The 457,912-nt window shown below is 42.8% G+C and overlaps 1 protein-coding gene and 1 long non-coding RNA gene across 9 annotated transcripts; both read left to right on the plus strand.

Annotated features, from left to right (window-relative positions):
* Positions 1-83,655: 83,655 nt before the first annotated feature.
* On the plus strand, positions 83,656-108,040 carry LOC117348470. The gene is made up of 3 exons (XR_004536996.1): positions 83,656-83,686; positions 94,175-94,198; positions 105,689-108,040. It is a non-coding gene; the product is annotated as an uncharacterized LOC117348470 (long non-coding RNA).
* Positions 108,041-201,943: 93,903 nt separating this feature from the next.
* On the plus strand, positions 201,944-452,388 carry DMXL2 (Dmx like 2). Of its 8 annotated transcripts, none has more exons than XM_033919789.1 (45): positions 201,944-202,491; positions 216,906-217,031; positions 232,486-232,557; positions 246,041-246,119; positions 250,529-250,685; positions 254,032-254,098; positions 258,769-258,947; positions 270,699-270,882; positions 277,372-277,546; positions 286,773-286,979; positions 289,700-289,968; positions 297,205-297,910; positions 301,474-301,595; positions 305,921-306,010; positions 309,535-309,652; positions 316,759-316,878; positions 317,327-317,554; positions 322,861-324,546; positions 335,794-335,904; positions 339,294-339,463; positions 344,916-345,013; positions 348,995-349,160; positions 352,800-353,064; positions 353,855-354,939; positions 364,960-365,151; positions 370,342-370,418; positions 371,112-371,242; positions 374,509-374,757; positions 378,168-378,311; positions 381,725-381,906; positions 384,192-384,322; positions 387,944-388,029; positions 404,819-405,020; positions 407,750-407,867; positions 408,908-408,970; positions 411,512-411,598; positions 411,717-411,838; positions 419,481-419,616; positions 422,503-422,563; positions 427,977-428,104; positions 439,591-439,668; positions 442,174-442,265; positions 447,473-447,525; positions 450,474-450,691; positions 450,889-452,388. In XM_033919789.1, exons 1-45 carry the CDS (start codon positions 202,405-202,407, stop codon positions 451,096-451,098), a joined length of 9,327 nt encoding a protein of 3,108 aa, XP_033775680.1. In that variant the 5' UTR covers positions 201,944-202,404; the 3' UTR covers positions 451,099-452,388. The 8 variants fall into 8 exon arrangements, with proteins under 8 accessions (XP_033775680.1, XP_033775682.1, XP_033775681.1 ...); XM_033919791.1 differs by having other exon boundaries at positions 371,115-371,242; XM_033919790.1 differs by having other exon boundaries at positions 289,703-289,968.
* Positions 452,389-457,912: the final 5,524 nt, after the last annotated feature.

Raw genomic sequence — 457,912 nt, forward strand, 5'->3', positions numbered from 1 at the left:
TGCGCTGAATGCTCTGCACTGCTCTCGATGCTCATATGCTCCCTGCGCTAAAATCTGCTACTGTGGTTTAGTAAAACGGGGCCATAGTGCAAAATATAGACAGCAGATATAAATTCTCAAAACTGACACATTTTGATCACTAAATTGAAAAATAAAATCATTTTTTCTATCTTTGTTGTCTGGTGATTTCATGAGTCTCAGATTGCACTTTCTTCTTCTGACTGTGCATCCAATATTTATTCCCTTCTTTCTGCCTCCTGCATGCTTCCTCTCCTCCAGACCTCATTCCATTCCCCAACCAATATCTCTGTCCTTCAATGAATCCAACTTTTCTTACTCTTTCCCTGCCTGTCCCCTGCCACCCAACACACTCCATTCCCTCCCCCAACTTTTTCTTCCTCTCTCCCTGCCCCCTTTCCTTTCTTCTTTCTTTCTCTCTCCCTGCCCCCTTTCTTTCTTTCTCTCTGTTTGTCTTTCTTTCTGTCTCCCTTGCCCCCCTGTCTGTCTTTCTGTCTCCCTGTCTGTCTTTCTGTCTCCCCTTTCTTTCTCTCTATCTGTCCTTTTATTTCTCCCCAAGCCACCGTTCTCCCTGTTCCCCGACGCTGCAACAGGTCAGCAGCAACTGCAGAAGCACTGGGCCCACTAGCCTTCCCCCACCCTCCCCGATGTCAATTCTAACATCAAAGAGGTAGTTCCAGGCCAGCCAGGCAGCGATTGGTTGGCCTGGAACTTCCTCTCCAACATCAGAATTGATGTCGGGGAAGGGGAGGAGGGAAGGCTGGTGTACCCGGCACTTCTGCAGTCGCTGCTGGCTTGTTACAGTGTCGGGGAAGCAAGGATAACACAAAGGCAACTCAAGTCTATCTCGGAGCCCGGAATAGGCTCCACAATCGAATCGCCTTTGCGATTTACTGGTCGATCACAGTCGACCTTCTAAGGGTTTGAAACATCCTTAACTGAGGCCATATTTCTCCTAAATACCTGTGCCTCGGTTGTAGGCAGATTGGGCAGATTCTATACTCATATCAGTGCGCATAGCTTACAGTAATGCCTATGATCTGCATGTGCTCCTCCCCTGACCATGCCTCCTTTTCAGATTCATGCACTGGAACTGACGTGCAGCACTTTAAACAATGCGCCTTCCAAGTTGTGTGTGAAGTTTCTAATTAGTGCCAAGTAGCGACAATTATGAGGTGTTAATTGCCAATTATCAACATCAATTGGTCTTGTTAAACAATTAAGTTGTGTACGCAAATCAGTTGAGCACACTGATTGGTGCGTACAATTTATGGCGCTATATACAGAATATGGGGATTAGTGCCTCATAAATAGAAGGTGGTAAGTGCTCCTGCATCATTCTTTTGCATGTCCCATGCACTATTTGAGAAATCAGCGTGGACCCTGCAAAAAAAAAACCTCATCATTATTATACTATCGTGGTAAATCTGGGCTGTAGGAAAGTCTGACATTAGCACATGTTAAGCCCAAAGTTTGCTGTGGCTTAGTAAAAGGACCCCTTAGAAAGCTCTATAAACAAAGCCTTCTTATTCAGAGTTCAGAAAAGGGCGTGTTGTGGTCTTGAATTGAGTGGAACAAAAAAGCATGTATATAATTGATTTTTCAATGACAAAAAAATCTAGTCAAATATATCTGCTCCAAGCTAAACTGCTTATTTGAACCTGACTTTGTATCTGTGAATAAAGGAGCAATATTTAACTATGGCAGATATGTAAAATACCAACTGCCATGGTTAAAATAAAACTGGATATTTAGCACCACTACCTGGATGCTGGGAAGAGGCAACCTGGAAACGCTATTTGGTTAATGCCGACATTCATACCACTAACCGGATAACAAACCAGATAGAGCTAGGATAGCTTTTTGCTATACTAACGCTATCCAGTTTGCTAACCTTTTAGCAGTTTGAATATGGACACAGTGGCAGAGCAAGTCTAGGAGACGCCTGGGACAGTGGCACCCTCCCATGCTTTCTTCTCCACTCCCCCATGCCACACACGCTCCTTCCATGCCCCCCACGCCATACTCACACCCTCCCTTTCCACTCTGTACCTCTTTAAATATTCGCCAGCACATGCAGCTTCTCTGGCCTGCTGGTCGCACTAGCATTGGCTTTGCCTCTAACATCACTTTCTGCCCCATGACCTGGAAGTGATTTCAGAGGGAGCCAGGCCGGCGCAAGCAGCAGGTCAGAGTAGTTTCTCGCACTAGGAAAGATTCAAAGAGGTATGGGGGTGTGAAAGGGATAGCATGAGCGTGGCCTGGGGGAGGGGGTGGACAGGTGCTGGCACCCCCACCAAGATGGTGCCTCAGGCGGTCCACCCTCCCCCCTTACTATGCCACTGTATGGGCATTAAACTGATAACCTCCTGCTCTACTCACGGACCAACAGGGCGCTGTCCATTATGGCCAAGGTGGTCAGAGGACATTTAACAGCACCATCCAGTTCTGCAAATCCTTTGTAAAATACCCCAAAAATGTATTTCCTCATCTGGATGTCCCAAATCCTACCTAGATGTCCTGTGCAAATATTAGGCTTAACTATTGTCCCTGTCAGTGCAACCTAGATCAAGGCCATCGACGTGTGCATACACTGGGAAATAAGGGATGCAAGAGATGGCTTTGTTGGCTGGTTCTTCCATGCTGACTATTGCTGCATAGGAGGAAGAAATGGCCAGGGATGCTGGGAGAGCAAGTCAGGCAGGAAATGGAGGTTGCTATGTAATTGTTCTTTCCCCCGCAAATGTTTTGTGGTTTGTCTGCTAGTTACAGAAATAATTAAATTCTCAAACTCCATACTAGACATTCCATTTATTTCTTGTTCAGTTGATTACTTTTAACTCATTTTATGGAAGAAAGTATATGCACATTTTTTTTGGGTGCTGACTTTCTCCAGCTGCTGCGTAAAATAGGGAAAATTTCACTGCCGCATAAATATACAATATGTTTCCTGAGGCTCCGAAGCTGTAAGGACATAAACAATTGCTCCAGATTCTACTAAAAAATGAAGAAGTTATATCTTTTTGCACTATTTGTTCTCGCTAAAGAAACAACTTTATAGTGTACCTGCCAATTATTTTGCAATGACAAAAACGTTTTCCTTCTGTCTCATTTTTATACCTCACAGTTCTCTGCCTAAGCGTTGCCCTCCCTCCACACTGCACTGCAAATATATTCGGTAAACACAAGTACGTTCCTGGGTCTCTATCAGCTTATTGCATGGGTTCTTAAACCTGGGGTCTGTGGACCACTAGGGGGTCCATAGAAGGGTTTCAGGGGGGCCATGAGGGTTAGATAAAAATTAACATTTAAATTCACTTTACAGCCCATAGATAACGAGAGAGTAGATGTAGTAGTAATGGTAGCAGAAAACTTAGGAGTAGTAGATCTGTTTTACCCTCCCCTGTTGAAGTGAGTTTTAGTGCAGGCCGGCACGTTGAATGCTGTGCATCGGGAGCAGCACAGAGCATTCGGTTCATAGACAAAACCGCGGAAGACAAAGGCGCGCGCCGACAACTGAGCGCAAGACGGAGGCGCGCGCTGAAGAAAATGACAGTTTTTAGGGGCTCCGACGGGGGGTTTTTGTTGGGGAGCCCCCCTCCCACTTTACTTAATACAGATCGCGGCGGCGTTGTGGGTGGTTTGGGGGGTTGTAACCCCCCTCATTATACTGTAAACTTAACTTTTTCCCTGTTTTTAGGGAAAAAGTGAAGTTTTCAGTAACATGTGGGGGGTTACAACCCCCCAAACCCCCCACAATGCCCCCACACGCGGCGCGATCTGTATAAAGTAAAGTGGGGGGGTTCCCCCCACACACACCCCCGTCGGAGCCCTTAAAAACAGTTATTTTCTTTGGAGCGCACCTCCACGCTGTGCTCAGTTTTCGGCGCGCGCCTTTGTCTTTCGCGGTTTTGACCTGACACCGAGCATTCAGTACGCCGACCTGCACTAAAAAGCACATCCGTGGTTTTGTAAAAGGGGTGGGGGGGTTAATTTGCAAATAAGGATTGTATTTCCTAATTATAATGAGTGGCCATTATTTTTTGCATAAAAAGGAGTGGGGTTTTTTAGGTTGTTTACTTTAAAGTTTAATAATACTTTGTGTATGTCATATAATCTCGATAAATAAAGTACGCTAAATTCATTGCATGCAAAGTTGTGAATATTTATGGGGAAGGGGGTCCATAGCTTTCATCAGATTCTTAAAGGAGTCCGTGACTCAAAAAAGGTTAAGAATCATTGGTTTATTGTTTGTTTCATTCAATTATGTCCTCCTAAGGCAAGTTAAAAATATTAAAAAAAGAAAGCTGTATAAATCTATATTTTTGTAGGTATAAGCAAGAAAAGCACAACCATCTCCTGTCATGCAATCACAAAAAGAAACTAGTCAAAAGAAATCAAAAACATTTTGTAGCAGTGATCCAAAGTTCACGCACAAACACTTAGTACAACACTCCTGGACTTTGCAGTTAATCAGGCAGTTCTCGTCACCAGGGATGAGTGTGTGTGGCAAAAAAAAACCACCCATTTGCAGTCCATAAACTTCACATAGCTAAGAGAATCCACAAGAATACATAAGGAAAATACACTTTCAAGATCCTACACGGTATCCTCCCTCCCTTCATTCCTCTTTCTTGGAACTCCTCTAACCCCAATTCTGCCAGATCCACCCAAAAACTGAAACTTTCCTTTCCCTCTCTAAAAGGCGTTTCACTTGTAGGAAAACTAGGTTCTTCCCTCCCTTTCAGAATCACTCAGCTCTGGAACAACCTTACCTCCCCTCTTAGGAATCTGAGCTCCCTCCAACTCTTCCGTAAACTTCTGAAAACCTGGTTATTCTCAAAAATGTAACTCCTCGTCCCTCTCTGGCTATTCTAGTCCTCTAAATTTTCTCTTCATTTTGCCTCTTCCCTCCACTGGAGTTCCTTTCTACCCTAACTCTTGTTAACCGTGTCGAGCTTTACGAATGTAGAGAAGATGCGGTATACAAACCTAAGGTTTAGATTAGATTAGATTAGGAAAACAAAAAAACCCTGCAAAGCTCAAGTCACTGGCTCATTGAATTGTAGGTGAATAAAACCTGAGCTGATAACTTTTCTATTCATACAGGGAATATACCATATCCTTGTAAGGCTATTCTTACGTTCTTATGGATTATTGCAGGCCTGTGCACAGCGTTAGTTCCATCAACCGCTGAATTTTCCATCACCGGTTTCTCAGCGTTTGTTACTGTTTAGGGCTTTGCTTATTTTAATATATTGTCTCGCAAACTTTCCGGCCGGTGACACACTAAATCCAGTGCCCCGGCCAGAAGGCATCTGGAAGTGTGCGGACATCATTGTGTCGACGTCCACACATGCGCAGAGGCCCATCTGGCTGTGACCCGCTTCGGAGGGATCCGGGAGAGTTATCTGCGCCGGCTGACTTCCTATAGGCGAGAGGCACATCTTGTAGGCAGTCAGCCAGCATGGGCGACACTCCTCCTCGCCAGTGTGTCGCGGCACACCTGTAATCTCAGGAGGCACACTGGTGTGTCACGACACAGTTTGTGATACACTGCTTTAAAAGGTTATCATTAAAGATAACTTTAAACAAACATTGCACAGCAGGTCGCTCAATGTAAACTTATTCTAATGAGTCTTTTGGCTGTTCTGTGGGCACTACCCGGCACTACAGCTTGTGAGCAAAAAGAAACTCTGCTTTAAACATACAAACTTCTGTCCCTTCTTAATTAAGGACACCTGGGTTTTTACTTCAGGTAGCAGGCAAACAAAACTCCTTTCTTACTTTTATAAAGGCAAGTACCTTTTCTCCCTTTAACTCATGGACCAACCTCCATACATTTCTGTGGGGTTATTGATTCCACTGGCAGGTCAGAAATGTCCATGGCCTCCTCCCTAAACTGAGCTCCCTGTGGCTGGTAACAGTGTAGGCTCCTCATAAGCCATCTCAATGTCCTGCCCATTGCCTGGTTGAAGGGAATGGCTCCTCCCTTCAACTTCCCACATGCCCTCCTGCCTCTGATTCAGGGCTCTGTTCTTAAGCGTATCATAGTCCCACACCTCTCCCATAGGAAGGGGGATGGACTCGAGAGCTGAGCCAGGCTTCTCTTGGGCTGCTTGAGCTGTGCAGTTCTTAAAGGGCTATGCTCCCATTTCTCAGGTGAACTCCTAACAGGGTTTCTAAAAGGCTTATACTGGTATGACACATTTCTCTGGGTGACACTGGGCTCATACCTTTCCTGTTCTAACTCACTGTCTGAGGGGCAGTCAGCCAATTCCATATCTTTACTCTTAACCTGGTCATCTCTTCTGGCCAGGGACCATGCTTTGTTTCCATTTTCCCTTGAGACAAAGCCAGGGCTGGCAGTCGGTTTGTCACAAGGCCATGAGCCTAGAAAATTAAAAAGGTATGGGGAAGGGGGCACACGCATGGCAGAGGGGCGCAGGAAGGAGCGGGGAGGTGGTGAAGAGGACAGAGGATAGGCGCCATCATCCCGGGTGCCACTCACGCTCGCTAAACCACTGCCTACTGGTACGACTGGAGTGGTATACAATTGGATCCAGTAGTTTTTGGGTGGATTTTGGAGGGTTCCCCATACATTATAAGGGGTTTATAGTGAGATGCATACCTGGGCCTTTTTATGTGAACTTCACTACAGTGTCCCACTAAGGTGTCCCACTGCTCTGCTGGGATTTCAGTGTGGCCAGTCTACTACAAATGCTGGCCCCTACTACATCCCAACAGCTTGTTTTTTTTGAACGTGTTTGTTTTTAATAGTTCAAAAAGATAGATGTACTGAGGACAAGCACATCTGAGAAACAGTCATTTAAAAAAACAAACAAACAGTTGTTTTGCAGTTTTGAAAATTGTCATGTTCGCTACTGGATATATATATATATATATATTTTTTTTTTTTTGCATCTTCTGCAAAAAGTCGAAACTCGTATTTGGCCGTCAAATCAAAACTGCCCCTCCACATCGCACAACTCACCTGGTTAGGCACCAATATTCAGTCCTAACTGGTTTTAGCAGTCAAATAGGAAACCATAAATTACTTTTTAGTGGTCAAAGATAGGACAGTTTAATTGGTTAATGCGGAATATTGACATAACTCGTTAACATTTTAGCAGTTAAAAAAAACCTTGGATAGTCAATGACAGTTGCCAGAAATGGCCCCACATTGAATATACGGGTTTGACGTTGATGGCAGTTAACAACAGTGTCGACAGCGGAATATAGGGCCCATACTATGTAGGTTAGGCATGCCATTAATATAGAATAGGGCTTATGCTCCCTGATGGCACTTTGATGAGTAAGTGCATATTTACAAGCAAAAGTGCTTGTTTCTAAAGTTTCAAGTTTCAAGTTTAATAAATTGATTTTACGCAATATCCAATATTTCAATGCGTATTACATAATTATAACATACAATAAAAGCCAGGGATGACAAATACAAATGAGACAAAATTATACAGACTAATCATTATGTTCTATTAATACAAACTGGAACAAGTAGGTAAAGGGTGGAAATACAATTTATAAAATAAAATTAAAAAAAAGAAAAAGGAACATTTAAGGTTTGTACACAAAGATAGGGTCAATTAAGAAAGAATATAAAAAAAATAAATTGATAGAAAAAGCTTTAGTTATTTTAAAATGATTCAAGGAAAGAGGTAATGTTAAGAATGATTAATCAGTTTAAAAATAAATGGAAAGTAAGAAGACCCAGATTAATATTAATGACCTTTTAAAAGAAGAGAAAAATAAGAGGATTAAGATTATAAAAGCACTTATTAATGTCCTACTCATTTGATTATTAATGTCCTACTCATTATTAATGTCCTACTCATTTGATTCTTTGGGGACCAAGTACTGTGTTTATTGGAATGTTCTATCTATGTATTGAAAGCATCTTTATAAAGAATGCTTTTCAGACCGCGTTTGAATTTGACTAATGATGGTTCGTTACGTAGATAGATTGGTAAATTGTTCCACAGTTGAGGTGCTTGTACTGAAAATATGGTTGCTCTTCTTGCACAAGGGGCAGATTATAGAGTTGACCTTTGTAAGTAGCTAAAGCACTCATGCCTCTGGGAGGGGACTGTAGTGATGTCTGAATAAGAGTTCTGAGCCTCACCCTTCTACTGGTCTTTCTCAAATATCTGACCAGAGAACCAATCAACCCTGATCTTGCATTCTGTATCTCCTCTAGTTGTTCACAAGGGATTTTACATCTTTGTACATGTAAGGCCTGGCCTAGTCTTACATGTACTGTATTTGCTTTAAAATGTATGTCATAATTCGGTGCGCCCGCATTTGGAGTACTGCGTCCAATATTGGTCGCCGTACCTTAAGAAGGATATGGCGTTAGTCGAGAGGGTTCAGAGGAGAGCGACACGTCTGATAAAAGGTATGGAAAACCTGTCATATTCTGAGAGATTGGAGAAGCTGGGTCTCTTTTCCCTGGAGAAGAGGAGACTTAGAGGAGATATGATAGAGACTTATAAGATCATGAAGGGCATGGAGAGAGTGAAGAGGGACAGATTCTTCAAACTTTCTAATAACAAAAGAACAAGAGGGCATTCGGAAAAGCTGATAGGAGACAGATTCAAAACAAATGCTAGGAAGTTCTTCTTTACCCAACGTGTGGTGGACACCTGGAATGCGCTTCCAGAGGACGTGATAGGGCAGAGTACGGTACTGGGGTTCAAGAAGGGATTGGATAAATTCCTACTGGAAATGGGGATAGAGGGGTATAGATAGAAGATTACTACACAGGTCCGGGACCTGTTGGGCCGCCGCGTGAGTGGACTGCTGGGCATGATGGACCTCGGGTCTGACCAAGCAGAGGCATTTCTTATGTTCTTATGAATGTTGGTTGTAATTCAGAGTCGGGGTTTGTTGTTGTTGTTTTTTTTTTTGTATTATTTTGCATAATTATAGGATATTGAAATCAACACATAATTATGTGCAGGCAATGAGACACAGAGCATGCAGCCAAGCCATACTTTTGGCCTCCAGCTTTCCCACAACAGCCTGTCTCATGCATATGATAATTAGGCCAGCTGTTGCATTATAAGGAGGGAGAGTCTTCATGGAAATGTCTAGAAATTGGACTTTGATGCACAAAAGTGTCTAAAGTGATCTGTTGTGTCACAGAGAATGGTTTTGCAGTAGTGTCAGATGTATCAAAATATATTCATATAAGAAATGAAATGCAAATCTTCACCTATTTCATATTCCATGAGATGCTCAACATGACCTCATATTGGCAGTTTGGTTTGCTGTCTCTTTTATTTATTTATATAATTTGATTTATATCCCGTCCTCTCCAGAGAGCTCAGAACGGGTCACAAGGCAGCATTCATAGTAATTAGAGAAACAAGATACAGACAATTAGGCAAAACGAGCTATAGTGGAGATCGTCTTAACAGAGACTCAAGCATATATGATATATTGTAAATATGTCATACAAAGATGTCAGCAATGCACTTCTGAATAAACCCATTCACTGTCACCTGAATTTATAGTTTGCTAGAATTAACCATTGCAACAATAAACAGGGATAAAATTATTTCCCATGTAAAGGACACAGAACTAAAAGATGACCACAAGGAGTCCTAATAAGTTACAAATTCAGCAAAGGACGTTCAGCTCAGAGTTTCCACTGTAAAATATAAATTTTACTACACAGAACTTTTCCAAAGCTACAAATGCATAAAGACATACAACTGAAGTTCCAATTAGGAAATGTATGCCCTCTTAGAACATAAGAACATAAGAATAGCCTTACTGGGTCACACAATGGTCCATCAAGCGCGCGATTTGGCACTGCTGCTCAGTGCTGAGCAACTTCCTTAATGACTCCTCAAAGGTGACCAAACTGGCAAGAAGGTTTAAGACATGATCCACCCTTACTTCCCCAGTGGTCATGACTACTGTTCCCTCTAAGCTGTGCGCTTGTGCGCGTGCACACAACTTGCCGAACCCACACACACACATTAAAATAGCGCGCACAAAAAAATAAATTTTTGCCTAAAATGATTTTCACTGCTAAAATGAAATGTTGCAGAAGACCAGCTGTTCCAATTTCCCATTTATCACATTTATTGAAGCACTATAATATAAATTTTAAGTCATTCACGTGATTCCGTTATCTTTGGCAGTTGAACGTGCCCCTTAGGGCCATAGCCTATGGCCCATAGGTTATGAAACATTTCCAATTCTTTGATTTTCTGAAGTTTCGCCATATTGTTTATTTTGTGGAATCGTAGTATGCAGCGTGGTACTGCATTGTATAACTGTATTTGTTTATTAAATTGCAACCAGATATAACTCTTAAAATGTCTAAACTGCGAATGATGAAAAGTGTAAAACGCAAGAGAGCTGCAACAGCTTTTAGGTCTGAATGGCTTGAAGAAATTGTTGAAACGGAAACACCGGAATCTCGAAATACAATGGATGTTGTTGTGGTTTTTTTTTTAGAATGGACTTTTTCCTTGCTTCTACTTTCAGCGTTTAGGGCCTAGGCCAAAAGGGAACTTAGACGTTTCTTTTTATAATGCCCTCTAAGGTGATTATATTGTATGGGGAAGTAAACACCAAAAAGTCCAACAGGACTTATCATATGTTTTGTTTGTCACATATATATATATCTTTGCTATATGTATCATTCATTATATTTATATGTATTTATTTATTTACTTGATTGGCCTCTAGCATTCATTCGCTTGTATGGCTTAGGAAAATATTTTTTTTAAATTTTTATATAATGTGTTTTAATATGTTGTATTATGTTTTTATGTTTAGTGACCCCCTGATGCAGGCGTTCCTCAGACGCCGAAACACAGTGCTGTGTCGGGTCCACAGCTTCTGCTTGTGTCCTTTTATGAAATAAACAAGTTGGTTTTACATCAGTGTTCTTCAGTGGAGTGCTCATTGTCCATTCCCACTTCCTTTTGTACTACCATATTCTATGGGCGCCATAGCATATAGTGCGTGCTAAATCAGCACACACTAAATCGGTTAACGTGCCTTAGTAAAAGGAACCCAAACTTAGGCATCCAGATTGCTTAGGAACACCAATCTAGGCACCTAACTTCATGCACCATTTATAGAATCTCTAGGCCATAGTGTTGGAAAGGGCTAGGCGATAAGGAAGGAGAAACTGAAACAGTACAGTGCTCCCTGGCGAATTCACGGTTCACAAATCGCGGGCTCGCTAAGTCGCGGTATGCTCTGACCGCCTCTTCCTGTATTAAAGTCAGGCTACACCAATCAGGAGCTGCATATCAAAGCATACCGCAAATGATTTCTGCGTCCACCAATGCCCCAGCTGCCCTCTCCTGCCTCTCCTTCCTTTTGACAGGGGCAAAACAGCATTCACGTTGTTGGGGTTTTTTTTTAATTTGCGGGTGCTCCTGAATTCGGGGGAGCACTGTATTATAGTACAGTGGAGGACCACCAGCCAATCAGGTTTTCAGGATAGCCCTAATAAATATGCATGAGGTAGATTTGCATGCCTGTCACATCCATTATATGCAAATCTCTCTCATGCATATTCACTAGGCTAATCCCCAAACCTGACTGGCTGGTGGTCCTCCAGGACAGGGTTGGGAACCACTGTTTTAGTATACCAAATGTTATCCACATTATCAAGTATGGATTGTAGTTTCCTGAGACGACATGCAAATGAGAAGTTAAAATGCATGCTGATGAAGTGCTAGTTGAACACACGTTGCATTGATGTTACCTATTCATTACAGCAATTTGCACTTTTATGTTTCAAGGGCTTGTAATGGTAAGGCAAAGCTAGCATGTTAATTCAGAAAGCACAGTTAAATATTAAGTAATAAGCAAGTAAAAAATAATGTTTCAATAAAATAAGTGTTATAAAAGGGTTTATTATGTACTGAAAGGCATATTTTAAACAATAACAGATCTAGAACATGCATTCCTAAAATTAAAAAATGCATGCTAGGTTATAAGAACATAAGCATTGCCTCTGCCGGGTCAGAGCAGGGGTCCATCGTGCCCAGCAATCCGCTCCTGCGGCGGCCCCCCCAGGTCCATGACCTATAAGTGATCCTTTACCTAAAACGTGTATCCCCTATTCATTTAGTGTCCTGTAAAGTTACCCTCTATCTGTATCCTTCAATCCCCTTCACCTTCAGAAAGTCATCCAATCCCTTTTTGAAACCCAATATTGTACTCTGTCCTATCACCTCTCCTGGGAGCGCATTCCAGGTGTCCACCACCCTCTGAGTGAAGAAGAACTTTCTAGCATTCGTTTTGAAACTAGGAGGCACCGTTTTACTGGAGGCACCGAACTGAACCTTGCTCCTACCCAAAGACCCCTGGACCACCAATAATTTTAATGGTAGTCCCTGTGGTGTGTGAGGACCGAAGGGGTCTTGAAGCTGAGAGAGGGGGCTTATGATCAGGAGGTCCTGAGGTTGGGGAAGCTTAAGTCTGAGGCCGGAAGGACCCTGCTCTGTCAGCTCAGAAGCATCAAGCCACGGGATAAACACTGCTTTTGAGGTGGCTCGCAGGCAAAGCTATCTTCTTGACCTGGAATTCAACAACCTGTGGTACCAGAATCTTGCAATTTGATGAATCCCATAGTGAATCAATAATAATTATTATTATTATTTTATTTTTATATACCGCAATGCCAAAACAGTTCTAAGCGGTTTACAGTAAAATACAATCCATACAGGCAGTATAAGAAATATAGAAAATATGTTAAGAAGTTACAAATTTGTCAAATAGATAACATAGTAACATAGTAGATGACGGCAGATAAAGATCCAAATGGTCCATCCAGTCTGCCCAACCTGATTCAATCTAAAAATTTGTTGGGATTTTTTCTTCTTCTTCTTCTTAGTTATTTCTGAGCAAAAATCCAAAACTCTACCCAATACTGTTCTTAAGTTCCAACTACTGAAGTCTCCATCAAAGCTCACTCCAGTCCATCTACACCATCCCAGCCACTGAAGCCCTCCCTAGCCCATCCTTCACCAAACAGCCATATACAGACACAGACTGTGCAAATCTGCACAGTACTGGTCTTAGTTCTTCAATATTTACTATTACCATATTTTTCGCTCCATAAGACGCACCTGACCGTTAGACGTACCATAGATTTAGAGGAGAAAAACAAGGAAAAAAACCCCATTCTGAACCAAATTGTGTCAGCCAGATAAGATGCAGTGTAGTTTGATCGTGGTCAGCCCAAGCAGTGACTTACTGCTGCTGGAAAAATAGAAAAGTCTGAAGGACAGTGGCAGGGAGAATAAGGAGTACTGAACTCAAAGAATTGGGGGATCTGAGAGAGAGGAACTGAACTCTTGGGAGGGGGGAGCTGACAGAAATGCTAGATAACAGATGAGGGAAAAAGGAGTTAAATGCAATTTATATGTTCAATAGAAGGTAACAGGCTAAATTAGCCCAATCTTTTAAATCCATTTTTACCCCTCTCTCACAAAGGAACAAAACCAAACTTAAACAGATAATTTTTATCCTGACAGATTCATGACTATTTCAATCCTACTCCTGATTTTTCCCCTGCTTTTTTTATTCTCGTCTTTTTACACTACTTCGTGGATGGAGCTCAAAGCGGGTAGTGTGAGTCCTCCTGAGAGAGACCAGGAAGTTTTCCTGCCCTTGGCAGTGGAGCTAGTTTGCAGAGGAGCAAAGATGAAAAAGAGCAGAGTCATTTCTAATTTCAGCAGGGCCTGATGGAACACCATGACGGAAGCGGGGTGGGGGTCAAGGGGAGAGAGATAGACATGGAGCTGTCAAAACTGACCTCTTCCCCATTCCCCTTAGCCTGGTACTGTCTGATTCCTGTTAACCGCACCCGGTGGTGGTTCTAGCTGTGGAAAGGCTGGCGATAGTGGCGACAACGGTTCTAGGATCACAGGAAGCCATGTCAAGATAAAATGAGAACCCTGATGGGGCCCTGTTCCACAATGGCTACTGCCATTACTGTTGCTCCGGACACCGGGCCGCGCTCTCTACTCCGGCCAACCCACAGTCTGGCCTGCAGCTTGCTCCTCCACACTCCATTTAACATAACAACGGAGCCTCGGCCCATGCTACTGCATGCACACCCTGCCCTGATATCACTCCCCAGCCACACACTTCTCCCGGCCGGTTCATAGCTGCCTGTCTCTCGCGCCTTTTAACACCACAACGGAGCCTCGGCCCATGAGGGAGGTCAGCATACTGCTACTATGCACACGCCTCGCCAAAAAGGTAGACTCGTTCTCTCCAGTTTGAAAGGGGTGGGTTATATTTGCTCCATAAGACGCACAGACATATCCATCCACTTTGGGGGGAGGGGGAAGTGCGTCTTATGCAGATAAAAATCAGGTATTTTCTGATTCTGATAGGTCTTTAGAATTTTTCTAAAAGGATTGGTAGGAGAAGGCTTTTAATACCATTTCACTTAGCCAAACATTCATTTTGCCAGCTTGGACTGAGAATGCTCTATCTACAAAACTCTTATAAAGACAACCTCATAGTGAAGGAAAAGCGAACAAATGGGTTCAGCGCAAATGTCTGGAAGTATGATCCAGTTCAAAGTGGGAGCAGAGATAATATTGAGCAAAACGGGTCAGAGTTTTAAAACAAATAAAGAATTCTCGCCTCCACCGGCAGCCAATGCAGCCTTTTGTAATAAGGACTGATGTGATTTATTTTTTTCAGGCCAAAAATAAGGCGAACCACTGAATTCTGAATAATACCCAATCTTTTGATAATTCTCTTATAGGAACCGAGATATTTTATATTGCAGTAATCAAGGGTACATAGTATCAGGGATTGAACCAGTAATCGAAAAGGTACAGGATAAGCCAAACTTTTATTATTCTTAAAAGAAGATTTAGTTTTGTTTAGTTTCTTTAATCTAATCTAATCCTTAGGTTTGTATACCGCATCATCTCCACGTTCGTAGAGCTCGACGCGGTTTACAGTAGGAGAAATAGGAAGGAACTACAACAGAGGGTTAGAGGTAGAAGTGTGAAGAAAATTTAGAGGACTTGGGATGCCAAGATATAAGAGTTTCCTTGATTCCTAAGTTGGAGGGAGACTTACATTTTTTGAGAAAAGCCAGGTTTTCAGATGTTTGCGGAAAACTTGGAGAGAGCTCAAGTTCCGAAGAGGGGAGGTAACGTTGTTCCAGAGCTCAGTGATTTTGAAGTGGAGGGAAGTCCCTAGCTTTCCTGTGTGGGAAATGCCTTTTAGCGAGGGGAAGGATAGTTTTAATTTGTGGGAGGATCTGGTGGTATTAGGGTTTGAGGAATTCCAAGAAAGAGGGATAAAGGGAGGGAGGATACCATATAGGATTTTGAAAGTTAAACAGGCGCATTTATAGTGGACCCTGGCTATATCTAAGCAGAGTACAAAAAAAAACCAATCAGTAAAATAAATAATAAACAGTACTCAGAAACAAACATTGAAATACAACTTAAAACAGATTGTTCTATCTAAACACATTAATATGAATACTGCAAAGGATATTAGGAAAAATTGCATGGAATGTCATAACTTTCTCAAAACTTTCTAGGATAATCTCTAAAAGATATTTTAATTTACCAGTGACTTTCAGTTTCTAATGTTTCAGTAACTAATGAATGAACCTGACATTAATTATATTTTATTTCTCAGCAAGATGCCATTGTTCCTGTATGATTGCTTTAATAGAGTAAGGTCTCTTTTCTTTTACCCAGTTTGAACCAGGAGCAGCTCTGACTTAAAATTCAATCAGTTTAACAATTGTCATCCATGATTACATTTTTGCAATAAAACGTATTCCCATATCTAAACAAATTATTGCCTACTGTTGTGTGAATTTGGCATTAATGAAAAAACTGAAAAAAAAAACCCCACATCAAAGGCAATTTAACTGCAAAACTCATCAGTGCATATTTGAAACTAATGTGATTAGATAAAGTGTGATGCATAAGCAGAGATATTTTTTCCCCTATTGGCTAAGCTAATCATCTTTGCAAAAGCTGTATACTGTTCATAGTTCTCCTGCTCTATCCCCCCTTTTTTTTACAAAACCACAAAAATGTTTTTAGTGAGGGCTGGTGTGCTAGATGCTTTGCACTCAATGCTTTGCACTGCTCCCAACACTCATAGCTTCTATGAACATCGGGAGTAGAGAATGACAAGGTGACAAAATTCATCACCGTTCCTGTCCCCGCGGATAACTGCGGGAAACCATCTTCATGTCATTCTTTAAGGAAAGAGGGAAGAATCAGAGTATGAATGGCCACAACCACTCACCCACAAGCTTTGCTTTGAAGAATGCTGGTGTAGAAGGACTGAGGTTGAAATAGACACTAGAAAATGACATGGAATTATTTCCCACGGTTATCCGCGGGGACGGGAACGGTGATTAATTTTGTCACCGTGTCATTCTCTAATCGGGAGCAGCGCAGAGCATTCAATATGCAGGCATGTGCTAAAATCCGCTTCCGTGGTTGTGTAAACGGGGGGGGGGGGGGGGGGGCGGGGAGGGTGAGATATCTCCAACTTTCTGTAGATGTCTATTCAGAGGAACACATATGCCTAAGATTAAATTCTATTACTCCAGGTCAATGAATTTTTCCAGCGCTGTTTGTTGTTTGCAGCATTTCTTAAAAAAAATGTGAGCAATTGCAAAGTGTCCAAAAGCCGCTTGATAAATCAAACTGAAAATACTATTCTGGAAAGAAATCAGATGCTGTGCAATTATGGAAATACAGCAAGAGCAAGGAGTCATGAGGTCAGTAGACAGTGATTGAGAAATGTCAGCTTAGCTTTCTTGCCAGCCCCTCACATCTTTTCTTACCTATTAAGCAGAACATTAATTTATTTAAATTTCTCTGTGGGTGTCAAGAGTACAGTTAATTGGTATGAAGGGAAGGAAAAAAAAAAAAAAAAGTAACAACCAACTCAATGCAGAAATTTCTTGAGGATATTATAAGGGAGGCGTTTTACACAAGTCCAAAGTTCTTATTTTGAATTGTGTTTTGCAACTGGCCATTTTTCTCAAATGTGATTTTAATAATAATCTTTTTTCTTTGGGAATACCAATTCTAATGAAGTCCATCACTTTTTTATGATTCTTCTTTTTCTTCCTATGCTACCTTTGGGTTCTTAAATGGTATATTGGCACTGAATATAGCAAAAACGAAACAAAAAAAAACAAACAAAAAAAAACCCACCCATTCACAATGGGTGCACTTTAATTGAAGGACCCAACATAGGCTGTGTTTCAGCAAATCAACTGCATCAGAAGTCCATAACATTAATAGTTCATCAAAAATCAGTTGCACTGCTCATTCAGAGTGATTGGACAAATCCAACAAATGTGCCGATGACATCACATTTAAGTAGCCTCAATTTATGGAAGGCACAAGAACATATCAAATGGCCCATAGGTTAAATAACTTTTTATTAAATATTAATTACATTTATTCGATGAATACTGGCTCAGTCTAAGCAAGCGAACTGCTTTCCCTTTTTACTATGCTCATTGCATCTTCAAAATATTCATCCTGCTCTACCAGTAGGGAACAGAGATCAGTTTTTTCTATCTGCTTAGCAGAAAATCATCATCAACACATGAGCTCAAAAAAGTGTGGGATGAACACAGAAGATTTCGAATCAGAAAATAATAGTATACTGTATTTTTCGCTCCTTAAGACGCACCTGACCATAAGATGCACCCTAGATTTAGAGGAGGAAAACAAGAAATAAAACCATTCTGAACCAAATTCTCCCTGCCAGGCTTTGCACCTGTCCCCCCTCCCTGCCAGGCTCTGTACTCTGTCCCCCTTCAGGTGGTCTAATGGTAGGCAGAGACAGGGCCCAGGGCAGGCAGGCCTAGTTGCAGGCAGGGCCCCCCACCCCAAGGCAAGCAAGAAGGCAGGCAGGGCCCCCCAAAGTGCATAATCTTTCTTCTCTTCTTCACTATCCATGTGTACCATTTCCTCCCCTTCCATTAAGTATCACATCTCTGTATCTTTATTCCTCCCCTTTCCAGCATTACTCCGTGTTTCTGTCCCTATGCTCCTTCCTCCTTCAGCATTTCTTTGCTCTGTCTCTTTCCCTCCCCATGTCAAGCTTCATTTTCTTCCTCCTGTACTCCTCAACCTCACACCCTCCAACCTCTTCCCATAGCTTATTTTAGTTCCTCCGGTGCAACTAGATGGGCCCATTCCTCCACGTCCCACCTGCCATGGGGCTGAGGCGGTAACTGTGATTCAGGTTATTCTTCCCAATATGCATCACTTTGCATTTGTCCACATTAAATTTCATTTGCCACTTGGATGCCCAGTTTTCCAATTTCCTAAGGTCCGCCTGCAATTTTTCACAATCCGCATGCGTTTTAACAACTTTGAACAGTTTTGTGTCATCTTCAAATTTAATCACCTCACTCGTCATTCCAATTTCCAGATCATTTATAAATAAGTTAAACAGCACCGGTCCCAGTACAGACCCCTGTGGCACTCCACTGTTTACTCTCCTCCATTGAGAAAAATGACCATTTAACCCTACCCTCTGTTTTCTATCCGATAACCAATTCCTAACCCACAACTGAACTTTGCCACCTATCCCATGACTCTTTAATTTTCTCAGGAGCCTCTCATGAGGAACTTTATCAAAAGCTTTCTGAAAATCTAGATACACTATATCAACTGGCTCACCTTTATCCACATGTTTATTCACACCTTCAAAGAAGTCAAGCAAATTTGTGAGGCAAGATCTCCCTGGGCTGAACCCATGCTGACTCCGTCTCATTAAATCATGTTTGTCTACGTGTTCCACAATTTTATTTTAATTTTTATTATTTTATTTATAAATTTTCAATTATACATTCAAGATAAACTTGTACAGAAAGAGGATTCATGACAAAAACTATAAAATTATATCCATCAAAAGCAAAATAAGCAATATTTAACATAAATCTTCTCAAGTCCTCAAATGGATCCAAAATGTAATTCAAAAGCGAGTTTTAATAAGAAAAATAAATATTCCTTTGAGAAATCATTTAGCTATCAAAGAGTAAAGGCATCTATATTCCATTAAGCACTCCCTTTCTCCAGAAGGGATAAAGACAGGAATGTCGAAAGTTGGAGAGGTTTAAAGAAAACAAACTTCTGAGTTTTTTATAATGAATTACACACTTACACAATTTTATTTTTTATAATCATTTCTATCATTTTGACTAGCACTGAAGTGAGGTTTACTGGTCTGTAATTTCCCGGATCTCCACTGGAGCCCTTTTAAAAAATCAGCGTAACATTGGCCATTCTCCAATCTTCAGGTACTACAGATGATTTTAGCGACAGGTTACAGATCACTAAGAACAGGTCAAGCATCCAAACGGTTGATCAAGCATGGTCCCTACTGAAAAACATCATCACCAAAGCACAGAATCTCTACATTCCGCAGATATCCAAAGGAAGGCGAAACAAGAACAAAGGAGAACCAGCTTGGCTATCTAAAGAGGTGAAAGATGCAGTGAGGGAAAAGAGGAACTTGTTTAAAAAATGGAAACATGAAAAAACAACGGAGGCCTGGAACTGTCACAAGGTCGACCAGAAGAAGTGTCATAAAGCGGTAAAAGACGCCAAAAAGGTCTATGAGGAAAAGATAGCGCAAGAAGCCAAAAAACTTCAAGCCCTTTTTTAGATATATAAAAGGGAAGAAACCAGCAAGAGAGGCAGTAGGCCCTCTCGACGACCAAGGGAGAAAAGGGTGCATCAAGGAGGACAAACAGATTGCAGATAGACTAAATTCATTCTTTGCCTCTGTCTTCACCAATGATGACACTACAACAATGCCAGAAACAGGGAAGGTATTCAACGGAGACATAGAGGAAAGCCTCACCACAGTGAATGTGGATTTAGACAAGATATACTATCAGATCGACAAACTAAAAAGTGACAAATCCCCTGGACCAGATGGAATTCACCCAAGAGTATTAAAGGAGCTTAAGGTTGAAATTGGAGAACTATTACAAACCCTAGCTAACATGTCAATTAGAACCGGGCAAATACCAGACGACTGGAAGATAGCGAATGTCATCCCAATCTTCAAAAAAGGATCGAGAGGAGAACCGGGCAACTATAGACCTGTGAGTCTTACGTCGGTTCCTGGGAAAATGATTGAAGCACTAATTAAGGATAGCATAGTGCAACACCTGGAGAATCACGACCTAATGAGAGCTAGTCAACACGGCTTCAGGAAGGGGAAGTCATGTTTGACAAACTTACTTAAATTTTTTGAGAAGGTAAACAAACAAATCGATAGCGGAGACCGGTGGATATAATTTACTTGGACTTCCAGAAAGCGTTCGATAAGGTCCTGCACGCAAGGCTTATGAGGAAACTACTAAGTCACGGAATAGAAGGAGACGTACTCAGATGGATCGGCAAATGGCTAGAGAACAGAATGCAGAAGGTAAGCATAAATGGGAAATTCTCGGACTGGGAGAAGTTGACTAGCGGCGTGCCCCAGGGCTCGGTTCTTGGGCCCATCTTGTTCAATATCTTTATAAATGACATGGAAGAGGAAACAAGTAATATAATCAAGTTTGCAGATGACACAAAACTATGTCGGGCAGTTGGCTCACAAAGGGACTGCGAGGATCTCCAGAAGGATCTGAACCAGCTGGAAAAATGGGCAGAAAAGTGGCAGATAAAGTTTAACATAGACAAATGCAAGGTGATGCACCTGGGTAGGAAAAACAAGGAATATGAATATAAAATGTTAGGTGTAACATTGGGCAAAAGCGAACAAGAAAGGGACTTGGGGGTACTGATAGACAGGAACCTGAAGCCATCGGCTCAATGCGCGGTGGCGGCAAAGAAAGCAAACAGGATGTTGGGCATGATATAGAAGGGGATGACGAGTAGATCGGAGGCCGTCATAATGCCGCTTTATAGAGCAATGGTCAGACCACACTTGGAATCCTGTATTCAACACTGGTCTCCATACCTAAAGAAAGATCTAACCCTGCTGGAGAGGGTGCAGAGGCGAGCCACAAAACTAGTATAAGGTATGGAAAATTTGAGCTACAAAGAACGCCTTGGAAAACTGGGACTGTTCACCCTCGAAAAGAGGAGACTGCAAGGGGATATGATAGAGACTTTTAAAATATTAAAAGGATTTGACAAAATAGACCAAGAAACATCGTTATTCACTTTCTCAAATGTGACACGGACAAGAGGTCATGGACTGAAACTGAGGGGCAGCAGGCCCAGGACAAATGTCAGGAAGTTCTGTTTCGCACAGAGAGTGGTGGACGCTTGGAATGCTCTACCGGAGGAGGTTGTGACGGAGACTACCATTCTGGGATTCAAGCGCAAGTTGGATGCACACCTTCTTGCAAATCACATTGAGGGATACGGGTAATCAAGGTCTCCATCAGGGAGCACCTAGCTTGGCCTCCGTGTGTGCGGGTCGCCAGACTAGATGGACCTAGAGTTTGATCCGGTGAAGGCATTTCTAATGTTCTTATGTTCCTTTTCCTAAGGTGCACTAATTGATTTAGCTTGTGCTAAAATTAGCGTGCACTAAATGATAAACCACCCATTATATTCTATGGGTGCCTTAGCATATAGTACACGCTAAATCGATTAACGCGCCTTAATAAAAGGACCCTTTCATTATGTAATACAAATAATTATGCCTGTCAAAATTGTAGACAAGAATAGTCCTTATTTCGCATTGTAATAACTTTACTGATAATTGAGCAGGCAGGTGTGCTCCACAGGATTTGGCAAAACTATAAATTATTATTGACTCTTAATTTTTATCCATGGGAAATGGCATACTAGTTAGTTTCTATGCAGAAAATAATAACAGTTCATTTGCTGTAAGTCCCTAGTGAAATTGCGTGACAAGTATGATGATTGGTGCCGCTGAATCAAGCAAACTTTCTAAAAAAAAAAAAAACCCAAAAAACCTTGCATCACTTTGGTGCAGTGATTTTGCAATTTCCAAGGCACAAATACTTTTTACTCACAGGTAAGACAATCTGGAACGGCACAATGGGAAAACACTAACTAATTTAGGTGTGCTAACTTAAAATGAGCTCTTTTGTTATCATAATGAAACAGACTGTTTCACAGATGATAAAATCAAAAAAAGTAATTTATTTTTCTCTGGTGGTTTTCATCTATTCATGACAATGACATTGCTTGCATGCAACCCCTTTTTCTCTCCGATTGAAGGATTGGAATATGGTAGTATACTTTTTACTATTACTTTGAAACTTGAAAGGCTTCCAAAATCATATTCTAAATAACATAGTAACATGAATATCCTTTCCAAAAATGCACCTCTAAGTCAGAATAGGGACATCCACATCAGAATGTCCCAAACTGACATCCATCTCGCATGTATTTTTGAACAGGAAATACATGAAGATTTACTGTTTGAAAATATGTGAGATGGACATCCTTGTACTAGAGACATCTGGCATGAACAGCCATTTTATAACCTAGAATATCCAAATTATGAACCTTTGAAAACAAGAGACATGGAAATCTATATGGCAGCATTCTTTTAAAATGGCCACTCAGACATTCATGCAGTGCAGAGAGGCTGCCTAGTGGTTAGTGCAGTGGACTGTAAACCAGCGCCAGATGTGCTTCGCCAAATAAGGCTGCTTCAGGGATATTTAACTAGCTGGGATCAGAAACAGATTCCACAAGGAATGAAAGCCCACTGGTTCAAAGGAACAGCTTACTCCAAATATGCAAAATTAAACTCACTCATTGTCCCATCCTTTTTGGACAAATATCTTATCCCTTATTCCAGTCCACGAGCCTTAAGATCTACAAACCAAAATGTGCTGACTATTAAGGAGCTCTTCTACACTTGCAACACAATTTTTTCCATTACCACGCCCACACTTTGGAATTCACTCCCACTTGACATCCAATTAGAAGAATCGCTCAACAAATTTAATAGCAAATTCAAAACATTCTTGTTCCGAGACGCATATCTAACATGAGACAAGAACACTTCTCATACTCCTCCTCTGATCAAGGATGAAACTGAACCACTTTTAAGAAGTGATCCCCTCCTTTTGTTTCTTTTCTTCCCCTTTTCACCTTCCTTTTAATTTTTATTTTTTTTTACTTCAATGTATTTTATTCTCCCACCCTAACCCCGATATCTTATGTATCAAACCAGTCTTAGTCCCGTTCGTCAATTATGTAAATACTTGGTAAATGACTTTTTTTAATTTTAGAATTATATTTTAATTTAATATTTTAATTAACTTTGTAATTTTACTCTGTAAACCAATCAGCTATAAACTTGGAAAACTTGGAAAGCCAGTTGATTCAAAGGAACAACTTCGTCAATTATGTAAATACTTGGTAAATGACTTTTTTTAATTTTAGAATTATATTTTAATTTAATATTGTAATTAACTTTGTAATTTTACTCTGTAAACCAATCAGCTATAAACTTGGAAAACTTGGAAAGCCAGTTGATTCAAAGGAACAGCTTACTCCAAATATGCAATAAGTCTCCTGTGTGTCATTTGAGAGAGGTTAAGGAGACTAATTACATATTTGGAGTAAGCTGTTCCTTTGCATCAGCTGGCTTTCATTCCTTGTAGAATCTCTTTCTGATCCCAGCTAGTTAATGACCCTGAAGCAGCGTTATTTGTTGAAATGTGTCTGGTACTGTTGCTGGGAGCACCTTGAATAAATCTTTTATCATTTCCAGATTGTTGATTGTTTTGTTCCATGTTGGATTCTTTGGCAGATCACTTGCCTTGTTGCTTTCTCACTCCAAGATTATGTATTTTTAATCAACTATTGCAGTACAGAAATTGTCAATCCTAAGGGATCTTGGTATATCAGGCGAAGGGTGATAAGATATAAGTAGGGTCCGGGTTTTGGTGACATTGAGCTTCATGAAATTGTCATGTAACCAGTGTTCTATCAATCACAAGTGCGATTGTAACTTAATAATTGTCTCATTAATGTTATGTTTGATTTTAACCAGGAATCGGATGTCATTGGCACAGAGATGGTAGACAATGTGAAGACTCTTAAAGAGGCTACAAAGTGGCAGGAGAAAGATATTGACTAGAACAGGCAAGAGTACAGAACCTTGTGGAAAACCACTGGTAATAAGAATTTCCATAGATCTATTTTGGGAGAGAAAAATAGAGTAGGATCTGTTAGAAAGGAAAGATTGAAACAATTTCCACACTGTGGTTGATAGGCCAATGGAAAGAAGTCTATTTAGTAGTATTCAAAGGTGGATAGTATCAAAGGTGGCAGAGATGTCTAGGCTGACCAAGAGAAAACATTCACCTTGACTCATACCTAGACAGATAAATTCCATGAATAATAGAAGGGTCTCGGTGTCATGACCAGAATGGAAACCAGATTGATAAGTGTCATGGATAGCATTATTATGCAAAAATTCAATTAATTGATCAAAGATTATTTTCTCAAGAACTTTAGCTAGGAAGTCATGAGGATATACGTCTATAATAGTCAACAAAATTGAGATCCAGGAAGGGCTTCTTAAGAGGAGGCCTCAAGGCTGCTCGTTTTAGACTACTGGGGACATTCCCATCTTGAAGTGATTTGTTTATTATATCAGCAAAGAAAGATGCAAATAGGTCTTATTATTGTGGGAGAGCAGATATCAAGGACACATTGGAAGTTCTTGACTCGTGAGAAAATATATTTATTTTTAAAATTTATATACCGTCTATATCTAGGTAGTTTCCATATAAAACACACACAATATACTATACAGTACAAGACAATATCTTGAGATGATACCGTGTGGAAAGAATTCCACAACAGCACTGGGTCTGGTGGTGGTGGTGGAGGTTCCAAGGGCAGGATTTTGGAATTGAAAAGCATGGTGATAGAAGAGAGTTTGGCAGAAAAACCATTGGCATAGACTTGACTGTTCAGTAATTCACTGAACTTTGGATCCTAACTTCAGCCCTTCAAGTTTGTTCAAGAGCCTCCTATGAAGAACCATATCAAAGACTTTTCTGAAATATAAATGAATTACATCTACCATATGTCCTTGATCCAGTTCTCTGGTCACCAAATCAAAAAATTCAATCAGGTTTGTTTGGCACAATTTACCTTTTGTAAAGCCATGTTGCCTTGGATCTGTAACCTTTTAGTTTCTAGGAAATTCACTATCTTTTCTTTCAGCAACACTTCCATTATTTTTCCAACAACCGAAGTGAGGCTTACTGGCATGTAGTTTCCCGCTTCATCTCTGTGACCACTTTTGTGAATAGGGACCACATCCGCTCTCCTCCAATCTCCAGGAACTTCTCTCGTCTCCAGAGATTTGTTAAACAAGTCTTTAATAGGACCTGCCAGAATCTCTCTGAGCTCCCATCTGGTCCCATCGCTTTGTCTACCTTCAGTTTTTCAAGTTGTTCATAAACACTTTCCTCTGTGAACGGCACATAATCTCCTCCATTTTATTGTGTAACTTTACCAGACAATTGTGGTCCTTCTCCAGGATTTTATTCCATGAACACAGAACGTTTGCTTTTTCCTCATCACTCTCCACATATCGGTTCCCAGCATCTTTTAGTTTAGTAATTCCATTTTTCAACTTCCTCCTTTCACTAATATATCTGAAAAAAAATTTGTCTCCCTTTTTACATTTTTAGCCATTTGCTTTCGCCAGAAGTAAAAAAAAAAGGTGTTGGAGGGAGAACAGGGCCTGCTCTCTGGTCCCATCGTCAAACAGGAAATTCTGGATGTTAAGGCCTTACCCTTGCATACTGGTCCCGGATTGGATGGGTATACCAACAAGTTTTATAAAGCATATTGACATTTACTTGTGCCCTTGTTGGAGCAGGTCTTTACGACCCTGGACTTAGGGGCGCCCCTGCCGAGTACTTGGCGAATAGCAACGGTCACGGTAATTCCAAAGCCTGGCAAGACACTTACCAGTTGTGATTCAAACCGCCCCATATCTTTACTTAATGCAGATTATAGAATCAGTGGCTATATGGATGACAGAGCACAAATTAAAACTTAACCCTGACAAAACAAATTTCATTCTACTTGAAAATGACAAAACTCCAACGTTAACTAATCTTATAATAAATTCATTTTCATATCCAATACAACCTACTTTAAAATTGCTTGGAATCATTGACAGAAGCTGTAACATGCAACCCCAAATTAACAAAATAATAAAGACATCATTCATGACCATGAGAAATCTGAGAAAAATCCGATCATTCTTCGAAAAGAAGCAATTCCTACTACTGGTACAATCTCTAATCCTTGGGATGCTGGACTACTGCAATACTATACCTACCATGTCTCATGACCATGATGAAGCAATTGCAGATGGTGCAGAATACAGCCCTGAGACTTGTCTATTCACTAAAAAAATATGACCATATCACAGAGGCATAACATGACTCGCATTGGCTTCCAACAGAAGCGAGAGTGAACTTCAAATTCTACTGCTTACTTTACAAGGCTATCAACGGAGAAAGCCCAACTTACTGGAATAACAGACTAAATCAATCCTCCTCAATCAGACACAGAAGAACACATTCACTATTCTATTACCCACCATCCAAAAATGTCAAATGAAAAAAACTTTATGACAACCTAATAGCCTCCAAAGCAGCTAAGTTGGACAAATAACTCACCACTCTGTTATCTTCATCCACAGATTACAAAACCTTCAAGAAAGAAATTAAAACCATACTCTTCAAAAAAACACATTAAACCTATCCAGCACAACAATCCTAACCCAACATCCAACACTCTATAAACCCTTAGTACTCTCTAATTTTTCTAGTTACCAAACATTATCTAAAACCCATAATTCTCCCTTAAAATTTTATCTCATCGTTTAATCTGTTACTTCAAGTTGAAATGTAATTCTTGTTTTAGTTTGGATGTAATCCGCCTTGAATCGCAAGGTAATGGCAGAATAGAAATCACTAATGTAATGTAATTACAATATATTTACAAAAGTGCTTGCCACTAGATTGCAATTAGTCATCCCTAAGTTAGTCCATGTTGACCAGGCTGGGTTTATTCACAATAGACAAACATTTGATAGCCTTGCATTTATTGTGGTATGCTCAGCGTGAGGGATCCCCATGGTGCTTTTGTCCCTCGATGCAGACAAAGCATTCGATTGGGTTAATTGGGCCTTTTTATTCCGGGTCATGTCGCACATGGGTTTTACGGGAAAGTTTCTCCACTGGTTAAAGCTCTATATCTTTCCCCTTTGGTGCAATTAAAAGTGAATGGGAATTATTTGGCACCTTTGGAATTGCATCGAGGTACTCGGCAGGGGTGCGCTCTTTCCCCTTTATTATTTTCTCTCTCCATAGAGCTGTTGGCTTGTGCGATCTGTGCTCACGGGGGCATCTATGGGGTTACTAAGGGCTTCTGCGAATCCAAAGTATTGCTTTATGTGGATGATGTCCTCTTGTTCCTAAAGTGTCCTGAGTCCTCCCTGGAGGAAGTCTCTCTTTGTTTACAAGCATTGGGCTGAGTTTCGGGCTTCACAGTGAATCTGGTTAAACCTGAGATTTTGAATGTCAATGTTCCCCCGGAGACTGCGCGGATACTTCGGCGTGATTTCCCTTACTTTTGGGTTTCATCTTCCCTTAAATACTTGGGGGTCCGTCTTAAGGTGACTGCCTCCCAGCTCTATGCGGTCAATTTTTCGGAGCTTTTAGGCAATCTCTATAAAGATCTTCAGGGTTGGGAGGGACTTACTCTGAGCTGGACCGGTCAGATAGCGGCGGTGAAAATGATGTTTCTCCTGTGTTTATAAGAACATAAGAACATAAGAACTGCCATCTCCGGATCAGACCCATGGTCCATCAAGTCCGGCGATCCGCACACGCGGAGGCCCAGTCAGGTATACACCTGATGTAGTTTTAGTCACCCATATCCCTCTATGCCTCTCATAAGGAGATGTGCATCTAATTTGCCTTTGAATCCCAGCACAGTGGATTCCTTGATAACCTCCTTTGGGAGAGCATTCCAGGCGTCTACCACTCGCTGCGTAAAACAGAACTTCCTGACATTTGTCCTGGACTTGTCCCCCCTTAGCTTCAAACCATGTCCTCTTGTCCGTGTCGTGTTGGACAATGTAAATAATTTATTTTCCTGCTCTATTTTATCGATGCCTTTCAGCATTTTGAACGTCTCGATCATGTCCCCTCGCAGCCTTCTCTTCTCAAGGGAGAACAGTCCTAGTTTCTTGAGTCGTTCCTCATATTCCAAGTTCTCCATACCTCTTATTAACTTCGTTGCTCGTCTCTGCACCCTCTCTAACAGTTTTATATCCTTCTTTAGGTTGGGAGACCAATGTTGGACACAGTATTCCAAGTGTGGTCTGACCATTGCTCTATAAAGCGGCATTATGACTTTCTCCGATCTACTCGTGATTCCTTTCTTTATCATGCCTAACATTCTGTTTGCTTTCTTTGCCGCTGCCGCGCATTGTGCCGACGGCTTCAGGGTCCTATCTATCAGTACACCCAGGTCCTTTTCTTGTTCGCTTTTACCCAGAGTTGCGCCTGACATTCTATACTCGTATTCCTTATTCTTACTACCTAAATGCATTACTTTGCATTTCTCCACGTTGAACTTCATCTGCCATTGATCTGCCCATTTCTCTAACTGATACAAGTCGCTCTGGAGTTCCTCGCTATCCTCCTGCGATCTGATTGCCCGGCATAGCTTTGTGTCGTCTGCAAACTTAATGATCTCACTGGATATTCCGTCTTCCAGGTCATTGATATAAATATTAAATAGGATCGGCCCAAGCACGGAGCCCTGGGGCACACCACTAGTCACTTTCTCCCAGTCTGAGAACTTTCCATTTATGCCCACTCTCTGCTTTCTGTTTTCCAACCATTTGCCTATCCACCTTTGTATATCTCCCTCTATTCCATGGCTTTGTAGTTTCCTGAGAAGCCTTTCATGTGGAACTTTGTCGAATGCTTTCTGGAAGTCCAAATATATTATGTCCACCGGCATTCCACTATCAATTTGCTTGTTCACGGTCTCGAAAAATTGAAGTAAATTCGTCAAACATGATTTCCCTTTCCTGAACCCATGTTGACTGGGTTTCATCAAGTCGTGTGTATCTAGGTGCCGGACTATGCTATCCTTGATCAGTGCTTCAACCATCTTTCCAGGGACAGACGTAAGACTCACAGGTCTGTAGTTGCCCGGTTCCCCTCTCGATCCTTTTTTGAAAATTGGCGTGACATTCGCTATCTTCCAGTCTTCTGGTATCTGTCCAGTTCTGATTGTCAGATTGGCAAGTTTCTGCAATAGCTCTCCGATTTCAACCTTCAATTCCTTTAAAACTCTCGGGTGAATTCCATCCGGTCCAGGGGATTTGTCACTTTTAAGTTTGTCGATCTGGTAGTATATCTGGTCCAACTCCACTTCAACTGTGGTGAGGCTGTCTTCTATTACTCCACTAAACACTTTCACTGCTTCTGGTATTTTAGCGGTATCCTCCTCCGTAAAGACGGACGCAAAGAAGGAATTTAGTTTGTCAGCAATTTGTTTATCTTCCTTGATGTACCCTTTTCTTCCCTGGTCGTCCAGGGGTCCCACCGCCTCTTTTGCGGGTTTTTTCCCTTTCACGTATCTAAAGAAGGGTTTGAAGTTTTTGGCTTCTTGCGCTATTTTTTCCTCATAGTCCTTTTTGGCCTCCCTCACCGCCTTGTGACATTTCTTTTGATCATCTTTATGTATTTTCCATGCTTCGGTTGTTTTCATGTGTTTCCATTTTTTGAAAGAGTCCTTCTTTTCTTTTATGGCTACCCTCACCTGTCTGGTAAGCCATGCCGGTTCTCCCTTCCTTTTGTTCTCCCCTCTTTGGAGATCCTTGGAATGTGGAGATTTTGTGCTTCTGAGATAGTATTTTTCAGTAGGGACCATGCCTGGTCTACCGTTTCAAGTTTGTCCACCTTTTTCTTGAGTCGTTGTTTCACCATGGCTCTCATGCGATCGTATTTGCCCTTTTTAAAATTAAAGGTTTTGGTTAAGGTTTTGGCACGTTTTCTATTCCCGATGTCAAGCTTAAAGTTGATCACATTGTGATCGCTCGTCCCCAGCGGTACCGTAACTTCTACTTCTTTTGTCGGTCCCGTGAGGCCATTAAGTACCAAGTCCAGGGTGGCGTTGTCTCTTGTCGGCTCCTTTACCAATTGTTCCAGGAAGCAATCCCCTAGCACCTCCAAGAACTTGGCCTCCTTGCCGCAGTTGGAGGTTCCTAGTTTCCAGTCTATCCTCGGGAAATTGAAGTCTCCCAATATTATTATATTGCCCGTTTTGCTTTCTTGTTTGATTTCCTCTATCATTTCTGAGTCAGTTTCCTCCGCCTGTCCTGGGGGACGATAATAAAGGCCAATTTTCGTGTCTGCGCTGTTTTGGCCAGGAATCTTGACCCAGAGGGACTCTAGCTTCTCTTTTGTTTCCGTTGTAGCCACTTCAACAGATTTTATTCCTTCCTGAACATATAGGGCAATACCTCCACCTTTCTGCCCTACTCGATCTCTTCTATATAGTTTGTATCCCTGCAGTACGGTGTCCCATTTGTTCTCTTCATTCCACCATGTTTCTGTTATGCCAATGATATCCATGTTCTCATGTCTTGCTATCGTCTCTAGTTCTCCCATTTTGTTTCCTAGACTTCTAGCATTTGTATACATGCATTTAAGTTCCCTTCGTGTTACCTTTTTGGACTTTCTACTCTTGGTTGTCCTTACAGTTTCCTTTACGGTATCCTTTACTGCTCCTGTGTTATCTCCCATGTTTGTTGTGTGGTCATCCCCTCCTGTGTCTGGGTTGTCCTTTCCTGCTTGTTCTCCTTTGTTGGCTGTGAGGTTGACCTCTCTTGTGTATGAGTAGTAGTCCTTTGTTCCTACGTCAGGGCATCCTGTTGTCCGTACCATCGACCGGTCGTCGACTGTCGGCTTTCCCCTGTCCTTCAGTTTAAAGCCTTCTCTATTGCTTTCTTCATGTTGCCTGCCAAAACTCTTGCTCCTTCCTTGTTGAGGTGTAGTCCATCCCTTCTGTAGTACTTGCTTTTTCCCCAGAACGCCGTCCAGTTTCGCACGAAGTCGAAGCCCTCGTCTTCGCACCATCGTCTCATCCAGGCGTTGATCACTTGCAATTCCCCTTGTCTCTTTCCATCTGCTCTTGGTACAGGGAGGATTTCAGAGAAGGCCACCTTCACCTCCCTGATCTTCAGTTGTCTTCCGAGTGAGCGGAGCTGGCCCTTCATCTCTTCCCTGTCATACTTCCGCCCGCTCACATCATTTGTTCCCACGTGGATAAGCACAGCGGTGTCCACTCCCCCTGCGCCATCTATGATCCTGGAGATCCTGTTGGTCACATCCTTTACTCTTGCTCCAGGCAGACAGGTGACGACTCTGTCCTCTCTTCCTCCTGCGGTGTGGCTGTCCACGTGTCGTATGATGGAGTTTGCTGTATCTGGTCATGGCTCTTCCTATTCCGTTGCCAGACTCCTTTTTTCGCCGTCTCAACAGAAAGGTGTTTGCTTTCATTTGGAATAAAAAACCTCTGTGGGTATGTCGGACTATTCTGTATCAGCCCATACTTTTAGGCTGTATGGGAGTGCCTAATTTTTGGGGTTATTATCAGGCCCCCCGATTGCAGGAAATTGCTGCTTGGTGTTCCTATTTGGACAGGCCCTGGATACAGATTGCGCAGAAGTGCTTGCCTATGATCTCTTTGTGGAAGCATTGTGCGGCATTACACTCATACCTCCAATCCTTATTTGCAGTGCACATTGCGGGTCTGGTACCAGGTGCGACGTCAAATGTTTCCTGATTGGATTAATTTTAGCCAGACACCGATTTGTTTGACACCTGGGGGTTTTCCGGGGTGTGAGGAACCCTTTCGTCGGTAGTGGTCTCGTGCGGATTTGCATGCGTTGGGATAGATATGGTCAGAGGCACAAGTGCAATTATTTGAGTATTTGCAAGAGGAGTTTGGGTTGTTGGCAGTGGATTCTTTCTACTATACTCAATTGCATTCTTTCCTATATATACACGCATTTTGGGACCTTTGCCTGAGTGAGACGAAATTGGAATGGGCACTCCAGTCAGGAACTGGTTGGAGTGGGATTTCCCGCTTATACCTGGCTTTGCTGGCTTGTATTCCTACTTCTGACCCTTACAGAAAGCAATGGGAGGCAGATTTAGGAGTAACACGCTTTCACTCTTCTTAGGATGCTGTCTATAAATTCATGTTTACTACTTCGGTCTCTTACACTTTCATTAAAAATAGATATAAACTCTACTACCGTTGGTATTACACCCCAGTTAAGCTTAGTCAGATCTATCATTCGAGTTCTGCACTTTGTTGGCATGGATGTGGGCTTCAGGGTGACTTTTGCCATGTGTGGTGGTGTTGTCCTGCCGTGAAAGGCTATTGACAAGCAGTGGGCCAGTTATTGGTTTCCATTGTGAGAAAACATTGTCCCTTACTGATGGCCTTGCTGCTTATTAAATTCCCCGATTCCGGGTTTTTCCAAAGCGCAGCATATTTTTGCTCTGCATTTGTTTTCTGCAGCACACCTTGAAATTGCAGCCCATTGAAAACATAAGTGATCTCCACAGTGTTCTAGCTTTCCTGGACTCCCTACATCTTATGTATAAATTGACGGCTATTCGCCGTCACACTGTGTCCCTTTATCATAAGGTGTGGGATTCCTACTTGACCTGGAGGGAGTCTACTTGAATGCCACCCCTGTACTGTATGATGGTGGGGGGGACCCCCTGCTCTCTTTGGAGTTTTTTGTCCTTAGTTAGCTTTGCCCAAGAACGTTTGCTGATTTATTTATTTATTTTCCTGTGAGGGGGAATTTGGGGAGGTGAATTGGGGGTGGGAGATTCTGGGTGGGGGATGATGGGTATGGGAGATTCACAATCTATTTAGGCAGCTGACCTGTACAATTCTTACTCCAAAATAATTGTTAATCTATACCTGCTAATCATTAGCTCTTAATTCTGTTTATTCCACTCAAGTTGTACCATCTTTTAATTATTGTAAATCGCATAGAACTTCATGGTCCTGCAGTATATAAACTGTTATTATTATTATTCATGTGAAGTTCTTTGGTAATTAGCTGCATTGTTTGTGGTTTTGTGAATCTATTGTTTTTTTCTTTTTGGGTTGCTTTCTATAAAAAAATTTCAAAAAAACATAATTTAAAAAAAAGAAATTGCATTACAATTAGTATTATTATTATGGGGTGGAGTCAGGGGCGGAGTTTGGGCAGATCTGAGGCAGAGCTTTTGTGCCCCCTCAAACAAAAAAGTGTTCCGCTGCTTATGATTCCTACATTTTCCCCTCCCTAGATAAGAGTCTTGGATGGCCAGAGGTCCTCATGCTGTCCAATGGTTGAAGGCATTCTAGTACGTATATTCCAAGTTATAGTCCGGCACTGCTGGAGTGGTGCAAACACGCAGAAGCTGTTTTCTGTCAGCAAAAGTTCCTCCTGCTTTTTGAATGGCTCCAGTATGAAGATGGCAAGGTCCTGAATCTTTTGTACCACAGCTTGTGACATTAATGTCTACCCATAAGGCTGGCCCTGAAGATAAGAATTTGTTCAAGATATGATGACAGCCCCAATTCTTTTCGTTCAAGTTAGGATGAAAGAGAGAAATTCTTTTTGAGCAGTTTACAATGCAATTTAAGTGCAAGAAAATGTGATTTCATCAGTAACTTGTTCATTCTTTACAGAAAAGCAAGCTGGATGTACCATCCACTGCATCCCAAGCAGATTACTGAGAATTCAGTTTCAAGAGAAACGTAGATTGTGTATACGTTATTGCATTCACTTCTGGCTTCACCAATATTTTTCTTTCTCGTGAAAACTGTTGCTTTTTTACTTTTACTTTTTCCCCCTAGGCATTATTCAATAAAATTTCAAGGCCGCTCAATTCAAAATAATTTAGCTTTATCAGGTTTATCTAACAAAGTTCTTGGAACATAGTTAAACTGTTATGGAAACATTAGTACAGTATTAGATGAAGTGCACTAAGCAGATTTGAAAAGATTTCTCACAGAAAATCAACTGAGTTATAAAAGAAAAACCCAACAGTGGGCTCAAAATCTCACTAACAGCAGAAGATGGTTGCAACCTCAAATCATTTTCTACTTATAAACAATCAGATCAGAATAAAAATTATCCAAAAGTTGATAGACATGCTGGGCAATGCATATTTACAATTCTTTAATAAAACAAAAAGTACTTGCAGGCCTAAAAGCTAAAGTTTTTCATGTATAGAAGTATAGATATAAGTTATGTCTCCATCAAGAGTAGAAAGGGGAAAAATGGAGTGAGCATTAACCGAGGACAGGATTCTCTAAATGGCACCACGAGCGGCAGCCATTTAGAAAAGCAGCACCGATCGTGTGTCAGTCACACGACAGTGCCATTTAGATCATCGAAACCACATAGGAAGTAGTCACCAGAAATGTAGGCCAGGATTTTACAGGCCTACATTTCTGGTGCCTATTTTCAATGAGAATTGCATCATATAGGTGTCTACTAGCACCTACATCAACTTGCAGTGTAAAGCATGCCTATTTTAGACTTAGACACTGGTGGACACCTCTTTGGACAGGAGTTGGCCACCACTGTTTGTGGGCATTTGCAAGAGCCTACAATTTTTTTTAATTTAGATTTTAATTGGGTTTAAAATGATGCAGTCAATTACCACGTCATTTATCACCATTTGAATCACTTAAAACCACCAATGACCAATGTATGTCGTTGAATGATCTTCAAGTGTCTTACAGAGTATATGTATACAGACGATATATAGTTCTTTTTTCTGGTTGACAGTTCCCATCTCTTGTTCTTGTTTCTCACTTTTCACACAACTGCAATATTTGTTTTTTTCATTTAATTCATCTTACTGAACTCTGCCTCTATAAATTTCCTTCCCCTGCTTTTCGCCTTACGCCAATTATCAAGTCAACTCTACAAAGTTAAAACAACATCTCCCTTTTATGTTTTCCTTGATGTAATATGGCTTTATCTTTCCTAAGAATATTGCATACCTGTAATTATTGTATTATGCCATATATGTTTTATTATATTGCCTGGAAAAATCAATAAAACTTTATTGAACTTAAAACCAACAACAACATCTCTTGTATTATTTAATATGAACGTGTGACCCAACAAAGCAATAAAGGGTAGTATTTACTGAAGACAATTCTATAAACTAGGAACTGTTATAGAATGTGGAAATGATTAGAATAATGGCATTTCTGGTGGAATTTTGTGCAACGCAGAATTTGTGCAGAATTCTGCAGAAGCCTTCCGTTCTGCCCCCCCCCACCCCCACCCTCTTCCCCCCCTTGAGATCAGCCATACCTGAAGGCCTCCCAAGGAAGTAGCGGCAGCTAGCTAGCAGGGTCAACACTGTGAACAGGCTGCTGAAGGCTGGCCCCACTAGAGCCTTCCCTCTGCTGTATCACTTCCTGTAGATATATGACGCAACAGAGGGAAACCCATCCCATGTGCCTAAGGCCCCAATTCCGAGGATGGACTTGGAACCCATACAGCTGACCAACGTTCAGGTAAATTAGGGGGGGGGTCTGGGGTTAGTGTGTGATTGGGGGGTCACGGGGGGTCTGCTGTGGGCAGGAGGGCCTGGGATCCCTCCTGCTTGTATTTGAGTGGGGTGGGGGGTTCGCCTTCTGGCAGGAGGGCTTGGGTTTTCTCTCCTGCCGGATCAGGGGGGTTCTGGGGTGGGGGGTTCACCTTCCAGCAGGAGGGATTGGGCTCCCTCCTGCCAGTATTTAGGAGCTGGTTGGGGTGCCAGTAGGAGGGCTTGGGATCCCTCCTGCCAGTAGTCACGGGGGGAGGAGGGGTGAACCATGCCTTTTACAGGAGAGATTAGGCATCTCTCCTGCCGGTATTGAGTTTGTTGGGGGGCAGGATGCCAGCAGGAGAGATTGGGCATCTCTCCTGCCAAGGTTTGCAGCAGTTTGGGGGGGGGGATTGCGATCGTGGCAGGACAGATTAGGCATCTCTGCTGCTGCGATCGTTGCAGTGGGGGGTGGGCAGGTTGCCGGGGCTGCTGAGCTGATAGCGGCAGCCACGATCAGCTCAGCAGCCCTTATTCGGAATTTATACCCGTTTTGATTTGGTCTAAGTGAAAACGTATAAGTTCCGACATGGCCATCTCCCTAGACTTTTGGTTATACTTGCTGTATGACTAAGTCTAAGACAATCCATCTCCCGTCCTTTCCCCTCCTCTAAAAAAGCCTCTTTTCACTCTAGGCGTTCAGAGGCAGGGTAAAGGTCTAAGCTGGTTTTAGATTCGTCTAAATAAGAAAAAAATAGGAAATGCAGTCATTTTACATCTGGGCCAAAAGTGGCCTTAGAGTGCAGGAAACCAACGTGCTAATAGCACAGGCTATTTCTTTAGCACAGCTTAGTAAAAGAACCCCTTAGGAGAGGTAAGTAAATCTCAGTCACATATTCCTGTAAGCCCCAGATTCAAAGACAAGTTACCTGGAAATGTGTGAGTTTTGAGCAGTGTAAATGCTGACAGGCAATATGTATGAATAGCATAGCCAGCCCTGCAATTTAGGGGGGCCCAGGGGTAGACTGGGGTGCAAGGTATTCCTTCCTTCCCCATGCAGGCATGCTAACGTTACCTTTGCTGGTGGGGATGCTGAGTCCCGCTAGTGAAATCACTACAGTGCTGCCACTCCCTGCTGCTTCCTTTCTGCTCTGAGCATGCTGTGATTTCTCTAAGCGTGAGAAGCCCCAGCATGCTCGGAGAAGGCTTGGCATTCCTGCCAGCAAGGTAAAATGAGAGTGCTGGAGTTCTGGAGGGGGCCTGAGACCAAAGTGGGAGGGCTCAGCTCCCCCACTGTGGTTAGGTCACTAATGTATACATGTGAAGAACCATCCAGAACAAGTCTCCTTCCCTATGAGCTCAATCTCTGTGCTTCTGTTGTGTACTCATACATGCTGTTTCACACCTTGAAGTCTGTATTTTATATGGTGCTCAAATTTCTAACATCACCTCCAAAGTCAATTGCCCAAGGCCACAAAAAGAACCACTTGGAGAAGTGGCATTGAACCCTTCATTCGGTTATTCTTACATCATTAGACCACTTACCATAATGGGACTCAGCATGTGTTATCATAACAGTAACCCATTCTTTTCCTCAGTGTGTTCTTAGTTAGAAGATGTGTATGATTGTATTCAAATTTCCCAGCTGTATGATTCTTCTGGAGTATGTTACGATGCTTGTAAAATAATGGAAATGAAGGGGTGGAGACCAAAAACTGCAATTTAATCTATTGTCAAACCAAAGATTGTATAAATAAATCATAGTTTAAACAAATGGAATAAACAGCAAGCAACTTGGAACAAAATTCATTACCTTTTTTTTTTTTTTTGAATAAATGAATTCTTGAACACATAAAAGTTATGTTAATATTGAGCGGAAAAAAAAGATTATTGGGTATAATGAAAAAGTGTCACATACGATAAACCTTGCATTCTGTTTCTTTATATGCTCTGTGAATTCCTCTAGTCCTTCTTAACAACAACCATTTTCATTTTATTTCTTTTTGGTTTTCTTTCTAACAAAATCTACTGGGAGTTTTCCAGAAAATGAGAAGTAAAACAGAAATGAGTGCTTGCCAAAAAAAAAAAAGTTTGCATAGCAAATATTTGCAAAGTTATCAGCTGCCCCAGCTTAAAAGGTTGAGTTATAACAATAGGAAAAATACAAGATGGAGACACATTTTCTGTTTTATAGTACAAGAGGCACATGGAAATGAAATTTTTCTGTGTGAAACTTCAGAGAAGTATGAATCACAAACAGAAATATGCTGACTGCATCCCTAATTTCAGCACAATAAAAATGTACTGTTGTGAAATATATGCATTATCATCTGTTTTGTTTTTATTATTTTTATTTAATATTATGAGCATGCATAAGCACTTGGATAGAAATTCAGAACAATTTAGGACAAAATATATTCTTAATAGTAAGGTGAAATTATTTGCAAGATACTAAACGAAATGTGCTCTAAAATTAATGTCCACTAGTAAAGGGGGGATAAGCTTCAACAGGAGAATAATTTTAAAAAGTAACGGTTATATAAAAAAAGAAAAAGAGCAGGGGGGGAAGGCACACAGACTGATTTCACTTTATCATTGCGGAATGCTCTCTCCTTATCATTATGTACTAAGAGATCTCTTTCTCGGTTTAAAGGTATGTTGAAGGCCCACCTGTTTCGATTAGCCTTCAATCTGTGATCTCAGCCAGTCAAGGGAGGTAGACCGCATTGAGTCCTGAAATCTGATGGAGCAATGTGGAATTATTGTTTCCCAGCGACGACCAACAAATTGGAATCACTATGGGTTAAAATACTGGGAATGAATGGTCCCAAGATAAAGATGGACCTGTACTATCGTCCACCTGGGTAAACCGAAGCAAACGAAGAAATGAAAGTCAAGATGAAGCGAGAATGCAATAGCGGTAACACGATTATTATGGGAGACTTCAACTATCCCGGGATAGACTGGAGTCTTGGAAACTTAAAATACACTAGGGAGATCGGATTCCTGGAGGCTATACAGGACTGCTTCATGGAGCAGCTTGTCAGAGAACCAACGAGAGGGAATGCCACTTTGGATCTAAACCTCAATGGGCTAAGAGGACCTGCAAAAGAAGTGGAAGTAGTGGGGTCGTTAGGAAACAGCGATCATAATATGATCAAGTTCAAAGTTGAAGTAGGAATATCGAAGGGGAAGAGAACCACAGCAACAACTTATAACTTCAAGAAAGGAAACTATGAAGCGAGAGTAATGGTAAGGAAGAAACTTAGGGACAGCTCAAAGAAATCGAAGACTGTAGAGCAATCCTGGTCTTTATTCAAGGACACGCAGAGCCAGATTAATCAATAGGCCCAGTAAGCACGTGCCTAGGGCCCGAAATTGTGAGGGTGGCCCGCTGAAGAAGGACGACTCACCTTGTCAACAGCAACGGGCTCCCCCCCACGCATCAACCCTCCTATCTCTCCCTCCCATGCGAATCCTGCTGACCTTCCCAGCGAGATGACCGAGCAACAAACCTCCCTCCAGCAGTATTGGCAGTCGCAGCATGCTAAACAGGCTGCTTCGCGGCTTTTTCCTGCGAGTCCCTCTGCCGCATCAATGATGATGTGGCCCAGAACGTCCTCTCCGACGTCAGAATTGACGTTTGGTGGTGAGTTGGTCAGCCCCGCGGGGAAGAAAAGCAGGGAGGGAGAACTCGGTGCCGGCCTGTTCCCAATGGCGGCAATGGCAGCCTTTCCCCGGCGGCAGCCTATTCCCCAGTGGGTGGCTAGCTGTGCACCCCCTTGGGGCGTGCACCAGGGGTGGACCTCCCCCCGCCCCCCCCTTGGTACGCCACTGTGCGTGCGTGTGTTTAGGTCTGTGCAGGCCCCGATCGCTCTCTCCAGGGTCCTGCTCCTCGGTGCTCTTCGTTTCTGTCACATCGCCATGAAGATGAACTGATCTGTTATTCTGATGAGGCCCCCCCCTCCGCCTCTGATCGCCTTCCTCCTTGCCCAGATCCAAGTCCCGGGGCCAATTTTTTTTTTCAATTCTCAGGGGGGAGGGCTGGGGAAACAAAATCACGAATAAGGGAAACCATGAACGTCAGAACCACGAACAGGGAGGGGGGAAGTGTAGTTCAGGCCAGATTAGAAGGTCTCAGAAGGCAGGCTACTCTAACACACCTACAGGGAGAGCTAATCGGTACACTGCAGTGAAAGAAAAGGGAGTAACTTTCACACAGAAGCAGCTCCAGCGACCCAGAGCTGTACAGTAGAAGGAAGGCAGCAGACTACAGCCTATGAGAGCCAGAAAGCAGCAATTCTCACCAGGGCAGCAAACTCAGGTAGAAATTTGTAGTGAAGAAGACAATGCTAGTGATAATGCTGTTTTTGAGCATGATTCTGCAATGGCTGATAGTGAAAGTTCCTATGACATGGAAATATAGGGAACTGTTTTGACTAGTTCAGAAGGCATGGAAATAAGCTGAAGGCTATTGATAAAGGGGGCTGGATGAAAGAAAAGTCTGCATAAATTTATTGTGAAAAGTGAAGGTTTTTTTTGTTTGAACTTTAAAGCATAAGCCACAGGCAGCCATTTTGTTGGGATCTTGGGAGGGAATCTTCCAATCTGATCCATTGAGGGGGAAAAATTATTGAAGAGGATCCCAGCCTTGGGGCATTAAGCCTAACCCTAAGAGAGTTTTGCCTGGCAGAAGAAAAGCTTTCAGTTTGTTGGAATAAGGCTTTTGTGTTTTTGCTTGAACTGTAATTGTTTTGCTTGGTTTGTGAATGTTGGAGTTAAGCACAAGGTGATACAAACCTGAGAATTATTTTTAAAGTTTGTTTATGATGGTGAAACGATAAACATTACCCAAATAAATTGCACCAAAATTTTGATCTCTTATTTTTGAGCCTTACCAATCTATCAAACAACCTCGCAAACCGCTCAGCTGAGGTTGGTGTAGGCTGGGTTAGGCCACTTGCTGAGCTCAGCTTGGCTGCGCCCAGTCACAATATTTGTGGCACTTATTGCACGCATGTTCACATTGCTTCAGCACAATTGTCCGTCTGGTGTTCGTTCCCTTTCACAGTGGTATTGCCCTTCACGTGAACTATGGTCGTCAGATGGTTTGAAAGTTTGAAATTCTGTCTTTGGTGTCGGTGCGGCTTACAGGGAATTGTAAATCCGTGTTTTCAGTGCAGGGGCTGGTGCTGTGAAACACTTTACTGTTGTCATTGCGCCAATTTTTGTTGCAGTTCACAAAAGGGGTGAAAACTACTGTTTGAGCGCTTTTTGGGTGCTAGTTATGTGGCAGTGTGAGCTAGATCAGATCTTTGCTATTTTGATTTGTATTGTTTGTTGTTTTTGTATTGGTCTGCTTTTTAATAATGTGTTTGTATATAAATATGATTTTGTATGTGATTTTGTTATCCGCCTAGATTTGTAGATAGGGAGGCTAGAAATATTTTTAAATAAATAAATAAAAGGGGCTCTAAAGTGGGAGTTGGCTGATTTTGACATCTGAATGCCACTGTATATACACATTTTTTTATTTTAACCTCCAGGTTAACAATATTTTTTACAAGATATGTGCTTTGATATCTAAGTTAAACTAAATATCAGTTAGTGTCAACACGACAGCTCTTGACGTTTGTTGTTGGTTTTTTTAATTAAAAAAAATATATATAAGGATTTAGCAGAAAAGGGTCATTTGATTCACCTAGACTGCTCATTTCTACTTGTCTTCTATGCAATTACCAATCTTATTCAATTTGGGCCACCTTAATTTATGCAAACTCTTGCCACTAAAGTGCCTTTGTGTCTGTCCCAAATACATTTGAATTCTGCCACTGTTTTTGGCTGCTGACACCTCTATTGGTCGTATGTTCCAAGTTTAATTGTCAATGAAAGGGTTGTTTTGTTTTTGAAAAACCTTATTGTAGGACTTTTCATTAGGATAAGAGGTATTATCAATCAATGTGTCTACTAGATATGCTCTAATTAACTTTGTGCTTCTTTTCATGGCAACAAGCAATGTACCGTACTCTGAAGTTTAAGCATTTTAATATTAAAAAATGAGCAGTGACTCACCATTAAATCAAAATAATTCACACAGTTAAGGGATTCCGGTATATTTACATAAGTGGATTTGGAAAATATGATAAACTAAGAAAAAATAGAACATAACAATGAAAGATTATACAACAGCAAATAACACACTTCCATTCTAAACAGAGCATTTTTGTCACATTAACATTTGACAAAGTATACCAACTCCTAAAACATGAGGGTCACTCAATCATGCCTTCTGAAATCCATAGGCAAGGGAGATGCCTTTTCAACCAATGCTCTGAATGCTGCTGTCATGTGACCCCCCCCCCCCCTTGTTTTAAAGCACTCATGGAGTTCGAACCATTTTTACTTTCATAGTGCTCTGAATGCTGCAGCTCGATTGCATACATGATTTTTGTTTTCAGCATCTTTCAAGCAAAAGTGTCCCCTGAGAAAGGCGTTACTTATACGCTGAAATAGGGATCCTTGTTGGGACCACCGTTTGAAATAAAGGCTTTATCATTGGTTAAAAAGACATCTCCCTTGCCCTTTCTGTTTGACTGTCTATATGCCAAGGTGAGGTGTTCTTCTGTCTGCCTGTTTGTTCTGAAATCTATAGGCAGCCTATCAAAATCAAGAAAATACTTCGGCATTCCACTGTGAGTGCCTAGTGAAGTTGTGCAATATGTTTTATTATTGCTTCATAATTTCAATGTGTGCTGGAAAATCTATCTTAAGAACATAAGATTTGCCGCTGCTGGGTCAGACCAGTGGTCCATCATTCCCAGCTCATGCAGTGGCCCTTAGGTCAAAGACCAGTGCCCTATTTAAGTCTAGCCTTACCTGCGTATGTTCTGTTCCAGAAGGAACTTGTCCAACCTTTTCTTGAATCCCTGAAGGATGCTTTCCCTTATAATAGCCTCCAGAAGAGCGTTCCAGGTTTCTACCACTCTCTGGGTGAAGAAGAACTTCTTTAAGTTTGTACAGAATCTTTTCCCTTCTAACTTTAGCGAGCGCCCTCTCATTCTCTTCACCTTGCAGAGAGTAAACAATCTCTTTCCCTATTAAGTCAATTCCTTTCAATATCTTGAATGTTTCGATCATGTCTGCTCTCAATCTTCTCTTTTCAAGGGAGAAGAGGCCCAGTTTCTCTAGCCTCTTAGGCCCCGATTCTGCAAACTGCGCCTAACTTTAGGGGTGGTTTAGACATCCGATTTAAGTGGTTAATGAGTGATTTAAGGGTCTTAACAAGCATTAATTGGGACTTAGACGGAGTTAGGTATCAGGTAGGCATTCTCAGAATATAGATGCGAGGTAGACATGAGGTTTTGGAAAAGTCGTTTCAAAGTATGTAGACATAGGGGTAACGAGGGTGTAACGCGGGCATGGTTAAGGATAGATATCAGACGCTAGTTGGGCGGCAGACTGCATCTAAACATCGCGGAAACTGTAGGCAAATGAAAAGCTGGTCTAAGTGTGGTTTCTGCTTGGGCGGAACATTAACGTGCTTTGGGCTTCCGAAATTATATTTTCTACATAGACTTCAGGAATCTGCTTTTACCTCTTTTTCCCCTCCTAATAGATTTAATAAGCCACCACATCAATAGGGCACATCAATATAAACATGTTGCATGCAAAACATAGTACTTTTCTGCCCAAACAGCAAGATGATTTACTAATTACAGCACCTTTGGCTTTCCTGCTTAAAAAGAGCCCCTTTTTTCTCACCAAACTGTGCTGCAATCAGCTCTTGTTTGAAAGCAAAGAAAAAACATGAAAAAGATATAAATATTGCACACATTACTTCATTTCTCAAAGCTTAAAAATAGAAAAAATAGATACAGACCTTAACATGCATTTTCCTTCCTTGCAAAATGGAGCTGTGCAGCTACACAAAGCTGACCTCATTGTGAGATCATCAAGATGCACCTGCATGGTAAAATGTCACAATTTAAAGATGCACTGGGTGCTGAACTCACAACTTTTGCAAGATCAGCACAGAGCTTTTATACATTGGCTACCAGGTCTTCCATTAATTTGACATAAAGTGGTATAGAGGCTATGGGTCTGTAGTTAGATGGTAGATCTGTTGCTCCTTTAAGGTCTTTTAGGATTGGGGTGACGACAATTTCACTGAGGTCTTGCGAGTAAAGGCCATCTGTGAGCATGGTTTGTATCCATTGAAAGAGGAGAGCGTGGAATTTGGTACTGGAGGATTTTAATAGATATGGAGGGTAGTGGCTGGGATTGCAGGTTGCGTGGCTGTATTTATTTGTAGAGTTTGTTAAGGTCGGACCAGGTTCTGTCTGCCGCTGCTGAGTCTTTTTCTGTGGGGGGTTATTGTGATCTCTTCTAGGAGGGTTGGGCTTACAGAGAGGGTAGTCCTGGCAGTTGTGATTTTGTTTTCAAAGTATTCAGCTAAAAGTGTAGCTGAGGGTGGAGGGGCTCCATTATTGGCCAGATAAGGTTTGGTGTCTGTGAGTTCTTTTAGTATTTGGAATAGTTTTTTTTATATCTTGGGTTTCTTTGCCTATTAGGTTCGTGTAGTGTGTTTTTCTTTTTTTCTTTTAGTTTCAGCTTGTATTGTTGGTTTAGTTTTCTCCATGCTGTTTTCTTGGTTATTCTTTCTCCATTGTCTTTTGAGTAGGAGTAGGAGTAGATCGTTATCGAACCATTTGTCTGATCTTCTGATAATTCTGGTTTTTGTTTGTATTGGTGCTAGCTTGTCTAGGGTAGCTGTGCTTAGCTTGCACCATTGTGCAACGAAGTCCTTGGGGTTGCATTCTTGAATTGCTACGTCTGTTTTAGTCCAGAATTTGGAGGGGTCGATGTATTTATGAGAGCTGTAGGTTGAACTTTGGGGTTTTGGTTTGGTTTTGTCTTTGGCCCAGTTGAGGTTGAAGGAGTATGTATAGTGGTCTGGCCAGAGGGATCGAGACCACTTTCCATTTGATGTTGAATCTCTGGCAGTAAGGGCTGTTGGGTCATGAAGACTGCGATGTCTAGTTGGTGACCTTTCTCATGTGTTATTTGTGGATCTAAAATCTTATATGTTAGGGCTTCAAGGAATGACAGTAGGTTTTCTACTTGTTTGGAGGATTGGTCTTCGAGATGGAGGTTTAGGTTTCCTAGGATTAGGTTGTAAGTTGTCATTAGTGAATTTTGTAATATAAAATCTTCAAATTCGGGTCTTGCTGTGTTCCAATTCCCTGGTGTTATGTAGCAGAGCATGTAAGTTATGGATCCTTTTAGTGTGGTGCATGAAAGTTGGCAGCCTAGTAGATTCATGTAGGGGGTGGACGTTTTGGCTAGTATGTTCGGATTTAGGGAGTTTTTGCCTATGATGGCTAGACCTCCTCCTCTTTTTTTTTCCCTGCAGACCACTGTTATTTTGTATCCCTTAGGGCAGACTTCCATTATCCTGGGATCTGAGTCTGATGTAAGCCAGGTTTCTGTGAGGAAGAGGCAGTCCAGATTCTTGTTTTTAAGCCAGTCTTTTATGTGTTTTGTCTTTGGGCCTAGAGCTCTGATGTTTATGTAGGCACATGTAAGTGTTGCATATTCTGTTTGTGTACTGTTTATTGTTTTTGGGTAAATGAGTGGTCTTGGGTGAGGGTGTGGTTTGGTCTTAGAGGGGTTTGTTGGTCTTCTTCCCCATGTTGGTGTGATGGTAAGGTATGTATAGGTCTGGTAATTTATGTTCCTGTCCACTGTGGTTCTCCTGGCTGGGTGGTGAATTCTGTTAGTAGCTGAAATAATTGGAATTGGGGAGATGTTGTTTGCTGCTGCTTTCCAGTTGGTTAGGAGTAGGATGATCAGTAGGATTGTTTGCATTTGTTTTTGTGTTGTAGGTTTCATTGTACATGATAGGAGGTAGGACTTGGGCGTGAGGTTGTAGATGGTCCTTTGGGTTGGAGAGGTTTTTTTGTTGTTGTTTTTTAATTATGAAAAAAAAAGGATCATTGTGAGGGTCGTTGGGGGTGGAGTTGGTCTTCCACCCCGACCAACTCATTCCTTTGCGACAGCTGAGGTCTGGTCGGGTTGGGGCAGCTCCCGAGTCAAACGGAGCTGCCCTGAAGAGGAGAGACTTTTAAGAAGGGGAGTGCTGCAAGGGCCGTTAGGGGATGAAGATGGTCTCCCACACCCAACTCCTTCTCTTGCGGCTGCTGGAGTCCAAAGCTCAACGGATGACCTAAAGGGGTGCCTAAATAGCATTTATCCTACTAATGTCTTTCTGAAGCCCAAACCATGTCTATCTAAAGCCCAAACAATGCTCAAACAGCTGTTCTTTACACTGCTTCAAGGAGCTCATTTTACAATTGCTATACAGTTTCCTATGTAGCACAGAGGTTAAACTTGCACCCTTCTACACTAATATTTGCAGTTCAACTCCCAGTCAGTCAGTACCTCTTAGAGAATGAGAAGGTGGTTGTTATCTGTGGCTAGCCGTGGGTAACCCACCAAAACAAAAAAAAGGTTACTGTGAGTATGGGGACAAGGCCATTCATTGCCCCATGAGCGGTGAATGGTCTTGTCTCCACAGTTAAAGGAGTGAGCACACACGGTCCGGCAGCCCTCTGTCTCCCACTGGCCGTACATCTCCCTCTCTTTCCTTCTCTTCATGGCGATTTCTATAAGGCTAGTGTTGTATTGCAGCCGGAGCCTTGAAGACGTGTCGAATGTGGCTGCTGGAAAAGTCTCCTCTGATGCAACTTCCTGTTTCCAGTTGGTCAAGCTGCAATATAATGCTAGCCTTATAGAAATCGCCACGAAGAGAAGATAAGGGGAAGAGATGGAGGGAGATGCTAGACCGCGCGAAGGGTACCGGGGGATGGAGAGGAGAAGACGCTGAAGAAGCCTGAAGGGAACTGGGGAAGAAAGAGAGGGGAGAAGACGCTGGGAAATGGGGAAGAGTGAGTAGAGAGAAGACGCTGGGAAATGGGGAAGAGAGAGTAAGGAGAAGATGCTGGGTAATGGGGAAGAGAGAGTGGAGAGAAGACGCTGAAGGGAAATGGGGAAGAGAGAGTGGGGAGAAGACGCTGGGAAATGGGGAAGAGAGAGTGGGGAGAAGACGCTGGGAAATGGGGAAGAGTGAGTAGAGAGGAGACGCTGGGAAACGGGGAAGAGAGAGTAAGGAGAAGATGCTAGGAAATGGAGAAGATGCTGGGAAATGGGAAAGAGAGAGTGGAGAGAAGACGCTGAAGGGAAATGGGGATGACAGAGTGGGGAGAAGACGCTGAAGGGAATGGGGAAGAGAGAGTGGGGAGAAGATGCTGGAAGGGAAGAAGACAGATGGCAGACTATGGGGGAGTGGAGGAAAGACAATGGGTGCCAGATCAATTGGGGGGGAAGGGAGGTGAAGGGAGAGGCACAGTAACAGAGCAAATGTAAGGTGCAGAGAGAAGACAGACAGTGGATGGAAGGAATTAAATGAGAAGATGAGGGAAGCAGAAACCAAACAACAAAGATAGAAAAAATGTTTCTATTTATTTATTTATTTTTCTTTATGATAAAGTAGTATATTAATTGTGTTTATATAAATTTATAAACAAAGCCCTGCCAGCTGAACATCTCTTTCTCTAGTTCAGCAGCCAGAACTTTGATTTATAAGGAAGGAATAAGCTAAATATTGCATTACCGAGGCTTATATGGATGCTGCGGGGAAGGGGACAGTGGAGACAGGGATGGGGCGGTAAAGGGGATGGTGGTCCGGGGATGGGGCAGTGACAGGGACAGAATTTTTACCCGTGTCATTCTCTAGTACCTCTCACTGGAAATGAAATATTATAAATATCCTTTTAAAGATGGCATACTGTGTTACTTTTTTTGTTTTTTATTATGTTAAAGCTTACAATCCTGACATAATGAAGAAAAAGAATATGACAGGGCAGTAAAATCAAGCTTATGTTGTCTCCTGGCATCTATCCTAGCAGAATTAACTGCCTATATAGAACAGTATAATAAAACCAGAATTGCTTTTCTTGTATGGCTCGTTGTCTAGCACAGTGGATTAGAGTGAAGGTTAGTGTGTTAGCATGTCACATTTTTTCAAGATTCACTCTGATGTTCCCAGTTCAAGTCCCACAGAAAATAATATACTGTATTATTAATATCCTTTTAAAGATGGTATATTGTATTTTTATTATCCTTTTAAAGATGGTACACTGTATTTATATTATGTTAAAGCTTACAATCCTGAAATAATGGAACAGAATCGGTTAAAAAACACATTTTTATATATAACTAAATACATTGTAGAGATGTTCATCTGGTGTCTAGCAGTGAAAAAAAAAATTTTGGAGACGCGTATCTAATGCCTTTCTCACGTCTAAGTAACGCGGAGCGCAAGTTGCGCTCTACGGACATCTAAACAACGCCTAAAGTTAGGCCCAGTTTGCAGAATTGGGGCCTCAGTGTTCACTTATGGGGTGAGATACTTTAGAAATAGTATCTGCATAGATTTTTCTCTATTTTGATTTCAGAAGGAAAAAATTGACTTGAAAGCAGAAACTAGGGTTTTTGAAGGGTATTTTTTCAATCTTAAAGCTTGTGTAATAAAAAAGTGACACCACTCTAATCAACCTGTCAGGAGCAATCTAGGGGAGATAACTTATATGGGCTTGCATTAGCAAAATAGAAAAGAAAAAATTAGACATCCTTAACAGTTCATACTGAAACTGATACACTCCTGAAACGGAATGACATTCAATGAAGAAGGTAATTATAGAACAAGACATCTAAACAAACAAGGCATATATACACATACATGTTGTACCTATATTATAATAGAAACATGTTATTGATCCATTATAAACTTTATGAAAATGTACCAGCATATGTTTAAGGACTTTGAGGATTTATCAGCCATGTTGACCATTGACATCTAAGACTGTGAAGCAATTAGTTGTACCATCTGCTTTGGACAGTCATTATGCTGAGGCTTGTGCTTGTGCTATTTCTATTCCAGGGTCGATAATGTGGGTTAAGATCCTTGATACTTTGAGACTATGTGCTAATGTTCTCCACTTCAAGAAATACTTGAAAGCTCACTATTTTGTGCAAGCTTTTATGGCGTAAAAACTATTGATTTTATATTGCTGTCAACGATGTGCAGATTGGCTTGTGATTGTTAAGTGTGTGCTCGGTTTTAGAGAATGACAATGCATGAAAGACTCCTAATGGTGTATTTTCTGCTGGTTATCTCTTAAATAGTTAAATATATGGTGTAATCTGCTTCACACACTCAGAATTGTGTAATTCAGCCAAGAGCCGAAGCTCCTATAGTCAAACCCACCACCCAATCACTGTGTATGGAATGGTGAAAAATATAAATAAAAGTGTTATTCAAAAGTTAAAATCAGTGTTCTCAATGACAAAAAAAGGAAAATTCTCTCTTATCTTTTAGGGTTTTCTACATATCCCTACATGGACCATGTTTCAAATTTCTTTTCAAGGAACCCAAAGTAAGAATTGAGTGGCTTAAATGCCAAACTGGTAACAGTAAAATAGTGCTATTCTGTTAATAAAAACATATAATTTAAACAATAAATTATAAAAATCACTGTGCAAAAAGATATTTCAATGCAATCTGATTTTAACACTAAAGATGGGTACCTGTCATATACGAATTGCTGAGTAGAAAACTTCTCTGCTTCTTCTTTTGTGCAATGGCTAGAAACACCGACCTAGATTTAAAAAGGAAGTATGGTGACGTCATCCCACACTGTGCGAGAGGACGTGCACATCAGCTGAGCATGCCCGACTGTCAGAAAAAAAGGGGTGGGAATTACAAAAATGCTTGCCACTCTATCTCACTATTTAATCTTCAGAGGTGCAAAGTGTGTAGTTTAAGAATATATCGATGTTCCTTTGCCCATAAAAGGCGGGTCAAATCACTTCCCATTGGCAATGTAGGTACTTCAACAATGGAGAAATGAAGATCTTCAGTGGTAGGCTGGTTGTCCATCCAATGTTGAACCAGAAGAGCATCTGTTTGGTTAGTACAAATTTTGCTCAAATGCTCTGCAGTCCTGAACTTAATACTGCGAGTTGTCTGTCCAATATAATGCAAAGAGCAAGGGCATTGAATGATGTGCATGACACCTCAAATGTTACAGTCGGAGGACATATGCCTGGCTTTCTTTTTAAAAAAACTCTGTGGAGTGACGATGTTCCTAAATGGACTTTATTTGAAAGTATCAAAGTTCCAAAGGTACACTAAAATCATCCACATAAAATAATTCCATCCACATAAAAGTAAATCATCCACATAAAAGCCTCACTTCCGGTTCACCACACAATTGTTTCCCACGTACACACCTTTATAGGACCCCCAGGGACCCCTGAAGAAGACTTTTTGTCGAAACGCGGACCGTGTTGGGTCCTGTATCCCTAGCGGACTAGGTCCTTTAAGGTTCTTATGTGGATGATTTACTTTTATGTGGATGGAATTATTTTATGTGGATGATTTTAGTGTACCTTTGGAACTTTCAAATAAAGTCCATTTAGGAACATCGTCACTCCACAGAGTTTTTTTGTTTTTCTCTGGATTTTCTTCTTTGTGGATATTTTGGGGTCAATTCCTTTTGTTTTGGGCTTTCTTTTTAATCCAGTTGGGTAATGAGCGTTGAGAAAGTGCGGTACTATGCTGACAGTATTTACAATGACCACACAGATAGTGTCCGCTATGTTGCATTTGCGATTGCACAAGTTGCTGGTTTAGATTAGGACCCTTGGAAAATGCTCCTTGTTCCAGTCTTTAATCCCCCTACAGTACAGTTACCATATGGCTCCAGAAAAAGGAGGACGGATTGGGACATCCGGGTTTTGCTTCCACTGAAAGCGATAGAAGTAAAATCTAGATGTCTCATCCTTCCTCATCGCTTTCAGTGTAAATAAAACCCGGATGTCCCAATCTGTCCTCCTTTTTCTGGAGCCATATGGTAACCCTACCCTACAGCAGTGGCACTACCCCACAATCTTACTGTATTTAAACTTGTTTCCCAAAGCTAGATTCTTAAAACTTTGTAGTAAAATCCAATGGGACGCTGTTGCAGACATTATTGTAGCGATTTCAAAAAGGTGAGTCATTCTCCAAAAACCTTGCATGCAAATGTGGTTGGCGGAGAGTAGTGAAGATTTGCTAAATTTGCATGTGCCCAATGCTGGTGATAGCAATAGGCACATGCACAAATTTAACCCCCCCCCCATCAAAAAACAAATTGAAGATTGGCAGGAGGGATGCCCACTCCCCCCACACACACAGAGCAGTGGGAGAGATGAAGGGCACTGAAGTCAAGCACCCCCCCGCCCCCGTCAGCAGTAGATATGCCCACTTCTCCTTTCCCCCCTCTGCCAAGCAGCTGTCAAAACCCAGGGAAGCAAATGTTTAAGTAAGTGCAGTTGAGATCCTGAATCCTACACTTTTTTCTTCAGAATAGTTAAAATCATTTGAAATGAGTGGGCTGCTGTTTAGGGATTTTCCTTGGACCATTTAATAGACTGATCTTGACAAGCAGCAGAAGTGAAGGAGCCATAACTTATACTGAGACTGTCAAAACTTTATAGTTTCATAAGCTAATGAAGTAGTGTAGAGGTTAATGTAGCTGTCAGAGCCTAGGGATCTGGGTTCAAGACCAGGTTGAACCCCCCCCCCCAATTATTAAGATACTCACCCCCTCCTTTACTAATGCAAAGTGTGGGTCCCAGCACCGGCAGTGGCGGCAACTGCTCTGACGCTCACAGGACTTTTATGGATTAATCACCACCAGCACCAAAACCCACGCTAACAAAGGAGGGGGTTAGTCATAGCAGAAGTATAGGGATACAACCTCTCCAACCCCATGCCCACTATGTGTTACATACAAAATAAATAAAAAATACTTTTCTTCTCTTTTTTAGGTCTTAGTTCATGCTTGCTATCTAACACCAGCTCTGACAGGATACACATTTAAAATCTGACATATTATAATCACAAAATAGAAAATAAAATTATTTTTCTACCTTTTGTTTGGTCATTTTGCTTTTGGTCCCAGTTTCTCTTTCTGATTTTTTTTTTTTTCCTATCTTCTAATTCTCTTTCCAGTATCTGCTGTCCATTTTTTTCTAGACCTGCCCCCAGGCCCACCCAGTTCCACCCATACCCACCCTGTTATGCCCCAGTTCCGCCCCCAACCCCACCCTAGCCCCGCCCCTGATGCCTGCTCTTGTCAGGCAGGATGGCATCCGCACACGTGCGGATGTGACGTGATTTGTTGGAAGCTTTTCTAAACCCAGTCAAAGGGCCGGAGGACATGTCCGGGGAAATCCGAACTTCTGGTAACCCTAGGTGGGGCTCGTAATGGTAATGGTGGGGTTGACGTAGGCGGCTAGTAATCCAGCAACCAATAGACTTAGAGTGGTTAAGGGCCAGGTGGTTGGCAGAGCTATCCAAGGCTGATTGCAGAGATGAGATGTCAGATGATCAAGGATCAGTATGATGCATGATATGAATGTTGTCAGCGTATAGGTAGGCACAAAGGCTGCTTTCTTGAAGCAAAGAAACAAGGAGACTCAAAAAGATATTAAATAGGAGCAAGGCAAGGACAGAGCCATGGGGAACCCCACAGGAATAAGAGCAGCTATCAGAGGTTCAGAAATGAGTGGAGACTTTGAATGATCAGTCAGAAAGAGAGGTAAACCAGTGGTGATGATCGCAGACAAGCGCTGGAGTAGCAAAGAGTGATCAATAAGGTCAAACGCAGAAGTCAGGTCATGTGAGACCATAAGTATAATCTTTCCCTGGTCAAGACATGAACAAAGGCCACTGAGAAGAATGGTAATGATAGTTCTATACTGTGGTGTTTCCAGCATTCAGATTGGTGGTGGTGTAGGATATGGTTATCGTCCAAGAACTGTGTGATTTCATTGAAAACTATTTTCTGTTACTTTCAAAAACAACCAGATTTTAAAAAAGGTTTGGACATGATCCTGGAAAAATAGTCCATGGTCTGCTATTGTGACAGATATTGGGGAAGCCACACTTGCTCTGCTCTAGTCTGACCCAGTTTGGTAAGAGTGGAAAGCTTAGTTGGTTTTAAGAAAGATTTAGACAATTTCCTGGAGGGAAAGACCATAGTCTGTTATTCAGAAAGACATGGGGAAGCCATTGTTTGCCCTGGATCAGTAGCATGAAATATTGCTATTCTTTGAGTTTTTGCCATGTACTGGTGACCTGGATTGGCCACCGTGAGAACAGACAGCTGGGCTTGATGGACCCAGTAAGGCTATTCTTATGTTATTATTATGTATTGCCACTTGAAGAGAAAGTGGTCCATTAAGGTATTGGCAGTCAGTTACCACAATTCCTACCTTCAGGTCAGAATCTCTCCCAATGCCTTTAGGACATAAAAACCTAAATCCCAACAAGAAAACCCCATCCCCAAGAGCTCCTTCCACACCCAAGACCTACCCATGATCACCATTGGTGATCTAGTGGGACAGACATCACAGCTCCGGGATCCAACATGGGTGCCCTGACTCCTATTGGTAGTCACAAAGTACTTCTGATAGGGGGCATAATGTTGGAAGCAAGCCACTGCAGCTTGGCTATATATGGATTTTGGGGTTTGTGAACTGGACCTCCACCATGTTAGCTGAATTCCACCCCATCCCCATTTAGTGGGCTAATTGCATCTTACCTTGAGGTACTACTGAATGTTACAAACTAAATAAAATAAAAAATCAGACATGGCGGACACAAAGTGTGCAGACTCAGGAAACATATGTGTTTGTCCATTGTTAATTTTCAAAGTGTAACAATGCTGATAGCTTATTTTTGCAGTTTTGTGTAAGATATATGTGTTAAAAGCACCTGAGTAGTCTAAAACAGCATGGGCCATTTAATAATGGCCCTTTCCAAGGTATCTGCTTCATGGAAGGCTCCTAATAACACCATGAGACATTCATTAGCCTTATAAAGACTTCTAACTTCTTGGTTTTCTTTTCACTAATTCAGTGTGTGTGGGGGGGGAGGGGAGGTTGGGGGTTGGCGGGGCCATTTAACATGGTTCTTTCATTCTCCCTAATGAAATATTAATAAATCTCCAAGGTTCTTGATAAGTACTGTACCTTCTTCAAACTATGTCCCATTACCAAAGGATTATCTTTGACTAATGTGCAGGTAGTTTGGGGTGATGGCACTGCTGTTCAGTACAAATAATCTGCCAATTACAGTACTCTGAAATCCTGTAGGAATGAGCACTGAAAGCTTTTTCTCCTTGCACTGTCACAGAAATAATTTTATTTTCTCCAGTGGCTATTCTGACCTTCTATTATACAAATCTACTCAATATTTCTTTTTATCCATGTTCATACAACTAGATGCCAAAATAATATTTTCACTGTCTTTCAACAGGACACATAGCAGTATAAAAATAAATGTGTTGTAGATATGGGGAACTTCATATTATTGTTTCGTTTATATGATTTTTTTTTTTTTTAATTAGTCAGATTTCATTCAAAGCCGTCTCCACAGCACACAGGCACAACCTTATCAGTTCTGACAGTATGGATATGCAAATGCAAGCACCTGTATGAATAATTAATACCTGACTCGGAAATCAGGCTGGAACAGCCAATCAGATGACCCCAAAAAATTGGAACTCGTATTGAAGAAATTGTTTTCTGTGCCCATCAGAAAGATGACAGCTTCTTTTAAGGAGAGGCTTTAACACAATATGAAATAAATTCCATATGGAGGCCCACGCTGCTATCTGCATGAATAAACAAAGCGATTGAAATGTATCTGCCACAAATAGTTTGGAAGAGATTCTTCAGTGGAGCTCTTGCCTTATAATGACAGGTATCAAGCTAATTTAAATGCAGAAGGAACCAGCTTATATTGTCATGTAGGCCTTCATCTTTGACATGGATATTCCTACTGGGTCAGTTCTAAATCAAAAATGAGATAAAAGACTATGAGGGTTTGAGTGAAGGAATGCTTCAAAGGAGATTTTCCTTTGGAAAAAAAAAAGATTCTATTTTCATTTATAAATTGTTTTACCTCCTATAATTACATGTATTTGATGCTTGAATTATCTGCGGGATTAATGTTACTATTCAAGGAATACATTTTTAGGCCTTTTTTGGTACATTTCGTTTTGTAGCTCTAGAAGTGGAAATTCTAACAGAAACGTAACAACACCCGAAACCACTGTTTGAACCTTTATTTAGAAACCTAAAAACTAGCTGGCCGATATTTAGCAGGTGTTGGTCAGCATTTTTATGGCCACATCGACTGTATTGCTGGATATTCAATGCCGGGCCATGTCCGGACACTGGAAATTCGATTTTAGGTTAAGCACAATATTCAGTCCAATTTATGCAGTCATGGGCTGAACATCGGCACTTAATTGATTCTTAAAATTTTTGAACCACAGACCCCTTTTTTTAATTCAAAAAGTTTTATTGGAAATCTATAATAACAAACATAATAAAAAAACAAATCAGAGAGGTATAACAATATTACAAGAATATCAACAAATACACAACATATACACAAAAAAATCTTACAAGATTGGTATCCCAGTACATCTTATAAAGAGGGTATATGAAACTTATTAAAGTTATGCAGAATTTGCCCTAAGACATACAGTATGCCTAATGTGACCATATGTCCCGTTTTGAATGGGACCGTCCTGTTTTTAGATCCCCTGTCCCGATGCTCCCACGCACAACTTCGGGATGCCGATTTGTCCTGTTTTCAGAGAAAGCGTCCCAAAGCTGTGCGTGGGGACAACGGGATAGGCGATCACTTCGACTCCCTTCCTGCCGCACCAAAGCTAGCCTCCCTCCCTCCCTCCAGCACCCGAAGCCTGGCCTACTGCCAATTCAACTTCCCCCCCAGGTCCGCTACCGCTGCCACTGCTTGCCGCCCGCTGCAACTGAAGAAAAGGAAGGTCCAGGCGCCAGCCCACAAGCCTTCCCGACGTCAATTCTGACATCAGAGAGGAAGTTCCAGGCCAGCCAGGCAGCGATTGGCTGGCTCGGAACTTCCACTCCCGCGAGGTCGAGCCACCTCCTATGTCTCAGTCTCTTTGTCCATAAGCTCCTGTAATCACTGCATTGATAATGAAACATGTGTACTCCCCTATATACACCCACAAAACCCTTTTTTACTTGCATATAAGTGACTCCTGCAGCCATAAGGGCTATTGAGGTGGTAGATAAGTGGGTCTAGGGGATTCTGGAGGTGGTTTGGGGGGCTCACCATGACCTATAAGGGGGCTGTAGTGAGGAGAAGACATGGCACCCTTTTTGTGAAGTTCACAGCAGTGCCCTGTAAGGTACCCCACTATTTAGGTGGCATGTCTGAGTGTTCAGTCCATCACTTTGCAGACCCTTCCCACATCCAACAAGGCTTGTTCTAGGCGTTTTTGATTTGGCCGAAAAGTTGTATGGAAATGTGGTATAAAAATGGATGATTTAGTGGCTTGGACGATCAAATCGGCAGGACGTATAATTAGACGATTTTCGAAAGAAAAAAAAATTTTGGACGTATTTTAAAAAAATGTGTCTTAGGCTGTTTTTTACTTTGGACGACTTGTGAGTTGGACGCAAACGGACTTAGATGTCCCTTTTGATTATGCCCCTCCATGTGTGTGTGGGTCAGGACAGTGCCTTAGCACCCTATTCCTTGACACAATATACTCAAACACACATGGCATTGGCATTAGTTATAAGCAATTGCAGTTTACATGAGTGATAGAGAGTAAGGAGAAGTCTATAGACAACCAGAATAATTATAACTCATCTAAATGGCATTGGTATAAAAAGGACAAAACTGAGGGGAACTGGATGGAGCACAGGAAGTATCAAAAAGAATGTCACCGAGTGGTTCGAAAAGCCAAAAGAGAGTATGAAGAGAAGCTAGCCAGGGAGGCACGAAATTTCAAACCATTCTTCAGATATGTTAAAGGGAAACAGCCAGCTAGGGAGGAGGTGGGACCGCTGGATGATGGAGACAGGAAGGGGGTAGTGAAGGAGGAGAAAGAAGTAGCAGAAAGACTTAACATGTTCTTTTCGTCTGTATTTACGAACGAAGACACAACCAACTTACCGGAACCTGAGCAATTCTTCAATGGAAATGAAGCAGAAAAATTAACATCCATGGAAGTGAGCCTTGAAGATGTGCGCAGGCAGATAGAAAAACTAAAAACTGACAAATCCCCGGGTCCAGACGGAATCCATCCAAGGGTTCTGAAGGAATTAAAGGAGGAGATAGCAGAACTACTGCAGCAAGTTTGCAACCTATCCCTGAAAACAGGTGTGATACCAGAGGATTGGAAGATAGCCAACGTCACGCCCATCTTCAAAAAGGGATCAAGAGGTGACCCGGGAAACTACAGACCTGTGAGTCTGACCTCGGTTCCGGGGAAAATGGCAGAAGCGCTGATAAAAGAAAACATCGATGAACATTTGGAAAGAAATGAACTTCTGATACCAAGCCAACATGGTTTCTGCAGGGGGAGATCGTGCTTAACTAACTTATTGCACTTCTTCGAAGGAATCAACAAACGGACGGATAAAGGAGACCCCATAGACATCGTATACCTAGATTTCCAAAAAGCCTTTGACAAGGTGCCTCACGAGCGTCTACTCCGGAAACTGAAGAACCATGGGGTGGACGGAGATGTGCATAGATGGATCAGAAACTGGTTGGCGGGTAGGAAACAGAGGGTAGGGGTGAAGGGCCACTACTCGGACTGGAAGAGGGTCACAAGTGGTGTTCCGCAGGGCTCGGTGCTCGGGCCACTACTATTTAATATATTCATAAATGATCTAGAAATAGGGACGACGTGTGAGATAATAAAATTTGCAGACGACACCAAACTATTCAGTGGAGCTCGGACTAAAGAGGACTGCGAAGAATTACAAAGGGACCTGAATAAACTAGGGGAATGGGCAACGAGATGGCAGATGAAGTTCAACGTTGAGAAATGTAAAGTACTGCATGTGGGAAGCAGAAACCTGAGGTACAACTATACGATGGGAGGGATGTTATTGAATGAGAGTACCCAGGAAAGGGACTTAGGGGTAATGGTGGACATGACAATGAAGCCGACGGCACAGTGCGCAGCGGCCGCTAAGAGAGCGAATAGAATGCTGGGTATAATCAAGAAGGGTATTACAACCAGGACGAGAGAAGTTATTCTGCCGTTGTATCGGGCGATGGTGCGCCCGCATCTGGAATACTGCGTCCAATATTGGTCGCCGTACCTTAAGAAGGATATGGCGATACTCGAGAGGGTTCAGAGGAGAGCGACACGTCTGATAAAAGGGATGGAAAACCTTCCATATGCTGAGAGATTGGAGAAACTGGGTCTCTTTTCCCTGGAGAAGAGGAGACTTAGAGGGGATATGATAGAGACTTATAAGATTATGAAGGGCATAGAGAGAGTAGAGAGGGACAGATTCTTCACACTTTCAAAAAATAAAAGAACAAGAGGGCATCTGGAAAAGTTGAAAGGGGACAGATTCAAAACAAATGCTAGGAAGTTCTTCTTTACCCAACGTGTGGTGGACACCTGGAATGCGCTTCCAGAGAATGTAATAGGGCAGAGTACGGTACTGGGATTTAAGAAAGGATTGGACGGTTTCCTGCTGGAAAAGAGGATAGAGGGGTATAAATAGAGGATTTCTGCACAGGTCCTGGACCTGTTGGGCCGCCGCGTGAGCGGACTGCTGGGCATGATGGACCTCAGGTCTGACCCAGCAGAGGCATTGCTTATGTTCTTATGTTCTTATGTTAGAAATGGAAGATAAGGCTGTCCTTAAAAGAAAGAGGAGAAACATACCACAGTAATTATTAGTGCTGCCCAATTCAGAAAAAACAATTTTGATTCGATTCAGCCTATTGAATCAATTTTTCGATTCGATTTTCCTTCCCAAGTGGGTGTTTTTTTTCAAGCATCCTGGTGGGTTTATTTTATACTAAAACAACTCAAGGAGCAACTACTATAATTACTTGTGTTAGATCATAAATAATCAGAAAAACTGTCTCCACAAGTTTACTTCTATAACTTAATTTAAATAAATAAATAAAACTACAAAAATCCTAAATAAAGTGCACAGAGTGCTTTCAAAGTGCTGTAAAAATATCCTAAAGTACTCAGTCACCAACCAAAAAGTGCAGTAGTACCATCAGATGTACCAGCGCTGGTTGTAATGAGGGGCCATCATTGCACTATAAAGTCCCTCTTACTGCCTTCCAGAAAACAATAAATATACTGTAATGTATTGTTGTACAATGTTAGTCTCTCATGTTAAGATTGGGGCAAAAATGCTGTCTGTAGCAGGTGCCAAGTTTTGAAATGTGCTGCCTGGTATTCCGCGATTTTGTGATGGGAGACTGAATTTTAAGAAAATGTTGAAAACACAATTATTTGTTAATACCTTCATGTGCTAATGCTGTTTGCTGCTGAAGCCTTACCGTCCTGTAAATGTTTTTATGGGGTTTTGTCTTTCCATCTTGTTGGATGAATTTGATAGAAGGTTTTAATAATGATACTGTTAGTTAATGTTTTTATTGTGTTTGTTTTGTCAAAACATGTTCTAGTATTTTTAATATGTATGCATGTAATTTTGTAAACTGTATATTACATTACATTAGTGATTTCTATTCCGTCAATGCCTTATGGTTCAAGGCGGATTACATCAAAGTTAACAAGAATTACATTAAAAGTTTGCAGGAACAGCATAAGCGATGTCATAATATTTACTTAAGAAGTACCAAAGAGTTGTCGAGATCTTAAGGTGATAAATGTTGGGTAGAGAATTACCAAAGAGTTGTCGAGATCTTAAGGTGATAAATGTTGGGTAGAGAATTACCAAAGAGAAGTCGAGATCTTAAGGAGATAAGTATTGGGTAAATTAGAAGCATTTTAGAGTATGTGGGGTAGAAAGAAGAACATTAGAGAGTATTAAGGGTATAGAGAGGGTTGGGGGGATGGGTAGGGACTGATCGTGCTAGATGGGTTTTATGTATTTTTTGAAGAGTATGGTTTTAATATCTTTCTTGAAGGTTTTGTAGTTTGTGGTCGATGATAACAGAGTGGTGATTTGTCTGTCCAGTTTAGCTGCTTTGGAGGCTATTAGGTTGTCATAGTTTTTTTCATTTGACATTGTGAATAGTGAGTTGGTTCTCCTGTGCCTGGTTGAAGAGGATTGAGTTAGTCGGTTATTCCAGTAGGTTGGACTTTCTCCGTTAATAGCCTTGAAAAGTAAGCAGTTGAATTTGAATTGTACTCTTGATTGTATTGAATACTTCTGCTCAGTCTTCACACGCGAGGCGCCAGGACTCGGCCCTCAGCTACAGACAAGGGTTGACGCAGATGACCCGTTTTGTAATTTTGAGTTTACACCCAGCGGTGTCTACTGCGAGCTGTCAAAGCTTAAGGTTAACAAGGCAATGGGGCCTGACAACCTACACCCCAGGGTGCTCAGGGAGTTGTGTGATGTCTTGGCGGAACCGCTATCCGCGCTCTTCAATCTCTCCCTTAGTACGGGTAACGTTCCGTTGGACTGGAAGACTGGAAAAAGGTGAATTTTAACAAATACAATTATCCATAAACCACTATATTGGCCCTTTAATTTTGGGGGAGGGGGGTCAAGGGCTCAGCTTTCAAAAAGGTTGGATTCATTCTGTAATAGATATTCAAGAATTAACATTATGATGAGGATATGGAAGGAGAAACTAGTGAAAAATGACCGACATGAAGAATTCTCAAGTTGTACCTTAAGGAATCATCAGTAATCATTTCCACATGGATATCTTAATTAGTGTTATGAAGAAAAATAAGTTAAACAGTTCTTCTTTTTTACTGTAGGCCAGTAAAGCATTTGAAGGCATTAGCAAGCTTCTGATACCTGAATAGCAATGCATTTTCTTCCTGCAGGTAGAAACAGATATGGATATTCCTGTTAGAAGCATTTCACCTCTCAACCATGATTTATGTATCACCACTAATAAAAATCACAGCAGAAGTTGAGCCTTGTTTTGTTCCTTGCCACTGGCGCTGTAAAAGATATCTTGATTTCTTCACACTTGCCTGAAATACGGTGCCGAGAGGTAAAAATAAATTGTTTTGAGTCAAAGTAAGCGAACATGACATGCAAGTTGAGGGAACAGATGCAGCACACTGTAACATTAAGACACTGGCTGTACGAAGTGGCTCTTCCGTCACATTAATTTAAAGCCAAAATGCAATTCTTAGAAGAATGGTATCCTTTTTTTTCATTCAGAACCAAGAAAGACATCAACGATATAAGCATTTTGTGGTTTCAGTAAGGTGTAAATTCTAGGTATAGCTTAGACAAAAACTGGCTATAGTTTTTTTTGCAAAAAAAACTAATAAAAAACCCACACTTTTTTAAACATCTTTCATTTCAAGGGTTGGAAAGATTGCATATCAATAATAATCCAGAACGATAATCACCAGCCATAGGCATCAGAACGGAGGGGGGGGGAGGTGCACATGGGCTGTGGCCTCCCCAAAAATTGCCAATGCTTCGGTTCCTCTTCTTCCTTTATCCCTCCCCCCAGCGGGACCCTGCGGCACCATCAGCTCTCACTCCCTCTAATGCTGGCCCTGCTCCGAACTTCCCCACACCTGTTCCCCCCCGGGTCGCTATTATTTTAAATGTTCCAGCAGCTGCGGCACAGCATCCACCAGATGAGACTTCTGCCATTGGCCTGCCCCAGAACTCTTCTTGCAGCAGTGACTTCCTGTTCCCGCCTAGGTGGGCGGCTGTTGCAGGAAGAGTTCCAGGTCATGCCGAGGTTAAAGAAGTCTCCTCTGATGGATACAGCGCCACGGCTGCCATAACATTTAAAATAATAGCGACCCGGGGGGGGGGAGATGAGAGCAGGTGTGGGGAAGTCCGGAGCTGCAGGGCATTCATTAGGGGGAGTGAGAACAGGGCAGCTAAGCGTGCTGGTGCAATGTAACATAGTAACATAATAGATGACGGCAGATAAAGACCTGAATGGTCCATCCAGTCTGCCCAACCTGATTCAATTTAAATTTGTAAATTTTTTCTTCTTAGCTATTTCTGGGCAAGAATCCAAAGCTTTACCCGGTACTGTGCTTGGGTTCCAACTGTCGAAATCTCTGTTAAGACTTACTCCAGCCCATCTACACCCTCCCAGCCATTGAAGCCCTCCCCAGCCCATCCTCCACCAAACGGCCATATACAGACACAGACCGTGCAAGTCTGCCCAGTACTGGCCTTAGTTCAATATTTAATATTATTTTCTGATTCTAAATCCTCTGTGTTCATCCCACGCTTCTTTGAACTCAGTCACAGTTTTACTCTCCACCACCTCTCTCGGGAGCGCATTCCAGGAATCCACTACCCTCTCCGTAAAGTAGAATTTCCTAACATTGCCCCTGAATCTACCACCCCTCAACCTCAAATTATGTACAAGCGCCAGACCCACAACCCTTTACCTCCAACGTCAATTCTGATGTCAGAGAGGAAGTTCCGGGCCAGCCAATCGCTGCCTGGCTGGCTTGGAACTTCCTCTCCGACGCTTGTATGCACCTGGCCTGGCATGGGGAAGCAGGGAGAAATCGGCGTGGTGGCTTAGGGGGGCAGGGAGAGAAAAAGAATTGGGGTAGTGGAGAAATCAGTGTGATGGCTGGGGAGGGCAGAGGGAGAGAGAAAGAAAGACAGGCAGGCAGGGGGAGAGAGAAAGAAAGAGAGACAGAAAGAAAGGGGGAGGGGGCAGAAAGAAAGAAAGAAATACTGTATTGGATTTACAGAAGAAGGAAGTGCAACCAGAGACTCATGAAATCACCAGACAAAAAGGTAGGTAAAATGATTTTATTTTCAATTTAGTGATCAAAATGTGTCCGTTTTGATAATTTGTATCTGCTGTCTATATTTTGCACTATGGCCCCCTTTTACTAAACCGCGATAGTGGGGGGGGTATTATAAATTTAATGATTAACAATATCAAGTGATACCGAGAAAAAAGGTTTCTTATACAAAGTTATAAATACTTATACAAACACAAAACAATCCTTTTCGAGCCCACAATATTGAGGAGACATAAAATAAAGGAAAACAAAGAAATTGGTTTTGATTCATATGAATCCTAACCATTCCCTACTATATGGAACTCTAACATCCTACCATTTTCTCAGTGATGAATCTTAAAGGCAAGAGAAAAAAAAAAAAAAGAAGAAAACTCACTTCTGTTCTCAAGCTAACAAAAATTGTTGCAATTGAATAGGATCCCAAAATACATATTCAATGTCTTGCACTTTAACAAGACATTTGCATGGAAATTTTAAGTAAAAAAGATGCCTCAAGAGCTAGGACTCTTGTTCTTAATTTCAGAAATTCTTTCCTCCTTAGTTGCATAGCTCTTGAGACATCAGGAAAAATTCTAACCAAATCTCCACAAAATTTAGTCAATCTATTTTTAAAGTAAAGTTTCATTATCAACATTTTATCTATCTCACTCATGCATGTTATTACCATGGTGGACTTAGTCTGGATAACATCCTAAGTGTCTTCCAAAAACTCTGTAAGATTTATTTTGTCTGTTACCAGGTGGTCCACCTCCTGGTCAGATTGTATTTTCTTTTGCGGAATATAATAACAGTTATTTATTGGGAATTTTTCCACATTGGGTAATCCCAGTATTTCTTTAAAAAATTTCCTTAACATATTTCCAGAGATAACAAATGAGTTACTGGGAAATTAACCAAGCGGAGATTCCTCGCTCTGTGCATATTTTCCAACATTTCCATTTTAGAATGTAACACCGTAGAATCCTTAACAGCAGATACTGAGACAGCTTGCAATGTATTACTTTGAGTTTCAACCATACCTAATCTTTTATCCAAGCAACTTAAATTAGAATCCACATTCTCAAACTTTTGAGTCACAGAATGTGAATAATCCAATGTTTGTTTCACAGATTCTCTGAGAAACCCTTCAACTCTAGAAATACCTAACCACAAATCTTTAAGGGTAATATCTTGTTTTTCCACTGCTTGTGGTTGCTCCTCTACTACACCTGAAAATTCAAGTGGTTTAGGTAGTTCAGTAAAAGCCAGTTTACTTGTCTGAGTAGACGATACTACAAAACCAGTAGAACTAGCGGGAATAATATTCCCGCTACCACCAGATACTGGACAAGGGGGCTCAACGATGCTCCGGATGTGGGAGAATTCATGTCAAGTAAAGTTTGTACTGAAGTTTCTGTAGGAAATGTCAAATGTCTGTCCATAGGACCAGAAACAGCAGGCGTTGAGCTCTTAGGCTTAATTTTCCTTTTACCCATAATATCAGATTAAAGTTATACAATCTGAACTCCCACTCCCCGGCTCCACGTTGCTCCAAGGGGCGAGTCCTGCCCCTTAGGGCACGCCCTGCGGCCGTGGCCACAACTGTGGCAGCACTCTCAAATTTAAAGAAATTCAAAGGCAGGGAGGACGGACCCGATGACGTCAAGGGTCCGTCTTCCAAAGTGCCTGCCCGATTCCACCTCCGGGCCCTGCCGCTGCTGCGGACAACACGGGGCAGCGTCAAAGGTCTCCTCCGGCGTCCCAAACAAAAGGCAAGCAGATCCCAAACTCTCCGCGGCAGCAGTCTCAAATTTAAAGAAATTCAAAGGCAGGGAGGATGGACCTGATGACATCAAGGGTCCATCTTCCAAAGTGCCTGCCCGATTCCACCTCTGGGCCCTGCCACTGCTGTGGGTAACACGGGGCAGCGTCAAAGGTCTCCTCTGGCGTCCCAAACAAAAGGCAAGCAGCTCCCCGCGATAGTGGTTTTTAGCACAGGGAGCCTATGAGCATCAGGAGCTGTGAGGGGCATTCAGCGCAGCTCCCTGCACTAAAAAATGTTGTCGCGGTTTAGTAAAAGGGGAGAGGGTATATATGTCTGTTTTTGTATAGTTGCTACTGAGGTGACATTGCATATTTTAAAGTCATCTGCCTTGACCTCTGGGGGTGGGACTGACAATTAATAGATGTCCCCTTTTGATGAAAAAAATAAATGGTCACTTTAGACTAGGAGGCATGCAAAGAAGCTACTAAGTTGTAGATTTAAAACAAACCAGAGAAAATATTTCTATATACAACATGTAATTAAACTCTGGAATTCATTGCCGGAGAATGTGGTGAAATCAGTTAGCTTAGTGGGGTTTAAAAAAAGTTTGGATAATTTCCTAAAAGAGAAGTCCATAGGCCATTATTGAGAGAGCTTGGGGAAAGCCACTGCTTATTCCTAGGATAAGCAGTATAGGATCTGTTTTGCTACTTAGGATCTAGCTAGGTACTTGAACTTGGGTTGACCACTATTGGAAACAGGATACTGGGCTTGATGGACCTTTGATCTGTCCCAGTATGGCAATTCTTATGTTTTTATGAATACTGATCAGTGGTGTGTTGGATTATTATAGTATTTCTATTTGAACTTCACTCCTCATATTTATAGTTTTATAAAATTAGGCCACCTCCAGAAGAACTCATAGTGCTTGCAAAATACATGATCATTTTTTAACTGACGTTATCTACATCAGTTTTAATTGCCTTGCTGAACAAGACAGTTTATGATCAGATAATCTCAAGATGAGGCTTTTATGTTGGCAACTTATCTTTGTCAGACATTTGTTTCTATCACAATATCCCAAGGTGACAGTCATTTTTTCCCATTTTGGGATTTTGTGTTTCATGGCTCATGTTTTTCCAGCATTCTTGCAAGTACAAACACCTGGCACAATTTGCAGGCTTCATGCTGTTGTTCTCCTCCTGTGGTGTGTAAACATCTGGAGCTCATTTTGAAGACATCAAAAGACCTTTCAATCAATAATCTTGTTTTCTTACGTGTGCTATCATTTCTCTCTTGAGCATAATTTTGAGAACTGGAATAGATACTGTTAAAGACATCAAAAGAGTACTATCTACCATACAGATATTTATGTTTGTTAATTTTTACAAATGTTTTGAGGTTTTTTTGCACTCAGACCTTACAGGTTTCTCGTCATAATCATTTATCATATATGACATACAAAACATACGATGTTCAAAAAGCCAAACCTATCAAAGCGAGTTTCCATTATTTCCTATGGGGAAACTCGCTTTGATAAACGAGCATTTTGGATTACGAGCATGCTCCTGGAATGGATTATGCTCGTAATCCAAGGTACCACTGTACTTGTAAAAAGGAAGAGGATGTCATCAACATAAAAATAGAATTTAATTTAATTGGGTCCCTTGGATTAAGGAAGCCAGCGGGCTAAGGCAAATATTGAAGAGGAGTGGGCCAAAACTAAACCCTGTGGGGCACCATAGAGAACAGGACAAGGAGTAGAAGTGCAGGTTAGTAGGGAAATGTGAAATGTACAATCAGACAGAAAAGAAGTAAACCATTTGTGAACAACTCGAGAGAGCCCAACAGAGGAGAGTTGTAATTCGCTTAGAAAAACTTTAATTAAGCGTTTAATCAAGAATAAATAAAACTTGAAACTTGAGAGCAACAGTTGAAGATTTACCAAATCAAAGGCAGCACTAAGAACAAGTGAAAGAAGGAGGACAGGGTTACCTTGGTCAAAAGCTGAATGATGATCATTAAGCAAGGAGGCTATAATTTTTCTGTGGAATGGCCAGGATGGAAACAGGATTGATGAGGATGGAGTAAATGAGAAGATTCAGTATGATCTAATAATTGGGAAAAAGACTGCTCTTTCTACCAATTGAGGTGGGCCTATAATTGGAAAGGATAGATAAGTCTAGCAAGGCTTTCTTTAGACTAGGATTTATCAATGTGTTCTTCCATACTAAAAATATCTTCACCAGTAGAAAGACTGTTGTTTATAATAGCCAGCAAGTGAAAGTGGATGAAGACCATGATTTATATCCAGGAAGAGGGGATGGGATCAATTGGACAAGTAATGAGGTAGGAAAGACTTAAAAGTCACTCCAGACTTTCCCCAGTCAGAACAGCATTTCTTGTACTTAAAAGAACTTACAGAAACTGTCTCCCTTTCCCCGATTAATATTCTGTAAATGGTGTATGTGTTGCTCACTGATCAGGATATGAGACTATCTTTTCTAATAAAAGAGAATACATTTTACATGTCCCTGGTGCTCCTCTTCCACTGCAACAAGCTCACTGGTACACTTCACACTCTCATGCAATCAAATATAAAGACTGATTTTGTGCTTAGAAGCCACTGTCATCCTTCGCAGAGAGTTTCAAAGTCTTGAGTGCTTTCAGCAAACTGTGTCCAAACCCTTTTATTCTCAATGTTCCTCCACAGTACAAAGATTTTGGGGTGTCAAACATAAAGGATTTATGGTATTTCTCTCAACTATGCACAGTACCTCTGCTTCACTGAAGAATGTGTCATACAATCTCTCTGAACACTTTTTGATCTTGGGTTTTATTGCTTCGAGTCCTCCCTATACAGCTTTACAAGAGCCTTTTGTAAAATACTGGTGAAATTGTGAATTTCTTGACCTGGATGTCTCAATTCTGATCTCAACTTTCTATGTTAAATTAGCCTGCATTCCTACTACAAACCCCCAAATTTATTTGCTATCACTGATTCAATTTATCTATTGAATCAATTCATAGTAAAATCTCCCTACATTCTCCTCCTCTGCAGGTTTAATGGAAAAAAATATTTATAGCAAAATGGAAACTCTGCTTCTCTTAAAGGGACAGTACAAACATATCAGTCGATTTTCAAAGTGATTTACATGGCCACCTACCTCCCTATACTCAGGGCACTAAACCAGGCAGTGCTGCTGAATATTGTTTCTGACTGCCCATTAAAAAATGGGCAGGTCAAGGGAAGTACAGGGGGAAGCATAATGGAGGAGCCCAGTGTTATGCGGATGCTGGTGCTATTCAGTTTCCCTGCATGGCTAAGCGGACAGATTTAAGATAGCTCAAAAGCTGCCCTAATTCTGTCTACTTAGATATGTGGGTGCTGGTTGAATATTGATTGGCAGCTACTCGTAACTTGTTTTGTCCTTTAAAGCCTCCTAAACCCCCTCTTAGCCCTCCTTTAATGCCCCCTCCTTCCTTACTCTCTCCCAGCCTGTTGCCATGAATAAGCTTCCCATCCCCCCCGAACAACCCACCGAGTCAACCCCTTCCACGTATCCAGGACCTATATCCACCCAATCGGTAAAGATAAAAGATTATGACCAAAAAATAATATTTTCCTTTTTCTTGTCCTAAATAGAGCAGCAGCAGAGAAGCCCACCGTTTCAAACAAGTACTGAGCTGATTGTCGATTTGTTCTGGCATTTTTGTGACTGTGATTATTCTGCCTTCAGTGCAACGGCGTGGATTGTGGACATTACAGAATTGTTCTAATAAACAGCCACAGCAATTTAGCTCCATTTTAATTTGGCAAAAATTATTTATTTTGGCACTAAGAATTTGTGCACTTTACGATTCACCTCATTACGGGAGTGGCCCGGGGTTGTTTCACAAACAATTACCTTTATGGGTTCGTTAGGGTAGCAACTCTTTTCGGAGGGTGGTTTTTCCTCTTCCCTCGGTTATGAGTTGTGAAGACTGAGGACTTTCCCTTCACAAATTATTTAATTTTCATTCATATTGTTTGAAACGGTGGGCTTCTCTGCTGCTGCTCTATTTAGGACAAGAAAAAAGAAAAGATTATTTTTTGGTCATCTCCATATGTTAACACCAGTGGCACAGTAAGGGATCCACCCCAGATGCCGTCTTGATGAGGGCACAGGCACCTGTCCTCCTCTCCACCTCATTTTCATCCCACTCCTGCCCCCGCCGCACGCACAACTTCACTTTCCACCCCACTTCACTTCCCAGCTCCAGCAGCAACTCCAACCTGTTATTCACACCAGCGTCAGCTCTCCCTCTGAAGTCGCTTCCGGGTCCTGCATCTAGGAAGTGATGTCAGAGGGAGAACCAACGCCGATGCGGGCAGCAGATTAGTGATGCTGCTTGCACCGGGAATGTTAAAGAGGTACGGCGGAAGGGAAGGTGCGCATGCAGTGGGGGAGCAGGTTGAAGAAGAGGGTGGAGGAGGGGCACCAATGCCCCCGATTCGCTACTGCTGCCAATTCACATGGTTACCAAAGCTAGAAAAAACCTTGTCCAAATTATCTGACTTCCTATGTTCATTGAAGTTTGGGTTTTAACCACGGTCATGCCATGTAGTTATCTGTTTAAGGGCAGAATATAAAACTCAAATGTATTATTTATATAGCCCTACCAGATGCACGCAGCACTGCACATTGTACACGCAAAAGACAGTGATCATTCCTAGCATTCTGTTTGCCCTTTTTGCTGCCGCCGCACATTGTGTGGACGGCTTCATCGACTTGTTGATCAGAACTCCTTTCCTGGGAGGTCTCTCCAAGTACCGCCCCAGACATCCTGTATTCATGCATGAGATTTTTGTTACCGACATGCATCACTTTACACTTATCCACGTTGAACCTCATCTGCCATGTCGATGCCCATTCCTCGAGCTTGATTATGTCACGTTGCAGATCTTCGCAGTCCCCCTGCGTCTTTACTACTCTGAATAACTTCGTATCATCCGCAAATTTAATCACCTCGCTCGTCATACCTATGTCCAGATCATTTATAAAGATGTTAAAAAGCACGGGTCCAAGCACCGAGCCCTGCGGCACCCCACTGGTGACGCTCTTCCAGTCCGAGTATTGTCCATTTACTCCCACTCTCTGTTTCCTATGCTCCAGCCAGTTTTTAATCCATGTGAGTATTTCACCCTTAATTCCATGGCTTGCAATTTTCCTAAGTAGTCGTTCATGTGGAACCTTGTCGAACATCTTCTGAAAATCCAGATATACAATGTCGACTGGATCGCCCTTGTCTATCTGTCTGATTACTCCCTCAAACAAGTGCAGCAAGTTCGTCAAATACGATCTGCCTTTGCTAAAACCGTGCTGACTTGTCCTTATCAACCCGTTTCCGTCAAGGTGATCAATGATGCTGTCCTTTATCAGTGACTCTACCATCTTTCCCGGTACAGAGGTCAGACTCAAAGCCAGATACACTACTGCTAATAAGGTTTTACCTGTCATTCCAATTATCTTCTCCTTGGGCTGTGGTGCAACTGGCTCATACTTCTACTATCCCTATTGAAAGGACACATTTGAAAGGATAAGTTTTCTGTCTCTGTCTGAGCTCATGGAAAGGAATGTAAGTGGAGGCATTTCTGTAACTACCTCTGCCATGCTCTCTATTTCCTGTGTGTGGTGTTTTCTTGTATTGGGGTGTTCCCTCAGCACGCCACCTCCTAGCTTTTGATACTGAAATAATTTGAGCTGGCTGGGTCTTCCACACAGACCCAATCCTGAGCAGTAAAGTGTACGTTCGAGAGGGAGACAAGAAACAGTTCTTGTGTACAAGCTGCGAAGGAAAAATCTTAAACTGAATACAGCTTTCAAAATTCTGCTTGCAATTCATTCCACATAACAGCATGTCCTACCTCAGTGTTAAACTTATAAGCAGTGCAAACTGGTGACACAGAGAGATGTGAGCTGGAAGGAGAGTGTCACACACACGGGCAACATAAGCCTTACAAGTCTCATCTGTCTAGGAGGGGGAGAATCCTAAGTGCCTTTATGACCCATAACAAAAACAATATAGCAATGTGTGATGCTCGCTTGCCTTACCTATAAGTGAGATACATTAATAATATACAATATAATCTTATACTCTATAAAATCTTATCTAAGCGATAGAAGAGAAAAGCGCTTGCAAAGAGTGGTACAGAAGACAGAGTGGGCAGGCGTTTCTATAAATAATTTCATTCTTCCCTAAAGAACAGCAGCTGCTTATTTACACGGCGGGAGCTTCCCGAAAACTCCACAATATAAATAGGCTTCCCGAAAGCCGTTACTTAATAACCCCGCAATACAAATAGGCTTCCCAAAAGCCTTTATGTAATCTCGTTCTTTCCGAAAGAACGCTAGCTGCTCACTTTCGCAGCGGGAGTTTCCTAAAAACTCCACAATAAATAAAGGGTTGGAACAGGACGCCAATACCAGTGAGTATTAAAGAACAGAATTCAAAATTCAGAAATACTCACAAGATATTGGTGATGTCCAGCCCATCCCGGACCAAGCCCCTAACTGAAGCAGAGTCCGTTTCTTGATCCCAAAATCGCCCTGCCCACACCCTGTCGCCTGGGTACAGATATCCGGAGGCATTCCCCTTATAAAGAAAGGATACGCAGACAGTGTCCTAAAGAGATTGCCTGTTTTATTATTAGTGTACATCCAGTTTTATATCTTTTTACATGGGTCAGTGGTAACCAACACAGGAAAAGGGGGTTGGACAAGAGAGGGGAGGGGGGAGCAGGATATGTGCTTTATTGTCTAAATCTAAAGGTGTTAAAGCTTCCCTTATCTCTCTCAACCGGTACATGGCAGTGGGGGGGGGGGGGAGGGTTGAACCTCCATTGTCTCAAACAGCTAACTTCATTAACAAGATTAAATGGCCCTGTCTCAGAACATCAGTAGAATAAATACAAGCTGTGTCTGTGTTTGAGCCCCCCCCCCCCAGCTCAGACAGAGACAGAAAACTTATCCTTTCAAATTCACTTCTGGAAAGTAAGAATACTCTTGAGTTTATCCCATGACAGTATTGCTGAAGCACAATACTTGTATGTCTTTTGTTTGCACAGTGAAGACAGATTGACTTTCCAGGTCAGTTGATAGGCCATATTATTACATTTAGTTACAGGATTCCTACAACAATTTACATTGGTAGGCGATTTGCTCAGAAACACAATGCATTACAAAGTACAATATATTCTAACAACAAGTCACTGGACATATAGAGGTAAAAGCAATATCATAAGGGCATGAGTAAAACTGGCAGCTGCAAATCATTCTTACATATTGCCTTTTCAAAAGTAGAAATAATATCCTCTTTGGTACACAAACTTCATTGTTTAAAAAGTCACAGCACATTTTGAAAGACGTTTACTTTTGCACTAAATAACCTATTAAAGATGTAAAATATTTCTCATGCTGTTATTATAAATTTCACTTTAAGGGGTAATATTCAGCTAGTAGGGACCAGCATTTGTTTAAATGCTGACCCCATCATTTAAATTATTTATTTATTTATTCCATTTTTTATATTGTTCTCCCAAGGGAACTCAGAACAGTTTACATGAATGTATTCATGTACTCAAGCATTTTTCTCTGTCTGTCCCAGTGAGCTCACAATCTATCTAATGTACCTGGGGCAATGGGGGGATTAACTGACTTGCCCAGGGTCACAAGGAGCAGTGTGGGTTTGAACCCACAACCCTAGGATGCTGAGGCTGTAGCTTTAACTACTGTGCCACTCTAGAAATCAAAATGTAGTAAAAGCGAGCCAAGCCTAGGACAATCAAGCATTGTTACATCACTGATGAGACTAGCTCTTATTGGTAGAATGAGGCATTATGATGTCACAATACCAGCTCTGGTTATCAGAGGCTGAAGCTTTTCACACTATTTATTTATTCAGTTTTCTATACTGTTCTCCCAGGGGAGCTCAGAAAAGTTTACATGAATTTATTCAGGTACTCAAGCATTTTCCCGTCTGTCCCACAGTCTATCTAATATACCTGGGGCAATGGGGGATTAAGTGACTTGCCCAGGATCACAAGGAGCAGCATGGATTTGAACCTACAACCTCAGAGTGCTGAGGCTGTAACTGTAACACTCTTAACCCCTGATATTTAATGCTGGACCATGTCCAGGTACCAGCATTAAATATCCAGTTATGTGCAGACAGGTAAGTGCCAATATTTAGCATTAAACCAGATAAGTTAAACCATAAAAAAGATAGGATTGGTATTTATGCAGTCTTATTTGCCCAATTAACTTATCTGGTTAAGGGCAGACTAACAACAATTTATTATTTATATAGTGCTACCAGCTGCACGCAGTACTGTACATTGCACATGTAAGAGACAGTCCCTGCTCAGAAGAGCTTACAATTTAATTATAATAATAATAACAACTTTATTTTTGTATACCGTAATACCATAAGCAGTTCAGAGTGGTTTACAGAGGAAGAGACTGTACATATACAGTGATGTTACAGAGAGTATTGTCAAGTACATTGGTAACAAATTTCTATTACGTTAGTGAGTCAAGAGAGGTTGGGTATAACCGGAAATATGACAGACACACAGGACAAAAGGGGAGTCATAACATTGGGCTAGATTCGTTAAGCAAAGCGATCGTGTGCCGCTCAGTTTGCGCTCACTTTCCTACTATGGCTCAATTCACTAACCTTCCTCCAGGCCCCATCCACACCCTATCCGATCTGCACATGCAAATGAGTAAAAAGACATGTAAATTTCTTAAGGCATCAAATCATGAAATCATTGTGTCCAAACCAACTGGCCTTTCCATTCCAAAAAGTTTTGACTGCTGAGGATCAGTTGCTTTACATCCTCGGCGACTGCCACCTGCATATTAAGAATCCCATTAAAAATATAGCTCTACCACGCAAAAAATCCAAAATATATCTAAACTTTAAATATATGTAAACTTTCATGTACATAAGCATTAGAAATATTTTTTGATTTTTTTGGGGAATGCACATAGCGAGCTCGGGAGTGAATCTTGGATTTGTAATGCACATGGTAAGAAAATTGCGGATTAACCCCATGCTCTCCTTGCACATTGTACATTTCATATAGCAATGTCAAATTTAAAAAAAAATCAAAAATAACTTTTAAGGGCCAGCTATCCCTTCCCCCTTCCTTTCAGCTAGATTGTTGCGTGCATTTGACGTCACAGGGGGTCGCCTTTGGTTGCTTCGTGCTTCACGGCAAAAAGAGCCACACAGCCTCCTAGGATTTGTAGGCTGTATATAAGAGCACGTGATCCCAGCGCATTCAACTGCTGTTAACGGTTGTGCCTTCTAGCAACTTAACAGTTCTTTTCCTGAGAGAAATGGATGGAGCCCGCCAATGACGTCCACGATTAAACCCCGCCCCATTTCTACACAGTGAAGTCCTAAAGAGCTAGCACATGCGATATGTGTTTCAAAACCAACAAGGAGACACGTCGATCGATGTTATAGCGAGACATGGGGGCGTGTTTACAATTTGTTAATTTGCATGGACAAACTTTACTGAATCGATCGGCCAGAATGACTGAAACGGATAGGACACGAATAGGATAGATTTGTGGACTTTAGTGAATCTATCCCATAGTACTCATGTAGGGAATTGTGGGAGGGAGGCTAATGAGGTGGGGATAAAGGCACTTATCAGGTTAAGTGCTGACTTTACCCACTCCCCCCCCACCCACACAATAGTTTCAACTTTAGCACTTAGAGGGAACATTCCGTGGCTCTGTCCTGAATATTTCCTCGGGGCCTGGTCAGCATGAGTTAGAAACATAGAAACATGACGGCAGATAAAGGCCATCCCTCTTGAATTCAGACACAGTCTCTGTTTCCATCACCTCTTCCGAGAAACTGTTCCATGCATCTACCACCCTTTCTGTAACAAAAGTATTTCCTCAGCTTACTCTGAAGCCTATTACCTCTTAACTTCATCCTCTTAACTTCATCATTGCAGTGTTTCCTTTCAAATTAAAGAGACTCAACTCATGCGCATTTACATTCCATAGGTATTTAAATGTCTCTATCATATCTCCCCTCTCCTGCCTTTCCTCCAAAGTATACAGATTGAGATCTTTAAGTCTGTCTCCATACGCCTTATCACGAAGACTACATGCCATTTTACTAGCCTTCCTCTGGACCAGGGATCTCAAAGTCCCTCCTTGAGGGCCGCAATCCAGTCAGGTTTTCAGGATTTCCTCAATGAATATGCATTGAAAGCAGTACATGCACATAGATCTCATGCATATTCATTGGGGAAATCCTGAAAATCTGACTGAATTGCGGCCCTCAAGGAGGGACTTTGAGACCCCTGCTCTGGACCGACTCCATCCTTTTTATATCTTTTTGAAGGTGCGGCCTCCAGAATTGTACACAATATTCTAAATGAGGTCTCAACAGAGTCTTATACAAGAGCTTCAATACCTCCTTTTCCTACTGGCCATACCTTTCCCTATTCAACCTAACATCCTTCTAGTTTTCGCCATCAGCTTTTCAACCTGTTTGCCCATCTTAAGATCATCACATATAATCACACCCATCACATAAAATCACACCCAAGTCCCGCTCTTCTGTCGTGCACATAAGTCCTTCACCTCCCCAGAGTAAACCAGATAAGAGCCTCTTACAAGGTTGACTCACTTTAAATATGAGATATGATTGAAGTCTACAAAATCCTGAGTGAAGTAGAACGGGTACAAGTGGATCGATTTTTCACTCCATCAAAAATTATAAAGTGTAGGGGACACTCGATGAAGTTACAGGGAAATACTTTTAAAACCAATAGGAGGAATGTTTTTTTCACTCAGAGAATAGTTAAGCTCTGAAACACATTGCCAGAGGATGTGGTAAGAGCGGATAACGTAGCTGGTTTTAAGGAAAGTTTGGACAAGTTCCTGGAGGAAAAGTCCATAGTCTGTTATTAAGAAAGACATGGGGGAAGCCACTTCTTGCCCTGTATTGGTAGCATGGAATATTGCTACTCCTTGGGTTTTGGCTAGGTACTAGTGACTTGAATTAGCCACCGTGAGAATGGGCTTGATGGACCATTGGTCTGACCCAGTAAGGCTAATCTTATGTTCTTATGACTTCTTAATCATTTCCTTGTTATTAGAGGCAGTGGAAGCCTATAGAATCAGGGATTTATTGGTTTTGTGTTATTAATCCTCTCTAATATCTTACAGAACTATTTGTTCCTACTTTATCAGACCAACCATATGCTAAGCAGTTGTCAGATCAAAGAGGAGATAAACATAATCCCTTGAAAATATGCTTCTGCAAATCATCTTGTTATTTGTAAAAGGCAATAATTTTGTACTTTCATACTTTTTAATTTAAAAAATGTGTTTTGGTAATACTCTACTTTGAAGCAGATAGCAGTAAAATTTGAAGATTTTTATTATTACCAGGAATTTAAATAAATGCATAAGGTATTTTAAAGAATCAAAACATTAATAGAGTTTGATGTTTTTCTACATTGATACAAAATCAGCTGCAGCATTTTTTTCTCTTGATTTCAAGATCTTATGAGGATTATATTAAGAAAAGTTTCAAGTTTATTCAAGTTTATTTATAGCTTGATATATCAACCATCACAGATATCTGGTTTGTTTACAATAATAAAAATTTAAAATATTTAAAATAGCTTAAAACAAATAAATAAAAATAGGGGGGATTGAGGCCTGGACAAGGACAAAATTAAGACAGGTTGGATACGAGAGGCGCAGGGGGAGAAGGGAAATTTTAATTACGTTGAGTAAATAAAAATAAAAGGAAGGGAAGAGGGAGAGGATAAAACAGGAGGAGAAAGGGGATGTCGCTTCCTGAAAGCAGTTCTCTATTTATTTGTTTTTATTTTCCCTTTATCATCTTAACTGCAATTTGGGTATGCGTCTTTAAAAAGAAATGTTTTAAGGTTAGTTTTAAACTTAAAGAATTTTCATTGCGGAGGTGTGGTGGCATTGCATTCCAAAGGGAAGGGAAGATTGCAAAAAAAATGGTGTTAGACGGGGGTGAATTGGAGTAGGTATATTGCACAAAAGCTGTGATAAGTTTGCCATACTAAACCTGTGCTTCTGAATATTACGCCTGCTTACAGAACAACAGTTTGTTTGAGGAAACGTTAAGCTGAAGGGAAACCATATGACATGCTTGTCTACTTTTGGTTACTCAGTTTTGTTTGGAGGTTTGTTTTTTTTTGTCCACGGACTGACAGGACTGCTGCTGGGGAATAAACAGCTAAGTGATTATTCTTAGCCTATGTTCTGAAACTAACTGCTCTGGTGAAGAGGCTTTACTTACAAAACTTGGACATTTGGTTTGGGGTTTTTGGGGAGTTTTTTGTCTCTGTATGAGAAGCTTATGTTTTCCTAAAGTGAATGGGTTTTCTTGAAACTGCTAAGCTGAAGCCTGCATTTTTGCTTTGTGAGACCAGAGACTATAATAAAGCTAAGATTTGATGAATTCTGACTTGGACTTTTCCCTTGCATGCCCTTATTAGGCTAATAGTAAGCCAGGTAAAGCCCTGAGGGGTCTTTTGGTGGTAAGGGACACGCCGGGCCAGAGAACTTTGTCACGATCCCGTGGCTCACGACACAGCTCAAGAGCGCGGGTGTGACAGTAGGATAGAACTGAAACAATAAATCACAGACCACTTAAAATTAGGCACCTCAAACCACTTCCGTTGCACATTACACCATCATTCATCAAACCTCTAACTAAAACATCTTGCAACGTTCTTAGGAATTATCTTGGCCACAGCTTTATCAATTATCATCTCTTCATATTATTAGCACTATATGAACAACAAACTTCTCCATCATTACCCCGGAACTACGGGATGAACTCATGCTAGATTGTTTCAAAGAAAAACTAAAAACATTTCTTTTTATAAATGCATTCAACCTCTAATGCACTTACCTTATGAAACATTATCTTCATTTCTGCTTTGGTTATCAGATGGGATCTCCCTTCCTTTTGTATTTTCCCCTATATGGCTCTCTTTCCTATTTTATAATGTAATTCTTCACCTTAATCCTATTGTTCCAGTAGGTCCTGCATATTTTAATGTATGTTACCCTATTTTACTATTTTTTATTATGTACAAACCACTTAGAAGATTGCTAGACGGTATACAAATTTCTATTAAACTTGAAACATTAATACCACAAGAATAAATCAATCTACCCGTCTTCCAAAGCAGCCTCCCCACAACCCGTCCCCCTAACAGCTAGTTGGTATTGATCTAGCTGCCTTTACCTCCCAAACATTACAATCATGTTCAAACAATTCCCCTCTTTAAGACCTGCACTGTTGCCTAGCTTCATAGCTACTTGTGAAAGAGTCGCACTGAAGCAGTGGCTCAGTAAGGGAGGATGGGGAGGGAACCGCTCGGGTGCCATCTTGGTGGGGGGCACTGACATCTCTCCTCCTCTCCCCCTGTACCTCTTTAAGTCTTAGCTGTCACATGCAGCATCAATAACCTGCTGCTCGCGCTGCCCTTGGCTCTTCCTCTGAAGTCACCAGGAAGTGATGTCATAGGGAGAGCCGAAGCTGGCACAGGTAGCAGATTGGAGATGCTGCTTGCACCAGAAAAGAGTTAAAGAGGTACAGGGGAAGGGAAGGTATGCATATGTTGTGGAGGGGCGGGGAAGAAGCAGTGAGAAGAGGGTGGTGGCCACCACTGCCACAGGCGCCTCCTACCTTTGCTATGTCACTGCACTCAAGTATATAAATCACCCCCTCCAACAATATCACTATATCCTCCCTTCCTTCCCCCCTTACAATTCTTAGATTCAAAACCCACCTACTCTTATCAATGACTCCGCCAATTTTATGAACCCACTTTTGAGCTCCATGGACTTTCTATAACACAAAATGAAATTTAGGTTGTGGTATAAGAAAATAGGACCATAATCCAAATTTTGGGTTGCCTGTTATGGCTGATTGAAATATCTCTCAAATAAAACTATAAAGACCCTTTGCTTTATACTCACTACATAGCAACTTTAAATAGTGGTAAAGGTCAGTTACTTATAAATTGGTTGCAGAAAAACTTCCCAAATGGCTCATAAACTATGAGCCATGCTGAATTACAACCATGATTTGCATATCACAATCAATAATTTATGAATCCCTGGATGGAACAACTAAAATAGGATTTCACATCACTAATTAAGAAGTTTGTAGATCATTTAGAATGTACCAGTCAGCAAGTTATGGCTGCATTAACGATCCTGATTCTGAATATTTCAACTTTTTTTCTGTCTAACATGATACTAAACATGCCATGGAAACCAAAATATTATTCCATTCAGATTTCTGCAGAAGTCCACTGCTTAAAATCAGCATAATATTATGCCTAGGTCAGTGTTTAGTGAACCCCTATTCACCACTCTTGCTTAAATGTAGTTGAGTTTTTGAGTGGAGATTTTTAAAATATGTATTGTGACTACTCTCACTTAAATTTTGGATTATTAGAAATGTTTAGTGAGGCATCATAGTGGTTTGTCAGTAATGAATATGTATATGATGTATTTACTTGTATCTAAGGCCTGAAACCAAGTTATGGCAATTGCAGTTCCATAGTTGCAGAGCAGATCAGCTTGAATTTTCCCCGAAAACGCTGCAGCGTGAACTTTTAAAGCTATTATTTCAGTTTCACTGAAATTAATTTAGAGACTCTGGCCTTACAAGTTGCTAAAATATTTGCAAAGACATTTGGACTTAAAATTTAGAAAAAACAGACTTTATCTTAAACCACTTTACTTTAAATCACTTCATTTGAATTAGGCTTCTGAACTTTAATTATGCTTATGCATAATTCAATAGGCTTATTATGACATCGTGTTAGCAATTGTTTTTCTTTATCATTGTCCTCAGAAAATATTTTGGTTATCCTGTATTTAAAATTTTATTTCATATTCCTGTATTCCATGTACAGTGGCAGATTCTAAGCTGTCACACATTGCAACAGTGTTGTTTAATTGGGTTAAACTGCTGATATCATTAGTCCTTTTAATGATATAATTTAAATTAGAGAAATGTTATGTTTTGCAGTTTTGAGAACAGCCATGTTCACTACTGGATTTTTGTGCATCTTCCACAAAATATCTAAACTTGGATTTGGACATCATATCAAAAATGCCCATCAAAATCTTCCATACTAGGTCAGACCAAAGTTCCATCAAGACTAGTACTCTGTGTCTAAAACTGGCCAATCCAGACCACAAATACCTGGCAGGATGATAAAAGGAAGATTTTTTTGTGTACTCAGAGAATAGTTAAGCTCTGGAATGCATTTGCAGAGAATGTGGTAAGAGTGGTTAATGTATCTGGGGGTTTTTAGTTCAATAATTTTTATTAAAATTTCCATAAAATACAATACAATGTATCAGGTTTTAAAAAAGGTTTGGACAAGTTCCTGGGGGAAAAAGTCCATTGTCTGCTATTGAGACACATGGGGGAAACCACTGCTTGCCCTGGATTGGTAGTAGGGAATGTTACTACTATCTGGGTTTTGACAAGGTACTTCTGACCTGATTGACCACCATGAAGACAGGTTACTGGGCTAGATGGACCATTGGTCTGACTCAGGGGTCCCCAAAGTCCCTCCATGAGGGCCGAATCCAGTCGGGTTTTCAGGATTTCCCCAATGAATATGCATGAGATCTATGTGCATGCACTTTCAATGTATATTCATTGGGGAAATCCTGAAAACCCAACTGGATTCGGCCCTCAAGGAGGGACTTTGGGGACCCCTGGTCTGACTCAATAAGGCTATTCTTATGTTCTAAGCTCAAAGGAAAATTGTACATGCTGTCAGAAAAGCTCAATGAAACTTATCTTAGATAGCAAGTCTGAATTGTTCTGAATCTTTTTTACAGAAAAGCAAATTAAATTAAAAAATTAAAAAAAGTCTTTAAAAAAATCTGTATGAGCTCTTCATAAAACAAAAACATAACACTAAACATGACAAATGATCTACTCTTTACAACTTTAGTAATGACTAATGTTCTTCCATTGTAACCCCCTTTTCATAAATCATTTGTAATCCGCCTTGAACTGCAAGGTAATGGCGGAATAGAAATATGTAATGTAATGTAATGTAAACTCTACTCTCTTAAACAAACTACAGATGATTCAAAACACGGTGATCAGATTGATATTGAAATTAACAAAATTTGACTCTGTCTCACCTTACTGTAAGAACTTATGCTGGCTACCTATCAAAACTCATATCACTTTCAAATTGTCATGCATAATGTTCCAAATCCTAAATGCAAAAACCATAGAACTGCTCATAAACCTATTAGTCAATTCCTGGTCTACGATAACCAGAAAGCTGAAATCGCTTCAACTGCTCCTCCCATCTCTCATCTGACATCAGGATGGAAACATTCTACAACAGATTCTGAAAAAAAATTTAAACTCTTCTTTGAAAGCATACACACCATAGACAACTAACTGAAAATACCTGTCAGTAAGTCCCACACTCTACTCAAGTGCTACACCAGTATAGTCATAGAACCTCCATTCTCTCTTCCCTATTTCTCCATTCATAACTCTGCCTTCCTCAAACTGCTATAATATAGCATATACATCCTGTAATTCCTTATATTGTAAATTGCCTTGAACCTGCTTAAGCATAGCATGACTCTGAAATACTAGATTAGACTATTGCTAAACTAGCAAAAAACTATTTTAATTTACTCCAAAAAACTACATGTTTTCAAAGTAAGAAAAGCTACTATAAAATATCCAGCAAGAATATGAACATATCCCTATATTTTTCTATCAATATACAAGTCTGGTCATATAGTCCTACTGTAATCATTAATATTCAGTCTTTTGAAGAAGAAAGCTGCAAAAACAGTATGTTACCAAGCTTGGGCGTAGTTAGTCTCCTAAGTATTTATGACTAGAATATAATATGGCCAATTTATAATATATTCTCCCATTGAGCTATCAGCAGTAACGGAAAAGTGTGATGTTCTGCTGAGATATGGCTATATACTTAGTTAAAAATAGTCTGTTCTGTTCATTAGAACTGCTTAAGATTCTCAGATTTCACACTCCCTACAGGAGTCAGAGTTCCAATTTCCACGTACCCTGGAAGCATCATTGAATGGAAAAGAATAAATCTTACTTCTTTGGTCTGGTATTTTCCTACTATTCCTCCTCCAACCCCAACCCCCCTCCCCCCCCCCACATACTTCTTAAGAGAAACTGGTCAGTAGAGAATGACACGGGGAAAAAATCTGTCCCCGTCACTGCACCGTCCCCGGCCCACCATCCTCTGCACCGCCCCGTCACCGCTGTTCCTTTCACCGCCCCGTCACCGCCATCCCTTTCACCGCCCCGTCACCGCCACTGCCATCCCATTCACCGCCCCGTCACCGTCCCCGTCTAGCACCCATTTTCTTCCCTCTGCTCCCCCATATTCTGGCATCTGTCTTCTTCCCTTCCAGCGTCTTCTCCCCACTCTGCCTTCCACATTTCCTTTCAGGGTCTGTTCCTCTCTACCCTCTTTCAATGTCTGTTCTATTCCTTTCCACCACCACCCTTCCCTCCCTCCTTTACCATCTGTTCCTTTCTACCACCCTTCTTTCATATCTTCTATCAGTCCCCCCACCATCACTAGCAGTCTCTCTTCTCCCTTACCATGAGCAAATAGAACTTCTGAAAATTGTATTGCTGAGGCATTATTTCTAGTACGCCTTTTTTTCCAGATGGATAATGACATCAATTTTATAATTCTTATTGTCTGCTCTGATTTCATTCACAATTTGGTTTGTGTTTTGTACCTGAGGATTCCATGAGGCATTTAACCTTTTCCTGTCTCTTCTGTGATTTCAAGTTGATTCCTTCAATAATGGAGTCTCAAGGCAGTAGCAGTTTTCTATTTTGGGCTCTTTTGACATTGTTTAAGGGATTTCTTGTACATTTAGTGCTGGTCTTTTTTGATGAGGTCACTTCAGAATCTATTTCCAAGGAAGAGAAACTTTTTCCCTTTCACCCCCTCCTTCCTTGTGTGAGCCGGAACACGCGGTCCCCGCAAGCAAGTAATTTTATATCATTTTCATTCTATTCATTCATAGAAATTAAAGTCTAGATAATGCCAGTCACATAACAAAACATGATTTTACAAAAATAATTCCCTGCACAGTCAAGCCTGCAAGGATTACTATATGTCTTTCAGCAGCTCCCCTCCCTCCCTCCCCCTTACCTTTGTGGCCAAGTCAAAATGATCTACCAACAATAAAATTTTAAAAACACAAAGCACGCTGTACGCAGAGAAAATGTTAATTATCATTTATATTCCGCGGGTTTTCAAAGAGGTCAAGGCAGATGACTTTATGCAATGTCACCTCAGTAACAACTATACAAAAATAGACAAATATTCCCCCTCCCTTTTTACTAAACTGCGATAGCGGTTTTTAGCGCAGGGAGCTGCGCTGAATGCCCCACGCTGCTCTCGACGCTCATAGGCTCCCTGCGCTAAAAACCGCTATTGCGTTTTAGTAAAAGGGGGCCATAGTGCAAAATATAGACAGCAGATATAAATTCTCAAAACGGACACATTTTGATCACTAAGTTGAAAATAAAATCATTTTTCCTACCTTTTTGTCTGGTGATTTCATGAGTCTCTGGTCCTTCTTCTGATCCTTCTTCTTTCTTCTCCTGCCACCCCCCCCCCCCCTCTTTCTTTCTCTCTCCCCCTGGCTCCCCTCTTTCTTTCTGCCTTTCTTTCTCTCCCTCTTGAACCCCTCTTTATTTCTGCCTTTCTTTCTCTCTCCCCTTGGCCCCCCTCTTTCTTTCTGCCTTTCTTTCTCTCTCCCCCTGACCCCTCTTTATTTCTGCCTTTCTTTCTCTCTCCCCTTGGTCCCCCTCTTTCTTGATGCGGCAGAGGGAGGAGAAAGCCGACGTTACTGGAGGGAGGCTTGCTGCTTTCGCTGGGAGGGTCGGAAAGGTTCACTTGGGAGGGGGGGGGAGAGATAAGAGGGTCAGCGGGGGTTCGGCTGGGAGGGGGGAGAAGCGGTCTGCCTCGTTGCTCCAAGGCCTGGCGCCATTACCTTTGTCGCCCCCCCCCCCCCGGTACGCTACTGCTCTCCAGCTCTCCTTAGTTTGCCGGTTTTCTTTTTCGGCGACCGGCACGCTTTCAAAGAGCCGCGCACGCGCGGCAGCTCTGCTGCAACTTCCTGTTTCCGGTTGGGTCAGCGCAGAAGATTGAATACTGAGCAGCCGCGCGTGCGCGGCTCTTTTGAAAGCGTTCCGGTCGCCGAAAAAGAAAGCTGGCAAACTAAGGTGAGGTGGAGAGAGGAAGCTGGTTAAACGATCGAGCCGGCGTGCGGGTAGGCGGATGGGGGTGCGGGGACCGCACGATCCTTTATGCCTCACTGCGGTGACAAGACCATTCACCGCTTCACGGGGCGGTGATGGCCTTGTCCCCGTCCCCGTCCCCGCAGAGGCTGCTAATTTTCATTTCCCGTTTTTGGCGGGTTACCCGTGGCTAAATGCAGTAGCCGCGGGTAAACCGCCACCGTGTCATTCTCTACTAGTCAGCCTTCACCTCTACCTGTGCCATGCCCTATCCTGAATATTGGTGGTGACTTGCTAAGTCACACACAGGGCCGCCATCAGGGCAGTACTACCAGTCCTGCATTCAGGGGCCCGGACGTGACAGGGGGCCCGGGCTCCCCCAGGTCCTAGGCAGTGTTCCCTCTAAGGCAGCGGTCTCAAACACGCGGCCCGCGTGTGGCTCTCCAGGTTTTATGGAGCATCATTCTCTTCCTTTTGGAGCAGCAGCTGGCTCGTTCCTTCCGCTATCCACTCCTGCATCGGAAGCCTCTATGACGTCACACCATCAGAGAGGCTTCAGGCGCGGATCTCGCAAGGAGCCGCCACCCGCGGCTTTGAACGAATGAGCCGGCCAGACACGCTGCTGCTCCAGTGGCGTACCAAGGGGGGGTGCGGTCAACTGTTCTCCCTAGAATGCGGCTCGTCTAGAGCAGTGGTGCCCAACCTGCTTCCCTTCCCTTCTCACTGCTGCCATCGGGGATCAGGTCGGCACCGTGTTCTTTGATCTCCCTGCTTCTCTTCCCTGTGAGGCCGATCAACTCTCGCGGCGGCCCGACGTCAATTCTGATGTCGAGAGGACGTTCTGGCTAGCCAATCGCTACCTGGCTGCCCGGAACGTCCTTTCCGACGTTAGAATTGACGTCGGGCGGTGTGCAGAAGAGAAGCAGGGAGATTTCGGCCTGTTCCCGATTGCGGCAGCGGCAGCAGCCTATTCCGCGGCGGTGGTGGCATGGGGGAGGCAGGAAGGAAGAAAGAAAGAAGGGGGGGGAGGGGACAGGGAGCCAGAAACAAAGCAAAACAATGGGGCACAGAATCAGAGAAAGACAGACATAGAGAAAGAAATAAAAAGTTGGGGGAGGGAATGAGGTCTGGAGGAGAGGAAGCATACAGGAGGCTGAAAGAAGGGAAGAAGTATTGGATGCACAGTCAGAAGAATAAAGTGCAACCAGAGACTGATGAAATTACCAAACAATGATTTTATTTTCAATTTAGTGATCAAAATGTGTCTGAATTTATATATGCAGTCTATATTTTGCACTATGGCCCCCTTTTACTAAATAGTGTTTTTTAGTGCAGGGAGCCTATGAGCGTCGAGAGCAGCGCTGGGCATTTAGCGCAGTTCCCTGCGCTAAAAACTGCTATTGTGGTTTAATAAAAAGGATGGGGGGTATATTTGTCTATTTTTGTATGGTTGTTACTGAGGTGACAATGCATAGAGTCATCTGCCTTGACCTCTTTGAAAAAAACCCAGAATAGGAATGATAATTAACATTTTCTCAGCGTATAGTGTGCTTTGTGTTTTTTAATTTTATTTTTGGTAGATCATTTTGACTTGGTCATTTTAAAGAAGCTCGCAAGCCCAAAAAGTTTGGGCATCTCTGAGCTAGAGCGTTGAAACTGTGTATTTCTATTTTATCCCCCCTTTTACAAAACTGTGGAGCATTTTTTTAGCAGCTCTGATGCTCAGAATTCTATGAGCGTCAGGGCTGTTACCACCGTGGCTAAAATCCACACTACAGTTTTGTAAAAGGGGGAGGGGTTAGTTTGTGATGACATATTCCATACTAGGCGAAGGTGTTTTCTGTGTTCTGTGTGTTTGAAAGACATGGTTTTCTGTTAGGATTGACTATGTAGGATTGATCTGTGCTGGTCTGGCTTGTTTAGTTTTACAAAGGGTGTATTGATGTACTGCTCACTGCAATATGTAAGATGCTGCCTTTTCCTAGGTACTCATGTGTGACGTGTGGTTTGTTACTAAAAATCATGTTTTTCTTACAGATGGGGGGTGGTGCCAAAAAAATGATGGGTCCCAGGTGTTACATATGCTAGGTATGCCACTGTATGTAAAGATACCAGAAAGCTGGCGAAGCAAAAACTTTAAGTAAATTGTTATTCTTCTAAGTTTTGAGTATTTAACCCTCCCACAATCTCACGGGCACTCGTTTCAAGTTTCAAGTTTATTGAGATTTTGATTTAAACGCAATATCAAATATTTTCAATAACAAAAATAAATTTGGGGAAATAAATAAAACAATTTGAACAATAAACATACAAACATATCCATAGATGATTAAAATTACATAAGGAGTACAAGGATAAACTACATTTGTTTAAAAATGCGTCCTCCGCTCCTGCTCATAAATTTGTGGAGTATGTAACTTGTCGCTCATGCATATTTTTTTTTTGCACATACCTCATCAATCCTTAGAGGGAACATTGGTCCTAGGCCACCATAGCACAAATTTCTGTATTATGCTTCTGCTGTGCACAACAATAAACACTGCTGTCATATTTTTTTTTGTCCCCTGCCGATTTCCTGATAGCACCCCCCCAGACAAAAGTGGGGGGGAAGGGGTGCGTGGGGGGGGCCCAATAGGATTGCTCAGTAAGGGGCCCAGAAATTTCTGATGGCGGCCCTGGTCACACACACATAAAAAAATGAAAGAGAAACACCCCTACGAAGCAAAACCAAAGAACACACAGAAGTAGGGATGGACCAAGAACTTTCCAGCAAATGAGTATAAAATATAAAACATAGACCACTATTGAGATGGCTTGGGGAAATCTTAGGATAAGCAGCATAACATCAGTTTACTACTTGGGACCTAGCTAGGTAATTGGAACTTGGGTTTGGCCACTGTTGGAAACAGGATACTGGGCTTGATAGATCTTTGGTCTGTCCCAGTATGGCAATTTTTATGTTGGTTAGCATTCTAATATATAAGATCACAGTGTACTTATAATCATACTTTCAATAAAAATGTGTGAAGTGCTCAGACCCACAACCGTATGGATTAGTATAAAACTAAACCGGAGTTGCCGCTAGGCTATCATAGCATATCACTGTCCCAACTGCCATCAAAGAATGCAAATAAATGAGAAAGCAAAACAAAACAAAACTTATCTGTGATTATCCTGACGGTCGACTGGTCTTGTATGAAGGTGGTAGCAGTGGTCGTGAATATTAAAGTATAGAAAAATGGCTCCTATAGCCGTTTGTGCTATGAACCCCCCCGACTCGAGTTTTGTGGCCTTCATCAGTAGGGGATACTAAATGCAGCTGCAATTACCAGACTAGCTGGCAAGAAAAGGACTAGAAAGACTTAAGCATCTTTCTAGTCCTCTTCTTGCCAACTTGTCTGGTAATTGCAGAGTATTGGTGAACCCTGAAGTAGGTGGTTATCTGCCAAGAAATGGCCCCATGTTGGGTCTATTTTATCTGTCGTCCAAGTGTCGATAATCGAAACGGGTTTTAGATGTATCTAAAAACAGCTTGGGCCTTTTCAATGCCGCTGTACGCCCAAAGCTGAAAGGGGTGTTTTAGGATGATTGGTGAGGGTGGGATTTGGGCGGGACGTGGGCTGGCCTAGACTTAGTCGTACTGCAAGTATAACCAAAAGTTTAACGAGACTACCTAGATGGGACTTAGGCGATCTAAAAACAGGTGTAAGTGCCCAGAAGGTATCCAAAGTGACCAGATAACCACTGCAGCCACAAAGTATAGAACTCCCCCCTCCACTGACCCCCCCCCACACACACCCCGCCTTAAAATCAGAATAAAAATGTAGATACCAGCCTCTAGGACATCAGCACCTGGCATAGAAAAGCCTAGTAGAGCTGCACAGAAGTGGCTTAAGTAGTCTGGGGGTGGGCTAGTGAACCATAGAGAGTAGGACCCAGGCCCATAAGCCACTCTAACCAGTACATTCATGGTGAAACGTGCATCCACCAAAACCCCCCAATACCCTGTTGTACTGCCATAAGGTCTATTGGGGTTATAGACAGGTGGATCTAGTAGGTTTTGGAGGTGTTTTGGGGGGCTCACCATGACCTATAAGGGAGTTGTAGTGAGATATGTGGCACCCTTTTTGTGAAGTTCACAGAAGTGCCCTGTGAGGTGCCCCGCTACTCTGTTGCTATGTCTGAGTGACCAGTCCATCACTTTGCTGACCCTTCCCACATCTAAAAGGTCTTGTTCTAGGTGTTTTTGACTTGGATTATTTTTTGGATGAGAATGGAGTATAAAGATAGACAACTTAGCGATCTCGACGATCAAATGGCTGGACGTACAAGTAGATGATTCTCAAAAAAAGAAATTACAGACGTAGTTTTCGAGAATGGACTTTAAATGCTGCCAACTTTGGGCCCAAAACGTACTTAGATTTATTTTTTAATTATGCCCTTCTACCCTTGTTGTTGGCAATACAGCAGGCAAGGGAGATACAAGGGATTCCTTAAGCAGGTCAGGAATACAAGATCTCTGCTTATGCAGATGATATCTTGCTTCATTTGAGGAATCCAGAATCCACCGTTCCGCATTTACTGGAATTGATAGATAGGTTTAGTAAATTCTCTGGATATAAAATAAATTGGAGTAAATTAGAGATTCTTCCGTTAAACATATATTGTGCAAAAGGATTATTTGATCCATTCCCTTTCCTTTGAAAGAAAGAGGGAATAAAATATTTGGGTATTATGATTCAAAGAACATTGGAAGACACAATGACAGTAAATGAAAAGTCTTTATTGCTAAAAGTCAAAGAAATATGTGAGCATCTTTCTTGGTGGGGGAGAATCCAGACTGTTAAAATGATGATTTTGCCTGTAGTTTGCTACCAAATGAGTATGCTACCGGTTTATTTTCAAGGGTCCTTCTATTAAAAAATTAAATGGTATTCTTACTAAATTTGTTTGGCTGGGTAAAACTGTTAGAATTGCTTTAGTATCTTTACAAAAACCAATTGAGGCTGGTGGGGTAAATTTTCCAAATTTTTATAGATATCATCAAGCATTTATTCTGCATCACGGTATGTATTGGATCCTTCCTGAAGTCTTGGGTGCATCTTCCGGATTGGCTTTATTTAGAATGGCAACTCATGTCCCCATTGCGACTATGTCATATTTTGAGTATTAAGATGCCAAGGATTTATAAGGACAATAGTATTCTTTGTGATACATGGAAAACATTAAAATTCATTGACAACCTAACATCTATACCAATACACCAGTCCATGTGTCAATCTATATGGTTGAACTCAAAGATTCAAATTGGCGAGTTTAAGATCATCTGGAAGCATCGGATGCAGGCAGGTATATGTACTTTAGATGATGTGATATCAAATGTGAAAATGCTTTATTTTTCACAACTGCAACAATCATTTGACATAGCAAAGTCTCAAGTTTATAAATGGTTGGCGGAATTTAAAAGATCAGTATAGCTTGCTGGGCCTTTGCTTACAGACAGATTTCCTAGAGCATCAGGCCACCAAGTGGTATAAATTAATATCGGAATATTTGAACAAAAAACCAAAAACTAGTCTGAGAGATATTTGGAGCATTGAGATTAAGCAGCAGATTTCTGCTTCTCAGTGGCCACAGATTTGGACTTGGAGGATGAGATGTATAGCATCAGCATCTATGAGACAAACATGGGGCTCCTTTTACTAAGGTGCGCTAGCGTTTTTAGTGCACGCAGGAAATTACCGCTTGCTACGCTTCTAGAACTAACACCAGCTCAATGCTGGCGTTAAGGTCTAGCGCATGCGTGTTAAAGCCCTAACGCAGCTTAGTAAAAGGAGCCCATGGTTTTTTTTTGTTACATAGAAGTTTTGGGACCCCTGTTCGTTTGCAGAAATTAGATAGTTCTAAGTCTAATAGATGCTGACACTGTCATCTGGACATAGGGACACTGGATCATTTGTTGTTCTATTGTCCTTTAATACTCAACTTTTGGAGGTCAATATGGGGACAGATTAATACCATACTGGAGTCATCAATTCCATTGACATATGATATGGTCATATGTGGGATGATATTGCATACTAAACCCCCATTGGACCGATATAAGTGTCAGCTTCTCCTTATTATGACCGGGATAGCCATACAAATGGTTATTCACAATTGGAAAAACTGATTGCCTTAGTTTTACTTTTGGTGAGCTAATATATGCTTATGTTATAAGTATGAAAAGATGAACGCTGATATGCTGGGGCACAATAAGTTATTTAAATTAGTTTGGGGTCCATTGACGTCTTTTGTGGCTTCGTTATAGTTGTTTTTATTTTTATTTTTCGTTGTTTAGCTCACACACTTCCAGGGGAGGGTGTGTTTTTGTTCCCAATGGAAAAATTGGATGGGAATGGGGGTTCATTTTCCTGTATTGTTATTAAGTGATTATAAATGCTTATTATGATTTTGTTGGCTTTGAAAAATTAATAAAGATTAATAAAAAAAAAAAAAAAAAGATTATGCTCTCTATGTGTTTCTCAGAGCCTTTTGTAAATTACAGGAGAAATTCAGCATGTTCTAAACTTTATATTTCAATTCTCCATGACCTATCTAAAATGGCCTTTGTGTTTTTAAATTTTTAACAAGCACCGATCTTTTGCCAGATAAGTAGGTCTGGGAAAGAGGACCAGAAGAGCGATAAAAAAAAAAAGAGGCAAGAGTGGATAGCAAGTATAAAATGGAAAAGACAGGTGAAAGAACAGGAAGGATGAAAATGAGTGCGTAAATTAGTGGGTCACCCAAAGAAAAGAGGAAAAAAACTGAAATGGAGATAAGGCATGAAGAAGAATGCAGGGAAATGGAGAAAGGCCGAGTAATAGAGAAAAAGGAATGATGGGAGACTAGCAAACTGTTGTCAAAATATATTGCTGAATCAATTTAGAATATATCAATAATCACAGATCAGAGGTCCCAAAAGAATAAGGGGAAATGCCTTTCTACCCATGTTACCAGAAAGTGGCAAATGCAAAATGCATGATCCACTAACTATGAGCCTCAGAATTTCATGATGACAGTTTGCATCCACCAAGCTATGTTCAGTTTAAATAGTGTTTCCTGGAGTTACTTAATATCATTTCTGAGAATAATTCCCCTACTGAAAGCAAAGATTCACTTAGACTAGGATGGAAGAGAAAAGAAGTTATAGGCATACTGACATTTTCTTTTTTCTTGTTTACCGTAGTAATGTGCTTATGTTGGAAAAAAATAGAAAATTTTGTTTCAGGTTTCCTCTCATTTTTAGCATAAAACAAAAATGCCTTTCAATTTGTTTAAAAATTTGAAATGGTCTCTTTCAATGAAAAACAAACAAAATGAGCCCTGTTTTGCACTCTCCCCAGCCCACTAACCTTGTCACATCATTGGGTTCTTCATAAGACAAGTGATTCCCACTTGTCTTGCCCCAGCAGTGCAATATTACAGAATGGCAGCAGCCATTTTGAATTCTGTCTTAGAATAAAATGGCACCCATGATCTCTAATTCACAGAGCTCCCAAATTAGTTTGGTCAATCAACTATAGAATAAATATACTAGAATCTTTTTACAGCTGTTATCTTAATATACATACATGTAGTTACTGATATATAATTTGATAGTATCTTCTTTCTTCTCATTTAAACTTATAGAAAGTAAGTTAGGGTTAGGGTTAGGGTGCAAAGTTCACAAATAGACACTACCCTTCTTCCACTTAGGCCCAACTGAAGCAACAGCTATTTTCTGCCTGTGACTCCTCTTCAATCATTATACTGATGCTCCTTGGCTGCTGTTGGTATTGTGGTCTCAATAAATAAAGACAGTCATGAAAACAGAACAAAATCCACTGCAAAGTCCAACATAAGGCAACAGCAATGGAAACAGACAAACTGGATGGTGAAAGTCATGTTTAAATGCCTTTATTATAGAAACCAATAGAATGTCATCCTTTGGTTTCTGTAATAAAGGCATTTAAACATGACTTTCTCCATCCAGTTTATCTGTCTCCATTGCTGTTGCCTTCTCTGAATAAATAAACCACTGCTAGTACTATGGAACAGCATTTTAGAAAGGACCAGCATTTCACAATCCATGCTGCCTCAAGGTGTGGAAATCACTGATCAATCCTCTTTATGGGAGTACGAGCAATTGCATCTCCCTGCACACAGTTGTCTGGGCTCCCAAAAAGAGGACTGATAGGCAATTTCTACACCCTGAGGCAGCATGGATTGTGAAACGCTGGTCATCGTCAGTGCGCTTATCCCCCACAAGACAAATAATTTGTATTTTGATCTTCTTGATCCCACACTCCATTACACAGAGCTTTTTTCAATAAACAATGAGGGTTTTATGCCAATGAGATGCTGTCTTATCTTGAACCTGGTTCTGAGGCCTTTTCCTCCTTTTAAGTTTTTAATTAGTTTGTGCATGCTTTGATTTGTATGCACACTGAAGTGAAGACTGTACCTAACACATTGTATGGTGAAAGAGTGTCCATGTTATAGACACCTATGAATTCAAATTACTGCCTTTCTGTGGGTACAACTAAAGTGGTTTATGTACATATGCAGGTTCTTTTTCTGTCTCTAGTGCAGGGGTGTCAAATTCAATCACATAAGGAGCCAAAATCTAAAACATAGGCTAAGTCACGGGACAAATTTTTTATTAAGATACTTAGTGGTCCTTTTATTAAGGTACGCTAACTGATTTAGTGCATGCTAAATGTGCATCTTAAGACTTTTCCTCTCTCTTTTAGGTCCTAGTTCACACTTGCTGTCTAATACCAGCTCTGGCAGGATACTAATTTCAAATCTGACATATTGTAATCATAAACAGAAAATAAAATTATTTTTTCTACCTTTTGTTGTCTGGCCATTATTTAAATCATGTTGGTCCCAATCTCTGGTTGTCTTCTGATAACTCACTTGCCAGGGTCTCCTGTCCATTTGTCATTTTCTTCTTTCTCCATGCTAACCATCCATCTTCCATCTCTGTCCTCCCCTTCCATTTCCTTCCCTCCCCCGGAAGTCTGCCATCTTTCCTTTTTTCATCTCTATCCCCGCAGCTGCAACGATAGACCCCATCATCCCCAGATCCACCATCTCTCCTTTTCTCAACTATCCTTTCATCCAGCATCTCTCCCTCCTTCCCCACCACCCCAGGGTCCACATCTTTTCCTTTTTCTTCCCAACTACCCTCCTATCCAGTATCTTTATCCCCACCTCCACACCATCCCTTGTGTCTAACTTCTCTCCCTTTCTGTTCCTTCCGTCCCTCCATCCCATTATCCACCATCTCTCTCCCTCTCCTCTGTTTTAGACCCATTATTTCTTCCCCTCCTCCTCCCCCCACCTCAGTCTGGCATATGCATGTCTCTTTGGACCCCTCCTTCCCTCCCTCTGTGTACTTCTACACTAGGGCCTGCCCCCCGCAAAGGCCTGCATGTTTTTCCCCTTCTTCCCGGTCTCACCTTTGAGATTTGGCCCTTGTTTCTTTCCTCCCTCCATCCCAGCTTTCCGGTCTCATCTTCTAAGTAGCCTGCTGAAGTTGCTGGTCGGCTGTAGCGAACCTAGCAGGTTGCCTCGGCCTCCGCAGCACATTCCCTCTGCCGTGGTCCCACCCCTCCTCTGATGTACGTGATCATGGTAGAGGGAATGTGCTGCAGAGGTCGATGGCAGCCTGCTAGGTTCGCTACAGTTGACCGACGATTCTCAGTAGGCTGCTTAGAAGATGCGACCAGGAAGCCAGGATGGAAGGAGGGAGGGAGGGAAGAAACGGCGATCCAAATTTGACACCCCTGCTCTAGTGGGTTCACTGCACTAACCACTAGGCTACCCCTCCACTAATAGTAGCCTAAAGGTTAGAGCAGCTGGGCTGAGACCCAAGGGATCTACACTTCTCCTGCCGTATCCATAGGGGTTAGGGGGCAGAACCGGCCTGTGAATATTAAAAAACCACGAATAATATTCGGGCCAGCTCTAACCCACCCCCTGCTTCCCCCCGGCATCCCTTAAGCCTTACCTGGCGGCCTAGTGGGTTTTCGGGGCAGAAGCGATCTTCCTACGCTCCTGCCCCATCGTAGTCTCGCTGAATGCTCTGCGCTACTCCCCACAGTCATAGAGTTCCTATTAGCATCAGAAGCAGCGCAGAGCATTCAGCATACCAGCCTGCACTAAAAAACACTTCTGCAGTTTTGTGGAAAGGGGGGAGGGGGTAAACCAGCAAATATAATGGAGAAAAAAAACATCAATGTCACCAAAATCATAGGATAGCTATAAAAAACCAACTCTGTTATAATAGGGGCGAACCCTCCTCAGAAAAACAAAATTGAAGAGATTAGACAAATCCTAGGACAGGAAAACTTCAAAAATCGGTCAGATTATATAAAATATAGAACAGTTCAAATTGTTCACATACCCTCAACTTATGCTAAATATTAAACTTATGTTTTATAGATTTCCAAAAAGCCTTCGACAAAGGTACCCCATGAACGCCTACTATGGAAACTGAAGAACTATGGGGTGGAAGGAGAAGTACACAGATGGATCAAAAATTGGTTGGCAGATAGAAAGCAAAGGGTAGGAGTGAAGGGTCACTACTCAGACTGGAGGAGAGTCACAAGTGCTGTTCCGTAGGAGTCGGTACTCGGACTGCTGCTGTTCAATGTATTTATAAATGATCTAGAAATAGGGACGAAGTGCGAAGTAATAAAATTCGCAGACGACACCAAACTATTTAGTGGAGTTGGGACTAAAGAGGACTGTGAGGATTTACAAAGGGACCTGAACAAATTAGAAGAGTGGGTGACGAGATGGCAGATGAAATTTAATGTAGAGAAATGTAAAGTCATGCATGTAGGAAACAGTAACTCGAAGTACAGCTACACGATGGGAGGGCTGATAATGGGTGAAAGTACATTAGAAAAGGACTTGGGGTAATAGTGGGCAAGACAATGAAGCCGTCGGCACAGTGCGCAGCGGCCTCTAAGAAGGCGAATAGAATACTAGGTATTATCAAGAAAGGCATTACAACCAGAACGAAAGAAGTTATCCTGCCATTGTATCGGGCGATGGTGCGCCCGCATCTGGAGTACTGCGTCCAATATTGGTCGCCGTACCTTAAGAAGAATATGGTGATACTTGAGAGGGTCCAGAAAAGAGCGACACGATTGATAAAAGGTATGGAAAACCTTTCATATGCTGAAAGATTGGAGAAACTGGGGCTCTTTTCCCTGGAGAAGCGTTGACTTAGAGGGGACATGATAGAGACTTACAAGATCATGAAGGGCATAGAGATAGTGGAGAGGAACAGATTCTTCAAACTTTCAAAAACTACAAGAACGAGAGGGCATTCGGAAAATTTAAGAGACATCAGATTTAGAACCAATGCTAGGAAGTACTTCTTCACCCAAAGGGTGGTGGACACCTGGAATGCGCTTCCAGGGGGTGTGATAGGACAGAGTACGGTATTGGGGTTCAAGAAGGAATTAGATGATTTCCTGAAGGAAAAGGGTATAGATAGAGCATTACTATATAGGTCCTGGACCTGATGGGCTGCCGCATGAACAGACTGCTGGCAATGATGGACCTCTGGTCTGACCCAGCAGAGGCACTGCTTATGTTCTTATGTATTGATGCCTCTGTATAAAGCTCTGGTGAGACCTCATTTAGAATATTGTATATAATTCTGGAGTCCGCACCTTCAAAAAGATATAAAAAGGATGGAATTGGTCCAAAGGAAGGCTACTAAAATGGTGTGTGGTCTTCGTGATAAGGCGTATGGGGACAGACTTAAAGATCTCAATCTGTATACTTTGGAGGAAAGGCGGGAGAGGGGCGATATGATAGAGACGTTTAAATACCTACATAATATAAATGTGCATGAGTTGAGTCTCTTTCATTTGAAAGGAAGCTCTGCAATGAGAGGGCACAGGATGAAGTTAAGAGGTGATAGACTCCGGAGTAATCTGAGGAAATACTTGAAAGGGTGGTAGATGCATGGAACAGTCTCCCGGAAGAGGTGGTGGAAACAGAGATTGTGTCTGAATTCAAGAGGGCCTGGGATAGGCATGTGGGATCTTTTAGAGAGAGAAAGAGGTGATGTTTACTGTGGCAGACTACGGTAGATGGGCCATTTGGCCTTTATCTGCCATCATGTTTTTATGTTTCTATCAGCTATAATAGTCATCAAGATTGATGATGTCTTCATGGTCCAGACTCTCAGGAAGAAGACTTGGTAAGGGCTATTGTTCTTTATTTTTTTAAAACAAAATCTTTAGGCTTGACATCTAATTCTGACCCAGAGGATAAAAATTACTGCAAATCACTTTGCCTTCTAAAAGCTTGTTTATTACAGAAGTTGTTTTAGGAAGTGTTTATAGGCATTCTGCTTTAGTCTATAATTACATTCTCAGCTTAAGTAGCAGTGGGCACAAAATCAAAGGATAAAGAATACTGCATTAAAAAAATTTGTCTTCCTGGGAATCTGCTTCACCTTTCAGGACTTACAATTTTCTTTTTTCATACATAATTGAAATGGGGTGGTTCTGCCACATAGATCAAAAAAAGTCTCTGGGCCAGGTGCAATTTGTGAGATGGCAGCAAACCAATAAAGTCAGAATTTAGCAGTGATGCCAAAACATAATAGGCATGGGGTCATTTTGCTTTGGGGGAGTTCAAATCTCACTTGAGAAAATAACTCGACCTTGCATTTGTGTACATAATGAAAAATATACAGTTCAAATCTTCCATTTGTGCAGTTCCAAAGGGAAATAGACTTCTGCACTGAACTAAGAAAGGGGCCATAGCTCTTGAAAACTAGTCGTAAATTAAGGCAGGGATTCTCAACTCAAGTCTTGGGAAACTCTTACCTACATTTGAGATCACAGCTCCAAGAGTCAGCATTCCTATTTGGCAGTTTTCCCCTTTTAACCATTTCCCTTTCTACGCCTAATCCAAGTTTCCAAGTTTATTATTATTATTATTATTATTATTTAAAATTTGATATACCGTGTAAATATCTATGCGGTGTACAAAAATATAAAATTTTAAAATTCTAGGGAATTGTATATTGAAACGTTAGACAAAGACAGAACATTCGAGCACATGTGGAAAGGGCGGGGGGGTCTAATGAATTTTATCCCAGTCCCTAGGACACATCTAGCAATTATTGTTTCTGGATACTGTATTGTCATACTGATGCCATTAGACACACCTTAAAAAGCAAAACACCCCATTAAATCTGGCTTTATTCCTCTGTTCAGTACTCCCTTTCCCACTTCAGGAGAAGCCCTGTTCCCAAGCTGTTCCCTGATCCAGCACAACTCTTGGAATCTCAACCATTTATTAAAATGAATAGTGTTTAGAATGTAAATCATTAGTTTATTTATTTAATTTAAAATTTTCGAACCCGCTTATACCTAAGCGGTTTATTTAAAAAATACATAATCAACATAAAAATAACACAGATATAGATAAATGGAAAAATACTTCTAAAACATTTACAATCAGAATTTCAACTTCTCCGGTAATGCATAAAAATAAAACAAAATACAAGAAGATAAGATGATGCCTTTTTTGAATAAATGATACATTTTTTGACTAGTTTTCAAAGTAGGCTTCAGTTCATAATAATAATAACAACAGCTTATATACTTCAGGACCATGAAGTTCTATACGGTTTACAAAGATTAAAAGAAAGGTACAAATAGATTGAACTTAACAGGGTGGAAGGTAGAGACTAACAGCTCAAGGGATCAGTTATTGAGAAGAAAGAGTTGTACAAGTCAACTGCCTAGATATTTCAGGAACAGATATGTTTTTAGGCGTTTCCTGAATTCCCCATAAGTGGTAGGCGTAAGCAATTGTTCTAGATCTTTACCCCATAATGCTGCCTGATGTGAGAAAAGGTGTTGATGGTGTCTTTTGAGTTTACATCCTCTAACTGGAGGGGGAACGAAGATCGAATGTGAACTTCTCTTATGTCTGTTGGCTGAGAAGGAGAAAAGGTCAGTTATGTATTTAGGAGCTAGTCCATATAGTACTTTAAAGCAGAAACCGGCGAACTTAAACTTTACGCGTGCCTCCATCGGAAGCCAGTGCAGCTGTCAGTAGTAAGGTGTCACATGATCAAACTTCTTCAGCCCGAAAATCAGTTTGACTGCTGCATTTTGCATTAGTTGTAAACGTCGCCTATTATTTTGGGAAATTGCTAAATAGGCTATGTTACAGTAAACAAGTTGACTCAGAATGAGGGATTGTACCAGGATACTAAATTGCTGGCATATCAAAATATGCTCTAATGGATCGAAGTTTCCAGAGAGTGAAAAAACCCTTTCTGATTAAGGAGTCTACCTGGTCCTTCATGGTTAAGCACTAGTCTAGTGTTACATCCAATATCTTCATAGTAGACTGAATAGGATAACTAAGGTTATTGATGCATAGCGGTGTTTTGGTGTCAAGTGGGTGTGGCGAAGCTACAAAAAATTTTGTTTTTTCTGAATTTAGTTTCAGTTTGAATTCAGTCATCCATTGCTCCATTAAATTTAGTGCTTCTGTCTTGGGAGTAATTTCCGAGAGAGAGTTAGTAAATGGAATAATGATCGTAAAGTCATCTGCATAACTGAACAATTTTATCCCTAGCTGGGTCAACTGCGCACCTAGTGAGGACATGTAGACATTGAAAAGCAGTGGGGATAGTGGTGATCCTTGCGGTACGCCAGATGGATTGCTCCAGGTATCGGAGAGATCGTAATTGAAACGTACTTGATAGGTACGGGACATACTTTTGTATTGATTCCTTTTGAACTAGTGTTAGATAAGTTGATTTTAGAAGAGTAGAATGTTTTACGTTTGTCTTTTATCAGTTGTTTGTAGATTTTTATGTTAGATCTCCAGTTGTTACGGTCTGACACTTCTATTTTTTTCCAAGTTCTTTCTAGTCGTCTTACTAGTTGTTTCATTTTTAGAAGTTCGGCGTCAAACCATTTGTTATATTTATTTGCGCAGCTTGTGCTATTTAGTTTAGGGGCTATTTCATCTAAAATGGCTGTGCTAGTTTTCGTCCAGTGATCCCAGAAATCGACTTCTTCTCCTATTTCCGCTTGTAGTTCATATTGTGACCAATATTCTTCTGGGTTGATACGACCCCTCTTGTTTTTCTTTTTATCCTTGGGTGTGTTTTAGATTTTAAATGAGTCCAGATTAATTTAAAATAGTAAGTAAAATGGTCAGACCAGATATCGTGACACCAGGTGCCATTGAGTAGAGAGATGGCAGGGTCTAAAATATCCTTTGTGGACATAGCTACCACATCTAAGTGATGACCTTGGATTGTAATTGAGTAGAGATAGAAAGTTTTTAAAGTCTTTCGTATCTGGATTGTCCTCTTCATCTAGGTGTATGTTTATGTCATCTGCGATGATATTGTAAGAAGGATTAATTGAGTTATGTAGGACAAATTTGCAAAAGTCCTCTTTGGCTTTTGGCCAGCTTTTCGGTGGGACATAGAATAATATGCAAGATAGGGATCTTCATAAGGTAGCAAAAAATATATTGTTAGTTTGATAAAAAGGCATCAGTTTTATCTTCTTTACTTTAGCCCTCTTTTACTAAGCCACGGTAGAAGTTTCTACTGCAACCCAGGGTGCTAAATGCTCTGATGTTCATAGGAATTCTATGAGCATCGGAGCAGTGTCGAAGCATTTAGTACCCGCAGCTTAGTAAGGGGGGGGGGTTATTCCTAGTTATTATCTTTAATATGGACTAACAAGACAACCACACTGTTTTATCCAACATGTGGGGATTCCCATTGATCACACTGATTTCTGCTGGACGATGTAGAACAATACATGCAAATAATAATTTTATAAAACCTCCAGAAAAACAAACTTGACTTTTATTCAGCTGATCTTAGTGCTAAACTCTCTCTAGATCAGGGGTTTCAAAATCCCTCCTCGAGGGCTGCAATCCAGTCCAGATTTTCAGGATTTCCCCAATGAATATGCATGAGACCTATTTGCATGCACTGCTTTCATTGTATGCTAATAGATCTCCTGCATATTCATTGGGAAAATCCTGAAAACCTGACTGGATTGCGGCTCTCAAGGAGGGACTTTGACACCTCTGCTCTAGATAAATACTGATAAACAGCAAGGACATTTAACTAATTACAACAACAAAATAATTTATTTACAAAGATAGAATATAAATTAAAATGAAAACAGAAACAACTAGGATTTAAAAGTTACTATATGTATAAATGTTTAGCATGTGATAGAATAAAAGCTTAGGTTAAAATCATTTAAAGACTTTAGAATGACAGACTTCAAGTATCAGTTAGAAATACATACAATTCATATAATAGAAACATAGAACATGACGGCAGAAAAGGGCCACGGCCCATGTAGTCTGCCTACCCTAATGGCCCACCCCCTAACTACCTCCATGAAGAGATCCCACATGCCAAATAGAAACATAGAACATGACGGCAGAAAAGGGCCACGGCCCATCTAGTCTGCCCACCCTAATGGCCCACCCCCTAACTACCTCCATGAGGAGATCCCACATGCCAATCCCATCTTTTCTTAAAATCTGGCACGCTGCTGGCCTCAATTACCTGTCGTGGAAGATTATTCCAGCGATCAACCACCCTTTCGGTGAAGAAATATTTTCTGGTGTCGCCATGAAATTTCCCACCCCTGATTTTCAACGGATGCCCTCTTGTTGCCGTGGGTCCTTTAAGGAAAAAGAGATCCTCTTCCACCTCGATACGGCCTGTGACATATTTGAACGTCTCGATCATGTCTCCCCTCTCTCTGCGTTCCTCGAGTGAGTACAGCTGCAACTTACCCAGTCGTTCCTCATACGGGAGATCCTTGAGACCTGAGACCATCCTGGTGGCCATTCGCTGAACCGACTCAACTCTCCGCACATCTTTTTGATAATGCGGCCTCCAGAATTGTACACAGTATTCCAGATGGGGTCTCACCATGGATGTGTACAACAGCATTATGACCTCGGGCTTACGGCTGACGAAACTTCTACGGATACAGCCCATGATTTGTCTAGCCCTGGATGAAGCTTTCTCCACTTGATTGGCAGTCTCCGTGTCTTCGCTAATGATCACCCCCAAGTCACGTTCTGCTACAGTCCTTGCTAGGATCTCACCATTTAGGGTGTAAGTCCTGCATGGATTTTTGCCGCCAAGGTGCATGACCTTGTATTTTTTGGCATTGAAACTTAGTTGCCAAGCCTTTGACCAATGCTCCATACTGTCGGGCATCGAGCTTTTGTCGGGCACTGTGCTTTCATCTGTTGTGCGGTTGTCTACCATGTTGCATAGTTTGGCGTCATCGGCGAATAATGTAATTTTACCTCGAAGCCCCTCAGCCAAGTCTCTTACGAAGATGTTAAATAGGAACGGGCCCAAGACTGAGCCCTGCGGCACTCCGCTGATCACCTCCGTCGTATCGGAGAGGGTACCGTTTACCACTACCCTCTGAAGTCTACCTCTAAGCCAGTCCCTAACCCAGGAAGGATGAGAGATGGCTGGAGAAGCATTATGGAAAGGAGAGAGTGCTGGACAAAAGAGCATGGAGTAGGTTTGTGTTGGATGGAAGGGAGAGACAGAAACAGCAGGAGATGATGTTGTAAGGAGAAAGTGGGGCATCTGAGGAGGATGGTTGGGGGTTCAAATGAGAGAAAGAAATAAAAAAACCACCTACAGGAGAGGAGAGGGGAGGGGTTGGAAAGAAATAGAAAAAGAGAGACACATCCATGGGGGAGGAGGGTTGGAGGAAAAGAAAGAGAGAAGCACTAAAAGGATACAGAGGATGGGAAGTGGGACCAAAGAAATTGGTGAAGTGTGGACGGGGATGTGGGTGGAGTATGGGTGGGGTCATGTCTTCTCTTTTTGTTCTTCATAATTATGGTAACCCTAGACCCACCTAAAAAGCCAATGAACTTTGACCTAGATATTCAAGCCGGAGGCTGGATATGGCTAGGGTTACCAGATTTTACACTAGTAAAATCCGGACCCCTAAACCTACCCCCAGGCCCGCCCAGTTCTACCCATCCCAGTTACACCCTAGCTCCACCCCTAACCCTGCCTGTTCATCAGGCAGGAAGGCATCCGCGCATGTGCAGCTGCCCTCTCCCAATGCAATTTCTTTTCAAAACCCGGACAAAAGAGGACATGTCTGGGGAAATACAAGATTACTGTAGTCCACAGGATGTAGCTTGGCTACCTCCCATGCGCTGAATATCAGGCCCAAGGATAGAATTCAAGAAAGCATGGGAGAAGCACAGAATCTTTGAGGGAAAAGAAGGGATTGTGGAGCTGAGCAGTTGGTGTGGGTGGGCAAGCCAGATAGGCCATATGGTCTTTTTCTGCCATAATGTTCTCTGTTTCTGTGTTTCTATGACTATAGTAGAGATCCAGAAAATGAGGGCAGGACATATCAACTCAGGAGAGCTGTTCCATATAGCACAACAGATGGAAAGCTCAGTTGGGAGTTGGTGAATAGAGAAAAAGGACACAGACTCAGTACACAGTAGCCTAACTCCTATTGTTTATCAGTAAAATGTACTCAGAAGGAAATGAGACCTTTTATATTTACAAAATCTTACCAGTCATAGCATCAGAAATCATCTTTGGTTCAACATAACTAGCCTTTTTCAATTGAATGCAGCACAAAATGGTTCCTGTTAATATCAAATGTTTTGATGTGTATGTCAATATGGGGGTCTCATTTTATGCCAGCGATTTATTGGAACCATGAAAAATTTCTACTTTTCCAGCCAAATTTTTCAATCAACCCCAGAATGATTCTATAAAGCACCTTCTTCATTCCTACATGCTTTCACATGGCACCCACATGTTACAGCCTCTGAATCAAAACCTATAGCAAGTCCAAAATGTTCGACATACCCATGTTTTGGGAAGCAAAGATGTAAACAAAAAAAATAGTCACATTTATCCAAGAAGCACTTTACAACAGTGTAATACAGAGTAATATATCAGCAGAAAATGTTTTAAACTTTCAGTACTGGAACTGAAGTTTTATCCTGCAAGGTTTTAAGTATAGAAGGTTATACTTTTTCAAGTTTCTTTGATGGACTTTTGACATTTCATTTTGATGGGACTTCGGTGCCGAATACAAAGAATACTTTCCTGTCTACAGTCATAAGGCAGAATTTATCATTGCCTTCTAAAAACTGATCTCTTTCCTGCCTCTTTCATAATTATAGCAAACTTTTGAGTGGAGTCAGCTGGCAAGCAGCGTAACAGGCATGTCAGGTTGCTGGTGATAATGTCTTATTTTACAATACAATATAGAAAACTGTCCTTTGAGTATCAGAATTGTATGCACTGCTTCAATGTGTAAAGATAAGATAAAACTACAGGAGAGGCAATTAAATGCTTAGATCATATTAATAAAAGCATTCGCTGTGTTTACTGCTGTGTTATCATCAGCCACAGCATTGAGCAGTGTATTTACTTCGCAAACAGACAGACGGTAAATTCAATACCGGATTAAGGAATCATTTTATGGAATATGGTCCAGTTTGTTTTCTTTTAGACTTTAGACCTTGCAGTTAGAAATCTTACTAATTTGGCAGGGAGGTGACACAAGGCATTTTTTATGTTCATAACTTTATTAATGAACAAACAAAGTGAAACACCAAGGAGTCCAAAGCACCTTTAATAAAACATAGAACAGTCCAAATAATGACAAGTTGCTCTCTGGGAGAGCAGGCTTAATTCAAGGCAGTCACTTTCTTTCAATTTAAACAGTCTCTTTCGCTTGACACGGCTCTCAGCATTTTGGTGAGTGATTGTTTTATTTGCTACAGCTCATTTTCTGTGATTAGTTTTCTTTTCTAAACATCAATCGCAGTGGCGTAGCGAGTGTGAAAGGTGCCTGGGGCAGTGGCAACCTTCCCCAGCCCTCATCTCTGCCCCTCGCTCCTTCCCCAATTCCCCCCTGCCACATGAACATAAGAACATAAGAATTGCCGCTGTTTGGTCAGACCAGTGGTCCCGCGGCAGCTCCCAGGTCAAAGACCAGAGCCCTAAATGAGATCAACACCCTTTCCTTTCCCCATCCCACTAGTTGTTCACTGCCACGAGCAACAAGAATTTCAACGTGCTCTTCTCGACCCCATTGTCTCTCCCGCTGATGTTACTTCACCCGGAATCCAGGCATCTAAATTTAGAGGTCTTTTATAGAATGTAGTCTTTTCGGAGTGGCCTACCTTCTCATCTCTATTTCTCTCCTTCTCCTATTAACTAGTATTATTGTATTCTGCCTAGACGACTTCTCGATAAGTAGTATATCAAGTTCTTAATAAAGCTTAATGAAGCTTGAATGTAGGTGCCTAGTTTATGGAATATTAGCATAAATACAGGGCAGGATTAATTTGTCTAGGACCCCTACACACACAAGTCCACTGGGCCCCCTGCCCCACACCGCCCCCTACCCCACCAACCATGCCCCTGCCCCTCCCCCCATTTATTTACCCATTTTCTTATTTGCTTCTTTATTTCCACTTTTATTTTAAAATTCAAAACAAACAGTGCCAGTGTACAGTTTTTCTTCTAAACATGTTGAAGAGCACGGGTCCAAGCACCAAACCCTACAGCACTCCACTAGTGATGCTTTTCCAGTCTGAGTATTGTCCATTTACCCCCACTCTCTGTTTCCAATCCGCCAGCCAGTTTTTAATCCATGTGAGTATTTCACCATTGATTCCATGGCTCGCAATTTTGCGAAGTACTCTTTCATGTGGAACCTTGTCAAGAGTGGAGAAAGAGAGGGAATTCTGGAAATAGTGTGATGCATGGGGAGGAGCCTAAGGCATCTGAGTCAGTCAGGATCTTTGGCCTAAGGCATCTGAGTCAATCAGAGCCTTAAGCTTCAGACTCCTCTCTCTGAATCCCATGTGATGCATGGGGAGGAGCCTGAGTCAGTCAGGGTCTTTGGCCCTTCACCGTACATCACATGATGCACCAAGGAGGGAAGGTCTGCCATTTTGGATCGGCAGGCCTTGAAGATGGAATCACAATGCTTCCCTTCTGCTTCCATCTTTGAGAAAAGGTACATGGGGGAGGGGTTTTGAGGGAGCATCTGGTGGCAGGAGGGAGTGGGCATTCCTACTGCTGTTTCGCTGCCAAGGTTGGAGGTAGTCAATATGGCAGGAGGGAGTAAGCAGCCTTCCTGCCATTTTTTCTTGTGCAGGGGTGGTGGCATGGCAGGAGGTCCCATTAAAACAAAAAAGATTTCCCCTGCTGGCTCTGCACATGTGTGAAAGTGAATCGGATGAGAGCGTTAGGGATTATGGCAAACCTCTGCATGAATCATTTGCTCTTTATGAATTGGCCAAAACTCGGATCGGAGCAGACCCGCATGGTATTACCGATCTTCTTTAGTGTATCTGGGCCCTAGTTTCTAGCAATAACCCACATAGGCATTACCAGAGATACAGATGGACCTGCCTCAGTATGACAGTATATTCTTTGAAAGTCTTAGATAACTGATCAATTGAAGCTTAAAGCCAGAGGAATTGTGGTTATTGTGGCATGAGAGATACAGAATATAGAACAGAGACACGCACCAATGCCTAAACCAGCATTTAGAAAATTACATTTATTTACATAATTCAAATGTGTTTACAAGGAAAATGTTCAGAGAATAAGAAAGTAAGTATTGCTGGGCAATGTTATCATAAATGTAAACATAATGCAATACTCTCTGTCTTTATTGCTATGATTCTGCCCAAAACATTACTTTGCATGTCATCAATGCTTCCCCCTGTCTGCCACACAGCCATTGCAACAGACAAGGCTGGAGCAGGTCAGGAAACATCTCTCACAGAAGACACAGGGGGAGACCTAGGAGGGGACGATGATCAGGTAGCCTTTTCTACACCTAAGCATGACATGTCTTTCTGCTGTCTTTCTCTATCTAGTCAGAAGGAGGCATGGATGATGCTGAAGAAGTCAGACTGGCTTCCATGAATGATTCTCATGTTGTTGGGACTTGCAGAGCCCAGCTGCATGATGCTGCTGGCGTTTATGTGAAATGTGTTCACTGGTGGACAGCGACGGCGATTGCTGTGATGAGTCTAGCCAAGGACTGAAACAGGGTTCAGAGATTTCTGCAGAAGCAATAGCCTCGGCATCAATGGATTCCTTTAATTCATCAGTTCTGGCTATTCAGTGGGCTAGTATGTGTAATTCTATATCTATAGTTCCCTCTATCAGCTTGTCTGACTTTCCATTGGACAGACCATAGCTTATTGGTTTTAATACAGCACTAACTTCCCCTGTCAGATCCTCAGTTGCTGACTGCAGCTCCTGACTTGTCTGCCTCTACATGGATCAGACCTTAGCCTCTTTATGCTAATCTGTTAGAAAGATATTTTCTGCTGGGTTTCTGGTCAGTTACATCCCCAACCAGTATTCGACTCATGGGTAAAGAGTGGGGGTGGGGGTAAGAGTTTAAATGCCACTCTCCCTTCAAACAGTACAGACCAAAGTGCATCCCTTTCTCTGTTAATATCCATGTGGTCCAGCATCTCCTACCTCTCTCTCTCCCTTCTCCTCCCCTTTGAGCATCAGTTTCTTGCCCCCCCCAACTCACCCATCTCCATTTGCTCCTTCCCTTACTGACACCTAAGTGGTAAGGGTTCAATTTTGAACAGTGCTTGCATATTCTCACTTGGGAGCAAGCCTAGCCAGTCAGAATTTCAAGATCATCACAATAAGTAATGACAAGATGCTGCAATATCTTATCATCAGCCCATAATAAAAGACCTTGTGATAGCGACAGTTACAATAAGATAAGTTTATTAGTAATAAGCGAAAGGCAATTCATATAAAATAGCAAAGTACAGCATATTGGCTACAAAGGATAGCAAACATACAAAATAGCAATCTGATGTTCTTTTGGATCTGACTCTTCTCCTCCTTCCTCCCCTTATGCCATACAGCATGTCCCTTATGTAAAAATATTTGCATAGAGTAAAAACTCATTATATGCAAATCTGTTTCATGATTATTCATTGTGCTGCTCCTGAAAACCAGACTGGCAAGGTTTGCTATCAGAAGAGGGTTGAGAAGCACTGATTTAGAAAACAAGAATGGAAGACAAAGACAGGAAATATGCAAATTATTTTTGCTTGAGGAGGAGGGATTTGCAGTATTAATATGCAGTGACAGACACTGACTGTAACCCTGCGGGGACATACAATAGATGAACCCATATTGTAACTTCAATCAGTGGCATAATAAGAGGGGGTGCAGGGGGGGCATCCGCCCTGGGTACCGTGTTGGTGGGGGCACTGGCAACCCTTCTCTCCGCCCCTGCCTCTTCCTACTTCTCCCCGCACTACAGGTGCACCCCCTTCCCTTCCCCCTTAACTCTAGTTGTTCACCGCCATGAGCAACAACTTTAACATGCTCCTCATAACTGCATCATCTCTCTCCTGCTTTATGTCACTTCCGGGTGCCGTGCATGGGAAGTGATGTCAGCGGGAGGGACAATAAGATCACCAGGAGCACATTGAAATTCTTGTTGCTCACGGCAGTGAACTAGAGGTACGGGGAAAGGGAAGGTGGTGTGCCTGCGGCAGGGGGGATTGGGGAAGGAGCGAGGGGTGGAGATGAGGGTGGGAGAGGGGCGCCACTGCCCTGGATCTCTCTCACCCTTGCTACGCCAGTGGTCTTGATGAACTAGAGGTAAACTATGTTATTCAGATTGAAGTAGAATTACAAGATTGTGGATGAGAACGTTCTGTTCAGAGTATGGGAGTGTTTCCTTCCTACAGTTCTTCAAGTACAAGATATTTTTCATTTGAAGTTTGCTCAGATTTAATCTAAAAATCCTAAGAATGAGGCGACTTAGTCCTGGATAACAAGCTGATCCGGACTCATTGAATAACCTAAGTTGATCTGGACCCAGACAAATCAAATTTGGCCTGCAATAAACCCAAACCAGTTCTGCCTTTCTTATGCAAACCACACACCAATGTGTTTTAGATGAAATCCAAGCTGACTCAACCATCGCTGGTATATATCATTTTATTGTGGAGTATTCTCTTCTCTATCTTTTTTCTGAATAGGATTTCTGCTAATATGTAGAAACTAAATGAGATGAACAGTCAGAGGAGCAGCAAAGAAAATCAAACATCAGGCACTTAAAAACAGTTTCTGCTCTCTAGAGCATTGAACTTCAAAGTCTGTAGAAGCTCGGTTTAAATGAAAAAAAAAAAATTCTGTTCCATGTTATTGCGTTACTGCTCATTCAGCCTAATGTTTCAGTTTGTGCCCATCTACCAATTCTGTTATTTCTCTGGACGGTTGTTCCATCTTTTATTAGGAATGACAGCTCTGTTATTAACAAGAAAAAGAAACAGCATAGAAGAAAAATATAAGCTGCCGAAGAATGTGGAAGCTTGTTCTGAAAATATAGCAGAATATCAGTATCTGCAATGAATTTTATACTGAAATGGTTTATTAAAACTGACACTGGCATTATAACAGCCACCAATTATTTTGTCATTTTGTTGATTTCAGTCATTGTGTCGATCTGAGTTAAAGTGAGAAAAATTAGTGGTGTAACCCACATTCTTAATGTCTTGATAAATAAGTGGCCTATTTTAAGCTATAAGTAACATTAGTCTCTCTGGTTTCAAGCTGTTTGGTACCAGCAGCCATTTTGACAGTAACAATACAGTATATAATGAGTACTAATTAGACTGGGGTTTAGATTTAAACTTCTCTTTTCTAAAGCAAAGCTTAGGGCGCGTTAAATATTCAGGTACATGAGCTATTTTCCTGCCCAAATTGGCTTACAATTTAGTTGTACCTAAGGTCATGAAGGGTGAAGTGACTCGTTCAACATAACAAAAAGCATTGGTGGAAGAAGTGAGAGCTGACCCACAGCTTCTCAGGTTCTCAACTCCCTTTGATAACCACTGAATTATTCTCCTAATCTGCGAAGTCCAATTTTGCATAGAGTGTCTAGGTCACTTCACTGGCTCCCTATCCACCTTCATATGTAGTTCAAACTCCTATTAATAACCTATAAGTGTGTTCATTCTGCAGCCCCTCAGTATCTCTTTTCTCTTGTCTCTCCTTTATACTTCACCATGAACTCCATTCCTCAAATTGTTTTTATCTGTACCCTTCTCCTCCACTTCCAATTCTAGACTTTGTTACTGTCATCTTGCCACCCCATATGTCTTGAAATATACTGAGTCTTTCCACCAAACCCCTTCACTTCCCTTGTTCAAAAGTAGGCTGAAAACTCATCTTTTCGACACAGCCTTCAACTCATAATCCTATTCCCCTTGAACCTCTGCTCACCACCCTAGCCAAAAGTTTAACCTTCCCCTCTAATTATAACCCCTACCCTGACATCCTGTTTGTCTGTCTTGATTGTTTAGATTGGAAGCTCAATTGAGCAGAGACTGTCTTCTTTGTGACTCTGTACAGAGCTGTGTACATGTGGTAGTACTCTAGAAATAATTAATAGTAGTAGATCAGAAATTGCCACCACTCAAAAAATATGGGATGTCACTGATCATTCAAATGTGCATCACGGCAAAACCCAAACCAATTATTGAACTGACAAACTCTTCTAGTGAATAAAAGAGGTAGCAATGACTTTAAATAGAAACATGATGGCAGATAAAGGCCAAATGGCACATCCAGTCTGTCCATCTGCAGCATCCTCTATCTCCTCCTCTCCCTGAGAGATCCCACATGCCTGTCCCATGCTTTCTTGAATTCAAACACAGTCTTTGTCTCCACCACCTCTACCAGGAGACCATTTCACACATCTACCACCCTTTCTGTATTTCCTTACATTACTCGAGAATATCGCCTCTCACTTTGGGGTTTCCTTTCAACTGAAAGAGACTTGCCTCGTGCGTATTTATGCCACATAGGTCTTTAAATATCTTCAAATGTTGGGAGGAAATAGACTTCAAACACCCAAGGCTTTGCAACATCTATAGTAATTAGCAAACACATAAGTTGCAACCTTCCATGGTTAACGTTAATCATCAGTCAAAAAAGCTCCCTCCTTCCAATTGTTGTGTTCAATACCCAAAACTTTTTTTTATATTTTTTACTACACCAAAATTGAGATTGGGCGGGGTCTGGGTCAGAGCTTGCGGGTTCCCCCCCCCCCCACCCAAAACAAAAAAGCATTCCGCTGCCTATTTAACAAAAAAAAAACTAATAAATGAGAAACCAGGCCTGAAAATAAAATGAAATAACCTTGAAACTAAGACCATAATTGAAGTTCAGGAAGAACTTAGACTAAAGATTGTAGCATTATCAGAAAAAAAAAAAAGCTACAATGCTTGTGTGAAACAGTATAAGCGAAAAGTGCAATTCAGGACAAATCAACACCCATTTTATAAGCATACTGACTTTAATTTCCAGCAAATTAAGAAAATATTTCTAAACCCAACAATGACAAAATTTTAAATTACTAGAGAGGACTTTGGGATTGCCCAAAATAAAGTGACAAGGAGGCAAACATAGATTTGCATTATACAGCGTGAACTGAAAGGAAAAATAAAGCATATAAAATTTAAATGGATGGATGATGCCACCAACTCATGGCAACACACACAGTGAGGAATCCACCCTATGATGTTTCATGGCAGAGTACAGGAGTGGGTTGTCATTGCCTTCTCCTGTCTGGCTCCACTAAGATGCTGCTGCCCAACATAGGCCCCTGTGGCCTACAGCAACTTGGTATTCCCAGGTGGTCTCCCATTTCTAGACCACCTATAAGCGGTAAACAAAACATAGTAACATAGTAGATGACGGCAGATAAAGACCCGAATGGTCCATCCAGTCTGCCCAATCTGATTCAATTTAAATTATTATTTTTATTTTTCTTCTTAGCTATTTCTGGGCGAGAATCCAAAGCTTTACCCGGTACTGTGCTTGGGTTCCAACTGCCAAAATCTCTGTTAAGACTTACTCCAGCCCATCTACACCCTCCCAGCCATTGAAGCCCTCCCCTGCCCATCCTCCTCCAAACGGCCATGCACAGACACAGACCGTACAAGTCTGCCCAGTAACTGGCGTAGTTCAATCTTTAATATTATTTTCTGATTCTAAATCTTCTGTGTTCATCCCACGCTTCTTTGAACTCAGTCACAGTTTTACTCTCCACCACCTCTCTCGGGAGCGCATTCCAGGCATTCACCACCCTCTCTGTAAAGTAGAATTTCCTAACATTGCCCCTGAATCTACCACCCCTCAACCTCAAATTATGTCCTCTGGTTTTACCATTTTCCTTTCTCTGGAAAAGATTTTGTTCTACGTTAATACCCTTTAAGTATTTGAACGTCTGAATCATATCTCCCCTGTCTCTCCTTTCCTCTAGGGTATACATATTCAGGGCTTCCAGTCTCTCCTCATACGTCTTCTGGCGCAAGCCTCCTATCATTTTCGTCGCCCTCCTCTGGACCGCCTCAAGTCTTCTTACGTCTTTCGCCAGATACGGTCTCCAAAACTGAACACAATACTCCAAGTGGGGCCTCACCAATGACCTGTACAGGGGCATCAACACCTTCTTCCTTCTACTGACTATGCCTCTCTTTATACAGCCCAGAATCCTTCTGGCAGCAGACACTGCCTTGTCACACTGTTTTTTCACCTTTAGATCTTCGGACACTATCACCCCAAGGTCCCTCTCCCCGTCCGTGCATATCAGCTTCTCTCCTCCCAGCATATACGGTTCCTTCCTATTATTAATCCCCAAATGCATTACTCTCAGTTATATCACAATCACATAGTAATTTAGTCCACTTAAGTTATATCAAAAGCTCAACAGATATACATATTATCCATCCCCACTAAATAAGGTGCAGTAATCACAATTCAGATTTCTTATCAAATATGCCTACAAGCAAAGTTTCAGAGAAAAGCCTCCACATACGGTTGTGACTTCAACATCTTTCTAAACTGTAAACGGTCAGAACAGGTCCTTAGAATGCCAGGGAGGGAATTCCATAATTTTACCCCCACCACGGACAAATCTTTTGTAATAATGAAAGGCAAAGAAAAATAAACCATTCTTGGAAACTGCAGACCAATAAACTGCTTGTCTATCAAATTCATATTGTTCACTGGAATAATCCCATCCCATCCCATATTGTTTCTTATACCCTGCAAATGTCAACTGGGAATCATTACGTCTTATATAAGATTAATAAGGTGAGCAACATTGACATTATGAATCATATAATAGCAAATTCAATGTATACTCGTTTGAAAGAATATTCCCTATACCCAGGTGAGCATAATGAAATTGTAAAATTTCATGAGGAACCGAGGATCAGTTGCTTATTAATAAAAGGCCTGATGTTCAGGCTGCAGCAATCAGCATAACTGCCACTAATGTTAATCCTAGAAATTCAATACCGGGCCATGTCTGGGTACTGGCACTGAACATCCGCGTTTCCGGGACTGGATAACACATAGAGGGACATTTTCGATCGGACATCTAAGTCTGAGTTTGGACGTTTTGGGAAAGATGTCCAAAAATACCATGTCCATTTTCAAAACTGCAAGACATCTTGATGTTTTGGCCATTTTCAAATATGAAAACGTCCAAATGAAAAACGCACAAAAACAAGCTATTGGGATGTACAAACAGCCAGCATTCTTACCAAAATGGCCACAGACATCTGAGCAGAGCAGAGGGGCACTCTGGGGGGAGTGGGGGTACTGAAATGAATGTCACATTAAAAAGTCCCAGGTACACATCTCACCATAACCTGCTTTGTATTGTATGATGAGCCCTACAAAACCTACAGAAAACTGTGCCCATGTATACAATAGCCCTTATGGCTGCAGGTGTCATTTTTATGTAGATACAGTAGGTTATGGGTGCGTTTTAGAGGGATCACCATACAATATGAGCAGGTTATGGTGATGTGTACCTGGGACTTTTTAATGTGAGATTTACTGCAGTACCCCCTAGAATGCCCCTTTGCTCTGTTGAACTCTCTATTTGGCCCTCTGAAACTGGAATATAAGATGGAATGTACTGGTGGGCTTCATATCTTTAGATGGTGGGAGGGGATCAGTAATAACTGGGGGAATAAGAGGGGAGGGGGTCATCTCTCCAGTGATCGAGCCAACACATTAACTATATATTCAGAGTATATCACTCAAATACTTTCAAACCTCTGCCTTAAGAGTGTGGTATGCAGTAACAATGGTGACGGCTTACTATGGGGAATTCCTTGATAGAGCTATAGCGAAACATAGACTCTGTTTTGGAGAAAGATCCCCTTGCTGTTATTTAATTATAATTATGTTATTATAATATAATTATGTGCTGCAGTGGTTAGAGCTACAGATTTGAGCTCAAATCCTGCACTGCTCCTTGTGACCCTGGGCAAGTTGCTTAATCCCCTAGTGCCCCAGGTATATTAAATAGAGTGTGAGCCTACCAGGACAGATAGGAAAAATGACTGAGTACCTGAATAATTTGTAATCCACATAGAATTGTAGGATATGCAGAATATAAATAAATAAGACATGAATATTTATTTAAGTATTTAATTACAAGTTGAAGTTAAAATAAAATTATAATTAACTTCTAAAGTTAATTTTTGTAAAAACATAAGAATAGCCTTACTGGGTCAGACTAATGGTCCATCTAGTCCAGTATTCCATCTTCATAGAGGCCAGTCCAAGTCCATAGTCTGTTATAGAGAAAAACATGGGAGAAGCCACTGTTTGCCCTGTATCGGTAGCATGGAATATTTCTACACCTTGGGTTTTGGCCAGGTATTAATGACCTGGATTGGCTACTGTGAGAATGGGCTCCTGGGCTTGATGGACCATTGTTCTGACCCAGTAAGGCTATTCTTATGTTCTTAATGCTCTGCGCTACTCCCGACGCTCTTAGGAACTCTATGAGTGTCGGGAGCAGCGCAGAGCATTCAGCACACCGGCCTACGCTAAAAACCACTATCGCAGTTTTGTAAAAGGGGGGGTTAAATAATTTCTTCTGTACAAATAACGGTTAATAAATCACAAAAATGCAGTGACTAAATTGTTTTTAATGGTGCTTTCAATAATCATCACCAACTAAGCCAATTAAAGAAATTAACCCCCTCCCCTTTTACAAAACCGAGCAAGAGGTCTTTAGGGTTCCTCTGACCCTTATAGGAACTCTATGGCCGGCGCTAAAAAACTCATGTACCTGGCAAAATCCAAATAGTAGCAGCATTCCATGCCACTGATCCAGGACAAGTAGTGGTTTCTCCCATTCTGTGACCAATGAAAAATTTGGTGTATTAAGTCTGCATATGAAAAGTTTGTTTTATGCAGCACCACCACTGAGGTCTTGAAGATATTAATTCAGAGAGTTGTGGTTTGAATGTATTTAATCTCTCCATGGGTCATCTGGTCAGCTTGGGTACCTTTTTGACCCTTCTTCATTTTTAAAACAGGTCTTGCCCCAAATGACTAAATGGTGCCCTGGACATTTTGTTAATATGTTTGATTTATTGCTGCAAAATGTCCAAATCCTAAGCCCACCCAAAACAAGCTCCCTTGGAATTTAGATGAATAGGGGATGACCAGCCTAGAAAGATATCTAAAATATAAGTTTTGAAAATAGTGATGTGGATGTTTTAACAAGAAAAAGGTTCAAATGCCACTTAATGCCATATACTGACAGACTGAAAAAGCTGGGGCTTTTCTCCCTGGAAAAGCGAAGACTCAGGGGAGACATGATAGAAACCTTCAAGATCATGAAGGCATAGAAAAAGTGGACAGGGACAGATTTTTCAAACTAAGGGGAACCACAAGTACTAGGGGGCACTCAGAGAAATTGAAAGGGGAAAGGTTCAGAACAAACGCCAGGAAGTTCTTTTTCACCCAGAGGGTGGTGGATACATGGAACGCGCTGCTGGAGGATGTGATAGGCAGAAGCACGCTACAGGGCTTCAAAGAGGGTCTGGACAGGTACCTGGAGGACAAAGGGTTTGAGTGGTACAGGTAGGAGTAGAGGTAAGATTATAGGGACAGGATTAGAGGTAAATTATAAAATTAGTCAGAGACCACTGTTCAGACAGTGGGCCTGATGGGCCGCCGTGGGAGCGGACCGCTGGGCAAGATGGACCTCTGGTCTGCCTCAGCGGAGGCAACTTCTTATGTTCTTATGTTCTCTTTTGAAAATGAACCCCGTGGCCAGTTAAGTGAAATATTCAGCACTTAACCACATAAAGACAGGGCAGTCTAGCTGGTTAAATGCTGAATATCAGCACTTCACCGGCCATGTGCTGACATCACCCCCAGAATACCCCCAAAATAGCCAATATTTTCTTCAGCACGAACCTGAAAATTAGCAGTTAGTCCCAAACAGGCAACTTGTCCAGCCAGGAAACATTTCTGGCTGGTTAAATCACTTTGGATTTCAACCTCAAAGCAATTAGGGGGAAATTTGTCTGTTTATTAACAAACACCATTTTAAAATGGTAAAAAACAGAATTGTTAAAGTGCCTACTGGCACCTAAATAATACACACCAGAATCGTGTCTACGTAGGCACTTTAAGCTGCCAAACGCTACTCTGGAAACTCTGGAAGTGGCGTTTAGGCAGCCTAAAGAGCCTACATAAGCAAGATTCACAACAAAGGTAGGTGCCAGAAATGTAGGCCAGGAAAACCCAGGTCTACATTTCCAGTGCCTATATTTCACAGAGGCACGATTCTCTGCAGGGCACCATCACATGATTGACTCGTAATTGGCGGTCGTTTTTTAGTTGGCCACAGATATTGGTGCCTTATAGAGTGTCTGTAAAGAATCTAAAACAAAGTAAACCAAGCTTTGAATTTGATTGATTACAGGAATACATCTGACATGGAATGTTTGGATATTTTTGGCATCAGTGAAAATATTCAAGGATTTCTGGAAACAACAATGAAACCATGGCAAGTCTGGCTACCAGTTATCAAAACATGGTAAAAAAAAAAATCTCCCACCTAAAATTATATGCTAAATCGAAACTCAGAATGGAATATTATTAAATACTGTTTAAATATTAAGGCCCTGATTCTGTAAGCAGTGCCTGCCACTTGTCAGTTTCCGACAGGTGCCACTTACAGAACCCTGGGCGCTGGAAGTGTAGGCCAGGGTTTTGCTTCTTGAATTACGGCCAGTGGCTCATAGTGATGATGAAGTCCAGAGCCACACCATCACTATGCGCCACTAGCCGCAAGGGACCTAGCGTCAGTCCCGGATGCTACGTAGTAATGGCTATTTATTATTTGTCAATTTGAACAATTACCTTGATGGCAAACCAGAAAATTTCCAGTCTGAGGGAAAGTAATGTGGAAGGTAAGGAATTTGAAAAGGTCAAAAATACCAATATTTGCAAATAGAAATTGTTACCTCATCTTTTTAAATTATATCATTCACAACTGATGAAGGGTCAGATATCAGGTTCTATGGCAGAAGCTTTAACAATAGTTTTGCCAAAGCCAGAGATCCCATGTTGGTTTCAAACTATAGGCTTATTTCTTTAATTAATGTGGATGAAAAAAATTCTGGCTAAATTATTGGCTCTGAGGTTAGCTAAGGCTCTCCCTTATATGATTGGAATGCACCAAATGGGTTTTGTTGCTCAAAGACATTCTGCAAATAACACAAGATTGGCACTTCACATGCTAAATTTAGCAAAAATAATGGAAGATCCAGCCTTCTCTGTCTCTTTGGATGCAGAGAAGGCCATCGTGTAGAATGGACATTTAAGTACCAAGCAATGGATTGGTTTGGAATAGGATCCGGATTTATTCAGATGATTCAAACCTTGTATAGTTCCCCTTCTGCCAATTATATATTAATAATACATTCTCAGAGCATTTTTGTCCGAAGAGGGGAGTTAGACAAGGATGTCCCCTATCTCCTTTGCTTTTTGATATTGTTCTGGAACCCTTGTTGTTGGCTATTCACAGGCAAAGGAGATACAGGGAATTCCATATGCAGGTCGATGCTATAAAGTTTCGGCTTATGCAGATGATATATTGAAAAATCCTGATGATATATTGAAAAATCCTGAATCAACCATCCCTCATTTACTGAAATTGATTGACCGTTTTGGAAAATTTTCTGGGTACAAGATAAATTGGAGTAAATCAGAGGTTCTCCCATTGAATGTATATTGTGTAAAAAGTTTATTTGATCCATTCCCATTCCTTTGGAAGGAAGAGGGTATAAAATATTTGGGTGTAATGATTCAGAAAACATTGGAAGACACAATGACAGTAAATGAAAAATCCTTATTATTAAAAGTCAAAGAAATGTGTGAGCATTGGAATTCATTACATCTTTCTTGGTGGGGGAGAGTCCAAACCATCAAAATGATGATTTTGCCTGTGGTTTGTTACCAAATGAGCATGTTACTGGTTTATTTTCAAAATTCCTTCTATAAGAAATTAAATGGAATTCTTACAAAATTTATTTGGCTGGGTAAAACTGCTAGAATAGCCTTAGTATCTTTGCAAAAATCACAATTGGCGGGAGAGGTAAATTTTCCAAATTTCTAAAGGCTTTATTTTGCATCAGGATATGTATTGGATCCTTTCTGAACTCATGGAGAATTTGCCAGATTGGTTGATATTATCCAATTCAGCATGTTGGCCTGCGCTAAAAAACACTATTGCAGTTTTGTAAAAATGGGGGATTAATTAGGAACTTCTTTTCACTTTAAGCTGCTAACATTGACGCCAGTTAGAGAATTCAGGCCTTACTGCCTCCAATTTAGGAAGTGTGAAAGATTCCTACAATCCAGAACATACAGAGTTAAAACAAAGCAAAATCTGAGCCATGGTCTAACCCCTGCGGAGTACCCCAAGGATCACCTCTTTCTCCCACACTCTTCAACCTATACATTGCCTCCCTCGGCTCCTACCTAGACAAACAAAGTCTAGCCTCCTACAGCTATGCAGAAGACATCACCATTCTCCTTCTGTTAGATCAACCAGCACCAACCATGACAGACAAAATACACAACACTTGAAACAATAGCAACTTGGATGAAAGACCACAAACTAAAACTAAATCCGGACAAAACAAACTTCATCCTACTCATAAATAACAAAACCCCCAACCATAACAAGCCTTGTCATAAACTCTACAACATACCACATCCAACCCACTTAAAACTCCTGGGAGTGCTAATAGACAGAGGCTGTACATGCAGCCACAAATCAACAATACAATTTAAAAAAAAATCATTTGCAGTCATGAGAAACCTGAGGCAAATCAGAAAATTATTTGACAGAAAACAATTCCAACTCTTGGTACAATCCCTAATCCTAGGTTTAATAGACTACTGCAACATATATCTCCCATGCACAGCAATCATGATAAAACAATTACAAACAATACAAAACACAGCCCTAAGACTGGTCTACTCACTGAAGAAATATAACCACATCACAGAGGCTTACCATGACTCACAAGCGAGAATACACTTCAAATTTTACTGCCTACTATTTAAAGTAGGCCCAGCTTATTGGAACAACCGACTAGTTCAATCCACCTCAACCAGACATAGGAGAACCCACACACCTTCCAACCAAAAACGTCAAAAGAAAAAAAACTGTACAACAACCTCCTAGCCACTCAAGCTACAAAACTCGACCCACAACTCTACAACCTATTGACCACGACCACAGACTACAAAACCTTCAAAAAAGAAATAAAAACCCTTCTATTCATAAAACACATAAAACCGAACTAACACCTGCATCACCTGCAACTACTACATATGAACTTCTAATATCATGACAACTCAGATGTAATCCTTAACAACTCAAAGAAATGTACAAACTACTCCCTAAATACTTCTAATCTCCGGATAAACCATTTGTAATCTGCCTTAAACCGCAAGGTAATGGCAGAATAGAAATCCCTAATGTAATGCAATGTAATGTTAAGTACTCCTGTGTTAACTCTGCAACATCCAGTTATGGCACTAATCATAATGAGCTAACCAGATAACACAAGTGCACCCGCTCTCTGCCCATGACAGACATAAGGACATAAGCAGTGCTTCTGCTAGGTCAGACCGGAGGTCCATCACGCCCAGCATTCCGCTCACGTGGCGGCCCATCAGGTCCAGGACCTGTTTGATAATCCTCTAGCTATACCCTTCTATTCCCTTTTCCTTCAGGAAATCATCTAATCCCTTCTTGAAACCCAATAGTGTACTCTGTCTATCACATCCTCTGGAAGCGCATTCCAGGTGTCCACCACCCTTTGGGTGAAGAAGAACTTCCTAGCATTGGTTCTGAATCTGTCCCCTCTCAAGTTTTCCGAATGCCCTCTCGTTCTTGTTGTTTTTGAAAGTTTTAAGAATCTGTCCCTCTCCACTTTCTCTATGCCCTTCATGATCTTGTAAGTCTCTATCATGTCCCCTTTAAGTCTCAGTTTTTCTAGGGAAAAGAGCCCTAGTTTCTCCAATCTTTCAGCGTATGAAAGGTTTTCCATACCTTTTATCAAGCGCATTGCATCACCATATCCTTCTTAAGGTACGGCGACCAATATTGGACGCAGTACTCCCAGTGCCCCATAGAATTATCTTTAAGCTGGCTCTCTTGTCCTTTAAAACCTGTTAAATAAAACAACCTGCATTTCTCGATAAACTCCTTATCCTGTACGCTCACTCAAGGGTATTAAAATTGGTAGACCAACATCTCTTATCAATATCATCTTTAAAAATCAATACAAGGCACCACAGACATCTTCATGGTCACTGCCCCCTCCCCCCCCCACTCCCCAAACATGGAATCTTTTACCAGTCCAAATGAGAAAAGAATCAACTTTAGAAAGATTCAAGGGCTCTCTGAAGAGTTTTCTTTTCAGAGATGCCTTTGAGAACTGGCCTACTTGTCTCCTTATCTTTATGCCACACAAGTCACAATATCAAAACTTGCATCTTGGGCTCCAAGCGGCAGTTTTTAACCCTATACCCTATTGTTTTAGCCATTTTTTTGTTCCTCTTTACTATAATAATTTGTAGTTCTACCCCTCCTTCCCTGAGCCTCAAGTAAGTAATGTTGATGTCCGTTACTAAGGGCTCCTTTTACTAAGCTGTGCTAGTGATTTCAGCGTGCACTTAGTACGTGCTGAATTGCCGCGTGCACTAGACCAAAGCGCCAGCATTGAGCTGGCATTAGGTCTAGCCGCATAGCGCGGGTTTTGCGCACGTTAAAATTCTGCGTGCGCTAAAAACGCTATCGCAGCTTAGTAAAAGGAGCCCTAAATGTTCTTTTACCCTATTTATATTATGGAAATCACTTAGAAATTTTATAAGCATTGTATCAAATTTTTTAATAAAACTTGAAACTTGAAATGCTTTTACAGCTTTTAATAAAATAACCCCTTAATTGCAAAAAAGTTGCCATTAGTGACAGACAGTAGTTTTATTTATTCTGTTCAATCATATTTTTATATTATTTTTCACAGTATTTCAATATACTTCACAGTTCCTATATAATAATAACTTTATTCTTATATACCGCCAGACCACGGATGGTTCTAGGAGGTTCACAAGTAAACTGAACATTCAAGAAATATAGAATTCATAAAAGTACATCAATTTCTTAAAAAGTGTAAACAGTACATAATTATATTTTAAAAGTGATTAAGTTTAGTTACATATTTGTCAAATAGTTGTGTCTTTAATAATTTTCTAAAAGAGTAATAAGATGGGACTCCTGGCATGATTTTACCAAACCAGACATTCATTTTGGCTGCCTGAAAAGAGAGGGTCCTCTCGAGAAATCTCTTAAAATGACACAATTTGACAGTAGAGTAAGAAAATAAATGAACTCTATAGGTGGGCTTGTTAGAGTGGTTTCAAGAGGTAACCTGGAGACATACCGAAAATTGATTTAACGCAAATACATGCGAATTTAAATAAAACTCTGGCCTCAGTTGGCAATCAGTGCAGTTTTTGATAATAAGGAGTAATGTGCTCTCATGTTTTCAGACTGAAAATCAGTCGGACTGCAGTATTTTGTACCACTCTTAATTTTTTTAAAATTTTCTTGTAAGCACCCAGATATTCCAAAGAACCGAGAAACATGGCATATACTGTATAATATAATAGACACAGAAAGTATGGTAGCAATTAAGTACACAATATATTGGGAATTATAGACAAATTAAGGGGAGTGTATGAATAGAGAACTGGCAAACGTACATGAGAGACCACTGGTTACAAGAAATTGGTTTGAATGTGTTGATTGCCGGTTCTATTGGCAAAAAAAACAATTAACTTTCCCCGTACAGTACAAAACAGACTTGATTGAAAACAACAATTCCGTCCAATTTTTACAACAGTCTAACTGATTAAAAGAGCAGCTTGTAAGTGTTTGAATGAAAGCTTGCAAAGACATTGCAGTGGAAATGTGTGCAGTTCCTAAGGCTCCGTCTTTTCCAGCATTTAATTTCCAAATTCCAAAGCTGAACTCCTCCGTTGTAAACACTGAGCTGCTTTATTGCTCTGCCAGCCACTGCCTAATGGACCCGGCAGACTCGGGAACTTGGTTTTAATTGCAAAGGCAACATTCAAGCAACAGGGTCAGCTAAGACTATGTATTGTCTGACCTCAGCATTTAAAATGCTGATTCAATTGTCAGATGAAGTATGACTGGCATTAAATCATGATCTTCATTTAAATTGGTTTCATTTCTGATAGATATACATGAGTTACTAAATTATTTCTTTGGGAGGAGGGAGAAGAGGCTTTCAGCAAGAAGATAATTATATAATGGTACCTCTTCAATAACTTCTATTTCTGAGAGCTAGCGCTTCTTGTGAGTAGAATGCTTTTATAAAGAACATAAGAACTGCCATCTCCGGATCAGACCCATGGTCCATCGAGTCCGGCGATCCGCACATGCGGAGGCCCATAACCCTCTATGCCTCTCGTAAGGAGATGTGCACACCTGGGTTTTTTTTTCCTATCCTCTTCTGGATATTAAGGGTTAGATGATCATATCCTCCCTCATGGTACCTGTCACCATTTTTCTAGGCAGCGTACTGCATAGGTTTGTTACTGTAGCTCATAGTATCTTTCTTCCCCTAGTAGTGCCCATCCAGGTACTGGCCAGGCTTCTTGCTATTTGCTTTTAAAATGCAATACATGCAGGATCTGCATATTATTTGTAAATTTCAAATGGCCAATCATTTTCCTACAGATATGTCCTACTTTGGATATGTCCAGTACGCCGTCAAAAGTCAGAGGCGGAGAAACAACTATTTTCAAAACCACTAGACAATCTTTTTTTTTCAAATGACCTATTTGGACATCTTGGCCACCAAGACATCCAACCCTTTGGATGTCCAACTTTATTTGCCATTTTTGACCACAAAAATATCCAAGTTCAAAACATCCTAATCCAGACTATTTGGACGTGGAAGGGGCCAACATTGTAATGGACTAGCCACATAGACATACTAACAGAGCAAAATGTTCAAGTACCGATTTTTGTGTTTTGAAAATACCTCTAACTGCATTTCATGAACACTGCCTCTTTTGCCTTTATTTTTTTCAGACACTTGTTTGGAGAACTATCCCCCTCCTTTATTAACACATAGCGTGGGGTTTTAGTACCAGAAGCGGCGGTAACTGCTCCGACACTCATGAGTGTCTGAGTAGTTACCGTCGCCGCCGGCACTAAAACCCACGCTACGTATTAAATAAAGGAAGGGGTAATTCAGTTTCCTGTTCCTCTTTCTTTTCTTATATAGGGGTCCTTTTACTAACGTATGCTTACAGCAGCAAAAAAAAATAAAATAAAATAAAAAAAAGCCTTATTGTGGGGCACTTTGAGGGAATATATAGAACCCTGCCAACCAATTGGAGAAGATCTCTGTTCATACCTATACTGAAGAAAGGTGACACCCTGGACTGTAACAACTACAGAATGATTGCATTAATTCCACATGCCAGCAAAATATTGCTGAAAATAATAATAATAATACAATTTTATTAATAACCCGCAGTACCTTAACAGTTCAGAGTGGTTTAAATCAAGAGAATCTGCCAAACGCAGAGAGATACGTACAAAACATGTTCAATACATGACTGAAAATTCTTAAACAAATTTATCAAATAAATAAGTCTTCAAAGATTTTCTAAATATTTGATAAGACCTTGAATTCTTATGGTTTTGCTCCAGATACCAGCCTGATAAGATATGGTTTTATCCAAAAATCTTTTGGAAGCACATCCTTTTAACATTGGAAATGAAAACAAGGAGTTTCTCCGTGTCGATTGAGAGTTTGCTGAGAAAACAAAGGCTCCAATCATATGTTGAGCAAGAACTACTCAGAGTTCAGGCTAGTTTCAGAAGAGGTCGAGGAACAAGAGACATTATTGCCAATGTTAGATGGATATTGAAGAAGAGCAAAGAATACCAAGCCCCTATACCTTTGTTTCATCGACTACAGAAAGCTTTTGACTGTGTGGATCATGATAAATTAAGAAGAACTGTAGCACAAATGGGAATACCCAAACACATAACTCAGCTGATAAACAGCCTCTACGAAAACCAAAAAGCTGCAGTGAGAACTGAATATGACAACACTGATTGACTTCCAATAAAATTTGATGTCAGGCAAGGATGCATCTTGTCACCTTACCTGTTCAACCTTTATGGCAAACCCATCTTCAGAAGAGCAAATTAGGAAGTGAGCATCAGTTTCAAAGTTGGTGGCCAAAATATAAATAACCTTCACTATGCATATGATACAACACTCATCAACAGCAGCAAAGAAGACATGCTGTATCTACTGAGAAAAGTCAAAGCTGAAAGTCATAACATGGGATTAGAAATAACTATAATATGATCATGAACACAGAAAATAATGAAGATTTTGAGCTTGAAGGTGATTGAAATCCTTTACAACTTTTATTCTATCTCCTGGACTCTTTTGTAAACAAAGAAGCAACTAGCAGGAAGGAAATACTATACAGAATAGCATTTGGTCGCTCTTCAATGAAGGCTCTTTACATAGTATTCAAAGGCAAGGAAATAACATTCCAAACGAAGATCAGACTTGTCCATGCACTCATTTTTTCAGTGGTCTTTGCTCTTTCTCCTCTCTTCCCTCCTTTCTGCTTTCTAGCCAAAGAGATGCAGCAATATAACATTTGTTTCCCTATTCCCATTGTTCTTACCATCAATGTCTTCTTTCCTAGACTTTATTGTAGTTCCTCCTCCTTCCCTCCTGTATTTTTTTGTCTTTGTAGTCAGTTTGTATATGTCTCTGTCCTAATTTTTGTATTCCCCTTTTTTATTTTTGTATTTTCACCTAGAATTCAGGATAGGCGAGTGATCAAATCTTAAATAAACTATGAAAGCTGGACATTACAGAAACAAGACAGAAAGAAGATTGACTCATTTGAACTTTTGTGCTGGAGAAGGATTTTATGCATGCTGTGGAACACCTGAAGAACTAACAAATTGATTCTGGAAGAGATCAAACCGGCTATGTCACTCCAAATGATGAAGTTACGACTGTCTTATTTTGGTCACACTGTCAGAAGAGAGAGATCGCTGGAGAACATGTTTGGGAAGATTGGGAAGACTGAAGAAACCAGGCGAAGAGGGTGACCTTCAACCAGATGGCTGAACATATTGAAAACAACTATGGGGATGATGCTGGAGGGACCTTACCAGACTAGCACAAAACGATTTCTCAAGTTGCTAGGACTCGAACATGAGTCGATGGCACTTAACACATATTTTGTGTAGGTTTGGAATATGAAGTGAAGGAAACAAGTGTGCGAATGCTATGCTATTACAATTTCCATTATAGATACTTCAAAGACTCTGCACATTCATATCAGTACTGTCAACATGGGTTTTTAGGCTGGCCTCTGTTCAAAATTGCATTATGTCTTGTCAGCTTCATTATAAGTGTGCATGAATCTCCTTATATTTTGCTCATTATTAGGGATGTGTGATTCAGTTTAAGATTCACTGTTCAATTTGAGGAAGCCATGAAAAATCAATAAAGCTCAACAAATTGATTAAAAAAGAAACTCATAAAGGCAAAAAATACTCACTGGACCTACGATATATCTGAAAAAGACTTACAGAAATTAGTAGGTCTGCTTTGTTTATAAAATAAGAACTCCCAGCTGCCCACACCTGAATTCTGATTGCTTATAAGATCAAATTTAAAACCTACTTCTAGTCTTCAAGTTTCTCCTCTTTTGACAGGCAAAATATCTAGTTGATCTCATTATGCATTATCTTACAATTTGCAGCTTAATTTCTCCTCAACTCAACTTGCTAGTGGTACCAAACTTGCTAGTGGTGCCCCTCCTGAATAACTTGTCTAGAATTTACATGCTGCTCTGCCTTTAGTTATAGCTTCCTTGCTTTATAAATCTATTCCTCAGCTTCTAAGATCTGGCTGCACTTAATCTATTTTCAGAATGGGCTTATACTTTACCTGGCTATACAAATGCTTTTTGCTGTTAAATATCCTCTGTTTAATTTAAATTTTGGCATTGATGAAATAAATGGGGATCCAAGATGGCTACCGCTATCTACCGGTAACTGCTGTGTGGATGTCTCTGATCATCATCTTTACCTTTCGAGGATATGCCGAAAAGATGGGGAAGAAGCGCTGGTGGAGCCTCCCGGTAACCCCGGTTGGTTACTGTTGATGACCTTCTACGACGTCTTCAACGAGAGCATGAATTGTCGGGGAGTCACCTGTTGGGAACGCTGCCAGAGAGTAGTGCTGCTGCGAACACCTTAGGGCTTGATGTTATCCTGAGCCCCGACGTAAAGACGCTGCCTCTTCAGCCGTTGCCGCTGGGAGCTAGCTCACCGCACCCAAAGAGGAAGCACTCTCATCCCAAGAGGCCAGTTTATCAGAGGGCTTGCTGACTGGAACATCTCAGAGTGATTCATTCCTCTTAAATCACTTACAGGTCCTTTTAAAAAGGTACGCTGCCACACAGCACATGCTAAAGGCCGACCTGCCCATTCAATTCAGCAGTAAACCTTTGTAAAAACCCGTCTTTGAACACTGATTCCCCTTAATTGACCACTTAAGAATAGGAGCCCTATTTATATCCTTCACTCCTCAGCCATCATCCAAATTGCTAAAAAGCATCTTTTTCAGTAGTTGTTTGCCGATCTTCCTGATCTTGTCAGTAAAATATTGAGCTAATTGAACAGAATCAGAGGCATTTTAATATCAGAAGTCTTTAACAATTTATATAAAATAGGAAATAATTCTTTTGTCTGATTTTTGCCTTTAGCAATCTGGTTCAAATAATGAATTCTCTTAACCAAAGCAATTTCCTGCTTAGGAAGTTTAAAGCTAGCTTTCCATAATTCCTTATTTGATAAAATGGTACTTATTGCCTAGTTGTTCTCAATATCCTCCTCTCTCTCTCTCTCTGATACCTACTACTACTATTTATCATTTCTAAAGCATTGAAAGGCTTAACAATTAATAGATGGTCCCTGCTCAGAAGAGCTTACAATCTAATTTGGACAGACAGACAGGACATCTCAGGGTTGGGGAGTTTCTGGCAGAAGGAATGATACACTGGGTATAGGTATCTAACATTGAGTGGGAGTTAAGAGTTGAAAGCAGCTTCAGAAAAAGTGGGCTTTTAGCTTGGATTTGAATACTGCAAGAGATGGAGCATGAAGTATTGACTTTGGCAGCCTGTTCCAGGTATACGGTGCAGCAAGTAAGAAGGGATGGAGTCTGGAGTTGGCAGTGGAGGAGAAGGGTACAGATACAGTAGGAGGAACTTACACATCGAAAGGAGTTCACCAGAGGGAGTATAGGGGGAGATGAGTGAGGAGAGATATTGAGGGGCTACAGAGTGAATGCACTTGTAAGTCAGTAAGAGGAGGTTGAACTTTATTTGGAAACGGATGGGGAGCCAATGAAATGACTTGAGGAGAAGGGTAAAGTGAGTGTAGCTGCTCTCGCGAAATATGAGTCGTGTAGCAGCTGTTCATCGATGATCACCCATTCTATGGTTGCCAGATTTTCCAACCAGAAAATCCAGACTCCTAGACCCGCCCCCAGGCTCACCCAGTTCTGTCCGTCCCTGCCCTGTAATGCCCCAGCTCCGCCCCCCCCGCTGCCTGCTGTTGCTCGACACACTTTGAGGAGGCTTTTCAAAACCTGGACAAAGTCCCGGGTTTTGAAAAGCCGTCCGGACCCCCAGACATTTCCTCAAAAGGAGGACATGCCCGGGGAAATCCAGACATCTGGTAACCCTAACCCATTCTGTCCTCAGGAATTTCCTAATTAGCTCCATGTACAAGCCTTTGCCATTCCTCAGTTCTCTTTCTGTACCATACTATTGTTGTCTTTAGGCTGGATTTATTAACGCGTGCTACTGTACTAGCATGCACTAAAAACAATTAACACCTGATGTCCCCCCTCCATCCCTATTGTCCTATATTCTCCCAGTAACCGGTGCTGCTATCCTCCACCCTTCCAGCCCCAATCGGCATTGCACTTACTTTCTTGGTGCTCACTGAAGCTGTCGGCATTGCTCTGTGCTACGCCAGTGCAAGGCCTTGAGCATCTGTGCTTGCTGAAGGCCTGCTGGCTCTTGCCTTCTTTGGGATCTCAGAAGGCCATGAGCTGGCAGGCCTTCAGCATGCCTGGATGCTCAAGGCATTCACCGGACGGCACAGAATATTGGTGTCATCTTCAGTGAACACCACAATATTAAGCACAATGCTGGTGAGAGGTGGCGGATAGAAACACCAGACATGGGTGGAGAGGACAGAAGCGGCAGCTAAAGGAGGTAGGACCTGCCAACAAAATCCAGTAACTGGGGGAGGGGGTAGCTGCGAGGGCAGAGTGGAGGTAGAAATGCCAGAAACTCAGTAAATGGAGAGTGAAATAAGAAATGCCTGTCATTGGTGGCATAGGTGCCGGAACAGGGGGGGCCATAGAGGCCGTGGCCTCCCCCAAAATTGCCACTTACATTTATCCCTGAAGGGGGCTGGGTGCAGAGTCTGGCAGGAGGGGGAGGAGTGCAGAGTCTGACGGGGTGGGGTGGCTGGGTGCAGAGTCTGACGGGGAGGGAGCTAGGTGCAGTGCATGGGGGGGGGGGTGGCTGGGTGCAGAGTCTGACGGGGGTGGGGTGACTGGGTGCAGAGTCTGATAAGGGGAGTGGGACTAGGTGCAGAGCCTGACAGGGGAGGGAGGGGGCTAGGTTCAGAGCCTGACAGGGAGAGGCTGGGTGCAGGGGGTAGGGAGTTGGGAAGGCAGGGAGGACAGATGCTCAGGGGTTTGGAAGACAGATACAGGGAGAAGGTTGGGAAGGACAAATACACGGGGGGTGGGTGGGGAGGAAAAGAGAGATGCTGCACAGGTGGAGTAGTGGAAAGGGAGAGAAAGAAATGCTGCCATGGGGGAGGGAAAAGGAACAGAGAATTGTTGGACACAGATGTGTGGCATGAGAGGGAAAGAGAGATGATGTATATGGGGAAAGGAAGAAAGAGGGAGAATTGTGGGAGAGGAGGGAGGGAGAAATGTTACATTGGGAGGAAGGAGAGATGACCCAAAGAAGGAAGAGATGTCAGACCACTGGAATGGGAAGAAAAGAGAAAGAGAATGGGAAGGAGAGAAGAGATGCCAGACCACAGAATGGAAGGGAAGAAGGGGAGAGAGAGATGCCAGACCGCAGAAGGAGAGGAGAGAGATGTTAGACCTCGGAAAGGGGGAGGGAAGGAGAGAGAGCTGCAGATCATGGGAGAGGAGAGAGATTCCAGGCTTTGGAGAGGAGAGGAGAAAGATGCCAGACCATATGAGGGGGGAAGACAGAGATGTCTGACCATGGAAGAGGGATGAGATGGTTCATAGTGATGGAGGGGAAGGGGAGACAGAGGGGGCAGATGGTGCACAGTGGGGAGGTACAGCAAGGTCTCATGATGACTATATTTAAATTTACAGCAGTCTGGAGTTCCATTAGGGCATTAGAGAAATGCCGGACCGAGGGGATGGAGAGAGAAAAAAGAAAGATGCCAGACCTCTGGGGCAGAGAAGGGAAGGGGAGGACAGAAATACCAGACCATGGTAGGCAATAGGAGGAGGAGAAAAGAGAAGGAAAGAAGAGGAGATACCAGGCCACAAAAAGGGAGAAAAGGAAGGAGGGAGATGGACAACAAAGGTAGAGAAAATGAATGAATGAAATATGTTGGTTTTGAGAATTCACAACTGCTGTCTATGCATTTGTTTCTATTTCTCTGGTGTTCTGCTACAAGCATGCAGAGTCTGGCATTAGGGTTTTGTTTGTGTATATTAGGACTTTTGTTTTAATTTGTGTTCCTGATTTGCATAGGGTTGAGCTGTGTTCTGTATGTTTGGTCAAGGCCAGATGTTCTGGCAGGAATGAATGACGAGAAATGTTATTGGTGTCATGGCCCAAAGTAGGAACATATTTGTTGGCTCTTCTTCACCCCTTTTGGACTCAAAAAACCCTCATTTTATGGAAACAGGGAGTAGAGAGAGGGCAGAGGCAGGCTTTTTTATCGCTAGCTGTGGCGATATTAGCTCCAATGCTTCAACGCTCCAAAATAAAAGGGTGTGGGGTTAGTTTGTGATTACATATTCCATACTGGGCGAAGGTGTTTTCTGTGTTCTGTGTGTACGAAAGAAATGGTTCTCTGTTAGCATTGACTGTGCAGGATCAATCTGTACTAGCCTGGCTTTTTTAGTTTTACAATGGGTGTACTGATGTTCTACTGCTCACTGCAGTATGTAAGATGTTGCCTTTTCCTAGGTACACTTCTTGTGCAATATGTGGATTGTTACTAAAAATCATGTTTTTCATATAGATGAGGGGGTGTCAAAAATGATGGGCCCTGGGTGTCACATATGCTAGGTGCGCCACTGCAAAGCCCATTCAATTCCTATGGGCTGTGTCACATTTTCTGTGCCAGCTACATTTTCACTACCGCAGCTTTGTAAAAGGGGCCCTTAATGACATTAAAAATGAACAGTAAACATATTGTAAATAATACAGGTCATACATATATTTAATAACAGAATAACACAACTAAAATAACTACTCGGGTTTAACATTTAAATTGAAAATTTTGTAAGGGCTAATGTAATCTTGCAAAGCTCATTCAATTATTCTCCTAGGCAGTTGGCATGAGCCAAATCTTTTCTCCAGCAGTAATAAGACTTAAAATAGAATGTTTTATTGTTTCTCTTCATATTTATTGTAAAACATTAGCAGTAGATTGAGGTGCCCTGATGTATTCGTGCTTAGCTTATTGCCAACGGCATCAAATAATCTAACCGAACCCGGGAAGATATTAAAATGCTTTCTCTCTTCAGCTGCACAATTCATCTATTGTTAGGACGTCCATTTAGCAAGAATCACATTATCCAGCTTTACTAAAGAAACTGCAATAGAAAGGCATCGTTTTGATATGCACCTTGCAGGCTTGGTAATGGTATGGATGTGAGGCCAGCCACTTATCCAGATGGACAAGTTGTCTGCCGATACCGTGAAAATACTTGCTATTCTATCAACAAATTCCAAAGTGCACTAACCACTCGACAGCTATTTTTGACAGAATGTCACATGTCACAATAAACAAAGTGACATAATGTTAACAAAATGTGACACAGGTCAGGCAGCTTTCAATTGCATTCATTCACACATTCTGAACAGTGGTTAATTATCCGAAAGTGCTGACTCACTGTGCACACTCATGACATGCATTCATTGACAGACATTAACTTGGATCACCAAATCCTTGCACTAATTTTTTGTCCTATTCATTATCATTAAAAAAATAATTGCACAGATTGATAAAGGAATCATGTTTAGTGCCAAAAGTGAGGGTTATGTGAATATTTTATATTTAGAAATTAGATGTGTTTTTATTCTATAACTCAGGACAATTTTAGTTAGCTGTTATAACACATGGACTTTTTCACATATTCAAAGAGGTTTAATCAGTTAGCGTTGGCAGCTAAAAGACAACTCACATGCTTAACATTTAGCTAGACAGCTTGATTGAAGGCATGTCTGGGAGAATGAAACACAACAAATATGTCCCCAGCCCCGCGAGCTCTGTCCCTGTCCCATTTAGAGAGTTGCGCGGGGACAGAAATCCCGTCCCCGCCAAAGTCCCACCCGTCCCCACCCATCCCCATGAGGAGTCCCACCATCCTCACCCGTCCGCACGAGGAATCCCCTCAGTCCCCGTGAGGAATCCCTTCCGTCCCCGCCCGTCCCTATAAACTTCAGAAATAGTTATTTCATTTAATTATGCTACTGAATTAAAGGCTCTGGTAGAAACCCATTTACAAATAAGCAAAAAGACTTTATTAATTTGGAAATATTAATCGGGAAGAATACATACTTTGTAAACGGGTTTCTACCAGAACCTCTAAGGTTTATAAATTTTTATCAACACAACTAATATACTACTTTATCCTGAAGCAAAAAAAGAAATATAATTATTTTCCTACCTTTGTTGCCTGGTTTCTGCTTTCCTCATGTTCTCATTCAATTCCTTCCATCCACTATCTCTCTTCTCTCTGCGTCTTCCATTTGCTCTGTTACTGTGCCTCTCCCTTTCTCCCCCCTTCCAAATTGGTCTGGCACCCATCTTCTTCCCTCTGCTCCCCCATAGTCTGGCATCTCTGTCTTCTTCCCTGCCAGGGTCTTCTCCCCACTCTCTCTTCCCCATTTCCTTTCAGTGTCCTTCTCCCCCCTCTGTCTTCCCCATGTCCTTTCAGCGTCCTTCTCTCCCCCATCTTCCCCATGTCCTTTCAGCATCCTTCTTCCCCCCGCCTTCCCCATGTCCTTTCAGCGTCCTTCTCACCCTCTGTCTTCCCCATGTCTTTTCAGCGTCCTTCTCCCCCCCTCTTCCCCATGTGCTTTCAGCGTCCTTCTCCACCCCTTTGTCTTCCCCATGTGCTTTCAGTGTCTTTCTCCACCCCTTTGTCTTCCCCATGTGCTTTCAGCGTCCTTCTCCCCCCTCAGTTTTACCCATTTCCCTTAAGCGTCTTTTCCTCTCCACTCCACCTTTCCTCCCTTTCTCTCTCCCTGCCCCTTACCTTCGTGGTGCTTCCCCACCCGCCCGACAACAGAACAGGCCCGGTCCGACAAACCTCCCTGCCCTGTAGCCGCGAATCTAAATTACCTTCTTACAGCAGCTGGAGTATTGAAGCAGGTTACAGGGCAGGGAGGTTTGTCGGACCGGGCCTGTTGTCGGTCAGTCGGGGGAAGCGCCACAAAGGTAAGGGGACCTGGCCGGCTGTGTACTCCCCCTAAGGCTGCACTGCTATACCTATAGGGCAGGATTTAGTAAATTTGGTGCTGAAAAAAACACAAATTCTGCTTAGTATTGATTCCTGTAGGCATCGGACCTGCTGGTGTAAATGCTGGCTCCCAAGTTAGGCGCACAAAGGCTGTACAAACATAAGAACATAAACAATGCCTCCGCTGGGTCAGACCCGAGGTCCATTGTGCCCAGTAGTCCGTGCACACGGCGGCCCAACAGGTCCAGGACCTGTGCAGTAATCCTCTATCTATACCCCTCTATTCCCTTTTCCAGCAGGAAGTTGTCCAATCCTTTCTTAAACCCCAGTACCGTGCTCTGCCCTATTACGTCCTCTGGAAGCGTATTCCAGGTGTCCACCACACGTTGGGTAAAGAAAAATTCCTGGCATTTGTTTTGAATCTGGCCCCTTTCAACTTTTCCGAATGCCCTCTTGTTCTTTTATTCTTTGAAAGTTTGAAGAATTGGTCCTTCTCTACTCTTTCTATGCCCTTCATTATCTTGTAAGTTTCTATCATATCCCCTCTAAGTCTCCTCTTCTCCAGGGAAAAGAGACCCAGTTTCTCCAATCTCTCAGCTTATGAAAGGTTTTCCATCCCTTTTATCAGACGCGTCGCTCTCTTCTGAACCCTTTCGAGTAACGCCATATCCTTCTTAAGGTACGGTGACCAATATTGGACGCACCATCGCCCAATACAACGGCAGGATAACTTTCGTTCTGGTTGTAATACCCATCTTGATTATGCATAGTCTCCTGGAGAAAGTAGTGGAGACAGAGACTGTGTCTGAATTCAAGAAGGCATGGGATAGACACATGAGATCTCTTAGAGAGAGGAAGAGATAATGGTTACTGCGTATGGGCAGACTAGATTGGCTACTTGGCCTTTATCTGCTATAATGTTTCTATTTTCTAAGTAGGCTGAGTCTGGATTTGAATACTGCCGGAGATGGAGTCAGACGTATTTAGTCAGTTTTTTCCAGGCATACATTGTAGAAAGGTTGAGGGGACGGAATCTGGAGTTGGCTGTAGAAGAGAAGGGTACAGATAAGAGAGACATATCTGTTGAACAGAGTGCCCATAGGGGAGTGTAGGGAGAGAGGAGAGATACTGAGGAGCTGTAAAACGAATACACTTGTACATCAGTAAGAGAAGTTTGAGCTGTATGCAGAAATGGATAGGGAGCCAATGAAATGAAGTGAGGAGAGGGGTAATGTGGGCATAGGGACACTGAAGGAATATGAGCTGTGCAGCAGAGCTCTGAACAGATTGAAGAGGAATCTGGGAATGCCTATAACCATGCCCTCTTTGAAATTGTGGGCTATGAAATTTTGATTCACATTTTATAGTATAGGACATAAGGTAGATCTGCATGTAACTCCTAATTATTGCCAATTAGGTGTTTGTTAAAACCAGTAATTGATTATCACCTAATTAGTGCACTTGCAGATATGTAATCCGCACTCAAACTCATGCACCAAACTTAACATGGTCTGAAATTTGGCAGCAAAGAACTCAAACATGACAGGAGGATGACCAATGTTACGATGATTTTCAAAAAGGTTTCCTGTTAAGATCCAGGAAATTACAGACTGGTAAGCCCGATTTCAGTGCCAAGCAAAATAGTGGAAGCAATTATAAAAAATAAAATTGTGGAACACATAGACAAACATGATTTAATCAGACAGTCAGTATGGGTTCAGCCAAGGGAGGTTTTGCCTCTCCAATTTGCTTGACTTCTTTGACGGTGTGAATAAACCTATGGAAAAAGAGGCTCTTGAGAAAATTAAAGAGTCATGGGATAGGAGGCAATATTCTTTTGTGGATTAGGAGTTGTTTATCAGACAAAAAACAGAGGGTAGGGTTAAATGGCCATTTTTCGCAATGGAGGAGGGTAAATAGTGGAGTGCCACAGAGATTTGTACTGGGACCAGTGCTATTTATCTAATTTATAAATGATCTGGAAATTGGAACGAGTGAGGTGACTAAATTTGTAGATGACACTAAACTGTTGAAAGTTGTTAAAACGCATGCAGACATACCTTAGGAAATTGGAAGACTGAGCATCCAAATGGCAGATGAAATTTAATGTGTACAAATGCAAAGTGACGCACATTGGGAAGAAAAACCCAAATCATAGTTACCAGATGCTAGGGACCACCTTGGGGGTCAACACCCAAGAAAAAGATCTGGGTTTCATTGTAGACAACATGTTGAAAGCTTCTACCCAATGTGTGGCAGCGGCCAAAAAAGCAAAGATGCTAGGAATTATTAGAAAAGGGATAGTAAACAAGACTAATAATGTTATAACGCCTCTGTATCACTCCATGGTGCAATCTCACTTTGAGTATTGCATTCAATTCTGGTCACCTTATCTCAAAAAAGATATAGCAGAACTTGAAAAAGTTCAAAGAAGAGTGACTAAGATGATAAAGGGGATGGAACTCCTCTGGTATGAGGAAAGACTAAAGAGGCTAGGACTCTTTAGCTTAGAAAAGAGATGGCTGAGGGAAGATATAATTGAAGCCTACAAAATCCTGAGTGGTGTAGAATGAGTACACATGGATTGATTTTATACTCAATGAAGTTACAGGGAAATACTTTTAAAACCAATAGGAGGAAATATTTTTTCAATCAGAGAATACTTAATCTCTGGAACGCATTGAAAGAGGATGTGGTAAGAATAGTTAACGTAGCTGGTTCTAAAAAGGTTTGAACAAGTTCCTGAAGAAAAGTCCATAGTCTGCTATTGAGACAGACATGGGGGAACCACTGTTTGCTCTAGATTAGTAGCATGGAATGTTGCTATTATTTGGATTTTGGCCAGGTACTTGTGACCTGGATTGGCCACCGTGAAGACGGGATACTGGGCTAGATGGACCCAGTAAGGCTATTCTTATGTTCTTGTATAACCATACACTTATCATAATAATATGTCCCATCAAAGCTCGCCCCCCAAATATTTTATTATTAGGGTGCGGCATACTGAAGAATAACAAAACAAGTACAAGAAAAAAATGTCTTATTTTCCAGAAGATGATTGTGAACCATTCTCTTAGGATTGAAGATCTTGAGAGTGATGTATCTAACTTCTTGATTATATTAGAAATTCAAAGCAAATTATATTAGAAATTCACAGCTGGTGTGTTTTCTGCGATCATTAGGGACGCACTAGGAAAACGTCTGTTCATTATCCTTCTCACTGCTGTACACTTCTGACATTTCTGCTTGTCAAGAGATGATTCTTCTGTGTGGTGTTTGCAGTGCCACAGGGAAATGGCAGGAACCCCCTCTGCTTCTACACCCTGCTTGCCACCAACAGGAAATCAGGAACTGGACTGAGCAGAATGCAAAGAAGACCCTCAACATTACTGGAAGTGGAGCATTTCAGTAATCAAAGCTCCTGGCCCCCTTCAAAAAGTACCTAGGTTTATCTTTGACTCTAGTACAATTAACCAGAAAAAACAACAAAGCTGGTGGCATCGTATAGACTAAACTTTAACTGCACAGGTCTCCAACATGTGGCCCGTGGGCTGCATACAGCTTTGGCAGTCCTCCATTGTGGCTCTCATCACCTCCCACCTCAATCGGCGTCCTCCCAACTTTCAGCTTTCACTGGCCGACCACCTTGCTGCCACACCATATACACACTGCTTTTATGTGCCACCTAAGACCTCTCTGCAGCATTCACCCTGCCTTCTGTAACAGAACTTCCTGTTTCTGAGTGGGATGCTACAAAGAGGCCTTCTGTGGCACAGGAAAGCATGTAGTCAGTGCAGCAGCACAGCGGTCAGTCAGTGGATGCTGAGAGTTGGGAGGACGTCAACCATGGAGGAGATGATGAGGGCCACAGAAGAGGAGGGGAGGGGAAGAGAGGAAAGGAAAAGGGAGTTGTTCCTGCCTTTGTGTGTAGGAATGCTGTTGGGGAAGAGGGAAAGAAGAGGAGGGAAGACAAAAAACAGGAGATAGTGCCCATGGAAGTGAGGGGAGGGGAAGAAAAGAGAAGGGTGGTGATCCTGCCTATAGGTGTAGAAATGCTGTTGGGGAAGAGAGAAAAAAGAGGAGGGGAAGGGGAGAAAAAGAACAGGTGATGATGCCCATGGAGAGGAGGGGAGGGAAGGGAGGTGATCCTGCCTCTGGGTGCAGGAATACTGATGATGAGGAGAGAAAGAAGAGGAGGGGAAGGAGGGACAAGGAACAGGAGATAGTACCCATGGAATGGAGAAGAGAGGAGAAGAGGGGGAAGTGATTCTATGTATGGATGGAGGGGAAGGGAAGAGATAAACTAGTTAAATTAGAGAAGGAGAAAGACAAGACAAATTGAAGAAAGTTGAATGTGAGAGACAGGAAGCTATGGAGAAACAAGATTAAAAAAATGAATTCACCAGACAACAAAGGTAAGAATAATGATTTTATTTTAAAAGTGTGATGTATAAGCCTAAAATCTTTTTGTGACCCTCCTCCTAAAAAAAACCCATAAGGACTGATATTCTGCCCACAGTGATAAGGAGTTGACAAACTCCTTAAAGCCACAATCTGGACTAACTCAGCATACTTAAGAGTACCTGATTACTATTCAGTGTATTATAAATTGGTTTGAGTGAATCTCTTCATGAAAAGACAGTAAATAAATCCAAATAAATAAATAAAATAGCTGTTTTGATTTTATACAGTTACCGTATTTACCGGCGTATAGGACACTTTTCCCCCTCAAAATACAGTTAAAATATGGGGTGCGTCTTATGCGCCGGTAACTCCCCGATTTGCTGGCGGCAGCGCTTCTTTCCCCCCCCCCCAGTGTGCAGTATCTTTCCTCCCCCCTCTCTCATCTATCCCCTTGTGCAGCATAACCCTGCTAACCAACCTACCCACCGCGAGGCCAACATACCTCTGTTCTAAACTGCAATAGTGGCAGCCTCCCCGCAGGAGCATTCCCTGTGCTGCCTGTTCAGTGCTGCCGCTGCTGCAGTTTGGAACAGAGGTTTATTGGCCTCGTGGTGGGAGGGTTGGTGGAGTTCTGCTGTGCGGGATGGGAAGTAAAGATGGAAAGATGTTGCGTAGGGGGGATGGTTTTGCGGGATTGGTGGGATTCTGCTGTATGGGGGAATAGCTTCATATTACCATATCTGTTCCACAAAGAGCTCAAGACTTTTTTTTATTTCAGAAATGTTATGACATCTGAAATTCAGTTTGTGTAAGGATGATCTGTAATTTGATAAAAAAATGTGGAAAATTATTTTTTTTCTTAAACATGTGAACAAAAAAGGGGGTGCATCTTATATGCCGCTGCATCCTAGATGCGGCAAATATGGTACTTAGCTGCTTAATAGACTAAAACTCACTGCTAACTGGCTCAGGAAGGAATTCCTCAATATATGTGTAATAGATTAAGAGGGTTTTCCCTCCTGCATGCAAATGTTATACCCCCGGGCAGCAGGAGATACAAATCAAAGGTGGAACTACAGGTCCCAGCATGCACTGGGCAAAGGAGCTCAGTGTTGAGTCACAGGGGCAGGACTCATAGGAGAGAGGCATTTCTACTGAGGTTGGGTTTATTCTCCAGAGGTCCCTGAGTGAAAAAAAGGAATCAAGTTTTCACTAGAGATAGCTGGGATAACAGACTGATGCCTGTAGGAGTTTGGCTGAGGTAAGCCAAATTCATTCTATTTTGTGTGAGGCAAACAATGAAACAAAAGAGGACATTTTCAAAACATACATCTAAGTCTGACTTGGACGTATGGCACTAGATGTCCAAAGTTAGCAGTAAGAAAATGCCTATTTTCGAAAAGCAAACCCACCATATGTTTAGAAAAATTTTTTTTTTTTAATGCTCTATCTGGACATCCAGGCCACTGGGACACCCAGACCGCCAGGACATCTAACCTTATACCCAAATGCCCAGAACAAGACCATTTGGACAAGGCCAATAAGAGGCTCATGAGGGGTCAGTCCTTTAATGGACTGGCTACTCAAACATGCCTCCGTCCTGTGTTCTTAGTGCCCCCAGTGCCTCCATCCTGTGTCATTAGTGCCTCCAGTCTGTGTCCTTAGTGCCCCTTCCTGTCTTTAGTGCCCCCAGTGCCTCCTTCCCATGTCTTTAGCGCCCCCAGTGCCTCCTTCCCAAGTCCTTAGTGCCCCTTCCCATGTCTTTAGTGCCCCCAGTGCCTCCTTCCTATGTCCCTCTCACTGCCTTCCACACTTTGTCCCACCCCCACCCCTCAAGCCAGCCTGCCTGCCTGTCTATCTCTCTCCCTCCCTCCCTGGCCAAAGCCAGGCTGCCTACCTGTCTACCTCTCTCCTTCCCTCCCTCCCTGGCCAAAGCCAGCCTGCTTGCCTGCCTACCTATCTCCTTCCCTCCCTGCCGCAAAAAAAAAAAAAAATCCTCCCCATCTTTCCCCCTGTCTGCTGCTCTTACTGCCCTGCGCTCTAAACCCGACAGGAAGTCTTCTTTCCGACGTCAATTCTGACGTCAGAGAGGACGTTCTGGGTCAGCCAGGCAGCGATTGGCTGGCTCAGAACGTCCTCTCCGACGTCAGAAAGAAGACTTCCTGTCGGGTTTAGTAGCTGTAGCGGCTGGGCGGTAAAAGCAACAGACAGGGGGGAAGATGGGGAGGCTTTTCTTTTTTTTTTTTTGCGGCAGGGAGGGACAGGAAGTGATCGCCTGTCCCGTGTCCCAAGCACAGTTTTGGGATGCTGTCCCTGAAAACGGGACATTTCAGTGTCCCGAAGCTGTCTATGGAGACAATGGGACAGGAGGTCTGAAAACGGGACTGTCCCGTTCAAAACGGGACGTATGGTCACCTTAGCCATGCCTAATGCACCCCAGAATTCACTGCAAATGGGGCCTAAGATTCCAGTTGGCCCAGGTGCCTAAGGGCCCCCCTATGGGAGGGGTCTTAAGCGCCTGGGCCTGTCAGGACCTAATGCCCCTTCCTGGTGCATTCTACGATGCACCGTGTAGTGGCGAGCCAGCTGGATGGAGGAAGGAAGGATGCCTCCGACCAGCCAATTATTTAAGATAAAGGGGTGGAGAGGGGTCCGGGGGGGCTGATGGTGTCCAGGGGGTGGAGGGGTTGGGGATCCAGTGGGGGGATACCTGTGATGCATGGGGGTGGGGATTCCGTCAGGAGGCACTGGGCATCCCTCCTGTTGGTTGTCTTCATGGGAGGAGATAGCTTGCTGCTAAACATATCACGGCAGCAGCAAATGAATTCTCTAACCGGTGCCTGTGAAATGGACGTTAGTTAGAGAATCGGGTTAATAGGTGGGCTTAGGCATCTGTCCGTGAGGACATATGTGATTTTCTATAGGACGCCCATGTGCAATTCTAAAAGCCACGTGGCCAGCTTCTGAGACTGGGCCTCCTATACGGAATCTGGCCCTTGGAGCCTGGAGCACGCACAGGGAGAGAGTCAGTTAGACATCTATTAAGGATACAGTGGTTTGGGAGTAACAATCTTAATGTTAGCTTGTTCTGAGGAGTCAGGTGAAGAGGTAGGTTTTTATTTGATGTTAGGAGGGAGGTAGCTTGTTCAAGTACTTCAGTAAGAAGTGAGAGTATGACCTTCGTCTGGCACTTTCTAACAGGGGGTATTTGAAAATGTGTTTCCTCCTGGGAGCGGAGGAGTCTATTTGGAACATAAGGCGGGAGTTTGGCTGATATATAGCCGGGTGCCATGTCGTGTAAGGACTTGAACACAAGTGCTAAGCCTTTGAAATGTCCAGCTATCTTATACTGTTGTTTGAAACTTCCTGGAAATATCCAGCTATCTTACACTGTAATCCGCTTAGAACTGCAAGGTACAGGCGGAATAGAAGTCACTAATGGAATGTAATGTAGCATTTGGCTATGGGTAGCCAGTTGCACTTAACTGAAAAATTAACTACATGCGTTGCTTTGAAAATAAGCCTCCTAATGTTTATGAGTTTGTGTGTTAAGAAAGGCTAGCGGTCTCTGCAAAGATCAAGTTGAACAGAAATGAATTCAGTACTTAACACATTTGAAACCTCTTGTTTAGATGACAAGATATATTTACCTGGTCACAGAGACCTCTGTTGATGAGCACAGAACATATAAACTGCAGACATTTCTGTTTCTTGGGTATGTACATTTCCTAATGTTCCTTTGATTCTGTAAGCCTTCTTAAAAAAATTAATTGAATGCACATTCACCAATGAATTAAAGGGCATGCATTCCATCTCTATGTAGTAAAAAGTTCTAATACGGTTTAAAATTGTGCTTTAACTGTATAAAATGAAAACTTTAATAAAATCAGAAAAAAAAACCCTGCCAGTTTCTCCAAAAACAATCAACAAGCAGGAAAAGAGGACTTATAAGAATGAAAATTATTGCAAATTCAAAATGCACCAATATGCTCTCAGAAACCTGTGTTTTCCAAGCACTTAAGTGTTTGAAATAAACTTGTACAGGTATAAGGTATCATTCATCGAGCAATATTATTCATAAGTTTGTGCAAAATATGGTTCCACAAGTTCTAAAGTGCTACATGCAATAAATTATGCATAAATAAGTGTTACAACTATCGCACTTATCTTTTTTTGAAGTAGCTTGTGACCAAAGTGATAGCTAAATGAGAGCATATTAGTGCATTTTGAATTTGCAATAATTTTCATTCTTATAAGTCCTCTTTTCCTGCTTGTTGATTGTAATTTCTGAGAGGACTCAGTCCATTATAGTAATTTGAGTATATCTCCCAAAACAGACCACAACTTTTCGCTTTTGCCTTCCCCTGCTGTTTCTGTATACCAAAGCAACGTGCTCCTCTGATTATATAGCTGGCATCCCTGTGCTAAAAAAAATGCTAGGAAACTTTGTCCCCATCCAGAAGTGGCTTAACTTTTCATCATGACGGAGCAACCCTTGCCAGCATCAATATCCAGGAAGCTTACCTCCTCATCTTGACAGAGTAACCCTTGCCAGCGTCAATAACCAGAAGTCCTTGCACAACTAACAGAATATAATTCTGACCTGATTAATGTACCTGGACATGAACCTGTTTAAGGAGCAAAAGGATTTAATAAAGAAGAAGATTGATCTGTCGAGCAACTGTGGCAACTTCTAAAGAGAGAAAAAATCAATACGGGTTTTTCAGTTTAACTTTTCTTTGTCTTATGTAGTAATTGTTCAGCTTTAAATAAGCTGTATTATTGGATTCACCCTGACTTGGTGCCCTCAATTTGCAGATGGTCATAAACAACTAAAGAGTGCAAAGTAAACAAGGTTTCAATCAGTTTTTTTTCTAACTTTCTAAGCTCAAAGCACATATGCATACAAGAGGATGGTTTGGAAAAGTTTGGGGAAAAAGCAAGTTAAACCATGTAGTCTCCGTCGAGGGCTACACACTTAGGGGCTGATTCTATAAATGGAGCCTAAATTGACTGTCGCCTAAAATAATGGCTAGTGGCAGGTTTTGAAAAGCCGTTCGGACCCCCAGACATGTCCTCGAAAAGAAGGAGCTGGTCTAATTTTCGAAGGAATCTATATGGGTCTTGGTGGGAATATGTACAAGATTTTGTCCGCTGGCCAAGGCTGAACCAGAGCGTCAGCTCATATCTGTAGCTGAAGCATACTGCTTTCTTGTTCTTCTCCATTGCCATAAGGTCAAACATCACCCTTCCCCAATGCTTGACTATGATCTGAAATGCCTAAGGGGAGAGAGACCAATCTCCCTGGTCCGCATCCCAGCATTTACCTTCTGTGTTTTTATCACTACCCAGTGGTCTAGCATCTTCCCTCTCTGTTCCTATTCCTCTTCATATCTGATATCTCTTCTGTATGTTCTTACCTCTACTCTATGTGCAGCATCTCCCTTCTTTGCTCCTATTCTGCCTCTCTTGACCAGTGGTTCCCAACCCTGTCCTGGAGGAACACCAGGCCAATTGGGTTTTCAGGCTAGCCCTAATGAATATGCATGAAGCAAATTTGCATGCCTATCACTTCCATCATATGCAAATCTCTCTCATGCATATTCATTAGGGCTAGCCTGAAAACCCGATTGGCCTGGTGTTCCTCCAGGACAGGGTTGGAAATCACTGCTCTTGACTACACCATGTCCAGCATGTCTCCTTTAACCTCTGAACCTCTGACTTGGTCCAGATTCTCTCCTCCTCATCCAGCAGGTGCCGGCTGCTGCCATATCACCATGGGACCTGAGGCAATGGTGATACAACAGCCTGCACATGGGCTGAAGGCTCTTCTGCATCATACTCTGTTTGAAAGAGGAAGTCTGCCTCAGAGTGGTGGGACATGGCAGAGTCTTGCAATTTGTCACAATTCTCTTGCTGTTTAAAAACTTTGAACAACTTGGTGTCACTAGCTATTTCCATCTCTAGATCATTGATAAATATGTTTAAAAATGTTTTCAAGTTTCTACAAAATAAATAATAATCTAGAACTCTCAAAGAGTGTAGAAGTTTATTCCATGTCATAACAGCTTATTAAAACAATGATGAACTAAAAAATTCTCACGTTTTGGCAATCTGAAAAATACAAAATCATAAAACTTTGTAACTTTTACCTTTCTCCTTATGCTATCATAGTCTCCTTTTATGACCAGGATAAGTCAAATTTTGCAATTTACCTATTTAAAATGTGAAAATGCAGAATTTTCATATTTTCATTCTTATAAAGTAATAAAAAGCAACATATGAATCACAATTTACATGAGTATATAATTGAAGTTACCATATTTTTTGCTCCATAAGACACACTTTTTTTCTACCCAAAAGTGGGTGGAAATGCCATGCGTCTTATGCAGCGAAGGTACTTTTTTTTTTTTTTTTTAAACATCCCACCCCCACTTTGACTTACTGTTATAAATGCCCGTGCCCCATATGGCTCTCCCTAGTGTCGGTGAGCTCCCAAAACCTCAACTCACTCACCCACCATGTCCAGATCCAGCGTCCTGCCCTTGTGACGGGCAGGGCCTTACCTCCAAGCTGCTTCTTGACCCAGCGAGAGAAGTCATTTTCCACGCTGTGACCGTCACTGACCTAACTTAGCAGGCTGGCATTGGCCTCCGAAGCACATTGCCTCTGCTGCGGTCTTGTCCCTGATGTCAGAGGAGAGGCAGGACCGTGGCAGAGACAGAGGCAAAGTGCTTCGAAGACCAGTGGCAACCTGATAAGTTTGATGTGCAGGCTGCCGTAATTAGGTCAGTAATTAGGTTACCTCTCTTGCTGGGTCAGGAAGCAGCTTGGAGGTAAGGCCCTGCCCGTCGCACTTCTAGTGATCAGAGAGCAGCAAAAGTACCTCACTTTAGAGATCACAGGAAACAAAGCAGGAAGAGGGAGTAAGAATGCCTCATTTAGAGATTACAGGGAAGGAGAGAGCAGGAGGATAGTAAGCCAGTGGGACACTGGATTTGGACACCGGGGGAAGGGTTCCAAAGGACCTTGAGGAGGGGCAGGAAAACAGACTTGAAGACAAGGCAGATCATGGACTAGAGGGGGTAGAGAGAGGAAACACTCAAAATGTTAGCGGAAGGATGATAGAGAGAGGGAGAAACCAGAAATAAAAGGGAGGCAGAAGAGAGGGGGCAGATGTTGGACTTGGGGGTGTATAGAGGGAAGATAGAGAAAAAGAGACTGCAGAGAGGTGGAACAGTTCTGGACCTGGGAGGGAGGAAGGAAATAGAAAGAGTGAAGCAGAGAAAGACCTGGAAGAAAGGAGAACAATGTTGGACATGGGGATGGGATGGGGAGTTGTAAGCAGAAGAAAGACAGAGATAAATAGACCCAAAGGGCATGGGTCTGGATTGTGAAAGAAATGTTGGATGTACAGTCAGAAGGAAGGAAAAAACAAGTAGGAAAAATGATTTTATTTTCAATTTAGTGATCAAAATGTTTCAGTTTTGAGAATGAAAGGAAAAAATTGCATTACAATTAGTAGGGGAGGGGGGACAGGGTGCAGAGCCTGGCAAGGAGTGTGGGGTTGGATGCAGAGCCTGGCAGGGAGTGAGAGGGCGGGGAGCATAGCCTGGTATATGTTAGTACACAATTTGGTTCAGAATGTTTTTTTTCTTATTTTCCTACTCTAAATCTAGGGTGCGTATTATGGTCAGATGTGTCTTATGGAGTGAAAAATATGGTATACAAAGAAGACCACAGAAGATTTAGAAGTGAGTAGCTTTTCAAGATTTGTGAATATTGTGGCAGGGACACCTAGTGAGTCGCTTGGGAACACCGCCCAATGTACCCTGCTACACAAGGAGAAGTATGGTTGTGACCTGCGCACCAAGATAATGTGGCCCACTGCTGTGCAGTTTCTGGAGGTCCTAAGTTCTGCCCTATAACAGCCCCAAATGTTTCTTTAGTCCTTAGTAAAAGAAAACAGCAACACAATATTCATCTGGAAAAAAAACCCTCACTTTTCTTTATTCAAGCTTTAAAGGGCATTATCTTATTCACGTCAGGATACCTCATGCACTGGCCATTTCAATTCAAATATCCAATTTAGAATCCACTTAACACCAGGCATATTTCAGTTGCTCAGGTTTGTCTTTTCAAACAGGCAAACAAAACATCTAATCCGCATGACATCATTAGCAAGTCAGTTTCCTCAGGCTTGTCTTTTAAACCAAAAGAAAATATTTTCTTCTTCAATACTGTGTAGCATTAACCATTGCTCTTACTTTAACTGAACTGGTACCGAGCCCACATCACCAGTCAGCTGAAGTTAGGAAGAACTGTACACTCAGCTGTAACCTCCCATCCTAAACCACAGCACTGTAATTGCTGAGAGTGTTGCAGCCACTGCCCTTAATTTCCCGGTCTATGGTAACAGCATTGGCTTTTAATACTCTGTGAAGTCCAGCAACCAAAAATCACATTCAAAAAGAAACCATTCTCAGTTCCTTTAGGCAAAAAGAAGATTTCAAAGTGTCTGATGGCTGTGCTGGAGTCATATCCAGCCACATCTTACAGCGTGCAGCCTCAGAGAAAACCCCCCAAAACAAACAATGTTAAAAAGCTCAGGTTACTCTGACATGCATTATTTGATATTCATGATGTCCTCAGCCAGCAGCTTGGGACCAGAGGAACTTTCCCGTTTCATGTGTTGGTGTAGGGAAAAACTTTCTTCCAGGTGCTTTTACTCTCTACTCCGTTCCTCTTCCGTGTTCCAAACGTTTGTGTCTGTACACATGTTTCCTCTCAGTTCCTGGCTCCACCCTGTTTCTCAGCCAGCTTGCTATGGAAAAGGATTCTCACTAGCCTTGCCTCCCTCCCCCTTGCTCACATTAGTTGCCTTATTAAAGGGGCCTCCTCTTTCATGCTCGGACTCTAGTCGTGTGTTTCTTAAAAGGGGCAGTGTTAAACCTGCTAGTTCCAGGCTGTTTCTAGCTTCCTTCCTGGGGGGTTCTACCCTTTAAGCTGTGCTTAGGGGTAGGACTGGGAAAATGAGAATCACCTGATTCTAAGATAGTGCTAAACCCTGCCAGGTCCCTGTCACAATATATTGTATATAAGTCACTTTCACGAATCGACCCTCAGATGTAGTCTCCCAACATATTCTCATTATATTGTGCTTGGTAGTGGCATTTGAAGTCCAGTATATCTTGGTGGAAGCGTTCACCTTGCTCTTCTGAGTATGCTTCCATGGTCCCCTTGAATGTCTCAAAATGAGCATCAAGGACATGGACTTTGAAAGACATACTACAGACCATTTTACTGTTATTCTTCACCAGATTCTCACCCAACTCCACCTAGTTTTCGGCCTTGTGATTGCCCAGGAAGCCCCGAACCACTGTGACAAAGCTGTTCCAAGCTGTTTTTCCCTTCCTAGTTAGCTTCTTGGGAAATTCCTTGCACTCTAGGATCTTCTTTTTCTGTGGTCAGAAGAAGACACCAGCTTTGACCGTTGCCTCATACAGATTAGAGAAGATGTCTTAAAGGTACTTGAAGGCTGCAAACTCCTTACCTAGAGCTCTGACAAATTGTTCATTAAACCCAATTTGATGTGCAGTGGTGGCATCAGCACCTTCCAGAGGTCCACCAGTGGTTCCTATTTGATGCTGTTTCTCCCCATAGAGAACTCAGTCCACTGTGGTCTTTAATAGTGTGCCTTTGTGTCCCTGCTGTCTCAATGGTGGAGATATCAGGGAAACTTGGTAAAACCACCTTGGAAACCCATACTCTTCAAGAAATTCCTGAAACAGCCCTAACCTCACGCTCTCTCAACAACACTAATAATAGACAAAGGATCTACCCTTTACTTTCATAGCAAGGACAATTGTAGTTTATAAATCTTCTGTTAAACCTCCCTGTTCTTAACTACCAAAGAAATGTCAAAAGATCTACTCTCTACCACTCTAGCAATTCTATTGTTATCTCATTGTAACCCTGTTTATAAATCTTTTGTAAGCCGCCTTGAACCGCAAGGTAATGGTGGAATAGAAATCCCTAATGTAATGTAATGTAATTAGGAATGTCACTATTTTGACGTATCCAATGACCTCACAACCGTGCTCATCATACTTCAAGGGGCCTAGTAAGGTCTTGATGCTATTATAAACCTCTTTGAGGTGCACTGAGTAAGCTAGTGGAAGAGATGGGTACTTGTTCTTGTTATGGAGCAGCACAGCCGTGATGAAGAGACACCACTCTTTCGGGTTATAGGCCATTCCAGTTGCCTCAAAAAGAATGGTCACATTGTGGCAGAAGCAGAGTCCATCTTGATGGGTAAATAAGGAGGAAAAGGCTTAGTGAAGCTTCCTCTGATCTGTGAATTGCACACTTTCATCCAAGTTCCATTGCTTGAGTCTAGACATCAAATGCTCTGTATTGGACTTGGTGAGATCAAGATCTCTGATCAAGTTGTTGAGATCTTTTTGGTTTGGATAATATGGGTTTCTCTCTTCAGCTAGATGTGAGGGAGATACAAATACCAGAAATGATATTCAATGTTGATGAACCAGAGAAACCGAAATATAAAAAGGCAATTTGACAAATTGAACAGTAGCAAATTGCCTTGACCTATATGTACACATCCCAGGATATTGATAGAAAAATGAACTTGCAGAGCTATTGATAGTGATTTGTAATTTATCTTTAAAATCCAGCATGGTATTGCAAGACTGGAGGGTCGCCAATGTAAAGCGGATTTTTTTTCCAATTCTTTATTCATTTTATAACTTACATCAAGTGCATCGATATTGATATTAACAATGTAACATAAATAATTCACTTGAGATTTTACAATTGAACTTCATCAAATTAAATTTATCCCCCTCCCTCCCTTCATTTTATATTTCATAAAATCATTTTCTTCAATAATAAAATCCCCCCTCCCTCCACCCAATTTTTCATTTGTACTAAAAAGGGAAAATAATAATTATATATATATATATATATATACTTATTCTTTACAATATTCTGATAATGGCCTCCATACATCCTGAAATTTATTAAAATTCCCATTTTGAATGGCTAATGTTCTTTCCATTTTACAAATATGGCATACTGAATTCCACCAAAAACTAAAGTTCAGTCTATTCCAGCTTTTCCAATTATGTGTTATTTGTTGTATGGTAACCCCTGTCAAAATGAGCAATAGTTTATTATTATTAGAGGATATTTGGTTCTTGGCCCTCCGGGAAAGTTCTTCTGGTCCCAAGCTGCTGGCTGAGGACATCATGAATATCAAATGTAAAGCGGATTTTTTTAAAAAGGATCAAGAGGTGATCCAGGAAATTATAGACCAGTGAGTTTGAAGTTGGTGCTAAGTAAAATGGTAGACTATTATAAAGAACAAAATGACAGAGCATATACATAAGCATGAATTAATGAGACAGAGCCAACATGGATTTAGTCAAGGGAAATCTTGCCTCACTAATCTACTGCATTTCTTTGAAGGGGTGAATGAACGTATGGATAAAGGTGAGCTCCATTGCCCTCCATTACCCTTCCTTAGATTGTAAGCCATTAGGGACAGTAAAAGTACCTACAAATCGTATATGTAAAGCATTTTGATTGCACCCACAGAAAGGTGGAATATCAAATTCATGACCCTTTATTTCCAAGTTTCCAAGTTTATTTAAAATTTTCTATCCCACCCTAGGGAGAACTTTTACCCTTTACATTACCAGAAAAGTAAGAAAAATGTGCTGGGCCAGGTTGCAGAAAGAAGCAGTCAACTAGAAGCTAATGAAAGAGAAAGGGCCAGAAGGGGAAAGAGGGAAAAATTATTGGAGAAGAATGGAAGGACTGAGTTGAGATTCCAGCCAAATGTGGGGACGAGGAAGGGATTTAGCGTCTGGGTGACAGGATATGTGGTATCTGGAAGATTCTGTGAAAGAATAAGCTTGGGATGGAAGTGGGGATTCTGAAACTAGCCTGATGGTAGAAAGTGGAGATTTGGAGATTGGTTGGGAGGAGATAGAGGACTTAGAGACAGAGAAGGGTGAATTTGCAGTTGGTGTTAGATTGGCTGGGATATATTTATGGGACCATTAGATGTAGTGTAAGAGAAGAAGGATGTGAGAAGATTTTGAGAAGCAATGGGCTCGAATGGGGAGGGAAAGAGAAGCAAGAGATTTGAATGTGTAAAAGGACAATAAGGAATAGAAATCAGGATAGGAAGGAAATAACAGAAGTAAATTGAGGTTGAATGTTTCCCTTACATCTCATTTCAGCATTCTGCCATCAAGGCCCAAACATTCCACTTGATTATTGCTTTATGCAGTTCTTCAGCTCCTAAATATCTAAATCCAACAATTTCTAGCTCTTAATATATTACCAAAACTCCACCAGCTTTAGTTCAAGATCGTACTACTACATTTGGGGTATATGGCAGACTGTGACATTCAAGACTTCAGTTTTCCCTTGTGCCCCCCATGCCCCATCGTTGACCTAGAAGATTATGAGATTGAAACTGAACTTTGGGCTGGGGGGGGGGTGCAAATTCACTGAAAGCAGATTGTTGCAACTCACCGATTCCCAAGTAAATGCATCCACACCTAGGCAAAATAAAAAAAATAAATAAATAAATAAGAAAATCATGTTAACATGCACAGGGAAAGAAGTTGAATTTAATATGTCTCCAGAGCTTGCTTCACTGTCTAACTTTAACTGCCCCTGGATTATAATAAAAGTATGAACTTAATTCAGTGCTAAGCAAAAAAAAGAGAACTCTTTTTTTTTCTGGCTTACAATTTTTATTACCTGATTCATTAGCCTTTCTTTTAGCATTAGGGTATTCATTAACCTTTCTCGTGCAGTATGCTCAGAATGCATTACTTGTCTTGATCAGAGATTCACAGCATGGAAGTTACTAAGACACATCTTCAAAATGGCAAAGGAAAAGTGAGCAATCACCCTGGAGTCTGCTGGTGCCACTAAAGCTTCTGATAATCCTGCTGCTACCCAAAAGGAGAATTTTTAAGCTGTACTTGCGTTGAAGCTATTATAATTTATCTGTAGAATCTACCATCATCAGTACTGGCATTCTCTTGTTCCCATAATATACAGGGGTTTGTTTGTGTGTTGTTGTTTTTTTTTTTTTGGGAGGGGGTTAAATATAAAATTTGTTATTTTAATCTGTTATGTAAGTGGAACAATGATATCCATTTGAGGTGATCAATTTGTCTTGGTTTTCTGTTTATTTAAGAACTGACAATTTTTCTGTAAAAGTCCTTCATAACACTTAACGTTTAGAAATGTGTGTATGTAGTATTTGCGATGGTGTTTTTCAACAAAGGATGACAGACATTTTACCATTTCTGTTCTATCAAAACATTGCTTCAATTAATTAAAGAGAATTTAAACTTATACTTCCCTCCTTCTATAAACTTGCGCACCCAACTTAGTACTTAGCATGCAAAGTTGCGCACCCAAGTAGTTATAAATAAGGTCAATGGTGCATGTAACTTAATTGCATAATGAAATGCTAATTGGATTTAACAACCAAATCTTGGCTATAATTGATGTGAATTGGCACTAATCAGTAGTTATGCACATAACTGCCCTTAGATTCAAGGGATTCAAGACAAAGTGCAGGATTCACTAAACCTCCAAACCGTGCACGATCTGTTTCCTATTGCATGCCAGCCGACTGACTCTGTAAGGCATGCATGCAAATGGGGACGATTGTTGGCATGCCCCCTACCCACAGCCAGAGCAATCCCCGCTCATGCGCACACCCAGCCAATCAGGGCCTTAGGCCTCTCCCCGTGCATCAGATGATGTGCCGGGGTGGGGCCTATGGCCTCCTGCTCCTGAAGATTGTCGTAGGAGCAGGAAGGTCCGGGCATCCCTCCTGCTCCCAACTATTGCAAAGGGGTGGGCCCAAGGGTGGGAGGACTAGGAGCAGGAGGGACCAAGCGCCCCTCCTGCTCCCAACTTTTTCATGCCTGGGGTGGACCGCGCAGGTTGGGGGGGGGGCCAAGGGCTGTGCAGGTCAGGGGTGGGGGCAGCCGTGCTTGGTGGGCGCGTTTTAGTGAGGGGATACATATTTTTTTGACAGGCCTGCCTGTCTTTTTTATTCATTTTTTTTTTTATGGGGCAGATATTACTTCAGTTACCGACAGGTCTGCAGCAGTCTGGTTTGCCAATAGTAAAACCTGACTCAAAATACCCAAGCAATTGTAAGTGAATCAATCGCTTGGCTATTTTGCATGGGGTTTTACTAATTTGCATGGGATGATCGGGATTGGATCGCTACAGGCATTAGTGAATCGGGTCAGAAGGAAATCTGGTTGTAAAGGGCTCACAAACTGATCAGTACACGATCGGTTTGCTTAGTGAATCTAGCCCAAAGTTAGACAAGTTCCTGCTGAACCAGAACGTACGCAGGTAAGGCTAGTCTCAGTTAGGGCACTGGTCTTTGACCTAAGGGCCACCACGTGAGTGGACTGCTGGGCACGATGGACCTCTGGTCTGACCCAGCAGCTGGCAATTCTTATGTTCTTATTGTAAGGGTATATTCTTTATAAGTTTATGTTGCTATGCAGAAATCACACAAAAGCATTGTCTCTTTTTGTTATCTGTAACTATAACTACTGGCTGTGGAATTTCCCACCCCCCTCCCTGTGTTCATGAGAAACGAAACCTATCTTTCCCTATAAGCTACACCCATTATTGTGACTGGGCATGTACAAATATGTGTGGTTCTTCAGAATAAAGACACATCTCTTTGGCTATCTGTGTGTGTTTTCTGTCCCTGGATGCATCTGTAATCAGACCGCAGAACGAGGCTAATGCAAATTGGGGCCTGTTTGTTTCACTTATGTTAGACGATATTCTACAACATGTGCACACAATTTCCATAGCGCATAATTGTAAGGCGTATGGACCCCAGAGGGGCATGGGTGGGTCAGGGCCAGGCCTGGAACTTAAATGCACATCTCATATAATTGCAGTTCCATGCTTAGCTACCTACTGTTAGACTAACACAATGTGTCGCAAACTTTTGAAACAGCAGCATAAAACTTGGAGCCGCAGCTGAAGGTCCTCTGGACATGCATGGACATCAACATGATGACATCACACTCATGTGTGGGTCAGACCAATGGTCCATCTAGCACAGTATTCTGTCTTCCTGGAAGCCAATCCAAGTCACAAGTACCTGGCAAAAACCCAAATAGTAGCAGCATTCCATTCCACCGATCCAGGGCAAGCAGTGGCTTCCCCCAAGTCTATCTCAACAGTAGACTATGGAGTTTTCCGCCATGAAATTTTCCAAACATTTTTTTTTTTTAAATCAGCTACTTTAACCGTGCTTACCACATCCTCTGGCAACGCATTCCAGAACTTAACTATTTTTTGAATGAAAAATATTTTCTCCTATTGGTTTTAAAAGTATTACTCTGTAACTTCATCGGGTGTCCCCTTGTGTTTGTAAATCTCAATGCAGTAAATCGATCCACTTGTACCCATTCTACTCCACTCAGGATTTTGTAGACTTCAATCATATCTCCCTTCAGCCTCTTTTCCAAGCTGAAGAGCCCTAACCTCATACAAGAGAAGTTCCATCCCATTTATCATCCTGGTTGCTCTTCTTTGAACCTTTTCTAGTGCTGCTATATCTTTTTTGAAATAAAGAGACCAGAACTGAATGTAATACTCAAGGTGAGGCCTCACCACTGAGCAATACATAGGCATTATAAGATCCTTAGTCTTGTGTACTATCCCTTTTCTAATAATTCCTAGCATCTTGTTTGCTTTCTTGGCCACCGTCCGCGCATGTGTGGAGGCCCTCCAGACAGGGCCCTGAGCTTACTAACCCTGAGAGGAGAGGTGCTTTTGTCGGCATCAACATCAGCTTACTGCCTACAGGATGTACCTCTCACCGCAAGAGGCATGTCCCGTAGATCAGTGGTTCCCAATCCTGCCCGGGGGACCACTAGCCACTCGGGTTTTCAGGATATCCCTAATGAATATGCACGAGAGAGATTTATATATAAGGAAAGTGACAGATATGCAAATCTCTCATATGCATATTTATTAGGGGTATCCTGAAAATCCAACTGGCTGATGGTCCCCCAGGGTAGGGTTGGGAATCACTGCTGTAGATAGTAAGCTGGCGCCGGCTCTGCCTCCTCTCCTCCTTGCCGGCAGCTCTTGGCCCACCCTGAATCTCACTGTGGCACACTAGCACAGTTTGTGATACACTGAGGTAGGATAAGTGCTTGCACATGAAAGTTTGGGGTGTAACTGTGGGCTTATGCTAATATTCTATGATAACAATTGCCATACAATGGGTAGGCATGCATCGCTTATTTACTCTTTCCAAAAATTCGAGGACTAGGGAGCATGAAATGAAGCTCCTAAGTAGTAGTAGGGTGGAGGAGCTAAAATCTTCTGATGGCCCCCAAGCTTTATCATGCCCATTTTATGGTCCTTTGCATGAAAATGGTTGGAGACTCCTGTCTTATGCCATCTTGACCTGAGTGAAGAGGTTTTAACTTCTGGAAGTTTAGTAAAAAAAATATATTTCACTGACTTATCAAATGCTACTTTTGAAATCCTTTGCTCTGGTAGATAGGCTCTCCAATGATGAAGCCTACCTTTTTGATGTCTTGCTATCATTAGCTATAAAAATTCTTCTTAATTCTTGGAAGAACCTTTCTAAGACTTCACATCTACAATGGTGGAACTTAATTTGCATGTTATACAGATTCGAAGCCTATCTAGCTAAAACCTACAACCGTTATCCTCTCTTTCAGAGCAAATGGTTGTTGGGCATAATTAAGAAGGGGATTACGAGTAGATCGGAAGATGTCATAATGCCACTTTATAGAACAATGGTCATACCGCACTTAGAATACTGTGTCCAACACTGGTCTCCATACCTTAAAAAGGATATAACTCTGCTGGAGAAAGTGCAGAGGCGAGCCACGAAACTTATTAAAGGACTGGAACATTTGAGCTACAAAGATCGACTCAGGAAACTGGGACTGTTTACCCTTGAGAAGAGAAGACTGAGAGGGGATTTGATTGAGACTTTCAAAATATTAAAAGGATTTGATAAAATAGACCAAGAAGCAGCATTACTGACATTTTCACATGTGACACGGACAAGAGGTCATAGCCTGAAACTGAATGGCAGCAGGTTCAGGACAAATGTCAGGAAGTTTTCTTTCATACAGCGCGTGGTGGGTGCTTGGAATGCACTCCCGGAGGAGGTTGTGGAGGAGACTACTGTACTGGGATTCAAGCGCAAGTTGGATGCATACCTTCTTGCGTATCATATTGAGGGATACGGTAAATCCGGGTCTCCATAAAGGAGTACCTAAATGGGCCGCCGCGTGTGCGGATCGCCGGACTAGATGGACCTCGGTCTGATCCGGTGAAGGCGTTTCTTATGTTCTCTCAAAATGTATTTTCAAAGCTCCATTACTTGATTCTTTTCTTTTTCTTCCCTTTTTCCTTTTCTTATTGCGCTATCTCTATTTATGTTCATACTCCAACTTAAGATTTATGCTGCTTGTTATCTGCCTTAGTGGCACCACTTTCATAAGTTACATTGTTATTTCATTGTTATATTCTACTTGTTCATTTAGATAGTTTCTCTCTAATAACATGTTTTTGCTATGTTATCTGTTTATGTAGCTTTCGATGTATAGCTCATATGTATGCTCCTTATTGTAATCTGCAAATTTTTCAATAAACATACCTTGACTTTAAAAAAAAAAAAGGAAATAGATTTATCAAAGACTGATCTTCCAAACCCAGACAATGAAAGTGTTCCAGTTTGTCACCTGAAAAAAATCCATTGCTTTCCATCACTGAAACAAATAAAAGTCTTTTGAAACAGGCTGAAAATCTACCGGATTCTATTTGATCTCAAATGTTTTGCACATATGTAATCAAAGTATAACCAACAGCATGCAAGCTTGCAGAACTGCAACTTAAGAATTTGTACCGACTCTGCAAAGACATTCTTCTTTTATATTGTTTGTTTTTATCCCGTTGGGCTAAAAATAAAATCAAAGTTGTGCAGAATTAACAAATGCATATTTTACTAGAATGGTTTAGGACATTAGCTTTAGCAATCAAGCAGTCACAAGCCTTGGTGCACATTCCCTGATAATTAGATTATTTTTCGCTGAGTATAAAAGCTACCTCAGGTAAATTAATGTTATTGATCAACAAGCTATAGTTGACAAAATTCCACTTAATTTTAACAAACTAATGTTCCAGTAGGTTGAAGTGAGCCTGTGTCAGTTACAGTCTGATACGCTCAGATTCTGCAGTCAATAAAAACTGTTTTCAACTGCCTTGAGAGAAATTGGTAGGGAATCTATTTAAAAATAGCTCCCTACTTTTTATAAATGCAATGCAAGCATCTTAGATAACTTTTCATCATTAGATATGTCATTCTTGATTTAGTTATATTATTTATAGAATTACACCCTATGAGTAAAGAGCTAATACTTATCTACTATAATAAAATGCTAAGTGCGCATGCGCACTCTTAGCCCGTGCTTCCCTGATCCCTGATCTGTCGCGCTGTGCCGGCAAGAGTGCGCATGCGCGCTTACTACGTCAACACATGGCAACTCGGCGTTTAAGAGCGATTGAATGTCTCACTCAGGAAAAGCGAAGGGCCCGACACAGTGGAAGAACAGCAGCAGCCCCCGTAGCTCCTCACCAGTCCAATCCCTCTCCAACCTCTCCTTCTTCACCGATGCCGAAGAAGCTGCAGCTGGTGCAGTAGGGGCCTCCCCCACCGCACCCAACCCGCCCAGGCCCCGCTCCCTCTTGCGGCACTGGCGGCGGCTGCCGGGAGGAGGGCTCCGTGCCACTGAAGACTGTCCCCAAAACACCAGTGGAGAGTTGGCCACTGCCCCCGCACAGGGCTGGCGACCTGAACATGTTCCGGGCGGCGGCTGGAACCTTCACTGATGCTGAAGCTGCAGCTGGGGCAGTCGGGGCCTCCCCCGCCGCGCCCAATATGCCTAGGCCCCGCTCCCTCTCGCGCTCCAAGCACACACTCCAGGTAGCTGAGAGGAATGGCTGGAGGGTGTCATGCCGGTGCTGCAGGTGAAAGGGGGCTGCTTTTGTTGGAGAGGTATGCTGGGGGACAGACAGCTTTGCTCGGGGGTGGGGGGAAAACAGAAGGGGGACACAGAAAAATAGTCAGGGAGAGGGAAAGAGGGTTGCTTTGGAGGGAGGGGTGTGCTGGGGGGCAGACAGCTTTGCTTGGGGGGGGAAGACAGAAGGGGGCCACAGAAAAATAGTCAGGGAGAGGGAAAGAGGGTTGCTTTGGAGGGAGGGGTGTGCTGGGGGGCAGACAGCTTTGCTTGGGGGGGGGAAGACAGAAGGGGGCCACAGAAAAATAGTCAGGGAGAGGGAAAGAGGGTTGCTTTGGAGGGAGGGGTGTGCTGGGGGGGCAGACAGCTTTGCTTGGGGGGGGAAGACAGAAGGGGGCCACAGAAAAACAGTCAGGGAGAGGGAAAGAGGGTTGCTTTGGAGGGAGGGTTGTGCTGGGGGGCAGACAGCTTTGCTTGGGGGGGAAGACAGAAGGGGGCCATGGAAAAACAGGGAGACAGAACGGGTGACAATTAGTGTGACTGCCTAAGTAACTGACATATAGACACAATCGTTCATTTATTTATGGATTCGTTTCCAGAGGCAATATTCCCAGAAAGAATCTTCTTTGAATCAATGAAAAATCTCAATGGCTCAGGAGAAAAGAACACAAGCCTAATACAGAACTCTTAAATCTGATCATGGATTTTACAGGGATATCGAAATGTACAGGAACCATCTCTCATGACCTCTGGTGTAGAGAATGACACTTTAAGGGCCTCTTTTACTAAGCTGCGATAGCATTTTTAGCGCACGCAGAATTGCCGCGTGCGCTAAACCCACGCTACACGGCTAGAACTAATGCCAGCTCAATGCTCAATTTAGCAAACATTAAGCGCGTGCTAAAACCGCTATCGCAGCTTAGTAAAAGGAGCCCTAAGTGTTTGAGGCTTGTGCAGATGAGGACAGGGCTTGCAAGGATGGAGCAGGGACAGCAACAGAACTCGCGGGGACGGGAGAGGGATGGAGGTCAATCCCGTGGGGAAGGGGACAAATTTGTCCCCGTATCATTCTCTATTCTGGTGAATTCAAAGAAATACTTTCTTCCTGTCCTAACTCTAGAAACATCTAGAAAAATCAAGATATGTTGTTCCATGGGCATATCTTGGGATTTACAAAAATACAACTGCATGATGTAACTCAGGTCCTTCTCAAAGACAAAAAAGATCAATAATGTAGCTCTTGTGAGATCTCCACCTCCAATGTTCTCTAGAAAAATGACAAATTCAATATTCCATAAGAATTCAATAATTATTTTTTTATGGGAAATTCTCCCAAAATTATGTCTCCTTTTACAAAGCCCAATTAGACATTTTTATCGTGGGCCACGGCAGTATTAGCTTTGACGCTCATAGAATTCCTATGAATGTCGGAGCTAATATCGTCATGGCCTGCATTTAAAAAAAAGCCTAATGCTGCTTCATAAAAGAGGGGGTTAGTTCTTGAACCTGGTAAATAATACATCCTATTAACAGACAGAATAGCTTCTGGCTTAATTCTAAGTAATAAGACAAAATCTCCACAAATCTAAATATTCAATAAATAATTATATACAAAAAAAAAACACACACTAAAGTGCACTTAGTGCTATAGCTAATTAATCTAATATCATAAAGTGCTCAGTCACCAACCAAAAAGTGTCATAAAAAATGCCAGCATTAGTTGTAGAGAGGGACCATCTTTGCACTTGAGAGTCCCTCTTACTGCCCTCCAAACGGAATACAATAAAATTATTAAAGTGTCTTGTTGTATAAAATATTTGGTTATCGTTACTTATCTGGTTATAGCAGAATCAGTTTTGGAGGCAGAAGCATGGCAATGGTGCTATATTATAATCGATACATTTTTATTCAAAGTGCTGGGTGTACTGGTGGATACACAAGAGATTTGGGTGTGCTGGTGGATACAACAATGAAGTCAACGGCACAATGTGCAGCAGCCGCGAAGAAGGCAAACAGAATGTTGGGTATTATTAAGAAGGGTATAACGACCAGAACAAAAGAAGTCATCCTGCCGCTGTATCGGGCAAAGGTGCGCCCGCACCTGGAGTACTGTGTTCAGTATTGGTCACCGCACCTTAAGAAGGATATGGCAATACTTGAGAGGGTCCAGAGGAGAGCGACACGAATGATTAAGGGCATGGAAAACCTTTCATACACTGAAAGATTGGAGAGGCTGGGGCTCTTCTCCCTGGAAAAGCGGAGACTCAGAGGAGACATGATAGAGACCTACAAGATCATGAAGGGCATAGAGAAAGTAGAGAGGGACAGATTTTTCAAACTTTCAAAACATAAAAGAACAAGAGGGCATTTGGAAAAATTGGAAGGGGATAGATTCAAAACAAATGCTAGGAAGTTTTTCTTTACCCAGCGTGTGGTGGACACCTGGAATGCGCTTCCAGAAGACGTAATAGGACAGAGTACGGTACAGGAGTTCAAGAAAGGATTGGACAATTTCCTACTGGAAAAAGGGATAGAGGGGTATAGATAGGGAGCTACTGCGCAGGTCCTGGACCTGTTGGGCCGCCGTGTGAGCGGACTGCTGGGCACGATGGACCTCGGGTCTGACCCAGTGGAGGCATTGCTTATGTTCTTATGCTGTGAATGCTCTAAAGCCCCGTGTTTTCTGAAATTCCGGCCTCCCTTCGACTCGAGTTTCGCCTACAGCGTCGTCAGGAAGGGGGCATTGCACGGCCAGAGAGCTCGCTCAGACTCGATGGGGGGAACATATAGATTAATTAGCTATAGCACTAAGTGCACTTTAGTGTGTGTGTTTTATTTTTTATATAATTATTTATTGAATATTTAGACTTGTGGAGATTTTCTCTTATTATTTATTTCAACACAAGCAATTACTATACTAGCTCCTGGAATTTGTTTAGTTAATTCTAAGTAGTTTATAAATTACCCTAGGAGTTATTCCTAGAGGTCTAGTAAAGTTTAAAAGGCAAAGATTCATCTGTCTATACTGATTCCCCATCATTCAATTTCTGAATTTCTTGAATTTCATGTTTTACTTTAGTGACTCTCTCTGTATAGTCCTTAGAGAAGAATTCTCGATTTCTAACCATTCCATCTAATTTATTTATTGAGTTGTTTTATATCCCGTCCTCCCCAGCGAGCTCAGAACAGGTTACAATTTCATTTAGAAGCCAAAATTTGCAATATCATAGGATGACTTAGAATCCATAGTATTCAATAGCCAACACAGTCCAAAAAGAGTTCATTGTCACTATTGAGGGTTTCACATATAGAGAGGTTGTCATATTCATCACAACACTAGGGACATTTGTAGCTATATCAGTTAACCTGATTCCATCCATTTCTTCCACATTCATCGCATTCCCTGACTCCTCACTGACCAAATTACTTCAGTGAGACAGATCCATCAGCAGTGGAGTCTGGAAAGAGTAGCCCCCTGCTTCTAGTACTGAGGAACTCAAGTACGCTATGAGAGACACCAACCTTCCTCATCCCAATACGAATCTGGCAACTTCAGAAGGTTCAACTAGGGACCCCGTGCCAAAGGAGAATGCTGGACTCAGAGGTGGAATGTGTCTTGAAGGGGATAGAAATATTTCCTGTCCCAACAGCTCTGACACTCCTCCGTCAAAGTATGTAGTGAGAATCTCACCCTAGACACTCATATCAGACAGATGAAAAACAAAGGGGTCAGTCTTCTGCTGGGCATTGGCAGGCATAGAGGCCTCAAGGGGAAAGATTACACTTTGTTTAGAAGGCACAATTAGAAGAGAAACCCCCCCCCCCCAAAAAAAAAAAGAAACAGGAATGTGAGACATCCCTTTGATAGCTCATACTGCCATCTTGACTCCTTTAAATTAAAATGAAAGCATGACTTTGCCAAAAGTATATTTTGCCAAAATGACAACTCTGTTTCAGAAGCAAAAGCACATTTTTAAGTAACTAGTCTTTAAGCCCGTTATATTAACGGGTGCTAGAATAGATTTGTGTATCTGTCTGTCTTTCTTTCTTTCTTTCTTTCTGTCTCTCTCTCTCTCTCCTTGGCCACTCTATGTCTGTCTGTCTTTGTTTTGGTGTTTGTCTCTTTTAATCTGTCTCTGTAGCCCCCTGTCCTTATGTGTGTGTTTTTTTTATGTTTGTCTCTTCACAAAAAAGTAACTACTGTATATAAATTAATTAGACAGTATATTAGTGATTATTGAAAAATATAATATATTAGAGTTATTCATTATGTTTGCATGAAAATAATCTTTACAATTACTCATTACTTTTAATTACCCTACTTTGGCTGCAGAAATGAAGTCCTTGCATATGGGGGGTTGAGTGGAAGAGAAATGGGAAAAGCAGTTCCAACAATTGCAGTATACATCAATAATTCATTGTAACATAGTGATTAAGGAACTGTACCTTAACTACTCACAGAGATTTTAAAAGATTTTCCCTCAACCCGACTCCATCATGAGAATGCACATATGTGGCATAGTAAGTGGGAGGCGGTAGCATGAGTCGGCCCTGGACATCGTCTTGATGGGAGCGCCAGCCCCCATCCGCCTCTCCGCCTCCTGCTCCATCCCCGTCCCTTCCCTCATACCTCATTAACAATCGCAGCACAAGCAGCAATAGTCTGGCCGGCTCCCTTAGTCACTTCCCCCCCTCCGCCTTCCTTTCCCACGGTCCCGACAAACCTGCGACTCCAGCAGCGTGGGCAGCACTCTACACATGCTGCTTCGGGGCCTTCTACTGCCCTGATTTGCTCTGCCGTGTCTCTGATGATGTCATCAGGGACGTGCCAGAGTAAATCAGGGCAGTAGAAGGCCCCGAAACAGCGTGTGTAGAGTGCTGCACACGCTGCTGGAGTCACAGGTTTGGAGTCGGGACCACGGCATCTCTTCACAGCTGGAGTGTTTTGGCGCTGGAGTGTTTTGTCGCCACAGCTCCTATCGATCCCCACCAGCATCGGAAGCCTTCTCCGATGCTGGTGCAGCTCGTGAGAGGAGCTGACACAGAGAGCAGGGAGTCCAGCGCTGGCGTCCAGTCCTGCCGGCGAGTGGTAGGTGCTGGAAAGTAAGGCTGGGGACTCGCGCATGCGCACTCCTGCAGCCACAGACCTACAGATCATGGAAGCACGCAGATAGGAGTGCGCATGCGCGTCTAGGGTTTTATTATATAGGATTCATGATGAAAAAGTCAACCTGACCGACTGACTAATTCCTCGGAAATACAGCGGTGAAACAGGATCAATCTGAGCTTTCCAGTCATATGTATGACTACTTCCCCTCGGGGAGACATGAACGCCTACTCCGGAAACTGAAAAACCATGGTGTGGAAGGAGACGTACATAGATGGATCAGAAACTGGTTGGAAACAGAGGGTAGGAGTGAAGGGCCACTACTCGGACTGGAGGAGGGTCATGAGTGGGGTCCCGCAGGGCTCGGTGCTTGGGCAGCTGATATTTAATATATTCATAAATGATCTAGAAACAGGGATGAAGTATGAGATAATAAAATTTACGGACCACACCAAACTATTTAGTGGAGCTCGGACTAAAGAGGACTGCGAAGAATTGCAAAGGGACTTGAACAAACTAGGGGAATGAGCGACGAGATAGCAGAAGAAGTTCAACGTTGAGAAATGTAAAGTATTTCATGTGGGAAACAGAAACCCGAGGTACAACTATACGATGGGAAGGATGTTATTAAATGAGAGTACCCAAGAAAGGGACTTGGGGGTAATGGTGGACATGACAATGAAGCTGACGGCACAGTGCACAGCGGCCGCTAAGAAGGCAAACAGAATGCTAGGCATAATCAAGAAGGGTATTACAACCAGAACGAAAGAAGTTATCCTGCCATTGTATCGGGTGATGGTGCGTCCGCATCTGGAGTACTGCATCCAATATTGGTTGCTGTACCTTAAAAAGGACATGGCGTTACTCGAGAGGGTTCAGAGGAGAGCGACGCGTCTGATAAAGGGGAGAGATTGGAGAAACTGGGTCTCTTTTCCCTGGAGAAGAGGAGACTTAGAAGGGATATGACAGAGACTTACAAGATCATAAAGGGCATAGAGAGAGTAGAGAGGGACAGATTCTTCAAACTTTCGAATAATAAAAGAACAAGAGGGCATTCAGAAAATTTGAAAGGGGACAGATTCAAAATGAATGCTAGGAAGTTTTTCTTTACCCAACGTGTGGTGGACACCTGGAATGCGCTTCCAGAGAGCGTTATAGGGCAGAGTACGGTACTGGGGTTCAAGAAAGAATTGGACAATTTTCTGCTGGAAAAGGGGATAGAGGGGTATAGATAGAGGATTACTTCACAGGTCCTGGAACCGTGGGGCCACCGCGTGAGCAGACTGCTGGGCACGATGGACCTCAGGTCTGACCCAGCAGAGGCATTGCCTATGTTCTTATGAAAGGTGAATAATCAAATCTAAATACAAATCCAAAATTAATTTTAATACATTAATTCATAACATAAAACTAAATTCCTTACAAGCTGGGGATTCCCACTTGCCTGTTTGGGTTTTTTTTTTTATTGATGTTCTACTTTTCTGTCTAGTCATGTTTATGGTTTGGTTCTTATTTCATTTTTGTAGATCAGCATCTTTCAGGACAAAATGTGTTTGCTGTGTCAGAAGGGCAGAAACTCAGTTGCTGAGCCAGCAGTGTCCTTCTGAATAAGGTACAATGTACATATAGTGATCAATATTTTAACCTAACAATCTGAAATAGAGTATGACACGGGGACAAATTTGCCCCTGTCCCGTCCCTCTGAGTTTTGTTGCTGTCCCTGAGCCATTCCCGTAAGCTCTGCCTTAATCGCACAAGCCTCGAACACTTATGATTTTTAAGTGTTTGAGGCTTGTGCAGATGAGGACGGAGCTTGCAGGAATGAGACAGGGACAATAAAAGAATTCGGGACGGGACAAAAAAATGAGTTCCCGCAGGGAGGGGGAAAAATTTGTCCCTGTGTCATTCTCTAATCTGAAGTCAACACAGGCTAGCATTTCATAGCAAAAGCAATAGACTCTGTTTTCATAACACTAGGACAATCAAGTATTCAAACATCTGCATAAATTGCACATTTCATCTAACCGTGTATTTAACTTTTTGTTATGCATATAATACCGTAGTATAAGCTTATATGTTCATTTGAAACTAGAAATTGACCAGTTTTTAAAGTCCAGCTGTGTACAATTTGGCCAACTGCTTGAGTAATTATTTTGCTCTGTTTTTTAATTAGAGCCCTGGTCTGTTGGGTTTCCCCCCCCCCTCCCACACACAGAATATCATATTTTAGTAAGGCATCCAAGTCGTACTGAAAGGCTATAAGCCCATATTAGAGGTTATATAGACACAGCTCTTCAATCATACTATGTATATTTGCATTAGATAATTAACTTTCATGCTGTCTATTGCTTAGATCTCTCACAGATATGGGCTCAGCTGCTTAAGATCTGAGGATATATTAGGTGCACGTTTAATAGGGTAGTCCACTGTAGTATGCATAAAATATAAAATAAACCTTGTCAAATCTTGTCACCACTAGGCTTATTTTTGTCCACTTTGTATGTCTGTACTCGTGTCAAATTTCAGCCTGATTATACAATATTTAGAGGTCACCCCAGCATGCACTGTGTGCTTGTGTGTTGTATATATAGGTGATTGCACATAGTTAATTTGTTAGTGTCATCTAGTTTGCAATATGCACCTGAAAACTAGCTCCTTGGGAAGTCAGTCTGTCAGCTGTCAACTGCTAGACTGCCACGTGGACTGGATGTTCTTCGACAGGTCAATTTTCTCACTATGATGAAGGAAAATCTTTACCGGAAAGCTATAAATTACATTACATTATATTAGTGATTTCTATTCTGCCATTACCTTGCGGTTCAAGGCGGATTACATAAGGAGTTATTTGGACATTTAGGAAAACATAAGGAGTTATCTGGACATTTCCCGTGGTATTATGGAGTGGAGTGGGTTGCTATTAGAGACTGAGATGATTCTTGCTATATTAGTTTGTCTTTAAGGATTTCTTGAATAGCAGGGTTTTTATTTCTTTTTTGAAGGTTTTGTAGTCTGGGGTCGTGATCAGTAAATTGGCATGTGATTCATAAACGATGAAATGGGATCAAGCCAATGGGAATTAAGGCTTCATAAAATGACATTGAACTTCTGTCTAGAGAGTTGCGTGGGAACAGAAATGCCATCTGTCCCCACGAGGAATCCCCTCTGACCCCGCCCATTCCTGCGAGAAATCCTTTCCATCCCCGCCTGTCCCCCCCATAAAAGTTACCTGTCTCCATAAAAAGCAGCAATTACTTCAGAAAGTTTTGATCTTTTTTTTAAAAAAACCCTCCTTGCTATAAAAAAATATTTTTAGTAATAATCCATGAGTCACACAGCAAGAGTGCACCTAGGAAAAGGGAGCATCATAAACATTGCAGTGAGCATTAGAACATCAACATTGTTAAACTGAAGCCAGTTTAATAAAGATCGATCCTGCAGTCAATGCTAAAAGAAAACAGTCCTTTTCATACATACAGAACACAACCTCCCTAGCCCTCACACTTGCTTCCTTGTCACCATCACTACACTTTCCCTCCCCTTGATCCTGGCAGACCTGCCTGGCTGTCACTATCATCTCTGTACCCCTTATGTTTGTTTCTCTCACCAGATTCTCTCCCTTCCCCTTCACCTCATCCAGCCTGCCATTTCAATATCCCTACCTCTCTCTCTCTACCCAAGGTGGAAGGCTATCATTTGGCTGGCCTGTCTGCCACCTTATTTTCTAGCCATGCTCCATGTCACCATTGCTCATTCTCCCTACCCCTCATGATGGTCATCATGATGGTCGTCACCTTGTCCCTTTTGCTAGTTATCATATTAGCCATACTGCCTGCTTACTTGTCTCTGCTATCTTGTACCCCCCTCCTCTCCCTGTCACCTCACTCTCTCCCTTCATGCTAGCTCTCTTTCTTCTCCTCACCCTGGCCTGCCTGTCACTTCCCTCTCCCTTCCCCCTAGCTGTTCCCCACAATCACAAGCCCACCCCTGCCTAACCTGAGGGCCAAATTGACTCTCTTCTTTTCTCCCCACCTGTCACATGCATGCCAAGTCTCATCACCCGCCAAGCCTTTCTCCCTCCCCCACCCACACTAACCTGACCTCAGCAGCTCCAGCCAGCTCCTGACAAGGTGTTTGGCAGGGGGAGTAGGCCCTCTTCAAGCCAGCCACCCCAGTGCCCAGGAGCTGCAGCCACCTTCACAATGGCAGCGGGGATGCACATCTCCCTATGAGAAACATAGGGTGATATGGGGACTAAATCTATGCCAGGGTACACCTGGCGGGGCCTCCGCGTGTGCAGATCGCCGGACTTGATGGACCTAGGGTCTGATCCGGAGTTGGCAATTCTTATTTTCTTATGTTCTTATTCCTGAAGAAACATCCCACAGAGTGGACTGACAATCCAGTTATCAAGGAATTTTGGAATCGGGCATCCAAACTGACTGTTCCAAGTTTCCAAGTTTATTTTCCATTAGATATACCGTCTATCAAAGATTATCTAGATGGTTTACAGTAAGTAATATATAAAAACATGTAGTATAAAAGAATCAAATACAGACAATTAAAATTCGCTATAATAAGGGGGTTATAGAACAGGTAGAACAAACTAGACAGGAGGGAAGTAACATTAGGAAGTAAAAAATACATCGAGATTTAAAAAAAATTCAAAAGGGGATGTGGGGGGAGGGGGGGGGCGGGTAATACAAGAAGAAAGGGGTCACTTCTAAAGAAGCATTTTGTTGAGTTGTGCTTTAAAAAGTCCTTGAATGGAGAGGAGAGGGGCTCATGTATTGAAGGTGTCCTTAAAGAGGAAGGTTTTGATTTTGGATCGGAATTTTTCTTGGGAGGGTTCTAGCTTAATGTGAAGGGGAAGAGCATTCCAAAGTGTAGGTGCAGCCACAGAGAAGATGGCCTTTCGGGTGGAATCATAGAATATTTCACGAGTGGAAGGGATTACTAACCGATTTTGATCGTTGGAGCATAGTGCTCTGGTTGAAGAGTAAGGGATGAGATGTTTGTTAATAAAGGATGGAATGTTAGAGTGTTTAGTTTTGTAAGTGAGGAGGAGAATTTTGAAGGTGATGCAGTGTGAAATGGGTCGCACTAGAGGGGGGATGACGTGGTCACATATTTTTGCATGATAAATGAGTTTAACTGCTGTATTTTGCTGAATTTGTAAGCGTCAGATTTCTTTCTGCGTAATTCCTAGATACAATGAGTTGGAGTAATCAATATAAGATATTACTAAAGAATGAATGAGAATGTTTATACGTAGATGAGGGGTTGAGAAGTGAAGCGATTGAACATATAAGTTTTAATTTAAAGAAGCGTTTCTGAATGACCGAGCTGATTTGTTCATGAAAGGTTAAATTGTGATCCAAGATTATTCCTAGTATTTTAACTTTTGTAACATCTGAACCGGGGCAGAATCCACGCTAATAGGTAAAAGCAGAGCACTGTTGTTAATGATACCGCAGAATGAGGGATAAGCCTCAATACGATACTTTAACAAATATGAACAGAAGCAATTTGTTCTTCGGCTAGTGGCCAGCCACCAATAGAAGTTTCCTTCTGCATCAAAGTCGGTTCCTATGTCATAGACCTTTAATTATTTGTTGAGTGCACAACAATTACAATACACTGTTAGGCTTAGTGGTAGTTATAAAAAATTGGTGAGGTGGGCAATCCCTAAACTTTAAGTAAAATTTTGTGTGGTTTTTCATTTTTATATAAAGGAATAAAATTAGCCTTATGGACAAAAGAAATGTGTTAACTTTTTGGACCCACCCCAATGTCTAAATAACTATATCAGAAGAATAAAAAAGGTAGATAAACACAAGGAAAGCAATATTCAGAAAGAGAGTGACAGGCAAGAGGGCACCTGATTTAGATTTATTTGATAAATACAAAAGATTTTCTCTGTCCTTATAAAACTGTCACATAAAAACGGTGGGAATTATGGGTAAAATGAACCAACCCCTTAGGGATAGAATCAGTAAATGGTGCCCAACGGTATTCTATAAAGGGGACTCCAGGATAAGCGATCTTTATATAATAATGTTGGGTGCCAAATTCCATGCCTAACTTCGGGCATGAGCGCTTACACCAACTGAAACCAGGTGCAAATCTTGGCACAAAAGTTGGGCATCCATCCATGATGTTCTTAAATACTATGTACAATGTTCCAGAATGCCCCTGGCCAACCCATGCATCTCCTATGGGAACACTCCCTTTGCAGTTGCATGTAGATACACTTAGATGTTATCCTATAACTGAGCACGTAAATGTATTTCCGAAGCGATCTGCCATTTCATTTTTTCTTTTCTTTTCTTATATATATATGCATGTATGTATATTTTCTTTTATTATATATATGTAAGTATGTCCTGCGTGCTTGTACATGGTGAGCGTGTTGTCGGGGCAGCGGCTGACTTAGGAGAGGAGAGGTGAAGCTGCGCACATGCTCGTTCAGGATGGCGGCCGGCTTGGATCGGGAGCAGGGAGGCACTGATGGACAGCAGAGGCATCGGCCGAAGCGGGAGGGCAGCTGCACGGGGACCCCGAGGGAAGGAAGGCACCACTTTGGAATCGCTGCACCACCCGCAGGCAGGTACTCACCCCTGAGCCACTATTGAAAACTTTGGCTGTGGAACGAATCTTCTGAGTTTGTATTAAGGCCTATGGGGAACTTTGCTTTGATAAATGAGCGATTTGGATTACGAGCATGATCCTGGAACGGATTATGCTCGTAAACCAAGGTACAACTGTATATCTAGTTCTTTTTAAACCAGCTGTCCATTCCTTTAGATTTTTCACAAGCATCCTATTCTGATTTTTATGAAAAGATGGATAAGAGACATCTTCTCTAATTTAGCTACTTTATTGGAGAAATAAAAGATAAAGGTCAGCTAGCTAGGTAATGTAATTGCCAAGATGAGCCAGCAGTTTTTCTGTAGAATGCAGCTGTCAATCAAAATCTCATAATGACACATCAGTGTTATTATCCTCTCTTGAAGCCAAGCTCATACTATAATGGGAGCTTTAGATAATAGATAGTTATGATGTGATGATTTTCATGAATAATGAAGACTGATCCATGTGAGATAAAGCAGTAACCTATGTTGATGACATATATATACAATTAAAGCAGCTTCCATCACTCCACAAAATCATACCAACTTACCACCTCTACCTCAAAGAATAAAACAGCCCAGGAATAAATGGGTCACAGTAGGCTCAGGAAGACTGCGACATGTAACACAGAAACATCCATCTTCACTAATATTACCTCTACAGAATTCCTTCGCTCCACTAGTGCACTGCAATACTCAAGAAAATAGAAGGGAAATGGGACTGAAACCAATGAAGGTAACTCAAGAGAACAAGTGCACCCTAAGCACAAATAAAAAAGCCAAAAACAGAAAACTATTACTGTTGGGGGATTCCATCATCAGAGGCATTAACCTTGGAACACAGGGCGAGGAGACCAAAATAGTGAAATGTCTTCCAGGATCCTCAGCTACCAGGAGTTCCAGGCAAATACTGACTATAATTAAGGAAGAAACTAAGGATTTTAACACTGATGTTGTTATCCATCTGGGAACAACTGACCTGGCCAACAACTCCACACTTGCAGCACAGAAAGCTTTTCAGGAGCTTGGTGCCGGTCCGCAGAAAATTCCTGCCGGTCCGTGCAGGACCGGCGAGATGGATGCCATTAAATTTCCTGCCCCGGTGGTGTTCGCGGAAATCTTCTGTTCCTTCCAGCCTCGGGCGATCAAGACAGGCTTTCCTCAGAGGCGGCAATGGATCCAAAGCTGCCTAAGGAAATCACTGCTGCAGGCAAGTACTGAGAGCTGCTGGAAGGAGAGGAAGCCACTGTTGGAGGCTGGGAAGCTGCTGGATAAAGGGAGAGCTGCTACTGGACCTGGAGGGAGGTATAAGGAGAGATGCTACTAGGAGGGGAGGAGGGAAAGGGATAGGAAGAGAGTTGATGTTGGATAGGGGGAAGGGAGAAGGGAAAAAGGAAAGAAACAGCTGGCAGGGAGATTACAGGAGGGGAAGGGGATCAGGGTGGAATGGAGAGATCAGATGAGGGAAAGGAGAGAGACAGAGGAATAAGAAAGTAGAGAGAGATTGATGCTGGAAAGGGGGTCAGCAGAGAAATGAGAGAGGGATAAAGATGCTAGATCTGGTGTAGAAGAGATAAAAATGAAGAAAGCAGTGAAGCTGGAATGAATGATGTAAAAAGGAGAGAGGAGGCACAGGCTGGATGGAAAGGGGAGAGGGGCATAGAAAGAAGTCAGATACATATGGAAGGGGGAGAGGCCAGACAGTGGATGGAACGGGCAGACGCTGGAAGGAAGAGTGGAAAGAAGATGAAAGCAGAGACCACAAAAGGTAGAAAAAAATCATTTTATTTCTATTTTGTCATTACAATATATCAGATTTGAAATATATATCCTGCTAGAGACATAACTGGGGACTGCAAAGCCTAACACTATTCCTATCACATTTGACTGCAGTATTCTGTTAGCATTCTATTTCTGTGTAGCATTCTGTAATAATTTGGCTTGTTCAGTTTTCTTGATAGTAGAGGGGATATATGTGAAGGGGATAGGAGATAGGGGTTTTGTTGTTCCTTGCTCTGAATATTTATATTTATAAAATGAATAAAATAAGTAAGTAACGTGAAATTTTCTAAACATTCCTTTGCCAACCTACCAACCTATAAAATAAAATTAAAACAAAAAAAACATTTAGAAATAAATTATTTTGTCAGATTGGAAAAGGAATGTATGAAAAAAAATCACTTTCCTTAAAATGCGATTTACTGCAGATACTGCGCTCTTTCACCAGGGCAGTATGGGTTTTATATACATAGTAACATAGAAGATGACAGCAGATAAATATCCGAATGGTCCATCCAGTCTGCCCAACCTGATTCAATTTAAAATTTTTTAAATTTTTTCTTCTTAGATATTTTATGGAGCTCACGTCCCCACTTGTATCCGTTGAAAGTCTTTAGGGTGTTCAAAATGATAAAGGGCCCTATGTAACACCGACACCGAAGTCTGAGAAGCCGCCACCCCTGCAAAGAAATCCTGAAGGCTCTTCTCTATAGGTTACGCAATCCTCTCTGGAGGGAGAGAAAGCCTGACAATAGGCAAAAGTAGCACCCCAACAGTGGCCCAACTGATCACCAAACGCTGCGAGAGGTTTCAAGCAGCCCTCCGGAGTCAATAAGTGTCCACTTTGTTTTAAATCTACTACTTAGTAGCTTCACCGCATACCTCCTAGTACTAGTATTTTTGGAAAAAGTAAACAAGAAATTCACACCTATCCTTTCCATTCCACTCATTATTTTATAGACCTCTATTATACCACTCCTGAGCCATCTCTTCTCCAAGCTGAAGAGCCCTAGCCACTTTAGCCTTTCCTCATAGGGAAGTCATCCCATCCCTTTTATCATTTTCATTATCCTTTTCTATACCTTTTCTAGTTCTGCTATATCTTTTTTGGAGATACGGCATCCAGAACTACACATAGTATTCGAGATGCAGCTGTACAAGGGGATTTTCATCGTTGTTTTCCATTCCATTCCTTTCCTGTTAATTACTAACATTTTTTTTAACTTTCTTAGCTGCTACCACAGATTGAGCTGAGGGTTTCAATGTATCCTCAATGATGACACCTAGATCCTTTTCCTGGGTAGTGACTCCTAACGTGGAACCCTGCATCACGTAGCTATAGTTCGGATTCCTCTTTCCCACATGCATCACTTTGTACTTCCCCCCCCTCCACCCCTTGTAACATTTTTCTCTCCCTTCCTCCTTTCTGCCTCCTGCAGTCCATCTCCCTTTTCTTCTTCCTTACAGGCCCCGCTATCAGTCCAACATTTTTCCCTCCTTTCCACCAGTCCAACATTTCTTTCTCTCTTCCACCTGCATGCTTCTTCTCCTCCGGTCCTCCTTCCTTCCCCTAACCAACATCTCTCTCTCTCTCTCTACCTCCATGAGTCCAACTTTTCACTCTCTGCCCTCTCCTTCTTCCCCCTCAAGTGTGACATTTCTCCTTCCTTCCTTTCTGTCCTCCCCATCCATCTCATTCTCTCCATGAGTCCAACCCTTTCTGCCTCCTGCACACTTTTTCTCTCTCTCCTTGCCTCTTCCCTCGAGTGACATCCTTCCTTCTACTCCCCAACCCATGTTCTTTCCCCATGCATCATTTCTCCCTCTCCTCCACCCCATGTCCATGACTCCCAGTCTCACAAGTCTACTTTGTCAGATTTTGTAAAGCACTATTTGCCTGCAAAAATACTTTTGAAAATTATCCTTACTATATTTTTCTAAATGTTACAAAATATAAACCAGTTTACTATTGGCAAAATCAACTGTAACTCAACATTACTGTCCTGGTTCCCACATAAAGTTGTCGGAAACAAGCAAGAGATTAACGTAAATGGGCTTTTTATGATCTCTCCAGCAAACAAGAATTATCGATCAATAAACTGAAGTTATAGTAAAAAAGACTAAAAACCCCAACATACCACTTGGCACAGACATCTAGTTATTATGTGCACTCATTGGTTTTCTTTGTTTTGTCTGTTGGGAGCATAATAGAAACCAGAGAGCACTACATACAATTCTACAGGGAAATTATGCAAAGCGCGAGTGAATGGCATCTCTACCTTTTTTATTTAGTGTGAATACTTTTTTTTAACAGATTATCTATTTTCATAGACTGTTTAGAGGACTGCAGGATATTATTCTTGAAGGCTGAATATTTCACAATTCTTTCATCCCTGCATTTATTTTAAATTGCAGTGCATGGAAATATTGAAACGAATCTCACCATAAGAGAGACAACGCGTCTGCCTTTCCTCAGACAGAAGCCCATTTTCTACGGTTTGGACTAGTAAATTATTCATCGCCACATGCTAAGATTTCTGTGCTATAAAAGGTCAACTCTCTTCCGGTGCCATAATTGAGTATTCCATATAAAACTGTCCTATGAATATTCAGTCACATATCCTCATAACGCTTCAATCACCGTGCATAAATGTGCATCCCCTCTGTATTTCAAAGTCAAAGAACCAGTGTTTGTCCTGTCTGTGGAATCCAGAAGGATGCTATTTAAATGAAATGTCAAAGTGACAGATACCAAGACAGAAGCACAGGGTGAGGCACAGAGCAGGGTAAGGAACAGATGATCCACCCAGGAGTCCAGTTCAAGGAAGAATTGATATACTCTGAATAATGTGGACTGGATCGACTGGACCACTCCTGAACTAGGACAGATGGTAGACACAAACACAGATCTGAATTGGGAAACAGAATATAACTTTATAATCAAAAATCTGGCAACAGTGATAAAGGTAGGCTACCTGGCATGTTTTTGTTTCTTTATTGAACTCTTCCTATATCGCCTAATGAAAGAATACACAAGGCGTTTTGCAGGCTACAATGGAAAGAAAAGGAGCACCATTAATTAACAGAAAAGAGGAGAGGTCTAGATTCATTAAAATCTTTTTAAGGGGGGGGGGGGCGATCCGTGGGTGATCCGTGTCCGAGTCTTGCCAGGCAACCAATTCACTAAAGAATCCCCATGCAAATGATTTGATCAGACACACGCTTACAAGCGATCCCACAGATTGCTGCAGAGCGATCAAGATGCGTGCGCACACCATCCTCTCTGCCTGAAGATGCGCTCCGCATATGCACTTGCCCTCCGCACAAGCTTGAGGTCAAAACAGAAGGGAGGGGGTGGCTGCACCCGCTGGTCCCATGAGAATCATTTCAAGGGAACAGAACACGCTTTGCAGCCAGACTGAAAAAAACTAAGCAGAACATGCCGTAGTGCAGCCCCACTTTAAACCCGCGGGTTAACAACACGGGCTTGCAGAGAGCAGAATGCTTTTTTGCACAAGGGAGATGTTTTTTTTATTTTGATGGTTTCAGGGCTGCAGGTCTGGGATTTCAGGGCGGCAGAGAGCAGCACAGTCGGCAAGGACATGAGCAACTGGTCCTCAGCAGTCGCTTCTTTTTGGATCGGCAAGCCCAGTTGGTGTTCCTTCTGTTTAGTGAATCGCTGCCTTCCTACTTATGCATGCATTTCCCCTCATTTGCATGTATGGATCGGATCGGGTGCAGATAGAATCGGCCAGAAGATTAGTGAATTGGGTCATGGTCAGGGAACGTTCGCAAACTGGTTGGAACATGATCAGGACACGATTGGTGCGTTTAGTGAATCCCAAAGAAGGGAGAGTTAAAACAAAAGCATTATCTTGAGGCTAAAACATGAATTTGATACATATTAGGGCAGTGTGTAGATAACGTGCAATCCCTAAACAGGTCTGTTTTTAAGGACAGCTACTATGAATACAAATATGGTCAATCTTCACATTGTGGTTACCTTAAACTCAGTCCTGCTTGGGGGTCCATGAAGATCCAAGCCAGGTATGACAAACTCATTACCAACGATGGGCTGCTTTAGCAGTTACGCATTTATTCAAGGAACACACTACAATATTTGTATTCTCTAGTCTCAAAATTACAATTACCTAGAAGCCAAATTTACTTTATAATAATAATAACAGTTTATATACCGCAGGACCGTGAAGTTCTATGCGGTTTACAATGATTAAAATTGTTACAAATTGAGTAGCATGGACAAAGTTAGAAATTAGTGACTAGAGATCAGCTAGCGAAGTACTTTATGAATAGATGTTTTGAGGTATCTCCTAAATTCCCCATAGTTATCAGCATGCATAAGCAATTGTTCTAGATCTTTACCCCATAATGCTGCATAATATCCCTGAAACGTAGTATAAATCCTCGTGCCTACATTAGACACAGATCTCTCCTTATTCCATAACCACATATACAAATTGCAGGAGCACTCCTAGTTTGAATGCCCATGTGTTTTGTGACTCTCTGAACTCTGATTGGTTGAAATGCTTACGTGACAACTTAAATGGTGCCATCTTGAGTAATGCTAGAATGGAAGATGGCATGTGTGCTTGTATTCTGGGACTTGATGTGATTGTGAACCTATTTTGATAGATTAATTTTTAATATTGACCCTTTTAGGAGATGATCCTTGATACAGCGCTTTAGTGAAATATGGATTCTTGTCAGAGTTCCTGAGGCCAACATTTAAGATGAGCACTGTTTAACAGTTTAATGAAGCACCTATGGAGGTGCGATTCACATCAAAGGTAGGTGCTGGAAATGTAGGGCTAGAAAACCCAGGCCTACATTTCTGGTGCCTACATTTCCCAGAGGTGCGATTCTGTAGACGGCGCCGGTGCAAGATTGGCACATGATTGGTGGCCGTCTTTGAGGCAGTGCCAATAAAGGCACCGGTTAGAGAATCTGGACCTAAATGTTAACTTTGGTAGATTTAGGCATTCTGCCTGCATAATGCATATGATTTCTGACTGGTGTTTGCCATTATGATCATCACATTGGGTTCATTTTAGAACAGATTTCCAAACCATGATTAGATATATCCAGCTTGTAGGTTTCCACTATCATATAATTCTTTCAAACTTGATGACCTGCTTATTGTTCTTACCTTCAGAATTAGATGAAGCATCCACTGCCGAGGATTTCACTGCTGATAATAAGAAAATGACTTGACACAGTTTCACTGCTTATCTTCGTAGGGTGCGTGCTGGTTTAAGCTATTTTGTGCAATTTGCATAAAGCATGTCCGATTCTAATTATCTTTGCAGATTACATTGAGCCAAACGTCTCAAAGAGCTGATTTTCTTTTAACTAATAATCATCATTTGAGCAACTAAGAAGCAGAAGAATGTATGTAGATATGCGCCCGGATCTGAAAGGTGAGGAAAAGCCTCATTTCAGAAACAGAATGTGTACTTGGAGGTGCATTCCAGAAATGATTGCTGTTCTATCGCTGGGGGGAAAAAAATTATGAAGAAATGTTAGTTTGCAATCAAACACACTTGATTTTACAATTTGAAAGGCAAGGAATTTCAATGACAAAATGTACTTGGTGGAAAAAGGAAACTTTTCAATGTGATAGTGAAAGAGGGAAGATAAATGCACAGCCCAAACTTTAATATATGAGCATCACCAGACTGCCTGCGCAGGTGCTACATGTAACCAAGGTGCCTATACAGGCTAACAGCTAGCCATGGTAGAGAGAAGCTGAATCCAGTCAATTTTTAATGGAGTCACATGACCACACCCTCTGTGCAGTGAAGCAGTGCTCTGCATGACCCAACACGGTCACTTTCTCTGTGGTAGAGAATGACACAGTGACAAAATTCATCACCGTTCCCGTCCCCGCGGATAACCGCGGGAAATAATCCCATGTCATTTTCTAGTGTCTATTTCAACCTCAGTCCTTCTACACCAGCATTCTTCAAAGCATAGCTTGTGGGTCAGTGGTTGGGCCCAATTATATTCGGATTCTTCCCTCTCTCCTTAGAGAATGACATGAAGATGGTTTGCCGTGGTTATCCGCGGGGACGGGAACGGTGATGAATTTTGTCACCGTGTCATTCTCTACTCTGTGGCACACCAGACTTCTTGATCATGCTGCAGTTTGTGGCGTTAGCATCAGTGGTACCAGGGACTATCGTCCATAGCAGCCCCTATATTGATGTGGCATGTTTCCAGAAGCACCTTCTGCCCTCTACGTCCTATTGGCACTGAATGGCTGAAGGAGTGAGGGGGAGAAAGGAAAGCCACAAGAATTGACCTGAGTCTCTTTTCCTGTATTCCCAGCTCCCAACAAGATTAGAAGCTTGAACTGTGTCAAGGTCAACTAGGATGAAAAAAAGAGAAGCAGCCATGCAGCTTGAATTAAAAAAAAAAATCAGGACTTCATTGGGCCTAGAGAGCTTTTAGAAAGAAAACCAATAAAAATTAAGCAAACAAAAAATCTTTAGTCCTGTGGTAATCAGCATCTAAGGATCAATACATAGAAACATGATGGCAGATAAAGGCCAAATAGCCCATCTAGTCTGTCCATTCGCAGTAACCATTTTCTCTTTCTCTCTCCGAAAGATCCTACGTGCCTATCCCAAGCCCTCTTGAATTCAGACACAGTCTCTGTCTTCACCACCTCTTTTGGGAGACTGTTCCATGCATCTACCACCCTTTCTGTAAAAAAGTATTTCCTTAGATTACTCTGGAGCCTATCACCTCTTAACTTCATCCTATGCCCTCTCATTGCAGAGCTTCCTTTCAAATGAAAGAGACTCGACTCATATTTAATATCTCCCCTCTCCCATCTTTCCTCCAAAGTACTGTGCTCCCCCATGAATTTGCGGTCGGCGGTTCGCGGTCTCAGTCATACACTGTATTTTCCGTCCATGAATGACCGGCATGAGAGGGCAGTTGAAGAGGCAGGAGAGGGCAGCAGGAGCACCTGCGAGTGAAGGAAATCACTTGCTGTATGCTTTGACATGCAGCTTCTGATTGGTAAGGCCCGACTTTAGTACAGGAGCATACAGCGGTCGGAGCATACAGCGAGTGATTTCCTTCACTCGCCGGTGCTCTGGCTTCTCTTTCCTGCTTCTCCAGCTACCCTCTCTTGTCTCCCCTGGCTAAAACCCATATTTGCAGTTTTTTGAAATTTGCAGGGGTTCCTGGAATGGAACCCCTGCGAATTCCGGGGGAGTACTGTATACAGATTGAGGTCTTTAACTCTTTTCCCATACGCCTCATGATGAAGACCATGCACCATTTTAGTAGCCTTCCTCTGGACTGACTCCATCTTTTTTATATCTTTGTGAAGGTGCGGCCTCCAGAATTGCACACAATATTCTAAGAAGTCTCACCAAAGTCTTATACAAGGGCATTAAAACCTCATTTTTCCTATTAGCCATACCTCTCCTATGCAACCTAGCATCCTTCTAGCTTTCGCTGTCACCTTTTCAACGTTTTTGGCCACCTTAAGATCATCACATACAATCACACCCAAGTCCCGTCGTGCATATAAGCTCTTCACTCCCTAATCTGTACCATTCCCTTGGATTTTTGCAGCCTTGCATTTCTTAGCATTAAGTTTTAGCTGCCAAATTTCAGACCATTCTTCAAGCTTCGCCAGGTCTTTCTTCATGTTATTCACACCATCGGGCTTGTCTACTCTACACAGCTTATCAGCTTTTCTCTTGCCTGCAAAAAGGCCAGTAAAGGTGCTTGTCTGTGGAAACCTCCAACTCTAAGTTTAAGTCTAACAACTTCTGCCTACTGGATGTCCTCAACCATGCAGGATATGCTTCTGCAGAATATACAATGTGCTGTTGTGGCTGCTTCTGTGGAGTGCATGGGGTGGGTTGAGGAAGTAGACCAGTACTCCTGGGATCCTATTCTCAAAGCACACCAAATAATCAGGTAACCTGGGTAAATGGACTGCACTGGTGTACTCTTAATGGGTAGGAAAGTAGGATAGGAGAATCTGAAGCTGGGTCCTACGGGAGATAGAGAGCAAGGCAAGTTTAGAACACAGGACTCAAAAGGCAATTGAGGGTCTGCACTAGTTACACCTGTGTTACTGCAGGAAGATATATGAAACTGGTTCTAGATGGCACGTATAGCAAATTAGTCTCCTCCCAACCATTTTACCCCTCTTCTAATCTGTGTGGCAATTATGCTGTCTTAGGGCAGCAGGTACCATGTATATCCCTTGGTCTTAGATGCACAGTGGGAGTATACATTCCATTATACATTGTCTATCTAGCACAGGAGTAGGCAGTTCTGGTCCTTGAGAGCCACAGGCAGGTCAGGTTTTCAGGAAATCCACTATAAATATGCATCTTAAGGAGGCAGTGCACACAGATCCATCTCATACATATTCATTGTGGATATCTTGAAAACCTGACCTGCCTGTGGCTCTTGAGGACTGGAATTGGCTCCCCCTGACTCTAGCACATCCAGTTAACCTGGCAAAACAAGGAAGTGGCCCCCAGAGAATCCCGAAAGCAAAGCATATCTTGCCCAGGGCTCACCTCACTCAAGAATCACTTGTAGTCCAAGCATTACAGCTTGTATCTTGTAGCCCTGACCTCTGGAGAACTCCAGCAGATGCCTTGCATGAGAGAGGATATCAAAGGGGGGGGGGGGCGAAGGGGAACACAGCATAAAAGCAATTCACCAGTTGATGCTGATGGATATGTATCTTTAAGAGGGAGAGAATAGATATTTCTCCTCAGGTTTTGCTGAGTATCTTCACATGGTGACCCTGATGTGTAAAATTTCATACTAAATCTCAGCAAAGGAGCACTATAATTGACAGGAAAGACAGAGTAGGAAGAAAAAGAGGGGGAGTAGCATTATATGTTAAAGATCATATTAAAGCCACACAATTGCAGGATCTGCAAGGCAAGGAAGAGGCAATGTGGATCAATTTGGAAAGAGGGAATGGGAATATATTTACATTGATGTGATATACAGGCCTCCTTCACAGACAGAAGAAGTAGATAAAGATTTAATAGTAGACATTCAGAATATATCTAAAAAAGGGGAAGTCTTGCTAATAGGTGATTTTAACATGCCAGATGTTGATTGGGGTATCCCTATTGCGGGGTCTTCTAGAAGTAGGGAGATCCTGGATTCTCTACAAGAACTGTTCCAGCAGGATGGGGCCATACTGGACTTAGTGCTTATGGGAAAAGTGTTTCTGATGTTACAGTGGTTAATCATCTGGCATCCAGTCAGTGACGTACCTAGCATATGTGACACCCGGGGCCCATCATTTTTTTGACACATCCCCCCCCATCTGTACGAAAAACATGATTTTTAGTAACAAGCCACATGTCACACATGAGTACCTAGGAAAAGGCAGCATCTTACATACTGCAGTGAGCAGTACAACATCAATACACCCATTGTAAAACTAAACAAGCCAGACTAGTACAGATCAATCCTGCAGTCAATCTTAACAAAAAAAACATGTCTTTTGAACACACAGAACACAGAAAACACCTTTGCCTAGTATGGAATATGTCATCACAAACTAACCCCTCCCCCTTTTATAAAACTGTAGTGTGAATTTTAGCCATGGTGGTAACAGCTTTGATGCTCATAGAATTCTGAGCATCAGAGCTGCTACCACCAAGGCTGGTGCTAAAAAATGCTCCACAGTTTTGTAAAAGGGGGGATAAAATAGAAATACATAGACAAAGGTTAAATTGAACCAATAAGAAGCTGGACTCTGCATACAGTGCACCACAGAAACAGTGACACATGTCTCCTAAAGGAATAAATAAATAGAAAATTTTTTTTCTACCTTTGTCTTCTGTGGTTTCTGCTTTCCTCATCTTCTTGTAACTCTCTTCCTTCCATCCACTGTCTGCCGTCTCTCTTCCCCTATATGGCATCTTCTCTCCTTCTATGCCACTTCAGAAAATGTATGCCTCCCCCTTCCATCTCTCCTTTCACCCTCATTGGTCTGGCATCTCTATCCTCTCCTTACCTCTTCCACACCTCTCCTCTGCAAACCCTTTCCCTTTTTTTTCCCTCATTTTCCTTTTCTGCATCTGTCTAGATTACATTCTTACTACTCTCTCATCAATGTCCTTTTTTACTGTCTACTTAAAGCTTGCCACCTCTTTCCCTCACCCCTCCAGTGTTTCCCTAACTCAATCCTTTTCTCCCCATCATGTGCCTTCCTTTTACTTATCCCCCTCCTTCCATCATGTACCCTCTTTCTCCAACCCTTCCATCTAGTACCTTCTCCTCTCTCTGTCCACTTCTATCCAGCGTCTGCTCCCCTCTTTCTCTCCTCCCATTTCCTTCCTGCATTTGCTCCCTTATCTCTCCCATCTGCACTTCCATCCAGCATAGGCTCCCCACTCTTTCTCATGAAACATAGCTACAATCAACTCATTCTTCAGACCAAAGGGAAATCCCATAACTTCAATTGGCCAAGCTTAAAAACAGAATAAAAACACAGAACAGACCTGAGTGTGGCTTCTAGTTCATAGCAAAAGGAAATAGCCAGCAGCACAATGCTGACATCATCAAGGTGCACTTGGAAGGTAGAATGCCACAAATAAAAGATAGGCTGAGAGTTGAACTCACAACCTCCGGAATATCGGTATAGCGCTTTTATTCATTGAGCTACAGCACCTTTCACTCCAGTGTCTCTGGCTCCCCTGTCATATCATACCTTAGTGAACTGCTAAGGTACAATCTGCTTAGCTATATCTCACAGTAGGCTGAGACAAAAGACTGGTAACTCAATGGTTTAAAGCGCTGCGTTCACTAACCCAAAACCCATATTCTCAAGTATGGTTCAATAAATGTGACATGGAGTCCAATAGTGCTGTTTCTTAATCAAACGAATGCTCAACTTTTCTAATGTATTGTGTTTGGTATTGCTAATGTGCTGTTTTAGAAAATCACTGGACTACAGCAAATATATAGCCCTCGTTGGAGACTGTCCCAACTTTGTTGGTTGGGCTGAGAACTTTTCAGCAACTCCTCATATTCAGTACAAGTAGTTTGAATCTCTGTAGGAAGAGAGTTCCAAACATTTGCTAATTTATAATTAAAAGATTTGCAGTGAGGTCTCTTATATTTTTCTAGTTTTTCAGCCCGTTACATTAACGGGTGCTAGAATAGATGTATGTGTCTGTCTTTCTTTCTTTCTTCTCTCTCTCTCCTTAGCCTGTTTCTGTATTTCTGTCTTTCTTTCTTTCTTTATTTTTCCTCGGCTGTCCAGCACCACCCCTTGTCTGCCCAAACTGACAGATGACCACTGGAGGGATTAAGGCATGATACCCCCATTCTTACTCCCCCAGTGGTCACCGACCCCCTGCCACCACCCAAAAATATGAAAGAGACAAAACATTCTAGCCTGTATTACAGCTTCAGATGGCCACACAGATACAAGCCCACCCAAAAACTACTGTACCTACATAAAGATGACATCTGCAGGCATAAGTACTATTGTTGTGGTGTACAGGTGGGTACAGTAAGTTTTGGGTGAATTTTGGAGGGCTATAGTTATAGTGACATGTGTACCTGGGACTTTTTAATGTGACGCTCACTGTTGTACCCCCTAGCGTGCCTCTCTGCTCTGCTCTTCTCAGCTGTTTGTGTGGCTAGTTTGCTACGAATGCTGGCTGCTTGGACGTCCTAATGGCTTGTTTTTGTGCATTTTTCATTTGGATGTTTTCGTACTGAAAGATGTCCAAAAAGATAGACGCACTAAGGGCCAAAACATCTAGTTTGGTCATTTTGGGGGGGGGGGGGCAAAAAAGAAGACATCTTGCGATTTTGAAAATGGACATTTTCTCTGCTGGATTTCAGAATGTCTTTCCCAAAATGCCCCTCTAAGTATTAATTTGTCAACTCAGTGGTTCCCAAACCTGGTTCTAGAGGCACTCCAGCCAGTCAGGTTTACAGGATGAGAAATTTGCATGCTATGGAGACACATCTCTCTTCATGATTATTCATTGCAGATATCTTGAAAACCTGACTTGCTGGGGCCTCCAGATCAAGTTTGGGAACTATCTTAATAGCGTGTGATTGTTACTTTATAATTTTGTATTTTAATGTTCTCTATTTAGCATCATATCTATGGCCTGGCTCTTTATTCCATTAGAAGCTAAACAGGGTCAGGATTGGCTAGTCTCTGGATGGGAGACCTGAGGGGCCCTATGTTGGGTGGCAGCAGCAACATAGTGGAGCTAAACATTGCACAGGAGTAGGCAACGGCAAACCACTCCTGTACTTTGCCATGAAGCATCACAGGATGGATTCCTCACTGTACTTTTTATCATGGAAGCAGGTTTTCTGTCTCTTCCCTCCTGTTGGTATCTACTGATAATCAGATGCTATACTCATTTGTAAATTAAATCCTTTTGGTAGAACAACTTTTGAAGATTCATCATGATATCAAAAATTTGAAGAATGGAGGACATTATTGTAATTTTTTTAGAGAATGTCTAGTTCATCCTAATTGAAAAAAATTTATAGTAATTTTCTATCTTAGTTTTCTGCATACTTTAATGTCTTAGGACTCGTGGTTTTTATAAAAATTAATTAATTTCAAATACATTGCTGTCATTAGCATCTCCTTTCAGCATTCTCCTCTGTAAACATTTTCAGCTTCAAAGAACTAAGCACTTAATACTGCATTAAAATAACATTAGGGATGGAATATAAATGCAGAAGATGAAGTAGATTCTCAGTTACAGTCGGCATTTGCTACCTTTTCATGCCATGCCAGCTCCTAACTCACTGGGCCTCTAGCAGCTGGTAAACAAAAATACGACATTTTCCTTAGTGCTAGACAATAGTAGCCTCCAGTGATGATAGTATTGCTCAGTAAATAACAGTGGCTCTAGCAAGCGTCACCATTTTTTTTCTTTAACGTCTCTAGCCTTGGGTAGCTCTAGAAGCAAAGGAGCTTCTGAGTCTTTGTCTCTGGCAGGGCAGGACCTTGTGATATCTGTCATAAAACTTGAGTTGTCATTGCCAAAATGATTCAGCATTGCAACTCGGTCTCCACAGATCTGTACACAACAGCTGACGGCCTCTTATGCGTCCTTTCAAGTTGTACTGGCATTGTCTTGTCATCATATTGATTTCCTGATGTTTTATCCTTCAACTTAAATCAAGTTCCATCTTCATGTGACAGTGTCGTCTTACCTCTCAACGCTTGCACCAACATTAGTTCCCCATGGTAATCTGATAGCAATGGATGATGCGGAGTACATATGTATCACTATCTTTTTGCCATTATAATTATTTAATGCTGTCTTCATAAACTTACCCTGAGCTACCATTGTCATGATATAGTAATGCTCTTGGTTCCATTAACCTGTGCTGACATCTGACATGCTGCCCTAATCAATATCTGCCAGGATAAATTATTTAATCAACATTAAAAAAAAATATTTTTTTATTATTATTCATTTTTCCTTCGGGATATGATATTTGTTCTCAGAAATACCAGAAACTGTGAAACCGTTTGTCCTTGCTTATATGGATACAGAGCACCCTCAATTGACACTGCAGCCACAAAAGTTGTACCTGGCTGTGTCTTCTATGTTGTGTGCTGTCATTCTGCATCATATGACTGCACAATCTCAGTAAAATAAGGACTCCTGATGCAGACTTTAAAGGGCCGAAACACAGTCCCTTGTTGGATTTTTTTTGGTAAACGTTGAAAGCTCTTTACATTTGTCGCTCAATAAAACTGGTGTAAGGACTTCCACAGGCTTCTTTTTTTTAGACATCCATTGATATTCCCTTACTCATATTGAATGTTTGTATCGGGGCATTTATGGTTGCAATCATGGAACAATACCAGTGATAAGAAATTGCTGTAAGAGAACAATTGATCCCCCTTCTCTTTGGTTACATGTAAGGTTGCCAAATTTTCCCATTGGAAAATCCAGACCCCCCCCTAGACACGCCCCCTGGCCTGCCCAGTTCCACCCATACCCGCCCTAATCGCACCCTAGCTCCGCCTCTCACAGCCTGCTCATGTCTGCCACTCCCCGCTGCCCGCCCTTGTCTGCAAATTGCATCGGGCAGGGAAGAAATCCGCCCATGCGCAGATATCACGTGATGACATCTCCCGTGCATGTGACATTATCGCCTGACATCTGCGCAGACTTCCTCCCTTCCCGATGCAATTTGAGGAGGCTTTTCAAAATCCGGACAAAGTGCCGGGTTTCGAAAAGCCATCCAGACCCCTGGACTTGTCCTCAAAAGGAGGACATGTCCGGGGAAATCCGGATGTCTAGTAACCCTAGTTACATGTAACTCCTCAGTGCTTGAATAGCAATGGGCAGAGCAGTAGCTTTGAGGCGAATCAGTGATTATTCCTACAACAACATACTGACTGCTCCAGGACTTTGTGTGGCATACTGTTTTCCTCAGCAGTGACACGTGATATGCAACACACACTACATGTGACTTGTGACACACACGACATCTGACATGTGACACACAAGACATGCAACATTTGACATGTGACATACACAACATGCGATATGTGACACACATGTGAAATGTGACTCACACAACATGCAACATACAACATGCAACATGTGACATGCATCATTTGACACACACAACATGCAACGTGTGACATGTGACACACATGAAATTACATGACACACGACATGTGACAAACACATGATATTTGACATATGACATGTGACATGCGACATACATGACATGCATCATTTGACACACATGTGACACACGACATGCGGCATGTGACATGTGACACATGTGACATGCAACACACACGTGACATGTGACGCACGTAGTAGCAAAACTGGGTGGAATTGTCCAATCAGAAAGGTGCACAATAAAAGTGTCTTTCAACTCATCTGATTGATCTTTTATTCATCCAAAGTAACTCGACCCGACATGTACATGTTTCGGCCCTAAGGCCTGCGTCAGGAGTCTTGATGATCTTTGGATATATGAACAAAAATGAGAACCACTTGTAAATGCCGTATGTATCAGAATGCCATAGTACCGCTACTTTTTCATTTACTGCCAAGTTGCGGTACATACGGCATTTACAAGTGGTTCTCATTTTTGTTCATATATCCAAAGATCATCAAGACTCCTGACGCAGGCCTTAGGGCCGAAACATGTACATGTCGGGTCGAGTTACTTTGGATGAATAAAAGATCAATCAGATGAGTTGAAAGACACTTTTATTTGTGCACCTTTCTGATTGGACAATTCCACCCAGTTTTGCTACTTTGTACTTTTGTGGATTTTGTTTCCCCTGTTTTTTGCGCACATGTGACGCACGTAACATTTGACACACAAGACATGCTAGCCTACATTGTAAGCGTCTCCCGTTCTGCTAGGGAGACGCGTAGGGCCACCTAGGTTCGCTTACGGCTACTGCCTAGCCTTAGGCAAGCTTAGGCGGCATGCAAGCCTCTCTAGGCTCCCTGGAGGCACCTTCAATTTAGGCGGCCTGCCTGGGGAGCATTTTTTTTTTTTTAAAAGTGCCTCCCGATTGGCTGATTAGACAGCTGTAGGACGCCTACAATCGAGAGCTCTTTGCAGAATCAGGGCCAAAATGCATATAAAGAAATTTTGTGCCGAATTTCAAATCTTAGATTTATAGGTGCTATTCTGGATGGCGCCACATAAGGGTGCCATTTATCTTAGAAAGAACTAGGGGAGTGCATTCGTTTACCTGTTGGGGGGAGTGCATTCATTTACCTGTTGGGGGGAGTGCATTCGTTTGCCTGTTGGGACAATGAGGAGATTCAGAACCCAACCCTGTGCTCTCGCAGCAGCGTTTGGCCTCAGGAGAATCGGGCAGGCATCAAGGAAGACGAACCCCTGATGTCATTGGGTCCGTCTTTCCTGCTCGTGGATTTACTTTAAATTTTCAACGCTGCCGCGGAGTCTTTGGGAGTGCATTCGTTTACCTGTTGGGACATTGAGGAGATTCAGAATGCTACCCTGTGCTCCCGCAGCAGCGTTTGGCCTCAGGAGAATCGGGCAGGCATCGAGGAAGACGGTCCCCTGACGTCATTGGGTCCATCTTTCCTGCTCGTGGATTTACTTTAAATTTTCAATGCTTGGAGCAACGTGGAACTTGGGAGTGGGAGCTTGGTCTATGACTTTATTCTGTTACCATGGGTAAAAGGAAAATTAAGCCCAAAAGCTCAACACCTGCTGTTCAGGTCTATGGATAGACATTTGACTTTTTCAACAGACATTACCTCATGACCTTTACCAGACATGAACTCTCTCATATCAGGAGCATCGTTGAGTCCCCTCGAAATAACCCCCCCCCCCTTCATCCAGTATCCTGTGGTAGCGGGAATATTATGTCCGCTACTTCCACTGAAGTAGGGATATCTTCTACTCAGGTAAGTAAATTGGACTTTTCTGAAATACCTAAACCACTTGAACTTTCAGGTGTAGTAAAAGACCAACCAATAACAGTGGAAAAACAAGATATTATACTTAAGGATTTATGGTTAGGTATATCTAGAGTTGAAGGGTTTCTCAAAGAGTCATTGAAACAAACAGTAGGTTATTCACATTCTGTCTCTCAAAAGCTTGAGAATGTGGATTCCAATTTAAGGATTTTGGATAAAAGATTAAATGTGGTTGAAACTCAAAGTAATACATTGCAGGCTGTCTCAGTGTCTGTGGTTAAGGATTCTACGGTGTTACATACTAAAATAGAAATGTTGGAAAACATGTAAAGAGCGAGGAATCTTCGCTTGGTTAATTTCCCAGTGACTCATTTACTGTCTCCTGAAATCTTGTTAAGGAAGTTTTTTAAAGAAATACTGGGATTACCCAATCCGGAGAATTTCCCAATTAATAATTGTTATTATATTCCGCAAAAGAAAATACAATCCAACCAGGAGGTGGACCACCTGGTAGCAAGTGAAATTAATCTGACAGAGTTTTTGGAAGATACTCAGGATGTTATCCAGAACAGGTCCACCATGGTATTAACATGCATGAGTGAGATAGATAAAATGTTAATTATGAAACTTTACTTTAAAAATAGGTGGACAAAATTCTGTGGAGATTTAGTTAGAATATTTCCTGATGTCTCAAGAGCTACGCAATTATGAAGGAAAGAATTTTTGAAATTAAGAACAAGAGTTTTAGCTCTTGAGGCATCCTTTTACTTAAAATTTCCTTGCAAATATCTTGTTAAATTACAAGACATCAAATATATATTTTGGGATCCAATTCAATTGCAACAATTCTTAATAAATCGAGAACAAAAATGATTTTTTCCTTAAAGTTTTTCAATGCATCATTACTGAGAATTTAGGTGGATGTAAGATTCCCATATAGCAGGGGTGTCCAATGTCGGTCCTCGAGGGCCGCAGTCCAGTCAGGTTTTCAGGATTTCCCCAATGAATATGCATGAGATCTATTTGCATGCACTGCTTTCAATGCATATTCATTGGGGAAATCCTGAAAACCCGACTGGACTGCGGCCCTCGAGGACCGACATTGGACACCCCTGCCATATAGTATGGAATGGTTAAGATTCTTTTGGAATCAAACCACTTCTTAGTTTTCTTTATTTTTGTTAATTAGATAGTTGTATGCCTCTCCAATTATTGTGGGCCTGTAAAGGAATGTTTGTGATGTAATGATTGTTTAAAATTTGATGTAAATAACATTTATCTTTGGTATCTTTGATATTGTAAACTTTTAAATTTATAAATAAAAAAAAGAAAGAACTATATTTAATAGTTCAATGCTGTCCTCCTGTGGTCATTCCTCATAATACAGGTATAATCGCTAAATCATTGGTATAAATTTACAGCAACATTTACTGCACCCTATCTTCATCTGTCCCTCCTCAGACTGGAATTTATTTTTACCTCTCGCTTATCTATTAAAACATACAAAGGGTAGTAAAAGGATGACAAATATTCAGTATATTAACTCCTTGCTTCTATGATCTTAGAGACGTGCATTTTGAAGGCAATGTGCCTCAACTGCCAAATTGCCCAGATCCAGAAGGGAGATCATAGGTCAGTTCTGGGTTTCTGACAGCCTTATCCTTGATTCCTTTGATTTTCAGCACAAAGTTCAGTGGGTAAATCCAGGGACTATGAATCCCATAGTGCTTTAGGATGGAAGTTCAGAACCAGTACTGGCCAAAAAGGCTCCAGCCTGGAACTGGGAAACTCGGTAGCCCTGGGTTCACTTACCAGCCTTTAGGGAAGACTCCACAGTTTCTGCACAGCACAAGCTGTTTCAGTAGCCATCCTGAGGGCTGGTCTAGCGAGTCTCAAATGATCATGGATTTGCTGCTCCATCCCAGGTCGACTAAACTGATTCAGTCCTGCATTTTATCCCACTGCGTGCAGAGACTTTTTCTAATTGTCCATTGCTTTTTCTTGAGACAATCAGCCTGGCATTCAGTGGGGATAAAAGGTGGACTGGATCCATTTGTTAACTAATCCAAAGAGGGATGGAGACTTCGAACATTCCTGTGTTTCCATTGCTTTTGAACTGGGTCATACAGGACATCAGTCTCTTAGCTAATGAGGCTAAAAGCTTCCCTGGGCTGGACAGCAGTGGCACCAAGTCTTCAGGGTGGTGAAAGCCTAAGCAGAAGGGATGGGAATGTGCATCCGACACTCCTGGAGTTTGGAAAAGAGTACAGTTCCTCGGAAGAACATCATGGTGTTACGTATTTTTAGAGAGGGTATTTCCTTGATTAAATGGATTTCAAAAATAAAAGATGAATCAATATTGGGAACTCTGACACGTGACATGCAACACACACACATGTGACATATGAGACAAATGACATGTGACACAAGACATGTGACATGCGACACATATGACATGTGACATGTGACACACACGACATACGGCATGTAACATGCGACACACATGAAATGCGATGTTATGTGTGTTGCTTGTGTGTCGCATGTCATGTGTCACATGTCATATGTGTCACATGTTGCATGTCGTGTATGTCACAAATCGTGTGTGTAGCATGTTGTGTGTGTTGCATGTTGTGTATTTTGCATATCATGTGTGTCACATGTCGCATGTCACATGTGTGTGTCACATGTCATTTCATGTATGTCACATGTTGCATATGTCACATGTTATGTGTGTCACATGTCACAACACATATGTGACATATGACATGTAACACACAACACACACACAACACACATACACACAACACACACAACAAACAACATGCAACACACAACATGCAACACACACATGTGACATGTGACACACAACATGCGATATATGACATGCGACACACATGAAATGACATGTGACACACACACATGCAAAAAATAAATAGAACCAAGGGAGGCTGTTAAATAAATCTATATCCACATAGCACAACCTCAAGAGTATAGGATAACAAGTCCAAGTGTTACTCTTAAGGGAGAAAAGACCTCAGTGTCTAATAGGGAAAATCAAAGCAACCCATATAGACAGGCTAGTTGCAAATATCACTTGCAGCCAACAGACACATCCTCGGTCAAAAACTCCCAAAATGTTGAGGACACAATTTCACAGTGAATTTCAACAGTCTTAATTCTAAGTCTCAAAAAGTTTTCAAAAAAACACTTATCTGAAAATTGTTGTCTTCTCAATCAAATTGCAAACACAAGAACATGATCCTGGAGCTTGGAAGCAGGAGAAAATCACTCCATAGGAGACAAACTCAGAGCATAGCAGCTACTAAATATCACCACTAGCATAATCCAACAGGGTTCCCTGTTTCGCTGGTGCGCTTCTTCAGGTGAAAGAAATCGACAAAATAGATCAGGAAAATAAATTATTTACAATGTCCAATGTGACATGGACTGAAGCTAAGGGGGAACAAGTCCAGGACAAATATCAGGAAGTTCTGCTTCATGCAATGAGTGGTGGACACCTGGAATGCTCTCCCAGAGGAAGTTATTGCGGAATCCACCGTTCTAGGATTTAAAAGCAAACTAGATGCACATCTCCCTACGAGAGGCATAGAGGGATATGGGTGACTAAAATTACACCAAGTGTACACCTGGCTGGGCCTCCGCGTGTGCGGATCGCTGGACTTCATGGACTGAAGGTCTGATCCAGAGATGGCAGTTCTTATGTTCTCTTCTTGCAGCTCCATTGGTATCTCCTGGTCTGCTTCTAGCAACTCTGAAGTGGGTCCAGCCTCTTCCACTTCCATAGGGTCACAGGTATTACCCATGCTTGAGTGGGAAGCTCTTCTTTAGGGAGAGACCTGAGCTTCCTCCCTAACCTGCTTTGTAGCTTGCTAACATCTACTGGCTTCTCAAGAGGGGAGCCACGCCCTGCTCTAGCTGAGCTTGTTCTCACCTGGGCTTCTCTCTGGCACCACCGGTGGACAGTAGAGCAATAGTCTTCCTCCCTTTTCCTAGGACTAGGTTTAAAATCTATGTTCCTAGCCCTGCTGTGTGGATGGTAATGATTGTGCAGGGTTTCCTCTTCCCCCCCCATTCTGTGGCAGTGGCATCCTCAAGTGGAACAGATTGGTACTGGGAGCTGGCCTTGGCAATCCCCTTTTTGGGCTTCTTGGCACCTTTTCTTCCAGCTTTCCTAGGGACCTTGGCAGGCCTGGAGCCTGATTAGTCACAACATCCATAGCAATTTGGACCTCATGATAGCGAAATGAACTCTGTGCCCACTGCAATGGAAAGTGTGCCCCCACCCCTCCTAAACATCTGCAGTAGAAGCCAACACTTCACACTTAGTCAAATTAAGCCGTAAACCAGCATAATCCCCCACATAGGCTCCTCTTTATAGAATTGCTCTCATAATGCACATTTCCATTTTAACATATGCTACACCAATATAAATGCCTTAGCTGTCCATGCAAATTTCTGCTCAGTTTAGTATGTTGGCCTCTTAGTTTGAAGATGCAGACTGGCAAAATGCAAGAGCTTCTAAAATGTAGAGCCCACTAAGAAAGAATGGCCAAATGGTACCAAGATATATTCTTTCAAAAAATATAAGAGAAAAAAGGAAGGACATGTGACAAAAAATGTAATAGCTGATACAAAATGTGATCCAAAAATAGTGATTAAATGTGAGTTATCACAGCTTTAGCATGGGGAACCAACCCCTAGATCAGAGTTGGCACAAGTTAAACTCGAAATGGGTAATATTTGTTATACGTCCCCGGAGCTCTCTTGTATGTGAAATTCATGAATCAATGTGAATAAAAACAATAATTAAAGCTACTGCTGTCCGTCCTTAAATAAAATTATATACGAATGTCCAAGATAAAATGCCTGGAAACTATTCTTTACAACCGCAAAGCTGGAACCAGAATCAAAGAGGAACACAGTACTTATCTTGCATATAAATGTGAGAAGAGCAGCACCTAGTGGGTGTGCCTGGATGTGCCGTTCTCTCTGCAGTGTGTTCAACTGAATTATTTCTGCTTATTGAAAAATTTCAAATGCATACTAGTCAGCCCATTGATTGCCCAAGCCTATTATTATCTTATATTTAGAAAATTACTGAAAACTTACCTATTTGATAAACAAGAATGTTGATTCTTAATTATTTTTTTCAAACTTTCAAATAATAAAAGAACAAGAGGACATTCGGAGAAATTGAAAGGGGACAGATTCAAAACGAATGCTAGGAAGTTCTTCTTTATCCAACGTGTGGTGGACACCTGGAATGCGCTTCCAGAGGGCGTAATAGGGCAGAGTACGGTACTGGGGTTCAAGAAGGGATTGGACAATTTCCTGCTGGAAAAGAGGATAGAGGGGATAGATAGAGGATTACTGTACAGGTCCTGGACCTGTTGGGCCGCCACGTGAGCGGACTGCTGGGCACGATGGACCTCAGGTCTGACCCAGTAGAGGCATTTCTTATGTTCTTATGAGTTACTATGAGCATCGGGAGCAGTGTGGGCCATACAGCACAGCTCCCCATGCTAGAAACTACTATCGCAGTTTTATAAAAGAGGGGGTCATCAGCCAATTTGAAGTTTGACTTGGTTAACATTAAGAAAACGAAAAATACAAAAGAACTAGACGAGAAAAGAACTAAAACAGGACAGGTAGAAGTAGTTAATTTCCAAAGTGCTCGGTGAACAGAATTGTCTTCAAAGCCTTTCTGAATGATAATAATAAGAAACTATAAACTATAAAAGCAAGGAAATAACACTTAAAACGAAGATCAGGCAGGTCCATGCACTCATTTTCTCTGTGGTCAATTATGGATGTGAAAGTTGGACATTGCGGAAGCAAGATTGATTCATTTGAACTTTGGTGATGGAGAAGGATTTTATATGTGCCATGGACTGCCAGAGGAACTAACAGATCGATTTTGGAAGAGATCAGATCAGCTATATTACTCGAAGCCCACATGATGAAGTACAATTGTCTTATTCTGGTCACGTCGTAAGAAGAGAGAGATCATTGGAAAAGGACATCAGGTTTGGGAAGATCAAAGAAACTAGGTGAATAGGGTGAGCTGCAACTAGGTGACTGGACACGTTGACAACAAACATGGGAATGATGCTGAAGGACCTTGTTGGACTATCACTAGACCGACCTCTTTTTGGATCTTTAAGTCATCAAGTCTCTAGGACTCAAACCTGAGTCAGTGGCACCTAAGACACACACCCTATTTAATTCATCCCTGCATCTCTCCATTTCCCACCTCTAACCACAAAGATTTATAATCATCTAAAGGACTCTCATTATCATGTGCCTATGGCCTGAATGACAGATATGCCTCAGCAGATAAAATGGGGATTATTTCTACGAATGCCAAGATAATTGAGAAGTGTTGTTACTATATGTAGATATAATTTAGTTTCTCAATAATAATAATTTCTAGGCAGTTCACAACAGAGGAACTGAGACATTTCAGTTAAAAAATATAATTAAAAAAACCACACTGCTACTATAAATACAACATCAGCTAAATTCAACATCAGTTAAAAGGTACTATTAAAATACATGGCCTAATAAAAACATATCTTAAATATATAATTAAGAATCAACATTCTTGTTTATCAAATAGGTAAGTTTTCAGTAATTTTCTAAATATAAGATAATAATAGGCTTGGGCAATCAATGGGCTGACTAGTATGCATTTGAAATTTTTCAATAAGCAGAAATAATTCAGTTGAACACACTGCAGAGAGAACGGCACATCCAGGCACACCCACTAGGTGCTGCTCTTCTCACATTTATATGCAAGATAAGTACTGTGTTCCTCTTTGATTCTGGTTCCAGCTTTGCGGTTGTAAAGAATAGTTTCCAGGCATTTTATCTTGGACATTCGTATATAATTTTATTTAAGGACGGACAGCAGTAGCTTTAATTATTGTTTTTATTCACATTGATTCATGAATTTCACATACAAGAGAGCTCCGGGGACGTATAACAAATATTACCCATTTCGAGTTTAACTTGTGCCAACTCTGATCTAGGGGTTGGTTCCCCATGCTAAAGCTGTGATAACTCACATTTAATCACTATTTTTGGATCACATTTTGTATCAGCTATTACATTTTTTGTCACATGTCCTTCCTTTTTTCTCTTATATTTTTTGAAAGAATATATCTTGGTACCATTTGGCCATTCTTTCTTAGTGGGCTCTACATTTTAGAAGCTCTTGCATTTTGCCAGTCTGCATCTTCAAACTAAGAGGCCAACATACTAAACTGAGCAGAAATTTGCATGGACAGCTAAGGCATTTATATTGGTGTAGCATATGTTAAAATGGAAATGTGCATTATGAGAGCAATTCTATAAAGAGGAGCCTATGTGGAACTTATTCCTAGCATAATTAGGTATCTATGTACGTATGTGTTTATTTGATATACCACATTTCTTAATAATTATAGTCAAATCAAGATGGTTAACAAACAATAAAATATCTAATAGGTGCTTGGAAATTTCCCTATGTGGCTCATAATCGAAAGAGAAAAACATCCAAAAACCGGCCTAAGTTGGTACTTGGACGATCATCAGTCAAAACATCCAAGTGCCGAAAATAAAACCGGGTTTTGGACGTATTTATAAACAACCTAGGTCTTCATAGTGCCGCTGAACGACCATAGCTAAACGGGGCATGTCAGGAGGAGTGTTGAGGGCGAGATTTGGGTGGGACTTGGGCAGGCATAGACTTAGTTGTACTGCAACCGAAAGTTATACATCACAGAATCGACGGAACTTGGACGTTGTGACTTAAACCATTTAAAACATGGTTTAAGTCACAAAAACCCACCTAAAGTGACCAGATAAGCACTGCAAACACATAATATAGACCCCCCACACACTACCCCAATGATCACTGACCCCCCCCTAAAAATATTAATCACAACTTGAAAATTGTGTCTCCAGAACATCATCACCTGGCAACCTGGCATAGGAAAGCCTAGTAGTACTACACAGAGGCATCTTAAGTCGTCTTGGGGGTTAGGGACCCATAGAGAGGAGGACCCATGCCCATAAGCCCCTGTAATCACTGCATTGATACTGAATCATGTGCACTCCCTTATACACCCCCAAAATCCTTTTTTACTAGCATATAAGTGGCATTTTTACTAGTAGATAAGTGAATCTAGGGGATTCTGGAGGTGGTTTGGGGGGCTCACCATGACCTGTAGTGAGATGAAGACATGGCACCCTTTTTTGGAGCTGTAGTGAGATGAAGACATGACATCCTTTTTGTGAAGTTCACAGCAGTGCCTGTAAGGTACCCCACTATTTAGGTGCCATATCTGGGTGTTCAGTCCATCACTTTGCAGACCCCTCCCATGTCCAACAGGGCTTGTTCTAGGCGTTTTTGACTTGGACGAAAATGTGGTATAAAGCTGGACGATTTAGAGACTTGGACGATCAGATCGGCAGGACGTATACTTGGATGATTTTCGAAATGAAATAATATTTGGACATATTTTTCGAAAATGTGTCCTAAGCTGGTTTTTACTTTGGATGACTTGGACGAAAACGGACTTAGACGTTCCTTTTGATTATGCCAACAGGCTCGCAATCTAGCTAAAGCACCTGTATAAAACTATATAACTAAAAGGTACATTTCAAAAGAGTAAAAAATAAAAACACAAAAAAATGCATAATTGAGATCAAATAATTAGAAAAATGAAAATAAAGAGTGAAGGGAAAAAAATTTAACAAAATCAAATTTAACAAAGAACAATTCATTGGACAGCAAGGAGGTCTCTGGAAAAGTCTGTCCTCAAACCTGTCCCCTACCACGAAAGGAACCAACAGCAGTGCCCCAAAGCAGCTGAAAAACATGATCCTTGCCGATGACAAGGCAGAAAAAGGCAGAATCTGAAGAAATAGGCAGGTCTCAGCAGAAGAGGCAGGCTACGGAACATCCCCCGATACTGGCTCCACTCGGCCGCAGATCACGCAAGCAGGCTCAACAGATTGAACCGAAGAGTTGAAGGAGGTGGCAGTCAGAGCTGGTGGAATCTCTGAGAGAGAAAGAGATAATGGCTACTGCGGATGGGCAGACTAAATGGGCCATTTGGCCTTTATCTGCCGTCACGTTTCTATGTTCCTATATGTGCATAATTTATGTGGAGAGGCATTTTGATGTGACATCTGCACCCAAGTTTGTGAAACATGCACAAAAATCCAGTACCAAACATGTCCATTTTCAAAACTGCAAAACATCTATCTTGTTTTTTTATTCAGAACTGGGTGTATTTGTGCTCAGTGTGTCTACCTTTTGGAGCCATTTCCCCCCCCAGAAAAAAAAAAAAATTTGTTCAAAACAAAAATGTACAGATCAAGCCATCAGGATGTAGGAAGAGCCAGCATTCTTAATGGACTAGCCACATGCACATCCCAGCAGAGCGGTGGAGCACCTTAGCGGCCCTGCAGTGAACTTCACATAAAATATCCCAGGTACACATCTCACCATACCTAGGGTTACCAGATTTTCCTTCAGGAAAATCCGGACCCATGGCCACACCCCCAGGCCCGCCCAGTTGCGCCCACGCTGCAGCTCATCCCAGCCCCACACCATCTGTTCGTGCATCGGGACAGCATCTGCACATGTGCGGATGTGACATGTTGATGTCACGCACAGATGCGATACGATGACATCCCGCGTTGTATCCACACGTTCGTGGATGCCATCCCCACGTTGGAAGCTTTTCAAAACCCGGACAAAGTCCTACACACTGAAAGATAAGTGTGACATTTCTACTTTATATATTAGCAAAGATTTTTCAAGAAATAAAAGCTGTGACATGAGAAGATGCCGGAGGTTTTCGTGTGTATGAAGTGACTCACCCTCTCTAGTTAGAATAGGGTTTCCTCCCTGATGGGGTTCCGAGGCTTTTTATCCGAAGATGCCTCTGTTCTTTTTGTCCTCTTTGTTTAGTTTTATAGCTAGTTTTGTTTATACTTCAATTTAGGGTTATCAGACGTCCAGATTTCCATGGACATGTCCTCCTTTTGAGGACATATCGGGAGTCCTGACGGCTTTTCAAATCCCGGCATTTTGTCCTCCTTTTGAGGACATGTCTGGTGGTCTGGACGGCTTTTCAAAACCTAGCACTTTGTCCAGATTTTGAAAAACCTCCCTCAAAATCACCATCGGGCAGTAGGACATTCGAGCGTGATTTCATTGCACTGCATGCGCACATGCCAGGATGCCCTCCTGCCTAACCAGAGCAGGCAGCAGGGCTGGGGTAGGGCTGGTGCAGGATTGGGGGTGGGGATGGGTGGAACTGGATGGGGCTGGGGGCAGGTTTAAGGGGTCCAGATTTTCCAAATGGAAATTCTGATAACCCTAGTTCAATTCCCACTGCAGTTCCCTTTGACTCTGGGCAAGTCACTTAACCTTCCATTGGTCTGCTACAAAAAAATAAATACCTGTATAAAATATGTAACCCAATTTGATTGTAATTACAGAAAGGCAGTACAGTGCTCCCCCGTGAATTTGTGGTCCACGATTCACGGTCCCAGTCACTCACGGTATTTTCCGACCGCGAATGACCAGGCAGGAGAGGACAGCCGGAGAGGCAGGAGAGGGTAGTCAGAGCGCCGGTGAGTGAAGGAAATCACTCGCAGTATGCTCCGACCGCCTCTTCCTGTACTAAAGTTGGGCCTCACCAATCAAGAGCTGCTTTGACATGCAGGAGTTCACACACGGATTGCTTTCTGATGTTTGCTTCTACACTGGTTACTGTATTCTTGTTTGCAGTTCTTTTTGATCCCTTATTGACCTGGGACCCCTGATGAAGGTGTGTTAACTGAAACATGGACCATGTCGGGTCCCTTGGTTTGTTTTTAAGGTGGTATTACTAACCACATTCAATTTTTTATATAAATAATTATCCCAGGACAAGCAGGCAGGTATTCTCACATATGGGTGACGTCATAGACGGAGCCCGGATGTGGACGCCTCACAAGCAGACTTGCTTGATGAAACTCGAAGTTTCGAGTCGCCCGCACCGCGCATGCGCGAGTGCCTTCCCGCCCTTGGGCCGAAACATCATCCGAGGTCATGCCTGCGCTGTGCTACTCTTCAGCCTCGAGTCTTCAATCGTCATTGCATTTGGGTGGACAAGCTTTTCGAGATGGAATCTTCATCTGATCCCTCGACTTCGAGGCGACCTCGGCCTCGACCCTTACCGAGGTTCCTCCCGTTTCTACTGCTTCCACCTTGAGCCTCATCAGACCTTCGTCATTTGCAGCGGCTCTTTCTTTGATGACATCTGCTGTATCTTCCCTTGTTTCCTCAGGTCAGATAGCTCAGCAGTCAGTTCCAGTGGTAGTGATTAAAGTGCCTAAGACTTCCAAGTTGAAGCACACTCACACTACCTCGAAGGAACCTCCAGCCAAAGCAGGTGGTCCGGTTTCAGACGTGGATCCATCCTTACCGGCTTCTTTCCAGACCATGTTGGAGAAGCAATTCATTCAGTTCCTTACTAATATGGGACCGAAGCTTCTTCCTCTTATCCAGCCTGGGCATTCAGCAGACTCCCGCGAGGGTGGTTATGCCTAGTTTATCCAGCTGTGTTCCAAGAGAGGAAGTGTATAGGTTGAAGAGAGTAGGGGATAAAGGGGATCCCTGTGGTATGCCACAGGGATTTGACCAAGGTTCAGATTTTTCTTTGTCTGATTTTACTTTGTAGGTTCTGGATTTTAGGAAGCCTTCAAACCAAGAGTAAACTTTATCTGAGATACCTATTGCATCCAAGATTTGCAGGAGGATGTTGTGGTCTACTAGGTCAAAAAAAAAGTCACCGCCCATAAAGTCAGAACTATGGCAGCTTCAGTAGCTTTCCTCAGATCTACACCTATTGAGGAAATTTGTAGAACTGCCACTTGGTCCTCAGTTCATACCTTCACTTCTCACTATTGTCTGGATACTTTCTCCAGACGGGATGGACAGTTTGGCCAAACAGTATTACAAAATTTATTCTCATAAATTGCCAACACTCCCACCATCCCATTCTGGTTAGCTTGGAGGTCACCCATATGTGAGAATACCTGCCTGCTTGTCCTGGGATAAAGCACAGTTACTTACCGTAACAGGTGTTATCCGGGGACAGCAGGCAGCTATTCTCACAACCCACCCACCTCCCCTGGTTGGCTTCTCTGCTAGCTATCTGAACTGAGGAGACGCACCCTGCACTGGGCGGGAAGGCACTCGTGCATGCGCGGTGCGGGCGACTCAAAACTTCGAGTTTCTTCAAGCAAGTCTGCTTGTGAGGCGTCCGCATCTGGGCTCCGTCGATGACGTCACCCATATGTGAGAATAGCTGCCTGCTGTCCCTGGATAACACCTGTTAAGATAAGTAACTGTGCTATTTTGCCTGCGTCATTGTACGTGTTTCTGCAGTTTTTCACTTTGTAGAAGCACCATTCTAGTCAGTGCTGATTTTTTAGGTCCTTACCCCCCCCCCCCTTTTACAAAACCATGAAAGTGGTTTTTAGTGCAGGCTGGCGTGCTGAATTGTCTGTGCTGCTCCTTACATTCATAGAGTTCCTATGAGCATCGAGAGCAGCCCAGAGCATTCAATATGCCGGCCTGTGCTAAAAATCACTTCCACAGTTTAATGCACTGTGAGAAAAACCTCACTCATTGACTTTCAGTTTCATTTATTGGGTTGGTACAGGTCACTTCTGGATGGGCCACTCTAGGCATTTCTGCATTCTAGTCTAGCATATTCCTTCCCTTCACTACCCTTATGTCTAGCAGTTTCTTTACTCCTCCTCACCATGCCTTCCAACTGCACTGTGCAGCCAGTTAGCTCTCAGACAGTTTGAGTAATCTCAGGTTCATGAAGAACCTTTTGATCTTGCACAGGGTTACCAGACATCCAGAAAAAAACCGGACATGCCCTCTTTTTTTAGAGGACTATCTGGGGAGTGTGTGGTGCAGTGGTTTGAACTGGAGCCTCATAAGAACATAAGAAGTTGCCCCCGCTGAGTCAGACCAGAGGTCCATCTTGCCCAGCGGTCCGCTCCCGCGGCGGCCCATCAGGCCTAGTGCCTGAACAGTGATCCCTGATTAATTTTATAGCTTACCTCTAATTCCATCCCTATAATTTACCTCTACTCTTATCTGTACCCCTCAATCCCTTTGTCTTCCAAGTACCTATCCAAAGCTTCTTTAAACCCCTGTAGCGTGCTCCTGTTTATCACATCCTCCGGTAGCGCGTTCCATGTATCCACCACCCTCTGTGTGAAAAAGAACTTCCTAGCGTTTGTTCTAAACTTCTCCCCTTTCAATTTCTCTGAGTGCCCCCTTGTACTTGTTGATCCCCTTAATTTGAAAAATCTGTCCCTGTCTATTTTTTCTATGCCCTTCATGATCTTGAAGGTTTCTATCATGTCTCCTCTAAGTCTCCGCTTTTCCAGGGAGAAAAGCCCTAGCCTTTTCAGTCTGTCAGTATATGAGAGGTCCTCCATGCCCTTTATTAGCTTAGTTGCTCTTCTTTGTACTCTCTCAAGTACCTCCATGTCCTTCTTGAGGTACGGCGACCAGAATTGAACACAGTACTCCAGGTGCGGGCGCACCATAGCACGATACAGTGGTAGGATGACTTCCTTCTTCCTGGTCATGATACCCTTCTTAATGATACCCAACATTTTGTTTGCTTTCCTTGAGGCTGTTGCATACTGCGCCGATGCCTTCAATGTTGTGTCTACCATTGCTCCCAGGTCTCTTTCAAGGTCGCTCACCCCTAGCGCTGATCCCCCCCATTTTGTAAGTGAACATTGGGTTTTTTTCCCCTATATGTACGACTTTGCACTTCCCTATGTTGAAACTCATTTGCCATTTTTTGGCCCATTCTTCAAGTGTTGTCAGGTCTTTTTGGAGATCCTCGCAGTCCTCCATGTTATTTACCTTGCGATATAGTTTGGTGTCATCCGCAAATTTAATAACCTCACATTTTGTTCCTGCCTCCAGGTCGTTAATGAATATGTTGAAAAGTAGCGGTCCCAGCACCAACCCCTGTGGAACTCCGCTCGTGACCCATTGCCAGTCTGAGTAATGGCCCTTTACTCCAACCCTCTGTTTCCTGTCCGCCAACCAGTTTTGGATCCATCGGTGGACCTCCCCTTGCACCCCGTGGTTCCATAGCTTCCTTAGTAGTCTTTCATGTGGCACTTTGTCGAAGGCTTTTTGGAAGTCAAGGTAAATGATATCTATGGATTCCCCTTTATCCACCTGGCTGGTTACCCCCTCAAAGAAGTATAGTAAGTTCGTGAGGCATGACTTGCCCTTGCAGAAGCCATGCTGGCTCGACTTTAGCTGCCCATAGTTGTCGATGTGTTCCCAGATGCTGTCTTTAATCAGTGCTTCCATCATCTTTCCCGGGACCGAGGTCAAGCTCACCGGCCTATAGTTTTCTGGGTCTCCCCTTGAGCCTTTCTTGAAGATGGGCGTGACATTTGCTATTTTCCAGTCTTCCGGAATCTCTCCAGTTTTTAAGGATAGGTTGCATATTTGTCGAAGTGGTTCTGCTATTTCATCCCTTAGTTCCTTGAGTACCCTTGGGTGAATGCCATCCGGACCTGGCGATTTGTCGCTCTTTAGCCTGTCTATCTGCCGGAGGACATCCACCTTGCTTACCTCTAGTTGGACCAGATTTTCGTCCTGCTCCCCCTTTACGATCTCCTCAGGTTCCGGAATGTTGCGTGTGTCCTCCCTCGTGAAGACTGACGTGAAGAACTTATTTAGCCTGTCAGCTATCTCCTTTTCCTCTTTTACCACTCCCTTTCTGTCCCCATCATCCAAGGGTCCCACTTCCTCCCTTGCTGGTTGTTTCCCCTTAACGTAACTGAAGAATGATTTGAAGTTTGTTGCTCCCCCGCCAGTCTCTCTTCATATTCTCTTTTTGCTTTCCTAACCACTTGGTGACACTCCTTTTGGTGTTTTTTATGCTCCTTTTGGTTCTCCTCTGTTTTGTCCTTTTTCCATTTTTTGAATGATGCTTTCTTGTCACTTATCGCCTTTTTCACTGCATTTGTTATCCACACTGGGTTTTTTGTTCTATTTTTTTGCACCCTTTCCTGTACTTGGAGATGCACAGTTTCTGTGCTTTGTGCACTGTGCCCTTGAGTAGGGTCCAGGCATTTTCTACGGAGTCCATCTTCCTTGCGCTGTCGTTGAGTTTCTTTCTCACCATTTTCCTCATGGCATCATAATTCCCTTTTTTGAAGTTAAGTGCAGTCGCTGTAGTTCTTTTTACCTTTGATGGTCCAATTTCTAGCCTGTACTGGATCGTGTTGTGATCGCTGTTTCCTAGTGGGGCTAGTACCGCCACCTCCTTAGCGGGTCCCCCTAGTCCGTTGAGGATTAGGTCAAGAGTGGCATCACCCCGTGTTGGTTCCATGACCAGCTGTTCCATGAAACAATCCCTCGTGACCTCCAGGAATTTGGTCTCCCTCATGCAGTTTGAGTGCCCAATACTCCAGTTTATTCCCGGGTAGTTGAAGTCTCCCATCACAACTAAACTTCCGCTTTTGCATACCTGCCTCAGTTCAGCCTCCAGATCCAGGTCGATTTCTTCCGTTTGTCCAGGTGGGCGATAGTACAGACCCAATTTTGTGCCTGCTCCAGTTCCCCCTGGTAGCTTAACCCATAGTGATTCCAAGTCGCCCGCCCTTACTGTTGTTTCCATCCTGGTTGAAGGTGTGGATTCTTTTATGTGTAACGCTATTCCTCCACCCTTTTTGTGTGACCTATCTCTCCTGTAGAGTTTGAAACCTGGTAAAAGCCACATCCCATTCATTGTCATCAGTCCACCACGTTTCTGTGACTCCAATTATGTCCAGTCCCTTTTTGCTGGCTAGGACTTCCAGCTCTCCCATTTTAGCCCTTAGGCTGCTAGCATTAGTGTATAAGCAAAGTAAGTCCCGTTTGTTCGCCTTTCTTGCTGTTTTTCCTCGTGGTTTGGCGCTCCTGGCGTCCCCCTCATCTCCCTGAGGTTGTGGGTTGAAATCCATGCTGCTCCTTGTGACTCTGTTGCCCCAGGTACATTTGATAGATCGTGAGCCCACCAGGACAGATAGAGTAAAAACATTCGAGTACCTGAATGTAAACCACTTATACTAGAAATACTAAAAATAAATAAATATATTTCCCAAACCCAGCAGTTTGTCCGGGTTTTGGAAGTCTCTGACCTCAAACCCACGTCTAGGAGGGCATTTACACATGCGCGAACATCAGTGCAATGACATTACATGCACGGACGCATGCACGTGACGGAATTGCATTGATGTCTGCTCCAAAAGGAGGATGTGAAACTCCGGCATGGGAAGAATGGGGGGGGGGAAACCCGCGCGCCCGACCCTAGCTGAGCGATGGACACGCACCCAGTCCCTTCCTCACCCTGCCAGCCCGGCCCGGCCGCGGGCACGCGGACAGCGCGCGCCCCACCTCCCCGGGAATGTGCCAATCATGGGAGCGTGCCCCCCCCCCCCGTTCGTGACGGCCGGATTCCAGGGCTGTGGTCGAGGCGGCGCGTGCGCGCACGCTCTCTCGCCGGTCTGCGAGTACGGAAAGCATCCGGGTAGATGACGTTGGTTTCCCAGCCTCTGCACTGCCAGGGATGATGGATCCTGCAACGTAAAAAAAAAATCACCTCTACCTTTTCCCTCCCCGGGTTTCCCTTTCAACCTAGCGGACTGAGCAGCCGGCAAGGGTCAAGCACGAGGATTCTGGGAGGAAGAGAGGGGAAAAGAGCCAGCTGCTGCTCTGTAGAAATAAAACAAAAACAAAAAAATGCATCTGCACCAGGTACTCACCGGCGCTGTCAATCCCGGAGACAATTGTTATTCGGTTGGCAGCGTTAATGACATCCCCTTCACGGTAAGAACATGTCAATTGCATGGGTCAGATATGGGGTTTTGGATGGTGTTATGCAGTAAGTGAATAGGATGGATAATGAATGCACCAAGTTAGGGAACTGGTTTTTGCATGAGAGAGTGGAGTGAATGCGCTCAAAGCAAGAAGCCAGTGTGGGGTTTCTAGCATGTCGATTTCGAAGGAGTTGTTTGCGTTGAAAAGCCCTGGGAGTAGGCTCGGGTTTCCCCACCAATGACCTTAGCGCAATGAGGTTTGAGGTAGACTCCCAGGGAGCTTTCAACTGGCGGATCCCTTTGCTGGCTGAGCGTTTCGAAGAAGCCGGCAGATGCTGTCCTGTGCTTGTGTGAGGCAGCCAAAGCGATGCATGCCCACCAGCTCGAGTTGATCGCGAGAAGAATAAAAGAAAAAAAAGCTCTGATTGCTGTTTTAACAGATAATGTGGTTGATAATGCACTTCAGTGAATGGAAAGAAAAGCAACCCCTACCAGCAAAAATCTGGCTTGCTTATGTATTTGGTGCAGAGGTTAACTACTGGTCTCTATATTTGCAGCACTTAAAGGAAGAGCAACTGGCATGCAGCAGAATAAATGACCTATAAATACTAAACACTTTTAATTCATAATGCGTTTATATACTGATGTTTCTTAGCTTCAACCCTGAGCATTTCACTTGCTGTTGCAAACTGATACAATGTGTACATTGTATTGTAGCTCTGATGATGTACTCCTTATTGCAGCAAACAAGATAAGTAAGGGTAACTAGTAGGTAGGCTTTGCTAGTATGCTTGAGTGTAGAAAGCCTAGGCCTATGCTCTTTTAACCTCAGAGTATATGAGGCAGAAAGCAAGTAACTTGTCCAGTTGTTCCTCTGTCCTGTTATGTTGTGAAACCGTTTATTATCACAAATTCTAAACATCCTAGAAAAATTCATTCATTGTTTTCATTCCCTTCTGTGATAGTGTAAATACAAGAAATTTCAGGAACGATTACTAACTTTCCAGGCAGCCTCATGAACTAGAGATTTAATTCATATATTCACACTCCCAATTCATATCAACAATTTTGACGTGCCTTAAAAATGTATCTTTTCAGGGAATACTTCAGAAGTTAGAAATCAAATTTCTATCATTTGTATTATTAGTCTTTGAGAACCGCATAGAACTTAATGGTATTTGCGGTATTCAAGTGAGTTTTATGTTATGTTATGTTATGTTATGTAGGTCTTGGTTATGCCTGAAAAGATAGCAGTCTTAGAGCAGGGGTTCTATGTGAAGTCACACTTCACTGTACAGTATATTGTAAGTTCCCTATTTTGATATTGTAGTACTTACTAACTAGCATTTACAATTATTTTCTTGTACTATTTTTTTTCTAGTATGAGAAAATAACTTGAAGGTCAGGTCAGGGTTATAATGCAGCGCAGTGGCTACTTAGGAGAGAGAACTCACCTGCAGTTTGTTATCCTCTGAAATACCGTGTTTCCCTGAAAATAAGACAGTGTCTTATATTCATTTGGGGCCCAAAAAAAGGCACTAAGTCTTATTTTCGGGTAGGGCTTATTTTTTTCTCCTTCACTCCAATTCTTCCTCTTTGCTTTCCCCCACATGTGCAACAACTTTCCTCCCCTCTCACCCATCCCCTTGTGCTTTCCCTCTGCAGCATCTTTCTAGCCCTCCATCCCTCCCATCCCCCTATGCAGCAGAACCCTTGCCAGCTTCCATCCATCCATCCCTCCCTCCCATTATTCGTGCAGCAGAACCCTTTGCCCAGCTTCCATCCCCCTGTGCAACAGAACCCTTTGCCCAGCTTCCATCCTTCCCTCCCTCCCCCCTGTGCAGCAGAACCCTTTGCCCAGCTTCCATCCTTCCCTCCCTCCCCCCTGTGCAACAGAACCCTTTGCCCAGCTTCCATCCTTCCCTCCATCCCCGCTGTGCATCAGAACCCTTGCCCAGCTTCCATCCTTCCGTCCCTCCCATCCCTCATGCAGCAGAACCCGCCGCCGCCGAACTGCCTATGATCCTCCATCCTTCCCTCCCTCCCAACCGATCCCTGCCAGAGGAGCGTCAGGCCAGCAGCACTCACAGGCTGCTTCGCGGCCCTCTCGCCTTTTACACAGACGGCCCCAGCAAGAAGGCTGTGAAGCAGCCTGTGAGTGCTGCTGGCCCGATGCTCTTCTGCAGCAAGGTATTTATGGTCGCAGGTGGCGGGAATCGGTTGGGAGGGAAGGATGGAGGGTCAGCGGGGGTTCAGTTGTGCGGCGGGGGGAAGTGCGCCTGCCTACAACTAGGGCTTATTTTTGGGGGTAAGGCTTATATTAGGACCTACCCCGAAAATCATGCTAGGGCTTATTTTTGTGGTAGGTCTTATTTTCGGGGAAATACGGTAGGTACTTTTTGACTTTCAAGTTTGTTGTCCTCATCCCTTAAGTCATTTAAAAAATAGATAATTGGACATTTATATTATGATTGAAGACTAGAAAATGTATTTTGCTTTGCCACTTCTTCAAATTAAGATTTTTTATTTTGTCACCCAGTCAGGTTTCTTACACGGTAGTAAAGCTAAGTACATTATGCAACTGATCGGAGGATGATGCCTTTATCCCAGGACAAGCAGGCAGCCTATTCTCACATGTGGGTGTCGTCATCCATGGAGCCTGGATACGGACAGCCTCACAAGCAGACTTGCTTGTAGAAACTCAGAAGTTTCGAGTCTGCCGCACCGCGCGTGCCTTCCCGCCCAGCACAGGGCGAGTCTCCTCAGTTCTCAGTTTTCTGCGGAGCCGAGAAGTCGGTCTTTGACACTCTGCGCTGAACTTAGTTTGCTTCGTGCCTTCTCTCACCGCGGTTCGTGTTTTATTTTACTTATTACCGGGTTGCTGTGTTTTTCTTTTAGTTACTGTGTAAAAAAAAAAAAGTTTTATTTTCGTCGGCTGACTGGCGGGGCCTGCTGCACTTCCTCAGCCTGCGGGCTTCGACTTTGCAGCGGCTATCTTTCCTTCTATGTCCCGACCGGTCACGGGCTTCAAGAAGTGTAGCCAGTGTTAATCCTCAAACGTCGTTGAGTTCAAGTGAAAAAGATTTTAGTATGGAAACCCCTGCTATACCCTCGACCTCGACCTCTGACTTGGTCAAGCCTGCTGCGGGGTGTCCTCCTGCCTCCACAACTCCGACCTCAAGTCTCTTCAGACATTCCTCGTTTGGACAGTCCTCGACCTCAAGTAAATCTGCCAAGTCTTCTCCTGAGCTTCCCTCACGTCAGATGCCTCAGCAGATGGTTCCGGCGGTGGTCCTCAGGCATCACTCCTCCAAGTCGAAGCATGCTTCCTCTCCCACCTCGGATCCTTTAGCCTCAGAAAGTGGTCCAGTTTCAGACTCGGATCCACAATTTCAGGCTACCATCCAGACCATTCTAGAGCGGAAATTTGTTCAGTTACTGAGCAGATACAGTCCTGCCTCGATTCTGCTTCCTACAGTCCAGCCTGGGCACTCAGCAGGCTGACAAGAGGTTGAGTCCTTGCCTGTGCCTCGAGCTGCATCTACACACTCTATGCAAGGAGTAGAATCTTTGCGAGTGTCTGGCCTGAAATCTACACTATGCAAGGAGTAGAGTCTTTGCAAGTGTCTGGCCTGGAATCTACACACTCTATGCAAGGAGTCGAGTCTTTGTGAGTGTCTCGACTGGAATCTTCACACTCTATGCAAGGAGTAGAGTCTCTGCAAGTGTCTCAACTAGAATCTTCACACTATGCAAGGAGTAGAGTCTCTGCAAGTGTCTCAACTAGAATCTTCATACCGCTTCTTTGGGAGTGCTTCGAGATTCCTCGATCCAAAGCACTGAGTCTTTGGGGTTTCGATCTACAGCTTCCAGCCCTATAACCTCTTCAACGGCATTGACCGTTTAGAGGCGCAGGGCGAAGCCTAGACCTCACATGAGACCTGTTCCAAGCAGCACTCTCATTGCCAGTCGAGGCCCTCATCGAGGCATTTATCGAGGTGTAGGTCCTCTTCCAGAGAGAAGCCTACTTCCAGGCCTCCAGGCCTTCCAGCTCTTCGAGGCCTCCAACTCCTCGATCGAGGACACCGATCGCAGAACCCGAGGACTCAGCTGATTCCAATGCCTCATCACAGTCTGTTTGTTCGCTGGGATACCAGTACTTCAGAGAGGCCTCTCCTTTGTTTTCCACTCAAGATGCCTCAAGGTCATCGAGTCCCTCTCGAGGCTATGCTCTGGCGGATCAATTTTCCTTTTCCTCTGGCAGATGGCTAAGGACCTGAACCTTAAATTGGACGCTGGATCAAAGTAATTTAAGGAGTAATTAGAGGAAATGAGTATGCCTCGACCTCCTGCAGAGCCTCTCAAGCTTCCTCTTATCCGGCTTCTGTCTCAGACTTTCAAACGAAACCTGGAGACTCCTTATGCTAACCTTGCTGTTCCAGGCAAGTTAGAATTGAGGTATAGAATTCCACATTGCAAGGGCTTTGAGAACTCCCAACTATCTCATCAATCCCTTCTTGTAGAATCTTCATTGAAGAAGAGTCATCCTTCCAGGGTCTATACTACCGTACCTCCTGGAAGAGAGGGCAGGATCATAGACAAGTCTGGCCGTCGTCTTTATCAAAATTTGATGATGGCCTTCAGGGTTTTAAATTATAATTTCATCTTTACTACTTATTTCAAGTATTTTATTGATATACTCCCTGGCTTCTCTAAAGACCTTGGTCAACACAGGCTTTTAGAGTTTCAGCTAATCATTGCCACTTTGGCACAACTCAGGTTGCATCTTCTTCACTGCATTCTCTGTAGTGATGCGCCATCTGGCCTGGCTTCATACCATCGATATGGATCCCAACCTTCAGGATCGTCTGGCTAATATTCCTTGTGAGGGCAATGACCTCTTTGATGAATCCATAGAGGCCGCCACCAAGAAATTGTCTGAGCATGAGAAATCTTTTGCTTCCATCGTCAGACCAAAGCCTAAGCCAGCTTCTGCAAAGCCTTCTTGACCTCTTCCTTCCTATCAGAGGCGTTATCCTCCGAGGGCAGCTCCTTACACTCGAACACCCCCCAAAAAACCACAACAGCAGAAGCAACAGGAACCTCAGCCTTCTGCTACACCTAAAGTTCTCAGCCTTTTTGACTGTCTCTTACAGAGCATAACCTCCATCGTTCTGCCTCTGTCCTCTCCTCTCCCCATAGTAGGTCATCTCCATCATTTTTACCATCGATGGCAGATTATTACATCCGCCCTCTGGGTGCTATCAATAATCAGGGAGGATACTCTCTTCATTTCGCTAAGATTCCACCAGAGCTTCCTCCAAGAGAGTATCCTTCCAATCTATCCCAGACTGTCCTTCTTCTTCAGGAAGCTTAAGCTCTGCTTCGTCTCTGTGCCATCGAGAAAGTTCCCTTGGAACAGCAGAGCAGGGGCTTTACTCTCGTTACTTCCTAGTTCTGAAGAAGACGAGCGATCTGTGGCCCATTCTGGATCTCAAGGCCTTCAACAAATTTTTGGTAAAAGACAAATTTTGCATGTTGTCCCTGGCAACCCTTTATCCTCTTATATCATAACATAAGAAATGCCTTCACCGGATCAGACCTTAGGTCATTCTAGTCTGGTGACCCACACACGCGGACCGCTGCTGTTCAATGTATTTATAAATGACCTAGAAACAGGGACGAAGTGTGAAGTTATAAAATTTGCGGATGACACTAAACTCTGTAGCAGGGTTAGAACCACAGAGGAATGTGAAGACCTACAAAGGGACCTAAACAGACTTCACCTCAGAATTCCTCAGTGGACCCTGGCAGCACAGTGGATGCAGGCTTGCGAACCACTCTCTCGACACATTACAGTCACTCCTTCATTGAGACAGTCTCTCCACTGGTGCATGCTCTCTTCCAATCTCTCCAGAGGTTTACTGTTTCAGAAGCCCCCTCATCAGAAGGTTCTCTTGACAGATTCCTCAACCTATGCTTTTTGGGGGCTCACCTGGATGGTCTCCATAGTCAAGGCCATTGGTCCAGCACAGATCGTCAGTTTCATATCAATCTGTTGGAACTCAGAGCGATCTTCAATGCTTTCAAAGCTTTTCAACATCTTCTTCACGACCAGGTAGTCCTCATTCGGATGGACAACCAAGTCGCCTTGTACTATGTCAACAAGCAGGGAGGAACAGGACCTCTTCTTCTTTGCCAAGAAGCTCTGAAGATTTGGGATTGGGCAATCCTTCACAACACCTTACTCAAAGCTGTCTAGGAGAGAAAAACTGTCTGGCGGACAAGTTGAGTCATCTTCTGCAACCTCACGAATGGACACTCAATTCCTCGCTTCTTCATCACATTTTTTCTCAGTGGGGAATCTCCCACAACCACAAACTGCCTCAGTTCTGCTCCAGGATATACTCTCCTCATCGCCTTGAGGCAGATGATTTTCTACTGGAATGGACGAATCTCTTCCTGTATGCATTCCCTCTCATTCTCCAGACTCTTGTCAAGCTTAAAACTGATCATGCCACCATGATTCTGATAGCTCCTCGGTGGCCACAGCAACCTTGGTATTCCCTTCTACTTCAACTCAGCAGCAGGGAGCCATATCTTCTACCAGTTTTTCTGTCTCTGCTTACACAGAGTCAAGGATCTCTACTTCATCCCAACCCGCAGTCTCTACATTTGACAGCTTGATACCTCTCAACATAACTCCTCTTCAGTTTTCTCAACCTGTTCGAGACATTCTAGAGGCTTCCATAAAGGCTGCCACTAGGCAATGCTACCACCAAAAATGGACTAGATTTTCTACGTGATGCACCTCTCATAACAAGGAGCCTTGAGATACCTCCTTATCTTCTGTCTTGGATTATCTTTTGTACTTGTCTACCTCTGGCCTCAAGTATACATCCATTCGAGTCCATCTGAGTGCAATTGTTGCTTTTCATCAGCCTATTGAAGGAAAACCCCTCTCTGCTCCTCCGGTGGTTTCCAAATTTATGAAAGGACTTTTCAATGTTATACCTCCTCTTAAACCACCTCCAGTGGTTTGGGATCTCAGTGTTGTTCTTGCTCAATTGATGATGTCTCCTTTTGAACCAATGGATTCGGCTCATCTGAAATATCTCACTTGGAAAGTGATGTTTCTCATTGATCTCACATCTGCTCGAAGAGTCATTGAGCTGCAAGCTTTAGTTGCTGATCCACATTTCACAGTTTTTCATCATGACAAGGTGGTCTTCCGTACTCATCCTAAATTCTTACCTAAAGTGGTTTCAGAATTTCATCTCAGTCAAGCCATTGTTCTTCCAATGTTTTTTCCAAGGCCTCATTCTCATCCTGGAGAATCAGCTCTTCATACTCTGGACTGTAAACGTGCTTTGGCCTTCTACTTAGAGCGCACCAAACCACACAGACCTGCTCCTCAACTTTTTGTCTCCTTCGATCCAAACAAGTTGGGACATCCAATTTCTAAGTGTACCATCTCCAACTGGATGGCTGCTTGTATCTCTTTCTGCTATGCTCAGGATGGACTACATCTACAGAGTCGGGTCACAGCCCACAAAGTCAGAGCCATGGTGGCTTCAATAGCTTTCCTCAGATCCACTCCTATTGAGGAAATTTGCAAAGCTGCCACTTGGTACTCGGTTCATACTTTTACCTCTCATTATTGTCTGGCTGTTTTCTCCAGACAGGTTGGCCATTTTGGCCAGAGAGTATTACAAAATTTATTCTCCTAAGTTGCCAACACTCCACCATTTCATTCTGGTTAGCTTAGAAGTCACCCACAGTTGTTATCCAGGGACAGCAGGCAGCTATTCTCACAACCCACCCACCTCCCTTGGTTGGCTTCTCTGCTAGCTATCTGAACTGAGGAGACTCGCCCTGAGCTGGGCGGGAAGGCACTCGTGCATGCTCGTGCGGCAGACTCGAAACTTCTGAGTTTCTACAAGCAAGTCTGCTTGTGAGGCTGTCTGCATCTTAGCTCCTTGGATGACATCACCCACATGTGAAAATAGCTGGCTGCTGTCCCTGGATAACAACTGTTATGGTAAGTAACTATGCTTATTGGTTCATTGGCTGAACCCAGAGCAGAAACCACAGCAATTGTTAAACGTATATTCATTCAGAAGGCATATACTGGATACATAAGACACAAAAGTGAGGTCAAATTAGTACATCTTTTGACAATTGTGACATGTGGAGTAGCTGTCTAATGGTCAGTGCAGTTAGTTACCACATGACCCCAGAAAAAGGAGGATTGATTGAGACATCCATGTTTTACTTCCATTGCTTTCGATCCATCCTCCTTTTCCTGGAGCCATATGGTAACCCTAGGTGCTGATTTCTCATAGCAGCTGTTTGTGACCCTGGGCAAGTCACTTACCTGCCCCCTCCCCTTTTACAAAACCGTAGTGTTTTTTAGCGCCAGCTGTGGCAGTCACAGTTTCGATGCTCATAGAATTCCTATGAGCACTGGAGTTGTTACTGTTTTGACCGGTGCTAAAAACCATGCTACGGTTTTGTAAAAGGTGCAATTAACTCTCTATTATCCCAGATTTAAAAAAATAAAACCTTTTAGGTTGATGATGAAAACTACTGCCAGCACTTAACACCAGGTTTGCATGCACGTTTTTGTGCACTGAATGCTCAGATGGTTTCAGCGCGGTGATTAACTCATGCTGACATTGTTGTTGCAGACCGCATTTAAATGTATGTTAAAGTGGTCATTATCCATTCCGAAACCATGCTGCAAACAATTAAAAATTTCTCATGCATTTAGCGCAGGAACCTTTTTTCCAGTCCAGCACAGAAGGATTGGTTAAGAGAAGTGTCTTGAGACATACCTTCTCACCCTCCAATCCTGCCCAGATCCAGCTTAACAATGCAGTACCTCTGACCCTTTCTATTTCCCCTCAAACATTACAAATCTGCCCAGGTGGTCTAGTGGATTCCTGGCACCCCATCTCGACTAACCCTTCCCCTAATATATATATATTTTTTAAATGCTCTGATGGTCTAGTGCAGTGTTTCTCATCTTCTTCAAGCCAAGTACCCCCTAAGTCTAACAAATATCAAACGAGTACCCCATCCAAGCTCCGCCCCCAATATGGAATAATCACAAACTAAAAATAGAAATATGTAGACAAAAGTTAAACTGAACTGCCAAGAAACCATACAATGCAACACCACAAAAACAGTACGGTAATACATGTTCTCTAATACTGTGCAAAATATAAAGACAGTAGATGTAAATTTGAAAAAACTGATACATAACAATCACTACTTTACAAATTAACAAATAAAAATAAAACAAATAATGAGAAATAAGAAAATACCATTTTATTGGACTAATCCCCGTACGTTCGGTCCCCATCCCCGCAAACCACCTGATTCCATCCACACAAGCCTTGAATTGTTTTATATTGAACTTATTATATTAAAGTATAAAAAGAAACAATATTCTGTACAATTGTCAATTTATAAATCAGCGTCTTCTCCCCACTCTCTCTTCCCCATTTCCCTTCAGCGTCCTCAGCCCACTCTCTCTCCACTTTCCTTCAGCGCACGTACATTAAAACAAGCAAGTAATTTTATATCATTTTCATTCTATTCATTCATAGAAATTAAAGTCTAAATAATGCCAGTCACATAACAAAACATGATTTTACAAAAATAATTCCCTGCACAGTCAAACCTGCAAGGATTACTAGATGTCTTTCAGCAGCTCCCCTCCATCCCTCCCCCTTAACTTTGTAGCCAAGTCAAAATGATCTACCAACAATAAAATTTTAAAAACACAAAGCACACTGTACACAGAGAAAATGTTAATTATCATTTATATTCTGCGGGTTTTCAAAGAGGTCAAGGCAGATGTCACCTCAGTAACAACTATATAAAAATAGACAAATATACCCCTCTCCCTTTTTACTAAACCGCGAAAGTGGTTTTTAGCGCAGGGAGCTGCGCTGAATGCCCCACACTGCTCTCAACGTTCATAGGATCCCTGTGCTAAAAACCGCTATTGCAGTTTAGTAAAAGGGGGCCATAGTGCAAAATATAGACAGCATATATAAATTCTCAAAACGGACACATTTTGATCACTAAATTGAAAATAAAATCATTTATCCTACCTTTGTTTGGTAATTTCATCAGTCTCTGATTGCACTTTATTCTTCTGACTGTGCATCCAATATTTCCTCCCTTCTTTCAGCCTCCTGTATGCTTTCTCTCCTCCAGACCTCATTCCCTCCTCCAGCTTTTTCTTTGTTTCATCCTGCCCCCTTCTTTCTTTCTCTCTCCATGCCCCCTTTCTTTCTGTATGTCTGTCTTTCTCTCTCCGTGCCCTATTTCTTTCTTTTTTTCTTTCTTTCACCCTGCCCCTTCTTTCTTTCTTTCTTTCTCCATGCCCCTTTCTTTCTCTATGTCTGTCTCTCTCCGTGCTCCATTTCTTTCTTTCACCCTGCTCCTTCTTTCTTTCTCTCTCCATGCCCTCTTTCTTTTTCTATGTCTGTCTTTCTCTCTCTCAGTGCCCCATTTCTTTCTTTCACCCTGCCCCCTTCTTTCTTTCTCTATGTCTGTCTTTCTCTCTCTCCGTGCCCCATTTTTTTCTTTCTTTCTTTGTTTCACCCTGTCCCCTTTCTTTCTTTCTTCCTTTCTCCCTGCCCTCCTCAATGCCACAGCCATTGGGAAACATGCTGCTGCCACTGCCCCCGTGGAAAGGCTGCCACTGCCGCCATCAGGAACAGGCCGGCACCGAGTTCTCCTTCCCTGCTTTTCTTCCCTGCAGGGCCACCCGACGTCAATTCTAACGTCGGAGAGGATGTTCAGCCAGGAAGCGATTGGCTGGCTCGGAACATCCTCTCTTACGTCAGAATTGACGTCGGGTGGCGAGAGTTGGGTCGGCCCCTTGGGGAAGAAAAGCAGGGAGAACTAGGCACCGGCTTGTTCCCGATGGCAGCAGTGGCAGCCTATTTCCCAGCGGCAGTCTATTCTCCGGTGGGTGGCCAGCTGTGCACCCACTTGGAACGTGCACCAGGGCAGACCGCCCCCCCCCCGTCCCGCCCTTGGTACGCCATTGAAGGTCTGCATATGCGTCTGGATCGCTCTGCAGCGATCCGTGGGATCGCTGTGGGTTGTGCCTCCGATCAAATTAATTTGCATGAGGATGCGTAGTGAACTAGTCGTCCGGCAAGACTCGGCCACGGATCACCCAACAAGGTGAGCTTTAGTGAATCTAGCCCAAAGAAAATAAGAGGTTGCATGTGTATATATGAGAGGGAGGTATCTATTCACTGCACAACAATTTTTTGGTTAAGTCTTGATTCCTGAAAAGTTTTTGGTGATTATGACAGGTACCAACTTGGTATGCTCAAATATGGTTTTGGTTTTACTGCATCACGTAAGAACTATGAGAAATAGACATTTTTATGTTTACTGACAATAAAATATATAGTCAAGTTTACGTTTCGCACAAGCGACTAAATGAAACAGAATTAAAAGTGTTTTGCTCCCGAGTTTCTTTTATATTCAGTGTCTGGTGCATCACGTTGTAGCATCCAACAATAGTCGGCAAGCATTGACGGATTCCAATTGCCCTGGTATCGTTTCTCCATCGTAGCTATGTCTTGATGAAACCTTTCACCGTGCTCGTCACTCACAGCACCGAGATTTGCGGGGAAGAAGTCCAAGTGTGAATGGAGGAAATGAATCTTGAGTGACATATTGCACTTCATTCTCTTGTATGCTTTGAGAAGTTTGTCTACCAGCTGAATGTAGTTTGGGGCTCTGTAATTGCCCAGAAAATTGTCAACAACGTCTTTCAAGGCTTTCCAGCCAATTTTTTCCGGCCCAACTAACAGATCTTCAAATCGCTTGTCACTCATAACATGTCTGATCTGGGGGCCAACAAAAATACCCTCTTTGATCTTGGCATCAGTTATTCTTGGGAACATCTGTCTTAAATAACGAAAACCTTCCCCTTCCTTGTTCATTGCTTTCACAAAATTCTTCATGAGTCCCAGTTTAATGTGAAGAGGAGGCAAAAATATCTTTGTCGGGTCAACAAGCGATTCATGTGCTACATTTTTCTGTCCTGGAACTAACTTTTTACGGAGTGGCCAGTTCTTTCTAGAATAGTGCGACTCTCTGTCTCGGCTGTCCCATTCGCAGATGAAACAGCAGTACTTTGTATAGCCAAGCTGCAGTCCTAGTAACAGAGCAACGACTTTGAGGTCTCCACAGATATTCCAGTTATACCTGGTATACTGGACATACTTTAGTAACATTTCCATATTCTCATATGTTTCTTTCATATGTGCTGCATAGCCAACAGGTACTGAAGGATAAACGTTGCCATTGTGCAACAGAACAGCTTTCAGGCTTAACATTGACGAATCAATGAAAAGACGCCACTCTTCCGGGTTGTGATCACAACCAAAAACCGAGAACAATCCTTCAATGTCACAACAGAAACAGAGACTGTCGACTTGTGCAAAAAATTTGGTTATATCATGATGCCGGTCTCGAAACACAGAAATTTTCGTACCTGGTGATAGCAAACACCATTCCTGCAGTCTCGAACCTAGCAGCTCAGCTTTTGCTTTTGACAGACCCAAATCTCTGACCAAATCGTTCAATTCGGACTGTGTTATCAGATGTGGATCGCCTGATGAGGATGGTTCAAAATCCGGGTCAATGTCACTGTTAGAACCCTGCACTGCAGTTTCTTCATCTGGTTCGTCTAAGGTCCAATCCTCTGGTGGTTTCGGAACTGGAAGACTGTCATCATGTGGCATGGGTCTCATTGCTGAAGGCAGATTAGGATATTCAATTGACTTCTTGTTTTTGGCAGAGAAACCAGACACATTAGTCAAACAGAAATAACAGTCCGTCACATGGTCTTTCTGTTCTCGCCATATCATCGGAACAGCAAATGGCATCGTCTTTCGAGTACCTCTGAGCCAGGCTCTCAGACTAACAGCACATGTCGCACAGCAAATGTGAGGCGCCCATTGCTTGTCTTGATCACCTATTTTGCAGCCAAAATACAGATGATAGGCTTTCTTTACAAGGGCAGTCATCGAACGTCTCTGAGGCGTAAGTGTATATTCCCCACAGATATAGCAGAATGTGTCGCGGCTGTTACGACACCGACGAGACATATTGCCCGACACCAAAACGTCTATAGCATCAAGCTTACTTACTGTTATATTGCTACAGCTACTATACTACTATACTTTACTATACTGATACTATATACACACACGGACTATCTATATTAACCAAATGAGCAGGATCGGTGTATGGAAGCCACCATTATAGCATGGTGAGACAGCGCAAGCTCGTTCAGACCTGCCCAGACATGCCCAGGATGTCATTTTCCATAAAACAGCTTCCAACCTGGCTAGATTTTATGCATGGACATACCCAGGCGGCACAAACCGTTGTTGATAAGACACTTATGGGAGAAAAAAATTGTTTGCATCCAAATATAAGAAAAAATCACGACAAAATTGAAGATTTCTCTGAAATGGTACGTGATGGGTAATTTTTGATGTAATATTCATGATCAGCACCCAAAATTCTATAAGAAACACCCAGCAGTGTTCAGGAAGCAAAAACTTTGTTGTGCAGTGTTATCTCACACTTTTTGATGGTTGTTCAAGGTTAGTTACTAAAGATATTTCCATTTCTGAAAAGAATTTTGCAAATCTAGAACATATTATTGCATTACCACATTAATGTGCTTTAATATATGGTAAATACAACAGGCCTTATTTTATGCAATCCAGTGCAGTCTGTTTACTAATTTTTATACAAAATTTTTGGTGGAGTTAGAAATGAGTAAACAGTATGTGATCTTTGGATGATGGTATGTCTGAGATTTCTCATTGTGAGCCTAGGTGGCCATTGGCCATGTTTTAGCTTGCAGTTGAAATAGGTAGTTTTGAGAAATTCAAATGCATTTGATTTCTGGAAACAATTTAGGTTTTCTACTGTCCAGCTGTAAAAAGGTCTGCCAGGGAATAAAAAAGTTGCAATAAAGATAAATCCAGATGTATCTAGTGAAGATTATAGAATCCCTGTGGCTTCTCCAAGTGGACACTGAAAAGGGGGCTGGTATTAGTGCATCTCTCAAGAGCTGCCTCTGAAGTCTTTCAAACCCTGACTTCTTCCCAGAAAATGCTGTCCTACTATCATTTGAGATTTGGGATGGTTTCCTCATTTTACCTTAAGCTGCATTCTTCATATGGATTTTCTTCACCTTTATCACACAATGAAGCTCCAAAACATATGAGTGATTTAACCTTGGCCACCATATAAAAGTCTTAAGTTGTAGAATGACAATTTTATTAAACTAATGTATTCCTATTACTGAAACCACATGATATATTTTTAAAAATTATTTAAAATTAATTTTTTTTACTACAGGCATATGGATCTGGATGTGACATTGTTGTTCTAGCAAGTGACTTTGAATGTGTGCAGATCATTCCTGGTGCTAAACATGGAAACATCCAGGTCAGCTGTGTGGAATGCTCTCAGCAACAAGGCCGGGTAAGAACCCTATCTATGGGCTTTGGGGGTGTAAAAAATGGGAAGCTGGATACACTTGGCTATGTGTTTGCTCAGATCTGAGTCACGTGGACTTCTGATTTCATCACAGTGTGACACATTTCTCAGAAAGTAGATGTTAGATGTTGACAGATTTGTGGTTAGAGCAGTTTTGCTTCAATTTTCCTAAACCAGTGTTTTTGTCATGGTTTACTGCAAATAATACAGTGTTTCAAATAGCTTACTCAGTTTTACTCAGATGAATAACAGCTGATGTAGTTTACTCATTTTTTCCTTAACATTTTTAAGGAAAACACTTGTTAATGTGGTGGACCGGCCAAGTAACGCTGTGTTTTGTGATGTGAAACACCTGAGCATTTGATTTTCTGAAAGGAAAGACAAGTGCCTTATAGAAGAGAGACCGTAATGGCCACTCAGGCCTGGATTCTCAATTCGGTGCCGGTATTTTTTAAGCACCCGACACCCATACCTCCATTAAAAACACCGTCCAAACGGAGTTTTTAACAAAGATTTGAGGCACATACCGGCGCCTAGAAAATCGGCATCAGAATCGCGTCTGCATAGGTGCTTTAGGCTGCTGAACGCCAAAGTAGGCATGGCCAGTGCCAGAAGTGGCTTTAGTCAGCGTACAATCTACATGAAGATAGGCTCAGGAAATGTAAGCCTGGAAAACCTTGGCCTGTATTTCTGGCACCTGTCTTTCGTGTTGGCGTGAATCCAAAACCAGTGTTGATAAGTGGTTTGACATGCAGTCCAATATCGGCGCTGGTTTGAGAATCCGGGCCTCTGTTTTTATGCATTTGATTTTCTATACTTAAGTAACTCTTGAAGTTAATTTGCCTGCAGAGTTGTGGTGCTTATTCCAAATGGATGCTGTATAGCTACGTTGAGAGAGCTGCCAGCACATACAGGACTCTTCTTTGTTTTTCTGACATTATAGTTAGTGAGTATCCAGGGTATTATCTTAAAGTGCAGGGATACATGCTGTTCTATAATCCCAACTTTGTTTTTGGAAGGAAACTGCAAGTGCTCTTTCAGAGTTAGGGCTAGATTCACGAAGCAAACAACCCGATTTCCCTCCGACCTGATTCACTAACCTGTGTCCCAACCATCCTCTGATCCGCACATGCAAATGAGGGGGAATGGCATCCAAATGATGGCAAGCAGCAATTCACTAACCAAAACCCTGCAACACTGACTGGACTGGACGATCACAAACAAGTGACCAGTTGCTCAGGTCCTTTCCAACTGCCCTGCCTTCTGCCACCGTGCTCTCTGCCCTGAACTCCTGCTTTCAGACTCTCCTGCCTGCCCCGATCTCCTGCAGCCCGACTCTCCTGCTGCCCCAAACTCCTGCTTTCAGACTCTCCCGCCTACCCTGATCTCCTGCAGCCCGACTCTCCCGCTGCCCCAAACTCTGAAGCTCCGACTCTCCCGCTGCCCTGATCTCTTGCCTGCTCTGAACTCTGGCAGCCCCGACTCTCCTGTTGCCATGATCTGCCTGCCCCGAACTCTTGCCTGCCCTGACTCTCCCACCCTTCCCTGCAGTGCAAGCCCGTGGTTTTAACCTGCGGGTTAAAACCGCAGGTTCCCAAAAAGTTTTAAAAAGTTAAAAACAGTAAAACAAAAAAAAACAAAATTAGCTGCTGGGCTCGGAGGGCGAGCACATTTGCAGGCCATCTACACATGGTCTGCGCATGCATTGAGATTGCTGTAAAACGATCCGGGCAGGCAATTGGGGGCATGATTCCGATCACCCTCATTTGCATGAGGGTGATTTCTGAATCAACTCCACGGACACGGATCGGATCCCTCACGGATCCGATCCGATCTGTGCCCTTAGTGAATCTAGCCCTTAGACGGCAACAGATGGGAGGTTTTCTGTAACATTGTAGGAACAGAGTATCAGGTTCATCTTGTTAATTGACATGAGTGATAATGTCCTTTAAGGTCTTTATGATCTAGGCAGGGATGTCTGCTAACAGTTCCTCCAAGAACAATTATGTGTGAAGAGGACTGATGGACCAGAGCATTTTCAGTTATTCTTCTGCAATTGTGGAACAAATTACCATTGGAGTATTGCTGTGAATCTAATTTAACTTTTAGGACAAAATTGATGGAGCAGCATAGATTAATTTGTCAGCTTTGGTTTAATTGCCAGAACTTTATTGGTTAAGGAATGGTTTAAGGTCTCACTAAATGATACAGGTAATCTACTACTTAGGTGTGTTTTTCTCAAGTGATAGTTTCTGTTGGGGAGGCTTCATCTGTCTGATTGTCTGTGTACACAGATGTGTATGGTGACATTCTCCTGCAGAATAGCAATCTGAAGAACTGGTAGGAGCCCTCAGGTCTTGATGACAGGAAGAGAAGAGGAACTATATTGAGAGTCTAGAGTCTCTTGGTTCAGGCCTGGTGTAGGGATGTGACACAGTAAACACACACACACTAGCTCCGAGTCCCTTTTATTATGCTTCTAAGCTAATGACATCATAGTACCCCCCTCGTTTACATACCTAATGATTGGTGGGTAAAAAGGTACATGCTTTTACATTGGTGGATGCAAAGAAAGGTACATGCTTTTACATCGTGATCACCTGCCCTTTGCCTCGTGCTTTACCTCATGATGACCCTCCAACTCAGCACTTAGACAGGGGCCTGATTAACACGTGGACAGAACCTGAGTCTGTGCACTTCCTCAATGCCTGTCAGCTGATGTCCTTTCCAAATGTCTGCTTGATTAAGATAAGGGTTAATATGTGACAGGGGTCTTGTGACAAGAAGGGAGGGGGGAATGCCTCAGCATTCTGTCATGAGGTTTCCTTGCTATAGAATGTCGACGTGGCAGGAGGGGAGAGGGAAATGAGAAAGGATTCATACTTCCACAGGGCCTCAGATCCTCACTAAGATCAGTGTGCTGACCTGGCCTATGTGCTGACCTTGCCCTGGTTCAGAACGACCTTGCCCTGGTTCAGAACTGCATCCTTCAGCCTGGCAAGAAGGAGGAGCGGCTACATTTAAAGGCTGGTGGGTCCCCAGGATTTGTCAGAAGGGTGGTAAGAGAGAGGGCATGCACTGCAGAGCCAACCAGACTTCAGAAGAGAGGTGGAATAAACAGGAAGGGTGAGGTTAATGAAAAGAAATAACTAGAAAGGTGAGGGGATGGAAAACAATGGGACAAGCAGGTTAAAAAGAGGGAGTGGAGAATAAGATTGGAAAGGGAGTAGGTTAGAGGAAGAGTGAAGGGGTGATGTATAAGTGGAAGGGTGGGGGATAGGAGGGATGGGGCATAAAGGAAAGGGTTTAGAAAGAATCAAAGGAGTGGTGGGGTGAGCATAAGATTGGGTAGAATTAGAGAGCAGGGAAGAAACAGGAGACGTGCAGGGTAAGGAGCACAGACAGGCCCAGCAGTCCGCACTGCAGAATTTTTCTAAGGTGCTTCTGCAATACGCTGTATTCATTTGAAGCCAGGAAGATGACTGAGGCAGATTTGGTCTTCTGATTCCTCCTATCATTCTAGTTTTAAGTCACACACAACATGTGCTGGAAAAAATAGGAAGAAAGCAGTAGAAAGACAAAGAAGAGGGGACTGCAAGCCAGTTTCTTCATCCCAGGTTCATTTAGTATTAACCAGTGTTGAAAGAGCAATTTTCACTGTTCTTCCTCTTTGCAGGGAGGATTGTCCTCCTACTTACAGAAAATTAAAATGTGGCTGTGAGTAGGAGGCACGGCTGCTTCGATTCTCTCTGTGCTATGACCAGGAAAAGCCTTTAGAACAATTCATAAAACATTTTTAAAAATATTCAAGTCACTAAAACACACATACACACACAAAAAAAATAACACATGCTGGATTCAGAGAAATTGGTCTAGTACAGTGTTCTTCAACCGCTAGTCTATGGACTGGTGCCGGTCCGCAGAAATATCCTGCTGGTCCACAGGGCCGGCACATGCATCAGGCACCAGACATTGCTTATCAGCCACCGGTCCACGGTGCAATCAATGCGGCGTTGTCTTCTGAACAGACAGCAGATGTAAATCAATCACTCAAATAAAATCATTCCCCCTACCATTGTTGTCTCCCTCCCTCCATGCTGTGGCTTGCCTTCTGGCCTGCCCCCCGGTATTATCTTCGGGGCCGGCTCCCTTTTCCTCAGTGCTGCAGTGCACAATGCCATGGGCAGCGGCTTCTACGCTCGTCCTACACCTGAACCGGAAGCCTTCTCTCTGACATCACAGCGTCAGAGGGAAGGCTTCCAGATGAGGTGTGGGACGCGTGAGGAGCCGCTGCCCATAGCTTTGTGCACTGAGGTACTGAGGAAGAGGGAGCCGGCCCCGAAGATAATACCGGGGGGCAGGCCAGAAGGCAAGCCAGGGCATGGAGGGAGGGAGACAACAATGGTAGGGGGAATGATTTTATTTTAGTGATTGATTTACATCTGCTGTCTGTTCAGGAAGAAATGCATTTTGTTTCTTTTCCTCTGGGATTGTACTGCATGCAGAGTCTTGCACCTTAGGTTTGTTTGTATATTAGTACTTTTAGTTTTTGGTTCCGTATTTGTATGGGGTTATCTGTGTTCTGGTAGGAATGAATATTGAGAAGCATACAGTGTGCTTTGTGTAGTTTAATTTTGTGGTTAACCATTATGTGTTGTTAATACGATTATATTGTGTGTGTATATATATGAAAAATGAATGGGAAAAATGGTGTTACAATTAGTACTATTATGGGGTGGGGTCTGGGGCAGAGATTGGGTGGAGATAGGCGGGGTCTGGCCCATGACTTAGTCCAGTATTCTTCAACTGCCAGTCCGTGGACCAGTGCCGGTCCACAAAATAATTATTTTATTTCCGCCGGTCCATAGGTGTCTAAAGGTTGAAGAACACTGGTCTAGTACACAATCTCCTGCACCATCACCAAGACGGGCAGTGCACAGAGAATAGCAAAAAGATATGACAAACTACCATGTTCCTCGACATTAGGTTCTGGTGACAGACAATCTGTATTTCCTAGCAACATACACTTTCATTCCTTGTACTGCAGAGGAATGCTATAAGTGTATTTTAATCATTACTATCAATACTTCCTCACCAACGCTGGAATTATTCTAGACACAACAATACTTGAAATAATACATTAATGGCAATCTTAAAGCATATATTGACATGTTGCAGATGGTGGAAAACGGCAAGTAAAATTAAAGTGAAAACTTCTATTCCGCTATTTACCAATTAGTTCAATGCGGAATACAAAGAGACAGGCTAGACATGTCTTAAATATAACAGTTACAAAGGACTGCTGAACAGTTCTCAGCCCAACCAAGAAGCGAATGATAAGAAGCCATGAAACTTAAGAAAAGTGTGGACTAACTTGTAAGTTTCATGGCTCCACATCATTCTCTTCTTGGTTGGGTTGAGAACCGTTCAGTGGTCCCTCTTAATGTGATGTCATAATGCCTCATTCCACGAATCCTAAGAGCCAGCCTCATCGGTGATGTCACAATGGCTTCGTTTCCCTATACTTGTGCCCCTTTGCTAGATGCATTTGCCTCACTGAAACCAAAAGTGTCAAGAAAAGTGTGAAAATAACTTGTAAGTTTCATGGCTCCACATCATTCTCTTCTTGGTTGGGCTGAGACCTTTTTGGCAGCCCCTCGTACAATATAATACCGTACATTACCTTTTCCTATCGTGTGTCCCGGATGACAGGACATTCCAAAAATGTCATTGCCATCGTATGTCCCATAATAATAAAGAGCCAGGAACACAAAATATTTGAATTTACAGACTTATGACTTATTTACATTATGTTTACAATAGCCGTAAATGATAACGGTGAATAATACAAAATTTTTCTAAAATAATTATGATTGGAACCAGCGTAACATAAAATGTATTATGATAGGAAAAGGTTAAGGACTTATTTCAGTTTGAGAAACTGCTGAAGACTTGTATCTGTTAGCATACCCTCTAGTGCAGCGGTCTCAAACTCAAACCCTTTGCAGGGCCACATTTTGGATTTGTAGGTACTTGGAGGTTGCAGAAAAAAATAGTTAATGTCTTATTAAAGAAATGACAACTTTACATGAGGTAAAACTCGTTATAGTTGTCATTTCTTTAATAAGACATTAACTATTTTTTCCACGGCCCTCCAAGTATCTACAAATCCAAAATGCGGATTATCTGAAATCTGAAATTATCAGAAGCAATTAAGGAAAGATTTATAAACTATTTTGAGGCCCTTGGTATTATAAAGAATGATTCTTTATGGAAAACTTGTGCCTTAAGTATCTGGCGGTCGCGTCTGCAACCGTCTTCAGCTCTCACCTACTCCAGCACCGGACATACGCACAAGCTGAACTGCCTCCAGTCATTGCTTCCAACTATTGCTCCAATGGTTATCTTATGTTCTGGAACGTTGACGGTTCACTGCTGTATCCTCACGCAAGCGCTTTCCTGCTTCTGTATGCGATTGTACTCTCCACTCCACCCCACAATCGCGTACAGATACAAGAAAGCGTTTGCGTGAGGTTACAACGACCGCCAGACGCGACCGCCGGACACTTAGGCCCTGATTCTGAAAAGTGCCGTCCCGATTTTAGACAGCTGTAGGCGTCCTACAGCTGTCTAATCAACCAATCGGGATGCACGCTTTTAAAAAAAATGCTCCCCAGGCGGGCTGCCTATATTGAAGGCGCCTCTGGGAGCCTAGGAAGGCCCGCAAGACTCCTAAGCTCGCCTAAGGCCTTAGGCGAACCTAGGCGGCCCTATGCGTCTCCCTAGTAGAGCAAGAGACGCTTAAAATGTAGGCCAGCAAAATGCTGGCCTACATTGTAACTAGACACGGCCGCTATACTTATCGGGGCAAGGGATCTCTCTGCCGCGATAAATATAGCGGCCGCGGCCGCCTGTCCAATTGCCAGCAGGAGGGTGGCCAACCCCTCATGCTGGAAGATACCCACCCCCCTGACACTACCGATTGCCAGCAGGAGGGTGCCCAACCCCTCCTGCTGGAACGCCACCCTCCCCCCCGATACTACCGATCACCGGCAGGAGGGTGCCCAATCCCTCCTGCCGGAAGATGTCCCCCCCCCGACACTACCGATCACCAGCAGGAGGGTGCCCCATCCCTCCTGCCGGAAGACGCCCCCCCTCCGGACACCCCCCCCCGTGCTATCAGCCCTCCCCCCATGCTAACAGCCACCAATGACCACCCCTAACTTCCCCCCAACTAACCTCCCCGCCCAAACTAACCTTTAATTGTTGGCCGGCCGGCCTGTTCTTGGTACCAGCCAGCCAGTAGGCCCGCCTCGTCGAAATGAGGCGGGCCCGCCCCTTTCCGGCCCATCCTGCAAAGCCTAAGGCCTAATTGGCCCAGGCTCTAGAAGCCTGGACCAATCAGGCCCTAGGCATAGCGGGTCCGCCCATCCCCACTAAGCACTTAGACAGAGGGCCTGATTAACACTGTAGCCGCGAATCTAAATTACCTTCTTACAGCAGCTGTAAGAAGGTAATTTAGATTTGCGGTTAAGGGTAGGGAGGTTTGTCGGACCGGGCCTGTTCTGTTGCCGGTCGGGCGGGGAAGCGCCACGAAGGTAAGGGGGCAGGGAGAGAGAAAGGGAGGAAAGGTGGAGTGGAGAGGAATAGACGCTTAAGGGAAATGGGTAAAACTGAGGGGGGAGAAGGACGCTGAAAGCACTGGGGAAGAAAAAGGGGTGGAGAAGGACGCTGAAAGGCCATGGGGAAGACGGGGGGAGGGGAGAAGGACGCTGAAAGGATATGGGGAAGACAGAGGGGGGAGAAGGACACTGAAAGCACATGTAGAAGACAGAGGGGGAGAAGGACGCTGACAGGACATAGGGAAGATGGGGGGGGAGAAGGACGCTGAAAGCACATGGGGAAGACAAAGGAGTGGAGAAGGATGCTGAAAGGACATGGGAAGATGGGGGGGGGTGGAGAAGGACGCTGAAAGGCCATGGGGAAGACAGAGGGGGAGAAGGACGCTGAAAGGACATGGGGAAGGCAGGGGGGAGAAGGATGCTGACAGGGCATGGGGAAGATGGGGGGGAGAAGGACGCTGAAAGGAAATGGGGAAGAGAGAGTGGGGAGAAGACGCTGGCAGAGAAAAAGACAGAGATGCCAGACTATGGGGGGAGTGGAGGGAAGAAGATGGGTGCCAGACCAATTTGGAAGGGGGGAGAAAGGGAGAGGCACAGTAACAGAGGAAATGGAAGATGCAGAGGGAAGAGAGACAGTGGATGGAAGGAATTGAATGAGAACATGAGGAAAGCAGAAACCAGGCAACAAAGGTAGGAAAAGAATTCTATTTCTTTTTTTTTTTTTTTACTTCAGGATAGAGTAGTATATTAGTAGTGTTGATAAAAATTTATAAACATTAGAGGCTCTGGTAGAAACCCATTTACAAAGTATGTATTCTTCCCAATTAATATTTCCAAATTAATAAAGTCTTTTTGCTTATTTGTAAATGGGTTTCTACCAGAGCCTTTAATTCAGTAGCATAACTAAATAAAATAACTATTTCTGAAGTTTATAGGGACGGGTGGGGACGGAGGGGATTCCTCGCGGGGACGGGCGGGGACGGAGGGGATTCCTTGCGGGGACGGGTGGGGACGGAGGGATTCCTCACGGGGACGGGTGGGATTCCTCACGGGGACTGGTGGGAATTCTGTCCCCGCGCAACTCTCTAATCCGCACCTGATCCGATCCGCGCATGCAAATGAGGGGAAATGTCATGAAAAGTAGAAAGGGTCCCAATTCACTAAACAAATCCAGGCACACCGACTGCTGATGACCAGTCGTTCACATTCCTGCCGACTCTCCTGAGCATTCTCTCCTATGGTCCCCTGAAAAGTAAGAAACCAGCTGAGGCACATCTCCTGCTCTCTGCTGCCCTTCCCCACAGTGCTAGCCCATGGTTTTAACCCATGGGTTTAAAGCGGGGCTGCACTGCGGGGAAGGGCGGCAGAGAGCAGGAGAGTTGGGGTGGCACAGACTTCATTTGAGTCTCCTCTGGTACAGTATGAAAATGCTGGGTTAGTTCCGATGCCCTCCCATTCCTCTATACCTTTACTGTAATTCAGCCTGTTCTATTGTCAAGCTGGAGAGTGGGGTGACTTTTGCAAGATCAACACAGTGACCACTGGGGCTAAGATACTGTTCACTTCTCGCCAGTAGCGCATGTATGCACAATTTTTTTAAAAATCCACTACCTGGAGGCCTGTCTACAATGCGGAGACATCGAGCTGATAAAAATGGCTGGTATCGGGGCTGGGAGAGCCAAGAGAGCCGGCAAGGCCGCCGGCGTGGGCTTGAAGGGAACCGGGATGGCTGGCGAGTAAAAGCACAAAAAAAGCATAAAAATTACTAAAAATTAAAAAAGAAAAGTTTTGCTACCGAGAGCAAGCGCATGCGCAGACCATCTACAGCGATCCGTGTGATCGGTTTGGGGTGTGATAGGCCTGTTGTTATCATATACAGTGTTAGTTTATGCGTTTACAATAATAAGTCCATAAAGAGGCTAAAATGCGAATCCAGCAAGTCCACATTTGCAAAAAAAAAAAACCAAAAAAACAACAAATCAAACTAAAATTTTTAAAGTTCAGTCTCTTGAATTTCGTTCTGTCATTTCAGGCCGATAACCACGGGAGCAGTAATAAATCAGGCAATTAGTCTATTAGTGTTGGCGAACGAAGAAAAGTTCCAGTGCGTTGAGTCAATCCATGTTAGTCCACAGTACTCAGCCATGGACAGTCCATCCCAAAACTTAGGCAGTTGATAAGTCTCTCTCTCTTTTTTTTTTTTTTGTAGTTCAGTCTTTTGTATGTGGAAGAGCAAATTCAATCACAACAATCACTCAGGCCAAGAACATTCAGGATAATCTCCTAAAAATTTCTTTAAATAGAATCAAAATTAGAAATACATATAAGACATAAAAGATTTGCGTAACATCACAGGTGTTTACACAAGGTTCTCCCCAAATAGGAATAAGGGCAGATAATTCAGGACGTTATCCACCCATTGCCAGGCATTTCAAAACTATGCTAGCCTGACTACACACATACGCGGTGTCAGGTCAAAAGCGCGCCGGGACAAAGGCGCGCCCAGACAATTGAGCGCAGCGCGGAGGCGCGCGCCGCTCTAAATGAAGTGTTTTTAGGGCTCCGACGGGGTTGTGTGGGGGGGAACCCCCCACTTTACTTAATAGACATCGCGCCACATTGTGGGGGGCGTTGTGGGGGGGGTGGGGGGTTGTAACCCCCCCACATTTTACTGAAAACTTCACTTTTTCCCTGTTTTGAGGGAAAAAGTTCAGTTTACAGTAAAATGTGGAGGGTTACAACCCCCCAAACCCCCCCTAACGCCGGCGCGATGTCTATTAAGTAAACTGGGGGGGGTTCCCCAACAAACCACCCCCCCCGTCGGAGCCTCTAAAAACTGTCATTTTGTGCGGCGCGCACCTCCGCGCTGCGCTCAATTGTCGGCGCGCGCTTTTGTCTTTCGCGCCGTTGTCTATGAACCGATTATGTGCTCCTGCATTCTTTTCTTACAACTATGTTTTGTATACAGTGCACTTTGATGACATTTCTTATTGGCCTTCTTTTATGAGTACTCCTGAATTCAGAAATATGAACTATTGTCCCCAATTTGAAATGTACATTTTATCACGTCTTTTTCCTCTCATTGTTTCAGTGTATGTGGGTTCATAGACAACGGCGCGAAAGACAAAAGCGCGCGCTGACAATTGAGCGCAGCGCGGAGGCGTGCACGCCGCACAAAATTACAGTTTTTAGGGGCTCCGACGGGGGGGGGGGGGGTTGTGAATTCAGGAGTACTCATAAAAGAAGGCCAATAAGAAATGTCATAAAGTGCACTGTATACAAAACATAGTTGTAAGAAAAGAATGCAGGAGCACATAATCTGCTGTGGGAAGAAGACTGAAGTTCAGAACTCTAAAAAAACACATAGACATTAATAATGAGGGGAAAAGTTACAGCAATCTCTTGCACCTGCAGAAATAAAGGGTTTATCGTACAATATACAATAAACAAGCATGGTAGGACGCGTCCCTTCATTCAGCCAACATTCACTTCATTTGTTTACCTTTGCGCATATACAAACCAATTCTTCTCATCGGCATACACTATCCCATCTGCAACCTTCAGTAACCCACCTTCTATAGTAATAATAACACTAAAATGCACAAAGTCCTACAAGGACGGCAAACATAAAAGACAGGCCATACAGGAATCCTCCCTCTCAAAGGAGTTTCAAGAAAAATAACTGGCTCCCTGGAAACAGAAAAAAACCATGCAAATCTAGCCTGTATCTCACACAACACGTGATTATGTTCTCTACAGGCTATCTCCTCTGGAATAGTTTCCAGAGCAGCTCGAGCACCATAACAAAAAGCACAGTGCAAGGTATTCGTGTATGTTCCTATGCTCCTTGATGGCAGGAAGTATGGGGCCAATGTAGGTGTCCATGAATTCACCAAGCCTGGTCCACGCTATTTTGGACCATGTGTGCACACCGGATCTGTGCAAAACATATGGCGTGTGACGGAAGGTGGTTCGAGAAATGACAGGGTGATGAGGGTGCTGCGCGGGGGCCAGAGGAGAAAGTGCAGGGTGCAAGGGCGGGGAGGACAGAGAACGGACAACTCACCCTGAACGTAACAATAGAGCACATAAAACCATGTGAGGATTTGCAGGAGAAAGACAAAGAATAAGGAAGAAAATAATGTCTTAACCTAAAAAAAAGAATAATAAAACTCTTAACTAAAGCTAACCTACTATTGAAAAAATGTCAAACAGGAAATAAGAATAAAATGCACTGAGAATAATGAGATTCAGTCTATCAGCTCATAAATCATTCATGAAATATTTCCATAGGAGCTGGTTTAATGTCTTTATGGTGCACAAGAGGGCTCTGTCCTTGTAGCTTGACTGCAAAAGGGTAAGACACCTCAATGGTATAAGGTCCGTGGAAAGCGCGTGCTGGGAATTTGGAATGCTCTCCCGGAGGATGTTGTGACAGAGATTACTGTTCTGGGATTCAAGCGCAAGTTGGATGCACACCTTCTTGCAAATTGTATCGAGGGCTATGGTATAACTGGGTCTCCAATCAGGAGTACTTAAATGGGCCGCCGCGTGTGCGGATCACCGGACTGGATGGACCTCGGTCTGATCCGGTGAGGGCTTTTCTTATGTTCTTATGTTAAGCCAATTGTTTCCAGTTGTTTCTCTGAAAGGTGCGCTGCGTGATATTTGTGCAACCACGGCATTGGGGCCCTGGCAGACGATTTCCGCTTTTCTTCCAGCAGCTGCAGCACCGTCTGTAAGGAGAAAACAAATTCTGATATAACTTGAGGCAAAGCTTTCTGTCCTGGTTGTTGAAAAGGTGGAAAATAAGGAAGTCTTTCAGTACATAGCTGGAATGGACTGATAATGAGATCTTTAAACTGCAGTGTTTGATTTCGAACAGCATACAGGGCTGCTGGCAAATATTTGAGCCAATTTTTGGATTCCAAGGGCATAAGTTTTTTTTCAAAGCCACCTTAATTAAGTCATGTGCTTTCTCAGCATACCCATTCGCTTGCAGGCGGTAAATGGTAACGAATTTCTGTTCGATACCCAATGATTTGCATAGTTCTTGCAGAAGCTCATTTCTGAAGTGGCTTCCGTTATCAGAGATGATGGCTTCAGGAACACCATATCTACTTACAATTTCAGTGCAAATTTTTTGAGCAGCTTCCATACCAGTTTCTGATTTACAAGGACATTCCTCTATCCACTGTGAAAAGGGGCATACACATACCAACAAATATATTTTCCCTTGATTTTCAAAGATCATGTCTGTATAATCAATGGAATAGGGATGACTCCCAATGGGGTAGTAGTTCCCCTTGGGTTTGCTTTAATACATTTCGAATACTTTTGGACTACTTCTTTCAAAATGGCATCTAACTTAGGGTGCCATAAAATCATTTTGAGTCTAGCACTGAGGTGAGAAAAGGGGGCATGTGTCTTAGAATGGTAGTCCTGTGCATATAGCCACAGGGATGAAGTGGACATATAAGTTCTCATGTCTGTCGTTTTCCATAACCCTTTCAATTGTTTACAGCCTAAGTTTTGCCATGGCTGCAGTTCATCTGGCGTAACACCTTCTGTAAAAGAAACTTCAATATTATCAGGGTGATCAAGGCCACCAGCGTGCTCGATTTTAAGACTAAATGGGACATCCGCGTAGGATCCCTACGAGGGTCAAGTTAAGGAACTAGCACTCAGACTCAATGGGGTGGGTCAATAGAGTGGGCAGACTTGATGGGCTGTGGCCCTTTTCTGCCGTCATCTTTCTATGTTTCTATGTGCTCTAGTGCTGACATACAACGGAACAGTATGCTGATATGTGGTGGCCTCTTTTGCTAGGAGGTCCACATGTTGATGTGCCTGCTGATTGAAAGAAATATCTATATTGTCTTGTGCTTTTATTTTAACAATGGCTACTGGGATTGGCCTCTGCTGCAGGACTGTCATTAGATGCTCTAGTAAAGTAACATGCTGAAGGTTCAAGTGGTTTCCCTGCACTGTCAATAAATCCCCTCATCTGCCATTTATCACGATTTTCTTCGATGCATTTGATGGCATATACAGAATCAGAGTAAATGATGAGTTTCTGGTCTGGCTGTGTCTCAGGGGTTTGCAAGAGAGCTGCTAGTTCTGCAGCCTGTGTAGTAAGGGAAGCTAAAAAACTCTGTGGCGTGATGATATTCCTAAATGGACTTTCTTTGAAAGTGTCAAAGTTCCAAAGATACACTGAAATCATCCACATAAAATAATTCCATCCACATAAAAGTAAATCATCCACATATTTTGGGATCAATTCCTTTTATTTTTTGTTAGTAAGGGAAGCATAGTGTTGAGAAGGTATGTTTATTAGCCTTATACTGATATAAGAGGAGTTTGATATTTGATATAAGATTGGTGAGATTCAGTTATAAGAATGAATATGTATTTGTTTTAACTTTGAAATGTTTTTAACGTTAGTTTGCTTTAACCTAGACATTATTGTTTGCACTATTTGCACAATCCATTAACGCTGCTATTGACTTTTATATTTGTTCCGCCATTTTTGTATTGGATGGCTGGAACTTGAAGAAGATAACATGACTTATCATCGAACCACATGAATTGTTCCAGCGTTATTGGAAACCGAATCAATACATTGCTGTAAAGGATAAGCGTTTGCTTTTAATGGATAAGCTTGATAGCTTAAAAAGAGCTGTGATTCAATAAAGAATATTATGCAAGAACAACACAGCAACCACTGGGGCTAAGATACTCTTCATTTCTCACCAGTAGCGCATGTATGCACAATGAAAAAAAAAAAATCCACTACCTGGAGGGTTGTCTAGAATGCAGAGACCATCGGGCTGAGGGACGGGGCAGAGTTGGGCAAAATGGCCGTTATCAAACCTGGGAGAGCCGAGAGAGCTGGCAAGGCCGCCGGCGTGGGCTTGAAGGGAACCAGGATGGCTGGCGAGTAAAAACACACAAAAAAAAAAGCATAAAAATTGCTAAAAATTAAAAAAGAAAAGTTTTGCTACCGAGAGCATGCGCAGATCATCTACAACAATCTGTGTGGTCGGTTTGGGGTGTACCTCTGATCGGCATCATTTGCATGAGGATGCATTGTGAATCGGGTGCCCGGACACAGATCAGATTGGACACAGTAAGGGGGTTTTAGTAAATCTAGGCCTTAATCCCCCCGATTGCCCCATGTATATTTGATAGATTGTGAGCCCTCCAGGACAGACAGGGAAAAATGCTTGAGAACCTGAATAAATTCATATAAACCATTCTGAGCTCCCCTGGGAGAACAATATAGAAAATTGAATAAATAAAATTATACAAGGACCACTTTATTAGAGGATAGGAAACTGTTTAAGCTTTTTTTCCGTTTTCCTAAAATCACCTGAATGTACCTTCGAATAGAAGTGGTATATAAGAAATGTAAATGAAGAAAGAAAATAAATAAAAAACGGAAAGAGGTAAATAGTGGTGTGGCTGAGCGATTGTAATGGGGATTGTACTGGGTTCAGTATTTAACATTTATGAGCACCCTGAGAAAGAAACACCAAGTAAAGGGATCAGATTTGCAGATGAAACAAATATTTTAAGTAGTTCAAACAGCAGGCTGTGAGGAACTGTAGAAGGTATGGAGTAGCTAAATGGCAGATGAAATTTAATATGAATAGATATAAAGTGATTTACTCCATCCACGATAGTCTTACACTGCCAAGTCTCGCAAAATTTGAACAAAAGTGATTATTATACATTTATATGTTTAAAGAATTCCTCGGTCAAGAAGTAGAATATCTTACTCTGAAATATTAACTTTGTTTGTTTTATTCCAGATTGCAGCATCATATGGAAATACTGTTTGTATTTTTGAACCACTTGGCATTAACTCACATAAGAGAAACTGTGTAAGTACTTTTAGATTTATGAGATCAGATTGAGGGGATAGGCTTAAAGTACAGCCATATTTATTTTAACCTCAAATTAATAATCAAATTTTTCTTTCCATTCCTTTCTTTTAAAACTGGTTTTAGAATTCACATTTATAGATTGATGTATTCACAGCAAAACTTGATCATGTAACTAAATTCTGTCATAAGCTATATATGCACGAATACAGGATGTCCGGGGCAGTACTTGTAGAGACCTCCCAGGAAAGAGACTTGGGAGTTATGATCGATAAGTCGATGAAGCTGTCCGCACAATGTGCGGTAGCGGTGAAAAGGGCAAACAGAATGCTAGGAATGATAAAGAAGGGGGATCATGAACAGATCGGAGACGGTTATCATGCCGCTGTACCGGGCCATGGTGCGCCCTCACCTGGAGTACTGCATCCAGCATTGGTCGCCGTACATGAAGGACACGGTACTACTCGAAAGGGTCCAGAGAAGAGCGACTAAGATGGTTAAAAGGCTGGAGGAGTTGCCGTACAACGAAAGATTAGAGAAACTGGGCCTCTTCTCCTTCAAACAGAGGAGATTGAGAGGGGACATGATGGAAACATTCAAGGTACTGAAGGAAATAGACTCAGTTGATAAGGACAGGTTGTTCACCCTCTCCAAGGTAGGGTGAACGAGAGGGCACTCTCTAAAATTGAAAGGGGATAGATTCTGTACGAACGTACGGAAATTCTGCTTCACCCAGAGGGTGGTAGAAAACTGGAACGCTCTTCCGGAGTCTGTCATAGGGGAAAACACCCTCCAGGGATTCAAGACAAAGTTAGACAAGTTCCTGCTGAACCGGAATGTACTTAGGTAGGGCTAGTCTCAGGACGCTGGTCTTTGACTAGAGGGCCGCCATGTGAGTGGACTGCTGGGCACGATGGACCACTGGTCTGACCCAGCAGCAGCAATTCTTATGTTCTTAAGTATATTATTCAAGTTAGGTTGTACCTGTTGAAAAGGATTCAGGTCCCAATTCCTGCCCCATACTTTCTCTGTCTCTGTCATATGTAAGTCAGGTACCTGGGGACACATCTTAAAGACCAGAAACCATCTTTCAAATATGTCCGTCTTTTATTATGAGTTTCACATATTTATACGAATCAGGTTTGCCAGCATGTGTCAGCATGTGACGTAAGGTCACATGAAACTTTAAACACATCAGCATTTTTCCTAGCTAGAGATTGAAGTCCACTGAGGGTCAGAAAAAGCCTTAACCAGCAGAGCTTCTTAACTAAAGCTGTCTGTAAATACGGCTTAACAAAACAATTGAATTCACTTCACTACAACTCTGTTTAAACATTCATGTCAAAGAAAGAAAGACAAACATAGATGTCCTTATACCATCTTCAAAGAAGGGAAAGATAAACAGGGCCTACCTTTGCATCTTTAAACAACATATGCCTAAGGACACTTACTAAAGTTCTGATACGTGTCCGTTCAATTCCCCTCTTACGTCATGTAAATGACGTCACAAATACACAGCATGAGCTGGAAGGGAGTGATACTCTAGATATGTCTCTCAAGGAGGGGTCTTTGTAGGAGCTATAATACGAATAACACAGTACATGAGCAGTCAAGACAAGAGTGCAAATAATAAGAGATTATGCATTCAACTAAAGTGCTGATCCCAAGAATTAGATAAATCAGAGTTACATTTGAACTCAGCAAAGAGGTCTGCTAATTTCTGAATGTCCATAGTAGGACCTATATTGTCAGAAAGAAAAGTACAACAGCATAAAATACTGAGAAGAATTTAACAGAATTCTCAGCTAGAATCATATCTAGGGCCATATGATTTTGAGAACCATCTGAGAAGTGGAGCCTAATTGATCAGTAATACCTTGCAAGGCGTCCCTAGAATAGTTCACAAAGCGTTGCTGATTATAATAATTTTAACTAATCCGATCAACATTCTTATTAATAGTAATAAAGGGAATAAGGAACTCAAACCCAGCCTTAACCTGAGCTCGGGCCTTAAATTCATCTGGGACCCCTCTTGGGACCCCTATAACATCTATGTATACATGTGATCAGATTTATATCAAGACAAATAAAAGGAAAAACCATGTGAATAGGAAGGATGCCTTTCAGAAAGAATATGCAGAAGCATAGTAACCTTAACTAAAGTGCACTGGCCTATCCACTGGCTGGGTAGCTTAACAGGGAGCCAAAAGTCTCCATAAAGCCAGTAAATATCAAATCTGATGCAGCAACAATAGGGCATACCTATGAGCCAAGACAGAACAATAACCTGGGGGTAAATTACCTACAAAACTACTCTGTGTCAGATTAGAAACATGACATATGTAATTGCCCTTATAGATGATAACGGCAATATCAAGCTTTTGCTGTCCTGGCAACAAAGGGTATTTAGAACACTGCAGTGCACAAAGAGGATAGGTAAATAACCCAAAAAGGCATGGTTGGATACCAGGAGGGAGGTCCAGATGTACGGTTCCTAGATGGGGTCTAGCTTGAGCACATATGTAACAATTACTCTTATTATGTTGATCAGCAGTGAATTTCATCCATTCTAACCAAAGGTTACGTTCTGAAAACCCTACCTCAACAGCCACAATATCTTCAAAAGTGGGATTGGCAATAGCCATCATGTCAGTAAGTTTATTGAATGTAGGGGCCAGTGGGTTAGTATTTTTTGGGGCCCCCATAAAATGGCGGGAGAGGATGAGTGGAGGTAGATAGATCCCGTAAGAAAACTGATGATAGCTAGACCCACCCTTAAACCACATGTCCATAATGTACATACCTTCATCAGTAGGTCTAGGGTTGTCAATAGTAAGAGAAAGCTTAATAATTTGTGCAGGAACACTTTTCCTATAACAGTGTCCAACCTTATGAAGGGCCATACAAGTAAGCAGTGATTTACCATTTTGGTCCACTGTTTTTCAGGGTATTTTCTAGTTTATAAGCCCAGTCAGTATTAATATTCCACCCTACCACTCCCCAGAATGCACACTTATCCCCCCAACGTAAGTCAGTAACATATACATATATGTCCTTAGTTTTAGGAATCTCTGAGGACCAATGGCACAGCCTTGGGATATCAATTGATGAAAAGTCCACAATGTCACAATACTCAAAGGAGAAGGTGGCAACTTGCACACTGCTGGAATTATACCAAAGGGTAGCATACTATCGGTCTTTTCTGGATTCCAATTGAAGGACAGCCTTTGCGAGGGAGTAGTCCAGCTTGACGTCGTGTTCGCAAAGAGGTGTCGGGGGTGCTGTTTACAGCAGGAGTGTCATTTACAGATGGGTATGGGCAGAAAGTGTCGTGGACCCAGAACACATCATCCCTGTAGACCCAGTTAGAAATGATCCATACAGGGAGAAAAACTAGCAGCAGCGGTGCCAGTAAGAGAATGATAAAGTTGGTAGAATGCTGCAATGAGATCATCATGTTGTTCCACTGGAGGAGGTGAAATCTGCGCAGGGAAGACTTGCTTCTGGGGTTTTAGGTTAACCCTCTTCAAGCGACTTGCGTGGATCCAAACAGGAAACTCCTCAGTGAGTGCAGCGGGCCTGGTCACAGCGATCACAGTAGTGGGAAGGCCAAAGGGGAAATCCGTCTGCTTCCGATCCTTGGAAAGCTTCTGGACAATCACCAGGCTGGAAAAAATGGGTAGGAATCTGTGGAGAGAAAGGAGAAGTGCAAGACACGTTTCTTTGAACAAGCCCTAATATTTCAATTAGCTTTTGGACGTATTCCTCCTGTATCAAGGGAAAATCTACCCATGGGGCGGGGAAAGGTCATCCCGTGAGAATCTCAAAGGGAGAGCAGCCAGATGTCTGTGCATACAGAAAGAGATACTTGAAAAGAAATGCTTGAAAAGCATTCCAAATATCATTCAGCAGCTGTACTCCAATGTGATCCAAATAAGAGATAGAAAACAAGAGAAACCATGTTGCCTGTACTGAATGTGGCAACATGCAACAATACCAATTCATTTACTTGGCATAGCCATGGCAAAAGAGCGACAATACTCACTTACTTAAGGTTCTTAATTGAACAATCCAAAAGGATATGTTTTTTCGTGCTTCATATAACTATTATGCACTTCAGAGAGACCATACTGATGTACTGAATGTATTCAGAAATGTATACTGAATGGATCATATGTAGGGAACACCACGAAATAAATGCTGTATAAAATAAAGCTTTTTCTTATAACCCCTAACTAAACTATATTCAGAATATAAAAGCTATAGGTAAAAGAACATTGCGCAGTTAGGCTAGTAAGAAGTGGAAAAAGAGCTCTAGAAATGGCCAATATTATGTATCCTGGGGTACCCACTAAACTAAAACAAGTAAACATGACACAGACAAAACATAAAGTTTTAAGCGTGGAGCTATTACTCCATCTGTCAAGTGTGCAGGGCTGAATTTAACTCTGCAAATAAACACATTGATATAAAAAAAACCAAAACAACAAATAATGTATATCATAACCATCTCATATTTGGAAAAAGGCATAAAGCTAATGTCTCTTTGGAGCGTCTCTATCTCTGCAGTGATAAAGAGGACCCGTGGAAAACATTAGAAATATCTGTGCCAAAATGGATCTGGGATGGCTATGTATAAATCCGGAAAAAACCCATTTTAAATTAGCAAAATCCTAATTTCAGCTAAAACAATAGAAAGGAATTGTATTTTCCAATTTATTTTCAATTCACAACCGTGCCAGCTGTAATTATTGAGCTATATATCTGTATCAAGGAGCAAAAGGTCAAGAATGAAAATATCACTAGCAAGAAGTTAAAATGTCGAGCGAGCACTATGATAACCAATACCATGATATTGGGCAATGAATAAGGAAGAGCTAGCAGCTGGTATCCAGGGTTTCCCCTCTTTGCACCAAAGTCCATCCAAAAGGGCGGCTTTGGGCACCTGCCAAACGCCAGGCATCAAATTCAGAGGAAGCTGTGAAAAAAGAGAGGAAGAGAATCCTGTTCACCCGTGAGACCCAAAAGCCCATTTAAAAGAAGGGCTTGGACATCGTGAAAAGTATGAAGGGTAATGGGGTGACCTAGGATCAGAGAAGTAACCATCTCTACCACAATAGCACAAGCAGCCAGGGCTTTCTTGAACAGGAGTGACTATAAAAAAAGGCAACAGAGCGTAATTTACCGCCATGTTCTCCCTTCATGGTGTTACAATAGTCCCAAACAAAGAGATAAAACATGTGGGCATAAGCAGGAAAACCCAAACTTGAGCTAGAAACCAAAGCACATCTTAAATGTCCAACATTTCATAAGTCCATCTGATAAGAGCAGTCATTTCAGAAACCAGGGTCTGTCTCAAAATCTGGTCATAGAAGGAACAAGCAGAGATCCATTGGCGGCAGTGACCAATCATAGCAAGAAAAGTAAGCATGTCTTTCTTGTTAGCTGGGCGGGGCAGAACAGCAGCAATGCAGAAAGTGCAGATTTTCCTTTGACCATGAGACAGGACAAAACCCAGGTATTTCACTTCAGATGTACACCAGTGCAGTTTATTTCATGACACCTTGTGACCACACACAGACAATCATTATAAAAGATGCAAACGATCAATCGGACAGGTCTCCTGAATTATGGAACACAAAAAGTTGTACAAAATGAGAATAGGACCATGAGGGGCAGTGCATGACTTGTAGAATAGCCCGAAGGACATTCCACACTAGGTATACTGTTGCTTAAAGGTGAAGGCAAAAAAAGAGCTGAAAAGCCTCACCAAAGGGACTAAAAATAAAGCATTCTTTAGGAAAATGACAGAAAAAATCATTGGCTGCCGGTGGAATGGTGGAAGAAACATAAGGGCAATGAGAATTACCAAAACATTAACAGCCCGAAAATCTAGGACGAAACAGGGAATGCCATCAGCTTTGGCAACAAGAGCGATGGGCGTATTATAAGAAGAGATGGTGGTTTTGATAATGCCGGAGAAAAGTCAAGAGACGAGCAGTGGAATCTCACCTTACTGCTTTATAAAACCAAGAATGAGTAACTTCAAAGAAGCACTATAGGGGGTCAGTGGAAGCCCAAACAGAGAAGTCTGGGGGAAGGGACAAAAACATTCATGCACAGACCCTGATAATGAAAGCAAAGAACAGATTAGCTTTGCTCTGCACAAGAAAGAAAACCTTTAAAACGGAATTTTTTCTTTTTCTTGTTTCTTTTTTTAACTACAAGGGAAAGATCTTAGACTGGTTCAAACAGCGCATTCAATTCATTCCACATAACAGCCTGTCCTACCTCAGTATTAAACATTGGTGACACAGAAAGATGGGAGCTGAAGGAAAAATGTCATACACACACACAGCCGTACAAGTCTCATTTGTCTAGGAGTAACCTAAGTGCCTTATGACTCATTACAAAGCCAATATAACAATGCAAAAATATTCGCTTATCTTACCTTATAAGCGAGGTACAGTAATAGGAGACAATAAAATCTTATACTCTATAAAAGTTTTAACCTTACAAATGACAGAGTGGGCAGGGGGGTTCTATAAATAATTTCATTCTTCCCGAAAGAATGGCAGCTGCTTATATATATGAGGGGCGCTTACCGAAAGTACCCCGAGATTTTTCCCAAAAAAACTCCATAATAGAACCCAAAGCTTGAACTTAAAATAAAGGGTTGGGTACAGGTCACCACTACCCAGTGAGTATTAAAGAACAGAAAAAATTCAGAAATACTCACAAAATACCGGTGATATCATCTGCCCATCGCGGACAAGCCCCCAACTGAAAAGGATTCAGGTCCCAATTCCTGCCCCATACTTTCTCTGTCTCTGTCATATGTAAGTCAGGTACCTGGGGACACATCTTAAAGACCAGAAACCATCTTTCAAATATGTCCGTCTTTTATTATGAGTTTCACATATTTATACGAATCAGGTTTGCCAGCATGTGTCAGCATGTGACGTAAGGTCACATGAAACTTTAAACACATCAGCATTTTTCCTAGCTAGAGATTGAAGTCCACTGAGGGTCAGAAAAAGCCTTAACCAGCAGAGCTTCTTAACTAAAGCTGTCTGTAAATACGGCTTAACAAAACAATTGAATTCACTTCACTACAACTCTGTTTAAACATTCATGTCAAAGAAAGAAAGACAAACATAGATGTCCTTATACCATCTTCAAAGAAGGGAAAGATAAACAGGGCCTACCTTTGCATCTTTAAACAACATATGCCTAAGGACACTTACTAAAGTTCTGATACGTGTCCGTTCACCTGTTACAAGACATTGTTTGGCATTATACCTGATTATATTGTTGATAACTTTAAATTTACTGACAGAAAATGTTTTTCTTGGCATTTTAGATTATTTACATTTCCTACTGTAAAAGGTTGCATATACAAAATAATTTTCTATAGAACTTTATCTTTCAAGCTGGATCATGGGATAAACCCTTTTCTGTCTTCATAACAAACTCAACTCCTATCTTTCCTTTAGAGCAAGGGTGTCAAACTCAATCACATTAAGGGGCCGAAATCCAAAACACAGGCTGAGTCACAGGGCAGACTCCGCCCAATCTGTGCCTCAGTCCCCATTTTTCCATTCATTTTTCATATATACTGTGGGACAAGGATCCTGGCTAGGCCAAATGGCTTCGCTGAATCCAAGTCCTGAGTTTAAAATAAGGATAGTGGAACACAGGTTTCTTATTGTATCCCAGAAATTGTACACAAAAGGTCCAGGTTGTTCAAACAAAACCACTTTAATGAAATATCCAAAAGTTTCAAACAACAAAAACATGTCAGGATTTTGGCATGAGTGGAAAACAAACTTTCAAGAATTTCCTTCACTCTTCTTAAGGAAGCAAATAAATCCCGCTCCAGCACCAACCGTGCTTTCAGAGTTAGTCCTGGCTATCAATACAAAAATCCTTAATTTAGTCTTATGGCCATATTCATGGCTTCAGCAAACAGAGCAAGGACTTAATACGTTGTCAATAGACTAGACTATAAGAAATCTCTTAGGCTCTCAGATGCCTGCGTTAGCATTAGCATAGTGTTATAAGCTAACTTATTGCAGGAAGTATGGTATCTTTCATCGAGCTCTAGAGTTCTTCGTTCAAAATTATTTTTTAAGGTTTTTAAATGCAAGTTAAAACATATAAAAGCAAAAACCGGCACATCCTCTTGGATGTACGTTTTCTTTATCAATACAGAAAAATCGTAAATCTGAAAAATCATGTTGTTTTGTCATACAGTGCTCAACTAAGGGTGCATTTTGCCTATTACATTTAAGGCTAGACCGGTGTTCTGTCATTCTTACCCTAAAAGAACGGGTAGACATGCCCACTTAATTTAGTCTTCTGGCCATACTCATGGCTTAACAAAACAGTCCAAGCACCTAGCACCACTTTCTTGTAAAAGGTTCTCTCTGGCTCTGACTCTGTCCCTGTTGGGTAAAGCCAAAACCCCAACAGGTTGAGAGAAGAGGAGCCTGTTCACCACAGGTGTTGCCGCCCTCCCCATAGAGAAGCTCTGGTGTAAGTTCTGCAGCTCCCAGCACAAGTCAGAGCAGTGCACAAACTGCTCCAAACCATAAATTCAAAAGTTCAAAAAAAAACAAGGAAAACTTCTGGGCTTAATAGCCTACTCACACTCCATTAAGTGTTCCTCCCAGTTAGGTAGGTCATAATCCACCTGGCATTCCATGTCTTGTTCCTCAGGCTGGACTTCTGGTTCCTCCATTTTCCAATCTTCAGGGAAACTTTCTTGTGCTGACCATGGTTCAATTGGAAGGACTGGCTTCCTTCCCAGCTTTTGCTCAGCTTCCTGTCCCAGCTGCCTCTCTTCTCTATCTGACGAGGAAAGCTCTGTAAAAGGGAGCCTCGGCAACAAACCACGCCCCCTCCTAGCAGGGTTAGCCAAATTATTAAAGGGCCCTGTCCTTTCAGTAATAGCCTGAGCTTTGGATGCTCTTAAAGGGACAGGCACCTTCCTAAAGCTTTTCACAGGATTTTCACCTCGCTCGGATGTTTCCTAGACCTGGTCACTGGGTTTTTACTGGGGCTTACAGGGACTTTCCCCTTGGATTCAGCAGGACTAGCCAGATCCTTGTCACAATACACATACAATATAATCTGATTAGCAACACATAATGGTTAACCATAAAATTAAACTACACAAAGCACACTGTATGCTTCTCAACATTCATTCCTATCAGAACACAGATAACCCCTATGCAAATATGAAACAAAAAGCTAAAAGTACTAATATATACAAATGAAACCCTAAGATTCAATACTCTACATGCAGTACAACCCCCAGAGAAATAGAAACAAATGCATTTCTTCCTGAACAGTGCAAAATATAGACAGCAGATGAAAATTCTCAAAATTGACACAATTCAATCACTAAATTAAAAATAAAATCATTCCCCCTACCTTTGTTGTCTCTCTCCCTCCATGTTGTGCCTCAACTAGGTGCCTCCCTCCGGCACCCCTGCCACCCATGTACTAGCTGCCACTGGTTTCATTACCTCATTTTGGGGTGTTAACAATGGGGAATGAGTCTGTCCTTTAGGATAGGATACTTTGTAGTGACTCAGATCTGCTACTGACAGAGACAGGATGCCAGGTTTGATGGGCCATTGGTTTGACTCAGCTTCCCATTCCCTGTTTAAATGCTGTCAAGTGCTTTGACTGACATTATAAATAGATTGGAGAGTAGCACGAGAGAAACTGGCATGATGATCTGCCAGTTGAGCTGGAGGTCAGAACCTAAGAGAAATGATAGAGGAGAAAAAAAACCTTCACCTCCACCTCATCCCACCCAGTTGGTCAAGTCTTATATCTTACTTGAGTATTAATCGGGCTCCAAATGGTAAATATTTAAGCATCTATAAATGGGTACCGTACAATGCCAGTATCCTAGCACTAGATCCTTACCTACCAGAACATAAACCATAAGTAGCATGATTTAATCTACTAGCCTTATTTCTCTTAAGCCTTTCAGTCTCTTTGACCACTATATATAAGATGGCTCTCTTAACTAACTATCTGATTTGGGTCCTTATGGTCTATTGGATGTGCTACAAAAGCAGGTCAGTTGCAGCATTTTTTGCTATCCCTATCCCATTACTTATAAGATCTCGCCCAACTAACTCAGAACATCTTAGAGCCGATAAACATTCTCTTTACGACTGTTCAGAATGGGGTCCCTTCCAAATCCCAGTTGTACCCCCTTCACAAAAATCAAGCAGACCCTTTTGCAAAAGACAGCGGAAACTGAGAAAGATTACCTATTCTGTAACCACCGACGCTCCTTACCATCAAAATCTTCACGGTTTCTACTTAAATATACATTCTATTAGGAACAAGTCACAGCTGGTCAAAGACTGGCTGGAAGAAGCCAACCCCGACTTTGTTCTAACTGAAACTTGGTTGGTCTCAGAAAACGACATTATTATATGTGACTGTCTACCTCCTGGGTTTAAAATTTTATCTCTACCTAGAAGCAGAGGTAAAGGGGGAGGATTAGCTATCATCTTAAAAGAATCATTCAAGTCTACAATCCTAGCCTCAAATTCCTCAGTGAACCTTGAAATCATTTCTTGTAAACTCTGGTCAGATCAGTTAGAAGATGCTCTAATAATTACCCTATTCTACATTCCTCCTAAGAAATGGCCCGCAGCCAAAGACATTTTCTACAAATTTCTCCTTACAAACTCTACACTAGGCCCACACAACCTACTGACAGGTGATCTAAACATTCACCTAGAGCAGACAGAGCAGGGTGACTCCAAAGATCTAATATCCTTCATTTCTTCACTAGATTTCTTTGTGCCGCCTCCAGAAAAGACCCATCAAAAAGGCCACCAGCTAGATCTAGTCACTTTTTCCACCAAAGAACTTACCAATCCCAAGATTTACTGGAATCAAGCCATATGGACTGACTCTCTATGGTCAGACCACCATTTATGCAATTTCCAATTTAGCTGGCAAATAAGACGCTCCCCAACCAAACCCAAGGTGGCAAAAAGACCAAATAAAATGGTAGCTAGCAGAGGTATGGTGAACCCAATAGAATTCTGGTCACACTGTGACTTAACTTCTAGCCCAGACTTAGACTCCTTTTTGGCGGATTCTTGGACCAACATGAGTACACAGATATTAAACAAAATGGCCCCCACTAAACTAAGAAAAATAAGAAACAAGAATCTGGATGGCTGGTACGACACCGAGTTAGGAAATATGAAATGTGAGTTACGGAAACTCGAAAGACAATGGTTGAAATCAGGGGACAATGTGGGGAGGTCAAATTGGAGACTAAAATTAAATGAATACAAAAAACTAATAATAAAGAAATGCACTAACTTTTACGCCCAAAAAATCGGATCGCCGAACACCAACAGTAGAAATCTCTTTGAATTAGTCAACAATCTCTATGACATACAGGCCCTCTCATGTTCTACCCTAGATTCCCCACCATCTACAGATGATCTGGCTGAATTTTTCAACAACAAAATCATCAATCTGAGATCCAAACTAGCGGGCTCCTCAACCAACCATTTGAACTACCCAGTTGCCCAACACAAAGATGATCCTAGGGTAGATATGGCCTGGAATAATTTCACTACCCCATCCTGGCAACAGTTCTCTAAATTTTACATGAAATACGCCGTCTCCTACTGCAGATTAGACTGCTGCCCCCCAAACATTATGAAAGTTGCTCCAGTCTCATTTAAAGCCAAATTATACAACTGGCTCTCCTCTCTCTTACTAACCGGTACTTTCCCTGAGGATTTAGGCCAGATTTTGATCACCCCAATCGTCAAAAATCCTAGAGAATCTACCAAACTGACATCTAACTACAGAACAATTGCGAGCACTCCCTTGTTCGTTAAGCTAATGGAAGGATTGGTCAACCAGGAACTAGTAATGTATCTGGACAAATTTAGCATACTGCAAGACAATCAGTCTGGTTTTCGTTCTGGATTCAGCACTGAAACTGTCATGGCATCATTACTGGATTTCCGCCATACCTTATTCAGTCAGGGTACCAGTGCTCTAATTCTGCAACTAGACCTAAGTAGTGCCTTCGATCTGGTTGACCATGCAATTCTGATTGACTGTCTAGAGTCAATTGGTCTTTCAGGTAACGTGTTAAAATAGTTTTGGGGTTTCTTGAGCAAACGGTCATATCAAGTCCATAGTGACAATAAAAAATCCTTTAGCTGGGTAAAGTCTTGCGGAGTCCCGCAAGGCTCTCCTCTTTCCCCTACATTATACAACATCTACCTTGCCTCATTGGGGAACTTACTACAAAGCTTAAAAATTAAATTTTACATCTATGCTGACGATATCACCATTGTTATTCCCCTTACTACTCTGACCCCCGAGACTAAGATTCATCTATCATCCATTCTAAAGCAAATCGAACTATGGATGACTGAATTCAAATTGAAGCTCAACATTGACAAAACCAAATTTTTCCTTGCAAGCCCTAACAACAAAATCAAAGACACAGCGATTTCCTTGAATGGTCAGGATTTCCTTATTGACCACTCCATTAAAATCCTGGAGGTCACCCTGGTTAAAAAATGCTTTTCGGTACTATGGAAACTCAGAACCATCAAAAAATACTTTGATGTAACATCCTTCCGCTTACTGGTTCAATATTCCATCCCAAGCTTGCTCGATTATTGAATCCTTCAAAAAAATCATTCTAAGACTCAGAGTCATTCAAAATTCGGCAGTTCGACTAATTTTTGGGCTGAAGAAATGGGAACACATAAGCCCCTATTATCAAAAACTCCTTTGGCTGCTCCAGGAGGTGCGAATCCTGTTTAAGTTCTCTTGTGTGTGTTATAAATCAATACTTGGTCTGGCCCCCACTTACCTAGTTTCCCATTTTAATCTGGCAAGTTCTTTTAGGTCCACACGAAGAATACATCTGTTTACCTATCCGACAATTAAAGCCTGCCACTACAAAAGATTCTTGGACAGAACTCTTGCCTTCCAGGCAGGCAAATGGAACGATTGGCTTAGTAACTTTATCATGCTCTACTCATCCTACTTCAGTTTCAAAAAATTGGTAAAAACGAGTTTGTTCAATTGATTTGTAAACTAAGAATCTACACAGCTCTGCTAAGAACAATATAGCTTTCCAATTCTTTCATTATGTAAGACTGTACTGTTGACTTTGATTGTAACCTTGTCGCTGATTGTCCAGCGCTTCTTGCTGTAAATCGCCTCGAGCTTCCATGGCTTTGGCGGTATATAAGAATAAAATTATTATTATTATTATTTATTATGTATGCATCTAAGATTTTCCAATTTCTGAGGGCTTGGGTTTATTTTTTTCTTTAGTGGTTTACTTGCTTATGTTAATAAAATATTTAATTGTTTTCTAGTGATTTTTTGTTTGTTTATACTGTTAATCTGTGTACTAATCATTTTTTTCCATGATTTTTCTTTTATATCCTAGCAACTAAATTATCAGTGGCTCAGGACAGGCCAGTTTTTTCTCAGTTCTGTCACTTACAACTTAGCTTGGAATCCTCAAGGTAATGTAAAATTGTAAATTATATGTACTAAGATTTTTCCAGAGCATACAAGCCATGTACAAAATTATTTTGTTTTATTCCTTAATGTTCTTGCGATGGGGGTAACTGGGAAAAGCTAAATAATATTGCTTAGAACTAATTCAGATTAGCCCAAAATCTGTATAAACAAACTGCACTAATGCATTTAGCATACACTAGCATGCATTAATGCATGTTATTAACCACAGGTCATGTTTTATTTAGTTAATAATGCATGTGAATGGCATTAGTGCACTTTAGTAAATCAGTTTTACCCCGTGGCATGCCAAACATGCCCACAATTCATCCCTAATAATTTAAGCCAATTATGAAGTGCTAATTGCTTGTTGCTTGCTGATTAAACTTTTTAAACAAGTTAGATGCCTAGATTGGCTAGGTGTGCCAAGCTAGGTGCCAAAATTCATCACCCAGAAGAAGTGGTGGATTTAGAGGCTGTGTCTGAATTCAAAAGGGCCTGGGATCTTTCGGAGAGAGAAAGAGATAATGTCCAAGCTCATAATTGGAAAAAAAAATTGGGAGATAGGCGCTTATTGGAATTGTTGGGATGTTCATATCTTGTTCTCTATCTCTGTCTTATCTTTTCTTTCTTTACCATTTTTAATTCTGTTTTTCTCAGGTACTTTAGTTAGATTGTGAGCCTTTGGGACAGTTAGAGAACTTCCAAGTACCTATCTTTATTTATTTTATTTTATTGTATCTTTAATGTATCTTTATTGTAAACCGCTTTGAACCTCACGGTATAGCGGTATATAAGAAATAAATTAAATTAAAATTAAAACTTATCTTCTTAGGCACGATTCTACAAAAGATAGTCACCTAACACCAAAGTAGGCCTGTTTAGGGGTGGGGAAAGACTTAGGCGCCGTTAGGCGTGATTCTCTAAAGGTCTTGGGTACCTATAATGTAAGTCTTTAAAACCCTGGCCTAAATTAAGGCACATGAGGTTTTTACTTAGGCATCACTATGTACATTTCTGTAATGGGCGCCTAAGTGTGACTGACATATAATAGGTGTCTAACTTTAGGTGCCTGTCTTTTTTTATGTGCCAGTTGACTCTGGCCCTAACCCCCTCCCATCCCACAAATATCTGAATAAAACTACATGGTTGTCTCTAGAAAACAGCACCTGCTATGGGAAAATCGAGTAGTGTTAGTCTTAAGTAGGCTAGTGAACTATAGAGAGGACGACCCAGGCTCATAAGCCACTCTAACCACTACATTTATGGTGGAAAGTGTGAGCCCATAAAAACTCTACTTTACTGCCATGTAGGTACCACCTACAACCATAACAACTACTGAGGAGGTATAGTATGTTTTAGAGGAGTTTTGGAGGTCTCATATAAATTATAAGGGGTAATGGTAAGATGTACATCTGGCATCTTTTCTTTGAAGGTAACAGCAGTGCCCTCTAAGATGCCCCTCTGCTCTTTTGGCATGTCTGTTTGGCCTGTCCATCACAATGCTGGCCCTTCCCACATTCAAATGGTCTGGATTTGGACATTTTGAACTTGGGTGTTTTTATAGTTGAAAATGGCGAACAAAGTTAAACGTTCTAAGGTTGGACGTCTTGACGGCCAAGATGTCTAGATAGGCAATTTTCAAAAAAACAAAAAAAATGGACGACTAGTTTCAAAAATGGTTGTTTTTTCGCCATTTGGACATTTGGACGCCGTAGGAAACCCGATGGGAACGGAAGTAGATGCGATAGGTTTGGTGGGTGTAGTTGTTCTGATAGGTTTTACTTCCCTTATCCTTTTGTTTTTTGGGGTGCGTTGATGTCTTCCATTGCTTGAGATTACCTTGATCTGATTTTCTCTATCTTCTTGTTGGTTGATTATGAACCTAGTGTGTAAAGCAGGGTAATGGGTTAAGTGTAGCTGTGGATAGAGTGACTTAACCTCCTTAATGTTATTGCATATTAAATAGATTAGTAGGAGCAATAGGAGATGCATGCTTGTAGGTTAAACTGACTTCTTCTTGTCCTAATGGCTATTTGATACTTCCTGTTTCTAGGATAATTAATTAACGGTGAATCAGATAGGTGAGTTTAAGTTTCCTGCTGGTTCGGGGGAGGGGGCGGATCGCATGCCTGCAGGCTCGGGCTCGGCCTCCTGCCTTTCTCTTCTGCTGCCCGCTGGTATCTATGCTGATTTATAAGTTTCCCCGCTGGTATTGGTGCTGGTTCTTGAGTTTCCCCGCTGGTTCGGGGATGGGCGGATCAATTCTCTTGCCTGCAGGGTCGGGCTCCTGCCTCCGCTGGTATCGATGCTGATTTATAAATTTCCCCGCTGGTGTTGGTGCTAGTTTTGAGTTTCCCCGCTGGATTGGGGGATGGGAGGGTCAATTCACTTGCCTGCAGGGTGGGGTTTCTGCCTGCTGGTATTGGTGCTGATTTTTAAGTTTCCCCGCTAGTTTCCCCGGGAGAAGGGTGGATCAATTCGCTGGTATCGGTGTTGGTATCGGTGCTGGTATTGCTGCTGATTTTTAAATTTCCCTGCTGGTATCAGTATTGATTTATAGGTTTCCCTGTTGGTTCGGGGGATGGGGAATCAATTTGTTTGCTTGCAGGATCGGGCTCCTGCTTCAATCCCCTGCCCTCTAGTATCAGTGCCGATCCTCCTGGTTTCCCGCGGACTGTCTGCTCAAGGGGCGGGCTCCCACTCTCCCTCTCCTCCTCACGATGGTTCCGCAATGAAGCTCAATGCCACTGAAGGCCGACGAAGGCAGCAGAAGCCTCCGCGGCGCTTCCCGTTCGGCTCCCCGGCACAGCGCTTGGGAGCGCGGTTGCTCAGATCCCAACCTCGGATCGTGTCTCTCTGCTCCACCACTACGTCCAGACGGGGAGCGCTGCTGTTGTGGGCAGCGGCGGCGCTGGTGGGGAGAGTGGCACTGCTGTAGGTCTCCTGCGGTGGCCTCGGCCCTGATCTTGGCTCTCTGCTGTGCCCTTGCCTCGGCTCTATGCTGCGTGGTGCAGCTCTCTACTGTGGCACGTGGGCGATTCTTCTCTACCAGGACGCGCGGGCCAGGTGGGCCGAAGGTCAGGTGGATGCCGGACGGGCTGATGTTAGGCTGGGATCGACAGTGGTGGTTCCCGTGGCGTCCTGGCCTTGGCTCTCCGCCGCCTCACTGCCCCAGCTCCTGGTTGCAGCATGCGGCTTTCCACCCAGCGCCCGAAGGCTCTCTGCCACGATGCAGCGGTTGAAGGCGATCGAAAGTGATCAAAAAGGCCAAAGGCACTCGTCTAACTGAAATTAAATGAAATTGAAGGTAAACAAAATTAAATGAAACTAAAAACTAAAAATAAAAAAGAACGAGTAGCGCGAAAATGAGCGAGTAGCGTGACCTCCTTGCTCCTTGCTACCCTGCTTCTCCCTTCCCTCCTCCCCTGCCCAGCAGCACCTCTTCTCCCTTCCTTTTACCTCCCCCCACCCATCAGTACCCCCTCCCTGCTCCCCATGTCCAGCAGTACCCCTTCTCCCTTCCCTGCTCCCCATGTCCAGCAGTACCCCTTCTCCCTTTCCTCCTCCCCTGTCCAGCATTACCACTTCTCCCTACCCTCCTCCCCACATCCAGCAGTACTACTTCCCCCTTCCCTGCTCCCCATGTTCAGCAGTACCCTTTCTCCCTTCCCTGTCCAGCAATACCTCTCCTGTCACTGCTAACGGCAGCTCACTGTGCGCTTTTAACTTTGGCACACAGCTGCCACTAGCAGTAGTTTAGCTCGGTTTCATCAGGCGGCCTCAGGGACTATGCTAGGCCGCCTTGCTTCGATGATGCGATGCGGGCCGGCCTAGCAAAGGCCCTGAGGCTGCCTGATGAAACTGGGCTAAACTACTGCTAGTGGCAGCTGTGTGCCGAAGTTAAAAGCACACAGAACTGCTGCTGCTGGCGCAGAGACAAGGAAGGCAGGAGTCCTGGCAGATATGCACAACTTGACAGTAGAAGTCAGCTGACACAGGCGCCGGAGCCTCTCTTCCTGCTCTGTGAGCCGCGGCACACTTAAAATCTCAAAAGGCACACTAGTGTGCCACGGCACACAGTTTGCGATACACTTATGTAGGTTAATGTGCGTTAATGTGCACAGGTTGGTAAATTAGGCCCTGGATTGCAAGCCACATGGTGACAGGAAAATGTAATTTTCTATGAGCTAAATCCAGGTGTGTAAATTAAAATAGAAAAGTGGACAGTTATGTAGTGTTTAATATCCATACACCGCTTATAGCCTAAGCAGTTTCCATTCAGGTACTCAAGTATTTCTCCCTATCTGTCCTAGTAAGCTCACAATCTGGAAAAAAAATGTCTGAAGGAATGTGTGAAATTGATGGATGCACTCTGAATTCCTCATGTAAAATTGTTATGGTTTGCCGGCAGGTAACAGGCTTTTGACGGCTACTGATTATGTAAAGCTGTGGGCCCCTCCTTCAGGTGATATTCTAGAAGAGGATGAAGAAGAGGATGTTGATGGTCATCCCACACAGGCTAATGTTCAGCCTCTTCTGAATGACTGGAACTGTATTTGGCAGTGCAAGTAGGTCATGTTATTTTCACCTGTAAAATTGAAATCTTGTTACTCTTAAGTGTTTCATCAGCCTTTGACACAGTCCATTATATTCTAGTGCAGGGGTAGGGAACTCCGGTCCTCGAGAGCCGTATTCCAATCGGGTTTTCAGGATTTCCTCAATGAATATGTATGAGATCTATTAGCATACAATGAAAGCAGTGCATGCAAATAGATCTCAGGCATATTCATTGGGGAAATCCTGAAAACCCGACTGGATTGCGGCCCTCGAGGACCGACATTGGACACCCCTGGCCTAAAGCTTTAAAGTGGCAATGCAAGTTTCAAGTTTTATCTTAGTTTGATGAATCGCTTATTTAGTTTTTCTAAGCGAAATACAACATTAATAAAAAATATAAGCATATATTTAGACATACCATTTTAAATAATGGGTTATTCAAATAGACTGGGAGAAAGTGACTAGAGGTGTGCCCCAGGGCTTGGTACTTGGGCCCATCTTATTTAATATTTTCATCAATGACCTAGAAGAAGGAACATCCAGTGAGATCATCAAGTTTGCAGATGACACAAAGCTATGCCGGGCAATCAGATCGCAGAAGGATAGCGAGGAACTCCAGAGTGACTTGTCAGTTAGAGAAATGGGCGAAGAAATGGCAGATGAAGTTTAATGTGGCAAAGTAATGCATTTAGGCAGAAAGAACAAGGAACTCGAGTATAGAATGTCAGGTGCAACTCTGGTAAGAGCGAACAAGAAAAGGACTTGGGTGTACTGATAGGACCCTGAAACTGTCGGCACAATGTGTGGCAGCAGCAAAGAAAGCAAATAGAATGTTAGGCATGATAAAGAAAGGAATCACGAGTAGATCGAAGAAAGTTATAATGCCACTTTATAGGGCAATGGTCAGACCACACTTGGAATACTGTGTCCAACATTGGTCTCCTAATCTAAAGGATATAAAACTGCTGGAGAGGGTGCAGAGACGAGCAATGAAGCTAATAAAAGGTATGGAGAACTTGGAATATGAGGAACGACTTAAGAGACTGGGATTGTTCTCCCTTGAGAAAAGGAGACTGCGAGGGGATATGATCGAGACTTTCAAAATACTGAAAGGAATCGACAAAATAGAGCAGGAAAAAAAATCATTTGCAAAGTTCAATGTGACATGGACAAGAGGACATGGACTGAAGCTAAGGGAGGACAAGTCCAGGACAAATATCAGGAAGTTCTGCTTCACGCAACGAGTGGTGGACACCTGGAATGCTCTCCCAGAGGAGGTTATTGCAGAATCCACTGTTCTAAGATTTAAAAGCAAACTAGATGCACATCTCCTTACGAGAGGCATAGAGGGATATGGGTGACTAAAATTATGCCAGGTGTACACCTGGCTGAGTCTCCGCATGTGCGGATCGCTGGACTTGATGTCTTTAGTGCCCCAGTACCTCCTTCCCATGTCCTTAGTGCCCCTTTCTGTCTTTAGTGCCCCCAGTGCCTCCTTCCCATGTCCTTAGTGCCCCTTCCTGTCTTTAGTGCCCCTAGTGCCTCCTTCCCATGTCCCTCTCACTACCTTCCACACTTTGTCCCACTCCCACCCCCGAAGCCTGCCTGCCTGTCTACCTTTCTCCCTCCCTAGCCAAAGCCAGCCTGCTGCCTCCCTGCCACTCAAAAAAAAAAAGCCTCCCTCCTTTTCCCCTTCTCTTATCGCCATGCTACAGCTGCTAAAAAGCCGGAAGTCTTCTTTCCGACTCAATTCTGAAGTCAGAGAGGACATTCTGGGCCAGCCAGGCAGCGATTGGCTGGCCCAGAATGTCCTCTCCAATGTCAGAATTGACGTCGGAAAGACTTCCTGTCGGCTGCAACTGAGAGCAGGGGAAAAGGAGAGGCTTTTTTTTTTTTTTTTTCGCGCGGACCGGTCGTTGAGGAACAGTGCTCTTCAATTCAAAGGTGAGGTGGAGGGAGGGAGATGGCCGGGTGGGGATCGCGCGATCCTTGATTGCCTCACTGCGGAGACAAGTCCATTCACCGCTCCACGGGGCGGTGAATGGCCTTGTCCCCGTCCCCGCAGAGGCCATTATTTTTTATTCCCCGTTTCGGTGGCTAAACGCGGCTAGCCGCGGGTAACCGCCACCGTGTCATTCTCTAGGAGATATGATAGAGACATTTAAATGTGAATGCGCATGAGTCGAGTCTCTTTAATTTGAAAGGAAACTCTGCAATGAGAGGGCATAGCATGAAATTAAGAGGTGATAGGCTCCGGAGTAATCTAAGGAAATGCATGGAACAGTCTCCCAGAAGAGGTGGTGGAGAACAGAGACTGTGTCTGAATTCAAAAGGGCCTGGGTTAGGCACATGGGATGTCTCGGAGAGAGAAAGAGATAATGGTTACTGCGGATGGGCAGACTAGATGGGCCATTTGGCCTTTATGTGGCCTCATATTTCTATGTTTCTATGTTAAGTTGCTGAATCTGGGAAACCACAGGCATTGTTCTTTCAACTGCTGACATTTTGATAGATACTGAATTGACTCTTACAAGTTTGTAGAAATATCAGCATTAGGCTTCTGTCTAATCATCAATGGAAAGCTTGCTGTCTGAGTTATGAGGCAGAGTGGCATGTCTAAACTCACACTGTCTTACTAGGTTTATTTCAGGATAGGATGTCGTGACAACTGCAGATTTTAAAAAAAAATAATGGTTTTGAACTTAGCAAGATAAAAAAAACCAACCCAATCCTCTCTTCCTGCAGTTAGGCAGGCTGACAAGTGAGGCAGAATCTTGTTAGTGTGGGAATTTGATTCCCTGGGAAGTATTATCGTATTGTTAGAAGGCCTGTTTCCTTCACAAGCACTAAGTGTTGCATTACCTTGTATATTTTTCTCCATGCGTGAAATTCTGCAGCTTGGAATGCAGATGAAACTGTGCCCAAAAGAAAAGCATACTAGTGAAATCGCCCTATATGAATGAATAAAGCCAAGGAACTCCCAGGCCGTTTAGAGAGCAAAAAAGATTGTTTTTTTTAGGTCAAGGATAGCAAAAGAATTGTATTTTTGCATTCTCTGAATTCTCTTTTGGGGTAATTTTTCTATTGGCTCAATTTAAGAAAATATATGCATATTCTTTTCAGTCTGCAGACTTTGTCAGATTTTAAAAATGGCGAGTACATGCATACTGTCACTTGAAAATTAGCACATTTACAACAGTTGTGCAAACAGATTTACCGAGGAAAAAGTATGCCCAGTTTTTGAAAATGCAAAAGTAGGCATTCAAATACTAATCTCTCCTCAATGCCATTTACTGAATAATAGGCTGGGTATTGAGCAAAAAGATCATAACCATGAACATTTTATTTGTCTCTTAGGACTGCAGTGTCCGTGCACTTAATGGAATGGTCCTCTGATGGTGAATACTTTGCAACAGCAGGAAAGGTAATTATAAATATTATTAATAAATTGGACAAGGCATATTTAAGCTGCATCAGGGACGTATCGTTATAAATAGAAAATGATTTCCATAAAGAATAACATTGACCAGTGATGGATTGCAGTGCCTAAAGCTGTAGACCAATGGTAATATTGCTCCCTGAAGAGCCTCTGGTTACAAATTGGGTTGAGAATATTCCACATTAACCTGAAGAAGCCCAGCTAGGTTCTACTTTGTATACTTGACTTTCAAGTCTTGCACAATTAGAAACATAGAAAATGACGGCCACGGCACATTGAATCTGCCCACTCTAATGACCCACCTCCCTAACTTCTTCCCCTAAGAGATCCCACATGCCTATCCCATTTTTTCTTAAAATCTGGCACGCTGCTGGCCTCAATTACCTGCAGTGGAAGTTCATTCCAATGATCAACAACCCTTTCGGTGAAGAAATACTTCCTGGTGTCGCCATGAAATTTCCCACCCCTGATTTTCAGCAGATGCCCTCTTGTGGCCGTGGATCCTTTAAGAAAAAAAGATATCATCTTCCACCTCAATACGGCCCTTGATATATTTGAACGTCTCAATCATGTCTCCCCTCTCTCTACGTTCCTCGAGTGAGTATAGCTGCAATTTACTCAGCCTTTCCTCATACAGGAGATCCTTGAGTCTTGAGAGCATCCTGGTGGCCATTCACTGAACCGATTCAGCTCTCAGCACATCTTTTTGGTAATGTGGCCTCCAGAATTGTACACAGTATTCCGGATGAGGTCTCACCATGGATCTGTACAATGGTATTATGACTTCGGGCTTCCGGCTGACGAAACTTCAACGGATACAACCCATCATTTAATCTAGCCTTGGATGAAGCTTTCTCCACTTGATTGGCAGTTTTCATGTCTTCACTAATGATCACTCCTAAGTCACGTTCTGCTACTGTCCTAGCTAAGGTCTCACCATTTAGGGTGTAAGTTCTGCACGGATTTCTGCTGCCAAGGTGCAGGACCTTACACTTTTTCACATTGTAGTTTAGTTGCCAAGTCGAGGACCAATGTTCCAGTAAGAGTAGGTCCCGCATCATACTGTCGGGCAGTGTGCTTTTGCCTACTAGATTGTGAGCCTACTGGGACAGACAGGGAAAATGTATGAATTACCAGTATGTAAACCGCTTTGAATGTGGTTGTATAACTACAAAAATACAAGTCCCAATACCTTTTCCTTATGTCGTAATGCCTCATTCTACCAATGCCTAAGAGCCAACCTCATCAGTGATGTCACAATGGCTTCACTGTTCTATACTTAGCTCACTTTTGATATTGTATTGGAGGAGAGTGTGGCGCAGTGGTTAGAGATACAGCCTTAGCATCTTAAGGTTGTAGGTTCAAATTAGAGAGTTGTGCGGGGATAGAAATGCCGCCCATCCCCGCTAGGATCCTCTCCGTCCCCACCTATCCCCGCAAGGAATTACCTCCATCCCAGCCCGTCCCCATAAAAAGCAGCAATTACTTCTGACAGGATCATCAATTCCACAGTTTCTTTTGTGTTTGCGCTGCTGTTTTCCTTGTGGAATCTCTTTGGTGGAACCCTTTTTTTGTTTTCTGTTCAGGTAATTAACTTATAAACCCCCTCTTTTACTAAGGCTCACGTGTCCATTATATTATATGGACGAACCCTGCTTCCAAAGCCTTCCATCCCCGTGGGAGTCCCGTGGGTTAGGGGGGATTCCCGCAATCCCCGTTCCTGTGCAGACCTCTAGTTCAAATCCTACACTGTTCCCTGTGACCCTGTGCAAGTCACTTAATCCTCCACTGCCCCGGGTACATTAGAGAAATTGTGAGTCCACCAGGACAGACAGGGGAAAATGCTTGAAGTACCTGTATGTAAACCGCTTTGAGTGTGGTTGTAAAACTACAAAAAGGCAGTATACGATCCCAATCCCCTAATGTGTCACATGCATATATTTATTATGGATATCCTAAAAACCTGGCTTGCTAGTGGTCCCCCAGGACAGGTTTGAGAACCACTGTTCTAGACCATCTCACTGAACAAAGCCATCTGAAGTGGTACGTAGCAGTTTGAAATCTACAGTACATATGCAGCTTGAATCTGTCACAATTATACAGTAGTCGGTATGCCTTCTCCCCAGAAGCCACGAACACTGCATCTGTAGTCCTATCTGGGCAGAGAAGCTGAAGCCAGTCCCAGAAATCAAACATGGGTCTCCCAGTGCATAGCACAGTCACTGAACTATCAGGCTAGCTTTACCTTTGATTTTTACTTAAACTAAAATGTATAAACCTTTTAATCAGGCCTTTCTCTCCCCCCCCCCCCAACCTTTGTTTCACTGCCCATTTTTCCATAACGTAGAAAGTAATCAGTTTGCTTGTGAGGCTTTGGAACTGTGAAAATGCCAAGATTGTGCTTGACTTTCAATCAACCATTGTTAGCACAATTGAAGGCCTGTGTTTGAGAGATACATAAAATCTCTCTCTCTAGATATAGGGTCGATATCTAGTAGTACTTAACTGTGCAGTACGTCTGAATACTGGCTGAGTGCCACTGCCCTGCCCTGGTACTGTCAGGGAGAAACCAGCAATCCTACATTCACTTAGCTACGCAGGTGCTGGCATAATTTTCAGGTCAGTGCCTGACCCCCAGATATTCAAGGCTGGCACCTGGACATGTCCCAACATGTAATATCAAGGGTTACATCTGCCCGCTGCTGTCCAGCTTAAAAGCCTCTGACCATCACAGACACCCATATATAAATTTATTACTGTTCTCTAAATAAAAACATTTTAAGGAAATTGGTTTGTTTCTGTAAAATATGTCCCGAGATAATGGTTTTAAGCCTTTCTGCTGTGCGCTTGTTTTTGTGCCTAAAGATCTACGGCAGATGGTATTGTTCTGAGGCACCAGCTAGAAGGAGTTTTCTGTCTCCACTTCAAATGACAGTTTCTTCTTGGTGCCTGCATATGACTCATTTGTATTTTGAATATTTTTGTCATGAATTTCAACACGCTGAAACAGCCACAAAATCCTACTTGTTAGATCTGGTTGTCTAGTGCTTCAGACGGTGTGGAACAGATTTTAGATACTGTAAGCTGTTTTATAATCCTCCATTTCATAGCATATTAGAAATATAGAAGATATTGGCATCATTTCAATCGGCTTGTACCATCTTAGGTCTTAATCGGATCTCTGTTCTCTTGCTTTCTGCCCCTAAGGCCACTTTGTGAGCAGCCAGGGTGTGTTTGAAATCTGCTGCTCTGTTTGTTCCAGTTGAAAATTGACTTTCCCGCATTCTCCCTCCATTCACATTCTTACAATGGCCTAAAGCTTTTCATTATACAGAAAATACTACCATCTGATGCCTGCTAGCTATTTATATATGAGGGTGAATCAAAAATTAAAGACAGTTGTTAAATTACATGGTAATTGAACAGAGCTAGTGAAATGTAACATATGTACTCATACATTGCCTGTTGGATAGTTTGTTCATGCACAGTGCAACACTTAGCCTTTATTCGTGTGGCAGCCACGAGGTTAGAAACATGGACACTCCATTGCAAGATTGCACCAATGAAGAACAACGTGCAATAGTGCGCATTCGTTGAACAGAGGGAGAGAAACCTGTGGAAGTTCACCATCAGATATTGACTTGATATGGACATAACACCATGAATCAGTGAAAGGTTTATGAGATTTAATAGCAGACATTCAGAATATATCTAAAAAAGGGGAAGTCTTGCTAATAGGTGATTTTAACATGCCGGATGTTGATTGGGGTATCCTTATTGTATGGTCTTCTAGAAGTAGGGAGATCCTGGATTCTCTACAAGGAGAACTGTTCCAGCGGACTTAGTGCCAATAAACAGGGAAAGTGTTTCTGATATTACAATGGGTGATCATCTGGCATCCAGTAATCACTGCATGGTACAGTTTAATATTAAGATGGGTATAGTGAGGGCTCATTCAAAAGCAAAGGTTCTAGACTTTAAAAAAACTAATTTTGTTCGGATAGGGATTTACGTCAAGGAGTTGTCAGAGTGGGAACGTCTGGAAGGAGTGGAAATGCGGTGGGCAAAACTGAAAGGAGTGATTGTAAGGGTGATAAACCTTTTTGTGAGGCAAGTAAGTAAAAGTAAGAGAAAAAGAAGGTCGCTTTGATTCTCAAAAGTAGTAGTTGAGAAGGTAAGGAATAAGAGGTTAGCTTTCATAAACTACAAAAGATCACAGAAAGAGGAAAACAGGTAAAAATATCTGGAAAAGTTAAGAGAGGCTGGTCGTGTAGTCAGGAAATGAATAGCAAAGGAAGTAATTTTTGCTGCAAGGAACAAGCCCCTGTTGAGGAGGGGGGAGGGGGGGAGGTGGATTGCAAATAATCTTGAGGACCCAGAGGATCCTCACATAAGACTATTATGGAGATACATTGTAAGATTTTAATTAAACATCTATTAGGTATTAAACATTGTAATTAGAGTAAGTAAGAAATATTTGAGAAGATTTTATTTATGTGGCTGGTCATTGAAAATTCCAAGTGAACTTCATTAAGACACTTTATTAAAATACAAAATTAATATTGGATGCATTGGATAATATACTGAATACTTCTTATATGTATTCTCAATACTTCTTATAAGTTTTATAATTTATAATTTATTTCTCTGCACAGGATGATTGTCTGTTAAAGGTTTGGTATCCTCTTGCTGGCTGGAAGTCTGCTATTGTATCCCATGAGGGCCAAGAGAAGAAAGAGAGCTCAAGTCCTGTTCATTTTTCTTTTGTATATCTGGCACATCCTCGGGCAGTAACTGGCTTTTCATGGCGGAACACCAGCAAGTATATGCCCAGGTTAGGAAATTTATGGGTATCTTCAGCTTTAATTTGATTCCTGCCAAGGCTCAATGATAAATGAGTGTTTTGAAAGTGTAGTGAATAAGCAAGTATTGTAATCTCTTCCATTATCGTTGCTGGCATTGAGCTCATGGATAGAACATTATTCATTCTCTCTATATCCATTGTTATATTTAGTGTTCCCCAAAACATAGTTAAACATTCAACAGCCTTGGTGGCATCACCTTCAGCCAACTAATTTGATTTTATTTTCATTCATTTTCTGTATTTACTATGACTGATTAATATTAAACATACGTGCTATATATATATATATATATATCTACATTTATCCTACATATTTATACCATAATATTTATACTATAATACATTTATTTTATGTATATACAGCATACTTCTATTATCTGTGTTTTATTTATCATATACTTTGCATTTGTGAATGTTCTTGTGTTCATCCTGCCATGTTCCAAGTGGGAGGTTTGACCATTATTTCCTCCTTATTGCTACTCCCCTCTGAATGTTTATTAAAGTGGTCTATGAAAAGGATGGTTTTTATTCCTTTCTTGAATTTTCTGGTGTCCTTTTCTAGTTTTAATTCCTTCAGAAGGGAGTTCCACCACAGTGGAGCCATCACTGAGAAATTCTTGTCCTGATGCCTTTCTATTTGATGTCTCTGAAGGAGGGTATTTCCAGTGTGTATTCCTGGCTCAATTGCAGGGTGCGTGTTGGTGTAAGGTTGTGTAGTTTGGTTGCTAGGTATTGCGGTTCTGAAAGAGGAATGATTTTGTGTGTCAGCAACATGATTTTGAATTTAATCCTGCTTTTGATCGGGAGCCAGTGTAACTCTTTCAGTAGTAGGATGGTACTTGTCTGCTTTGATTTACCCAGTAGAAATCTTGCTGCATTTTGTACTATTTGGATCTGCCTAATCATGTACTTTGGAATGCCCAGCAGGATTGCATTGCAGTAGTTAAAGATTGAGAGTACCAGGGATATTGTTACTTTGGACAATTCTTGATGGGTTAAGTATGGTTTTAGTCATCTAACCTAGTAGAGTTTGACTTAGGTATTTTTCACGATGTGCTGGATTTGTATTGTCTTATCTAGGTTTAGGTTTAGGTTCAGCCATACTCCTAGGTTTCTCACTCCCTCCATGTATGATTTATGGTGTTGCCATTCAGTGTTAGTTGGTAACTAGAGCTGTTTTCACCCCATTTGTTGATTAGAAGTGGTTCTGGTTTTTCCTTATTGGCTACTAGGCCATTTGTTTGGAACTTTCCAAATATTTTCTCTAGGCCTGTTTTGATCTTCTGTTTAGTCTTCAAGTCTTGTTTCTTCAGTGGGACATTCCTTTCAAAAAGAATGCTGAAGAAAAATTTTTTCACATATGACTTCAGATCATGTAATTTCTTTTCCCTTACTTTTCCACTCGATTTATAAACTTATGTAAACCTTTTCCTACCCTTTCTCATTTTTAAGTTCTTGTAAACCGTGCCGAGCTCTTCTTCCGTGGAGATGATGCGGTATATAAACTTAAGGTTTAGTTTAGTTTAAAAAACAGAATAACAGGCATCTGCCATTGATGAAGAGACAAAACAGAGAACTCTGTCGGGTAGTTTCAAGCCACGCCACACCAACAAAACAGCTAAGTGATTCCCCCATGGGTTATTGTATTAATCAATGTTCGAGGAAGCAATTGATTTCTCTTCTTTGAAAATTTCTACATACATAGATATAATAAAATAAAGGTTTCTTTAAATATGAAAATCATTTTAATTTCAAAAAGAACAATTTGAAAAGAGAAAATATGATGTAGTGGCAGGCCCGTATAAATTTTGCATCATAATGCACAGTTCTGTCGAGTTACTTTACCTCATGGTAAGTTCCCACTACTGAAATTCTCTGTCAAACTTTGTCTAATTGAAGCATTCAAGTTACATAGATAAGGAGATCTTCACAAACAAGGTTTTTTTTTTTTAGTTATCTGGTATATTGGGTTACCTTCTATGTATTCAGATCCATGCTGGAAAACAGATTAACTAGGGTGGGAGCATGTTGCTTAAGAAAAAAGAGGTATGTGGTCAGCTGCCGAATCGTGGTTACATTTTGACTTCATTGATCACTGGATGGAAGTCAGTGAATTGCTGGGGACACACTGTAGTCTGAGGAAGTAGTAAAGTCTCTATTCCTAGACTGCCATATACTGTTTTTGTTTGTTTTTGCATAGGCTCGGATGCTGATATGTTTATAATTACTACCTGAAGATGGATGGAAGGAATAAATATAAGGTCCCAAGGCAGTCAGAAAAACAGCAATAATGGCATGCACCTCTGAACCCAGTGCTGTGGTCTAATTGATAAAAACTATGGGGAAGTTGCCAATATGGGCTACTGCTAAGTTGGATTATTTTAGCAAAGGGTCCCATTTTATGCAATGAAATTCTCTTTTAAAATAACTTAACAGTAGCCTATGTTAATATCGCCCCCTCCCCCCCCACCCCCGTGTGTATTAAAAATAGGTCAGTGAGATCAGAAATGTACTCAGATGACATCAGCACTGGATACGTAGAACATAACATGAGGAACGCACATGCTCTCTAGTATGGCTACATCAATAACAAGCAAGAAGGCTGCTTCACCAACCCGACAGGAGCAGAGACCGGCAAGCAAGCACCCCCATTGGCCACCACCTGACGTCAGTCAGCATCGGGAGGGGAGGTCCTCTCTCTCGATTTAAAAGATCTTTCAGCCGTGGACTTTTGAGGGCTGTTTCACCAACCCGACAGAAGCAGAGACCGGCAAGCAAGCACCCCCGTTGGCCACCTCCTGACGTCAGTCAGCATTGGGAGGGGAGGTTCTCTCTCCCGATTTAAAAAATCTTACAGCTGTGGTTGGCAGCCTATGGTCACGTGACTGAAGGGGCGTGACTAAAGGGACATGAATTGCCCCTTTTGAGCCCCTTCGGAGCCACAAGCGAGAAGAGAGAAATAACAAATGGGAAAAAGAAAAGCGAAGGTTATAACATCAGCCTCAGGAACGGGCCCGATGGATCGCCATCTTTGGGAGGTAAGATTGATTTCTATTCTCAATCTGCTTTGTTCTCTTCTGGTGAACCATCACCTCCACCTCAACCAATTTTAAAATTACTGGAAGAAAAAAATTCCACTCCTAGAGAAGGAGAGGAATCAAGTTCTTCCCATTTAACCGAAATGGATTCGATATCAATATCATCGGAGAAATCTGGAACTGTATTAACTCCTTTCCAAATGCCAGTAATTGCTACTAATGAATCTTTTGTAGATAAACCTATTACCTTACAGGATGTTTGGACAGTAGTAAATAGAATAGAAAATTCCTTGTAGTGGACGTTTGTGAAACTTTGTCAATTCTCAACTGAAATTACTAATAAAGTAACAGAGCAAGAAGCTCAATTAAACTCAAGGGGAAAAAGAGTTGATAAAGTAGACTCATCTGTCTCTGTGATTCAAGCATGCTTAACATCTAATATGAAAGATCATTATACAGATGGAGAAAATTGAGAATGCCATGAGATCTAGGAACCTCCGCTTCTTGACTTTTCCTATATCTCATTTTCTTTCTCCTTTGGAGTTACTGAAAATGTATTTGAAAGATGTTCTCTACTATGCTCAGGTGGATGGATTTTATCCTGATAATATATATTACATTTCCAAGAACACCAAAGTAGTAGTTAAAGAGGGGGGTGTAGATCAATTGGTATCACCGGATAGTCTGAATATATCTGTTTTTGGAGTCTTCTAAAGATTATATTGCAAAAAGAGCAACGTTACTAGTAACATTAAAATCTGAAATGGAAAAGCAAGCTATTCTTAAACTTTATTTTATAAATAAATATGCTCCATTCTGTGGTCAGAAATTAAATGTGTTTCCAGATGTCTCCAGACAAACACAGTATAGGAGAAGACAGTTCCTACAACTCAAGACACGAGTCTTGGCAATAGGAGCCTTATTCTTCCTGAAATTTCCTTGTAAATGTCTGGTTACATATAGTTTTGTTGATCCATCTCAGTTGGAAAGTTTCTTACAAGATAAACCTAAAGTAGATAAATTACCCGAGACTATCGCAGAGGTTGATAAGAAGTGATACAGTAAAGAAAAGAATATAGATATGTTGTTTGCTTGTCCGAAGTTATAATTTAAGTTACCTCTTATGTATGTGATGTTACAGTCCCAATAATGTGGACTTGGAATTGAAAGGTTTATTTTCTTTAATGTAATAATTTTTGTTTTACATAAGTGTGTATTCCTATTTTTATTTGTTGTAACAAATGAATAAATGTATTAAAAAATATAATAATAATAATAACAAGAAAATGGTACAGGTTGACACCGTTTTTATTAAAGGTTGAGATGAATACTGTATAGCAAACCTAACTTGATAGCATTCTTGTGAAAAATGCATCATAGGCTGTTAAGCCATCCATGGCTACTCAGTCATCGGGGAATGCACTGAAGAGAAGATTCAAACTGTAGATTTTGAAACACAGAAATCCCTTTAACACAATCGAGGCTTTAGCAGATTCATAGTTGGAACAGAGGCATCCTGATAGAATGATCTTTTCCACAAAAACATGCCTTGCAAGAAGAGATAAGCTGGCAGGTCTCTACAGAACAGGAACTAGGATTATTCTGCTAATAAGGAGGGCATGACGGAAGTTGTAACAAAAAGGGGATACTTTAAGAAATTTCAGGATGTGTGGAAACCATTAACAAAATATTGTAAGGATTAAGTAAAATTATTTCCCTTTTAATTATCAGTTCAGGATATAGGGAGGGGGGTATTTTTATTATTACATATATTATATAATAATGGAAGATATGGATGGGAGGGATGGGAAAGGGGAAGGGATAAAAATTTATATAATGTACCAATGATTGTTTATAAGTGATATATTTATTGTTACTGTGAATGAATATATTTTACACTTAATGTAATTTTGAAAATGAATAAAGAATATTAAAAAAAAAAAAAAATTGTGTGCTAGAATGTTTTAAAAGCTATGTAGTAGAAAACTGGCATGATTGTGTACCAGATTATCTTCAGGAAGATTATGGAAAAAACAGAGATTCAGTGTAAGCATGGAATCCTGTGTAGAAAAAAGATGATCCATGATGTTGGTCTAACTCCTTTGAGGGTAAGGTGTAATCTGCACTGAAGGATTGACATAGGGAAGCCATCTGCCGAATCTCTGCACACAGGGGAAGCTTCACATTAATTAAGAGCAAAGTGGTGTAGGCTATTTAAACATTTCCTTTGTATCTGGGCTTCTTAGGACTCAGGTGGCTCCAGCTGTAAAAAAAATGTCTCATAACACAGGTCATCTGGAAATCATTAGCCATGGAGAGAAAGTGACGGAGATGGTCACAGTATCTGTGGAATTGTTCTACCCTGCTTGTTCTGTTGGGCTGTCTGAATTTCTAAACAAACTTTGCATCTGTCAGTTTACTATCCAACCCGTAAGTTCCCCTAGGATTCTATCCAGCTATCTCTCCTCTGTTAAAAAATAAATAAATAAATAAATAAAATTGTATCTTCACTGGAAAATGTCCAGTCAAATCTTTTGTAATCTGCCTTGAACTGCAAGGTATAGGCGGAATAGAAATCCGTAATGTAATGTATATTATAATTGCTGCATTTCTAAGATTCTCTATCTGCATACTGTAAATCGCTGATTGTCCAGCTCTCTTCAGTTGTAAACCGCCTAGAAGTTGCAAGATTATGGCGATATAGAAGAATAAAGTTATTATTATTATTACCATGTAGAATATGCAGCTTTCTAAGTCATTACTTGAAATTTCACAGTCCAAGCAGAAGGGATAGAGTCTTCAGGTTAGAGGTGTCTGGCACAGAGCCAATGGCATAGCGAGGGTGAGAGGCATCCAGGGCAGTGGAACCCCTTCCCCCGCCCTCATTTCCACCTCCCCACTCCTTCCCCGCTCCTGCCTGCTGTGCATGACCCCCACTCCTTTCCCAATCTCGCCTGCCGCACCTGCCCCCACTTCCCGTACTTCTAGTTGAAGTTCTTGCTCGTGCAGTCAACAACGTGCTCCTCGCGACCCCGTCGGCTCTCCCTCTGATGTCACTTCATATGCGCAGCACCCAGAAGTGACGTCGGCAGAAGAGCCGACGGGATCGTGAAGAGCACGTTGTTGACCGCCGCGAACAACAACTTAAACTAGAGGTATGGGGGAAGGGAAGGAGGGCACATGCGTGGATGGGAGGAATGGGAAGAGGCCTGGGGGGGGTGGTGAGGAGGAGGGGTGTCGGCGCCCATACCAACATGGCGCCAGGGGCGGCCCCCCCCCTTACTATGCCACTGCTCAGAGCTGACAGAACTAGAAAATTGGGACCTAATCAGGCAAACAAATAGACATGCGCATGGACTTTCTAAAATCCAACAGAAGCCAAAAGTCCAAGTTTGTAAGCAATTGTGTTTTAAGCTTTAATCATAGACACCTTATGAACATGAATCAGAAAGTAAAAAAGTTAAAAATATGCCTTAACACTTATGCAACCACAAACCTGTGAAAATAATTGTATAAACAGATTGTTTGCAGGGGCACCATGACTACAAAGACTAAAATAGTCTTAAATACTGATTAGACTCCTGATGGAAGGCTTCTGTTGAGTCCTGTCGTGAAATCACCACAAATAAAGAACTGTTTGGGCTTTGTCCCTTTTATTTGCCTGATTTGGTTCCCACTTTATTTCACTTACCTGGGTTACTCCTGTGGGACTTTGCATCTTCTATCTTTTGAGAATTAGAAAATTGATATTTGGGGGTCAAAGAAATAATAAGTGTAATACCAAGAGGAGTGAGAACAAGAATTTCGATTGTATGTGAAATGAAATTTAAAATGGCAAAAGACAATGCTCCATTGGAAGAGCTTGGTGTCATTAACAAAACCGAAGACTGCTGCATGTGGGAAAGGGCACATATTCAGAACTGTTATTATTTTAACTTGATATCTGACAGGTTGAAATTACAGAAGCATCAAATTTAATTTTGGTACAATAATAACCACCAAACAGATAAGGGCAGTTTCCTGTATAGGCACAACAAAGAGAAGCAAATAAATGTAAGAAACTAAAAAAGCAAAACACAGAAAAATGCTCAAGCCCACAATCTGTGGGAGAAGACATGATAAAGGGGGAACATTAAACTTAAAAAAAATTTAAAAAGTTGGTTTCCAAAAGAATCCAGTCAGTTTCTGTTTAACTTCTAGCCCTGAAAATACTTTTCGGGAAGTGCAATGCTATTGTTACCCTGACTGGACTCCCAAGATTGCAAAAACACTTGTAGTTGGTTATAGTTACTGAACATATAAGATTTTTCTATAAATCTAACAACCTGCTTCCTAGGAAGTTTTAACAAATAATCCATTCCCATATCTAATCTAATCTAATCCTTAGGTTTGTATACCGCATCATCTCCACGTTCGTAGAGCTCGACGCGGTTTACAGTAGGAGAAATAGGAAGGAACTACAACAGAGGGTTAGAGGTAGAAGTGGGAAGAAAATTTACAGGACTTGGGATGGCAAGATATAAGAGTTTCCTTGATTCCTAAGTTGGAGGGAGACTTACATTTTTTGAGAAAAGCCAGGTTTTCAGATGTTTGCGGAAAACTTGGAGAGAGCTCAAGTTCTGAAGAGGGGAGGTAAGGTTGTTCCAGAGCTCAGTGATTTTGAAGTGGAGGGAGGTCCCTAGCTTTCCTGTGTGGGAAATGCCTTTTAGCGAGGGGAAGGATAGTTTTAATTTCTGGGAGGATCTGGTGGTATTAGGGTTTGAGGAATTCCAAGAAAGAGGGATAAAGGGAGGGAGGATACCATATAGGATTTTGAAAGTTAAACAGGCGTATTTATAGTGGACCCTGGCGATTATTGGAAGCCAGTGGAGCTTGGCCAGGAGTGGGGAGACATGGTCAAATTTACTTTTAGCGAAGATGAGCTTGGCCGCGGCATTCTGAATCCGTTGGAGTCTGTGGAGGTTTTTCTTAGTTAGACTTAAGTACGGTAGATAGAGTTGCAATAGTCCAATCTGGAGAGGAATTCCCATCTAAACCTTTGGGTTCCAGAAAAAATATTGGAGAAAATGATGTTCCATGACCATTGTTTAGTTGTGATCTCACCCCAAAGAAATATTTCAAAACATTTTCTCTATCTGAAATGACCACTAATGTTGCCACTAAGGTGGCTGTATTGGTGGCCTTTTTAATTAGACATTTTGGTGAAAATTCTAGATGCCCTAACTAAACTCTGGAATTTGTTGCAAGAAAATATAGGGCTCCTTTTACGAAGGCGCGTTAGGGCCTTAACGCGCAGAATAGTGCACCCTAAATTGCCACGTGCGCTAGCCACTACTGCCTCCTTTTGAGCAGGTGGTAGAATTTTGGCTACGCGCGCTAATCCGATGCGTGTGCTAAAATGCTTAGCGCACCTTCGTAAAAGGAGCCCATAGTAAAAACAGTTAGCTTAGGGTTTAAACAAGGTTTGGATAAGCTCCTAAAAGAAGTCTTTAAACTGTTATTAAGGTGGACTTGGGGAAATTCCATTGCCTGTTCCTGGGATAAGTAGCATAAAATCTGTTTTACTCTTTTGGGATCTTGTCAGATACTTGTGACCTGGATTGATAGACCTTCAGTCTTTCCCATGTGGTAATGCTTGTGTTGACAAATTCATTGGGCCACAGGTACACTTATGCTCAACTTGCTCTCTCATTTTGCCCTTCCATTTTCCTTTGATAGAGACCAGCCCAGTACCAAAAAAACAAAACCCCTCTTCAAAAATCCAGTTTTATAGAGGTATATCGCAACAGCATCTCTTCCACATTTCTGCTGGAGCTCCAAAGAGACATTCCCCTCTTTGGTTGCATACTGCAGGGAATGACAGTTTATATAGTATTACTGATGCTTCTGGGCATTGCTTCCCAGCAGCAGGAGCACCAGCAAAATAGGGGCCTATTGAGATTTTTTTCTGCACTCTCAATTGGGCACAGCATTCTGCTTTCTCCAGCATACTGTGGAGAGTGCTGGCCTATATAGTCTGGTCACTCACTAGTGATGACTGAAATTCTAAGCTGTGGGACAGCAGTTCCATCATCACCATTGGATAATGTCATCTATTCGTCTATCTCATTTTATCCTGCTTGTTGACTGAAAAGTATTACTTCTAATATAGTTTTCATTTCTTCTATAAAATGTTAATATACATTTTGGTAGAAGTTTTGGATAGCATATGATTTTGCAGAGTTTGCTTCAGGGTTCTAGAATAGAGAATGACATGATGATAAATTTCATCACTGTTCCTGTCCCTGCAGGAAACCATCTCCATATCATCCTTTAAGGAGAGAGGAAAGAATCAGAGAATGAATGGGCACACCTACTGCCCCTCAAGCCTTGCATTAAAGAATGCTGGTGTAGAAGTGAAAGGTCACTTTGGGCAGCCACAAAACTTAAAGACTTGAAGAAAGCACAGATGTTTATTCAGCATATGCGGACCCCTTAGCCCCAAGCTGGCTTCAGAAGTCCAGAAATCAAGAAGTTACAGAGATATTTATACATTCTTCTGGCTATACAACTGAATTCTAGAAAAAACTTGTCACGTGTTACTTTTCTTAACAATCATTGGTCCTAAGCTCACACTAGCAGGTCAATTATCTAAGCCCTGCAGTCTTTCTGTTACATGTCCAGGAGGGCGGAATACAATATCGTGTATGCTGAGATAGCCATTAAGAAGCTAGAATGCCCAAGTTAAAACACCCAGTGCAGGCAGGCTAGAACATGAGATAAGTTAGGTCTGCAATGAAACAGAATTCAGCATTTTATTAAAGAGAAAACTTAGTTCAACACTTAGGAAAACCAGTCCCAGACTCCTTCAGTCCCCCCTTTCAGGCTAGTCGAATGAAGGAGGAAGGAGACGAGCCTGATAAAATTTAAGAAGAAGGAAGATTAGAATCAGTTGTAGGGACTGGTCGATACTTGGGAAGCGCAAGGGCCATAGCAGCAGTGGAACGGTCAAAGCAGAGTCATCAGTTCGGTGGAGCAGCTTTATGGTTATGGGGACCACACAGGGCAGGCAGCAAAGGAGCAGAGAAGACAGGGCTGCAACCAGCAAGATGGTCTTCATTTCTGAACCAGAGGGCAACCAGGAGCCTAAGGTGCCAGAGAGCCAGTCTGAAGTGAGGCCACTCCAGATCTGGACAGGAACATGAGCCAGTGATACGATCCACATTTCCTCAATCACTTTACCATCGTCATCAATTTCAAGGCAGCAGTTGGAGAGGTTGAATTTGCCACAGGCACCACCTTCTGCCGCCAGCAAGTAGTCTAGAGCTAGGCAGTTTTGATAGATAGCAGTGCGCATTTTAGCATTGGCCTTGCCAATAGTAGCCAATGCACGAGCTGTTTCATTGGTAATCAGTTCAAGAACAGCCTGCAAGCAAATGATGCGGTTAAGCATATAGATAGGGATCTGATAACCATAGCAGCCATCTTCGGCCCAAGTAACAGGCCCATAAGCAGCGATGATCCGTTCTGCAGGACAGTCATCTCCTCATTCAACTATTTTAAGGGAATTAGTGGCAGTAGACCGTTTTTGGCGACCCCTGTTGTCGAATACAAAGGCTCCCAGGTGTTCACCATCGGCCAGCAGTAACAGGAAGAAGCTGGGACGGATCATACCAAGTACACATGTACCAGTCCAGTTAGCAGGCAACCAAGAGTAAGCAAACAGATCATAGGGCCAATATCGACCATCAGGAACTGACCATCGTTCATAGGAAGTTCCATTAAGCAGTGTCTGAAGGGCGCTGAAGACAGTGGGAAGCAACAATGGAAGTTCGCAAGGCCCATCGTGAAGGTTGTGGACCTGACGTAAAAGTGAGGGTCTGTGAAGTCAGGTTTAAAATGTCCAGCTGCTTTGCCTCCCATGGCCACTGTTCTCCCATACCAGTCCCTCCTCATAATTCAGCATTTTATTAAAGAGAAACCTTAGTTCAACACTTAAGAAAACCAGTCCCAGACTCCTTCAGAAGGTTTGGACAATTTTCTTGATGAAAAGTCCATAGTCTGACATTGAGAAAGACATGGGGGAAGCTACTGCTTGCCCTGGATTGGTAGCATGGAATGTTGCTACTCCTTGGGTTTCGGTCAGGTACTAGGGACCTGGATTGGCCACCGTGAGAATGGGCTACTGGGCTTGATGGACCATTGGTCTGACCCAGTAAGGCTGTTCTTATGACTGAGGTCGAGATAGACACTATAGAATGCCAAAGGATTGTTTCCCGCAGTTATCAGCGGGGACGGGAACAATGATGAATTTTTTCACCATGCCATTCCATATTCTAGAATTAATGGAAAATCAGCAGTCCTGGCATACACACAATACAAGAGGCATGGAGGAGAATAGTTGTGCTAGTCATTTTCTTGTTCTTAAATGAACAGTGAGTGTCTCTGGTACTCTGTGTCATACATCATCTGAATATACATAATACACTGTAATTTAACAGTACCTAACAATGTAATGTGAGATTAAGCTGGTGTTACAGTTGGCCGTGTTTAATGTACATTATTTAATAAAACACTAGAATATTAATGATCAAGGATATTAAGTAACAAAACCTGTTTTAATCATTTCCACACAAATTGCATGGATGCCTTTTTATATTTATATAATCAGCCTATGCTGCGGTTTTTTGTTTTTTTTTTGCAGAGGATCTGTGTGTAATGTTCTACTTACATCTTGCTTGGATGGCATCTGTCGCCTGTGGGCTGAGACCTTGTTGCCAGAAGATAGTCTTCTTGGCAGGAAGATCTGTGAGAGCAGCAGTCCAAATATTAGCAGCAGTCTTCCTCAAACTGGACAGCAAAAAGACAGAATACAGCATGCACTGGAGGTAGAATTAATTTCATCATGAGGATGTTTTGGAGACAATTTTATAAAGTCATTCCCATGCATTTGTGGCCACATATGTGTTAAATGACCTCTTATAAAATACTGACTGTTGTAAAATTGTATGCCGTGACATTATGGCATGTACTTTGCTGCTGGGCGTGCGCGAGGTGGAATTTGAGCACAGCCTGGGTAGGCTTAATGCACGTGTGTAGATTCTGAAATACTGTACCTTAATCTGTGTGTATAAAGCATGTGCTTTGATTTACACCAGCTCTTGAGCAAATTTGATTACATTTACATTCTAAGAACAGTCTGTCACATATGTTAGTATTTTATAAAGACAAGTTATTCAGTGTTCTCCCTAGGGCCTTTTAGCCAGGCAGTCCGCCCGGATAATTTAGATGACCGCCCAGCTATCATCCACTGTGAATTCTGCTGCTGCCGCCGGTGCTGCTCAACACCCAAAAAAAAAACCGGCTTGGAGATTTCACGCCTTAGCCCATAGCGAACTTATGCTCCGGGGCTCTAACGTGTGCATGCTGGCTTCCCTTCTCTTCCCTCCGAAACCGGAAGTTATGTCCGGAGGGGGGGAAGAGAAGGGAAGCCGGCATGCATATGTTAGAGCCCTGAAGCATGCATTCACTACGGGCTAAGGTGGGAGACAGGTCAGTGAAGCATACAATTTGCTCTTCTTGCTGCCGGATCCTGCCTACTTTCTGTTTCCGTGAAGGCAGGACCCGGCAGTATTTCCCCAATAGGTCGATTGCGATCTTGGGCCGATCAGCCTTCCTCTCTCCGACGGCAGAATTGACACCTAGGAGAGGAATGCTGGTCGGCCCAAAGCAGAGAGAGCTTCCAGAGAGCGTAATAGGGCAGAGTACGGTACTGGGGTTCAAGAAAGGATTGGACAATTTCCTGCTGGAAAAGGGGATAGAGAGGTATAGATGGGATTACTGCACAGGTCCTGGACCTGTTGGGCCGCCGCGTAAGCAGGACTGCTGGGCACGATGGACCTCAGGTCTGACCCAGCAGAGGCATTGCTTATGTTCTTATGAAATTGTCATGAATCAGAGGGATACATACCCTGTAGGTCCTAAAAGCAGGCTTGTGGATTAGATATAAACTATGAAGGCAGGTGTTTACCTAGCATATGTGACACCCGAGGCCCATCACGTTGGGTAAAGAAGAACTTCCTAGCATTCTCATGTTATCTTATCCATTCTTTTTATTATACAACTGCCCAGATAAGCATCATTCTTTGACGTGATTGGACTTTGAAAACTAACGGCAGCAGTGTTCTCCCCAGAAATTTTTTCCAGCCATGAAAAACATTTGCCGCATTTAGTGTGCCACAAAAAACATTTGCTCCGTTTAGTGTGCCGGAGTTAAAAGAGTTTGAGAGACGCTGCTCTATACCATTTAATAGAGGGCAAATATCTAATTATTCACTTCTAGAATTGGATACTTATTAAATTTAATAAAAAATTATGGAACAAGTGTCAAACCTTAAGAAAGGCAGTCACTGGAAAATAACTAATAATAATTAACTAATACAAATAGTACACATTTAGGGCTCCTTTTACTAAGCTGCGATAGCCGTTTTACCGCGCGCTTAGCTCGCGCAGAATTGCCGCACATGCTAGACGCTAACGCCAGCATTGAGCTGGCGTTAATTCTAGCCGTGTAGTGCGGCAATTCTGCAGCATAGTAAAAGGAGCCCTTAATTTTCCCCACTACCAAATTTCCCCGTCCCGCCTCACCCGGCTACTTTTTCATGCCACCCGGCTGATAAAATTTCTGGGGAGAACACTGTTATTTATTTATTTTAATTTCTATCCTGTTCTCCCAGAAGCTCAGAACGGGTTACAGGTAGACATTCACAATCGTTTGAAAACCGACTAGTCATGACAACAAATAGGTTAGAGTAGACAATAACAGAGCTTATTATAGAGACCAGACTGGTCATAGCGAAGAGTACTAGAAGTATATTGAGGAGGCATTTTTTAATGGCCCAATTGGCAGGTCTTTATTGCTGTGCGAAAGGAAGTTTGCATCTATTGTCTTTATAAAATAACCCCTAGATACAGTAGGCATCTCTTCAGCTGCCTACCTAGAACACATAAAATTACCTCCTTAATGGAAGTACCGTATTTTCACGTAGATAACGCGCACCCGTGTAAAATGCGCACACGGGTATAGCGCGTGGGAAACCAAAATATATGTAAAAAAATTTTTTATATATCACGCACACCTGTATACCGCGCATGCTCGCCTGACTCTCCTTTCGCCCGCCCCGACTCTCCTCTCCCCCTTGAAGTCCTGTCCCCACCCTGAAAGCCTGATGCCCCCCCCCCGACGTCCAATTCACCCCCTCCGCAGGACCCTTCGGGTGGGGGTGCGAGCGGTCCTGCGGGGGGGGGTGAATCGGATGTCGGGGGGGGGGGAACTATGTAAAAAAACATTTGTAAAATGCGCTCACGCGTATAACGTGCAAGGTTATGCACGGTTTGTAAAAATCGTGTATAACACGCACGTTATATGCGTGAAAATACGGTAATTGAAGCTTAAAGAACTTATAATAATGGAAAAGAAGGTTGAGTTGTTATGAAAAAGAATGCTATACGTGCCAGTAAAACAGAGAAACTGTATTATGACTTCTTTGCAATCACACCTTCAGAAATTGATACTGCCAAAATAAAGCGGTTTTCTGGGGTTTATTTACCGTATAGCACGTGGATTATGAAATACAAGTAGCACTGAAAAGTTTTGATACCATCAATTCATGTGGTTTTCAGGTGTTAGAATTTTAGAAGATTATTGTGTAGTTCATTATCCTTTGACTTTTTTGCATGTTGTGTGTTTTTTTCCCCCCCCTTTTTATGTACATACTTTTACAGAGTTTCAAAATTGTATACACTTTTTCTCCTTAAGTGTAGCCCTTTCTGAAAAGTTTTTTTCATAAAATGTTTTTTTCCCCTGTAATATGCAAGGGGAATTTGCAGAGGCTGAAAATGCTTTTAACCCCTTGTGAGTCTTATCAAACAGTATATGCCTTAAAAGTAACTTTTAAATAGGTCTTACAGAATCTAAAAAGAGCCTTATTTACACTTCAGATTAGTGGGGGGAGGAGGGGATACATTTAATTTAGCAATTTTTCAATATTACAAACTTACACTTGTTAAAGAAAATAGAGTTATAATAAGAAACACCCCAGGAAATATAACTAGGTACATGTCTCTATATAAACCCCAATCTTAGGAAATTATGAAGAACAGAGGATTACAGAAATTCAGGGAAAACAAAAGGAAATTCAGATTAATTGTTTTTACTCTTGGTGTGCTGAGAGAGTGAGAGTGGCTTCTGTATCCACAGGGTGACTTATTGATTGTTGTCTTAAAGAGATACATTTTCTTATAGGCTGCAAAATGGTTTCCACTGGAGCAGGAAATACTGTGGCGGCAGCACTAATACCACCTCATTCTATAAAATTAGCACCTAAAAGTGAGCACCATTTGCAGGCTAAAATTATAGAATGCTATTACTTATGCAGGTGCTAGCTGAGTGCACACCACTGTCCTTTCGGCTCACAATTTTCTTGGCACATAACTACAAGGGAATGTGCTCATGGGTGGGGGAATAGGCAGGGCTCCCACTTGCACGTGCAACTTACAGAATATTGTAAGTACCTGTTGAAGTGCTGCATTTAGGCAGATGCATTTATACCTGCTGTTGACTTGGCATAAGTGGCCATGTGTCTAAAGATGCCCGCTAGTATTCTGTAACAGCATTTCTGTGCCCATATGCTGTTATAGAAATAGTGCTCAGTGGTGACCCGTCAAATGCGTGCATAACAATTGCATGCCGACATTTGCGCTCACAACAAATGCACACCCTGAATGGGAGGTGACCTGACAATTGTGCCCCAACAGTAAAGAAGTCTTTCGGATACTATTTTGTCGTGCGCCCTGACAGTAAAGATGTCTTTTGGATACTATTTTGTTTTTTTGAGGGTTACAAAGTAACCCTCTTTTTTGAGGAGGGGTGGGGGAAACCCCCCACTACACTTAAAATATTCACTTGGTATCTAGTGTTAGGGTATCTGGAAGGGCATGATTGACTCAGACTCCTCAGGCCTCCATCCATTGGGAGGAGCCTGAGGTGCCTAAGCCAATTAGGGCCTTCATGCACCAGGGAGGCCCTAATTGTCATCGAAGGCACATTCAGAGCAGCTTAATGTATGTATAATGTATTTATAAGAGAATAAATCTCTTGTTTCATATGTTTTCTCTTTCCTGTGCGCAATTGACGGGGCACAATTGTCATGCGCGCACTTGTCAGTGCGTGCATTTGACGGGGCACAATTGTCGGTGTACTGTGCTGAGTATACTCCATCTAGGCACCTAACTTGGCGACCAGTTATAGAGTTGCCCGTATAGCTTTTGGGAGGAAGTGGGGCTCTGGGCATTGCTTAAGAGTGATGCCTTGGGGCCAGATGTAAAGCCCACGATAAAAATCTGAAAGGATCCCTTGCGCATGCTGTCACTTCCCAGTCCAAGTCTGTCACTGCTGTGCCCAAACGACATAGGTTCTTGGCACCACATCCTAGCTGGAAGTACAAAGAAGCAGGAGAAAGCTATAGGATTAAAAAGAAAAATCTTTCCCTCTTAAAATGGAAGGTGTCTTTTCTGTAATATGCAAGGATAAGTTGCATACTAGCCGAATTCTTTGTCTTTCTTTGCTGACATCGAATGCTTACTAAATTGTTCCTAGCTGAATAATTTATGACTGTGCTGCAGTCGTGCTGTTTGGGAGTTAGACTTCACACTCATTATAACACCCTTCTTGGCATACTTCCATGGTTTCAGCATCCTATGGATAGGTTTTGCTAGTTTTATTTTTCTCTTCCCAGACCTCCCTTTGCCTGGAAGGCTGAAATTCATAGGGCTGTCCACAGTTTTGTATTGTGGGCATACAGATATTTTACTGGCCAAATTAGTCCAAGTTTTCAAGGGCTAAAGTTTCCAAAAGCTTATTTCTAAAATTGGAAGTCAATGATTTTGCTTCTGATAGAGAACAGATTTTTCTGCAGTCATTTCTGCAGCCAGAATATACCGTCCAGTGCGTTAAATATGCAAGGCGATTTTTGTTAAGGAAATAACTTTATAAATCATGCTTCATCTATGGCAGTGTATTGCAAACTGTGTGCCATGGCTAGATTCTGGGTATACCATGAGACGCCAACGAAGAGAGAGGCACTGGCTGACTGCGTACAGCATGCGCCTCTCACAGTGAGAGGCATGTCCTGTAGGTAGTCAGCCAGCGCCTCTTCTCCTCCTGCACCCCCCTCCACAGGCATAGTAATAGCAAGCTCAGGGCCCTGTCTGGAGGGCCTCCGTACATGTGTGAATGTCAGCGTGATGATGTCACACTTGCGTGTGATATCGTGTCAACAACTGAGACCTCCAGACGCGGCCCTGAGCTTAATGTGCTGCAGCTTCAAAAATTTGCAAAACGCTGATCTGGGCGATATGGTTGTTATAATATTGCATGAGCTTGTGCGTGTGTAAAGGATAGGCACACAAATATTTTATACATGGAGGCATTCCTGGGAACATAGTTACAGCGTTTGCACATGCTTTATAGCAGTGTCCCGGAAACTTTTCGGGTGGAAGGCGCAGAAAACCCAGTGCTCCGGCCCGAAGGCTCCCAGAAGTGCACAGATGTCGACACGATGATGTTATCCACACGCATGTCACGTCAATGTCTGCACATGCGCTGAGGCCCATCTGGCCGTGACACTGAACTTGTCACTTCGGTGGGGATCCTGGAGGAGAGATGCCGGTGAGGAGACATCTTCAGTGCCAGCTGACTGCCTACAGGATGGAAGAAGCACATCCTATAAGCAGTCAGCTCGCACCAGCTCCTCTTCTCTTTACTGGAATCTCATCGGGGCACACCTGGAATTTGAGGCAAACACACTAGTGTGCCACGGCACACTGTTTGCAATACACTGCTTTATAGAATATGCGCCTTGTGCTCAGAGCAGGTGTAAATTTATGTGAGATGATTTGCATGTTACTGAGAATTGCACTAGTGGCTTGTTTTATAAAGCATTGAGGAGTCAGCGTCACCTTTAATAAAATAGGTGTATTTTTTTGGCAATTTTCAAAGCCATCTTGTTATGAAATTACTTTCTTTGCGTCTAGGAAAAATTGCTTGATATCCTTGGTACGTAGATTTTATTCCACGTAGAAAAAAATGCTCATAAAAATTTTACAAACATTTGTACCAGAGGATTTTATCTTTCCCAGGTGATCCCTGCACACAATTCAAAATCCCTATTAGAAAAGATCCTGGGAACATTGAGTATTGAATGAGGGGTTGGGTGGTCTTTTTTTTATATTATGAGTGTTTAACAGTGTTGTTTTTTTTTCTCTTCCCTTGCATCATCATCCTGCCTTTTATGTACCTATCATCAAAATAAATGTAGTCACTTCATCATTTAAAGCATCTGAGAAAAGGACGACGGAGATCTTCTGTTCTTGCAGCACATGCTGAGCTGTTGCCGAGTCAGCTGAGCTCCCATGAGGTCCATCGTCACATCTCTCACCATGCCAACTCCTTGTGTCACTTTCATATAGCTGCAAGCATCAACCCCAATACAGGTCAAATCTTCTGTTCTTTTCCTCACTACTTTCAGTGGAAGCGGAATGATAGGTCTGCATTTGTTGAATGAGTGCCATGAGATGAGGTTAGGCTTGCAGTAGGATATAAGTGAAGAACATGAGGGCAAGGGGCAAAGGGCCCAGGTTAGACTGAAATTGTAGCTGTGTGGTGCAGGTAAATTTAACTGGAGGTAACCCTTTAAGCAGCTTTGATTTGCATGGGAACCTTCGGCCAGTGAGGAAAGGTGGTGGTGGGGGATGCTATTGTGGTTTTAATTGTGAGGGGCAGGCAAATCTCTTCTTGTTCCTCTTGATTGAAAGCATGATATCATACCTCTCCCCACCCCTGGAATGGTGGGGGACTCCTGTACAGCACAACATTATTCTTACATCAGCCTGTAATGTATATGTTTATTAAAAATCTTTATATACCATTTAATTTACCAAGCAGGATCAAAGCAGTTAACAAAACAGTTCAGAAATTATTAAAATGAACTCCATTAATATAGAAAAGGAAAAAGAGAGTGGAAAAAAAACCCCACAATATACAAAATAACATAAATAACTTACTTACAATGCATCAATAATCTATAATTAAACTCTTAGTTTTTTTACATGCAGAAAGATGTCTCTCCTGTATTTTGATCTAGACTGGGTCCATTTTGATGTCTCATTTGAGAGCAGAGACAAAAGATGTACTGTATAACTTTGTGAAAAAAATTCCTAGGGAAACACACACACAGACATATATGTATATATGTACTGAATATATATGTAAAATTTTGAAAATGCTTGACCCTATTTTCCAAATCTGTTGAAAACTGTAGCTACATTGCAAAGATTTAGCAGTAACAGCAGCAGCATTTGAAATATAAAGCTAAGGAAAAAAAAGCAAGACATTTTTGTAACAGTAGCTTAAACATACCAATCATTGTGGTTCTTTAAAATAAGAGACCATATTGATTACATCTTATGGCATATAGAATTAAAAGTAGTTATCATTTGGGAGGGAATGTTGGCCTATAGTATTATAGATGTTGCTGAATGGTTTATGATTTATTAGGCTTTCTATACCGCTTTTTGCGATTAGCAGCAAAGCGGTTTATAATTTAAAGCTATAAAATAGAAAAGAACTACAATTAATCAATAGGAAGGCAAAAAGATCAGTGGAAGCAGTATATAAAAATGTAGGCCAATAGACCCATAAAACAATAGACATTAAACAAACCCAAAATATCAACTATTAAAATATCATCTATTAAAAGCAACATTAAATAAATGGGTTTTAAGTCTAGATTTAAATTTTGGGTAAGAAAGTTAAAGATGAAGGGTATTAGAAAGTGGGTTCCACAATAAAGGTGCTTTATAATAGAAGATAGAGGAACAAGTTGAGGCAAGACGGGCTTCAGTTGGTCCAGGAAGAACCAACTAATGTAGAATTCTTGAAGGTGTATGAAGGGTCGTATAAGAAAAGAAATATGATGGAGAACCAGAGATAAGAGTTTCATGAGTACCGTATTTTCGCGGATATAACGCGCGCGTTATACGTGATTTTACGTACCGCGCATAACCCTCGCGCGTTATATGCCTGAGCGCGGTATACAAAAGTTTTTAAACATAGTTCCCACCCCGCCCGACGCCCGATTCACCCCCCCAGCAGGACCGCTCGCACCCCCACCCCGAACGACCGCTCGCACGCGCTCCCACCCGCACCCGCATCCACGATCGGAGCAAGAGGGAGCCCAAGCCCTCTTGCCCGGCCGACTCCCCGACGTCCGATACATCCCCCCCCCGGCAGGACCACTCGCACCCTCACCCCGAAGGACCGCCGACTCCCCAACAATATCGGGCCAGGAGGGAGCCCAAACCCTCCTGGCCACGGCGACCCCCTAACCCCACCCCGCACTACATTACGGGCAGGAGGGATCCCAGGCCCTCCTGCCCTCGACGCAAACCCCCTCCCCCCAACGACCGCCCCCCCCCCAAGAACCCCCGCCCGTCCCCCAGCCGACCCGCGACCCCCCTGGCCGACCCCCACGACACCCCCACCCGCCTTCCCCGTACTTTGTGTAGTTGGGCCAGAAGGGAGCCCAAACCCTCCTGGCCACGGCGACCCCCTAACCCCACCCCGCACTACATTACGGGCAGGAGGGATCCCAGGCCCTCCTGCCCTCGACGCAAACCCCCCTCCCTCCAACGACCGCCCCCCCCCAAGAACCTCCGACCGACCCGCGACCCCCCTGGCCGACCCCCCCACCCCCCTTCCCCGTACCTTTGGAAGTTGGCCGGACAGACGGGAGCCAAACCCGCCTGTCCGGCAGGCAGCCAACGAAGGAATGAGGCCGGATTGGCCCATCCGTCCTAAAGCTCCGCCTACTGGTGGGGCCTAAGGCGCGTGGGCCAATCAGAATAGGCCCTGGAGCCTTAGGTCCCACCTGGGGGCGCGGCCTGAGGCACATGGGCCAAACCCGACCATGTGTCTCAGGCCGCGCCCCCAGGTGGGACCTAAGGCTCCAGGGCCTATTCTGATTGGCCCACGCGCCTTAGGCCCCACCAGTAGGCGGAGCTTTAGGACGGATGGGCCAATCCGGCCTCATTCCTTCGTTGGCTGCCTGCCGGACAGGCGGGTTTGGCTCCCGTCTGTCCGGCCAACTTCCAAAGGTACGGGGAAGGGAGGTGGGGGGGTCGGCCAGGGGGGTCGCGGGTCGGTCGGAGGTTCTTGGGGGGGGGCGGTCGTTGGAGGGAGGGGGGTTTGCGTCGAGGGCAGGAGGGCCTGGGATCCCTCCTGCCCGTAATGTAGTGCGGGGTGGGGTTAGGGGGTCGCCGTGGCCAGGAGGGTTTGGGCTCCCTTCTGGCCCAACTACACAAAGTACGGGGAAGGCGGGTGGGGGTGTCGTGGGGGTCGGCCAGGGGGGTCGCGGGTCGGCTGGGGGACGGGCGGAGGTTCTTGGGGGGGGGCGGTCGTTGGGGGGAGGGGGTTTGCGTCGAGGGCAGGAGGGCCTGGGATCCCTCCTGCCCGTAATGTAGTGCGGGGTGGGGTTAGGGGGTCGCCGTGGCCAGGAGGATTTGGGCTCCCTCCTGGCCCAATATTGTCGGGGAGTCGGCGGTCCTTTGGGGTGGGGGTGCGAGTGGTCCTGCCGAGGGGGGAGAAGAATCGGACGTCGAGGGGGGGCATCAGGCTTTCAGGATGGGGACAGGACTTCAAGGGGGGACAGGCAGATCTTCAAGGGGGACAGGCAGACCTTCAAGGGGGGACAGGACTTCAAGGGGGACAGGCACGGAGAGGCGGGGCAGTGCACCGAAAGTCAGGGCGGGTGAACGGTGAGTCGGGGCAACCAGAGGAGAGTCGGGGCAGTGCACCGAAAGTCAGGGTGAGTCGGGGCAACCAGAGGAGAGTCGGGGCAGTGCACCGAAAGTCAGGGTGAGTCGGGGCAACCAGATGAGAGTCGGGGAGGGCGAAAGGAGAGTCGGGGTGGCCAGAGGAGAGTCGGGGAGAGCGAAAGGAGAGTCGGGGTGGCCAGAGGAGAGTCGGGCAGCATGCGCGTTATATGCCTGAGCGCGGTATAGAAAAGTTTTTGTACATATCATCGTGATTTCTGCGCGCTATACCCCTGTGCGCGTTTTACAATGGTGCGCGTTATATCCGCGAAAATACGGTAAGCGTGAAAATCTTACACTGAATGCTGGGCAATTGGGAGCCAATGAAGCACCTTAAAAAATGGAGTCACATGATCAAAACATCCTACCTTAGACAAAAGATGGATGCTAATATTCTGGACAGATTGCAATCATTTTAAAAGCAGCTTTGTTAATCCCACATAAGCCACATTACAAAAATCAAACCTACTAATTACGAGGGTCAATATCAAAGTGATGTGTGAAGAATAATCCAAAGAGGATCAAATTGAATGGAGCTCCCTCAAAGCCCAAAAATATGATTTGACTAGTAAATTAACTTGTAGTTCAAATGATAATCTAGAGTCAATAATAAAACCCAGATAACGGAACTGAGTAACTAAGGAAAGTGGAATATTATTAATGATAGGAGCCATCAATTGCTAGGGATGATGGCCAGTGATCTAACAATCTACTGATTTTGTCATATTAAGACCCATATGAGAAGAACCATATGATTATCATGCATCAAATTGCAGCATTGTCCAAAGCTGATTGTAAATCTGAAATATCTGGTGAAATAGAATCTGTCATGCATGATAAGAATGTCATCTTCATAAAAATAAATATTGAGATTATGGGGTCCTTTTACTAAGGTGCGCGCTAAATGCTACCGCTTCCATTATATTTTATGGACGCGTTCGTGCACGCAAAATCGGATACCACACCTTAGTAAAAAGGACTACAATGTTATTGAAGTAGAGTTGCAAGAGAGCTTTTAAAGATATTACAAATAAGTGGGGCAAGTACAGAGCCCTAAGGAATGCCACATGGAAAAAAATAACTGCCAGAAGTTGAAGGGCTAGTACAGGGGTGGGGAACAAGCTAGTAGATACAGAATATGATCTTCCAAATAAGAAAAAAACAAAGAAACAAACCAGTCATGGCTATACCAGTTATATTAATTGAGGACAAATGTTTGAAGCAGAGGAAAATGATCAACAAGATCAAATGCTTCAGTTGTAGAGGATCTGCATTAAAGATAGTTTTCACAGCAACCTGTGCATTACTAATGGGGAAGACAGAGTGGGAAGAAGATGCTGAATGGAAATGGGGAACAGAGAACATAAGAACATAAGAAGCGCCATCTCCGGATCAGACCTTCGGTCCATCAAGTCCGGCGATCCGCACACGCGGAGGCCCTGCCAGGTATACACCTGGCTTATTTTATAGCCAACCATATCTTTATATGCCTCTCTCAAGGAGATATGCATCTAGTTTGCTTTTGAAGCCTAGGACTGTCGATTCTGCAATAATCTCTCCTGGGAGAGTATTCCAGATGTCAACCACTCTCTGTGTGAAGCAGAACTTCCTGACATTAGTCCTGAACTTGTCCCCCCTTAGCTTCATTTCATGTCCTCTTGTCCGTGTCAAATTGGACAATGTAAATAATCTCTGCTCTATTTTGTCGATTCCTTTCAGTATTTTGAAGGTCTCGATCATATCCCCACGCAGTCTCCTCTTCTCAAGGGAGAACAATCCCAGTGTTTTAAGTCGATCCTCATATTCCAGTTTCTCCATACCCTTCACCAGTTTAGTCGCTCGTCTCTGCACCCTCTCCAGCAGTTTTATATCTTTCTTTAGGTAGGGAGACCAATGTTGGACACAGTATTCCAAGTGGGGTCTGACCATTGCCCTATAAAGCGGCATTATAACTTTCTCCGATCTACTTGAGATTCCTTTCTTTATCATGCCCAACATTCTATTTGCCTTCTTTGCCGCTGCCGCGCATTGTGCGAGTGGGGAGAAGATGCTGAAGGGAAATGAGGAACAGATAATGGGGAGAAGATGCTTCAGGAAAATGGGGAAGAGAGAGTGGGGAGAAGACGCTGGCAGGGAAGAAGACAGAGATACCAGACTATGGGAGGAGCAGAGGGAAGAAGATGGGTGCCAGACCAATTTGGAAGGAGGAAGAAAGGGAGAGGAACAGTAACAGAGCAAATGGAAGATGCAGAGAAAAGAGAGACAGTGGATGGAAGGAAGAGAGTAACAAGAAGATGAGGAAAGCAGAAACCAGAGAAGACAAAGGTAGAACAAAAATTTTCTATTTATTTATTGCTTTAGGAGACATGTGTCACTGTTTCTGTGGTGTTGCATTGTATGCAGAGTCCAGCTTCTTGCTGGTTCAATTTAACCTTTGTCTATGTATTTCTATTTTATCCCCCCTTTTACAAAACTGTGGAGCGTTTTTAAGCGCCAGCCGTGGTGGGATGTTGATCCTCCTAATGGTTCACTTGTTGACTCTACTGGAGGTAGAGAGTGGTTATCCCTAGCTGCCTCCTAACCATCTTATGGACCTCCAGCATGGCTCTGCCATATCATGCCATTCTGAAGGTAGCGTTCTGTTCTGCTTAGATATTTGCCAGGTTTTCATCTCTGGATGTAGAGCGTGGCTCCATATCTGGATGTAGAGTGCAGCTTTTGCCTGGGCTGCTTGACTCCATCTGGATGTCGATTGTGGCTCCAGCTGCTGGTTTGGTATGGCTCTATCTCTGGGTGTAAAGCAAGGTTTCACCTGCTGATTCAACATGGCTCCATCTCTGGATATAAAGCATGGCTTATATAGAGGATATAGAGCCTGGCTCTTTAGCATGGCCTATTTGGCAGGTCTCTGTCTCTGGGTGTAGAACTTGAATCCAACTGCCTTTGTGATTCGGTGCCATCACTGGATGTACAGTGAGGCTCCCTTTACATGTTCTGCTTTGCTCCCTTCACTGTTCAGCATGGCTGCATCTCTGGATGCGAGCACGGCGCCTCCTGCCTGTTCAGCACGGCTTCATCTGACTGTCACACTCCTATCTCTGGTTATGGAGAGTGGTGCCACCTGATTGTTTAGCAATGCTTTATCTCCAGGGGGTAAAGTGTGGTGCCTCATACCTATTCGACATGGCTACCCCTCTGAGTGGAAATGTTAGTTTCACCTGTTCAGCACAGCTGCAGCTCTGTGCGGGGCCAGTGGCTCTACCTGGCTGTCTAATGCAGTGGACCATTTGCAACTCCTTCAGAGGGCATGGCTCGATCACTGGAAGCTTCACATGCCACAGAATGTAGACAGTTTGCATTACTCTATTCCAGTACCGTATACTTCTCTTTTGCTGGTGGTTGGTCACACCCCTTCTCTTGCAAGTGTATGCTCTGCCTTTTGCCTGGTGAAACACCTCCCTGGCTGTCAAGAGCAGATCCTTGATTCAGACCCATCCCTGAAGGGGGCCATCGGCTCTATAGCAATGACCTTTGCTTGACTGAACCCTTGTTCAGTAATGGGGGTTCTTTCTTTTCTGGAGGTATGGTCACCTCATAGAAGCTGCTGGTGGCTCCAGTTTCAGTAATGCGCCTCCTTGTCTTGCCTGGGTTCTCTGGCTGCATGGGCTTGAAGTGTTCAGCACCACTCTTTGACTGTCTTGGTCTAGCAGTTTCAATTGTATTTTGCAGTGCATGGAGCAGGTCTCATTCCTTGGAAGCTGGGTGTATTGTTTCAAGGTTTTCCTTCATGGGGAACATACGGTTAATTCTGTTCAGAATACACTTCCTTCTGGGGCGGGAGGGGGGGCCTTGTGTTGTTATTTGGAGATAGCGATTCTTTCATTACCTCCTCGAAGGACAGCTGGCTCCTTTAATTGTTGTGTCATTTTTCCCAAGTTCTGGTCTCTGCCCTGCCCTACTAAGGACTCGTCTCTGGATTCACCTACTGCTGATGACAAGGAAGGAAAAATTATGTTCATACCTGATCATTTTCTTTCCTTTAGTCATGCAGATGAATCCAGGGTCCCGCCCCTTGTGTTTCTTTGCTTCTCCTTTGCTTTGTAGGGTTTGGCCCTGTGAAGTGATTGTTGGCTGAAGATAACGACATGGTGAGGAGGGAGTTATTTGCTGACCTGCCTTTCTCATTGATCCTGTTGCTTTGTTCCAAGGAATACTAGCTTACCACTGAGCTTACCATCCTATATATGACAGAGCCCAGTTTGGTGTACTCTGTCTCCGCCTGCTGGTGGATGGTCATAACTCACTTATCTCTTGATTCATCTGATGTGACCTAAAGGAAAGAAAATGTTGTGTTAATGGCCATCAACCTGGAAGAGGAGACATGGAGTGGATAGAGAATAGATGTAGATTGTGTCTAATAGCATGGAGGTAGTTGCCACAAGTCAACAGTGGCAACTACCTCCATGCTATTAGACACAGTCTCCAGCGGCAACATTTAATAGTTCAACCTAGAGAGGGAGGAGTTGCTGTGGTCCCCAACTACCACCTATGAAATGTTCATAGGTGGTAGTTGGGGACCACAGTAATCTATTTGAGAATAACACCATTCTTCTAATAAAGATGGTGGTGGTATTCTCAGATGGATTCCTGTTGTACTTGTCTTCCTTGTGGAATGTGGCAGTTAATGTCAAATGAACAGAAGTAGCTGACTGGCTCGCATTACAAGCAGTGCATTCAACATGTAATGATTTTCTTCTGTGGTAATAAAATGGGAAACTGCTGGGAACACACCTAACAGTTACTGTACAGTAACTACAAAATCTTGCCACACTTTTGTGTATAGGTCCGTATAATAGCCCTAATAGATTAGAGGGACTGGAGTACCAAAATATAAATCAAAGAACCTCCAGTAAGAAATGAATACTTGTTTATGTATTCCAACCACAGTCAATCAGTGACGGAGGAAAAAGGTCTCAGAAGCCGTAGGAAGCAAACGCTGTCCTTTGGCTGTAGAAGAGAGAGCTACATAATAAATATGCTCCTCTACTTGCTTCTATCATTGGGCAAAAAACATCCGATACTATAAATCATTATTTTAATATAATTTTTAAGGTCCTTATAATGAAATCATTATCTTATAATATAATTTTTAAGTCCTTATAATCAAAACAAAGAAGTTGACCCTGGAAAATCCACAGAGAAGAAAATCCAAAAGAAACCAAAAATCACTGTGGAGTGACGATGTTCCTGAAATGGACTTTACTGAAAGTTCAAAAGTTCCAAAACTCTACTTAAACAATCCACATGAAAGTAAAATAATCCTTAAAAAACCTTAAGGACCTATTTCGCTGAGAGTGTAGGACCCAACATGGTCCGTGTTTTGACAAGATAGTCTTCTTCAGGGGTCCCTGAAAGTCCTATGGTTGTAGATACGTGGAATAACAAATACGTGGAGAATCGTTGAGAACGCGCTGCTTTGCAATTGCTTTGGTTTTAAGCAGCGCGTTCTCAACGATTCTTCACGTATTTGTTATTCCACATATCTACTACCACAGGACTTTCAGGGACCCCTGAAGAAGACTATCTTGTCGAGACACAGACCGTGTTGGGTCCTACGCTCTCAGTGGAATAGGTCCTTAAGGTTTTAATGTGGATTATTTCACTTTCATGTGGATTGTTTAAGTAGAGTTTAGGTCCTTATAATGCCATCGTTATCTTATATTGTAATATAGACATGGTTTGGGGGACAGACCAAGAGCAATGTTAAGTTATCCATTCTGCTGCATATTTTTTCAATGTTATATGTATTTCACACTCTGAAAAGAACACATGTTGTCATTCTTCACAGATATTCCACCAGTCTTGGCTGGAGCTGCTTTTAATTTAGATGAAGGATGCGGGGGCTTTTTGGTTCATTGGTTGAACAATAAAGAATTGCACTTTACCTCATCTGTTGAGAGATTTATTCAGTATTTGCGAATGGTCGCTGAAGACCAACTTGAGCCTGGTGATGAGGAAGAGGATGAAGAGGGCTTGCATATGAAACTAGATCATGGTGGGTATGGTGCTATCATTCATTTCCCACTTATTTCTAATGTCTTGAGTTTTAGTTAATGCAAAAATGATATTAACAAGTTTGGAAAAAGTGAAATCCTAATTGTAAAAGTGGAATTAGGCTGGGAAATCTTGAAAATAGCTCTCTCTTTCTATATTCCTTCCCCTCCCTTGCAAAACCAGATAAAAACTGAGCATTTTAAAATCATACAAACTGAAGGCCCTTTTACTAGAGAGAGCTGAACTCATAACTTGGGGTTAACATACATTAACAGGCTATCATAAGACCATGTTAAGGGATTTTCTGGTTGTTTGTTTCCACGTGTTAAACTTACTGTGCTGAATGTTGGCTGCTACTATCAATAAGGTGACCATACGTCGCGTTTTCAACGGGACCGTACCATTGTCCCGACCCACCGCTTCGGGACGCCGAAATGTCCCGTTTTCAGGGACAGCGTCCCGAAGCTGTGCGAGGGGACAAGGGACCGGCGATCGCTTCCCCTCCCGCGCTAAAGCCTGCCTCTGTCCTTCCCTCCCTACAGCGCCGAAATGGTCAGGGGGGCCCGCCAGGTCCAGAATCACCCTCCCTATTCTCAGGGCTGGCATTAGGTGATGGCAAGGGGGACCCGCAATCCAGGCAGCTCTCTTAGTGCCCTCAGTGCCTCCTATGTCCTTAGTGCCCCCTCCTATGTCCTTAGTGCCCCCAGTGCCTCCTTCCCATGTCCTGAGTACCCCTTCCTGCATCCTTAGTGCACTCAGTGTCTCCTTCCCATGTCCTTAGTGCCCCTAGTGCCTCCTTCCCATGTCCTTAGTGCCCCCAGTGCCTCCTTCCCATGTCCTTAGTGCCCCTAGTGCCTCTGTCCTGTGTCCTTAGTACCCTCAGTGCCTCCTATGTCCTTAGTGCCCCCACTACCTCCTTCCTATGTCCTCCTCACTGCCTTCCAGACTTTGTCCCACCCCCACCTCGAAGCCAGCCTGCCTGCCTCCCTCCCTCCCATCCCCCTGTGTAGTAGAACTCTTGAGCAGCATCTTTCCATTTCTACTCCCCATACCCCGTACAGTAGAACCCGGCATTTTTCTATCCCTCCCTCCCATCCCCCTGTGCAGTAGAACCGTTGAACAGCATGTTTCCATCTCCCACCCCCCTGCCACCACCGCCGCCATGCAGAAGACTCCACTGACCCTCCCATCCGACCCTCTCACCTCGAGATGACCTACAAACCTCCCGGCCCCAGCAGCGTCCGCAGCCCTCTAAACACGCTACTTCGTGGCCTTCTACTGACCTTGATTTCCTCTGCTGCGTCTCTGTCTCGATGTCATCAGGGACATGGCAGAGGAAATCAGGGCAGAAGAAGGCCGCGAAGCAGCATGTTTAGAGTACTGCGGATGCTGCTGGAGCTGGGAGGTTTGTGGTCGTCTCGCGGTGGGAGGGTCGGATGGGAGGGTCAACGGGGGTTCGGGTGCGCAGAGGAGGGGTGCGCCCATGGTGGTGGTGGTGGGGGGAGTTTGACGATGACCTGCCTTACAGTGAGTGAGGAGGGGAGTCGAAGTGCGCATGCGCACTCCTGCCGACCAAGGACCTACGGATCATGAATTACGCAGGTAGGAGTGCGCATGCGCGCTTAGCGTTTTATTATTATAGATATCACTTATTTCTTCTGAAATTATGAAGTTGATAGAGAGAGGATACTAGAAGTTTCATGGATGCATGTAAATAGATTATATTTAGTTGAAGTGGCCAACCACCTCCTTAAGAGGTATGTAAAAAAAAGTGTATAGTGTATTTATCTGCAATAGTAAACCTAGTGTCACATGTGTATGTACATAGGACAATTGATTTGGTATAAACATGTGCATATAAGTAGGATGATGGATTATGGCATATTCTTGCCAGTATTAATAACTCTGTAACACCACCACAGAGCTCTGTAAAGAGCCCGTGTATTATAACACTGTATAGAGCCCATGTATTGTAACACCTCACAACTCCTTATGGTAACATCTCTACAGAAGCTAATATATCATAACATCTTTACAGAAGCTCATGTATTGTAGCACCTTTGCAGAGGCTCATGTAGACTGCTCTAAATTGACTCCCCAGTCATTAGTAGCTGTAAAGAAGCTCTCAATAAACAATATTAGTTGATTCAATTTTGGAAGAGAGTCCTCCATTATTGTACAGTAATTATATTCATATAGTTATTAACATTGCATTTGTACTTTGGACTCGCATTCTGTATGTTTCATGGTACAGACTTGCTAGTGTAGAATATAGGCCCTCTTTTACTAAGACACAGTAGAGGTTTCTACCGTGGCATGGGGCTCTAATTGATCCGATGCTCATAGGAATTCTATGAGTGTCGGAGCAGTGTTGGTTCATTTAGCGCTCCAGGCCATGGTAGAAACCTCTACTGTGGCTTAGTAAAAGTGGAGGTTAATGTCATGTGGTATCTCCAATAAGGCTTTCCAAATTTACTGAGGCAGAGACTTTGTGTAACACAGTCCTTGTGTTTGAATATTTTTTTTTTTTTCTTCAGCTTTTTAGTTTTGAAATTTGTAGTGCCTCTCTGTGGCATTTTCCCTCTCATTAGACAAAGGCTAATCAAAATATCATCTGCAAGGCAGAAGACCAAAAATGATTTCCCAAATTAGAAAGAGGTTATTTTTAGCTCTGTTTTTGTTGCTATACTGTTGATCTGTTAATATTTAATTATATTCCAGAAGAAGTATTTGAGGAGAGAGAAGGTGGAACAGACTCGCCAGACCACGAAGAGGCAGAAAGAGATGGAAGCAGCAAAGCTTCGACACCTGATGGTACCGATGTGCCACTTCCTTCTGTTTTGATAGACCGAAAAATTGAAAAACTGCTTACTGAATGGAACAGAAATCCAGACATGCTTTTTACGATTCACCCTGTCGATGGCACATTTCTAGTGTGGCATGTGAAATACCTGGATGAATACAATCCAGGAATCTTTCGACAAGTTCAGGTATACTAACAAAAATAAAGTTATTATTATTATTATTATTATTACTTCCGCTGGGGATGAGCTATTGTTCTTTATGCATATTGATCAAACTTTAATTGAAATATGTAGGCTTGTTAAAGCGTCATTTTAACAAGCCATTTCAATAACATACCAGGTCAAATTCTCATCTGCAGCTGTGATATTTCAGTATTTCTATGCCGATGATGTCCAATTGGTAGAACTAAACATACAGTGGTTCACCTGAGAGCTGAAGCCTTTTCTTTCGCCTTAGTCGATGTTTTCAAAGCAAGATATAATAAGTGGGGAGAGTAGAAATATTCAGTTATTTGTTCCTCCATTCCTCGTTGTATATAGAGTTGGTAGTACTGTGATAGTGCCATGTTCTGTGGAAGTCCAAGGTATATACAATACTATGCTCAAAATTAAATCTCTTGGGGTCAGAGTGAAATATATCCACAGGAAGGGACAGACTTGGAAAAATCTGATAGATTGCTGGTAAGGTGTGGTCTGTCAAAAGGATCAGTCTTATCTGCATTATTGTTTGATATGTATTTGCAACTGTTATGCACGATTTTGAGATACTGTATTTTGGTGTTTCCTCTCATCTTTATACTGAGATGAGTTACGCTCCATTTTCTGTTTTGTTGGGTGTTTAGAATTCTTCCTTTGCCTCTTGCTTTCAGGTCACGATGATATAAAAAGCCCTGGTGGTATCACGGGATAACTGGGGCAGTAGTGAGAAATATTATTTAATGTTACTCTTCGAGTTAAATTTGAGATGATCAATTTGAGTATAATCTTGGATTTGCATTTTAAGAATATATTCATGTATTGTGATTTCACTCGCCTTTTATTAAAATAAATATGCTTTTTACATCTGAGACCTTTCTTTTCTTTTTGGACTATTGTAGATTGATTCCGGCTATGATTTTTCCCAGCATTACATAGAAACATGATGGCAGATAAAGGCCAAATGGCCCATCCAGTCTGCCCATCTGCAGTAACCATTATTTTATTTTATTTCTTCCATTTGTGCGTCACACACACCTATGCAAGCTCTAGGCGACATTACAGAGGAAGGGGTTAGAGAAGATGGTAGGGAGGACTATGGAGGGCAGGAAGGAGTGGACAAGAGAGAAGCATATAGAATATTTCATAGAAATTCCTAACTTTACAGATAGGAGCACCATCTATGTAAATGATATCTAAAAGAATTAAAGTAATATGTAAAAAGGAATAGAAGGAAGGAATCATTAAACAATAGAATTCAGTTAATAAAATAAAAAGAATAGGGGTAAAAACAATGGAATAACATTTAAAATAATTCATAAACTGGAAAAAAAATCAAATAAGTCTGAAAGAAGTCCAATTTCCTGAAGCAGCTCTGTTGTCTCAGCATATTTTAAATAATTCCAATGGCAAAAGGCCAGACAGATATCAGCTCGGGCTTTCCAGCTGCTGCAGCCCTGAATCATTGCTTCCAGGCAGAAGATGCACAGAGGTAGAACAATCTAGCACCGGGCCAGACTGCTCTCGGTGGGCATCTCCCGAAGAGTACAGCACTTCGGCAGACAACTGGGAGGAGGAGTCCATGGCATGGCCCCACTCTACGGATCCGGAGATACCACCCCATCCTAGGCAACAACCAGCAGCGATCAATCATGCCTCCACTGGTCCCGCCTCCAGCAACGATCTTCCCGCAGCGATCTTCAGTCAGTCACCACACGCAGGTGGGAAGGGCCTCTGCTGAAAATTAACCATTCCAGGCCTTTAGGTTAGTAGACAGTTTTGCTGTGATTCTATAACTGTCAAACTCCTCCTATCCAAGATGTTTTCTGACTCTCCCTAAGAGATCCCACATGTCTACCCCATGCCTTCTTGAATTCAGACACATTCTCTTTCTCCACCACCTCTTCCAGAAGATTGTTCCATGCATCTACCACCCTTTCTGTAAAAAAATATTTCCTTAGATTACTCCTGACCCTATCACCTCTTAACTTCATCCTATGCCCTCTCATTCCAGAGCTTCCTTTCAAATGAAAGAGACTCGACTTGGGTGCATTTGCACCACGTTGATATTTTTAAATGTCTCTATTATATCTTCCCTTTCCTGCCTTTCCTCTAAAGTATACATATTGAGATTTTAAGTCTGTCACCAAATGCCTTATGATGGAAACCCCGCACCATTTTAATAGCCTTCCTCTGGACTGACTCCATGCTTTTTATATCTTTTTGAAGGTGTGGTCTCCAGAATTGTACACAATATTCTAAATGAGGAACATAAGAACATAAGCAGTGCCTCCGCTGGGTCATACCACAGGTCCATCTTGCCCAGCAGTCCGTTCCCGCGGCGGCCCGAACAGGTCATGGCCTGTCTGAGTCACCAGAAGGGGCCCGCTTGCCACCTTGGTTTCTCATTGAAGTCCTATCTTCCCATCGTAGTCCTAACCCTCCGGTCTTGCACATGCACGACCTGGTTGGATTTCTATACTTATTACTTGGTTTGCTTTCTATACCTGTGTTACATCCCAGCACCTCTCTCAGTATCCCACGATCCCTTTATCCCTCAGGAATCCGTCCAATCCCTGTTTGAATCCCTGTACCGTACTCTGCCTGATCACTTCCTCCGGTAGCGTATTCCAAGTGTCCACGACCCTTTGGGTGAAAAAAAACTTCCTTGCATTTGTTTTGAACCTATCTCCCTTCAGTTTCTCCGAATGCCCCCTCGTACTTGTTGTCCCCTTCAGTCTGAAGAATCTGTCCCTATCCACCCTCTCTATGCCCCTCATGATCTTGAAGGTCTCTATCATATCTCCCCTGAGCCTCCTTTTTTCCAGAGAGAAGAGCCCCAGCCTATCCAAACTCTCGGCGTATGGGCAGTGTTCCAGCCCTCTTACCAGTTTCGTTGCTCACCAGAGTCTTATACAAGGTCATCAATACCTCCTTTTTCCTAATGGCCATACCTCCTCCTATACACCCTAGCATCCTTCTAGTTTTCGCCATCATCTTTTCTACCTGTTTGGCCACCTTAAGATCATCACTTACAATCACACCCAAGTCCCGCTCTTCTGTCATGCACATAAATTCTTCACCCCCGAAATTGTACTGTTCCTTCTGGTTTTTGCAGCCACATTTCAGGTCTTTCTTCATGTTATTCACACCATTCGGGATGTCTACTCTATTGCAGATTTTGGTATCATCCGCAAAGAGGCAAATCCAGGGGTCTCAGAGTCCCTCCTTGAGGGCCACAATCCAGTCGGGTTTTCAGGATTTCCCCAATGAATATGCATGAGATCTATGTGTATGCACTGCTTTCGATGCATATTCATTGGGGAAATCCTGAAAACCCAACTGGATTGCAGCCCTCAAGGAGGGACTTTGAGATCCTTGTGCAAATCTTACCTGACAGCCCTTCAGCAATATTGCTTATAAAAATGTTAAAAAGAACAGGCCCAAGAACAGAACCTTGAGGCACACCACTGGTAACATCCCTTTCCTCAGAGCAATCTCATTAACGTGGATAAGACTATTCTCTGTCATCTTCCACTCAACCAGTTCCTGACCCAGCCTGTCAATTTGGGGCCCATCGTGAAGGCACTCAATTTATTTATTAGACGTCTGTGTGGAACACTGTCAAAGGCTTTGCTAAAATCTAAATACACCACATATAGTGCACATCCTCTATCCAATTCTCTAGTCACCCAGTCAAAGAAATTGATCAGATTTGTCTGGCAAGACCTACCTCTAGTGAATCCATGTTGCCTCTGGTCCAGTAATCCACAGGATTCCAGAAACATGACCATTCTCTGTTTTAAAAGTGTTTCCATTAATTTGCTTATCACAGAAGTCAGACTTACTGACCTGTAATTCCCTACCTCTTCCTTACTTCCACTTTTGTGTAGAGGGACCACATCTGCCCTTCTGCAGTCCTCCAGTACCATTCCTAACTCTAGAGAAGCATTGAAAAGGTCAATCAACCGTTAGCTCAAAGAAAACATATTTCTGAGAATTATATTGTACTATACATTTGCAGGGATGACGAAGATAAAAGGTTCCCCCAAGAGCCAAAACTCCAGGGTTTTAATAATAAGAACTCTCTTCTACGCCTTTGTGTATCCTTTGCCAAATCTGGGAACATTTGTATCACTTTTTGCGACGTTTCTTTGCATTTGGCGAATTCTGACGTCGTTTACACTTTGCTGCTACTCTACAATTTTTTGTGACTTTTTTTGTTATCCTTTTTTACCATGGACCCCTGACGAAGGTTTGTCCGAAACACGGACCGTGTCGGGTCACTTGATTGGTAAAAGGGTTTACATATATTTATTTTGTCACAATAAAATTTTGCCTACGTCTTGTACAGATCTGCAGTTTTGTTTTGTTTGCTAACATTTGTATCTTAAAATCAAGAAACTTTTTCTCTTTATTTTTGAAGAATAAGCTCAACAGCCAATTTTTATCCAATGTAATATCCATCTTAAGCTATTATCTTCTTGTTATTCCGTTTATACTACATCTTGGATCTTATTGTGGACTTGAGCGATTAAGCAATATTTTGTTCTTATAAAATTGAATGATGATGTATTTTTTCTTTCTTTTGCTCTAATCACTTTCTGTACAAGTGAATCTTGATTTGATATTTGAAATTTATAAATAAATAAATTTAAAAAAAAATAATAATTTGCAGATGATACCGAACTATTTAGTGGTGCTCGGACTAAAGAGGACTGCGAGGAATTACAAAGGGACCTGAACAAGCTAGGGGAGTGGGCGACGAGTTGGCAGATGAAGTTCAATGTAGAGAAATGTAAAGTATTGCATGTAGGAAGCAAAAATCCGAGGTACAGCTATACGATGGGAGGGATGTTATTGAGTGAGAGTACCCAAGAAAGAGACTTGGGGGTAATAGTAGATAAGACAATGAAGCCATCGGCACAGTGCGCAGCACAGTGGACACCTGGAATGCACTTCCAGAGGGCGTGATAGGACAGAATATGGTATTAGGGTTCAAGAAGGGTTTGGACAATTTTCTGAAGGAGAAGGGGATAGAGAGGTACAGATAGAGGACAACTACACAGGTCCTAGACCTGTTGGACCACCGCGCGAGCAGACTGCTGGACACGATGGACCTCTGGTCTGACCCAGCAGAGGCACTTCTTAAGTTCTTATGAATCATTTGTATAAATCCGGATCCTCTACCAGACCAATCCATTGCTTGATACATGAAAGTCCATTCTTCACGATCGAAGGCCTTCTCTGCATCCAAAGAGACAGTCCGTAATTTTAATACACGCACATTAAAAAAATCATCAAGCAGATGTGGAAAACAAAAATGTTTTCAAAAATAATGTAATTAAAAATGCCTCTTAACTGAGGTGGCAAAAAATTGCCGCCTTAGAAGCAAAAGTCAAGTTAAATAATTACAGTGTGGCTGCTAAATTTCAATTCCATTTGATTATTGATCATGTTAGACTGTGTGTGTTTGAGCTGCATTGGCTCCTGGTAGAACTCTGGATCAGTGGATCAGATTTAAGTTGCTTGTTATGATATTTACAATGATCTATATGGGTTATGTTTCATTTATCAAAAATTACTAGTGCAGTTAGCCAGTGGTTGCTGAAGACAAGCCCTCAATGGTCAATTAGTCCAGTGTGTTTCTTTATTTGGAAGAGTGCTTGTGGACTTTGCATTTTACTACTATTACTACTATTAATTATTTCTATAGCGCTACCAGACATAGCGCTCCACAGAGTCACAAAGAATAAAACAGTCCCTGCTCAAAAGTGCTTACAATCTAAACAGACAAGACAGACAAACAGGATGTCATGGATACAGTTAAGGGGAACTGTTAATCTTCTGGCTAGGTTGGAAGACAGTGGAGTACAGGACAATTAAGCCATTGTGACATCACTGATGAGGTTGGTTCTTATTGGTGGAATTAGGTATTATGACATTACAATCTCAGCTCTGCTTCCCAAAGACTGAAACTTTTCACACTACTAACTACTACTACTATGAATTATTTCTATAACGCTACCATACGTACACAGCACTGTACAGAGTCACAAAGAAGACAGTCCCTGCTCAAAGAGCTTACAATCTAAACTGACAAAAAGGATGTCATGGATACAGTTAAGGGGAACAGTTAATCTGCTGGCTGGGTTGGTGGCCAGTGAGGAGTAGGGTTTATGGATTGAAGGCTATATCAAAAAGGTAGGTTTTCAGTCTGCTTTTAAATAAGGGAAGGGCTTGGTGTACAAACTCTGGTTTATTCCAGGCATAGGGGGCAGCTAGATGAAAGGAACAAAGTTTGGAATTAGCAATGGAGGAGAACGGTACAGCTAAGAGTGGGTTATCTGAGGAACAGAGTTCTCTGGGAGGTGTTTAAGGAGAGAGGGGAGATATTGAGGGGCAGCAGAATGAACACACTTGTAGGTCAGCAATAAGATCTTGAATTGCATGCGATGGCAGATAGGGAGCCAGTGAAGTGATTTAAGGAGAGGGGTGACATGAGTGTAGTGAGGTTGGTAGAAGATGAACCATGCAGCATTCCTACATTATTTTGAAAAATGTCCCATAATGTGCATGAGAAGCTATCTACATGTTATTGGCTTTCAGTTCTCCTTAAAACCTTGACAGGAGTTCTTTGGTATGTGAGCAGTTCCAGTAGTAGCCCCAGGAGATTCGCAGAGACCAGATGGCAGTGTGCAGTGCATGACTCGGCCCAAAATCCCATAGACTATAACTTTGATTGGGCTTTGCCTGCAATTTGTAATGACACAGTGTACCCACTGCTATGCACTTTAGCAGATTTTTGCTGCTACTGCTTTACTACTACTAGTAGTAGTAGTAGAGTGTGGTGTAGTGGTTAGAGCTACAGACTCAGCACCCTGAGTTTCTGGGTTCAGACCCTGCACTACTCCCTCTGACCTTGAGCAAGTCACTTAATCCTCCACTTCCCCAGGTAGATTAGATAGATTGTGAGCCCACCAGGACAGATAGGGAAAATGCCTGAGTACCTGTAAGTAAATCACTTTGAATGTGGTTGTGTAACTATAAAAAGGCAGTATCCAAGACCCTATTCTTTATTCCCCCCCCCCCTTACTTTGTTAAAAGATCTGCTACTGTCTGATTTTCAAATGTGATTATTAGTCTTAAATGTTTTTTAATTCACAAGTTTAGTAGTTACTAACCTTTAAAATTTTTGTTTTCCTTCTTGTTTCATTTTTATGAAAGGTCTCCTTTTCCTCTCGAATTCCAGTTGCTTTTCCCTCTGGCGACGCAAGTTCCCTCAGTAAACACATCCTGATGTACGCTTGTACTACCTCTGTGAAAGACCCCAATGTTACTGTGCTGGAGCAGGAGAAGCCATCCTTGCACCTTTCAGCCAGTGTCCCAAGCATACAAGTGCAGATCCCCGATAGGGACCTTCCAAAGGCAAACCTTATGACTTCTACGGTAATGATGGTGTCTAAACATATCGATGGATCTCTGAATCAGTGGGCAGTTACTTTTGCAGACAAGTCTGCTTTCACCACGGTGCTCACTGTGTCTCACAAATTTAGGTACTGTGGGCACAGATTCCATCTCAATGATTTGGCTTGTCATTCTGTTTTGCCATTACTGTTAACATCTTCTCATCACAATGCCCTGTTGACCCCAGAATTGGATTTTCCCTGGGATTCCGACAAATATGATAGATTGACAGACTCTGTCAATCATGTGAAAGGCCTAACCAGGCAACATCTGAAAAATGCAGCGACTCGGACATTTTATGATCCAAATGCCATCTACAGTGAGCTTATTCTCTGGCGTGTAGACCCAATTGGACCCTTGTCATACACAGGAGGAGTGTCTGAATTAGCTCGAATTAACTCACTTCATACCTCAGCCTTTTCTAATGTGGCCTGGCTTCCCACTCTCATTCCCAGCTACTGTCTAGGTGAGTGGTTTGTTTTTTCACATGTAACATTAAGTTTCAAGTTTTATTTGATTTGATCGCTTATCTTGGTTTAAATTTTAAAAACTTAAGAAACTTAAAAATCATACAAATTGGTGGAAAAGGGGGTAGAACTACAATCTGTTTTTAGAGGAAAGAAAGGTAAAATATATGGAGAGTACAAGAAGTTTTGCTCAATGTTTGCTGTAGGAAAAGGTTTTTTTTTTCCAGTTTCAAGTGTGATCCAGCCTGACCTGGAAGTGTGCAGGTGGTCCATGTTATTAGGAAAAGGACTCGGTACAGCTACCATTAAGGAACAGTCCTTTCTGACCCATGAATATCTCAAAACCAGAGATGCGAAGGGACAGCATTGTTTCATTGGGAGATTTTGACCCTACCTTGGTTCATTATTTGCTGTATTCTGCCCATGTCCTGCCCCTACTCCACCTTATCTACAAGACTTCTCTGCGTACCTTACAGCCTTGAGCAACTTCAAGTCTCTCAGCTGACACATTCTGCCTATTAATTGTGTTGCAATCTAAGAAAAGGTACCAAGTCTTAATACACGCTTGAGAAATGAGGCAACAATGTCAGTTGGGTTCTATTTATAGCAAAAAAATTGAAACTGTATAGTTCTGGCAAATGGTAGAAAGATCTGGTTTGCTGCATTTGAATCATCATCTTCTTGATTACTAGAGCCAGCTGAATAACTCAGTTTCTAAGATTTATTCCTTTTTTATTTATTTATTTAAATATAACCATTATAATACATACAGTATTCTAAAGCAATATGAGTCTACATCAAGGAAGAGAAAGAGGTCATTCTTAAACATACATAACCAACAAATAAAAGAAAAAAAAAGCCTGTATATCTCTATTTTAAGCTTTAGTTTGAACACCTGTTTCCCTATCTATCAGGAATCTTTCCAACTGATCAGGTTCAAAAAAGGCATATGACATATTTGAATAAGTAGAAATTATGAAAGGTTGGTCAATATTGAGACCTCCTTGTAATTTTCCCAACTGTTCTTATTTATATATATAGTATCTTTTAACAGACCCTCAGAAATGCCACCAGCCACTCAAATGCATATCATAGTGGTTGGATTTATACATTAATTCCTCACCAGGTCAATCCAACTATTTTTTAAATTTTTTATATTGATGATTTTCAAAAAGTGCATCAGTGCATAGATAAAAACTTTTTATAAATATAAAGCTAATACTTAGCTTAGCTTAGGTGGTCCATTCTAAGGGATCCTGTCACCGACATGTTTCAACCTGCTCAGGTTTCATCAGGGTTGTAATCCCTCAGTTAGAGTTGGTTTCCCACAACGCAACCATTCCCAAGTTTTCAAAATCCAACCACTATGATATGCATTTGAGTGGCTGGTGGCATTTCTGAGGGTCTGTTAAAAGATACTATATATATAAATAAGAACAGTTGGGAAAATTACAAGGAGGTCTCAACATTGACCAACCTTTCATAATTTCTGTTGATACGTATTTCCCATCTAAATAGACTTTCTTGATTAAATAATTTACATATTTGAATAAGTAATCATACATTTAGCAGGAAATTTTAAGAAAAAAGTTGCTCCCAATGATAATACACGACTTAGTCCCTTTTCTTGGATCATGACACACACCCTCCAACATCTTTCTGTCCCATCTCTTTCCTCCTGCCCCCCCTTTCCTTCTTTCCACCCTTCTTGCTGTCATCTCCTTCCTGACTTTTGTTCTACTATGCATATCATATCTATTTCTTTTTATTTCTTTTTGTTTAGTTTTCATTTAAAATTTTCTTAGAATTCTATTGTTTAACCGTTTTTTTTTTGTTTGGTTTTTTTCCATTCCATTCTATTCATATGCCATCCTCTACCTTTTCTTTTCTCCTCACTTCAAATGCTTATTTTCTTCCTATATTTCTATATTTGATTAATTCTTAAAATTATTTTCTATTTAAATTAGTTTATTTCTAATACTTTATTACTTTGATATGTACGCTTTGTTTTTAACAGTATGATATTGAGAGTTTTTATGTATTCTTGTTAGAAACTCTACATCTCATTTCCGCTATCTTTATTTTCCTATCTACTACTTGCTAATTTATTTGTCCTTGGTACTTTAGTTAGATTGTGAGCCTTCGGGACAGTAAGGGAATTTCAAAGTACCCATTCTTTATTTATTTATCTTATTTTATTGTATCCTTTATTGTATATTTAATGTATATTTCTCTGTAAACCGCTTAGAACTTAACGGATTTAGCGGTATATAAGAAATAAATAACATAACATAACATAACATCTCCTTCACACCCATTATCCAATGTGTCTTCAGAGAGGCAGGAGGATTCGGCAGGTGGCAGTCAGGTAATTAACTTAAGCATAAAAGAAACTGTGGAATTGAGGATCCCGATGAAATCTGTATTTGAAAAAGGTGCAGATGAATTTAAAAAAAAAAATAGAACACAATATGAAAATATAAAACACAGTAAAAAAAAATTGATCAGGATCATCAATTCCACAGTTTCTTTTGTGCTTGCGCTGCTGTTTTCCTTGTGGAATCTCTTTAGTGGAACCCTTTTTTTGTTTTCTGTTCAGATAATTAACTTATAAACCCCCTCTTTTTCTAAGGCGCGCTAGCAGATTTAGTGCGTGCTAAATGCTAATGCATCCATAGAATATAATGGACACGCTAGCATTTAGAAAACAAGAGCAGCATCACTTAGTAGCATCCAACTATTAAGTGCTGGTGGTCAGACTTAAGAGCCCTGATTTCTCAAACCTATAAACTTAAGTTTCATAATTAAGTAGTGTGGCTACACAAGTATTCATTTTTCTGTTTAATTTTGAGGCAAAAAAAACAAACAAATAATGGAGGATTAATTGCCCCTCATTCTCATTTTTAAACTGTGACTGAAGGGATTATTTATGTGAAAACTTTGTGTGGCTTCAGGGCTTGGAGCTGGTGAAAAATCAATAGGAAATATTTTAAAAATTAAATTTGCCTGTATTCTCATTGTAAAATGAGAAATTTTCACCGCACACCATCTTAATCAGTGTCTTGGCCTCACTATCTGAAATCATCCTTTACACTTGAATTCAATCCATCATGTAAATGTCATATCTGCAGGTCCATTCAAGTCAATGGGAAAAATGTAAAAAGCTGTGGGACCGATTTGAACGAAACTTGATATGCAGATCCCTCACTACCTGGGGTGATATGTTCTGGGGGTCTCGCTGCCCACCTGCACACGTGGGCGGAGCTACAAACAGAAAATCAGATTTCACCCATTCATGTCAATGGAAAAAATGTAAACAGCTGCCATTCTCACAGTAAATCTAAAACGGCTTGACCGATTTGAACGAAACTTGGTATGCAGATCCCTCACTAACTGGGGTGATATGTTCTGGGGGTCTCTTCACCCAAGAATTTATATGTTCTTGCTCCAGGAGGTGAAACTAAAATTGTTGTTTATAATCACGTTTTGCGTTAGTAAAATGACCTTCATAGTTTAATAGGCAGATATCTGAATTGTTTCCAATTATGTTTTTTTGGGTCAGGTACATACTGCAATTCTGCTAGTGCTTGTTTTGTTGCTTCCGATGGCAAGAACCTGAGATTATATCAAGCGGTGGTGGATGCAAGGAAACTTCTCGATGAGTTATCGGATCCTGAATCATCAGTAAGTTTATAGTCAACTGAGCCAAGTGATTTAAAATGGGGGAAGGCAATTTTCCAAGTAAATTATCTGGATAAAAAGCATTTTACCCAGGTTAATTGAATGGCTGAAATTACTTTCCCTCAATATGGTTAAAAGCGTGCACTTGGTTCACAGCTTATGTGCTTTTGGTAAGCTGAAAGAAGGCATTCTCAGGGATGTATTCAGATTCAGTAGACCACCTCTAGGTTTAAAGTTCAATATTCAGCAACCAGGTTTTTTAGGGTTTTTTTTCTTTTATAACATTGGATGTAGCAGTTAAAAAATAATTATCCAGATGGTCTGTGTCACTATCCAGATAATGTGGTGTGTGTCAGAAATTACCTTGATAAGTGGCAACATTTCAATCCATTATCCAGATAACTTAGGGCAGTGTTTTAGGTTGTGTACGGATCTGGTTTAATTTGCAAGGCTATTTTTGATGATCTCAGAGGCAGACTTTGACACCCAGTGCAAAGTTGGACTTGGTAGGTGGTGATGAAACCCAGATAAGTACTATGGATGGTCTTTGATAACTTATGCTTTGGGAGTTATTATTTATTTAATTTGCTTACTATCCCATTCTCCCTAAAGAGCTCTAAACGGGTTACAGGTTAACATACCATTTTTAAGGACATTATGCATATGTGGGCATCAGTTACAATTACACAATAGACCCCATATAATCCTGATATTGGGGGTCCAAGATATTTGATGGCATTATAAGTAAATCCACGTTATATGAGGGGGGGTCCAAAGAACAATAAATAGCAAAAAGGAAAAAAGGGGCCCACTCTTTTACCACGTTCGAAGTAGAGTGATCAACAAAAAGCAGTATAGCCAATTTATACTTGGCTTCTACACTTTTTGGCTGTGCTGCTTTTCATTGACTACCATTTTGCAGACCGCTTGCCCTGTTGTTTTCTAGGCATATCCCCATATTATATCGAGCCGTGTTATATAGGGTATATGTAAATTGATTGTAAAAGGAACCTTCTTGAATATGCTTCAATCTTATTCAACTAAGGAGATATGTTTGTTTGTTTTTTATTAATTCTTTATTCATTTTCAAAAATACATTAAGTGTTAAATATATTCATTCATATTAACAATAAATACATTACATTACATTACATTAGTGATTTCTATTCCGCTTGTGCCTTGCGGTTCTAAGCGGATTACAAGTTAGAAGACTGGACATTTCCAGTAGCATTGCAGTACATATAATCAAGAATGCGTTAAGTTACAATTGTTGTTCTGGACTTTTCCAGGATAAATTGGTAGTAGATAGTAGATAGTGATAGGTTGTTTAGACGAATAGAGATAATATTGTCCGGATTCTGTTGTTTAGACGAGTAGAGATAATACTGTCCGGATTCGGGTGTTGCTGGTGGTGGTGTTTGGGTAGTCATGAGAGCATTTTCTAATACTTTTGTGAGGTTATGATGATGGGAAAAGTATTAGAAAATGCTCTCATGACTACCCAAACACCACCACCAGCAACACCCGAATCCGGACAGTATTATCTCTACTCGTCTAAACAACAGAATCCGGACAATATTATCTCTATTCGTCTAAACAACATCACTTACAAACAATCATTGATATATTTCATAAATTCTTATCCCTTCCCCTTTCCCACCCCTCCCTCCCATATATTCAATTATCATATAAAACATATAATAATAAACTTCCCCCCCTCCCTATACCTTAAGTTGATAAATATAAGGGAAACAAATTCAAATTAATCTTTACAATACTTTGTCAATGGTTTCCACACATCCTGAAACTTCTTAAAATATCCCCGTTGTAATGCAATAAACCTTTCCATTTTATAGATATGGCATAAAGAATTCCACCAGAAGTTGTAATTTAATCTCCTCCAATCCTTCCAATTATATGTAATTTGCTGAATGGCAACACCAATTATTATTGTTATTCGCAGAAATCTGACTTTTTGCTCTCATTTCCATACCAAATATCACAGGAGATATGTTTTTAACTGCAATTGAAGATGGTTGAAAAGAGTACTTATCATGTGAAAGAATAGTGTCCTTCCCTTTTCTTCATTTGTGAACTCATTCATGTCTGTTCAGGGACAGGGTTTCAAAAGACAGGTCTTGTTAGGATGATAGGGGGTGTATGAGGTGTACTTGTTGTGTCGGTTTCTTGTGTACTTGTGTGTTGGTTTCTTGTATGTCTGTGTGTGCATGTTTTGTCTTTGTGGGCATCTGTGTCTGTATGTCTATGCCAGTGTCTCATAAACTTTGCAAAGCTGCTGCACACTAAACATGGTGGCTGTGGTTTGAGGACATCTGCAAATGCATGAACGTCAATGTGATGACATTATAGAAACATAAGCTCTGCAGCGTGGACAGACATATAGCCAGGATTTATGTAGGAGTGCATTTAGAAAGAAAGACTAAGGAGGAGGCAGAGTTTAAGCTTGATCTTGACCATCATTTAAGATTACCGTATTTTCACGCAAATAACGCGCACCCGTATAAAACGCGCACACGGGTATAGCGCGCAGAAATCACGATGATATGCACAAAAACTTTGGTATACCACGCTCACGGGTATACCGCGCATGCTGCCCGACGCTCCTTTCGCCCGCCCTGACTTTCCGACTCTCCGTTCACCCCCCCTGACTTCCGTGCACTGTCCCCCCTTGAAGGTCTGTCCCCATCCTGAAAGCCTGATGCCCCCCCCCCGACGTCCGATACATCCCTCCCCCCGAAGGACCGCCGACTCCCCAACAATATCGGGCCAGGAGGGAGCCCAAATCCTCCTGGCCACGGCGACCCCCTAACCCCACCCCGCACTACATTACGGGCAGGAGGGATCCCAGGCCCTCCTGCCCTCGACGCAAACCCCCCTCCCCCCAACGACTGCCCCCCCCCAAGAACCTCCGACCGCCCCCCCAGCCGACCCGCGACCCCCCCTGGCGACCCCCACGACCCCCCCCACCCCCCTTCCCCGTACCTTTGGTAGTTGGGCCAGAAGGGAGCCCAAACCCTCCTGGCCACGGCGACCCCCTAACCCCACCCCGCACTACATTACGGGCAGGAGGGATCCCAGGCCCTCCTGCCCTCGACGCAAACCCCCCTCCCCCCCAACGACCGCCCCCCCCAAGAACCTCCGACCGCTCCCCCAGCCGACCCGCGACCCCCCTGGCGACCCCCACGACCCCCCCACCCCCCTTCCCCGTACCTTTGGTAGTTGGCCGGACAGACGGGAGCCAAACCCGCCTGTCCGGCAGGCAGCCAACGAAGGAATGAGGCCGGATTGGCCCATCCATCCTAAAGCTCCGCCTACTGGTGGGGCCTAAGGCGCGTGGGCCAATCAGAATAGGCCCTGGAGCCTTAGGTCCCACCTGGGGGCGCAGCCTGAGGCACATGGTCGGGTTGGGCCCATGTGCCTCCTGCCCGTAATGTAGTGCGGGGTGGGGTTAGGGGGTCGCCGTGGCCAGGAGGGTTTGGGCTCCCTTCTGGCCCGATATTGTTGGGAAGTCGGCGGTCCTTCGGGGTGGGGGTGCGAGTGGTCCTGCCGGGGGGGGGGGAGGTATCGGACGTCGGGGAGTCGGCCGGGCAAGAGGGCTTGGGCTCCCTCTTGCTCCGATCGTGGATGCGGGTGCGGGTGGGAGCGCGTGCGAGCGGTCGTTCGGGGTGGGGGTGCGAGTGGTCCTGCCGGGGGGGGGGATGTATCGGACGTCGGGGAGTCGGCCGGGCAAGAGGGCTTGGACTCCCTCTTGCTCCGATCGTGGATGCGGGTGCGGGTGGGAGCGCGTGCGAGCGGTCGTTCGGGGTGGGGGTGCAAGCGGTCCTGCTGGGGGGGGTGAATCGGGCGTCGGGCGGGGTGGGAACTATGTTTTAAAACTTTTGTATACCGCGCTCACGCATATAACGCGCGAGGGGTATGCGCGGTAGGTAAAAACGCGTATAACGCGCGCGTTATATGCGTGAAAATACGGTAACTCTTGGTGTTTATTTTTTTTTTTCCTTTCACGCCGATTCATTTTATGCTAGAAATAAACACCCAAATGCACAGAAGGTTGTACTACAATTCCCTTTTGAGAGCCAAGTGAAGTAAACATGAGTGTTCATCCCTCCTGGGTTTTGCTGGAACTCACATTTTGTGCAAGACCAGAATGATGTGCAAAAGCATTTCTGGCAACGTTTGATTATTAGCCATTCATTTTAACTTTTTGAAAAAGCTTAATTCTGTTTGGGAGGGTAATAAGCAGCTTTATTGCTAGTACAGGAATGCATGATGTAATTTATTGGTTATTCATTTTGTTTTTGTCTTAGAGACTTATTGGTGAAGTGTTTAACATTGTGAGTCAGCAGTCAACGGCTCGGCCAGGGTGTATCATTGAACTTGATGTAATAACCAGTCAAGTAAGTAAACAACTGGTTGACCAGCAGGTTAGAAATTCCAAGGTCCAAATTATTTTAGCCACAGATGAAATGTATGTTCTGTTCTACTGTGCTATGTAAGTTGCTCTGGATAGTATGTTTGTTTGCAGTTTTTTTGTTTTAGTTTTAAAACCGAGGTGTGTGTGTTCAGTGTAGAATTTGAAGTGTATGGCTAGCGCCTTGGAAAGCATAAGAGGACAGATTTTCTTTTAATTTAATATTTAGAAAGGCATCAAACAATACAGTGCATATATACATCAAAAACTGAAATTTGCTTTCTAAACTACCTCATTCCTCTAAAGCTATACTCTACTCCTACTCCCCACATCTTGCTTCCTGTAATTTACTTTATAATGTGTGAAGGGGCAATTTTCAAAGACATTTACCTAGATAAAATAGCCTGACTGAAAATTCCACCCCTCAAAGGTGGCTGTAGGTTGGATGTATAGGGCAGATTTTAGCTAAGGCTAGGTCTATGATAGGAGACTTATAAGCCAAATCAGGAATAGGATATTCAGAAGGAGCTGGATACCTTAGCTGAGTACAAAATTTAGACTCCTATATTCTTTTTTTTTTTAATGTCTAAAAATCAGGTTGAATACAGGATAGAGAATGACATGGGGACAAATTTTCCCCCATCCCTGCAGGAGCTCAATTGTCCCGCCCCCGTGAGTTTGGTCGCTGCCTTTGTCCCTACCCCATTCCTGTAAGCTCTGCTTTAACCACACAAGCCTCGAACACTTTGGATTTTAAAGTGTTTGAGGCTTGTGCAGATGAGGACGGAGCTTAGTCATTGGTGGAATGAGGCATTATGACATCACAATCTGAGTTCTAGAATGTTGCTACTTGTGATTTTAAAGTGTTTGAGGCTTGTGCAGATGAAGACAGAGCGAATGGGGCAGGGACAGGAAAAGAGCTCAAGGGGATGGGATGGGAAAATGAGTTCCTGCGGGGACAGGGAAAAATTGTCCCCGTGTCATTCTCTAATACAGGAGTCTAAATTAAGTTTAATTGGCTTTCCTAAGTATAGGAACCTAGATCCAGTTTCTATAAATAGCACCCTACTGGTAATTGCAGAGGCCTAGCAACACCTAACTAAAAACTGCGCACAACCTACATTGTTTCAATTAGCATAAATGTCATGGTAATTGACTGTACCATTGAAGTTAATTGATTTTTTTTAAAAACACAGAGCAGAACTCAGAGCGGTGCCTAGTGACGCTTAAGTCGAGGCACCCTCTTGACGCTTAACGATGCCTACCTGAAAAGTAGGCATGGTTAGAGGTGAAGAATAGGCATAGTTGACTTAGACATCCAAGTTAGAAACATAGAAATAGAAACATAGAAAAAAGATGGCAGAAAAGGGCTATAGCCCACCAAGTCTGCCCATTCCAAATACCCGCCCTCTGGTTTCACTCCCCTAGAGATCCCATGTGAATATCCCATCTTCTCTTAAAGTCCGACACGCTGTTGGCCTCAATCACCTGCAGTGGGAGTTTGTTCCAATGATCCACCACTCTTTCAGTGAAGAAGTATTTTCTGGAGTCGCTATGGAACTTCCCACCCCTGATTTTCAGCGGATGCCCCCTGGTGGTCAAGGGGGCATCCGCTGAAAAACAGGCCAGATGTACTAGCGCCAGATGTACTAGGCCAGATGTACTAGCGCCCATCTCTACGATGCCTAGTGATGCCTTATTTTGCTTAGGCGCTGCTAGTCTTACAATGTAGGAACGCTTGGGTGCCGTTTATAGAACCTGGCCCTTAATGTTCAGAATCAGCAGTGAATACCTAACTTCTCCTCTTCCCCTCCCCTTTCCAGATCCCCTTTTTAAGGAGTTGTAGAATCCGGAAAATGTTTTCAGAACCAAATCCCCTAAAATTAAAAGGGAAATTCTATAAGCAGGTGCCGTCTGGCACCTCTTTACACAAGTGTGTGTGCAAAATTTAGTAGTTGGGCACATTAGTGCCTTAAGTGCAATTCTATAAGGGTGTACGTGCAAATGTTATAGCATGCAAGGGGGGAGGGCGGAGCAAACATGGGAAGAGAATGAGCATTTTTCCACTTATGCGTGCAATGCACAGAATATTGTAAATTTTATACGCGCCCTTGTCCATTTAGGTGCCCACAGTTAATGCCAGCTGGATTAACTTTGAGTGCCTAAATATAAGGCATGGTAGTACCAGGTTATTCTATCATTTTATAATGAATCTGGACACCTGGATGCCTCTATAGAATAGGCTCTCGCCACACGTTATTAGAACACCTAAAAGGAGGCACCCGCTCACGGAATTTGCCCTCTAATAAGCTCTTGTGAAATACAGGGCTTTTGACATCTATATATCTGGCTTCCATGGCCTGGTGTCATGATTGTTGCCGCTTAGCTATGTGGGTGCCAACACTGAATATTTGTCAGCAGATGCATAACTTTTTTTAAATATTTTTGCCAAATAAATCCCCCCAATCCCCCTTCTCTCATCCTGCTGCCATGAACAGCTCACCCCATCCCTCCTTGCCCCCAACTCCCGCACCATCCCTGAGCTTTTTCTCTGTGGTTGTCAGTGACATGAACAAAGTCCCTTTGCTTTTGACCCTTCTGGCTGCTAAGTGAAAATGTTTGCCTTTTACTTAGCAGCTGCAAAGGACAGGTGTGAGAGGATTTTGCTTCTGCCCTCCAAGGACCCTCCACAGGCCTCCAGGGAGGAAAGGTAGGCCTGGGTGTGATGTGCCAGGAGATGGGTCTTGACCTGGGCAAACTGGGAAGAGGGCTTGGAAGGAGAGGAGCAATATCAGGGGCTGGGTACTTCAAAAACCAAAAAAGGTTATGTAGATCCCAGCTAATATTCAGCTGGGGCCCACATAAGTGTCTTATGCTGCCCTCATCTGAATATTGACAAGGACCCACATAAACTCTGGTGGCCAAGCCATATAAAAATAGCACCAGAAATTCAGTACCAGGGGCTAATCTAGCTGCCAATGGCATCACTGGCTGAATATCGGAGGGTGGGATAAATAATAGTGGAATGTGAGTTTTCTCCCATCAGTGAGAGCCAACAATTTGCATATTTTGCTCTTCCTCCTCCCAGCAGTTGTCTAATCTAAGTACAGCAGTTGCCTAGTTACCCACTGATTGATCATATTACTGCTTTTAACTTCAGTTCTCCCGTGCTGAAAGTTCATTGCAGCTTTCAATAATAATCCTTCTTTTATGTCTCCCAAAATTATTGCGGGGATTTTATTACAATGTCTGATATTTCTAACTTCAACAGCCCTACCTTTCATAATCACTGGGAGTGTTTAGATCTAATTTCTTACTAGTATTTCAGCTTAGTAGCTAAGTAAATTAATATCTCTGTGCAATATTCAAACATTTATTTATCCTTACCAAGTTCTGCTTAAAAAAAAAATTAAATAGAATCTTATGGGAAGTGAAACATCTAGAATATTCTGCAGGTATTTTGGGGGTAAAAAGAAATTGTAATTATAGCTTTTTAATAATTTTCCTTAGTGCGGCTCAAACACACAATTACTTCATGTGTTTCAAGAAGATTTCATTCTGGGTTATAAACCAAATAAAGAAGAATCAAAAGTGAAGGAAACGGAAATTTTCTTCCAGCCATCACAAGGTATGTCTGTTAATATTCTGGTCCTTGATCCTAATCCAACAGGTCTGGTTTCAGGAAATCCATAAAATAACATGCATAAAATGAGGTCATACACACATCTCATATTCTATATCTGGTTCTCAAATTTGGTCATGCTGCCAAGATGCTTTGCTTAACGAGCCATCAACTATCAATAATTGGATGCTAAAGATCAGTTATTGATATTTATTAGCAACAAGTAGGTTTTGCGCTATTCTATAACTCTGAGTGCTGAAATCCCGTAGATGGGCATAATCAAAAGTGTGCCTAAGTCCGAGGTTGGATGTTTTGTGCAAGACGTCCATAAATCCAGTAGGAAAAATGTCCATTTTCAAAGCTGTCAAACGTCTGTCTTTTATTTTTGAAAATGAGCAATGTTTAAGATTTGGTCCATAGGACGTCTACTTTTTTTACCATTTTCAAAAATAAAAATATCCATGTTTAAAACATACAAAAGCAAATTTTGTAGATATACCCACCAACAGCCTTGTCAGATCGTGGCAAATGAATTCCCATCAGCTGATCTGGTTTTGGGGATTCCTGGCGGTTGAGCTGATGGGGATTCTCCCTGCCAGGATCAGCAGAGCCATGGAGTCCAACACCCCTCCCCCTGACATCCGCAGACTTCCCCCTGACATCTCTGCCCCCAACATTCCTGGGCCCCCCTCCCATATCCCCGAACCCCCCCCCCCCAGTACCTTCGGATAAGAAAATGGCAGGAGGGAAGCACACTCCCTCCTGCCTACAGGGCTATGTGCTGCAAATGATGGGGCTTCTCCTTCCCAATGCATCTTGGGATGCAGTGGGAGGGGCTAAAGGCCTTAATTGGCTCAAAATGGGGGCCCGGAGATGTCAGGGGGACGTCACAAATGTCAGAAGAATATCAGGGGAAGGTCTGCAGATATCAGAGGGAGGGGGAATTCCCTGGTGATACTTGCAGGGGGAATTCCCATCAACTGAGCTTCCAGGAATCCCCAAAACTGGCTCAGCTGATGGGGATTCCTCTGCCGCGATCAGCTAATGGGAAGCCTATGGGGTTTTTTTTTCTGCTCTTTGGGTGGTGGGAGGGGGTCATGACTTATCCTCAGCTTTTGACACAATAGATCATCACCTATTACTGCATTGGCTAATGGAAATAGGCATATCTGAACAAGTCCTAGCATGGTTTTCTTCTTATTTTAAAGATTGGCCATCAACAGTCGTCTTTAATGGTTCAACTTCAGATACCATTCCGAACAATTTCTGCATTCCATAGGGTTCTATTCTCTCTCCGTTACTATTTAACATTTTCTTGGCTTCACTCATAACTCTTGACCAGAACATAGGATTTACTGTGTTCGTCTATGTGGACGATATACAATTAATTCATCTGATCAATTTGAACAACCCAATAGATATACCCATCATCAACCAAAAATTAACGAAAATCAGCAAATGGTTGAGCTCCAACATGCTGTCACTTAACACTAGTAAATCTAAATCCTTGATTTTTCCTTTCAAAGATAGGCTAACCTTGTTCTCTCTGATCGAACTAGAATCTACCCCAATTCAAACAGTGCAATCTATTAAATTATTGGGAGTAATTTTCAATGGAAAATGATCATACCATGAACAGATCAGATCAGTTGTTCAGAAATACTTCTACCATTTGAGGATGATTCGGTCACTTGCCAAACTTTTAGACCCTCCCCCACCCCCTTCTCTTATTCATTCTTTAGTAATCTCATGCATCGATTACTGTAACGCCTTGTATAAAGGAATAACCAAAAAAGAAGTCAGATGCCTGCAAATTATTCAGAATTCCATTAAAATCATAACCAGTAAAAGAAAATTTGACCATGCTACTCCCTTATTGATTGACACCCACTGGCTCCCAGTTCAACATCGCATTACGTACAAAATTACGTTACTGACCTACAAAGTTCGAGCCTCAGGTCAGCCTGATTTCATCAACAGACTCTTAATTCCACATGCTTCTCAACGTTGACTTAGATCTGTTAATCAAAATTTGCTCTCTGTTCCTTCTTTAAAACAAATTAACATCATGCGAATTAACATTTTTTCTGTGACCATTCCTTCTTTGTGGAACTCAGCTCCAAATTACTTAAGAGAAAACACATCACTCCCCACCTTTAAATCAAATTTGAAAACATTCCTGTTCAAAGATGCTTTTGATTTATGATTGTCCTTGTAAGGACGCTGCTATTACTTTCTACCAGCACTTTTGCCTTTCCCCTCATTTCTTCCCTCCCCTTCTTTACTTTTTAAAATTGTAGTTCTTCCCATTTTCCCCCTCTGTTCCAGTTTATTTCATGATTTTGTATTTATTTATAAGCATATGTTTGTTTATTTTTTAAAATATTTCTTTGTTTCCCCTTCTGTTTTTAATATGTAAAGCCACCTTGAAGCCTGATTTGGCAGGATATCAAATTTTTTATAAACTTGAAACTTGGAACTTGGAATAAAAGGAGGGGGGGGGGTCATGCCTTAAATCCTCCAGTTGTCTTCTTGTCAGTTTGGGCACCTTTGTAGAATTTGGCACAACTCAAACAGGTCTAACTGCTGGCGTCTTAAGTTTCCTCTAGGAAAGCTTTGAATATAGTGCAGTATGTCCAGGTTGAAGCCCACCTGATTCCTGCTCATAATACACCTCCCGACATGTGCTTTCTGAAGGCACAGCAGCTTTGAAGTGCTGCTGTACATCCAGAAAGTTGTTTTTAATTATCGGCATTTGTATGTCCCTGCTATTAGGACGTCCAAGTGCCGAGTTAGACAGGTTTTTGGACATTTTAAAGTTTTGATTTTGAGCCCCATAGTGTATAAAAGAAAAAACTCAAAGTTTCTAGCACTGGTCATCAGCAAGAGGCAAAACCACTCTACTTTTAAACAGAGTCAGCATTTCATAATAATCTCACTTGCCTTGGTTCAAATAGCCCTCTATGGCTTGTTGACCTGCATTTGCTTCTCTTAGGTCCATAGCTTATGGCAAATCTCCTGTTACCTGACCCTCTGCTTTGGCTTCTCCCTGGCCATGTGGACCGCTCTCTTTTCCTGTCCTAGGATACCTCCTCCTCTCTTAGCAGTGTAGCTAGCATTTAATAGGCAAGTGCCCCACCCCCAACCACCAGGTATGGCACTCTGTAGCTGACTGCTTCTGGATTAGAACTACAGTGGTACCTCGGTTTACGAGTGCACCAGTTTGCAAGTGTTTTGCAAGACGAGCAAAACATTTGCAAAATTGGTGCCTCGTAAACCGAGCTTGCCTCGCTGTACGAGCGCCCCCCCCCCCCCCCGCAATCCGGCATCCCCCTGCTCGCGTTGCCTCCCCCCTCCACCGCAATCCTACTTCCCCCCCCCCCCCCCCCCCGAGCAGTCAATGATACTTCCTTTACCCGACTTGGCACCAGTGCCTGTGCCCGAAGATCCTTCCTCTTCTGGCGCGGCCTGGGCTGGGTGGTGCATTGGAGATCCTCCTTCTTCTGGTCTGGGCTGGGCTGGACTGGCTTTGAGCATTTGCACATGCTCAAAGCCTTCTGGTCTCACTCTCTCCGAGATTGAGAGCGAGACCAGAAGGCTTTGAGCATGCGCAAATGCTCAAAGCCAGTCCAGCCCAGCCCAGACCAGAAGAAGGAGGATCTCCGACGCACCGCCCAGCCCAGGCCATGCCAGAAGAGGGAGGCTTTTCGGGCACCGGCACTGGTGCCAGTCGGGTAAAGGAAGTGTCATTGACGTGCTCGAGGGGGGGAAGTAGGATCGCGGTGGAGGGGGGGGGGCAATGCGAGTGGGGGGAGGATGCCGGTTCGCAGGGGGGGGGGAGCCGGATCACGGGGATGGGTTTGGAACAGCGTCGGATTCCTCAAGGGGGGGAGGAGAATGGAGCAGCGCTGGTAGCCTCGGGGGGGTGGGGGGGAGGTGGAACCAATCAAAGCAGTTTCCCTTACTTCCTATGGGAAAACTTGCTTTGATATACGAGCAATTTGGTTTACGAGCATGCTTCTGGAACGAATTATGCTCGTAAACCAAGGTTCCACTGTATTTACTTTCAGTTCAATGTGAATTGCACTTCAGACCCATCTGCTCTCTTGCTCCTTCTGTGTTTCTGGAGAAAACAACACCAGTTTCAGGATTTTCTGTTTTTCTCAAAGCTGGAATGTTTCTAACAGCCTCAACCGGCTCTGCTACCTTAGGGACACTTCTAGCAGGCATACCCTGCATAACACAAAATATTATCATTATACAATAAATAATCATACAACGTACTGGCATAACATAAACCTAAAACTTGTCTCCCTAAATTAAAAAAGTAGACCCTTTCCACAACTCTTGCAGACCATCAGGCTCTCGACAATTGCCTGTATGAAAATGCAAATTGTCTTATAGTTTGAGACTCTCTTCATTCATAGTTGTAAAAACCAAAACTAGCACCGTATGTATGTACTGTAGTTTGTAATCTGGAGTAAGGCCTAGATTCACTAAACCTTCTGATCCTGTCCCGACGATCACAAAACCACCTATGCAAATGAGGGGAAATAGAATGCAAAAGTAGAAAGCCATCGATTCACTAAGCAGAAGAAGAAACACTGATTGGGTTTGCCGATCCGAAATGAAGCGACTGCTGAGGACCAGTCGCTTTACTATCCTTGCCAACTCTCATGTCCTCTTCCGCCCTGAAATCTAATGTATCACGGTTACAACCCCATAAAAAACAACCATCAAAATAAAAAAATAAAACTGTAAAATATCTTTACATATGCGTAAAAATTCCTTTTTTTATATATTCTGCAAAAAGCACAGTGCGAGCCCACGGGTTTAAAGCATGTTCTGTTCCATAATCTAGCTGCACAAAAATTCAAATCATTCCTTTTAAAATGTCCACTCATAGGGCCAGCAAGTAAACTGCAGCCACCCCTCCCTCTTTCTTTTGAGTTCACTTGTGCGAAGAGCAAGTGCGTGCACAAATTGCATCTATAACCAACAAGGATACTCTGCGCATGCATTTTGATTGCTCTACATTGATCCATGGGTGTGCATCCGATCAGATCATTTACATGCAGAATCTGTTGTGAATCAGTCACTCAGCAAAACTCGGCCAAGAATCGCCCAACAACGATCCAGATCGGTGAGTTTAGTGAACTGGGGCCTAATTCACTGGATGGCAAATTCAGTTTATCTTGAGGATAATTTTTATAATAATAAATAGGTGCCTAATGATCTCATAAAATACTTGCATAAGTGGCAGAAATCACACCTGCATTCCCCTGAAGAGGGTGTAAATGTCCGTGTCTGTAAATTTTAAGTAGGTGTATAGGTTAGCTTATTTATCTGTGTGTCCATGCTCTTCCCAAGCTCTACCCAAACTGTTCCAAACCTTTTTGGATAGTAGTGGTAGGCAGTGGCATAGCTGGGGAGGTTGGCTTCCGGAGTGGGGGTACATAACATTGCCATTCTGTGTGCTCCCCACCCCCCACGCTCTTTCCTGCTGCTTGAGCACCACCCCCTGCCCCTCGCATATTTCTTGAAATGTTTGCCAGCATGAGCAGCATCTTCCCTTTGTCACTAGTGCTGGCCTCGGCTCCCTTCTGATGCCACTTCCTGGTCCCGCAAAGTGCAGGTGGAAGATACTGCTCGCACTGGCGAACATTTCAAGAGGTATGTCGGGGGAGCGGAGAGGTGTCGGTGCCCTCACAAAGACGGTGCCCAGGGTGGTCTGTCCTTTCCCCCATACCCCTCACTAAGCCACTGGTGTTAGGAACAAGGTTAGGAGGTTGAGGAGAATGCTAGTACTGGTTTTTAAGTATGGAAATGTATATCCAAGCAGTTCAGAACCAGAAGGGAAAACAACTGGGAAGACTTGGATGGCCCAAGTGGTCTTCATTCGATCTTGAAGGGATGCCATTCTAAAATAGGGCGAGATCAGCACACTGATTTCCTGAGGCCCTGTGAAAGAATGCAGACTCCTTTCCTCTCTCCCCCTTAGCTGGCACAAATTAACCCTTATCTTAATTTGATTAGTCATTTGTGCAGAGAATCAGAATCTAAGTGTTAATCAGGATATGCCTACGTGCAGAGTTGAGGGTGACACGATGTAAAAGCATGTACCTTTGTCTCAACCAATCATTAGAGATGTACCTAGGGGAATTACTATGATGTCATTAGTCTGGAAGCATAATAAAAGGGTCTAGGAGCTAGCCACTGGCAACGCCCCATTCCCGACTCGTATCCTGTGTGTGTGTTTGCTGTGTTCGCATCCCTACACGATCTGACTTATTTTGCTCTGTGCTTAAGGTAAAATGTTGCAGGAAAGAGCTGTCTGGATGTTCAGTCTTTTATGCTGTTACCTCATACCTTAAGGAAAATGCAGTCTTTGGAACTACAGACCAATTCATCATCAATTTGAGACGGTGCTTTGTCAGGTGTCTGCATTCATCAGCAGATTCTAACTTGTAATGACGTTCATTCGGTCTAGTTGGGTGCTTAAAAATTTAAAGTGTGTACTAATCAAGTGCATGTGCATATACCTATGAACTAACACAGTGACTTGCAAACGCTCCAGAGCCACAGCACACCAAACTCAGGACTGCAACTGGAGGGCATCCAGAAATGCACGGATGTTGATGCGATGATGTCACATGCATACACGGTGACCCTCCAGACGGGGTCCTGCCACCAGTGGGGGTGGGGGGGGAGGCTGCTGGGTAGAGGAGAGGCACGGAGAGGAGAGATGCTGGCGAGGAGGAGAGGAATCTCGCTGCGGCACACAGTTTGTGATACACTGTAATTAACATATATGTTTATGTTTATTTGCATATTTAAAAAAGTTCTACAGAACGAAAAGATGGGAAAAAATGCAAAAATGCACTAAAAATTGGAGGAAACCTATTTTAGATAAGCATGAACCGAACAGATTTTTGACCACCCATACTCCTAACTCACCTCGTTAAAGCTAATTGTGTTCATTGCACTCTCATAGACAGTGTTAATGGTATAGTGTGAAAGATCTGATTGTGTGGTGTTTATGCAAAATTCAGCACTACTCTTTCTCTCTCTCTGCAAACACTAATGATAGGTTTCTTGGCTTTGCCTGATAGGTTATCGCCCACCACCTTTTTCAGAAAAGTTTTTTTTGGTGGTAATCGAAAAAGACCTGAAAAACCGTTCCTTTATGCACATGTGGCACCTTCATCTTAAATCCGTGCAAGCTTGCGTAGGTAAGTGTTTGTACTTTAGAGAAAGCCGAAAAGAGAGCTGCTCAGTTAGCAGGATACTGTTTAGAACTCCATGACAGTTCTGCCAATGGAAAATAGCAACCAGTTTCACAATAACAAGGTTACTGTAGAGCAGGGCTGCCCAAGATCTACTGGCAGGCCAGGTTTTCTGAATATCCACAATGAACATGCATGAGAGAGATTTGCATACCAAGAAGGCAATGCAGGAAAATCTCTCTCATTGTGGATATCCAGAAAAGCTGACCTGCCAGTAGATCTTAAGGACCGGACTTGGGCAGCCCTGCTGTAGAGTGTTAAGGCCATATTTAAAGGAGAAGAAATAAAAGCACTGGCAGTTCTTTTTGGCTCTCTTAAATGATGCAGTAGCTTCCTCTCGTATTTGGCAAATATTTATTACATATAGTTGTGCTTTGTCATGTTTCTTTTAAAGCCAAAACTGCAGATGTTCCCATATCAGCGAATCAGCTGTCTGTACCTGGGCAAAGTAATGCAGAGTCTTCCCCAGACACCTCCCCTGGCACTAGTCCCATGACCCGCTCTGCCTCCATTGCTAATCTTCAGACAGCCAGCAAGCTCATTTTGAGCTCCAAGATTGTGTATAATCAGCCCCTGGATCTTCCGTATTCAGTAGAAGTTATAAGAGCAACTCCTTCAGCAGGTAAAAAAATATATATATATTTATTCTTTTATAGGATAATGTTTATAACTTGTATGTGTGTTCCCTTTAAAAAAATGTATCCTGAATCTTAAATCGCAGAACCAATTAGTATCTTACAATGTATTAATTTAGATTTTTGCAAGATTTTCAGAAGTGCTTTTCATGGGCTCTCAACTACACTCCACGAGATGTAGCACACTCAGTACGTCATTTGATCTAGCAAGATTTTAAGAAATGATTTCATTCTTCAGTAATAAATATCTTATGTTTCTATCTTAAAGTGAAATAAATGTCATTTATATGATTTATCTTGTGTCGCTCTTGTGCTCAGCGTCGGATGGGGCCTGATACCTCTGACATGTTTTGCCCTACGGCTTCTTCAAAGAAGTCCCCTAAATTAAAGTCACAATTAGCACTGTGCTTGAAACATTATATCTCGTGTAATATCTCACTTAAAATTATCAGTTTTTCTTACCGCAGTCTTTTCACCTCACACCATTCTGACTCATGGCGGCAGCATTTCTCTTGATTTTAACTCACATGATCTGTCAGCTGATTTGTTCCAGCGAATCATGGCATTAAACCAGGGACATCCACTCGATCTCCTGGTTTAAACTGTAAGATGTCACCTGTGTTCAAAGTGAATATCCATTTTTGCTCCTTAAAATTCAATCTTCTTTCATAATGTCCTCCCGCCTACCCTTCATTAACTTCATCAATCACGCTTGCAAAAATCTAAATGTATACATTATAAGATACTATTTGGTACTGCAGTTTAAGATTCAGGATATGTTTTTTATTACAACGGTATGGAACTGTGGTTGCCCTTTATAAAATGGACATATTACTTAGATAAAGTATGTGCACGTATTTACACCTGTCCTGAGGCAAGTACAAATTATGTGCATGTTTGTGCTGATAAGAATGTTACATGTAAAAATGAGTCCTCTATTTCCATTCATTCTCTGTCGCTGGGAATGCTAACACATACAGTATATCCATAAAAATATTTGCTAAGACTTCGCTGTGCCTACTTTTTATACATATACAGTGTATCCTTGGTGCAACGGATTATACGGGGGAAGGCTTCTGTCTTTTCAAAAATATGTTGTTCCAGAATGCCTCCCCAAAGAACATCCACTCCCCCTAAATAACATCCATCCCCATTCTGAAAACTCCCCAGGCCTACTTCAACAATGCCCTAGTGGTCTAGACAGGAGTGGCCCCTTCTAGCTATTCTAAGAATGTTCTAGCTACAAAAAGGCAGTGGCAAATTCTAGCGGTAGTATTTTGGTATTAACCTTAGCAGCAGTACCATGAAACTTCTGTTAAGTCATGGCTGTCATTTTTTAAGCTAGTATGGGCAAAAACAAGTGGGGGATTACTTCTGCCCATGTTACTCTATAGTAGATCAGGCCCTGGGGGGAGGGGAGTGGAGGCTAAGGTTAGGGTCTGCTGTTGTTGATGTTTCTTGTTCTGAGGATAGTTCTATCTGAACCTGTAAAATGCAGATCCTATCTCTTCGGACCAAGGGTGGGGGTGTGGTGACCACTACGACTGCTATTTCCTCAGTTCTCTTTGACTTTTTTAGCCAGTTATATGACGCTCCTGAGGATGTTCCTATGGAATTACTGACGGACTATCTTCAGTCCTCTGGCCTCCCTAGATTGCTGGAGGGTGTAGTGTCTTCCCTCAATAGTCCGCTTCGGGCGGCTATCAAAGCTCTCCCCTCCGGTAGAACCCCGAACCCAGATGGCTTTTCGGGAGACTTCTATCGTATCCTTTCTCCCAATATCTGTGGTCCTTTACTGGCTTACTTTAATGCTGCTATTGCTCGGGGCTCTTTTCCGCATTACACTAATGAGGCTCTGATCACTTTATTGTTAAAGCCTGGTAAGGAGGCTGATTCCTGGGGCTCATTGATTAATGTGGATCTTAAACTTTTTGCTTGCATTTTGGCTGATCGCCTTGCCCCTCATCTCCCTAAACTCATTCATGAAGATCAGGTCGGGTTTGTCCGAGGACGTCAATCAGTTTGTAATGTCCGCAAAGTTCTTTTTGCGCTTGCTTACTGTAATTCCCATCAGATCCCGGCATTGTTTGTCAGCTTAGATGCATCTAAGGCATTTGATAGTGTCCACTGGTCCTTTTTGTTTCGTACTTTGGAACTGATTGGGTTGGGAGGCTTTTACCTTCAGGCGATCCATTCTCTTTATTCTAACCCGAAGGCCTCGCTTCTGATCAATGGAACCCGTACGGATTCTTTCCCCATCCTTCGTGGTACTCGACAGGGTTGCCCCCTTTCCCCCTTGTTGTTTCTTTTCTCCTTAGAATCCTTGCTTTGCATTCTTCAGGGGTTTGCGGCGGTGCAGGGCCTCCATGTTGATGGGGTGGAGTAAAAACCTTAGCCTTTGCGGATGTCATGTTTTTGATTCTTACCAGGCCCGAGGACTCTTTACCGAAGGCTTTGGACCTTAATTCTGAATTTGGGTTTTATTCTGGTCTGTCTCTTAATTTGGATAAGTCCTTCGCCATGCCTTTTCCCCCTGAGTTGCGTGATAATTGGAGGGGTGTCTTTCCTCTTCGGTGGGCTGACTCCTCTTTGAAGTATTTGGGGGTCTCTATTCCACAGGATTTAGGTAGTCTTTATCACTTGAACGTGGAACCGTTGTTCCGGGCTCTTCAGAATAAATTGCAGTTGTGGGGAACTCTTCCTTTTTCACTTTTAGGTAGGGTCCATCTCTATAACATGCTGATTGTCCCCTGTTGGCTCTATGTTTTCCAGATTCTTTCTCTTTATTTGCCCTCTCGAGATGAACGCCGACTCACGCGCTTGGTTCAGCGATTTCTTTGGGCTGGGAAGCGACCTTGCTTGTCCTACAAATGGGCGGCGTCACCGTAGTACAAGGGGGGCTTGGGGCTATTGAATATCCGCTATCTGACTATTGGTTGTGGCATATCAATGATTTCTTCAGGGGTACTTCAGTGTTTACTAATACTTCTTTGGAGCTTTCCTGTTTCCGCTCTATTCACTTTAGTGCATATCTTCATTCTCTTCCTTCTCTCTTACCTGAATCTCTCCCTATGAAGGTGCTTCACCGTCCCTTGTGGAAGGTTTGGCGGTGGGTCTGTCAATACCACGCACTCTCTGCTTCTGTTACCCCTTTTCTGCCTATCCGCTTTAATGGTTCCTTTTTGCCTGGGATTGATGGCCTCAGTTTTGTGCAGTGGGAAGCAAGGGGTATTCATTATGTGTTTCAAGTGGTTGCTGATGATGGTACCCTGAAGTCTTTTACTCAGTTGCGTAAGGAGTTTGCCCTCCCTTCCACTGACTATTTTGCTTATATGCAACTTCACCATTACATTACCGCGTTACCCTCTTCTTCTCTGCAAGCATCCTGCCACGAGACGCTGTCTACAGCTTTTACCATTGGTTCCCAACTTCCTGTTCCCCTCAAATTCCATCATCGCCACTTGAAGGATGAGTCCCCCTTGTTTGATCTTTCTAAACTGCGGGAAGCTTGGGCTTGTGATCTTGCTATGGACTTGTCTGTTGATGTGCTTTTACAGGCAGTAAAAAGGCTGCCCAACTTTCGAAAATATACTACTTTTTGGGAGCAACACTATAAGTTGGTCTTCCGTTTGTACATTTCTCCCAAGAAGTCTTATCTCTCCAAATTGCATGAGACTGCTACCTGTCCTCGTTGTCAAGCTCCGGAAGCGGGCTTGGGACATATGTTTTGGACTTGCCCTAATGTTCAAGCATTTTGGACTGCCGTTTTTGATTTTGTGGAGAGCATTTGGAAAATTACCGTTCGTCACTCCCCTTTGCTCTTATTTGGAGTAGTACCCCATTATTTCCCTCATACTAGGGGAGTTGCAGCCTTCCTCAAGTGGACTGTCCTCGTGGCCCTGAAATGCATCTTGTTGCAGTGGCTTGAAGCGGATACTACAGATTATTCCCTTTGGCGCTGTAGGATGATTACTCTCCTGATTTGGGAAAGGAGGGATGTGACGGACCTTTCTTCTTTCTTGGGCCGCATCTTTCAGCGCACTTGGGAACCATTTTAGACAACCATGACTCCACTGGCTCACAGCCGTTTGCTTAACTGTTGAATTTTTGTTTGTATTCCATTTTGTTGCACTTGGCATGCCTGTCTGTTTTGGTGTTTTTCCATTGTTATTTTATACTTGGAAGGAGGACCTGGGGGGGATGGGAATTTTTGGAGGGGGTGGGATAGGGTGGTTTAGGGGGTAGACCTGTGGGGTTGGGGTTTTGCACTATGAAAATGTTGAACTTGTACGCACTTTGATTGTTCTCCTGTTGGTGTTTTTGATTGCTCAATAAAATACATTTGACTATAAAACAAAATCCAAAAAAAGAACAGGGTAAATCATGAAAAAAATGAAAATTAAAAACCCATATAAATAACCACCCAACTTCCAAACCCTCCCCTATCCCAACTCCCCTCTCTCCCCATATTCCCCACTGCATCTCTGATTTCCCTACCAATTAGATAGGAAATCAGTGAGTCCAAGTCACAAAGATGAAACCTGTGTCCAGTTCTCAACTAGCCCAACATATAACTCATGAACTCTATATTAATAAATTAATAATCAAGTAAATAATACACAATAGTTATGACAATAGATAAATAAATAAATTAACATATGATGAAATATATCCAGATAAGCTTGTAAAAAGATATATTAATAAATGATTTCTTAGTTATTTTTCTCAATTTCTTATTTAGGTAAATATAAGTAAATAAATAAACAAATAGATGCTATAATAGACATATGAATGAATAAATAAATAATTAAATATATAAATATATGATATCTAAAATAAATAATTGTGTATAAAGTTAATACAATAATTAAATATGTAAATACATAAACATGTAAATAGTTAAATATCTATTTATGTAAATAAGCATAAAAATAAATATACTTCATCCTGCTCATGACACTGTCAGCTTGATATTAAAAGCAATAAAACTAAAGTAGTTAAGAACAAAATCTCCAAACAAAAACTCCAAACAAATGCTGGAAAAAGAAGCCCTACAACACCTGCAATAAGTACACTTCACTCTTTTGCAATTTAGCAAGCAGAGTCATAGGCAAGATCTAATAGCTGGAGTTAACAGTAAAATAATAAATCTTAATGGCAGCCTTTGTTGATAACTCCCCCTCTTAGTCAGTTTTCCCTTTAGCTAGCCTGCTAGGTCACTTAGAAGACTACCCTCTTTATTTGGAATATTGTAATTGCAAGCATTACATTGTATTTTCTCTTCTGTCTTTAGGGCATCTGAGCTCTTCATCAATTTACCCAGTATGCCTTGCACCTTACCTAGTAGTAACCACCTGTTCAGACAATAAAGTGAGGTTTTGGAGATGCAGTGTAAAGACTGATCCACATTATGAAAGCACTGAAGAGAAACGTACCTATCACTGGAGAGAATGGTCATTGATGAACGATGCAGGAGATGACAGCAAAAGTACTGTGATGGTAGCTGGAAGGCCTGTTGCAGTTAGCTGTTCTTACACAGGCCGTCTAGCTGTGGCGTATAAGCAGCTCATGGATTACAATGGCTTTGTTTCCAAAGAGTTTTCTATGCATGTTTCTTTATTTGAGTGTGAATCTACTGGGGGGTCAGAATGGGCCTTAGAACAAACAATTCATCTTGATGACTTATTCAAAGTTGCAAATGTTCTTGACTCACGGGTCAGTGTTGACAGTAATTTATTTGTATACAATAAATCGGATATATTTTTGAATAAAGACAAGCATCTAATGCCCAATATTAAGCATTTGGTACACTTGGATTGGGTATCAAAGGAAGATGGTTCACATATACTTACAGTTGGAGTAGGATCAAATATATTCATGTATGGGCGACTGTCAGGGATTGTGACAGATCCAGCAAACAGCAAGGATGGAATGGCTGTTATTACATTACCACTAGGTGGTAGCATAAAGCAAGGTGTCAAGTCAAAATGGGTTCTTTTGAGATCAATTGACTTAGTGTCATCTGTGGATGGCACACCTTCATTGCCCGTATCTTTGTCTTGGGTAAGAGATGGCATATTAGTGGTGGGAATGGACTGTGAAATGCATGTTTATGCACAGTGGAAATATGCTGCAAAAGTTAATATTGGTGAATGTGAGAGCTGTTCTTCTCAGGACAAAACAGGATTTCTTCAATCTGAATCTACTCAACTGCCTGTGAAGAAAACCAGTGTGATTAATGGCTCGGCGATGGTAGACGATGTGTTTAGTGCACCAGCTGTGATCCAGGATGGCGGGCTTTTTGAGGCTGCCCATGCTCTTTCTCCCACTCTTCCACAGTACCACCCAACTCAACTGTTGGAACTCATGGACCTGGGGAGAGTTCGCAGGGCAAAAGCAATCCTTTCTCATTTGGTGAAATGTATTGCAGGAGAAGTTGCAGTAGTCAAGGATACAGACACTGGAGATGGCAGTACTCCTAAACGTCATCTTTCACGAACCATTAGTGTAAGTGGTAGTACAGCGAAGGACACAATCATTGCTGGAAAAGATGGTATCCGGGAGTATACCGAGATAGATTCCATTCCTCCACTGCCATTATATGCCCTGCTTTCTGCAGATTCAGATACAACATACAAAGTTTCTGAAGAAATGACTAAAAGATCCCAAGTCCCTGATGGGTACTTGGGAGCTAAAACAGAGGATCAGTATGAAGACCTTTTTCACGTTCAGAACATAACAGATGACTTTATTGGTTTTGAAATAGAAAAGAGAGAAAGTAAATCTAAAGTCATTAATCTCTCCCAGTATGGCCCTACTTATTTTGGACGAGAACATGCCAGTGTGCTGTCAAGCCATCTAATGCATTCCAGCTTGCCAGGTCTCACTCGGTTGGAACAGATGTTTCTAGTGGCTTTGGCTGATACTGTAGCTACCACAAGCACAGAGCTTGGTGAGAGTAGAGACAAGAATTACTCAGGTGAGCCACCCAAATGCAATATTTGTACTTGTTTTAAATCGCATTCTGCTTTTTGTGGGAGGTAAGGTGGAATAGTCAAATAGATGCTGGAAATAATTGTGATTTACTGAGTGGTTATTAGTGTTACTAGCAAGAAATTTTATGTAACATCTGGGATAAAAAAAACTGTTAACCAATTATGGATTTGGATCTCATATTGCAAACCTCAGGGCTCCTTTTACAAAGGCGCGCTAAACCGCCGGCTGCGCTAGCCGCTACCACCTCCTCTTGAGCAGCTGGTAGTTTTTAAGGCCAGCGCGTGGGTTAGAGCGTGATGAAAACTCATGCACGTTAACCCCGCTAGCGCAGCTTACTAAAAGGAGCCCTTAATCTCTAAAACATGTTTTTGCTTTAGAAATGACTCCAGGAAAACTATGTGCACATTTGTATATCTGCCCTTCAGCACATATAATTTTTCAAGGATAAAATACAAACTCAGGGAGGAAGCTATTAAGCTACACTAAAACTGTAAGTCACATTATAAACTCTTTAATGTGACTTAAAAGGCCCCAACATGGCCCGACTTAATTTTCTACAGCAATATTTAAGTTGCTGTGGGTAACATAATAATGAGATGCATTATTATGCATCTGATGCTCCTAGCCCAGCAGAGCAGGTCTCCCTCTCCTAGCCCTCTCCAGATACCAGCACTCACTCCCCTCTCGCCACATGTACAAGACCCCTAAAGGGATTACTTGTAAAGGCAGTAGTGATCCAGGGGGTTCTTGGGAAGGAGCAATGCCTACTCAGTCCAGCACTTCCTCAGGAAGGAGGAGGTGAATTGGGGGTTCATAGACAACACCGCGAAAGACAAAGGCGCGCGCCGAAAACTGAGCGCAAGACGGAGGTGCACGCCGAAGAAAATTACTGTTTTTAGGGGAGCCGACGGGGGGGTTTTGTTGGGGAGCCCCCCCAGTTTACTTAATAGAGATTGCGCCGGCGTTGTGGGGGGTTTGGGGTGTTGTAACCCCCCACATTTTACTGTAAACTTAACTTTTTCCCTAAAAACAGGGAAAAAGTTAAGTTTTCAGTAAAATGTGGGGGGTTACAACGCCCCCACAACGCGGCGCGATCTCTATTAAGTAAAGTGGGGGGGGGTTTCCCCCCATGCCCCCCCCCGTCGGAGCCCTAAAAACAGTAATTTTCTGCAGCGCGCGCCTCCGCACTGCGCTCAATTGTCTGCGTGCGCCTTTGTCCCGGCGCGCTTTTGACCTAACACCGAATTGGGGGAAGCTCTTGTCATGTTTTAGTTTCTGCTTGAGTATGAGGAGAAGAGGAATGTTCTCCTCCAAAAATGACAAAAACAAGGGGAAAAAACTACAGATACGACGTACAAGGTGCAAAATCTTTATTGGAAAAAAATGCAATCAAGCAATCCCCAAAAAAAAGAGTGGTTCTCTTTTATGAGAAAACAGGACCCGACATGGTCCGTGTTTCAGAAAACACTCCTTTCTCAGGGGTCCAGGTTGTTATAATTCATAAAAGTAGAGAACCTTATTTAAAATCAAATAACAGGTTAGTTGTCCATAGCAGATGAATGTAGTACTCCTATCTAGCTGCAACTCCGTAGACTTGCAGGTACATCGTATCTGCAGTTTTTTTCCCCTTGTTTTTGTCATTTGATTTTTCACTGCGGGCTCCTTGGATTGTTCTTTTGTTTTGGTTTGCTGCTCCAAAAATGACCCCTTACTTTTCTCTGGGAGAAACGGTTCCAGCGGCTGTAGCATACACGCATACAAGATTCACTGTAAGGTAGGGGGTAAGTCTGTTTAGACCACCAAAACTTATTTGCCAAAATGCAGGTGAAATGGTAGGTGCTAAGCTTTATTCTACTGTTCAATCTGAAATAGTATTAACTAACTCACTTTTTCTACTTAGAGCTTCCAGCATACACATTAATGCAAATGACTCTAAGGGCTCCTTATACTAAGGTGCGCTAGTGCTATTAGCGCACGCAAACCATGTGCTAAATGAAAAATACTAACGCAAGCTCTATGGAGGCATTAGCGTTTAGCACGTGGGGCATTCTAGCGTGCGCTAAGCACGCACTAAAACCACTAGCGCACCTTAGTAAAAGGAGCCCTAAGTGATATACCTTTAATTCAACTCTTCTTTTCTTCATATAGCTTTACATATTATCTTTTACCGAAGACCTCAGAAACATCACTCTACCGTCCCATAACACATTGTATTATCCCAGGACAAGCAGGCAGCATATTCTTAACGCATGGGTGACGTCACCGACGGAGCCCTCAGTACGGACCTTTTTAACTAGAAGTTTCTAGTTGGCCGCACCGCGCGTGCGCGAGTGCCTTCCCGCCCGACGGAGGAGTGCGTGGTCCCCAGTTTCTTCATTTCCGCGGAGCGAAGAAGACGCGTGTGTTTTTTCAACGGCCGTTGAAACCACTTTTTTGCCTTCCCGCTCGCGCTTTTTTCCCTATTTTTTCTTCTTTTGCCTTCGGGTTTCTTTTTCCTTTGATTTGTAAAAAAAACAAAAACAAAACTTTGCTTTTTTCCCCTTTTTTCGATTTTGCCCCGGCGGGGCCTGTTGCCATTATACAGGCCTCGGGGTTCGATTTTGCGGAGGCTGTTTTCCCCTTCATGCCCCCGCAGGTCGGTTTTAAAAAGTGCCAGCGGTGTGCACGCCCGATCTCCCTCACTGACCCACACAATTGGTGTTTGCAGTGTTTGGGTCCGGAGCATCGGGCGGACTCCTGCACCCGCTGTGCCACTCTTAAAAAGAGAACACTTAAAAACCGACAAATTCAACAAACTCTTTTGTTCGGCACCGGGTCGGCGATGGACTCCTCGACATCGACAGCGGTACCACAGAAATCGGCACCGTCTACTTCGACACCGCCCGACCCCGCATCGGCGTCTCTGGCGCCAGGTAAGCCGGCTAAGAAGCCTTCCTCTTCCCTCGAGCGCCCTCCAACTACGGTGGCGACACCGACCTTGCCGGCCTCGCGCCGACCCCGCAAGCGCTCCGCCCCGATTTCGGTGAGTGCCTCATCATCGGCCTCCTCATCGCCGGGGCGTGGAGCGGCATCTAAGGAACCGAAGCAAAAGAAAGCAGTTCCGATGCCACCCTCTACCGTCCCATAACACATTGTATTCTTTCTGCGGGGAGAATTACATATTGAATCCTCACTGGTCACGGCTATAAGATTTTTATGTTTTGTATTATCTCTTCTCAAAACCAATATGTAAATGATTTTTTAATATGATTTCAATTTGTTAACGTTTTATTTTAAATTTTTACTTATCTTGGTAGTAGTCAACCTTTTTTTTTTTAAATTTAAATCATTTTTATTGGTATTCATTAACAGTACAAGAAATGAAACTGTATATAACACAATAGGCAAACAGTCAACTTCCATCATGTCAACAACAACCAACCCATCCCAGCCTTTTATACCCCCTTTCCCCACCCACCCAGGGAACAGCAGCGTTAAGCAGAAAGAAAAAGAAGTTATAGAACAGGCAAAGCTATTCAAATACAGTAGCATTAGTTCCAAAAGGAGTGTGTAGTACTAAATGATGTTCCAACATTGTACAAAAAGCTGTCCTGCTCGAGTGTCCAAGTCAGAAATATCCCGTTGCTCCAATAACACTTGATTTATCTTTAAAGATCTCCAGTGAGAGATCGTTGGGGGTTGTACAGAGAGCCAACAGGTCAGAATGCATTTCCTGCCCATCATAACAGTCCTTCGGAGGAATGCTTTACAACCAGGCCAAATGTGATGAAAGCGGACATTCAGAGTGAACAGAAAACTAGGACGCAAACGCCAGGAACAGTCCCAAAGGTGCGCAACATAAAGTCATAAGTTGCATCAGAACCGAGACATGTGCTTGCAAGTCCAAAACATGTGACCAAGGGTAGCATGAGCTTGTAAATATTTAATGCAATGGTCTCCTGCACAATGTTTCATTCGGTAAGCTCGATTCAGGGCAAAATAAGTTCTTAAAAAGAATTTATAATTCCTCTCCTTCTCTGTGGCTTGCAATATATATTTGTTACCAAGTGTAATCCCCTGTTTTATTATGTCTGATGTGACAGGGACATTTAAGTCCAGCGACCACTTCCAAGCCAGTTCAGCGCAGTCCAATTCTTCCACCACGTCTTGTAGAAACATGATGGAATCACAATGGGATTGGGACTTTAGCTGTGAGGCACAATGCCTCCGACATATTTTCTTGCATTTCCTCATTCAACACTGCCGGTGTCAACTTTGTCAAATAGTGGTGGAGCTGTCTATAAGCATACCAATCCGTGGTCAATAGCTGATAAGTCGTGCAAAATTCCTCAAAGCCGAGCAGTAGGTCCTCTGAAGATACCACTTGAGATATCCTATATAATAAAACCCTAAGGGTTTCGTGTTCCCTGCCGCCGTGGTGTGTGATCCGTGGCCGTGTTCCATTTTAGAACCCGGTGGCAGGGAACACTCTGGCCACTCCCCTCCTCCCACCCTCACTCACCAACCGCTGCTGCTGGAGGAAGCTGCAAGCAAGCTCTCTCCCAGCGGCGCCAGAGCCACATCATCGCCGCCCAGTACCGCTGCCGACGCCGCTCTTCAAAGGAGCCTGGTGAGAATAGGGGCCGCCTGTAACAAACTTCGCAGGCCGCTCAGCACCTCAGTAGCACGTTTCCTCTGATGTACGCGATCGCGTCAGAGGGAACTTGCTACTGAGGTGCATAGTGGCCTGCGAGGTTCGCTACAGCTGGCCGCTATCCTCACCAGGCTGCAAACGAACATGCTGGACAGGGGGAGCAGGTAAGGGGCGCTGATGGGCCGGGGAGCAGGAAAGAGGGACAGGGAGAGCACGGAAGAGGTGCTGATGGACGGGGGAACAGGAAAGAGGGACAGGGGAGCATGAAAGAGGTGCTGATGGGCCGGGGAGCAGGGAAGAGGGATAGGGGGAGCACGGACTAGGTGCTGATGGACGGGGGAACAGGAAAGAGGCTGCAAACGAACATGCTGGACAGGGGGAGCAGGTAAGGGACGCTGATGGACCGGGGAGCAGGGAAGAGGGACAGGGGGAGCATGAAAGAGGTGCTGATGGACCGGGGGAAGGGAAGAGGGACAGGGGGAGCACAAAAGAGGTGCTGATGGACTGGGGAGCAGGGAAGAAGGACAGGGGGAGCACGGAAGAGGTGCTGATGGGCTGGGGAGCAGGGAAGAGGGACAGGGGGAGCTCAGAAGAGGTGCTGCTGGACACGGGGGACATAAAAGGAAGGGAGAAGGGCTACTGCTGGACAGGGGGAGCTGGCAAGGGGTGGTGGTGGACAGCGGAGGAAAAAGAAACAGAAAGAAAGAAAGACAGACAGAAAGCAGTCAAGGAGAGAAAGAGAGAGAAAGACACATCTATTCTAGCACCCGTTAATGTAACGGGCTTAAAGACTAGTATATATATATATATATATAAGTCCGCGCTGCACCCAAGCCACAAAAGGTGTTTTGAGTCAAACCAGGAGGAAAATCACCATTGCCCAGTATAGACAAACATGGCGTGTAGTGTGGTGATATTTTCAACTGCTTGTATAATTTCCTCCAGGATTGTTGCATTACTGGCAGAAAAAGATCCGTCTGTAGCTGTGGCAAGGTAGGTAGCTCTTTAGCATGGAGCAGAAAACTAAAATGGTATGGGCTGTAGGCAGGACATTCCACCTGAGGCATAGAAAAATGTTCAGTACTACAAAACCAGTCATTGATGTGTCGTAATTGACTAGCTATGTTGAACCTGGAGATACTTAACAATCCTAGACCCCCCCTGATTCTTAGGTAACATCAAAAGGGACATCGGGATCCTCATCCATTTACCTCGCCACAAAAAAGCGGACAGGGAAGCTATATGCAGTGCAACATGACACGCATCCTGTGCCCAGGGCAGGATTAATTCATCGAGGGCCCCTAGGCACACAAGTACACTGGGCCCCCCGCCCCACCCCAACATGCGCCCAGGCGGAAACAAGAAGCTGCGTCAGAGGGAAGCTTTGGGTAAGCAGCACCGCTTGCATAATTACAGTTCCCGTTGCCTTTCTTGACTAGGCTGCATTGAAACAACTTCAGCAAAATCTCTCATAGAGTGGGAATATCCTGAAGGCTGGGGCAGGATCTGGCCAACATCTTAGTGGAGGGATTGCGGGTTATTTTGCTCTTTTCAACAAGGAGCCATTTTGGTAAATCCGCCAACCTTCTGCCACTGCACTTGGAAGGGAAGTGCTGCACATTTTGTTTGGTTAATTTGCAATGAAGACTTTTGAGAGACTGTTGTGAATGCAATGCCATTATTCCTGTTATGAACTAAGACTTTCCTGGGACATAAGATATGAGTTTCAAGAATATAACCAGATCAGGCTGGTATGAGCAGCATTATTTTGTTTCTAAGATTATTATTACTGGGACTTTGATTATTATGCATTTTCTGTTTTGACCTCTCTGAAGAATGAATAAATTTGATTGCTTTGCTTTATTACCTACCTGTGTGAAGCCATATTGTTTCTGAACACAGGATTAGTATATCCACAACAGGGTCTTCCTCCCTCTTGGGGAAGCACGCTGAAGGAATTTTGTAAGCGTGTGCCGGTTACTGCTAGTCTTGAGGGCTGGCCACGCTAAAGTCTGCAAAATCGGAAAGAAGGAGGGAGATTGTGGATGCCTTTCAAGAGGCTCTGCTCAGACAAATGGTGACGGAACCCATGAGGGAAAAAGCGATATTGGATCTGGTCCTCACAAACGGAGAGAGTATCTCTAATGTTCGAGTAGGTGCTCACCTGGGAAGTAGCAATCATCAAACAGTTTGGTTTGATATAACGGCTAAAGTGGAGGGCGGCCGCAGGATACTTAAAGTCCTAGATTTCAAACGTACGGAATTTAATGAAATGGGAGAGTATCTGAAGAAAGAGCTGTTGGTATGGGAGGACATAAGAGAAATGGAAAGACAGTGGTCTAAGCTGAAAGGAGCGATACAAATATCTATGGACCTTTATGTGAAGGAAATAAATAAAAACAAGAGAAAAAGGAAGCCGATACGGTTCTCCAAACTAGTGGCGGAGAAAATAAAGGCAAAAGAGTTGGCGTTAGTGAAATATAAAAAAAAATCAAGAAAAGGAGTGCAGAAAGGATTACAGGGTGAAACTGAAAGAAGCCAAGAGAGAGATATGTTTGGCGAAAGCTAACAAATGGCTAAAAATGTAAAAAAAGGGAGACGATTTTTTTTTCTGATATATTAGTTAAAGGAGGAAGATGAAAAATGTAATTGCTAAACTAATAGATGCTGGGAACCAATATGGGGAGAGTGATGAGGAAAAAGCAAATGTGCTAAACAAATACTTCTGTTCTGTGTTCACAGAAGAAAATCCTGGAGTCTGGCAAAGTTACAGAGAAAATGGAGTAGATTCTACACCGTTCACGGAGGAGGGTGTTTATGAGCAACTTGAAAACTGAAGGTGGACAAAGCGATGGGACCAGACAGGATTCATCCCAGGATACTGAGGGAGCTCAGAGAGGTTCTGGCAGGTCCTATTAAAGACTTGTTCAACAAATCTCTGGAGACAGGAGTGGTTCCCGGGGATTGGAGGAGAGCGGATGTGGTAACAGGGATGAAGCGGGAAAGTACAGGCCAGTGAGCCTCACTTCAGTTGTTGGAAAAATAATGGAAGTGTTGCTGAAAGAAAGGATAGTGTACTTCCTTGAATCTAATGGGTTATAGGATCCGAGGCAACATGGCTTTAAAAAAGGTAAATCGTGCCAAACAAACCTGATTGAATTTTTTGATTGGGTGACCGGAGAGCTGGATCGAGGACATATGCTAGATGTAATTTACTTAGATTTCAGCAAAGCCTTTGATATGGTTCCTCATAGGAGGCTGTTGAACAAACTTGAAGGGCTGAAGTTAGGACCCAAAGTGGCAAACTGGGTTAGAAACTGGCTGTCGGACAGATGCCAGCGGGTGGTGGTTAATAGAAGTCGCTTGGAGGAAGGAAAGGTGAGTAGTGGAGTCCCTCAGGGTTCGGTGCTGGGGCCGATTCTGTTCAATATGTTTGTGAGTGACATTGCTGAAGGGTTAGAAGGAAAAGTGTGCCTTTTTGCAGATGATACCAAGATTTGTAATAGAGTAGACACCGAAGAGAGAGTGGAAAATATGGAAAAGGATCTGCAAAAGTTAGAGGAATGGTCTAATGCCTGGCAACTAAAATTCAATGCAAAGAAATGCAGAGTAATGCATTTGGGGATTAATAATAGGAAGGAACCGTATATGTTGGGAGGAGAGAAGCTGATATGCACAGACGGGGAGAGGGACCTTGGGGTGATAGTGTCCGAAGATCTAAAGGCGAAAAAACAGTATGACATGGTGGTGGCTGCTGCCAGAAGGATGCTGGGCTGTATAAAAAGAGGCGTAGCCAGTTGAAGGAAGAAAGTGTTGATGCCCCTGTACAGTTCATTGGTGAGGTCCCACTTGGAGTATTGTGTTCAGTTTTGGAGACCGTATCTGGCAAAGGACGTAAGAATACTTGAAGCGGTCCAGAGGAGGGCAACGAAAATGATAGAAGGCTTGCGCCAGATGACATATGAGAAGAGACTAGAAGCCCTGAATATGTATACCCTAGAGGAGAGGAAGGACAGGCGAGATATGATTCAGATGTTCAAATACTTGAAGGGTATTAACGTAAAACAAAATCTTTTCTAGAGAAAGGAAAATGGTAAAACCAGAGGACATAATTTGAGGTTGAGGGGTGGTTGATTCAAGAGCAATGTTAGGAAATTCTATTTTACAGAGAGAGTGGTGGATGCCTGGAATGCGTTCCCGAGAGAGGTGATGGAGAGGAAAATGATGACTGAGTTCAAAGAATCAGAATATATTAAATATTGAACTAAGGCCAGTACTGGGCAGACTTGCACGGTCTGTGTCTGTATATGGCCGTTTGTGGGAGGATGGGCTGGAGTGGCTGGGAGGATGTAGATGGTCTGGAGTAGGTTTTGATGGAGATTTTGGCAGTTGGAACCCAAGCACAGTACCGGGTAGAGCTTTGGATTCTTGCCCAGAAATAGCTAAGAAGAAAAAAATTTAAATTGAATCAGGTTGGGCAGACTGGATGGACCATTCGGGTCTTTATCTGCCATCATCTACTATGTTACCTTTTAACTGTGCGCATTGACGTTCCAAAGCAACAGTGCCATTCGATATCCACTTCGCACGTTTTTATTCATAAGAAATAATATCACCTCGGAGGACGGCCTCTGCTGCCTCCCAGAATAGTGCGGGTTCTTTTAAATGTTGTGAGTTAAAGTGAGATACTCCTCCCACCTAGTTTGCAAATACCATGTAAAATGCGAGTCAGTTTGTAAGTAGGTCAGAAAGCTCCATCCAGCCCTCACTCCCAATCGGTCCCTTATAGAAATGTCTAACCAAATCATGTTATGATCAGACACCTCCAAGGGCCCAATCTGTGTCTCAGCCACCTTCGGAAATAAGGACTATGAAATTAGAATATAATCTATCCTCAAAAATGTCTGATGGGCTCTAGATTGATGTGAATTGTCATCGTCTGTGGATTGTAGCAACCACCATGGGTCCACCAACCCTATGGAGCAGCACAAATATGGTATACCTTTAGTCTGTTTTAAGGGTGGTGATCCACTGGCTTTCAATTGATCCAGGGTAGGGTCCAATACCTGAAACTATCCCAGATCACAGCTTGCTGGAAATTCTAGAGCATTGGCTAGAGGGCAAATTGCTAACATCGTTTTCCCTTGACCCTGTGCGTCTAGAATGGGTGCACCGCTTTTGGCCCAAAGATAGGGAGAGACTTCCGTCCTTGGGTAGTTATTGTAAAACTCTTTAACTACCGACACAAAGTGGAATTGCTTCAAAAATACTGGGCTAAGTGGAATGAGTTGAAATATGAGGGCGTGCCTATTCAACTCAGCCAAGATTTTTTCGTTGTGTTGCAAGAGAAATTGAAGCATCGCTGCCTCGGAGAGTATCTGCTCAACGAGTGTAAATTTGTGAAGACTGCTGTTCAATTTGCTGTCCATGAGAGTTGGATGACAGCGATATCGTGCGGATCCTTGACGAAGCTATTGCAAAATATGTCCATCAACATGTATAAAGGTTGACTACTACCAAGATAAGTAAAAATTTAAAATAAAACGTTAACAAATTTAAATCATATAAAAAAATCATTTAAATATTGGTTTTGAGAAGAGGTAATACAAAACATAAAACTCTTATAGCCGTGACCAGTGAGGATTCAACACGTAATTCTCCCCACAGAAAGAATACAATGTGTTATGGGACGGTGGAATGGTGTTTCTGAGGTCTTCGGTAAAAGATAGTATGTAAAGCTATATGAAGAAAAGAAGAGTTGAATTAAAGGTATATCACTTAGAGTTATTTGAATGAATGAAGCTTTATTCTACAACAGCATCTACATGGCCAGATGTACAGCCACATTTAGTCATCTCCGCTTACACTTGAGGTATGGCAGATGTAAATATGTATGCCTAAATGTTGGCATATAGGCACATAACTTAAAAGTATTCTATAAGCTTCACCCATGACCCACACATGCCCCCCTAGAAGTTACATGCTATAGCACTTATGCACTACCTTATAGAATAGTTCTTTAGTGTAATTATGCAAGTAACTGTATATATAGGTGCCATATGGTGTATAACTCCATCAATTGCTCCTAATTGCATACCATTTGGGTGTGCAATTGTGCACTAAAGATACACATCAAACCACTTTCCTCAACACAAACATACAAAAGAGACACTTGTGTAGAGGAAAGAATTCCATGGGCCACGCTTTCTATGCTTGCCCCATTTGTATAAAAGTGGAAGCTTCAAAAATTGTCCTCCTTATGTCTGAATATTATATATGGATTTTTTTTAATTGTCTTTAACTTTCCTATACATGACTTATCCATTCCGAGTAAAACTGTATCTCATAAGTAAACGGGCCATGGCCCTGCCAACATTATGACACACAACATCAGGCGCTAGTGAGCTTTGAGGGGGAGGGAGTTAATGATGGTTTGATTGCCCTCCCAACAACCAAAAAGATGTCACGTAAAAATGATTTTTTTAAAAGCGTGCTAGAAAAATGTTAAGTTAGATGAGGAGGTATGTAAGATCAGTGTAAATTTTGCATGTATGAGTAGACTTAACAGTGCCTTTTTGTATATGGCATATTTTATAGGTGGAGACACACTGGATGAATGTGGTTTGCGGTACTTATTGGCAATGCGCTTACATACCTGCCTTCTGACATCATTGCCTCCACTATATCGGCTTCAGCTGCTCCACCAAGGTATTGTGAGAGAGCGGGTGATGCTGAACGGTCGGATGCGATGCTGGATCTAAGAGGGAGGAGGGGGGGGCCTGCTGGACTTTTTATATTTGTAATATTAATGTATGCCTGGCTTGAAATTTAGATTTCCCTCCTTACTTGCTTTGGACTAAAAAAAAAAAAATAATCATGAAGCATTTTCAAAAATTTTGAGTGGATATTATAGAAGGCTTAGGCCACACGTTTCTTGTTCTGTTCTTAATCAGATTGAAATCATTACAATCTATGTTCATTAAGCAAATTAGCTGTCTGTATGAGCTAGAAAGTATGAAGTCATAAAAGAGTCATAGAATTTGAATGAGAGATTTCATCTTAAATCGAGATGTTATAAGATCTAATATTAGTAGAGTTGCCACTTGACCTACGTTGGCACTGGCAGGCTAATTCAGTTATGGCTGTGCCCAGTTGCATCTTTGGATTTGTTGTTCTGTACTTTCTAGGAAAGTTCATAGATCCAGTGGGACTTAGATGCTGCATCAGTCTATCAGGGTTAGAAAAGCCCACTGGGTGATCACTGATCCATATTGGTTCCTGCACAGGCATTAGAGCTGCCTCCCAGGACCTTTCCCATTTCACAAAATAAGAATGTGGAAAGAGAGGCCTTATATTCTTTGCAATGTTAAGTAAAGGGATCTCCATGCAGTAAGGCTCACAGCCCTTTTCTTGCTGCTCTCATTCATTCTTGAAGGTCTTATGGGAGGGTATTTGGGGCCCTACCTGGCATGATTTGATCTCCCTATCAGTACACAGAGCCTTTAGCATCACTATTACTTCTAGTACAAAAAGCATACGAATCTTAAACATTACATTACATTACATTACTGGCTTATATTCCGCCTGTACCTTTCAGTTCTAAGCGGATTACATCAGAACGATAACTGGACATTTCCAGGAAGAGAAATACAAATTACAATTAAGGCGTAAGGTCTAAAGCAATTTTGATGAGTGGGCTCTAAGAGAGAGGGGAAAAGGAAGGGATTAGGACGTTTGGGTGAATTTCTTGAATAGTAGGGTCTTGATATCTTTGTGGAAAGCCTTGAGGTCAGTTGATGCTGTCAGTAGGTTGGTGATGGAGGGGTCCAATTTAGCTGCATGTGTTGCAAGTAAGTGGGTTATTCACCGCTACTCTCGAGTTTATGTGGAAGGTGTAATCTACATCTTTCATTTCCACCTCTCCTATCTCTGCATTGTGCTCTGCCCCTCAGGTTCTCTTCAGTTTCTCCTTCTACATGCTGGAGGGTATATGCATCCCCCTGCTGGACTTTCACCATAAAAGGTACAGGTGTGTGGGGTGTGTGGTGGGGGTCTACCAGTTAGGGGGTCAATAAAGTTCCGGGCAGGGGGATGTGGCAGGAGGGATTGAGCATCCCTCCTGCCACAGGATTTGTCAGGGGTTCGGAGGTGGAGGCAGGAGGGAGTGGGCATGCCTCCTGCCACAGACATTCACAGGGGGGAGGAGTTCAGGGGTGGTGGTAGGAGGGAGTAGGCATCCCTCCTGCCATGGATATTTGAGGGCAGGTTCAAGTGTGGCTGCAGCGGGAGGGAGAGGCATCCCTCCTGCCGGCCGACTTCATGGGGGAAAGTCAGGGGTTCCCTGCCGCAGCCACTCAGCTGATCAAGTTTCAAGTTTATTAGGATTTTATATACCGCCTATCAAGGATATCTAAGCGGTTTTTACAATCAGGTACTCAAGCATTTTCCCTCTCTGTCCCGGTGGGCTCACAATCTATCTAACGTACCTGGGGCTATGGAGGTCCGACCATTTTCTAGGTACCTTCTGACTCCCCATTTTCATGTCTCACCTTGGGGTTCAGCCCCGCGCCACAAAATCTATTAACTTCCGTAAAAAAATTGCAAGCGAACAGTTCTGGACCCAATTTCTCAACCAGTTTTCCTTTTGTCCCAAACTTGATACCTGAGAAACCAACTGGCACAACTGGGTTCAAGTTTCAAGTTTATTTAAAATTTCTTATACCGCCCAATCAGCCTTCTAGGCGGTGTACAAATTTGTAAAAACAGAAAACAAACTTTAATTAAAATACAAGTTTGAGGTGACAATACGTCTCCAAACTATAACTATAAAAACTTTTAAAAACTATTAAAAACAAAGACAAACAAGAACAAAAGGTAAAAGGCAAGAACTACATTAGGCAAAGTAAAAGAGAACAAATAGGGAAAAATCAATAGGGAGGGCTGCTGTTAAACTCAATAGTATTTTCGCTCAAATTGCCCTTAAAAGGACAGTTAGGTCTCAAAGGCATCAAGGAAGAGAAATGTCTTTAGCTTCGTCATAAAGTTATTAAGATTTGATTCTTCATGTAAATAATTTGGAATACTATTCCAAAGAGAGGGGGCAGTGACAGAGAAGATAGTAGACCTCATTGAATATATAAACTTCAGTGACAGTATAGAGAAAAGGTTATTAGCTGTTGATCTTAGGGACCTAAAAGGAATATAAGGGATAAGAAGATTATTTATAAATTCAGGTTGCTTATTTTGTCTAGTCTTAAATGTTATCAGAAGAATTTTTGTAAGTGATTCTGTGTTCCACTGGCAACCAGTGAACTTCTTGCAACAAGGGGGTGACATATAAGAAATAAAATTATTATTATTATTATTATATGCAAATCTCTCTCTTGCATATTCATTAGGGCTATCCCAAAAACCTGACTGGCTGGTGGTTCTCCAGGACAGGGTTGGGAACCACTGATCTAGATTATAGGTTTGGTTCAGACCTTCTGAATAACTAATTTTTTTTAAGAGTCTCCTTTCCAAACCACTAAGGTATACTAGAAGAGTGAAAGCATCAATTCAAAGGCATCCAACAAATAAACTTGGAAATCTTTAATATGAATCATTCAAGAAAGCATACAAATGATTCATATTTTAATGAATCATATATATTAATTTTTTATCTATCTACTTTGAATTGATTTCATGGGCTCTGTCCCTTTGCTCTCTAGTTTCACTTAGGTCCACTTAATAGCAAACCTAAAATAAATGGACAGAGCCAGCGCTTCTTCTCTAAGGATGAAAATTCTGTATATACCCATTGAATTGCACAAGGCTGGTGTTTAACTTAAGCTGGTGACCGTGCAGGCAGAATATTTTCTCAATTGGGACTGTCAATAGAGTTATGGGTGTGACAGTGCCGAGCATTGAAACTGCTATTCTAAGCCAAGTTCATGAACCGTAGGAACAATTTACTCCTCTCTCACGTGTTCAGCCTTGCCCTAAATATATACAAGTTTGTCTGAAATTGCTTCTAACAAATAAGAATTCCATGCAACACTGTAAATAACAGGAATGTAAGAATTAGGGCAGCAGTTTTTTCATCATTTTTGTTTTAGGACTGTCTACCTGCCATTTTGCCTGGGCTTTTCACTCGGAGGCAGAGGAGGAGTTGATCAACATGATCCCAGCTATTCAGAGAGGCGATCCTCAGTGGTCAGAGCTGAGAGCGATGGGGATAGGTTGGTGGGTCAGAAATATTAACACCCTTCGAAGGTGCATCGAGAAGGTATTTGGAAGGACAAATAACTTTACTTCAATGTGGTGATTAAGGAAAATGCACAGTGGTGGTTTAAGCAAAGTACTTTATAAAAAAAAAAAAATTTAGTATACAAATGCCACCATTTTTTGTATGCTGGAGGCTTGTCACAGTTTTAATATTTTGTTACTTCTAAATGGAAGACTGGTTTTATAGATGAGAAAAGTAGAATTAGATTTTTTTTTGATACAAGGTATGTTAAAATGAAGCACACAACTTTACATTCTGTTTGTTTAAGCTTCACTGAAGCTGCTTAGGGGGAATTAATCAACAGGCGCTAAGTGATTTAGTGCATGCTAACTGCTAAGACGCCCATAGGAATATAATGGGTGTCTTAGTGCATGCTAATTGCTTAGCACTCATTGATGTATTCCCCCTTAGTCTTTTTGGGGATAATTCTATAACTGGGTACCTCCATCTAGACACCTATTCTATAATATAGTCGCTCGTAGTTAAACCAGCCTCAGAACTCCTGTAAATTGTGGGTGCCTGAATATGGCAGGGATCCACATAACTTATACTATTCTGTAAATTACCTGCTTAAATGGGGGATATTTCTGTGTCTCATCCATGCTTTTTCCCCTCTGTACATCCCTGCCCCACTCCCTGCACACTTTGCAAATATGCAATACGGGGCCCTTTTACTAAGCTGTGATAAAAAGTGGCCTTATTGTGCCCTTATGTAGGTGTCTCCTATGCGCCAAGGCCATATTTACTACAGCCTTAAAACATAACATAAGAATTGTCATACTGGGACAGATCGAAGGTCCATCAAGCCCAGTATCCAGTTTCCAACAGTGGCCAACCCAGGTCACAAGTAGCTGGCAGAAACCCAAAGAGAAGCAACATTCCAGAGCTGATATTGTGATGACACAATGGCTTGATTGTCCTACACTTGGCTGCCATAGTGGGACAGACTGAAGGTGTATCAAGCCCAGCATCCTGTTTCCAACAGTGGCCAACCCAGGTCCCAAGTACCAAGCAAGATCCCAAGTAGTACAACAGATTTTATGCTGCTTATCCTAAGAATAAGCAGTGGATTTCTCTAAGCCATCTCAATAATGGCCTATGGACTTCTCTTTTAGGAAAGTATCCAAACTGTTTTTTAACCTTTCTAAGCTAATTGATTTCACCACTTTTTCTGGCAACAAATTCCAGAGTAATTGCACACATCGTGTGAAGAAATATTTTCTCTGATTTGTTTTAATGTATTGTTTTAATAAATACATTATTATGTAAACTGCCTACAATTTTAAATAACGTGGTCTAAATATTTTTAATATCGCCAGGGTCCACTATAAATGCGCCTGTTTAACTTTCAAAATCCTATATGGTATCCTCCCTCCCTTTATCCCTCTTTCTTGGAATTCCTCAAACCCTAATACCACCAGATCCTCCCCCAAATTAAAACTATCCTTCCCCTCGCTAAAAGGCATTTCCCACACAGGAAAGCTAGGGACCTCCCTCCACTTCAAAATCACTGAGCTCTGGAACAACCTTACCTCCCCTCTTCGGAACTTGAGCTCTCTCCAAGTTTTCCGCAAACATCTGAAAACCTGGCTTTTCTCAAAAAATGTAAGTCTCCCTCCAACTTAGGAATCAAGGAAACTCTTATATCTTGACATCCCAAGTCCTCTAAATTTTCTTCACACTTCTACCTCTAACTCTCTGTTGTAGTTCCTTCCTATTTCTCCTACTGTAAACCGCGTCGAGCTCTACGAACATGGAGATGATGCGGTATACAAACCTAAGGATTAGATTAGATTAATAAATTTATACACATAACACATTCAGAAATGTGGATGCCTAAGTTACAGAATTGCCCTTTATGGAAGCAGTTTCATAACTATACACACTAATATTTACACATCTACTAGGTCACTAAATGTTTATAATAATGGCCTACACTTGCGCACATATGCACATCAATGCCAAAATTTCATCTGAACGCTTTTCTGCAGACACTTGCTTAACTCACCTGATTGGTATTTGCAAGGGGTGGGGCATGGGCAGGGCTATCACTCACAAGCGTAATATGCAGAGCGCTATTCCTTCTATGCATTTCTCTAACACCTGGATGCTAATACTTATAGTAGTTCTATGGCTGGCATGTGCTTACACCTAACAGTTAGGCACATATAAATCTGGTTAGGGTAGCATTCTAAAAAAAGAACAGAGGTGCCTGTGGTCCTTGGTTTAATGTTTTAAAAAAATACTTGATATACCACAATAGCTAGCACATGTGTCTAATTGGTTTACAAAATACTAAACTCTCAATTCAATGACACAAATTCAAACATTAACAACCTATACCAAAATAAATAATGAAATATGATGTTAGTGCTCAGACCCTCAACCTAAGTACTTAGGCCCTGATTCTCCAAAGTGCGTCCCGATTTTAGGCAGCTGTAGGCGTCCTACAGCTGTCTAATCAGCCAATCGGGATGCACGTTTTTTAAAAAAATGGTCCCCAGGCAGGCCACCTATATTGAAGGCGCCTCCGGGAGCCTAGGGAGACCTGCAAGATGCCTAAGTTCGCCTAAGGGCCTTAGGCGAACCTAGGCGGCCCTACGCGTCTCCCTAGTAGAGGAAGAGACGCTTAAAATGTAGGCCAGCAAAATGCTGGTCTACATTGTAAGTAGACGCGACCGCTATACTTATGGCTAGGAACCTGGGCCAATCAGGCCTTAGGATTAGTGGGGATGGGCGGACCCGCTATGTCTAAGGCCTGATTAGTCCAGGCTTCTAGAGCCTGGGCCAATCAGGCCTTAGATTTAGCGAGAAGGGGCGGGCCCGTCTCATTTCCACGAGGCGGGCCTGTCGGCTGGACGGCAGCAAGACCCGTCCAGCTGACCAACATGTAAAGATTAGTTGGGGGAGGGAGGTTAGTTTTTTTTGGGGGGGGGGTCGTCGGGCTTTCCGGCAGGAGGATTGGGCATCCTCCTCGCGATTACCAGTTTGTGGGGGGAGGGGGGTTCCAGGTGGGTTCCGGCAGGAGGATTGGGCATCCTCCTGTCTGCGATGGGACAGGCGGCCGCGACCACGGCCGTTATACATATTGCAGCAGGGAGATCCCTTGCTGCCATAAGTATAGCGGCCGCGTTTAATTTAACCCGATTCTCTAACCGGCGTCTGTACCATGGACGTCGGTTACAGAATCGGGGTTTAGTGTAGGACCGATTCTTTATAGGACACCTCTCCTGGGCGTCCTATACAGAATCAGGGCCTTAGTGTTTAAAAGCGTCCCCTCATGACGAAGCATATGGAAAAGTGAAACTCGAGTTGCAGGGGGGGGGGCGGCAGCTTGAAGGGATCATCTTCAGGAATGTGTATTTAATGGAGCACTAACATTGGTTTGCCGTTTAAGCAGCAGCACCGCTGCCGTGAAACTAAACTAATGCTTAACTTTACCGAGTCATCATTCTGAGAAGGCTCGACTCGGTTTACAGCAATTAAATAAACAGGGAATGATTTACAAATGATAAATAGAAGATAATGGCAAAATTTCAAAAGAATTAATTTTCAAAATGTTTGGCAGATTTACGGAAAAATTGAAACGAACTGGAACTCTTTAAAAAAAAAGGGGAGATCATTCCAGAGTTGAGAGAATTTAAAGACCAAAGAATGACTGAAGATCTTGACTCCTTGAATCCCTTTTTTAGAAGAAAGGGAGAGTTTAAATTGTTGGATACCGATTGCAAAGGAGAATCGGTAAACATTCCAAAATAAAGGAATAAGAGGATTAAAGATACCATGTCGAATTTTATAAGAAATACAAGCGCATTTAAATTGAATTCTAAAATAAACTGGGAGCTAATGAAGACTCTGAAGCAAATTTACATGAAGAATAAGATAAGTGATTTCCGGAAAGTATTTTAAGATATCTTTTGAAGTTTTTAATATGGCAGTGTGGGACTGTGACGGTACAGTGATGGTCCCAATGGCAACCTTTGCTTTTGAACACTAAGCTCTTAGGTTGAGGGTCTGAGCACTTCACATCATATTTAATTATTTATTTTAGTATAGGTTGGTAATGTTTGAATTTCTGTGATTGAATTGAGAGTTTGAATGATTCACAGATTTTGCATTTTGACTCCCATAAAGCCAAAGAACTCCAGTATGCAACAGTAGACTAACAAGCTAAAAATATAAAGGGTTTGCACTCTAGATGATAATCATTGTGCAGTGCCACAAAAAACTATGTCTTAAGGGCAACCTTAAATCCAGAGAAGGAAGTCTCGGCTCGGCTGGCTAGAAGCAAATCATTCGACAACTTAGTGCTAGGTAATAAAATGCAGAGGAGTGTGTAGATTTGTAGTGAGCTTGTTCAGGATTAGGAAGGAGGGAGGTAAAGGGGATGATCAGGATAGCTAGGTACAATAGGTGGCAGGAATGATGGGACTTAAATGTAAGGCAGAAAATCTTGAATGGAATATGAAACTGTACGAGCAACCAATGGAACCTGATAAATAGGGATGTAAGGCAATCAAACTTATGTGTACGGCATAGGTTTTAATCAGGTGTCCTCTGGGTTCCTAATATTAGGTGCCTTGTCTGTAAAGAAGGTGCTAATAGATGTTACTTGCATGCATAAATGTTTAGAATGCCACTTCTTCTATTATTTCTATAGCGCTACCAGACATACGCGGCGCTGTATAGATTCAGTGTACAGAATATTAGTATGCACATGTGTGTATGTGCGTATACATATGTACGTGCTAGATATGCATTTTAAGTGCTAATTTCTAAACTTGCACATATTTCCAATAGCACGTAATGGATGGAGTGCAAAGTTAAGGCATAGAGTATAAATGACTATGTTACACAAGTATCACTGCACCATAAGCACCCCACAACACACTAGCTTTATGGCTATACATAAGTACATAGCTGTAGAAATACTACTTCATGTGAGCACACAAATCGGAGTGCAAGCAGATTAAAACCCACCAGTGTTGCATCATGTAATGATAAAGTTAACTTTAATTCACACTAAAGTCACAATGTAAAGGATTTGCAAAATGGTCGAGCCTTCACCTGCTTTTGGAAGACCAAATGGGTAATTTTAGAAAGAGGATTTTTTTTAATGTAGAAAAGAACCATTAATAAAATAAAGCATGCATTTTATATATAGGATTATGTGTAGTCAAGATCCTATGCTGCCTTTAAATATCTTTTTTCTTTTAGGTAGATCGGGGGAGGGGAAGAAATGGTGGCTTTTAAGGTTTTACACGGATATTGTACAAAATGCAGTGGACCCTGCCATATCAATTTGAGGCCGTTTATATAGCATGCAGTACTGTAAATGGTCGCCCTCAAAGGGTTTGAGTGAGAGCAACATGTTAGCCTAGTTGTGCGCTAACTTTGTAGTATTCTTACAAAGTCTGCTTTTCTTTGATGATGTTTTTGTACTATGTTCTAGGTTGCAAAAGCTTCCTTTCAGAGGAACAATGATCCTTTGGATGCGGCTCTTTTTTACCTTGCCATGAAGAAAAAGGCTGTGCTCTGGGGTCTATTTCGGTGAGTGTAACCCAAATATTGAACTTTCTCAAAAGAGCATTAGCCCAAGCCAGAGTTCAGATCTCATTAATGCTCCTTGCAGCCATGAACTATCTTTAGGCCCAGATTCTATAAACAATGCTGCAAACACGGCCCACTAAAGCAACACCGATCGTGTGTCAAACACACAAAGGCGCCGTTTATAGAATTGTGGCTACGTCACAGATAGGCGCCAGAAATGTAGGCCAGGGTTCTCAAGTTCTACATTTCCAGAGCCTATCTGTAATGAGAATCGCGACTACGGAAGTGTCTGACACCTAAGGATGTTTCTAATGTTAATTACACCTATTTTATCCTTGCCAGTAGGCGCCTCCAGTGTCGCAATTCCGGCTCTGTTGGTGGAGGTGCCCCTTTTTTTTTTTTAATGAAATTTTAATTGCTTTTAAATGATTGCAGTCAATTATTGTGTTGATTAAAGGCAATTAAACTAATTAAAAATGGTGCCTAACTAGCAGTGCCATTTATAGAATTTGGGCCTTAGGGGGCAACATTTGCACACCACATATAAATTCCAGCATATATCTGCATGTGTGCTCACATACATATGTACTGTATATGTCAGAGGCATAACCAGAAATCTGTTTATGAGGGGCCTAAGAATGGACTGGAGAGCCACACAGTTCCTCTCTGCTCCCTCCTCCCCCCTGCCACATTAACAATCATACCTTTGCTGGTGGGGATGCCCAAGCCCTAACAACCAAAGAGATCCACTGCCCAAATGTCCCCTGTATTGCCTCAGCAGTGAGGAAGTTGGTGGCATGCTTTCCAGCCACCGATGCCCACACTCGGTTTCAAAATAATATATGCATTGTTCAAGACAGAAATTCAGCAAGGCTGAAAGACGTTAAAACATTTGAAAAGTTGAGGTAATTGGTTCTTTTGGAGAAAGATATTACACAATTCTTAAATCTGGCCTTTTAAAATACTTTCCCATGGTACTCAGTGTGTAATAAAACTCTGGAATTCATTGCCAGGGATTGTATAGAAGCAGTTAACATAACAGGGTTTAAAAACAAGATTTGGACAAGTTCCTACAAGAAAGTTATATAAACCATTATTAAGATGGACTTGAGAAAATCCACTGCTTATTTTTGGCACAAACAACATAAAATCTGTTGTGGGGTTTTGTTTTGTTTTTTTCTTCAATCTTTTTGGGTATTTTTGACCTGGATTAGCCACTGTTTTGAAACAGGATACTGGACTTGATGATTCTTTGGTCAGTTCTAGTTTGTCAGTTCTTATGTTCACTTAGGTCCGGATACTGTATAGAACGCCCGTCCCACGCGTCCTATACAGAATTGGGCCTACATCCGCCCAAACTAAACCTGATTCTGTAACCGACATCCATGTTGCAGACACCGGTTACAGAATTGGGTTTGTTTAGACACAGCCGGTATACTTAATCGCGGCAAGGGATCTCCCTGCTGCGATTAGTATATCGGCCGCAGCTACGGCCGCCAGTCTCCCCTCTCCTCTCCCCTGACGATCGCGGCAGGAGGGTGCCCAACCCCTCCTGCCCACAGAATCCACGATCGCCGGCAGGAAGGTGCTCAACCCTTCCTGCCAGTAGACCCCCCAACCCCACCCCCAACAATCGCGGCAGGAGGTGTGCCTAACCCCTCCTGCCCACAGAACCCACGATCGCCAGCAGGAAGGTGCTCAACCCTTCCTGCTGGTAGACCCTACCCCCCGAAGATTGCTGGCAAGAGGGTACCCAACCCCTCCTGCCGGAAACCCCTCCAATCCGGCCCTAGGATTTTGTGGGTTGGGCAGGGGAGAGGCAGGCCCGCCTCATTTGGACAGAGGCGGGCCTGCTGGTTGGATGGTGTGAGGACCCGTCAGGCAGCAGGGTCTTAATTATGAGTTTCTGTTACCCCTGATTTTAATATATGTAATTTGCTTTGAAATAATATTATAAGCGTTTACATCAAATTTTAATAAACTTGAAACTTAATTGGACATCAAAAGTATTCCTTTTAGTTTCATTGTTTGCATTCTGGCGCCATCTACTGGGCTTCACTCATACACCCCTGAAGAAGGCTACTTCAGCTGAAACACGGACCGTGTTGGGGGTCCAGTATAAAAAGGATTGAAAGATTCCTTGTTTTGCCTGCTTTGTTTTATGTATATGTCATATATATATTATTGATTTATATTGTTTAATTAAATTGATTGTCCCTGAAGTTGATTGACTGTGTCCCTTCCCCACTTCTTTTCTGGTTTATACTTTCATACATTGGGTTGTGTTTTTACCTTTGTATTGTGGGATATCAAATCCATGACCCATATAAAGTACTGATAAATAGTAAGTCATATTTACCAGTACTGTAGATGCAGAACAAATAATTTAAAACCTAACATGAGTAGGAGTCAGAGTCATATAGTGGATAGCTCTGTTGCTCTCAATGGGGCCCATTCACTAATTGCACATTAAAATGTTAATTCAGTTTAGTAGATGAGGCTCTTAGATTATAATGCAACATCCTGTGTAGGGAAATGCTGTACTCGCCTTGTGCTCCGAATTGGTTACTTGCATTTCTAGATCAAACATCTAAATCCATGTATCTAATTAAGTTAAGGCATAGCGTATAGATGACTATAAGTTACACAAGTATCACTGCACCATAAGCACCCTGCAACACACCAGCTTTATGGCTATATATAAGTACATAGCTGTAGAAGTACTACGCCATATGAGCACATGAAGTGGAGTGCAAACAGATTAAAAAAAAACCCCAGTGCTGTATAATGTAATGATAAAGTTCACTTTAATTCACACTAAAGTACCAATTTAAACCAGTGACCTGCAAACTTTATCGAGCTGCGGCACACTAAATGTAGTGGCCGTGGCACAAGGCATCCCAGAAGTGTGCAATGTCAACACGATGATGTCACGCGCATGCATGATGTCATTACGTCCACATCTGCTCATGCGCCAAGGCCCTCCAGATGGGCCCTGAGCCGCCAGTGGGGGGGGGCTGCCAGCAGGGAAGACACCCGGCGAGGAGGAGAGGTACTGGCACTGGCTAATTGATTACAGAATGTGCCTTTTGCCGCGAGAGGCATGTCCTGTAGGCAGTCAACCAGCTCCAGCGCTTCTCCGACTCCCCAGCGTCTCAAGGCACAACTGAAATGTCAATCTGCAAAATGGTCGTACTTTCACCTGCTTCTTTGAGATGTTCATTGAGATCAGAACCAGTGATGCGCTTTTCCACAAATGAGACACAATGTGTAAAATATGCGGTGACTAGAGCAACACCCATTTCAATAGCAGGCGTGGGTATTTGGAATGGTCTTCCTGGGCATTTGAGATTATTATTTATTTATATACCGCTTAGAGCCTAAGTGGTTTACATTCAGGTCCTCAAGCACTTTCCCTATCTATCTAATATACGTGGGGCAGTGGAACCTAAGAACATCAGAATTGCCGCTGCTGGTTCAGACCAGTGGTCCATTGTGTCCAGCAGTCCGCTCAGGCGGCGGCCCTTAGGTCAAAGACCAGTGCCCTAATTGAGTCTAGCCTTACCTGCGTATGTTCTGATTCAGCAGGGACTTGTCTAACCTTGTCTTGAATCCCTGGAGGGAATTAAGTGTCTTGCCCAGGGTCACGAGGAGCAACGCAGGGTTTGACCCCACAACCTTAGGGTGCTGAAGCTGTAGCTGTACCCACTATACCACACTCTCCTTAGTTGATTCATTATAGAAGTTCAAGAGACTTTTGGAAACTCATCTGTTTGCTCTGTGTTTCTGTCTGGGTGAATGAGGAGGGATCTGATGTGCGGAAAATGTAGAGTTTTAAGTGATTTTATTATAAGTTGTAATTTGTTTTGTAAAGTCGAAGTTTGATGATTGTTTATGTACGTACAGTATTTCCTTTGGAACCTGCTTAGGTTTAAGTGGTCTGCAAGTTTGTTAATTAAATAAGTTAATCATGTTTTCCAGATCTCAGCACGATGAAAAGATGACTCAGTTTTTCAGCCACAATTTTATGGAAGATAGGTGGCGCAAAGCAGCCTTGAAAAATGCCTTTTCTCTGCTAGGAAAACAGCGATTTGAACAATCGGCGGCCTTCTTTTTATTGGCTGGCTCCTTGAAAGATGCAATAGAGGTACCATTTTTATAAAAATGGAGAGATAGATATCAGAAAGATATCCAATAAAGCCCAGGGCATTTGAAAAGATGTGATAACGTCAAATAGAGAGCGTTATCAAGCACTCTTTAGCTCAGGTTTTTTTTTTTTTTCAACCAGCATTGGGCCATTATTTGAGAAACATTCAGGTATAAGTAGCGGTATTGACCATACCTTCTATCAAAGAATTCTACTATACTAGAAATATTTTTTCCATTATAGCTCCAACTTTATGGAACGCCATGCCACCTCAACTCTGCCACAAAAACTCACTCAACAAATTCAAGACCAAACTAAAAATGTTCTTATTCCAAGATGCATACCATAGCGTCTAAATATTTCCTTTTCCAACAGCATAGCAGTTTATTAAACAAACCGCTTTTAAGAAGCGATCCCCTTTCCTGGTGTTCTTTTTTTATTGAAATTTCAATTACCGTATTTTCACATAGATAACACGCACCCGTGTAAAATGCGCACACGGGTATAGCGCGCGGGAAACCGACATATATGTAAAAAATAATTTATATACCGCGCACACCCGTATACCGCGCATGCTGCCCCGACTCTCCCGTCGCCGCCCGACTCTCCTTTCGCCCGCCCTGACTCTCCTCTGGCCACCCTGACTCCCCTCTCCCCCTTGAAGTCCTGTCCCCACCCTGAAAGCCTGATGCCCCCCCTCCCCGACGTCCGATTCACCCCCCCCCCCCCGCAGGACCGCTCGCACCCCCACCCTGAAGGACCGCTCGCACGCACTCCCACCCGCACCCCCACCCTGAAGGACCGCTCGCACCCCCACAGCCTCCTGACCCCCCCCCCCCGCTCATCATGTAGAAGCTCCTACCGGTGTCCTGCTGCTTCCTCTTGGCGGTCCCGGCCCTTCTGTGAGCCCTGCGTCTGCGCTGCTTCCTCTTCCGGCGGTCCCGCACTTTCTCTGATGTCAGAGAAAGGGCGGGACCGGCGGAAGAGGAAGCAGCGCAGGGCTCACAGAAGGGCCGGGACCGCCAAGAGGAAGTAGCAGGACACCGGTAGGAGCGTCTACATGATGGGGGGGGGGGGTCGGGAGGCTGTGGGGGTGCGAGCGGTCCTTCAGGTGGGGGTGCGGGTGCGAGTGCATGCGAGCGGTTCTTCAGGGTGGGGGTGCGAGCGGTCCTGCGGGAGGGGGAATCGGGGGGGGGGGAACTATGTAAAAAAAATTTGTACAACACGCTCACGCATATAACACGCAAGGTTATGCACGGTTTGTAAAATCGTGTATAACGCGCGCGTTATATGCGTGAAAATATGGTAATCCTTTCACCAGAGTCTTCAGATCCAAAAAGGATCATAATTGTTCCGGTACAAAGAAGACATATTTGACTCCCAGATATTTTATTAAACACTTGCAAGGGTATGCTAATAGAAATGTTCCACCAAGATCTAATGTCTCCTTTCTCATTGCAAGAAACAATTTCCTGCGCTTCTGCGTAGATCTGGTGACATCTGGGAAAATCCAAACTTTTTTTCCATGAAACATAGTTTGTGAATTGCGAAAATATAATTTCATGATAGCATTCAGGTCCAGCTCAAAACCAAATGATTTCAATGGGGTGGCCCTCTCAGTATTTTCTGATAAAGTAGTGTCCAACAACTCGGTAATATTTAGAGAAGTATCTTGCTGAGTCTGTGATTCAGAAACTTTTTTGGTTGGCAAATAATAAATTTGATTAATCAGCGGTATATGGTCTGGGGAAATTTTTAATATTTCAATCAAGAATCTTTTAAACATATCTAATGGTGCCACACCAAAAGCTTTAGGAAAATTCAGTATACAAATATTTAATTTATGATGATAATTTTCCAGCTGTTCAGTTTTTCTAAGCAAAAAGTTTCTCTCTTTAATCAAGTCATTAGTAACAGCCTGAACGTCTGTCATGGTTGTTTTAACTTGTTGATTTTCATTAGAAAATTCTTCTTTAGTATTTTGAAAAGACTTTCCAAGAACATCCACAGTACTTACAAGAGTAGCAAAATTCCATGCTACCGATACAGGGCAAGCTGGGGCTTCCCCCATGTCTTTCTCAATAACAGACTATGGACTTTTCTTCCAGAAACTTGTCCAAACCTTTTTTTAAACCAGCTACGCTATCCGCTCTTACCACATCCTCTGGCAACGTGTTCCAGAGCTTAACTATTCTCTGAGTGAAAAAAAAATTTCCTCCAATTGGTTTTAAAAGCATTTCCCTGTAACTTCATCGAGTGTCCCCTAGTCTTTGTAATTTTTGATGAAGTGAAAAATCAATCCACTTGTACCAGTTCTACTCCACTCAGGATTTTGTAGACTTCAATCATATCTCCTCTCAGCCGTCTCTTTTCTAAGTTGAAGAGCCCTAACTGTTTTAGTCTTTCCTCATACGAGAGGAGTTTCATCTCCTTTACCATCTTGGTCGCTCTTCTTTGAACCTTTTCTAGCACCATTATATCTTTCTTGAGATAAAAAGACCAGAATTGAACGCAATACTCCAGATGAGGTCGCACCATGGAGCGATACAGGTGCATTATAGCATTCTTAGTCTTGTTAACCATCCCTTATTAAATAATTCCTAGCATCCTATTTGCTTTACTGCCCGCCCCCGCCACACATTGGGCACTAATCCCCAAGGTGGACCCTAGCATCCGGTAACTGTGATTCATGTTATTCTTCCCAATGTGCATCACTTTGCATTTGTCCACATTAAATTTCATCTGCCATTAGAACGCCCAGTCTTCCAATTTCCTTAGGTCCGCCTACAATTTTTCACAATCCGCATGCGTTTTAACAACTTTGAACAGTTTAGTGTCATCTGCAAATTTAATCACCTCACTCATCGTCCCAATTTCCAGATCATTTATAAATAAGTTAAATAGCACCGGTCCCAATATAGACCCCTGTGGAACTCCACTGTTTACTGTCCTCCATTGAAAAAAAATGACCATTTTACCCTACCCTCTGTTTTCTATCCGATAACCCAATTCCTAATCCAAACTGAACTTTGCCATCTATCCCATGACACTTTAATTTTCTCAGGAGCCTCTCGTGAGGAACTTTATCAAAAGCTTTCTGAAAATCTACATATACTATATCAACTGGCTCACCTTTATCCACATGTTTATTCATACCTTCAAAGAAGTCAAGCAAATTTGTGAGGCAAGATCTCCCTCGTCTGAACCCATGCTGACTCCGTCTCATTATATCATGTTTGTCTACGTGTTCAACAATTTTATTTTTTTATAATCGTTTCTACCATTTTGCCCGGCACCGAAGTGAGACTTACCGGTCTATAATTTCCTGGATCTCCCCTGGAGTCCTTTTTAAAAATTGGCGTAACATTGGCCACCCTCCAATTTTCAGGTACTACAGATGATTTTAGCGACAGGTTACAGATCACTAACAGCAGGTCAGCAATTTCATTTTTGAGGATTGAACATTTGAGCATAATGTATAAGAGTTCCAGGTTTGTTACAGCAGGACCAGCATAGGTCTGAAGATTTGTTATGACCTTTGAAGTAGTACAGTAACTGGCTGATATTTTCTTTCAGAAACATAAACCTTATTAATCTTAATCTCTCTGTTTACCAGAATTTCTCCTTTACTGTGTATAGGTATGTCTTGAAAAAATGGAAGACTTTCAACTGGCCATGATAATAGCTCGTTTATATGAGTCAGAATTTGAGACTTCCTCTACCTATCAATCCATTCTTTATGAAAAGGTTCTGGGTTGCCAGAAGGATGGTACAGGGTTCAGCTGTACTAAATTGCATTCAGATCCCTTCTTGCGCAGCATTGCTTACTGGATCATGAAGGATTACACCAAGGCATTGGATACTTTATTGGAACAAACACCTAAGGAGGAGGATGAAAATCCAGGTGAGGGAAACATGTTCAAATGTGCTTTGATTTAGATGTTCCAAATGGACATGTACAGTATGTAAATTTGTCATACTTTCTGCACTGCATTATTTCTTTGGTCAGGTGAAAAGGTTAGCTTTTTAAGAAGCTAATCTCATTGCAGTGAAATAGAGAGAGAACCTAGCTTGCATGTTGTACACAGGGCCAGACACCCCTTTTCCTGAGTTTTACATATTTGTGGGAGATTTAGTAATGTGTAATCTTTCAAATTAAACAATGTCGCTGTCTGTAAACAGTCTGTATACAGTCTCTTCCCGTGTAAACTGTTTGTGGTATGGCAGTATATAAAAATTAAGTTATTATTATTATTATACTTAGGGAAGGGGAGTACTTTGAAGGGGACCCAGTGGAATACATTGTAAGATTGTTTAATGTAGGGAAGTCAAAGTCCCTTCTCGAGGGACGCAATCCAGTTGGGTTTTCAGGATTTCCTCAATGAATATGCATGAGATCTATTAGCATACAATGAAAGCAGTGCATGCAGATAGATCTCATGTATATTCATTGGGGAAATCCTAAATACCTGACTGGATTGCGGCCCTCGAGGAGGGACTTTGACACCCCTGGTTTAATAAATGTTTATAAAATCAGTCAAGGAACTTTTTGAAAAGACCTTGTATGTATATCCTAGATCAAATAATCTAGCTTCTTTGCATGTTATCCTCTATTATTTAATTGCTGGTAATAGTGGTATATAAATGATTTAACTGTATTAATCTAGATGGTAATATCTGTTTAATTCCTGTAGTTATCATCAAATCATGCAATCCTGTGGTATTCAGTTTTTACAACTACCTTCGCACTCACCCTCTTCTTATACGAAGAAACTTTACCATACCTGAAGACCCCTTGGCAACCCTTGGTATGAAAACTGAGAAAAACTTTGTTGACGAAATCAATCTTATAGAACGAAAGTTATTTTTTACCACAGCAAATGCTCATTTTAAAGTTGGATGCCCTGTATTAGCTCTGGAAGTATTATCCAAAATCCCAATGCTTAGTAAAAAGGGTGACATTTCTGTAAATGAAGAAGAATGCAGCTTAGTTCTTGAAGGACACAATGTACTGCCAACGTCTAATGCATCAAAGGGTGATATATCAAATCATGACCTAGATTGGTCAAAGCCAGGTTCAAAGTCCACTGGCTTAGAAATGGCAAGTTTTCAAAGCTCCTCAGATTTTGACTGGAGTCAGCCAGTTATAAAAATTGGTGATGATCCTCTTAATCTTGATTGGGGAGAAGATAATGGTGCACTGGAAGACGAGGACGACAAAGATGGTTTAATCATGAAAGCTTCAGAATTAGAGCAAAAAGGAAAATGTGCAGATGTTAAAGAGTCCCAGGGATCTGAGACATCTAATCATGTCGAGGTTGATGTGATTGCAGAGCAGCTCAAATTTAGAGCATGTTTGAAAATACTGATGACAGAACTCAGGACTCTAGCTACAGGTTATGAGATAGATGGTGGAAAGCTTAGGTTCCAGCTCTACAACTGGTTAGAAAAGGAAATTGCTGCGATGCATGATATATGCAACCATGAAACGGAAAGCAAAGAGTATTATCCTGAAACTCATTCAAAAGTAGCCGGTGACATAGCAGTGCCTGAAATTGTTCTCGATAAGCAAGATGTTGGCTCATACGAACGTCACCAGATAGAACGCCGCAGATTACAAGCTAAACGAGAGCATGCCGAGAAACGAAAATGGTGGTTGCAGAAGAACCAAGCTCTTCTAAGAGTGTTTCTTAGTTACTGTAGTTTGCATGGAGCCCAAGGAGGTGGTCTGGCCTCTGTGAGAATGGAACTGAAATTTCTGTTGCAAGAGTCGCAGCAGGTAAGATAACTTTATTGTTGTTTTTATATCTGTATGGCTGTTATGTTTTTGTTTTTAATTTTATTTGGGTTTGTATTCAGCCATTGCAGCCATTATATTAATTTAATATGAGTACTGCTATTCAGTATCATTATATGTATAAGCAGAGGCACTAAATATATGTATTATGAGGTCACAGTATGGGCACTATGTTTACTTTAGGCCTGTTAGCAGGCCTGGACTATATATGCCTTATTTGGATAGCAGCTGGAAATTGCTGCTGTCTGGATAATTCTTTGTTCTTCCTTTCTTCTGCCCCTTTCTTATGTTCATTATGGACTGCTTAAGTTGGATTTTTTTTTTTTAACTAAAGCTGTATTAATATATATATTTATTTATTTATTCAATTTTCTACGCCATTCAAGTACTCAAGCATTTTTCCCTGTCTTTCCCGGTGGGCTCACAATCTGTCTAATGTACCTGGGACAATGGGGGATTAAGTGACTTGTCCAGGGTCACAAGGAGCAGCATGGGTTTGAACCCACAACCTCAGGGTGCTGATGCTGTAGCTTTAAGCACTGTGCCACACTCAAAAAGCATTCAGAAACACACAACCCAGGTGCACGTGGGTTCTTCAATGCACCTGTCCACTATGTACAATATATTCTCCACCACCTCCTTCTCTGAAAAATTGTTTACTCTCAAAGAAACGGTCAAGAGCAAGACCACTTCATTCCTACCTACCTGTGAAAGGCTTAACCTGTCCTACAACTCCAACTCTTGCCTGAGTTGGCTGAAAAGTGGTCCATAATACAAATCAAAGAAACTGGAGCCCAGTTGCCCTAGCTGAACCCTCAAATACCATAAGGATGCATGCACCCACCTAAAGAGGAAACCAGCCCTCACCTCTCTCTGAACCTCTGCTGACAAGGACACATTTTAAAAGTTCAGATTTGTTCACATTAACTTGAAAACCAGACAAACTCCCATACTCTTGCAATTCTCCCATAACCACTTCCAAGGACCTCTTAGGATTTGTCAGTGTAAAGAGAACATCTTCTGCAAAAAGACAGTTTGTACTCCCTGCCGTTCACTGTCACCCCTCTAATCAAGCCCTGATCCCACACCTGCTGCACCAATGGTTCTATTACTAATGCCAACAAAAGTGGGGGAAAAAGGGCACCCCTGCCTCATCTCCCAATAAAGAGGGCACAATGCCGAGTAGCCCCCATTAATCTTAATACACGATATAGGTGAGTCATAAATGATTTGTATCCATCCCCTCAGTCTAGGACTAAACCCTACTTTTTTTAGCACTTTGAACATGATCGGCCAGGCCACCCTTTCAAAGGCGTTCTCTGCATCAATTGCAAGAGTGACCATCTCCTGTCTAGAAACTTGGGCCCTCTCCATCAAAATGAGGATTCTCTGGATGTTGTCTCCCACCTGCCTCCCAGTTATGAAACCAGAATGATTTGAATGGACCAGATGAGGAAGCCAGCTCATCACATGATCTGCCAGCACTCTCGTGAAGATCTTAGTATCCACCCCAGCAATGAAATAAGCCTGTACAAAGCACAATTCACAGAGTCTTTGTCCTCCTTCAAGAGCACCGTAATCCCCACCAACCACATAAAGTATGGCAGTCAGGAGCCCGCCCCTAGAGCATTAACAGAACTCAGCAGTGGAGGGATAAGCAAGTCTTGATAGTAGTGTTTGTAAAACCCAACTGTGAAACCATCTTACCCACAGGACTTCATTGTACACAGCAGCTGCTGAATCTTGATACGCAAGATGGGTCTGCCTACCATCCGTCTCGCATCTTCCTCCATCACCTTCCCTAATTGCAGAGGCCCTAAATATTGGTCAAGATCCCTTTCCTCTGCCTCTTTCTCCAGCATATATAATTTCTTATAATATTGAACAAACTGTTCCCTAATGCCTGAAGTTCTAGTATAAATCTGCCCCATAGCCAATCACACCTGGATGATGTTATTCTGTATTCTCCGCTTTTTAAGTCTATGTGCTATCAATCTACTAACCTTATTATTGAACTAAAAAAAACCTTTTGTTTCAATAACCTTAATTTTAACTTCAGATCCTTATGTCTACAGCACACCTCCACCAGGCGTCTATATAGTTCTTTATCTTGAGGTGTATGTTACGAGTGCTCCCTTCAGCCTACCAAGCTTCTTGTGGTAGGAATCCAGGGAAATAATTCTCCTCTGATCTGCTGCACCATCCCTGAATCCTCCAACAAGCTGTCATTCAAACACCAATTTAATCACTGTTTTATATTTTTATTAGCTTATCTAACCACTATAAACCATGTCGAACTTTCCCAGATTGAGGACCCGGTATACAAAACTAAGCATTACATTATATTACATTACCAGTACCTTAGACCCTGTTCTTTACAATGGATCATAAGAGTTAACCACACCGGGGCATGATCCGTTAAAGTCATGGAATCTATCTAAGACTTAGAAACCCTAGATAATAACTTCTCTAAAAAATATATATAAAATCAATTTGTGTAGGAGTAATGGACCTGTGAATAAATGTATAATCCTTTCCCTCTGCCAAACATCATAGAAACATAGAGTATGACGGCAGAAGAGGGCCGCGGCCCAACAAGTCTGCCCACTCAAGAACCCTCCCTCCCTGGAGGACCCATCTTTTATGCATAACTCTGTAGCACCCCCACCTGTTTGTCCCATTGACTTTTGAAGTCGAGCATGCTACTAGTCTCGACTACTTGGAGTGGAAGTTTATTCCATCGATCAATCACCCGTTCGGTGAAGAAGTATTTCCTGGTGTCACCATGAAATCTTCCCCCCTTAAGTTTTAGCAGATGCCCTCTTGTTGCCGTGGGACCCGTAAGAAAAAATATTTCTTCTTCCACTTCAATGCGACCCGTGATGTATTTAAATGTTTCTATCATGTCCCCTCTTTCTCTGTGCTCCATTAAGGTCTTCCAAGAATTTCCCAAAATCCCATCTGTCCTTCCTATGGTACCCCACAGATTGCCCTGAATTATCTAAATGGGAGCCCTGGCAATCTCCCCCTAGGATCAGTTCATTGAAAAATATCCCTGCTTTTCATTGGAAAAATAAAGGTTGACCAAAGTGTGCCTTTCCTCCTGAATATCTCCCACCAGCAATAAATAGCGTCCTTCAGAATCCCATACCACCTGATTCAAGACAAGGTTAGACAAGTTCCTGCTGAACCAGAATGTATGCAGGTAAGGCTAGACTCAATTAGGGCACTGGTCTTTGACCTAAGGGCCGCCGCATGAGTGGACTGCTGGGCACGATGGACCACTGGTCTGACCCAGCAGCGGCAAATCTTATGTTCTTAAAATCTGTCCAAAGGAGAAAGTCCAGCGGCATCTCAGATTATCATATGTCATGGCTCTGGTCACCTCATGGAAAGTTTGGTGTCTCTGTAAAGTAGCAGCTGCCAAATCTTGGAACAGTTCCATGCAGACCCCATTCCAGTCTACAGTCTTCATAGTCTGTGCTCTTGAAACAGCTGCTTCTTCAAAGTGAAACTTTGAAAGCACACCACTATGTCCTGTGGTGGTCTGGCTTGCATGCAGGGGTCAAGATCCCAATGTGCTCTTTCTATCAATGGATCCAAGGTGTCATCCTACAGTTGCCATCTTGCCAAGCAAGTCACCAGCTCTTTTGCATCTCTGTAGTCTTGTTAACTCAGGTAGGCCCTGCACCATAGGTTATTGCAACAGGTGTAGTTCTCCAAATCTTCAGTTTTGTCAATAAGAACCTATAACGCTGAGTATGCATCTTCAAGTCCTTTCTAGGCCCCCACCGCCACCTCCTCCATTATATCCATCCAGGACTTGACTCCCTCTAAATTATTCCCTTTCTCCTGGAGGTCAGTTTTCAGCTCCTGAACAGCATCCTGAATTTCCAGCTTCAGTGACACAATCTCAGAATTCATCTCCTCTACCCATGCTCTAAGATCCGCTTTCATGATCGCATCCTGCAATGCCATCATCGCCAGGACCACTCAAGATCTGCCAGCACACATGGTATGTTCACATTACCTTCCTCCACAGTCCCAGTTCCATGTAGACCTCACACTCCTGATTTCTCTTTGCACTTTGCAGCTCCTCTGTCCGCCTCCTTCTTTGTTGCCATCTCATTCTTCAGACCACCGATTAACCACCACTAGCAACTGCAAATGTGGTAGACTGCTCAAATCAGTAATTATGTAGGGTTTTGCTCTGGCTAAAGAAGGATCTAAACTAAATTAAACCTTAAGCTTATATACCGCATCTTCTCTATAAAGATAGAGCACGGCACGATTTTCAAAATTTTTAAAGAAAGGAAAATATAATAAGAATTAGTGGTTATATAGAGAGCAGCAAAATTAACATTTTTGAAAATAGCCAAGATCATTTGGTTTATGCTGCCATCTTCCCTGGTGATGTCACTTCCTCCTCTTATTTGGATTTTCGTCCAAAATTCAATAGAAAGACCAGTTGAGTGTTCACCAAAAGCTGATGAGCATATAAATGGTTTTAATATTCTGATTTTTGTTCATTTCAAATATAGCCTCAAGATATACTTGAAAAAGAGAAAAATTGTGATCAAGGAAAGAGTAATAAGTATATAAAAATAATTATATAAGGATATAGAATAATTATAGAAATTAATTGAAAAGGTCTCTGAGAAAAAAAGAGATGTACCATTCTAAATCTTATTATCAGGAATGTTTCTTTTGTCTGAATAACTTTGGATATTTTCAAATAGACCGACTTTTATCCAGGAAAGACTGTTGGCAGTATTCAAAGTTTGTCTTTGACTCAGTCTAGGTTTAACATTACAATTAACTGTAAAAATTAACAGTGATAAAACGAGTTAATTTTCAAGATTTTCCCAGGTAATTTGGGGATTTACCTGGCCAAATCTTTGCTTTTGAAAAAAGTCACATTTTATTCACTGGACAGTCTCTTTGTAAAGGTGACTAAAGTAACGGATCCAAATTTTGGATCTTTTTATGTCACAGGTCCATAAACGGTTTGAAAAAGTTGCATGTTTGAACTTCTATAACTTCTTTATTTTTTCACATAAAAGGGTGGGGTTTGGATTGTTTTACAAATTATTTACTCTAACAGAATTTATTAACACCTCATTTTTTGTGGTGACTTCAGCCACCTTTATCCTTCCCTATCTGTACTTTCTAGCTTGTGTTGGTATTTGAAACCTTTAAACAATGTGAGCTAAAAATGTAACATCTGGTTTGAGCTGGAGTGTGTGTGCTAAAACTCAGATTGCTTATGATATCCTTTATATATCAAAAGACAAATCACCACATGAGTTAGAATGCCAATATTCTAAACTTATCTGCCACTGGAAAATTCTTCATTTAATCATTTCTTCACTAAAGACCCAACAGGAAATCTCTGTTTCGCGATTGCTTCATCAGGGGAAAACGTTGTTCCATGACCACTGCACAATTTCAAAATGGCCACTTGATATAGATTTGAATTGTTCCTTTAATGAACTGAAAAAAGCGAGTACCATTTTTAGATAGCTATATAGTGACTTGCCCAAGGTCACAACCTCTGGGTGCAGAGGCTGTAGCTTTAACCACTGTGCCACACTCTGTAAAGGTGGGAGTTTATTTTGGCCAATGATGGTTTGAATGAGGCTCTGGTTCAGGGGTAGGGAACTCCGGTCCTCGAGAGCCGTATTCCAGTCGGGTTTTCAGGATTTCCCCAATGAATATGCATGAGATCTATTTGCATGCACTGCTTTCAATGCATATTCATTGGGGAAATCCTGAAAACCCAACTGGAATACGGCTCTCGAGGACCGGAGTTCCCTACCCCTGCTCTAGTTAAAGGAGCTTATATTGCTATACAAGTATATTAAACCTTTTTTTCTCCACTTATTGAAAGGCTGTTTTGGGGATTTTTTTTTTTGCTGGTGTTGAATGGCCTTGTTATTTGATACATAGAAATTTAATTAGGATTTTCAGTCCTTTATTTATTCCCATATATTTGCTAACATTGTTTAGCATGTTGTGTATTAACATCCAACCTGTTAAGAGCTCGGGAGAACGCTTGAAAATTCCCCCATCCCAAACACAGATAAAACTGAGCAGGATTATTTCAGAAAAGGGGGAAAATAAATGTAACCCCTACCCTGGGATCCTGTTTGTCTTGATTCTGGGAAGGAAGCTGAAGATGGCTTTCTCAGAGATCCTACTGGTACCGAGGGCAGATGTGAAAAGGCAGAAGGAACCACAATCAATAAATGCCTGGATGCGGAAATGGTGTGAGGAAGAAGGATTTATTTTATTTCTATTTTATGTATTCCGTTTTCTTTACTGTTCTCCCAAGGGAGCTCAAAATGGTTGACTTGAATTTATTCAGCATTTTTCCCGGTGAGCTCACAATCAATCGAATGTACCTGGGGCAACGGTTGTGACTTGCCCAGGCTCACAAGGAGCAGCGTGGTGGGTTTGAACCCACAGCCTCAGGGTGCTGGGGTTGTGCCTTTAGCCGCTGCGCCACCCCTCCCTATATGGTAGTGAGATTCTACACGAGATGTGTTTTGATGCAGAATTGGTTTGTCTAAATTTATGGTGGTCCACTCCTGTTCTTCACGGTTCCCCTCTTCCATTTCAAGAAAGTTCATAAAGGGCATTTTGGGACTTTTTGTCTTTGTGACAGGACCTGAAATGTTATTTTGTTCTTTTGTGCCTCAGAAGACTGATTTGTCATGGATCATATTTCCTCTCTTCTTGCTCTCTTTAACTGCATTGATATATCATGAACATTATGAATTCTCATATGAAACTGAAATGAGTTTTCTGCTCTTTACAGGGACTTGAGGGTGCTGGTATTTTCCCTCCTGAAGTGCAGTAAGATTTTGCAGTTATCAGTGTTTACTGCATTGCAGATTGTTCAGTGCCATTAGCTACACCTACACGTTTAGTGTGCCTTTATCTGTCCTTTTTATATTTAATGGATGGTAACAATGTTCACATAAACTGTAAGGTTGCAGTCCCCACCCACTTTGTGTTAGCTGTTATCTCTAAAGTGCCACATTAATTTTTTAGTGTTGTTCAATAATTCACGTCGCAGATAATTGTTTAGACTATCTTCACTAAATATTATTTATTTAATGAGAAGCTGGATTTTCAGAAGTGTTTCCAACTGGTATTATTTGCACCGTTCAGGACTGCAGAAACAGCCGTCAAATCCGCTTTTATCTTTGTTATTTAATTTGTTAGTTGTACACTTTTATAATAAAATCAACTTATCTGATCAGTTCTCTATTTTGTCGGCTGGGCACTAAATACAAGATGATATCTTCTGGCTCATGGGACCCTCGACCACCAGAGGGCATCCGCTGAAAATCAGGGGAGGGAAGTTTCATGGCGACTCCAGGAAGTACTTCTTCACCGAAAGAGTGGTGGATCATTGGAACAGACTCCCACTCCAGGTGATAAAGGCCAGCAGCGTGACGGATTTTAAGAAAAAATGGGATACTCACGTGGGATCTTTAAGGGAGTAAATTCAGGGGGGGGGATACTTGGAATGGGCAGACTTGGTGGGCTATAGCCCTTTTCTGCTGCTTTTTTCTATGTTTCTAACATGTTTCGCTTACTGACTGTTTGAAGGATGTCCCCTACAATTACCCCGCCGTTCCATCCTGAAGATAAAGCGGATTGACAGCAACTGTTTCTGCAGTCCCAAATGGTGTAAATAATACCAGTTGGAAACACTTCTGAAAATCTATGGCATGAATTATTGAACACCAGTGTGGTTTGTGTCAATAGAGTATTATTGCTGATACTGTGGACATTAATTTTTAGTGCTCATTGGCCACCTTTTATGAAGCTGCGTTTGCATTTTTTATCGCCTGATGGCAGCAATAAAATTTCTGATGCTCATAGGAATTCTGTGAGCATCGGAGCTTTTACCACCGTGGCCGGAGATTTTTTTAAAAACATAACGCAGCTTCATAAAAGCGGGGAGGGGGGGAAGATTAATAGTTGCATTAACTAAAACCAGTACTGGGCAGACTTGCATGGTCTGTGTCCTATATATGGCTTTTCAGTTTAGAATGGGCTTCAACGGAAACTCCAGTAGTTGGAGCTTAAGGACAATGCCAGACAGACGTCTGTGGTCTGTGTCCCAGAAATGCCAAAGAAAGACAATTTAATCATGAATTGATATTGAGGATGACGGTTGGGCAGACTGGATGGACTGTTCAGGTCTTTTATCTGCCATCATTTGCTATATTACATTAACAGCTAATAAAACTGGCGGCACAGGGTCGAGCAGGGAGCACGAAGAGCTTGGTCCTTTGGGGTGTGCCGCAAGATCGGAGGCAGCGGTTCGGCATGGAGCAGGAATGCGGAAAGATCGCTCCTGCCCCATACACCGCTGGACTACCAGGGATTAAAACCGGCAAACAACGTACACATAGACAGGGAGACAGGCGTGGGGTTGGGGGTGGGGGGGGTGGAGTTTATTAAATTGTTAGGTGGTCGGGATGGGAGACGAGAGGGATCCCTCCTGTCCCGGCCTATCACTAGACCGCAAGAGGGGAGTACAGGGTAGGAAGGTGGGACAGGGTGCAAACCGTGGCAGGGAGTGAAGGGGCTGGCTGCATAGCCTGGTAAGGAAGGGAGCTAGCTGCAGAGCCTGGTAGGGAAGGGGGCTGGGTGCAGAGCCTTGGAGAGCCTGGTGGGGAGTGGGGCTGGGTGCAGAGCCTTGCATGGCAGGGAGGGAAGGGGCTGGGTGCAGAACCTGGCAGGGAGGGCGTGAGCGAAGTGACACTGAGTGCAGATCCTGGCAGGACTTGACACTTGAATATTAAGCCCCTGTCTTATATTCGAGTCAACCATTTTTCCTCCTTTTAGGGGGGGAAATGGGGGTCTCGACTTATATTCGAGTATATATATGGTAACATGCTTTTCAAAGGCCATTTTTCTTTATAAATTGCTACTAACAAAGGTAAACATCTATTAGAAAATTGTATTGAATGAATGCATATTGCTACACTTTGGGCTTACTTTTACATGCATTTTTCATGAAGGTGTTCATAGGTCAAGGTTAATGTTCTGTTTTCAAAGCTATATGGGATAAAGTAACTGAAAGAGAGTAGGCAGAAATGTCCGCAGATACTTTCTCTGGGACAGGTTTCAAAGCAGAAGTACAAATTTTGTACCTGCTTGCACCAAGTAGAAGATTGCCTTTATAAGGTACTGATAAAGCAACTTTCAAACTGCTTATATTGGATGAAAGATGACATGACCTTTCTACCTGCAGGCTTTGCACTAAAGAATGACATTTGTCCCCGTAGGAACTCAATTTCCCTGTCCTGTCCCCACGAATTTTGTCGCTGTCCCTGCCTCATTCCTGAGCTCTGCCTTAACCGCACAAGCCTCGGACACTGATGATTTTAAAGTGTTTGAGGCTTGTGCAGATGAGGACAAAACTTGCAGGAATGGGGCAGGGACACGAAAAGAACTCGCTGGGACAGGGAAGATTTTGTCCCTGTGTCATTCTCTACTTTGCACCAGTTCTGAGAGACAAACTGCATGGAGCCATTTGCACTTTGGGGTAGACCTTTACTTGAAAAGGACGTGTTTAAAGCTGAAAATGCAGTTTGCGTGTCTACTTTTCCTACCTCTACCTAAACATGTCTCCATGGATGCATTATGGAAGAACACACAGACTTAACATAAATACCAATGTGGTTCATCCATTATGCTCAGTAAGGTGTCAGGTCAAAAGCGCGCCGGGACAAAGGCGCGCCCAGACAATTGAGCGCAGCGCGGAGGCGTGCGCCGCTCAAAATGACTGTTTTTAGGGCTCCGATGGGGAGGGCGTGGGGGGGGGGGGAACCCCCCCACACTTTACTTAATAGACATCGCGCCGCGTTGTGAGGGGTGGGGGGTTGTAACCCCCCACATTTTACTGAAAACTTCACTTTTTCCCTGTTGCTGTTGACTAAATGTAATATTTGGTTGTTTTTGAATATCTTTTTACAGGAAACTACTGTGAAGCAGCTTCAGTCTCCTCTGCCGTTGCCTACAACACTCCCTTTGCTATCAGCAAGTGTCGCTGTAACCAAAACAGTCATTGCCAATCCTGTACTGTACTTAAATAACCACATCCACGACATCCTTTATACCATTGTGCAGATGAAAACTCCGCCACATCCTGATAATAAAGATGTGAAGGTAAATCCAAGAGCTCATTCTGTGCAAGTTCACCTCGGTGCATGGAAAGGACAGATTAAAAAAACAAATAGCAACGGTGAGAAGCGTGGATCTGCAGATGTCCAAGCCGTGTAGACAAGGAGCAGACCAGACCCCCGAAAGATGTGCAAAAACAGGTTATTTATTGAAGAATAAGTAATTAAAAGCTGCCCAACATTGGCCACGTTTCACCTAAAGTGCTGAAATGCACTTTTGCTGAGACTGCTATGCTATTAGGTCAGGCCCTGCTTAAGGGGAAGTGTGGCATAGTGGTTAAAGCTACAGCCTCAGCATCCTGAGGTTGTGGGTTCAAACCCCACGCTGCCCCAGGTACATTAGATAGAGTGTGAGCCTGCGGGGACAGATAGGGAAAATGCTTGAGTACCTGATTTTTGTAACTTGTTTTGAGCTCCTTTGGAAGGATGGGCTAGAAAAATCGAGTGAATAAATAAATAAATTGTATTTCCCTGTAGTTGTTAGCCCCTAATTTTAGGCAAAATGTGGTAATGTCGGGCAGGTTTTGATTACCTATTCTTCAATAAATAATCTGGTTTTGCACATCGTTTGGCGTCTGGTCCACTCCTGGTCTATATGGATTAGAAACAAAACAGATTGACTAATATTTAGTAGGAATCAGCTGATTAAATCCTGCTGAGCATCTTTGCTGCTGGTACTCAGTACCACTAAATAGCCGGAGTCGGTCCCTGAAGTTATCCAGGCACTGCTGATATTGAGTACCAGTGCCTCAGATAACTATTGAGGCAAGTAGGACCAAATAAAAAGCAGTCCCTCCTTGCTTAAATAACCATCTGGGTGCAGGAGCTACCGAAGAATTCAGTGCCAGTACTCAGTTAAAGTATTGGTGCTGTATGTCATGTCTAATTAGCTAGTGGCAATCAGAATTTTTTTAAAAATGCTGACTGCTACTGTCTGAATTTTAGGCCCAAGATTTTTTTTTTTTAGAACAGAATTGTTTAACAGTATTTTTATACTACCTTTCATAAGACATCAAAATGAGTACTGTATTTTTCGCTCCATTAGATGCATTTGACCATAAGATGCACACTAAATTTAGAGGAGGAAAACAAGAAAAAAAACATTCTGAACTAAATTCTCTCTGCCAGGCTCTGCACCCAACCCCACACTCCTTGCCAAGCTTTGTACTCTGTCCCCTTTCTGATGGTCTAGTGGTAGGCCGGGACAGGGCACAGGGCAGGTAGGGACAGGGCAAGCAGGCAGGTAGGGATGGGACAGGGCGGGCCAGTAGGTAGGTAGGCAGGCAGGCAGCAGGCAGGCCCTGGCCTCTCCCTCCATATTTTTAATTTGGCAGGGAGGGCAGGCAGGCAGGCCCCAGCCTCTCCATCCTCCCTCCTTACCCCTCAGACTGGTAGAAGGGAGACCCCGGCCTCTTCCTCCTCACCCCCCAGGCAGGCGACAGGCCGCCCTCTCTCACTAGAAGCGGCTCCCTCAGCTGGCTAGCAGGCGACAGGCATAGCAGCACACCAGATTACCTGCCTGGTCCCGCGCTGCTTCCCACGAGAACTGTATAATCTTCTGCATATCTTTGCTCAGTTGCCTTGGTGATATACAGTAGATTTTGTTTTCTGTTTTTTTTTACTCTGGAAATTGTTCAGCAGTGAGAAATTTCTGTTTTACCCAAGGAAATGCAAAGTTAAAAAATAAATAAATTGCCCTACCACTTCTCTAACCCTCTGTTGTAGTTCCTTCCTATTTCTCCTAATGTAAACCGCGTTGAGCTCTACGAACGTGGAGATGATGCGGTATACAAACCTAAGGATTAGATTAGATTAGATTACAAATACCCACACTAATTAAAGCATACATATTCCTATCAGCAGCAAAAAATGAACAAGGTTAGGTCAGGAAGAAACGTTTGCCTAGGAGTTTCATTTTAAAAGTTCTGTGCTTCCTTTTTGTGGGCACCGTTGTACCACCTTCAAGCAATAATTTTTAAAATGAAAAAAATTGACCATGCATCCCTTTTATTAATCCAGCTTCACTTGCTACTTCTGGATGCCCCCCAAAGGCCTGCACCCCCCCTGAAGGCCTGCACCCCCCCGAAGGTCTGTCCCCCCTGAAGGCCTGCACCCACTCTGAAGGCCTACACCCACTCTGAAGGCCTACACCCCACCCCTGAAGGCCTGCACCCCCCCATCGAAGGACTGCACCTCCCCCCCCGAAGGTCTGTCCCCCCTGAAGGCCTGCACCCACCCTGAAGGCCTACACCCCACCCTTGAAGTCCTGCACCCCCCCCGAAGGACTGCACCTCCCCCTGAAGACCTGCACCCCCCTCCGAAGGTCTGTCCCCCATGAAGGCCTACACCCACCCTGAAGGCCTGCACCCCCCCGAAGGTCTGCACCCCCCCCGAAGGCCTGTCCCCCTGAAGGCCTGTACCTCCCCCCTACACCCGAAGGACTGTCCCCTCTCCACCTCCCCTCGGGAAGGCCTGCGTGTTCCCCTCTGGCCTCCCTTTACCCGATTCCTCTTCAAAGCAACCTGCAGAAAGGATCGCGGGTACTTCAGCGATCCTTGCAGGTTGCCATAGGCCTCCTGAGTTGTCCCTCTGACCGCGGTCCCGCCCCTCCTCTGACGTCAGAGGAGCGGCGGGACCATGGCAGAGGGCCAACTCGGGAGGCCTATGGCAACCTGCAGGATTACTGAAGTACCCGCGATCCTTTCTGCAGGTTGCTTTGAAGAGGAATCGCAAAGGGAGGCGAAAGCCTTGGGGTCGGGCCATGAGAAGGGAAGTTCCCGGGCCATAACTCCAAGGCCGGGAGCACCCCCTCATGGCTTGCACCCAGGGCGGACCGCCGCCCCCTCCCCCTTGGTACGCCACTGGCTAACGCCTCCATTGACGAGGCGTTAGGTTTTTGGCTTGCCGTGGGGGTTAGCGTGTGATGAAATGTCTGACGCGCTAAACCCCGTAGCGCACCTTGATAAAAGGAGCCCTAAAGCTTAGATTTGTAGACGGGTCATCACCAATAGGAGCTTGACTCGATTAACAAAAGAATGGCACATAGATAAAAAGAGAGAAAAAAAGATTAAACCAAAAAATTAAGGGAAAATTAATGTGTGGTTTCCAAAATAATTAGCAAACAAAATTGTCTTTAAAGTTTTCCGAAATGATTGAAAGGGGCCTAGACTCCTTAAAGTAAGTTGCTAGACCATTCCAAAGTTCTGTCAATTTAAAAGAAAAAGTTTGACTAAATTTACGAATATATTTATTTTTACCCTTAAATGAGGGAAAGGAAAGTTTCAATCTTTGAGAGTACCCGCGATCCTTTCTGCAGGTTGCTTTGAAGAGGAATCGGGTAAAGGGAGGCCAGAGGGGAACACGCAGGCCTTCTGGCAAAATGAGATCTATTAACGTTCCAACACAGAGGGACAAGAGGAATAAAGAGGCAGAATAAGATCTTAAATGCAATATATTCAATATATTTTAAAGTTTGTTTCAACAAGAAATGAATTTTGAAACTTTTCATGGAATTTTCCCTTTAAAATTTTGGCCTGCATACAAATTCTGGTGCACAATTACCGTACTCATGTCCATGAGAGCCCCTGTGAAATATGTGCTGAGAAGTTTAGTTTTAACCTACTCCCATCTATTCTGTGCAGGTTAAGGTAAGGTCTGGAGGGAGAGAGAGGGCCAATAACCACAGCATGCTTTTTATGCAGGTAAATTCTCTTCCACCAGACATCGGAGCAGAAGTCTCTTAGATTTAGGAGATTACTGAAAGCCCATTATTTTGAGGCAGCTTACTGCAGTTAAGATGGTGCCTCAGTGGTCCTTGATGGGTGTTTTAGATGTATACATGGAGCAGGTTTTTGGGGGGAATGAGTATGCTTCTTCATTATGTGTGCTATACCTTATATATTAAATTACTGGCATTCTTTTCCATTTTCTTTTATTTTTATGTAGACTGTAAACCACTTTGACGTGTATTAGAAAGGTGTTATAGCAATTACTAGTGTTTAAGCCTGTTACATTAACGGGTGCTAGAATATATGCCTGTCTGTCTTTGTTTATTTATGTCTCTCTCCCTGCTCCTGTCTCTGTCTTCCTTTCTTTCTGTCTCTCTCCCTCTTGCTATTTTTCTCTCTCTCTCCCTGGCACCCTTTGTCTGTCTGTCTTTCTTTCTGTCTGTCTCTCTCCCTGGCCTCCTTTGTCTGTATGTATTTCTTTCTGTCTCTCTCTAGTCATTAAGCCCATTACATTAACGGTCTGTCTGTCTCTCTCCCTCCCGCTGTGTGTCTCTCTCTCCCTGGCCACCTTTCTCTGTCTGTCTTTCTGTCCCTCTCCCTGCCCCTGTGTCTTTCTTCCTTTCTTTCTGTCTCCCTCCCTCCCGCTGTCTGTCTGTCATTATTTCCCTCCTTTTCCCTGTGCAGCAGCAACAACATTTCCCTCCTTCCCTCCCCCCCTCCCACTTTCCTTTGCAGAAGCAGCAGCGGTATTTCCCTTCCCCTCCAGGTCCCTGTGAAGCAGTAGCAGCATTTCCCCCCCCCCCCATTCCCTTCTCTTACCGTGAGCTGTCCTGCTCCGTTCGGCCCCCTCTCTTTTTTTAACGCGATCTGGCCTGCTCCATTCGGCCCCGTTCCCTTCCCGCGGTCTAGCCTGCATTCCAGTAGCTGGAGTCCTGTTCTTTTTCGGCCCCCCCCCCTTCCCTTCCCGCGGGCTGGCCTGCTGCGGCTGAAGGTTTTTTTTTAAGTTTAAAAGTGCCGGTGGCAGCTCCTCGCACGATCCACGCCAGCGTCGGAAGCCTTCTCTGACGGTGCAGGCTCGTGAGAGGAGCTGACATCGTAGCTTGAGAGGTGGAGAGCAGGGAGTTCAGCGCTGCCAGCCAGTTTGACGAAGTGAGGACAGGAGGGGGGGGAGTCGCTGCCGAGACCGCTATGTTAGACAGAGTGAGGGACCCTTGTATGCGCGCATGCGCACTCTGCCGACCACGGAACTACAGATCAGGCAACATGGTGGTAGAGTGCGCATGCGCGCTTAGCATTTTATTATATTAGATTTTAATGAACTATAAATACACGCATACTGGCATAAAAAGGATCCATTGTTGCTTCCTCTCCTTTTTGAGTTTTTGTAGCAAATATGGCATCTTGGAGGCTTTGCATGACTTAATTTTAGTGAATATTTTCTTTTTCAGATATACACACTTCACTCATTAGCTGCTTCGCTTTCTGCTTCTATTTACCAAGCGTTATGTGACAGCCATAGCTACAGGTAAAAACATTACTTCAGTGCTGCATTTGAAAAATATATTGCACTGGGCTTTCACTTTAACAGATTTAACAGTCTTTTACTCAGATTAAGTTTGAAATGTTGAGGTCTTCAGTTCCTACAAGATTAACAAATGCTATAGGAATCTGAGTGTCATGGAAATTATTAGCCATCAAATACTATGTTATAAGACTAATATGCACTACAATAATACAATACAAGTTTCTCATATGTAATTTAGTGTAAGCTGTGTCCTAACTAGAGCAGCAGATTTGCGCTCTCCATTGAGAAGTTCCATAAATATCTCTAAAGTATCACTTTATTGATTACCTCTTTATCATCAAATAGAAAGTAATATCAACATACACGTGTTGATCGCTAATGACATTCTTCGCATTCAAACACTCAGACTCCTAAGGTAGGTCATTTGGGCCGAAACACAATCGTGTCAAATCTTACTGTATAATAAAGTGATTGAGCACCAAGTCACCTTCATTGTTCGTTTCTTGCTTTCCGAGTCATAGGAAGGTGGTATCTCCTGTGTCTTCGGGTTACAATAATACAATACAAGTTTCTCATATTTAATGTAGTGTAAGCTATGTCTAACGTGGTTTAAACAGAACACAGCATTGTAGTAACCCATTTCAGCTTAAAATGATTAAAATATTAAATAATTTAAATGTTTTCATTTTGAAGTAGTCAAACAGAAACAAACCAGTTTACTGGAATGGCTTATCAAGGGCTTCTCCTGAGTGAACGACGCAGGCTGAGAACGGAAAGCATTGAAGAACATGCAACGCCAAATTCCAACCCTGCTTCTTGGCCTGGTGAGAAACATACCAAAGAACTGTATTGCTTTTTGTTGTAAAGCCATTTCAGTAGTTTCTTTGCCATGATAACCCCTTTTCTTCAGTAGATCACTTTGCAGCTGTTGAGGACCAACTTGGATGCCCTCTACTGACTAGTTGAGAAGTAGATAATGAAGACAGAGCGGTATTTTCAGTATTTAGGTTAACCGATTCCTCTGATTGGATTGCAAACCAGCTAAATACAGAAGGTGCTTGAAAACATCTGTAGCGTTTTTGATAATATTTTATATGAAAAGCAGGGCTACACAGAGGCTAGTACTCAGCCAGGTGTGCTTGGGTAAAGTTGACTGGGAACCTTTGTTCAAATACTCAAAATCTGTTTAGGCTGAATATTGATCTAAAGTTAACTAAAATTGTGTTAGGGAGATTCATGAAAGGGTGCTAAGCATGTTACCACACACTAACCGCTAAGGACACCCATGATATTCTATAGGCACGTTTAGCATCCTTTCTTGAATCCACCCCCCCCCCCCCCCCAGATGTCTTATATTTGACTGATCCAAGTTACTTGGTCAACCTTGCTGAATATCTGCACTGACCGCAGATGACAGTGTGGGACAGGCACATGGGATCTCTTAGAGAGAGGAGGAGATAGTGGATGCTGCGGATGGGCAGAGTGGATGGGTCATTTGGCCATTATCTGCCATCATGTTTCTATAACCACAGAGTTCTATGACCTCACAATGGAAGTGTTAAGAGCCTTAGCTTATAACCATAAAGCTCTATGACCTCACAATGCAGGTGTAAAGAGCCTTAGTCTACAGGGAGAGGAGGAGATAGTGGATAGAGAATGACACGGGGGAAAAATCTGTCCCTGTCACTGCACCGTCCCCGGTCCACCATCCTCTGCACCACCCCGTCACTGCCGTTCCCTTCACCGCCCCATCACCGTCACCACCATCCCTTTCACCGCCCCATCACCGCCACTGCCATCCCATTCACCGCTCCGTCCCCGTCCCCGCAGCATCCATATAAGCCTCAGTACTGCGAAACACCATGAAGACAGAAGAGAGTCCTGCCACTACTACTACTGTTCTGAGAATCTGCTTCAGTGCTTCAGGTTGCAGAATACTAGTGTAATCCAGCATTGAACTGGTGCAAGTACAAACACCAAAATGTGAAAGGGACACATGTAAGTGTCAATTAGCACCAATCAATTCCAGTTATTGCCAATTAGTTAACACCAAGTCATGTATAATATATCAATTAAGTTATGGATACAACTGCCAATATTTTATCATCTATGTATGAAAATCTATACACTGTACATAGCAATAGGAGTATGCCAGGCATTCTTTGCTCACAATTCAGTTGGAGTTGGATGACAGCGGCAGCCTTGGGAGACCCTTGATAAAGCACCTTCTCGTGCGAAACATGTCGGGTTTGACTCCCGGGTTTGGCTGAGATAAGTATTGAACAGCTTTTTTACACGTATTTATTGCAAAAGAAATATATTTATTAACAGCACAAAATGAAAAACGAAATGAACATAAAAGAAATCAAATTGACAGCCAATGATGAAGTGCCACAACAAACTTCCCACAGTATAAAATTATTACAGTGGTGGAGAGGTGGGGCTGAGGCGTCTTTTTGAACTAAAAAATATATTAACACTTTACAAATCCAGTACTTATTGAGAGAAGTTATATGAACATCTGGATTTGAAGATTATTGCCATTTAATATTGAGCTTGGAGGCATTCTGGAGTCAGCACCTACTATGAATATATGCACCAATATGTCATCATTATAAAGGCAGTTCTAGAAACAAGGCATTATCATTTGCACATCCATTGCACATGTAAAAGGTTTTTAACACTAGCATTTACACACATATACAGTATGAGGGGCATAATCGAAAGGGACGTCTCGCAAGCCGTCCAAAGTAAAAAACAAAACAGCTTAAGACACATTTTCGAAAGATACGTCCAACTTTTGATTCATTTCGAAAATCATCGAATTATACGTCCTGCCGATCTGATCATCCAAGCCATTAAATTGTCTCTCTTTATACCACATTTTCGTCCAACTTTCCATCCAAGTCCAAAACGCCTAGAACAAGCCCTGCTGGACGTGGGTTTTTGTGACTTAGACCAGGCTCTGTTGTTAAACTTTTAGTTCTACATGCTGTACGACTAAGTCTAAGCCGGCCCACGTCCCGCCCAACTCCTGCCCTCGACAAGCCTCCCGAAACGCCCCGTTTAGCTTTGGTCGCTCAGCGGCACTATGAAGTCCTAGGTCGTTTAGAAATACGTTTTTCTCTTTCGATTATGAGCCCCTATGTGTATTTGTGCACGCATATGCCAGCATGGCGCCTAAATGCTAGTTGACTGGGCATCTGCAAAGAAGGTATACGCAGGGAGAAGATTGGTGCTAATTGATACTAATTTGCAGTTACATATGTAACTTCATTAAAAGGGGAATTCAGCAAGCAGTATTGGGGTTTTAAGTCATGTTTACTGAGCCCTAATGTTGCCTGACCTAACATAGCGCACTGATACATGGAGTAGGTAAAAATGAGATGCAAAATATGCAAATGCATGTTTTGCATCTCATTACTATGCAGATGTCCTAACCCCAGCTTTTTGATGTCTGGGAGCATCAGGCCACTATCTGAAGGACCCCCGCAAACCTAGCCCCCCTTCCCCCCCCCCCCGAGTCTGAAGTCCCCACCTTACCATTTTCTTCAGTGGTTCAGGGTAAGGATCATCTGGAGGGCTGTTTGTGCAGGAGTGATGCACAGCCACTCCTGCCTTGTCCTTCGCCGGCTGCAAAATGGTGGCTACTGATTGCCACTAGGGGTCAGACCTGCCATGTAAGGAAATATTTCCTTATATGGAAGATCTGACCACCATCCCCCCCCCCCCCCCCCCCGAATACCCCCTCCTGAATCATCAGTGAAAACGGTGGAGTAGGGAAGAAGGAGGAGGCTTCGAACTCCAGTGGGATGGGGGTGAGGGGCAAAGTCTGCATGGGGGTCACTGAACTAGTAACCCAGGATCATCAGGCTGTAGCTTTGTGACTTGATGCTGCTGGGCTATGAGAATAGCGCTGCTTGCATTTTCAACATCAGAGAATTTTAGTTTTGCAATGATTGTAAGAACAATTTATTGTCTAGTTTTACTCTGAAAATGAAAACAAGTATACAGTTATAGCATGTATTATATTTCCCTGAGTGCTGTAATCTGCCTTAAACTCTACTGGGGTGGGGTTTCTTTATTACAGGTGTCAGCTCTCTTATCAATCTTTTAACATCTGCCCAGGATGAGGACCAACCAAAGTTAAACATATTGCTGTGTGAAGCCGTGGTGGCTGTTTACGTGAGCTTGATGATACATGCTCTTGCCACTCACTCTAGCAGTGAGTTGTTTCGACTAGCTGCCCATCCCCTAAATAGTCGAATGTGGGCTGCTGTTTTTGGAGGTGGTGTTAAACTCGTCGTAAAACCTAAACGACAGTTGGAAGCTATTCCAGGTAAGGGTCATAATTTTAGTTCTACTAAATATATTGTAGCATATGGTAGATCTGTACATCCTTAATGGTGAATCTCAGCATAATTGATCCATGCAAAAATATGTAGAAATTTATTAAGGATTTATGCTACTTGCTATTGCAAGTAAATATGCAATCATTCTAGCGCTCATATTCTATGAACAGTGCCCTATTGTGACCGCCTAACAACGCCTAAGTCCAGGATCCATGCTGAACTTAATTTTTTAATTGGCTTAATCTGTGTGGTAATTGACCATGCAAGTTTTCAGCCAATCAAAAAATAAATAAATAAAAATTAAGCAATTTAAGAGTTTGATGCCGAACTCAAAGGATGCCTAGCGACGCCTAAGTGGAGGCTAATGACCTGTCTCCCAGGAGCAAGAACCAAGGACATCGTAGACAAAATTGAAAGAATTCTGGAGGGAGCAAAGACGGAAGAGACAGCAGTGATAGTCCATGTCGGGACGAACGATATCACCAGGAGAGACTACCTCAAAAACGCACTGACCGAACAATTCAAGACCTTGGGAAGGAAACTGAAGATGAGGACTCAGAGGATAGCCTTCTCAGAGATCCTACCAGTGCCGAGAGCAGAACTGAAGAGGCAGACGGAGCTACAATCAATAAATGCGTGGATGAGGAGATGGTGTGAGGAAGAGGGATTTCTCTTTGTGAGGAACTGGACAACATTCTGGAGTAAGAACAAGCTCTTCAAGAAAGACGGACTACACCTGAGCACGGCGGGAACTAGACAACTAGCAAATAACATAAGAAGAGCAATAGAGCAAGCTTTAAACTAAGTAGAAGGGGAAAGCCGACAGCTGAACTGGTGTCGACAGTTCGGAACACAGTATTCCGAGAAGATACTGGGTGGGACAAACGCCGGGAAGATGCAAATGGCAAACATCAGGAGCGAAATAAACAAGGGAAACAGAAGAAACAAGAAGAGGTCAGGATAATACCTAATGACACCTATGTTAAAGAGTAGGTTTGATTATGGGCAGACAATAGGCATTGACTTGGGCATTGTTGGGCATCTGACATAGGCACTGACAAATTAGATGAGTGACAAGCTGGTCCAATGTAGCTAGGATGCCTAGTGATGCCTAAGTTTCCATAGGTGCCATAAGGCGTGATTCTATAAATGACACTGTTTTTTTGATTGACAACCATGCCGAGCGGTGCGTAGCTATTTCTGGAATCTGGTCCTGAGTGTCCTGAGATACAGAAGTGAAATTGTAAAATAATTGTTTGTTTCCTCTCCTCCCACCACAAAGAAATATCTTTCATGACACAGGTCTGCAAAATACTTTTTTTAAAAAAGCTGTTTTGGTTATTCCACCTAATCTTTATTTGGTGCGCTGAATCTGAAAATGACCTCTATTTTGTCATAGGACATCACGTTTCCTGACAATTTAGGTAACTATGTTAAATAAGGCAATACCTCAAAATAAATGGAAATAGATTTCTAAAATTAAAGTTTTATTACAATTTTTTTCATGAAAATCCTTTTTTGAACTTAAATGAGCTCATCTACACACACTAAACTTGATTCTTCTTCCCTGTGAGGCTCCTCTTGGTGCATTTACGCTTGTGAGTAGCATCTGGAATGTCTCTCTCAAGCATCCAACAGTAGTCTGCCATCATTGTAATGCTCCATTTTCCCTGGTATCTCCTTTCCATCTCTTTAATGTCTTGATGGAACCGTTCACCTTGTTCCTTACTCACAGCTCCCAAATTTTTGTTATCGACATGCACCACTTTATACTTATCCACGTTGAACCTCATCTGCCATGTCGATACCCATTTCTGGAGCCTGATTATGTCACATTGCAGATCTTCGCAATCCCCCTGTGTCTTCACTACTCTGAATAACTTCGTATCGTCCACAAATTTAATCACCTCACTCGTCGTACCAATGTCCAGATCATTTATAAAGATGTTGAAGAGCATGGGTCCAAGCACCGAGCCCTGTGGCACCCCACTGGTGACGCTCTTCCAGTCCGAGGATTGTCCATTTACCCCCACTCCCTGTTTCCTAAGCTCCAGCCAGTTTTTAATCCATGTGAGTATTTCACCCTCGATTCCATGGCTTGCAATTTTCCGAAGTAGTCGTTCATGTGGAACCTTATCAAACGCCTTCTGAAAATCCAGATATACAATTTTGACCAGGTCGCTCTTGTCTATCTGCCTGTTTACTCCCTCGATGAAGTGTAGCAAGTTCGTCAAACAAGATCTGCCTTTGCTGAAACCATGCTGTCTGGTCATCATCAGCCCATCTTAAAGCAAAACCTTTGTGCCACTGGAAGCCAGTGCAACTGCTTTAACACCGGGGTAATATGTTCTCTGCGTGATTTATCCAGAATCAACCATGCAGCAGAGTTCATCAATTGCTGTAATGCTTTACATTTAATCTTAGCTAATCCCAGGTAAAGCATACTACAGTAGTCTAAACGAGTCGAAATCAATGCCTGTACTACTGAATGAAAATCATATGGAAGGAGCATTGGCTTCAATCGATAAAATGTCCGCAGCTGCAAGTGTCCACCATGGACCACCATGAGGACCTGCCTTCTCATTGAGAGAGTATAGTTAACAGACACCTAGAATCACCATCTCGCTTTTAACTTGCAGATTTATTCCTTTAACCTGGATTTCAGTTGGAAGCTTCTCCACCTCATCCTCACTCACTATCATTACTTCAGATTTCCCAACATTCAATTGCAACCCATGATTATCCATCCAATCATTCACTGATTTCATATGCTTATTCGGTTTTTTCCCAACTTCCATCATTCCACTCCCAATGGGGAAAAAGAGCAGTAATTTTGGGGCAATGTGTATTGGAAAGATGAGTTGGAGCTCAGAGAGCGAGCAAGTTTGGAGAATTCAGCCTTATTTTAGTTAATCATTGATCTGAGTGTACTTGAATAATCAAACTTGATGCATCATTGCAGGGGACCTCCATTTGTTTCATGACCTGGGGTGCTGGTCATCTGCCACTTTGTCTGGCAGTGACTGAATCTCTCACACCGAAGTCTTTTGGCCAGTGTGGCTCCAATTTGAAAGCTAGTGAAGATCACTGGATTAGGGAGTTCATTGTATATGTGGCAAATTATTAAAAACAACATGGATATAAACACATCTTGCTCTCAAGCTGGAATTGTAATGCTCAGTTTTTGATTATAAATTTATTGTCGCATTACATCAGTCTGAAGGCCAATAATGTATTTCTCTTGGTCCCTTGAACTAAAGTCATTATGTAGTCAGTGTTTAAAATATATCCAACTTATGCAAAAACACATTTGTAATGCATTCCAAAAGTGTTATGTGGCATTTCCTGGAGTACTTAAGTAAATATTATAACTGCTATATTAATTTGTTTGACTTAGATAAAACAAAGTGCTTAAATGAGGAAAAACCTGAACGAGTTCCACTAGTAGCTACTCAGCGATCTTCATCACCCCCATTAACTTTGTCAGGTAGCAGTGAATCTGCTGATGGTAGAGATGTGGAGCAGTTACCCCAGGAGTGTGGTGAGAGGCCTGTGTGCTGACTGCTGTGCTTGACTTACTGTGATAGTTTCCCAACAAATCCCTTTCACAGCAGAACAGAATGGACACGTTTTAGCATGTTGCATGTGGTTTGACCTTCACCTAGTAACTTTGTGTTGCGATTGGTTTTTGTCACTCATTTACGGCACTCAAAATTATCACCCTCACAAAGACTAACAGACGCGTTTTCTGTTTGTGGTATGGCATGACATCATTTGCTGGGGTTTGGCAGCTGCTCCAGAAACGTGCACAGATGGGTTATGGGCCGATTGATATAAATGATCAACTTTAAAAAAACAAAAACCTGGCTTAAGTTTAGTTCAGTTGCTTAGAATAAGCAAAACTAGTTTATAGGCACAGATATGTTTTAAGTTTCTATTATGATTACTGTGATATTTTATGAATGCAAATTTTTGTGCTCTGCCTTGAAAGAGGCATAATATGAGGAATAAACAATAATATCTAGCACAGTATTGCAGTAGTCTAATCTATTTATATTTAGTGCATGTGCATATATTGTAACTACCTAATTTATTTTGATTTATATTGCATGTAAGGGTTTATTTGTAGTGTTTAGGAAGAATTGATGTAGTTTTGTGTATTATGTGGTAGAAAAATGAAATATGGTGTGGAATTTTTATGAGTTGTGGTAAAATGCACCTGGGTGTCCATATGTTTATTGTTAAAAAAAAGTGTTAGCATGAAATTTGCTGTTTCGAGCTCTTAGCATTAACATATGAGTAGGATTTTTGTTTGTAACTCATTTTGAGCATTGTAAACTACTCCAGTATTTTAATGATATGTGATATATCAAATTTCAAATTTTGTAGTAGTAATCTTTACAATTTCCTGCTTTACTTCTTCAGACTGTTAATACAGGCAAGTATTCTAGTCCATAGTTAATTTTAAAGAAATTATAATGCCAGTTCTGTAGTTTTATGTGCTATTCAGTTGACAATCATAAAACCATAAACCTTGGTAATCCAATATGGCTGACATAAATTAATCTTAGGCCACTGAATTGAAAAGTTGTTTTCTTTTTTGTCTGCTTTGATTGCATTTGACCATAAAGACTTACAAGCTGCTCGTCCCTTTCCAACGACAGTTTTGAGCCCAGTGGTCACCTTCATAACCTGCAGTACTGGCCAAGGGTAAGATCCATTTATTGCACCTCTCTCTTCTTGAGAGAAGGAAACCAGCTGCTGGACATGACATCACTTTGAACACAGATCAGCGAGTCCCATCGTCACAGCATCACCACTTGTCGGACTTGGTGGCTTCAACGCTGCTAGAAGAGTGGTCAACGTCGGGTTGAGAGGGCAGGAAACATTTAGCACTCCCAGAGCAATTTGAGTTGCCTTTGTGATTAGATAGTCAGTTGGAGGAATTGGTTCAGAGAGGGGACACTATGGTTTCCAGAGAGAATGGTCAGATTTGTGTGTAGCTGATGTTTTACGGGGTTAGAATTACTCCCTATTTCATTTTTATGAAGATTTGAGAATATTTTATTAGAGGTAATTTGAGAAGCAGTTGCAGACTTAGGTAAAGCTTTGATACTTTATTTTTCTAATATGGCAAACAGAGTTCAATCTCTGGAGGAGAAAGTTGAACCGGTTTTCAACTGAACCAGAGGAAACTAGGGTCTCATTCATTCCAGCTGGAAAATCAAGTACAGTCTGATTAGCTTGCTTTCTTTGAGATTAAGGTAGTGGCATTAGGTAATGCTACTAGAAGTGCAAATCTATGAATTTTCTCTGCTGTTAATATCATTCTGTAGTTTTGGCGGTACCATAAAAAGCACCACATTTCTAGTTTATTTTGAGTTCCTTTCTACCCTAACCCTTGTTAACCGTGTCGAGCTTTGCGAATGTAGAGATGATGCGGTATACAAACCCAAGGTTTAGTTTAGTTTAGTTTAGTTTCTACTAGACAAAAAATGAATTTCACAATCTGAGGATGAAGCAGTAGCATGGTTATGAGGAGCCTTGGCGGCCTGAAACCCCCCCCCCCCATGTTAGGCTCAGGCCCCCTCCAAAACTTTGGTAACCAATATATGGCTGAGCGTGTGCAGAAGTGCTAGGTGTCAGAGTCTACCAACTTCTGCTGCTCATGTTGTGTGGGATGGGCTCCTGCAGGGAAACTTCCCTGCCAGGTAAGATATGATGGGGGTGGGTTTGGCAATGAGGGCAGCAGCAGGGAGAATGGCAACAGCGGTGGTGGGGAGGGGGACTGAGGAAATGCTAGCCCCCCCCAGTCCACCCTCGCCTCCCCCCCCAATAAATTTCTGTCTATTCGCCTGGTATAAAAGTATCTTATCTGTGGATGTTCTACATCAGTGTATCGCAAACTGTGTGCCACCTGAGATTTCAGGTGTGCCATGAGACACCAAGGAGGAGGAGAGGCAGCAGCTGTCTACAGGATGTGCTTATCATAGCGAGAAACACATCCTGTAGGCAGTCAGCCGGCGCTTCTCCTTCTTTCCATGCCTCTTCCCTTCCAGCACCCCCACTGGTGGCTCAGGGCCCCATCTGGAGAGCCTTTGCACATGTGCAGATGTCTGATGGCATCATGCATATGTGTGACATCATCGTATTGACATCTGTGAACTTCCAGATGCCCTCAAGCTGCAGCCCACCACATTTAGTGTGATGCAACTTCGCAAAGTTTGCAAGACGCTATTCTACATTTAACTTTTCTTGTGTCTTCGTATTCAATGGAACTTATTATGTATCTGCTGTAATCCCTGTTTCAGAAAATTAAAATATTAATGTTTCCTGATATGTCATGAAATACTCTGAATAAAAAGAAGCAATTTTTCCTTCTCCATCATGAGGTTATCCAGTTTGGGAGTACTTTTCTTTCTCAAGTTTCCCTTTGAATGTGTCATTAATTTTTCAGTCTTAAATATCTTTTTTGCTTTCTCACATTTTGTAGGCTTTTCTTGAAGGGTTCATTTGGGGCTTCTTTGTCTCCTCAAAAATATGAACCATCTTAAGGAGCATGTGAATAATCTTATTTTTTTAAATGTTTTTCCAGGAGCATCATTCTCTGTCGTGTTTTTCATTTTTATTTTTTGTTGTTGTTGATATACTGTATGTTTTATTGATTCCCTTTGGTATTTGATCCCTATATATTAGAGGATTTGAGCTGCAATTGGTTTTGGGGGGTTTTGTACTGTTTTCTAATGGTATGTAATTTTTGCTCTTATAGCTTTTTGTGCAATTTATTTGTTTATTATTGTAAACATTTACAAAAATACATATATCGTATATTGGGGAAGGTTTATACTAAAAAAAATCCCCACAGTTTGTGTGCCAATGCCAGAACTTATCATAACCTCACAAGGACACATTGACAGAGAATGAATGAATATTAATTAATGTTTTTACACATAGCCCCTCCAGTCCCCTCGGAAGAAATGGATAAGCATCGTCGTCGGTTTAACATGAGGATGCTGGTACCTGGAAGGCCAGTAAAAGACAATGTTGCCCCTCCACCAGTGCCTGCAGAAAGACCATCGTACAAAGAAAAATTCATTCCTCCGGAACTTAGCATGTGGGACTACTTTGTTGCAAAGGTAAGGAATCTTGTATGGAGTGGTAACACTTCTAAGCATGAATGAAACTAAAGGTGAATTTCTAGTGGAATAGGATTATCATTCTGGACAGACATGTAATATTTCAGTACTTGTGAGCTGTGCTGTAGAAATCCACTCCAGTTTTTGAATCCCCTTCACTATAGGGCTCTGCTGCCACCTTCAGTTTTTTCTTTTGAACGTAAGCCAGAAGGAGTCTTTCTGATCTGCTTTGCAATTTTGTATGTCAGACCTTAGGGGTATGAAGAATTATCTATTGCTATAACTCACTGAGGTATTATTTGAGCCCCATAAAGATTTCTGTTTGGCATGTTTATTTCACTGTTTTTATTGTTAAATAGCAATGCTTAACATATTTGTTGTGTTTTCAGAGCAGAACAGAATTGTAGTTTGGGGAGTTTCCCTGTATCCCTCTTTCACCTGTATTTCTATATAGGGCTCTTGCCTGCTATGGTACAAACTGAAGGGGTCAGCAGAGCCCTCTAATGAAGGAGGAGGGATTCAAAAGCTGGAGATTCCTTCTGCATGGCTCACGATCACTGGGATATTACCCTTCTGTCCAGAATAACACACCTATCTACTAGAAAAGATATTAGCAAGGTATCTGATCTCTTATTTTTCCTGCTATTCCATTACAAAGGGTAGAGATCTCCTTTTTCTGTTTCTGCAATAGAATGTAAATGTACTAGATTCCATTTTGAAAAGAATCATTGAGGTCTTTGTGGACATTTATGTTGGTTATACACGCTTTCCGAAAAATATTGTTAACATTCAGCCTGCGGCAATCGGCATTCATTTTTTATTATTTATTGCTGGCAACTGTGGGCTGAATTAGACCCATGTATTTAATGCTGGTCTATATTCAGGTCTTCAACAACTCCTGAACGTTATCTAGGTCCTGCTGATATTCCATGCTGACAGGAGTGTTGCAGGTGCCCATAACTGATGTGGAGCACTCCTACCCTGCCCACTTTGATGACATCAGCATACATGAAGCCAGTGGACTGCTTCCCTTGTGCCTTGTGTGGCTGCACTGGCTGTACATAGCTTGCTACAGTCTTTCATGCCGGTTCCCAAATAGTGGTCATACTTGCCTAGATAGTTATCCAGGCACTGGTTTGAATATCGGTGATGCCCAATAGTTTGCTGTTCTGCCCAGACACTAACTAGAGAGAGTGCCTTGGTGGTCTGTGTGCATATCAGCACCAAACCCAGTCAGGGTGTTTCAACTAGGCAGGAGCCCTCCTATCCAATTAAATCATGCTACCTATGAATAGGGTTACCAGATTTTCCAAACGGAAAATCCGGACCCATGGCCACGTGCAGTTCCGGCCGGGCATGCCACATTCTTTTCCCCTGCCCCGCCCCCTTGATCTGCACGAGCAATGAGCGACATCGGATGGCATGCGCGGATGCATGATATCACCGTGTTGCATGCGTGAACGCCGTCCCCATGTCGCTTGCTGCCAGAAGCTTTTCAAAACCCAGACAAAGTGTTGGGTTTTGAAAAGTCATCCACATCCCCGGACGTGTCTTCAAAAGGAGGACATATCTGGGGAAATCCGGACGTCCCTAAGTATTCAATTCAGCTGGTCATTTCAGTTTTTTTTTTAAACTAGAGCCCACAGGCTGCAACAGATAAATGACTCTAAAATCCTTAATGCTCCCCTCTTCCGCCTTAACGCTCCCCCTCTCCACATTAGAAAACAGATCGAACACTTCTCTTTGCATCAGACCAAATCCTTAACTTTCCCCTCCCCCCCCTCAACACTGCCCACCTTTCTTTACTTTTTCCCCCTCCTCCCCCCCTCCTTCCAAGATCCCTGCCCCCTCCCTCTCATATAATATGCTTTGTTCCCCCCTCTCATAAATTCAATTGTACTCTCTTACAGTACATACCGTATGTGCTCTGTATTAGCTCTTCCTTCACTTAAATTGTCAATGTAAACTAGTTTGACCCTTCGATTGCCTTGTTATGTTCTTCTTTTTTCAATTTGCACTGTATGTAACTCATCTATTTGTTGTGAACCGCCTAGAACTCCCTGGGTATGGCGGTATACAAAAATAAATTATTATTATTATTATTATTAAAATGGTTTCCACTGAGTTCAAAATAATTTTGGGGGGATGGGGGGTTGGGTTGGGTTAGTTTCTGCAAATGGTATGAAATTTATTACTAAATAGTTTCTGAAGATTGTGCCCCCCCCCCCCCCCCATTCTCACTTGGGACAGTCCTGGTGACTAGTACATTGTTCTTTCTATTACAGCCGTTTCTTCCTTTATCTGACAGCGGCGTTATCTATGACTCTGATGAAAGCATCCCCAGCGATGAAGAGGAGGATGATGCCTTTCTTTCAGACACACAACTTCAGGAGCATACAAATCCAAATTCTTACAGGTTAGGCAAAGAGAATAACTCTAATCAATAAAAAAAAACAATCTGTGCTTCTAAAGCTCCTTTCGTGTCTAAACAAGCTGCTAGAGTGCTTGGTAATTTTTTTTTGCATTTGAGAAGTGGATATACAGCTGTCAAGCAGCACATTTCTGGCACTTTCTACTGCTTGTAAGCTTCTCAAAGGGAGTGAGAATAGCACGGTAATGACCCAAATATAATTGAATACACTGAATCAAAGGAAGATAGAAGTGGTTTGTCTAGACAGGCCCAGTGGCTCACTAGCAGTGCTGTGTGATCATTCCCTGGCTCAGTTTTCAAATCAAGTTGTCTGCATACCAGGCTGACTGGAGCGGAGGATGCTGTGGAGGATGGAGTTGTAGTTGTTTAAGGGTGACTCCTGGTTGCTGGATGCAAAACGTGATATTGGGCCTTTAGTGACCAAATTAAGAATAGTGGGAGAGCCTCACGTGGGAAAACTCCCTTGAGTGGTTTTGAATGAAGGTTCATGTTATCAGTTAGTTTAACAGGGTTTAAAAAAGGTTTGTATAATTTCCTAAAAAGAAAAGTCCATAAGCCATTATGAATATGGAGTTGGGAAAATCCACTGCTTATTTCTAAGATAAGCAGTATAAAATCTGTTTTACTCTTTTGAGATCTTGCCAGAGTTTGTGAGTCACACTGACCACTTTTGGAGATAAGATACTGATTGATTGAATTGGAAATAAAAAGGAGAAGCTACCTGGCTTTTGTCCATGCAAAGTCGTTAATTGTGCTACATTTATTGCAAATTTTATGTACCTGTTAAACCTTGAATATCTAAGTATGTCACGCAAAGTTGAAGCTACCTGGCTTTTGGCCATGCAAAGTCGTTCATTGTGCTACATTTATTGCAAATTTTATGTACCTGTTAAACCTTGAATATTCATGTATGTCACACCTATTTCTGTTTTGCCCTCTTAGAAGCCTTTTAACATAGTAACATTGTAAATGACGGCAGATAAAGACCTAAGTGGTCCATCCAGTCTGCCCAACCATACTGTACATGCTCCATAAATTAATTTAGTTGAAATGGTCTTTTTTCTTAGATATTTCTAGGCCAGAAACCCAGAGCTCTGCCAGTAGTGTGCTTACTTTCTGTGTACTGGAGTCTCCATCAAAGCTCACTCCAGCCCATCTTAACCATCCCAGCCATCAAAACCCTCCCCAGCCTGTCTTCAACTGAATGTCTATATACGGGACACAGGCCGTGCAAGCCTGCCCAGTACTGGCCTTCGTTCCTTCGATGTATACCCATTATTCTCTAATTAGAGATTCTCTGTGTTCATCCCACGCTTGTTTGAACTCTGTCACTGTTTTCTTCCCCACCACCTCCCTCGGGAGCTCATTCCATGCATCAGCCACCCTCTCCGTAAAGAAGAATTTCCTAACATTACTCTTGAATCTACCACCCCTCAACCTCATATTATGCCCTCTGGTTTTACCATTTTTCTTTCTCTGGAATAGATTATGTTCTACGTTAATACCTTTGAAGTATTTGAACGTCTGAATCATATCTCCCCTGTCTCTCCTTTCCTCTAGGGTATACATATTCAGGGCTTCCAGTCTCTCCTCATACATCTTTTGGCACAAACTTCCTACCATTTTCGTCGCCTTCCTCTAGATCGCTTCAAGTCTTTTTATGTCCTTCGCCAGATAAGGTCTCCAAAATTGAACACAATACTCCAAGTGGGGCCTCACCATCGACCTGTACAGGGGCATCAACACCTTCTTTCTTCTACTGGTCACGCCTCTCTCTATACATCCTTCTGGCAATGGCCACCGCCTTGTCACACTGTTTTTTCACCTTTAGATCTTCAGACATTATAAAGGTCCCTCTCCCCATCCGTGCATATCAGCCTCTCACCTTCCAGCACATACGTCTCCTTCCGATTTCTAATCCCCAAATGCATTACTCTCCACTTCTTTGCATTGAATTTTAGTTGCCAGATATTAGACAATTCTTCTAACTTTTGCAGATCCTTTTTCATGTTTTCCACTCCCTCCTCAGTGTCTACTCTGTTACAAATCTTGGTATCATCCGCAAAAAGGCAAACTTTTCCTTCTAACCTTTTGGCAATGTCACTCACAAACGTATTGAACAGGATCTGCCCCAGCACCGATCCCTGAGGGTCTCCACTACTCACCTTTCCCTCCTCTGAGCGAATTCCATTAACCACCATCCTTCTTGCTTTCACTTTTCATAATGTAAATGTTTTCATGAGTTTGTGAACTTTGAATAGCTGACTTGATTATTTTGTTGAAAGAGAATTCATCTTTAAAGGAAAGTTTAATAAGCTGCTGTTAAAGTTGGATATTTTAGCACAGCTGTGTTTACTGTGGAAGTAACTACTGCTAGGGGTCACAGCTGCCATTTTGAACCCAGAATCGCAAGCGGTAGGAATGACTAGGGATAAATTGTACTCCATTCCACTGGACCACAAGGATTGGTTCAGGTATGCAGGAGGGGGCAGTGAACTTGTGGGAGGTTGCTTCTGGGAAGAGGAGATAAAGGAGGTTGCAGCATTGCTGCAGTTACGGCCACTTTAAGATGGCACCGAGGAGCATTGGGGCTTCGTTAGTGGCCCAGTGCTCCTGGACACAAAAAAATAATGCTTTGAAGAGGATGTCATTTTAAACTCAATTAGACAAGTGTCAAAAATAATAGTGAAATTCCAAGATTATGTGGGCAGGATGACCCGAGATAAATCTCACCTTGTTCAATGTTATGGTTAAATCTTTTAAAACCAGGCAGCCTTGAAATATAGACAGTACAACAGGAAAAGGCAAGGGAGGTGTCTTTTCAACCAAGGATAAAGTCTTTATTAGCAACACTGGTCCCAACTCGGAAAAGTTGATAGGAGACGGATTCAAAACAAATCCTAGGAAGTTCTTTTTTACCCAACGTGTGGTGGACACCTGGAATGCGCTTCCAGAGGACGTGATTGGGCAGAGTGTGGTACTGGGGTTCAAGAAAGGATTAGACAAATTCCTACTGGAAAAGAGGATAGAGGGGTATAGATAGAAGATTACTGCGCAGGTCCTGGACCTGCTGGGCCACGATGGACCTCGGGTCTGACCCAGCAGAGGCATTTCTTATGTTCTTATAACAAGGATCCTAGTTTCTAATAAAGACTATCTTTGGTTGCTAATAAAGACTTTTATCATTGGTTGAAAAGACACCTCCCTTACAGTGCTCCCTCTAAGCGGGCGGGTGTTGTGAGCAAACTTTTTTCGCTGTGAGCTAAAAATATCGGGTGCCAGCAAGTTATGAGCCAACTCGCCCGATTCTCCTCTCGCCACCCTGCCATCTGCCGTACGCCGTGCGCTGTGACGAGAAACTTGTGCGCTGCGATGTAATATTTTGTGCGCCAGCGCACGCCAGCGCAGCTTAGCGGGAACACTGCTCCCTTACCTTATCCTGTTGTACTACCTACTATAAATCATTTAAAAGCATTAAATAAACTGCCGAAACTTTTTTTCTAATTTGGGAGAAGGGGGAGGCGCACAGAAGGCTTGGAAGTGCAGGCGATGGAGATTTTTAATAGAAAAATATCTAAACATGTACATGGATATTGCTTTCTGCAGCTGGACGCTGATTCGTTTGGTGGTGATAAAACTGACCCTTCATAATGTGAAAAGCTTCTTTCCCGTTGCTGGGCTGGAATTCTCTGGTGAGTGTTTATAGTATACCACACGCTTCCTTTCCTTTTGCCTAAAAATTTCGCCATGCACCTCAATTCAGTCGTGAATACCAAGTTCACGAGCCTCAAGAGGCAACTACCAAGTCTGATGGCACACTTTGTCCATAAGTTGCCGTGTTTACAGGTGTATTTTGTCCTCTGTTAAAAACTCTTCTGATCAACACCCTCGGCAGATAAAGCAGCGAACGTAACCTATGCAGTCAGTTTGTTTTGCTACGTATTTGTCTGAATCTCTGCTTGTGTGATGATATTTTAATTGTGTATGTTTTATTGTAAATGTTGTAAACAGAATAAAAATTGATGAATAGGTATCGGTTGTGTTAAAATTATGCATTCAGTTACATAGCAATCTAATCAATAGAGTTTCTGATGTGTGTCACTGCATTAGCATGAGCTGATGCCATTAATCCCTGGATTCTATATATGGCACTGCTGAGATATGCGTATAAATTAATAATTTAACTGAAAGGTCACTTGGACACACAAAGTCAGAGGCGTGAAGAAAGTACAAGAGATTTATTACGGTATACCGGACTCTAGTGCTGTTAATACCCTGCTACTAGAGTGTCAGAAACAGGAAATACATGGACTTTTATGCACTTTTCGCAAACTAATATATGTAAAAATTACAATTTTCATTTGTTACTTCTATAACTTTCTACAATTATTATTGGTCCTAAGCTCACACTAGCAGGTCACTTATCTAACTCTTACAGTTCTAAATGTTAAATGTACAGAAGGGCAGGGTACATCATGGCTCAAACTCTTATCTATTTAGCTTACAATGTGGTAAGGCAGGGACATACATTTTAGGCAGATGAAGTCAATAGATTGTAAACTTTCTTCAGCTATGTAGGCCAGAGCAATATTTTAAACAACAGTTAACCATTTCATGACCCTACATAACTATCTCTTAGCCATCAATACTTGGGTGCTAACAACCAGTTATTGATGTAAATTAGCGCTCTTTAAAATTTGAGGGCACATCTGGCTGTGTGCTGTTCTATAAAGCATGGTGCCTACCTCTACTAGTGTGTAACTCGAAAAGGGGTGTGGCCATGAGCATAGTGAGGCATTCTGAAAAGCTGCACACATAGTTATAGAACAGTGTCCCGCAAACCTTTTTACTTGGCGGCATTGTAAACTCCAGGCCGTGCCTGGAGGGCACCCAGAAATGCATGGACATTGGCATGACGTCACACATATGCATGACAGTTCACTTGCACGAAGGTCTTCCAGATGGGGCCCTGAGCTGCCAGTGGGGGGTGCTGGAGCAGAAGAGGCACATAGGAGAGGTACCGGTGAGGAGAAGAGGTGCAGGTGCTAGCTGACTGCCTAGAACATGTGTCTCTCGCCGGGTAGGTAGTCAGTCGGCGCCTCTCCTCCTTGCCAGCATCTTGTGGCACACAGTTTGAGATACAGTGTTACAGAATATTGTCTCATCACATCTAACTTGGGTTCAAGCAGTACACCAGGTCTCAACAGGTGTAAGTCTGGTACTAAACTTTAGGTGTGGGAATCAGCGGTAAGTGCTATTCTATAAAGGGTGTGCTCCTTTTATAAAAAGTGTGTGGCGCCTTTTTTTTTGGCACCACTTTTCGAGCATCATTTACTAAATTTGGTCTTTAATGTATGCTGCTAATAACTAGGTCCCATTGCATACAAGAAGACCTGACGTATAATAAACGTTAACAACAGTGGGTTTTTTTTGTTTTTTTTAAGCAAAAAAGGTGCCAGTACTCAAATACCATGCAATTCTTCAGGAGTGGATGAGTGAACAAAATCCCACTTGTATGTATACACTCAGTGCTGTACCGAGAGGGAAAGGATCTCGGAAACCTGTTTGATTGTCAGGAATAAACCTTAAAACTTGAGACTTATAAGGTTTCACGTTTCTATCATTGATCCTAAAAAAAACCTCTCTTATTTATAATTCTGTGTGTGATATTCAATTTTTAATTTTATAAAGATGCACCCAACCCAAAAGTGAAAATGGGAGGGTTCCCCAAAGCTGTAGGGCCAAAAACAACGGTTCCATGTTCAAATAATACAAACTAGATAAGTCCAATGGGATAAGTACCCCCAAATATTTCAGCGTAGAGTCAGCCCAGCAAAGGGGAAAAACACCCCTCCATGTGGTGCATAACTTGGGGGGAGAAGGCAATGCAAATGACTTATCCAGATTAAGAGAAAGACCAAAATAAAAGCCAAATTCAGAAATGAGGTCCAAGGCTGTCGGTAAAGAATCTTCAGGCCTAGTCGTCCGCAAAATCCAAGGTCTTCAACTCTACCCCATCAACACGAAGGCCCTGTACCTCATCAAACCCATGAAGAGTGCAAAGCAGAGGTTCCAAAGAAAGAAGAAAAAGTAAGGGTGAAAGGGGTAAGCCCTGCCGAGTACCCCAAAGAATAGGAAAGGAATCCGTGCATGTCCCATTAACCAAAAGAGAAGCCCTTGGATTAGAGTAAAGAGAACGCACAGTATTAAGATAAAAAGCCGCCCAAACCAACATGTTCAAGGGTGCGAAACAAGAAGGGCCAATGGACACTATCAAAGGCTTTAGAAGCATCCAGACTGACAAACAAAGCAGGAATATGATGATATTGACAATGGGCTAATGCAAAGAGGATCTAAAGGAAATTACAAACTGATTGATGTCCCTGGACGAACCCTAAGGAAGATGTGGAGTAAGACGGTTGGCCAACATACGAGAAAGGAGCTTAAGATCTACGTTGATCAAAGAGATAGGACGATAGGAACCCGGAGCATCAGCCTCTTTTACCAGGTTTCAGCAGTAAAGAAATAAGTGCCTCATTAGCATATCGTGGAAATGATCCCCCAGTAATAGCAGTATTGAAGTAAGCCAGCAAGGGACCACAGAGACGGGAAGAGAGAATACGATAAAAGTCACCAGAAAACCCATCCGGCCCCGGGGCCTTACCGGAGCAGAGAGCCTTGATAATTGATTCTAATTCTGCTGCTCAAAATGGACTATTGAGAGAAGACATGATGTTCTCCGGAAGACGAGGAAGTCCAGAGGACTGAAGATAGTCCGTCAGCAATTCCGGAGAAACATCATCGGGTTGTCATATAATTGTCTAAAAAAGTCAAAGAGGACCGCAGAGACATTGGCCGTACTAGTCACCCTACCCCCACCCCAGGTCCGAAGAGACAAGATCGGTTTCCTGCGGGTCTCAACCTTTACCATTCATGCCATAAGACGCCCCTGCTTGTTTTCAAAATGGTAGAAGCAATGTTTATGATAAGCTGCCCATTTCTGAGAACAAGAATGAATTAAAGAATTGAGAGCCTCATGAGTAGAGCAAAACACACCGGGGAGAACAGGCGCCGCTCCTGGAGGACCGGAGAGTAATCCTGGAACAACCGAACAGGATCCCCATCATAACACAGAGTGTTACGCTTCTGTTTGTATTGACGTAAAAGTTCAGCCTTGTGAGCGTAGTTGTGGACCTTTAAGATGATCACCCGGGCCCTGGTGCGATCATCATGCCACCGACCGATGCTGGTGCGCTCGTTCCAGCTGGATCAGCCCCATTCCTGAAGGCAAGGGAAGTTCTTTCCGAAGCCAAGACTCCACGGTGGTTAGAATGGTTGCATCAGACACCAACTCAGAAAAGCCCACCAGCCGCAGGTTATCACTCCAGGATCGATTTTCAAGATCTTCCAGTTTTTCAGCCTGCCAATGTACCTGTTCCTATAGGGCAGACAGCTCCACTGCTGAAGTGGTATGTGCACCCTCCGTCAGCGCCACTCGGGTCTCCAGATCCCCGGTATGCCTCGTGGTGTCAGCTAGTAAAGTTTCCATCGCAGTAAGTTGGCCCGACAATTGCTCAAATCGGGCTTCCAAAGCACGCACTACCAACGCTGACAAGGCCCCAATATGCTCGGCTGAAAGCTGAAGCGTGGGACCCGATTCATGCGCCGCCATCTTGGGATCTGATTTCAGGGAGCGCATCGATTTTTCTTTCTTGGTGCGAGTGGATCTCCCACTCATAATCGGGCAAAAATGTTGGACAAATTTGTCCATATACCTGCACCACCTTGGTAAAGCACCAAGAGACAGACCATGCACTAGAAAAGAGATGTTTGGGTTGAAAAAGCCAACGTTAAACAAGAGTGTCTGGGCCGTTTGCCATTCTCAATAAATAAATACTTAAAAAAAAAGAAAAAGCCAATGTTGTTGAGCAAGCGATGACCATAAACCGGGATTTTTGGGACAAAAAATTGACCTAAAAATGGGGGTTCCTGGTTTATATTCAAGCCAACAATACACACCCTCCTAGAATTATTGTAGGCCACCGCCGCAAGGCTCTCCCCCTTCCCTGTTCTAGCCTCATACCTCATCTTGCCGATCCCCGATGGAGGTGCAGGGGGCAGGAGTGAATTTTCCAAGTTCCTGCCCTGCTGCTAACTGGCTGCCCCGAGTTCCTTCGGCCACTGAGCGGCACGAGCAGGAGCGCAATTTGGTGCTGCTGCTCGGTACTGAGAGGCATCCTTTCTGTCTCCAGCGAATTTTCTCAGTACCAAGAAGCTCGGACATCCAAATTTTTTCAAGGTTTTTTTTCAAGTTTAATGTTTATTTGATATATCGCTTATAGTAATACTAAGTGATTATACAAAGTATTTAAACTCAGTGGGGTGACGCAGCAAAAGTACATATTGACAGATGCAAGGACAGAACGGACTAACATGGCACAGAAGGACTTATGGGTGAACTACAATAAAGTATAGTAAAGAGGAGAAACATATAAAGGTTAAAACAATAGGGGAGGTACGGGTTTTATTCAGGCAAATTAGTTATAGCAAAGAATGGAGAATGCAGGAAAATAAGAAATTAGATCATTGTTCAAAGGCATCTCTATATAAAAAAGTTTTGAGAGCACCTTTAAATTTATCTAAGCTTGCTTCTTCTCTAATGTAAGGGGGGGGAGTATTCCAAGTGAGGGGAGCAGTTATGGTGAATCAGGTAGCACAGCGAGTACCAAATGTTTTAAGTGTAGGCATGAAAAGTAAGTTTTGGGAGGATGATCTAAGGGTTCTAAGTGTGAGTAACTTATCAATGAAAACTGGTTCTCTGGATTTAAGTGTTCTAAACGTAAGCAATGCAACTTTGAGAGTGATTCTGTGACGAATAGGGAGCCAGTTGGCATTTTTCAGTAACGGAGAAACATGGTCATATTTCATGGAATTGGTAATAATTTTAATAGTGGTATTTTGGATTAGCTGGAGACGTTTGATTTCTTTTTGAAATATTCCAATGTGTACAGGGAGTTACGATAATCGAGTTTTGAGATTACAAGTGAATGAATTAAGATAGGGAAGATGGATCTAGAAAGTTGGCTAATGATCGTAGTTTGAGAAAGCAAATTTTTGACTACAGTGCTTATCTGGTGGCTTCACATTAAGTTAAGTAAGTGCCTGATGTGTTTGTATTTTCTGTAGCTGATCATTTGTACTTGTGGTGAAAGGTTATTTTGAAGTACTGTGTGTTTATAGAGATAGATAGATATTGAACTGTCTAATAGAACAGAAATTAGCACATGGGTGATGTTTATTCCACCTATACAGGGAAGATATGTGACTGTGGCACATACTGTTCCACTCTCTTAACAAGATTCTGACAATTAAATGCCGAGCACAATCAATAATGTTTTCAACTAATGGAGGCCATCATTGCTGCAACTTCCCTTTCATAATTTGAAACCACCCGAACTACTTGTTGTTCTTTTAATGGAATGAAATCAGAATTTATAACCATCACCCCTTACAAAGTGCAGTTCAGGATTCAGCCACTTTGGTTGCCAGTATTTAACGTAATCTGTTTATTTTCAGAGCAGGTATGGACAGTGCTATAACAATACCGGTACTATATAATTTAGGCCTCTTATCTTTGTGTGTTTAGAAGGTAATTTTGTAACTTTTTTTCCTATGTGAAAAGCTTGTTTACATGTGGAAAGTGGCTGTTATGAAATTGTACAGGGGATATACAATATATGGCAAAAAATAGACACATCAAAAGTTTGCACTTGCTTTAATTCAGTATTCAGATAAGTATTTCCCAGGAAGCAGCCAAGACCCTCATCCATGCTCTCGTCACCTCTCTCCTAGTTATTACAACTTGCTTCTCGCAGGTCTTCCGCTAAGCCATCTCTCCCCACCTTCAATCAGTTCAGAATTCTGCTTTACAGCTCATTATGCCAGGGTCGTTATGCTCACATTACCTCTCTCCTCAAGTTACTTCACTGACCTACAAGTGTATTCACTCTGCAGTTCCTCTGTCATCTCTCCCTGTACCCCACCCTGGAAACTCCAATCATTGGTTAAGTCTCTCTTGTCTGTTCCCTTCTCCTCTAGACCTTATTTTCAGCGTGGTTTGATTTGTACACGCTGCATATTTTTCCTCTTTGATTTTTGACCGAACAACTTAGAAATCCGTTGTCGGTCTTTCCACTGGGTTATCAATTTATTGAGTTGGATCCCGCTCCCGATGAAGACGCGAAACGGAGCTCTGTCGAGTGGTGATATGCTTATCCCAGGACAAGCAGGCAGCATATTCTTAACGCATGGGTGACGTCACCGACGGAGCCCCGGTACGGACACTTTTAACTAGAAAGTTCTAGATGGTCGCACCGCGCATGCGCGAGTGCCTTCCCGCCCGACGGAGGAGAGCGTGGTCCCCAGTTTCTTCGTTTCCGCGGAGCGAAGAAGACGCATGTGCTTTCAACAGCTATTGAAATCTCTGTTTTTGCCTTCCCGCTCGCGCTATTTTCTTCCTTTTTTTGTTCTTTTTCCTTTGGATTTCGTTTTTCGTTCTAACTTGCAAAAAAAAAAAACTTTGTTTTTTCTTTATTTTTCGGGCCGGCCCCGGCGGGGCCTGTTGCCACCATACAGGCCTCCGGTTTTGATTTTGCGGAGGCCGTGTTCCCCTTCATGCCCCCTCAGCCGGGCTTTAAGAAGTGCCAGCGGTGTGCACACCCGATATCTCTCACTGACCCGCACAATTGGTGCCTACAGTGCCTGGGTCCAGAGCATCGGGCTGACACCAGCACCCGCTGTGCTACTCTTAAAAAACGTACTTTGAAAAATAGACAGATCCAACAGAATATCCTTTTCGGTACCGGATCTGCCATGGAATCGGCCGCGCCGTCAACGGCGCCGCAAAAGTCGGCACCGACTACTTCGACGACGCCTGATCCTTCCTCGGGGTCGCTGGCACTAGGTAAGCCGGCTAAGAAGCCTTCCACTTCCCTTGAGCGCCCTCCTGCCACACCGGCGACGCCGGTCCTCCCGGCATCACGCCGACCCCGCAAACGCTCCGCCCCGATTTCGGTGAGTGCCTCGTCATCGGCATCCTCATCGCCGGGGCATGGAGCGGCACCTATGGTACCGACAAAGAAAAAAGCGGTACCGGTGCCCCCTCTGGACGACCGCATTGCGGCCATACTCCAAAGCCAATTGCAAGAGCAACTGCAACAGCAACTCCAGCACTTGTTGCCCGCAATTTTGGCCCCACTCCTTCCGGTACCAGACCGGCCCGAGCCTCGCACCATACCGCCGGTGTCAACACCATCGGTACCGTTGAACACCTCCATGCCGGTACTCGCGGCTGAACCACTTAATCCTCCAGTACAAACACGCTCTGATGCCGACCCTCCCCGACATCGAGACTGACACCAATCCCCCCGAGACCAGGACCGGCATCGATCTTCCTCCCCCGGTACCGTCTCGATGCGCTCTGGCAAATCTCTTTCTAAGACTCGCCACACTGAGCCGTCCGCACCACCGTCCCGTCCTGCGCACACCGACGTCAGGGACCCGGACTTATGGGAAGAATCCCCACCCGGTACCGATGATGAGGCTTACTCATCGGACGAGGAACCATCGATGGTCGATACCAGTTCCAAACCTGAACAGTCCTCATTCACAAAATTTCTCAGGGAAATGTCGGCGGCTCTGTCGATCCCTTTGGAATCCGACTCTAAGAAGTCCCAGGCTTTCCTGGAAGCCCTGGACTTCGAACAACCTCCCAAAGAATTTTTAAAGTTACCCGTCCATGACATCTTACGGGAAACTTTTTACAAAAACTGGGAAAATCCTCTCACGGTACCGGGTGCCCCTCGAAAACTGGATAGTTTATACAGGGTCATTCCTATCCCGGGGTTCGACAAACCTCAACTACCCCATGAATCCCTTCTAGTGGAGTCCACCTTGAAGAAAACCCAGGGCTCCAGTGTTTATGCCTCCACCCCTCCTGGCAGAGAGGGCAGAACAATGGATAAATTTGGCAAGCGCCTTTATCAGAATTCCATACTTGCCAACAGGGCTAATAATTACACCTTCCACTTCTCCTTCTATATGAAGCATTTGGTGCAACAACTCTCCTCCTTACAAAAGTACATCCCTGAGCGTAAGATCCCAGTTTTCCAACAACAAATCTCCAGTTTGCTCCAACTCCGGAAATTTATGGTGCGATCCATTTATGACTCTTTTGAGCTGACCTCTCGAGCATCTGCCATGGCTGTTGCCATGAGGCGCTTGGCCTGGCTGAGAGTTTCTGACCTCGACATTAATCACCAAGACCGCCTGGCTAACGCACCTTGTCTTGGTGATGAACTATTCGGGGAGTCCCTGGACTCAACTACCCAGAAACTATCAGCACACGAGACCAGGTGGGATACCCTAATCAAACCTAAAAAGAAGACTCCACCTGCTCGCCCCTACAAACAGCAGTCTTCCTACCAACGCAGGTTCTCGGCCAGACCTCTCAACCCGCCTCAGCAACAACAGCCTCGCCGGCCTCGTCAGCAGCACCAAACTCAGGCACGTTTACAGTCTCACCAACCTGCCAAGCCTCTCCCACAGTCAAAACCATCTCAGCCCTTTTGACTCTTTTCTCCAGGGCATAGCCAGTCTCCCGCCATCATTGCCTCTTCCTCAGCCGATAGGAGGCCGCCTTCAACTCTTCCTCAACCGTTGGGAGGTCATTACATCAGACCTGTGGGTCCTCAACATCATTCGCCACGGCTACTCTCTCAACTTCCAGACTCTTCCACCAGACAATCCTCCCATAGAGTCTGTTTCTCACTCCTCTCAATCCCTCTTCCTCCTGAGGGAGGTCCAATCCCTTCTTCTTCTCAATGCCATCGAAGAGGTACCCCCAGACCAAAGGGGTCAGGGATTCTACTCCCGCTACTTCCTGGTTCCCAAGAAGACAGGAGACCTCCGTCCCATCCTTGATCTTCGGAACCTCAACAAGTGTCTGGTCAAGGAAAAATTCAGGATGCTCTCCCTTGCCACGCTTTACCCTCTTCTCTCTCATCACGACTGGCTATGTTCCCTAGACCTCAAAGAGGCCTACATGCACATTCCAATCCATCTGACTTCACTTTAATAAGTGCTGGTTGCTGAAATGTTTTGTCTGTTTGATTTGTTTAATTGTGCGTGATGTGATATTATTATGTATGTATTTTTTGGAACCTGCTTTGTATAAAGCGGGATATAAGCCAATAAACTATCCCAGGATTTAGGGCTTACATCCGACATGGTGATATTCCAGTCATCCTGCTAGACTAAGAGGTGTGTATAATACTTTCAGAGATGGCATACATTTTTTAGGATATATCTTGTTATCCCAGGACAAGCAGGCAGCATATTCTTTACGCATGGGTGACGTCACCGACGGAGCCCACGGTACGGACCTTTTTACTAGAAAGTTCTAGTTGGCCGCACCGCGCGTGCGCGAGTGCCTTCCCGCCCGACGGAGGAGAGCGTGGTCCCCAGTTTCTTCGTTTCCGCGGAGCGAAGAAGACGTGCGTTTTTCAACTCCGATTGAAATCCTCTTTTTGCCTTCCCGCTCGCGTTCTTTTTTCGTTTTATTTACCTTCGGGTTCTTTTTTCTTTCATTTCCAAAAAAAAAAAAAAATATTTTCTTTTTGTTTCGTTTTTTTGTCCTTGCCCCGGCGGGGCCTGTTGTCACGATCCAGGCCTCGGGGTTTGATTTTGCGGAGGCCGTGTTTCCATTCATGCCCCCGCAGCCCGGTTTTAAGAAGTGCCAGCGGTGTGCACGCCCGATCTCCCTCACTGACCCACACAATTGGTGTTTACAGTGTTTGGGACCGGAGCATCGGGCGGACTCGTGCACCCGCTGTGCCACTCTTAAAAAACGCACTTTGAAGAATCGCCAAATCCAGCAAAGTCTGCTGTTCGGCACCGGCCCGACTATGGACTCGACTTCTTCAACTGCGGCACCATCGAAGTCGGCACCGACCACCTCGACACCGCCTGACATTACATCGGCGCCACCGGCGCCAGGTAAGCCGGCTAAGAAGCCTTCCACCCTTGAGCGCCCTCCCACCTCGGTGGCGACACCGGCTCTTTCGGCTCCACGCCGAACTAAAAAGCGCTCCGCTCCGATATCGGTGAGTGCCTCGTCATCGGCCTCCTCATCGCCGGAGCGTAGAGCGGCACCCATGGAACCAAAGCAGAAAAAAGTGGTTCCGGTGCCACCCCTGGATGACCGCATTGCGGCCATCCTCCAGGATAAGTTGCAGGAACAACTCCAACAGCAACTTAAACAGCTCTTGCCCTCTATCCTGGCACCGCTGCTTTCGGTACCAGACCGGCCCGAGCCCCACACCGTCCAACCGGTATCCACGCCATCGGTACCTATGGACCCCTCCATGCCCATTCTCTCGGCACCGCATATCCATGCCCATGCCGAGGCCGTCGCTCTGACGACATCCGATCCTCCTCGGGACCGAGCGGAACACCGGTCTTCCCGCGAACCTGACCGGCACCGTTCTTCCCGGGACCGAGACAGACACAGGTCTTCATCCCCCGGTACCGTCTCGGTACGCTCAGGCAAGTCTCGGTCTAAAGCTCATCATACCGAGCCTTCCACTCCAGTCTCTCGGCACGCACACACCGATGTCAGAGACCCGGACCTCTGGGAGGAATCTCCCCTCGGTACCGAGGAGGATGCATCGTCGTCGGACGAAGAGCCCTCGGCCCCCGATACCACATCTAAACCTGAGCAATCTTCTTTTTCAAAATTCCTCAGGGAGTTATCGGGGGCCTTATCTTTGCCTCTGGAATCTGACTCCAAGAAGTCACAAGCTTTCCTGGAGGCATTAGATTTCGATCAACCTCCTAAGGAGTTCCTGAAGTTACCCGTGCATGACATCCTACGGGAAACTTTTTATAAAAATTGGGAAAATCCATTAACTGTCCCTGGGGCACCCCGTAAACTGGATAGCCTTTACAGGGTTATTCCAATCCCGGGATTTGATAAACCCCAGCTGCCCCATGAATCTCTCCTGGTTGAGTCCACTTTAAAAAAGACTCAAGGCTCCAGTGTATATGCCTCTACCCCTCCTGGCAGGGAGGGCAAAACTATGGACAAGTTTGGCAAGCGGCTCTACCAGAATGCCATGCTTGCCAACAGGGCAAACAATTACTCTTTCCACTTTTCATTCTACCTGAAACATCTGGTAATGCAACTCTCCGCCATGCAAAAGTACATGCCGGAGCACAAGGTTCCACTATTCCAGCAGCACATCTCCAGCCTGCTTCAACTTAGAAAATTTATGGTGCGCTCCATCTATGACTCCTTTGAGCTCACCTCTCGTGCATCTGCCATCGCTGTGGCCATGCGCCGCCTGGCCTGGCTCAGGGTCTCTGATCTGGATGTCAACCATCAGGACCGGCTAGCCAACGCCCCATGTATGGGAGACGAATTGTTCGGAGAGTCTCTGGATACCACCACACAAAAACTCTCCGCCCATGAGACCAGATGGGATACTCTCATTAAACCAAAGAAGAAGGCCCCTCCTGCTCGGCCTTACAAACCACAGTCTTCATACCAGCGCAGGTTCTCCGCTAGGCCGCTTAACCCACCTTCACAGCAACCTAGGCGGGCTCGCCAACAACAACACAACCAGGCTCGTGCACAGTCTAATCAACCTGCCAAGCCTCTTCCTCCTGCCAAACCTTCTCAGCCCTTTTGACTCCTCTCTCCAGGGCTTAGCCAGTCTTCCACCCTCATTGCCTCTCCCTCAACCAATCGGAGGCAGGCTCCGCATTTTTCTCAGCCGTTGGGAGGTCATCACATCAGACCAGTGGGTCCTCAACATCATCCGCCACGGCTACTCTCTCAACTTCCAGACTCTTCCACCAGACAATCCTCCCGTAGAGTCTGCTTCTCTTTCAACTCAAACCCCCTCCTCCTGAGGGAGGTCCAATCCCTCCTTCTCCTCAATGCCATCGAAGAAGTACCTCTGGAACAAAGGGGCCGGGGATTCTACTCCCGTTACTTTCTGGTTCCAAAAAAGACAGGAGACCTACGTCCCATTCTCGATCTCAGGGACCTCAACAAATGTCTTGTCAAGGAGAAGTTCAGAATGCTCTCCCTTGCCACGCTTTACCCTCATCTCTCTCAGAACGACTGGCTATGTTCCCTGGACCTCAAAGAGGCCTACACTCACATACCAATCAATCCAGCTTCACGTCGCTACCTAAGATTCCAGGTGCACCATCGCCATTATCAGTACAAAGTGCTACCTTTTGGCCTCGCTTCATCACCCAGGGTGTTCACCAAATGCCTCATTGTGGCGGCGGCCTTCCTCAGGTCTCACAACCTCCAGGTGTTTCCCTACTTGGACGATTGGTTGGTGAAAGCACCTACGTCTCCACTTGTGCTACAAGCCACTCATCATACCATCTCTCTCCTCCACCTCCTGGGGTTCGAGATCAACTACCCCAAGTCGCATCTGCTTCCCACGCAGCGCCTTCAGTTCATTGGAGCAGTTCTCGACACCACACTAATGAGGGCGTTTCTCCCCTCCGACCGTCAGCGGAACCTGCTCCGCCTGTATCGTCAGGTGCTCCTTCATCACTCCATTTCTGCCAGACAGATGATGGTCCTCCTGGGCCACATGGCCTCGACGGTGCATGTGCTTCCCCTGGCACGACTCCACCTCAGGACACCTCAATGGACTCTGGCCAACCAATGGTCGCAGACCTCGAATCTTCTTTCTCATCCCATCTCTGTGACATCGTCTCTTCAGCAATCTCTACAATGGTGGTTGAACTCCTCAAATCTTTCCAGGGGCCTTCTTTTTCATCTGCCCCCGCATTCCATGACCATCACCACGGATGCCTCCCCTTATGCATGGGGAGCTCACCTGGGAGACCTACGCACCCAAGGTCTTTGGACCCCGCAGGAGCGTCTTCATCACATCAATTTCCTGGAACTACGAGCCATGTTCTATGCTCTCAAGGCCTTCCAGCACCTTCTTTGCCCTCAGGTTTTGCTCCTGTGCACGGACAACCAAGTTGCCATGTACTACATCAACAAACAGGGCGGCACCGGATCTCGCCTCCTTTGTCAGGAGGCTCTTCGCATTTGGACCTGGGCCACGGCCCGCAGTCTCTTCCTCAAGGCTGTCTACATCCAGGGCGAACAGAACTCCCTGGCCGACAATCTCAGCCGCATCCTTCAACCTCACGAGTGGACTTTGGATCCTCCCACGCTCCACTCCATCTTTGCTCGCTGGGGCACTCCGCAGGTGGACCTATTCGCAGCTCCTCACAACCATCAGCTGCCCCAGTTCTGCTCCAGACTCTTCTCTCCTCATCGTCTGGCCCCGGATGCATTCCTTCTCGACTGGACGGATCGGTTCCTCTATGCCTTTCCTCCTCTACCTCTGATGTTGCGGACTTTATCCAAACTCCGCAGGGACGGAGCCACCATGATCCTCATAGCTCCCCGGTGGCCTCGTCAACACTGGTTCTCCCTCCTGCTTCAGCTCAGCTCCAGGGATCCCATTCCTCTACCTGTGTTTCCTACTCTACTTACACAGCAACATCAGTCTCTACTACATCCCAATCTGTCTTCGCTCCACCTGACAGCTTGGTTTCTCTCGGGCTGACCTCTTCAGGAAATCTGTCTCAGCCTGTCCGTCTCATTTTGGACGCCTCCAGGAAACCGGCCACCCTCCAATGTTACCATCAGAAGTGGACCAGGTTCTCCTCTTGGTGCCTCCGTCATCATCACAATCCCACCTCTTTAGCGGTGGAAACTGTTCTGGACTACTTGCTCTCCCTGTCCAACGCAGGCCTCAAGTCTACCTCTATCAGAGTCCATCTCAGTGCCATCACGGCATTTCATGAACCTGTCTTAGGAAAACCTCTCACGGCTCACCCTCTGGTTTCCCGATTCATGAGGGGCCTCTTCAACATCAAACCACCTCTGAAGCCTCCTCCGGTCGTCTGGGACCTGAATGTGGTTTTATCTGCCCTCATGAAACCTCCCTTTGAGCCGCTTGCCACAACTTCGCTCAAATTTCTGACATGGAAGGTTCTTTTCCTCATTGCCATCACCTCTGCCAGGAGGGTTAGTGAGCTTCATGCACTGGTTGCCGATCCACCGTTCACTATTTTTCACCATGACAAGGTGGTTCTGCGCACCCATCCAAAGTTCCTTCCAAAGGTGGTCTCAGCTTTTCACCTCAACCAGTCCATTGTGTTGCCTGTTTTCTTCCCGAAACCTCATTCACATCCCGGAGAACAGGCATTGCACAGTCTTGACTGCAAGCGTGCCCTGGCTTACTATCTTGATCGTACAAGGGCTCACCGCTTGTCCCCTCAGCTCTTCCTGACCTTCGACCCAAATCGTTTGGGTCGACCGGTCTCTAAACGGACGCTATCCAACTGGCTTGCAGCTTGCATCGCGTTCTGTTACGTTCGGGCCGGTCTGTCACTAGACGGTGCTGTCACGGCCCACAGGGTAAGAGCTATGGCCGCTTCTGTTGCTTTCCTCCGTTCCACACCCATTGAGGAAATCTGCAAGGCGGCCACCTGGTCCTCAGTTCACACATTCACTACTCACTACTGTCTGGATGCTTTCTCCAGACGGGATGGGCACTTCGGCCAATCTGTACTTCAGAATTTATTTTCCTAATGGCCAACCATCCCTCCTCCCTCTTTGTTAGCTTGGAGGTCACCCATGCGTAAAGAATATGCTGCCTGCTTGTCCTGGGATAAAGCACAGTTACTTACCGTAACAGGTGTTATCCAGGGACAGCAGGCAGATATTCTTACGTCCCACCCTCCTCCCCGGGTTGGCTTCTTAGCTGGCTTATACTAACTGGGGACCACGCTCTCCTCCGTCGGGCGGGAAGGCACTCGCGCACGCGCGGTACGGCCAACTAGAACTTTCTAGTAAAAAGGTCCGTACCGTGGGCTCCGTCGGTGACGTCACCCATGCGTAAAGAATATCTGCCTGCTGTCCCTGGATAACACCTGTTACGGTAAGTAACTGTGCTTAACGGCAAGGGAACTCACTTATCCAAGGTGATAACTTATGTCAATCGCTTTCATTAATCACCTTGTTCTCTTTATATAAAACAATATCCACTTAAATCAACTATCAGCTGAGCTGCTTAGTGAACACTCAAACCCACAGCTTAGGTCTCAGTGAAAAAAATCACGGAGCAGCTGTATGAGAGACCATTATTGTTGTTCACAACCTCACCTACCATACTACAAATATTAAATGAAATAAAATAAAATGAAATAAGCAACTTAGCTTTAAACTGGTGTGGATAATTCGAACAACTGCTCCGGGCACCTCCTTTAATTCAATTACTGCATGCGAATACACAGCCGACCCCCCAACCTAGGTTTCACCCGTTGGCTTCTTCAAAAGAGGTGCGGGACAAGCACTCCATACTGCACACAGAACCGTTACTGGCGACGGATTTTTTCACTGAGACCTAAGCTGTGGGTCTGAGTGTTCACTAAGCACAGGCAGCGAAAATTGACCCCACCATCACCAAACTGATGATCAAAACAACAGACATCAAAGTGTTTCGAAAAGAAATCAAAACAGTTCTATTCAAAAAACACGTCCTTACTCACTAATCTCCTCCCACTCGTACATGCTTTCTCCCTCGAACCTCACCTACCAAAAAAAAAATATTCAGATTCCTTAATAAGCATCTACCACAAGTATCCAACAAACTTTTTCCTTCAATGTTAGGTAATCTTCTTCTATTACCCTAATATATTGTTTTTCTCTACTGTATCCTGTAAGTACTTGAATCTTTATATGTAATTTCCATCGGAAAAATCCAGATATCATCTAAATTGTAATTGTCAACTGTATCATGTAATGTACAAGAATCACTGTTATATAATTCTCTCGGTAATGTCCAGATATCTTCTAATTTGTAATCCGCTTAGAATCGCAAGGCATAAGTAGAATAGAAATCACTAATGTAATGTAATGTAATGTAAGCAGCATCAGCTGATAGTTGATTTAAGTGGATATTGGAATACATTTTTTAGGACCTTTTGAAGTGATTTATTAGAGTGATGTTAGTGTAGTAGACTGGAACAGTATATGTGGCATCTACATGAGAAAGTAATTAATAATTCCCCAAAACTCCATTTTTAATACTTAATATTTATCTGAGTTCACCACAAAACAATGAGAAAATGGGGATTGCACAGTGATAACAGACGTAGGAGTTTACCTACAAGCTTTTATTTGATCTCAAAGTATCACTAATTAGCAAGGAAATAACAAATGAGTACGGTAATCATGATCACTATGCGGAATTCTAAAGCAAATTTCTGCATTCTGCTTTAAGTGGGACTTCCCCTCACTGACTGTCAGCAGTTCTCATTTTTACATATGTCAATAGCATTTTAATTCTGACTCCTACTGATTTGCAGATCTGCCAGTGACATCTCCGCTGGGCATTGCGGTGGTAAAAAATCTAGAAAACTGGGAGCAGATGCTACAAGAGCGCATGGACCAGTTTGAAGGCCCACCCCCAAATTACATTCACGTTTATCCCAGTGAACTTGCTGTCGGTGCAGGACCAGCCATACTCCGTCACAAGGCCATGCTGGAACCTGAAAACACCCCTTTCAAGTAAGAGAGACAAAGCTTCTGGGGGTGGATTACTAAAGCTTGCTTTGGGTCAGTGCTGGTGTATTAATTCCGGAACCAGACAATCAAAGCAATGCTTAATATCTGGCAATTCAGGTCAATATAAAGAAGGTTAAAGGATGGCTATATATATATTTTTTTATTGAAGTTATATTCACACATTACATCACTGCCACTGACATTGCTTAACAGATGAAGCACATTAAATAAATAAAATGCAACTCCCTAACAATAGACCTCCCCCACCCATCTCCCATTGGGGCTCTTTTCTCTGGAAAAACGGACACTTAGAGGGGACATGATAGAAACTTACAAGATCATGAAGGGTATAGAGAGGGTGGAGAGGGGCAGATTCTTCAGACTGGCGGGGGAAACAAAAACAAGAGGGCACGCAAGAAAACTGAAGGGAGACAGATTCAGAACAAATGCTAGGAAGTTCTTCTTCAGCCAGCGGGTGGTGGATACCTGGAATGCGCTTCCGGGGGAGGTGGTAGAGCAGAGTACGATTTTGGGTTTCAAAAAGGGGTTGGACATGTTCCTAAAGGAAAAGGGGATTGAGAGGTATAGCTAGAGGGGTACTATAAAGGATAAAATGTCTTAAGTGAAAGAACACTACAGGTCATGGACCTGGGGGGCCGCCGCGGGTGCGGACTGCTGGGCACGATGGACCTATGGTCTGACTCGGCAGAGGCGAAGCTTATGTTCTTATGTTCAAAATGGAGATATACTATTCCCCCACTGCTTCTCTTTACAAATGAGTGAATGTCTTCATAAAGGCAGTTGTTAAATTCTAATAAAGAAATAGAACATATTGAACTGTGCATTCTCATAGTGAAATCAAAAAGCAGTCCTAAACATTAAGCTCTTTTTCTTAAAATTTGTTATTTTTGCTTAATGGAACACATTTCTTAGTATTATAGTTATAACTTTTTATGTTTTCATTGATAAAAAGACATTTTCTGCAAAAAATCTAGCAGTATTTTATTAAACGAACCTTCAATATCTGCACTTTATTATGGAAAATAACAGAAATTTAACATACTTTGTCTGGAGCTAAACACGTACACTTTGAGATAGTCATCTACCAAACACTCAAGCATTCAAAGTATTTTTGAGATAGTCAGGATAAAGCCTGCGATGGTATTCAATTCCTTGCAACAAGGCCTTATTCTGCATTGGGTCTGTGGTGATGCCTGTGGCAAAGTCAATTATCACTTTAACACCTCACAGCACAGCCGAGCAAGATGTTAGTGATAACTGACTTTGCCACAGGCATCACCACAGACCCAGTGCAGAATAAGGCCTTGTTGCAAGGAATTGAACAGCATTGAAGGCTTTATCCTGACTATCTCAAAAATACTTTGAATGCTTGAGTGTTTAGAATTCCATTGGTAGATGACTACACCAAAGTGTACGTGTTTAGCTCCAGACAAAATATGTTAAATTTCTGTTATTTTCCACAATAAAGTGCAGATATTGAAGGTTTGTTTAATAAAATACTGATAGATTTGTTTGCATAAAATGTCTTTTTATCAATGAATCATCGCTGAATGTGAAAACATAAAAGTTATGGGGTTCATAATTTAAAAAAAATCTAAAAAGTGTCCTAAATAGCTACTTGGACGATCAAAAAGCCTGATCGTCCAAGTACCCATAACCAAAGCTGGTTTTTAGACGTATCTAAAAACAGCTTAGGCCTTTCCCCTGCCTCTAAACGCACAGAGAGAAAAGAGGCATGTTTAGAGGAGGGGAAAGGGCGGGCGGTGGGCAGGAGGTGGGCCGACCTACACCAAACCAGATCTAAGTGCCGAAAAAGGGGCCGCTGAGCTGCTCGTGGCTGCTGCGATCAGCTCAGCGGCCCCAGCAACCTGCCTACCCCTCCACCGCAAGCATCGTGGCAGGAGAGATGCCTCATCTCCCCTACCGCGATGCCATCACTTCCCTACCCGAACTGCCGCGACCCGTGGCAGGAGAGATGACCTATCTCTCCTGCTGCAGGTCGTGGCAGTTCGGGTAGAGGAGTGATGGCATCGTGGTAGGGGAGATGAGGCATCTCTCCTACCGCAATGCTTCACCCCCACAACACACACACAATATCGGGGCAAGAGGGAGCCCAAGCCCTCTTGCCCCGGCGACCCCCCCCGCCTGCGGAGTACGAGCTGGCCATGAGGGAGCCTGGCCCCGGCGACCCCCCTACCCCTCACCCCCCACTACAATACGGGCAGGAGGGATCCCAGGCCCTCCTGCCCTCGGCACAACCCCGCCCCCCGAACCCCTGATCGGCCCCCCCCGCCGACCCGCAACACCCCCCCAGCCGACCCCACGACCCCCCCACACCCACCTCCCTTCCCCATACCTGAAATCGTTGGCTGGACAGACAGGTGCTAAGCCCGCCCGTCCGGCAGGCCAGCTGGCTCCAGAATGGGGCCGGATTGGCCCAGGCGGCTGAAACCCCGCCCACAGGTGGGACCTGAGGCGCCTGGGCCAATCAGAATAGGCCCGGGAGCCTGTGGGCGGGGTTTCAGTCACCTGGGCCACTTCCTTCCTTAATTCTTCCAGTGGATTGCAGCTCATTCAGAGCACTGTTTCTGGCACCTACAAGTCCCATGGTAGATGCTCAACTTTTTGGGTGTACTGTAGATTTCTGTTCCCCTCCTGGAATCGAACCTTATGGACCTTAACTTGAAAAATACATTCTTGTTTGTTTGTAGATCACGAGATTATTCAGCCCTTCCTGTTCGAAGGCTCTGGCATTTCCTTGTGAAACAGGAGCTTCTACAGGAGACGTTCATTAGATACATATTCACAAAGAAAAGAAAACAGAGTGAGGTAAACAAGGACCTTGTAGCTGGGATTCGAGGCCTGGATGTTGTCATTATTTTAGGAATGCTTGTATGCTTTATTTATTTTTTGGGGGGATGGACGGGGAATGCCATTCTCTGTTCTTATATTATAGTTATTATTTCATTCATTATATGTTGTTTTCATTTAGATTTTAATTTTAAGTATTTTCTTCCTGGTAAGTAGTGTGTATAAATTTGGGTTTGCAGTTAGTTATCTAAATTTTTACAAGTTTAGAAGTTATTTACAAGTTATTGATTTCATGCAAAACAAAAGCTACTTAACTGTACACGAAATTTTGATCATGGGAGAGCTAAATCTTTTTAGGAACATAAACTTGATCTATAGGTAGGTTTGATAACTAAAACGAAACAAGAAGAAGCAGTGAAAAGGTTTTCATGAAAACGGAAAATACATTTTACAAAGATTTGGAGCCATGGTACATTCTGTCATAGCAGTCAAAATGCACTGTAATATGTGAGCTCCCCTTTTCTAGTGATTTATCTTATTACTGAACTTCTAAAAAATATCCAGTTTTGATATTCTGCTAAAATACACCACAGTGCTCAAAGATGGATTACAAAATATAAAACCAAAAAGAAGCTACAACAACAATTGTATGCCACACATATAAAATAACTATTAATAAACAATAATTAGCTAAAGGGACCATTATGACAATTTGAATTTTCTACTGTACTTTCTAATTGATCAGTTTGACTCTGTGACATTTTACACTGTTATATATATAAAAAAAAAAGATTCATATAGCATAACCAAATCAGTAACAAGCAAAAATGAAGTAAAGAGATTCTGTGTAGAAACATTAAGTGATTTAGGGGATCATTGCAAGGTTTTGTGTATTCATCTGGGTCTCCATTGGGTCACTTGCCTGCTACAGTGTTAGCAGAGGATTTATTGGGGGGTGGCCTTTTTTAGTCTAGTTTTTGGAATGTTTCATTCTTTTTTTTGTGTTTGTTTCTTTGTGCATGTGTTTTGTGTTTGTGGTTACATGTGGTGTTATGTAGTCTGTAGAAGATCGTGTGGAGCAGGTCAAACAAAACTGCATAGCAGAAGATCACAAAAGCAAGGTAGTATCCCTTTCCCGATCCCTTGTCTCTAGCATATTCTTCAAAGTTCTGTGGGTCTTCCATTTGTTTGTGTATTAACGTTAATAGGGTCCGTGCACAATTATAGTCCTGAACCTGGTCCACCAGGCCAGTCTGATTTGCAGGCTTTCTGCATGAGATGCATTGCATATTCTTGTTATGCAGAGATATCTTATGCATACTTACCGTGCATATATGCTGAAGAGCAGACTGGCTGTGTGGTCGCCAAGGAACAGATTGAAAACCACTGCAGTATATGGTGTGTACTTTGATATGATGGTTTCAATAGCATCATGTGGCTGCATTGGAGTTCCTTTGCGCCTGGTTGTATCCTAGCATACTTGTTGATCTAACTTACCCCCTCTTTTACTAAGGTGCGCTAGCCGATTTAGTGTGTGCTAAATGCTTACGCTTCCATTATATTCTATGGATGCGTTAGCATTTAGTGAGCACTAAATCGGCTAGCGTGCCTTAGTGTCTCACAAACTTTGCGAGTTGCGGCACATTAAACTGGCAGCTGCAGTTCAAGGGCACCCAGAAGTGCGCAGACATCTACGCATGTGCAGAGGCCCCCCCCCCCCCCCCACAGACAAGGCCCTGAGCAGCCGGGGGGGGGGGGGGGAGGGGGTGCAGAAAAAGAAGAGGAGAGGCGCTAGTGGCAGCTGAAAGCCTACAGGATGTGACTCTCGCCGCAAGAGGCACGTCCTGGTGCTGGTGCCTCTCCTCCTCTTGTGGCACACCTGAAATCTCATGCGGCACACAGTTTGTGATACACTGATCTAACTATTTCAAGACATCTGAGAGCTTCTATGTGCATGTCACTCTTCAAGGCATTTGTATGATAGTAAATAGGCTTAATTTGCCAAAGCATTTTTGTAGGCAAGACCATGCTTTGCAAAGAGAGAGGCGTGCATATTAAAATCCATGCATGCAGCTTGCTACATGTGCAACTTTCACCAGACTGAATGGATGCATTCTGGGGACTGGACTAGAGAGAGATTGCCATTTAGCCTCTTACCTTTGAAAATATGTACATCAGTTAACAGAGATTGTGTAAGAACAGGTGGGTGTCCTTTTACTAAAGGGCATTGAGCTCTTAACTTGCGGGTTAGCACATACTAATGGAGGAGTGTGTGGTGCAGTGGTTGGATCTACAGCCTCAGCACCCTGGGGTTATGGGTTCAAACCCCGCACTGCTCCTTGTGACCTTGGGCAAGTCACTTAATCCTCCATAGCCCCAGGTACGTTAGATAGATTGTGAGCCCACCGGGACAGATAGGGAAAATGCTTGAGTACCTGATTGTAAAACCGCTTAGAAAACTTTGATAGGCGGTATATAAAATCCTAATAAACTTAATAAACTTAATGAAACTTAATTAAAGTGCTTTTGCAGAATTCATAAAGCATTTACGGTAATGTTATTCTGCCTGTTTGTGCACACTAACCACACGTTACTAACTTTTTAGAAATATTTTTTTGGAAAGGGCATGTCAGGGACAGAGAGTGGCTAGCCCATTATGATTAGTGCACACTAACCAGATAATGCAGAGTTAACATGGGACACTTGTCCAGATTCTCAAAACAACGCCATTTAGAAGGCACGGATAGGCACCTGAACAGCGCCTAACTTAAGTGCATTATTTGGCCATTAACAGTGCGGTAAATGACCGCGCCGTTAAAAAAACCAATTAAAAGCTAACTACCAAAAAGGCGCCTGAATCGTGTCTATGCAGATGCTTACTGGGGGCCAAACATCAAATGAGACATGGTTATGGGTGGGGTTGATGTTCGGCACCGCTAAGCGTGATTCTACATCAAAGATAGGTGCCAGAAACGTAGGCCTGTCAAACCCTAGCCTACATTTCCAGCGTCTATCTTCGACGCAGACCGCAATTCTCAAAACAGCGCCATAGTTTGAGTAAAGTACAGCTGATGCCGTTTTTTAGATGCTGGCTGATTCCAGCACTATTTTGAGAATCTGGACCTTAGCGCCTCTTATACAGAAGATAAGTGCTCCTGCATTAATTTTTTTTGCAGATACCATGCGCTAATGAGAGTACATGATCTGCCGTTAAACCAAAAGAAAAAGCCCTTGAAAAGGACAAATTAAGTCTGGGCTTAGCACACAGGAAAGTCCCACATTAAGTTCAGATTTTACTGCAACTTTGCAAAATAACCCCCTAGATAGCCTATAATGCTTTTCAAAGCAGTGGTACACGCTTGCTTTTGCTTTGGAAATTTGTTGAAGCCTATGTAGAGAAATTATGTGCAGTGTCTTAACTTCAGATTTCCCATAATTCTAATAACAAGCAAAAAAATTAAATAAAGAGCGGAAACATTTTGATTGCATTCTATGCTTTGCTTTACAGTTAACTTTCTTGTCATTGAAAATATGTCTTGCAGGCCTGTGAATGTTAATAATCTTACAAATGGTATACCCACTGAACCTTCTTGCATGCTCTGTTAGTTTTATATTGAGTGATATTATTTTGGAGATTAAATGCAGTGGTTTTTGTGTTTCAGGTTGAAGCAGATCTTGGTTACCCTGGAGGAAAAGCAAAGATCATTCACAAAGAGTCTGATATGATCATGGCATTTGCCATTAATAAGGTAGCAAAAAAAGTACCTTTATCAAACATCATCATCAAGCCAAATAAGATTTTGAGTTGCTGTTCAAATGCAACTTGGTTTAAACTGATACATCTTTTCTGCATTTGGTCATGCCTAGGCAAACTGCAATGAAATTGTTCTGGCTTCTACCCATGATGTACAAGAACTGGATATTACTTGTCTGTTGGCTGGTCAGCCCTACATATGGATAGGAGAAGAATACGACAGAGAATCTAAAAGGTTTGTTTTAATACGCACAATCCACGAGCCCTCTCTTAAGGGCTGCCATGCGCTTAAAAATAGCTGCCCTCCAGACGGCACAAAAACGGATGGTTTTATGCACCTCTGCCAGCAGGTCTGGAAGGACTAAAAGAAAGAAAATTATCAGGTAAGGACCAAATTTCTCCTTATTAAAATTCACATGGAACTGTTTAATGTACTGTGAGGTGGGAACTGGAGTGGATATGAGCAGAGAATGGGTGTGGACAGTGCATAGCATGTTTAAGGTGACCATTTATTTTTTTCATCAAAAGGGGACATCTATTAATTGTCAGTCCCGCCCCCAATCCCTCCCCCCCAATTTCTTCCATTCATTTTTCATGTACACATAATATCTTATTAATTCATAATGGTAACCATAAAATTTTTTAAAACTACAAAGCACACTATACGCAGAGAAAATGTTAATTATCATTTATATTTGGGGGGGTTTTCAAAGATGTCAAGGCAGATGACTTTAAAATATGCAATGTCACCTCAGTAACTATAGAAAAATTGACAAATATAGTGCAAAATATAGACAGCAGATATAAATTCTCAAAACTGGCACATTTTGATCACTAAATTGAAAATAAAATCATATTTCCTACCTTTGCTGTCTGGTGATTTCATGAGTGGTTGCATTTCCTTCTGACTGTGTATCCTTTCTTTCATTTCTTTCTTTCTGTACTCAGGCCCAACAATTGTCTCTTTCTATTCCCTCCCTCCTTCCTTCTTATGTCCTTAGTGCTCCCAGTGCCTCCTTCCTATGTCCTTAGTGCCCCTTCCTATATCCTTAGTGCCCCCAGTGCCTCCTTCCCATGTCCTTAGCGCCTCCATCCTGTGTCCATAGTACCTCCTTCCCATGTCCTTAGTGCCTCCAGTGCCTCCTTTCCATGTCCTTAGTGCCCCCAGTGCCTCTGTCCTGTGTCCTTAGTGCCCCCAGTGCCTCCTTCCTTTGTCTTGCCTTCCAGCCTTTGACCCACCCCCTCTCCTGAAGCCAGCCTGCCTGCCTGCCTACCTCCCCTCCAGTGCTTGATTCAAAACCCCCAACCCCACCCATGTACTGCCGCTGCCTGCCAGCCTCTCTCCTTGCCCCGCTGATTCATACCCTGTCCGCCACTGCTGCTTCTTGCCTTCTTCCTGACGTCAATTCTGACGTCAGAGAGGAAGTTCCAGGCCAGCCAGGCAGCGATAGGGGAAAAAGGCAAGAAGCAGCAGCGGCGGAACGGGGTTTGAATCGACGTGGCAGGGAGGGAAAGCGATCGCCCGTCCCAGTGTCCCCACGCACAGCTTCGGGACGCTGTCCCTGAAAACGGGACATTTTGGTGTCCCGAAGTGGTGGGTCGGGAGAATGGGATGGTGGGTCAGAAAACGGGACATATGGTCACCTTAAGCATGTTACTACACACTGTGAAGGCTGCAGTAGAGAATGACAAGTGGACAAATTTTTCCCCATCCCCCGCAAGTTTTATTCCTGTCCCTGCCCCATTCCTGCAAGCTCTGTCCTCATCAAGTTTAATAATAATAATTTAATAATCATTTGATTAATCGCTTAATCTAAATTCTAAGCGATGTACATAATAAAATTACAAAATAAGGGGAATAATACAATAAATAACAAGACTAAGACTAACGAGACTATTGACAAATTTAACAAAACTAGGAACATAAGGGAGGAGATGGATGAGAGTTACGATTTGTTTAAAAGTTAAAGAAACAAATAAGGGAGATACATAAGGAGAGGGAAGATTAAAAAATTACTTCAATAAAATTGTAGAGAAAAAAATAAAATTAGTTCGAAGACTAAATGACTAATTTACAAAGGCGTAAGTGTTCAAGGCTTGTGCAGTTAAGGCGGAGCTTTGAGGAATGGGGCAGGGACAGGGATAAAACTTGCGGGTTTGGGGAAAAATTTGTCCCCGTGTCATTCTCTAGGCCGCAGGGGTGGACGTTAAGTATGGCTGCAGCCCCAAAAAGATACAAACCCCAACCTCATTACCAACTCCCTGTATTGCAGCCCCACCCCCAATCACATATCACCTTCCACAAGAGCATTACTTGAAAATCTCTCCCCAGCACTTTGTGGGGTATCCCTGGAGGAATAGTGGTTAGGGAGGGGACATGATCCTCCTCTGTTTCCACCAGGTGCCCCCCTGGGTTCAAAACAATGGCTATGGACCCTATCAGTGCTCTCGTAGTACTAGTACTAGGGCCATGCTGCACAAGCATGCATTGCACTTACTATGTGTTAATGATTGCCCCCACTAGCAATGCCCAAGCTAAAACACCCAGTGCAGGCAGGCTAGAACATGAGATAAGTTAGGTCTGCAGCTAAACATAATTCAGCATTTTATTAAAGAGAAAACTTAGTTCAACACTCAGGAAAACCAGTCCCAGACTCCTTCAAAACAGCCCCAAAACCAGTTTCAAACAGCTCAGGATTTTTCCAAAAGAAATGAGTTCTATTTATTATATCCAGCTCATAGAATATCATACCAAAAACAAAGCGGTCCTGGCTTATAATTCCTTCAGTCAGGCTTTTACAAAAATAATGAGTTCAGTTTTCACTGAACTACCTTGCTCCCAGGTAGGCCCAGCAAAACAGCTAACAGAAAAACAAAAAGTTCTTCAAAGAAAAAAACCATAAAGTCCAAACTCCAATTCAGTGCTTTGGGCTGGCAAGAAGGCCACAGCCCTGCAAGATACCTGGATTATCATAGATTAGACACAGTTCTCTTCACCAGGTTCTTGAGGTAATTGCAAACAAAATTCAATCCCAGATAAGATAGGCAGGCAGGCCTTTGGGGGAGATGCAGGCCTTTAAAGGTGGGGGACAGGCAGGCAGGCCTGGGGGGGATGCAGGCCTTCAAAGGGTGGGAGGACAGGCAGGCAGGCCTTCGGGGGGATGCAGGCCTTCAAAGGGGGGGATAGGCAGGCAGGCCTTTGGGGGGTGCAGGCCTTCAAAGGAGGGGACAGGCCTTCATGATGGACATGCAGGCCTTCGGGGGGGATTTAGGCCTTCAAAAGGGGGGGACAGGCAGGCAGGCCTTCGGGGTGATGCAGGCCTTCAAAGGGGGGGACAGGCAGGCAGGCCTTCAGGGGGATGCAGGCCTTCAAAGGGGGGGACAGGCCTTCAGGGGGGACAGACAAGCAGGCCTTTGGGGGGGATGCAGGCCTTCAAAAGGGGGGGACAAGCAGGCAGGCCTTCTGGGGTATGCAGGCCTTCAAAGGGGGGAGACAGGCCTTCAGGGAGGACAGTCAGGCAGGCAGGCCTTTGGGGGGGATGCAGACCTTCAAGGGGGGACAGGCAGGCAGGCTTTTGGGGGGATGCACCGATGCAGGCCTTCAAAGGGGGAGACAGGCCTTCATGGAGGGACAGGCAGGCAGGCAGGTCTTCGGGTGGGGATGTAGGCCTCCAGGGGGAGGTGCAGGCCTTCAAGGGGGGACAGACCAGGGGAGGGGGGACCCTGGTGTAGAAGTACACGGAGGGTGGGAGAGAGGGAAGGGGGGGGTTCAAAGAGCCTTCCATATGCCGGACTTTGGGGGGGAAGAAATAATGGGTCTGAAAATAGAGGAGAGGAAGAGAGGTGATGGGCAATGGGATTTAGGGAGGGAAGGAACAGAAAGGGATAGAAGTTGGACACAAGGGATGGTGTGGAGGGAGGATAGAGATACTTGATAGGAGGGTAGTTGGGAAAAGAAAGGGAGAGATGATGGACCCTGGGGTGGTGGGGAAGGAGAAAGAGATGCTGGATGAAAGTGTAGTTAAGAGACGAAAAAAAAGAAAGATGCCAGACCGGGGGAGGGAAGGGAAATGGAAGGGGAGGACAGAGATGGCAAATGGATGGTTTGAACGGAGAAAGAAGAAAGAAGGAGAAACTGGCAAGCAAGTTATCAGAAGGCAACCAGAGCCTGGGACCAACAAGATTTGAATAATGACCAGACAACAAAAGGTAGAAAAACTAATTTTATTTTCCATTTTGTGATTACAATATGTCAGATTTGAAACGTGTATCCTACCAGAGCTGGTGTTAAACCACAAACGAGAGCTAGGATTTAAGAGAGAGAGGAAAAGTCTTTTTTGTTTCTTTACACCACAGCACCAGTGTGGTTAGGAGAAGGCTATAAAAGGGGTGAAGAGGCTATAAAATAAACCCACCAGGATATTTGAAAAAAACACCCAATTGGTGTTCCAAGGATCTCCAAAGAGGGGAGAACAAAAGGTAAGGGAGAACCGGCATGGCTTACCAGACAGGTGAGGGTAGCCATAAAAGAAAAGAAGGACTCTTTCAAAAAATGGAAACACATGAAAACAATCGAAGCATGGAAAATACATAAAGATGATCAAAAGAAATGTCACAAGGCGGTGAGGGATGCCAAAAAGGACTATGAGGAAAAAATAGCGCAAGAAGCCAAAAACTTCAAACCCTTCTTTAGATATGTGAAAGGGAAAAAACCCGCAAAAGAGGCGGTGGGACCCCTGGACGACCAGGGAAGAAAAGGGTACATCAAGGAAGATAAACAAATTGCTGACAAACTAAATTCCTTCTTTGCGTCCGTCTTTACGGAGGAGGATACCGCTAAAATACCAGAAGCAGTGAAAGTGTTTAGTGGAGTAATAGAAGACAGCCTCACCACAGTTGAAGTGGAGTTGGACCAGATATACTACCAGATCGACAAACTTAAAAGTGACAAATCCCCTGGACCGGATGGAATTCACCCGAGAGTTTTAAAGGAATTGAAGGTTGAAATCGGAGAGCTATTGCAAAAACTTGCCAATCTGACAATCAGAACTGGACAGATACCAGAGGACTGGAAGATAGCGAATGTCACGCCAATTTTCAAAAAAGGATCGAGAGGGGAACCGGGCAACTACAGACCTGTGAGTCTTACGTCTGTCCCTGGAAAGATGATTGAAGCACTGATCAAGGATAGCATAGTCCGGCACCTAGATACACACGACTTGATGAAACCCAGTCAACATGGGTTCAGGAAAGGGAAATCATGTTTAACGAATTTACTTCAATTTTTCGAGACCGTGAACAAGCAAATTGATAGTGGAATGCCGGTGGACATAATATATTTGGACTTCCAGAAAGCATTCGACAAAGTTCCACATGAAAGGCTTCTCAGGAAACTACAAAGCCATGGAATAGAGGGAGATATACAAAGGTGGATAGGCAAATGGTTGGAAAACAGAAAGCAGAGAGTGGGCATAAATGGGAAGTTCTCAGACTGGGAGAAAGTGACTAGTGGTGTGCCCCAGGGCTCAGTGCTTGGGCCAATCCTATTTAATATTTATATCAATGACCTGGAAGACGGAATATCCAGTGAGATCATTAAGTTTGCAGACGACACAAAGCTATGCCGGGCAATCAGATCGCAGGAGGATAGCGAGGAACTCCAAAGCGACTTGTATCAGTTAGAGAAATGGGCAGAGCAATGGCAGATGAAGTTCAACGTGGAGAAATGCAAAGTAATGCATTTAGGTAGTAAGAATAAGGAATACGAGTATAGAATGTCAGGCGCAACTCTGGGTAAGAGCGAACAAGAAAAGGACCTGGGTGTACTGATAGATAGGACCCTGAAGCCGTCGGCACAATGCGCGGCAGCGGCAAAGAAAGCAAACAGAATGTTAGGCATGATAAAGAAAGGAATCACGAGTAGATCGGAGAAAGTCATAATGCCGCTTTATAGAGCAATGGTCAGACCACACTTGGAATACTGTGTCCAACATTGGTCTCCCAACCTAAAGAAGGATATAAAACTGTTGGAGAGGGTGCAGAGACGAGCAACGAAGTTAATAAGAGGTATGGAGAACTTGGAATATGAGGAACGACTCAAGAAACTGGGACTGTTCTCCCTTGAGAAGAGGAGGCTGCGAGGGGACATGATCGAGACGTTCAAAATGCTGAAAGGCATCGATAAAATAGAGCAGGAAAATAAATTATTTACATTGTCCAACGCGACACGGACAAGAGGACATGGTTTGAAGCTAAGGGGGGACAAGTCCAGGACAAATGTCAGGAAGTACTGTTTTACGCAGCGAGTGGTAGACGCCTGGAATGCTCTCCCAAAGGAGGTTATTAAGGAATCCACTGTGCTGGGATTCAAAGGCAAATTAGATACACATCTCCTTATGAGAGGCATAGAGGGATATGGGTGACTAAAACTACATCAGGTGTATACCTGACTGGGCCTCCGCGTGTGCGGATCGCCGGACTCGATGGACCATGGGTCTGATCCGGAGATGGCAGTTCTTATGTTCTTATGTTCTTATGGGCAGGAAAATCGAATCGAAAAACCAATTCAGTAGGCTGAATTGAATTGAATCAAAAAAATTTTTCCTGAATCGGGCAGCACTAGTTTATACTGCCTTTTCCTATGAATCCACTTCTCTCTGTGACCTGGAAGCACAGTTTCTTGCCTCTACCTGTGTGTCATGGCTGACTAACGGGTCGGAGCTGTCACAGGAGCCAATAAAGTGATTTGAGGGGGGGGGGGGTAATGTGAGTATGGCAGCTCTTGCGGAATATGAGTCGTACTACAGCATTTTGAACAGATTGAAAGGGTGGTAAGGTTTGGCAAGGTGACAAGGTTTGGGTGTGGAATGACTTAAGGCTCTGGTAGGCACCTACCTTAGGCGCACTCAGGCAAAGAAAACCCTGGCTAAATTTATTTATTTAGTTTTATAACACGTTCTCCCCAATGATCCCAGAATGGGTTACATACAATGCATAGAATGCAGTCATGACAGGTTAACATACATAGAATACAGGCAAGACAGGTTACAGCTTATGCATTTTCAACAATATGTTCATCTGAATTGGTCTAGACAGAGGATCTAGTTCTAATATATATTTCTTTTTAATTGTTATTTAAGGAAACAGTACATCTTTTCTTCATTGCTCCTCATATAGCACAAGGCAGGAGATTCTGTGAAGAGGTACATTTTTATTGCTATCCTAAAGTTCAGGAGTCCTTCGATGGATCTGATCTGTGAAGGTAGTTGATTCCAATAGCTTGGTAGAAATTGGCGTTTTGTAGAAGGCCACAACCAGGAGGTATGTGTAGGTATATTTCTTCCTGGGAGCAGAGTGGTCTGTTTGGCATGTATTGAGATAGTTTGGATGATATGTAGTCTGGTGCCATGTTGTACGCTAGTGTGAAGCCTTTGAAGATGCAGCGTTTATCTATGAGTAGCCAGTGAGCAGTTGCTAGAGCCTGAGAGACCGGGTCATGAGCGCAGAGATTCTTCAGGGGTCTAATTGCTGCATTTTGTACAAATTGGAGACGCTGTATATTCTTTGCTATAAGGCCGTTAACCTACTGGTACCTAAGAATGCTTAGGTGCTGCTAGGCGTGATTCTATAAATGGTGCAATGATACACAGATTGACAACCGTGCTGAATGACGTCTAGAAGTTAGACGATGTTTACACAATAAAGACCTTGGCCTTTATCTGCCATCATGTTTTTATGTTTCTGTTTAAATAACCTTTAAAAATATTCTTCATTGCCAAAGCGTGCTTTTTTTTTTATCGACATGGAACATCCAAAAAGTAATGGAGTTTGCAGCCAGAGAATGATCTGTAAAACCTGTTTGTGAATTTATTTTCCAGTTCAGATGATGACTATCGTGGTTCAACATTAACTCTTCATCAGCCCAGTGCACCATCCTTCACGATCAGTCAACTGCAGCCATCCTCATCCACACCCTGGCTGGGCAGTGGGTTGACTAGTACTGGAGCAGGAGTGGTATGTAATTGCCCCAAATTGTTTTAATGTTTGAGGGAGGGAGGGCTGTGGTTCACTGGTTGAGTTGCCGCCTCTGTGAGGTCAAATCCTGGTGCTGCTCCTTGTGATCCTGGGCAAGTCACTTAATACTCTAGTGCCCACCTCTTTGAATGTAAGCTTTGAAATGCCAAAGCCACAAAAAGGCAGTATACAAGTCCCCATTCCCTTTCCCTTTCTATTTTTCTCAGTTTTTATTTAAAATTTAATTTTTTTTAACTACCCACCTCCTAAATGCGCAGTGTGGTTCACAAATAAACATATAAAATACAGAATATAAAAATAATAGCATTGTTTTTCTGCACATTGTCATCCACTGGGTTGCAGAAATAAAGGTTGGGAAGAATGTTGATCCATTTCACTTTTATCAGGTCCTGTTTGAAAATAAGATAAAAGTGTGTTAAGTCAGATTTTAAAAGAAGTTATCACCTTCAAGTTGTTTGACTTAATTTCCCTGAATCTGTGAGGACTAACTTCATTCCACCATTTTGTTCAGTCTATTATTAGAAACTGTGTTAGTACAGTTAGCAAAGGGCTGTGCCTATCCTGTCGCTATAATTGTAAGTTGCCTATGTTAGTGTACAGCTAAGAGTTAACTTTATAAAACTTTGTATGAATTATAAACTATGGATGTACTTTGTTGATATTTGTCTGCTCCTGAGCAGATGTCAATATTAAGAACCTAAATCCAGGCATTATTTCTGCAGGGTTTGTACTAGTATTTTTACAAAAGACATAGAAGTGTTGCGCATCTTTATAATACAGGATTCAGATAGACTCTTTTTGGCCTTCACACAAAGGCTAATTTATATAAATTTGCCCTCAACCTCGTATATACCACCTTAGGTGAATTTCTGACAAAAGGCAGTAAATAGTTATATCTTTCATAAATAAAAAATATCCCTAATGCAATTAATTTAATAGCCACGAGGTGGCAGAATGGGCTTGTCTATTTGGATGGAAGTTTTTAAAAAGTTCTGTCTCTGAATGCTAGCATAAGAATAGCTTAGGCTAGTGTTTCCCAACCTTTTTCAGTTCATGGCACCCTTAGTGTGTAAATAGAAGAAATATCTAACAGTTCCACTCACCCTCGTTCTGAGTGTAACCCCGTTCTGATATCGGTTGCCTCTCCTCTCTTCTCCTCCCATAGTCTAGCATCTCTCTCCACCCCTTCCTTCTTTCCCTCCCCAACCTGGTATTTCCCCTTCCCTTCCCTCCTCTTCCCTGTGGTCTGCCATCTCTCTCTGTCCTCACTTCTCTATCTTCCATGGTCTGGCATTAATCTCCTTCCTTCTCTCTCCTTTCTTCTCACCCTTCTCAAACAGGTGCAGCATTTCTCTCCCCACAGGATCTGTCTCCCTTCCCCACGCTGCAGCTTGCAATTTTCAGGCTGCCAGCAGCTTAAACACACTGCCTTTGGCGGCTCTGGAAGCTTTCTCTTTGTCTTCAGTTGCTTAACCTCACAGAGTCAAGACCCTGCAGCAGAGGGAAAGCTTCCGCGTCATCAAAGGTCGCACGTTTAAGCTGCAGTGTGGGGAAGGGACAGAGGTTTCCCATGGGGTGTCAGACATACAGCTATTTGCATTTTCTCCACATCATCCCAGGGCGCTGAAGCACACGGTTTAGAAAACTTACTTTAGGGACTTTAAATGAGTTAACACTGTGATTTTTATCTTCTAAGTATTTTTCCTGTAGACAAAATGGAGAGAAGATCTTTAGTAAAACAGGCCTCTCAATTAGAGAATGACATGGGGACCATTTACTGCAGTAAACCACGGGTAACCGCAGTAAATCCGTAGGAATGGAGACATTTGCAACTGGTTTACCACAGGAATGAGGACAAGACCTTTCACTGCCCCGCGGGAATGGGGACAAGAACTTTTACCGCCTCGTGGAAGCAGTGAAAAGACTTACTCCTGTGGTAAAAAAAATTGTGCCCTTGTCAGACTCGGCATCTTCTCCCCAGCTCCTCTTGCGCCTATTTTACCTTCAGGACCCACCCGTGGACCCACACGTCCTTCCCCCCACCCGTGGGCCTACCATATTGGTGGTGTAGTGGGGAGGAGGGGTCAGAAGATGTAGGGGAGGGAGCAAGGGAGAAAAAAACAGAAGGAATAGAGCAGAGAAAAGGAGAAACAGATGCCTTTGGCTTACTTCCCACTAGCTCTGACATAAAAATAAATACTGGATCCACCAGGTCCAGGGCCAAGAAAATATATAAAGAGATGTTTTCTACATTTTTTAAAAAAAAATAAAGGCCCAATCTGTATTATGGTCACACCATTTGTTTTTGACCTCCCCTTCCCCCCAAAAAATAAAAGCCAATCTTCTCTTGTTCAGGCCTACTGCATTGCATAGAGCAGTTTTGCTGATGTTTTGAAGTACTCTGTGCATATACTAAGCAGTGCCTAATATTTTTCTACATTCATCCCCCTTTTTACAAAGGCACGGTAGCAGCTTTCATTCGCTAAATGCTCCAAAGCCCATTGAATCCCTATGGGTGTCAGAGCGATTACTGCTGCTCAATGCAATAATCACCTTTGTAAAAGGGGGCCTCGGTGATATGAGTAGCTGTGTAGGGGATATTTAAATAAAAAGTGAAAGCTTTAATACGGCCCAGAGACTATTTAATGGTTTTGTCTTAAATTCCAGCTATGTTCTTGGAAAGAAACTTTTGCTAATTTTTCTTTCTTAGAATTTCATACTTGTACTGTTTCCTTAACTAACATGTTGATGCTAATTCATAAGGATAAAATATTTTCCAGACTCACATCAAAGGGTTCAGTGTTTGTTTCATTTTTTTTTTAAATTGAACATTCATTTCACTTTTTATGTGTTTGTTCATTATAGCTTATAAAAAGAAACCTGAATAACGTGAAGAGAATGGCATCACATCCGGTTCATCAGTACTGTAAGTAATTGCAACTTTTTTCAATTGACTTCAATAGAGTGATGCTTCAGAGCAGGGATGTCAAAGTCAGTCCTCGAGGGCCGCAATCCTGCCGGGTTTTCAGGATTTCCCCAATGAATATCCATGAGATCTATTTGCATGCACTGCTTTCATTGTATGCTAATAGATCTCATGCATATTCATTGGGGAAATCCTGAAAACCCAACTGGATTGCGGCCCTCGAGGAAGAACTTTGACACCCCTGCTCCAGAGGATGCAAGACCTTACCTAACATAAGGTCGGAAGAAAGCCCTTCCTCAGGTACAATAGGAGGCAGTTTTACAAGAGAGATGTACCAGTTGCATATATAAAAAGCATATTTGCAAGTGTAAATTGGCATGCAATTGTAAGCACTGATCCCTCTGAGGAGTCCTCCACGTAGGGTTACCAGACGTAGGGGACAATCTGGACATGTCTTTTTAGAGAATATGTCTGGGTGCCTGGACGGACTTTCCAAAGCCCATAGTTTGTCTGGGTTTAGGAAAGCCCCGCCTTGTTTGGAGGGCCTCTGAGTATGCGCGGATGCTCGGAGGCCCTCCAGACCTGGTGGGAAAAAAGAGATTAGGCAGTATGGGGGCAGGGCTGGGGTGGAACAAGGCATGGTTTGGGGCAAAATGGAGTGGGACTGGGAGCAGAACAGGGCGGGGCCATGCATCCTGGATTTTCTAACTTCAGATATGGTAACACTGCCTCCACTTCCATGGATAGCAATGCTTCAATATTGTGTTTTCAATTGCTCAGAACAGGCAGGTTCCCTGGAGTCCTACAGAGCATGCTTGTCCCTTACTATTTAAAAAAATGTGATTAGTTAAACAGCACCTCCCGCTGACAGGGACTGTAAGTGGAGAACTCTAAAATATACTTCCTTATTGCCCCAACCTAGTCTAAATGCATGGATTTTGCACCCTCACCAGCAGGCGTTAAGGATGTGCAGATGAAGAAGACCGAATGATTGACCAATGAGGTGAATCCACTAAGTAGTGCTAGTATTTTACTGTTAATGTGTGTTTATAGCAAATTTTGCCACAGTAACAATGAAACATTAGTGTCAGCTTTTGTGAAAATTTGTAGGTATTGAATAGGATGGATACATGGTTCAATATATAATCCTGTGTTGATTTTCAGTATAATCCTATAACTTAACATCATGTTTCCTGGAAACCCTCTGCATACCTAGTGGTTAGCACAGCAGCCTGAGAACCTGGGTTCAATTCCCACTGCAGCTCCTTATCACTCTCATAGACAAGTCACTTAACCCCTCCATTGCTCCAGGTACAAAATGAATACCTGTATATAATACAATATACAATACAATTTTTATTTATATACTGTCGATATCTCTATGAAGTTCACAGCAGTTTACATAAATAATTAAGAAGATACAAATTGTTAAATAGTATTACAATATTTAAGATTTATTAATAACAAATTCTTAAACTAGATGGGTCTTTAGGACTTTTTTGAAAATCTTAAAATTAGATTGCTGGTTAATATTAGTCAAAGTTTTCCAATGTGGGGGCGCTAGAGAGCTCAGCAAGGAATGGCTGCTTAGTCCCTGAGCTCCGTCGACAGCCTACTATAAAGTATCACTTTTGGCTGCAATATTTACTTTCATTGGATTAATTATACCTCTTAGTGGGTATTATACTATGGCGTCGAGCAAGACTGGTAAAAGGAAAAGCACTGAGCCCATTTCGCCACAAAAAACACCAGCGAACAAAGATGAGACGGAGAATGAGGCCTTACATGCTGTCATGGAGGAGCTCCGCTCCATGCGCGAGCTGCTCCAAACTTCCGTTCAAAACACGGAGGATCTGAAGTCCGAACTTACTTCTTTATCGACTGAGATGGCCGTCTTCAGATCCAGAGTCGATATTGCAGAACAGCGCATTGAAACGAATGGGATGAATATAAAATCCCTCCAACAGCAAATAAAAAAGATGGCGATCTTGGAACAGGAGCTCGAGGACGCTCAGAACAGATCGTGTCACAATAATTTCTGGATCCTTGGGATCCCAGAAGCTCGTGAAGACCGCGATATTATAGCCTTTCTACAATCTTTGCACGCCATGCCCCTTGGGAGCCTCGAGTAGCCGAGAGACACCGAGGGAGAATAACAGCTTGGAAACGTTGGTGGAAGTAAGGGTTGTTCTTATTTTCCTTTAAGTTTAATGGGTAAAAGAAAGGCTAAACCCCAAAGTTCCACTCCGGCTGCGGCCGGCCCTATGAACCGCCATTTAATACCAGTGACTATATCTCAGAGTAATCAAGATCATGCTTCCACTTCGGGAGCATCGCTTAGTCCCCTTGAAAGGACTTCCACCATTATCCGCTGATAATGGTCCCAGTTGATACTTCTGAAGAACTCAGAAAATCATTAAGCCTTTAATCCCCAATTAAAATGTATGCCTTTACCTAAAGTATTAATAGTAATGGGAATAAGTGATGATGATCAGGGACCCTCTGAAGATCCAACGGATATTACTTTGAAAGATTTGTAGATACAAAATAAGAGAGTGGAAGGGTTACTAAAATCTATGGTTAAACAATCTGTTGATTTCTCTGTTGTTGTTAAAAAGCTGGAATCTGTTGATTCCAATTTGGAATTAATTGATAAAAGATTAAGGATAGTAGAAACACTGACATTAACAAATGGAATCCTTAGATAACTCATTAAGTTCAAAAAATCTTAGATTTGTCAATTTTCCTATAACACATTTATATCCTCTGAAATTTTACTTAGAAAGTACTTAAAAGAAATATTGGGTTTAGTAAATTCTGACACTTTTTCTATACAAAATTGTTACTATATTCCACTGAAAAAGCGGGTATCGCTAGAACAAGGAGTAGACCAGTTAGCCTTTTCTGAATTTGATTTAACTGATTTCCTTGAGGACTCTCAGGAGGTGATTCAAACTAGGGCTACCCTTTTAATGACTTGCCTAAGTGAACTAGATAAGAATTTAATTATGACGTTATATTTCAAAAATAAAATAACAAAATTCTGTGGAGATAATGTTCTTATATGTCCAGATGTAGTGAGAGCAACTCGGATGCGTAGAAAGGAATTTTTATTGTTAAAACCTAGAGTGTTGGCTCTGGCAGCTACTTTTTTTTCTAAAATTTCCATGTAAATGTATAATTAAATTACAGGAGAAGAAATTTATTTTTTGGGATCCTACATAGCTCTAGCAATTTTTAAGTTTTCGTGAACAGGGAAAGAATGTAGAGAAATAATTTGAAAATAGGTCTTTATTGAGAGTCAAAATAGAAAAGGCACTAAGGAGTTTTAACTTGAGTTTTCTCAAGTTAATTTAATTACTACTAGTATTACTTGAAGCAATTACGATAACTCCCCCAATTTAATGTGGGCTAGAAGGAATTTTGTTAGAATTTTAATTTCCTTTTGTGTACGATGTATTTCTTTATGTTGTTCTGTTCTGAAGAATTGTATATTCAATAAACTTAATAAAAAAAGAGGGGATGGAAATATTAGAGACAAAGGAGAGAGTCCACTGCCATCAATCCCGGTCCTGTTCAGTCTGGCAGCTCACAAACAGGTTCCCTGGCAAATATTGTAAAGTTTTAGTCTGACCAGGAAATGAAGGCTTCAGTTTAAAATGAACCTTGTCCCCTTTTTTCTGTATTACCACAAATATAAAAGTGGTTTTCATATTTCAATTAACATATGCCCTTCATCGACTCACTTTTATATTTTTTTTTTTTTTTTTAAATTTCTAGACCACAATTCTAGGTGGGTTAAATATAGATATTAAGGCTCAAAGCTGTCAGGCTTTAACATTTGAAATCCATTATCTCAACCTTTTCATTTAATCCCAGTGACACTCCTTATGTCCCTAGAATGTGAGCCCACCAGGACAGATTAGGAAAATTTTTAGAGTACCTGAGATTACTTGGTTGTAAACTGCATTGACACCAAATAGTGGATGTGTTGTGTTATATCAAGAATTGTAAATAATAATAATAGGTTCATCATTCGTCTTCCCAAACCTTCACTGGGCTTGTATCAGTCAATTTTTCACTTCTGATATCGGCCACCAAGACTGCAAAGTCCTTCAATAGGATATTCAGTGAGAAAATCAAAAGTACCGTATTTTCTCGCATATAACGCGCGCGTTATACGTGGTTTTTACGTACCGCGCATACCCTTGCGCGTTATACGCGTGAGCGCGTTGTACAAAAAATTTTTTACATAGTTTCCCCCCCCCCCCCGACGCCCGATTCATCACCCGGAAGGAGCGCTTGCACTCCCACCCCGAAGGACCGCTCGCACCCCACCTGAAGGTATTTACTGGGCAAATTACAAGGCCAGATAGAGGGGGGACAAAGCCACATGGTCAAAAGCACACCGTGACAAAGGCCTGCCTTGGTGACAGATCAAAAGCGCGCCCCGACAACCCGGCGCAGAAAACTGAGCGGCAAGCATGCTCAGACCATCTTCTTTGTCTGTAGATGGTCTGCGCATGCTTACAGAGCGGCAAGCAGGACAGGGCGGCGAAATGAGCAGGCGGGACCAGAGGAGACTCGGGGCAGGGCTGGAAATGAGCAGTCGGGACCAGAGGAGACTCGGGGCAGGGCTGGAAACGAGCAGGCGGGACCAGAGGAGACTCAGGGCAGGGCTGGAAACGAGCAGGCGGGACCAGAGGAGACTCGGGGCAGGGCTGGAAACGAGCAGGCGGGACCAGAGGAGACTCAGGGCAGGGCTGGAAACGAACAGGCGGGACCAGAGGAGACTCAGGGCAGGGCTGGAAACGAGCAGGCGGGACCAGAGGAGACTCGGGGCAGGGCTGGAAACGAGCAGTCGGGGCCAGAGGAGACTCGGGGCAGGGCTGGAAACGAGCAGGCGGGACCAGAGGAGACTCAGGGCAGGGCTGGAAACGAGCAGGCGGGACCAGAGGAGACTCGGGGCAGGGCTGGAAACGAGCAGGCGGGACCAGAGGAGACTCAGGGCAGGGCTGGAAACGAGCAGGCGGGACCAGAGGAGACTCAGGGCAGGGCTGGAAACGAGCAGTCGGGACCAGAGGAGAGTCGGGGTGGGTGAAAGGAGAGTCGGGGTGGCCAGAGGAGAGTCGGGGCGGGTGAAAGAAGAGTCGGGCGGCGACGGGGGAGTCGGGGCGGCATGCGCGGTATACGTGTGTGCGCGGTATATAAAAATTTCTGTACATAAAGTTGTGTTTTTTGCGCACTATACCTGTGTGCGCGTTATCTGTGTGAAAATACGGTACTTGAGCTCAATATGTAACCCCCCCCCCCATTGGTTTTAGTAAAATCTAGTGATAACATCCTAAAACAAGATGCTGGTGTCATGGGAAATTCTTGAAACTCCTTTCAAGACTTGCCTTTTTTTTCACAGATGTCACAGGAGCCCAAGATGGCAGTGTCCGGATGTTTGAATGGAATCGTCCACAGCAGTTGATATGCCTGCGCCAAGCTGGCAATGCCAGGGTAACCAGACTCTATTTTAACTCCCAAGGCAATAAGGTGAGGTGGATAATTTCTTCATATTCCCTGCACGCCCTTTTCCCTCCCTTTCCCCTCCCTCCTTCTATGTTCTGTTCTTTTAAGATTGTAGTTCTACCCCACTTTTCTCTGTTACAGTTTGTCTGTCATTCTAACTTTCTCCACTGTTGTATGTATTTACTAATTCCACTATTTTATTTTATTTTAAATGTACCTTATAAAATGCTCTTTTATTTATGTACACCGCCTAGAAGTCTGATTAGGTTGTATAACAAATTTTTAAATAAACTTGAAACTTAAACTTGATTGGGAAAAACCCCCACCTAACATCTTGCACCTAAATTAAGATCAGGTGTTCACTGTCCTAATTTAGATGTCATGTTGTGCTCCAAACTTCATTCCCCTGGCAAATCAGACCACACCCTTTCCCTGGATCCTGCCATCATCCTTCCAATAGTTTTCCTTACTCACAGCCATGACCCCCCCCCCCCCTCCCTTTACTAAACCTTAGTGTGGTTTTTAGTGCCAGCCGCAGCTGTAAGAGCTCTGATGCTCATAGAATTCCTGTGAGCATTGGAGCTGTTACCGCCGCAGCCAGCACTAAAAACCGTGCTACGGTTGAGTAAAAAGGGGGGTAAGTTGGGCTCACTCACAATTCTCATTTCAACTTTATTTAATACTAGCTTTATAGCCCGTTACATTAACGGGTGCTAGAATATATGTGTGTCTGTCTTTATTTCTTTCTCTCTCTGTCTCCTTAGCCGCTTTTTCCTGTCCATTCTTCCTTATTTTTACCTCCCCTGTGTCCACCACCACCCCTTCACTGCTCCCCTTATCCAGCAGTAAGCCTCCCTTCATTTTTCCCCCGTGTCCATCATCACCTCTTACTGCTCCCCCTGTCCAGCAGTAGTCCTCCTTTCATTCCCCCCCCCTGTCCATCAGCACCTCTTCCTGCTCCCCCTGTCCAGCAGTAGGCCTCCCTTCATTTTTCCCCCCCTGTCCATCAGCACCTCTTCCTGCTCCCCCTGTCCATGGGAGTTAGTACAGGGCCGGTGTCTGCCATTCTCCCCAGAGTCCTTGGCCCCCCCCCTTCCCTTCCCACGGACCTGACTACCTACCCAGCGATTCAAGCAGCGTGTGCAGCAGTCTGCACACGCTGCTTCGGGTCCTTCTACTGCCCTGGTTTACTCTGGTACGTCCCTGATGACATCATCAGAGACGCGGCAGAGCAGAAGGGGCCGAAGCAGCGTGTGAAGACTGCTGCACACGCTGCTTGAATCGCCAAGGTAGTCGTGTCCACGGGAAGGGGGGTGAGCGGAAAAGGACTCGGACTCCTGTGGTCTGTCGCGGAGGGTGGCCAGGCTCCATTTCAGCCGCAAGGAAGGCTCACTGCCCCAGCTCCTTACCCGTCCGTAGGCCGGGCCAGGCCTCCCGCGCTTTCTCAGCGGCCCGGCTCGCTCGGTTGTTTTTTTTTTTGTTTGTTTGTTTACCTGGCCACTCCGCTTCCTGCATTCGCTGCTCTCAGTCAGTGACATAATAAGTGCGCATGCGCACTTGTCTTGCCACATCCCGACAGAAAAGGGATCAGGGAACACGCGAGGCAAGTGCGCATGCGCAGCTAGCATTTTATTATTTAAGATACTGTAAATAAACAATTATCTAAGCAGTTTAGAAATCAAAATTTATTGGGGTTGAAATGGGAGGATAGAAACAGGAGGTGAGTAGGATTACATGAGAAAATTAATACAAATCTAAATAAAAATGAAAATAAATTATAATCAATTAACTGGTGAAGGACACAATAAAGTAAGAAGGGGCATGAGAAAAATCAACAGGGTAACTCTCGCTACAAAGGGGTAGAGGAAGGGGTATCATTAACATCTAGGGTCAAAGGTGAATGCAGTTGTGGATAAGGGGGCTTTAAGGATGGGTTTAAACCTTAGGAATGAAAGTTCATTTTATAAGTGAAGAGGAATATTATTCCACATGATAGGATAAACAACTAAGAACGAAGTGGTTCTTGCGGAGTGTTATTGTGTACTTCAAGATATGAAGGGACTACTAAAAGATGGTGTTGAAAGGAACGTAGATTGCGTGTTGGAGAATTAAAGGATGAGGTGGTTGAATATAAAGAGGGGACGTCCAAAGTGAAGGACTTGGAAGGTAGTAATAATATAAAAGTAATCCAGTATTGTATGGATAGTCCGTGTTCAGGCTAGAGGAGGAGGGAGACTATCGAACATTTTCGCACCATATATTAATTTAACAGCAGTATTTTGGATCGACTGTAGTCGGCCTAATTGGTATTCTGGTAGGCTATGAAGAAGGGAATTATAATAGCTGAGGCATGAAATTACAAGAGACTGGTTGGTTTGTCGAAGAGAGATCTTACAAGGCTTATTTGGGGGAACACAAAGAAGGATTTTTTATCATTGAAGAAATGTGACCTTGAAGGTAAAGCGACTGTCAAGAAGAACTCCAAAGATTTTAATCTTGTCTTTGATAAGTATGAGTACTCCAGAGATGGAGAGAACAGAGGGGGGGAGTCAGGAGGACCCATTAGGGGAAAAATAGAAAGGTGGTTTAGAGGGATTTAATTTTAGACGATGTCAAGAGAATCAATCGACAATCAAGGTTTATTGTTGTGAAATATCACAATTGTTAGTATCAAGGGAAAACAAACACTGCATATCATCTGCATAAATAAAGAAGGTGATATTCAAACTTTGAAGGAAAAAGGCTAGTGGTGAGAGGAAGCTATTGAATATAATGGGGTCCTGATGCAGAATTTTGTGGGTTTCGCAAGTAAGATAAAGGGATGAGTAGGCATTTGACCATAGTGCTTTGAACGTTCTAGCTTATAGATGAGATTGAAACCAAAGAAGGGGAGTGTCTATTATTCCTGTCTCCTCGAGACATTGGAGAAAGATGTCATGGTCGACTAAATCAAACTCGCGCCCTACCCACTACAAGCTATTGGCACAAAGTGAAAGTGCAAACAGTATAATTGTAAGGCCCACTCAAGGCACAAAAAGGTGTGCCCCTGTGCAACCCTATGTGTCTATATGTCAAGACAATGTTACAAGCACCTACTTAAGTATCTAAGCATTGTTCTATAAGTTGCTTATAAAATTTACCCCTAAAGTGATTCATCTAAGGAATGTCAGTGAGAGAAGTGTAATTTGTTTCCATGGTATATAGCCCAGTCATCTAATGAATAAGCCACTCCTTCCCCTGCAACACAGCCTCCACTTCCCCCTACCAATCCATGTAGACTGATGATGCCCTCACCATTTTCTGGCACGCATGGGCTAGTGCTGGAAGCAGTAGCATTCTGGTGCTTCTCCAGAGACTCGAGGGCCCATTATGTCTGGACATTTGTATCCTTATACATACAGATGCTCATAACATTGACAGACTAGTGCATATGTGACATACATGTCATCTATTCTACTGAATATTTATGGTGGTAATTTTTAAAAAATAAAGTCAAATTCTGGAATCTCTCGTGGCCCACCCAGAATCTCTTCGGGGCACACCGTTTGAGAGAGACTGTGATGGATCATACTGTAACTGTAGTCGAACGGCCTCTTTTACAAAGCCACGCTAGCGGCTGCCCAGCCCTGCAGCCCCGAAGTTCATAGAGATTTAAAGGGCTTCAGGGCTGCTGCTGCGCGGCTTTGTAAAAGAGGCAGTAGGATCATTTCTCCAGCTACTGAAATTATGCAGTGGCCAAACATTACTTTTAGGTCATGATTTTAAAAAAAAAAATCTTTAAGAAACTGGCTTGCAAGACCCCTAAACTCCATACTAGCCAATTTTTCAAACATCACTATATTACCTTAGATGTACATTAGCATAAAATATGCATGAAATTGTATCTGTATAATTTGTTGGAATGTATCAGATGCTTATAATGGACTGATTTCTACTTGTGAAAGAGATTTGTTGGGTCATGTCTTTGTTCCTCATTGATTCTACGGAACTATAGCCTAGATTCACTAACCTCCCGATCCGTGTCCGATCCGTGAGCGATTGGAGGCAGGCCGACTGATTCACCAACCATCTTCATGCAAATGGATTGAGTCGGGGGAGAGCCCTGACAGGAGAAGAAGCCTCCTGTCACTGCTATCAGGGCTTCAACCGGCTTTTAAAAATTATTTTCTAATCGAGCAGATATTTTGTGTGTTGTACACAAAATAACAGCCCGATTAAAAAAAAAATTAAACCTCCCCTCCCTTTCGCGACAAGGGCCCCTTCCCCCTCCCTCCCTGAACCAAAAAATAATGTGTGCCCCGCTTTTAAAATTATGGCAGGAGGGTTACCACTCCCTCCTGCCATCTCCACTATTTCCCCCACCCCCAAAAACAAATGATAGGAGGGATGCTGATGCCCTCCAGACACCCAAGGTATACCCCTTCCCGGTTTCCAGCCGGACCCACCCCCTCCCTGTACCTTTAAAAACGTTGGGAGCAGGAGGAGTGCCCAGTCCCTCCTGCTCCTTAGGCCTCCCGTAATCTTCGGGAGCAGGAGGAAGCGCAAAGGCCTTCTGCTCCTGCTGCTCTGCCAGCCATGATGCAATACCGGCCTTAGACCACGCCCCAGTGTATCATGTCATTCACAGGGAGGGGCCTAAGACCATGATTGGCTGAGGCGCCTCAGGCTCCTCCCTTGGGAGGGGCCTGGGCATCTCAGCCAATCAGGGACTTCCTTAGGGGGGAAGTATAAGGAAGTCCCTGATTGGCCAAAAACAAAAGAGGAGCCTGAGACGCCTCAGCCAATCAGGGCCTTAGGCCCCTCCCCATGCATCACTTGATGCAATACCTAAGGCTGATATTACGTCGCGGTGGCAGAGCAGCAGGAGCAGGAGGGCTTTGCACTTCCTCCTGCTCCCGAAGATAATGGGAGGCCAAAGGAGCAAGAGGGACCAGGGCAGGATTAACCAATAGGCCAAGTAGGGCCCGAAATGGTCAGGGGGGCCCAATGACGGAGGGCATCAACATTGTTTTTTCCAAATGGCGATGGGCCCCTCCAGCATCGATTGGCAAGGCGGGCCCCACCCGATCGGCAACGCAGCCCCCCGATCAACAGAAAGTAAGATAAGCAAGCAATGCGGATAACAAAGGCTAGTTGTAATTGTGCAAGCGGTGCTGCTTGCCCTAAGCTTCCCTCTGACGCAGCTCCTGGGCGCATGGTGGGGCGGGGCAGGGGGGCCTAGTGTACTTGTGTGCCTAGGGGCCCTCGACAAATTAATCCTACCCTGGGAGGGGCTGGGCATTCCTTCTGCTCCCAACGTTTTTAAAGGTACAGAGAGGGGGGTGGGATCGGCCGAGTTTGTGATGGCAGGAGGGAGTTGGCATCTCTCCTGTCATATTCCTTCGCATGCGGGGAGGGGGTGGGTGTGCAGCTGCAGCAGGCATCAGTTCCGGGGGGGGGGGTAATTTCAGTGCGGGAGGGACAGTTTTTTGGGGTTCGAGAATATATAACTGTCGGGTTATATATTCTGCTAAAAGCATTGCGAGCCCATGGTTTTAAAGGGCCAGGATAGAAGCGACTGGTCTTCAGCAGTCACTTCTTTTCTTATCGGCAAGCCCAATCGGTTTTGTATAAATTGTTTAGTGAATCACTGCCTTCCAAAATTTGCATGCCATTTCCCTCATTTGCATGCGCTGATCGGATTGGGTGCTGATCGGATTAGGAGGAAGGTTAGCGAATCAGGGCAGGGAACAATCGGGTTGCAAAGGGGGTCGCAAGCCGATCGGTACGCTTAGTGAATCTAGCCCTATGTGATTTAAACTTTGATGTGCAAGATTTTGCTAGTGATACAAAATGCTGCAGCCAGACTTTGACCAGAACTCTATTTAATGGATATATTATATCAGCTTTAAAAGTTCTCTTAGGCTTCCGCAGCTAGGCATCATGATTACTGCAGTTCTTCGGGTCTCACTGCATCTGGGTAGGTAGAACTGATGTTTCAGCCATCATGCAGACCTCACAACACGCCCTGAAGAATGCCACAGCATGATGGCCGAAACATTAGTTCTACCTACCCAGATGCAGCGAAACCTAGAAAATTGCAGCAATCAGTTTTAAAAGCTTTAAACTAGCTGCCCCTGTAGCCTTTGTTAAACGCTTGCTATTTTTTTTGTTTTGTTAAACTTCTATTTGATCACGATTTCCCTTTTTCAAACTCTTGAAATGTACGCTCCTTCCAGGATCTTTACTTGCAAGAACAGGATCGCCTGCTACAAATCGGTAAATGGTTCTTCACCAAGCTACATCAATCCCCACCTTAACCTCTATCACATAAACAAGAAATCCCGTAGAACTCAACTGTTCGCCTTCCCCTCGCTAAAACTCTGTCGCTTTAAAAGATTCATAGACAAAACCTTCGCCTACCAAGCAGCCAAACTCAACCCATGGCTGGCCCAAATGATACTCGAGGCCCCCTCCTACCTCGACTTCAGAAAATCTCTCAAAACTTACCTATTCAGCAAACAAGACCCATAACGGTCCCACCCGTTCACATTAACACTTCGCCCCCCCTTTCTCCCCCCCTGCTCTCCTCCCCCCTCATAATAGCTTCTCTCTTCCCTATCTTCAACAAGCTCCCTCCATCCTCTGTCAATCTCGGTTTTACTTGTTACATAGTTGATAATTTGTTTGTAAATCTGCTTGTAAACGTAGATCCTAATCTAACTGATGTAAACTGCCTAGAACTCGCCGGGTATGGCGGTATATAAAAATAAAATTATTATTATTATTCTTTTCCTTAATTTAGTCAGTGTATTAGTAGCTAGAAAATGGTTCTAGACAGTAGCTGCCCCTTATTTACAGACCTTATATGGGTTGCAGATGACTACTAATTTAAAAGATTTTAATTGAAACTTGGAGACTTAATCCAGAATAAGATTAAGGTCCATTGATTTTTTGGTGCATTTTATCTGAATGGTCTTAAGATTTATTGTAGTAGTTAGGTTTTAATATAGATTTTTTTTGTTGTACTGTGCATTTATTTTGTAAATGGCACAGAATATAGGGTATGTAGTCTAAGGGATCCTTTTACAAAGGCGTGGTAGCAGTTAAACGCGCAGAATGCTGCGCATTAAACCGCCTGCCGTGCTAGTACCTAACACCTCCATCGACGAGGCATTAGGATTTTAGGCTGCCGTGATGAAATGTCCGACGCGCTAACCCCCATAGCGTGCCTTGATAAAAGGAGCCCTAAAAGTTTTGCAAACATTTAAACCAACCTTTTCTCTGCCCTGACAGTGTGAGCGTGCTCAGTGCAATTTGCTCTGACCCAATTACAGATGAGATACTTATCAGAAATAGGGTAATGAGTTTCACGCTGTCAAAATGAAGCTCATATATTATGTGGCTCAGAGCAGAGCCTGGTTTAAAAGTACTCTTTAAACAGGAAAATTCATGCCATAGTTAGAAGTGATTTGCCAAATACTTATCAGTTGTACATTTTTTTTAAGCCAGGAATTTTGGTGACTCAAGCCCCCTGTTTAGTTTCCCCACTTGGGTTGTCTTCTGGCCAGATTGAAAGCCGCCTTTGATTTAAGCATCACATGACGGCCTCGAGCTGTTGGGTGCCACTGGGTCTAAGTGTTCAGCTCTAGTAGGGTGGAGCTTCCAGTAACAGGACCCTGACTATTACCATTGCGGCTTTGTTCTTGTTGCTGCCTCTGCAGATGTGATCATGCTGTAAGGGTCACGCAGTAAGGAAGACAACAGTGTCCTTCATCCATAGACGTTAGCCCATGCGATCAAGTAATATTCTGCTGTATCCCCTGGCTGTAAACAGAGAAGCAAGCTATCACGCATGGCTCTTGTATTCTTACCTTCTGCATTAGTAATCTCAAATGGAAATTCTCCAGACTTGGTTCTGGGATACTTCAGAACCAGAAGACATGGCAGTAGGGAAGAACCAGCAAAAAGTAGAAAAAGAAAACCTTGGAATGAAAAAATGACACACTATTTATTTAAAACACTTATTGCCTGCCTAGACAGTTTACAATAACAACATCCATCTAATATAATAAAACGCTAGGCCGCGCATGTGCACTCCCATCGCGTGCGTCCGTTTTCTGTGAGCTGTAGGGCACTGCAGATAGGAGTGTGCATGCGCGCGAAGCTCTCTCTCTCTCCCTCCCCCCGAGGTGGATATCGGCCGCCGCGGCTGTCGGCGGCCCGAGACAGATGTTGGCCGCCGCAGTTGCTGGCCGCCCGAAGCTCTCTCTCTCTCTCTTCCTCCCCCCCCCCCCCCCCCCCCCCCCGAGGCGGATGTCGACCGCGGCGGCCCGAGTCGGATGTCGGCCGAGGCGGCTGCTGGCCGCGGCGGCTGCGGGCCGTTAACATGAGTAGGGCATGGAGTTCAGGAGGAAAGTATGGGGGGGAGGAAAATACTGCACAGGGAAGTGGGGTGGGAGGGAAATGCTGCAACACACGGAAATGGAGGGGCAGAAAAGGGGTTGATGGACAGAGGAAGAGGTGATGAACAGGGAGGGGGACAGAAAAATGAAGGCCTACTGCTGGACAGGGGGAGCAGGAAGGAGGTGATGATGGACAGGGGGAGGTAAAACAAAAGGAGAAGGGCTTCTGCTGGATAAGGTGAGCAGTGATGGGGTGGTGGAGGACACAGGGGAGGTAAAAGGAAGGGAGAATGGACAGGGGGAGCAGGCAAGGGGTGGTAGTGGACAGCCAAGGAAAAAAAAAAAAAAAAAAGACAGACAGAAATACAGAAAGCGGCTAAGGAGAGAGAGAAAAAAATAAAGACAGACCCACACACAATATATTCTAGCACCCGTTAATGTAACAGGCTATAAGACTAGTAATCAGATAAAATAGTATATAAACAAACCATTATCAAAACAAATTACACAACAATAATAGCATAGTTTATTGTAATAAGAAATAGTAAAATAGGCCCAATAGGTAAGAGTAGAGAATGGCACAGGGACAAATTTGCTTCCGTCCCCACAGGAACTCATTTCCCATCCCATCCTGTCCCTGCTCCATTCATGCAAGCTCTGTCGCCATCTGCACAAGCCTCAAACACTTCAGAATCATGTGTTCAAGGCTTGTGCAGTTAAGACAGAGCTTACAGGAACAGGACAGGGACGATGACAAAACTCACGGGGATGGGATGGGGAAAAATTTGTCCCCATGTCATTCTCTAAGTAGGAGTTCAGAAGAAGCACTCAGTTCGGTGCTGTGTTTTGGTGCAACTGCCTACATCAGGAGTCACAACAATCTGAATGGTTCTAAACACAAGTGTTGGTTGTTGGGGTTTTTAATAATTCGGAAAGTAAATTATCAGTATAAGTGACTTTCCCTATTACATGCTCCAAAGAGTTTTAGTATACAGAAATAAAGGTTAGCCAAAAGAAAAGTAAGGTGAACCTAGAACAGCCGTGGAGGGCAATGGTAGGAAAAGAGTTGAGGTCAAAGAGAGAGAGAAAGCTTGACCTGGCATATACATGGAATTTGTATTCACATCTCCCAAAACTGGGCAAATCTCAAGCAGGCAGACTGGGTATTCATCTGTTGTCATTTACTATATATTAGTTGAGTTTTTCATTGATACAGATGCCGAGTTACCCAGTTCCAAGCTGAAAACATTTTTGCCAGTCCTGGATTTGAACTTTTATCTCAAAGGAGTGTGAGATTTGTAAGGCATGATCTTGCCCACTGAAATCAGTGCTGTAGGTCTCATAATGCACTAGGACGAGGTGGTCAGAAATTCATAACTGTCCCAAAATGTCCAGCTTGGTACTGGATAACTTGGCTTCTCTTCATTCATATTGGGCATGCCCACTGCTGCCACTACTACCTAGTAAACAGGGTTTGACTCCATCTAATATAATAATATAATATAATAAAACGGTAAGCCGCGCATGCGCACTTCCTATGCGTGCGTCCGTTTTCCGTGAGCTGTAGCACACATAGGAAGTGTGCATGCGCGGCTTACAGTCTGGCCTCACGCGAAGCAAGACAAGTGGCATGCGCGCCCTTCCCTGCTCTCCACCGCTGCCGGCCGCTAGCACCCCCTGCCCTCTCCGTCGCCTCCCGGCTCCAGCGGCGTGGGCAGCACTATAAACACGCTGCTTCGCGCCCTTCTCTGCCGATTTCCTCTGCCGCGTCTCTGATGTCATCATCGGAGACAGACGCGGCAGAGGAAATCGCCAGTAGAAGGCTGCGAAGCAGCGTGTTTAAAGTGCTGCCTACGCGGCTGGAGTCCCGAGGTTTGTCGGTGGTAGGAGGGTCAGGAGCAGGCCAGATCGACAACGGTAGTAAAAGAAGGGGGAGGGGCCGAACGGAGCAGGGAAGATAAGGGAAGAAAAGGGAAAGGGGGAGTGGGGGAAATTGCTGCTACTGCTTCTACACAGGAAAGGGGGGGATAGGAGTGGAATGCTGTTGCTTCTGCATAGGGAAGTGGGATGGAAATGCTGCTGCACAGGGAAATGGGGAAAAATGACAGACAGACAGCGGGAGGGAGGGAGACAGAAAGAAAGAAAGACACAGGGCCAGGGAGAGGGATAGAAAGACAGACAGAGAAAGGGGGCCAGAGAGAGAGTCAGCGGGAGAGGGAAAGGGGGCTGCTTTGGGGGGAGGGGTGTGCTTGGGGCAAACAGCTTTGCTCTGGGGGGGAAGACAGAAGGGGCCATGGAGAGACATTTGGGGGGGGGGGAGGTGGGTGCTGGGGGCAGACAGCTTTGCTCGGGGGGGGGGAGGGGGAGACAGAAGGATACAGACAGCGGTCAAGGAGAGAGAGATAAAGAAACACAGACAGACAGACACATCTATTCTAGCACCCGTTAATGTAACGGGCTTAAAGACTAGTTTTGAATATTTAAAATGAAATAAGTGGAACCAGCTACAGATACTGAACGGTTTCAAATCATGTGCATGTCCTTTAGAGATGGTCATGCAAAGTTGATCTGAAGTCTGGATTTGAGTCACCCTTGCGTCCAGGAGTGAAGCAAAGCTAAGAAGGCATATGATAGACAGTCAGCCATTAGAGCTCCATGCCCCAGCCAAAAAAACATGGTAGTCCTGTACTGTATGCAGCTTTTGGAAATATAAACATTCTCAAAAGATGCAGAGACTGCAATTGTGATTTTACCAGCAGGGCGATGCCATGGTCAGTCTTTATTCAAATGGCTCTTAACTCTTAGAGATAACCCGGACACCTTGGCTTGAATTGAAATTCCCATTCTCTCACTTCTTATGTGCTTGCAAAGTGTTCTGGGATAGTAAACAGCAGGTTGCTAAGGGAACGAAGAGCCTGCTTCCATGAAATCAGTGGAGGGGCAGCAGGCTGTCATGTACCGATAATGGATTGGCTGCACATGAGAGCCCTGGGCAAGAAGCACACACATCTCTTTCAAAGGCTTAGCTATCTCTGGTGATGCTATTTGTGTGTGTGTGTGTTTCAACAACTCATTTATGCTGATTTTTGAAAAAATAACTATAGTAATGTATTTTTTTTTTTACAGTGTGGTGTTGCTGATGGGGAGGGATTTTTAAGTATTTGGCAAGTGAATCAAACTGCATCCAATCCAAAGCCTTATCTGGTAAGTTGCATAAGCCTGAAACATCTACCCAGGCAATGTTTTAGGAGTAAAGTTTGTAGGTATTCTTTTTAAGGTTCAGACAGTTCAAGATTATGTGTAAACCTTGTAGATAGATGCCTTTAATGCTTGACTTTAAGGCTGACTATCTGAACCCTTTCTATCAAAACAAGTAAGGAGTTTAATAGACATCACTTCAAGCTTTATTTCAAACAGAGAAAACATCTGTTGTAATATAATTAGAAATGTGGTAAAGGATCTGAATTCAATAAGCTAAAACCACTGTCACCTTAAAAGTCCTTTGGATGAATTGCAGAGTGCTTTAGGACATTCAGTCATTTGAATTGCTGAACCAGTCAGGCCTTAGGCTTATCGGGGATGGGCCAGAAATGGGTGGGCCCGCCTCATTTCGATGAGGTGGGCCTGCCGGCCGGTAGCAAGACCCATCCATTCGGCCAACGATTAAAGGTTAGTGGTAGGGGGGGTCTGCAGGGGAGGTGTTAGCGCACGGGGGGTCTGGAGTGAGGGCCTCCTGCTGGCGATTGGAGGGGCATCCTCCGGCAGGAAGGGTTGGACACCCTCCTGACGGTGATCGTCGGGGTGGAGGGGGGACAGGCAGCTGCTATACCTATTGTGGCAGGGAGATCCCTTGCCGCAATAAGTGTTGCGGCCGCGTTAACTCTAACCCAGTTCTGTAACCGGCGTCTGTAACATGGACGTCGGTTACAGAATCGGGGTTAGTGTAGGCCCGATTCTGTATAGGACGCCCCTCCCGGGCATCCTATACAGAATCCAAGCTCCAGTGTCCATCTTAAATTAATGATATTGAAAATTCAGAAACATCCATATGTATGGGACCTTTGGTGTCTTACATTCCATCGAGATCTGAGTCACAAACCTTCTATCAATACAGGGAAGTAATGAGGTGAGAGAGATGAGCTTTAGAAGTGGGTTTTTAAAGCGGTAGGACTTGTTTATTGGTATCAGCTACCACTGGAGTTGAGAGAACGGCCTTTGCTGTATTTAAAAGGGGGTTAAAAACTGTTTATTCAGCCTGTGGTTGTCTTAACTGTCCTTATTTCCTTTTATGTTATTGTTTTGTGTGTGATTGTTGAACCATTATTAATGGAATGTTTTCATTAAAAAATTGTATAAAATGTTAGAAATTTCTTGTTTTATAAATTGCTCTCATTTTCCATGACTGAATTAACAGGATTTTAATTTCTTACGACATCTGTTATTCATTGAGCATTTATCTCGCTTATGGTATTCTGCAATTTCAGTTGTAGAATTACAGTCATATTATAAATGCACAAAACAAGCCTGACATCTAATCAACTCAAATTTCATTATAATGTAAATCATTAACCAGAAACGTTGATTTTCCAAGCCCTACACCTAACTGTTCATTATTGATGAATGGCCTCTGGCATTCATTGCATCACAGCGACTTTTGAGATACCATTTCTGCTATCTTTTTCATGTAGCTGTTCTCGGGACCAGAAGAACATAAGAACTCTGTCCCAGTGCAGTGGGAAAACTGATCCCATTACAAAGACTACACATAGGTTTCACCCATTGATTTTGAACCAGTTTTCAATGCAAAATTCCCTTTAAAATGTTCTGTGGGTCATCTCTATTGGATCCCTTCACCATAGAACATTTCATTTATGGGATTGTTTATCTATGTGGTTTTATATGTATTATAATTTGATAAATTAAAGATTATTTGTCTCAAGGTTGACATGTTCTATCCCATTCCCCACTTGTTTTTCTTTCTTCTGTGGGTAGAAAGCACGTACATTCACTTAACTCCTGCTTTTTTTGATGGAGAGAATCCTGCTGAAAAAGCATGCACAAAAACCTGAAGATGTTATCCATGTACCAGTAACGTAGGCCAACAGCCAATTTTGGGTGGACCTGAGCCTAAAGTGAATGGGCCTCTCTTTTCCTTCCTTCCTACCATCCCCTCCCCCAATCAGCCCTTGCAACATTTCTATTTTTCTTCAGGTCGCCACTATTGTTACTACCCACTGCCAGCGGCTGACCTTGAAGCCTTCCTTCTGATGCAAAATGCAAGCGCAACCAGCATGTAGGAACTGCTGCCAGTGACCTATGGCTGCTGGGTGAACAAGCCAGACCTGTTACATGTCTACGCCCCTGCCATATATATACTGTTCCCTGGCCCAGTCTCTACATAGTTCTGGGACCTCTTCATCCAGGCCAAATAGCCACATTGAAGGGAAATAGTTTTCAAATGATTTTTACCATGCAAATTGCTTTGAGAGTTAACTTCTAAAGTTGAAAATTTTAATTGATACAGGGTGACATTTTCTAACTACCAGGTGAAATTTTGAACCACACAATTTTTAGCATGTATTTTTGAGTTGCTTTTTTTTAATATGCTGAAGAAACTCCCCCCCCCCCTACCGACTTTGCATGTAGTGTGACATTTAGAAAAGACCTATTTATTAATTGGTTAATAAAATAATGTTTCCTTTTATGTAGAGTTGGCAGTGTCACACTAAAACCACTGGTGATTTTGCCTTTATTACCTCTTCAAGCCTAGTTGCCACATCTGGACAGTCCAGTGACAACAGGTAAGCTAATACATCCTGGAACTCTAAACCATTACATGAATCTTTCTCTTGAACCATCTTCATTCTCCATTCCTAATAAAGTAAAGGCAGTTCTCTGTTTACAAGAACCAAGTTATGAATGACTTATGGGAGCTATCACTTGCATTAACAGAGTAGTTGCCATTGCTTTCCCCAGTCATTTTTATCCCCTGGCTAAGGTATTAATTTACCACCCAAAAATGAATGGATGGCTAAGGTAGCTGGAGGTTAGCTACCTGACAAATTCTAGGTGGGATTCAAACTCAGCTTGTGGATAAAATAAGCAAGCTACCGATTACCCCATGATGCCTCTTGCTGTTCTTAGTAAAGATGTGCATTAGTGTCCAGGAGATCTTAATCTGATAGAATGATTATAGCATATCTAGATTTTCAGAAAGCTTTTGAGAGGCTCCTGAGAAACTTAGTGTCATGGGATAGATGGCAAAGTTCAGTTGTGGATTAGGAATTGGTTATTGGATAGAAAACAGAGGGTAGGGTTAAATGGTCATTTTTTTCAATGGAGGACAGTAAACAGTGGAGTGCCATAGGGGTCTGTACTGGGATCGGTGCTATTTAACTTATTTATAAATGATCTGGAAATTGGAACGACGAGTGAAGTGATTAAATTTGCAGATGACACTAAACTGTTCAAAGTTGATAAAACGCAAGCGGATTGTGAAAAAGTGCAGGCGGACCTTAGGAAATTGGAAGACTGGGCGTCCAAATGGCAAATGAAATTTAATGTGGACAAATGCAAAGTGATGCACATTGGGAAGAATAACCTGAATCACAGTTACCGGATGCTAGGGTCAACCTTGGGGATTAGCACCCAAGAAAAGGATCTGGGTGTCATCGTAGTCGATATGATGAAATATTCTACCCAATGTGCGGCGGTGGCCAAAAAAGCAAATAGGATGCTAGGAATTATTTTAAAAAGGATGGTTAACAAAACTAAGAAAGTTATAATGCCCCTGTATTGCTCCATGGTGCGACCTCATCTGGAGTATTGCGTTTAATTCTGGTCTCCTTATCTCAAGAAAGATATAATGGCGCTAGAAAAGGTTCAAAGAAGAACAACCAAGATGGTGAAGGGGATGGAACTCCTCTCGTACGAGGAAAGACTAAAACGGTTAGGGCTCTTCAGCTTGGAAAAGAGACGGCTGAGGAGAGATAAGATTGAAGTCTACAAAATCCTGAGCGGAAAAAAAGAATAGGTACAAGTGGATAGATTTTTCACTCCATTAAAAATTACAAAGACTAAGGGACACTCGATGAAGTTACAGGGAAATACTTTTAAAACCAATAGGAGGAAAACATTTTTCACTCAGAGAATAGTTAAAGCTCTGGAACACGTTGCCAGAGGATGTTTTAAGAGCGGATAGCGTAGCTGGTTTTAAGAAAGGTTTGGACAAGTTTCTGGAGGAAAAGTCCATAGTCTATTATTGAGAAAGACATGGGGGAAGCCACTGCTTGCCCTGTATCAGTATCATAGAATATTGCTACACCTTGGGTTTTGGCCAGGTACTAGTGACCTGGATTGGCCACCATGAGAACGGGTTACTGGTCTGACCCAGTAAGGCTATTCTTATGTTTTTATATTATTCATATATACTGATAATTTGATAGAAATATTTATTTATTAGTTAGTTAGTTTTATAGCCCATCCTCCCCAGAAGCCCAAAACGGGTTACAAGGATACGTACACAGTAGTTTTCAGGATCAATAACATACAAGCTACAGGATCGATAATGAGATGGTTTTCGATTACATACATGCTATGGGGAGACTAAAAGCACACTTGCTATAGTGAATCTACATGTTACAGGATCAATAACGAGCTACAGGAACAGTATACACATGTTACAGAAAATTGGGATAATTTCTTTTTTTTATATGACACACATGTTGAGAACACATAACATAATAACAGATTTCTATACCGCATAACCCTTAGTTCAATGAGGTTTACAAAAGATTCTGCTATGAGTGAATACAGAGATAATGCAATACGCAAGAATTCGCTAGCTACAAATTTAGAAAAAAGAAAAGTTTTCAAAAGTTTTCTGTTATGTTTATAAGATATTGATCTATGCTTTAGTAAAACAAAGGGAAAACAAACTATATAGTCTTAGAATGGTATTGCCTCTTTAAGCCTGATTCTATATGGGTCTGATTCTGTATGTGCTGCCTAAAAAATTGGCACTGACAAGTGTGGCGCTAAGCGCAATCCTATAAAAATTACGCACACTGTGTAGAATCACACTTGGCACCACCAGGCATCCCAGTTTTTAGACGCATCCTATTTACGCCAGAGTTTTCTTGGCCTAAATACCTGCACCTAAGTTGTGCACACATCAGTGCATAACTTGGGGATAAACCCTTCCCACAATCCTCCCTTACCATGCCCACTTTTACGTATGTAGATTGGACAAGGTGTATACCATTTTATGCTTTGCGCTAGAGAATGACACGGGGACAAATTTTTCCCCATCCCGTCCCCGCGAGTTTTGTTTCTGTCCATGTCCCTGCTCCATTCCAGTAAGCTCTGCCTTAACTGCACAAGTCTCAAACACTTATGATTTTAAAGTGTTTGAGGCTTGTGTAGATGAGGACGGAGCTTAGACATTGGTGGAATGAGGCATTATGACATCACAGTCTGAGCTCTAGAATGTTGCTACTTAGGATTTTAAAGTGTTTGAGGCTTGTGCACACAAGTCTCAAACACTTATGATTTTAAAGTGTTTGAGGCTTGTGTAGATGAGGACGGAGCTTAGGCATTGGTGGAATGAGGCATTATGACATCACAGTCTGAGCTCTAGAATGTTGCTACTCATGATTTTAAAGTGTTTGAGGCTTTGCAGATGAGGACGGAGCTTAGGCATTGGTGGAATGAGGCATTATGACATCACAGTCTGAGCTCTAGAATGTTGCTACTTAGGATTTTAAAGTGTTTGAGGCTTGTGCAGATGAGGACGGAGCTTAGGCATTGGTGGAATGAGGCATTATGACATCACAGTCTGAGCTCTAGAATGTTGCTACTCATGATTTTAAAGTGTTTGAGGCTTTGCAGATGAGGACGGAGCTTAGGCATTGGTGGAATGAGGCATTATGACATCACAGTCTGAGCTCTAGAATGTTGCTACTTAGGATTTTAAAGTGTTTGAGGCTTGTGCAGATGAGGACGGAGCTTAGGCATTGGTGGAATGAGGCATTATGACATCACAGTCTGAGCTCTAGAATGTTGCTACTCATGATTTTAAAGTGTTTGAGGCTTTGCAGATGAGGACGGAGCTTAGGCATTGGTGGAATGAGGCATTATGACATCACAGTCTGAGCTCTAGAATGTTGCTACTCATGATTTTAAAGTGTTTGAGGCTTTGCAGATGAGGACGGAGCTTAGGCATTGGTGGAATGAGGCATTATGACATCACAGTCTGAGCTCTAGAATGTTGCTACTCATGATTTTAAAGTGTTTGAGGCTTTGCAGATGAGGACGGAGCTTAGGCATTGGTGGAATGAGGCATTATGACATCACAGTCTGAGCTCTAGAATGTTGCTACTTAGGATTTTAAAGTGTTTGAGGCTTGTGCAGATGAGGACGGAGTTTGCAGGAATGGGGCAGGGACAGGAAAAGAACTCACCGGGTTGGGACGGGAAAATGAATTTCTGTGGGGACAGGGAAAAATTTGTTCCCATGTCATTCTCTACTATATGCCTACCAAGTTGTGTGCCTAACTTTCGGTGAACTCCAATTAATGTCAGTTATGAGTTAATTGCCTATTATCAGCGACAATCCTACTAAGTTGTGTGTGTACATTGGCTACGTGCAGCCATGTACCTACACAAGTTTAGGCATATTGTATAGAATTGGGGGGATTTTGAGTAAGATGTTAACTATGCAAGGCGCATAATCAGCCTGAAGAAAGTGTCTTCCAGTATTTTGGAGTCAGAGCCTGAGGCATGTTCCCCTCCCTCATCTGATGATATTTGTTTTTATTGGAAGAGAGTCCTAGTTTCATTCCTGGAGAAGAGGAGACTTAGAGGGGATCTGAAAGAGACTTATAAGATCATGAAGGGCATAGAGAGAATAGAGAGGGACAGATTCTTCAAACTTTCGAAAAATAAAAGAACAAGAGGACACTTGGAAAAGTTGAAAGGGGACAGATTCAAAACAAATCCTAGGAAGTTCTTTTTTACCCAACGTGTGGTGGACACCTGGAATGCTCTTCCAGAGGACGTAATTGGGCAGCTCCCAACTTGAAAGATGTGGGGGTCCCGGCCGGCTGATGGTTTGTGATGGCAGGAGGGAGTTGGCATCCCTTCTGCCATATTTGCGCTTGATGGGGGGGAGGCAGCAACAGGCGGGGAGGCCGCGTTTGGGGGTGCGCACATTTTTTGGACAGGCCTGCCTTTTATTTCTTTTTTTTTTTATGGGGCAGATATTTTGCGTGTGTAACACAGGCAAAATATCTGTGCCATGGAAAATAAATAAATAAAAAAGACAGGCAGGCCTGTCCAAAAACCGGCACGGTTACAAACAGGTCTGCAGCAGTCAGGTTTGTCAGTAGTAAAACCTGATTCAAAATAGCCAAGCAATTGTTAGTGAATCAATCGCTTGGCTATTTTGCATGGGGTTTTACTAATTTGCATGGGGGGATCGGGATCAGATTGCTACACAGGGTAGTAAATCGGGTCGGAGGGAAATCGGATTGGGAAGGGCTCGCAAACTGATCGGAACACGATTGGTTTGCTTAGTGCAGGGATGTCCAATGTCGGTCCTCGAGGGCCGCAATCCAGTCGGGTTTTCAGGATTTCCCCAATGAATATGCATAAGATCTATTAGCATACAATGAAAGCAGTGCATGCAAATAGACCTCATGTATATTCATTGGGGAAATCCTGAAAATCCGACTGGACTGCGGCCCTCGAGGACCGACATTGGACACCCCTGGCTTAGTGAATCTAGCCTTTAGCCCAGCTCTGAATCCATTTACAGTGCTATTTTGCACATTGATGCCAACACGGTGAATGTGATGAGAAGCGTGGTTTTTTTAGACATTGTGATTTTCAGTAAAGAGCAATAAGAGTAGCTGAAAAGAAAAAGTTCAGAAAAACCAAAACAACGGTGAGCGTGCTTTAAAGAATGCTCTAGAAATTAATTGCATTCATACTTGTCTTTATCCATGTAGAAATGTCTGCCTGTGGGACACTCTGGCATCACCTAATAACTGTCTTGTGCATGGTAAGTATATTCTCTGGCTCATCAGTGGGCTGTGGGGTTAACTAGGAGAAAGTACTTCTGAGGTTTCACATCTGCTTGTGAAGTACTGAGTGGGATCTGTGTATCATTTGACCATATTCTGTACAGCGTACCAGACAAAGCATCTGTGTTAAAAGCTCTTCTCCGTTGTTATGACTCTTGCTGCCAAATAGATAAATGGGGCCTCCCAAATGAGATTCCTCCGTAGTCTTATTAGAAAAAATAAGTGCCCAAAAAGGCCACCTGCAAGGCTGTTCAAAGAAAACTGAATATGGTTCAAGTGTCACCGCTTCATTGTATAAATGCATAGCTGTATGAAGTGTGGAATTCTAGTATCTATATTTCATCTTGGTCCCTTTTATTGAGCCAAGCTAATAATACAAAGATGATGAGCTAATGCATGAGCTAACCAAAGGTTTGCAGACCATGTGTGTCTCTTCTACTGATGACATTCGGTAAAAATCTTTGATTTGTATAGATTCCTTGATACAATTCGTGCATTTATGTGGCTCTTAAAAACCAGATTACTTAATCGCAAATTGTGTGCCGCAGCGAGATTTCGGGTGTGCCGAGAGGGTTTGAAGGACACATGACATATATACTGAGTGTCACTTCTGGCATCGGCACCTCTCCTCCTCCCTCACAAACCTAGTCTCGTTTTCCCTGGCCAGGGCCATGTCTGCAGATGCGATGCACGGGGCGGGCTTAAGGCCTTGATTGGCTCAGGCTCCTACTTTGAGAGGGGCCAGGGGCACCTGAGCTAATCAGGGACTTCCTTAGGGCTGAGCGTTAGGAAGTCCCTGATTGGCTATTGCTTTGACCAATCAGGGACTTCCTTCCGGCCTGGCCCACCCGCTCCCCCCCCACCTTTAAGAATCGTTGGGAGCAGGAGGGGTGATCAGTCCCTCTTGCTCCATGCCTCCTCCATCGACGAGTGTGGCCGTAGGCTGCGCCCCGATTCATTATCTGATGTGCGGGGAGGGGCCTAAGGCCCTTATTGGCTGAGGCGCCCCGGGAATGGGACTCCTCAGCCAATCATGGCCTTAGGCCCCTCCCCGCACATCAGATGATGTATCGGGGCGTGGCCTAAGGCTGCACTCATCGGCGGAAGAGGTGTGAAGCAGGAGGGACTGAGAACCCCTCCTGCTCCCAACAATATTAAGATATGGGGAGGGGGATGGGCCTAGCCCGGTCATCCTGCCGGCCTCGGAGGAGGCCTGGAGCAGGAGGGAATGAGTACCCCTCCTGCTCCCAACAATTCTTAAAGGTAGGGGGGAGCGGCTGGGCCTGTCCCGGTTGTCTGTCTTGCCAGTCTAGCGGGGCTGCGTTTTGGGGGGCATCTTGCATCCGGAGGCGCTTACCGGCAACTAACGCCACTGTAGGCGTGGCTAACGTCAGAAGTGGCATTAGGCACCATAAAGCACCTATGTAGGCGTGATTCACAACAAAGATAGGCACCAGAAATGTAGGCCTGGAAAACCCTGGCCTACATTTCCATCGCCTATCTTTCCTGGAGGAGCAATTCTTTATACAGTGCCGTCGTGTGATTGACATGTGATTTACAGCCACTGATTTCAGCACTGTATAGAGAATCTGAGCCTGTGTGTTTATATATAGTGTGAGTGTATGATCACTATTCCTTAAACTTTGAAGTGTGTATTCAAATGTAACAGGAAAATGGCTGATACACAGGACATAGTGTGTAATTTTAAGCTCATAGTTTAAATTCAGAGTCTACTATGAATTCGGCAGAATTAAGACTAGTTAAGAAATGCTGCTTCAAAAGTCTACTTTTCAAAGGGACACTCTCCACAGTGGCTAGTAGTGTGAGGTAAATAATGCATAGGAATTTCAAAATGAAATCTCCAATGGCAATTCTACATTAACCCTGACCCCAGCGCCACCCCCGCACTGGGGAGGAGGGGGACAAGTTTCTTTGGTCCTTTCTCCATGGGAATATTCCTTTTTAAAATTATTCCCTGAATATTTTAAGGCATAACAAAGAAGCCAATGTTCAGTTCCGAGATGTCATCTTTGTCAGTGATCTAGGCTGCGATTCTGGATGCTTGGAATTTAGGTCTAAGCCGTTTATCATAATATAGGATGGAGTTATTTGCATTGTTAAAGTCCCAAATATCGATTGATTAACTCTGGTATATTCAACTGTTGAGTAAAGCAGTCTGCTATTCTCCATATCCTTCTCTGATTTTCTGTTTGGTTTTCGAACCCTTTTTAAAAATCTAATATAATAAAACCCTAAGCCGCGCATGCGCACTCCCACCTGCGTGCTCCCGTTTTCCGTGCGCTGTAGGGCACTGCAGGTAGGAGTGCGCATGCGCGCAAATCTCTCTCTCTCTTCCCCCGAGGCGGATGTAGGCCGCGGTGGCTGTCGGCGGCTGCAGGACGTGGCGGGCGAGCACAGAGCATGGAGCCCGAGAAATCGGTCAGCCCGAGAAATCCCTGATCTACAGGCCGGGCCGAAGTTTAAAGTAGTGAGTGTAGGAGGAGCAGGAGAAGTTAGACTGAGGGAAAAAATGATGATGCACAGGGAAATGGAGGGAGAGGGAATGCTGCAGCTGCTGCACAGGGAAGTAGGGAAGGACATAGGAAGAGAGACAGACAGACAAAGGGGGCCAGGGAGGGAGACAGAAAGAAAGAAAAAGGGGTAGGGAGAGAAACAGAAAGAAAGACAGACATATATTCTAGCACCAGTGGGAGGAAGGGAGACAGAAAGAAAAGAAAGACACAGGGACAGGGAGAGACACAGACAGACAGACAAAGGGGGCCATGGAGAGAGACAGACAGAAAGAAAGACTGCGAGACAGAGAGAGAGAGACAGACAGACATATATTCTAGCACCCATTAATGTAACGGGCTAAAATACTAGTGCATATATATATATATATTGGGGTGTTTTTTTTCCTTTTTAGCTTTCACTTGCCATGACCATGGGGCTACAGTGCTCCAGTATGCACCCAAGCAGCAGCTGTTGATCACTGGCGGCAGAAAAGGATATATCTGTGTCTTTGATATCAGGCAACGACAAATCCTTCATACTTTCCAAGCTCATGATTCTTCAGTTAAAGCTCTAGCACTGGATCCAGCTGAAGATTACTTTGTCACAGGATCAGCAGAGGGTAACATGAAGGTGAGACAGAATGACCGTAATTGCTGGTGTTATGTACAACGCCATAACTGTGTGTCTGGTCAGTATTCTCTCTAGCTGAGCAGCTTAGACAGGTCCTAACATGGAGCTATAAACTCTCATGAATGCCTGAAGCCTGCTTTGCAACACCTGAAGGAAACACATGGCGTTATATGTGTTGTGCTTTGTTTTTATCACAGGTGTGGAGGTTGAATAGACATGGTTTAATTCATTCATTTAAGAATGAACATGCCAAGCAGTCCATATTCAGAAACCTCGGCGCCGGAGTCATACAGATTGATATAGAAAATGAGAATCGCATTTTCTCCTGCGGGGCAGATGGCACGCTGAAAATGAGAATTTTGCCCAGTGCTTTTACTATCTCTGCAGACCTCTTCAACATCTTATAGGGTCATGAATTTCAGTCCTGTTTTCACGTACAACTCGGTAATAGAGAGGTGTGGCAGTGCACCGTTTGGGGAGGGACTTGTCAGCTTCCCCCGGTGACTCCCTCAGCCGTGAGTACCATGAAGATGCTGACATGCCAGGTTGTGAATTTGATGTTTAGAGCCACTGTTCGGAGCATTTCATACACCAGATGTTAGGATGGCTATGCATGTAATACTTAAAAAAAAAAAAAATTGAAACTGAGAAACTCGGTGCAGTACTGAATGGGTTAGCACTCTTTCTACATAATCCAAACCTCCATTTTCCTGTTTGTAAGGATGCTACTGAATTTCTTAGTTTTTGCAGTATCGGGCACTGTGGAGAAAAAGTCATGAAGCAGTCGTTCATATGATCCAAGGAATGGGGGGGGGGACATCTTATCTTTCACACTAGTGTTTTATAAAGCATGGTACATACTGTTTTCTATGTTGCAGACACCTTCTTTCCATGAAAAATGGTTAAATAATTTTGTATTAGAAGCCGCTACTGGAGATCAAGCAGAACAGTAAAATTTTTACCAGGCAGCACTAATTGTGTGTCCTTTTCTGTTAACTGGTTGGGGTTTTTTTTTTTTCTTCCGTTAGTATTAAAACTGTTAGCAATTTGCACACATATATTTAAAGCTGCATTTCTTCATGATGTATTTTGCACTTTTCCACTGTTTCATATCCAAAGTTGCATCTTCCCATTAGGGACGTGAACTGTGAGTGCTAAGTGTTCATGGTGAATAGGAAGAGAGGGAGATTTTCTTTCCTTTGTCAAGTTTACTTTGAATCCATTGTTTTTTTTAGTTTGTTTCAAAATCTCACTTTATGGAATAAAGCTATGTGAAAATATACCAATAGAATATACAATGCCCCATTTTCAAAAGAATGTGGGGCTTCCTGTGGCCAGTTAGTAAATAGTTAATGAAGCTTATAATCTAAATTATTACACCATATTGTATAAACTATGCAGAGTTCAATATTGTTTGCTTATAACATAGTAGGCAATGTTACCATCAGATTTTAATATCTTTTTTTGTTGTAAACAAAATCACACACAATATTGAGACCAATGTCTGTGCATTTGAATGTTAACATGTTGTTTTCCTTCAATGTCTGTGCTGTACTATGAATTCAAATGGCATTCCACGCACCTTTCTCTGATGGCAGTTTTATGCACAAGGTGAGAAGTCTGTATATGAATGAAAATAAGTGTAATTTGTCGGAGTTTACCTTTCTAAGTTCAATAAATTCCTTTTATTTCGTGGAGTCTGGTCTCCCATGCTGTCTTTTGTATTTGGACAAATGGTTGGAATTAGAGAATTGACACGGTGACAAAATTCATCACCGTTCCCGTCCCCGCGGATAACCGCGGGAAATAATCCCATGTCATTTTTTAGTGTCTATTTCAGCCTCAGACCTTCTACACCAGCATTCTACAAAGCAAAGCTTGTGGCCATTCATACTCTGATTCTTATATGAGCCAAGGATAATGAAGCCATTGTGACATCACTGATGTGATTGGCTCTTAGGCACTGGTGGAATAATGCATTATGACATCACAATATCTGCTCTGGATACCAGAGACTGTCATTCTGTAGTGTCTGTTTCAACCTCGGTCCTTCTACACCAGCATTCTTCAACGCAAAGCTTGAGGGTCAGTGGTTGTGGCCATTCATACTCTGATTCTTATGGGAGCCAAGGATAATGAAGCCATTGTGACATCACTGATGTGATTGGCTCTTAGGCACTCACTGGTGGAATGAGGCATTATGACATCACAATATCTGCTCTGGAATGTTGCTGCTCAATCTCAGCATTCTTCAAAGCAAAGCTTGCGGGTCAGTGGTTGTGGCCATTCATACTCTGATTCTTCCCTCTCTCCTTAAAGAATGACATGAAGATGGTTTACCGTGGTTATCCGCGGGGACGGGGACGGTGATGAATTTTGTCACCGTGTCATTCTCTAGTTGGAATCTCTCAGTAAAGCTGCTTGTTTCATGTGCAGCTGAAGATGCTTCATTTCACATCGCCGCCTAAGGATCCATCTTCTATTCAGTTTCTAATTATCTACATCTATAAAATGGGTGCTAACATTTTACTATGCACATAGGGCCAAAATCTCTAAATAGTGCTGTTTGCGGCCACCTTAAAGTGGCCGCTGATCTTGTATCAATCGCGCGACAGCACCATTTGCATGAACTGCACCTCTGGAAAAGATAGGCGCCAGGAATGAAGACCAGGGTTTTCAAGGCGTACATTTCCGGTGCCTGCCTGTGATGTGAATCACACCTAGTTTCACTTACGATGTTACACAGCAATATATAGGCCTACACTTTTTCAGCAGATTGTTTTGAGGTTAAATAGCTGTCAACTTATTCACATAAAGAATACCTCAGTCATTTTTCATACAACCATTCTTTTTATAAGACCTCAGCGGTGTTGCTGCGTGTAGTACAGTTCAAATGAGAACATAAGCAATGCCTCCACTGGGTCAGACCCGAGGTCCATCGTGCCCAGCAGTCCGCTCACGCGGCGGCCCAACAGGTCCAGGACCTGCGCAGTAGCCCCCTATCTATACCCCTCTATCCCTTTTTCCAGCAGGAAATTGTCCAATCCTTTCCTGAACTCCAGTACCGTACTCTGTCCTATTACGTCCTCTGGAAGCACATTCCAGGTGTCCACCACACGCTGGGTAAAGAAAAACCTGGCCAAAAAAACTTTCCGTAAGATCTTGACAGCTTGATTGTTTAAAAATACTTTTGGATGAGTCTTTTATAGATTTTATTCTACTTTTTACTCAGTATTGCACAAAACATTTATTGTTTTGTTTTATTCTAAACCACCTTGAAACTCAGGTGTTGGGTGGCGTATAAAATCAATCCGGTTCGAAAACTTGAGCGCTAAGCATTTGGTGTGGATCCAACACCTAAATCTTGGGTGCTGTACTTAGCCTGTTAAAAGCAGGTGTAAATTTTGGCACCCTTCTTAGGTGCACTTTTGGCAAATTCTGTAAATTTGCATCCCCTTTTCAAATACAATTGTAGTTAGGTGCTGTGCTTTATAAAATGGTACAACAGAAAGACTGCTTTATTGGCTGATCGGACGCTTCCCTTGCCTTTCTGTTGTACTGTTTGCATTTTAAGGTGAGGAGTTTCTTCTTTCGTGCGTGTGCTTTATAAAATAGCATGCAATGAGATGCGTGTGCAAATATTTGACTGCCAATTAGTATTAATAATTCATTGTTGGCGCTAAATTATTTATGCTTCCAACCTCATTAGTCATTTAATTTGTGAAAGTCTGTTTACATGTTAATACCTATTTTATTGAATCTCCCCCTATACACAGTGGTATAGTGAAGGGGGAAGGCGGTCCGCCCCAGACGCCATCTTGATAGGGGTGCCGGGACCCATACTCCACTCCGTCCTTCCCCACCTCCTCCACTACCTCCTTTCCCTGTACCTCTTTAACATTCAAGGCACGAGCAGCACTTCCAACCTGCTGCTCGCGCCAGCGTCGGCTCTTCCTCTGATGTCATTTCCTGTACCCGCACCTAGAAAGTGGCATCAGTGAAAGAGCCAAAGTTGGTATGAGCAGCAGGGTGGGGTTGCTGCTCATGCCCCAAACGTTAAAAAGGGACATGTGTGTGTGTGTGGCAGGAGGGAGGGGTGCCACTGCCCTGGTCGCCTCTCATCCTCGCTACGCCGCTGCCTGTACGCATTCCAGCAGGTGAGGATTATGCTTAGAGCTAGGGTAGTTTGAGTACTTTATATCGTTGAAAGAGAAAGCAGCAGGTGCCTAGTTTGTCTCTGGGAACTTGTACAGAGTCTGCAGGTAAAATTGCAGCTGCCTGTCGATTTAAAAATTGTCCTCATGATAGTGACCTAGAATGCCCTTTTCCTCAAAATGTATTTTCATTCCTTCATAGATTTGTAAGATCATGGTTGGTAAATGATTTATTAATATACCGCCACACAAACACAGTGAAGATGACCAAAAGTGCGACGATGCTTTATTATTTAAACTCGTGTTTCGGTCCTATGGCCTGCATCCAGCAGTCTGTTATGAATTTGGGTCAGCTAGTTTGAACTGTACAGACAGAGATAAGGGTATTCCCAGTCTTACTTTAAAAGTGAAAAATAAATAATCTTGAAAACCAAAAAAAAAAAGTCTGTAAAGTTAGCCCGTTTCAGTAGAATATTGCTACTCCTTGAGTTTTGGCCAGGATTGGCCACCGTGAGAATGGGCTACTGGGCTTGATCTGGGCTTTGTCTGACCCAGTAAGGCTATTCTCATGTTCTTATGTAAAAGATGTCTTTACAGACCTTTTTTTTTGGTTTTCAAAATTATACAATATTCACTTTTACAGTAAGATTGGGATTACTCTTTAAGTACCATCACTATCTGTACAGTTCAAACTAGCTGAGCCAAATCCATACAGACTCCTGCTGCAGGCCATAGGACTGAAACATGTTTGTGTCGTTTGAGTTTGAATAATAAAGCATCGTCGCACTGTTTGTGTGGATATTCATCTTGTGGAGGTGTTTCTCCTGGTATGTCGGGTTATTAATAAACCTGAGTTGTCCAATTCCATGCCAAAAGGGAAAATCTGGTCCGTAACCAGTAAAGACTATTTGGGTGATTTTATTCTGTGACCAGAAATTCCGAAAATAACCTTTGAAGGAATAGCTACATTATTGGGACTTGAGGTTTGTTGGCTCCATGCTCTTTTTTTCCAGATGAAAGTCTGATTTTAAAATTAGAACATAAGAACTGCCATCTCCGGATCAGACCCATGGTCCATCGAGTCCGGCGATCCGCACACGCGGAGGCCCTATCAGGTATATACCTGATGTAGTTTTAGTCACCCATAACCCTCTATGCCTCTCGTAAGGAGATGTGCATCTAATTTGCCTTTGAATCCTAGCACAGTGGATTCCTTAATAACCTCCTTTGGGAGAGCATTCCAGGCGTCCACCACTCGCTGCGTGAAGCAGAACTTCCTGACATTTGTCCTGGACTTGTCCCCCCCTTCGCTTCAAACCATGTCCTCTTGTCCGTGACACGTTGGACAATGTAAATTTATTTTCCTGCTCTATTTGATCGATGCCTTTCAGTATTTTGAACGTCTCGATCAGGTCCCCGCGCAGCCTCCTCTTCTCAAGGGAGAACAGTCCCAGTTTCTTGAGTCGGTCCTCATATTCCAAGTTCTCCACACCTCTTATTAGCTTCGTTGCTCGTCTCTGCACCCTCTCCAGTAGTTTTATATCCTTCTTTAGGTTGGGAGACCAATGTTGGGTAAATAAAGTATGTTTATGTTTGAGAGGGAAAATTAAAGTACATACTATAATCTTAACGTATTTAAGATGCACTGGAAAATTTATATGGACCACTTTGTGGTTTGATGACTTATGTATGTGATCTGCAATTAGGGCAGAAATTTGCACAAACCATCAATTACTTAAATGTCTTTGAAAAAACAGTTAGGGGGCTCCTTTTACTAAGCTGCAATAGCGGTTTTAGCGCGCACTGAATTGGCGCGCGGGCTAGCCCTTGACGCCAGCACTGAGCTGGCATTAGTTCTAGCTGCATAGCGTGCGCTAAAAACGCTATCACAGCTTAGTAAGAGGAGCCCTTAATGTTTTAGGGTGCGGAGTTTCATTCACAGTAGAGAATGACACGGGGAATAATTTTTTCCCGCCCCATTACTGCAAGCTCTGTCCTTATATAAGCCTCAAACACTTTATAAAATGTTCAAGGCTTGTGGGGTTAAGGCAGGGCTTACAGGCATGGAGCAGGAACAGTAACAACTCGCGGGGACGGGATGGTGAAATTGAATTCCTGCGGGGACAGGAAAAAAATTTGTCCCCATGTCATTCTCTAATACATGGCTTCTTTTTAGAATTCTGTCTCATTATTCCTGTAGGGCGCTGAGTGTTCACAGCTTCACGATTCTACTTGTAACCAATGTGAAACTTCCATCCATATTTTAATAAGGAAAACAAAGGAACTAAACTGTGACTCTCTAAATTTCTAAGCTGTTGATCTTTAAAAGCATCACAACGGGAGCTGCCGTAGTAATTCTTGTTGACAGCATATAAATTCTTATTCATAGTATCATTTTTTTACAACAGCATATACACATAGGAAAGTATATTCTTTAGAATTAAGAATTTTTAACCATTATAGTATGTTACTTAAACTCAGCAAGCTTGCTGTTTTAAAATCAGATATTTGAAGTGTCATTAAAAGGCTATTATTACAAAAAGTATACAGTTGGTTTTCTGCAGTCATATTACCCAAACCCTGTAAAAAATATATCCATTCTACTCTTAATTCATAGACACAGTAGATGGTTATTAAACAGATATATATCCACATAGCACAACCTCAAAAGTATAGGATAACAAGTCCAAGTGTTACTCTTAAGGGAGAAAAGACCTCAGTGTCTAATAGGGAAAATCAAAGCAACCCCTATAGACAGGCTAGTTGCAAATATCACTTGCAGCCAGCAGACACATCCTCGGTCAAAAACTCCCAAAAAGTTGAGGACACAATTTCACAGTGAATTTCAACAGTCTTAATTCTAAGTCTCAAAAAGTTTTCAAAAAAAACACTTATCTGAAAATTGTTGTCTTCTCAATCAAATTGCAAACACAAGAATGGTGATATTTAGTAGCTGCTATGCTCTGAGTTTGTCTCCTATGGAGTGATTTTCTCCTGCTTCCAAGCTCCAGGATCATGTTCTTGTGTTTGCAATTTGATTGAGAAGACAACAATTTTCAGATAAGTG

The sequence above is a fragment of the Geotrypetes seraphini genome, chromosome 14 (assembly GCF_902459505.1).
Source record: "Geotrypetes seraphini chromosome 14, aGeoSer1.1, whole genome shotgun sequence".
NCBI classification, from domain to species: domain Eukaryota; kingdom Metazoa; phylum Chordata; class Amphibia; order Gymnophiona; family Dermophiidae; genus Geotrypetes; species Geotrypetes seraphini.

Bases quoted from the DNA above. Each gene is read 5' to 3' on its own strand.
- DMXL2 (XM_033919789.1), top strand. From the start codon at position 202,405: ATGCATCTGCACCAGGTACTCACCGGCGCTGTCAATCCCGGAGACAAT. The intron at 202,492-216,905 runs GTAAGAACATGT...TTTTTACTACAG, and splicing joins TTAATGACATCCCCTTCACG to GCATATGGATCTGGATGTGA. The intron at 286,980-289,699 runs GTGGGTATGGTG...ATTATATTCCAG, and splicing joins GCATATGAAACTAGATCATG to AAGAAGTATTTGAGGAGAGA.